Here is a 452,462-nt window from a genome sequence, read left to right as displayed (position 1 = left end):
CCACTTGGATCTCCTACATCCCAAACGTTTTTTGTGTCTGTGGATTTGGTAAAGGGGTAAGTATGGTTACTGTTCTATGTCTCCTATCCCATACCCAAAATATAGGAATGCCTTGTGTAAGCTCAGGATGCAAGCATTTACATCCCCATGGCAAACCATAGCCAGGCCCACAGAAGAAGGGACCACAGCATCACATTTTTTATGCTGAGACAGATGTTGTTTTTTAATTAATTAATTAATTTTATGGTGCTGAAGATTGAACCCAGTGCCTCCCACATGCTAGGCAAGCGCTGTACCATGGAGCCACTACCCCTGCCCAAGACAAATGTCTTGATAGAGAAAAGGAGAATAAAGTTTTTTTTATTTTATGTAAAAGAATCTGAAAATGGTTATACTCCTGTGTTAGGAACATACTATGAAGTAATCATCACAAAGGACTCAATACTCCCTCTTTCCTCCATGAGAATGAATGCCAGTGGGGACGTGGGCAGAGTGCATAAGTGACGACAGCCACCAGAGAGCTCCAGACGGAGGTGGTTCCAGCTGGAAGCAGGGAGCCAGTTTCCGGACTGGGAGGGAACACCAATGGCCAAGCAACCTGGGAAAGTCTCCTTTCAGAGCTCCACCCACAATCCCTTCCCACGCTTATTTAACTTATTTAAAAGGGCAAGTGGTACATGTCTGTAATCCCAGTGACTCTGGAGGCTGAAGCCAGAGGACTGCAAGTTTGAGGCCAGCCTTATCAATTTAGCTAGGCCCTAAGCAATGTAGAGAGAGATATGTCTCAAAATAAAAAAATAAATAAAAATAAAAAGGATTGGGGCTGTATCTCAGTGGTGCAGTGCTCCCAGGTTCAATCCTCAGTACAAAAATAAAATAAAAAATAAGTACAACTGGGGGTGGGGGTGGGGGGACTCTGAAATTCCGTCCCGAGAGAGAGGTTTGAGCTTCTGCTCTCCTCTGGCGAACAACTGTAGCTTTCTTTCCCTCTGTCTTATCATGATCTGGAAAATGAGGGCAAAGCTTATGTATAAAGGATGGCATAAGAAGAGAAAAATGATGAAAGAAGTAACCCTTCCAGATATCCTGGCTAATGGACAACTTAAAAAATCTCTTTCAGCTCCCCAAATACCCACTATTGATCAAGCATATTCAAAAATCAGCAACAGTATCACTGTGGAATGGGCCACAGTGCCAGGGGCCACCAGTTACCTGCTCACAGCTGAAGATGGGGACACAGTCATTGAAACCATGGTGGCCAATTCCCCAGGCACTGTAACAGGCCTGAAGGCTGCGACCTTGTACCAAATCACCATCAGATCCATCAGTGCCGCTGGCAGAAGCCAGGCATCACCTCCAAAGCAGGGCAAAGACAGGTAGCTGATGCTCATCCTCTGTGACCTATGACCTAGATCAATTATAATGATGCTGCAAATGCACAAGGCAGTTTGGTGTCACACGGGTGCCACAATTCAGGGCCCAGAAGTGAAAAATCACCAAATGATATTTTCTGGCAACTCAGGTATCTGTGGAGGAGGTGGTATTTAAATGCCTCATGATTTTGCTTTGAACATAAAGTCCTTCTGGACATCTTTAAATGTATCCCTGCTTTTACATATCTGAAAAGAAGTTCTATTTTTAACCGTACTGAATAAAGGATACATACAAGGCAAAGAGAGATCAGTAGAGGAAAGGGATTGGGGGACTGGAGGAGGGAAAGATGGGTGGAAGTGCCAGGAAGTGATTGGCCAATTTATATTGTTGTGTAGTATGCATGCATGAAAATGTAACAAGTTCCATCATTACTGTACACCAATTAAATTTGCGCAACTATAATGCACCAATTAAAAAAAAGAATACGTAGAAGGGTTTTTCCACATTTTAACCACATGGTATACCTGTTAACAAAAACATTTGAAGTTTACCATCAGCATTATTTACACTGATTTGATAAAGTTGTTCCTAGGCATATTTCTAAAAAGTTGTGTGCACATTGAAATGGTATAAACATAATTTTTATAATTGATTCATATTATGATTATAGGAATATTTTGTCTGAGTTCTGGCTAACTTCCCACTGAAAGTAGTGTCTAATATTTAAAGTTTCCCTTTGTCTCTGCCACATCATTTATGATTAATACACACTTAAATAGTGATTATTTAAGGGAACTCTATAATTAATAACTTTATAAATCAAATAATTATAAGATGAAAATCAATCTCAATAGATAATCAACCTGAACTTACGTATTCCTAAATAACTTGAATTATCCTCTATTGGACTTTTAAACACAAATGCAGTTTTTCATTTTGCTTTTGTCTCCTTAGTGTTGGCTGCACCAATTCTGGAAGTAAGCTCTCCAAGTCCAGACTCTATCCTTGTGCAGTGGGAAGCTGTATATATGGCAATCGGATTCTCTGTGTCCATTATGCAAGCCAATGGCTTAGGTAGAATTTGGAAGGAGAATACTACAAATACCTCCTTGACCTTCAGCAGTCTAGATGCCGGGACTCTCTACACCATAAAAGCCTATGCATGGAATGCCAATGGAATCCCTGGGGATGACTCCACCTGCAATCAGAGAACAAGTAAGGACTTCTCAGCTCAGCCTCAAACAATCTCATTTTTTATTAATGAGGGGGGCTGTGCATTGCAACCATCAAGAGCAATGTTAAGTGATAAGTACAGAGCAGCTGGCAGCAGCTGTTTAAATTTATTATGAAGTTATTTATAGTGCCTTGACTATTCCTCCGTGGCAGTTTAAATGCTTACTGCATGGATAAAGAAATGCTGCAGAGAATACAAGCAGCATGGCAGCTTCCCCTCTGAAATCCAACTCAGTTGCTGCATATGCATTTGATATCACGATTTTTGTTAGGTTTACCAATCACCCCTTGTCTCTTCCTGAGTTCAGCGATAGTCTAGACAAAAAGAATTGGACCAAACAGGAATTCATTTATTCAACAGACATTCAGTGAGCATATGCCGGCTTCAGTGCAGAGATACAGCAGCAAACAAGACAGAGTTCCTGATATCCTGGTGCTTCATGCTGTGATAGGAGTCAGTGTTTCAGATGTGTTTCCCAAAGGCCTCCACCTAGGCCTGAGGCTGACACCTGCTTCCCACCACCTCTCCTCTAGTTGTAGGCAGAGAAGCTGCATTGTGCAGGTTGTGTTCTCTCACCATCCCCACCCCAGGGACACCTGGCTGGGGAATGCAGCTTAATAACTGCAAATCCAAACGGAACTGCTGGGATGAGCCAGGAGAATGAGAGGGTGGGAGGGGGGAGAGGGAGAGAGGGAGAGAGAATATGACAGTTGAATATGACAGTTTTCTTCTCTTGAGTAAGCTATCTGCTGGCAATGTGACCTAAATAGATGCCAGACTCGCACCAACCAGATTAACAGGATTAGCTGTTATATCCCTTGGGGGAGGACCAGGAAAGATCAGGAAGAAACCAGAAATGTTCTCTTTAGTTTTTGGAGGGGAATGGAAACTCTATGATCTATGGCCAAGACAGAAATGTAGAGAGAAGAATTTGCCTTGCATGCTACTTCTCTAGGAGAAACCATAGCAAGTAGCCCCAAGGTGATTTGTGATGGGCTTGGTGAGTCAGGATATTTGTGACAAACAGGCTCCTGGGCCTTTTCCTAGGCTAGCTGGTTTGCTTGCTTGTTTCCTTGCCCCGCCCCCGCACCCCCCCCCATGCACCCCCACCTCATCTTCCCACAAAAAATTGTTGAGGGCTCACTCTGAGCTGGGCAGAATCCAGTTGATGGGAATACAACATCAAATAAAGCATGCTCCCACTCAAAGATATGATTATATCTAAAGATGCAAAAAATCGCTTCTCGGCCTTTTGGCTAAGATCAAGTGTAAAGATGCATAAATCCACAGTCATGGTTCTGTGTAACAAGTGCTTTGATGGAGTCACACAAACACAGTGTGGCACAGGAGAGAGCATCTGTATCAGGTTGGGGGACTGAGAGAGCCATCTGGTTTCCTGCAGGCCTTCTCCTTTACTTGTTTCCCCATGTTTTGAAAAGTCTTAGAGCCCCGCGAGGTGGTGCACTCCTATAATCCCAGCGGCTCTGCAGGCTGAGGCAGGAGGATCACGAGTTCAAAAGCCAGTCTCAGCAATTTAGCGAGGCACTTAGCAACTCAGCAAGACCCTGTCTCTAATAAAATATTTTTAAAAAAGGGCTGAGGATGTGGCTCAATGTTTAAGTTCCCTTGTGTTCAATCCCTAGTACCAAAAATAAATAAAGTCTTAGAGTTTGAATTTAGCCTCTGTATTAGATTGCTAGGGCTGCTGTCACCAAGTGCCACAAACAAGCTGGCTTAAACAATAGAAATTGATTGTTTCACAATTGTGGAAGCAAAGTCTGAAGTCTAGGTGTTGGCAGGGTTGGTTCTTTTTTTTTTTTTTTTTTTTTAACCAAGGATTGAACGCAGGGGTTCAATTGAATCACTGAGCCACATTCCTAGCCATTTTTATTGTTATTTTGAGATAGGGTCTCTCTAAGATGCTTAAGGCCTCACTAAGTTGCTGAGACTGGCTTTGAACTTTCGATATTCCTGCCTCAGCCTCACTGGGATAACAGGCAAGTGCCACGCTGCCCAGTTAGGGTTGGTTCCTTTTGAGGGCCATGAGGGAAGGATCTGTTCAGAACTTTTTCCTTGGCCTGTGAGTGTGCTTGTCTTTGTCTGGATCTCTTTTCATAAGAACATCAGCCATATGTGGGCACCTTGGCACACTTATAATTCCAGTGACTCAGGAGGCTGAAGCAGGAAGATCACAAGGTTGAGGCCAGCCTGGGCAACTTATCGAGACCCTCTCTCAAAATAAAATAAAAATGGTTGGGGATGTGGCTTAATGGTAAAGTGTCCCTGGGTTCAATTCCTAGTACTAAAAAATAAACAAGCTGATGTAATTCATACATAGAGATATAAATATACCTGGAGAACTGGGGACATGGCTCAGTGGTACAGTACCACATAGCATACTAGGCCCCGGGTTTGAGGTAGTAGTGGGGGAAACATTGATCCTATTGAATTAGATCCTATCCTATGACCCTATTTCCAAATAAGGTCACAGTCTTGAGGGCACTAGGGATTAGGACTTTGACGTACATGTTTTGGGAGGAATGACTTCAACTCGTAACAGTTTCCCACTATCCTACCTATTTTTCCTAGTTATCCCATATCCCATATGGGAACTACATTGTCCTAAACTTCTGTAGGGTACACTTAACAGCCTTTGGCCTAGCACTACCTACCCCAAAGCGACCTTCCTTTGTAGATGAATTGACCCTGCAGTGGGGGAAAGGGACCTGTGGAGATGACCTATAAGGGAAACACAGCAGGTACCTGTCTTGTGGAGAATGAGTTGGGTCCCCATGTCTTCAAATAGGGTCTTTCCTGTACTCCAGATGTGACCAGAGGATGTTATCTCTGCTCAAGTTCTGCTGGGTGGTCTTCATTACAGTACAGATTCCAAAGGTGATCTGAAGCCAGTTTCTCTCCCCACTTGGCCCAGTGGACATATGTCCCCCAACTTTTTTTAACAGGATAGCCCAGAAGATAAGGAGGCATATTTATAATTTAGGGGAAAGTACTTGGGAGACACTGAGAGTGCGTAAGGTGTCATCGCTCTCAATATTTTCCTTCCTTCCCTTTAATTTACAAAGGAAATGTTTACTCCTCCAGAAACAATTGTGACCTAGCAGGGGTCAAAAATAATGAAAGGATATGTTTGCTTCATCAATCAGTAACAAAATATTTGGCCTATCATGTAATGATAACATACTCATATGGCACTTTTAATTCTTCATATTTATTTTTGGGGTGCTTGGGATTGAACCCAGAACCTCACAGTGCTAAGCGCATACTCTATCACCAAGCTATATCCACCGTGCCCCCATTTATAATCTCATTTTATTCTATAATCACTTGCAGTTTTTGTTTGTTTTTGAAGTCCTGGGAATTGAACCCAGGGCCTCATACATGCTCGGCAGATGCTCTACCACATCCTGAGACCCCTTTCCCCACCATATTTATTATTGGTGCATTACAATTTTACATAACGATGGGAATCATTACATATCTGTTTATGCACACAATATAACATTACAATTTGGCCAAAGTCATTCCCCAGCATTTCTCTTTTTCTTCCTCTTCTTCCTCCTTCTCCTTCCTTCCCTCTACTCTACACGTCTCCCTTCAATTTCCATGAGAACCCCTGTCATTTTTCTTCTCTTTTTTTCTACTCTAGCTTCCACAAATGAAAGAACATAAAAGACCCTTGGTTTTCTGAGTTTGGCTTATTTGGCATAACATAATGTTCTCAAGTTTCATCCATTTTCCTGCAAAATGACTTAATTTCATTCTTCTTTATGGCTGAATAAAACTTCATTTTGTGTATATATCACATTTTCTTTATCTACTCATCACTGATGAACACCTAGTCCATCCCCTTTTTTAAATTTTGTTTTCTGACAGGGTTTTGGTAAGTTGCCCAGGCTGGTCTAGAACTTGAGAGCCTCCTACCTCAGCCTCTCAAGTAGCTGGGATTACAGGCCTGTGCTGCCACACCTGGCTATTTGTTAAACAGTATATTCATGGGGCTGGGGTTGTGGCTTAAGCGGTAGCGTGCTCGCCTTGCATGCGCAGGGCGCTAAGTTCGATCCTCAGCACCACATACCAATAAAATAAAGATGTTGTGTCCACTGAAAACTAAAAAATAAACATTAAAAAAAATAGTATATTCATATATGCATGCATGCATGAAAGTATATATATTTTTTGCACCTGTATAGGCACTGACCTTATATCCATTTTGTAGATGTGAAAAAAATTAACAAATAGTTGAAATAATATGGCCAGGGTCACATAGATATATGAGTTCACATAGTTAATGGCAGATGTGTTACCAGTTCCCAGGTATCCAAAATCCCAATTTTATGCTTTGAATGCTTGTATTTATCCAACTATTGGTGTACCTTATTATCCACTGAGCTCTTTAACATTGTTAGGCTACGTCTCACTTGGCTTGAGGTGGTTATAAAATCTTAATTGTCTTTCAAAAACATAGGTCCTCGTGCTCCTGCCAACATTCAAGTCTCTTTTGACAGTGGGGCTCTGAAGGCATTTGTTTCATGGACACCGACAGAAGGAGCCTTCAACTATACTGTGATGGCTTTGAGTGGTTCTTCTGAGCGGAGCTGCAGTACAACTTTCAGCTCCTGCAGCATCTCTTCCCTCCAGTGTGGAACTGAGTACCTGATTTCCGTTTTAGCAAGTAATGATGCTGGATCTAGCAAGTCCTCTTCAGCAGGGACCCTGAAGACAGGTATGTAAACAAGAGTGAGAACCCTGCAGGGCTGGCGAGTCAAAGTCCCTGACCATATTCCAGAACACTCTGGAAGCAGTCAAAACCAAAGCCTGGTCTAAATGAAAAAAGCACTGAGTTGGACATTCTCATGAGTTTGAATAAGGTGGATAGGGAAACCCGGTTTTGTGAATTTTGAAAAAGCACTGCTTTGAATATGTAGAGGCCTGGCTTTTATTCCAGATCTTCCATTAGTTAGTTTTTTTTTTTTTCCATTTTTATTATCTTATTTTTGAGACAGAATCTTGCTGTATTGCTCAGGCTGGCTGAATTCTTGGGCTCAAGTGACCATCCTGTCTCCGCTTTCTGGCTTCGTCTTCATTTTTAAAGAAGATCCAATTGGAGGGATTTTGTTTTTGTTTCTGTTTGGTACTGGAGATTACCCAAGAGTGTTTTGCCACTGAGCTACATTCTCACCCCTTTTTATTTTTTATTTTGAGACTTTTGAGACAAGATCTTGTTAAGTTGCCTAGAGCCTTATTAAGTTGCTTAGGCTGTCCTTAAACTTGAAATCCTCCTGCTCCAGCTTCCCAAATCATTGGGATTATAGGCATGTGTCACTGGGCCTGGCCAGCTGGAGTTATACACACAGCTCTAAATGTGAAATACAGACAACTGTCTCTTATTGACATTAAGTTTCATGACAGAGACTTGGTGGGAGATTTTTTTTTTTCTTTTGGTAACAGAGATTAAACATTCAACCACATTCAACCAGAGGCATTCAACCATTGAGCTACATCCCCACCTTTTTTTTAATATTTTATTTCCCTGAGTTGCTTATGACTTTGCTGGCTTTGACCTTGTGGTCCTCCTGCCTCAGCCTCCAAAGGTGGGAGATATTTTTAAAGATGAAGATATTTCTAGTTCTGAACCCAAGTAGCTGGTTTATAGGCCTGGATCACCATGCACAGCAAAATCCCCGTATTTTAAAATGACTACCAGGGGCTGGGGATGTGGCTCAAGTGGTAGCGCACTCGCCTGGCATGCGTGCGGCCCGGGTTCGATCCTCAGCACCACATACAAACAAAGATGTTGTGTCCGCCAAGAACTAAAAAATAAATATTAAAAATTCTCTCTTACTCTCTTTTTTTTTCTTTTTATTTTTTTCTTTTTATTTTTTAGTTATCGGTGGACACAACATCTTTGTTTGTATGTGGTGCTGAGGATCGAACCCGGGCCGCATGCATGCCAGGCGAGCGCGCTACCGCTTGAGCCACATCCCCAGCCCTCTCACTCTCTCTTTAAAAAAAATAAAATAAAATAAAATAACTACCAAACTCTGACAGCCCATTATTTCTCTCATATGATGAGAGAATGTGAATAGGTCTTTGTGGTTTGCTGTAGCTTAGACTTTTGTTCTCTAAGGAAAATCTTCTAACGTTTCTGGTACATAATTTTTCATATTGTACACCAAATTCAATCTATTACAAAACTCATAATTGCTGATTTGGGTTGTTCTTGGATAATTGCAAAGATGCAAAAAAAAAAAATCTCCTGCAATAGTCTTACAACTGGTTATTATTGATTACTTCTTAGTGGCTTGTGCACCTGGAAGAGTGATGATCCAAGAAGATCCCCCTGGCCATCTGTCTGTGGCTTGGTCCAATGTAGATCTGGGTGATTACTACGTGGCTTTTGTGAAGAGTGATGATGGCTGGGAAGTACACTGTAATACATCCACCACCCAGTGCAGCTTCTTATCTGAGTGTGGCTTCACTTACTTTATTAGCGTTTTTGCCTATAACAAGGCAGGGCAGAGTCCTTTGGGTGATGTATTCAATTATACAACAGGTAAGTCACATTTGATGTTTGTAAAGGGAGTCTGAGTTCACTAAACTCAGCAGCAGAGTAGGTCACCACCTGGGAGTCATTCTAGAGCCAGGAATGCAAAATGAATGTTTTGTTTCATTCTTCCCAGACTAGGAAAATTTGACTTTGTGAACCCAAACTTTACAAAAATGCAAGGTTAGCTAGGTGTAGCACTCCATGCCTGTAATCTCTGGGACTTAGATTGCAAGTTCTAGGCCAGACTTGCCTGGGCAACTTAGCCAGATCCTGAAAAGCATATAGCTCTAGCATGCTCTGAAAGTTGAATCGTCCACAAAGATCTAGTTACTGTACAGGCCTGGATGCTGAAGAGGATGCAGCTCTCCATTTGAGGAGTCTACTCTGTTTCTGGGACCAGAGAGACAGATGCAATAGCCAAGATGCTACATGGTTTGGAGGGCTTTGGAGTACAACACCTGGTTTTAAGTTCTAACTCGACCATGCCAAGGGACGATGATGTCTACCTTGCTACTTCCTTAGTATCCTTCACTAAAAGTGGGACAAATAATAATAACATAAATGTGAAAAGGACTTTGTATGTAATAAAGCAGAATGCAAATATTTTCATGATCATGATTATTACCATGACTACTCTCCTCCACTAGGCTTGGAATTTGTATTGGGCATAGATTATGTTTTATTTATCTGTCACCAGTGCTTATCATAGTGTGATCAGCATAGGGGAGATGCTCAATTTTTGAAGAATGAATGGAGTAACTTGGAATTAATTAACTATCTTTACAAATAAGAATAATATAGTTATATAAAATATTTGCTTGATTATAAAAAATTTTACCAGTTTGAGGGGTCCAAATAATTGGTGCTTTGGGAATTTGGAATTTGAAGTAAGCGGCTATCATTAAGATTCAAGAACACACAGGAGGGACTTCCAAAAGGAGTGGCCTTGAGCTGGAGTTTAGAATGGATGGAATGTAGGTGGGGCAAGAACTTCTCAGAGAAACCCCAATCCTGTTAGACATTTGTTAGGCAGGCTTTTTAAGGTCTCTTCTAAGATTTACTAATACAATCATGCTCCCCTCTCCCACACCCCAGCTTTATCCGGTTTAGTGTCTGGAAAGAGTGATAGCATCTGAGAAGTTAGGATGACCTTGTTAGGCAGAAAAGGGGAAAGGCTTTCTTGTAGGGGGTTCACAGTCTTCAAGGCTCTTGTAGTGAGAGCACAAAATAGAGTATTGAGAGGTCTGATATGTGTGGAGGGGGGGACATCTGAATATTACAGCTTGTAATGACCTTCAATGTCATACTGAGAATTTATCCTATATGCAGTGAGAGGCCAAAGTTGGAACTGAATGCATAACTGATTATTATTATTATTATTATTATTATCATCATCATCATCATCCCATCATCATTATTAATTTATTTTTTGGTACCAGGAATCGAACCCAGTGGTGCTTAGCCACTGAGCCACAATTCCCAGCCCTTTTTATTTTTTTTATTTTGAGACAAGATCTGACTAAGTTGCTTAGGGCCTTGCTATATTTCGGTAGCTGGCCTCAAATTTGTGATCCCCCTGCCTCAGCCTCCGAGTCACTGGGATTACAAGCATGTGCCACTGTGCCTGGCCATGTAACTGATTTTTTAAAAAAATATATTATTTTTAGTTGTTGATGGATCTTTATTTTTATTTACTTATTTATATGTGGTGCTAAGAATCAAACCCAGTGCCTCACACATGCTAGGCAAGCACTCTATTGTTGAGCTACAACTCCAGCACCCATGTAACTGATTTTTGAGCACACACACACAAAAAAATGGGTCTCTTTTCTCTCTTGAAATTACAGAACCAATAACAATATGGGGCACTGATTGAACAGTGAAGGAGATTTTTGTTCTTGGCCAAAAATAGAAGTGGGGGATAAACTCACAAATCAAGTTCTCATCCCTTGGGGGTCAGGAAGTTATAGGGTTAAAGAAATGAGGAGGAGGAATACTCATGTCTTTTTTTCTGAGGTTAGAGGTTGTCTAGTGTTCCCTCTGAGAGCCAGCTTAGATGATCCAACTGGTGTTTCAGCCAGTCCTGCTGAAGAGGAACTTCTGGCCTTCAGACAAGAAAAGCTAGAGCATGGTAAAAATTCTGTTAGGTCACCCAGCAGAACAGGACCGGACCGCGGTAGGGTAGATGACAAACATACCTGTCGGAGGATATTGCAGTAGTGTAGGAGTATGGTGACAAAGGCCTTGAGGAAGTCAGGCCTCGAGGACCCCCTCTGGTGGCATTGCTCCTGCATTGACCTCATTCCCTCTGGGCTCCTACTTTCAGCTCCCTGTTGTCCTAGTGACATTAACCCAGTGCTGGTGTCCAGCGAGAGAGTAGAGATGGTCTGGTCTCCTGTCCGTGGCGCCGAACTCTACGAAACCAAGGCTGTGGCTGGGTCCAACGTGGTAGAGTGCAACGACACCGCCCCTGCTTGCACTCTGTCCGCTCTGGAGTGTGACACCAAGTACAGCATCACAGTATATTCCTTCAGTGAAGTCCGGGGCATCAATATGTCATGCCGTTCACGCTTTATCACCACAGGTATGGGAGAGCTATGCTTTCATTCACTGCAGCTGCGTGCCGCAGAACAGCCACTCAGCAAGACCTAAAATCCCACTAACCACTGTTTGTAGGGACCAGTAGAGTTCCTAACTGTATTAAGAAGAGATGGAAGAGAAAGTGGAAGAGGAAGGTGGGGGAAAGGAAACAAAAGGAGACCACAGGGAGAGAAGGTTTTGCCAATGACTATCTCCGCCATTCAGTTCTTTCTGCCTTTGAGGGACGTGCCTGTCCATACACCCGTGGTGTACAAGGAGGGTTTGTCTTACTTTTGATTTCAGAATTAAAAATGCTCTTAAACCTCTTCCAGTTGATTCTACACTCTAAAAACCCAATACCTGTTATGCTCGAATTCAGGACCCCCAAAGACCACCAGAGACCCAAGATCGATGTAAGCAGCAAAGAGGTGTTTATTGCGAGCTAGCTTGGTCCTCCGCGCGCACACACAGCAACTGGTGACGCTGAGAGGCCACGAGCCCAGGGTTTGCAGCATTTTTATACATTTTTTTGGAGAGGGCAGGGACTTCACATACATCATAGCAAATCATCACACACCTCGGGAAAATCAAATAACAACTCTAAAACATGATTAGCACATTCACTGGGGGGAACAAGTTGGGTAGGGGTGATTGGTCAGAACAAAAGGGGTATTGGTTTGAACTGATTGGTTTGAGCCAAGAGGGGTGTACGTGCTGAACTACATGGTTTCCCAATATGTTATCAACCACCATAAACTACTGGGAGGGTCATCTGGCATCCCAGGTATTTCCCTGTCTCATGCTGATTGGTGGCTGCTAGGGGGTTGCTATGGATCTCCACCTAGCCTGGTTGAGTCAGGGACACCTGGGGCAGCAGATCTCTCCTGTTATTTGTAGATAAACAACTTGGCAGGGTGGGAATGTGCCTAGGAGTGCTCTGTGGGTTTTTCCAAGGACAAAGGTCATGTCCCTTTCTTGGACAGGCTTTGCTCTGAGGTAGAGGCTGGTTTTTCATACCTTATGTCAGTGTCAACAGTTTTCCACACAAAGTCTCTAGAAATTTGGTCTATGTGCAAGATATTTTTGAAAACTATGATGGTAGGATGTTGTTATTGTTGTTGTTGTTGGTGGTGGTGGTGGTGGTGGTGGTGTGTGTGTGTGTGCGCGTGCGCGTGTGTGTGTATGGTGCTGGGGATTGAATCCTGGAGTCTCTACCACTGAGCTACATCCCCAGCTCTTTTTATTCTTTATTTTGAGGTGTAATGTAGTCTCATTAAGTTGCTTATAGGTTAGCCTTGAACTTGGGATCCTCCTGCCTCATCCCAAATCACTGGAATTACAGTGTGTGCTATGCCCAGCCTGTTAATTTTACTGCGGGGCGGGGGGGGGGGGGTGTCCTATTTTTTTCCAGTAGCAGGGAATTGAACCCAGAGGAACTTAACCACTGAGCCACATCCCCAGCTTTCTTTAAATTTTATCTTGAGACAGGGTCTCACTAAGTTGCTTAGAGCTTTGCTAAGTTGCTGGGGTTGGCCTTGAACTGTGATCCTCCTGCCTCAGCCTCCGGAGACACTGGAATCATAGGAGTGTTCCGCAGTGCCTGGCAAAAAATTAATTTTAGACTAAATAACACATGTATCCCCTTTTCATTGCCCCCAACAGGCAGGCTGGAACCCAGGGTGCACTCTACCACTGAGCTACATCCCCAGCTCTTTTTATTTTTTTATTTTGAGACTGAGACTCATTAAGTTTCTTAGGCTGGCCTTGAACTTGTTGTTCTTCTGCCTCAGCCTCCCAAATCAATGGGCTTATAGGCCTGCACCACCAGACCCAGTCCACTTGTGACACTTTTGACTCAAGCTGTTTCAATTAATAATTTTAAATTTCTAGGTCCTTGCAGTCCTGAAATAATAAATATTTCCAAGGATGCCTTCTCCATGATTCATGTGCACTGGCGATCCACCAATAACGATGCCACTTACACAGTGACTGCCCAGGGGGAGAAGGGACTGTATCAATGCAGCAGCACAGGAGAGGTCTGTACCCTGGGAGACCTGCCCTGTGGCTCAGTGTTCTCAGTCACTGCTGTGGCCGAAACACAGGCAGGATGGAGTCTGCCCAGCTACAGCATGCCCCTGGAAACAGGTATGTAGCAACCACCAGCTCAAATGCTGACTTCAGGAGGTCTCTAGGACATGTTTTAAGACATGGACTTTATTTTCTACCCTGCATATGATGTAAATGCAGTACACTTAGAACTCTTTTCAAGAGTCCCAGACTTTAAAAATCAAAGTTTCAACATTTTATATGCTCTGTAAAAATATCATCAAAAGACTCTAGAATCATCTTACATTGGCATCAAAGGAGCAATGCATTGACTCTACAGAAACATTTATTAGAATTTATATTCTCTCCAGGTACAATCTGTCAAAACAGCTAACAAGTAACCAAATGAACTGATTTATTTTTTGTCTCTTTAGTTGGGCTCTTTTATATCTTTCTCTAAAAAATGCTTTCTGAGTTTCAGTTACCTTATCAGTAAGAGGGGGATAATAGCCTTAGATGGTTGTGTGTATTAAATTAATGGTGCAGAGCACTCAGCATATGACCTAATCAAAGTAAAATCTCCATAAAAGGAAAGTGCTATTGCTGGGCACAGCAGCACAGACTTGTAATCTCAGCAACTCAATAGGCAGAGGCGGAAGGATCACAAGTTCAAGGTCAGCCTAAGTAACTTAGTGAGACCCTATCTCAAAATAAAATATAAAAAAGGCTGAAGACGTAACTCAGTAGTAAAGTGCCCCTGAATTCTATCCCAGTACAAAAGAAGAAAGTTTCTATGTCTTATATAAAGGGTCTCTGAAAAATTGAAAAATTGAGACATGGTATCTTAGGAGGCTAAAAAATCAAGTTTAGTTTTTTTTTTTTTTGTTTTTGTTTTTTAATTTCAGGGCATGGGGGGTGGTGTTGGTGCCAGGGATCAAATCTTAGGTAAGTGCTCTACCACGGAGCCATAACCCCAGTGCAGGAAATCAAGTTTTTATATCAGTAATGTACTACAAAGTGCTCAGGAAAAGCAAAATATATTTTCTTGCAAATGCTATAATGTGTTCTATTGGGAGAAGAGGTGAATGGATCCGTTGCTTTGCAGTCTGTATCTAGAATTTCTCATGTTGAGGAACAAAAAGGATTATTCTGAAAGAAAAGGGAAAACCTCACACTAATCACAGCCTGTTAGTGCTCTGCATTCTTGGGGAAAGTACTCATTACAAAGAGTTGATTTTACAAGATGTAACAGAGGGTGTGACCCATGGAAAATTTTGGTTATACAATAGTAAGCTTGAGAAATTTAAGATATTGAGTGAAATGCAGACAAAGTACAATTATTAGTTGTTTTTCACAAAATCATCTTCAGTGGAAATAAAACCTAATTCTTTCTCTCTTTCCCCACTTAAGTGCCATGCTGTCCAACTGGCATGACAGTAACTCAGGTCACCCAATCAGTAATCAATGTGAGCTGGACTATTGGGATGGCAGCTCAAACCTACGTGACAGTTCTGGAATCACACATTGGACAGTCTAAGTGTCATACCCATCAAAGTCACTGCCTCCTGGGGTGTATCACGTGTGGCATCAACTACACAGTAGCATTAAAAGCAATTAGTGCCACTGGGTTGACTGCAGACTGCGCCTACCAAAGTTATTCCTCTAGTAAGTGAATTCTTTTTTAAAAAAAAAAAATATACAATTTATATAAATCAATGGTGCTCAGCAAGATAAAATAAATATGTGTCTATGATGTATTAATGATTCATTGGCTATGCTGATTATTCAATTTCTACTTAAGTTTCCAGGGGTATTCATTATTGTTATAGAGAGGGAATATTTTTATACAAGAACTATGCTTGCAGTGCAGTTTACATTTTGTAAATTTCTGGGGGAAAATGAAATAAGAATCTCTTATTGACTGGGATTAATCTGAGTTTCTTTTCCCATTCTGCCTCTCTTCTTTATTTTGAATGATACACAGATATCAATGAACTCAAACACCACACTATAGTAAGTAAATAAATTCTCAATTCTACTACTGGAGTATCAGTGAGGCCTCTGCACTTCCAGAGCCAGGCACAACCCTTCCTTCTCATTTAAAAAGATGCTGCATCTCCACCCGGTTTGCATTATAAATGCAGATTACTTTCTAAAATGTTTACAGTTTCCCCTTGACCTCAGAGCTTCAGATGCTTCTGTGGGTAGTTGGTGAATCGCCTCTCCTGCTGACCACCTTCAGGTGCATGTTTTCTGAAGGAATGACATATTTTTATGACATAAAGACTTGCAGCTGAAAGTAACTCAGGATGACAGAGTTTTCAGAAAGCAGTAGATCATACATTCTATTTGGTTTGCATTATTTTCTTATTTTCTATTATGCTACCACCTCTCTCTCTTCTAAACCACTCTAGCTCCTCCCATGATTTTGTATTTCGACAGGCTAAGATAGCAAAAATATCTGTTTACTGACAATTTTGTTACTTATCATCAGAAGGACCAAACCATCAGGGAATAACAGGGGGAAGTAAAAATGGTGCAGTGCTAGCAAATTAAGATTCATAATTCACTTAAGTAGCTGCTTGGAGGGAAAACTCTTTGAAAAACTCCTGAGGATGCCTTCCTGTCCTGAGGAAAAAAAAAAAAAAAAAGAGTACCATGATCAATTAGTTATGTCTGCCTGGGGCATGGGATAGGAAGGTTGAAATGTAATTTTGGCATCTCAGAGATAATAGAAAAAGTCTTCAACAGGGAGTCTACATAAACATGATTTCTGATAAGCTGTGTTGGCCTTATCTTCCAGGCGTCCTCACTGGTAAGCAAAAATAAAAATTAGCCAGGCACAGTGGCATACAACTGTAATCCCAGCTGTTCAGGAGTCTGAGGCAGGAAGATTGCAAGTTCGAGGCCAGCCTCAGCAACTTATGAGACCCTGTTTCTATAAAACAATAAAAAGGGATAGAGATGTGGCTCAGTGGTTAAGTGCCCCTGGGTTCAATTCTGATACCTAATAATAATAATAATAATAATAATAATAATAATAATAATATTATTCTAGCTTATTCCTTAAAGTTGTTTTGAGAATCAAATCATAATATGAAAGCATGTGCAGTATGCTTTAATTTATGTTAGCTGGATTATACTTTGTTTTGACCATCTTCCATTAATTTCATTAATTAGTTTTGGGAATATGGCCCATTGCTTATCTTCACACCTGAAAAAAATCCTTTTGAAGAATAAATCAAATGAGACTGCATATCTGTAACAACTTTTACAAAACATACAATAGCCTCTTGTGCCCTCATCAACATCTAAGGTGTGGCCTGCTCAAGGATTTTAAGAAAAGCTCAAAAGGGCTGGGAATGTGGCTCAGGCGGTAGCGCGCTCGTCTGGCATGCGTGCGGCCCGGGTTCCATCCTCAGCACCACATACCAACAAAGATGTTGTGTCCGCCGAGAACTAAAAAATAAATATTAAAAAAAAATTCTCTCTCTCTCTCTCTCTCTCTCTCTCTCTCTCTCTCTCTCTCTCTCTCTCTCTCTCCTCTCTCTTTAAAAAAAAAAAAAAAAAAAAAAAAAAGATCAAAAAAGTACCTAATCAGCTTAGCATGGATGAAATGTGGACCAAACAACCTGGTTACCATCCTGTCATGTAAGAGGCTGCTCCCAAAGTGTCATGCCACTCAGCTCAGCAAAATAGTGTTTTTCAACTAGAGATGAAGGCAATGAATTATATTTAAACTTTGTCCCACTAAAATCAAATGAAACTGGGACCCATTATCTTGACAGGGATCTTAATAGGATTCTGGGCATTTGACTCATAGTTTGAGTCACGTACAATACAGCATATCTCTGCCAAGTGTGGAACTTTTTGAATCACCATTGTTCTATGTTAAAAATTCATACCCCATACCACCCTCACACACAGATTTCTGATCATGTGGCTCAGCATTAGAAGAACTTCAACATCCCTTCAAATCTTGCTCTGTTCTATTCAGTAACTAATCATATTATTTGGAATAGTTTACTTGCATTTTTTCCCCTGAGTAATAAAGGCCATGTTTGTGTGTGATGATAGAATAAGTGACTTTGTATTTAATTTTATCCTGCAGATGCCTGCTGCCCTTTGGGGGTGAAATTATATAGGCTGGGGCCTAATGGCATCCGGATCTACTGGCAAGCCTCCAGGGGTTCTGCCAACTACAGCACTGACCTCTATGGCTCCAAAGGCATTTTCACATGCACCCCAAGTGCTGGCTTGAGTTTTTGTGATGTTACTGAAATACCCTGCGGGGATGTATATACTGTGGTGGTCTCACCCGTTGCTGAAACAGGATTGAAGCTTACTTTTTGCCCCAAAAAAATATATTCAGGTAAAGCAAGTTATGACCCCTTATTGAACCCTCAACTCAGATCTGTGAATCATTTGCTATCTGTGAAATTTCTACACGCTTCAAGGGACCCCTGAGCAATTTTTGGAATTTTGGTCTTATTCAATTTGAAGTGCTCTTCCCTTCTCAGTCTCTGTCTTACTCTTCAGGGAAAACACCAGATGCTTGTTGCTTAAATAGTAAAGAAAATTCAAAAAGATTTAAGATTAGGGGATAATTTTAACATGGTCTTAGAGATGAGGCTAGATACCCTGGTATGTTGAAAATTAAGAAACTTGAACTTTCAATTGCACAGATTGAGAATTATGATTGAGGAAAAGTTGGAAGATCAGAAAAAAAAATAATTTATAAGTTGTAAACTAGGTTTGGATATATGAGTGGGCAGACAATCTGATCACAAAATGTGGCAATCAGCGATGCCATCATTTCCACCCTCGTTGGTGGAAAGACATTACAATTCTCCAGCTCTGAGTTCCAGCAAACTCTGCCACCTTGCCCAGGGCACAGTCATATATTTTTCACACATTTCTAGAAGAAAAGAAAAGAAATGATGAAGCCCAGGCTTCACAGGCAAAAACAAGACGAGGAAGAAATAGTTCCCAAACCTTTACTAATACCCAGAATTCAAATTTTCCAATTAAAAGTAGGTGGTGACAAGAAGTCTGAGATGGCTCCTGGTGATGGAACAAGGCCAGCTCCTCCTGAAAGGGTGTTCTCACTGTCCTTGGATGTCACGCTCTGATTCCTTGTTTTTTCATCATCTTTTCCCCAAGACAAGCTGGCCCAAGGCAGGGAAGAGATAGGAACAGGTTCTTGGGGTAAGGGTGAGCTCTTTGGAAGAGGAGCCTACAGCTCAATAACAATACTTCATCGATTTGAATAATGATTTACAGTTTATCGAGTGTTTTCACATTCCATATCTCAGTGAATGATCAAAATGTTCCTAAGAGGTTCAATGGATTTTATTGTCTCCAATTATTAAACGAGGAAACCAGTGCAGAGGCTACTGAAGCTTCATCTGCAACCCTTCTCTTTTCCTAATCTCTAAATTAATCTTTACATATTTTTAATTTGTTTAGGATTTAACACCTTTTTTTCTTCTGAGTCAGGGTCTCATTCTGTTCCCTAAGTTGCCCTCAAATTCCTGGGCCCAACTGATCCCCCTGCTGAAGCCTTCTGAGTGCTGGGACTACAAGGATGTTCCTGGCCCAGTTGTCTTATGATTCACTATCTTAAAAAGGTTTTTTCATTGCTCGGTAGGATGAAATCTGATCCTCTAAGCATGGTGTTCAAGATCTTCCATGCTCCTTTTCTTATCTGTCTATATACATCTTCATTGTCCAGTAGTAATTTAATGTGAATCATTAATGAAAATTTAAAATTTTCTAGTAGCCACATTGAGAAAGTAAAATGAAACAGGTAAAATTAATAATGCATTTTAGTTAAGCCAATGTGTCTGAAATATTCTAATATCTAATCAATGTGAAAATTAAGATATTTTACCTTTTTTATACATCTGGTGTATATTTTATGCATATAGCACATCTCAGTTCAGATTAGCCACATTTCCAGTACTCAATAGCTATGTGGTGGGTAGCTACTATTTGGGTAGGCTCATTTCCCAGCACCCCTCCTGAGAGGATTCCTTTTTTTTTTTTTAATGTTTTATTAGTTATTGATGGACCTTTATTTATTTATTTGTGGTGCTGAGAATCGAACCCAGTATCTCACACATGCGAGGCAAGTGCTCTACCACTGAGCTACAACCCCAACCCCTCCTCCTGAGAGGATTCTATTTTCTAGTCTTATGGCATGGAATCATTCACACATGCCTGCCCCCAACACACATATAGACCATGCTATATCATGTTTCTGAGTAAATGCAGTACTCTTCTCTTTGTCCAGAAGAGCATTCTACTCCATCCCCATCCAGAAAACAGCCCAAATTTTCTGTTGACCTTCTCCACTTCTCATAGGCCAAGTTAGTGTTGTCCCTTTCTCGTTTGTGACCTCAAGACACCCTTATCTGTACCACAGCATATGACTGTGACTTGAATGTGTGCCATATCCCTTAATAAATGATCTCTCTGACTCTTAGTATTTACTTAGCATATAACTGTTGCTCAATATGTTTTAAATTAAAAAAGAATGAACAAGCCAATTGATGCACCCATGATCACACAGCTAAGTGAATGAGTAATGAAATCCTTTTGTTTTTTATTTTGTTTTCCTGATCCAGGCTTGCAAGTCAACCCTTAGAGACTCACTCCTCTGATGGTTTGTTAGCTGCCAGAAGTCCTTGTTAGAACTCTTTGGTGGGGTGTCATCTCAAGCCTGCTGCCATTTCACCTTAATAAGGACCTAGACTCTGGTTAGGAAATTCACCTTTTCTCAGTCTTTCTGGAAAGAAAAAAAAAAAAAAAACAAGTTTCCTCGTTTATTGCAATATCAGTGATGCCTTATTCTGATAATCAGGACAGTATCATAAATGAAGTAATAAATGCTGAGTGCTTTGTTCTAAGAACAATACTTTATGTGTATTAATTCCATTAACCCTTATAATAAACCTGTGAGGTTGGCATTCTTATTCTTATTCACTTTACCGATAAACTGAGACACTTGCACACACAAACTGAAGTGACTTGCCCAAGGTCATAGTGCTAATAGGTATCTCCTCTTATCACCCAAATTTCTTCTTATTCATTCTTTGGTTCACTTTCCTCTTATTTTTTCTTAACTTATATCTTTTTTAAAATTTACATCTTCTTAAATACATCAAGGAATGTATTTTCAGTGTTTGTGTTTTTATTTACAGTAACCTGCTCTGGAAGTACCCTTGGAATGGGTAAGTCATTTTTCTCATGAATAAAACAGAGGGACTTTTTGTTATTGCATTTGGGTCACTTAATGAAATCAGGGTCAAAGGTGATGCTCCAATTAGTTAGGCAAACGATTTCTTTCTTTGATGCAAGAGTGTCCTCCTGCCCTCCCCCCCCCCCCCACATTTTCTTTCCCATTATACTGCCCTTCAGTTCCACCAATTGAAGTAAATTCCTTTGGATTCTGGACTCTGAAGTCTTCTGGGGTCCCCCAGAAAAACGCAAAAGTTTTTTGGAGGGTCTGCTCCTTAATCTCTCCTACTTTAAAAGATTGTTCTCTTCCCTGCTGTACATTGGAATCCTTGGAGGGCTTAACATTAACTGAAGCCTGGGCTCTATTTCTAGAAAGTCTGATTCAATTGGTAGGAAGTGGAAGCTGGGCAGCAGGACTTTTTTCCTTCGGTGGTACTGGGAGTTGAACCTAAGAGCACTTTACCTACTGAGCTGCATCCTCAGGCCTTTTTGTTATTTAAAAATTTTGAGACCGGGTCTTGCTAAATTGCTGAGACTCTTGCTAAATTGCTGAGGTTGGCCTCAAACTTGTGATCCTGCTGCCTCAGCTTCCCAAATTGCTGGAGTTAAAGGCATGGATATCAGAATTTTTAAAAGCTTTTAAAGTGATTCTAAAGTGTAGTCAAGACTGAGAACTGCTGCTTTAGAGCAGTTTTTGTTTTTGTTTTTTGGTACTGGAGATGGAACCCAGGGGTGCTTTCTCACTGAGCTACATTCCCAGCCCTTGTTTTAATTGTTTTGAGACAGGGTCTTGCTAAGTTGCTTAGGGCCTTACCAAGTTGCTGAAACTGGTCTTGAATTTGCAACTCTCTTGCTTCGGCCTCCTGAATTTGACAAGCATGCACCACTGTGCCCAGCTTTCCCAAACTTTTATGTATACAAATCACCTTGGCCTTGTTAAAGTCAGATTCTGATTTGTTAGGTATGGAAGGGTGCAAGACTTTGCATTGCTAACAAAATTCAGGGCATGCTGGTGATACCCATGCTATTGTTCTGACAGACTTTTAGTCATCAGATGGGAATTTGTTAATAGCCTGCAGAGAGCTAGATGTTTTGCATGGGTGGTATCCCCAGTGGAGAAAAAGAGATGTTGAAAGGGAGTTGGAATAAAGACAACCCTCAGTGCCTTTACACTTTTGCTCAGGGCTGATGCTGTTTAGGACATTTTGGTTGCCCCCATGAAGTTACTCTTGGGTAGGACAGTGGAGATGATCACACACATAACGTCCTGGGCGCTGGCCTAGTAGGTAGCATAAACTGCTTCATGAGGAATCTTTGCCACACTCCTCTAGGGAACAGCTTGCCGTGGGACCTTAGGAAAACCCCTCAGGGAATATAATCAATTCCAAAATACAAATTCTCCTGATCCCAGTCAGATAGGGCTGGCTTCAGAGGGTGTGAGTGGAAATGAAGCCCCCCTGTCAACAAGCAACAGAGGACAGCTTCCCAGTGGTGGTCAACTCCCCACCCAACACCTTCCATTGCCAGGGCCTGGGTGGTCCAGAGTCTCTCTCCATTGCCTGTCCTCTGCCTGGGCTCCTTTTCTTCTCCCAGCCCATTGCTTCTCTGAGCACAGCAGTGCACATACTTTCCAATTCCTGACCCACCTGCAGGTCTAAAATAAGCACAATCCCTATTAATTTTTCAAGACTTTTTGTTTCCCATAGTTATAGAGAAATAGGCCTGGCTTAGTGAAAACAAACCGAGGAAACAACTAGTTATAAGAAATTGCTTTAGGGATTGTGGATGTAGCTCAGTAATAGAGCATGTGCTTACCATGTGCAAGGCCCTGGGTTCAATCCCTAGTGCATCCACCAGAAAAAAAAAAAAAAAAGCTGGGCACAGTGGTACATGCCTGTAATCCCAACCACTTGGGAGGCTGAGGCAGGAGGATGGCAAGTTCAAGGCCAGCTTCAACAATTTAGTGAGGCCCTAGCAACTTAATAAGAACCTATCCCAAAATAAAAAAATAAAAAGGGCTAGGGATGTAGCTCAGTGGTACTGGGGATTGGGTTCAATCCCCAGTGCAGCAAAATGCAAATCAAATTTCATTACACCTAAGCATTGCTACTCATCAGCATTCCCAGAGAGTTTGTTAAAAAATATACATGCTCAGGCCCCACTCTGATCTAACTAATCCTTAGGTTTTTGTATGTGTATTCAAGTCTGAGAAGGTCTGCTTAGGTAGTAGTTCTTAAACTTTGGTGTGTATCAGAATCTAAAAAAAAAAAAACCAAAAAAAACTAATAAGAAATACAGGGGTCCAGGCCCTATGCCCGTTGAAATGCTGCTGTATTTTTATTTTCTTTTTGAACCTCATGATTTTACTGTCTTAATAAGAAAATGAAAAATGAAGCTTAGAACTGGATCACTTGGCCTTTCTCTTCTTATTTCCCACCAGTTCAGCCTCCAGCACAATCTTCTCCATGGTTTTAGTATTTGCGGGGGGGGGGGGGGGGGGGGGGGGGGGATCGGTTTAGTCTGCCCACCATAGCCGCTGTTTTCCCTTTTCATATGGAGAATTCTTGCTTTCTTGTTCTGTGTTGCTTTATGGTTTGGTGCTTGCCATACTTCCTACAGTATGTCTGGTGGGTTTTAGGAACATTTAGGATGATTGCAAGAGTATTAGCATTGCAGAAAGCACTGCTGTATTTTCTAGCACATTCCTAGGTGATTCTGACCTACACAAAGTTTGAAAAGTGCTGCTGAAGATCACCACTCTTCTCTTTTCTGTGTCTTTGGGCTGCAACTTATCCTTGCAAGTCTGTCATCAACCTGAAATAGGCCCTTCTCATGAAGTAAATCCTTGTAGAAATCCTGCAAGATCTTTAAAAACCTTTAAGCTAGGTCCTTTGAAGTCCTCTATAATCATATGGAAATTATTATATATAGGAGGAAGTACTAAATTGCTGTCTCCAGTTTTAGTATTCTCCCTGTACACACAACAAGTCAAATCAGAACCCTGGCTTATGTGGAGCCTCTGGATATGATCTGGGGAGCCTTGGGAATGTTTCTGGTCTAAGACTTTTGGTCTTCCTTGACTCCTGGATTATCCTAAAGCTTGTCACCTGCATGAATTGACTTTCTAAGAGACAGATCTAGATTCAAATTCTGCTGATATTATTTTATATTTACATATATATTATATCAAATTGCCTCAGTTCTCTCTAAGCCCATGTTTTCTCAACTGAAAATTGGAATAAATCATAATCATTTCATAAAACCTAATGAGAATTAAATGAAATGTAACTTACTAGATACAGTGCTCATCGTAAGTAACTAATAAATGGTAGTTACTAATTCAGAATCAATTTAAGCTCGTATCATACTCTATTATAGTATGTGCCAGTTATTAAGATTTTAACATGCTACTCTTAACTAAGGTAATTGTATTTTAACCTAAGCCCTCATAATATTCTCATAACACCTTACCTCATTTATTCTCAAAGTGTGGTCCTGGGGCCAACAACATCATCATCATCATCTGAAAAGCTTTCAGAAATGAAATTTCTGGGTTTCCCCCAAAGACGTACTGAATCAAAAATTCTGGGGCTGGGTCCAGTCATCTTTGTTTTAACAAGTTCTTCAGGTGATTCTGATACAACTTAAAGTTTGAAAACCACAGCTCAGGAAAGTTACTTTGGTACTGAAAATTAGACGCATCTTGAAAGGAAGAGGAAAATAACCTATTTGAAGTAAAAAGTGAAGGGTTTGTGTCTGACATCACCCTATGGGGCATCCTTTATTGTCACCATGTGGGTGTCACCTGTGCATCCTGGGGTAATTTTGAGGAATATTTTTGTCCACAACTGCTTAGCAGTTGGACAGGTTTATGTTCCCCCTGCACAACTCCCTGAATGAATGAAATATTGGGGCTCCCTGTGGAACACAGCCATTTGGCCTGTGGATGGAAGAAAGTTCCTTGTCATGAACTAGTAGTCTGAGTTCAAAAAGACTCTTCAGATGCATTTGTTTCATAAAACCAGAGAGATCACCCTGGTTAGTCAGAAATTGCTGGTGAGTTTGAACACTTTGCCTTTTGAACAGTCAGATTGTCTCAGTTTCCTCCATACTAGCTGTGAATTGCTGAATTTCAAATCAAAACACAAATAAAACCTCAGTGACATTTGTGCTCTTTAGTTTAAAAAAATGTCTGCATATTTAATGTGTCTTACTGCTTCTTCCCTTCCTGTCATTTCCAGTGATTTACAGAGGGAAGAGGAATGCAGAATGATACAGTAAGTCCCAGATAAAAACAGAGACTTGACCAAGTGAGTAATGTAAATTGATTTGGTGAGAATCCACAGCAGACTTTTGTGTTTATTTAAAAAATTCTTCCCATTTCTTTGTTGCAGAGTCGTTTCAACTGTTAGAGATGGAAAAGATCTATTAGAATATTAAATTCCTCTAGGATAGATAAAGCTCTTCTGGCCTTTACAAAAGTAACTCCGACTGCTTCCTGAGGGCAAGGTCAGGTGTGTCATCACCTGCAGAGGAATTCAATGTCAGCTGTGGAGAGGACTCTGGAGATAAGGATCCAGAAATTCCTCTGGAAGGCTGCCAGAGTGCACCCGAAGCATAAAAGAGCCCTGGAAGCATAAAAGCTCTATTTAGCAGAAATTCCCATCCAGCAGTGATTTCCCATCCAGACACACCATAGATTTCAATATGTCCACTTCAGTGTTTCATCAACACCAGCACTTGCCATGCAGCCCCCTAGCAATTCAGGGGCTAGAAACATTCACTTCCAGAGAAGTCAAGCCACCTACGCAAGGACAGCATTCATCCCAGAACAAACCTCCATCAGGACTTCAGCTTAGGTTGGATAGCAGCAGCTTTCAGGGCAAGCTGTGGTAACAAATGCCCTTATTGCAAGTTAGGAGAGAGGCTGAGCTGCTTACAGGGTTTGCTGAACCAAACCGTCACATGATTTGACATCTGCAGGAGCATCTGGGAAAGCAGAGCTCCTGGGCTGTTGCAAGAAGGATTCTGGTCATGCTTTCTGAGTGAGCAAAGATGTCAGATGGAGCAGCAGCCAACGGCAGAGACTCAAACTGTGACAGAATGACACCGGCATATCTTTTCGGGGGAGTAACATCAATCCTGTTGGCTGTGTTCCCCACTCACATTGTAACTGCTTTTTTTCATCTTTGGAGGAGAAAGTCTATGGTATAGAACATAAATCTCTTGTACCTAGAAAAATGTTTGTCCTTTTAATGTCTGTCACTTAATTAAAAAACAGTGTGAGTAGAACTTGTATAACACAAATATGCATACAACTAATGTTTACTCCCCAAAAGCATGGCTATGGTTGGGAAAGAATGTCTATGGTTGGGAACAACCATAAAACACTGCCCAGACCAGGCATGGTGGTGCACACCTGTAATCCCAGCGGCTTGGGAGACTGAGGCAGGAGGATCATGAGTTCAAAGCCGGCCTCAGCAACAGCAAGGCACTAAGCAACTCGGTGAGACCCTGTCTTTAAATGAAATACAAAAAAGAGCTGAGGATGTGTCTTAGTGGTTGAGTGTCCCTGAATCCAATCCCCTGTAACCTCCCCCCCCCCCTGCAAAAAAAAAAAAAAATCTACCACTGCCCAGAGGGAGTTGGGAGTATGGAGTTAGCACTGAACAAAGGTAAACTTCCTTCCCTATGTCTCCTTTCCCTTTCTTTTTTTTTTGGGGGGGGGTGGTGGAGTGGGGGGCGGGAGGGGTACCAGGGATTGAACTAAGGGGCGCTCAGCCACTGAGCCACATCCCCAGCCCTATTTTGTATTTTTTTTTTTAGAGACAAGGTCTCACTGAGTTCCTTAGCCCCTTGCCATTGCTGAGGCTGGCTTTGAACTCTTTTTTTTTTTTTTTAAGATATATTTTTGAGAGAGAGAGGAGAGAGAGAGAGGAGAGAGAGAGAGGAGAGAGAGAGAGGAGAGAGAGAGAGAATTTTATTTATTTTTTTTTGTTTTTCAGCGGACACAACATCTTTGTTTGTATGTGGTGCTGAGGATCGAACCCGGGCCGCACACATGCCAGGTGAGGGCGCTACCACTTGAGCCACATCCCCAGCCCTGGCTTTGAACTCTTGATCCTCCTGCCTCAGCATCCAGAGCTCCTGGGATTACAGGCGTGCACCACCATGCCTGGTCTGGGCAGTGTTTTATGGTTGTTCCCTTTCTGAATTAACCTATCAAAACTAAGGGAGAAGGTGACATGCTTTTTCTGAAAGACTAGTTAGAGATATATAATGTATCAATGATAAGAGATTGTCACTATCTATCCTAGCTGGTGACCTAATGCTGGGTTCACAAAATCTGACTATTCCCGTAACTCAAGAAAATGACAAAGAAAGCATGCAACCACACAGAAATATCTTTTCTGTAATCCGGAGATGGCTCTTCAACCTTAAGTGTCCTTGGAAAGAGAGAGAACCACTGGAATTCTTTATTCTCATAAAGGGAACACACAAGGGGAGTTTCCATGGAACATTCTATCCCAAAAAGGGCAAAGGGGTCAGGTTTCAGGGAGTTGAGTCTAGCTTCTTCACGTCTGCTGTCAGCAGATTGGCTGACATCTAGGAAGGCCATGCCCATCTCATGAGCTGTGTGGGCATCATAGGCAGAGCCAGCAAAAAGACCAGAGTGAGGACTGCCCAAACAGAGAGGTAATGTCAGTTCAGTCCACTTTGTGCTCTCACTGCTCATAGTTCACACACACACACAGCCCATGGCTGGCTTGCGACATCACCACATTCTCATCACTCAGGGCTAAGGGATGCTCAGTTCCTATGTGGCAGCCCCGACGAGAGATCTTTCCTAGAGCATTTATTTGCACATTAAAGGGAAACAAGTCAAAGGCAATGACCCCTAAAAGTGGAGTTTGATGCATCGAAGAGCACACATAGAGGAGGATTGAGTTTAGTTCACTTTTGTTCCTAAACACTAGTGAGTGAACAGGAGGTGGGTTGGGCTAGGTCTGAGAGCTCATTACTCATAGATTCCTGGGAATCACCCCTGGAGGTTCAAATTCACTATATCTGGGATGTGGCCTGGGAATCCATACCTTTAAGGCCTGGGATTCCATATTTTTAACAAGTTCACCAAGTGATTCTGATTAGCCAGTTTTGGGAATTATTAGTTTTTCAGTGCTGGGAATCAAACCCCAGCAGGCTTTAGGCATGCTAGGCAAGCAATCTATCATTGAGCTACTTTCCCAACTCCAGGTTTAGGAGCCGTCAGAAGTTTGCCATGGTAAGCTCTTCCTTGAAGCAAAGTTTTAGTGATGGGAGGCTGGTAAAATAGAGGCCTGTGCCCTGTGATGAAAGACTGGTGAGAGCTGGAGGATTTGGAGAAGTCCCATACCCTGTAAGTGCAACCCTGATGGTATAGAACTGGGGCTGTGTGGTCCAGATCCCACTGAAACCATGTACTGAGCCAGTCACTAGCAAGGTATGCTGACTGAAGTAGCCAAAGAGCCCAGGCAAAGGCCAAAGAAGGCCAGAATCTCTGTCCCATATCCTGCAACTATCAGAGCACAGAAAATTAAATGGCCATCTAATGTTGAGCTACCTTGATCAGAATTCCATGGAAGACAATATGGTCCACACTGAGCAAAGATAAAACTAGTTGACATGTGGGGGCTGAGGTTGTGGCTCAGTGGTAGAATGCTCGTCTAGCATGTGTGAGGTCCTGGATTTGATCCTCAGTACCACATAAAAATAAATAAATAAAATAAATGTATTGTGTCCAACTACAACATATACATATATATCCATATATATAACCATATCTATATATCCATATATATAACCGTATATATAAATGTATATATATAACCATATATATATAACCATATATAACCATATATAACCATATATATATATATATATATATATATATATATATATATATAGTTGTTGGGGCTGGGATTGTGGCTCAGTGGTAGAGTGCTTGCCTAGCATGCATGAGGCACTGGATTCGATCCTCAGCACCACATAAATATAAAGATATTGTGTCCACCTAAAACTAAAAAATAAATATTAAAAAAAAAACTAGTTGACATGTATATAGCCCAGATTATGTGCTCCTAAGTGATTTCTACAAACTTATTTCATTACTCATAGCAATGCTATAAGCTGAGTAATAAAGTTATTTCCTTTGACCCAGAAAGTTCAAAAAGCTCACCCACATTCACACAGGTAATCAGTACAAACACTTCAGTGGAAACAAGTAAGTAAGTGGCATTGTTTAGACATGCTAATCAATGTTTTCTTTATGGAGAACATTTCTTTAGATTATCATGATGAATTATTAGTGAATACAACCTGAGAACAGGATAGTGAGTAAGTGATCTGCCCTAACTCAAGTGCCTGTACATTCATTCAGTCCTTGGTTATTTTGTATGTTTATTTGCTCTGTGAATTATATAAAGCAGCTTTTCATCTTTGGCCAGTGTTAGTGGATTTTACCTTTATTTTGCAGTGTCATGTTCAGGGAATCAAAATTCATTTTTTGATCTGCCCAGGAAAACCAACTAAGGGAGATTTAAAGAAACCACCTAAGGAGGTTATGCAAAATTGGAGGAGCATGGGACGATAAGCAATAAGAGAAAGGGCAATTGTCTTGGAGCCAGATTCAGATTCTAGCCCATCTTAATATTTTACATGATGTAGTTAACCTTTCTTATCTTCAGTTTCCTCATTTGTGAAATGGCAACAAAGATTGAAATCTTGCTGGGTTGTTATGCTATTTGAAATAATTTAGCACACAAATGCAATGTAACTGAGGTGTTTGAAGTCACACTGCTAGTAAGAAGCAGAGCCAGGGCTGGGGATATAGTTCAGTTTGTAGAGTGCTTGCCTCACATGCATAAGGCCCTGGGTTCAAACCCCAGTACCACTATATATATATATATATACACACACACACACACACACACACACACACCAGATATAGCTAAAGCCTATTCTTCCTTCATTATTTCATACTGCCATCCTGGAATCTGGCCTTTAGGAGCATAACCACAACTTTATCCCTTGTGTCCAAGTCAAACTTCCAACACCAACAAATTTTGTGTGTGTGTGTATTATTCCCTGACACTTAAGTTATTTTCCTCAAAATTGAGAGATGGAAGCATCACACTTTCCTCTTGTTTTGACCATTCAGGGCAAAGAGCTCCACTTTAGAAGAGTCAGTCTGCATTGTCCTGAAATTTTCTTATGGTTTTGGTTTTCACCCTCTTATACTAGCAGAATCTGATTTAAAATTGAAAAGGGAGGGGCAAATAATATGTGCATTTATATAAAATTCTGAACTGAATCTATTTAAAGTAGGTTTAAGAGAGGCCAGGGCTCCACCTTCTATTCTCATATAAGCCTCAAACAGAAAAAAAATTCATGTCATAGATTGTACCTGAATCCATATTATGGCTGTTTTTATTCTTCATTCTCCTTTTCTCTCTCCAAAATTATAAGTTATCTCACAAACTGCTCTATTGCTTTCTGATTCCCCCTAGCACTTGATGTGCATCCTTGGCAATTAATTTAACTGCATTAAGCCTGTTTTTTTTTATCTGTAAGGATTGTTTTGAGGATCAATGAGATAATCTATTTTGCATGGTGCATGGCATATAGTGAGCACTTCCTAAATACTGGACAATATTAGCAGTAGTCTTCCCTAACCATTTCACTATGCGATCAACTTGAATCTTTAAAACTCTTGTTTCTTTGCTTATTCCTCTAGGAAGGCCTACTATCTGCCAACGTATACAATGGTTATATGATAGGGCTCTCAGTAACTTAATTGATCTAGTGCATATTTGCTTACTTTGATTTCAAGTTCTCAAAGAACTATCTCAGTAAATAAATCTTCAAAGTTGAGACTGGGGTTATGGCTCAGTGGTAGAGCACTTACCTGGCATGTGTGAGTCGTTGGGTTCAATTCTCAATACCATATATAAATAAAATAAAGGTCCATCAGCAATACACACACACACACACACACACACACACATTTAAAAATCTTAAAAGTCTAAGGTCAAATCATGTCTGTTAATCAGCTTTCAACAAAAATTTTGGGTCCTAAAGCATTGAGAACCCCCTCCCATACATCTTTTGCACAAATTCATTGAATAAATGATTGTTTTATTGTTTCATTTACTTATATTGTATCCTTAAGGCATTCAGTTTTCAACCAACTTTTGACTATCTACAGTATGTCAGAAATTGTGATCCTTGATTAGATTATAAAGTCTTCAGATAAGCGGGTCTCTCATTCCTTTGAGTTTCCTGAAAGCCCAGCATAATTCTGGGCTCACTGGAGAAAACCTCATAGTTCCACACAACCTCTTATGTCCTTGAAATGTGAATTAAAAAAAAAAAACTTTGGGGGGAGAGTGAATTATCCATTTGTAGTTGAGCTGGCTACTGAGTGACGTCTATTATGAATCGCTTTGCAAAGTGAAGAATCCTTTTGTAAGGCGAAGCGTTCCACCTTCTTCATGTATGTTCGCATTCATCATTTTGTAGATTAAGTTGGCTCACAATCTTGCTCACCCTTGCTATAACCGTCGTAGGAACCCAATCTTGAGCTAAAGCAAGGAGGCGCCCGACAGCCCATTGACATTCAGCCCACAGTGCACTGCGCAGCCTCCGTCCAGGCGGGGGCGAGAATCCCCGCGCTGACGCGCCTGACGTCACCGGAGGGCGCGGTCCGTGGAGGGGCGAGGCTTTCCCCGCAGTGAGGGGCGGGGCTACCCGGGCGCCGCTTACTGGGCTAAAGTGGGTTGCGAGTGTGAGGCGTCGGTGCAGCTCTGCGGCATTGGGAAGATGGCGCCACTGGTGACCGAGAGGGGGCTAAAGAGCGTCGTGTGGCAGAGTGAGTGGGATCGGGTAGGGGCTGAGAGAAAGGGAAGGCCAGGACGCCGTCGCGCCGGGCCTTTTTTTCCTGCCTTCGCCCAGCAGCCTAGTTTGGAGCCCCCACGGGCACTTGTTGCTTGGGACCCGCGTCCGGCTTCGGACTTCTTCCTGCTTTCATTCCCAGCCCGGTTTCTGGTTTGCACCCGGAATGGGCAGGTTTGCGATACTGCGCGGCCTTCGCGCTGGTCTTAGGCACTCACTTACCTTGGCGGGGTCTTGCCTCCAAGTCCCGCCCTGCTAAAGCAGCCCCGGGGCCGCTTCACTCCCGCGGCCGCCGGCGTACTCGGCCGCGCTCCCCTCCGCCTGCGCCGGGGCCCTACCAGTCGGGGATGTCTCTCCACTGGGGACAATCTGGGCTCTGTTTTTCTATCCCGTCCCCTCTTCCCCGCACTTGAGTTTCCAGAGAATGCTTATTCTCCTTATTTGTGTTAGTATCAAGGAGGATTTTTATTACTGTACTTTCCAATGTCCTTTAAAAACAAAAACAAAAATTCACTGTTAAACAGATCCTTCTTCCACGATTCCTAGAGGAGCCTACTTGATAAGTTTTTGAGAAGGGACCATTTAATTGGAATAATTAAATCTCCACCCGTGACAGCTGCTTGCGTACCTGGGCAAAGATGCACCTTCACCTTTCCCTTTACACTCTGGGCGACTCTCTGTTGTTAGAACTTTGCTGCTTGTTGGTTATTGATGTTCTGCCCTATCATCCTTGGCTTTCATAAAAATTATTCCAAACCTAGGCCAGGCATGTTAGGGAAGGAATGAACCCACCAAACAGGAAGAACCATCATTGTTTGGCATCTTTGGGTTCAAAGTAATTATGGTCTAGTAGTGGAAAGGGAGTAACTTCTGATTAGTAGTTCTTACTCCAACTTGTTGAACAAAACAGAAATTGCTTGGCAAAAATCTGGGAGTTTTAAGTTCTTGTATAAAATGAAAAATCCAAATCAGTAACTGGGCTAGTACTTCATATATAGCAGACGCTATGAGTGTGTAAAGAAGAAGTAAGAAATTATAGTTTTAAAAAAATTAGTTAATTTTAAGGTTGTCATTTTGTTTTTCAGGATTAACATGCTTAACATGGTAAGGATTTGGAAATGGTTAAAAACAATGGCATTTAAATACATTTGTATAAAAATGGGTAGTAAAGTGTGTTGTATAAAAATTTCCAAGATGTACATTTTGCTTTACATTAGCATTTATGAGAAAAGATTAGTGATGGTAATGCCAATCTTAATAGCATGAAACTAGGTAGGAGGGAGAGTGTAGGGATAACAAAATTTCTAATTTGTGCTGTTAACTTAAGGTTAACACCAGACTTTCCAGATGGAGTGTAAGATAAAGACAGACAAAATGAAAGGAAAAAGATGTAGGGTTGTAAAGTAGTTCTTTGAAACTTTTTGTAAATAGAAACATAACAAAAGACAATAGTCATTCAGCATTTATTGAGTAAAGTATATATATTGAGAAGAGGGAGCCTCTGAGTTCTGTTAGCAAAAGATGCAACTTGTTGGGTGTGGTGGTGCATGCCTATAATCCCAGTGGCTGGGGAGGTTGAGGCAGAATGGGAAGTTTGAGGCTAGTCAACAATTTAGCAGCACTCTGTCTCAAAAATAAAGAAGGGGTGTGGCTCAGTGATAGAATACCCTGAGTTAATTCTCCAGTACACCCCCCCACCCCTCCATCCCCCCCAAACATATCAAGGCTGAGTCAGGAGAGTGATAAGTTCAAAGTCAGTCTGGGTGACTTAGAGATCCATGGCCCAAAATAAAAATTTTAGAAAAGGGAGGATTATAGCTCAGTGGTAGAGTACTTGCCTAGCATGTGCTAGGTCCTATGTTCAATCCACAGTACTGCAGAAAGGAAAAAAAAAAAAAGAATCTGAGAGAAATGTTGAATGAATTTTTGAAGAGATAAGAGAATCAGGGGTTGCAGTAGTGGCTCAGTGGTAGAGCGCTTGCCGGGCATGTGTGAGACCCTGGGTTCAGTCCTTGACACTTCATATAAAATAAATAAATAAAAGATCCATTGACAACTAAAAAAATTTTAAAAAGAGATAAGAGAATCAGAATCATATTTTTAGAGAAAATGTTTTATTAGGTTGATGATATAATAGGTGCGGGTAGAAAATTAAATAACCTTTAGTTTGACTAGACAGTGGTAAGTAAAGAGAATGGAACCACTACTTCTTTTTTTCCCTTCCTTTTTTTTTTCTTTTTTTTTGTTGTTGGTTTTGAGGATTGGACCCAGAACCTCACGCATGCTAAGCAAACACTGTACAGTTCAAATGTCCAGGCACTGATAGATGGATAAATAAAGGCAGTAAGAAAAAATGAAATACTGATATATTTTACAATAGCACAAAATATTGAAAATGTTATTATGCTAAGAAGCCAGTCACAAAGGGCCACATTCACACTGTATGACTCCATATATATGAAATGCCCAGGACAAGCAAATTTATGGAGACAGAAAGTAGATTAAATGAATGCCTATTTGGAGGGATGGGTTTTCTTTTTGGAATAATGAAGATGTTCTCACAGTTGTGGTAATGCAGTGATAGATGCATGACTTTGTGAATATGCTGAAAACCATCGAATCACACATTTTTTAGTGGGTGAATTGTATAAATTATATCTCAATTATGCTGTTAAAATAAACCTTGATATGGGGCGTGGTACTGTATGCCTGTAATCCCAGTGATTTGGGAGGCTGAGGCAGGAGGATTGCAAGTTGGTCAATTTAAGCAATTTAGTGAGACCTTTAGACCTATCTCAACATAAAAGAAATATAATGTCTGGGGATGTAGCTTAGTGGTAAAGCACCACTGGGTTCAATCCCCAGTACCAAAAAAATAAATAAATAAAAATTAAAAATAAATGCTGATAACAGCTGTGAAATTTAGACCTAGGATTTACGCTTAGTTTTTTTTTTTTTTTTTTTTCACCCTGCAGAGTTAATGTTTGAGCTGTCCGTAGTTTTCCGTGTTTAAACCTTTAAAAAGGTCTTACTTTTTGCCCAGTCTATTGCAGGAGGCTCCTAACCAATCTCGTAACTAATCCTCTAAACTCTTACTTTTTCTCATTCTAGTCCATCCAGCAAGTAGCTTCCATATTAATTTTCCTGTAATAGTAAAATTAGTTGCTCTGTGCTTGTGTGTTTAGAGACCTGTTTAGAGACCTCCAGTTACCTAAAGTTCATTTCAGAGTCTACTTTTGAAGATCTGGCCCCAGCCTACCTGGTTATTCTTATTTTCTTTCACCTGAATACTTTTACTTTTCCGTCTAGTCTATATTATTTACTCTTCTTGAAAAAAAATATTTTGGGGGGTACTAGGGATTGAACCCAGGGGCATTTTACCGCTGAGCTACATTCCCAGACCTTTTTTTATTTTTTGTTTTTTTGAGACAGGGTCTTGCTAAGTGCTTACTAATTTTTGAAGCTGGCCTTCAACTTGTGACCCTCCTGCCTCAGTATCCCAGGTTACTGGGACTATAGGCATGCGCCATTGCATCTGGCTTATCTTGAAATCTTTTACTGCCATATCTTATTTTTAAAATTAATTTAAAGAGTTAGTTTGTTTGTCTGTTTATTTATTTACTTTTGGTATTGGGGATTGAACCCAAGGGTGTTCTACCACTGAATAGGTCCCCCAGCTCTTTTTATTTTTATTTTGAGACAGTGTCTTGCCAAGTTCCTGAAGCTTGAATTTGGAATCTTTTTACCTTAGCATCCCCAGTAACTAGGATGCCATCACACCCAGCTTCCCTTATTTTTATCCAAAATTTAGCCAGCCTTCAAGTTTCAGTTCAAATGAGCTACCACCTTCTTAGTGGCTTCTAACTTTTACCTGCCCTTTTAAGTTTCTGTAGCATTTAGTTTACCCTTCTTGAATGTCACATCTCACAATTGCCTTGATAGTCTTTTGTTAAGCTTCTTGAAGGTAGGTCCACTGTTGTGTTTTATAGGACTTTAAATTCCTAACAGGGCTGGGGTTGTGGCTCAGTGGCAGAGCACTTGCCTAGCATGTGTGAGGCACTGGGTTCAATTCTTAGCACCACATATAAATAAATAAAATCAATGGTCCATTAATGACTAAAAAAATTTTTTAAAAAATCCTAACAGACCCTAGCAGAATGTGATGGGTAACAATGCTTTTTAAAAATAAATGACTCTGCTGGGCATGGTGTCACACACCTGTAATCCCAGCAACTCAAGAAGCCGAGGCAGGAGGATTGCGCGTTTGAGGCCAGCTTTAGCAGTTTAGTGAGATTCCCATCTCAAAATTTAATAAAAGACCTGGGGATGTGATTGAGTGGTTAAACACCCTCTGTACAATCCCTAGTAACAATAGATAGATAGATAAGAGAGAGAGACTGATAGATTGATCTAGCTGGGCAGGTGGACTGCTATGGCTTTCTTTCTTTTAAACAACATTGACTCTCAACATTTTGCATATCCTTCTTAATCTTTGTAATTAACTATTTTGTGTGTGTAAGTCGAATGTGAGCATCCATTTGTAATTAACATTTTAAACTATTTAAAATCTTGAGGCAGCAAAAAATTTTAAGAGCAAGAGTATAAAATAAAATTAATCTTCCTCCCAACCCCGATTTCCAGCTTTTCTCTCCAAAACAACCAGCTTTTAGGTTTCTTATAAATCTTAAAGTTTTCTGAAAATAAAGTCCACACAGAGAATTGTATTATTTTGTTGTTTGTTTGTTTGTTTTTATCAGTATGTAATTGTTTTTAGGATGGGGAACCAAAAAAAGGGAACAATTTTTTTTTGTTGTTGTTGTTTTGCTTTTTGTTTGGGTACCGAGGATCTAATTCAGGGACACTTACCATTGAGATATTTCCCCAGCCCTTTTTATTTTTATTTTTTTATTTTGAGACACAGGGTCTTATAAAGTTACTGAGGGACTTGTTGAGGCTGGCCTTGAATTTGTGATCCTTCTGTCTCAGCCTCCTGAGTTGTTGCTGTGCCACCATACTCTGCTGGAACAGTTTTTTTTTTTTTTTGACTGAGTACAGGGGGTATTTGTTGCAGGTGAAGGGGGATATAGACCTAAAGGTAGATTGGAGCCAATTAGGAAGGGTCCTGGATGAGCTGACATAATGGTATACACCTGTAATCCCAGTGACTCTGGAGGCTGAAAGAAGGATCTCAAATTTGAGACCAGCCTGGGCAACTTAGTGAAACCCTTTCTCAAAATAAAAAGGTATAGGGATGTAGCTCAAGGGTAGAGCAACCCAAGATTTAATCCCCAGTATTAAAAAAAAAAAAATCCTGATGCTTTGCTAAGTAGTTTATTCTCTAGGCTATGGGGAACCAATAAAAACGATCCCCCTGACCCCTGAAAAGCAGTCACCAGCATTTTGGGTACTCAATTAAATATTGTCAAAAGTTTTTTTTGTTTTTTTTTGTACCAGGAATTGAACTCAGGGGCACTCAACTACTGAACCACACCCCTATCCCTTTTTTGTATTTTATTTAGAGACAGGATCTCACTGGGTTGCTTAGTACCTCCCCGTTGCTGAGGCTGGCTTTGAACTCACGATCCTCCTGCCTCAGCCTCCCAAGCCGGTGGGATAACAGGCATGTGTCATTGCATCTGACCCTTTTCTTGTTCATTTTTGAAGGGCAATGACTCAAGATATATTATGGTGGTGAAGTACACTAATGCAAAAAGTACAGTGGATGTGCTGGGCGAAGTGGCGCACACCTGTGATCCTAGCAGCTGGGGAGGCTGAGACAGAAGGATCCAGTTAACAGCCACCCTCTGCAAAGGCGGGGCACTAAGCAACTCAGTGAGATCCTGTATCAAAAGGGCTGGGGGTGTGGCTCAGTGGTTGACAGTGCCCCTGAGTTCAATCCCTGGTACCAATAAAAAAAATCCAGTGGATGAAATTTTTGCTGGTGTAGCTTTCACCCAAATCAGTGTATACAATGTTTCCATGCACTGCATTACTCCTCCCAGTTCTAACCCCACTTTCTTCCCCAGCATAACCACTATTCTGATTAATATCATGCCCAACCCATTTTGTAATAGTGACTTTTGCCTTTATGCTGTTATGCTAAGAGAGAAACCCTCCAGATCCTTTATTATTATAAAGTACAGTTGGAATAAATAAAAATAAATATAGTACAGTTGGCCTTCTGAACTTACCGCTTCCACCTCCATGGATTCAACCAAATGCAGATCAAAAATATAAGAAATTCTATCATTTAGCATGTTTGTGCACACCTGTAATTCCAGCTATTCAAGATCCTGAGGCAGGGAGATCAAAAGTTCAAGGCCAGCCTTGGCAATTTAGTAAGACCCTGTCTTTAAAAAACAAACAAAAAGTAACTGTGGAATGAAATTGACCACACTGTGCTATGTACATATGTGAGTATGTCACAATGAATGCCACTTTTATGTATAACAATAACCAATTAAAAAAATAGAAGACCAATAGAGTAGAGCAAAGGGATCAGAGAAGGAAGGAGGGAAGGGAAGGAAGTAGTACTGGGAATTGAAATGGAGTAAAATATCTCATGTGCACTTATGAATATGTTAAAAGAAAATAGGCCAGGTGCAGTGTGCATGCCTGTTTTGCCAGTGACTTGGGAGGCTAAAACAGGATCTCAAATCCCAGCAATTTAGGGAGACCCTGTCTCAAAATATTAAAAGGGATAGGGATGTAACTTAGTGGTTAAAAGCACCTCTTTTTCTTTTTTTTTTTTAAATTTAGTATTTTTTAAAAATATTTATTTATTTATTTTTTAGTTTTCGGCGGACACAACATCTTTGTTTGTATGTGGTGCTGAGGATCGAACCTGGGCCGCACGCATGCCAGGCGAGCGCGCTACCGCTTGAGCCACATCCCCAGCCCCAAAAGCACCTCTTTTTCAATCTCCTATGTCAAATGTAAATAAATAAATAACATTTTTTAAATGGTTGTTTTACGAGAAAAAAAAGTAATGATACAGATATATGTTTAAGGATCCTTATTGCAGCACAGTGGCAAAATTGGAAACAGAATGACAATCTGTCATAGAGTAGATGAATAAATTCTGTATTAAGGAGTATTTTATAACTGTTAAAGGAGTTATTGTATGTTCATACTCTACATGGTTATCCAAGATGTAAGTTTAGTGAAATAAAGAAAGTGAGTTATGTTGATTCACTTTTTGTAATAATTTGGTTATTAAAACAAACTCAGAGGTTAGAGGGAAGGGGGCATTTATTTGAAAGAGAAATGGGGAATGGGAGGCAAAGAGACAACATAGTTATTGTATTGGTCTAGAATAGAAGGCTGAACTGTCACAAGGGAGGTAAGGAGAAGATGAATGAGGAAAGGAGAAATTTAAACAGTAGACTCAATAAGATATAATCTAAGGGAGAGTCATCCTAGACTACAATTCCAGTTTAGACTAGACAGTGTTGTTCCTGTTTATCGATGATGGGGGAAAAAAGAACAGGCTTGAAGGGAAAAAATAGTTTAGAATTAGAACATAGTGAATTTTCAGTGCAAGTCAAAGTGTCCAGTAGCAGTTGGAGATAAGTAAATATACATTTACAGAAAAGGGAGCTGAATAAAGAGATCAGGATTTAGGCTACAGCATATGGTGGGATTCATTTATTTAGGGAAGGTAGGGTAGATAAAAGAGAATGCAAGATAACTTTTCCAGGTCAATATTGAAATTATCTTCTGGTAGTGGTAATTTTTTCCCACTCATTTTCTTGATTATGATTTTCATATTTTCTGACTTTTTAATTTCTTTTAAAACTGTTATTCATAGATTATTTTCTATTTTCCAGGCAAATCAGTTTCTATTGTATTATTATCAGGTTTATTAACAATTTCTCTGTGATTTAAGATAGTTGTGCAAATATACTTTCAGCTTTGCTCATATTGTTATGTACTATAGTAGTTCTCTTATTTCTCCTTTCAGTGTTTTCGCTTCTTTGGCTTTAGAGTTTTTTTTTTTTAATAATTTTTTTTTGTAGTTGTAGATGGACAAAATACCTTTATTTCATTTTTTAATTTTTATGTGGTGCTGAGGATCGAACCCAGTGCCTCACGCATGCTGGGCAAGTGCTTTGCCACTGAGCTACAGCCCCAGCACTTTACAGTTTTAAATGTATTTCCTTTTGTACTTCAGAAAAACAAAATGAGCAAAGATAAGATAATTGGTATTGTTAGGTAATTATTTGGGTAGCATTTGGACTAGGGAAGATCAATATAGAGATTAGGTAGAAGCAGTTCATGGAGAATATTGAATAATAGATTTTTTTTTTTATTCTATAGGCAAGAGTGAACATTTGAGACTTGAGATATATAGTAATCTAAACAAGGAGTTGAGTTTCAGGAAGGTAATTGACAGTAGTGTGAAAAAATGAATTGGAAAGGTAAAGGGGTTGAAGGTGGAAAGCAGGAAATCTAGATAGGGGTCTGTTGCAGTAGTTCAGTGAGTGATAAGAATTAAGGTATATGGGGCTGGGGATGTGGCTCAAGCGGTAGCGCGCTCATCTGGCATGCGTGCGGCCCGGGTTCGAGCCTCAGCACCACATACAAAACAAAGATGTGTCCGCCGAGAACTAAGAAAAAATAAATAAATGTTAAAATTCTCTCTCTCTCTGTCCCCCTCTCTCTTTAAAAAAAAAAAAAAAAAAAAAGAATTAAGGTATTGCTGGTGCCAGTGGCAGTAAAACATAATGGTCAAATACCAGAAAGAAAAATCAGTACTGCCTAATTATTGATTGTGGGCGAAGGAGGAAATAGTCAAAGACTAAGAAAACAACAAACTTGTAGAAATGAAGTCTAGAGCAGTTTTTAGGAGGCATTAAACCTGCATTAAAGTGCTTAAACCTGTATTGTGTAATTGAATGAAGTCTAGGAGAGATGAACTATAAGATGATTGGAAACTGAAGGATTGATCTTATAATCTGATAGATGACTAACTTTGGTGATATTTATCTTTGAGGAAGAGTAGATAGAGTAGACAGAGCAAAGATAAAAGTGTTAAGAGAAACCGCTTGAGAAAACACTCTAAGACCGAATTAAAAAAAAAATGTTTATGTATATTTTTTAGTTGTAGATGAATCCCAGTATCTTTATTTATTTTTATGTGATGCTGAGGATCGAACCCAGGACCTCACACATACTAGACATGCACTCTACCACTGAGCCACAACCACAGCCCAGGTGAAATTAATTTTAATAATCAATATTTAGTTTAACTTGATGTATTCAAAGTGTTATAATTTAAACATGTAATTTAAAAATTCACAGAATATTTAATATTCCTTTCTTTTTCTTCAAAGTCCCCCACCCCCTTTTTTTTGTTTTGGGGTTCAAACCCAGAGCCTCATACATGCTAAGCATGTGCTCTGCTACTTCACTACACTCCAGCCCCCTCATATGTATTTTGTTTGCAGGACATCACAGTGCAGACTAGCCATACTCCAAGTGCTTAAGAGCCTCGTATGGCTAGTTTCCATTATCTAGAATGGTATAGGTATAAAATTTCAAATATTGTAGAGATGACTTCTATTCAGGGACCTCTTTTTAAAATAAAATCTATAATTATTAATATATATTATTTATTCAGGTTAATGGTATTCACTGTGATATTTCCATACATGCATACATTGTACATTGATCATGTCTACTTGCCTTCTACCCTCAAACCTCCTTATCCTGTACCCTTTCTAGTTTCAAAGTCGTCTTATTTTCTTCTATACCCCTAACTGTTACACTTTCCTATCTCCAATTACCACTATTCTGTTCCCTACTTTACCATATTGGCTTACTGTTTTCTGTTTTAGTTAGCTTTGCATCACTGTGACCAAATTACCCAACAAGACCAACTCAAGAAGAGGAAACGTTTATTTTGGCTCAAGGGTTTCAGAGGTTCAGTCCATGGTCAACTAACTCCAGCATTTTGGGCCTGAAGTGAGGCAGAACACTATGGCAGAAGGGCAGCACTGGAAGAAAGTTACTCATCTCATGGCAGCTGGGAAGTAGAGAGAGAGGAGAAGCCAAGGGGACAAGATGAAATCCCCAAAGGCACACCTCCAGTGATCCAGCTCTTCCAGCCAACACCTCATTTGCCTGTAGTTACAATGCAGTTAGTCCTTTCAAATTACTAATCCATCAAATAGATTAATCCAATGATTAGGTTATAGTTCTCATAATCATTTAATTTCTGATTTCCTGCATTAACATGGGAGCTTTTGGAGGGACACCTTATATCCAAACTGTAACAATTTCTGTAAATGAGTGAGAACTTGTGGTGTTTGTCTTTCTGTGTCTGGCTTATTTTACCCAACAAAATGTTCTCCAGTTCAATCCATGTTGCTACAAATAACAGAATTTCATTCTCTTTTATGACCAAGTGGTAAATATACTCATCCTGTGAGGGGCATTTAGGTTGATGCCATATTTTAGTTATTTGTAAATAATGTTGCAGGGAACATGGGTCCCAAGTATCTTTTTGGTATTAAGATTTCATTTTTTGGTATTAAGATCTGGGTATATACCCAGGAGCAGAATTGCTGAACCATATAATAGTTGTACTTTTAGTTTTTTTGAGAATCTCCATACTGTTTTCCATAATAGCTGTACTAATTTGTATTGCTACCAAGTGTGTAAATATTCACTTTTCCCAACATCCTCAGCATTCATTATTTCTTGTCTTTTTGATGATAGCCATTCTAACTGGAATGAGAGGACACCTTATTGTGATTTTTGATTTGCATTTTTCTGCTGAATAGTGAAGTTGAGCATTTTTATATATTTGTTGGATGTTTATGACTTCTTTTGAGAAGTGTCTGTTTAGTTTTTTAGCCCATTTTTTTATTTGGACTGTTTTTGGTGTTCATCTTTTTTAGTTTCTTACTGTGTTTTGGTTTTCAGTCCCTTATCAGGCATATCTTTTGCAAATATTATCTCCCTTTCTGTATGTAGGTTTTCACTTGATCTTGTCACTTCCTTTGATATGCAAAAGCTTCTTAATTTAAGGTAAGCCTGTCTTTTGTTGTTGCCTGTGATTCTAGGGTCCTATGTGAAAAAAATCATTGCCTATACCATTGTCTTGAAGTGATTCTGGTATGTTTTTATACAGTAATTTCATAGTTTTAGGTTTAAGATTTAGGATTTTGATACATATTTTTGTCGGTTTTTGTGTATGAAAATAGATATCAGAGAAAGATATCTATTTTCATTCTGCAGATGTCTATTCAGTTTTGCCAGCATTATTAATTGAAGAGACTGTCCTTTCTCTACTTTATGTTCTTAGTGTCTTTGTTAAAAACCAATCCGCTGTATGAGGGTGGATTGATTTCTGGCTTCTCTGTTTTGTTCCATTGGTCTACGTATCTGTTTTTTATACAGTACCATACTTTTTTTTAGTAACTAGAGCTTTGTAGTATATTTTGAAGTCTGGTGCTGTGATGCCTCCAGCCTTGTGTGATTTGTGTGTGTGTGTGTGTGTGTTTTCAGGATCTCTGGCTATTCTGGGTCTTTTGTGATTCCAAATGAATTTTAGGATTGGTTTTTCTATTTCTGTCAAGAAAGTCATTGGGATTTTGATGGGAATTAACATTGACTCTATTGATCACTTTGGATAGTGTGGTTATTTTAACAATATTGATTCTTCTGATTCATGAACATAGGCTATCTTCCCATTTTTTGTGTTTGTATCATCTTAATTTCTTTTATCAGTGTTTTCACTTCCTAAATTTGTAGTATTGTGAATGGGATTGCTTTCTTAATTTCTTTTTCTGTAAGTTCATTATTTGTGTATAGATATACTACTTTTTATGTTGGTTTTTTTATTCTGCTACTTCACTGAATTTATTTGTAAGTTCTAACAGTTTTCTGATGGAGTAATTTATGGTTTTCTATGTGTAGGATCATGTCATCCTCAAACATGGATAATTTATCTGCATTTCTTTCAAAAGATGCCATTTCTGTCTTTTGCCTAATTGCTGTTGCTAAGACTTCCAATATTATATATTAAATCAGAGTGGTGAAAGTGGAAAGCCCTTCCGTGTTCCTGATTTTAAAGGAATTGCTTTCAGGTTTTCCCCATTTGGCCATGGGTTTTCATATATAGCACTTATTATTTTGAGGATTGTTTTTTCTACACCTAATTTGTTGAGTTTTATCATGAAGGGATTTTTAAAAAAAATTTTTAAATTGTAGATGATCACAATACCTTTATTTATTTGTTTTTATGTGGATTGAACCCAGTGCCTGACATGTGCCAGGTAAGTGCTCTACCACTGAGTCACAACTCCAGGCCCTCATGAAGGGATGTTAATTCTTTTTGTTGTTGTTTGTTCATTTGGTTTTGGTGGTATTGAGAATTGAATCCAAAGGCACTCTACCACTGAGCTGCATCCCCAGCCCTTTCTATTTTTTGAGACAGGATCTCGCCAAGTTGTCTAGCTAGGCTGGCTTCAAACTTGTGACCCTCCTGTCTCAGCCTCCCAGGTCACAGGTTATAGGCATGTACCACCATGCCCAACTTGTTGAACCTTTTTAAATCCTTTTTATGCATCTATTGAAATGATCATAGGAGTTTTGTCATTCATTCTGTTGATGTGTTGTATCATGGTTTTTGATTTGTGTATGTTGAACTGTCCTTGCATGCCTGGGATGAATCCCACCTGATCATGATATATGATAATTTTGATATGTTATTGAATTTGGTTTGCTAGTTTTTGTTTGTTTGTTTTGTTGTTGTTGAGAATTTTTGTATCTGTACTCTTGGGAATATGGGTCTATAGTTTTCTTTTTTAAATTCTGTCTTTGTCTGGTTTTGCTATAATGCTTGCCTCATAAAAAGAGTATCTTCTATTTCAGTGTTTTGGAACAGTTTAGAAAGAATTGGTATTAATTCTTTCTTAAATGTTTTGTAGAATTCACTTGTAAAACTATCAGGTTACCCCTTCTCCAATCTGCTCTGTCATTAATTCCATTTTCATTTCTTAAGAGAAAGACAACAAGAAAATCTGCTAAGAATAAACAAAATGTCTTCAATTTGAGCTTATTTGAGGTATCGGGAAGGAAGCTAATTTAGAAAGGGAAGTGGCATAATATTTCAGTATCTGAGCTCTAACTGAGAAAATCCTTTGTTTATTTGCCTATAGGGTATTAGAAACTGGTGCTTTGGATTAAATTATAGTTAAATATTTCTGTTTTTTTTACTATAATTCTTCTCAGATAACATTATAATCCTCCTAGCAAGCAATATATAATTGTCTTAACTAATTTTTCTCAGCAGTTTCTCAGTCACAGTAAAGCCTTCCACTTCACAATTCTTAATAGTAATTAAACTTTTTATTTACAATACTTCTGACACCAAATATGATCCCCTGCCCTATATTAATTCTTTAACTTGTGAACACCAGTAGGGTATCCTGCTATTCAGTTTAATTCTGACTCTACCTAGTATTACTTAACTATGTCAGACTGTAGGTTTAAGGGTTCAGTCCCACAAGACTGCTCTCACTTCAGATACTGTTAGCAAATACTAGGTCCTCAGGTTATCTATGCTTCTTCCTGGATTGGGTACAAATCAGAGGTTCCCACAATCCCCCTTCCCTTTCAGGTTCAATAATTTGCTGGAGTGGCTCACAAAACTTTATAAAACACTTTACTTCCTATTATCAGTGTATTATAAAGGATACAAATAAAATAGAAATATATAAGGGTGAGATCCAGAAGGGTCTGGAGCGTAGTTGGGGTACACCACTGTTCTTGTATGTAGACAAACATTCAATTCAGAAGCTCTCCAAGGTCTTCCTTTATTTTTTTTTAATTTATTTTTTTATTGGTTGTTCACAACATTACAAAGCTCTTGACATATCATATTTCATACATTAGATTGAAGTGGGTTATGAACCCCCAATTTTACCCCAAATGCAGATTGCAGAATCACGTCGGTTACACATCCACAATTTTACATAATGCCCTATTAGTAATTGTTGTATTCTGCTACCTTTCCTATCCCCTACTATCCCCCCTCCCCTCCCCTCCCATCTTCTCTCTCTACCCCATCTACTGTAATTCATTTCTCTCCTTGTTTATTTTCCCATTCCCCTCACAACCTCTTATATGTAATTTTGTATAGCAATGAGGGTCTCCCTTCATTTCCATGCAATTTCCCTTTTCTCTCCCTTTCCCTCCCATCTCATGTCTCTGTTTAATGTTACTCTTTTCTTCCTACTCTTCCTCCCTGCTCTGTTCATAGTTGCTCTCATTATATCAAAGAAGACATTTGGTATTTGTTTTTTAGGGATTGGCTAGCTTCACTAAGCATAATCTGCTCTAGTGCCATCCATTTCCCTGCAAATTCTATGATTTTGTCATTTCTTATTGCTGCATAGTACTCCATTGTGTATAGATGCCACATTTTTTTTATCCATTCATCTATTGAAGGGCATCTGGGTTGGTTCTACAGTCTAGCTATTGTGAATTGTGCTGCTATGAACATCGATGTGGCAGTATCCCTGTAGCATGCTCTTTTAAGGTCTTCAGGGAATAGTCCGAGAAGGGCAATAGCAGGGTCAAATGGTGGTTCCATTCCCAGCTTTCCCAGGAATCTCCAAACTGCTTTCCAAATTGGCCGCACCAATTTGCAGTCCCACCAGCAATGTACAAGTGTACCCTTTTCTCCACATCCTCGCCAGCACTTGTTGTTGTTTGAGTTCATAGTGGCTGCCAATCTTACTGGAGTGAGATGGTATCTTAGGGTGGTTTTGATTTGCATTTCTCTGACTGCTAGAGATGGTGAGCATTTTTTCATGTACTTGTTGATTGATTGTATGTCCTCCTCTGAGCAGTGTCTGTTCAGGTCCTTGGCCCATTTGTTGATTGGGTTATTTGTTATCTTATTGTCTAATTTTTTGAGTTCTTTGTATACTCTGGATATTAGGGCTCTATCTGAAGTGTGAGGAGTAAAAATTTGTTCCCAGGATGTAGGCTCCCTATTTACCTCTCTTATTGTTTCTCTTGCTGAGAAAAAACTTTTCAGTTTAATTAAGTCCCATTTGTTGATTCTTGTTATTAACTCTTGTGCTATGGGTGTCCTATTAAGGAATTTGGAGCCCGACCCCACAATATGTAGATCGGAGCCAACTTTTTCTTCTATCAGATGCAGAGTCTCTGATTTGATATCAAGCTCCTTGATCCATTTTGAGTTAACTTTTGTGCATGGCGAGAGAAAGGGATTCAGTTTCATTTTGTTGCATATGGATTTCCAGTTTTCCCAACACCATTTGTTGAAGATGCTATCCTTCCTCCATTGCATGCTTTTAGCCCCTTTATCAAATATAAAATAGTTGTAACTTTGTGGATTAGTCTCTGTGTCCTCTATTCTATACCATTGGTCCACCCGCCTGTTTTGGTACCAGTACCATGCTGTTTTTGTCACTATTGCTCTGTAATATAGTTTGAAATCTGGTATCGCTATACCGCCTGATTCACACTTCCTGCTTAGAATTGCTTTTGCTATTCTGGGTCTTTTATTTTTCCATATGAATTTCATGATTGCTTTATCTATTTCTACAAGAAATGCCATTGGGATTTTGATTGGCATTGCATTAAACCTATAGAGAACTTTTGGTAATATCGCCATTTTGATGATGTTAGTTCTGCCTATCCATGAACAGGGTACATTTTTCCATCTTCTAAGATCTTCTTCTACTTCTCTCTTTAGGGTTCTGTAGTTTTCATTGTATAAATCTTTCACCTCTTTTGTTAGGTTGATTCCCAAGTATTTTATTTTTTTTGAGGATATTGTGAATGGAGTGTTTTTCCTCATTTCCGTTTCAGAAGTTTTGTCGCTGATATACAGAAATGCCTTTGATTTATGTGTGTTGATTTTATATCCTGCCACTTTGCTGAATTCATTTATTAGTTCTAGTAGTTTCTTTGTAGACCCTTTTGGGTCTTCTAGGTATAGAATCATGTCATCTGCAAATAGTGATAATTTAAGTTCTTCTTTTCCAATTTTTATGCCTTTAATTTCTTTTGTCTGTCTAATTGCTCTGGCCAGTGTTTCGAGAACTATATTGAATAGAAGTGGTGATAGAGGGCATCCCTGTCTTGTTCCGGATTTTAGAGGGAATGCCTTCAACTTGTGTCCATTCAGAATGATGCTAGCCTGAGGCTTAGCATAGATAGCTTTTACAATGTCAAGGTAAGTTCCTGTTATCCCTAGTTTTTCTAATGTTTTGAACATAAAGGGATGCTGTACTTTGTCGAATGCTTTCTTTGCATCTATCGAGATGATCATATGGTTCTTATCTTTAAGTCTATTGATGTGGTGAATAACATTTATTGATTTCCTTATGTTGAACCATCCTTGCATCCCAGGGATGAATCCTACTTGATCATGGTGCACAATTTTTTAATGTGTTTTTGTATTCGATTCGCCAGAATTTTATTGAGGATTTTTGCATCTAGGTTCATTAGAGATATTGGTCTGTAGTTTTCTTTCTTCGAGGTGTCTTTGTCTGGTTTTGGAATCAGGGTGATGTTGGCCTCATAGAATGAATTTGTAAGAGCTCCCTCTTTTTCTATTTCCTGAAATAACTTGAAAAGTATTGGTATTAATTCTTCTTTAAAGGTTTTGTAAAACTCCGCTGTATACCCATCCGGTCCTGGGCTTTTCTTGGTTGGTAGTCTTTTGATGGCTTCTTCAATTTCATCCATTGATATTGGTCTGTTCAAATTGTGTGTATCCTCCTGACTCAGTCTGGGCAAATCATATGACTTAAGAAATTTATCGATGTCTTCACTATCTTCTATTTTATTGGAATATAGGTTTTCAAAATAATTTGTAATTGTCTTCTGTATTTCTGTAGCATCTGTTGTGATATTGCCTTTTTCATCCCGTATGTTAGTAATTTGAGTTCTCTCTCTTCTTCTCTTCGTTAGCATGGCTAAAGGTCTGTCAATCTTATTTATTTTTTCGAAGAACCAACTTTTAGTTTTGTCAATTTTTTCAATAGTTTCTTTTGTTTCAATTTCATTGATTTCTGCTCTGATTTTAATTATTTCTTGCCTTCTACATTTGCTGTTGTTTTGCTCTTCCTTTTCTAGGGCTTTGAGATGAAGTGTGAGCTCATTTATTTGTTGGTTTTTTCTTTTTTGAGGAATGACCACCAGGCGATGAATTTTCCTCTTAAAACTGCTTTCATTGTGTCCCATAGATTCCGATATGTTGTGTCTGTATTTTCATTTATCTCTAAGAATTTTTTGATTTCCTCCTTTATGTCTTCTGTAACCCATTGATCATTCAGTAACATATTGTTCATTTTCCATGTGATGTAGGATTTTTCCTTCCTTCTTTTATCATTGATTTCCAGTTTCATTCCATTATGATCAGATAAAATGCATGGTATTATCTCCACCCCTTTATATTTACTGAGGGTTGCCCTATGGCATAATATATGGTCTATTTTTGAGAAGGATCCATGTGCTGCTGAGAAAAAAGTATATCCATTTGATGATGGTTGATATATTCTATATATGTCAGTTAAGTCTAGGTTATTGATTGTGATGTTGAGTTCTATAGTTTCTTTATTCAACTTTTGTTTGGAGGATCTGTCCAATGGTGAGAGAGGTGTGTTGAAGTCACCCATAATTATTGTGTTGTGGTCTATTTGATTCTTGAACTTGAGGAGAATTTGTTGTATGAATGTCGCAGCGCCATTATTTGGTGCATAAATATTGATAATTGTTATGTCTTGTTGGTGAATGGTTCCTTTTAACAGTATATAATGATCTTCTTTATCCCTTTTGATTAACTTTAGTCTTGAAGTCGATTTTATTCGATATGAGGATGGCCACCCCTGCTTGCTTACGAGGACCGTGTACGTGGTATATTTTTTCCCATCCTTTCACCTTCAGCCTGTGTATGTCTTTTCCAATCAGATGTGTCTCCTGGAGGCAGCATATTGTTGGATTTGTTTTTTTAATCCATGATACCAGCCTATGTTGCTTTATTGGAGAGTTTAAGCCATTAACATTCAGAGTTACTATTGATATATGGTTTGTACTTCCATCCATGTTTGATTGTTTATCCTTTTTTTAAAAAATTTAGTTTGTTTCTCCATGATTATCTTTCCCCTCGCCCTCTGTCTTTACTGAGGCACTTCCCACTGATGGTTTTGGTTATTGTTTTTCATTTCTTCCTCGTGTAGTGTTTTGCTCAAAATGCTTTGCAATGCTGGTTTTCTGGCTGCAAATTCTTTTAACTTTTGTTTATCATGAAAGATCTTTATTTCGTTGTCATACCTGAAGCTTAATTTTGCTGGATACAGAATTCTTGGTTGGCATCCATTATCTTTCAGTGTTTGAAATACATTGTTCCATGACCTTCTTGCTTTCAGTGTCTGTGATGAAAAATCCGTTGTTAACCTTATTGGTTTACCCCTGAATGTAATCTGTCTCCTTTCTCTTGTAGCTTTTAATGTTTTCTCTTTGTTCTGTATATTGGATATCTTCATAACAATGTGTCTTGGCGTTGGTCTACTGTGATTTTGTGTGCTCGGTGTCCTGTATGCATCTTCAATTTGTACATCTGTTTCCTTTTTTATTTCTGGAAAGTTTTCTGTAATTCTTTCATTCAGCAGGTTACTCATTCCCTTGGTTTGAATCTCTGTACCTTCTTCTTCTATCCCGATGACTCGTAAGTTTGGTTTTTTTATGTTATCCCATAACTCTTGGATGTTTTTCTCGTGATTTTTTACCAGCCTTTCTGAGTTGGCTAGACTCTTTTCAAGATGATATATTTTGTCTTCATTATCTGACGTTCTGGCTTCTACTTGCTCCACTCTGTTAGTGATACTCTCAATTGAGTTTTTAATTTGGTTTATCGTTTCCTTCATTTCTAGAATTATTGTTTGATTATTTTTTATAATCTCTATCTCCTGATAGAGATGCTTAACTTCTTCTTTTATCTGTTTATGTAATTCATTCTCAATGTGTTCTTTCGCTGCTTGAATTTGCTGTCTTGTATCCTCTTTAAGGTTCCATTCCATCTGTCTAAGGTGTTCCTTGAGTTCTTTATATGACCATTTTTCTGATGACTCTAGGTCCTCCTGAATATTTAGGCTGTCCTGCATTGTTTGTACTCCTTTTCTTCCTTTCTTTTTGAAGCTGCTCCTGTTACTTCTTGTTCTGTTTGACTGATGAATTACTGTTTACTCCTATAAATTTATTAGATGCTTGGGAGGAAAGGTATTAGAAGGGAAGGGAAGAAGTCACTAAAGAGAATGAGGGTAAGCAGGTAGAATTCAAGGGAGGGGGGATAAGATAATTGAAAAGAAATGAAAAGACAAAAGAAGAAAAAAATAGGAAATAAAAAAAGAAAAAAAAATTTTTAAATAATAAAAAAATTAAAATTAAAATTAGAAGAAAAAAATTTTTAAAAAATTGTAAAAAAAAATTTTAAAAAACAACAAGAAAGAAAAATGAAAATGAAAGAAAAACCCAAATCAAAAAAAAAAAAAAAGAGAAAAGAAAAAAAGAAAAAAAAAACTAATAAATGCAGTCTTAGAGTTTGATTAACTTCTCTTCCAGTAGGTGGCGCTGTGCCCACCAGGCCAAGTTTCTCCTGTCAATACGCGGGAACCAATCACTGTGCAGCAGCTCCTCCCAGACTGGGCGAGTCTCCAATCCTGAATGTCTAGGGCCTCCTCTTGTGACTAGTCACTTCCCACTTTTCCTCTAGCCAGGCCCCTCTCACGGGTGCCGCTCATCACAATACTGGCTACATGCCAGGTCTGCTGCTCCCGGGAGCCCTGTTTTCATGAACGACTGGGCACACTCTTCCAGTTTGCCATTCCCTCAGACCCTAAGTTTGTAGAGCTTGGGGCTGAGAATCCTCAGCGAATTTTACTTGCCCTCGGGTAGCCACTCCCCCGTAGCTGGTGCAAGAGACCTCAGCAGTCAGCCCTGGTGGGAGTGGTAGTTCTGCGCCGCGGATCCCGCGCCACCTCTGATTCCCTCGGGCTGGCTGTCGCACTCACGGGAGAGCTGGGAGGGGCCCTTAAGGTTTCCCCGATGTGTGGAGAGGGAAGGCTAGGGGATTACACACCTGTAGCCGCAGGTTTCAATGAAGTTATCTCCTCCGCCGCAGTCTGATGACGTCAGTTCTCTGCCATAGTGGTGTCTCTTGCAAATGGCGACAGTTCGTTTCCCTTTGCCGGCGACCAATGCAACGGGTGGGTCCTTACTGTCTCTCCCAAGCCCCGTTTCAAACCTGTGGCCACTACTTATGAAGGCTCGGTAGGCATTTACCACCGTAGGATGAGAAGGGCTGACCAGTTGTTTCAGCCGGATGGATTAGTGCTGAGTCACAGCTGTTTATCTGCGGGAAGCAGGCGAACGGGAGCTTGAATTCAGCCGATCCGGGCTCAGAGTGTGTTCTCCAAGGTCTTCCTTTAAATTTTTTTTTTTTTCCTAATGGAGATTTCCTTATGTAGGCCCAGTTGATTAAATCAAGTCATTGGTGATTTAATTCAATCTCCTGCCCCTCTCTCCTCCATGGAGGTCATGTCTTGGTCTTTTTTGTGACCAACCTGAGTCCCAAAGCTATCTAGGAGCCCTTTAGCCAAGAGTCATGTCATTAATATAGCATAGATACTCTTTCACTCAGTAGATTTCAAGCACTCTAGAAACTCTATGCCAGGAATTAGGAACAAAGACCTAATTTTTAAAAATTATACCATAGTAAGCCTTATTAGTTATATCCCATCCATTACAGGAGCTATTGTTTTTTAACATGGTATGAAGAACTTGATGGTAAATTTTCCAAAAGGATTAGCTTAAAACAGTTTTAAATTATGAAGTAGAAAAATTTAAATGAATTGTATAACTATCTCATTTATAAGAATTAGTGAAAGACAGAAGACTTACCATAATTTACATTTTAGTTATATTTTATGCATTAGGTACAATATTACTACAGTTTTCAAATTTAATTGAATATCAATAAAAACATTAAATATAGGAGATTGTCTTATTATAAAATAGAATTTGTATGTATTGCCTACATGTATTCTTTATTATGTAAGGGATTTTGTAAATCCATGAACTAGTTTATAAAATATTTAATTTTGAAAATTATTTAAAAGACCATATTAATATTTCTTGATAAATCAAGGCAAAGTTTTTATCCTAATTTAATTATATATGGGGAGGAAGAGAAGGGGAGGGAGGAAGGGATGCAAAGCATAATGTCAGGATGAAAAATGTTTATGCAGATTCAATTGTTGAATATAATTTATGAGTAAATTATTTTAGGATAAATTATAAATTAGGTTAGGATTGTCCTATGGATTTTTTTGTTTTCATCTTATTTACTTAAGATTTAAGTAGAACAGAAAAAACCAAATTAGATAAAATTTTCAGAAATATTTTCATGTATTTATATGTTTATATACTTAAAAATATTAGCCCTTTTTATAATTGTTATCTCAGTTTAAAAATATAGTTGAAATGTACTTATATGTTAGGTATTAAATATGTTGGATTTTTTACTTAGGGTACAACAAATATGTATGCTTTTAATGTAGTTTTTCTTATTTTCAAATTGGAATTTTCCAAGTCATTTTGGACCTCTTGAGTAGTTGCTGTTATTATTTTTACAAACTGTTGATTTAGATTCCTAAATAATCCCCCCCCCTTTTTTTAAACAGAGATAAAAGCAACAGTGTTTGATGACTGCAAGAAAGAAGGTGAATGGAAGGTAAAATTGTATACTTTGCTCTTATATTGAGGACTTCAGTATGTTGTACTTTAGGATACTTCTGTAAGGAAATAGGATCTGGACTTACACTGTTTGCCTTCAAATCCTAACTTCACATCTTAATGGTTGTTTCTGCCTCTTGTTTTCTTGTCTATAAAATAAGGATGGTAGTAACTCAAGTGCTACTTGTAAATATTAAGTGAACTAAGTGTCATTTTTCAGTAAGTGATGATTTGTGATTTGAAGAAAATCTTATGTTAAATATAAGACATTTAAAATGAACAAGCTCCTATATCAAAATAGAAATTTTTCTATTCCTGTGCTTATATATAATACTGTGTGTATGTCTAGTGATAAAATTAATTTTCAGATCATGCAAGTTAAAACATGAGTTGAGATCATTTTGCTAACTGTCCTGATATTTTAATTTTATGTTATAAATGATCTATAAATCTGAGTAGAGTTAAGGGCCAAAATTCTGTCTTTTGTGAATTTTTGGTGTTCAGATACTTATAATATATTAATTTGTATTTCTTTTAAGATAATGCTTTTAGATGAATTTACCACTAGGCTTTTGGCATCATGTTGCAAAATGACAGATCTTCTAGAAGAAAGTATAACTGGTAAGTGTTACAAATTTTTCTCATGAATGCTTTCTTACACTGATTGGGAAGGTCTGAAGTATTGGGAAATTTTAGTGCTGGGAGCCTGACACAGTGGGCATACCTGTAATTCCAGTAATTTCAGAGTCTGAGGCAGAGGATTACAAATATGAAACTAGCCTTGACAATTTAGTGAGTCCCTGTCTCAAAAGAAAATTTAAACAGGGGCCAGAAAGGGTTGGGGTTGTGGCTCAGTGGTAGAGCACTTGCCTAGCATGTTTGAAGCACTGGATTCAATTCTCAGCACCATGTATAAATAAATAAAATAAAGATCCATCAACAACTAAAAAAATATATATACATATATATGTGTATATGTATTAAAGGGGAAGTGCAATTGTAGCTCAATAGTAGAGCACCTCTGGATTTAAATTCCCAATACCACCAAAAAAAAAAAAAAGAAAAAAAAAAGACGAAAGAAAGAAATTTGAGTGCTAGGGATATAGCTCTGGTAGCTCATGTGCTTTGCATGTGTAAGTGAGGCCCTGGGTTCAATCCTCAGCACTATAAAAAAATTATTGTAATTTTATTTTTGAGGACATTATGTTTCATTATGACTCTACCAATAAATAACCTCTCTAAATTTTTACCTTGGAGGCATATAATTAAGTGCCCTGACCAAGACTTAAGTCAATTACTTTGTTGAGGTGGTTCTTTAATTTTTTTTCCTCTTACATATTTGGTAGTTTAGTTTATTGCTACACTAGGTTTACCTCAGTGGTTTTATTAATGTTTCTGGGGTTTTTGTTTTTAGTGTTTTGTTTTGTAGTGCTGGGTATTGAACCCAGAGCTTCTCATGTGCTAGGTAAGCACTCTACCACTGAGCGACACCTCCTGCCCTTGTCATTTATTTGTATTGTTTTTCAATGACTATTAAGATGTCATAAAATCAACCTTTGTACGTATTTTAAAATACATAATGTTGATTCGAAGTTTTGTTGTATTAATCTGTATTACCTTCTGGAGGAAGTACCAACATCTTATAACATTCATGATTATGTTATTTTTAACTCATTGTCCATTAACTCATTTATTTATAAGTTTGATCTTCATAATTCCCCTGTACAGAGAGAGATTAAATACCCCCATCTGCAATGAAGAAACAGACTCAAAGTCAAATACAGTTCTTTTATATTTTGCTCCTAAGTATATACCCAATATTTTCTAGAAAGCCTGTCCATAAAATATTTATGGGCTTTTTTGTTTGGTTTTTGGTTTGGTTTGGGGGCATTAGGGATTGAATCTATGGACACTCTACTGCTGAGCTACAATCCCAGCTCTTTTTTATTTTGAGTTAGGATCTTGCTAAATTGTCCAGACTGACCTCAAATTTGCAATCCTTCTGCCTTAGCCTCCAGAGTAGATGGGATTACAGGTATATGCCACCACATCCAGCTAATATTTGTGTGTTGATAGTCACATGTAAATTAATCTTTATCATTAATTATATTATATATTCAATTTATGATCTTTATGGAAAACGTTGTAAACTAGAAATTAGATTAAAGCTTTAATTTTTTAACTATTAATAAAGTAAATTATTGATTAAGGCTATGTAAGTTTTTCAAGTTCCCAGAGGATATTTTGGTCTGAAACTAGGATGAGCACCATTTTATAAATGTGTGAAAGCACAATGAAACTGTAGAGCACTATAAAGAGTTTTTAATTACCTTTTTCTGTAGACCATTGTTTTTTCTTACTGTGGCCTGGTCTTGTAGACCAACACATATATAGATCCCCTGGGTAAAAATATTAGTATTCCTTTTTTAAACTTATTTGACCACACCTTTTCTTTTCTTTTCCTTCCTTCCTTCCTTCCTTCCTTCCTTCCTTCCTTCCTTTCCTTTCCTTCCTTCCTTCCTTCCTTCTCTCTCCTCCCTCCCTCCCTCCCTCCCTCCCTCCCTCCTTTTCTCCTCCTCCTCCTCCTCCTCCTCCTCCTTCTCCTCCTCCTCCTCGGACTATATTATAGAGCACAGTGCTATGGAATGTTCTCAATATCTTCCAGAGTCATGTAGGTTTGCTCTGGTTTAATCACAGTCATTATCTATTAGTTTAAACTTATGGTCCTTTCAAATTTTATATTAGCCCTTCTAAGAACCTTTATATGAGACTTGGCATTGGCATATTCACTGGTCAGACTTTATTTTGTCATGCAGGTCATTTTGAAAATGTTCAGTAGTGTCTTGTTATTTATCTGTTTATTTATTTATTTATGGTACAGGGGATTGAACTCTAGGACACTCAACCACTGAGCCACATTCCCAGCCCTATTTTGTATTTTATTTAGAGACAGAGTCCTACTGAGTTTTTAGCACCTTGCTTTTGCCAAGGCTGGGTTTGAACTCAGAATCCTCCTGCCTCAGCCTCCCAAGCAGCTGGGATTACAGGCATGTGCCACTGTGCCCAGCATGGGTCTTGTTATTCTTTAAAAATCAATGAGGGAAGAGGCTCAGGTTGTGGCTCAGTGGTAGAGCGCTTGCCTAGCATGCGTGAGGCACTGGGTTTGATCCCCAGCACCACATAAAAAACAAATAAAAACCTTAAAAAGTAGATTTGGAATTAGACTTTGTCATTATTGAAGACCTTTCTTTTTTTTTTTAATATTTTTTAGTTGCAGTTGGATACAATATCTTTATTTTTTATTTATTTTTATGTGGTACTGAGGATCGAACCCAGGGCCTCACACGTGCCAGGCAAGCTCTGTACCACTGAGCCACAACCCCAGCCCCCCTGAAGACCTTTCTTTATCATTTAATAGATATACACTTTCAGTGAATTGGAGAAGTAATACTTTTCTGCTCTTGTTAAACAGATATTTCATTTTTTACAGGGTTGTACCTGTACATTATTCACCAAATTATAATAGTATGTACAGCACAGGATGATTGTTAGATACTTCATTTTGAGTATTAACCACTAGAAGTAAATTTACATTGAATCTTAATCATTTTGGGGAAACTGTGGGGATGGAACCCAGAACCTCAGGCATGCTAATAATTAGTATGTGCTCAACTAGCAAAATTCACCCCAACCCTCCTGAACCTTAATCTTTTAAAAGTAAAAATCATGGTTGTTGGAATTGTATAAAAATTACAATTTCCTACCTAAAGTATTTGAAATTTTCTTTGGAAATTTTATTTGATATCTAATAACAAACTGTACATTAGTAATATTAATTTAAGAATGAAAAAATGAAATCACCATATTTAAGAGAGAAGTCCAGGGTGTGTAGGGTTGTAGCTCAGTGGTAAAGCACTTGTCTAGCATGCACAAAACCCCAAATTCAATCTCCACTACTGGGGGAAAATAAAGTCCAACAGTAGCCTTCATTGCATGTCACATATGTTGATTCTTAATAGTCCTTTGCCAATACAAGTCTTGAAATATGGTTCTTTTGATTTGTAGGATACTTTTAGTTTTTTTTTTAAGAGCTTTAAGTAATTTGACAATTAGAATTTGTTACATTCACTTTGTTTTATTGTTGAAAAAATATAAATGTTGGTATGTGGTTTTAAAAGATTAGTGTCCTCAATTTTAAAATACTCTTTCAAAATAAACAGGTATGGTGCCCCATGCCTATTATTCTAGCTACTCCAGAGGCTGAGGCAGGAGGATCAAAAGTTTGAGGACAGTCTGAGCAACTTAGCAAGATCCTGTCTTAAAATAAAAAATGGAAAGTTAGAAAGGCATGGGGTTGTAGTTTGTAGTTCATGATAAGAGCACCATTGAATTTAATCCCCAATACTGAGGGAAAGTACTCATAGTGTGGTTATAAGGTTTCATAAATAATATATGTAAAGTCTTTAGTGTAGTATAACTGGTATCATATTTGCTATTATAATAGAATATTTTTAAAGAAATATATTTTTAATTTTTAATGCATTTTCTTTTTTTTTCATGGCATATTCTTTGCTTATGCTGGTAAACCTACCTATGAAATCACTGTTTTATCTTTTTTTCTCACAATGAGAAAGCAGTGCAGCCTATGATTTAGACTCAGGGAAGACACACTTTTATGATTTTTTAAATTTATCAAATGAAAAAAAACGTAAACCAAGTGTGTATAAATGTGTTTCTCTATTATTATAAATGGAAAGTACAGTAAAATTTATTTAAAATTTGTTTCAAATGCATAAATATTTGCTTGTATAAAGTGACCTTTTTGTTATTGTTGTTAGTTGTGGAGAATATTTATAAGAATCGTGAACCTGTCAGACAAATGAAAGCTCTTTATTTTATCACACCAACATCAAAAGTGAGTATATTGTCTTTAAAAAGTGGATTCCTGGGCCCTGGGTATATCTCAATGGAAGAGTGAGTTCTTAATATGTATAAGGTACTGGGTTCAATCCCCAGCACAAAAAATGTAAAATGAAAAGTATATTCTTTAGTATATAAAATAAAAAAGTATATTTTTCAGTATTGTCATGATTTGCTATTAGAAAATTAAAAGTAATGAAATACTCCTCTTCGGAAAAATATTTCCGTAAATTATTTTGTTTAGTAACCTTCTGTTAGAAGGTTGTTTTATTTGTTCTTTTCCCAATGGAAACAAAAATGAAAGCTTTCATTCATATATATATATGTATATGTGTATATATATATATATATATATATATATATAAGCAAAATTTAATTGTATAAAGTGGTAGAGTTTCTTTGCATAATTTGTTGTTCATGCAGTTTTTATTGATCCATAATTTTGAGGAAAATGGAAATATAGGTAAAAGAAATAGATCTTGGATTAATCCTTTATTTATCATTGTGACTTTCCTGTACTGTATGTATGTGTATATGTGCATATGGATATGTCTGTGTGTTTTTGTATTTTATTTCAAAAGAACTTTTTCCATTTACAGTCTGACTATATGATTTAACTCATACTTTAAGCCAAACTTAGAGCCAAATAAAGTTCCTTCCTTTATTCGGAAAGTATCTGAGAATGTATTTTCTAACACCTCCTCTTACTCATTTATACCTAGAATATTCATCATTTGGTGATCCCAATTTCATTTCACTTCTAACTCTAGCAGATGATAGGGAGAAAAATCAGATAATCAATATATAGCCTCTACATATTACTACTGGTACAAAAGGGGTTTTAATGGCAGTTTATAATTTATCCATGATATAATTCCACAGAAGAAAATTCATGATTAGAGAAAAATGCAAGTTAAAAACCACTGTTGTTTCTGGTGTACTGGTACACACACACCTGTAATCTCAGCTACTTTTAGAAGGTTGAGGCAGGAGAATTTCATGTTTGAGGCCAGCATGGGCAACTTAGCCAGAGACCATATCTCAAAATAAAATTAAAAGACGCTGGGAATGTAGCTCAGTGCGAGGCTCTGGGTTTAATCAATCCCCAGTACTACAAAAAGCAAACACATTCTTTATGTAGCAAATCAGTCAGTCAGTCAGTCAATCCATCCATCCATCCATCCATCCATCCATTCATCCATCCATCCATTCATTCATTCATTCATACACACACAGTATACATATAGACAATATCTGTGTACATATGTATGTTACATTTTAGCTATTTTATATGTTAGTAATGAAGCAGAAACTGCCATATACTGTTAGTGGAAATACAGATTGAGATAACCTTTTTCAAAAACAATTTGCCATTCTTTCTTAAGAATCTTATAAGGATGCTCTATATTTTAGAATTAATAGTAAGAAAATAATCATATAAATGGTCAAATAAAGTTCCTATGAATAAATAAGACCAGGTAAATTACTAGAATTAATAAAACATAGAATGAGTAATTATTAAAAATGAGGTTTGTGGGAATTTTTCATGATCTAGGAATTCACTTTTAATATTAAATGATAAAATCAGGATATAAGATTGTATATTCAATAAAGGATTAAAGGATTCAGAGAAGATGGTGCTTGGATGTGCCTCCCCTCCCTACCTCAGCCAACTGAAGTTTCTCCTCTTGTCCTGAAACAAATGCCTGCTGGGTTCTATAGGCCTCTGTGTATGTGAGGCATTGGGGTTCTTGGGAGCTCTGGTAAAGAAACATAGTATGAGACTTGCATCCTCATGAACTGGGAGTACTTGGAGACCAACACAAGAGTTCCCAGACAAGGATCCTAATGTGACAGATTTCAGAAAGAGTTTGCTAAGAGATCTGTAAACTCCAGGGGAAAAGTCAATTACATGTCTCAGAAAATCCCTAGTGGTCTATATACTTTGCTTTGGTGGTTTTGCTGTGGGATGAGAAACCTCTTTGTCTTCCTTCTGTTGTGGAACTGTCTCTATTTAGAATTTTTCAACAACTAAGTCTAAACCACAACCGAGTTGACAAAAGAAAAGTTGGCAACTAAGTTGTCTAGATACCAAAGAGAGGAAGTTCAGTGAAATGAAGAAAACACACAGCCAGCAAAATCTAGCTGCTTGAAGAGAATGCTAATCTAAACAGAAAAAGTAGTCTACATAAAGAGAGTCTAGTATAGCGCCTTAAATAGTTTCTAAAGCTCAGAGTGTGATTTCTTTAAATTTAAAAAAAATTTTTTTTAGTTGTAATTGGACACCATGACTTTATTTTATTTATTTTTCTGTGTGCTGCTGAGAATCAAACCCAGTGCCTCACACATGCTAGGCAAGTGCTCTATCACTGAGCCACACCCCAGCTCCTTAGAATGTGTCTTCTTAAACAGTCCATTGCACTTTTGAAATATGGATTAATAAGCTGTAAGATCAAAATGGAATGTCTTTAAGAGAAAAAAAGCCGGGGAGATCATGAGGAAAAGATAAAGATCCATGTGATCTAACAGAAGTACATTTTTGGGATCTTCAGAAGTAGAAAAAGGAACAGAGAGATAATAAATTCATCCAGATGATTTTCTTTTTTAAAATGACTACATACTACCAACCACATAACAACTGCCTATATTACCTGCTATTCCTCCTCAAAGTCATCTAACAAGCTCTGAGCTTTTATTTTAATCACATGACAATTTTAGCTCCTACCTCACCATCATGCTCTTTAATACTTCTGTCATAAGTCTTGGTGGTTTCATTATCCATGTAGATAATACTTCTAGTACCTTGGCTTTTCATTTCCTTGGTCTGTTATCTTTCAATAATATTGTCTCCTGTGTTGCTTCAAGCTTAGTTCCTAGACTTCTACATTGCCAATAAAAGCACCTTGTTCATGCATATTACCTTACTCTTTGTTGCCTATTTAGCTGTCATTGGCTAGAGAACTTCGCATCTGTAAAAATCAGTTTATATATTAAACTTTTAGCCAATAAAGTTTTATTTTATCATTGAAATAATTTTAGTTATTTCAAAAGCTAGCATACTTTTTTTAAAAAAAGCTAGCATATTTAAATTAATATTAATAAAATGTGTATTAACATCTAACCTATTTTAAGTCTGTAGATTGTTTCTTACGAGATTTTTCAAGTAAATCAGAGAACAAATACAAAGCAGCATATTTATACTTCACTGACTGTAAGTATCTTTTTAGAAGTTATTACTTCATTGTTTAAGATCCTGTTAATTTTAAAGTGTCTGCTTTTTATACTGTTTAGGTACTAGTGATTTTTTTTTTATCATTAATCAGTTTCAATTGAAGATTTGATTACACTATAAAAAATAAGAACCTTTGGGAAAAACAGCCATCCATTTCTCCCAGTAAGAGAGAAAGTCTGTTACATTTATGTTCAAACAAAGGAAGCTAAAGTATTATAAGAAGTTCAAAGACACATTTCCGTTTTATGTTATGTTATATAACTATATTTTCAAAATAAAAATACCATGTATTCAGTTAAGTCTTGGTCTCTACTATTAGAGATTCCTTACTTTAAGGAGCATATAATTTTCCTTGCCCAGTAGTAGTTTTTTTTTTTAAGGTCATATCATAAATATTTGTTATTTAAGTAACTTTATTATACAGAACTTCATGATATGGAATTGATAAAATTTAATGAATGTGAACCTTCTTCTAACTTACAGAATCCATCTTTCTTCTCCTCCCTCCTTTCCCCATCCTTGTTGATGCAGATCTAACCCAGGGCCTTATACATGCTAGGCATTGTTCTACCACTGAGCTCTATCCTTAGCCTAAACTTAAGAATCTTGAGACTGAAACATATATTAAAAGGCATTAGGAAGCCAGGCATGGTGGCACATACCTGTAATCCCAGCTACTCAGGAGGCTGAGGCAGTGGGATCATAAGTTCAAGGCCAGCCTGGGCATTATAGTAAGACCCCCATCTTAAAAAAGACATTAAGAGCCAATGATTTTTATCTCTTATCAATCTTAACAGTTTATTATTGATATTGCATCCTAGATCTAATGGTGAAATTATGGCCTCTAAGTTTTAGAACTGACTAGTTAGAATCTTAGAATTTCTGGACATTAGAAAAGTTTCTTTAATTCAAGGAATAATTAACAGTTTGTGTGGCATTGTATTTCACTTACTGGCCAACCTGGAAAAGTAAAATTATAAGCAGTTCTGAAAATGCCAATTTTATTAAGTCATGAGTTTAGATGTAATTTTCCTTTCTAACAATTTTAGTTTGCTCTGTTAACAGATCTCTAGTAGAGATTATGGTGAGTGTGAATGGGAGAAAATGGAGTTTCTTTTATAGTTCTTTTGACTTGAATATACTTGTCTATAAAGAACACTTACAGTAAATTACTTTGTGAAAGCCATTAATTATAGATAAAAATATTCTTAAATGTTGGGATGATTTATTCAAAAATAATAAAGTTAGATGGAATTATGTGCTTTAATTTTTTTTCTTCTCAGTTTGCCCTGATAGTCTCTTTAATAAAATTAAGACATCTTGTCCCCCCAAGTCAATAAGAAGATGTAAAGAAATAAATATTTCCTTCATTCCACATGAATCTCAGGTACTTTCTCTTTTTTTTTTAAGTTCATAATGGATTATAAATTTGATTTTATGAGTTTAATAATAAAGCATATTCTAAAGATGTTTTTATTTATTATTTGTGAATTTTGTGCCTAATCCATAAATAAGGACTCCCCTTGATAAAGGGAAAAAAAACATGAGCAAAAAATTGGAATATGACATTAATAATGAACAAAGGAGACTTAAGTTTCATATCTGCCACAAAGTCAAATTACAGCCTTTCTGGATTATGAAATCAAGAGATTTCTAAGCATAAATTTTTGTTAGATAAGACCAGAAAAACATTTGTAGCCATTGTGGTATTCAAACAAATGCTGCCGCTTTTTTGGGGGGTGGGTACTGGGGATTGAACCCAAGGACCTTTACCACTGAGCCACAGCCCTTTTTTTATTTTTTATTTTGAGACAGGGTTTCTCTGAGTAGCTTAGGGACTCCCCATTTGCTGGGATTATAGGCATGTGCCACCACACCTGGCAAAATCAAATGTTCTCTAATAAATTTTTAATTTATACAATAAAGGTTTTCTATTCATTTTGCCTTTGGAATAGTTAATAAACTTTTGATTAAAATAGTAATGGTGAGCTGAGTGTGTTGGTATACATCTATAATCACATCTACTCAGGAGACTGAGGCAGGAGGATCACAAGTTTGAGGCTAGTCTGGGCAACTCAGTGAAGCTATATCTCAAAATAAAAAGGACAGTTGATGTAGCTCAGTGGTAGTGCCCTTTTCTAGCACGTGTGAGGTCCTGAATTCAATCCCCAATACTGCAAAATAAATAAATAAATAGAATAATAGTAAAGATGATAATAATAAATTTTGTATAATACCGTGTTTCCAGTACTTTCTTGGATGCTTTAATAAATTTAATCATTTAATTCTTCCAGTAGTTTTATGAAACTATTTTAAAGATCAGAGATCAAAGAGGATAATTTATTTAAACAAGTCACACAGCTAATGAATTATTCAGGTTTGTTGTGCTCTGTTCTTTGTGTTTGGATTCTAGCATTTTACAGAATTGAAATTGTTAGTTCAATTTTATTTGGAGCTGAGAGGTTCATTATTGAGGTATAGAAAGGATCCTAGATAAGGGGATTTCTCTTTGAAGCAGTTGCTTTTTTCAACAAAGATCATGATCCAAATTGAAAACTGTTCAGATATCGGCTTAGCATTAAACTGTTTTTGAGAAGTTAGCTTTATGCTTACTTCTTTAATATGACATGTAAATTTTAGTATAGAATGAAAATAGGTTTCCTAAAATCATGTGGGATATAAGCAGTAGCATAAGTATTATAAATGTTTCCAGAACATCTTGTTTCACAGCAGATAAATATAGTTTTAGCCCCATAATTCATTAAAATTCTGCAATTGCTATATTTGAAGGAGGGATTTATGTAGATATCTGACTAATTTGATAGTTTATGGCAATAACCTATCTGCATGTATACAGAGAAATCTCATGAGAAGTTTTTACTCAACCAGTATTTGTGAAATGTTATGATTTTATAAAGTCTTTTTTATTTACTTCCTTGATAAAAATCTTAAGAGAAAAAAATAAAATAAAATAAAAATCTTAAGAGAATTTGCTTAATAAGTTTAACTATTTTGGAGAAATGACAGAATATATGGGATTTTTGTTTGCTTGAAATAAAGATATAAATGAAATATTGCTAAGTGCTTTGCACTATAAGCAGAGACCTCTGTGAGCATTTATCAATATCATGTTCAGTGGACATAATTTGCTAGATTCAAAGCAGTCTGCTATGAAATGATAAGTACCCTCATTTGAATACTACAAAAGAGATACAAATTATTGTGTAGCTTCAAAAAACTACCAATTATGATTAGGTTTAACTGCATACAACAGAAAATCTAAACAACAAGAAAATGTGTTGGTTTAAACAACAAGAGAATGTAGTTTTTGCTAATACTAAAGAAAGTGGGAAATAAGCTATATAAAGCTTATATGCTGACTATACAGAATTGTCAGGAACCTGGTCTCCTAGGCATGGCCCTCATGATCCAAGATGACTATAGAATTATTATTTTTTTTAAAGATAGAGGAGAGAGAGAGAGTTTTTTAATATTTATTTTTCAGTGGACACAACATCTTTATTTTACTTTTATGTGGTGCTGAGGATCGAACCCAGCACCCTGCACATTCCAGGCGAGCACATTACCACTTGAGCCACATCCCCAGCTCGACTATAGAATTATTATATTCTCATTTGAGGAAGCAGGATGAAAGAGAGAATGAAGGAAGAGTTGTCATTTATATTTTATTAGCCAAAGTTTAATCATATATCTAAGTTCATGGAGTAGTCTTGCCTGAACATATATTGCTGTTCCTCCTCATGAATTGGAGTATAGTTACTGAAAGGGAGAATATGTTTGTGGGGGAGGCATCTCATAGTTTGCCACAGAAAGAGAGATTGGGAAAACATCTGAAGAATGGATAGAATTTCATAAAGTAGTAATGAAAAGGTAACATTCTATAAGATGGGAATCCGAATGCAAAGATATGGAAGCAGAAAAGTGTAGGGGAGCAGCAAGAATATGGATTATGAGGAGCAAGAGTATGAAGGCTCTCTCTAGTTAGGTTGGGACTATATAATAGGAGGCTCCCACCAAGTTTAATGACAAAAAATGATGGGGGACTGGTCCTAAAGTTTTTAAGGAGAAGTAGAATCCTAGAATTCAGACAAGATCAGGTATGTTTAGGGTAGGATGGCCATAGACAAGAGGCCCACAAGTCAAAAGATTATTGAGGAGCAGTTGATAATGTCAGATATGATAGTGCCTCAAAGAAGTAAAATTGAACATGTAACACATTTAGAAGTTAAACTGAGGAAGTCCATATAATTTAATGAGTCAAGGGATCAAAGAAAGATCTCTTTCCCCTTCAGAAGGTTTAAGGTAAGTAATGCTCTCACATATACATTAAGGCAAGTAGATGAAAGCACTCAAGAAAATGGGAGAGGGCTAAAAGACATCTAGGTAGAAAGTCAACTAGCTGAAGAGTAGAGGAAGGCAGGGGATCTATAATTAAGAAACTAGTTGTGAGTCATAAAGATGAAGAAATATGGTAGTGGTCTAAAGGAACTTTTAATGATGGTGCTAGAAAGTGGAAAGGAAGAAGAGAGTGAGGGATAAAGAAGAAATGTGAGTATAGAATGAAAACCAGCCCCTAAATCCTTTTTGATGCACTGAAATATTAAATGGCTTGATTTAAACAGTATAAGATCCTCCTCTGCAATCTCAGTGCGTTATAGCAAAGATTTATTTCTCATTCATGTTATTGTCCATTGTAGTTTGCCTGGACTTCTGCATTTTCTACATTCTGGGACTAAAACTAAAGGGATGCTCTGGGACATAGCAGAGGGCAAAGAGGAAATATTGGAACCACACAGTGGGGTTCTGTTGTTGTTGTTGTTATGGGTTTTGTTTTAAGGTTTTAATTATTTGTTTTGCAGTGCTGGGGATCAGACCTAGGGCCTTACACATGTCAGGCAGGTGCTCTATCATTGAGCTATATCCCCAACCCCACACAATATTTCTTAAAGCTTTTTGTCTCTATATTCACATTCTAATGATTATAGCCAAAACTGCCATCAGTGGGTAAGAAATAGGGAGAAGCCTTCTAAGACAGGGCAATAAATACTTTTGAACAAATAATATTTACTTCAGTGGGATAATATACTATGAGAAAGTTACAGTTCAAGTGTAGGGTGCTTATTGATAAATTAATACAGCAATATAACCCCTGGGCAGCACAAAAAGAAGTGGATTGGCCATAGCTAAATCTCAGTCCATGTTCATTCAGGCTGCGCTGCTGTTGGTCATGATTATGTTCAGAGAAATGAATGGTTTCCAGAAGGAAATGAATGAATGTGGAAGGAAATGCAAGGTAGTTTATTCATAATACATTATTTAACTTATACTATTTATTACTTGCCTGCTCTTACACCTGGTATATTATTATTATTTATTAATCCCACCGTGTAGTTTAATGGGGAATTCTCAGTACTGATAGGGAGCTGCTGCCTTTGTATCTTCAAATAGTATAATAATAACAAGCCTCCAATCAAGTTTTTTTTCTATATCAGTAAATGCTTTAGTTAGTCAAATGGATGAATGTGTCTGTAAGGATTCATTGCATTATGATAAGACTTGTTTCTGGCACAGTGGCATGTCATTTTGGAAAATATTTATCTTAGAGACATGAAGAGTCTAAAGAACTGAAGACATATGTCAACTGTGGGAAATTTCTAGGTTTTTCTCTAATGGGCTAAGATTTTTAATCTTTGATATGTAGGCAAATTTTGGCTTTGTTGTATTTCTTTCTACCAGGTATTAGATTTTTATTTTAGTTTGACTACCTCAGATTCCTTCATCTGTTGCACAGGTAGTGAAAAGCAAACTGTACAATCTCTTTATGAAACAAGAATTGAAGGAGAGAGGTAGTCTAAGCAGGAAAGGAGAGTGAGAAAAGAAAGGATGAAATCAAGATGACAGAATGATTTGATTGAGGTAAAGACACAGTTGTTTCAGGAAACAGCATGGTTAGTGCAAGTATTTTTTTCTTTAATGCCTCAAATCACAATTGCATTTCTCTTTTTTTTCTTCTTTTGTATTTTTCTTGATACATTTTAAAAGTCAAGTCTCTAGATTGACAGTATAACTTTTTTTGGCTTAACTTAGGTGTATACTCTTGATGTACCAGATGCATTCTATTACTGTTATAGTCCAGACCCTGGCAATGCCAATGGAAAAGATGCCATTATGGAAGCAATGGCTGAGCAGATAGTTACAGTATGTGCCACTTTGGATGAAAATCCTGGAGTAAGATATAAAAGGTAAGACATAATAGTGTTTGTACATTTTATGCTTCTCTTTGCTGTCCAATGTAGAGGCAAGGGATATCTCTTGTGACTTTTTTTTTTTTATTTTGCAAAATGTATTTTTCTTATATATTTACCATGCTCTGCATATAGGAAATCTAAAATTTAAGGCTTAAATTTCAAATTACCTAATATTTAGTAATAACCCCTGTTACTAAATTTTAAAGCTTAAACTTGGTACTATTTATAGACATGGTTTTTCATTGGTTTAAGGAATACTTGAGGAAATGTCTTTATTTCATATAGGGAATAGACTTACATTTTTTATGTCTTATCATTTTTACTCTTTTGGGGATTTTCTTTAAGAGAAAGCCTAAGTTTCATGCTATATAACTTTATTTTCTTCTTTATGAAAATGAGTTTACTGTAAAATGTTGTAATTATATGTATATGGCTTGATAGTTCATCCAAAATGATTGTACCCATTTAACCCTACCAAGATAAAACATACAACATTAATAGCATCATAGAAGCCCTTCTCATGACCCCTCCCAGTCACTCATCCCTGTTCTTCCTAGCGATAACCTCTATCCAACTGCTAACATATAGTTTAGTGTTTCCTGATTTAGAACTCATATAAATGGAATCATGATTTGTTTTTTAGCTCTTCACTCAACATTGTTTTCTAACTCATCCATGTTGCTGAGTGTCACCAGACAGCTTGGGTTTTATTTCTGTATTTGTTGTTGTTTGTACTGAGGATTGAACCTACAGGTACTTAACCATTGAGCCACATCTCAGCCCTTTTTATTTTTTATTTTGAGATAGGGTCTTGCTAAATTGCTCACAACCTGTTTTTTAGGTTGGCTTTGAATTTATAATCCTCCTGCCTCAGCCTCCCAAGCTGCTGGGATTACAGGCATACACCACTGCACATGGCATAAATCACTTTTTTTACAGGCTGCTTTGCTTATTTAATAAGTATAAAACCTAAAGGTTCAGCCGAATGCAGTGATGCATGCTTATAATCCCAGCAACTCGAAAAGCTTAGAGAGGAGGATGGTATGTTGAAGGCCACCCTGAGCAACTTAGCAAGACCTTGTCTTGAAAAATAAACAAGACTGGGGAGGTAGCTCAGTGGTAGAGCAGCCGTGGGTTTAATCCTCAGTACCAAAAATAAAGTAAAATAAATAAAATAAAAAATGAGCTTGATGGGGCTGGGGTTGTGGCTCAGCGGTAGAGCACTTGCCTAGCATATGCGAGGTGCAGGTTTGATCCTCAGTACCACATAAAAATAAATAAAGAAAAGGTATTGTATCCAACTACAATTAAAAAAATTAAATATTGGGGGGCACATGGGAGGATTAGATGAACTCTAGATGGGGCAAAGGGGAAACAGGGAAAGAGAAGGGGGTATGGGGGTAGAAAAGACAGTGGAATGAAACGGACATCATTACCCTGAGTACATGTATGAAGACATGAATGGTGTGACTCTACTTTGTGTACAACCAGAGATATGAAAAATTCTGCTCTGTATGTGTAATATGAATTGTCTCAAATGCATTTTGCTGCCATGTATAACAAATTAAATTTTTTTAAAGTTGTAAAAAGAAGAAAAAATGCTTATCTTAAATAGTTCTTTTTAAAATTTAATTTCCTATTTGATATTAGGATGATAATATAGATTTATGGCTGGGGATGTGGCTCAAGCGGTAGCACGCTCACCTGGCATGCGTGCGGCCCAGGTTGGATCCTCAGCACCACATACAAACAAAGATGTTGTATCCGCTGATAACTAAAAAATAAAAAAATATTTAAAAAAAGATAATATAGATTTATAATTGTATTTTATAAATTTGTATTTTACTTCATGTTATAATTTTGGAGTTTTATATTGGAAATGGATTAAGTATTTAGTTTCATTAATTTGTGATATGAAATGTGAACACTGTGACTTAATATTATAATTCAATAACTATCTTCAAAAATAAAATAAAAAGAGCTTGGGGTGCTGGAGTTGTAGCTCGGTGATAGAGCGCTTGCTTAGCATGTGTGAGACACTGGGTTTGATTCTTAGCACCTCATGTAAATAAACAAAACAAAGGTCCATTGACAACTAAAAAAATATTAAAAAAAAAAAACTGGGAATGCAGCTCAGAGATAGAGTGCTCTTGTGTTCAATCTTTAGTACCCCAATAAAAATTTAAGAATTGGGAATGAATTATGAAATAAATGTCCATCTTTTTTAGATGTTAATGGACCTTTATTTTATTCATTTATTAATATTTGGTGCTGAGAATCGAACCCAGTGCCTCACACATGCTAGGCATGTGCTATACCACCGAGCCATAAACCCAGTCCCTTAAATGTCCATCTTTAGGGAAATGAATATATAGAATCCAATGTAATCATATGATGGGATACTAAATGATATAAAATAAACAGATGTTGTATATGTGTCAATAGATGTTGCACATGCATGCGCACATGCACACACATACACAAATAACAGAAATGACAAAGGATACACTGAAATTTGTGGTAATGGTGCCCTTGAGTGTTGGGATAGAGACAAGGGAGAGAACTTATCAGGACTTGGGTGGGGGATAAAGGGAACTGCAACTTATGTAACATTTTTTTCCCTGTATATTGAAAAAATCTGAGACACAGATGATAAGATTTGCATTTGTAAATTCTGGATACATTATGTAACATTTGATTTATTATCTGAATTTTCCCATGCTTATAAAATTTTTCATTTTATAAATAGTTTGGTTTCATTTTAGAATTCAACTTTTAAAATTTTTTTTTTAGTTATAGTCAGACACAATATCTTTATTTATTTTTATGTGGTGCTGAGGATTGAACCCAGTGCCTCATATGAGCTAGGCAAATGCTCTACCACTGAGCCACAACCCCAGCCCAGAATTCAACTTTTTGATATGTAAAGTATGTCTTGAAAGAAAAATAATCGTTTGAATATTCTTTTCCAATTCTAGTAAGCCTCTAGATAATGCCAGTAAACTTGCACAGCTGGTTGAAAAAAAACTTGAAGACTACTACAAGATTGATGAAAAGAGACTAATAAAGGTAATGTATAAAAGGCAAATAGTGACTCTACATAAAATCTGTATTATTTCTTTATAAGCCAAAGCAGCTTGTTCATTCATTTTCTAGTATTGTTTTGGGAATCATTAACATAGACTTCCAATACTGATTAAAGAATCATTAACAGAGAGAGTAGTGCTCAGTGTGGTTTAGAGGGGAAGATATGGGCTTTGAAGTCAGCATTGTGTCCACAGCTTGGCTCTGCCATTTAGTTCATAGTTATATTAATTTGGGCAAATTATGTAACTTCTCTGTACCTAAGTTTTCTTTTCTAGAAAATAAAGGCTAAGAGAATACCTGTTTTTTAAAATATTTTTTAGTTGTAGATGGATACAGTAATTGTATTTATTTATTTTTATGAGGTACAGAGGATCGAACCCAGTGCCTCATATGTGCTAGGCAAGTACTCTACCACTGAGCCATAACCCCAGCCTCAAAGAATACCTATTTTTTTAAATTAGTGAGAGAATTAAATAAGATAATACATGTAAATTCCTTAGAATAATGTTTGCCATTGAGTTAATATTTAATAAATATAAAATTTCTTCTGTTATGGGCTATGTGACCTTGAGGTTTTTTTTTTTAATCTATTAAATGGATGAGATAATAAGTACCTTGCTTGATTGGTATAAGGATTAATAACATGTAAGTATTCAGCACATATGGGAGTTTAATAAATAACAACTATTGTAATAAAGATAACATAATGTAATCAAGGCTAAGGATATAGGTCAGTTCGGAGTCTCCTGCCTATCATGCATGCGGCCCTAGATTTGAGTCCCCAGCATTGAAAAAAAAAATGCAATTAAAGATTAAAGTTGGAACCTGGGGAATACCAGCAGCATATAGGTGTGGTTAAAGAATGAAAAGCCTGCGGAAACTGACAGAGGAGGTGCTAGAGAGAGGCCATATTTAATAGCTACAGAAAGAAAGAAAGGAATTGTCCATAGTTTAGGAGAGAAGATATTCCAGGAAACCATCAATTGCAGTGCTATGTAGGCATTCTAGATGAAGAGGCCCTTGAGGTTCAAGCATGAATACACCAGGCTGAGGCTATAGCTCAGTGGCAGAGCACTCCCCTAGAACAGGTGAGGCACTGGGTTCAATCCTCAGAACCACATACAAACAAATAAGTAAAGTTTAAATTCTTAAAAAAAGGAAAAACAACATCAACAAAACTCTTAAAAAAAAAAAAGAAGAAGAATGAGTACACCATAATAAAGTAGGAAGTCTGTTGCATGATTTTCTTGCAAGGAATAGGATTCCTTAGGTTGAGGCATAGAGAAAAAGGCAAAATTAACAACTAAACAACTTGCCTGGAATGGAGGATGTAAGTTTAGGTATGGTGTTAGTTGCTTTTATAAGTTTTTGGTTTGGAGGTCCAGTGAAAGCTGTTATTCTGGTTGTTATGAAGATAGAATGACTTCATATAAACAGTATACTAAAACTTGTTGAATGAAGAGATACACTAACAATATATTAGTAAATCTGTTTAATCTTTCATAATTTCAGTGAAAAAGTGGCAACATCCACAAAAAAACAAATTTGTGCTTTCTATTCTAAGTAATTACATACTCTTCAAAAGCTTGATACCTTTTATTCAAGAACCTGATAAATGTTACCTCTTTTTTTAAATCTTTCCTGACTTTTCATGCCAAGCAATACTTCCCTTACATACTGTCATAAGTCCTAAGCCCTGATATAGCACTTAGATTGTATTTTTTCTGATTGACCTTTCCAAGGACTTGTAGCTCATATATATTGAGAACTTAATAATTGCCAGCCAACGTGCTAAGTGTTTCATGGTATAAATGTATTTGATCTGCACAACAATCTTATAAGGAAGATGTTATGTGATAATATTTTGTTTTATGAAGAGAGAACTGATATATAACGGGCTAAGAAATTTATTCAAGGTCGTACATCAAGAAAGTGATCAAGGGCTGGGGCTGTTGCTCAGTGGCAGAGCACTTTCCTAGCATGTGTGAGGCACTGGGTTCCATCCTCAGCACCACATAAAAATAGACGAATAAAGTAAAGGCATTCTGTCTATCTATAACTACAAAAAATAAAAATAAAATAAGAAGAAAAGTGACCAAAGATAAATTCAAACCCAGATCTGATTCCAAATGCTGTGCTCCTAAATATTGTACATTACCATCTCAAAGTTTATTAAGAGTGATTTAGTCATCTTTTTGTCACTGTGACCAAAATATCTGACAAGAGCAACTTAGAGGAGGAAAAGGTTATTTTGGCCCACAGTTTCAGAGGTCTCAGTTTATGGTCATATTGCTTTGGGCCTGAAGTAAGGTGAAGAAAAGCAAAAGGGCATGAAGAAGATAACTTCTCAGCTGGTAGCAGCCAGGAAACAGAGAGATAGGTAGGGGCCAGGGACTAGATAAACCCCCAAAACTGCACCAGTGACCCTACTTTCTCCAACTAAGTCCCATCTCCCAGTAGTTCATTTAGCTGTCAGTGGATTAATTCATCAAATTGTGGAGCCCCAGGACCATTCATTGCCTAAAAGCCCTATCTCTGAACCTTTCTGCCTTAGGGATCATGTTTTCAACACCTGAGTTTTGGAGGGGACATTCCAGATGATAAGCCATAACAAGGAGTGAATTGTAATTTAAGTACATTTATTAAAGTTTAACCTATATGATTTACTTCTGCCTGATATATGTAAATAAATAGAAAATGTTTATCTAATGAGTTATAGTTATCTTTTATTGCTTTGAATAATAAGCCAAAGAATTTACTACTTTTGAAAATGACATAAAAGCAATACTAACAGTGACTTTTCCCAATACTTATTTGTCATTGAGTGATTAGTGCTGTTTGTGAATTAACAATAAGTCTTTGTGATTTATCATCTTAGTTGGCACCAATGTAGTTTAAATATTGTAATGATTAAAAGCACAATCATTAGAATAGAACCAACTTGGATTTTAAACTCCGTTGTGTGATTTGGACAAATTATTTAACTTTAAGCCTTAATGCCACATTGTCAAGTGGAGATAACAGTATCTGTCTTACAGGGTTGCTACAAGAACCTGAAATATTTTGAATAGTAAATGAAATAATGTATGTATTTCTTCTTACTTAGCAAAATGTCTAATACAAGAGCTCAAATAGTAACTACTCTCCATAATTACATCAGTTTTAGTGTTTATCAAGTTGAATTCTTAATAGATTTAGTGCAAGCTAAATATTACTTTTTTAAAAGAAATTTTGAAAATATTAAATGTAGTATTTTAATCTAAATATGAATATGTATTTTTTTCCATAGTGTACCACTCAGATTTTTCTTGTCTTACTATAACTTCACTCTTTGAGGAAATTAACCATTTGTTTTGTTTTGTTTTATTGTATATTTTTGGTGGGGAGGATCAGAACTTAGGAAAAGTCTGCTTTTATTTTCTAAGTATATTAAAAATATGTTCCCCCCAAAATTAAAATTTCTTAAGATAAATTTATCTTGTTATTCTAGGGTAAAACTCATTCCCAGCTCTTAATAATTGATCGTGGCTTTGATCCTGTGTCCACTGTCCTGCATGAACTGACCTTTCAGGCAATGGCATATGATCTACTACCAATTGAGAATGATACATACAAGCAAGTATAACTTGAAGGGCATATAAAGGGCATATACAAACAGGATAGCATATGAGCATTTAATGATTTATGAAGGATCAGAAATTTGAAAAACTTATAAACTTTCTTATTCAGAGACTACTTTTACATCTATAATCATAATCTTTTTAAAGAACGTATTGACTTTGTCAGCTTTTTTGAATGTGTTTGCCTCCTTAACTAGTCTACAGCAAAGCTACATTTAAACAGATAGAATTTGGACTTTTTCATTTATGTTAAAAGTAAACATCAAGCTCACTGTTATATTTTTGGAAGCAGAAATGCTATTCAAAATGGTTTGGCAGTGATTATTCTGAATCATACACCCAAAAGTGTCTTGTCAATGAAATGTATTTTAAAAAATTAAGATATGAGAAAACAAAGTAGGATGGCTATTAATAATAGGCACAGTTTTTTACCTACTCTTAAACTTAATTTACTTAACCTTGATATAGCATATTTACCTTAAAAGTAATATCAGTTAAAAAGCTAATGAAATATGAATAGCTTTTCTATCATGCAACCATTTCACTTATTCTTATATATCATTTATGGGTATGTGTATGTATACATTAAATATGTTTTTTCTTTTTTTTTTTTTTTTTTACATTTATTTTTTAGTTGTAGTTGGACACAATACCTTTATTTTGTTTATTTATTTTTATGTGGTGCTGAGGATCGAACCCAGGGCCTCACGCATGCTAGGCAAGTGCTCTACCACTGAGCCACAACTCCAGCCCCTAAATATGTTTTTTCTAATTGGCATTTTCAGCTAAGATTTACTACTTGAGTATAATAGTAAAAATGAAAATTAGTCTTCTGAAATTTTATGTTTAATTTTGTAGTTTTATTAAAAAGATACGAACAGCTTTCTTCCCAGTACTGAGGGTTGAACCCAGGGCCTTGTGCATGCAAGGCAAGCACTTCACTGAACAACATCCCCAGCCCTTTACAGTCTTTGATAATTATAGTATTTAATAATTTTTCTCAAACAAATATTGGTAAAATAATTTTGTATTTTCTATTCTATTTTTAATTTGCATTCTGGTCACTCATATTCCTGAATTTTTCTGTGTGATTTGCGTTAATGTTAGTTAACAGAAAAAGCAAAATTTTTCTAATATGAAAGTCATTTTTAGCTGTTTACTTAGAATTTTCTGAAGGAGTATTATTTACCTTGGTTTTTTATTTAAGTCTATAAAACTGTACTCAAGAGATTTAAAAATGAATTAATAAACTGATGGATAATAAAGAATTTTGACATATGTAAATAATATAGATATAAATTCTAACCTTGCTTTTAAAATATATATCTCTATAGGTTTGCTGGCAAGCACGGCAAGGTTTAGTTTATATTTTTTGTTGTTTTGTTTTTGTTTTTGTTTTTTTAAAGACACATGGCCTTTCCCAGAATCAAAAAAATTCACAGATTAGCATAAACTCCAGGTGCTCTGTCACAATTTGATTGATTGATTGACTAGAATACTGGGTATTGAACCCAGGGGCACTCAACCACTGAGCTGTAGCGCCAGCCCTTATTTTTTATTTTAAGACAGGGTCTTACTAAGTTCCCAGACTGGCCTCAAATTTATGATCTTCCTTTCTTAGTCCCCTGCAGACCTGGGTTTACAGGTGTGTGCCATTGCACCAGCTGATCCTGCCCTTTTATTTTGTATTTTTTATTTTTGAGACAGGGTCTTGCTGAGTTGCTGAGGCTGTTCTTGAACTTGATATCCTCCTGCCTCAGCCTCCCTGAGTAGCTGGGATTACAGGTGGGTGCCACTGTTCCCAGCAGTTTTCTTTCTTTCATTCTTTTTTTTTTTTTTAAATATAGGACATGATTTATTACTAAAAATAAAAAATATTTTAGTTACCTCTGTGTTGCTAAATCCAGAAGTCAGTTTTTATAGCCTCCTTCCTAATCCTCCATTCTCAGTATTATAACGTTCTAGTGTTCAGTTTTTGGAACTTATCCCTGTTTATATTCTTTCAGAAGCACACTCATTCCCAAGATTTATCTGTTCTTGGATCTCAAATTTATGTCTATTCTAAACCTTCTTCCTGAACTTGAGATTTATATATCAACTGCCTTATTGAATATCTCATACTTGGAATGTCTAATGAACATCTTAAACTTGTATGTCCAAACCTGAGCTCCTGATATTCCACTTCATACTACTTTAACCAGTTTTCCCAATCTTAGTAAATGGTGGGTCCAGTCTTATAGTTACTTAAGCCAAAAATTTCAGTCATCTCTCTCACATTTTAACAGCCAGTCAAGTTCAAAAACATTGGATTCATTGGCAAATCATTATGGCTACATTTTCAAAACATATCCAGAATTAAAGCTAGTTCAAGTCCATATAATTTTTCCTATGGTTTATTGCAGTGTGCTTCTAAATGGTGTCTATTGCTTCTTCAGCCCATCTTCAGTTTCCCTTCAACACAGTGTTTAAAAAAAAAAAATCTTGGTAATACCTAGGTCAGTTTGTATGAAATCACTTCTCAGAACTTTTAAATAGCTTCCCATTTTCTTTCTTTCTTTCTTTCTTTCTTTCTTTCTTTCTTTCTTTCTTTATTTCTTTATTTCTTTATTTCTTTATTTTCTTTATTTTTATGTGGTACTGAGGATTGAACCCAGTACCTCATACGTGTGAGGCAAGCACTCTGTCACTGAGCCACAATCCCAGCCCAAGCTTCCAATTTTCCTCACAGTAAAAGCTAGAGCCCTTGCAATGGTCTTCAAGGCCATCATTTATGCTCTCCCTCCATTATTATTTGACCTTATTGCCTTTTACTTTCCCCTGTGCTCACTTCACTGTAGCTAGATTCACCTCCTTGCTGATCCCCCACCCAAATTTTAACAGAATCAAAATAATCAGTAAATTCTGAATATCCAGATTCTTTTGTTGTTCTTAGTCACCTCTTTAAATTTACTCTTAAGGGATTGTCATTATCTTTTAGTATCGAGGCTTGCTGATAGATTAATCTTTGTAAATTACTTAAAAGTCAAAGGTATTATTTAACATTTCTATGTGTCATGTCATGCATACATTGGAAAAAAAACAAAAGTAGACAGATGTGTCTTAGGATATATGTGTATTAATGTGCATACATATAAATAAAGATGTGGGCATAAAAAGGGGTATTATTTAAGTACAAAGTGGCATTTTAAATGACAAAAGTGCCCCCTGTCCTAAGTGCTGTCTTGTAATAAAGCACAGCCATTTTATCTTTGGGCATCTATAATTAAGACCACACAGGTGAATGATTTTATAGGTTGGACCTATAATTTTTTTGAGCTACAGAAATTATTGTATTCACATAGCAGACAACTACAGGTATTGTCTGCAGTCCGAGCTAGGAAAGCTTAATGCAGTCCTTTCTAATTTTGGCTTAAGGAAATTGGCAGTCCCAAGGACAATGGATTCTTCCCAAGTTCCTCAAATGGAAAGAGGGTGACTAGAATAAAAAGGGAGAAATTCCATTAGGAGAAGCTGTTTTGAATCTCATTTTGAGTGTTTTATGAACCCCTTGAGTTGCTGGTCACTTAAATAGAACTCATTAAAGCTATCATAGTGTTTTTATGACTATTTTAGTCTTTCACTTCTTTTCCCATTCATTAAAGAAGATATAAGTTACAGGATTGTGGAAGAATAAAGAGATAGATGTTAGATGTTTGTGAATTTTGTGTCAACTCTGAAATACCTTCAATAGGATTACATTGGGGTGACATTTCTATTCTTAATGAATATTTAATAGTTGTGCTATGATCTATTAACACATTGTAATAGTGTTTTAAGCAGTTAGAACACAAATGGTTAGTATATTCAGTCTTGTTCTTAAAGTTGTTTGTAGGACATTGAATTTTTGCTTTGTAAATTTTGTAAAATTTTGCCAAACTTTATAAACCTAACATTTAAGAATAAAAATATCTTGCTAGGTATAGCAGTCTGATTTTTAATGAAAGGATAGCAGTATGCTATACGTGGTGGCACACCTGTAATCCCAGTGACTCAAAAGGCTGAGGCAGGAAGATCACAAGTTTGAGGCCAGCCTCAACACCTTAGTGAGGCCCTGTCTCAAAATAAAAAACAGAAAGAACTGGAGATGTTACTCCATGGAATTACCCCTGGGTTTAATCCCTGGTAAAAAAAAAAAATAGCAATGTGCCTTAGTTTTGAGTAGGTATTCATCTTGAGTAGGTATTCATTTTCCTCCTTTCGTAATAGGCTGAGTATATTTACTTTTCAGTTTTTCAAAAGTATTTTTCATGAAAGTGTTTCTCCCACTTTTATGGGAAAAAAAATCCAAAAGTTTTTTGCATTTGTGTTCCTGTAGATACAAAACAGATGGAAAAGAAAAGGAGGCAATCCTTGAAGAAGATGATGATCTCTGGGTGAAAATTCGACATCGGCATATTGCAGTTGTACTAGAGTATGTGAACCCATTTTAATTTTTATTTCATATTTCTTAGGTATTCAATATGTTGTAGTACATTTTATAAATTTAAAATAGTTCTGTAAAAATATTCCACCTTAGAAGTTACAGAATTCTTTCACAATTTTACAGGGAAATTCCAAAGCTTATGAAGGAAATTTCATCAACAAAGAAAGCAACAGAAGGAAAGGTAAGCTCTTTTTAACTTTCAAAATAATGGTAAAGGTGAATTTTAAACTTTGTTGAATTTTTGTTTTATTTATTTAAATTTCCATTTGGGGAACATTCTAACACAGAAGTCAAGAAAATAAACACCTATGTACCTAAGTCTCACCAAAAGTTAGCATTTGGGGGCTGGGGATAGGGCTCAGCAGTAGCACACTTGCCTGGCATATGTGAGGCACTGGGTTTGAGTCTCAGCACCGCATATAAATAAATGAAAGAAACATCTATCAACAACTAAAAAAAAATTTTTTTTTTAATTACCATTTTGTGGGGCTGGGGTGGTGGCTCAGTGGCAGAGCACTTGCCTCACACATTTGAAGCACTGGGTTCCATCCTCAGCACCACATAAAAATAAATAAACAAAATAAAGATATGTTCACGTATAGTTAAAAAAATTTTAAAAAATACCATTTTGTCTGTCTTGCTTCATTAAAGTTGATTTTAAAAAGGTGATTTAGTCAATTTCAGTTTACTGTTGGGATTTTTATACTGGAGTATAATTTACAGAAGCAAAGCACACAAATTTTTTTTTTTTTTTTAATTTTTGGTATTGAAGACTAAACCTAGGGATGCTTAACCACTGAGCCATATCCCCAGCCCTGTTTATAGTTTATTTTGAGACAGGGTGTCAATAAGTTGCTTAGGGGCTGGGGATGTGGCTTAAGTGGTAACGCACTCGCCTGGCATGTGTGCGGCCTGGGTTCAATCCTCAGCACCACATACAAACAAAGATGTTGTGTCTGCCGAAAAACTTAAAAAAAAAAAAAAAGTTAAAAAAAATTCTCTCTCTTTAAAAAAAAAAAAAAAAAAATATATATATATATATATATATATAAATAAAATAAATAAATAAGTTGCTTAGCGCCATGCTAAGTGGTGAGGCTGGCTTTGAACTCATGGTCCTCCTGTCTCAACCTTCCTGGGATTACCAGTGTGCACCACTGTGCCCAACAAGTACACAAATCTTAATGTACACTGGATAACTTTTTACTGATGTATATACCTATGAAACTACCACCTAAATCAAGATTAAAAACATTTCAAAAAGTTCCCTCTGCCTTTTCGCAGTCAGCAGTCTGCCAGAGGTAAACTATTCTGATTTCTATCACCATAGATTAGTTTTGCCTTTACTTAAATTTCACATATATGGAATCTTATGGTATATGATCTTTTTGTTTGGCTTTCATTTAACATGATGTTTTTGTGATTTACACATTACATCTTTTCAATAGTTCTTTCATTTTTGTGTAATAGTAATACTATTTTTATAAATATACAGATATGCTTTGCTTAACAACAGGGATACATTCTTTGTGATACTGAAGCTTGAACCCCAGGGCACTCTACCTCTGAGCTACATCCCTATCCCTTTTTCACTTTTTATTCAAATAAGGTTTTGCTAAATTGCCCACACTGGGCTTGAGATCCTCCTGCCTTAATCCCCACCCCTCAGTAGCTGGAATTATGGGGTGTGTCATGGCACCTGACTATAGGGATACATTCTGAGAAACGTGTCATTGGGTGATTTTTGTCACAATGGGAATATCATAGAATGTAGTTATGCAGACTAAGATGGGTGCATAAGTAGGTAATATAAATCTTCTGAGACCACCATTGTATGTGTGGTCTATCATTGACCAGAACATTTTATACAGTACATGACTGTACTGCACTTTGTTTATGTGTTTGTATTTCTCCTTTTGATGGATATTTGGACTGTTTCCAATTCAGGCAAATTTTGAACAAAGCTTCTCTGGATATTTTTGTTCATATTTTTTAGAGAATAGATGTCCTCTTTTTCTGGGATATGTTAAGAGCAGAATTATTGAATTATAGGGAATATACTTAGCTTAATAAATGATAAAAGATAATGCCAAACGTTTATAAAGTATTTGAACCAATTTACACTCCTGTCAGCAACATATAAGTGTTCCAGTTGCTCTGTATTCTCACTATTCCACAATATTTTCAGGGTTTTTCCCCTTGCCCAGTTAAAATTTTCAACACTCCGGAGGCTAAGCAGGAGGAGTGCAAGTTCAAGGCCAGTCTCAGCAAATTAGCAAGGCCCTAAGCAACTTAGCAAGACTCTGTCTCAAAATAAAAATAAAAAGGGCTAGGGATGTAGATTAGTTGTAAAGATTAATCCCCAGTACCAAAAAAAAAAAAAAAAATATTTGTGAGGTGGTATCTATCTATCTATATATATATATATATCTTTATTTTATTTTTATGTGGTGCTAAGGATTGAACCAAGGATCTCACACATGAGAGACAAGTGCTCTACCACAGAGCTACAACCCCAGCCCTATGAGGTGGTATCTTATTGTATTTTTAATTGATTTTTTAAAATAAATGATAGCGGAATGCATTACACATATAAAGCACAATTTTTAATACCTCTAGTATATTCACACCAATTCGTTTCTTCATACATGTACACATTCCACCATCATTGCTAACCCCCTTCCTTCCCCTCCCCTCCCCTCCCCTCCCCTCCCCTCCCCTCCCCTCCCCTCCCCTTCCCTTCCCTTCCCACTCCTGTTTCCTATCTAGAGTTCATCTATTCCTCCCATGCTCCCACTCCCTATCCTACTATGAGTCAGTAACCTTATATCCAAGAAAACATTTGGCATTTGGTTTTTTGAGATTGGCTAACTTTACTTAGCATTATCTTCTCCAACTCCATCCATTTACCTGCAAATGCCATGATTTTATTCTCTTTTATTGCTGAGTAATATTCCATTGTGTATGTATACCACATTTTTTTTTATCCATTCATCTATTGAAGGGCATGTGTGAGGGATAAAAATTTGCTCCCAAGATGTAGGCTTTCTATTCACCTCACAGATTGTCTGTTTTGCTAAGAAACTTTTTAGTTTGAGTTCATCCCATTTATTGATTCTTGCTTTTAATTCTTGCGCTATTAGGAAGTTGGGGCCTAATCCCACATGATGAAGATTAGGGCCTACTTTTTCTTCTATTAGATGTAGTCTCTGGTTTAATTCCTAGTTTCTTGATCCACTTTGAGTTGAGAGATAGGGGTTTAATTTCATTTTGTTGCATATGGATTTCCAGTTTTCCCAGCACCATTTGTTGAAGAGGCTATCTTTTCTCCTACGGAGGTTTTTGGCACCTTTGTCTAATATAAGATAATTGTAATTTTGTGGGTTAGTCTCTATATCCTCTATTCTTTACCATTGGTCCACCAGTCTGTTTTGGTGCCAATACCATGCTGTTTTTGTTACTATTGCTCTGTAGAATAGTTTAATGTCTGATATAGTGATGCTACCTGTTTCACTCTTCCTGCTAAGGATTGCTTTAGCTATTCTGGGTTCTTACTGTATTTTTAATTTATATTTCCCTTATGTTCTTAAGCTTATTGGCTGTTTGGATATCCTATTTTAAGAAGTGCCTGTTTAAGTATTATTTCCGTTTTTAATTGAGTTGTCTGTTTTTCCTACCAATCTGTAGAAGATATTTTCTGGATGAAGTCCTATATATAAGTCTTTTCATAAACAGAAGTTTTTAATTTTTATCAGTTTTTCATAGTGCTTTTGTGTCTTGATTAAGAAGTCTTTGCTTATCACAAGATCATTAATATATTCTTCTGTGTTTTCTTTTAGAAGGTTGATTGCTTTTACAAATCTATAATTTACTCAGTAATTTTGTTGTATATGTGAAGTAAGCATCTAAGTTCATTTTATTTCTATGTAAAAAAACCAGTTACTCAAGCACTATTTATTGAAAAGACGGTGACCATAAATGCCTAGGTATATTTCTGATCTCCAGTTCTTTTCCTTGTTCAGTGTGTCTGTCTTTGTGACAATACTGCCCTGTCTTAATGTACTTTGTATTAGTTTTAAAACTTGATATTGAAAATCTTTCAACTTTTTCAGGATCATCTTAACTTTTTGTAACTTCAGCATTTTTATGTATATTTTAGATTCTGCTTGACAATGTCCACAAAAACATTTCCCTGAAATTTTTATTAAGTTACATGAATTTGTACACCAATTTGGGAAGAACTAATAGAAATATAAAGTCTTCTTACTCATTGAAATGGAGTATAGCTCCATTCATGTGGCTGTTCTTTAATTTCTCTTAGCATTGCTTTATAATTTTCACTGTAGAGATATTGTGCATTTTGGATTATTCCTAGGTATTTAATTTTTTATGTTATTATAAATGGTAATTTTTTTGAACTCTGTTTTATCAGTATATATTTGTATATTGACCTTGAATTCAGTGACCTTGCTAAATTTATTTTTTAATTCTAATGCTTATTTATACATTGAATTTAAAAAAAAAATTATAGTTGTACACAATAACTTTAATTTATTTTTATGTGGTGCTGAGGATCGAACCTAGGGCCTTGCACATGTGAGGCGAGCACTCTACTGCTAAGCCATAACCCCAGCCCTTGAATTTTTAATATGTACAATAATGTCATCTATGAATAAAGAAAATTGAGTTTATTCCTTTCCAGATAATCTTTATATACATTAAACTATTTTTCTTAGTAGTTAATATCTCCTGCCTCTGGCTCATACCTCCAGTATGAAGTGGAATAGAACTGGTAGTAAATATCCTGTCTCATTCCCAACCGTAGAGGACATGTGATCCATGTTTTATTATTGAATATTATGTTAGTTTTAGGTGATTTTAGTTGTATCCTATATGAGACTAGAGTAGTTCCTTTTTATTCTTAGCTTGCCAGCAGGCTTCTTTTCACATTTTTCTTCCCCTTTTGTGTGTGTGTGTGTGTGTGTGTGTGTGTGTATGTGTGTTTGACTGGTACATTATATAGTTGTTCATAAGAGTGGAATTTGTTACATATTAGTACATTCATATCATATAACAATATAATTTCACCAATACCCCTCTTTGCTTTTCATGAGATCACTATCCACCTTTCTTTTCCTTTTTCCTCTCTAGCTTCTACATGAGAGAAAACCCTTGACCTTATAAATTTGGCTTATTTTGCTTAATATAATGGTTTCAAATTCTATCCATTTTCTGCTTACAGGTTTTTAAATGTGTGTGTATGTTTGTGTGTGTGTTGCTGGGGGTAGAACTCAAGAACTCTCACATTCTAGGCAAGCACTCTACCACTGAGCCACATCTCCTATACCTGTTGTTTTTCTTTTAATAAGGAAACATTGTTGGAATGATTCAAACCTTCTTCTTCCTCTTTTTTTTTTTTTTTTATTTGTACTGGGAATTGAACTCAGCAGTGCTAAACCACTGAGCTACATCCCCAACCCCCCTTTTTTAATATTTATTTTTTAGTTATAGGTGGATACAATGTCTTTATCTTACTTTATGTGGTGCTAAGAATAGAACCCAGTGCCTCACGCATGCTAAATGAGTGCTGTACCTCTGAGCCAGAATCCCAGCGCTCCCAACCCTGTTTTTACATTTTTAATTTAGAGAGAGGGTCTCACTGAGTTGTTTAGTGCTTTGCTAAGTTGCTGAGACTGGCTTTGAACTTGCAATTCTCCTGCCTCAGCCTCCCAAGCACCTGGGATTACCAGTGTGCATACTACACACAGCTCAAGTGCTTTTTCAATATTGTATTTTTTCTTCTTTGTTCTATTAATGGGGATGAATTACACTTAAATATTTTCTAACATTAAACCATCTGTGCTTTAGTAAAATAAACTTTACTTGGTCACAATGCATTATCCTTTTTCTGTATTGCTGGATTCTACTTACTAATATTTTGCTTAAAATGTCTGTCTCCATGTTTATTTTTCCCTGGCTGGGCGCAGTAATGCATTCCTATAATCCCAGTGTTTCAGGAGGCTGAGGCAGGAGGAACATAGGTTTTTTTTAATGAAATTTTTAATTACTGTGTCATGTTATCTCCAATATACCTTTGAGTATCCTTTTTTGTTATTATTTTTGTTTTTGTACTAGGGGTTGAATCTAGGAACACATAACCACCAAGCCACATCCTATCCCTTTTTATTTTGAGACGTCTCTCACTAAATTGCTGAGGCTGGCATTGAACTTGTGATCTTCCTGCCTCAGCCTCTTGAAACGCTGGGATTACAGGCATGTACTACCATGCGTGGCTAATATACTTCTTTTAGTTATTGTACTATGTATTTTTAATGTATGGCTATTTTATAAAGTGTATTACCTTATAGTACACTTTTTTGTATGTCATACATAATTCAGAAACCTTATAATAGTTTGGCTCCATTTTCTCCTTCCTTTTTTGTGCTTTTGTTTCATGTGTTTTACTTCAGTGTGTGTTTGTTTTAAACACTCAGTAGACTTTTATATTACCTACATAGGTATCTAGACTTGTGTTGTTTATTCTCTATTGCTCTCTAGTTTTTTCTTCTTCTGGGCTGGGTTAAATTCTCTCAACATTCTTTTTGTCTAAGGACATCTTTGTTTTGTAAGTTTTTCACATACTTTTGCTGGATTTAGAATTTATAGTTGGGAAGTTTGTCCCCCTTCCCTCTTTTTATCAATTTAAAGATTTCAGTATATTACTTTCTAACTAACGTAATTTCTGTTAAAGAAGCCAGCTGTCATGTATCATTTTTTCTCTGAGTGCCTTTAGTAATATTTTCTTTGATTATTAGCAGTTTGACCATGATAATGCCTTTCTTTCTATGTACAATTTTCTTGGCATTTATCCTCCCTGGGGTTTGCTGAGTTTCTGTAATTACTGGGTTGACAACTTTACTCATATTTGTAAAATTTATGGCCATTAGTTTCTCACATCTTGATTTGTTCTATGTCACTGAGGTTTGAATCTGGACCTTCCATAGCTAAGCATACACTTTCCCTCTGCACTCTATCCCCAGTCCCACATCCTGTATGATTGAATATTGTCTGTTAATCTATTTTTTTGTTAACCTCAATAATTCCCTACTTCTGTCTTCTCTCATGTCCAGTCTGCTATTATTAAACCCAAATAATATAAAATTTATCCTTATAGTATACAGTTTTGACAAATGCATACTCTCATGTAACTTCCACCATAGTCAAGATACTAGAATAGCTCCATCACCCCCAGAATTCCCTCATGCCCTTTGTAGACAGTCTTTGAACTCTACTTCCCCATCCCCTGGCAACCACTGATCTGTTTCTTATCTCTGTAATTTTACCATTCCCAGGTTGTCATATAACTGAAATAACCTACTATGATTTTTTTCATTTAGTATAATGCACTTAATATTTATCTATGTTACATGTAATAGGAGAGTCTATTACTTTTTATTCCTGATTAGTATTCCATTTGCATGGATGTTTATTACCAGTTTTAGAGTATTTGAGTTTTTTCCCCTGAGTTTTTGGAATTCATGAATAAAACTGCTTTAAGCATTGTTTTTTCCCACAGTGGACATTCACATCTGTGAACAGATATTTTCATTCTCTTAGGGAAATACTTAGGAGTAGGGTTGCTTTGTCATACGGTATACACATGCTGAGATTCATAAGAAACTTCCAAGGTGTTTTCTAAAGATGGGATACCATTTTGGAGTCCAACCAGCATGGTATGACTGTCATTCATTGTTTTCGATTTAAAGTCTTATAATTAGTTTTAGGATATTCATTGAATTTTTAAGAAATAAATTCTAGGGCTGGGGATGTGGCTCAAGTGGTAGCGCGCTCGCCTGGCATGCGTGCGGCCCGGGTTCGATCCTCAGCACCACATACCAACAAAGATGTTGTGTCCGCTGAGAACTAAAAAATAAATATTAAAAATTCTCTCTCTCTCCTCTCTCTCTCTCTCTTTAAAAAAAAAAGAAAGAAATTCTAATTCTCTGTTGAAATATTCCATTTTTGGATCTATGTATCCATCTTTTCTTTTGCTTTCTTCAGTATTAACATGTTACTTTTAAATCTTCGCTAACTCCAATATCTAGATCTTCTTGGGACTACTTTTGATTGTGTGGTAGTTTCCAAGTCATTTTATTGTGAATTTGATGATTGTTTCTTGAAATAGTAAATGCTATCCAAAATAATATTAAAATAGCTACCATTTTTCCTCTCTCAATCTTGCCTCCCTCCTCTCTGCTTCCTCCCTCCTTCTCCTCCCAAGAGACAGTCCACTGAGCAACCTCACTTAGGGATTCTCCCTGCAGATTTGAGTCATTTCCAAGGAATTCTGCTGGAGTGGGGAAAGCCTCTGGAATCTCAGGATGACTAGGTTAAGGAAATGGTATAGTGTCTGTGGGGGAGAGACAGCACCTGGGGCAAGAGTCTACCCCAAAGAAAAGGTTGTCTGAAATGTTCACAGTTCATTCTTTAGCCTCAAATTATGACATTTATTCCAAGAAAAAAAAATTACAAAATATCCATCCCTTGGTTTCTTTCCGTTCCCCCTTCCAGGATTGAATGCTGGCTGAGGCTATGTGGTAGGGCAGCCCTCACATGTGAGGTCATCAGCAACACTCAGATGCAACTTCTCAACAGAGGTATCTTAAAAGGTCATGATGTCCCAAAGAGTCCTCTTGTTGTTAATAGCCACATCCTTACTGCCAAAATGTTATAGCAAAACCAATTCTGTGTCTGTAGTTTTCGCTGTTGGTGGGAAAGTCATAGTCGATGACTAAAGAAAACTGTTGCATGTCAGCTTCTCTGGCCAGCATGTCACTGGTAACCAGTATTCTTCTAGAGCCTAAATGGAAATCCCTCATGATCACATCTCATTCTTGGTCTTTATCTCCATTCATGGCAGAGACAGTGAAGTTTTGGGCATGTATCTTCTTAGTGAGCAATCAACCTTCGTTCAGGTGTTGATGAAGATGCCTGCCTGGGTGATAGTCAGTTTCATAAAGTCACAGAGTGTGTTCAGCTTCCACTTCTCTCATTCTGTATTAATGGAGAATTGGCAGACACCCTCCAGGATAAACTTTTCCTTTCGACAGGAATCGGAATGGGGTCTCTCATGAACTTCTTGGTTACCCCAAGTACCTCAGAAGACATTGTAGCTGGACACCCCAAAACTACTTAGGTATTGCTGTTGAGCTTTGGGAATTTGTCATAAATCTGCTCCTTGAATCTATAGCTTTTAACATTTCAACAGCTTCATCCAATATAAACATATTAGTATTGGGGAGCCAGGTATCTCTGATTATAACAGCATATCATATAGTCAGGGGTACCCATTAATGATATGGTCACCTTCCATCTGTAGCTTCTGCACCTCAACACGTATATTGATTCCTCCAATAAGGATGTGATCAGAGGTATAGCCACCTGAGTCTTCTCATCCAATTCTTGAGTGGATTCCAGTACCAAGGCCTGTGTAGCCTTTAGATATAATTCAGAATTAGTTTGTTACAGAATCAAGATGGTAAATGTTGTGATTTTTCCAGAATGAGTTTGAACGTTCATGTTAAACATCATGTTAAAACTCTTAATACGAGGAATAATGACTTGCTATTGCATTTCAGAGAACTTTTCAAGGCCATTGGTATAGATGCCATGAATGAGGGACTCTTGAGAGATTTATGTCATCAAAGTTGTCAGCAGTCTTCATTCCAGTTACTTTTTTTTTCTTTTTTTAAATTATTATTATTATTTTTGCATTACAATTCTTAATATACCTCCAGTTATTTTTTTTTTTATTAGTTGTTCAAGACAATACAGTGATCTTGACATATCATACATTTGATTCAAATAGGGTATGAATTCTCATTTTTCCACGTGTACAGATTGCAGGATCACATTGGTTATACATCCATGTGTATACATACAGCAATCCTAGAGTCAGTTGTATTCTCCTGCCCTCCCTATCCTCCCCTCCCCTCCCCTCTCCTCTCCTCTCCTCCCATCCCTATTCTCTACCCATTCTACTGTGACACTTATCTCTCTCTCTCTTTTTTTTTTCCCTTAACTTCCAGTTACTTTTGATGATGCCTTCAGTCTCTCATAAGGCTATTGTTTCTGGATTAGGAATCCTGATTTGCAGGCATGATTCTTAGAAACTTATTGACTATTTTATCACTTGGATATTGACCTCTTTCCTGTTCTACTTATTAATTTTTAATTGTGTGTTAGACATAGTGTATTATACATTGCAGAGACTCCAGATAACGTTCTCTCTGCATTAAGTGTTAAGTTTCATCTGGCAAGTAGTTAAATTGCTAAAGAATAACCTTGACTATGTTGAGACTTCATGTCAGGTGGTGTTTATGATGAGTATATTTCACTTTTGCACTTAGTCCTAAGTTGTAGTCCTAGGACTAAATGTTTAGGGTGTTTAATTAGGTCTCTACTTTGAATCTGAGAATGTTAACATTTTCTTAGCACTAAGACCCCTTCAAATCTCTGTGTAGTAATTAACCCAATAGTTGTCCACTAGGCCTCTGAGAGTTCTGCCCTGTATGTGTGCAGATTAGGGGCCCAAGGACACCATACTATACATTTTGGGTTATATTCTACCTGGTTCCTTTCTCTCTGACACCCTGCTCCCCAAATCCTACCTTAGCAGTTTCAAACGCTAATCTTTTTTTTTTTTTTTCTTTTCCCAGAGAGAGAATTGTTTTCTTCTTCTCAGACTTTACTTTCAGTGTGGTTTGGAAAACATCTCCAGGGAGAAGTCAGGGTGAATGCAAGAATCACCTTCTCTACTTTCCTTCACTCAGAATTGTTTTTTATCCATTGCCTAAAAGTTCTTGTTTTATTTATTTGTCCATTCAATTTTGTTTGTAGGGGGAGAGTAATTTTGATATCATCTATTTTGTCTTGACTAAAATTAAAAGCTTCATAAAGTTTTCTTTTAAAATTTTGCCAAATGTAGCCAGATATGGTGGTGCATGCCTGGAATCCCAGCAACATGGGAAGCTGAGGCAGGAGGATCGCAAGCAAGTTCAAGGCCAGCCTCAGCAACTTAGCAAGACCCTACGCAACTTAGTGAGGCCCTGTGTCAAAAATAAGAAAGGCTGGGGATGTGACTCAGTGGTAAAGCACCCCTGTGTTATCCTCAGTACCCAAATATAAATGAATAAATAAAATTTTGCCAAATGTTTAGTTAATTAACCAAATTTAGTAGCTTAACTAATACTTCAGAATTTAAAAGTTGTAGCATAGAGTAAATTAATCTTAGGTTTACTCAAAATATTTTTATTTTTCTTAGACATCACTTAGTGCTCTTACCCAGCTGATGAAAAAGATGCCCCATTTCCGTAAACAGATTACTAAGGTAAGCAATATTGTCTGTAAGGTACTGTATTATTAGTTAATTGATCTAGCCAGTCCTGTAGTTAAGATTAGCAGTGACTTTCATGGAATATTTTTTGTGCATTGTCCTCTAAAATTCTTAAGACTGAAATATCCCACTATCTAAGCTTTCCAATAACATTTCTACATATGTCATTTAGATTTATTCAAATCCAGCATAGACTTTTTTGTCTTTATCTTGAACTGATAAGCAGAATAATTTTAGTATTTATCAACTTCATAGGAATTCAGCAGTATATTGACCAGTGGTTGTCATTCTACATGTTACTTTATATTAGTAGTTATATATTAATAGATTAAGGAGGTTTTAAGCTGGTGGGGGCAGGGGGCTCTGATAAACTTTTTTTTCCTCTGTTATTCCAGGTCTTTTTCCATATCACTGTCAGAATAACTTTTATATACTTTTATCATGTTGCACTCCAGTCAGAACCAATGAAACCTTTTCTGTTGGTCTTTAGGAGCTCACTGTTTTGGGGGGTTTTGTTTTTGTTTTTGTTGTAAATGGACACAATATCTTTTTATTTATTTTTTTTATGTGGTGCTGAGGATCGAACCCAGTGCCTCACACATGCAAGGCAAGTGCTCAACCACTGAGCTACAGCCCCAGCCCCTTACTGTATTTTTTTTGTCACCTTATTTTTATTCCCAAACTCATCACAAATTCAGCACTTCCATTCTGGTTTTTGTTGATTATCTCCCTTTATTCCCCCAGACATCTAGTTATTAATCTTGCCTTCATCTTCTGTGTAAAATCATAATATGAGGTAGCTAGGCAAACATTATCCCCATTGTGCAGATAGGGAAACTGAGGCTAGGAAGATGTGGTGGCAGTGGGCTGTGAGGTGGAGGTGTTTGGCTTGAAGCCAAAACAGTCTGATGGTAAGGTGCTTTACCTCCGTGAGCCATAGTGGACCTCACAGGCACTGGCAGGCACCGGGGCTCGTTGGGGATCCTGGCCTCAATGTGCTTTGCACACAAGGCCAGGTGCTGGCAGGCGGTATACAGAAGGCACACAGGTGACACACTGCTTGTACATTGCAGCAGAAGTTCACATGCAGCACTTGTAGCATGTGCCAGCTTGCCACCATAGCCTGCTTGTTCCCATTGATCACATCAATTTTCACTTCTTTCTTGAGCTGTTTCCCTTACTTGTAGTTTACCTTCTTTCACAAAAGTCCATGGTTTTCTCCATTGTTCTTTTAATATTATCATTTGCATAAAAATAATTAAAATGCTTTAAATGATTGATTGATTTCTGTTTTTCAGCAAGTTGTTCATCTTAATTTAGCAGAAGATTGCATGAATAAGTTCAAGCTTAATATAGAAAAGCTCTGTAAAACTGAACAGGTATGAGCAAAGTCAGAAATACTTATGTGTATAGATTTCCATAATGAACTTTGTAAGTTAAAATGTAATATTTTGCTGAATACAATGGTTGATTTTCTCAAAATCACAGACTCTTAGAAGGAGACCAACTTAGACAAGCATGTTAATACATATTAATCATTTCCCAATAGTGTTAGTCAACTTGCTGTTCCTGTAAGAAATACCTGAGACAATCACCTTATAAGGAGAAAAAGGTTATTTTATAACCCTAACTCAGTTTTGGTTTGTTAATCAAAACTCAGTTTTTTAAAAAAAATATTTTAGTTGTAAATGGACACATACCTTTATTTTGTTTATTTGGGTTTTTTAAATATTTATTTTTTTAGTTGTAGTTGGGTACAATACCTTTATTTTATTTATTTTTATGTGGTGCTGAGGATCAAACCCAGGACTTCACACTGCTAGGCGAAGCGCCCTACTGCTGAGCCAAGACCCCAGTCCTGTTTATTTAGTTTTTTTTTATGTGATGCTAAAGAGCAAACCCAGTGCCTCACACATGCAAGGCAAGCGCTCTACCACTGAGCCACAACCCTAGCCCCTCAAAGCTCAGTTTTGTAGGTTTCAGTACATGATCAGTTGGCCTTGTTTCTTTTTAGTCCTATGGTGAGGCAGCACATGGCATCAGTACATGTCAGAGCAAAACTGCTTGTATTGCAGCCAGAAATCAAAGAGGAAAAAAAGAATGGGTATGAGTTCTACTATCCTTTTCAAGGGCATACCCCCCAATGACCTAAAGATCTCCCAGGAGGCCCCACTTCTTAAAATTTCTACTACCTCCCAATAGTGCCATGTTGGTGGAGGTATCTTAGTAAACAGTCCTTTCTAATCTGTGATTATGTATTTTGGTTGAATGGAGTGATTTAGGTTTTGGGAGCATTATTTGAGTACAGGATTAAATATAACACCCTGCAGAGAACTGCATAGGCACATTATATTTGTTTTAAGAAGCTTTATGTATAATGTTTCAACTAATTAGATCATTGTACTCTTCACAGAAACAGAATGCAAGTTGTATATAATATTAACTATTCTAGTAGCCACATTAAAAAGGGAAAAAGAAAGTACAGTTAATTTTCACAATATGTTTGACTTGGGGCTGGGTTATGGCTTAGTGGTAGAGTGCTCACCTGGCATACGTGAGGCACTGGGTTCGATGCTCAGCACCACATAAAAATGAAATAAAGGTATTATGTCCACCTATAACTAAAAAATAAATATATTTTAAAAATATGTTTCACATAACCTGATACACCCAAAATATTTCAACATATAAACATAAAATTATTAATGAAATATTTTACTCTCTTTCACACCAATTATTCAAAATCTGGTATTTTATACCCAGAGCATATCTTAATTCAGATTGACTACATTTCAAGTGCTTACTAGCCATGTGTGGCTGGTGGCTACCATATTGGATAGCATAGGTTTAGATTAATGATTTTCTTCTCTGATTTACTTTTTGACCTTTTGCATTTTGTACAACAAATAGTTTACAAATGATGTCCACATTTTCCTGTGAAATGTGTGTTCTGGGGGCTGAGGTTGTAGCTCAGTGGTAGAGCACTTGCCTTGCACGTGTGAGGCCCTGGGTTTGATCCTCAGCACCACATAAAAATAAACAAATAAAATAAAGTTAAAAAAAAGAAAGAAATGTGTGTTTTGTTAAAATTTGATGACTTCATAATAGGTATTTTTAAATAAAAAATGAATTTGGATTAGAGACCACTGACTTTTATATATATATATAAATAATGTATATGTATATGTATGTATATATTTTTTTTAGTTGTAGTAGGACACAATACCTTTATTTTATTTATTTTTATGTGGTGCTGAGGATTGAACTCAGGGCCTTGCACGTGCTAGGCAAGTGTTCTACTGCTGAGCCACATCCCCAGCTCAAGGCCACTGACTTTTATTTTCATTAAGGATCTGGCACTTGGAACTGATGCAGAAGGACAGAAGGTGAAAGATGCTATGAGAGTACTTCTTCCAGTTCTACTCAACAAAAATCATGATAATTGTGATAAAATAAGAGCAATCCTACTTTATATCTTCAGTACTAATGGTAATTGATATTTTGTTTATTTTCATTAACGCATTAAAATACCCAGTTCTACAATCATTTTTTAATAAATAGTTTTCTACTAATCATAAGAGAATCTTTGGAAACTCAAAGGTAGTGGCTTAAGTTGGTTAAGATAAATACAAGGGAAAATAGGAATTAGAAGACTGAAGGGGACATAAATGGACTGTTTGCTTTTTTGGGGTTTTTTTTTTTTTTTGGACTGTTTGCTTTTTCAAAAGCTTTATTTGTGGTATATGTAACCTAGAATTGATTGCAGTAGCAATTATGTAAATTGAGTACACACTAATATTTTTTACGTATCTAAGGAACTACGGAAGAAAATTTGGACAGGTTGATCCAGAATGTAAAGATAGAAAATGAGAGTGACATGATTCGTAACTGGAGTTACCTTGGTGTTCCCATTGTTCCCCAAGTAAGAAATCTTACATTGTGTGTGTGTGTGTGTGTTTTCTTACATATATGTATGTGTGGAGTTTTTGAGTTAATCATGTTTGGTTTTTTTTAAATGTGGGAATTCATATAGACAGTCTTCTTAATTTCATACTATAGATTTTGACTAAGCAATTAAAACTTAAAAATGCTGATTTCTTGTCATTTCCATATGAGAGTAATTTGGACAGATAACGATTTTCTAGTGAATTTGTATTCTATGGGTTCTGTTATAATTTGTTCTTTGTTCTTTTCTCTTTAATGATTCATTTATAGCAATTGTCATTTTGTTATACATTTGAATTGGAATATAGCACAAAAAATAATTATATTCTCTTGCTTTAAAAATCTAGGCTCAAAGTTAAGTTTGGAAGAACTTCTATTTAGAATCCCATTCTTGAGCTGGGGTTATAGCTCAGTGGTAGAGCATTTCCCTAACACATTTAAGGCACTGGGTTCAATCCTCAATACCACATAAAAATAAATAAATAAAGTAAAGGTATTGTGTTCACTTACAACTACAAAAAAATTTTTTAAAGATTCCCATTCTTTCCAGAATCCCATTCTTTCCTATTATTTTGATTCTTTTATTTGAATAAATGTATTTCCTTATGCTCTCATAAATTTTAGCACTACAGCTCAAATATTTTTTTTACATTTTTTTAAATTAGTTGCTCATGACAATACAATGATCTTGACATATCATACATTTGAAATCATAAATTTCTCATTTTTCCAAGTGTACAGGTTGCAGAATCACATTGGTTATATGGCCACGTATATACATACAGCAATACTAGTGTCTATTTTATTCTGCTGCCCTTCCTATCCCCCCTTCCCCTCGACTCCCCTCCCATCACCTCTCTCTACGCAGTCTAATGTGACACATTTCTTTTTTTTTTTCTTCCCCCTCACATCATCATACATGTATTCTGTATAACTATGAGGGTCTCCTTCCATCTTCTGTGCAATTCCCCTTCTCCCTCCCATTCCCTCCCACCTCTCTTCCCTATTTAGTGGTAATCTTCTTTTCATGCTCTTCCTCCCTACACAGCTCAAATATTGTTCAGTGAAGTTATGTGACTATACCTACTTCATTTTTTTTAAGGAAGTACTTCTACTCTTGATTTTTTATTCATTTGTGTTACTGGGGATTGAATACAGGGTTCAGTCCTGTACCACTGAGCTATATCCCCAGCCCACTCTTAGTTTTAAGTCAAATACAATATAGTATTTTCTGATAAATTAAATATCTTTGTTAGGAAACATAAGATTATTATATTACTGAATAAAATTACTGGGTTTTTAAAAATATTTTTTAGTGTTGATAAACATTTATTTTATTCATTTATTTTTATGTGGTGCTGAGAATTGAACCTAGTGACTCACACATGTGAGTGACTACCACTGAGCCACAAAACCAGCCCCAAATTACTGGTTTTTCATTTTTTTTCCTCTATTGATATTAGTCTCAACAAGGCAAACCATTAAGAAAGGATCGGTCTGCAGAAGAAACTTTTCAACTTTCTCGATGGACACCTTTTATCAAAGATATTATGGAGGTAAACATCATTAAGTTTCTACTTACTTCTGAATGCCTTCTGTAGAGCACTCTTGAACTCTTTATGTTTAGCTGTCATTGGAGTATGTCTAATGGGGCAGGAATTTTTTGCAATGCTTGGTGGATTCACCAAAAAAGGCTACATGTGGGTCAAAGGAGGAGAGGATGCTCTTGAAGATTCTTAACTAAGAAAAACACACCACTGTCTGTCTCAAAATAAATAAATAAATAAAAATAAGCACACATCTGCTTTATGAAAAGCAATACTATTATTTTAAATAACTATAGGTAGTATAAGTGGAATTATGTGAATGAAAATTCAACAGAACAACATTCACATATATACCACTGTTAGAAACCATTAAGTGCCAGTACTCTTAGTAGTATATTAGTGATTAAAATATAAACTTCATATAGTTGTTATTAGATCTAACATATGAATAATGCGTTTAGAACTGTTTTTTCCTAGAAAATAGTATTCAATCATAGAAAATTGTAAAATGAACTAATTTAAAAATTACCTTATGAGGGGGCTGGGATTGTGGCTCAGGGGTAGAGTGCTCCCCTAGCATGGGTGGGACCCGGGTTCAATCCTCAGCACCACATAAAAATGAAGGCATTGTGTTGTGTTCATTAAAAAAAAAAATGCTCTGTGCAAAGCAGAGAATTACGAAGTGAACACAGTAGGTATTTTTTTAAAAATTACCTTATGAGCGCAATAAAATAGTAATTTATTCCAGCTTTCCTTTGACTTAAACTTCAATTTATACTTTCCTCTGAGTGCTAATTTGGTACATATTACTATGATTTTTTTTTTGTTTTGCTAGATTAATTCATACATGTGTAAACTTACATGAAAAATCTAAAGAACTTAGTTTTCTGCAATGTAACTTTTTTCCCCTTCAGCAATTACAGAAAACTAAGTGATTTATCTTAAGCTAGTATTTTAAAAATAAATATTTAAAAATCACTTTAACAGTAATTTGCTTATTAAATCAGTGACAATCTTGGGCTTGTAGGATTTCTCCTGAAACACAATTTCTTCCTTTCTTATGATCTTATTGAAATAGTCTTGACTACTTTGTGCTCACTTCTTGTGCCTGCTTGTCTATACCATTTGTATTGTCTGTAATACAGTGATGTCCAAAAAAATTATTATTTTTTTTGTACCAGAGGATGAAGCTAGGGGTGCTTAACCACTGAGCTACATCCTTAGCCCTTTTTAATTTTTATTTTGAGACAGAGTCTTGGTAAATTGCTGAAAGCCTGCTAAGTTGTTGAGCCTGCCTTGAACTTGGAATCCTCCTTCCTTAGCCTCCCGAGTCACTGGGATTATAGGCATGCACCACTATACCCAGCTCCAAAATTTTGATCATATAGACCTAATTATAAAAAATGTGAACATGAATCTTTTTATAAGTGATAGATTAACATACTAATAAAGCATATATAATCTGTGTATAAAATATATCCATTATACTTAAGTATTTTGTAAAATGCACCACTGAACAAAGGGAAAATTCTAGCAAATAAAGTGAAAAGAAAAACTTTCTTCATGTCATTGGATTGTTTTGAGTATCTCTAAGCCGGGTGTGTGTGACCTACTTTAGAGTCATTGCTGTTAATGACAAAGTCTTGAAGGTATGTCAGAACTGGGATAGTATTTAGAAACCCCTAGCACTCTCTAGTTAAAAAAGGTCCTCGTGCCAATGCAGGGACCTTCCTAATGAAGAAAGATAGGTCTTCAATAAATAGTAGTTGAATAAGTAAGTAAATGATAGTGTTAGTTTTTGAAGCAACTGAGTTTCAGAAAGGACCAATCTTGGGGATGGGGTAGTGGCTCAGCGGTAGTGCGCTTGCTTAGCATGTGTGAGGCACTGGGTTCGATTCTCAGCACCGCATACAAGTAAATAAAAATAAAGGTTCATCAACAACTAAAAAATATTTAAAAAAAAAAAAGAAAGGACTAATCTTGTTATCTGTTTATATTCTTAATGTTTTGTTATCTGTTTATGTTCTTAATGTTTATTATAAATACAAATTTTGTCCTTCACTCAAAACAAACAGAAATCTTCAACTTAAAATATCTTTTTAATGGTATTAACTCTTTTCTTCTCTAGGATGCCATTGATAATAGATTAGATTCAAAGGAGTGGCCGTATTGTTCTCAGTGTCCAGCAGTTTGGAACGGCTCTGGAGCTGTAAGGTAAAACTTATAAATGAAAGTCAGTGAAATTTTCAGTGTGATGCTACAGACTAATAATTGAAAGTAGTACATAGGTATTCTCGTATTTGGCAACTCTCTTTGAAGCATATAGTCACATCAGAGGTAGTTTTTCTTTAGCTGTAACCTGTTTTAAATGAGTTCAGGTAAGCAATACGAAAACATAGTTTATTTAAAAAAATATTTTCATAAATATTTCATTTATTTAATAAATAAAAAGTCCCCCACCTTTCTTTTCATATAGCAGAGGCCTTTTTGACAATTTTTATGATGGAATATTTGAAACATTCAGAAAGATATAGAGAATATTATAATGTATTCCCTTATACTTAAGTACCCAGCTTAACAAATAAATCATTATAAATATAATTCACACTTCCTATATATTACTCTCTTTTATTATTTTTCCTTTCTTCCCTATCCTTAATTTTGTGTTTTTAATCTGTCTTTGTGCTTTTCCTATCTATATTTGTGTCCTAAACAATATTTTGAGTTGTGTTTTACAAGAATTTTTTTTTTTTTAATCTTTGGCTTTCAGCAGTTTAATTATTTTGTGGCTAGGTGCAGTTCTTTGTGTTTATTCTTCCTGCAGTTTGTTGAGTTTCTTGGATTTGCAAGTTAATTTTTTTTTAGATTTTTTAATATGTTTTTATTAGTGCATTATAGTTATACATAACATATTTTTGATTGTGTCTTTATGATGATAAATTCAGGAAGTTTTCAGGCATGATTTCTTCGACTTTCAAAACTCTCATTATGCAAAACGTTGGAAGACTTGACACTGCCCCTAGGATCACAGAAACTCTTTTCTTTTTCTTTCTTTCTTTCTTTCTTTCTTTTTTTTTTTTTTTTTTTTTTTTTTTTTTGTTGCTATTCTTGTGGTATGTAATACCTACTTGTCTATATTTAGGTTCACGGATTTTTCTGATATGTCAAATCTGCTTTTGAGACCATCTGCTGGTTTTTTCATTGCACTTAACATACTTTTCACATTTGGTTCTTTTTTATTTTCATCTCTCTCTTTTTTTTTCCCCCCCTTCTTATTTGGAATGCTGGGGATCAAACCCAGGGCCTCACTAATGCTAGGCAAGTACTCTACCACTGAGCTTCACTTCAAATCCTAGTTCCACTTCTGTTGAAAAACCCTATTGGTTAGTGATTTTTTTTTTTTTTTTTTTTGCGTTTTTGTAATAACTGCTTTGAAGTCTTTGCTAGATCCAACATATGGGTCTACTTATAGTCAGTTTCTGTTGACTTTTTTCCCCAAAACATGAATCACACTTCCCTGTTTTTTTGCATAGCTACTAATTTTTGGTTGAAAATTGGACCTTATAGATAATATATTGAAGCAACTCTGAGTTGCTTTTTGTTGTAATTTGTGTAGACTTAAACTATGGATTCTTTCTCTTTTGTTTATATAGCCACTGATATCATTGCTGCATTTTTTAACCCTTTAGCTTGGCTCTTAATGGTTGGTTCTGTGTGATTTAGAGGTCAGCAATTTTTCTGTGCAGAAGTTGTGCTTAAGCACTTTAAGCATGTACAGTCTCCATCCTTTGCTAATCAAGCTAAGGGTGCATTAAGGAATACATTCCATATAGCTAGTTCTTCAATCCCCACTTTTTTTTTTTTCCATCTCATTTTTTTCCCTAAGTGTTCTCAGGATTCTCTTGCATGCAGAGTTTTAGCAGTCAGTTAATGTCTAGAGAGCTTTATCCTTGCCTTCCTTAGATTTCTCATTTTCAAGATTTCCAAGGTTTACATATTAAATTTCTGACTGATTTGCTGCCAAGCTCAAATTGAGACTACAGTATTAGGCTATCAAAGCTGTAGGTCTTCTTGCTCTGAAACAGTTCTGCCAGTTTAAATTATCAAAGCTACAGGGTTTTGTATACTTTGTTTTGGTTTTTTGTTTGTTTTTTTTTTATTGTTGTTTTTGTTTGTTTCAGTTGTAGATGGACATGATACCTTTTTTATTTATTTATTTTTATGTGGTGCTGAGGGTCCTAACCCAGTGCCTCATGTGTGCTAGGTAAACGCTGTACAACCCCAGTCCAGGATTTTGTACTCCTGCTACTACCACCCCTCATTACTGGTTTTCACAGGCAGTTTTAAATCAGTAAAGCTGTAGTTTTTCTCATCTGAGAAGGCAGAGCAATAGAAGTAGGTTGCAGTCCTAGGCTAGAAGACCATTCATAATGACTACCACCTTCTTTACCTGGTAATTTAGGAGATATTCAAGAATAAATGCTTCTCAGTTTGTTGTCTGCCTGTCAACAATTTCCAGTTGACCTGAAATGTTTGGGTTCCCCACACACATACACAATGTCATTCAGGTTTATATACTTGTTTTCTCACAGGGAAATCTCCTGCCCACTTTATTTCACCATGACTGCAAGTCCTTTCTACATTTTGTTCTTTTTATTTGGGTTTTTTGTTTTGTTTTGTTTTTTAGTACTGGGATTGAGCCAGGGGGTGCTCTACCACTGAGTTACATACCCAGTTCTTTTTATTTTTTGAGACAAGAGTCTTGCTAAATTGCCTCACTTTTTTTTTTCAAGTGGGGGAGGATAAAAGAATCTTAAAACAATTTAATGCAACCCACATACCCTTAAATGTTATATACATTTTTTTTTCTCCAGTACTAAGGATTGAACCCAGGAGTTCTTCACCACTCATCACCAGCCGTTTTTATTTTTTAAGACAGAGACAAGCTGTCCTTAAACTAATAGTTCTCTTGCCTTAGCCTTATAAGTAGCTGGGATTGTAGGTGCCTAGCTCATGTACTTTGTTTAAGTTTACCTTATATCTTTTTTACCCCTCATATAAATGCTCAGCATTATTTTTTATTCAGTTGTATTTGAATGTTAACCAGTTACATTGCTCAGTGCTTTCTTGCATCCTCAGTTGTCTTCTTTCCAAACTATTTCCTGTTATTTATTTCAGTGGAGGTCTGTTAGTGGTAGAGTATTCATGGTTTTATTTGTCTGGAAATATTTTCATTTGGCCTTGTTCTTACATAGCAGCCTTAGATGGCTATGAATATTTAGGTGCACAGTTCTGTTTACCCAACACTTGTAGATAATATTTTGTTGTTTTAGGTCTTGAGATAGTTGTGAAGGAGGGTGTGTTTTCTCTCAGCCTTGTTACACTATTGTGGGTAATTTGCCTTTTCCTGATTGTTTTTTGTCTTTGGTATCCTATACGTGCCCTATACTAAGTCTATCTAAAGATTTATTTTTCTTTCCTTATATTTGTTTTCCTGAATTTGAGGATTCACATCTTTCATAAATGCTTCCAATATTGCCATTTCTTTAGTCTTGGTTTTGTTTGAACTCCTCATTCTATCTAAATATCTAAATTTATTTCTGTGTTTCATTCTGGAAATTGTTCTTTGAATTTAGTTTTCTTTCAAATTTAGTTTTCAGGTCTTTAGTTATCTCTTAAATTTGTGCCTAATCTAATCTATTTAAACCATCTCTACAGTTTTATTTTTTTGTTTTAGAAGTTCTTATTAATTTTTCAAATATACTTGTCACATAATTATTGTGAGCAGTATTATCTTCTTTTCTTTTGCTTTCTTAACTATTCCTCTCCCTTGAAAAATTTCTTAAGTCAGCCTTATTGTGTGTTGAGAGCTAAGAGTGTGTCTTGTTCCAATTTTCATTTTTCAAATCCAACTACCGGTTTTTTCCCCTTAATTTACCACCATCATTCTTGCCAAAGGCTAAGCAAAAAACATTATTAAAAGTTTACTGTGGGATCCCATATTCCAGGGCCTTAGAGGTCATCTGGAACAGTGACCCCCAAAGTGGTCTATTGGTTATTTATATATGTATTTTTTTTAATATTTATTTTTTAGTTTTAGGTGGAAACAATATATTTATTTTATTTTTTTATGTGGTGTTGAGGATTGAACCCAGCGCCCAATGCATGCTAGGCTACCTTCAAAAGGAGAAATTAAGCTTTTTGTTAATATATACTAGTATACACATATAATTTATGAATTAATGTTTATTTATAAATGTATGTAAATGTTTATTTTTGAAATATGTACCTTTCAAATAGCTCAGATTTTTTTCTTTTCCATATTTTTTATTGGTGCATTGTAGTGTACATAATAATGGAATTTTTTGGTTACATATTCATACATGCACACAATATAACAGTATAATTAGAAGCTTGTTTTTTCATTTTAATTTTTTTATATACATGACAGGATAGTATATTTTGACATATTATACATGCATGGAATATAACTTAGTCTAATTAGGATCCCGTTCTTGTAGTTTTACATGACGTGGAGTTTCACTGGTCATGGATTCATATATGAACACAGGAAAGTTATGTCAGATTCATTCTACTCTCTTTCCTAGTCCCATCCCCACTTTCTTCCCTTCATTCCCCTTTGTCTAATCTACTGAACATCTGTTCTTCCCTCCTTCCCGCTTGTTGTGTGTAAGAATCTGTATATCAGAGAGAACTTTGGCCTTTGATTTTTTGGGATTGCACTCAAGGGCAGGCAACCACTGAGCCACATCCCCAGCCTTATTTTGTGTTTTATTTAGAGACAGGATCTCACAGAGTTGCTTAGGGCCTCACTAAGTTGCTAAGGCTGACTTTGAACTTGCTTTCCTCCCTTCTCAGCCTCCTGAGCCACTGTGCCCGGTGGGACTGCTTATTTCACTTAGCACAATAGTTTCCATTAAGTGGCAAAGAGTCATAAAGTCGTTGTTCTTTATGGCTGAGTGATACTACATCATGTATATACCACATTTTCTTTATCCATTCATCTGTTGAAGGGCATGTAGGTTGGTTCCATAGCTTAGCTATTGTGAATTGAGCTGCTATAAATATTGATGTGATTGTGTCACTGTAGTATGCTGATTTGAGTCCTTTGGGTATATACTGAGGAGTGGGATAATTGGGTCAAATGATGGTTTTATTCCAAGCTTTCCAGAGTGGTTGCACCAACTTGGAGTTCTACCAGCAATGTATAAGTATACCTTTTTCCCCACATTCTTGTATTCTTGATATTACTTGTATTCTTGATAATTGCCATTCTAACTGGGGTGAAATAGAATTTCAGTGTAGTTTTAATTTGCATTTCTCTAATTATTAGAGATGCTGAACATATTGTTGACCATTCATATTTCTTCTTCAGTGAAGTACATGTTCCAGTTCCTTTGCCCATTTATTGATTAGGTTATTTGGTTTTTTTGTTAAATTTTTTGTAGAAGCTCAAATTTTTTTACCAGTAGAAGATGTAAACAAAAAAATTAGTTCTTATACTCTAGAGCAGTCCTATCCACTAGAACTTTCTGCATTGTTGGAAATGTTCTCTGTCTTCACTGTCTAGCATAATAGTCACTAGCCATAGTGGATTTGGGTTACTTGATATGAGTGAGTGAGGAACTGAATTTTTTATGCTATTTAATTTTTCATTAATCTCTTTGTGGTTAGTAGCTACTATACTGAACAGTGCAGATCTAGAACAGTCTGGGAGAAGAAATGACCAAAATAAGAGTTATTATTTATTCACTGCTTACTCAGTACCTGATTATATACTTCCTGTGTCCTATATAATACTTCATTTAGTTCTTAAGCAAATTTCAGGGTTTAAAGAGAGGCTTAGAAATTTGCTGAGTATAATAGCTTGTCAAAAATAAACAAAATAAGAATAAAAACCTGTGCCTAACTTTACAACCCAGCCTCCTACCATCATATTTGCTGAATTCCAGGAATATATCAGCTCCAAATCCGTATGTGCCCCACTTCCTTTTCATATCTTCAAAACCTTACTGTTTCAATGCCAGTTACCAATTTTTCTTTTTAATTTCAGTAAGCTGCAGACTTTTCAGGTACATTATTTCTTCGTATCAAATAAATAAGGGAGGATGTTAGTTCTACTTTAAGGTTAAAATGCTAAGCTGGACAGGGCTATCCTAGCTAATTCTGGGTGCTCTAGTCATACTGTAGTTAGGTCATTTCCTTAAAATTCATATATTTGGGTCAGGCAAGATATATGCCTATAATCCTAGCAACCCAGGAGGCCAGAGCAGGAGAATCTTAAGTTTGAAACCATCTCAGGCAACCTAGTGAGACCCTGTCCCAAAAATTAAAAAGGCTGGATAGGTGGCTCAGTGTTAGAGTGCTCCTGGGATCAATCTCCAGTACTGCAAAAATAAGTAAAATAAATATTTTAAAAATCAGTATAATTGGTATCACAGTTGAATTTGATTAAATTGGGCTTTTTAAAAGTCTTTAAAGTATAGGTTTGGAAATGTTTTTAACATGTTCACTTTTTTCCTTTACTTTTAAGTGCTCGCCAGAAACCTAGAACCAATTATTTAGAACTGGACCGAAAAAATGGATCAAAGCTGATTATTTTTGTAATTGGAGGAATTACATATTCTGAAATGCGTTGTGCTTATGAAGTTTCTCAGGCACATAAATCCTGTGAAGTTATTATTGGTAAGATTTTTGTTTTCCTTTTTTTGTATTTTAAAACAAATACTAAATACAAAAATGAATATGTAAAATTGTGTCAGTTTTCATCAATTAAGACTAAATTGATGGGCTGGGGATGTGGCTCAAGTGGTAGCGTGCTCACCTGGCATGCACGGGGGGCTGGGTTCGATCCTCAGCACCACATAAAAATAAAGATGCTGTTTCCACCGAAAACTAAAAAATAAATATTAAAAAATTCCCTCCCCCCCCCCTCTCTCTCTCTCTCTCTCTCTCTCTCTCTTTAAAAAAAGACTAAATTGATGAATGCAAAAATAAATTTTCAACCATAAAATGTATTTTATATGATTTGATATTTTTGATTATTTTATTTTGTTTATAGGCTTGGGGATTGATCTCAGAGACATCTCATGCATGCTGGGCAAACACTCCAGTGAGCAACATCCCCACTTCTTTTACTTTGAGACAGTGTCTGTCTTGCCAAGTAGCCCAGGTTGGACTTCAACTTGTGATCCTCCTGCCTCAGCCCCTGAAGTAGCTGAGGAATTACATATTCTGAAATGCATTGTGCTTATGAAGTAGCTGGTCTTACAGGCTTGCACCACTATGCCCAGCTTGATAATTTTATTTTTAAATATTCTCATTTGGAGGAAATAACCTTGTTCCTTTAAAATATTATATCCTATGATTCTGTTTCCTCTGATCATTAAGTAATTTTGGACACATAAATACATGTTTACTTCAGAAATATTAACAAATTTTTGTGGACATGAATGTGACATTTTATGGACATTAATGCCACATAGGTAAGGCCTATGAGGAATTCAGTTTTAAGAATTTCAGTTAAGCTGGGTGTGATGGTGCATACCTATAATCCCAGCAACTCAACTAAAAGTTGCTAAGACAGGAGGATCTCAAGTTCAAAGAGAGCCTCAAACTTTGTGAGGCCCTAAGCAACTTAGCAAAACCCTGTCTCAAAATAAAATGTAAAAAGGGCTAGAGATGTGGCTCAGTGGTTAAGTGTCCTTGGGTTCAATCCCTGATACCAGAAAAAAAAAAGAACTTCAGTCAAAGCCACTGATGGGTAAACTCTCCTGACCTGTGGAAGTTCAGGATTTATATGTCAGTATTGCTTAGACATTCTGTTACTAAATGATAACTATTGGGGTTCTGTTATGAGGATAGAGAAAATTCTCAGTTTTGCTCTTTAATATGTGGTACAGGGGCTAGGGTTGTGGCTCAGCAGTAGAGCACCTGCCTTGCACATGTGGGGGCCCTGGGTTCGATCCTCAGCACCACATAAAAATAAATAAAACAAAATGGATATATTGTGCCCAACTACAACTAAAAAATAAATATTAAAAAAAATGTGGTACAAAGTAGACAGAACACTAGGAATTGGCTGTGTTTCTGATGGATTACTGAGCATGTTCAGAGACAAGCAACAATTGAACTAGTACAACATAGGCATATTTCAAGAAGATGTCTATAGAAATGTTGTTAATTTGCCCCAAAGCTATTGCACTTTGCATATTTGAAGGATAAGACAAAATATTAAGCCAAGGAAAATCAATTTAATTGCTGGCCTCTAAAAATTTATCTTTTCTCTTTTCTTCTATCAGGTTCTACACATATTTTAACACCCAAAAAGCTGTTGGATGATATAAAGATGCTGAATAAACCCAAGGATAAAGTCTCCTTTACTAAAGAAGAGTAGCTTCAGGGGAAGTGGTTTAGAGGTTTTTTAATTAATATGTTCAATTAAAAATAGAAAAAGAAAATGTTACTATCATGTAATTTAAACAATGTAAATATTTTATGGAACAATGACTTTCAAATACATTTCTTAAAGGACTGTTTATGATTATGTATTGTTGGATTTGCCACCTTTAATAATTTAAATATTGTTGCTGCTTTATAGGTGATAAGATATTAAAATGCTTTCTAAACTTTTGTTTTAACCTCTGGAACAGAATTTCTTAAAGAATTTTCACGGTCCCTTGTGTATATATATTAATCACGTATTAAATACTTATCTATCTTATGCTGAAGTATAGTTTGGGGAGAAAAATGATTTTTAAATGAAGATATAAAAGTAGAAACTGTAAATGTGTATGTATGATAGAATTATTTCCTATTAGTGCAGTTTTTCTTTCAACTGAAATTCACAGTTTTATTTGTAAAATAATTGAGTCATTGAGTGATTTCATAGTGTACTGTCTTGTTAGATACTTCTAAAAAACACAATTTTATGTAATTTTGAAATGATGTATGTTTAAACTAGAAAACCAAAAATAATCATGAATATTCTAAGAAAAAATAAAATATATAGTTACAAAAATTATGGGGTTTTTTTCCTGAGAAAGAAGGAGAAAGTTGGAAAGTTTAAAAATTCTAAATTAGAATTACAAAGAAGAAAAAGAAGGTACCATAAAATCCAACCAAGATAACTCCTAATGACTTTTAAAAAACAATGTGATAACTGCATAAGGTTACATCACATAAGAATATGTTTGCAAATGTGTTTGTGTTATTCAAAGGTAACGTCTTCATTTTAAATCTCTTCTTTTACTTGACCTAAGAGTGTTCTGTCATTTGATGGACCATATTTTTATGTAGTACTCATGTTCAGAGTTTTGCTCTTAGAAATAAAGCTTTTAAATGAAGCTGTGTGTGTGTGTGTGTGTGTGTGTGTGTTGCTGAGTTTTGAACCCAGGACCTCACACATGCTAAGCAAGTGTTTTATCACTGTGCTACACCCATAGCCCTATTTTTTCATTTTTATGCAGATAGATCCATTTGTTTTCCTTTTTGGCTTCAGAATTTCATATTCTTATTCTAAGATAATAAATTCACCCATGGTTTCTTCTAGAACATTTTGATAGATTCATTTCAGTTTTTTTATAAATAATTTTCATCTATCTGAAATTTATTTTAATATAAGAATATATGTTAGATATTGTCTTGGCACTTGGTATTAGGTCCCATACCTCCCACCAGTGTGAAGCTTTGCAGACTTTGTAGGTTCTGAAAAGTTTAGATTCTATCAATAATATACATTTGGTCAAGATTTGGAAGATAGAAAGGAGGCACAGGCCATCTTCTTCTGTGGATGTGCAAGTGTAGACAGTTGTTTGTAGCAACCAGATTCCAGGTTAGTGTCTTGTCACCTGCTTCCTGGGTAAGAGGTAATGCTGTTGGTGGTGGCAGCAGCATTAGCTTTCTGAGTCACAGATGGTAGTATGACCTTGAGTCTCCAGTTTCTGCTCCTGCAACTTTTTTAGCAATTTAGTAAAAACCCAATTCTATTAAATCCCTTTCTACTTGAAGTATCTAGAGGGGTTTATTTCCTGCACAGAACCCTCACTCATGCAGAATTTAACACAGATCCAACTTTATTCCTTTCTGGGCAGGTGTTGTACCACATTTTATTGGGTAATCTCTCTTTCCTCAACTAATCTGAAATACCATCTTTATCATAGAATAAATCTACTTCTGGATTTGTCTAAATTGACTTATAGTTTGTGTTTCTTTTTCCCTATTTCAACATATGGTATATTTTTTGTTGTTTTGTTTTGCTTTACTTTTTTTGTGTTGCTGGAGATTGAACCCAAATCCAAGGCTTTGCACGTGCTAGGCAAGTGGTCAACCATTGAGCTATATCTCCAGCCTTCATGATGTTTTAATACGTAGTGGTAGTGATCCTTAATATTTTTTAAAAATTTTTTCTATTCTTCTAGATGAATGTTAAATATCATTTTGTTGAGTTCCCCAAAATGTTATTTGATATTTTCATTAAATTCATAGATTAACTTAGGAAAAATTGAAATCTTTGTTATATTTTAACTTTGATACAAATAATGTGGATATTAGGACTGAGAATGTAGCTCAGAGCAAGGCATGCCTAGCATGTACAAGGCCTGGGTTTAATCCCCAGCACTGCAAAAAAAAAAAAAAAAGTAGAATGTCTCTAAATCTTTTTATTTTTCTTCCATTTTTTAACATTGGTGCATTACAGTTGTACATAAAGGTGGGATTCATTGTTATATATTCATATATAGGCACAATATTTTTGTCTAAATCTTTAAAAAATCAAAATTTTTCTTTATGTAGGTACTGTATATAGTCTTATCTTTTTTGGTTCCATTGTGGATTGGATCTTCTATTTTTAAATAGGTTTTTAATATATAGAAATTTTTATTTATTTTTAAGTTTTTGAAAATTTTTTTGATATATTATTTCCTAACTTGCTATTTAAGTACTGATAATAAAATAATATGTAAATGCTTACTGTTTTCTATATTCCAGACACTGTTGTTGTTTTTAAGATTCTTATACAGTTCTAACATTTTTTCCTATTTCCATTTTTTTTTTTTTTTATACTGGGGCTTGCACTTATGGACATTCAACCACTGAGCCACATCCCCAGCCCTATTTTTTATTTCATTTAGAGAAAGGGTCTCACTGAATTGCTTACGGCCTATGCTTTTGCTGAAGCTGGCTTTGAACTGGATCATCCTGCCTCTGCCTCCTGAGCTGCTGGGATTACAGGCTAGGCACAGTAGGCAAGCACTCTACTACTGAGCTACAACTCCAGCCCATCATTCCCATTTTTAATTTGACAAAACTGAGGCACCAATAGAGTTATGTAATTTGACAATAGATGTGAATATAGAGAGGAAAGTCTTGGCATTAATAAATAGGCCTGTTCTTTGAATATCTGTAATAAGAATAGTACTTTTCCAGTGAGAATTATTTCTGATGTTTTCATTTTACCTGAGAGTCTTGAATGCCTTGGTTCCTCTCTGCCCAGAGTTGGAATCTGTGTGGAATATTTAGACTAACCTAATGCCCAAGGACAAATGGAATTGAAAATGTGATGCCAGCAAATACTGGCCTGTTTATATATACTTAAGTGTAGAATTGGAGAGATACTTTAATGATCTCATAAGCTCTTAATATTTAAGTTGACTTTTTTCCCCAGAGTATTAGCAATGATGGGTTCTGATATCAAGTCCATGAAAAAGATCTTGTTACTGCAACTAACTGAAATTATTTATTCACTATCTCTAACACTATAATTTTTTATTATTTATTTATTTTAACATGAGCTCTCTTTTATACTTACTTCCTGTTGAAATTCACTTGGTAGTTTTGCTTCCTGTTGAAATTTACTTGGTTTATAAAATACAGTGAATTCACATTGTTCATACATATTGGCAAAAAACAAATAAGAAAAATATCTTCAGTAATTCTGTTCTTAGGCCCTTGGCATCTACTGCCCCAGGATCAAAGAAGTAATTCACAAGGGCACAAGATTCTTGGATTTGAGCCCTAGAGGAGTTAATTCTAGCAGTTTATTGTGTAAGATGCAATGCCTCCATAATTCAGTTCTGCATTAGATATTTTTGTAACCTTTGTTGAGTCCTGTCAGGATATAAGGATTTCTTCTAAAACTGAAGGAGCAAAAAAATGCCTTCCTCTTACAACAAAATTACTACCAAAATAATTGTGATTTTAAACATAAATATATATTCATAAGTATATATTCATATTTAGTGTAAATTAGGTCTATTTTATATAATCATTAACAAGATTACAATAGAAATGAATAACAAAAAGGTGAGTTTTCTTTTGCATGGTTTAATTATTAACTAAAGTAGATGGCCCTAACTTTTTCCTAGAAAAACTTTCTACAGATAATCTCACCCTGCTATCCCTCTTGGCAGTCCAACAGGCAGAACACTGCTTACTCCGTGGAGTAAGTGCACAATGAAGACTGCCAGCTGTTTATATACAGCACCACTGCCCTTAGGCAATCCTGAGCCCCTTGGCTCACAGCAATAGGGATACAATTTTACTTAACAAGCTGGTTTTTCTGCTTTATTACTGGAACAGAATTAGAAGAAAGGTCTGTAAGAACTGACACACACATGCATGAGAGGAGACAGCCAAGGTTACAGGATCAGTAAGTATAAAATTATCCTTATAAATCAAGGCCTGTAACTTTAACAGAACTCCTAAATGACATTGCCCTATTTCTTTATTTCTTGAATTAGCCACATTGCAGTGATTGCTGGTAATGATTCACAGTCATCAAAAAGCTGTAAAATTACATTTAGAATATGGTTTAATAGGCATAGATGAGCCATGTTTTTAAATAAAAATGATTACACTTGCAAGTTTCTATAAAGGTCGGTTTAAAGAATAAGGAATATTCATCAATGGTAGTTATTTCTAACCATATTTCCATGGGTTTGTTTCAGTGTAACCATGAACTTTTAAAAATTGTGTATATGCACATATTTCTATGGGAGGGCAGAACATGGGGGAAGGGGAACTCCATATCTTTCATCAGATTCTCAGAGATAAACCCCCCAAAAGATAAAGGACTAGCTGGATGCAGTGGCAAACACCTGTAATCCCAGAGATCACAAATTCTAGGCCAATCTCAGCAATTTAGTGAGACCTTCAGCAAATTAGCAAGACCCTATTACAAAAAAATAAAAAGAACTGGGATGTAGCTCAGTGCCCCTGGATTCAATTCCTAATACCCCCCCCCCCACAAAACATTAAGGACTAATGAATCATCTAAGAACACTTCAACCAAATCAAATTTGGAGATAGTGATACTTAGTATATAAAACACTATCAAGTTATGATTAAATTTAATTATTTTATGAAGCTAGAAGTCTGTTAGAGCTACTAGAAAATGAAATTCCAAGAAATTGAATTTATATACATTGCCGGTGGGACTGCAAATTGGTGCAGCCAATATGGAAAGCAATATGGAGATTCCTTAGAAAACTTGGACCAGAACCACAATTTGACCCAGCTATCCCACTCTTTGGTCTATACCCAGAGGACTTAAAAACAGTGTACTGTAATGACACACCCTCATCAATGTTTATAGCAGAACAATTCAAAATAGTCAAACTGTGGAACCAATCTATATGCTCTTCAAGAGATAAACGGATGAAGACACTGTGATTGATATATGTATATATAATGAAATATTTTTCAGCAATAGAAGAATAAAATTATGGCATTTGCAGTAAATGGATGAAGTTAAGAATATCATGCTAAGCAAAGTAAGCCAATCCCGAAAAACCAAAGGTCGAATGTTTTCTGATAAGTGGATACTAATCCATAATGGGTGGCAGGGCATGGGATGAGTGGAGGAACTTTGGATCAGCCAAAGTTCCCCATAAAACTGGGGAGGGTGGGGGACATGGGGATAGTAAAGATAGTGGAATGAGATGAACATCATTATGCTAGGTACATGTATGATTGCACAAATGGTGTGACCCTACTTTGGGTTTAACCAGAGAAGTGAAAAATTGTGCTCCTTTTGTGTACAATGAATTGAAGAATATTCTGCTGTCATGTATAACTGGTTAGGATAGATAGATAGATAGATAGATAGATAGATAGATAGATAGATAGATAGATAGATAGATAGATATACAGACAGACAGACAGATAGATAGATAGATAATTGAGTTTAATGATCCAGTTGGCCCCCCACCTACCTTTTATGTGGCACTAGGGATTGAACCTAGGGCCTCACACATGTTAGGCAAACACTGAGCTACCTCCCCTGTCCAATTTTTGTTTTGAGACAAGTTCTCAAGAGTTTCCCAAGGCTGGCCTGGAATTTGAGATCCTCCTGCCTGAGCCTCTGGAGTAGGTGGGAATACAGGCGTACTCCGCTGCACCTGGCTAGAAGGGACTGCTTTATGGTGCCAGCTCATGTTGACTGGGCCCCTTCTGACTAGTTAACTGTGAATATTCTGGGGTATTTGTTTTTAAACTGAAAAAAGAGGGTTTTTATGGGGGGGTGGGCGGGTATGTGCTGGGGATTGAACCTGGGGACACTTTACCACTGAGCTACATTCCCAGTCTTTTTTTATTTTTTATTTTGAGACAGGGTCTCACTAAATTGCTGAGACTGGACTTGAACTTCCAATCCTGCTGCCTCAGCCTTCAAGTCGCTGGGATTATAAGCATGTACCACCTTGGCCAACTAAACTATCGCATTTCAAAGTTTAGTCTGACTACATGGCATCTAGCAGGAGTGACTCCATTCTAGTTTGGTTTGGTCTACTACAGGAGCTTGACACAAAAGGGAGCCATCACAAATTTTATGTAGTAGAATATATACAGCCTAAGCTCCCTTTTCTCTTTTACAATACTGCCTTAAGTCTTTGTTGTCTTCTTATATTACCACAGCCAAAATTAAATTTAGCCACAAAGTCAGTTACTTTCCAGTTGGCCTTTTCATTATCTCTTCCATTGTATCCTAAACCAAGATCCAAGCCCCAAAGTTAAAAATAACCCATTGTCCAGCCTCCTAGACAAACAGCAACTGCCTTGGTTGGCACAAAACTTTAAAGTGGGAGTGCATTTAACTCCTTCCTCACGGCTGAACCAAATTCTAGGGGTTGGGAAACCTTTTGTTGAATGTTAAGAGTGCATGAAAATTTTCCTATGTTCATAAATGAATACATGGCCAGTGTAACTCCACACCATTACAACCACAAGAATGGGAAATTATACTCCTATATATATAATATGTCAAAATACATTTTATTGTCATGTATAACTAAAAAGAACAAATTAAAAAATATAGAAAAAAATTTTAAAAAGAGTGTGTGGAGTTAGGAGACCTCAGGAATAATCTGCTGCTTTGTCATTAGGAGGTAATAAATTAACAGCTTGCTGTTGTTGGGTGCTGTGGTGCACACCTGCAATCCCAGCAGCTTGGGGGAGGCTGAGGCAGGAGGATTTTGAGTTCAAAGCCAACCTCAGCTACTTAGCAAGGCTCTAAGCAGCTTAGTAAGACCCTATCTCTAAATTTAAAAAAAAAAGCTGAGGGATGTGGCTCAGTGGTTGAGCCTGGGTCCAATCCCCAGTACCAAAAAAAAAAAAAAAAAAAAGCTTGCCATAGCATTCTGTGGGGAATGTTATCAAATGTACTTAATTCCTGGTATGCAGTTTTGATTATCTTTTTCTAAAATTTCATTAATCTAGGACTTTTTTTTGATTATTGACTTCAAAAAATTCTTAAACAGTAACTTTAATTCATAATATAAGCATATTGTAAGAATATCATACAGCATAGTAAATAAAGAAAAAGTAAAAATTCCTCTTCTCCCTAACATCATCAAAATGGCGATATTACCAAAACTTCTCTATAGGTTTAATGCAATCCCAATCAAAATCCCAACAGCATTTCTTGTAGAAATAGATAAAGCATCATGAAATTCATATGGAAAAATAAAAGACCCAGAATAGCAAAAGCAATTCTAAGCAGGAAGTGTGAATCAGGCGGTATAGCGATACCAGATTTCAAACTATATTACAGAGCAATAGTAACAAAAACAGCATGGTACTGGTACCAAAACAGGCGGGTGGACCAATGGTACAGAATAGAGGACACAGAGACTAATCCACAAAGTTACAACTATCTTATATTTGATAAAGGGGCTAAAAGCATGCAATGGAGGAAGGATAGCATCTTCAACAAATGGTGTTGGGAAAACTGGAAATCCATATGCAACAAAATGAAACTGAATCCCTTTCTCTCGCCATGCACAAAAGTTAACTCAAAATGGATCAAGGAGCTTGATATCAAATCAGAGACTCTGCATCTGATAGAAGAAAAAGTTGGCTCCGATCTACATATTGTGGGGTCGGGCTCCAAATTCCTTAATAGGACACCCATAGCTCAAGAGTTAATAACAAGAATCAACAAATGGGACTTACTTAAACTAAAAAGTTTTTTTTCAGCAAGAGAAACAATAAGAGAGGTAAATAGGGAGCCTACATCATGGGAACAAATTTTTACTCCTCACACTTCAGATAGAGCCCTAATTTCCAGAGTATACAAAGAACTCAAAAAATTAGACAATAAGATAACAAATAACCCAATCAACAAATGGGCCAAGGACCTGAACAGACACTGCTCAGAGGAGGACATACAATCAATCAACATGAAAAAATGCTCACCATCTCTAGCAGTCATAGAAATGCAAATCAAAACCACCCTAAAATACCATCTCACTCCAGTAAGATTGGCAGCCATTATGAAGTCAAACAACAAGTGCTGGCAAGGATGTGGGGAAAAGGGTACTCTTGTATATTGCTGGTGGGACTGCAAATTGGTGTGGCCAATTTGGAAAGCAGTATGGAGATTCCTGGGAAAGCTGGGAATGGAACCACCATTTGACCCAGCTATTGCCCTTCTCGGACTATTCCCTGAAGACCTTAAAAGAGCGTACTACAGGGATACTGCCATATCGATGTTCATAGCAACACAATTCACAATAGCTAGACTGTGGAACCAACCCAGATGTCCTTCAATAGATGAATGGATAAAAAAAATGTGGCATTTATACACCATGGAGTATTACTCAGCACTAAAAAATGACAAAATCATGGAATTTGCAGGGAAATGGATGGCACTAGAGCAGATTATGCTTAGTGAAGCTAGCCAATCCCTAAAAAACAAATACCAAATGTCTTCTTTGATATAATGAGAGCAACTAAGAACAGAGCAGGGAGGAAGAGCAGGAAGAAAAGATTAACATTAAACAGAAACATGAGATGGGAGGGAAAGGGAGAGAAAAGGGAAATTGCATGGAAATGGAGGGAGACCCTCATTGCTATACAAAATTACATATAAGAGGTTGTGAGGGGAATGGGAAAATAAACAAGGAGAGAAATGAATTACAGTAGATGGGGTAGAGAGAGAAGATGGGAGGGGAGGGGAGGGGGGATAGTAGAGGATAGGAAAGGTAGCAGAATACAACAGTTACTAATAGGGCATTATGTAAAATTGTGGATGTGTAACCGACGTGATTCTGCAATCTGCATTTGGGGTAAAAATTGGGAGCTCATAACTCACTTGAATCTAATGTATGAAATATGTCAAGAGCTTTGTAATGTTGTGAACAACCAATAAAAAAAATTCCTCTTCTCCCAAAACTCCCAGTTTTATTTCCTAGAGGTCACTTAAGAATTGTATGCATCTTTCCAGCAAATAGGTATATCCTGTAACAAAACATGCACAAATGTGGTCACACTAGATATACTGTTAGGTATCTTTTCTTCATTATCTGCCTTGCAGATAATCCATCTCTTTTCAGTGGCTGCAGAGTATTATTTGTGAATCATCATACAGAGTATTTAAGATTTGTTTTCCCTAAAGGTGCTACAATGATCCAACAGCCCTTCTTATACCTGTATGGTAACATATTGTATGGGTTATCTATAAATCCCAAGTCGTGAATTGCTGGTCAAAAGATAAGTGCTTTTTGAATCTATAGATTTTGGTAGCTACAAACAGCCCCTGACTTGCAATTGTTGGATTGTTAATTCTTTCAACTTTATGATGGTGCAAAATTGATATGTATTCAGTAGAACTTGTACTTCAAATTTTGAATTTTGATCTGCATACCCTTTCTTACTAGTGATATGTGGCATAATACTCTGTTAATGCTCTTAGTGACAGCCAGCCACAGCTCCCAGTTAGCTGAACAGTCACAAGGGGAAACAAGTGATACTTTATCGTGTGTGTGTGTGTGTGTGTGTGTGTGTGTGTGTGTGTGTGTGTTGTTAAGCAATGGTTTTTTGGGTTTTGTTTTGGTATTGGTACCAGGGATTGAACCCAGGGACACTTAACCACTGAGCCACATCCCCAGCCCTTTTTTATATTTTATTAGAGACAGGATCCACTGAGTTGCTTAGGGCCTCACTAAGTTGCTGAGGCTGGGTTTGAACTTGCAATTCTCCTGCCTCGGCTGCCCAAGTCACTGGGATTACAGGTGTGAACCACCACGCCTGGCTAGCAATGTTTGGTAGGTCAGGTGTTTCACATGCATTTTTTAAAAATATTTTTAGCTGTAGATGGACACAATATTTATTTTTTATTGTTGTGCCGAGATTCAAACCCAGCACCTCACACATGCTAGACAAGTGTTCTACCACTGAGCTACAACCCCAGTCCCTCACATGCATTTTTTACTCGGTATTTTCAGTTTACTATAGGTTTATCAGGATGTAAAATTTCCTTCATAATGGAGGATCATCTGTATTAACAAACTGCTTTCCAAAAAAGCTTCACCAACTTATAATTCCATCAACGTTGTATGAGAACACCCATTTGTTTCCATCTTCACTGACAAAGTTTTTTCAAACTTTAATTTCTTCCATACTATTAATAGGTGAAAGTAGATTTTATTTCATTTTGTTTTCTTTATTATGAATTAGGAAGGACATAGATTTATTTAATATAAATATTTGTTGGTTGCTTTTGATTTTTTAAGAATCAGAGGGTTTTGTTTTGTTTTCATTTAAACACTTTGTTGACCACTTCTTATGGTTTTGGTGCTTTCTGTAGAAAATAATCTTTCTCAATTGTGTAATAAGTGAAATACTTTGGGGGGCAGATCAAGTTTTCTTTATCTTTTTAACCCTTGGTTACTTTGTGTTGAACTAGTAGTATTTCAGTTGATTCCTCCATCTCTCTGCTTTGGCAAGATCTTCTGCAATAGCTTTAATCATTTGATCAGTAGTTTTTTTCAAAATGGTTGCTGTCTTTAGGGCATGATCCAAAGCCGAGTTTAAAATCTACAGAGGAAAAGTCCACATGTTTTAGTTACATAAGCTTACTAATGTTTCTGGTAATTGGCTTCTTTCATTATTAAACATTGCAAGATGGATTTTTTGGAGCATTCTGTTTTCCACACAGTTTATTTCTGTTTTTGAGGGTTGGTTTCCTAGGAAACCAGTCAGATGGAATATATTTGTTAGGGAAAGGGAGGGGAGAGAGAAAAGATCAACGTGTGACTGATGAGCATGAATCAGAGGGTGAGGTCAGCAACCTGCTGGTCTGTTTCCCTGCTGCAGAGAAAGAAAAAAAGAAAAGTTCTTAGGGGGCATTGAAGGGGTCCCAATTAGGGGCCATACCACTGAGAGACCACCTGAGGATAAGTGTTACTGGCTTGAAAATAGGAAACTGCTGGCAACCCTAACCACAGTGTCACTGGAACACACTCCAGACCTTCAAGCCTGGGCCAGGGGAATCCTGCAGCATAGGCACCACCCACAAAACACTTTCTCCAGGAAATGTCCTTTGGAACCAATTTAGGAATGATACAAACCACATGGCAGGTCTCTAGGTTAGTACTGAGCACAAAATGCTTTTAACATAGCATTTTCTGAAAACCTATACTGTAATGACTTAAAAGCTAATAGTTCTGTAGTTTTAAGATTAAACTTATGAGCTGCAAGATTCTAGAACCTTTTTTCTAAGTCCTCACCTTAGATTCTGTTTCTTCAGAGCCACTAAAGCCACATAAGGATTTGCTTCCAGGAATCCTGAAGGAGTGAAAAAGGAGTAAAGGTATTGCAAGTCTGAGCTGTAGGTCATGAAAGTCTTAAGATTTTAGATTTTTTTCTAGAAGGCAAAAACACATTCATTGGTACTTGTGTAAAGTGCCACCCTCACGTAACCCTCCTGTTCCAGTCAGCACTGGTTTAGTAAAAGGCTCTTTGGGGGATGGGGTTGTGGCTCAGTGGTAGAGCCTAGCACATATGAGGCCCTGGGTTCAATCCTCAGCACCTTATAAAAATAAATAAATAAAATAAAATAAAGATATTATGCACAACTATTACTAAAAAGGATCTTTGGGGGCAAGAGGTTGGGACGATTCATACATGTGTGTACACACACACAGCCTTTCATAGCTCTTGTTTGTCCTGTGGACTTACCACTAACCACAGCTGACTTCGGAACAAGGTTGTTGCCATGATCAGGAGGGCACAATTCTTCTAGAATTGGCCTCCTTTTTCTTTGAAACAGACAGGCAAGACTCCAAAGGGATTTTTACCTCATTTTCATTCTTGGGGGGACCAGTCTTATACCCTGAATATTTATAAAACAAATACACATATAAAATTGCCAACCATAGGCACCTTGGATAGAGTTTATTCTCCACCAATGAGCCTACACAGTAAGGAAGCTGAGGCGGTAGAAAAATAAAAGAAGCATCTCTTTAAGTCAATAGGCCCCCCTAGACTACTACACTATAATTATGGTTCTGTTGCTGAGGGATGGCCCTAAGTCTGCACTGGGTGACTGGAATGTCAGGGCCATTGTATTGTTCATTGTGTTGTTCATAACTAGGGGGTTTATTCACATAGCATGTATGATGGGCAATGCAAGTAGTGATGCTTTTCTCAACCATGAGAAAGTAGCCCTGAGAGCTGCCATATAGACTTGCCTGTCCATCCTTGCTTCATCCCTCTACTAAGCCTTACTTTGGTACTTGCATTTATGAGCAATATCATCTCCAAAAAGACTTACTTCAGATACTTGTGACCTCAGAACCTCCCTTCATCCCTCTTTCCTTACTACATTAACATTAGTTGGTTCTGCTGTTTAGCACATTGGATCTGACCTCCACATAAGTGTTGTCCATTCTGCATCAGGGTCCCCTAGCTGATGAAAAATGGCTGGGGGTGGCAGTGGGCGGTGGTGCAGTGGGAAGAGCATGGGCTTTACCCTGTGTCCAGTTATCATTTTCAATAATATTAATAACAGCTGTCATTTGCTTAGTAATTTTTATGAACTGGGTACCATTCTCAATATTTAATGTATTGACTCAGTCCTCAATGAATTTGCACTGTTATTGATTTCCCCGTTTTACATATGGGGAAACAGAGGCACAGAGAAGTCAAATAACCTGCCAAAAAGCACAACCAAAATGGAAACCCCAGAAGTCTTCAAAGACTACATTTTTAAGCCCTATGCTGTACTATGATAGTGGATAGTAGATTCAGACTGAGTTGTTCTGATCGCAGAACTGAATTATTAGGCACCCTGCTTGCTATTGGTTCTGCCTCTTGAATGCACATACTTCTGTCTCCATGACTACCACTGTCCCACCTGGATCATTGCATTAGCCTCTTTATTTGGCCTCTTTGTTCCACCTTTGGCTCCTCTAGTCTATTTCAAAGTGAATTAAAACATTACAAAACTCTCTTCCTTGGTTTCCCATCATTCCCAGATAAACACATTGTATGCATCTAACCAATGATAGCTAATTTCGTGACTTTTAGTAATAACAAAATGATACTTACTTTCCAGGTGTGGGCTCATGTTCACCTTGAAGGGATTTTGAATTCACTCTCTGGGAACAGAACCGTTTTGGTTTTGGACAAACTGAAAATGATTAGCTATGATTAAATTGAGAGCAAAAACTGATCCCCCAAATTAAATAAACTTCATTTGAAAACAAAACAATTCCCAGATGATGATGTATATCATTTCCTGAACTTTTCAATGTGAATAAAATATTTCATAAAATTTTAATAAATATGTAAATAAAGGAAACACAGAAAACAAGAAATTTTCTATCAAGTCTTCTGAATTCATGAAAAGAAGGGCAACTTTTAAAAGGAATTCTATTAACAGACAAGAGACCAAGAGTTTAGAATCCTAAGGTGTTTGCTGTTAACCATGGCATGTTGTCCAACTTCTGTGGCTCAACTACTTTATCTGATAAATGGAGAGATAATAGCTTCCAAGAGATTGGAAGTTCCTGAAATCCTCTCCAACTTCAGAGTGAGAAATCTAGGAGTCAAAAACTAGCAATTATGTTAACACAATTCTGAGTTGGGCATGGTGGTACATGACTATAATCCCAACAACTCAGGAGGCCAATGTTCAAGGCCAGCCTTAGCAACTTACTGAGACCCTGCATCAAACTTAAAAAGGGCTGGGGATGTAGCTCAGGGGTAAAGTGCCCCTGGTTCAATCCCCAGCACACACACACACACACACACACACACACACACACACACACACACCATAAAGATAATTTGAGACTAAACAGAAAAGAAGTATGTAGGGGGGCTGTGGTTGTGGCTCAGCAGTAGAGCGTTCGCCTTGCACACGCGGGGCCCTGGGTTCAATCCTCAGCACCACATAAAAATAAATACATGAAATAGAAGTATTGTGTCCAACTATAACTAAAAAATAAATATTTTTTTAAAAAGAAGTATGTAGGAAAGTGACCATGAAAGATAAGAAGAAAGAAAAAGGAAGAAGGACAAGCCATCAGCTAGCAAATCTGCTGAGGTCCCTTCTTCTCCATTCTTTCTCTGTTTTTCTCTTCCTCTTTTCTCTATCTTCCTGCTTTCTCAATCCAGGTCTCCTGCTGTATTCACTGGTGTTAGTAGCCAGGCTTCGCTTCCATCCAGAGGGTCCCACTGGACAAGGGAAACTGGAAGGGATTGTCCCTCAGACATGGAAGGCAGGACAGAAGCCAAAAAGTCCAGATTTTAGTCATGCTGACCACCTGGCATTGGGTCATGATGAACGGAGGCACTAATGAGCTCAATCATAATTTTTTGGTGGTCTCCAAATGTAACTTTGGATTTTGTGGAAACATAGAAACTCAGAAAGACCACAGGGTCATCAGATCCAGTTCTAGTCTAGTCCACGGATCTATAATATCAGACAACATACATTGTCTCCCAGATGGGGCTCAAGGCCTGCAACAGCCCACTCCGTTTTCTATCAGCTCCAATTACTGGAAAGTTCCTTTCCAACACCGGAAAAAAGCTGCCTCTACCCTCTTAGTCACTGTGACTTCTACCCCCTTAGCCACTGTGTTTACTAAGAGAGTTCAAGATCACAGTTCAGTGGCTCAGGTGTATTCCTCATACATGGATTGGAATAACAGTTCCCAAGACTGAGGAGATAGTAAAGAAATCTGCTTCTGCAGGGTCTTAGTGACTTTCAGTTTGAGAGAATACATCTCACTGGAGGATTTGGCAGCTGGCGGTGAGTAGGGGAGACACAGCTAAGGTCAGTCAGGTAAATGACATTGTTTAATTGGGCACTAGCAATAGGGAAAAATAAGAAAATTCTCCCTGGTCTCCTGTCCCTAGGGGAAGAGTTCTGAAGGGATGAAGGAAAGGATGTGGCCCCTGTGGGAGAATTAAATGTGGCTGTCACTAGGGTAAAACAAGAAGTATTTTCTTCCGTCCTTCATGTTCCCCTTGAACTTTCCTTATGTGCAGATAAGTTCTTTCTGTAATTGGAAACCCCTTGAGAGGGAGGAGCCATGTCTTAGTCATCCTTATAAATAAATGTGGGATTTTAATTTTCTTGAAAGACAGCAAAATTTCACATTGAAAATGAGCTATATGATGTCTAAGAAATATAAAAATGGTCCATTTTTTTCCTACATGCTTTTAGAAAGGATATATTTAAAGCTGTAGCCACTCTGAATAGTGGTGATTATTCAGTCATTTGTTCAGCAAACATTTATGCTTTGTTACTGATTTGCACTGGTGTAACAATAACTTTCAAAGTCATTTATCGCTAGGATTTTATATTTCTCACCCCCCACTGTCCTCTTGCACCCAGGTGTAGGGCTGAATTTGGAAGTGTCAGGTGAGTGCAGGACACTTGGGCAGCAGACTGGAGAGGGCAAGGCTCTCCAGGGAGAAGCAGTGGCCAATGTCACATGGGCAACCCACACAGACAGGATCCTGCAGGGGATGTACTTACCAGGTGAAGAATTTTTATTTTCATCTGAAGACTGGACAAAGGCACCTTTTCTGCTATGATTTAAGTAATTCTGTCCTGGGGTGTTGTATCTATAATAAAATTCTAAGAAGAAAAGATTACAAATGCAATTCATTGCTTGGAAACAACAGCTCTCACTACACTTAGCCTTGCAGAGGCCCCCAAGTTGGTCTCACCGTTCAGTGGTTCTTTACTGCAGACGTTTCGGTAGTTACGAATATTATTGCCGCAGTCCTCACATTTGTTCCTTTGCCACCCAGTGTCAGAACCAGAACAGAACCTGGGTTCTGTGTCAGAACCTAAAAAAAGCCCAAGTTACACAAAGGAGGTGTGAGTTTCTTGAGTATAGTCATTAAGTGTGGTGTGGAGAATAGGGTTGTAACACACAGGGTATGCATTAGACACCAAAGTGTTCACCTCCTCGGCTGTGTTTCCAAGGGATGTTGTCAGCAGGAGAGGAACATCTTGGATCCTCTTCTGACAACAGAGATATTTTGGTAAGTGACAGATCTGATAATGAAAGTCTCAAGATGTGCCTAGTACATATATAGATGCACGTCTGCTGAGTTGAGTGGGTCTGTGGGAATTTGACCCAGTGAATTAGACAATGTTGCATTTGTAGGTTTGTTTGTTTGTTTTTTTTCCCCAGACTTACCCTGATACATCCATATTCTTAAACTCAGACTCTCTTATGGTCAAGAGCTTTTGTTTTGTCATCTACACAACTGAAAAGATAATTTTCCTGTATGTGGCATTCATAAGTCCATGAGAATCTGAGTGATAACTTTACTCTCTTAGCTAAGAGGCTAGGTTGCAGCAGAGAGCTCAAGTGCCTGGTACAGATCTAGAACTTGCTGGGCGGTGGAATTCCCCAGGGAGGGCCAGAGCGTGAAAGCACAGGGCCAGACAGGGGAGCATGTAAGTATGAATCACCAATGGAATGAGTTTGAACGCCTGTGGTTAAACATGACTCTGGTACTTATTAGCTGTGATAGTTGAAAATATGTCCACAAATTCCTTGACGCTGTCTTTAAATGATGGAACCTGGGCTGAGGTGTAGCTCAATGGTAGAGTACTTGCCTAGCACTCAATCCCCAGCACCACAGGGGGAAATAAAGGAGCCTAATTCATCCCTGGGAGGGCTGGATTTAGTGACTCAATTCAAACAGATAAGTGATGATGGCTTATAACATCCAAAACGAGACCATAAGAGACATTGAGGCTTCCACACCTCTCTCTCTCTCTCTCTCATCACTTGCTCCAGAGAAAGCTGGGCACCATGTCATGACCTGCAAGCAGCCTATTGCAGAGGCTCATGTGGCAAGGAGCTAAGACCTCCTGCCAATGACCACGTGCGTGAACCACCTTGGAAGCAGCTCCTTATGCGTCAGTTAATCCTCCAGATGACTGCAGCCCTGGTATAGGTTTGAATGTAACCTTGTGTGAGCCTGAGCCTGAGCCAGCCAGCTGAGCCAGCTAAGCCATTCCCAAATTCCTGATCCACAGAAACTGAGATATTTTAGATTCATTATTTTGAGTCATTAAATTCTGGGATACATGATTACACAATGATGGATAACCAATTACACTAGTTCTTTGACCTTGATAAGCCACTTAATTTCCCTGAGCCTTCATTTCCTTATTAAAGATAATAATTCCTACCTTAAAGGAGTGTTGTAATCATTAAATGACACTATGTCAATGGCTCTCAAACTTTTGATTTCAGAATCTTTCACACTTTTACAATTGAGGACACTATACAATATGTGTTTATGTGGGGATTTTAAAAAATCTACCTCATAATATATGCCAGTTTATATACCTGAAGTTAAATATATCCTTCTGATTTGGAGAAGAGCTATCATACAACATTCAGTCAACTGAGGATGAATTGGTAGAGATGTCTTGATATATAAATTGCAAATAATTTCTGTATTCAGATTTCCCAAGACTGAATGGATGCTTCTGGGTTTTTTTGTTTAAAAGAGTTTTAAACTGACACATTTTTTAAATTTTATTATGTCATTTAAAAATAATAAGGGCTAAGACCAGGTATGGTGGCACAAGCCTGTAATTCCAGCAGCTCGGGAAGCTGAGGCAGGAGAATTGCAAGTTCAAAGCCAGCCTCAGCAAAAGGGAGGCGCTAAGCAACTCAGTGAGACCCTGTCTCTAAATAAAATACAGGGCTGGGGATGTGGCTCAGTGGTTGATTACCCTGAGTTCAATCCCCAGTACCTGCCCCTCAAAATAATAATAATAATAATAATAATAATAATAATAATAATAACGACGACGACTAGGGCTGAGGTTGAAGCTCAGTGGTAGAACTCTTGCCTAGCATGTGTGAGGTACTGGTTTGATCCTCAGCACCACATAAAAATAAATAAATAAAATAAGAGTATTGTGTCCTTCTACAACTAAGAACAATTAAAAAAAAATAATAATAATAAGGGCTGAGGGTGTAGCTCAGTGTTAGAACAGCTGTTTAGCATGTGAGAGGCCCTAGGTTCAATCCCTAGCATCACCAAAAATAACCATAAGCAGAGCTCTGTGGCTCGTGCCTATAGTCACAGCTATTTGGAAGGCTGAGGCAGGAAGACACCTGAGCCCAGCCGTTCAAGGCCAGCCAGGGTAACACAGCAAGACTGTATCTCTAAAAAATAAATAAATAAAATAATAGGCTTATGTTAACAAAATAACATGTTTTTAATAAAAATAAACTATGTTCCAAATGTTTTAGAAATGAGAAGAGTGCTATTATTTTATATTTTGGCAAATTAAAGGTCTGGCTTAATAGAAGGCAGCTGAATTCCACAGCTGTATCTCCATCAATCTGTTACAATATTGGCCTTGCTGGAAAAGGGGTGGACCTCATGGCCTCTCTGAGAGAGTTTCAGGGAACCCAGAGGCCCTCTGACCACAGCTTGAAAACCCCTACTCTGTTATAGCATCTGGTATTAAGTGTTAATCCATGAGACCTCTTAATTGAAAAATGTACCATCACAGAGAGCCCAGATCAGAACAGAGAGTGACCTAACAATACGGAGCTGAAGGCAAGGCTCTGGCAATAGGGTGTGTGATTGCACACACCAGCCATCTGGCCTCCAGCTTGCTGGAAGTTGGGCTCTAGCAGCGACATTCAAGCTCAGGAGTTGCCTCAGCAGGCAGGCCTCTGGCCCCGCCTCTTTATTCACCAGGACAGTTCCGCCAGGGAATGTTTCTCTGCTTAAACTAGCCTGGGAGAAAGGGTCTTAAAAGACTAAAATCATTGAATTCCATGTACTTGTGCCCTCTGGGTCTCCTGCCAGTTCTAACTTTATTTGCTTCTATGAAATATGTTTGAACAAGTCAGTAGCAACCCCGTGATGCTGTTAACCTTCCCACGGACAGTTATGGGTCATGCTGGGCAAAAGATGGACAGATCGACTAGATTCCTCTGTGACTCTAGCTAGAAACAGGTGTTGGCACTTCATCCTACTTAACCACATCTTTTTTTCCACATTTTTTACTGATGCCTTATAGTTGTACATAATGTGGGATTTGCTGTTCATATTCATACATGCACATGATATAACAATATAATTGGGCCAATATGAATCCCCAGTATTTCCCTTTCCCTCTCCTCTTCCTTCTCCCTGGTCCCTTTCTTCTGCCCCACTGATTTCCCTTTGATTTTCACAAGATCCACCCCTCCACCTTCCTTTTTCCTTTTTCCTCTCTAGCTTCCATATCCGAGAGAAAACATACAACTTTTGCTGAGTTTGACTTATTTCACTTAACATAATGCTCTCAAGTTCCATTCATTTTCCTGCAAATACATGATTTTCATTTTTCTTTATATCTGAATAAAACTCCATTGTGCATACATACCACATTTTTAAAATCCATTCATCCATGGAAGGACACTTAGACTGGTTTCATAGTTTGGCTATCGTGAATTGTGCTGCTATAAACATGTTAATCACATCTTTTTAAAAATCTACTCAATCATTCTTCACATTTTGGGAAAAAAAAACACATACAACACCTTAGTGTAGAGCAATGTTATTTGAGTGGCAGATAGCAAGCTGTGGCCAGATCCCCCACAATGAAGAACCCCAAAGATTGAGCACCCACAGCCACAGCCCCTCCACTCACCGAGAGTTGAACGTTGGCGCAGTGCCTTTTCATGAATGACAACTGAAAGCCTTCCACAGTCCATCTGTCTGTGGCCTTTTTTCTCTGTGTTTTGCTTCCTAAAAAAGGTGCATAATATCCCAGAAACTTTTAGTTTATTTCTCATAGAGAACGGAAAAACTGAAATGTTAAGTATATCAGAGCCTGGAACAATGTAGGAGAAGCCGGTCATCCTCAACATAGAGGTCCCCTCTGCCCTTCTGTTTGAGAGCCTCCCTGTTAGAAATTGTACCCAGCACAATTTGGTCTGATAATAATATATTTACAAAACATTAAAAATGAATATTTTGTTCCATAAAGGATGATACCTAATCATCATATACACATATACAAAATAGAAAATTGAAGTATGGAAGTGTATAAATTGTTTTCCTCATATTTATGCCTCAAAATCAATTCTTATCTGGGAAAGAAGCTATGCAATCCCTCAGCGCTGAGTCAGATGGCTTTGGCTCTTAAGGACAAACTGAATGTATCCAAGAAGTCCAGCAAAGTGGGATTTGTCAGTGTGTAGGGCTAAAGGCTGTGGCAGTGTGGAGTTCATTTTAGTTTTATAAGGCCACCAGGGGGCATCAGAAAAAAAGGAACTACAATTGGCATTTATCAGGAGACTTCTCCGACCTGTCTGTAGTGTGGGCCCCCCTCCTCCAAAGAAATTCTAACTAACTCCTCCAAAGGAAACAGTTTTTAACAAAGCTCTTGCTCAGCCACTGGGATACAGTAGTAGTCCCCAGGGAATGTTGCTCATTCTTTTTTTTTTTTTTTTAAAGAGAGAGTGAGAGAAATTTTTTAATATTTATTTTTTAGTTCTCGGCGGACACAACATCTTTGTTTGTATGTGGTGCTGAGGATCGAACCCTGGCCGCACACATGCCAGGCGAGAGCACTACCGCTTGAGCCACATCCCCAGCCCACGTTGCTCATTCTTGATGTGGCACTTTGCCAAGATGTCCTGGCACAACGAGAGGCCCAGGCCTGGGGTAGGAAGTGTGGGTGTTGCTGAGCCAAGGCATGAGTGCTGCTGGTGGAGGGGACGCAGGGCTTGGGTCTGGGGCTGGTGGGGTTGGGCTGGGAAGCCAGGCCCCTTCCCTCCTCTTGGAAAACATGCTCTCCTCCTGAGTCACACATTTTCTCACACCTAATTTTTTCTCTCTACCCTCTGCCTGTGGGGCATTTGAACATCTGCTCTCCAAAGTGGAAAACCTGGATTCTCACTCAAGTGAGTGCAGTCTAACACAGTCTAACACATGACTTTTTCTACTTCTTTTAAACTCCTTTGTGCACTGAAGTCTTTTGGTCAAACTCAATGGCCAAGGACAATTCTACAGGAGAAGAAGTTTTTCAACAAGAGAAAGTAAATAAAGTATTCTGTTAAATGCCAGCGGCACTGTACCACTGAGCTGCATCCCCAGCCCCTTTTATTTTTTATTTTGAGACAGGCTCTTGCTATGTTGCTGAGGCTGGTCTTGAACTAGCAATCCTCCTGCCTCAGCCTATACATTACAGATGAGCACCTCCAGCCTAACTTAAATCCAAATTTTTTTTTTTGCACCAGAAATAACATAAAGGGATATACACTTTATGTTTATTGGTATTTACATTTAGATAAATAATATGTATATAGAGAAATAAAATGTGTATATTTATCTACACATTTGTAACAAGTTAAAAATACCCTGAAAATAGTATGCACGTGAGCAAACTTCATAAAGAACACATCCCATCATAGAGCAATGTGATCTAACAGCGAAGAGTGTACAGTGCTCCCTGCAATTAATAACTCTGAGTATTGTATGATTTACCAAGATTTCATTTCATAGTTTATGCCTATCTCTTCATCACTCCCCAGCAGTGGATTCACTGGGTTTGATTTTACATTTTTTTGTGCTTTTCTATCTTGTCTGTTATAAATAAAAGAGCACATTTAGTCTGGAAAATTGGTTCCTATCTTGTTATTTACATGATTGTGTAGGATCTAGATGAAGAACTCAGAAGAGAAACAGTTAGTACCTTGAAAGCCTAATCAAAGTGTTTTTTTAATGTCAAAATATTTTTATTATGCTTAAAACCTTTTTAAAAATAAAAAAATCCAGACTTTGATTCAACAAGCAAAAATAGTAAGCTTGGGATGTCTTGGTGAGCAAGCTTCATTAGTGCTCCTTGTATTTAAAGGAGCACTCAAAGCTGATGAGTGGCATGGTGGTTTGGAGTCATGGTCTGTACCCGATGACACATGGTAATTTTTAGTACAGACTCCGTGCTGTTTCTTTTTTTAGATTTGGAAACTCAATAAAATACTCATGACAAGTGCCCATTCCCGTGGTGCAATGCTTTCTAACAGGAAACTTCAGTCTTTCAGACCTTGTCACCTGCTTCTATTAGAGTTCATTATGCACTTGTAATAGTTGTTGCTTAATAGCCGCTCCCTCCTTAACTCTTGACCTTTCAAAGGTAAATTAGCCAAGCTTGGGCTGAGTGGTAGTGAGCTGGGAAGTGGCACCTGTCACTAACTCATAGACACACGACAAATGACAGAAGCCTTGTTTGTGATCGATACAATCGATGTTTAAACCATAAAGATCTCTCCTTAGTTTTGTCTGGGTTTTTTGTTTTGCAGTGCTAGGGATGCAACCCAGGGCCTTGCATATGCTAGGCAAGTGCTCTACCGCAAGGATTTCTCCTTAGGATTTTATATGATTTCCAGCTTGTTAGCTCTGGAAGAGTTCTCGCTTAGGAATGGAAAGAAGTCAGCCTGAGAAAAGTGGCTTGCTTCCAGTAGCCTGGGATGTGGTGGTGGGGACACAGGTGGCACCCTACAGGGAAGACTTTTGCTTATAAAGAGAGCAGAGAACGGGAGCTTGTCTATGTGGGGAATGATCTCCCATTAGGGCAATGTTCCGATAGTCCTCAGGACCACCCTCTTTCTTCTGTAGCTCTGATTCTTCACCAAGGGTGCTTTATCAGAATCACCTGGGGAGATTTGGACATGCTGTGTGTACCAGAGCTCCACTCCTGGAGATGTTGAGACTATGGGGGCTGGGTGTGCAGGGGCATGTGCATTACTTTAGAAACTCTCCAGGTATGTTGATGTTCTCTGGGTAAAGAGCCACTGCTAGAGGATTTGTAAGGTGCCCAGCCCTGAGATCCCTGCCTCTATAGCTAACTGGCCAGTGACTTTGTAACAGGGACTTAGAATACCTTTGCTAAAAGCAGTAACTCTTTACCTAGATCTGCAGCTGCCCTGTGGGTAACTAAAAGCAGGATCAAGCCTGGCCTCTCTGCCTTTATTCTGCATCTATCTCCTTTGCTATCTAAAACTTTGAGTCAGGTCCCTGATCGGCTCTATGCGTAGGCATGTTAATCACTTAACGAGTGCCCACCCAAAATCTAGTAATGCAAGATTTCTTAACCCTAAATTTACCTAACCTATCTTGTCCCCCCCCTTCAAGACTGAGGCCAGATTTGCAGGGAGATTTGCAGAATCCTATTTCAGACCCCTGAAGCGGTGCCTGGAAGTCTCCTGTCTTTGCCCCCAACCAGGATCACGGGTCTCATAAACATTCTGAGCAACAAGTGGAAATGTCCCCCTTGAGTTGATAAAGACTTCTCTGGAGCCACTTCACAGAGAAGTGAGGTGGAATGATCAACCAGACCACAGTTTGGCCAAGATTGCTTAATTAAGCAGATCTCTCACCCACTGCCCTTGTTCTTCCTCTATTTAAACCTAAAGCCCCTGTCAGCACCCCAAAGGCAGTGCTGAGACACTGGATCTCGCTTTACCTTGCCAACATGGCAGTATTGATTAAAGTTTCTTTTCCTGCTTCCCACTATAACCTCTTGTGCTCAGTTTTGAGGGATGAGTAACAAGACCTGACTTGGTTAGTTGGGACCCCGAAGTCAGGCCTCTGGCCTAGGATGCCAGTAACAGCTTCAGTAAGCTGTCACCCACTGTTACTGGAGTTATTATGCCAGGAACACCTCCCACCCATCCTGGGAAAGTAGCAGCAGGAAGCCCTCACCATTCAGGGAGCCGGCTGCAGAAGGCACAGCTTGGACTGGATGTCATCATCTCTGCACGTTTCTGCCTTCCCCGGGTGCTGCTGGGGTCCTCCTGCACCACAAAACACACAGAGATGTGGTATGAGGGAGGATGTGACTCACCCCACTGCCGGGGACTGCAGCCCAGCCCAGTCTGCTGCTCAGACCCAGCTGAACTTGCCACATCAGGATGGGAGACATTCGCACACACATCACTGTACAGACTGAGAAGCAGAGGCCCAAGGAGATCAGGAAGGAAAAAAGAGCCCATCCTTAGTTCTGATGTCTGTCAGTGTGGTCTGAGCCTCTGAAGGCCCGGGTTTTAAGAATGGAAGCTCTACCCTGGCTGGGATTCTCTTCTTTAAAACAGGTTTTAAGTCTAGGGTACAGATGAGAAGATAACCCCCCTGCCTTTTTTTTTCCTCCTTTGTTTCAAATTATCTCACCCTCTACCAGAGAATGAACAAATTTTGGAAGCTAATTTTATTTTTGCAGCGCTGGGGATGGAACCCAGGGTGCAGGCCAGGCAAGCACACTATCACTGAGCTACACCCAGCCTGGAAAGTAATTTTAAAATCTTATCAATCTGATCACAGGTTAGTAGAGCTCTAAAAGCTTCTTCAAAAACATCCATTTAACTATGAATTAAAACAAAAATGGTTTAGGGACTGTTCAGAGCCCTAAATGATTGATTTTATGTCTTCTACATCTTAACATCTTTTTTTTTTTTTTTTTAATGGGGATGGGTGCTTGGGATCTAACCCAGGGCCTCGCACATGCTCGGATACAAGGCAAACACTCTACCACTGAGTTACATTCCCCAGCCCTATACATCACTTTTTTTTTTTTTTTTAATATTTTTAGTTGTAGATAGATACAATATCTTTTTTGTTTGTTTGTTTTGTTTATTTATGTGGTGCTGGGGATTGAACCCAGTGCCTCATGCATGCTAGGCAAGTGTTCTACCATTGAGCCACAACCCCAGCCCTATACATCGCTTTTTTGGGGATGGGTGTTACCAGGGATTGAACTCAGGAGCACTCAACCACTGAGCCACATCCCCAGCCCTATTTTGTATTTTATTTAGAGACAGGGTCTCACTGAGTTGCTTAGCACCTTGCTTTTCCTGAGGCTGGCTTTGAACTCACTGTCCTCCTTCCTCAGCCTCCTGAGCTGCTAGGATTACAGGCGTGCGCCACAGTGCCCAGCTTATACATCACTTTTTTAAAAAAATTTTTTTAGTTGTCAATGGACCTTTATTTTTTTTACTTACTTATATGTGGTGCTGAGGATCGAACCCAGGGCCTCACACATTCCAGGCTGGTGCGCTACCGCTGAGCCACAGCCTCAGCCCTATACATCAATTTTTAACACAAAACAATTGCACTACTGAACAGAAAGGGCTAACACCAGCCACTGTGTATTTTTGACTATGGCCTTATCCTTTGTGTAAACAGAAAATCAATGTATTTTTTTCCACCATTACAAAGGATGCTTGCATAAGCATTATTATAGACATATCTTTTTCCACATTTTGAATTATTTCCCGAGGAAACATCTGGGCCAAAGGTTGCGAACATGTTTGTGTGATGATACATTTTGCTGAACTGCTTTCCACAAAAGGTTCACGGATTACACAGTCACCAACAATGTGGATGGCCCAGTTGGACCACACCTTTCTCACTACCAGGATTTATCTCTTGAAAATGTTTTCATTAATTTAAGGGGGGGGGGGGCGAGTTATATTAAGTAGGATCTCCTCTGCTACCAAAGAAGATGAGCATTTCCCCACATGCTTATTTATTGGTTGCATTTCCTGCTTGTGGCTTTTCAGTTCATATCTTTTGCCCACTGATTTTTTGGGAGGGCTTCATTATTTTTTTATTGATAGAAACAACTTCGGTATTTGTTGATTGTTCATTATGTGCCAGTGCTTCTCAGATAATTTTTTATTACTTACCATCCTGGCATGTTGTGACAATTTAATGATGAATAATTTGAGGCTCAGAGAATTTAAGCAACTTGGCAAGATCACATAGAGAGTATCTGAGCTGGAATTGAATCTTTATTGTGTGACTCATTTGCTTGTGTTCTTAACCCCAATTCTGTTAAACTGTGCATTTGTCAGAGCACTTGATAGGATACCAATTTGAACAGTGAACATCCTTTTGTTTTTCATACATTCCCATTTTTCTGTCTTTAAAAATTTGACTGTAATTTGTTTTGCAAACATAAGTTAAAATTTTTGATATTGTCAGAGAGGAGGTACAAATGTCCAAGAAACAGATGAAAATAGGTTGAATTTCACAAATAGCTAAAAAAAAAAAAACTAAAAACCAAAAAACAGATTGAGGCCAGGCCTGGTGGTGCACACCTGTAATCCCAGCTGAGGCAGGAGGATTGCAGCCTCAGCAATTTAGCAAGGCCCTAAGCAATTTAGGGAGACCCTTTCTCAAAATAAAACATAAAGTAGAAAGGGCTGGGATGTGGTTTAGTGGTTAAGTGCCTCTGGGTTCAATCTCTGCTATTAAATATATATATTGGTATAATAAGATACCCATTTTCACTTACCACTGTAGCAAAGCTTAGGAAACATTGAGGTGAGCTCAAGTCAGAGACCCTGATATTCCCAAGCACTAGTAAAGTGGAGGCTACAAATAGCCACTTTTCACAATGGTTTGAATCATTAACTGCAATGCCACGATTTTATTCTCAGGAAATAATGGACAACAACAACAAAAAAGTTTGCATATAATATGATGTTACCTGAAACCATGTTTATAATATCAAAGAACTGGGGAAAAACTAAATGTCCATCAATGAGATTGTTTAAATAAATCAGGGTACATCCATATAGTGAAATGCACCCATGGTGATGCTGATACAATAGGTGAGGTGGAGGCATATACATTATTTTAAAAGCTCATTAAAATGAAGCCATAGAGCTGAGCATGGTAGTGCATGCCTGTAATCACAGCTACCTGGGAGGCTAGGCAGGAAGAAAAGTTGGAGATCAGCTAGGGCAACCCCAGATCCTCCCTCTTTCTCAAAAAGTAAAAGTCGGAAAATACAGATCAGTGGTAGAGTGCTTGCCTAGCATGCTCAAGGCACTGGATTCAATTGAAAAAAAAAAAGTAGGTTTATTCTAAGTGACATGGAGAGATGTCCACAATATGTTAAATGAAAAAAGTAGATTATAAAACAATATATATAGTAAGATTTCATTTTTGTAAAAATATATACGCAAGAGGTATCAGAGGTAGAGCACTTGCCTAGCATGTGTAAGGCACTGGGTTCTATCCTCATCACCACATAAAAATAAAAAAATAAAGTTTTTAAAAAAGAGGGGAAAACTGGAAGGATATATACTAAAATGAATATACTAAAATATTAGCAAGGGCTGGGGGTTGTGGCTCAGTGGTAGAGCACTTGCTTAGCATGTGTGAGGCACTGGGTTCAATTCTCAGCACTGCATATAAATAAATAAAGAAAATAAAGGTTCATCAACAATTTAAAAAACTACTTAAAAAATTAGCCACAACTTGTCTAAGGAAAATTTTCTTCTTTACACTTCTCTATATTTTTTATTTCTTTTGCAATAAATATTTATCACACTTATAACTTAAAAATGAAGGGTTCCCCCCCTCCGATCTGTTCCCCATATTTTCTTTTATCACTACAAAGTTTACAGGGTTCCCCTGCACTTGACATTTCAAACAGATTTGCATTAGCAAAATGGAGTAGGTGTCCTTCCACTAAGTTGGAAGATAGAGGCTTTAATATCTTTTGCCCTGGGCAAGTTTCACCTTTCTAAGTTATTCCTCCTATGCAAAAAGTCTTTGCAAACCGTAAGGCTCTGAATCAACAGGATTATCACTGCTTGTTATAACATGGATATCATTTTGGTCCCTTGGGCTTTTAATCCCAGTTTTTCCAATTTATTCATAATGAAATAATCTTTGGATTTTTGATACTCTTTGAAGGGTGGTGTCCAGACCAAAACCAGCAACACTGGCATCACCTGGGAGCTTGCAAATCACACCAGACCTACTGAATCAATTTAACAAGATATACTTGATGAACATAGATGCAAAATAACAAGATATACTTGATGAACATAGATGCAAAAAAATGTATTAAAATATTGGCAAATCACATACAAAAATACATTAAAAAAGAGAGTATACCATGATCAAGCAGGTTTCATCCCAGGCATACCAGGTTGGTTTAACATAAAGAAATCAATAAATGTAATTCATCACATAAATAGACTTAAAGACAAGAATCACATTATTGTCTCAATAGATGCAGAAGAAGCATTTGGCAAAATACAGCATTCATTCATGTTTAAAACACTAGAAAAAATAGGGATAGACGGAATACACCTAAACATTGCAAACAAACACAAGGCTAACACCATTCTAAACTGAAAAGAATTGAAAGCATTCCCTCTAAAAATAGGAACACAGGATGTCCACTTTCACCACTTCTATTCAACATAGTCCTTGAAATTCTAGCCAGAGCAATTAGGCAAAGGAAAGAAATTAAAGGGATTCCAATAGGAAAAGAAGAGTTCAAACTATCTGTTTGCCAGTGACATGATTTATATTTAGAAGACCCAAAAACTTCACCAGAAAACTCTAAAAAATGAATTCAGCAAGTAGCAGGATACAAAATTAACACCCAGAAATCATATACTCCAACGATGAATCAGCTGAAAGAGAAATTAAGAAAACCATCCTATTGATAATAGCCTCAAAAAAAAAAAAAAAACCAACTTGGGAATCAATCTAACAAAAAAGGTGAAGGACTTCTGCAATGAAATCTACAGAAGAGAGCTGGGGTTGTGGCTCAGTGGTAGAGAGCTTGCACTGGGTTTGATCCCCAGCACCACATAAAATAATAAATTAATTAAACAAAGGTATTAAAAATGACACCATGTTTTAAAAAAAACTACAGAACATTAAAGAAAGAAAGAGAGAAGACCTTAGAAGATGGAAAGACCATCAATTGTTCTTGGATAGGGCAGAATTAATATTATCAAAACGGCCATTCTACCAAAAGTGCTATACAGATTCAAAGCAATTCCCATCAAAATTCTAATCATGTTCTCCACAGAAATAGAAAAAGCAGTCATGAAATTCATTAGGAAAAATAAGAGACCCAGACTAGCCAAAGCAATCCTTAGCAAGAAAAGCAAAGCATCACAATCCCAGATCTTAAATTATACAACAGAGTTATAACAACAAAAACAGCATGCTATTGGCACCAAAACAGGCAAATCCCATCCATCATCTACATCCATAAGAATGGGGACCTAACTAGAATCAGATATATTCCATGCTTGGAAAATTGTATCAAAATGAATTCTACTGTCAATTGTCACAAAAGAACCAAGAAAAGAAAAAAAAAAAAAATCTGAAATTGATTTCTAGACACAGTGAAGTTGAAGAAGCCCTCATTTAGGTCCAGGTACCTCAATCAAGTTACTCCTGAGAGCTGGAAGAATGGGAAACCCTTAGCAAGAGCCACAATCACCAGCCCTAACACCCAGCCTGCCAATTAGTCCAAGAGCTGGGGACTGGGGATGTAGCTCAGTGGTACAGCAGAAGCTTAGCAAGGGAGAAATTCAGGGTTCAATTCCTAGTACCGGGTGCACGCACACAAAACCAGGTGAGGATTCGCATCTGCACTGCCAGCTCACAGAGCTCCTGGCTTGGGGCCTGCAGCAACCCCCACCACCTCCACCCCCACCCTCACCCCCACCCCCATTCACCTTACTTCCCCCGGGGGCCCAAAGGGCTCCAGAATGCTCCTTGGGAGCACACAGAAGGAATTGCCCTTAGGGCCAGAGTTAACTTCAGATGTGACTCTAAATTAGGTCAGGATCCCCATTATCACTCCTAAGGCACCATAATATGCCTCCCAGGGTCCCTTCCCAGACTCCTCACCAAGTAGCCTCCTTATCCCAGGACTCAACTCAAATGTTCCCTCTGACTATCTCTCCCTTAGTAATGCTGCCCTCTCACAGTTACCTTGGTCATGTCCCATTACTTAATAGTCTCAACAGCTAACACCCAAGTAATGTGCTGGTTTAAGTACTTTACATGTACTAACTCATTTAAACATCATAACAACCTGGTGAGACAGGCATTGATATCCCATTTTTCAGAGGAGGGAACTGAGACACAGGTTGCCTAACTTCCCCCATGATCACAAAGCTGATAAGTAACACAGCCAGTATTTGAACCCAGGAAGTTTGGCCTCAGAGTCACCGGAGTGTTTGATCACTTCCTGCATAGTGCTTTTTACATTCTGTACTCCAATTCAACTCTCCCAGAAGCGTAAACATCTTGAGGAAGGGGGTGGTTTGTCTGCCTTGTTTATGTTGAATCCCAAATACTTAGGAAAGTGCCTAGTAGAACAAATTAAAAAGAAAAAAAAAAAATAGAAGGGAGTCCGGTAGAATAGAAGAAGGGAATCAGGGGGAGGGTGCGGAGGGGAAAGGCGGGGTACTGGGGAATGAAATCGATCAAATTATACTGTTTTATTGTGTGCACGTATGAATATATTACAACAAATCACACTGTTATGTATAATTATAATGCACCAATAAAAAGGAAAAAATGCCTAGTATATAGCAATAAATATTGCTGAATGGGTAAATGCATGAATTAATAATAAATACCAGCAGTAGATGCTTTCTTCAGTACTGATCATTACAAAGTGTGGAATTTTCTTCATTTTACAACAGTTGATGTAAACTTGGGACCAAGTAAAGCAGAGTGAATCCAGGCCTGAGGCAGCCCCTGCCAGATGGCTTGAAGAACCCTTAGGCTCCCTCAAACCACTCCAGGCAAAGAATTCTGCCTGAGGTGGGGGGCTGAGGATCCAGGATGCAGAAATTACCTGTGTCCAAAGGTGAGGAAATGAGGTTTTGTCAGGCAGCAAAGCGTTCTGAGGAGGTGAACACACTTCTTTGGAAGGCTAATATTTATATAATAAATTTTGTCCTTAGCTCTGACAAAAACCTCATTTGAATTTTGAATATCAGCCCTGGACTGTGTCTTCAAATACTGAATGACACCAGAGTCGACTTAAGGCAATTATTTAGATGATTCGGTTTTTTCAAATCTTAATTTAGTCTGAAATGTTCTGATAGTTGAGGCGAAGAAAACAAAAAGCGTAGAAAGACAGTGGTGATTGATTTGAATTCCCAATCTGGTATACACAGACAATCAAAAGAATTTAACTTGAGAGAAGGAAAATGCAGAAGTGGATTTAAAGGAAATAATTATTTCACTGAGTGTGCTAGTCTTTATTTAGAAGAAAGAGCACAAAACTATTGAAAAGAAAAATTTTCCCAGGCATGATCCACAAGTTTTGCTCTTTATCCAGAAGAAATAGCTATTCTGTGGATCATCAGTTCACACTGAAATGTTGCATCCAAAATTAATGGGATGTTTCAAAACCAACACTTGAAATAGCATCCAATTACTAAAAGCTGGTTCCATTTTAAATATTATGATTCAAAGGGCTTTGGAAAGTTCAGTTTTCATTAAATATTAAAATAGAATCCAGTGAATCCATGAGTTAGGAGTCCATACATGCATAAAAACTATTTTTCCTGGCACAAAATTAGGCTGTAGGTTGCTGCATGACCTCATTTGAGGACGAAGAGGCTGTGGATGCCAAGTCATCCAGGAAGATTGGAGAGCTCACAGGAAGACACAGTGCTGAAGTACATTTGCTTTTGTCAATTTTCTCTCTAATATCTTCAAGTAGCACCTCCAACTTGAAGATTTTACCTTCCACTTTTCTGGGTAAACAAAAACAGGCACCTCCTGGGCTATGCTCTCAGCCTCCTAACTGGTGACAACAGTAATTGAAAAGGGCACTGATCTACATTTTTAATGTGGCCTATCTATAGACGGGAAGGATAAGGGACCTCTGCCCTGATGCATTCTGTTTCACTCCAAAGTCCTGGGCTCTGAGCCTCATTTGCTATCTATTAGCTGTCTATCCTTTGGTAAATCATTTCATCTTTCCGAGCTTCCAGTATCTCAGCTCTACCTTGCTTTTCTGGATCTGATGACACCAGGATCCCTGACAGTTCTAGGCTGCAATGCCATGTAGATAATCATTATGCCAATTAAAAGAGAGGAGGAGCATAAAAGTCTGAGAATAATTTAATGAATAAGCTCGTTATGATTATATGCACGTATATTTTAAAACATAGATTTTACCCAATTTTCATCTAAATAATTTTGGGTTAAACATAAAATAGAAATGGGAGTGAGGAATAATTTATTAGCAGATGAAATTTGAGAGAAAAATATATGAAAATCAATCCAATGCAGTTAAAGCAGTAGTTTGAGAAATTTTCCTCAAAGAGACAAGTTTTCTGTGTTGCTCAGGCTGGCCCCAAATTCCTGGGCTCAAGTGATACTCTTGCCTTAACCTCTTGAGGAGCTGGAACTCCAGACTTAAACCACTACACCCAGCTTAGTTGAGTTGGGGGAGGGAGGGTTGGTATGTTTCTTTTTCATTCTGGATTGTTTTGTTTTGGTGCTGGGGATTGAGTCCAGGACCTTGTGTATGCTATGTTCCAAGATATGCCCCCAGCTTAGAGTCTTAAAGATGCATTATTAGAAGAAAAAAGTTGAAAAAAAAATCAATAAACTAAGTGTTCACAACAGGAAGACAGAAAAAGAAAGTACATCTAGGAATTTTTAAAATTTGATCAATAAAATAAATTTCTGTTTCCAAAAAATCTGCAAAATAAACTGCTGGAAAGTAATGAGAAACATAAATAACATTAAGAAAAAGAAAGAAGCTGGGTGTGGTGACTCCCAGTGACTCAGGAGGCTGAGGCAGGAGGATCATAAATTCAAGACCAGCCTCAGCAACTTAGTGAGACCCTGTCTCAAATAAATATTTAAAAAAATTTTTAGACGCTGGGGATGTGGCTCAGTGGTTAAGTACTCCTGGGTTCAATCCCTGGCTACCCCCCACCCAAAAAAAGTTCTTTCACAAGTAATAATTATTCAATATTATTCTTGAAAACCTAGCAAATGAAATAAAGTAATAAAAAGAAATACATAAGAACTGGAAGGAAAAATAGAAATAAACTATATAAATATTTAGGGAGGAAAAGCCTGTCATTGCTTTCAGATGCTACAATGTCATACCTTATAAATGAAGACAACCAAGTAAAAATCAACAAAATGCTAAGAACAGAAGTGCAGGACTGGTTGTAGCTCAGTGGTAGAGTGCTTGCCTTGCACTTGTGAGGCACTGGGTTCAATCCTCAGCACCTCACATAAAAATAAAGGTATTGTGTCCACCTACAACTGAAAATATTAAAAAAAAAACATTTGGTTAATATAGAGACAGAAACAGATCAGTAGAATGAAATAGAAAAATGTCACATCTACATGCAGAGATTTTGTATTTGATAAAACGTCTTCTGCCATTGGGCACAGCAGTGCACATCTGTAATCCCAGCTACTCAGGAGGCTGAGGCAGGAAGATTGCAAGTTGAAGGCCAGCCTAGGCAACTTAGCAAGACTTTGTATCAAGACAAAAAATTTTAAAAGGCTGGGATGTAGCTCAGGGGTAAAGCACTTGCCTAGCATATGCAGTTCTTAGTACTGAAAAGAAATTAATACATTTTTTAAAATGTCTTTTTCAACTAGTGGAGAAAGGCTGCTGTTTTTGATAAATGGCAGGACAAAGAAATGCTAAAGTGATAGTTGAATAAGATTGGAGAATATTTATAACGTAGAAGGCAGAAGAGAATGCAACAGAGGACACGTAGTGGCTGCTGATTTACAAAAAAAGGAGTGAAATGACCAAGCAAGGCTTCATGGCAGTCCAAAGGGAGGCGGGGCTCAAGGAGGTTGGAGGGTGAAGGAAGGAAGAAAAAAGAGGTGTCAACATGGAGATTTGGAGATAAATAAGACACATTTTTGAGGGAATTCATGATTTTTCCTGTAAAGCAAAGGACAAGATTGATGCTGAGAATATCAGAGAGATTGATGGAGGTAGATACCCATTTCTTTTTCTTCCTTCTTTTGGGGGGTTGGGTGGGGGCAGTAGGGCAGTACTGTAGATTGAACCCAGGGGCACTCTCCCTCCCTCCTTTTCTTTCTTTCTTTTGAGACAAGGTCTTGCTAAGTTGCCTAGGCTGACCTCGAACTTTCGATCTTCCTGACTCAGCCTCCCAGTTTCTGGGATTACAGGCATGTGCCTGGCAGTAGAATCCCATTTCTTGACTCGTTTTGGTTTCTGATGTTTGAAAGAATCAGACAACCATTGAACATTCTGATGAACAACATAGATGAGATCCAAACAAATAATTCTGTATATTACCTTTTTGTGTATGTGGGAGGGGGCTGGGGTTTGAATACCTTACCACTGTGATAAAAAGCTTTTACTAAGAGCACAGCAGTCAATGGAAACAAGTGACTACTCAATAAATCAGCAGAATTCTCGCTCCCACAGAAAGCTACCTATATCGGCTTTTGTTCTCAACACTTCAAGACCCTAAAGGTTATATGGGCTTCTGCCATTGCCTCGTTAGTCTATGTGAGAATAAGAGGACCAGTCTTGAGCTGATCAGCTTTGCTTGTCCTGAGGTGGCTCCAAGGGAGTTTTGGGAGAGGCTGGGTCCCTCCCTTGCCCCAGTGTTGAAAGTTTTTCCCGTATATGGGATATAATTGCAGTTAAAACCCTTTTGATTTATACTTGTGCCAGGCACAGTGTGGTTGCAACTAGGATATAAATAAGGCGTTGCATAACTTCAGTCTCAATGCACACAGAGGCCTGTCTTGAAAATGACAGCTAAGAGATTCCTTGAAAATAAATATACTTACTCTATTAATTTTTTTAAAAGCAGAAGAATATAGAGATGGTTCCCCCCCCCCAGAGGGAGAAAAAGCCATTGGGAAAAAAAATCAATATTAAAACCTCATCCCTGCTGTTTAATTATAGAGTATTGAAATAAAGGCAGACAGAGGTTCTATTCATCTTTAAAAAAGTAAATTGTACCTCAGGGGAGAAAAAAACATCTCAGGATGCTAGTTCTGAAACATAAATCATTAAAATATTTTGGCATCAAGAATGATTCCACATTAAAATGCTGTAAGTAGAAAGAGTTGAACTTCACAAATATTACTCAATGGTTTCTTTTAATTCATACCAGGAAATTAAATGGAAACAATCTTAGCCTGGAGTTTTGGAATAGATCTTAAAATTATTTGGAGTGAAGCAAGAAGAGAATGATTCCATAAAAATGGCCAATTGGAAACTTCAATAGGAGTGTGCGTCCAAGTTTCTAATGTGAATTAACTCAGGAATTGTTTTCCGTTATCAGGATTTTGAAGGTCCTTCACCTCAGCACAAATCAACTTTCCAATGATCCTCTCCTGCCACCACCCTTCAGAATTGTCAGTGGATGGAAAAGGAAGGGGTAAAGAATGGACAGGAGGCAAGAACCAGGCAGGGATAGCAAAGTTAGAAGCAGAGAGAACTAGGAAAGAGCTGAGGAGGACAGGAGAGGAGAAGGCCCCCTCTGTCATGACACATGAGTTCTTCTGAGATTTTCTTGTGCTCCTCTGAGTCTCAGAACCAATTAAAATAACTTCCAACAGAATATAAAAGTTGTGGCATGGTAGCTCTGTCCCAGGAGACAACTGGTCATTTGGGATCGATGTCCAGCACAGCACCTTACACATCACAGATGGTCTATGCTACTTGTGACCAGAGAGAATGGTCACTTTTTTCCCTTTGATGACACAGTTTTTGCTGACTCTAGACCAGTGGCTCTCCACCTACTAAGCCAGTGGCTACTTCAGAATCCCACGTGAAAGAGGCCACCTTGGGCCCATGAACCTTGCACAGTAGGTGTGAACCTGACCTGTTGGGATCAAAGTCATCTACAGTTGGGCATTCATGCTTGTGGATTTGCTGCTGCAAGCCCAAATGCTTTTCCTTGGTGGCCAGCAACTCCTGTTCCAGCACTTCAAGGTGTTCCTGAAGTTTCTTCAGGACCTGTAGCAGTGAAGTCATTGGAATCATCCACATGTAAGCTGTGTGTGTAGTTGTTTTCCCAAAAACGCAGAGTAGGTGTACCCTACAGTAGTGTCAGAATCTGACATCTAAAAAATAGACAACCCAAGAGTCATCTTGGCACTCACAACTCCCTCACAGCACATGGCTTGAAAAATAACAGTCATTTCTGATTTCTCCCTTGGAACCCGCTTGGAGGCCTCTGAACCTCCTGAGTGGCATATTCATTATCCTGTATTTTGCAGAATGACTTTCATTTATAGAGCACTTTATCTTGTTTAATCTTCACATCAACGTTGTGAATTTGCAAAGGAGACTTCATTATCCTGGTTTTGTAGAGGAAGAAAACTGGAGCTCTAGAAATTATGTCTGAAGTCACATAGATCTTAAAAAGGATCTGAAGTTAGAGGACCTGGGTTTCAGTCTATGGCAGCTGGAGGGTAAGATGGGGAAGGAATAGCAAAATTTAGCCAGAAAAGTGGGTGGGTCTTGCAGAAGTCACCTGGGACAGCTTGGTAAATGAATGTAAATGAATGTTTAAACACTGCAGGTCAGGATCCTCTCTTGAAGATATGTAGAGGCAGGCTTCTGACCTAAATCCCCAGGTGCTAAACATTCCCTGAGTCCTGCTTATGTCTGACCCTGGGCCTGAGGCATGAGATTCAAAAACTATCTCAGGAACAGTCCTAGTATAAATGATTTTATTCTGCTGAAAAGAGAGACTGTGTATTTGACTCCTAGACACAATGGAGGAAGTAAGACTGAAGTCAGATTTAAAGGATGCTCAGGGAGGCCTAGACTAGGCAGTATTCATGAAAATGGAGATTAAAGGAAGAATTGAAGCTATGTTGCCAAGGGTGGGAACATTGCACAATGAGGTTACAATGCAGACAAAACAGGGTTCAAGTTCAGACTTTGTCCCTTACTAATTGAATTATTTGAGTTAACTCAAACTCTTGAAACTTCAATTTTTCATCTGTAAAATTAATATAATAGCTCCCACCTTCTGAAAATTAAATAAGATAACCATGCCAGGAGCACAGTACCAGTGTTCCTCTGCTCACAATGGGGCTACATCCTGAAAAAGTCATTGTAAATTGAAAATCGAAAATATCACATGTAGAAAAGCATTCACTACATCAGAGCCTGGCCCAGCCTACCTTAAATGTGCTCAGAATCTTGCATCAGCCTACAGTTGGGACAAATCACCTAAAACAAAAATCCATTTTGTAAGGAAAGTGTTGAATATCTCATGTGATTTGTTGAACACAGACCACTGTACAGTATTGGCTGTCTACTCTCGTGATTGCAGGCTAACTCTGAGCTGCCCAGCATCTGAGAGAGTATCCTTACTGCATGTCCCTAGCCAGGGAAAGATCCAAACTCAAAATCCAAAGCATGATTTCTACTGAATGGGTATTACCTGGCATCATCATAAAATTGAAATATTGTTAAACCATCCTAAGTCAGGTGCTATCTATACATATACAAAAGATAATAGCTGCTACTATTATGCATTCTTGTTAATATTAACAAATAGACAAGAGTTTAGAAACATATTGGCCATAGGGTTGAAAATGGCAAGTTTGGTGGCTGTTTTCCGTTTCCTCCCTGTATTCATTCTCTCTCTTTCTCTGTGCCCCAGACTGGGGGCTGACTTTGAGTCAACTGTATCAACAGGCTCTTTTCTACCCTGGCTTCAGTTGTTTCCAGCTAACAGTTGGCAGCAGCAGGAGAGAGGAGTTGGAGACAATGAGGTAGGAGTGAGAGTCATTATTTCCCTGATTTTCCTTCTTCCTGCATAGACTGGCTAATGTCAGTCTATCAAAAGCCACAGAGGTTGTCCGCTATTCCTACAGCTACAGCTCTCCCTGTAGGCTCAGGTGCCTGGTTTTCCTGCTCCTTTAAGCCTGTAGGTGAAGCAGCTCCCCACATTCCTTCCATGAGAGGCTTTCTCATCCTTTATTGATTTTCCTTAATCTTGCCTACACTGTTGTAAAAGAAGGCCTTTATTAAACTCTCCTCGGTTACCCCATTTGAGCCAGCCATCTATTCCCTGCCAGGAAGAGATCCTGGTACTATGAATCTAACAAACTAGAGAGTTTCTGGGTTGGGAGGTAGAAAGAATGTAATAGATTTGAGTAAAATGAAGAATCGGAGAAGGCTAGCAAGTTTGAGTGAAGATATCAAGGCTGAACTAGAGTTGCAGGGAGAGCAGGAGACCCAGGAAGACACTCACTGGTGCTGGAACTATAGATGAAAAGCTAGGGGCTGGGGTTGTGGCTCAATGGTAGAGCACTTGCCTGGCAGGTATGAGGCACTGGGTTCAATCCTCAGCACCACATGAAAATAAATAAATAAAATAAAGGCATTGTGTCCACCTACAACTAAGAATATTAAAAAAAAAAAAAAGCTAAGAACAGTGGTTTAGGAATCTGTAGCACGCAAGTAAATGGCAATTAAAGCCACGAGAGGGAATCAGGTATTCAAAGGCCAGAGGATGAGAAGAAAAGAAAGCCAAGTATTAATTCTAATTTAGGATCTTGGAGTTATAAATCATGTTATATTCCAGAAGATAGGGCACAGTTTTCTAGACATAACTGTATCTCTTTTCATTCTCAGAACAATTCTGAGATGGGAGACGTGCCACAACATGTCTAAGCTGTATAAATAAGTAGAACTAGGATGTCTGCTCCAAAATCCAAATGCTTCCCATTATTGTGCTGCTCAAGCTGAGAAGGCTGGTTCCACCCTGTCTGGCCTTCTTCCAACACTGATCCAAATGGGCCTGGAACGCTCAGACCACAGGCTGAAACTTTCAGGAGCTAGTTTTCTGTTCTCCCTGTCCCAGCAGGAATTTCTACTTACCCTCTACCATCAGAAGAATCTTACTGACTTGAGGCCTCTGAAGGCTATTGCCTTAAACCAGTTCTGCCCTCTAAAATTCTGTGTTCTGCAAGCTCCCCAAACTCTGGCCTTTGAGAGATCTCCTTTATCTCTCATTTAATCCTTAGCCTCTGCAATTTGCCTTCCCATCCACCACCTCAGTGAAACCAGGCTTGCCAAATCCAATGCACATTTTTTTTTAATAGACGATTTTTCAACTTTTCTTTCTTTTTATTTTGTAGTGATGAGGATTGAACCCAGGACTTTGCACATGCTAGGCAAGTGCTCTGCCACTGGGCTATATCCCCAGACCAATATACATCTTGTTTTCTTTTGTTCCTTGAATGGTGTGGCCCAATTTCCTACATCTTTTTTTTTTTTTTTTAGATGGACACAATGCCTTTATTTTATTTACTTATTTTTATGTGATGCTGAGGATCAAACCCAGTTCTTCACCCATGCTAGGCAAGCTTTACTACTGAGCTACAACCCCAGCCCTAACTCCTTACTTCTTAAAAACCTCCTTCCTGGGGCTTCAATAGCTCTTCCTCTTCAGATCTGCTCCTGATCTTTTGGGTCTTTCCTCTTCAGTCTCCTTTTTGGGCCTCTCTGGTTTTTTTTTCCTCCTGCCCTCTGCTTGCTGCTGAACAGTGACTCTATCCTTGACCCTCTTCACTTCCCACTTGACCTGGACAACCTCAATCCCTCCATAGCTTCAACTCACGGCTGTGCCAAATCTACATTTCTGGCCCAAATGCTTCTGAGGGCCAGACCCATCACACTAAGGGCCTACTGGACATCCTCATTTGAATGTCCTCTAGGGACTTCATACTCAAAAGTGTCCAAACTATACTTGACATCTTGCCTTCTGCCTGCCTTCCACACCCCTTCTGAACTGGATCTTCCACTTTTGTCCCTGACCTTTGTGTCACCCAAGCCAGAAATCTGGAATTCATCCAAGACGCCTCCTTTTCTTTATTCACTCCTTTAATCTGCCACCACTACCTTGAACACATAGATTTGTCTCCCTCTTCATCTTCCTCACACCAGCCTTCAAGTTCTCAAACTCGTCCTGCATTGGGTCTATGCCTACCATAGTGCTTGGTGCTTGCCATTTCTCAATTTTAAATCCTTCCATGTTGCCCTATCACTCAAACTCAGGAAAAAAATCTAAGCTCCTTAGCATTGCTTAAAGGCCTTTCATGATGTACTGAGCTCCGTCTGACAAATTACACGAGAGGCAGGTTTTGCCCTCACACTATTGCATCTGTGGTTTTCTTTCTTCCAGAAGACTTCTCTGCCTCCTATTCTGCTGAACTCACCCTGATTCCTCTTGAGATACACCAAGTTAAAAGTCATTTCCAGGAAGCTTTCCAAAGCATTCAATAGCCAGGAGGAGCTTCTCCTAGGCTGCCATGAGAATCATCTGTAACCTTTCTCAAGATGCATTTTTAACAATCTGTTCACCATCCTGTTTGTAGGAGACTATAAGCCACTTGAAAAGGAAGAATTTCTTAATTTCCAAATCCCTAAGGCCTGGTGCATGGTTTTTGAAGGAATGAATGATTTAATTAATATGATGAGTAAATGGATAATCCATGGTATCTTTTAGCATCTGGGTTCTCCTGGGTTTGGCCCATACTTTTAGGTTTCTACAGCACAGCCCGCCCTGGGCCTTGCTTGTGCACACATCAGGACTCCCCACTACCTGCCTTGCTGCTGACTTGATGACCTGAACTACATCTTCCACTTCAGCCCATCTATGGTTCTCCCAGCCTCGGCCTGTTGCTTCATTGTCCACACGTTTCCCATAACCCTGTCACTGATAACAAGGCTGTTAGAGTGACAACATAAATGAGTGATCAAATGTAACAACAAGCAGGGTGTGAAAGTAAAAGATTTTGACCTGAAAAGCATTGCCTCAAGTTTGATCTTAAGTTTTCAAAGTCTTAAATGTTGAGTTGCCAGATACTAGCAATTTTTATAACCTAAGTCCACCAGGACCCATCAATTAGGACAGGCACCCTCTTTATAATGGCTTTCATGTTCTTCTCTTGAGCATACCTCAGATTTATTATGAGTTGACTAGTGAGGTAAGTGATGTATCTATCCCCTGGAAAGGAAAGAGAGCTAAATTCTTATAGAAACAGAATTCTAAGTTCTTTTAGCCCCATAAACTAAGACAGTTTAATCTTCAGCCAAACATTTCTACCAGAACATTCCACTTGTAGAGAAAACATGGTACCATGAATTCATTTGTATTTACCCATGTCAAATTCTCTAAAAAAGATTTTAAAAAGCTAAATCAAATTCATTACCATTCTTTTTTCTTTCAAATGGCAGAAAGGGTCTTGTTTTATTTTTTTGGAAAATTCTTGTACCTGCAATAAAAACACATAATATTTCATTAATAGCATGGTCTCCAGTGTTTAAATTTGTTTATTTCTAATGTTTATAATAAGTTTTTAAAAAAAATTTTAGATGTAAATAAAACACAGTATCTTTATTAATTTCTATGTGGTGCTGAGGATTGAACCCAGTGCCTCACACATGTAAAGCAGGCGCCCAGCCCGTATATAATAAGTTTTAAAAGTATCACCTTAGTCTTCAGTTGATCAGTCTGTTCTTTTAACTTTTGACACATCTGCTTGCCTTGGGATAGCTTTTGAAATATGTAAGTACTTGAGAAGGGCTCTTTCTGAGAGGTGGATGACAACTTCAACAAATGTGTCTCAGTTTTTATTTCTACATAAGAAAGAACAAGTTTTGTCTTATTAAGTACTGAAAACAGAAATCTGTGGCAGTAATCAGCCTTGCTATTCTCTTCTAGAAATTTTCAAAACACATATCAAATCATATGATCATCTCAATAGATGCAGAAAAAGCATTTGATTAAATACAGCACCTCTTTATGTTCAAAACACTAGAAAAGCTAAGGACAGTAGAAACATACCTCAACATTGTAAAAGCTATCTATGCTAGCTAAGCCAAGGCCAACATCATTCTAAATGGAGAAAAATTGAAAACATTCCCCCTAAAAACTGGAACAAGACAGGGATGCCCTCTTTCACCATTTCTATTCAACATAGTCTTTGAAACTCTAAAACAAAGAAGTTTTAAAACTCTATACCTGTAAGAAAGTCTTGATGTTTGTGTACTGTAGGCTCCATCTGCATAGTTAAAGAATAAGAAAACATTACTGTTGCAATTGACCAATTACACCATTATTCAGAATGATCAATGGGCTGCCTCCAGGACATCTGATGTGTTCTGGTCATCATGAAGGCAGCCCAGTTCTGTGGTCAAGAGCTGGGACCATGGTGCTTGGGTTGGATTCCACTATGACACTAATTTGCTAGGTGACACAAGCAATTGCCACATCACTGTAAGCATCAAATTTCATGGTGGTGAAATGGAGATAATAATAGAATCTACTATGAGAATTAAATGTTAAATATTTACTATAATATCAGGCATGTGCTAAGCATTCAGCAATACATCTTAGCTATCATTATGATCATGTTTGATACCAGAAGGTGGAATACCCAAACATTTCTCCTAAAATTATACTGTAAGCTCCATGACTCAGGAACCATTGTTGATCTTTCCAGCAGCTCTGTTGTGGTCCTTTCACTAACACCAAACATGTTCTAGGAATTATAATGTGCCATGCACTCCAAAATATGTGTCAAGATAGTGGTTGTTTTATGCTCACCACAGGCTAACTGTTTTAATCCCACAATGAATCACCTTGAGGGTCTTCCCATTGCTCCCAGCATAAAGCTCAGAAATACACAGAGGCCAGAGAATGAAATGGCAGTGGTAAAAGTAGGCTGTGGTCATTATGAATATCTCCAATATAGGCTGGATGTGAAACCTAGAGTGTTCAGTTCTCTAGCTTGAATTGACAGGACTGAAAAAAAACAAAAACAGATGCTTGATCTCAAACTCCCATTGCCAGAGAGAGATGAGCCTGATATCCATTCTCCTTCTACTAACACAGGAGACTGAGAACTGGGAACAATATTAATGTTATCCTCCAAGTAGAACAGGAACCCTGAGAAATGCAAATTAATCTACCTTGAGATTTCATCCCACTCCATTTAGAATGGCAATCATCAAGAATACAAATAACAATTGCTGGCAAGGATGTGTGGGAAAATCGTACAATTATATTTTGTTGGTGGGGCTGAAAATTAGTACAACCACTTTGGAAAGCAGTGTGGCAATTTCTCAAAAGACTAGGAGTGGATCTACCATATGACCCAGCTATTCCACTCCTTTGTATTTTTTATTCAAAAGAAGTAAAAGCAGCATACTATAGTGACACATGCATACACATGTTTATCGCAGCACAATTCACAATAGGCAAGTTATGGAACAAGCCTAGATGTCCATCAACAGAGGAATGGAAAAAACTGCGGTATATATACATAATGGAGTTTTACTCAGCCATAAAGAAGAATGAAATCATGGCATTTACTGGTAAATTGATGGAACTAAGTGACTAATCTCTACTCAGAAAGTCGAGGATTGAATGTTTTCTCTTATATGTGGAAACTAGGCGGGGGGAACAAAAATAAATAAATAAATGGGATCTCACAAAAATAGAAGGGAGACCAGTAGAGTAGAGGAAGGGGTTAGAAAGGAGGGGTGGAAAGTATGGTAAGGGGAAATACTAGGGAACAAAATCTACCAAATTATGCTATATCCACATATGAACATACTATAATGAATCCCGCCTTAGCTATATAATTATAATGCACTAATTAAAATAATAACAAAAGAAATATCAGTAAAGTAGAGCAAGAAGATTGGGGGAGGGAGGAGGAAGGAAAAAGGAAAGTACTGAGGAATGAGATTGACCAAATTATGTGCATGTACAAATATAGCATAATGAATCCCACTATTATGTATAGTTATAATGCACCAATTTAAAAAAAAGAACAAGTAACCCTGAAACTTCCCAATACCATAAAGGTGTAGATTTCTCCAAGACTTAGGGAAGCATTGCTGTCACCACCAGGTTGGCTGCTGGCTCCAGGTTGTGTCCGGGAGGTTCCGGTTCAAATTTCCCAGTGCTGGGTTAAATGAGGGATGGAAATTGAAACAGGCAGACATTGCTATTCAGTCCAGGATGTCCTTCATAAAAGGCTAAAAAGAAATTTCATACTGTCCTGGGAAAGTGACAAAAGAACTAAAATGTTCACTTTGATCTTTTTATTTCTCCCAGTACTAAGGCTTGAATCTAGGGCCTCACACATGCAAGGCAAGCACTCTACCACTTATCTATATCCATAATCCTTTTTATTTTTTATTTTGAGATAGGGTATTGCTAACTTTCCAAGGTTGGCCTTGAACTTGTGATCCTCTTGCCTCAGCCTCTCGGGTAACGGGGCACCCAGCCTACTTTAATTATTAATGTGAATTTGCCTTACTATTCTCCCTCAAATGATGAGATCCTCAGCCTCATCACATTGGAAAGTTGGGTAAGGGATGAGAAGAGGGGATGTGGGGCAACGGGAAAAGGCATAGATTAAGCATTAACAACGTTTTGTATTAAGTGGTTACCAATGTAACAGTTTGTATGGTTTGTTAGACAACGTGTGTATGGAAATTAGACAATGGAAAGACAAAGATAATGTTGCTGCCCTCTGGAGTCTTAAACTCGAGTGGGAGAAACAGTTACCTCTAAATTATTTTGATCCAAATCAGGCTGAGATAAAAGCTCTGACAAAAGTACTAAATAAGGAAAGGATAGAAATAACTGTGATTTTGCAGATTTGAAAATTTACACGGTCCAGGGGAAATTGAAGGAGACCATGAAAAGGAGCAGGTCTTTGGCAAGTGGAGATGGGATGCTTCATGGAAGGTAGGAGCTCAGAGAATTCAGAGGCTTAGAAGAGGTTTAGGCTGGCCAGGTAACTGAAGCTGAGTTTAGAAGGTTAGGATGAAGTAAGATACTAAAGGAGATGCCCCGCTTGAGGAATTTGGATTTCACCCTCTTGTATGCTGTTGTATATTTGGCCCATGATTCTTCTCTTGAGAATACCACTGAGCTTCTGAAAGGTCAAGTCACTTGCCCCCATGGTCCCAGGGAGCTGAATGAGACCTCAGAACCAGAACTAAGCCCTACTCACCCTCCAAAAAACCACCCTGACAGGGATGACCAGTAGTCCCAGTATATATTTACAGGAGACTCTTTTCATTTACCTGCATTTGTTGTGAAGGTTTTGTACTTTCCCTTTTTTGCTCCGGATGTTGTTTTTCAACATACTTTGACCTAAACATGGTTTCTAAAATATCTTGCATGGTTGCTGATTTGTTTCTCAATTTAGGAGAAAAACTGGCTGGTTTAGTCATTGTAAGTGACTTATTCATTATGTGATTTTTAGGGATTTTCATTTTGAGAGCAACTTTAGAGAAATCTGGCAGCTGGCAATGAACTTGACCTTTTCCATATTTGAAGTCATTGCTTGAAGTTGCTTTTTCTGTCAACTGTTTCTGGGGTGTCTGCCGTTGGCAACTTTTTTGTTCATCCTGTGGACCCTTGATTTTAGTTAGAAAATTTAAATTTTCTTGATGGTTGCTATTTGCAGTCACAACTGGCTTTTCTAAATCACAGGTATTTTCTTTTGTCATGATAGGAGAACAGGTGGGCTTACTGCTTTTTTTGACATCTCTTTTGGGGTTGAGTTGGTCAATGAATTCTGAGGTTTGTGCTTTGGGGAAAGAATTCTTAACATAACGTGAAATAATATTTTTAATAAAAGCTGCTTCATCAAAACAGTCACCATTACGTACCTCTGGGAGAGTTTCAAAGTTAATACCTTGAACTCTTAGTAATTGCTCTTTAGAAAGATGATGGAGTAAAATATCAGAAATGTTTGACTTTGGAGCAGCTCCTTTAGTAGCTTGAACATGAAGAGTCATGGCGCGTTGATTCTCTTTATCACACTTTTTATTGGTAGCATTTTCAGTAACTTTATCCCACGTCATGGCCCTGGCTGTATTTCTGTATGTTTCAACATGGGCAGCCTTTACTTTAGGGTCATCTCCTATTGGAATAACATTGAGGGTGTTAGTATTTCCGGTAAAATTGTAATCATTGCATATGTTCATTTGGGAGAGATCACCATCATAAGGTAAATCCTCCTGTTGCTTATAAGTTGTATCTTCTGAAAAATCGTTTTCGTCCATGATTGGGTAGCCTGATGTTTCTTGACCTCTGCTGCCTGGTCCTGCTGTCCTTGTCATGATAGTATATCTGGTTTTCATGGATTGTCTTCATTGTGCACCTTCTTCTATGGGAAATGAGAATAGCCACATTGTTAAATATATTAGAATAATGTACTATGATTAATTTGGTGTCTACGCTGAACGAAATGCATGCTTTTCATTTAGAGAAATTCAGTTATAAACATGAAGGCAGAAAACTCAGCCAAGAGCTAACTCACCTTAAATATTCTATAATAGTAAAGGAAAACAATTTTCCCTCTTTTTTTTTTTTTCAGTGCTGGGGATAAAACCTAGGGCCTTGTGCTTGCTTTGCCACTGAGCTCCATCTCCCGTCCTCATTCATTAAATTCTGAAGGAGACACTGGTCTATAGTTAATGGCCAAATCTTTATTATTGTCCCTTAGGGAATATTATTTGTGTTTGTTCTCTCAAAATGAGAATTTTTTTAAAATATTTTTTTTAGTTGTCAATGGACTTTATTTATTTATATGCGGTGCTGAGAATTGAATTCAGTGCCTTATACATCTAGACAAGTGCCCCAAATAGGAATTTGGAATGCAAGGAAAGGAGGGATATTTCTTTCTTTTCTTTTTTTTTTTTTTTTTTTTGGAGGGGGGGAGACCAGAGGTGCTTTACCTCTAAGCCACATTCCCACATCCCCACCCTTTTTTATTTCTATTTTGAGTCAGGGTCTCACTAAGTTGATGAGACTGGCTTTGAACTTTTGATCCTCCTGTTTCAGCTACCCCAGTTGCTGGTATTATCAGTGTGCACCACTATGCCCAGCTTAAAGGATGAATTTTACAATACCAAGGCCTTCATTTATCCACTCATTCCTGAGTAAGTCATGTGACATTGAAAGCCAGCTTAGCTTAAATATAACCGCCCACCTTCTCTGTTCTGGTGGGAGTTGTTTTTTTTTTTGTTTGTTTTTGTTTTTAGTTGTAGATGAACACACATACTTATTTTTATGTGGTGCTGAGGATCGAACTCGGTGCCTCACACATGCGAGGCAAGTGCCTTACCACTGAGTTACAGCCTCAGCCCCTCTGGTGGGAGTTTTTTAAAAAGGTTTATTTTAAATTGACCCATAATAATTGTACAATATGTATGGGATACAATGTGATGTTTTGATATAAGTATATAAATGATCACTCCATTAGATGGAATGATCAAATGAGGCTAATTAGCATGTTTATCCCCTCAAACATTCATGATCAGTTTGTGGTAGAACATTTAAAATCCTCTCTTCTAGTGATTTCAAAATATACCATACGCCATTGTTAACCATAGTCACCCTACTGTGCAAGAGAACACCTGGACATTCTTCCTATCCTAACTTTGCACCTATGACCAATCCCTACCTCCCCCTGCCATCCCAGCCTCTTGGTAACAGCATTCTGCTTGCTACTCCTCAGGATCAATTTTTTTTTTTTAATTCCACAGTATAAGCAAGATGGTGCAGTACTGTTTTTTTTCTCTATTTGGCTTATTTCACTTAACACAACGTCCTCCAGTTCCATCCATGTTGCCCCTCATTCTGGTTCTTTTCCACTTGGGCTTCCAGACATCCTGGTCCCCTCTCTCTGATTTTCCCTTGTATGTCTGAGAAGAGCAGAGATTGGGCAGAAATCTGACCAAGGGAGGACAAATAGGTTTTTTTGAACACCTGGAGGCCAGTCTGCAGCCAAATGTCCCTTTCTAATTAGAGACCAGGCCGGGAGCCTGGTCAGAGGCCGCCTTCCCCTGGGCAAGGCTGGCCGGCTGCCATAGCCCAGATGGCAGTGTGGTGGCAGCAGGGTCACAAGGATGCTCCTGAAAGTGGTCAGAGCTGTCAGCTCATCTGCCACTTGGTATGAGTCCTTTTTTACTTTCTTTCTTTCTTTTTTAAAAAATTTTTTTTTAGTTGTGAATGGACACAAAACCTTTATTTTATTTATTTATATGTGGTGCTGAGGATCAAACCCAGTGCCTCATGCATGTTGGGCAAGTGTTCTACCACTGAGCCACAACCCCAGGCCCCCTTTTTTTCTTTTTTAAAAAGAAAAATTTAAACACCCATTTAAATATCTCTTCTTGATTTGTGGACTTTGTGTACAACTCCTTGGAAGTAGTGGAATTCTATTCAGTTGTAGGTGGAGTGACTGAGGCTGTCTTGCTTGAGTACTTGCTAGGCTCTGAAGTTTTTCTAGCCCAGGATGACCGTAGCCACTGGCCACCCAATCTTGCCCATCCAGTGGTGGATTTGGGAGAATGGATCTCCATGGTTCTTCCTCATCCAAATTTTTAGAAGTCTACCAACTTGTGATAGATTACTTAACCTCAAAAGCGAAAATAATATGTTTGAACAACAACAACAACAAAAATGAGCTGAGTTCTCCAAGAAAAATGAGTACAAACTAAATGTGGTAAAGGCATCTGCAAAACATTATACAGAGATCTTAGTTCATATGTAGATGCCAGTGTTGGACAACTCAATTAAAAAAAAAACACTCTGTTTAGAGAGGGAGAAGGGGAGATTATCACTACTGAACTGCCTCAAATCACTTATAGAGGCTAATGTTTAAACTGAGGGAGGCATACCTTTATGACCAGAATTACAAGCTACTCCCACTCAAGTTGAAGATTAAGGGAAAATGCTCCCCAGCAAAGTCAAAGGCATAGCCTGAAAGTAGGAGTAGAGAGACCTGACTTGAATTTTGCCTTCTTTACTCATTAGCTGTATACCATCTGGCTGGCTTATAGACTTTTCTTTTATTTTTTATTTTTTTTTCTTCTTTTTTTTTGGTACCAGGGGTTGAACCCAGGGGCACTTAACCACTGAGCCACATTCCCCAGCCCTTGATTTTATTTTTTATTTTTGAGATAGGGCCTCACTAAGTCTCTTAGGGCCTCGCTGAGTTTCTGAGGCTAGTGATCCTCCTACTTCAGCCTCCCGAGTCACTGGGATTTCAGGCATGCACCACTATGCCCACCATCAGATTTTTAAACTTTTCTCAGTTTATTCTTTGAAAATTAGGGGAGGAAAATAAAACAAAAACACAATAGGAAAGAGAAAGAGAAAAAAAGTATAAAAGCAAGTGAGAAATAGAAACAATATTACCCAGTTCTCAGGATTACTAGATAATGAAATGAGATAATACATGTAAAGTACTTGGCATATAGTGCTTGGCTCAGAGTGAGAATTCAGTCAATGGTAGGTTTCTGGTTTTGTTTTATTTTGGTACTGGGTATTGATCTCAGGGATGCTCTACTTTTGAGCAACATTCCCAGTCCTTTTCATTTTTTATTTTGAGACAGGTTCTCTCTAAGTTGCTGAGGCTGGCCTCAACCCTGCAATCCTCTTTGCCTTAGCCTCCCCAAGTAGCTGGGATTACAAATGTGCAGCATCATACCCTGCTGTCAGTGGTAGTTTAAAAAGGAAAAAACAAAACCATTCTTAGTTTTGCAATACTGAAGAACTCCCAGGTACAGAAAGCTGGGCATTCCTTATCAAGGTGATGTTTAAAGAATAAAGGAAGGAGCAGAGCGTGGTGGCACATGCCTATAATCTCAGGGCCTCGGAAGGCTGAGGCAGGAAAATTGCAATTGTAAAGCCAGCCTCAGCAACTTAGATAGCCCCAAAACAACTCATCGAGACCCGTCTATAAATAAATTATAAAAAAGGGCTGGAGATATGGCTAAATGGTTAAGCACCCCAGGGCTCAGTTCCCAGTTCTCAAATAAATAAATAATAATACATTTTTTTAAAAAATAAAGGAAGGAGGGCCAGGATTGTGGCTCAGTGGTAGAGCACTTGCTTAGCACGCATGAAGCACTGGGTTCGATCCCCAGCACCACATAAAAATAAACAAATAAAATAAAGGCATTCTGTTTATCTACAACTACAGAAAAATTTTAAAAAATAAAATAAAGGAAGGAATTGCATTTATAGGACATAATCTCTATAAAGAGCCTGAAAACAATGTTTAAAATCTACTTGTAAAATGGATATGTTGTTTGAAGGTTTAAAATATCACTAATTGGGCTGGGGATGTGGCTCAAGCTGTAGCGCACTCGCCTGGCATGCGTGCAGCCCGGGTTCGATCCTCAGCACCACATACAAACAAAGATGTTGTGTCCGCTGATAACTAAAAAATAAATATTTAAAAATAATCTCTCTTAAAAAAATAAATGAAATATCACTAATTAATTTAAAACAAAACATTGTCTAATTTTTGAGGTTAAAAATACCCAGAATTTAAAAAATGCCTAGAGAGAAAACAGAAAAATAAGACAAGTTCTAGTTTTGCAGAGCTTTTAATGACCTAAGGTACAGGCCAAAGCCACCCTCCTGCTTTCTTTGTAGACTGAGGGCTTCATTGCCGGATGCTAAGCCCTTGTCATTAAGGAAAAAAAGATCCTCTGGTGGCCAGATCAAAATTCCTAAAATATCGTTCCATTTAAACTGATAAAATTTGATTTCTGCTGTGACTCTTAAGAAAAAGAAAGGCACCCCACCAAGATGAGCCAGAAGCCTGATGAGCTCTCTCATTTCACATAGAAAAACAGTTTCTGTTGTTATTATTACTACTATTACTATTACTAGTATGTGTGAGTGTGTGTGTGTGTGTGTGTGTGTGTGTATGTGTGTGTGTGTGTGTGTATGTTTATACATTAAAAATATCAGGAGCTGGGCATGGTGGTGCAAACCCCTAATTCCCGTGGCTCATGAGGCTGAGGCAGGGGGGATGGCAAGTTCAAAGCCAACCTAAGCAAAAAGGGAGGTACTAAACTCAGTGAAACCCTGTTTCTAAATAAAATTCAAAAGAGGGTTGGGGATGTGGTTCAGGAGTGAAGTGCCCCTGAGTTCAATCCCCGGTACTTCCCCCCAACCCGCCCCCCCCCCCCGCCAAAAAAAATCAAGAGGACTATTTCTAGAAAAAGACAGTTCACATCCTTAGCATCAAAATAGCCCCTTACAGATATTTGGAAAGAACAGGAACATCTTCCCATGTCAATACTCAGCTCAATCTTGGAATCCAAAGGCACCTCCAAAGAGATTCTGGGCGGAACCCAACAGAACCTTCTGTAGAACCCAATTTGATCTCCTGATGTTGGGGGGTCCATCTGGGGTCATGACTGCTATGCAGCTGTACTGACCATTGTGTGCTCAGCGATAGTTCATAGTCACTCCTCTGAGCAGTTGAGGTCAGGGCATTCCTGTGACGCAGGCTATGAAAACACTTCAGTCTGGGACCAAGGGGAGATGAACAACAGGGGCTCACCATGTTGACGGCTCTTCCTTGTGTGGTTTACTTCATTATGAAGCCTAAATTTGGTGTTGAAGTGCTGACCTAAGCTCGCTAACTAGCCTATTTAACACAAGAAGATAACCATGACTGGGAAGATTGGGGAACTGATGGAATCCATGAAGAATGTCTATAGATGGGAAAAACAAAACTCCTTAAAGGTTAGGGGTGAAAGACGGTCAGCAAATCATTGTTTCTGGCTGGTAGGTGATATTTCTTTTATTCATTAGCCTGTTTAGTGGTGATACAATTTTAATTGGAGGACGGTTTTTATCACCAAAGAAAAATGGCAGGACCATGGGGGCTTGTAACCATCTTTCAACTTCATCCCCAATACCCTCTGTTCTGGTTTAGACTTCTGCTAGCCAGGTAAACCAGGAAGATGTCTACATCCTGCTGTGGAGAGGAATACAAGCATTGTTCCTATCTGCTCCCACTCTTCTCTGCTACTGTACTAGTTAGCTCTGCCACCTGACCCTTGGTGGTCCCAAACCCCACACTTCTGAGATCAGTCCTACTGGCTGTAAATGGCAGTGTGTGTTGACTAAGGGAAGCAATGATTCAACAATCCAAATTCTTCCTGCTCCTGTATGAATTTTTCACTTAGACTGTGACTCTCTTATCATTAGGAGCTTTAAGGACATGATGGATCGCTGTTTTGTTCTGCACAAAGCAATCTGCTGCTGAGTCTCCAACCAATACAACATACAGGCAACACAAAGAGGTAACACAGTGGCAGCAACAATAGAAACTCACCTACATCTTGGGGTCTCGGCATCACTGGGTGAACAAGAGGAAGGGCCTCACAACACAGATGAGCCATCCTTTGACTCCAGTCTTTCTTTTTTGGTAGTCAGAAGTTGACTGCAATTGAATAATAGAACAAAAATGAAGCTTCAAAGTCATGGTGTGCTGCTGCTTCTGGGTCCCTTTAAGCAAGAAATAGTGTTGAAGATTCTAATATGATCTAAACTTTGGTCGTTTTTTTTTTTTTTTTTTTTTTTTGGTCTTTTAAGAGCATTCAAAACACTCTTGGTTTGACTCTGTTGTCTTAATTTTCACAATCTCTCCCTCTGTTCCTACCTCCGGATTTCTATTAACCCATAAAGGAAAAAAACAGGAGCTGGTTCAGAATCACACGTCCTAAGCCACACACAGGGGTCAGACACTCATGGATTTTGTATCCAGTGTATGGTGTCTCTAGATTAAATATTTTCAAAGGTAATGTGATGCAGGCTCCGCTGCACAGGCTGTATTTGAGGATGCCCTGGTAATCCTATCAGCTAACTTCATCTCCAAAATGCAGGCTGCCCTGTAACTGTAACTAAATACCATTCGGTTTGGCAACCTGGCTTCATTTTGTCATTGTGGAGTAACAGAAGGGAGACACTGCCATGGAACAACAAATCTATCCAATACTCCCTGGAGAGCCAGGTGGATGTATTATTTATAGTCAAGCTTAGGGTTGTGGTCCTTCCGGGAATGGGCATGAATTTGATGACCAGCTGTTACAAATTATTTATCCTGCAACTATTTTAAAAGCCAGTGGTGGGCGGCGGAGGTGTCTTTTTGAAACTGAGCAAACCAGTATCTGGAGAAGCACGTATTCTACCAGCAGCCTTCACTTGCTCTTCTTGCTGTTTGGTCAAGGCTGTCTCTTTATCCACTGGTGGTCAGCAAATCCTTCTTTCAGCTGTGCTGATGTGGCCATGCCATCACCATTAAGGATGACCCAATTTGTGCTGTAAACCATGGACCTTGCTTGTGCTTTGGTGGGAACACTAAGAAAACTCTTGTCAATTGGTCTTCTGAAAATAATTCTCATGATAAATTTAAAGATATATAATTTAAAAAACAAACCTCACTGCTCAAACTTCCTCTTTTCCTAAACTTTCCATTTTTTATTATTAATTTTTAAAAATTTGTTCTGATTTGTTAAACTTTCCAATTGAACTTTGACATCTTTTGCCCATGAATATGAAGGACCAGAATATTTCATAGTATCAAATATTATCTCCTTTTTCTAAAGACATGTCCTCCTCTCCCCTGTCCTCTACCCACTGCCAAAAGGAAGAACACTGATTTGAAAATATAATTTTTAAAAATAATAAGATTTTAAACCTGTGGTATATTGATACCTGATCTATGCTCTTCAAAATGATTTCTAAAAGTTATGATGTTGATAATAGTCTATCTACACATTAAGGAAAAAAATCAAGAATGAATTCCCCAAATCTCCACATGGTAGGATTACAGGTAAATTTTATTTTCAACTTAAAGTTGTTTCTTAAACTATTAAATATCTTTTGAGTATACCTACCAGGTGCAAGGCATTATGCTAGGTCCTATAATCAAGGAGAAATAATGAAAATAACTAGGAGTGTGGACTTTAGTGCCAGGCTATTTTATAGGTAGGATCTACCACCCAGTAAACTGCCATCTTTGGCAAGTTTACTTAATTTCTCTGTTCCTCTGTAAAATATCCTCTATAAAATGAGGATACTAATAGCATTACCATATAGGATTGTTGTGAGCATTATCCAAGTTGATTTTTTATATAAACACTTATAAACTGTATAAGTGTTTATATGGGGCACTTATTATGTGCTTAGTGCTGTTCTAATCACTTTACAGAAATTAATTGCAGAGAATCAAGAACACTGCATATTATTATGGTGATAAGTGCCTTGAAGGACAGGAAGAGACTATTGGGAGAAAGAAAGGAGGAAAGGGCCTTCTTGATATAGGGTAGGCAGGAAAAGAGCTTTCTGAGGACTAGAATTTCGAGTTGAGCCCCAGTGATGCAGAGCCAGCCATGTCAAGAGTCAGGGCAGAGTGTGCTGGGCAGAGTGTTCTGGGCGGAGGGGACGTTGTGTGCGAGACCTGAGGCTGGGAAGGAATTTTGGGATTGGGGAAGTTGAAAGTCTCCCGCATGGCGGTGGCAGTGGAGGTGAGAGAAACGGGGTGTTCCATACATATGACAATGGCAATAGACTTATGCTAGTATGTGAAAGTAAGGAGGAATTAATCCTGATTCTTGGACATGCTTTCTGGTATTTTCCAAGTGTTTTAGAATAAAGATCACTCAATAATAAAATGGCCCACAAAGAACAAAGGACATGAATTAAATATACATATCACTTAAAAATATGAAAAGATGATTATCTAAACATGAAAGGATGGTCTCCTCTGTTAGACTGTGCTGTTCTATGCTTTAAACACATTTGTGGTCAGCTAATGGTTATTGACTGTTAAGAACCACAGGTCATATTTGGCCACGCCTCACACAGGAGCCTGTTCCTCCTGTGGCCCTAGGTCTAGAGAAAACCCAGAAAGTACAAAGGAGCAAAGACACTCAGATAACATGTTTAGGAAGATAACAGCTTCAGTTTGGGCACCAAGACAACTGCTTTGTCTAGAAGATGCACTGTGCCCCCAAATTGAGCCTTGTCATGAATTTTTATATTTCATGCATAGAAAAAGTCCCTAGTATGGTTCCAGTAAATGGAAAGATGCTCGGAAGTTTAGAACTGGGTGCAGAAGATGCCTGACTTTCATCCTCACCTCTAGCCTGACCTCACCAGCTGCCTGCATGTGTGGGCTTGCAGATGTGCCTGTACACCAGTTTTTCAGAGTAACCCTAGAAAGGGAAGTCTTCTGGGCTTTGTACTTGGGAGAAGAGAAGCCCCCACCACCACCACCACCACATCCTGAAGAGGTTGCATTCCCTTTCTTGTGGGAGAGAAAGTAGTCTTCAGCAATTTCTTGGCATCATTTAATAAGCACCTTAGAGCATAAATATAAGATTGGTTCATATTTGCTTATCACAATTCCGTTTTTAAATAGTAACATCTCTGTATATTCTTTTATATAAAAAAGAAAATGAGCTGGGTGCAGTGGTGCACACCTGTAATCCCAGAGGCTCAAGAGGCTGAGGCAGGAGGACCGCAAGTTCAAAGCCAAACTCAGCAACGGCGAGGCCTTAAGCAACTCAGTCAGACCCTGTCTCTAAATAAAATTCAAAAAAGGGCTGGGGATGTTCTCCAGTGGTTAAGCACCCCTGAGCTCAATCCTCGATACAAAAAAAAAAAGAAAAAAATGAAATGTCAATTGAAAGTTCATAAAACATTTGAGCAGCAAAAGGTGCAAGATCACCCAGACCAATACCCTCATTGCTGAGCAAGTATTCTGGGGAGCAGAAGGAGGGAATGGTTTTCCCAAAAAGAAGAAAGTTCAATGTGTAGGGTAAAGCACGTGACCTCACAGTCTTGGGGACAGCAGGACAAGAGTTTGAATCCTGGTGCTGCCACTTTCTAGTTTCACAATCTGAGGCAAGTTACCTAACTTGTCTGATCCATATTTTTCTACTTTGTAAAATGTGAAATTTTTAAAAGATTGGTGTAAGAATAAAAAGAACGTTTTCTTAGTGCAGTATCTGTCATATCCAATAAATGGTACCCATTACTAAAGAACCTAAGTCCTGGGTCTATAAATCCTCCCCCACCCTCACCCCAATACAAACAATCCTGATGAATGAGCTACTTATATGGAAATTTATACAGTAGTGCTTTCTAATGTAGTAGCAGTGCTTTCTAATGTTATGTGGCTGGGCACAATGGTGCATGCCTTTAATACAGCAGCTAGGGAGGCTGAGTGAGGCAGGAGGATCACAAGTTCAAAGCCAGCCTCAGCAACTAATAGGTAGAGCACTGGCCTAGCAAGCACAAGGCCCTGGGTTAATCCCTAGCACTGAAAAAAAAATTTCATAAAGTCTCTCAGTATTTTAAAGATTGAGCATTTTTGGTTTGTATCTTTTATCTCATATAGATAAAAAATTGAAATATAAGTATGTTATAAGTTATTCCATGATAGAAAAATATTATTTATCAATACGTCCCCAACACCTTTCTTGTAAAAACCACCAAGCTCTTTAAATAGTATTAAATTAGACACCCCTACACACATGATTTTGAAGTAAATATTACTTAAGCTCATGCTGAAACGCCAACTTTTTAATATGAATTGTATTAAAATACCGGAAGTAACCATATGAAAGGTAAACAATCAACATTTAGACTTTTAAGATAGGCTTGGGTAGGCTTAATAAGCATTAATTATTTATGACTTGAAACACCTCAGTGAGGTATTTCTTTATCCTTTCAAGCAATGCCATCATCTCAGAGATGGAAACTCAGTATAACGCTAAACAATTTAGGACAGGAAACAATTACCTGCTTGAAAGATAACAGCACTTTGCATCTAATAACTCTTTTTCCACCAGGAGTACCTAGTCACATTACAAATTAATTAAACACTCGGAGGGACATAATAAGTATCTCCCTTTAACTTTATGGAACAGATTGAGGAAGAGGAAGCCATTTAGATAAAATGACACAGCAGGTCACTGGCAGTGAGGATTTAGTCCCTTGAAATAGACTATTTGATGGGAAGTTAAGGAACATTTGTTGGAGACCTACTGTGTGCTAGGCACTTTGTATATATCACTTCTGCAATCCTCTCCACAGCTCCCAAGGGAAATAGCATTCCTTAGGGTAAGAAATGAACTTTTAGGAGCAGAGATAGGTTAGGTCAGTCTGATTCCAAAGCCACTGGCTTCCACTCTGGTTAGACCATGCATTACAAAGAGGAAGAAGAAACAGAAGACGTAGGACTCATCAAAGTTATACTATTAAAAAAAAACTGGATTGGTTATTGTGTTAGTTTTTTTATTGTTGCTGCAACAAATTGTTAAAGAACAAAAATCAATAAGCTGAGTTTAAAGGTCTAATTGGCTTTTTTTTTTCTTAACACCAAGATCCAACTGGATTTATTGTGCAAACAAGGGAAAATGAACAAAAGTCTCTTACCTTCAGATATTCTCCTTAAAAAATGGCTGATCTCTATAAAAGGTACAGACAAAATGTTGATCTCTTGTTCTAATTGGCTTTTATTAGAGAATCATCTGCAAAATACTGAGCTTGGTGGAACAGATGGGCTTTACAGGAAGAAAATACTAAAAGTAGAAACAAGGAGCAAAAATGGATTGGTCATTTCAAAGTTACTTTTCCTATCAGGTTAAAGCTGAGGTTGTTTGGGTCGCTTTGGATTAGTTCCTGTGAGTTTTCTGGCCCATTTCTAAAGTCACCTTGATGACATGGCACCTAGCATGAGTGACTCCATTCTGTTTTGGTGTGGTTTTCTGGGGCCCAACTGCTGGAGCTCAGTACAAAATAATAGCCCCCCCATAAATTTTATTTAACAAAATTATTACAAATTGTGGCATAAAGCAACACAAATACATTGTCTTTCAGCACTGGTGACTAAAAGTCTGAAAATGGCTCAGTGGACTAATATCAGGGTGTAGGCAGGGCTGTATTCCTTCTGGAGGCTCCAGGGGGAATCCATTCCCTGTCTTCTCTCACTTCTAGAGACTGTCTGCATTCCCTTCCTCCATCTTTAACCTCTCTTCCTACCATGTCCAAGATCCACATTCACGATGCGACAATCTCAAGCTGCTGCTTCTTTTCTTTTTAGTTGTAGATGGGCACAATAACTTTTTAAAATTTTTATTTATTTTTATGTAGTCCTGAGGATAGAACCCAGTGCCTCACACATGCTGGACAAGCACCCTGCCACTGAGCTACAACCATAGCCCTCATCTCAGGCTTCTTATAGCTCCCCAGGCTCACCTGGTGTTTATGTCCCCTTGTCTTTGAATATACTTCTGACTTCTCTACCTGGAGTGACCTTCCTCCCTGGCCTCCTTGACCTGGGGTAGCTATTGCTTCCTCCTCTGCCAGGTCCCCACAATCTTGTAATTAATTGTTTCATATTGATGTTTGTCCTGAGCCTACCTATACTCCCAACCTCGGAATGTAGTGGGGATTCAACATTCTGTCACAGAATTGGAAATGTTCCTGAATATGTCATAGAGATGAACATTGGAGACATTAGAGGGTCCAAAGGGAAGGAGAATCCTCTAAAAGAGGAGTTTGGATGTCATTAAATGAAGGGAGGAAGCTGGTCATAAAGCTGGGGCCCCTGACATTCCTGTAACCTGCACTGGAGCAGTTGAAGGGTGGAAACCACCCCCAGGGACTTTCAGAAATAGAGGGGGGAAAGGCTTCTGGCATTTAGGATGGCAGGTTGGGGAAGGAGTAAGGTAGAAAACAGTTCTGTTCAAAGAGAAATGATCTTGACAAAAATGTCAACAAGGGTCCACATTAAGAAACACGGCTCTATGAAATAAGCCAAACTCAGAAGGTCAAGGGTCAAATGTTTCCATTCATGTGTAAGCAAGAGAGGATAAAGGAAAAGAAAAGTGGAGGGAGAGAAGGGTCAGGGACCTCCGAAAATCAGAGGGAGATCAGTAGAGGAAAGGGACCAGAGGGTAGAAGGCAAGTGGTGCTGGCCAAGTTATATTGTTCTATTGTGTGCATGGATGAATATGTAACAACAAGTACCACCATTATGTACCACTGTAATGCACCAATAAAAAAAAATGTGGAAAGAAAAAAAGAACACTGCTCTAAAGATAGTTTGTTTTTTCGGAGAGATCACAAATAGTCTCTCTTTGGTGCCTCAGGTGAGTGTGAGGTACAGTCAGTGATGAGGACCAGCATAGAATCCACTCCCTGAAGCATTCACTATACAAAATAGGGCTGGGATGTGGCAGTGGTCGTGTGTTCCTGAGTTCAATCCCTGGTACCAAAAATAAAAATAAAGAAAAAAAAACTGATATGGAACCAGGTGCCTTGGTGCATGCCTGTAATTCCAGAGACTCAGGAGGCTGAGGCAGGAGGATCACAAGTTCTAGGTCAGCCTTGGTAACTTAATGAGGCCCTAAGCAATTTAGTGAGACCCTGTCTCAAAATAAGAATTAACAAGGTCTGGGGATATAATTCAGCGGTAAAATGCCCCAGATTCAATTCCCAGTACCAAAAAACAACAAATTGATTTGGACTTTTAGCTCTACTTTTTTTTATTCTTTTTTTTGTTAGTTGTTCAAAACATTACAAAGCTATTGACATATCATATTTCATACATTTGATTCAAGCATATTATGAACTCCCATTTTTATCCCGTATACATATTGCAGATTCACATCGGTTCCACATCCACTTTTTTACATACTGCCATACTAGTGTCTGTTGTATTCTGCTGCCCTTCCTAACCTCTACTATCCTAACCTCTACTATTCTACTTCTTATTAATTGAGGACTTTGGATTAGTCATCTAAATGCCCTGAACTCAGTTTCATCATCCACAAAATGGGGACAAAGGGTATTGTGGGAATTAAATGAGGTAAGTATATAAGCTTCCTGACTCATTCGTCTGACACAGGGTGGGAGCTCAATTAATGGTAAGTCTTTTTTCCTTCTCTCCTTCCTCCTCTTCCCTTAATGAAGGGCATAAAAAAGTGGATCTAAGAAATTTTAGAAAAGTGACCTGAACAGAGCCTGTATACCTCAATTGATAGAGGGAAGACCATCTCTGATGCTTCCAGATGGTTTTACAAGGTGCTGAAGACAAAAATCTGTCTTAAAGAAAGCCTGTGGTCAGGGTGGAAGTCATATAGGTTGTAAGTACAGGAATGAATAGAATTTATGACATTGATATGTTAGTGCTGCTCAAATTCTCAAAAGTTCTACCCTTTTCTCCAGCATGTTAACAAGTATCTTTCAATAGCCACAAGTCCAAGGTCCTCTGCAGATACCAAAATCCACTGATGCTCAGGCCCCTTAGATAATGACATAGTGTTTGCATATATCCCATGCACATCCTCCTATAAATCACTTCTAGGTTACTTGTCACCAGCCATCCATGGGTTGTGTGTGGGTCACTGCACATCAAAGCCTAGTGGATAGAAACATCTGGTGTCTGGGAATGACCAGTGGACATTTTCTCTGGTCAATTGCCCAGGGATATTGTGAACCTCTATCCTGCTCTGCCATGTCCCACACAGCACCTGAGATGGGCGTGACCTGCTAAGATGAAAATTAACCTGCTGGACTGCAAGACTTCTGGAAGCAAGACTCTGCCCTTGAAACCTTTTCCCTGTCTTTGATGTACCCCCTTAAATAAAACACATTTCCTTTGTCTAGTTCCAGTTCTTGTGTGGACTGGATGTATCAGGGGCTCTGCTTTTGTAAATATATTTCTGACTCTTTGTCTTTTGTTCTTCACTAATTATTTTAGACTTTAAGTTTTCAGGAGGCTTACACCCTCCTCGGCAGGAAGAAGAACTCCCCAACGAGACACTGCCCATCGACCCTCTTAGTTACTTATAATACCTAATGCAATGAACATACTCTGTAAACAGTTGTCACACTATATTGTTTGGGGAATAATGACAAGAAAAAAAAAGTCCATACATGTTTGGTAAAGACATAAAATTTCCCCTTGCAACATTTTCAATGTATGATTAGTTGAATCTGGTTGATGCTGGATACAAATGCTGACAACATATGTGGGATGACTATACCTGGCTTCTTAGGAGGAATTTGACCTGAGAAGTGAGTCAACTCTCAAAAGTTACTTAGTTCTTCATGTCTCTAAAACCAGAATCCTATCAAAGTCATATTGATAAAAAATAAATAGATAAATGGGAAGGGTCTTATCTGAGATGGTCTAGAGACTAAGGTAGAAAGAGTTCCATGGGATAACAATTTAGATTCGTATGATTTGCCTGTCCAAGGGAACCTCTGGGTACATTTGCAATCCCATAATTAAGACTGATAATAGCATCTTAAAACAGGGGCATAATCTTCAGAGATGAACAAGTCTGAGTAAGCATGCTATCCTAAAGGCAAACTGACTCTTAGAAATTAAGACACATGAAAGACTGCTAGCTAGTCATGAGAGGACCCAGCCTCCTTTCAAGCAATCCACCCCTAAGTGACCTTAGGAACAATAAGGTAGTAAAATGGTTTAATTAGACAACTTGCAACTTCTTTTGCACATGTGAGTCAAGAGCACTTGATTGCTTTTGCTGACAGCCTCTAGATCTTCCCATTGATGTTTTATTTTGTACTATTTAAATACTGTGAAGCTAAAGTTCGTATGTGGGCTCATTGGGGTCACTTGAAGTTCCATTGTAGAGTGCTAATACTTGTTTTTTGAAAAGTTATTTTTAAATTTTGCAACTATAAAAATATAAGCCAGAAGATTAATATCTTTCATGTGCTGAATGTAATGGAAATGTCTTTCAAAAATGAGAGTGAAATGAAAGCGACAGCCACCCCAGGTCAAGAAGGCCAGGGAGGAAGGTCACTCCAGGTTAGAGAAGTCAGAAGTATATTCAAAGACAAGGGGACATAAAATACCAGGTGAGCCTGGGGAGGTATAAGAAGCCTGAGATGAGGGCTATGGTTGTAGCTCAGTGGCAGGGCACTTATCTAGCATGTGTGAGGCACTGGGTTCTATCCTCAGGACCACATAAAAATAACTTTTAAAAAGTTATTGTGCCCATCTACAACTAAAAAGAAAAGAAGCAGCAGTTTGAGATTGTCGCATCGTGAATGTGGATCTTGGACATGGTAGGAAGAGAGGTTAAAGATGGAGGAAGGGAATGCAGACAGTCTCTAGAAGTGAGAGAAGACAGGGAATGGATTCCCCCAGGAGCCTCCAGAAGGAATACAGCCCTGCCTACACCCTGATATTAGTCCACTGAGCCATTTTCAGACTTTTAGTCACCAGTGCTGAAAGACAATGTATTTGTGTTGCTTTATGCCACAATTTGTAATAATTTTGTTAAAATTTATGGGGAGCTATTATTTTGTACTCTCTTTCTGCTTTTAAGATTGCCTCTTTGAGCCAGGTGTATGCCTATAATCCCAGCGGCTCTAGAGGCTGAGGCAGGAGGATCTAGGGTTCAAAACCAGCTTCAACAAGTTATTGAGGCCCTAAACAACTCAATGAGACCATGTCTCTAAATAAAATATAAAAAAAAGGCTAGAGATGAGGCGCAGTGGTTAAGCACCCCTGGGTTCAATCTCCTGGTACCAAACCAAACCAAACCAAACAAAACAAAATAACCCCAAAAAAGATTGCCTCTTTGTCTTTTGTGTTTTGTATTTTCATTATCTTAAGTCTAGGTGCAAATTTCTTTTTCTTTAAAAAAATCCTGCTTAAAATATTGTTTGTTTCTTATCTTAGAATTTTGACTGGTTGTATGTTAGATCTTCTCAGTCTATATTTCATATGAAATTTTTTTTTGAGTTCTGACTTACAGTTTACTACTTCTTTCTTTAGCCACATCCAGTTTGCTGTTAAACATGTTCATTGAATTTCAAATTTCAACTATTATGTCTTTATTTCTTTTTTAAGTCTAGAAGTTCTATTGGGTACTTTTTTTAAACCTGTTGGCTATTTTTTGCAGTCCTTTATTCTTATATTTATAATCTTTTATTTCTTTTTCTCTTTTGGTACTGGGGATTGAACCCAGAGTGCCTAACCACTGATCCACATCCATAGCCCTTTTTAAAAATTTTTATTTTGAGGTAAATTCTCATTAAGTTGCCTAGGGCCTTGTGATCCTCCTGCCCTAGCCTCCTGAGTTGCTGGGATTACAAGCTTGTGCCACCATGCCCAGCAGATTTTTAAAAATATATTAAATCTACTTATCAAAGATACATTAAATATACTTACCTTATAATCTGTGTTTGATAATTCAGTTACAAAGTCTTCATGGGCCTGATTATGCCATGTTTTTTATTTGTTTTTGTTGCCTGATGATTCTTGCTTATCATATCTTGTTGCTTTGCATGAATTGCAATTTGATTGATCAGTCACATTTTTTGGAACTTTTTATTTGGTCCAAACACACTGGGCTCCTTTAAGAGGTATTTGGTTTACCTCTTACTTACTAGTTCATTGACAAAATTTATACAGTTTTTTTTTTTTAATTTCTAAAATATTTTAAGTTGTTTTCACTGTGAGAATTGGATGGGGCATATAATTAATTACTGTCAGAAATGGAAGTCTATGGGATGATTTTCTTATTTTTCATCCTGAAAAATTCCACATTTCCAGAAAAGATAAAATAATCATATACCAATAGTATATAGAAGAATTATATACATCTCTCTCTCCATGTATCTTCACCAAGACCCAGTTCTTAATATTTGGTTTGTATTTCTTATTCTCTCTCAGTTTTGTGCTGAATTGTCTGAATATAAGTTACAGAAGTCATGTTCTTTACCCTTAAATATTTAACCTGCATTTTCAAAATATTAATTCTCCTGTATAGCAATAATTCCATGTCAAACCTGAGATAATAAGAGTATAGTAATTCTATAATATCATCTAATATATAGTATATATTTAAATTTCTCAGTTATCTCTAATATGTATTTTATAGTTTTCCTGTCTTTCCCAAGACTCCATCAAGATTCATGTCCATTTTTTAATTTTTTTTTGTGTGATATTGACTATTAAGAAGAGGCTGGCATAGATGTCTTAGAGAATGTCTCAAATTCTGGATTTATTACAGAGTGCTTTTTTAAAAGTATAAATCAGATGAAATTATTCTCATGTCTAAAACCTTTTGCTGACTTCCTTCAATGCTTAGAAAATAATGTCCAAACTCATTACCCTGCCTTATGAAGGCCTGCATGGCCTCTTGCATGTTCTTTTCTTCTGCTCCAGTGGCCTTCCACAAAGCTTATCCTCACCGAACTTTGCATTAGCTGTTTCCTTTGCCTAACTTGCTTTTTCCCCGAAATTTGAGGAAGACTAGCTCCCTCTTGTAATTCAAATCTCAGTCTGGGTATCTCAGAGAGGCCTTGACCCTAAATCTAAAGTAGTCTTTCACTCTGTTTTGCTCACAACTGTATTTTCAGTATCTAGACCATTTCCTGGCCCACAGCAGAAACTCCATAAATATTTGCCAAAAACCGTAATGCATAAGGAGAAGGCTGAGGAATGAATCCAAGCCAGTCTTTTAAAAAGCTTGGGGAACAGCCTAAGTAGAGGGAGCTGCCAGGAAGGAGGTTCTAAGACCTTGAAGTTTGGTCTATTCCAGGGTCAGAGGAATGCCTTGTGTACTTGGAAAGAAGTCAGATATGAGGACAGGAGTAGAGAGGTAGGCAGGGCAAGATGGCTTAGGTTTTGTGATCTATGGTAGGCGTCTGGATTTTATTTAAAATCAAATGGGAAGTCACCAAATTCAAGTAAGAGGATAACATCATCCGATTTATACGGCCTGAAAGATAATTTAAGAGATCAGGAAGATGGAGGTAACTAATATCAGAAATAGGAAGTCACATCTGTAAGGTTTGTGGTGGGCGTGGGGAGGGGATAATGATTTTTTTGGACATGCAGAATTTAATATATTGCACTTCCTTTGTGTCTTTCATAGTATCAATACCCTCGAAGAATTTATGAGTCAAAAGGAATTATAATATATACCTCTGAAATAGTATAGTTGGTTAATTCAGCTATTGCTTTTAAGAACCTGATATTAAACGTGGTTGTTGATATTAATGCTAATAGGTATCATGTATTGAGCAGTTTCTGTATCAGGCCCTAAGTCAACCACCTCATAAACCTTACCTCACTGAAGCATCATTAAAACTCTAACTAGAAGGGACCTTATCTGTGTTTTACAGGTGAAGAAATGAAGATTAAAGAAGGTATTCACTTGTTCAAAGTCAATCTGCAGAGTTGGGCAGAGTTGAAATTCAAACCCAAGTCTAGTTTGAAGCCAATACTGTTGCTTTAAACAATTTGCCTAATAAGAAATGTTACTTGGATCACTAGATATGACCCATCATTCAGAAAGCCTGTTTTTTTTTCTTTTTAATATTTATTTTTTAGTTGTAGGTGGTGGACACAATATCTTTATTTCATTTTTATATGGTGCAGAGGATCCAACCCAGTGCCTCACACGTGTAGGCGAGCACTCTACCACTGAGCCACAACCCCAGCCCCTGTTGTTGTTTTTTTTAAGCATATCTCTGACCCTGTAAAACATTTCAATTTCATTTTAGTGCAGAAATACCCACTTGAGAAATAACGTAACATCAGATTCTTTACACCGGAGAGACTGTAGTGCCGAAGAATCTGAGACCTATTTTTTGGTCAATTCGATATGGAGAAGTGAATAGAAATAAAACGTATTCTCGGTGTATTTGGAATGCAGCTGCTGAAACTGACGCAAACTGCCAACCAATTTTCCTGGGAACCAGCGATCCTACAGCAAAAAGAAGTTTGCTTTTTCAACAGCTGGACACGCTAGAATTGTGACACAGAGAGTCAAGAACTGAGGATGCCTTGTTCAGACTTTCACACGGCTCCCTCTGTTCCTTTCACAGAAGTCTCTTTTTTTTTTTTCCTTCTACATCCGGCATCTGCCACTTGGAATACTCTTTCTCTAGGGCGGGACCCAGACTTCAGGGAAGGAGGCACTTGCCTGGGGCTCCCATCCTTTAAAGGGGTCTAAGCTATACCCTATCTGAATTCCGCACAGTACTTATTGTTCCACTTTTCCGTGTCTAGAGAAGAACTAAGTGGAAAAGAAACTTCAATTTGGTGGTTGAGGAGAGGACCCCGGTCCGAGGGTACCGAGCCCCGCAAGTGCCGGTTCAGCCAGGCTCGAAGGTCCTGGGCTGGGGAGCCGGGATCGGGGAGCCGGGAGCCAGGAGCGAGTAGCGGGGAGCGAGCGAAAGCCCCGCCCCACTCCGTCTCCGGCCATTGCCATTGGCTGGTCCGAAAGACGCGGGGCGTTGTCTGTTTGAATGGGAGCGCCTGAAGCTGGGGCGCAGGCGCAGAGGAGCGCCGGCGCCGAGGGCTGACGGCGCTGTGGGACCCCTGGGTGGCGGAGGGACGCTCTGGGGAAGCGAGGGGTGTCCAGAACTCTGGCCCACGTGACCTTCCGGGGGCGGGCGCAGGGGGCGCGCGCCGGCCTCCCGCGGTGCCCCTGCCTGGCTCGCCCGCGGCGGCGCGCGGACCCGCCTGAGGGAGGGGCCCTAAGCCCCCGCCTGTCGCCCGGGGCAGCTGCTTCAGCTCCGCGGAGTCCTCCGCACAATAGTTACCTGCCGGCCGGCTGGAGGTGAGTTGTGCGGGGCTCTGGGACTGAGGCGTTGAGGGGCCCCACAGCGAGCGCGGGGTGGGGTGCGTGAGTGTGGGAGTTGGGGTAGGCTCCTCTGTCGGGAATCTGGGGGCGACCTCCTTTGTCCCTTGAGGACCGAGCGCGGTGCGGGGCTGAGGGGGCGGGGTGGCTCTAATCTGTGGGCCCTGCGGGGGACCAGACGTCCCGAAAGCCAACTCCGGGTGCCGAGCCGCCCGCGCCAGTGCGGGAACTCAGTTGCTTTCTTGTGTAAAAACTACCCCCCCCAATTTTTAAAAATTTGTTCTAATTAGTTAAACATGACAGTAGAATGCATTTTGACACATCATACACAAATGGAGTATGAATTCTCATTCGCCTGGTTGATATATAGAGTTACACAGGAAGACTTTTTAATGAGGGTAAGACTTGAAGAGCTTCGTTCCTTAGATTCTTTAAAATAAAAATTATGCCAGGGTACAGCGACTTCTCGTGTATTCTGAGCGTAGTGGACAGTAGATTTGAAATACGAATCCCTGTGGAACCTAATCGTAGGCGCGTCGCAGTCACTTGCAGTCGGGCGCTTGATAGCTAAATTCGTGAACCCTTGAGCACCAACTGGTCAGTTTTCTGTTGCGAAAATGAAATTGGCAATTGCTGCAAACAAGTTTAAAATCTTTTAAGAAAATCTTTTCTTGAAATCTGCAGACTATCTTCAAAGGTTATGTTTTAAGGATAACCAGTTGGGTAATTTTAACTAGTATCACTTGAACTCTGCTCAAGAAAACGAGTGAGGGTGGAAATTGTATTTCCCTTAATGCATAATTTAACCGTGGTAGAATTAAGAGAAGTAGGTTCTTGGTTTTCCTCTCTGTTGGCTGGTGTTGGTGCCTCGCGTGTGTTGGAAGCGAACTTGACCAGCCAAGCTGATTTTCAAATTGCCACTTTAGAACTATGCACCTAAGATTTCCGGACTGATAATAGCCAGTGTGTTGGCGTGGGTCCTCTCTATTGAGGAGCAGCTTTGGTTTAGAAGTGAAATAGGGACCCACTGTTGGTCTTCTTGGTGTGCGTTAAGGAAGGGTAGGAGTTTAGGGGTGAGGGAGGGTCTCAGACCTACTCTTCTTTACTCCTTTTCGTGGATTCCTTTCGGGAAGCAGTTTCTCAGGCTGTTTATAATTTGAGGAGTGAACTGGTTGTGAAGTAAATGATTGTGTGATATTGCCTTAGAGGCATATCCCTAAAATCCTCTTTGACAGTTTAGTCGTAGTTTCTTCCTTTATTCGATCAGCCAAGTAGTGTTACAAACGTTTTAATAGAAATCTGAGACTTGGTAATAGGCTGAATTACAACAGTGATAGGATATACTAGTTTTCAAAGTTCTAGTTTTCAAAATGGCCTCTCTTTAAGCATAAAATATTTCTAAGATTTACTTAAAAAGTGAAATTTGTTCTAAAGTTGAAAACTTGACATGGATTTAGACTGTTCCAAATGTAATACACGTATTCTATTTGTAATAATAACAACAGCTATTTCATTACTTTGTTCTTTATTGAGAACTTTTGTTATGTGCCAGAGCCAGGCACTGGGTTAGGTACTTTACAAATCCTATCTGTAGTCATCACAACACATTGTTAAGTATAATTATGCTCACTCCACCTCTGAAAATTTCACTTAAGATCATATAACTCTGTTCTGGGATTAAAACCATGGCTTGAACTCAAACATGTTGTAATGCTTGTATTTAAAGCTCAGCATGTGCCTGGATCCCATTTGTGGTACATAATTCTACTTAAAGATGCCTCTAGGTCTTGTGTTTTATTGTGAACTCTGCAGAAATATTTCCATCCTTCTTTTAGAACTACTGTCTTGCTTTCATTGTCATCTAAATTGCCTGACATTTTCAATATCCTTTTGTCATTTTTATTAAAAAATTTATAAATTAAGAGTAAGACTTTTCTGAGTAATTTTCATGAATATGAATGTACTCTTTACCATAGAACAAGAAAGTATTAAAGTACAGTTTTCTGACTAGTATAGCATTCTTTGCTGCTTCATAGTTCCTATCTTTTTCCCAGACATGAAATCAAGAAGTTCATTGGACGTGTGCAAAGCAGTGTGCTTGATGTTGTGCAGTGATAGGAGACTTCCTCTTCAGTAATTATTTTTAGTGTATATTTCTGCCTGTCTCCTCACCTGCTTTGTATGATGCTGCAGTTTATCTTCCTACTACAGATCCAATTTTCCTTTTTATTTGTTTAAAAAAAAAACTACAATGTTCCCCATTGTATAAATACAATGCCAAATATGTACTTCAGCCACATAGTCAGAGTCTTACAGTTTGATACTGTTCTGTGTTTTCAGACATCACTTTGATTCCTCCTAACCCAGTATTCTTATCCTAAAACACAGTATATGTGTTCTTACCTTCTTGCTTTTGCTTGAGTTGTTTCCCTTGGAATATTTCCCTTCCTTCATGGTGCAGTACAGATTTTCTTGCTTCCTAAAATCTTTCTCTGGTCCTTTTTCATTAGAATTTTTCGCTCCATATCATCATGTAACATTATTGAGCTGAATAGAAACATTTATTTTCTCACAGAATGATGATACTTTTTGAGAAGACAGGTATATTTTCCTATGAAGATATATTTTTTTTTGTATTGGGATTCTTTACCACTGAGCTATATCCCTTTGGAATGCATTATAATTCTTATTACATATATAGAGCACAATTTTTCATATCTTTTGTTGTCTATATAGTATATTCACACCAACTTGTATCTTTTAAAAAAAATTTGAAACAGGCTCTTGCTAAGTTGCTTAGGACCTCAATAAGTTATCGAGGCTGGCCTCAAACTTTTGATCCTCCTGCCTCAGCTTCCTGGGTTGCTGGTTGTGCACCACAGTGCCTGGATTCTATGAATGAATTCAAACTCTTTAGGGGCTCTTTTTTCAGCTTTTATAATCCTTTTGCATTTGAGATTGATTTCTGCTTAGAAATGTATTTGAAACCAGGTTTTACTTTTTAAAGCCCTTGTGTTACAGAAACATATTTATGTCATTTACTGACTGAAAAACAATGCTCAGTAGAAAGGATACTTCTATTCTATTTACCTATTTGGCTTTTAAATGATCATATCTGTGTATACTGAGTGATTGAAGCTGGTGGTTAACCAGTACAACAATCCCCAGTTGTCCATGGAGGATACTTCCAAGGCCTCTGTGTAGTGTTTGGTACTATCTGAGGTTTTAGGCATCTAAGGTGTGTGTGTGTGTAAATATGCTAATAAAAATCTTTATAAAACTATATTTTTTTCTGTATAGAAACATGTATGTAAACTTTAATTTATAAATTAGATGTAGTAAGAAATTAACATTAACAATAAAATACAACAATTATAACTATAATGAAATAAAATTGCCAACATCTCTACTCTTGCACTTTGGAACCAATATAAAGTAAAATAAGGGTTACTTGAATACAAGGGGTGTAATACTGGGATAGTCAGTCTGATAACCAAGATAGCAGTTACTGAATGATGGATGGGCAGGTAATATATACAGCATGGATACAGTAGACAAACTGATGATGATTCATAACCTGGGTGGAGCTAAAATATTTCATCATGCTACTCAGAATGGTGTTCAATTTAAACCTTATGAACTTCTGTTTTCTGGAGTTTTCCACTTAATATTTTTGGGCTGTGGTTGATTGTTGGTAACTGAATCTAGGGAAAGTGAAATCACAGATAAGGGAAGACTATAGCAATAAAAGATCATGGATCAGTGGGGCACAGTGGTGCATGCTTGTAAACCCAGTGGCTCAAGAGACTGAGGCAGGAGGATCATGAGTTCAAAATTAGTCTCAGCAAAAGCGAGGCTCCAACAACTCAGGGAGAACCTGTCTCTAAATAAAATACAAAAAAGGACTGGGGATGTGGGTCAGTGGTTGAATGCCCCTGAGTTCAATCCCCAATACCCACTCCCTCCAAAAAAAAGACTATGGGTCATGTTCTGTGGAGACTTGGTAACTAGTTTTTCTCAAAGTTGTATACTTCCCATTATTTACTAATAATTATTTATCTTTTTTTCTGTTATAGTAATGTGTTCATAAGATTATTTATTTTGAATTTATTTTTTGAGCTGTTAATTGTATCATGTTTGTCCAATTTGTATAGGCCCTAAAAAGATAAAATTTCAATTCATTTTTATTTATTAACAAAATGATTATGGATAGGAAAATGGAATGACATAAATATGTATATATTTGGGTTGGTCTTTCTTTTTTGGTAGAAATTGGGCTTAGTTTGAATCCTTAGTATTTTTATAATCTTTTGTTTTTATACCAAATTGTTATTTTGATGTTGACTATATAATTGGGGTTAACTAAAGTTTTGAATCTTTTTTAAAAAGCCATAGTATCTTTTTTTTTTTTTTGTACCAGGGATTGAACCCAGGGACACTTAACTACTGAGCCACATCTCTAGCCTCTTTTTGTATTTTATTTAGAGACAGGTTCTCACTGAGTTCCTTAAGGTCTTGCTAAATTGCTAAGGCTGGCTTTGAACTCTGGATCCTCCTGCCTCAGTCTTCTAAGGTATGAGCCACTGCACCCAGCTTCATTGTATCTTTTATAACTTTGATTTTCTAATACTTCTATGTATCCAATTTTATGTGCTAATAATTATCTAGAAATACATGTGTGGTGGGGGGCTTAAATCTATAATATTCTACCATTGAGTTACATTTCCAGTCATTTTTAAAAAAAATTTATTATGCATTCATTCACTGGCACTGTGGATTGAACTCAAGGCCCTCTACTACGGATCTAAATCCCTAGTTCCCCTGTGTTTTTTGTTTGTTTATGTTTTTTTGAGACAATGTCTGATTAAGTTATCCAGGCTGGTATCTAATTTCCATCCTCCTGCCTCAGCTTCCCAAGTAGCTAGGATAATAGCACCTGTTTTAGAAATCATTTTTTTCTTATGCAAGAGTCAAGTCAAAACTCTTTTCAAAAGATTATTCATTTTATTAATAGATTAAAAAGACTATTATCTATTTAAAATAGTTTTATAGGATATAAAATTAACACTGTTCTTACTCTGGAGTTCAGTTTGATGAGAAATAAAACCAAGGGAAAAAATATTGTTTACAAGTATAGTATAAGACCTTTCTCCTTTAGTTGAACGTATGTGTATTATTTTTTTCTTTTTGCAGTACTGGTATCAAACCCAGAGCACATTAGGCTCTACAGCTGAGCTATGTCCAATATTAATGTATCCAAACATATTAATATTCCTTTAAAAAATATTTTTTAGCTGTAGATGGACATAATTTATTATTTATTTATTTATTTATTTTTATGTGGTGCTGAGGATTGAACCCAGTGCCTCACATGTGCGAGGCAAGCACTCTGCTGCTGAGCCCCTTGAAGTACATTTTTTTTAAATATTTATTTTTTAGTTTTATGTGGACACAATATCTTTATTTTAATTTTTATGTGGTGCTGAGAATCTAACCCAGTGCCTCATGCATGCTAGGCGAGTGCGCTACCACTTGAACCACATCCCCAGCCCTTGAAGTACATTCTTTAGGATTATAAATTTGCTTAAGAATAACTTTAGTGATATAGTTTTTACAGCATAATCTCTAGTAAATCTAGTTTTGCAGCATAATTTATAGGAAATCTCTATTTCTCCACAATGATAGAGAACAGGATGTTATATTTAAGTAAGCATTATGATTGCAGTTATTTTATTAATCGGGATTGTGTAAAGCAATGTATTTTTGGAATGTATGGTAGTTGTGAGTTAATACTAAAAATCATGCTCAACACTGTTAGATATAGATACATATATGTAATCTTTTTTGGGGGGATTAAACCCAAGAGTGCTTAACCACTGAGCCATAGTCCCAGCTGTTTTTAAATTTTTTTTTTTTTTTTAATTTTGAGACAGGTGTTCACTAAGTTGCTAGGACCTTGCTAAGTTGCTGAGGCAGGCCTCGAACTTGTGATCCTCCAGCCTCAGCCTCCTGAGTTGCTGGAATTACAGGTGTGTACTTGGCTGCAAATATATGATATCAAGTTCATCTTTAGTTCACAGTTTTTTTTTAATATTTATTTTTTAGTTTTAGATGGACACAATATCTTTATTTTCTTTTATTTTTTTATGTGGTGCTGAGGATCAAACCCAGTGCCTCATGCATGCCAGGCGAGCGCGCTACCACTTGTGCCACATCCCAAGCCCCTAGTTCACAGTTTAAAAAAAAATTTTTTTTTAATTGTAGGTGGACAGAATACCTTTATTTAATTATTTTTGTGTGGTGCTGAGGATCAAATTCAGTGCCTCACATGGTAGACAAGTGCTCTACCATTGATCCCCAGCCCTATGTATTTTTCCCCCCCCCATGGAATTTCTCTTTAAGTTTGCCAATTAATTACTGACATATTATATTTAGATCTTATTGGTGGTACTTTTTAAAATTTTAGTTTTAAAAGATGTGCAAAGATTCAGGAATATTACTTATTTCTCTCCTTCCCCCCCAACCTTTTCCCATTTATCAAATTTTTATATCTGAAGCTTTATATCTTTATCTTTCTCTCAGCTGTTAACATATGAATATAGCATTTTACCAACTAGACGTTTGGTATAAGTATTCCATTGTTTTCTTTGTATAATAGCTCTCTTGTAATCCAGTTTGTCAATCACTGTGGGTATTGCTGCTGTTTTATCTCTTTGCTGGATTGGAAATCTTGAAAGCTCTCTGTTGCCACTTGATCTTTGCCTCTTCATTGATGGGTATTGTTTACATTTTTCTCTAGATATTCTTAGATTGCTTTATCAAGTGTCCAGCCATTCTTGGGCCCAACTGCCATTGCTTTAGGCGCTAGTTGCTCACATTAGTTATATATTCTAATGTTAAAATCATTCTTTTTGCCTTTAGTTGCTTTATCAACATTCAGTTTAAATAAAGTCAAACTGAATGTTTGTCTGTACATGTTTGCCTCATATTTTCCTGTATTTCCTAGTCTTACCATCCTACTCTTAATTTTGCTTGCATCATTTCTTTCTCTTTTTTTTTTTTTGCCTTTTTTAAAATTTATTTTTATGTGGTGCTGAGGATTGAACCCAGTGCATGCTACACAAGCGCTCCACCACTGAGCCACAACCCTAGCCCCTGCTTGTATCATTTCTTTTAGTTGTCATCTTGTTTCTTCTCCTCCAGAGAAAATGTAGTCAGAAATAGAAATTTGGGGGACTGGGAATCTATCTCAGTGGTAGAGTGCTTGAGTAGCATGCTTGGGGCCCTGATTTCCATCCCTAGCACTGTGTGGGCTGGATTAGGTGACAAGCCACCTTTAGTCCATCTAAAAATAAATTAGGGTTTACTAACAGATATGTGATAATTTGACAGAAAATAACCAGTTTACCTAAGATAAGTTGAGTTCATTCTACAGGTGGATATTCTGGCATCCTAGTTTATTTACCCCATAATTTTTTTATACCTTAATTTTATTTATTTATTTATTTATGTGATGCTGAGGATGGAACCCAGTGCCTTGCGCTGCTAGGCGAGGGCTCTACATCTGGGCCACAACCCCAACTCCTCCCCATGATTTTTATGTTTATTTGTTCCTATAACCTGTGCTCTGAAATTTAATATAGTAACTTTGTTTTAAATATATTCTTAGTTCTTCCTCATGTCTATCCCTACTCAGATTGATAAAAGACTGTGTATCTTACTTAAAACATTATAACTAAATGGTTTTGGAGAATTTGAATATTGTGTCTTAGAGGGAATTGTTCGGATATGAAAAGTTTAAAGGATTTAGATGATCTAACTTGGAGACAAGAAAAGTAAGTTATATTATATAATGGGTGTTGCCAGTTTATGTAGATCCTTGAATGAAAGAAGCAGACCAAAAGATATATTGTTTAAATTGCAATTAGGATCAGATGGTTTCAATAAATTCAAATAAGCATAATAGACATAAATGTAATTGTGTGTGCTTTGTTTTTCTTGGTCACTAGTTTGTTTGCAGACTTTTACTGCCAGCAGAGTAAAGCAGGGCTAGGATTTCTTGGATGAAGGGCCAGCCTTTCTTGCCCACTCTGATTGCATACTTTGTTCAGTGCTTAGAAGTCAGCCTAGCTATATAGTCTCCCGGGGCTGGGAGTGTGGCTCATTGGTAAAACACTTGCCTGGTTCTCATGAGTTCCTGGGTTCAGTCCTCCCAGTAGGTAGGGGTTCCTGGAAAGGGTTCTCTGAGAGCAGGGATGAGGATGGACTCAATGAATGCGAAACAGTGTACTAGTTATTTAATTGTTTGAGAGATGCTATTAAGGGATGAATTATGAAGTCTGGTTTATTATTAGGGATTAATAAATTGTGGGGACTAAAATTATTAGTGACTAATAATTCTTGTAAATAATTATTAGCTCTAACCCCTCCCCACCCCCATACTAGGGTTTGAGCATAGAGGTGCTCTACCACTGAGCCACATCCCTAGCCCTTTTCATTTTTTTGAGAGAGGGTTTTGCTAAATTACCCAGATTGTCCTCAAACTTGTGATCCTCCTTGCCTTAGTCTCCCAAATCACTGGGATTACAGGCATGTACCATTCCCCTCCCCCAGCAGTTATAAATCTTAATGGAGGTCGGAGGTTAAACTTGATGACTTCTCAGTATTCTTTCAAACCTATAATTTCCATTACCAGTTCATGGTCCTATCATTAAATTTTCTTATCCGAGTGAATCATTTTAAGATAAAAAATGCTACTGGGTTGGGGAATTGTGTAGCTCAGTGTTAAAGGGTTCGCCTAGCATGTGTGAGGCCTTGGGTTATTGATCCCCAGTGCAGTGGGGAGTAAAACACTACTTGATTGTTATAGATACTTTTTTAAAATTTTTTTTTAGTTATAGACCTTTATTATACGTGGTGCTGAAAACCGAACCCAGTGCCTCACACATGCAAGTGCACTACCTACCACTGAGCCCCTGTTATACTTTTTTATATACTTTTTAGAATAGTATGACCATATATATATATAATTTTTTTTCTTTTGGTACCAGGGGCACTCAACCACTGAGCCACATTTCCAGCCCTATTTTGTATTTTATTTAGAGACAGGGTCTCACTGAGTTGCTTAGTGTCTCCATGTTGCTGAGGCTGGCTTTGAATTATGCGATCCTCCTGCCTTAGCTTCCTGAGCCTCTAGAATTACAGGCTTGTGCCACTGTGCCTGGCCAGTATAACCGTATTAAAAAGAGTGGTGACATAACTCAGTGAGAGAGTGTCCCTGGCTTTAAACAAACAAACAAACAAACAAACAAACAAACAAAAACCCTGTCTGTAGTAAAATAGTGAATAGAATTCTCTGTCTTCTTGCTTTTTAAATTCATTTTAAGGCTGGGGATGTAGCTTGGCAGTAGAGTGCTTACCCAGCATGTACATGGGCCTGAATTTGATCTCTAGCATTAGGGGGGACAAATACATCAGAGTTAATTATTTTAAAAGTATCTCTCTATGTGGTTTTCATCAAGTAAGGTACTTTGCAACTTCTTTTATATACATTTGTTAATTTATTAAACATGTAAATGAATATATGTAAGCATTTAACATATTTACATTTTAATAAGTATGAAATTAACATTTTTTAAAAGATTTTATTTTTTAGTTGTAGTTGGACACACCTTTATTTTATTTATTTATTTTTATGTGGTGCTGAGGATCAAACCCAGGTCCTCGCATGTGTTAGGTGAGTGCTCTACTGCTGAGCAACAACCCCAACCCTGAAATTAACATTTTAAATAATTAGTAATATTTGAAATTTCATTATGATTTCATATATGAGAAAAATACTTAAATTAAACACAATTTAATTGAAGTAAAGTAAATTCTAGTACTTTTCCTTCTGCCCCATTTTATAAATAACAGGCTAAACCTCATAGTGGATAATGGAAGGCTGTTGAGTTGCCAATTTAGTTGCCAATCTAGGTGCACTTGGGAGCTGTTGTTCTAAGTATCTATACCAATTCCTCTTACTAATGTTTTTTTATTAAGAAAAAAAAGAGGCCAGTAGAATTTGGAACAAAAGGAAATTTATTGTATTAATCGTTGCCACCTGTCTTTTTGTCCTTTTTTATGTTACCACTTTCTTTATTGGATAAGAGAGGGAATAGAGGAATGATATTTGTGTGTTTCTTACCAAAACCTTATTTCCTCTAGGAGGCTTTGTCAGTATTCCCAAGGCTGGCCCTTTCCACCTTCCTCCCTCTTGCTTTACTGCTCTGTTCCCTATTAACTTAACTGTACTTAATTAACCAAGCAATGGGTGTCAATTGTTTACATTCTGCTTTATGTTATAGCCAAAATATTTTTTTAATGTTATACGGAAGAAGAACTAGGCTTTCTTGAATATGGTGGCAGAAGGAAGAACCAGGACATGACTATTCAGAATTAGGATTAGCTATTTAAGACCTTTCCAGGAATGCTGTAGTAAAACGTTGGAGTGACTGACCTGTAAGGGTTGTTTATAGCCTTCACTATTGTATATTTATTTATTTTTCCTTGTTTGTCTCTTTCAGCTGTTATCTTAAAGGTTATAGTTCCTATCTGACATACTGTAGTTTCTGTGTTATATTTGGGAGTGAATTCATTTCTCTTTGTCCTGTTCAAGACAATGTGCTGCTTCAATCTGCTGCTTCAAGTCTTCAATTCTGAAAACTCTGTCTTTGCCTTTATTCCTCTCTGTTTTTCCTTCCAGTGTTCCTGTTAGCTCTCTCTTGGAGCCTCTCATTTTGTCTTTCTTTTCTTTCAACTGATTTTTAGTATTTTTTATCTCTTTATCTGTTTTTCATTCCTGTATCTGCTTTGCTGCCTAACTAGTACACTGTTATTAACAACAATGTTCATAGCAGTACTTTTAATAATAGAAACAAAACAAAACCCCCCAAAACTACAGTCCAAATGTCCATCAATACATGAGTGAAAAATACATTTGGTATAATGGCATAGGATACAGCAAAAAAAAAAAAAAAAGCTAATTGTAGCAATGTGTAACAACATTTGAGACGATTCTCAGAAAATAGTGGTAAAGCAAAACTGTACAGAACTGAGTAATATGTTATTTAGAGCTATGCAGACATTTGTGGCCAAGTTGTGGAGACAAGCAAGGGAATAATGAATAAAATTCATTTTGGTGGTTACCTTAGAGAGGAAAGGATGGTGATGGTTAAGTTGGGGTATCCAGGAGACTTCAAAGGCACTAGAAATGCTCTTTGTCTTGTACTGGGTCATGTTAAGTAAATGTTTTGTTGTGTCATTATTTTTAGCATACACATTTTATAATTTCTTTTGTGCTTATTCAATATTAATGAAAACATTTTAAACATATGGGAGAGTTTAAATAGAATATACTTTGACAACAAATAAATACAACAATTATCAGTATGATATCTTTTTAAAAAATATTTATTTTTTAGTTGTAGTTGGACACAACACCTTTATTTTACTTATTTATTTTTATGTGATGCTGAGGATCGAATCCAGGGCTTCACCCGTGCTAGGCAAGTGCTCTACCGCTGAGCCACAACCCTAACTCCAGTATGGTATCTTTGAAGAAATAAATTTACAGAATTTAGAATTAACTTATTATTGGGTTGTCATTTGATTTGTTAATAGTTTGAAGTATGATAATTTTGTTTTAAGATGTTAATTATGATGCATATTGTATTATTGTTTATAATAGAAAATATTACATAAAATTATTGTATTTTAGCCAGACATGGAGGTGTACACCTGTAATCCTGGGATTACAGAGAGGCTGAGGCAAGAGATCACAAGTTCAAGGCCAGCCTGAATAACTTAGCGAGACTCTGTCTCAAAATAAAAAAGACTGGGGAGGTAGTTCGGTGGTGAAGCACCCCTGGATGCAGTCCACAGTACCATTAAAAAAAAAGTTGTACTTTAAAACCAGTTTTAAAAACTAAATTGCAGTTTTCAAACAAATCTTATATTCATATCCTTATTTAGAATCTCCATGGTGACAGTTAAGCCCTCTGCTGTTTACTCTAGTGATTGACATTACAGCAGTCTGTGGAGTTAACTGTGTGATTATGTACCGCATAGGGTTACTTTAGGTTATTCTTTGAAAATGGGACTTCAAGCAAAGCATCTTGTATTCCTTTTGCAGAAATGTTGCTGAAGTGCTGCTGAAAGGGCCAGAGATACAAGGATTTGGGATATATTTTGAACCTTTAAGCTGTCTGATATTGACCTCCTTTCACTATTGATAAAGAAGAAGCAGGCGCTTAGGATATATTAACACCAACTCATTAATATACTAACTGGACAATGTTCTGCAAACAATTCTACATTGTAAAGAACTGGATTGGCACAAAATAAAATAATTTTATATTTTACTCAGCTTATAATATGACTCGATGGAGGAAAATTTGATAAGCATGAGGGAAGACCATTCTTTTCATGTTCGTTACAGGTAAGACTATTCCTTTCTTAGTGGATGACTTTTAGTCCTTAAACATGAATTTAACTCTGACCATTTCATATTTCAATTTGAAAATATTCAAAATATACCAGTAACAGTATCTTCTGTAAGCAATGTTTTCTTTTTGTTGGGAAGGTTTCAAATTTTTGTACACTTTCTATAGGAAAATGATAGCAGAGACCCATTATGTACTATAGTTTGTTCATTAGTGTTCTCTGAAAGAGTTTATGAGTAGTTACTTTATATTTTATAATTTTTATGCAACACAAATATTAACATTGAGTATATTTTAAATATTTGGAGGATAAAAGATGGCTTTTTTATGTTGCCAGCTAAAGGACCAATCTGTTGTGTTATAATTTTTAAATGGCAATCTCTCATAAATGCCTTTTTAAACAAATGAGTATTGAATGAAATTCCAAAGGGTGGGTATGTTCTAAACATGAACAATCTATAGACAGTTTAACATTTAGTGATAACATATTAGTGATGTTTCTGATATAATAGGAACAAAGTAAGCATATATGTACTATCATTATTGTTTAACATTTATTCTGGAAGTTCTGTCCAAACCATAAAATAAAAACAAACAATGATTTAGTAAGGTGATTGCATAATAGGTAATTCTTTTTTAATATTTTATTTTTTAGTTGTAGATAGACACAATATCTTTATTTTTTATTTTTATATGGTGCTGAGGATTGAACCCAGGGCCTCGAATATGCTAGGCGAGCACTCTACCGCTGAGCCACAAACCCAGCCCAATAGTTAATTGTTTATCAAAACTATTACAAGTTAATGAAACAGACACGGGAATTTTGTATCAATGAGTAAAATTCAGAATCTAGGAGTGAAGGTGTTTTGCTACCAAGTCTTAGATTCCTTAACATATGTTTAGGAAGGAGTGAAGAGATCATCTTGTGGAGTAGATTGTTCATGTTAGGCCATCATGCCAAGGAAGTTTATATGGTCAAGGTAAAGACATTTCTGTTAAAAATTTTAAAAAATTCAAGTGAAGAATGGAAGATATTCAATATAAGATGAGCTTTTAATATCAGATGCCTTCACCCTTTCCTTTAGGACAATTTTCTTAAAACCTGAGCCTTATCTACTTTCCTTCCTTCTCACTCTCTGTATCCATCATGAGGTGTTAACAGTTTTGACTGCCTTAAATGTTTTTCATGTTCATCTGTTCATCTGCATCCTCTCCACTATTGCTGTAGTTCAGGTCTCCAGGATCTTCCCTCCAGACTGCCTTGTTTTCCATTCTTATCCTCTTGGAAGAGGGCTCAGTCTAAAGAGCTAACCATGCATCCTCTCTGCTTAATGCCCAAGGTGACCTTAATCACCTGTAGGGCAGACCTAGGCTTACTATAATGTACAAGATCTTCCATTACTTGACTTCTACCTGTTCCATAGACTTTATTTTCTGCCATTCTCCACCTTGTATTTGAGCTGTTTCTTTGCATGTTACACTGTCTCTTATCTCAGGGCTTTGCTTTCACTTATGCTACACTCCATCACCTGAATTCCCTTCCCATTTCTTTCTTTAACTAATTCTACTGAATATCTAAGATTCAGCTCAGAGGTTATCTCCTCCTGGAAACCATTTCTAAATGCCATAGTTTGACCCTCCCTGTGCTCACATTTTGCCTTTGCACATCTGTTTGTTAGCACCAACTACATTAAAATTCAGTATGTTTTTACCTCTTTGCCGCTCTCTTTGACTATTAGCTCCACAAGGCAACCTTTATGCTTAGCATATTGTCTGATACATGTCCATTGAACTTTATTGGACATAACTCATATGAACCACTAAGATGTTTTCTGCGTTTTGAACATTTCGAAGAATGGTGTGCTTAAGGAGGAGTGGATTGTATCTCTTCCTATAGGAGGATCTTAGATTTGTCCTTTTGCCATGATACAGCACAGGTCATACATGGTTGCACATTGCTGCTATGGGACTTCATCAAGGGAAACTTAAAAATCTGTAACTTTTCTTTTTAATTAGAAAGAATGTCCCCAACAAATCCCTGGCTTCATCAGTGTTCTTAAGATCCAGCCATATATTGATTGTTTTATAATTGTGAATAATGATTTGAGCTCTTTATATCAGATCATGACCTAGTATAAGTTACCCTTCTACTCTAGCATAGTATGTTTTATCCATTGGTTCTTTCGTTGTAGAGGTCCTCATCTATCCCTGAAGGAGTTTCCATGGTATGATGAGTTTGTAATTTTGTAATTGAATATATCCTTGAACACTAAGAAACTTTCTGAGGTATACCAGAATGCTTTATGAAATATTTTGCATCTATTTGGGAAGGTAGATGCTGATAACTAATGAAATTCGTTTCTAAACTTTTCAAAAATTTATTGAAAGGGGGTGAAACCAGGGGCACTTTACCACCAAGCTATAGCCCCAACCCTTTTTATTTTGAGACAGGCTGGCCTCAAGTTTACCATCCTCCTGCCTCAGTCTGCCAACTTTTTAGGGTTATAGGTGTGTGCCACCACATCCATCAGATATTATTTTTATGATTATGATTATTAATATTTTTGTGGTGCTAGGGATCTAACCCAAGGCCTCTGTGATGCTCTCCTGCTGAGCTCTACTCCTAGCCCTATATGATTGATTTTAAGGAATTATTAATTATTTAGGTGTGATAATGGTATTATAGTATTTTTCTCCCCCCCCCCCAAAAGACTCATCTCTCTGGAATGTACTTCCAGATAATCTGGGTTGGAGGAATGAGGATGAAATTTATATTGATAGGGCTTGGGATGTGGCTCAAGTGGTAGCACGCTCGCCTGGCATGCGTGCGGCCCGGGTTCGATCCTCAGCACCACATACAAACAAAGATGTTGTGTCTGCTGAAAACTAAAAAATAAATATTAAAAAAAAAATCCTCCCTCCCTCTCCCTCTCCCCCTCCCTCCCTCTCTTTCTCCCCACCCCCTCTTTCTTTCTTTAAAAAAAAAAAAGAAATTTATATTGATAGTATGATACATGTTGAACCTGTCTGAGCATCAATTTCCCCTTCTGTAATTATACCTATCTCAGAGTTATTTTGAAAATTAAATTTGATATGTGTTAAGATCACTTTTAAAACTCAGTTGCCATGTAAAATTTAAATCTAGATAATTTATGCTACTTTTTCTTTCACAAAATAAACTGGAATAGCTAGATATACATGGTAAATTGAATGGATGAAAATTGTTTATTGGAGTGAGGACTGGTGATGGAAAAGGCCTATGCCCAGTTAGAACACATAGAAGATAGAGCTAAAGTTTATGAGAGGAGATTTCATATTGGGGAGATGGAGAGTACTCTTGTTTTGGATTTTAAGTCCTGAATCCTATCATTTATACTGAAATAGCATGTATGTCTTTTGAGGGGAGAGTCATATTTGGACATAATTGCTGTTATTAACTCTTTTAAAGTGATGTAGCATCAGAATTTTAATCCTGTTTCTCTCCAATAATGGTGCTGTGAAACACAAGAAACCAAAATTAAGGAGGTAAAGAAAGTTGTGAAGGTCAAATCTATTGTGGAATAAAAGTTTAAGAAAATATTTTTTAAAGAAATGGAAATAACAAGGATTTGTACAGAAACTTAGGAATCATACCTAAAATATTCAATCCATTATTAGCAAAAATGAAAACATTTCAAGGATAGTAATATTTATAGATATCATAAATAGTTTCTTTGATTATACAGTTAGGCCATCAGATGAGTAGAAGAAATTTTGTATGTGATATATATTTTCATGGAGAGCTTGTCATGTGTGTGGTGCTGGGGATCAAACCTAGGGCTACACAAGTGGCCCACCACTGAGCTACATCCTTAGCCCTCCTAATTTGTCTTCCACATTTAGGTATGTTCTTTATTTTCAACCCAACTGGTAAATAAATTAAGTAATTCTATCATAGTTACAGAGAGGATATGAATTACTTTCTCCATTACTATTTAATGATGATCTAAAGAATTCATAGGGCTGGGGATGTGGCTCAAGCGGTAGCGCGCTCGCCTGGCATGCGTGCGGCCCGGGTTCGATCCTCAGCACCACATACCAACAAAGATGTTGTGTCCGCCGAGAACTAAAAAATAAATATTAAAAATTCTCTCTCTCTCTCTCTCTCTCTCTCTCTCTCTCTCTCTCTCTCTCTCCCCCCCCACTCTCTCTCTCTTTAATAAAAAAAAAATTAAAAAAAAAGAATTCGTAAGCTAGCCTGCCCTATTTTGATTGAGTTGAGGATTTTGCCAGAATATTGACTTCTTTTCTCATAAAATATACTAGAGTCATAATATATGTCAGAATTAACAATAACTGAGGGAGTTTTAGACTGTTTCAGGCATTACTGAAATAACTTTTCGTCTTTTTAATTTTTTTGTCTTTGTGCATGGAGTTGGAGGACTGTGTGTAGCCAGTAGAGTTCTAGTTGGAATTTCTAATGACAAATATGTAAAAATGTGTAACTCTTGGTGGGGAGGTAGGTTGGTAGCAGAGTGCACATGCAAGGTTCTAGGTTTAATCCTCTTCCCTAAAAGAAAGTGAAAAACTACACACACTCCCAACCAAAAAAAAAAAAAACACCCAATCCCAAAAAACAAATGGAAAAAACCATGTAACTCTGTGACACCATTCAGCCTATAAACAAATTTTGTTGGTCATCTCGTCATTTGGATCTATGGTTCCAGTATAATGTTTCGTATATGTTTAAATCCAGAAGGTCAATTATTGGCAAGATATGTATTTGAAGAAGACACATCTCTGCTTTATATGGAGATAGGCAAACACCTATGAAAACCTATAAACTTCCAGTTTATGGATGTCTTGTAATAGCCAGCTGTGTTTTATCCTAACTTCCTGGCCAATAACCCAGTCATCCTGAGCTGGTGGTACTGTGAGTGACTATTTTCCTACTCTCCTTCAGTGAAGTCATATGCCAGGGTGGTAGCATGTAATTTTTTAAAATCAATAATCTGTAGGTGGACATTTCAGTTGTTTGTAGTTTCTTGCTGCAGTGAATATCATTTTGTATAATAACTGTAAACAGAATACTCTTTCTTTTAAGAAATCTCTCATTCCCATTTTCAGAAATGTAGTTCTAGCCAGATGCAGTGGTACTCACCTATAATCCCAGTGGCTTGGGAGGCTAGCTAGGAGGATCTCGAGTTCAAAGCCAGCTTCAGCAAAAGTGAGTTGCTAAGCAACTTGTGAGACCCTGTCTCTAAAAAAAAATACAAAATAGGGCTGGGGATGTTGCTTGGTGGTCAAGTGCCCCTGAGTTCAATCCACGGTAAACCCCCCCCCCTCCAAAAAAAGAAAGAAATATAGTTTTTTTTTTTAAAGAGAGAGAGAGAGAGAATTTTTAATATTAATTTTTTTTTTTTTTTTAGTTTTTCGGCAGACACAACATCTTTGTTTGTATGTGGTGCTGAGGATGGAACCCTGGCCTCACGCATGCCAGGCGAGCGTGCTACCGCTTGAGCCACATCCCCAGCCCAAGAAATATAGTTTTAAAGGGCAGTTAAAACAAACAAATAAACAAAAAAGGCTTTATTAACTACAAACTGTCATGTAAAGAAATGTAAATATAGTGATTTAAGGTTTCTAACTTAACTGATCTATCTTTCCATGTATTTTAGATCTTTCTCCTATATCTAATTGGCTTCAGCTAATGGTAAAGCAAAATGTTAGTAGTTTTCTTGTATTATTTTATATAAATCATTTAGAGAATGAAGGTTAGGTAACTAGTCTGTGAACAAGCAGTAGCCATTGGCTTGGTAGAATTGTAAAGAAAAAACACCTGTCTATAAATCTTGAAGTCTACATTTAGAGATTACTCTACAACTGTTTATTTTTAACCAGGAATCTGTTTTGAACCTTTGTAATTGGCTCCATTAATCTTAGGTCATATTTTCTTTTAGCTTCATCAGATTCATTTTCTACTTTTGAAATTGCATTTCAATTTATGGGTCTAAGGCACCTTGTAGTTTTATAGATTAAAAGACAGCACCTAAAGAAATGTGTTAATTGACCTGCTACTGCATACACAAAGTATAATTGTATTTGGGTGAATTAAGGTGTGTGTTAGTTCAATTCACATTTCCTGTTAAAGCAGTGAGTTTTTTTCTTCTTCTTCTTCTTTTGGTACCCGGGATAAAACACCAGGAGTGCTTAATCACTGGGCCACATCTTCAGCCCTTATTATTTTTTGAGATAGGATCTTGCTAAATTGTTTAGGGCCTCACTAAATTGCTGAACTGGCCTTGAACTTGTAATCTTCATCATGCCTCAACCTGCTGAGTCCCTAGGATTACAGGTATGCGCCACAGTGACCGACCAAAAGCAGTGATTCTTTTTTTTGGTGGGAGGTGGGGAGACACCAGGGATTGAACCCAAGGAAGCTTAACACTGAGCCAGATCCCCAGTCTTTTTTGTGTGTGTTTTATTTAGAGACAGGGTGTTCTGAGTTGCTTAGGGCTTCACTAATTTGTTGAGTTCTGGCTTTGAACTTGTGATCCTCCTGTGTCAGCCTCCTGAGATTATAGGTGGGATTACAGGTGTGAGCCACCACGCCCGGCAGAAGCAGTAATTTTTTTTTTTTCCCTTTTGTGATGCTGGAGATTGAATGCTGGGTCTTGTGCATGCAAGGTGAGCACTCTACCAGCTGAGCTATATCCCCAGCCTGGAAGCAGTGATTCTTAATCCCAGTTTGTACATTAAAATTTATTGGAGGCTTTTGAACAATACTGATGGCAAGATCTCCCCCAGAGAGTTTAAAAACTGCTGCATATGAGCTCTGCTATTGTGAAACTAGGATTTAAGAACCACCTTCTATTAGAGTGGCTCAAAGTTAATTCTAGTAAGAAATAATGTAGTGTTCTGAAAATTAAAAAGTTTCTTGAGCTCAATCAGAGTTTTCAGAGGGTCATATGGTGGCACATAAGGGCCATGTACTGGTAATACATAAGGTAATTTTAAATTTAAATAGTTACATGTTTGTTTAATGTATTAAAAAGTAAATACAATATCATATCAAGTTCAGTTTCATGAATGCTGATTTGCATGAAGACAGTTCTTTTTTTTTTGAAGTGATAAGTTACAGATAGTGTGCCAATTTAACGAAAATTTGCCAAATTATAGAACTACATTATGTGAAAAGGAAGAACATTTACCACAGACATGGCAGAAGTCATAAAGATGCTGAAGAAACACAGTGACAACTTTGGTGAAGGTCAACATCTGAAGTTTAGGATTAGAAACAGAAGTATGGTGTTTTTTTTTCCTCACAGATATATTTACAGTAACTCAGCTTTTATGATGTTTTCAATTCAGGGATAGACTTTGGGGATTAGAATTTCTGCATATCATTAAATTATTGCTTTCAGACTAACAAATTTCTTAACACTTAGTTCTTTTGTGAAAGTGTGCCATAAAGATTAAGATATTTTGCTCCTCTATTTTTTTTAGAATATAGGTGGTTTTGTATGATACAAAAAGGAAGGAGAGTGTATGTAAGACAGAAAGGGAGAGAATTTGGATGGACAGTGGGTGGGGTTGATGAGCAGATGAATGGGTTACCTGGATATCTGGATAAAGTATGATATTAATTATAGCACCTCACCTTCTCAGGCACTCTGTATTCTTCCCAAACTCTCAAGAAGTCCATCGGTCTGCCACAATTCAGTAATTTAGGAAACACTGCTTTAGGTTCTTTCACTGGTAAAGAGTGGGTTGGTTTGGATTGGCCAATTAAAATGAGCTCCATATGAAGATATTTAGCTGTCCGTTATAACAGACTGCTGAGCCTCAGAAATTTAAATAAACAAATAAGCTCTTGCTGTATAAGTACTGTTTTATCAGTAATGTCTATATGCTTCGATTAGGTAACTAGTTTGAGTAAGAGTAGTCACATAGTCCATGTGTAAATTATATTACTGGAAGTTAAAAACACTGTGATGTAGTAGTTGTGTTGTAAATGTCTGTCCTATATAATTTTGTAGAATGGAAGCTTCTTGCCTAGAGCTGGCCTTGGAAGGGGAACGGCTGTGTAAGTCAGGAGACTGCCGTGCTGGTGTGTCATTTTTTGAAGCTGCAGTTCAAGTTGGAACTGAAGACCTTAAAACACTTAGTGCTATTTACAGCCAGCTGGGTAATGCTTATTTCTATTTGCATGATTATGCCAAAGCATTGGAATACCACCATCATGATTTAACTCTTGCAAGGTAATTAACTTGTTTCTTAATATTCTTCCTCCCTAAAATAACTGTCACTTTAAAAAATTTCCAGTCAATTAAAGAAAAACTAACAATACATTTAATAAATTCTAGTTTAATAGTATTGATTTTTGAAAACTAATGTTTAGGCTAAACACAGAGTTTAATTAAATGAATAAATAGTAATGAAATGACCCTAGAGTTTAGTTAAGTGAATGAAAATTAATTTAAATTGAGAAATGTTAAGTTTCAAATTTTTATTTAAAGTAGGTTTCAAGGCTAATAGCTTTTTCTTGCATGTCTGTTGTCCTCTAGGAAACCTGTACTCAGGCTGCTTTACATTTTAACACCATTTATATTAACACCATTTGCTTCTCTCTCTTCACTCCCAGGACTATTGGAGACCAGTTGGGAGAAGCCAAAGCTAGTGGCAATCTGGGAAACACCTTAAAAGTTCTTGGGAATTTTGATGAAGCTATAGTTTGTTGTCAGCGACATCTGGATATTTCCAGAGAGCTTAATGACAAGGTAATGAGAGAACAGTTGATAATAGGCCAAGTGCCAAAGGGTTTCAATGAAATTGTTTTGTGTCTTAATATTGTTTATACTGTAGTTTATCTAAAAAAGAAAATACTCAGCTCGGCATGGTGGTGCACACCTGTAATCCCAGTGAGGGGAGGCTGAAGCAGGAGGATCACGAGTTCAAAGCCAGCCTCAGCAAAAGCGAGGCACTAAGCAACTCAGTGAGATCCTGTCTCTAAATAAAGTACAAAAATAGGGCTGGGGATGTGGCTTAGTGGTTGAGTGCTCCTGAGTTCAATCCCTGGCACACACACGGGGGGAAAAAAAAAAAGAAAAAATATTCATAGACAAATAGAAGTGAAAAAAAGACAATAAAAATTTTTAAATAGAGTAAATAGAAAGCCTTTTCATAAGTAATTGTTTGATTTCATATGGATGACCAATGTAGAAATTTCTACCCAAGACTATTACAAATATATGTGGTAAGCATTATCAATACCCAGTCTCTGTTTAAATGTCAACTTTGCTGATGTCTTCATGTAGGTGGGAGAGGCAAGAGCACTTTACAATCTTGGAAATGTGTATCATGCCAAAGGGAAGAGTTTTGGTTGCCCTGGTCCCCAGGATGTTGGAGAATTTCCAGAAGAAGTAAGAAGTGCTCTGCAGGCAGCTGTGGATTTTTATGAGTGAGTATGGCTGATGCAGATAGGGCCCACCTTGGCCAGGGGTACGCTACACGTTCTTTACCCAGTAGTAAGTTTTTGGCATTGGAGAAGATAATGCTAAGTGAAGTCAGCCAATCCCAAAATAACTAACAATACATTTAATGAATTCTAATTTAATAGCATTAAAATTAAATGCCAAATGTTTTCTCTGATATAAGGAGGCTGACTCATAATGGGGTAGGGAGGGGGAGCATGGGAGGAATAGATGAATTCTAGATAGGGCAGAGAGGTGGGAGGGAAAGGGAGGGGGCAGGGGATTATCAAGGATGATGGAATGTGATGGACATCATTATCCAAAGTACATGTATGAAGACACAAATTGGTGTCAACATACTTTATATACAATCAGAGATATGAAAAATTGTGCTGTATACATGCAATAAGAATGGTAATGCATTCCGCTGTCATTTATTTTTTAAAAAAATCAATAAAAAATAAAAATAATAAAATAAAGATTTTAAAATTATGGACTAGCAAATAAAAATAAATCATCAAATCAATTGCTTAAATGTGAGTGTTGTATTAGTAATCTGCAGTTTTCATTTAAACTGCAGACCAGTGCCCCTTAGTGGCAAAAACAAGAAATATCAATGGTTAGTCTAAATTGGAGTGTTTCCAGCTAACCCCTGTAATTATCCTCCATTATAAATGTATTAAAAATATCATATTATAGCTATAAGCTTAAATTCTTCTTTTGATACAACTGGTTATATCTGTAAATTGAACAATAAGAACTTCTTTCCAAACTGATTTAAATTCTTCTTTTGACATAACTAGATTTGTAAATTGAACAATAAGAACTTCTTTCCAAACTGATTTTTTTTTTTAAACCACTGTTTGTTATCACTTAGGGAAAACCTATCATTAGTAACTGCTTTGGGTGACCGAGCAGCCCAAGGACGAGCCTTTGGAAATCTTGGAAATACACATTATCTCCTTGGCAACTTCAGGGATGCAGTTATATCTCATGAGCAGGTATAAACAAAAGATCCTGGAGTCTGATCATTTCATCCATCAAAGTTCTAACTCGAGTTAGAATATTTTGCAGTTTTATTATGACTGTATCTAATTAAACTTTTCTTTTTCAGCGCCTTCTTATTGCAAAAGAATTTGGAGATAAAGCTGCTGAAAGAAGAGCGTATAGCAACCTTGGAAATGCATATATTTTTCTTGGTGAATTTGAAACTGCTTCTGAATACTACAAGTTAGTCTAATATTTCTGCAGCTAAATATCAAATGAGTAGTTATGTAGTCCTTTAAATCATAGGCTTTGGGTTTATTTTTTAATTAATTATTTATTTTTTATTATTGGTTGTTCAAAACATTACAAAGCTCTTGACATATCATATTTCATACATTTGATTCAAGTGGGTTATGAACTCCCATTTTTACCCCGTATACAAATTGCAGAATCACATCGGTTACACATCCACATTTTTACATAATGCCATACTAGTGACTGTTGTATTCTGCTATCTTTCCTATCCTCTACTATCCCCCCTCCCTTCCCCTCCCATCTTCTCTCTCTACCCCATCTACTGTAATTCATTTCTCTCCCTTGTTTTTTTTTTTTTACCCTTTCCCCTCACATCCACTTATATGTAATTTTGTATAACAGTGAGGGTCTCCTTCCATTTCCATGCAATTTCCCTTCTCTCTCCCTTTGCCTCCCAAGGCTTTGGGTTTAAAGCTTCATTTAGCTACATACTAGCAGCAGGACCCTGGGCTTCCAAGCCTTAGTTCCTTCATGTGTAATAGAAGATGTCAATACTTTGATTTGTGAATTGCTGAGGAGTGAATGAAAAATGTATTAAACTCTTAGCATGGTACCTGGCACACAGGGCTCAATAAATAATATTATACCTAAGATTTAGTAGCCCCAGTACGACCCCTTTTCTTTTTATTGGATTTTATCTTTAAAACTAGTTTTTTTTTTTTTTAAGAGAGAGAGAGAGAGAGAGAGAGAGAGAGAATTTTTTAATATTTATTTTTTTAGTTTTTGGCGGACACAACATCTTTGTTTGTATTTGGTGCTGAGGATCGAACCCGGGCCGCACACATGCCAGGTGAGCGCGCTACCACTTGAGCCACATCCCCAGCCCCAAAATTAGTTATTTTTAAATGAAATTTTAAACTTCCAAGTCTTAAACCCATTTTACCATGTGTGGTGAGTATATCTTATTTCACCCACTTATGTGTTAGAAGAGAGGCTGAAGAAGGCCTGGTAACAAAAATACCCCCTCATGTCCACCAGATCTCACTTAGTTTTCCCTCTCACCCCACCTTCTCAGCAGTCTTCTTCCCACCTCTTTCTGCCCAATTTTGATTCTCAGTGGGCTGGGGCCCCATTCATCTGCCTGGGGGTTAACAGTCCCAGCTTCTTCTGCAGCAGGGTCTTTCTAATCAGTCAGCAGGCTTGAAACATAGATGGCAGCAAAATTTAAATTGCTTCAAGTTGCCTAGTCTATGCTTTCTATATTGTTTGGGGTTTTCCTTAGTTGGGTTTGAAAGCTCATTCAGACCTCAGGCAGAATACAGTTTGCTGAACCAAAGACACAGTGATTGATTTGTATTGTATTTTTAAAGAATCCAGTGTGAGGAAATGGATACTCAGAGAGGTTGAGTGACTTGTCCTAAATTACACAGCTGGCAAAGGTAGGATTTGAACCTAGATAGTCTAATGATAGGATCCATGCTTTTTTGGGGGGGCGGGGGGTACCAGGGATTGAATCTAGGGGTGCTTAACTACTGAGCCACATCCTCCCAGCCCATTTCATGTTTTATTTTGAGATGGGGTTTCACCAAGTTGTTCAGGGCCTCACTAAGTTGCTGAGGCTGGCTTTGAACTCATAATTCTCCTGCCTCAGCCTCCCAAATCACTGGGATTACCAACACATGCTGCTGCAGCCAGCTAGGATCTGTGCTTTTGACTGCTTTATGTTAGCTTCTTGGTGACAATACCAGAATGTTAGGTACAATCTGGGTAAAGAAGGCCTAGTAAGGGCTGGGGATGTGGCTCAAGCGGTAACGCGCTCCCCTGATATGCATGGGGCACTGGGTTCGATCCTCAGCACCACATAAAAATAAAATAAAGATGTTGTGTCCACCAAAAACTGAAAAATAAATATTAAAAAATTCTCTCTCTCTTCCCCCTCCCCCCCTTTCTCTTTAAAAAAAATTATATATATAAAAAAAAGGCCTGGTAACATAATCTGGGTAGTATTTAAGTGAAATATCCAGTATTTTTTATGAATCAGTGACAAATGACTTACACATACTAATTTTACCCAAATATTTAAAATTTTGACAAAATGTAAGGTCAGAAGTATGATTGAAAACAGATGTTATATGAAAAAAAAGTTTAAGTTATTGCCAGTATAAAGGGGAAAGATTTTTTCAATGTTAAAAGTACTGCCAGTCTTTAGCAGCACTTGATCTTATCTCCTTTACTTTGGTGAATTGTGAGGAGTAAGTTTATTCTGAAAGTCTGAATCTGTTTTTTGTATTTCAAAAACATTTTAGTTTGTTTAAAAGTGATGAAAAGGTTTGAAATATTTGGCTCTAAAACAAATGTACTTGAAAAGCAGCAGAAAACAGTAGAGAGAAAAAATGAGTTTTGTTTTATTATAATAGCTAAAACTAAACATCATTTGTGAAAATTAACTTCCTCTTTTAGGAAGACACTACTATTGGCTCGACAACTTAAAGACAGAGCTGTAGAAGCACAGTCCTGTTATAGCCTTGGAAACACATATACATTACTTCAGGACTATGAGAAGGCCATTGATTATCATCTGAAGCATTTAGCAATTGCTCAAGAGCTAAAAGATAGGTAAGTTATTCACCCTTTGACTACAGTTAAGGCAAAACTTAGATGCATTATTGAATTCCAAGAATTTTTTTTCCATTTGTTTCCTTTTTAAGGAATTTTCTATTTCATGTATCTTCTGTATTGAAGGCCAGCTTGTAAATTAGTCTGATTGCATGTGCCCCTGAGCAGAGTCAGTGACCTACCTCCTGTGAAGTTCTCCTGACTAGATCAGTGTGGGAAGTTTGGTGAACTTAGATAAATGCCCACTGTCCAGGGGCAGCTGCTGCTCAACCCCAGCCAATCAGTACCAGACAGAAAGGAGGGTGTCATATCCAGATCCTCCCCTTTTTTTCAGTAGAAGCTGGAAGTCCTGTGTTGTATTTTCTGCTTTTTAAATGTTAGTGACTCTGTGTTAATGCAAATATCACAGACCAAAGGCCAACAACTTATCTGTGTTAGCCTTTTGTCTGTGATGTTTGCATTAAGAGAGATTTTTGCCTCTGTATTGGAAAGAACTTTTCATTACAGTTGTTCAGAGTGAAGTATCGTAGGTAGCTCAAGAGGTCATGGAGTTTACTTTCCTTGCTGCTCAAACATGTACTGAATGGTTACCTGGTAAGGCCACTAGAGAAAGAAAAGTGAGCAGTTGGACTAGAAGACTTAACTCTTGAGATTTTATTATTTTATAGTGCATTGCATGTTTAAAAAGCATGTTTTCCAGTATTCTTGACTGGAATAGTATTTGACTCTTGAGTTTTGTATTACCTGGGTATTCTAATGTCTCAATAGTACATTCTTAATATGAAAGACAAAGCATTATTTATACTATTGCTAGATCATTTTTATTCTATACACAGACCTCTTTTCAGATAACTACATGTTGGCTTTGAATTGTTTTAGAATTGGTGAAGGAAGAGCATGTTGGAGCTTAGGAAATGCATACACAGCTCTAGGAAATCATGATCAAGCAATGCATTTTGCTGAAAAGCACTTGGAAATTTCAAGAGAGGTATGAAATAGAAAAAAAATTCTATCTGTACTGTTGAAATTTACAAATAAGTGGCAGGGGGAGGGAATCTTATTATTTCTTCAGATTGCTCTATATGACTGAATAATAAGTTTGATTATACACTGTTTTCTTGGCATCCACAAAGCATTTTGAGATAGAGATCTGAGGTAGTTTGTGTTCACCTTGATGTAGGAAAACCGGAAGGTAAGGACAGGCATGGGGAAATAGGAGCACATTACTAAAATATGCTCCCTCCCTAGCCCCATCTCTATTTAAGAAAAAATAGGATGGTATTTAAGGAAAAGCAAGGTGTTTAAAATCAAGAACTGATTCCAGTTATACTTTTGCCACTAGCTGGCTAATTGACCTGGAAACCTTTTCTGAGCCTCATTTCTGTCATCTTAAAATAATAATAATACTACCTTGCAAATTGTTATGATTAGAGATAATATATATAAAAGTAACTACATAATATATAGTACTAGATGAATAAAATTCACTATTGTAGTATAGAAATAAAATATTTTAAGGAAAATTTGTCATGTGATGCTAAGTTAATATGGCATAAATAACCTACATTATTTAATGTAATCCTAAAGAATTAGAGCAATCTAATATTTAGAGAACTAAAGAATAAATAGACTAGTTAATTGTCCTATTGTGATATTTTTTAAATTTGCTGTTTTTTTCTACATTCTTTAAAAAAGCCAGGTGTGTTAGTACATGCCAGTAATTGCAGCAGCTTTGGAGGCAGAGGCAGGAGGATTGCAAGTTCAAAGCCAGTAATTCAGCAACTTAGCAAGGCCTTAAGCAACTTAGCGAGATCCTGTCTCAAAATAAAACATAAAAAGGGCTGGGGATGTGGCTCAATGGGTAAGCACCCCTGGTACCAAAAAGCTCACAAAATGATTGAGATGCCCATTGCATTCATTAATAGTCTCATAATTCTAATGTAGCTATTTTCACTTCTTTATATTTTCTTCTAGTTTTAGGGTCACAACATTTTCAATTAGTCATCATTCTTTTTCTTTAAATAGTACTATAAAATATATGTGCTTGTGATTGTAGGTTGGAGATAAAAATGGTGAACTAACAGCACGACTGAATCTCTCAGATCTTCAAATGGTTCTTGGTCTGAGTTATAGCACAAATAATTCCATAATGTCTGAAAATATTGAGATTGATAACAGTTTATATGGTAAGTAACAGGTCTTCCAAAACCCAGTTTCTTTATACTCAAAATTTACATTTAAATTACTTAACTTGTGTATTGTATCCAGAGAGAATATATAATCTAAGAAGTTCAACTTTATACCCCTTTTTTGTTTTACATAGTTCTGCTCATTTGTCAGTACAAAATATTTTATAGTTTTTATCATGAATTTAAAAATGTTAAAAGTATAGTTATTTTTGATGGTATATGCCTGTAATTCCAGCAGCTCGGGAGGTTGAGGCAGGATGATCATGAGTTCAAAGCCAGCCTCAGCAACTTAGTGAAACCCTGTCTCAAAATTTTAAAAAAATACAAATAAAAAGGACTGAGGATGTTGCAGACTGGCTAAGTGCCCCTGGGTTCAATCCCTGGTACCAAAAATAAAAATAAATAAATAAAATAGATTTAAATGTTGTATCTATAGAGTCATTCAAAAAATAATATGAAGATACTGAAACTGAAATATTCTATTTTATTGTTTTTATTTCAAATAGTTTTATATATCAGATTTTTGTTTGGTTCTTTTTCCCCCATTTCAATTAAAAGGTGAAAGCTCTTGGAATTTTTTAATTCAGGAAACTTAATAAACTTTGTTGTTGGGATGGGGGGGGATGTTGGTAGCAGCAAAATTTGTTTTTAGGAGACTGTCTTTCGGTGCTGATTTGGTCAGATATTTCTACAGGGAGAAATGTGCCAGAATATCTCTATTCCTGAAAGAAAAAAATTAAAAAAAAAAAAAAAATAGTGTGCTTTAGGGCTGGGGATGTGGCTCAAGTGGTAGCGCGCTCGCCTGGCATGCGTGCAGCCCGGGTTCGATCCTCAGCACCACATACAAATAAAGATGTTGTGTCCGCTGATAACTAAAAAATAAATATTAAAAAATTCTCTCTCTCTCTCTCTCTCTCTTTAAAAAAATAAAAATAGTGTGCTTTAAAATATTTGTTTTTGTTAGTTATACATGATAGTAGAATGTATTTTGACATATTATATGATACATACATATTATACATATTGTACATGTTATAAATATCGTATACGATGTAGAATTACATTGGTCATGTAATCATATATGCACAAAGGATAGTAAAGTCCGATTCATTCTACTCTTTCATATTCCCATTCGCCCCCACCCCTGCCTTCATTCCCCCTTGTCTAATCAGAAGTACTTCTTTTCTTCCCTAACCCACCCCCTTATTGTGAATTTGCATCTGCATATCAGAGAAAACATTTGGCCTTTGATTTTTTGAGATTGGCTTATTTCACTTAGTATGTATTCTCTAGTTCTGTCCATTTACTGGCAAATGCCATACTTTCTTCTTTATGACTGAGTAATATTCCATTATGTATATATAGCACATTTTCTTTATCTGTTAATCTGTTGAAGGGCACCTAGACTGGTTCCATAGTTTAGCTATTGTGAATTGAGCTTCTATAAACATTGAGGTGACCATGTCACTGTAGTATGCTGATTTTAAGTCCTTTGGGTATAAACAGAGGTGTGGGATAATTGGGTCAAATGGTGATTCCATTCCAAGTTTTCTGAGGAATCTCTATACTGCTTTCTGTAGTGTTTGCACCAATTTGCAGTCCCACCAGCAATGTATGAATGTACCTTTTTCCCTACATCCTCACCAATATTTATTGTTGCTTCTATTCTTAATAATTGTCATTTTGACTGGAGTGAGATAAAATCTCAGTGTAATTTTTTTTTTTTTTTTTTTTGGTGGTGCTGAGGGTTGAACCCAGGACCTTGAGCAGGTGAGGCAAGCATTCTACCAACTGAGCTATATTCCCATCCCCTCAGTGTAGTTTTAATTTGCATTTTTCTAATTGCTAGAGATGTTGAACATTTTTCATATATTTTGTTGACCAATTGTATTTCTTCTTCTGTGAAGTGTATATGTGGTTCTGAGAATTGAACCCAGTGCCTCATACATGCTAGGCAAGCACTCTAACACTGAGCTACAACCCCACCCCAACCCCCTTTTTTTATGGTACTGGGGAATGAACTCAGGACCTCATATATGCTGGGTAAGCTCTCTATCACTGAGCCAATCCCCAAACCCAAAATCTACTTTTGATTACATAAATTAAAGGAGACAAGATGAGAATCACATTTTTAAATTTACCACATTTTTGTGACTGTGAAATAATTTTTTAAATATGGATTATAAGCTTGAGACATTTGCAATCTGAAAAAAAATCACTGACACAAATATCTAGCTTTTATCTTTCCAGTTTTTTTCTCTTAGTTCTACATAGAGAAAAGGATAAAAGGAAAAGAAATTAGTAGCTAATCATCTGATTGGGACTTTCCAAAACCTTTGGTGAAAAATTCTGAAGTGTAAACCGTATAATAAATTAAAACTATGCTTTGTAATTGAATAATGTGCTAAAAGGTTTTCCTGTGTTTAACTTTCATTTAGGTTATGCTAGAAGAGCTCTTCTAAAATTATCACTTATTCTCATGGACTTCTCTAGCTATAGACCTATTCCTTTGTTTCCTTTATAACAAAACTTGGAAAAGATCCCAGTGTTCCCTTTCTTTCTGGAACCCACTCCACTCAAACTCTGGCCCCATTCAAGGTTACCAGAAACCTCCATTTTACCAAATACATGCATCAGTTTTCAGATGTCAGTTTACTTGATTCCTCAGCAGTTATTTCCTACAGCTGATCATTTCTACCTCAAAATAACTGTCTTTCTCTGGCCTCCATATTATTCCACTTTTCTGGTTTTCTTTACTCATTCTCTCCCTTCATCTTTTCATCTTTTAAATTTGTAATGTTCAAGGTTTCAATTTTTGGACCTTTTCTCCCCCTTTCCTCTTTTCTTTTCCTCCCTATTATTCATCTATCTATGCTTCTTTCTGCTTTTATCCTTGTTTTTTCTATTCTATGCTCTAGGTTGGTGCTTCCAAGAAAAATTTTTGATGACAGAGAAGTTCTATATCTGTGCTGTCCAATATAATAGCCACTAGTCACATATAGCACTTGAGCATTCAAACTGTGGTTCATGCAAGTGAGGAAATCAGTTTACCTTTCCCTTCCTTTTTGGTAATGGGGATTTAATCCACGGATGCTTTATAACTGAGCTACAGCTCTTTTTATTTTGAGAAAGGGTCTCACTAAGGTGCTAAGAGCTTCCCTAAATTGCTGAGACAGGCCTTGAACTTGGAATTCCCCTGCCTCACTGAGATTACAGGCGTGTGCCACTGCACCTGGCTAATTGTTTAATATTATTCATCTTGAATTAGTTAAAATGGAAAAATCCATATGTAGATCATTAAACAGCATAACCTCTAGATGATCTCATTTACTTGCTTCTCTTCTATATAGTTTATATGCTGATTTCATTTTTTTTAGAGAGAGAGAGAGAGAGAGAGAGAATGAATTTTAATATTTATTTTTTAGTTTTCGGTGGACACAACATCTTTGTTTGTATGTGGTGCTGAGGATTGAACCCAGGCCGCACGCATGACAGGCGAGCGCACTACCGCTTGAGCCACATCCCCAGCCCCAGTACGCTGATTTCAAATTCATGTTTTCAGCCATAATTTCTCTCTTGAGTTTGATACCCATATAATTATAACATTTCCGCTTGAATGTTTATTTGGAATCTAAAACTTAACATGTCCAAAATGTGTTCCCTCCACACACACTCTCCTGTCTACTCCATCTGAGGCAATGGCACCACTATTCACTCCCATGTTCAGGACAAAAAAAGCATCCTTGTTCCCTAATTTCTACAGCCAACCTGTTAGAAACCCTGCCTTCAAGTGTATCTCTAATCAACCATGTGTACCACAACAGTCTTAGTACATACTGCCAAAGTCTCCAGGAGAATTCTAGCCCATTGTTTTTCTTACTTCCAGTTATGATCCCTCATGCCTAAGTTTTCCAACACAATAGCTAAAATACTCCTTTAAAATGTAAATCACTGGAGCTGGGCATGGTGGCACACGCCTGTAATCCCAGTGGCTCAGGAGACTGAAACAGGAGGATCGAGAGTTCAAAGCCAGCTTCAGCAAAAGCGAGTTGCTAAGCAACTTGTGAGACCCTGTCTCTAAAAAAAAATACAAAATAGGGCTGGGGATGTGGCTCAGTGTTTGAGTGCCCCTGAGTTCAATCCCCTGTACCCTCCCCACTTCCCAAATGTAAATCATTTCACATACAGTGGCACAGGGTTATAATCCCAGCTATTCAGGAGGTGGAAGCAGGAGGATCACAAGTTCAAGGTCAGCCTGGGCAACTTAGTGAGACCTTGTCTGTCTTGAAAAATAAAAAGGGCTGAGATGTAGCTCAGTAATACTGGGTTTAATCCCCAGTATCACACACACACACACACACACACACACACAGTAAATTATGTCATGTTGTTCCTCTGTTCTAAACCCTCCAGTGACTTCCCATTACATCCAGAACCAAGTCCTCAGTCCTCACAGTGATTAAAAGGCCTTCTATAATACCCTTCTGTAGATGAATGGATAGGGAAACTGTGGTATATATACACAAAGGAATATTACTCACCATTAAAAGAGAACAAAATCATGTCATTTGCAGGTAAATGGATGGAGTTGGAGAATATTATGCTAAGTGAAGTAAGCCAGTCCCCAAAAACCAAAGGCCAAATGTTTTCTTTAATATGAAGATGTTGACTCATAATGGGAGCTTCCGAGGAATGGAGGAACTTTAGATAGGGCAAAGGGAAGGGAGGGGGGAGGAAGGAGACAGGGGGGCAGGAAAGATGGTGGAATGAGGTGGACATCATTACCCTAAGTACATGTATGAAGACATGAATGGTGTGAAAATACTTTGTGTACAACCAGAGACTTGAAAAATTGCATTCTGTATGTGTAATGTGAATCGAATTGCATTCTGCTGTCATAGTTAACAAATTAGAATAAATAAGTAATTAAAAATTAAAAGGCCCTCTGTAACCTGAACCAAGCCAACATCTTCACCTTCTTTTCCTACCACTTCCCTACTTGCTCAATCAGGATTCTTGAGGATCGATTTTTAAAAATTTTGTTTTGTTTGGGGTTTGTCTCCTTTGTTTATTGTTGTATCCCTAGTACCACAGAAAGGAATCTGCAAGAAACCTTTTTTTATTTCTGGTGTCAGCTCTGAGTAGAAAAAGGAACCTTTCTAAGAATCTGAATTTATAAGCCTGCCTACATACTAGTTTGAAATTTGATTTACACACAATCTAAGAAACCCCAATCCATTAAAGTACTTTTGGGTTTGAAGTGCTTAGCAAAAGTAGGACCGCATGTTTTCTGGAGGAATGCATCCTTGATCCTGGGCCATGACTGAAAACAGAAAAATTACCAGACACATAAAAAAAAAATCAAGTCAACATAAGTAAGGGAAAAACAAACAAAACACCAGCAACAAATAAACCCTGCAAGATTAAGTCACCAAGATCTTTGGATAGTAGAATTATCAGATTCAGAAAATAAAATGACTGTGGTTAAATGTTTATAGAAATTCAGGAGGAGAGGCCGGCATACTGAATCTCCATGGTAGAGCAATTGCTTCCAATGCACCAGGCTCTAGGATCAATCCCCAGCACTGCCCAAAAAAACAAAACAAAACCCAACAACAACAATAAAATAAATAAAAACAGGAGAATAATAAAAATAGTCACAGTTAATGTTTATTGAATGCTTTCTTTGTGCTAGGCACTGATTTCAGAGCTTTACATATTTTAACTCATCTGATCTTAATAATTCTAGGAGATAAGTTTCTGTTATCCTTAACAGATGATAGGAAATGGAAATGGAGGCAGGAGAGTTAAGTAAGTTTCCCAGGGTTGCCTGAGTAGTAAGTTATAGAGAGGAGAGTTTAACTTTGTCAGTCTAGTTTATCTGATATTTTTGTCTTTTTTTCGGGGGTTGGGGGGCTTACCTGGAATTGAACTCAGGGGCACTAGGCTGCTGAGCCACATCCCCAGCCCTATTTTGTGTTTTGTTTAGAGACAGGGTCTCACTGAATTGCTTAGAGCCTCGCCATTGCTGAGGCTGGCTTTGAACTTGCAATCCTCCTGCCTCAGCCTTCTGTGCCGTTGCTATTACAGGTATGTGCCACTGCACTCAGCTGATATTTGTGTCTTATGTGATTTTTAACATACCTCTCTTAATAATTAGATAAAAATCAGGAGTCAAATACTAGTAATGAAATAAAAGATTTGACCAACAATCGATTTCACAATAGCTTCATCTAATGCTATTTTTCTAACTGTGTTTTTATGTAAAATCAATATCATGGATTGCAACTAGTATTAAAAATGCATGTGCATCAGGGGCTGGGGCTGTAGCTCAATGGTAAAGCACTTACCTCGCATGTGTGAGGCACTGGGTTCCATCCTCAGCACCACATAAAAATAAATAAAGAGTGTGTGTGTCCATCTACAACTAAAAAAATTTTTTTAAATGCATGTGCTTCAGTAGCTAAATTGTGGAACCAACCCAGATGCCCTTCAGTAGATGAATGGATAGGGAAACTGTGGTATATATACACAATGGAACATTACTCAGCATTAAAAGAGAATAAAATCATGGCATTTGCAGTTAAATGGATGGAGTTGGAGAATATAATGCTAAGTGAAGTTAGTCAATCTCAAAAAACCAAAGGCCAAATGTTTTCTTTGATATGAGGATGCTGACTCATAATGGCGATGGGGGATGGGGGCCGTGGAGCATGGGAGGAATGGAAGAACTTTAGATAGGGCAAAAGGAAGGGAGGGGGCAAAGGGATAGGATTGGTGGTGGAACGAGTTAGACATCGTTACCGTAAGTACATGTATGAAGACATGAATGTATGAAAATACTTTGTGTACAATCAGTGACCTGAAAAATTGTGCTCTACATGTGCACTATGAAATGAATTGTATTCTGCAATCACGTATAACAAATTAGAATAAATAATTTTTTAAGAAATGCACTTGCATGTGCGTGTGTGTGTATAAAACTGTTGTGTGAGGTTTTGTTATGCTTTGTACATGTGTGTTCAGGGGTATAACACAATGTATTTCTTAATATGGATCACAATTAAAAAGTGCAAAACAGATTTAATGGAACATAGAATGCTGTACCTAGCAACTGGTCAATTCATGTTCTTTCTACCAAAATTTAACAATAAAGCTAACCCAATAAAACAAATAGTGCATTTCATAGAATCTATATTACATAAGTTTCATGCCCCAAGTGTTATTAAGTTAGAAATTAATATCAAGTAAACAAAACATTGACTTGAAGACTTATAAACATACTTCTAAGGAATAGGTTGAAGAAAAATCTTGAAAATTAGAAAATAATTTGGGGTTGGGGTTGTGGCACAGTGGTAGAGTGCTTGCCTGGCATGCATGAGGCACTGGGTTCGATCTTCAGCACCACATAAAAACAAAATAATGTGTCCACCTAAAACTAAAAATACATAAATAAATATTTTTTTTTTAATATTTATTTATTTATTTATTTTAGGTCTCGGCGGACACAACATCTTTGTTGGTATGTGGTGCTGAGGATCGAACCCGGGCCGCACGCATCCCAGGCGAGCGCGCTACCGCTTGAGCCACATCCCCAGCCCATAAATAAATATTTTTAAAAATTATAAAATAATTTAGGACTAAATCATGATGAAAATACTCTATTTCAAGGCTGGGGATTGTGGCTTAGTGATAGAGTGCTCGTTAGCATGTGCGAGGCCCTGGGTTCGATCCTCAGCACCACATAAAAGTAAATAAATAAATAAAGGTATTTAAAAAAATTACAGTATATCATTAAAAAAATGCTCTATTTCAAATTTTGTGGCCATGTGACTTAGAACAAAATTTGTATTTTAAAAATCCAAAAGGAAAAAAATCAGAATAAACTGAAAATAAGTGGAAGACATATTAAAGATAAGAGCAGATTTTTTTTTTTGGGGGGGGGTACCTGATTGAACCCAGAGGCACTTAACCATTGAGCCACATCCCCAGCCCTTTTTAAAATTTTTTTATTCTGAGATAGGGTCTCACTAAGTTTATTAGGGCCTTGCTAAATTGCTGAAGCTAGCCTTTGAAGATCAGAATTTAATAAAATAAAGATTTAATAGAGAGGAGTTTTAAAAGGTAAAATTTGGTTCTTTAAAAATATTAATAAATCTTCCAAGCATGGTGGCACACTCTTGTAATTCCAGCAACTTGCGAGGCTCAGGCAGGAGGATCTCAAGTTCAAGACCACCCTGGGCAATTAGCAAAACACAGTCTCAAAATTTAAAAAGGGGCTGGGGGATGTAGCTCAGTAGTAGAGTGCCCTGCCCCTTGGTTCAATCCGTGGTACCACATCAACAACAATAGATTAACAGATCTACAGCAAGACAATTTTTATAGTAATATAAATGTAATATAGAAATATAGTAATATAAAAGAATATAAATATAGTATACATATATAGTAATTATTAGTATAGTAAACCTGAAAATAAAAATAAAAGGATAGAAAAAGACTATGACCATGTTATAACCCAAAAGGAGGCTGGTATGGACTGTATTAATACTTGATAAAAAGAACTTCAAGACAAAAAAATCATAGGAGTGATTCCCAATGATCAACAGGTTCTGTTCACTAGGAAGATAAAACCATTACATGAGTGTGCTTAGTGGCCAGCAGTACTAGTGCTGACGTAATGTACTGTAATGGAAACTCTTACACACTGTTGATGGGATGGAAATTGGTATACTCTGTAAATCAACCTGGCAACATTCTGATGAAGTTAAAGGTGTGTGTTCCAGCAATTTCACTCCCAGTTACATACCCCTGATATCTAAACTGGAAGAAATTCTTGATTTTGTACACCAAAAAACATTACCAAAAGTTTATCTAGTATTGTTTATAATGACAAAAAAAAAAAAAGGGAAGCAACCTAAATATCTGTAACCTGTAAAAAGGATAATTTCCTAGTCCTAAAATGATGATGAAAATTAATTAAGGGCTGGGGCTCAGTGGTAGAATGCGTTAAGCTACCATTGTGTGAGGCACTGGGTTCTATTCTCAGCACCACATATAAATTTTTAAAAATTGAATGAATCTCACAAAGAAAGCAAGTTGTAGAATATGTACAGTATGATGCCATTTATAAATGTTCAAAATAATGCAAATAATGCTGCATGGCCTAGAGATACATATATAATGGAAATATATTATATATATATATATAAGTATATTTATATATAAATATATAAAAGAAATTATGAAAGGAATCACACAAAGGGAGCTTAATATGTTGTTAATGTTTTATTTGTAAGCTGAGTATTAGATGTCAGTATTACACCTCTAAAAATACTACTTAATTTTAAAAAGATTGAGTAGATATGGAAATTCTCTGCATTTAATATTTACTAACTTTATTGAAAAAATATTTTGAGGACCTTAACCCATCATCTAATGAGCTCTTAAAATGGAAAGGAATTACTTAGAAAGGAGTAACGGTATAGTACTGGGGATGTTATTTTGATTTTTTTTCCCCAAAATTGAAGCCGTAAAGCATTTTCCTTATGTTTTTACTTAATTTAAACCACCCTGTAGTTTTTTTTTCTTGAGACTATGTGGATACTATAAAACCAGTTATTATAAAATGCCTTTTCTAAATTAAGAGGTAATGTCAGTAACCAGTGGTTAGTTTCTAACCAAAATGTAACTTCCTTACATCAAAGCATTTTAGAGGGAGTATATATTTTTATGTAGTTGGTGTGGAAAATAATTATTCTTTAAAAAAATGTATGTTTCCTCCTTTTGTAAGGATTTATGTATCAGACTTTAGAACTGAATGTGTAGTGAGGCTGAATTTGTACTCTTAAAAGATTCCTTGATTTATTTGAATTAAAAATTCTTTTACAAAGGTGCCCGCCCCAAGTTGGGACGCCGACACAGTATGGAAAATATGGAACTCATGAAGTTAACACCAGAAAAGGTTGGCCATTTTTATGTTTTAAATTTTATGTACTGTTATGAAATATTTTAGTAACTTTTAATTTAAACAAAATAATCTGCATACACCTCGTCCTTTGTGGCTCTCACTTAAAATTTTGCCTTAAAAAGAATGGGAAAAAGTGCAGTACAAAATTAATATGTACAGCATGTTGTCACTTGTATAAGATAAATGCATATCCTTTGTGGATTCATAAAGCATTTCTGGAAAAGCATGTCAGAAACTTGGCAACAATTTATGACTTCTGGGAAGAGGACTGGGTGTCGCAGTTAGGCTGGAGATACTTTATATACCAGTTTGAACTGTTTGAATATTTTACCATGTAAATGTATTACTTTTTTTAAAATTAAAAGATCAGAAAGATGAATAAATAATCAGGAAGCTTTTTTTTTTCTTTTCAACTACATGACCAGCAACTATAATCAAGAGGAAAGTGGTTTTTCTAGCTGCATTTTTTTTTTTAACTGACAAAGTACTTTTTATTCAAGATTCATCCTCCTTAGGCTTTTTTTTTTGGGGGGGGTGCATTACACAGGGAACTTCATAATTGGAAAAAGGTTATTGGAAAACAAATCAAGGCTACTTTCTTCCACCTCTGTAAGGGTCCGGCGAAGCGTCGGAGAAAGAGACCACAAGAGACCAGCTTCATGCAACAAGCAGGGGGGAGTTTTATTGAACCAGCATGCTGGGGCTCAAGGCTCACTCAGGAAGGGAGAGCAGCCCAGAGCCCAGAGCAGAGGTCAAGCAGAGCTTAAGTACACTTTTTGGAGAGGGCGGGGGGCTTTGCATACATCAGAACAAATCATCATGAGGCGCGGGAAAACTGAACAACAACTCTGAGACATGATTAGTACATTCATTGGCGGGAACAGTCTGGGCAGGGGTGATTGGTCACTCCTAAGCGGGGTACACATTTAAACTGATTGGTTTTGGGGCCTGGATGCTTATGTGCCGAGCTACTTGGAGCCCTTAGCTATTAAAAAACCAGGGAATCAATGGAAATATTTACTGGGCAGTTCCAGTATTGTCCTAACAGCTACAGAGATTACAGGTTCCGGGGGTAGCAGAGGAATTTTAACAATACCTGGTCTTTTACTTTTTAGCCCAGGCCTTGCAAGTTAGAAACTTTACAATGCCCGGTCTTTTACACTTTAACTGACTTTTGCAGCTTAGAATCAGCTTAGAAATTTTACCTTTACGCCTCCATTTAACTTAGTTTTACATTGTTACAATAGGCTCTCATTCCCTCATGGTGTATTTTTAGAAATAAGTTTTTTATAAGATAGGTTCATTATAGCAACTTTAGAAAATTCCAGCAAGTAAATTGAAATAATCAGTAATCTCAACTCATAGTAACTAACGATAATATGTTGGTATCTTTTCATTTGGCATTTTCATTTGAATGTTATCACAATTTAGGTGCTATTTTATAATATATAGTTATGTGTTAAGAGCATTTTTCTATGTCATTATTCTTTTGCCCTATCCTTATAATAACTAGCATATAATGTTTTAATATTAACTCTTTTTGTATGAATAGCCTTCAAAAATCCGACATCTAATTGTCTTGGTCTCATATCCAAGAGTTCTTATTCCCATCAGTTACAGAGTTGTTTAAAAACTCTGGTAACTTCTGAAGGACCTTGAGATTCCTCCCAAATATCTAGCTCTTACCTTCTGAGTAATTTTCAAATATAAATCTATTAAATCCACACTTTTTTTTTAAAGTTAGGACAGTTTTAGTCTGCTTTCTTCTAGTTAGAAACCTTCTAATAGATAGCAGATTAATTTGTTATCTTACGCCTACCTGTGTAATGGTATAACTAGAATTCTTCTAAATTCTATAAGAAGTTTACTGGAGTCAATCTGGTAATTCTCCAAGAGCCAGGTTTTATCTCCATTTAAAAATATTTTAGTGGAGTTGATTCCTTTTTCCTCATAATAAATTTGCCAGAGTTCATTATTTTATTACTCTCAACAAAGAAGCACATGTAAGGAAAACAGAGAACTCTGGGTTCAAAGTTGCAGCTTGGGCAAGAGTGCAGTGAGAGGGGACTTTAGAGACTTGGATGTCTGAAAAGTTGTGAAAATGTCTTTTTCCTGGTAATTTTGCTGACTATAGAATTCTTGGTTAAGGGGTGGTCAGACTGAATACTTAGCATGCATAAAGAAGTAGGTTCAGTCCTCAGCATACATGCAGGAAAGAAACTGGGGTTGGAAATAACTTGCCTTCACAATTAAAAAAAAATTTAAGTTGTTGATGAACCTTTATATTATTTATTTGTATTTGGAGCTGAGAATCGAACTCAGTGCCTCCTGCATGCTAGGCAAACGCTCTACCACTGAGCCACAACCCCAGCCCCAGCCTTCATGATTTTTAAGATGTTAACTCCACTTTGGATTCTTACATTCAATGTTATGAGACTGAAAGTCCAAATAACTACATAAGAAACATTTTTCCAATTTCAACTTGAGTTTTAAGTACAGTTTTATGTTCTCACACCATTCAGTAGGCCATGAAATTGATTCTACCAGATAATTTCCCCTTAGTAGTCTATATGTGAAAAGGAATAGATGGCTTGGCTCCTTACCAGCTATGTGTCTCATTCCTGTATATGAGCCTCAGAGTAGGGGTTATTTTAATTCATACTTCATAGGAGACTTTTCTGAGTAGAATAAAATGTTGTAATTGCCGGGTTTCTGTTCTCGCAACTAAAAGGCTCAAGGGTCACTCCAGTTGAACTGGGCTAACTGGGCTGTGCAAAATAACCACACAAGAGACACAAATACCTTTTTCTTTGGGGTTGCTGTGATGGCTACTTGACCTTAAGGGTCTTCAGAAAGAGAGGGGGGGGGGGAGAGAGAGAGAGAGAGAGAGAGAGAGAGAGAGAGAGAGAGAGAGAGAGAGAAAGAACATGATGAGGAAAAGCTATTCAAATAAGGCAAGGGGTCAGGTTTCAGGGGGCTGAGTCTATCTTCATGTTGTCCACTGTCAGCAGGTTGACTGACATCTGGGTAGGCCACACCCAAAGGCACAGTAAGAGAAGGGGACACACACAAGGCACTTCCGTGGAAGATTCTATCCTAAACAGGGCAAGGGGTTATATTACAAAGGAACAGTTGAGTGTAGCTCCACCCATGGGGCTGTAACAAGACACACCCATGCATGGGACACCGCCCCTCTAACCCAAGAAGGGTGGGGAAAGCTCTGTCACATTTCTGTGACTGAGCGCTTCAGCACCCAGCCGGGGAGTGTGACTCAGTCAAGTGCAAGGTTGGTCTCCCATAGTATATATCGATTGGGGTAGGAGTTTTATTGTATACTTGAAATTTGTACATTTTACCAACACATGAATTTCTTCTATGAAAAATGTGCTATGTGAAAATTGTCAATTGTTATATAAGCACAGACCTTTAAAATTATTTGCACTTAAGATGGAATGTTAAAGCTGCAAATGTCCTAGGGCTATTGTAAGTACTATATATTCTTCCTTCATACTGAATAAATTTGTTATTTTGAGTCTGTTAGAGATTGTCATGTGTATTTAAACCAGATCTAGATCTATATAAATTGGTTTTGCCTAGTGGAAATTTAGCATGTGTTAGTGAAAACAGTTTTTTATCATCAGAAAAATTGCCAGTACCATGGACGTACTAAAGGTAAATTTTTATGGTAAAAAATTATACATGCACCCAGAATTTCCAGTTATAACAGATTTTTATGTAGCTCACATCCATACTACTTTGTATCTTTCTCCTAATTGATTTGATATAAGCTCTTTAAAATACTGAAATACACTGAAAAGGGGGACTTACTAAGAGATCTGAAATTCTCCTCCCATCCCAATAGTCAGTGCATTAACATGTCAGGTTAATGATAAAAGAAACCAGAGTTGGGTTTTTTCATGTCTTGCTTTCCATTTGTAATTTTATAGGTGCAGAACTGGAACAGTGAAATTCTTGCTAAACAAAAACCTCTCATTGCCAAACCTTCTGCAAAGCTACTCTTTGTCAACAGACTGAAAGGGAAAAAATACAAAACCAATTCCTCTGCTAAAGTTCTCCAAGATGCCAGGAATTCTATTGACCACCGAAATCCGAATTCTCAGAGGGTATGTTTGAGTATTGTGTTTTGAGTAGCAACTTACTTTAGTTTTCTTATATTCATCCTGAATTTTTGGTCAGATAGATGGCATAAAATATCTTTGTTATTTAGAAAACTTGTCCATGTTTTCCTATCTTTTCTATTTTTTTCACAGCCAGAACAGGAATTACTCAATTCATAAATAATTGCTCCATTGTTTTAGATAGTAATTATCACTTTATGTTTCAGGTACTACTGTTTGCATAAATATTTTGTTTTGCAGTGCTGGGGATTGAATGCAGGGCCTGTTCAAGGACGTTTATTTTGAGGTACTGAGATGTGAATTCAGGGGTGCTTTACCACTGAGCTACATCCCCAGCCCTTTTTATTTTGAGAGAGGATCTCACTAAGTTGCTAAGGTTGGCCTTGAATTTAGAATCCTCCTCCATCAGTCTCCCAAGTAGCTGGGATTACAGGCATATTTTAGAATGAAAAGTATATGCTAGCTCCTCTTATTTCACATAAAATGGAGTCCAGTCCTGTTAGTACTACATACAAGGCCCCTATTTTGACTTCTTTCCTCCTCTTCCCCCACCTCTTGTTGTTCACTGACTACTACAAATCTTCAGAAATGCATATTAATCAGTATAAACCATCTCTAAACTGAAAAAGCATTTTCAGTCTTATGGACTCAACACAAATACAAGCTGTGTAATTTTCTCTAAGAATAGATCACTTCCTCCTTAGGCCTATTACATTTTGTATAAATATGCCTCTATTATATTACTTACATTATGGAAAAAATTTAACATTGTATTCATTTCAATTGAAGCCTTCTAAGTAAAAATATTGAGAGGTCCCTTCTTCCCCACAAATATTTAATTATTACAAGTTTGTTTTTTGAGGATCTTCAAATATTTAATAAAAAGACCTTGGAGGGACTTGAGATATAGCTCAATGGCAGAACACTTACTTTGCATACACAATGCCCTGGTTCTATTCTCAGTACTACCATCAAAAAAAGAAAAAAGCTGGGCGCAGTGGCACATGCCTGTAATCCCAGTGGCTAGGGAGGCTGAGACAGAAGGATTGAGAGTTCAAAGCCAGCCCCAGCAACTTAGCGAGGCCCAAAGCAACTCAGAGACTTTGACTCTAAATAAAATACAAGAAAGGGCTGGGGATGTGGCTCAGTAGTAAAGCACCCCTGGGTTCAACCTTGGTACCAAAAAACCCAAAAACTTGTAAATACTAATGATAGGAAAATATACTTGCTTTCTCACTTAACTAATCTTGAATTCTGTTTTTGTAGAATCTTAGAACTGAAATTTGAGTCTGAGGTATACATCCGCATCACACATACAGCCATGTGCCACATATGCAACGTCTCTACTTATATAACAGTATATACCACATGGCTTAGCTGTGTAGTAGGTTATACCTCCTAGGTTTGTTTGAGTATATTGATGTTCACATGAGGAAACTGTTTTAACAATGTGTTTCTCAGAATGCATCTTCATTGTTAATTGGTGCATGGCTATTTACATAACTCATTCATATCTGTAGCAGTTCTCTTGAGACTGAGTTCTCTTGAGACTTTCTTTGGTCTTAGAAATATAGAAATTAAAGGCTGGGCTCAGTGGCACATGCCTGTAATCCCAACAATTTGGATGCAGTAGGATTGCAAGTTTGAGGCCAGCCTCAGCAAATTAACAAAACCCTGTCTTAAGATAAAAAGATGTAGCTGGGGTTGTAGCTCCGTGGTAAAGCACCCCTTGGTTCAATTTCTAGTACCACACACACACAAAAAGAAATACAGGAATTAAAATTTTTTTGTTAGGGCTGGGGTTGTGGCTCAGAGGTAGAGTGCTTGCCCAGCACATGTGAGGCACTGGCTTGGATCCTCATAAAAATAAATAAAAGTATATTGTGTCGGGCTGGGGATGTGGCTCAAGTGGTAGCGCGCTCTCCTGGCTTGCGTGCGGCCTGGGCTCGATCCTCAGCACCACATACAAACAAAGATGTTGTGTCCGCCAAAAACTAAAAAATATTAAAATTCTCTCTCTCTCTCTTAAAAAAAAAAAAAAGGTATATTGTGTTCATCTACAACTAAAAAAAAAGAATTTAAAAAAAATTTGTTAGTTGGATTGAAATAACTTTTTATCACCAAAATTGGTTCTTTAATTCTTTTTGAAAATTTATTTTTAATCTTAATCCTATACCTTTTGCATTTGAGTGCATCATATTGTTGATTAATGACCTGAGGAAAATGGGAAATATTTTATATATTTTCTCCATTTTAGAAAATCAGCACAGATACTGTTGGAGATGAAGGATTCTTTGACCTGTTAAGCCGATTTCAAAGCAACAGGATGGATGACCAGAGGTGCTGCTTACAAGAAAAGAACCGCCATGCAGCTTCTTCCACTCCCCCGAAAGGGACGCTAAAAAGTAAGTCATGGGTACTGCTGTTCTGATTTTAATATTCTTGATATTCTGGTCCTTTATTTCTAAGAATTCAGTGCTCATCACAGGAGATAAAATAAATGAAACTGAATCCAGGTATGCTTGAAATGCTGGCATTTGTACAGTTCAAAACAAGGTTCTTTGAGTTCTCTTAAGTAGATCTGTGTTTTTAGTCCAGCGCTTTCCACTGTATCATTCTTACTCCCTAGTTTCTTTGGGGGCTAGGGTTCAGTTCAATGGTGGTGCTTGCCTGGCATAGCCCTGGGTTTGAACCAACGAAAAACTGAGGGGAAAATGATAGTTGTACATAACTTATGATTGTATATAATTTGTAAATACTTCATATCTGGAATAAAAAATGAAAAGCCTGGACTGGGGTTGTAGCTCAGTGGTAGTACACTTGTCTCGCACGTATGAGGCACTGGGTTCCATCCATAGCACCACAGGAAAATAAATAAATAAAGACATTGTGTCCATCTACAACTAAAAGCTTACACAGACTGAGGAGTCACCTATGGCTAAGGCCTGCCTAAGTCTTAGGCCTACAATAGGTTACTTAAAATTTCTTATTTTAGTTTACTAAAATATGACTTGTGCAGATCAAGACTTTCCAGCAGCACTTAACTCAGTTCACTAAAATTCCCATCCCAGGGATGGAAGGAAAAAACTATCTCATTCTACCTAGTCTGAGAAATTATTGTAAGAAAAGCAGTTTATTCACCTTCTCAAGTCTACCCATACCTTATAGATTTGGAAAGTCAAGTCAGTAAAGAAAAATATAGACAAATCTGAATAACCTCCAGGTGGGTCATCTGAGGTACTATGGGGTTGTGCTTCCCTCCCCGCAATGAAAGCTACCACCATCTTGTCAAAGCCTGCCAGACCCAGCACTGAAAGGAGGAGGTCAAGACAGGTGTTAGGAAAGCAGAGAACTGTGTGATAAATATGTTTATGTATAAGTGTACCTTTTTCCGGAGGGAAAAGGAGGGGGCAGGGGATTATCAAGGATAGTGGAATGTGATGGATATCATCATCCAAAGTTCATGTATGAAGACACGAATTGGTGTCAACATACTTTATATACAACCAGAGATATGAAAAATTGTGCTGTATACATGTAATAAGAATAGTAATGTATACCGCTGTCACTTATTTTTTTAAAAAAATCAATATAAATATGTTTAAACATTTTTGTAATTTTTTTGTACTTTTTTTTTTCACTATTCATAGCGCCATATGTTTCCGTGGTGTCCCCCAACACCGATGAGTTTTTAGATCTTCTTGCCAGCTCACAGAGCCGCCGTCTGGATGACCAGAGGGCCAGTTTCAGCAATTTGCCAGGACTTCGTCTGACAAAAAACAACAATCAGTCAGTACTTGACCGACTAATGACTAATGACAACAAAGAGCCTGATGAAGACTTCTTTGATATCCTTATAAAATGTCAAGTAGGTCTGCATAGTCTTTTTTTTTAGATGGGGGCAGGTACTGAAGATTGAACTCAGGGGCACTCAACTGCTAAGCCAACATCCTCAGCCCTTTTTTGAATTTTATTTAGAGACAGGGTCTCACTGAATTGCTTAGTGCCTTGCCATTGCTGGGGCTGGCTTTGAACTCATGATCCTCCCACCTCAGCCTCCCTAGCCACTGGGATTACAGGCATGTACCACCACACCCGTCCTGCATAGTCTTTGAATTCTGTATATAGCTCAGGTTCTCATGTTACAGTGTATACTACATGTTATAGTAGTATACTACTATAGTTTTTATTCAGGAAGGGTTCATTTTGTATTCTAAAGTTATTATCTACTTACTCATGATTATGTTCTAGACACTGAATATATGTACTTTACCCTGCATTAGTGAGAGAAACAGTAAATACACATATTCAAAAATTTATGAAAATTATGTGGTCAAGCAGTGATACTTGGTATGAAAAAAGTTGAAAAGGATGAAGGAGTTGCAGGACCCTCTATTTTACAGTGGTTAGAGAACTTTCTGGATTTTTATTTGAACAGAGACTTGAATAAAGTGTGGCAAACAGCAAGTCCCCTATAGGATATAATAGCTGAGCAAGTTCAAGGAAGGGCACTTTGGCTAGTGTGGAAAAAGAGAAATGGAGAGTGGTATGAAATGTAGCCGACAAGTAATTAAGGCCTTGTTCAAGTGGGTTCTTGTAGGCTGAGATGAAGTTTGTGTTCTAAATCTGTGAGGAACATAATAGAGTTCTGAAAAATCATCCTGGTACTGAGATGTAAATGTAAAGTAGCAAGTATATTAGTACAAAAACCAGATGCAAAGCTAGCATGGTAAAATAGGCAAAAGAGATTGGTAATCTAGACTAGGGTGACAGTAGTAATGATAAGTAGAATAGAGATATTCTGGCTGATTGGCAAAACCTGTTAATAAATTGGATGAAGGTATGAGAGAAACTTAAGATGACTACTTTTTGCTTTGAAATACAACTGGGTGAATGAATGATGGTGAAGACTGGAGAAGCAGGTTTGGAGAGAAAAGTCCTGAGTTTTATTTTAGATATGTTAAACTGGAAGGAATCAACATATAGCTGGAACTAAAGCCCTGAGAAATGATTATACATACACAAAAGGTAAGGTGGAAACCAAGTGAAGAAAGTATCTTAAAGAACGTTCAAAATGTTGCCAAGATGCCAAATAAGATAATTATTATTTTTTTTAGAATTTTAATATTTATTTTTTAGTTTTCGGCGGACACATCTTTGTATGTGGTGCTGAGGATCGAACCTGGGCCGCACGCATGCCAAGCGAGTGTGCTACCGCTTGAGCCACATCCCCAGCCCCGAAATAAGATAATTAAAGATTTGGCAATGTGAAGCTCATTACCAATTTCAAAAGATTGTTACAAAGGGGAGAGAGTAAGTATAGAAAACTTTCAAGAGGTTTTGATTATAAAGAGAAGCAACAAAACCGATCATTAGCTTAAGGGAGACATGGGGTAAAGATACATTTTTCTTTGGATGATAATACATCATGTCTACAGATGGAAATGGTCAAGTAGGGAGGACAGCCACTATCACAGCAGGAAGGTAACATAGTTTTTGTGTAGGAAAAACTATGAGATGGAAAACAGAATATTTGTGTACAGCTGGAGATGAGAAAAGTAGAAATTCTCTGACTTCTCTAGTTGCTTTTATTTTCTTGGTAAAAAGTAGGGCAATTAGGGCTGGGGTTGTGGCTCAGCAGTAGAGCGTTCATCTAGCATGTGTGAGGCCCTGGGTTTAATCCTTAGCACCACATACAGATAAATAAAAGTATTGTGTCCACCTAGAACTAAATTAATTAATTAATTAAATATATGTCTTTTTAAAGTAGGGTTTGGGGACGTCACAAATATGAAGAGAAAAAGTGGAAAATAGCTGACTTTGTGAAACTAACTTGACTAGGTTAAAGTAATAAGATTACTGAGCTGAGGCCCCACATGAAGGTCACGGGAAGTAGGACCATTCAGTGCAGTTGTACTTAATCAAGGTTGGTATTTTGCCAGAGAAAGGTAGTTGAAGATATATTCCAGGGAGTTATTTTAATAGTGGACTTTGAAGTCTAGGCAGTAGGAAAGAAAGTAAGGAAATAAGGAAATGAAAGATACCTAATAACAAAGCATTAAAATATATGAAGTAAAAAATTGATAGAATTTAAGAGAAAATGAACTCTTGTACAATAACAATTGCAGACTTAAATACTCCATTATCAATAATAGATGTGACAGTCAGCAGATGAGTGGGGAAATAGAGAACTTGAACTACCAGTAAACCAACTAGACTTAGCAGACATGTTACTACCCTGCCCAACAGTAAGAGCATGCACATTCTTCTCAAGTGCACATGGGATATTTTCTAGGATAGACCATACTGAGTCTCAGCATATTTAAAGATTTTGACCACAGATGATGAATTTAGAAGCAATTACAGTAAGAAATTTACAAATTTGTGGAAATCAATGTTATTAACCAAAGAAATCAAAGGGAAACTGGAAAATACTTAGAGACAATTGCAAACTTAATACCATAGTTAAGGCACGAAGCAAAGGAGGCACCAAAGGGAAAAATATACAACTGTAAATGCTGACATTAGAAAGAGAAAATCTCAAATCAACAATCTAACTATTTTTCTAGTTCCTTAAGTTATAAAGATTAGACAGAGGTAGAAAACAGAAAACCAATAGAAAATCAACAAAACTAAAAGTCATTCTTTGAAAAGATGAACAAAATTGGCAAACCCTTACCTAGTCTAATAAAAGGGAAAATTAAATTTCATTCATATATAATTGTTAAAGTGAACCCAATTATTATATACAACTATAATGCACCAATTAAAAAAAACTTACTAAATCAAAATGAAAGTGGGATATTATTACTGATTCTACAGATACAAAAAGAAATAAGAGAAAATTATGAATGACTATTAACAAACTGTGTAATAGAGATGAAATGGACATATTACTAGACAAAACCTACTAGGAACAAATCATGAAGAAATGGAAAATAAACCCATAACTAGTAAGGAGGTTGTACTAGTAATCAAAAACCTCCTGGCAAAGAAAAGCCCTAGACTTGACAGTGTTACTGGTAAATTCTACCAAACATGTAAATTTCTCAAAAAAAAAAAATCTTCTGAATTGATGCAAAGAAACCACCTGGCAGAATTCAAGATTCTCATGATAAAAACACTTAAGAAATTAAAAACAGTATGAGGGGCTAGGGATATAGCTCAGTTAGTAGAGTGCTTGCCTCACATGTACAAGGCCCAGAGTTCAATCCCTAGCACCACCCACACACACCCACACACACACAAACACAAACAGTATTAAACCACTACAACATAAAGCCATATGAGAAACCACAGCTAACATCAAACCCAATGGTAAAATAATAAAGCATTCTAAGATCAGGAACAAGAAAAAAATGCACACTTCTGCTGCTTCTATTCAACACAGTACTAGATTTTGTAGCCAGAGCAATTAGGCAAGAAATAAGTCAGATTTGATGAAGAAGTAAAATTATCTTTGTTCACAAGTGATATGATCTTATATACAGAAAATCCTTGTCGGGCTGGGATTGTAGTACAGTGGTTGAGCACTTGCCTAGCATGTGTGAGGCACTGGGTTCAATCCTCAGTACCACATAGAAATCAATGTCCATCAACAACTAAAAAAAAAATTTAAAAAAAAAAACCTATGAAAAAAAAAGAAAACTCTGTCAGAGTGATGGGGCACTCCCGTAATCCCAGCAATTTAGGAGGCAGAAGCAGAAGGGAGGATCTCAAGTTCAAGGCCAGCCTCAGTAACTTAGCAAGGCCCTATAAAAATAAGAGGGGGCGGGCTGGGGATTTGGCTCAGTGGTTAAGCACCCCTGGGTTCAATCCTCAATGCCAAAATAAATAAATATCTTAAATATTTTACACACACACATAACTTAGAACTAAGCAATGTATGAGGCTGGGGTTGTAGCTCAGTGGTAAAGCATCTGTTTTGCATGTGTGAGGCGTTGGGTTCAATCCTCAGCACCACATAGAAATAAATAAAGATACTGTGTGTTCATATACAACTAAAAAAAATTAAAAATAAAAGAACTAAGCAATGTAGCAGGATACTAAATCAACACAAATATCAGTTGCATTTCTATATTGACAATGAATTAGAAAGGGAAATTACAAAAATATTTCCATTTAAAATACTAAGAAGTTAATCAAGGATTCAAACTACTTGTGCAGTGAAAACTACAAAATATTGCTGAAAAAGATAATGGGAACACATTCCATGATCACGGATTTAAGACTTATTATTAAAATTCCCCTACTAATCTACAGGCTGCAGATTCAGTGCATTCCCTGTAAAAATCCTAATAGTTTTAATTTGCAGAAATAGAAAAATCTGTCTTAAAATTAATACAAAATCTCAAAGCCCCAAATATCCAAAACAAGAGGAACAAGGTTGCTGGACTCAAATTTCCTGATTTCAGAAGTTCTTGCTAAGCCACAGTGACCCAAACAGTAATGTACTAGCATAAAGTTAGACATAAAGACTAGAATAAAATGGAAAGCCCCCAAATAAACCCTTGCATATCTATATCTATCTATATATATATATATATATTTTCTTCCTCAAATGATTTTTTGCAAGGGTGCTGATTTCTTCCTTTTATAATGCTACATAGGTACTGCAGACTGGGTATTAGTAATAAGAAATTTATTTGCTTCACAGTTCTGGAGCTTGGCTCTGACATGGCAAAGGTAAGGGTCTTTGTGCTACGTCATCCCATGGTGGAAGGGTAAGAGTACAAGAACAAAAAAGCAAGAGGCTTTTGGAGAGGTGAGGGTTGGGAGGGCAGTAGGGATCGAACTCAGGTTCTTGCACAGTTTAGGCAAGTAGTCTACCACTGGGCTATACTCTATCCCTGAACTCACTTTTATAGTAAGCCCACCCTCAAGGTAATTAACCCACTCCCAAAATAATGCCATTCAGTCAGAGCCCTGTGGACTAATCACCTCTTATTAGCCCTACCTCCCAAAACTGTAGTATTGGAGATTAAGTTTCCAAAAGATGAACTTTGGGGGACACATTCAAACCATAGCATGTGCCAAGGACATTCTACGGGGTAAAGAACAACCTTATAAAAACGGTCCTGAGAAAACCGGATGGTCATGCACAAAAGAATGAAATTGAACCCTTACCTAACACCATATGCACAAATTAACTCAAAATGGATCAAAGACATAAGCATCAGAACTGAAATTATAAAACTCTTAGCAGAAAGAAGAAAGCTTCATGACACTGGATTAGGCAATGATTTCTTGGTTATGATACCAAAGGCACAGGAAACAACAACAAAAAAGACAAGTTCAATGTCATCAAAACTAAAAACCTCTGCATCAAGACACCAACACCAGTAAAATGGCAACCCACAGAAAACATTTAAAATCACATTATCTGACAAAGGATTTAATACTGAGAATATACAGAGTCCTAAAACTCAACAAAGAATCAACCTGACTTAAAAATGGGCAAAGAACCTAGATAGGCATTTTCTCCAAAGACAGCAAGGACCTGGCAGGCCTGTGGGAGCACCAGATAAGGAAGAGGTAAAGGACACACTGAAGTACAGGACTGTTGGATTAATTGGAGGCCGCTGTAATTATCAAGAATATGACAGGAGAAATGAAGAAGAGTGGTCCAGGTGTAATGCGGAGTGTGAAAGCAAAGCCTGCTGGGAGGCAGATAAACAACTGCACCCTCATAGAGTTAAGAGGTTAAGGCATGTAAATACTTAGCACAGTGCCCAGCGATGTGGGTACTGGGGACTGAACCCAGGGCCATTTTACCACTGAGCTGCATTCCCAACCCTTTCTGAGACAGTCTCACCAAGTTCCTTAGGCTGAGCTCAAACTTGTGATCCTTTTGCTTCGGCCTCCCGAGTTGCTGGAAATTATAGGTGTGTGCCACCGTGCCCTATCAGTCTACTCTTATTGAATTATAATACCAGAAAATGCACTGTAGACTTAAAAAAAATATTTGTTTTAGTTATAGGTGGACACAATATTTTTATGTGATGCCGAGAATTGAACTCCCAGTGCCTCACACATACTAGACGAAAGCACTATCTCTGAGCCACAACCCCAGCCTCTGCATTGTAGACTTTTAAATTCTTTATTTGATCAATACTATTTCTAATATATTTCTGATATAAGTTATAATTGTAAGAGTAAAATTTGAAGGAAAAAATCAGTCTGGCCTATTTCTTTAACAGATTTTACTGCCTAAGACAAAGGCAGACAAAGTTTAAAGGACCAGAGACAATATTTTAGGCTTTATAGATTACTTGGTCTCTGTTGCAGCTGCCCAACTCTGCTGTTACAGCAGAATAGCCAGATAGTAAGTACATAAACAAATTTTTGTGATAAAGTGAAGCTTTCAAAAGCACACATTGGGTTGATATTTGCTGGCCTAAGGATTTTTAAAGGTACTGCTTCAGGGCTTTTGTATGCAACATTTAATTTCTAAAGCTCTGCTTTGTTGTATTGTTGATGCAAACTGTGGTTAAGATTATAATCTTGAACCATCAGACACGGATGACCTTGCATTTTCAATTAATACTAGATTATTTCTTGTGACCAATTATAATTAAAATACTATGACTTAATATACTTACTAAACCCATGAAACTGTGGCTATAGTTTTACGTGATACCATATTCTGATTCTGTAAGTCATTTTAAAGGAAAAAACTGTTAGGTTTCAGGTCTTAATGTCTGAAAAGAGGGCTGGGGATGTGGCTCAAGCGGTAGCGCGCTCCCCTGGCGTGCGTGCTGCCCGGGTTCGATCCTCAGCACCAAATACAAAGATGTAGTGTCCGCCGAGAACTAAGAAAAAATAAATAAATGTTAAATTTCTCTCTCTCTGTCCCCCTCTCTCTCTCACTCTCTTTAAAAAAAAAAAAATGTCTGAAAAGAAGCAAAGTAAATTTTTACAGCTCCACTTCTTATTATGACTAATGGACATAGCTTGGTGTTTTCCTTCCCTGAAGTATTTGTTTTAATCTTTCTTGTAAATTTTTAGGGGTCCAGATTAGATGATCAAAGATGTGCTCCACCACCTGCTGCCACAAAGGGTCCAACGGTACCAGATGAAGATTTTTTTAGCCTTATTTTACGGTCTCAGGCGAAAAGAATGGATGAACAGAGAGTTCTTTTACAAAGAGATCAAAACAGAGACACTGAATTTGGACTAAAGAACCTTTTGCAAAGCAATGCTTTGTTGGAATTTAAAAATTCAGGAAAATAATCAGCAAACAACTAATTGCTACGGATTTTTCTTTTTAAAGAAAAGACTTGTTTCCTTTCAGAACACTGCAGGGAAATCCAATCTATTTTTTTTCCCTAAAGAGGATATATCTGTAACATAGCTTGAAATGTTTTTAGAATGATGTACATATTTAATTCAGTAGTACAGTAGTGAGGAATGAATGTTGCTCTGGACACTCATTTGTGGGAGGGTGGAGATGTCCCAGAAGGTGCTTCATCCACTTCTGTGATTATTGCTTGGGATTCTGTTCTTTGGCAACTTATTAGATTCCTTTATTGGTATTTGTAAAATAGGAATTTAAATGACTCCTACAGTAGAATTTAATCCTCTTGCTGAGGTAATTTTTTAAGCTCTTTTTTATATATTTAACCATGGATATAATAGGAAATTATGTTGTTTAGTAAAAACAAAGTACTTGACCAATGTAAAAATGTTATGGACTTATTAAAAAAAAACTTTCTCTAAGAAAACCTATTTTCAAAATATTTTTAGGCCAAAACCAATTAAAGGAAACTCTTAAGAAATAAACTTCTTTTAGCATGTTTTGGAGTACTTGTCTCTTGTGTTACTAACACTGCTATAAAAAACTAGTAGGAAAACATATAAAGAAAAACACAAAACATGTTATATCAAGAACCCAAGCTACATAAATAGAAAAGAAAAAAAGACAACAACTATGAAAATCAGTATAGAGGACCCTCAAAAGACTAGGCATGGAACTACCATATGACCCAGCTGTATCACTCCTCAGTATTTATCCTAAAGAATTAAAGTCATCTTACTACAGTAATATATACATGCATACCCATGTTACAGCAGCACAATTCACAAACTAGGGAACCAGCCTAGGTGCCTATCAACAGATGAATGGATAAAGAAATCGTGATATACATAGATACACAGTGGAATTATATTTAGCCATAAAGAAAAATGAAATTATGTCATTTGTAGGAAAGTGGATAGAACTAGAAAACCATGAGGTTAAGAAGGTCAAGAGTCATGTTTTCTCTCATACTCAGAAGCTGTAGAGGAAAAAGGTGGAGGTGGATGTCCTGAAAATCAAAGAGAGAAGAGTAGAGGTAAGGGACCAAGGGGTGCAACACAGGGAGAAAGCGGGTGAGTGCTGGGGAGTGATGCTGGCCAAATTATGTTGTTATATTGTGTTCATGTACAAATATGTAACAACAAATCCCATCATTATGTACAACTATAATGCACCAATAAAAAAAATGGAAGAGAAAAAAATGAAGCATGAAAGACATGAGTTAAGACCTTGGCTGTCCTCAAACACTGCGCGTAGACTGAATGTAGTTTATAAAGATACATAATAGATAAATAAGTGCAGCAAAGACAAGGAAGCAACAGAGCACAGCCTGGACTGAGGATGAATCACAGAATATGAACACCTACCCCTGGAACAAACTGGTAGAACTTATTCAACTCTGGTTGCTTCTGATTCCACAAAAACTGAGATGGCACCTGGGTCTGTCTCTTTTCTCACAAAGTCAGATGATTCTGGTGGGCAAAAGTGAGACCCACTTCTCTAAAATGGCCATTGTTAAAATAAAAAAAAAGTTACACAGTCACAGCCTGGAATTATATTAAGAGCTCAAAAGAAAAGAACGATTTTCTTAAAGTCACACAGGAATTTTGTCAAACACATTAGGTTAAAGCCAGGATTACATTAGGTTCGTAAGTTATATATAAGGTATGATATCCTGAATACCATCATTTAAAAAACTGCAGATATGTTTTATGCAGGAGTTTTTTATTAAAGGAAAACTCATTTATCAAAGATGGCATGCCAAACCACAATAATGTAAAAATAAGTGTTTATTGTGTACACAGTGTTTCTTAGACCCTGTAAGCTTCATCAGCTATTCCATTTTTAAAACTGCTTTTAACAGCTATCTACCGCATTCTGATTTTCTTAAAAGCTTGCTACTTCAGACCCTAATTTCAATAACAAATATTGGCTAGTTAATAAAATAAACCTTGTCTCTCCTGTGGTGATAAACTGGCCTTCAATTTGCTTTAATAAAGTCTTCCCTGAACTTCTGTAATCAACAGCAGTAGCATGTTGCTTTGCTGTCAAAGTAGATTTCATCCCCAAATGGATATCTGTAATGAAAGAATACAAAGATGAAATTGTAAATATTTTTTTTAAAAGTATTCCAAGTTTGGATTGATTGAAAGCAGTCAGGAGTGCAAGCACTTACAGTCTATAACCGGAGGTATTCACTTCTCTTCAGAATCAGATCACACTCACCAATCAGGTCTACTCCCCAGAGAGGACTACTTTTTATGCATAGATGTTCATAAATCTATTTGAAACTGCAGGTATTCTTTCACTACTTCACTTGTTACATGCTTGCTATGTTTTTTATTTTTGGCAATGCTAAGGATCCAACCCAGGGCATTATGTATAGTAGTCAAGTGCTCTACCACTGAGCTACAGCCCCACCCTCCTGTGTTAAAATTCTTTGTGTTTTCTTGCAAAAAAAAAAAAAAAAAGACTCCTTTCTGACCATTAGTACTAAAGATGCTTATAATGTCATCTAGAAAATATTAATATATAAAATTAAATTGTTTCATGCAATTTAATTTTTAACATTTTTAGGAGCCAAAAATGGGGTATTCTGCATTACATGTAAAATTTATAGACTTCTTTGAATATATCTTTTTTCCTGAAATAAATTTTAAGATTTTTTTTTCCTGACTTACCATTTTTGGAAAGCAGCTGAATATAACTTACATGAATATGGTTAAAACAATGAATAGCTGAATATTTGGGAAAACAGAGACATGGACACACTTTATGAACAGCTTTTTAGAAAGATTTAAAATGAAGAATGCTTTTTAAAATCAAGAAAACTAATTTTAGATGTTGACTGAAAAAAATGTTAATTTGAAATGTTGCTTAAAAACAAAATGTTGACTGACCTATCTGTGGTTAAGGAAAACACCCTATTCTACTTATCATAGTGCTCTCCTCTATGTAGAGATCTGTAAAAAATTAGAAATTCATACAACCAAGACAATATGGTTTGCTATAAAATAAACAGACTAGTGTATTATCTAAGAGTGACAAATGCTGGGATTCTGAATAAGGAAAATAGGTCTTATAAAGCTTATGTACTTCATTTGGTAGGAAAAGAATAAAGCCATTCTCAAAGACTGCTAATGGTATAAAACTGAGCTTACTGATACAGCAAGCTATGTTATCTAAATTCCCCTGACAATCTTCAGCTCTGTCTTAGTGAAGCATAAAGTCAAAGGTGTGAGGAGGAAGCAGGCCCAGTACTAGGTATAGGAGGGATGAACTCACAAAGTCATACTCATCTGTGGGTGACTTAGAGAAAAACTGAGGTGTCAGTAGGACTGACGCTGTTCATGCATACTCTGAGGCTGCATTAAGATGCTGGAGTGCAAAAAGGGTGAACATAAGTGGACTTCCCTTAAAAATAATCTTTTAAAGAACCTATTATATTGGAAACTCTAATGCAGAACTAATAAATTCTGCCAACGAAGTAATATTACAGAATTTCCACTTGGCCACATACACTTCAGTTAGCAGGTTCCTATAAATTCCTACTCTTAAGATTTCTCAATGTCCCCTAAGTCAGTCACCTTAATTATCTAGCACATACTCTTAGCTATAACATTCATTTAAAAATGTAAATTCTATGAGCCCTTGTCCCAAAATTAACACTTCAAAACTTTGTGAGATCTATCTTAACATCAAATAGACGTGGATGAAATTAAACAGAAGTTTATATATATGAATGTTTGTTAATTCTGATTGTCACTAAATGTATGAATGACTACATTGGCACTTTTGTTATAATCATCAGAATACTCAGGTGGGAAGAGTGAATACTCAGGTGGGAAGAGTTAAGAGCATACTTTACAAAATTCAAGACTTCAGAGCTGTGACCTGTGTCTGTGATTCTCTAGCCACACAGGCTGCCAGAGGGATCCTTTCCACATGCTTCAGTCGCAGTTCTTTCTGGGCCATGTGTGCCACCTTCTTGGGGGCTAACTTCAGCTCCAGTCTTCAGCTGAGGCTTGGACACTGCGGGTGAGTCTTCTACAGTCTCTGATACCTCTTGGCCAGACACAGACTTAGCAGAATGACTGCTTCCTGTCAGAGTGCTTTCTCCTGGGATTCCACCAGTTTCTTTTGGCTTTGTATCCAAAATAGGTGATTTATGCTGTAAAGTACCATAGAATCACATTTTAACTATTTAATTAATATAATGTGAAGTTTTAGTAACCAAACATATCAAATAAGTTCTTACTTACAAACGTGGTTTCAGAGCTGAATTCTAATAATGTAAAGGTTAAGTAAGCCTCACAGACTGGAAGACTGACATTTATAGGAGTCAAGAGAATTGGTCACCAGTATTGCTAACTCTTCTTATCTGATGAGAATCATTCATTCTAAAATATTTACTGAGCATGTATTAAGTTCTAGGTGCTAGAGATACAGTCAGAATAAGATACTGCTCACAAAAACTGTTCTTACTAGAATTTACCTTTAGGTTAGGGAGAGAATCGGGCAACAAATTAAAAGTCTGATATATTATGAGAAACTAGCTATGTGCTAGAAGTGAGGTAGGACAGTAGACTGCAGTTTAAATTTAGATGTTAAGCAGCATGTACAAGGACTTGAGGTTAAAGGAACAGTCAGGAGCTCTTGCGGCTAAGATAGTGTTGAGCATGGAAGGAGAACTGATAACCAGTGTGGCTGTGCACTTGGGGCAGGGCAGGGAGGCCCCTATGCCACTGGGGTAACTGGCTTTCCCTTTAAGTGAGGGGGAATGTCACTGAAGAATTCATTAACTATAAAAGCTGGAAGGAGCATCTTAGGTTTTCTAAATTCATGTAGATATGTATATTTTTATAAAGACCCCTATGGCAAAAGAGATTACAATTTTCTAGTTTCTACTTGGCTTAAAGCTCTCTCAAAGTTTACAACTTAAACTTTGCAAATAACAGTATCAATTCCTTTCTCAAAGAAATGGAAATGTCCTTTTAAATAACTAATAACAATCACCATTCTACAGACCAAAAAAAAAATGTCTAGCCAGCCACCGAAATCAAAGAGTTGGAAAAATAAGCCTTTTGATTCCTCCCCAGCCTGTTCTTCCACCAGCCAGGCCTTCAGAGCTCTATTGCCAGTTCCCTAGTGCTCTAAGAGGCCTTCTCTTTGATTTTTTCAAAGGCAGAAATTTCAGTCATGCTCACTTGTTGGTCTCCTATGAATTTTCATATGAACTACCATCTGTCCTAATAAACTACCACTAAATAGTATTTAAGGTAAAAATTAAATCTTATTTATTCTGAGGAAGCTGGACTAACTTACGACCAAAAAAAGGAAGAGAAAGTGACTAATTATATCACTAATGCTATAATTTATAACAACGAAGGGTAAAAACACTACATCAAAAGCTCTATAAGAAGCATTTATGCCTAATATGAAGGGACAGCAAAATAAACAATCACTGACTTACACTGGGTACCACCTCGGGATGCTCTTGTGCCTCTGTGTCTGGTAAATCAAACGCCCGGAGCACTTCAGGGCTCTTGTTGTCAGTCTGAAATCTCAAGTCAACATCTCTCTCTCTCAAAACATCTCTTCTACACTCATATGTTTTGTCATAAGGGCCTTTCTCAATGGAGCCAGCTTGGTCCCTATAATAGAAATCTCCATCACCTGCTGCTCCACCAGGATGTCTATAATCAATTTCCTTCTGCCATCTTCTATCACTTGGATGAAGTGCTCGCGGAGGTTCTCTCTCAGGACCACCTACATGTCTCAGTACATTAACTGATTTTCCAACACCATAGCAAAAACTCTGTAAGGAAAAGAAATAAATTTTCCTGAGAACCTGATGACTGACTAATGAAGTTATGAGCTATTTTATTCAGGATGCTAACAAAATGATCTAACATTTATAGACATAAACATTCATTTCATGTTTTTATTACAGACCTCTTCTTTGTTACAGGCCAGATTAGCCAATAAAATTTCATGAATCATTCAACATTAAGCAGAAATTTTAATCAACTAGATACATTCTGATTGAATTTGTATCCTACAAGGAGAAATTCAGGCCTATAATTTTAAAGAAAGTTCTATTTATCTGATAACTGCTCATGTGTCCAAATTCAAATCTGTCACGACATATGCTGAAAAATATTTAAAATTGTATGTCACTATGTAAACACTCTCTTGTAGGTTTAAAATTTCAAATACAAACTCGACACCTAAAATTCAAAAGATTTTGATTTTCATTCCATGGGCAAAACTAGACAGTAGTTCGCAAAGTGTGGCACTTCCTCAGACTTTTTCCAGGGGATCTGTGAAGTCAAAACTTTTCATAATAAAAGGACATCATTTGTCTTTTCACTGTTCTCTCATGAATGTACAGTGAAGTCTTCTAGAGGAAATAAAATTGAGATAACTCACAGGATGTGGGCTTATATTTTTTAAATTTCTCAATTTTATTTCCTAATAAAGGAAATATCAATAAACATAACCCTATAAACAGGAGCTTTTTTCTCATCTTCTGCCTTTGAAAAAACGCAAAAGGAGTCCTGAGAACAAAGAATGTGAAAAATCTCTCTACTGGACCTACACTACTATTTGAAGATAGAAGCAATGAAAGTCAGTATAACTTTTCTCAGGGAGATGAAAGAACAAGGAATGATGCAGCTTTTCTCACAGTTTCAGTTTTAGAAACTAAATTACTACTACGGAATTAATGTCTCCTAACTAAACCACACCTATAATCCAAGGAATCCTATAATCACAAGGAAAAAACAAAACCAAAAGAAACAATTTCAAATTGAATATAGCATAGTAAATTTTGTGTCCTTAGGAATAAGAATTTCCCATGGCACTTCTGAACTCTTTTTTTTGTTCTATGTGATAAATGCATTTTGGGGCACAGTGGCTGAAAATCAACCACCAAAAAAACGAACAAACTGGATGAATGACAAGCAATAAACAAGTGCTCTTAGATTCCCCCAAACTGTTTTCCAGTACACCCTCTTTTTCCACATTCCTAATTTTGTTGCAAGCCCAATGCTCTTCCTTTCTCAATGCTGCAAAAACTCAGACTGAAATAAGGCGGCTCCCTTTCTCAAAGAGGAAATAATCAATTTCCTGTATACTAATTCAGACTTTAAAAAACAAAATTAAAGAGGTTCTTATTCCAAGTCACTACTATGACATTTATAAACCAGAAAACCACTTCTTTGATTAGGGGAATATACATGAAATATAAATAAATATGTATTTAAAAATCACCTCTGATACTATTAAGCATGACTTAGCCTGATTTACATCAAGGATACCTAATAATTTTATAATTACCTTTTTTTCTGCAAATCCTGTTAAATACCAATAGTGCTAACATACTAACCAGGACAGCCAATGTCATAATTATCAGCACGGGAATCTGAAGTATCACTGGAATTTCCTTCATGAGTGCTTTAATAAATTCACCAGTTCCTTTTCCAATGTGTTTTAATGGCTCTGTCACAAAGTTGGTGAATGTAACTGCCAATGCCTAAAATAAAAGATAAAAGCAATAAATTAACCTTTTCCTCAGAGGAATGAGACACATACAATAAGCCAAAATTTACTGTGTACTAAGGCTGACATTATGTAAATTAAAATGCTGTTATATCCCACCTTTTATTTAATATTTATTTTTTGTAGTTGTACACAATAACTTTATTTATTTTTTGTGGTGCTAATCGAACCCAGGGCCTTGCATGTGCAAGGCGAGTGCTCTACCACTGAGCCATAACCCCAGCCCCATATCCCGCCTTTAATGTGAAAATTACTATGTAATTGGAGTTTTTTTCAAGAACAAAGGCTTATTAACAAGAATGACTAAAAAATACAAATTTTTATAAATATAAGGGATTTTGACATACTTTGTACAAGTAATCTTTACAAAATATATTCTATACCTTTGTTGGTGGAACCAACCAAATAGGGTTGACTAATAAGATCTCATAGTATTTTTGGCATGGGTCATCCTTATAGGTCCATGAACTTCTAAACCATTCTATTTAGAGAAACAGACAAACACTAAATCACTAAAATAAATGAGCAGTTGCATTCCATTCACAAATATTTTGGTTTTGACCCTCCTTGCCCATCAACCAGTCAATGTTCAATTATTTTAAATTGTAAACAAATACCCTATAATACTCATTTAAATTTTTTTCATCTTATATCCAAAATCATATTAAGAAATCCATTCAAATTACACAAGTCTTATGGAGACAAAAAATTATACTTTATAAAATTTCTAAAAGGTAAATAACTAGATGGTTTTTATATATACAAATAAGTTCAAGTAATATTAAAGAAGTCTGAATAAGATGATGGACTGTATCAAAGTCAATATCCTGGCTCTGATATTGGATCAGATAATGTTACCATTGGGAGAAAATGGGTAAGGGGTAACACAGGCTTTAGTCCTTACAACTACTTGTGAATCTTCAATTATCTCAATAAGATTTCAATTTAAAAAGTCAGTTTTTGCTGTTTTTACAAAATAAAGCAGAATATTAGTTTTCCCAAAGCAATCTTAGATACACTTGGAAATGAGTCTGCCCTGGAGAAGGCATTTTCCTATCTCCTAAAGCAAGTAAAAGCAATTGAATTGGTTTAGATACCACAACATTTTGTTATCTAAACATTAACTGTGGAACCCACTGGTAGAATCTACTGAGATTCTATTCTCTGTCAGTCTTTACGGATTTGCACTTACAAAGTGCCTTTGAACATTAAACCATTCCAAGTGCTAGCTATAGACACCTAAAGGTGGTCAACATGATAAGTGAGAGTGTTTAGAAAAATCTGTAAGAATATACTTAATATCAGTAAAGCTTTAATATAAGATTTTGTAAGTCAATATAAGGAGGTTAGAGCTAAGATGGATATTAGTTTATATATACATTCATTCACTTATTCAACAGGCTTCTGTTGAAAACCACCTCTGTTGAGGACCTAGAAAGTACTAGACACTGTGCTAAGGACAAGGGGATTTAGTGAACATAAGATCCTTCAGTTTAATGAAGGAAGTCAGATAATATCAGAGCTAACATATATACAATTTCTATTCCTTCCCTGTGACCTATTACATGAGTCCCAAAGTCACTAGATTTAAACCTAAAACCCTCTTGAATGTTTTTTTGGTATTAAAGATTCAGTCACAGAAAGCCTTCTCTGGCTTTTCATCATTTTCATTGTGATGTTTAGTATTTTCCTCTCATTCCCAGAAATTCTATTCAAAATAGGGACAAATGAACAAATACCATACCCCAGAGACTTCCAGTCCAATCCATCTTCTCTGCACACACATTGTTTAATGGCTCCATCTTGGCAACATCAGCCTGATGCTGTGCAAAAGCTACCTGAGCAACACCAAAGGGAACCATGAAAGGCTGCTGACAGTGAGTGCTATGCTTCCACACCCAATAAACCTTGGTTCGAGGTGTCTTCAACATTCTAAACTAGACTGTTAAAATTTTCTTAATAGGAAAAAAAAATGTTATTTTAAACAACAGCCATTTTCAGCTCATGGAAAAGCAGTCTTAATAAGCAAGGATAAAGAACTACAGCGAGTAGGAATGTAGTTCACTGGGATAACACTTGCATAGCATGCTCAAGACCCTGGGTTTGATCCCAGTACTATAAAATAAAACATTAAAAAAAAAAAGATACCATTGCCTTCTTTGTATGTAAACATGAAGGAAAAAAACTTTATTAAAAAAAACTTTATTTAAAAAGATTGTTTTCCCATGCTTGTAATCCCAGTGGGCTCAGGAGGCTGAGGCAGGAGGATCACAAGTTCAAAGCCAGCCTTAGCAACTTAACGAGGCCCTCCACAACTCAGCAAGACCCTGTCTCTAAATATAATATAAAAAACGGCTGGGCATGTGGTTCAGTGGTTGAGTGCCCCTGGGTTCAATCCCTGGTACCAAAAGAAAAAAAGATTGTTTTAAAAATTAGTTCAAAAGTATTTCATGCCATGTCTGAAAATAAAGCTATTCAAACTAAAAGATTACATCTCCTGTTCTTTTATATTTCATGATAAAAGATAAAATAGTATTTTACTTTAAGGAATTTGATCATCTACAAATTTTGTTATCTGTGGGGTGTTACAGACCCAACCCCCCACAGATACCTAGATACAGCTGTAGAACTTTCACAAATCAAAACCCATGGGAAATCACTGAAACAATAATACTAAACTCAACAATCTTTCTTGGTACTTAATTTGTAAATAATTAGTCCTTGGTATTTAATTTATAAATAATTAGTTCTAGATGCTACAGAAATTAGAACAGTTAAGGCAATATATCACATGATTTGATTAGGCTAATTCACTAGAAGTACCTGTTTACCTGACTGATTCTTCCAGAAAGCTCTAAACTTTCCTCCAGTGATTATGCTATTTAAAAAAAAAATTTTTTTTTTTAGTTGAAGATGGACACAATACCTTTATTTTATTTATTTATCTTTATGTGGTGCTGAGGATCAAACCTGGTGCTTCACACACAAAATGAGAGCTCTAGGGCTGGGGATGTGGCTCAAGCAGTAGCGCGCTCGCCTGGCATGCATGGGGCGCGGGGTTCGATCCTCAGCACCACATAAAAATAAAACAAAGATGTTGTGTCCACCGAAAAAAGATGAGAGCTCTACCACTAAGCCACAACCCCAGCCCAATTATGCTGTTTTGATAGCCACAGTAGTGGTTCTTTTAAATTTATATAAATAGTATAATTCCAATTTTGGAATATTATTAAAATTTGAAACAGGATTGGAAATACCTGAAAATATTGAGAGGTTATTGTTAATTCACCTATAATTGTATATACTTATGAATAATTTATCTTTGTATTTTCTAAATTTTCTACCATGAACATTCTGAATACCATTTTTTAATACATAGTTTTTAGTTGTAGTTGGACACAATACCTTTATTTCATTTATTTATTTTTATGTGGTGCTGAGAATCGAACCCAACACCTTGCACGTGCTAGACAAGTGCTCTACTGCTAAACCACAGCCCCAGCCCCTGAATACTATTTTTATATTCAGAAAATAACCTAACTTTTTACAAATCATGATATTTTGGTATCATTTCTAACAAAGAATAAAAGGATTTACTCCAAATTACCTATATAAGAGTTTTTAAAATATGTTCACCTAGTTCTGTGCTGCTTACTTCTCCAGATGCTACCCAATAGTAACTGGGTTATCAAAATCAGGATTTTACTTTTTCTGCACTAACCCATCAAGGACCTTCCAAAAAAATAATAAATGCCTAAGAATTGCCAATATAATTCCTCCCATGGCTGACCAGGTCCAATCATTGCCTTTATCCCACATCTGAGGCAAGACTGCTCAAAGTGAATTATATTATGAATTTACACTGAAAAATGTTTAAACTCTCCGCCTATTTAATACCTTATATAAGTACATCCAATTCCATCCCAAACTCAAGAGAAAACTGATGAAAAAAACACGTTTCAATTGGGTATACCAACGCACACGAGTCCACAGCTCAGTAGCTACTAATACCACGATGCAGAGCAGACACAGAAGTACCTTAAAAAAAGAGGAAGTGGAAATCAGAATCTGCCAAGCTGTCTTCCCCACCAGAAAATGCTAATATCAGTAAAAGCAAAAGACTTGGACTCAAAAATCACAAAATCCTATGTACAATTTTGGTGCTTGTTCATTTTCTGCAGCATGAGTGGCTAAGTATAGGTACTTCACATAATTACAGTGGCATTTTGAAGGTAATTTTAAAAAGGAAATGTAATTACATCACCCTAAATTCCATCTTACCATGAATACATTATATGGATCCACTCCAAAGGAATCTTCAAATCGCCACTTCCATGTTTCAAAATCATGAAACTTAAAATTAATTAAAATATCACTTAATGCATCATCCAGTGCTCCTGGTTTCCATTCCTCCCCACTGAGAAACTTCTGTATTTCTAATAAGGTTTGTCTCTTAAGGATAATCTCAGCATCATAATGCATGTCATCTTTGTTTTCATCAGGCTGAATTAAACGTACCAAAAAAAACAAACAATATGAGAATTTTACTATTATATAATATTATTACAGTGCAACTTTAAGATGAATATCAATTTGGAACTAAACTTATAATCAATTTACTTTGATTCCTATCACTGCCAAAAAAACTATAGTGTGCAATATTTCACATATATAAGAAAATAATATCCACTTGTCTGACTCCAAGCCAACAAAAAAACAAATATATGTGTAAACTATTTAAAAATTACAGAACTCTATGTAAAAAAAAAAAAAACACTACGAATTTTATTAAAGTGCAGTTGATTCTTGTTACCTGCAGTACTTATGTTCTAAAAAGTCACCTTAAACACTAATCAATAATTAATGAACCACTACTCCTATAAGAAATACAGGGCTAGGTGCAAACCTGTGGTCAAAACATTTTCATCAACCAATAAAATATGTTATAAAACTTTGTTTTATATGTTTCTGTGAAACCTCTTTTAATAAATACTACTGGATCATTACCACTGAACACAGTCAACACTCTAACTCACACCTGAAGGAAACCTCTCCAACATTTTCTCTGTAAGGCATATCACAGCCTTCTTGCATTTAGAAACACTAGACAGCACTTTGACATTATTTTTGAGAGTACATTTTTAAACAACAAAATTAACCCTCCATATAGCCATAGAGAAGTGCAAAAATTATAGCAAAAATCAGACTACACTAAATATGGGAAGAAAAAAGACAGTGGTTTGCAGTATGAGCACTAACTTTTGTTGCCTTGTCACCTCAGTTGGGAACGAGCATAACAGACTTCTTGTTACTCTGCACATGTCCAAGAATGATCACAAAAACACCTCAAGTACTGATTTGGGGGTCACACATTTTAGTGAATAGGTAAATTAATAAATATGAAATCTGCAAATAATGAGGATTGACTGTCTTATAATTCAGTTTATGACTTTCCATTTGTTGACAATTATCAAATAGCTTAAAATTTGCAATAGTTCAAGAAGATAAATAAAAGGGATCTCAAAAAGTAGAAAAATAATAGGTTTCCTTGAATATTTATCACTATATTAATGTGAATTCAGCTTAGCAAAATCACTGTGAACAACATTTTACATTCATTAACCAATTATAATACATACTAGAGTTTGGATGCTAAATGCCTCTCTAAGGGTCCATGTGTGGAGGCTTGGTCTCTGGGGTAACTATAGGGAGAGGGTAGTACCTTTAGGAGGTCGGGCCTAGTGGGAGGAAGTTAGATCACTGGAGATATATCCTTGATGGGGCTTGTGGGACTTGGCCCCTTCCTCTTTCCTTTGCTTTCTGGACATGAGGTGACAGTTTACTTCACCACACTCTCCCAGTCATTATCATTTGGAACATCCACCAGAGCCCCAAATCAATAGATCTATTAGAACCTTCAAAACTATAAGCCAAAATAAATCCTTTCTCTTTATAAGCCAATTATCTTAGATATTTTATAATAAAAATAGAAAGCTAACAATAAAAGCAAATTCCCTTTTCTTTTACAAGAGTAAATACAGATAATAAAAAGTAAATATAAAAAAACCAAATGACATACTATCACAAATCATCAGAAAGTATGAAAAAGCTATCACTAGTTAAGAGTAACATTTTTTTAAAATTAGGAACCTAGTATTTCCAAGTATCTCCATCTTAGGTATTTTTTGGCTCCATTTGTTTTCTCATTCTAGGCTGTTCCATAGGAATGAGAATGGTTGCTCTTACACTTCCAAAATAAGGTATTTAAATTATTCATCTAATATTCTTTCCCTCTTAACCATTCCTTACTAAACCAGGAGGACAGTGTCTGGCAAGTTTGGTTAGTCTGTCCTATGTTGAAGCAAGAACCCTACATTTTTAGGTGTCTGCCTGTGACCACTTCTGGTGGTTGGAGATGATGGCCAGGCCAAAATAAAAGTCTGACCTACAACTTTCCAGACCAATTCTGATGGTATACACAGTAGGGAAAAATGTCTATGTGCTTGAAATTTAGGCTTGTAAGTGATATAAAAGAATTAAAAGTTTTGTTGATGTTTTCACTCCTCATTATAATTTGAATATAAGATGCCCCAAAAAAACACCTGTGTTAGTGCAGGATTATTAGGAGATATAGTGATTAGATTGTGAGAGCTGTACTCTAATGGGTGCATCATAGTTTGAATGGACTGAGTGGTAACTGTGGGCAAGTAGGTGTGGTTGGAGAAGGGAGGTCACTGGGTGCATGCCCTGGAAAGGTTAATCTCCCCAACAGCCCCTTCTCCTCTCTGCTTCCCAGCTGCCATGAGCTGGATAGCTTTCCTCTGCAGTGCCCTTCTGCCTCACCTCAGGACCACCAGCTGACCATGAATTGAACCTCTGAAATTGTCAGCACAAATAAATTTTCCCTCAGCTAAGATGTTGTTCTCTGGTATTTTGGTCACAGCAATGAAAAGTGACATACGCTCCAAAGTAAAAAACAGTGACTCTAAAAACTGGAAATTTCTGGCTGAGGGTGTAGTTCAATGGCAACTCACTTGCCTTGCATGCACAAGGCCTTGCATTCAATCCCCACCACCACCACCACCAAACACAAACAGTAAAAATCTTAACACTACAAATAATATGTGCATGCACATGATACACAATTTTACAAAGAAATACCTACTACCGTAAATATCAAGGAAAAAAACTACTTAAAATAGATTTTTCATTTCCTAATATCTTACATTACTTCACTAAGAAAGCAGGGAAATGGTAGAAAACATTAAGTGGGTCGCTCCACCTCTCACCTCAACTGGTGATACAACAGAGCAGAGTTAGGAAATCCTTATGAGCTCAAAGAAAAATAAAAGTGGTTCTGCACAGCTTGCATTCCACCAAACCACTACAAAGCAGGAGTGTACTTTTAATTTTCTTAACAGTTTCTGAGAAAAGGTGAGTGAGGTCTTTATATTTTATGAAATAAATAACATGTCTACTATGCTGAATTAGTAGTATCACACCATCAAATACTCACAAGTCCAAGCTTTCCAGCTTCAATTAAAATCTTATTTAAGTATCTCCTAAAGACAGGATTGCTTTGACTTTCATAGTCTTCCCTCTTTTTCTTTTCACACTCATCAATCTGTAATCATACAATAAATTCAATATTAGCACTAAAATGTAACCTAAGGGTCAAGTTACTAGCCTGGAGATACCATCAAAATCCAAGGAGCTCATTATTTTTATCAAATTTGTATTAATAAGCTGCATTACAGTATAGAGATTGCCTACTTCCTGTGGGCTCTCTTTACAAATGGCAGTAAGCAACAAAGGCAGTTTTTTGCTGTCTTTCAGCAATTTTAAAAGCTGAAGATTATGGAATAAGGAAGCAGAGACCCACAAGCACAGTATCTGTACCAATCCACCTCTTTCTAATGTCAAAGAAATGATTTAATGAGAGAGAAGGAAGGAGCAGAGGGAGGAATACATACAAACATATAGATAAAGTGAGTGAGTGAGTAGGAGGGGATAAAGAGACACAAAGAGAGAAACAGGATGAAGCCAAATGAAATGAAGGACATAGCAAAAAACTGACCGAATATACTGGTCAGCAAGTGCCCATCCCCATCCTACTACATGAGATATGAAGGAGACAGAAATCACGGCTTTTCCAGGGTATTCTATACATGTCAACCCTTTAGTACATAATTCTTCATTAGAAGGGACTTCTAAATTTAGCTTAACATCACCACAGTGGATAAGTTGCTGAATGAGGGTAGTGGATATTTTACATTTAACTTTGATAACCAATTTATGTTTTTTAACTGAATGTGGACCATGAGTTCAGTAGCTTCAGTTGATAAACTTAATAACTGAGCAACACACACAGAGTTAGGATAGAAATCATGTGGCAGTTTCATCTGCTTTCAAGGCAAGGTTCATAAACCATTTTATTTTTTAGATCTTAACTTGTTTTTTGCTTAACAAAAACTCAATGGGGTTTGGAATATAGCTTAGTGTTTGAATGTCTGCCTAGCATGCCTTGGGTTTGATCCCCAATTCTACAAAACAAAAACAAAAATAACAAGGACAAAGACTTTATCAATGGCATTTTTACAATGTTTGAGACAAACTCACAAACAATGGAATCAAAATTTTCTTTAAAAAGGAATTTGCATTTCTTATAGTGCAACCAAGCTAGCTTACCACACCACAAAACATACCTAAACTGAAGCAAATTTTATCCAAGCACTCCTTCGGCAGCATTCAGAAGAGGCAATATTCACACTTGATAAGAACCACACCAGGTATTTATAGGTCTAAACTGTGATAAATCTGGATCTCAATTAACAAATGCCCCTGTTCTCAAGCTGGAAACTGTACTCTAGCTACTCCCTGTTCCTTATTTCCCTTTTTCCCTGTTACCAACATTTATCTACTTTACCTCATAAGTTTCACACTTGTCTCATCTCTTCACCCTTGTCAATGTAGCATTCTGAGTCTTCAGCAAACCCCCATGATCTCACAACCACCTTCTCCTTCTCCATCTCCATTCCAAGCCCTCTCCACACTGCCAGCTGTTCACTCTGCCTACACAACCAACAGAGGGTGGTTCCCACAGCAAATAATGTATACACTCAAACTCCTTAACAATCTTCTTTTCTTTTGTATAAACCCCACTTCAAAAATAAAATCAAATAAACACCACTTCAGAAAGAATAGCTACCCTACACTAAATTATAACAAAATATAACAAAAAAATTTTTAAATTTTTACTATGAGTAGTTGATTAAATCTATTAATATGTTTGATCAATTCTTGGGCTCACCATTGTTTTTATTCATACCTTTTCTTACTATAGTCAAACTTCTTTAACATTTGTAGTCCATGGGTTATAAATTATTTCAATCTTTTTATGTCTGAGGAAATCTGTATTAGTTTTCTAGGGTTGCCATAACAAAGTATATATATATTTTTCTTTGCATTTCTGAGAGTAACTCTCTCATTTATAAAATAGTAATAGGCCAGTTTCTACAACTGTTACATCTGTTGTGCATCTACTATGGCTTACCACTATGACAGGTGAAACAGAATTAAGATGGATAAAATGCATTCCTAGTGCCAACAAGTTTATAGTTTGGTGAAGAAATAATTACAACATTAACACAATAAATGTTATAATAAAAATTCAAAAATACTATTAGAAAAACCAAGACTAAAGGAAAATCTCATACACACAAATTGAAGAGCATTAAAAAAAAAAAAACACGAGAAACACAGGAAAATAGTGACTTAATAAAAATAATATAAAATTCATGAATAGGAAAAAAAAATCTAACCTTATGAGTTAAATAATCGAGTCTGCGATAACAGTCTGACATTTCATCCGCATATGACAAGTCAGGACTGATGTCCTTTTTTTCTGACATACTATTTTTCACCACCTAAAACCGAGTAGAAAGAGATTTTATTTATAATTCAGTTGTACAAAAAACCTTCATTTAGTGAAGACTAAAATTTTTACTTCATCGTGACTTTGTTCCTCATATTCTTTATTTGTATTGAACTACCAAAAAAGTAAAAGTCTCAAATGTACACACTAAGAACTAAAATCAAATTGGCTTATTGCTTAATGGGCTTTACAAAATTTTTTTTCAAATTCAAAACAGAAATAAGGTGGGTTTGAAATAATCTTAGATTAAGAGTATGAGGAAGATATTCTGCATGGCTATTAATCATTGATACCCACCTCTAATGGCTCTGTGCAAAACAGCAATAAAAGTGGACTATTTCCATCACAGGGCTGATAAGCCGGCCACACACACACACTTTTTTCATACCTGAGATTTTCTCATTGTTCCTGAAGCAGCATCATAGTTAAGCATGTCTGTAGGGTCAATCCAGTCGTCATCATGAGCATAACCAGTTATCAGCAACAGACATTCACAAAAGAGCAAAGGATACAGCATCTTGTATAAGACTAAAAAAAAACTTGTAAAAAAAGATGTAATGAATATAATTATTTTAAAAGTAAATTGTTTTGTAATAAAAGCTACTTCTTTTTAATGTTTAAGATAACATTTTCTGGGGACTGGGGTTGTGGCTCAGTGGTAGAGCGCTCACCTAGCACATGTGACACGCTGGATTGGATCCTCAGCACCACATAAAAATAAATAAATAAAATAAAGGTATTGTGTCCAATTACAAATATATATATATATATATATATATATATATATATATATATATATTTAAAAAGGTAACATTTTCTGGATAGTAACCAAGGAAAGTACAAACATTCTCATTGGGATAAGAAAATAGATATTTTCCATATGGCCCAGCAGTTCCACTCCTAGTAAATACCCAAGAGAAATGAAAAAAAAAAAAAAAAGCCACATTTTCAAGATAGCCAAAAAGTGGAAACAACACAAACTTCCAGCAACCTGAATGGGTAAATAAAATGAGGAAGAACCATTCGGTAGAATATTGTTTAACTATAAAAAGAAATGAAGTACTTCAATATGATTGAACAATATGCTACAATATGATTGAACCTTGAAAATGTCATGCTATATAAAAACCAGTCATAAAACCACATATTATATAATTCCATTTGTACAAAATGTCCAGAATAGGCAATTACATAGTGACAAAAAGTAGATTAATGGTTGCTTTGTTTTGCAATGCTGGGGATCCAACTCAGGTGTCACAAGTGCTAGACAATGCTTGACAATGTAGCTCTACCACTGAGCTACATCCCCAACCCCAAGAGTAGAAAAATGCGTGCAGAAAGAAACGGTATAAGCAATGAAAAATGTTCTAACATTATGGTGATAGTTGGACATATCTGAATATACTGAAACAACCAACTGAATGGTAGGTTTAGAAGGCTAGAGAACACTTATTCTATGGAATGAAGTGTTGCCCAATTTTAGAATAAAAAATAAAGCCTATTAAATGAGTGAACTTTCCTTGGTTACTATTCAGAAAACGTTATCTTAAACATTAACTTAACTTACACAGCTCAAAACAGTTGCTAAAAAGTAAACCAAACCTCTCTCCCCAATTTTTTAAACAAATGATAAGTATGAAATAACCAGCCTCACCTAAGTCTCTGCATAAACAAATAATTTAAACAGTATCTCCTCTGTTTAATACTTTCCAGTAATCATCAGCCACATGTGCCTATAGAACAACTGAAATGTGGCTAGTGTGAATGAAGAACTGAATTTTTCATTTTCATTTTAATTGCCACATTATATTAGACACTGAAGATACAGAACATTTCCATCAGCAAATAAAATTCTATTGGACAGTCTATCTATATATCTGCTCTATGTAAGGTAAGGAACCCCAAGATAAGAAAGGCGTGGGCCCTGGCCATGAACAGCTTATAGACTAGTTATAAAAATAAAAGTAATGCTTGTCTGAATTAAATACGCTCCTTTAAATAAAATAAACAAAAAAAAAACAATAAAATCTTGTTTATTCTCTTAGCATAAAAAAATGAATGAAATTATCCCTTTGTTGCCCTGGTTTTTCCATTAGCACAGGTGTTCTCAACAATGGTTATACACTGGAATCACCTGAGGAGCTTCTAAAACTCCTAATGTTCTAGTCACATCCCAGACTAATTAAATAAGAATCTCTCAGGCTGGAGTCATACAACAAAATAAATCTTGAGACATATTTAAAACCCAAAAAGTGGGCTAGGGATGTAGCTCAGTAGGTAGAGTGCTTTCCAAGCAGGCATAAGGCCCTGGGTTCAATCCCTAGCACCAGAAAAACAAAAAATGATATAAAATCCAAAAAGTAAAATAATAAGCCATTTTCACACTAATATTCATTTCAAACCATATAGAAAATAGGATATATGATTCTTTAAAAATTCTCTATTTTTCATAGGTTTTTAACTCAGAAGCAAAAAATAAAATATAAAAATTAAAAATGTTTACAAATTAGAAAAATTTAACAAACATTTCTTAAATAATATGAACAGTGTGCCTGGGTTAGGGGAAGGTAAAAAATGAATAAAAATAAAGGAAACAAGATCTCTTTCTAGAGTTTAAAATCAAGCAGAGGTAAGGCAGGAACAATGGCACACATCTGTAATCCCAGCAGCTGGGGAGGCTGAGGCAGAAGGATTGAGAGTTCAAAGCCAGCCTCAGCAATGGGGAGGTGCTAAACAACTCAGTGAGACCCTTCTCTAAAAAAAAAAAAATACAAAATAGGGCTGGGGATGTGGCTCAGTGGTCCAATGCCCCCGAGTTTAATCCCTGGCACACACACTCCCCTCCCCCCAAAATCTAGTAGATGTTTTCATGACTACCCATAAAAAGCCAGGCAAGTATAAGTTATTATAGTCCAGTATAAAGTTCTGAGCCTTAAAGGACTGGGAGAATTTTTACAGAAAAAGATGAAGGCAGAATAGCTTTAGTGAAAACAAGATACAGTAGGGAGCCTGCAGTAATCCTGCAATCCCAGTGACTTGGGAGGCTGTAGCAGGAGGATCACCAAATTCAAGCCTCAGCAACTTAACAAGAATCTGTCTGAAAATAAAAACATAAAAAAAAAAAAAAAAAAAGGACTGGAGCTGTAGCTCTGTAATAAAGCATCCCCTGGGTTCAATCCCCAGTACTATCTACTAAAAAAAAAAAAAAAAAAAAAAAAAAAAAGGAAAGCCAGAGGAACCCACTAGAATTTGCTGGAAATTCAAGATTCTCTCCTGCCAGAATCCCATGGTCCCTAGTTTAAGGCTGGAAGTTCTTTTTTTTTTAATATTTATTTTTTAGTTATCGGCAGACACAACATCTTTGTATGTGGTGCGAGGATGGAACCCGGGCTGCACGCATGCCAGGCGAGGGCGCTACCGCTTGAGCCACATCCCCAGCCCCAAAGGCTGGAAATTCTTGACAAATATTACAATTCAGCTCACACTTCCCCCCATGAAAGCTGCGTCTAAACCCACTGAGGAACTTGTTAAGAGAGAGAGAGAGAGAGAGAGAGAGAGAGAGAGAGAGAGAGAGAGAGAGAGAGAGAGAGAGAGACTCTGATTCAGTAATACTGAGATGGGTTTGAGATTCTGCATTTCTAACAAGCTTCTGGTGATGCCACAGATCAGATGCTGACAGATCACTGTGAATAGCAAAGTATTCAGCAAAAGTAACCATCCTAAGTTGGTTTAGTTTAATGATGGCACCTGTGTCTTTCCATGGCTCCTTCCCTGCCTCCATTTTTACCATCTGCCTCAGGTTTTGGTATTAATATAAAAAGTACATACAAGTACAATATTACAAATAGGTAATATTTTGTTAGTATCTGGTACATACATTCATTCATTTAATCCCCTATAAAACTCTGGGAAGTATTTGCTACCATCTTCATTTTATGGATTAGGAAAACACATAATTTGCCCAAAGTCGCAGGGCTAGTTAAGTAGTCAGGACAAAAATGCTAGTGACCCTAAAAGGGTTTGTTTCTCAGAGAGGTTAGGATCTTGGGGTGGAGTGGAGGAACTGTTGGATCCACATTTCTACATCCCAGGAAACTTTAGGGCCAGCTTTAACAGGAGCCACTAGACTGAAGAGCTACAAGGAAAGCCAGTCACCGAGGGGAAATCTGCACAAGTCTTTAATTTCAACGAGTTTACAGGTGTAATGGGAAAGTCAGGGCCAACTTGGGTATATCCCAAGTACAGGCAAATTCTGTAAAAGCCTAGAAATATCAAGGTATTAAAATCTGGGGGTTGCAATTCACTTCGCGTGTGTTTTAGTTCCTTGGACTCAGGGTTCTCAAACTTGAGAAGCTGAATTTCAAAGAAGTTTCCAAACGACGACGAAGCCAGTCTGGGGACCGCGCTTTCATAATCACTGCCAGAGAAAACTTGAATTGCTCTTCACCACCCATAAACATTCAGGCTTATAGCATCTTTAAATTTTTATTCACACTTGAGAGTCTTAAGATATTGACTACAACTAAATCCCAACTATTCTGCAGACAGTGTTGGTTCCAACTGGGCTTCAAGCTTCCAGGAAAACAAAAAAAACCGACGCCAACAACGTCCGCTCGGGTCTCGCTGTGCACTGGCCGGTGCCTTTTGCCTAGGCCGCCCAGCACTCCCGAGCAGCCAGAGAGGGAGATGAGGCACCCCGCTGGCCCGGAAGGTGACAGGCAGGCACTCGCCCAGCCGGGCAAACCCGGAGCTCGGAAGTCACCCCCAGGTCCCAGAGGCACAGCGGAGGGCGAGGGCCCCCGCCCCGGGGGATGCCTGCGGCCTCCCGGGCGTCCACGCCGCGAGCCCGCAGGACCCGCCAGGAGGAACCCGCAGCCCCACCGGCCGTACAGACATACCCGACCGCGGGGACTCACGTCCCGGGAATCCCACCTGCCTCTCCAGCTTGACACTACCTGCCAGGCCAGCGAGGGAACGAGGCTAACCTTCCCCGCCGCTAAGGGCTTCCGCGCGCCTCCTCATCGACTCACTCGGCCGGCGACTGGGCGTCCCTCCCGCGCGCGCCGCTGATTGGCCCCGCCGAGGGGGCGGGGCGGGCCTCTGCGCTTTGGTTTTAAGCCAGGACTTGGCTTTTACGTAGTCCCTTCAACAGATGAAATCCTACCTGGAAACCCGATATAGAAAACGGATACGAAGCGTATATTCTTACTATTAGCTTTTTAAAAAATAAGTTCGAATGTATAACATTTGCAATAAAACCGTAAATCAAGTTTGAATGATTTTATATATATTTGTAATGGGGGATAATAAATGATGACAGTTGTGAGACAAGTGGGAGGTTTGGAAATAAGTTTTGCCTTGAACTGCTGGCCTCACAACATCCGGAAACTCTCCAAAGAGGAGATGACGAGTTTTGAACAAAAAGTGTGTTAAAATCTGGTATGTGATTCACTACCTTTGCACATTGCTTACTATTATAATTTTCTAAATTAAAATTCACATAAAATTTACCGTCTTGGCCATTTTTAAGGGTACAGTTCAGTGGCACTAAGTATATTCACAGTTAACCCAGCCATCAACACCATCCTTCAGAACGCTTTTCATCTTGCAAAACCAACCATGTACCTATTAAACAATAATTTCCCGTTCCTCCCTTTCCCCAAACCCTGGAAACCATCATTCTTTGTCTCTATAAATCTAACTACTCTAGGTATCTCATATAAGTGGAATCATTCAGTGTTTGTCTTTGTGACTATCTTATTTCACTTAGCATAAATGTTCTCAAGATTCAAACCAGGTTGTAACACATCAGAATTTTCTTTTTTAAGGCTAAATAATATTCTATGCTATGTATATATCACACTTGTATTAGGGTTCTTCAGAGGAACAGAACCAATAGAATGCATATATGAGAGGGAAGTTATTAGACTGGCTTACACAATCAGAGGTTGGATAGTCCCACAATGGCTATTTGCAGTCTGGATAGTCAAGTAAATCAGTAGTTGCTGTTCAGTCCAAAAAGCTCAGAAGCTTCAAAACAAAAGGGACCAAAGATTCAGACTCTGTCTAAGGCTGCCTGGAAGCTCCTTAGAGTTCCCAGTGCAAATCCACACTCAAAGGCTGAAGAACCTGGAAACTGATGTCTGTGATGGCAGTAATAAAAAACACAGATGCAAGAAGTGATAAATGTGCATACAAATGTGAGCTCCACCCCTAGCCCCAACACCTTCCACCCCGCCTTTTTTTCCTTCCCTCAGGGATCCCAGCCTACTGCTGATGGTACCACCCACATTCAGGGCCGATTTTCCTATTGGCTGACCCATTTGTTAATCCTCTCTGGAAATACCCTCACAGACAAACCCAGACGTTTACTTTACCAATTTTCCAAAAGTCTTTCAGTCAAGTTCACAACCAAGATTTTTTTTTTAAGAGAGAGAGAGAGAAAGAGAGAGAGAGAGAGAGAGAGAGAGAGAGAGAGAGAGAGAGAGAGAGAGAGAGAGAGAATATTTTAATATTTACTTTTTAGTTTTCAGCAGACACAACATCTTTGTTTGTATGTGGTGCTGAGGATCGAACCCCACGCATGCCAGGCGGGCGCGCCACCGCTTGAGCCACATCCCCAGCCCACAACCAAGATTAACAATCACTAAGTATCAATTCATCTGCTGATGAACACTTGAGTTTCTTTCACCTTCTGGCAATTGTGGAATTATGCAGCTGTGAACAAGGGTGTACACACAAGTATCCCTTCATTTCCCTGCTTTCAATTCTTTTGGAGTATATACTAAGAAGTGGAATTGCTGGATCATATGGTAATTCTATTTTTAGTTTTTTGAGGAACTACCGCATGGTTTTCCAGAGAGATTGCACCATTTTACATTCCCAGCTGTAAGGGTTTCAATTTCTCCATATCGTCACATTGTCATTGACACTTTTTCTTAATTTTTGTTGTTGTTGTAGTTGGACACAATAACTTTATTTTTTTATTTTTATGTGGTGCTGAGGATCTAACCCAGTGCCTCCCACGTGCTAGGCGAGTGTTCTATCCTAAGCCACAACCCCAGCCCGACACTTTTTCTTGATAGCAGGGGTTTTGATTTGCATCTTATGACTAGTGATGTTGAACTTTTTTTTTTTAGATGGGGGTCTTACTATGTTGTCCAGATTGGCATTGAATTCTTGGGGCTGTCTTCTGAGAATACGGTATGCACCCATGTCCAACAGGATCTTTTCATGTGTTTATTGGCCAGTTTATAGATAGATTGATAGATCTTCTTTGGAGAAATCTATTAAAGTCTTTTACTCATTTTTTAAAAATTTATTATTATTGGTACTGGCAATTGAACTCAGGGACACTTAACCACTGAGCCACATCCCCAGCCTAATTTTTGTATTTTATTTAGAGACAGGGTCTCACTGAGTTGCTTAGTGCCTCGCTAGATTGCTGAGGCTGGCTTTGAATGCGTGACCCTCCTGCCTCCCCCTCCAAAGTGGCTGGGATTACAGGCACACACCACTGCTCCTGGCCCCTTTGCTCATCTTAAAAAAAAAAAAAAAAAAAAAAAAAAAAATTGTAGTTGTAAATGGACAGGATGCTTTTATTTTTATGTGAACATGGATGGAGGATCGAACAGTGCCTCACGCATGCTAGGCAAGCACTCTGCCATTAAGCTACAGCCCCAGCCCCCTTTGCTCATTTTTAATCATTAAAAATCTTTTGGAGGGCTGGGATTGTGGCTCAGCTGTGGAGCGCTCACCTAGCAAGTTGGGGGGTGCGGGACACCTGAGTTGGATTCTCAGAACCACATAAAAATAAAGACATTGTGTTGTGTCCATCTACACCTAAAATATATATATTATATATTAAAAAAATCTTTTGGAGTGTGTGGAAAAATGGATCAATGCAAAACAGGAGATGGGCTATTGTATCCATGGAGGTGTCCCACTCAGGTCTCCCTTCAGGAGAACCAGCAGCAGGGAGCACAGCTGACAGTTGACATATTTTGGACTGTAATGTGTTCATGCTAGGCAATACTTACCTTGGGATGCTCCCACACAATGACTGTTAAGAACTAGCCTATTTATGAACAAAAGAAGATTCCTTTCAATGTCAATTTTTCTTTTAGGAATTTCCTCTTGGCTTGGTACAAAGAAAAATGGAAACAACAAACCCTAGGTATCTCAAAGTCAATTGATAATGGGTCTAATTCATCTACGTTATGTATCAACCTTTATATATCATGGTGAGAAAATTCTGTATTCCTTGAATGTAATTATTTTGATTTCCTGAGATGCATTTTCACTTGGCTTTGGACAAAATCATTTGATGTTCATAAAGAACAACAAAACTAAGTTTGATTTGGAAAAAAAAAAGAAGCGGTATTATACTTCCTTGGCTTTTGTCAAAAATAAAACAAATTCAAGTTTTTAAAAAATTATCCTTTATCCTAATTTTAAACAACACAAATGACTAGTTATAGTACCTAACGTGTAAAATTAAGCATAAAAAGAAAATGAGACTGGCCTATTTTCAGAATTCCCCTTTATGTTTGCTTAAAATTAAGAAAAACTCTACCTATTGAATACCCAAAAGCTAATTAGATTTCATTTCTTTCTATGTTGAAGTACAAATTCAACATATTCAGAGTCACAATTAGAATTTATACATTTTACTAAACTTTTATTGGTTAAAATTCACAATATACTCAGAGTAGAAAGTTCTCTAAATCTTATATAACACAGAAGAGACACACAAAAGTTATGCTCTTTCCAAGAGTTAAAAAGTTCTAATTAGTAGAAGAACTTCAGAAATGAATATAAGAAATTGATTATGGGGTTTATCTATTCATCCAGTGGACCCACTTCCTTCCAAATAAACTGGAAAAATAACATTCTGAATTGAAAAACACAGACTCTGAGGAACAGAGAAAGTTTTAGGTGTCAAGATGTCTTTATTGAAATAATAGCACAGTTACACTTCTAATACCTTTTCCACTTGTGAACAATAGATTAAAATTGCTTGCTACATACAGTACACAGACAGTTCAATAATTAGAACCAATACAACTGCATTTAAAATAAATAAAATAGCCTATTTAATAATTTAAAGTAAAATTACTGTACAGTATGAAAATAAAGATACATAAATGTTAGAATCTACGATGCTGTAGAAATAAAATCATTATTCTGCATTACTCAAAACAGTGCAATAAAAAAATTCAAATAAGCTTTTGGAGTGCAAAGTTTAAATTCCCATTTTAAATTATCATGCAGACATAGCATTTCAAGCCATGCTATGGTCTATGGCAAAGTTTTTAATTTTTAAGAGGAAAAATGCTAGCCAGCACACTCACTGTACCATCAAGTGCTGCATCACATAACTGCTGCTGCTCTGCTTCTGCAGTACAGTTTAGAAGGGAGGTATCTTGTTGCATTCAAAAAGTTGAAATTAACAAGTTTCTGAAGCAAACACATTTACCTTTTTAGCCTGGATCAAAATTATGTGACAAAATAATAACCATATTCCTGGGTTTAAGAAAAAGGAAAAAACTACACCACATAATGAACTAAGAAGCAGCTTTCCATTCATCTTTAAACTCTGTAGTGATCCTTATGTGAACACAACTGTGTAAGTTTTGAGAGACATAAAATTCTGGTCTCTAGAAGACAAGTGATAAATGGGGCTGTGAGAAGAGCAAAGTAATTTCTGAACACCTATGTTTAAACTGGGTAGAACTCAGCTGCATTTCTATGTAATAATATATTTAAAGTATACTTTAATTTCAATGTGTATATAAAACTGTTATTTAGGCAAAGACCAAGAAATGCATTTAATACTAAACTGTAAACACATCGTCCACCATGACTTGGAGTGCACACCAACAACGTAAGAGCTCTTCCACAGACTTTGGCAAAGAGACTACATATAGCAGGTCACAGCAGCATGAGCCCACATGGAAGACTGAAAGCACTGCAGAATAACACTACCCAACATCTCCTATCAATGGGATACATAGTAATAAGGGGTCTCTTCGTGCTAAACCACTTTCTTAGACAGTCTATATTCTTCAGATTTGTAGTTTTCGTAATTCAGTAGTCTTAGTCTCTGTGCTTTCACTGCATAGACTGATACAGGGTGAACTCTAGCCATTGTAAGTCCAGAGAGTTACAGTTCTGTCTGCAGAGGATGACAGGAAGGAAAGATCTTGGGTGTGCCATCGACACTGAATCACTTTGTCCTTGTGCTCCCCTACCACCATAATAGGAAGCTGCTTAGTGAGGTCCCCTAAATTAAAAAAGAAAAAGATACTGATTTATAATGCAAAATAAGTATATACATAATTCTAGGTTCCTGTTACTTTATAATATTATAGTATGAAAGGTATACACAGGGATAAATCACATTAGCAGAATTTTGCAACATACATACAGCAAACCTTTGGTAACAATTGACATAGATGCCATTCTCCAGGATATTCAACCCACTTGACTTCTACTTGACTTCGGTGCCACTCCACCTTGGTTTACTTTTCTCTTCACATCCTGAAGTTTGCTGAATCTCAAGGAATCAACCCCGTAGATTTCTTTTGTTCCCTCTGTACCTCATTTCCTCTGAAATTTCATATTGTACCTTGGCTATTTATATACTTACGATTCACACCCATTTTATCTCCAATCTTGACTTCTCACTGACCTAAGCTCCAGACTCATATCCAAATAGTGGTTTATCCAATGCCTCACTTGATTCCTCTAGTCATCTTAAATTCAACTCATTTAAAATCAAACTCTTGCTTTTCTTACCAAACTGTTCCTTCCCCACCCATTTTCCTCATCTCAACTAATGGCACCATCTGGTTGCTTATGCCAGAAACCTATGAATCATTAATTTCTTATTCCCTCACTCCTTAAATCTAACCAAACAAATTAAAAATATACCCCAAATTCTGTCAATTCTTACCACCTCCACCTCTCCTATCCTAGTCAAGCCATCATCATCTCCCACCTGAACTATTCCAATAGCCTCCTCACTGACACTTCTACTCTTGCTCTACTTATGATTCACTTATGATACACTCAAAATTATCTGAAAATGTAATTCAGATCATATTATTCTTCTATTTAAAATCTTCCAAGGCTTCATGTCATACTTTTTCAACTGCCTCTGGCTCATCAACTGTAACAAGTGTATCATTCTGATGGGGGATGCTACTAATTGGGGAGCCCATGCATATGTGATTAGATGGGAAATCTCTTTATCTTCCTCTTAATTTTGCTATTAACTTAGAAGTACCCTTAAAAATAAAGCCTGATATTTTTTAGCGGCGGGGGTGGGGGGGAGGTACCAGGAATTGAACTCAGGGGCACTTGGCCACTGAGCCCCATCCCAGTCCTATTTTGTATTTTATTTAGAGACAGAGTCTCTTAGGCAAACAGAATCTGCTAAGAACCTCACTGTTGCTGAAGTGGCTTTGAACTCAAGATCCTCCTGTCTCAGCCTCCAGAGCTACCACACCTACCTAAAGCCTGATTCTTTTTAAAGCCTGTAAATTCCTGCCTCTGACTTAGTCTTTTGTCTCTTTCTCCCTTAGCTGACTAGTTTCTAGCCACCTTGGATTCTAGCAGTGTCACAACTGTGCCAGGTTTACTCCTACCTTAACATCCTTATACTCACTATGCTCTTCTCCTAGGGTCCTGGCATGACTTGTTCCTTCTCATCATTCAGGTCTTTTGTACAAATGGCATTTCTCTGGAGAGACCTACTCTAATTATCCTATCTAAAACAGCCTTCCCTTTCACACCCCACAGTCACTATCTCCTATCATGCTATAGCTTTTAATAGCACTGAACAATATTTAAAATTACATTGTCTATTGGTTTACTTTTTATTGACCTCTAAAGTATAAGATCCATCAAGGTGAGAGCCATCTGCCTTCTTCATCTCTCTATCTCTAGATGGTTCACAATAAATATTTGCTTAAGATTTAAAAAAAAATAGGTATGATAATATAATTACAGATTATACAATAATTTTGGCAGGAGGCAGTAGGGATTGAACCCAGGGGTGCTTAACCATTGAGCTACAACCCCAGTCCTTTCAATTTTTTGAGACAGGGTCTTGCTAAACTGCTGGGGCTGGCTTTGAAATTAAATCCTCCTGCCTCAGCCCCTGTCGCTGGGAGAAGGGGTATATACCACCATGCCCAGATAAAATATTTTTTCAAAGAATCTAATAAAAATATATAAGTCTGTCATTTATCTCAGAATGATTCACTGTAATAATTAAAACCATTTAACAAAAATAAGATTATTCACTGTTAATTTGCTGTAACATCTTAATGTAGTCTCAGTAATTTACTCAGTAAATACCATAAAATTAAAATTTAAAAATGTTTTATAGTCAAAAACTCCAGACTACAAAAGAAAGACCTCAAACATAATAGGAGAGACTAAAGACAAAGAGAAGGGTTAATCTGAATCACCTTGTAGGTCTGTCACCTTTATTTTCATGTCATAAGAGCCTGTTAGCAAGTAGTGAGCTCCAGGGGAGAATCGAACAGAACGAACGTCACTGGAATGAGGATGATAACTTTGTACCATTCTTCCTCCTCTTATGTCATACAACATGCAGCTAGAATCTTCTTGACCAGTAGCTAAGAGACGACCACTGGGATCTACAGCTACAGATGCCACAGCACTGCCTGTAGAGGGGAGAATAAAAGAGAATAAAATCATGGTATTTGCAGGTAAATGGATGGAGTTGGAGAAGATATTGTTCAGTGAAGTTAGCCAATCTCCAAAAAACCAAATGCCAAATGTTTTCTCTGATATAAGGAGGCTGATTCATAGTGGGTTGGGAGGGGGAGCATAGAAGGAATAGATGAACTCTAGAGCAGAGGGGTAGGAGGGGAAGGGAGGGGGCATGGGGGTAGAAAAGACAGTGAAATGAGATGGACATCATTACCTTAAGTACATGTATGAAAACATGAATGTGTGAATATACTTTGTATATAACAAGAGATATGAAAAATTGTCCTCTATATGTGTAAAATGAATTGTAATGCATTCCGCTGTCACATATAACAAATTAGAATAAAAAATTTAAAATTTTTTAAAAAATCTGAATAAGAAAGTAAAAATACTCTGTAATCCCAATTCTTAGAGTTAATAAATACTAGTGACATCTTTAAAAAAAAAGTTTCAATATAGAAAATCAATATACCTAAATTGCAATGTTCACTTAACCATATACTAGTGACTTAATATAGCTTATCAATCCTGTTCACTTGTGGAAAAATCCAAGTAAACACTCAACCAATAAACACTTGTATTCTTTATTAGGGCAAGGGATAAAGCAAGATTCTGTAAGGAATGAGAAAAACCATTTTTGTCATTTGAAAGAACTTCCAGAACAGTGTTATTAATAGCCTTGATGAACAAGGCTAAAGAAACCACTTTTTCTATCCAGTGTTTTCACTGCTGGGTAAGTGTTTGTAAATACTCTTATACTCAGTTTGGAGTCTAGTTGTGGTAACAAGAAATTTGATAACAAAATATATTTCAGGACATTAATGTAAGAAATGTCCTAAAGCAACCCATAATTTACTACCAACAGAAAGTAAGTTCAGAGTCTACAGGCTTGAGCCCTAACTATACCATTATTCTCAATGGTGGCTGTAACACCTCCGATGGGATACATAATGGTTCTCAGGGGTGAAAAAATTATAAACATTAGCAATGATTTGTGGGCCCTCCAAAGCTTAACTTGTAAAAAAATATTACTCCTTAGTATTTATTTTTCTTGTTAGGAAAAGGAAGTCAATTATAAAAATAAGGCTAAAGAACACTGCTCTAGACTAATGTGGTCTGGGACATAAGTTAAATCATATAAACCATATAAATAACAGTATATGTGTATATACACATATAAACACACATAATTTAAAATAATCTTCTCTTGAAATTTTGACAAAAGAAAGGTGATTATGGTGAGCAAGAATTACATGAGAAAATGTTCAGAAGAAAAGTATAAAAAAGGCAGGTAGCTTAGGTGGTCTGGCTCAAGTTCCTTGGTTTAATAAAAATTAACATAAAAGCTGAGATATAAAAGGTAGGTTAGAAACCAGGTACAGGGTTTGCACACCTGTAACCTAGCAACTTAGAAGACTGAGGCAGAAGGAGGCCAGACTTAACAATCCTCAGCACCAAAAAAGGAAAATCTACACATAAACAATACAAATTGATTTAATCAAATGTGATATCACTACAAATGAAAAGATGTAGAGATAGAATCTATGTGAAAGAGAGATCATAAGAATTGGAAAAGGACATAAAATCCTCATTATACAAATTGGTGCAACCACTCTGGAAAGCAGGATGGAGATTCCTCAGAAAACTTGGAATGGAACCACCATTTGACCCAGCTATCCCACTCCTTGGTATATACCCAAAAGACTTAAAATCAGCATACTACAGTGACACAGCCACCTCAAGTTTATAGCAGCTCAATTCACAATAGCTAAGCTATGGAACCAACTAAAGGCCTTTCAAAAGATGAAAGATTAAGAAAATGTGATACACACACACACACACACACACACAAAATGGAATATTACTCAGTCATAAAGAAGAATGAAATTATGGCATTTGCTGGTAAATGGATGGAACTGGACATTATCATGCTAAGTAAAATAAGTCCATCTCCCAAACCAAAGATGGAATGTTCTAATATGTGAATGCTGACACAAAATAAGGGGGGTAGGGACAAAAGTTCATTGGAGTAGATAAAAGGGAAGGAAGGGAAGGTGGGATGGGAATAAAAAAGAATCAGACAGAACTTGCCTATGTGCATACATGAATACACGACCAGTGAAAATCCTCATCATGTACATCAGCAAGAATGAGATCCTAATTAGAATAAATTATACTTCATGTATGTATAATATATCAAAATACACTCATGTATATCTAAAAAGAGCAAATTAAAAAGAGAAATCCTCATTATAGGATTCATCATTAAAGGAAGTCGATAAATACCTTAAAAACTATTAATATAAATATAGAAGTTAATAACAAAAACTGCTAAAAAAGTTAAAAATTAACCCAGCACTGTGGTATGTGTCTATAGTCCCAGCTACTCAGGAGGCTGAGTGGGAGGATCACTTGAGTCCAGGGGTCTGACACCAGTCTGAGTGACATAATAAGACCTTGACTCAAAAAGAAAATTTAAAATAGTTGTCTCTAAGAAATGGGAAATGAGGTAGACTGAATGGTAGAAGCCAATTCCCAGAGCAATGACATTTTTAAAAAAATAAGCCTTATTGAATTGTTTGGTTCCTGAAACTACTATGTACACAACCAGAGATATAAAAATTGTGCTCTATAGGTGTAATAAGAATTGTAATGCATTCTGCTATCATATATAAATAAAAAAATTTACATAATAAAAAAAGAAAACATGTAGCTGATAAGATTTTAATCTCTTAATGGCTTTAATTTCTTTTATTAACATTAAGGGGAACTTTAGAAAACAGTCTACATTATGACTTTAAAATCTATCATGACTTTAATAATTTTTAGTATAATATGGACAAGGAACGAAATCTGAAGTTGAAAAATAAAGTTGATTGAAAATTAAAAAAAAAAAAGCAAGATTGCATTATATGCTACCATCTGTGTATGTGTGCGCACATGTGCATGTTTACAGGAGAAGAAAGTTATGACACTAAAAAACTTTCTGGATATATATCTACAGAATATTTTTAGAAGAATAAGTAAAACACTGATTTGTTAGAGAGAGAGGAGAAAGAATTGGTATGGAGAGAAAACAGTACACTTTTTAATTTAATTTCTGCCATGTGTATGCCATCTTATAAATCTTTCTAAACGTCTGAATCCTAAAAGTTCCCTGATAACAGAATAATTTGAGACATGATATTTATTCTCCCTGCGCTCTGGTTTCCTGAACTAAATATTATTTCTACAAATAAGGTAAGCGTTTTGAAACAATTGAAAATAACCAATAAAATACGAAGTATTTACTTCATGATCTTTTCTATTGCAAGGGAGAAAAAGTAGGCTAGTATGATTTACAGTTTCTTTCTCATGTAAGTTCATTTAAATTAATGGAAAACCCACCAGTTCCATGGAATGTTGTGCCAACAACACGAACACAGCTTGGTACTCGAAGATCCCAGAATCTCACAGTCTTGTCTTGGGAACCCGATGCAATCATCCAGCCACTCCAGGTATAAAGTGCTAAGATATGCCCTATAAAAGATCATGTACTTAGTTATTACTGTAGGAGATTATCTTTCCATAACATGTGCAAAGTTAAGTACTCCTCATCATTGCACAAGTTATTATCTGGTTAATTAAAACTCACTATAGATGTTAAAAATATTTAAACTCAGTAAAATGAACATCAACACTGAATATCAAAACCATACGGAATAAAGTCCTTCTTTAGTGATTCTATTAGTAGAGTAGGCTCTTTCTATATTTTAGGACGTCATAATTAGTACTGACAACATTATTTGAAATCATGGCAATCTTTCCATGGAAGAAGCATAGGATGTCAGGCATGATGGCACACACTTAAACACCCAACAACTTCATAAGTCCAAGGCTAGCCTGGGCAACTTAGTGAAACCCTGCCTCAAATTAAATTTAAAAGGAGCTATGGATATAACTCAGAGAGCACTTGCCTAGAATGTGCAAGGCCCTGAGTTCAACCCCTGGTCCCACTTCATTCCTGCCACCAAAAAAAAGCAAAGGAACCAGGCACGGTGGCGCACATCCGTAATCCCATTGGCTCAGGGGGCTGAGACAGAAGAATCACAAGTTTAAAGCCAGCCTCAGCAAAATCGAGGTACTAAGCAATTCAGTGAGACCCTGTCTCTAAAATACAAAATAGGGCTGACAATGTTGCTCAGTGGTCAAGTGCTCCAGTACCCGGCCCCAAAAAGGCAAATGAAAAATGTTTTAGAGAGTTACTCAGCTTTGGAAGAGACAGAGCTGGGGTCATATTAGTTCTGCCACTTACTATCCTGTGATATGGGGCAAGGCGTCTTACCCTTTCAGCCTCACTTTCTTCAGATATAAAATAGGGATAAAACTTCCTAAATCCTAAGGTTGTTGTAAGGATTAAGTTAAGGAATCATAAGAAAATTACTTAGTACACAGGGAAATAGCAATGTTAGTTATCATTACTGTGTTGTTACCCAAAGTTCATAATTTAAAATTTAAAAAATATATATATATTAAAAACAATATATATATTTAGTTTTATATATATATATATATATATATATATATATATATATATATATAGTTATAGTTATAAAGGGACACAATATCTTTATTTAATTAATTTATTTATTTTTGTGGTGCAGAGGATTGAACCCAGTGCCTCATGCGTGCTAGGCTAGTGCTGTACCCAAGCCACAACTCCAACCTGCAATTTAAAATTTGAAATAAAAATTTCCTGTCTTAAAAAGATCAATTTTGGGGCTGGGGTTGTGGCTCAGTGGTAGAGCACTCACCTAGCACATGCAAGGCCCTGGGTTTGATCCTTAGCACCACATAAAAATAAATAAATAAAATAAAGGTATGTGTCCAACTACAACAATAAATTTTTTTTAAATAAATATTTTTTAAAAATCCATTTTGATGAAATATACCCTATTATGAAAATGCAGAGAGGAAAAATTGCACATGTTGAACAAAAGGAAAAGCAGCTCTGAGACTGACAGTACATACCAGTATGTCCACTTAAAGCATGGAGGCCTTGTCCTCTTTGACAGTCTGTTGTATAAATGTTACAATCCCCTGCTCCAGCACTTATTAAAATAGCTCCACCACTTTCTGGGCCTTCCATGAATGCCAAGTCTCTAATTGTCCCATCATGCATACTAAATTCCAGATCTGGTCCTGAAACAGCAATAAGAATTTAAAAAAAAAGATGCTGCTCAACTTACTTTGAAAACTTGAGATTGCTAATGCCTAAAAACTGGCTAAGAACAATGGGGTACTAGTATGGTTTACATTTTAATATAGGAACTGACATTATAATAAATTTCACTTTACTAAGCAAAGAACCAAGAAATCAAAATACTGATTTAGTTATTATCATGCCTAAAACAGAGCTATACTAGATACTTCCTTGTCTTTTATTCCAAAGAAAAAGAGAAAACAAAATTTCTAGAAAATATCCATTTACACAATTCTTGCAGTTACTTATAAATTATGTTTCTGATAATAATTTTCTAAAGTTCCGATATCACCTGGCTACCTGTAAGAATTTACTAAAAAAAAAACAAAAAACCTCATTAATTAAACACTTAAATATATTAACATTATATTCTTAGATTTCATTTGAGACAATAGATATACAACATAGGGAAAATATAAAGAATACTGGCAAGCTAGCTACTACTTATATACTTGAGCCCTACCTGTTGCATTACAAGTCTCTGCATTGAAGGGCAACACTTTGACATATTTGTCATTTGATCCTGTTGCTAATAACTGTCCACAAGGACTCCAGGCCACGCAGTAAATGGATCCTTTATGATGTTTATTCCTTTTAAAACGCACCACTGGCTGCTTAGGAGTGTCATGTGCACTGAAAAGAAAAAATTACATTAAGATATTTCAGTTTCTTGCCTGCTAAAATTAGTTAATATGTAATAAATTAGTTAATTATGGTTATTCTTGAGGGAGGGAGCCAAGAGTATCAGCTAATATGTTATTAACAATTTAAAAAAACATAAAAAATAAAGAGTATTGAAAATCTAAAAGGTAAAATTACAAGCCATTATCATACTAATATATAATTTCAGATCACAGAGGGAATAGGATATAAGACTCTTAAAAAAAAAATCTTCACTTTTTTCTAGGAGTGGTGGCACACACCCATAATCCCAGCAACTTGGAAGAATGAGGCAGGAGGATTACAAGTTTGCAAGTTTAGACCTCAGCAACTTAGCAAGGCCCTAAGCAACTCAGCCAGAGCCTGTCTCAAAATTAAAAAAAAATATAGAGGGCTAGGCAATTGCAGCTCAGTGGTTAAGTAAACACCCTTGGGTTCAAACCCTGGTACCAAAAAAACAAAACAAAAAAACCCTAAAACTGCATTTTTCATATTTTTCAAGAATTTTAAATTTGAAACAAAAAAAGGATACAAGAAAGCAAATAATGTTTTCAAATTAGAAAAATTCAATAAACATTTCTTAAATAACATGAGCAATGTGCTGGGTAAAGGGAAGATGCAGAATGGATTAAAAATAAAGGAGGCAAGATCTCTTTCAGAGTTTAAAATATTAGGGGCTGATGTTTTCATAACTACCCATAAATATCTAGGCAAGTATAAGTTGTTACAATCCAGTATAAAGTTTGGGCCTAGGTTGGGGATGTAGCTCAGCGGCAGAATGTTTGCCTAACATATGAGGATACACTGGGTTCAATCCTTGGCACCACATAAAAATAAGTAAATAAAATAAAGATCCATTGACAACTAAAAAATATTTTAAAAAATAAGATAAAAATAAAGTTTGGGACTAAAAGGACTGGGAGAATTTTTATAGAAAAAGATGAAGGCAGAACAGCTTCAGTGAAAATAAGATAAAGCGGGGAAAGTACTGGATGACTATGCTGCATGGGACAGAGTCGGTAGGGCTAAAAGTGATAAAAATGAGGTATTCAAATTCAGGAGATGGAGATGGACAGATATTGTGGATGAGGTGCCACAGGTTCAGCCATGGAGGGTACTAAACGCCGCACTCCACAAGAAGTTGGCCTTTAATTGTAGTCAAACATTGGTTTAGTAAAGGAATAACTTCTGTACTCCAAAATGCAGACTAATATTATGTACTAAAGATTCTTTAAGTATAATGATAAAAAAATAGGCAAGCCTGGTGGCATTCACCTATAATTTCAGCTACTCCGGATGCTAACACAGGAGGATCACAAATTTGAGGCCAGACTGGTCAATTTTGCAAGACCATCTCAAAATAAAAAATGAAAATAAGATGTTGTTCAGTGATAACAGCACCCCTGGCTTTAATCCCTACTAAAACACACACACACATACAAACACACGAAATTTTATGTTTCTGGAGATTCGTCCTGAAGAATGAAAGGGTAAAAACACATTATGTCTAGGATTTGCTTTAAAAAGACTTCAGCAAACAAATAAAAAGGATGAATGACACAATATGACAAAAATCTTAACTATTACATTTTAGTGTACTAATTTCTCTATTTTGGGGTATATGGGAATTTTCATAACTAATAAAAATTTTTCAAAAAACATGAAAGAAGGGGGCTGGGGATGTGGCTCAAGCGGTAGCGCGCTCGCCTGGCATGTGTGCGGCCCGGGTTCGATCCTCAGCACTACATACAAACAAAGATGTTGTGTCCGCCAAAAACTAAAAAATAAATATTAAAAAAAATTCTCTCTCTCTCTCTTAAAAAAAAACATGAAAGAATATTGATATATCTTCAATATCTATAAAGTGTTTAATATTGATCTAGAGAAAAAGAGCAGGTCAGAAGATTCTCTTTCAGCTGCACAATTTATTACCAAGTCCTACTTATTCTTTCCTTAAATGGATTTAACTTCAAATCCACCCATTTTGCTACATCTCCAGGACTGTCACACCAGCTGTCAACTACAACACCTCCTTTCTCCTAGGGCCTACTCTTTTTGTCATCCAATCCACAGTTAGAGTAATCATCTCAAAATATACTTAGATCATAACACTTGTCTGCTAGGCAGCTTCCCACTACACTCAACACAAAATCTCAAATGGCTAGAAAGCTCTGTAAAATTTAGTTTATGTCTATTTCTGTAGCCATATCACACTCTAGGCTCACCAAACTCTAACTGAATTTGTTTCAGTTCCTCAAAAAGTCAAGTTCTTTCTCATCTTGTTCTTTCTGTACTACTCTCTTTTCCCTTCTCTTTTTATGGCTAGGTCTACTCATCCTCAGATTTCAACTTTAATGCCTTTCCTTAAAGAGTCCTTTCTCTGACTTGCCAGTCTGTCCCTCACTCCATCCCCATTTAACTTTCTTATAGAATCCTGCAATTTTTCTTCATAATACTATCAACATGTATTCATAAGAGTATTTATCTGCATAATGACCTTCTTCCCAATAAACCGCAAGTTTCATGAATTCAATAAACATGTTTGTTTTATGAACAACTAGTTCTGAAGCCTACCTAGCATAGTACCAAGCACATTGGAGCTCAAAACATATTTACCAGATATATTAATTTATTTTCATAAAAGTCAGTTCTTTTACAATCTATGAAACATCTGTGCTGGCATGAAAAACCCAACAATGGGAAACAGTTAACTTAAGATCAGATTAACTCTACACAAATAAGTCTTTGGCTCTGCCTCCATAATTATTGCCATTTTCTACTCCCTGATCTACAATTCTGCCTTCTCTCTCTTTTTTTTTTTCTCTCTCTCTCTCTCATATTTCTACTTAATGATACAGTGAGCACAAATAAATTTTACTATTCTGTCTTAACATGGGCCCTATTACTTCTTTTCTTTAAATTCCATCAAAGTCCAAGTCAAAATCATCAAAACCAGAGGGTATAGTGGTACATGCCTGTAAGCTAGCAACTAAGGAGATTCAGGCAGGAAGATACCAAATTCTAGGTCAGCCTGGGCAACTCAGTGAGACCCTGTCTCAAATTTTTTAAAAAAGAGCTGGGGATGAAGTGTAGAGGTAGAGTACCACTAGGTTCAATCCTCAGTACCACCAAAAAAAAAAAAAAAAAGGGTTTCAGACACAGAGATAGCCAAACTACTCAAATAAATAAAAACCTGAGATAAAGGGTATTTTAGTTCAGTGGTATCGTGCTTGCACAGCATGTACAAGGCTCTGGGTTAGATTCCCCAGCACAGCAAGTAGGGAAAAAAACCCACTGGTTTTCTTGTCTAAAAAATGTCTAAAACATGCTATAATATGTATTGTTTTTACAATTAAAAAAGATTTATAGTTTGTTTTGTTTGGGTGCTTTTGTTTTGTTTGGTATGAAAACTACTCCTTTTGTGCCATTCATTTCCCTAACCAGAAAATCCAATAAATAGCTCATGATCTTTATAATGCTAGTTTGTTTTGATAGCAAACATTTTATCAAATAAATGGACAAAAAGAGCAGTTAATTGAATAGTAAATAGTTTAAATTCAGATTTCTATAAGGTAACATCTAAGCTGTTCGTTTTCTTAGTAACATTAAAGAATTCATTTTACACCTAATAGATAAGGTAATGTATCCTTTTTAAATGACGTGTCTTTAAAGACATGTCTTATTTTCAAGTCCCATAATCTGTTAAAACAATAGGGTAAAACTATTGTTAGATTGATAAAATGAAATTTGAATTGCTGTAGGTTTAAAACAGTCAAATATGAGCAATTTCATATAGGTTAACCTAAGCCCCTTATAAGCTATCATAAGAAATGTGTATTTTCCCAGTGTGTAGCCAGTCTTTCTTTATCTTTGGCAATTTAACTAGAATGTAAGAACTTTTCAGATAAAAAGCAAAATATAAAAATCATGGAAATAAACCAAGGACAGGGTAGGGACGAAGAGCTTGAGAAGAAGATTAACATTAAACAGGGATGATAGGTGGGAGGGAAAGGGAGAGAGAAGGGAAATCGCATGGAATTGGAAGGTGAGCCTCAGGGTCATACACAATTACATATAAGAGGAAAGGAGGGGTAAGAGAAAAATAATACAAGTGAAGAAATGATTTACAGTAGAGGGGGTAGAGAGAGAAAAGGGGAGGGGAGGGGAGGGGAGGGGAAGGGGGATAGTAGAGAATAGGATAAACAGCAGAATACATCAGTCACTAGAATGGCAATATGTAAATCAATGGAAGTGTAACTGATGTGATACAGCAATCGGTATACAGGGTAAAAATGGGAGTTCATAACCCACTTGAATCAAATTGTGAAATATGATATATTAAGAACTTTGTAATGTTTTGAACGACCAACAATAAATTTTAAAAAATCATGGAAATAAAGAAGAATGGAGTAGTAAATGAATAATGGTCTAATCAAAAGCATTTTATGGAAAAGAAATAATAATGATTTAAGTATATTTCCTAAACTCTGAAAATCTAAAATAAAGCTTAAATACAAGGAAAGGAAGAAAGGATTGAAACACTACTAAATGGCAATTCTGAAAAAAGGACCAATATAGCTAAGTTAAAAACTAATGCAAGGGGTGGAGATGTAGCTCAGACGTAGAACACTTGCCTAACATGCATGAAGCCCTGGGTTTAATCACCAGCACCACCAAAGAAACCAAAAAACAAAACAAAATGAAAACCTAAGGCAAGAATGACAATACAAACCATCTATTCTTACCTTGGATCAATTACTTCTGGATAGGCACATACTCTCAGAGTTTTTGAATTTGAACCAACAGCATATAAACTACCACCTGGATGAAAAGCCACTGCTCTAACAGCTTGTGTATCTTCTAGAGTATTAATACAAACAAACTGCTTTTTTGATTTGTCATCCTACAGAAAGAATGAATATAAAAGTCATCCTGTGGAAAATATGAATTTGAAAGAATTCACCTTTATCAAATTTTAAATTCATTTGAACTATATTATTCCTGTTTGTTCACTTTGCGTTTAATACCTGTATTTTTTAAGTGAAAAATTCAAATTAGTCCTAATTTTTCTAGTTTTTGCTAATCATTACTAAATCAAAGTCAGTTCATAAACATTCAAGTTTTTCTTGGTGATCAAGACAAAAGGTAAGATTAAAAAGTATTCCTAGCCAGGTGCAATGGTGCATGCCTATAATCCCAGAAGCTCTGGTGGCTGAGGCAAGAGGATTGCAAGCTCAAAGCCAGCCTCAGCAAAAGCGAGGCACTAAGCAATTCAGTGAGACCCTGTCTCTAAATAAAATACAAAATAGAGCTGGGGATGTAGCTCAGTGGTTGAGTGCCCCTGAGTTCAATCCCAGTTATCCACCTCCAGAAAAAAATGTATTCCCATATTAAGTTTTCTTTATTGTCAAGGAAAAAAATAGTTCACACATATAGAAATCTAACAGAAATCAGAGAGCATCATTTGTGTTTCTGAAAGTAGGAAGGAATCAAGTGTTATGGCACATGCCTGTAAGCCCAGCTACTTAGTAAGCTGAGGCAGGAGGATCACCTGAGTCCTGAAGTTCAAGACCAGAGTGGGCAACATTGTGACTATTATTACTATTATTTCCAACAATGAGTATTTCACTAATTCAAAGTGAAATTGCAAAATGTCCTTTTAAATTATAAAAATGATTTTAATTGGAATGTTTAAGTTTCCTTTTTACTTTAAACTGATAATCTCTCTCCACAGCTCTCTTATAAAAAGGCAAGTTAGAGACATTCTGAATAAAAGCTTTGGCAGCTCTTGTTACTGTTATCATTTGAAATCACACTACTACCCTGATTAAGACTGATTGGACCTGGGGACCTCTAGAGAGGGTGAGGTCAACAGACTCAACCAAATCCTGTCTTTGGGAAGTATGAACATCAAGTACACACATAAAGTCAATCACTCAACTCTGGTTGTATTCTCAAAGTACTAGGACCATAATAACTACTTAAGAGTTTATGCATCCATGAAACACATTCTCAATGGGGGAAGAGGGGACAAAACGGATATCATACTATGCTTGTCTTATATAACTGAATTCTGTTATACATATGAATTTCACTAAAAATGTTATGTTTTCCATTAATCCATGTGCAAGGAATGTAACATTTGCTAAGCGAATAGCATATGGAAGAAAAAAAAATAATGACTAATTTATTAAATGGCCTATAGCATGTAAAACCTTAATTACTATGAGTTGTTTTATAGCAATAGCTACACATAGATTTTATTTTCTTTCTTTCAAGGTGTTTGAATTTTTAAAAATTTGTGACCATTTATAAAATAGGAGATTTCACATAAAAATCTAATTTCAAGCTTTTCTTGAAAATCAAAAGAACCAGAAACACTAGGATTGTATATTTGTTTGTGCAAGGAACAAATATACCAATGTATTTATCATGAAAATGGCTGAGTTTATTAATTTGTTACCTGTTATACCCTTATAAGCACATTCATTGTGACATATCCATACATTTGCATAAAATAATTTGGTCAACATCATTCCCCAGTTAACTCCCTAGTATCTCCTCTCCCACTTCCTCCCTCCCTCTAATCACCTTCCCTCTATTCTGCTGGTCTCCCTTCCATTTTCATGAAAATCTATGGAATTAAAATTTGAACTAAGGAAAAGAGAGAGAAAATATATACTAGTTAGGAAAGAATGTATGATCCAAATCTAAAAACAGAAATATGAATGAGAAGCCAATGAAGATGCCAATAATATCTCAACAAATAAACAAATAGTACAGAGTCCCAATTCATGTGCCAATTTAAGGTCACTACTGGCATTAATATGAATACTCCAAAATGTGCTAAGACAACCTCTCCACTTAGTCCACTAACAGCTCAACTATGTTGAGATGAATACCAACATTAACAATAATGAACATTTCTAAAAATGGGTTTTTGTGAATAGAGAATTATTTAGCAATATTTGTAAGTGCATATGAAAAAATAAACCACCTTCCCAAAAGTATTACCTCTTCCCCTCTTGACCTTGATATATTCCCTGAAGAATCTCCAAGAGATGGCTTAATGACCGAATGTTCTGATGAGCTGTAGGAGTAGAAATTCAAATATATTTTACTCAGAATATCAAAACAGAAACTAAATTACCTATCTTATCAATCTTTGATTTTTCTTTTTAGCAAATGACCTCACTGACCCTATTCAAAGTTACTCTGTGAAGACATTTATTAAGAAGCTGTGGGTTCAGTAATACCAAGAATAGTTGTATGGTATGAAATGCCATGCTGGAAAGATTAAGTCAAGTTCATACATTTTATAGTAAGATGTCAAGTACCTTTATTCTGTTTAGTTTCAAAATCCCGTCTATAATGTTTAAATCCTACCCTAAGTAGAAACCTGGAGATTGCTCATCAGGAAAATTACCTGGCCCAAAAGAAAAAACTAGCCAAAACTGACAATTGAGAGTCCCTTAATGAAACAATACTTCTGTTAGTCACTTTTTTAAGGCCAAAGATAAACAAATCTACCCATTTTGTAGCCTTTCCTTTCAATAAGCAAAACATACTTATCCTTTCAATGCTTCACTCATTAAGACAGCCAAAGACTTCCTGAAAATTGAAGGAAGCCTCCTAGATAAAAGACACTAAAACAAACAGAAAGGGCTCAAGAAGAGAGGCAATTCAGAGAACAAGTTAAAACCTATAATTATAATCCTTAGAAAGGTAAGAGGAAATAATGAATCTTGGGAAAAGAGCAAGAGATATTTTTTTAAAAGGGAAATTTTAGAGAATAAGAGCTCTTTGAAAATTACAGTATGATAGTAGGAAAAAAAATCCAGAAAACAGAGGTGAAAAAAATCACTAATTTATACTTTTTAAATTTCTCTAAATTTTGGTTTCCAGCTTAAAAAAGCAACAAAATGAAGGAAAATAGACTCACTCTGAAGTATATCAGCATGAAGTTTCAGAATATCAGAGAAGAACCTGAAAAATTCCAGAACTGAAAAAGCAATAGGCCTCTGAGAAAGGATCAAGAATCAAAATGGCACCAGATTTTTTTAATAAGAACGCTAAAATTAGAAGATCCTAAGACAAAGCCTTTTGAGATACAGGGTCTCACTGAGGAATGTTTCTACTCTAGAATTTGATACTAACAAATCAAGTGTGAAATACAATAAAAATATTTATACATGCAAAGTCTCAGAAACTTCACCTCTAATATATCCATTTCTAGGAAACTACATGAGATCTTGAAAACAGGGGGTCCAATACAGGAAAGAGACAAAGGAATCCCCAGAAAAATGGTGAAGAAAGTTCCAGAATTCACTAAGCCCATATAAAGTGGCCAAGAAAAAATGAATATGAAGTGAGGAACAAATGATCCTGGAGGAATATCTCCCAGGGGGAAAAATGGAATAAAGAATTTATCTGATATTTTTTGCTATCATAAAAGAATTTTTATGGTTTTATATTTCTGTCAAAAACATTTGCTGAGTTTAGTGATAAATACTAAGATAACTAAGCATGTGTGCATGCATATTTGTACAACAAATTGGGGTAATCACATTTTCCTGTGCCGTAGGAAAATAAAAAATAAAAGTTGTATAAAAAGGATATGTAATCATCTTACACTATATGATCCAGTTGTAAGTAACATTCACAGGGTTATGTAATGTTAACACTGAATACTCATTTAAACAAAAGTATTTGTATTTGTGTGTATATATACATAAAAAGAAGGGGTAAATAAAGTGAGTGTGTTGTGGGTGGGGAAAAATGATAGGGAATCAATGGATAATAAAAGCATGCTATTCATAAATGTGAAAATCTATAGCAAATTAAACATACAAATAAGTTGGAAAATGACAGCCTACAGGAAATAGAAATCATGGACAAAGACGCTAAGATAGGGCATTCTGTTTTATTTTTATTTATTTATTTTTGGTATTAGGGATTGAACCCAAGGATGCTTAATCACTGAACCATGTCCCCAATCCTTTTTTTTAAATTTTGAGACAAGGTCTCACTAAGTTGCTTAGGACTTCATTAAGTTAGTGAGGCTGGCTTTGACCTTGCAATCCTCCTGCCTCCAAATCACTAGGATGGCAGTCATGTGTCACCAAGCCCAGCTCTGTTTTATTTTAAGCCTTGAAGTATTATTTGTCTTTTCAAATCACACATACATATTACATTGATCAAAAAAATGAAAATTTGATACTGGAGAATGATATTGGCCAAATTATATTGTGCACATGTACAAATATGTAACAACAAATACCAATGTCATGTACAACTATAATGCACCAATAAAAAATATGGAAAGAAAAAATGATTTAAAATTAAATTAAAATTTAAAATTTGTGGAGTAATCAAAACAAGCATTGGAGAATAATAACAAAGAAGCAAATATTAGACAGATACATGTTCTGAAATAAAAGAAGAGCTTGATACTAATTAGAAGGCCAATTTGTATAAGCATCCATGTGCCCAAAGTAAGTTGTACATTTTTAAATGAACAATTCTGAAAGTGTTTACATTAGTAAAAGAAAATGTTCCATAACTATTCCCATTGCATAAATTAACACTTGTTTACAAATGATAGCAAAAAAATTTTCTGACTAGTGAGATAATATGCAAAGTCATCAATTGCTACAATTATCAGAGCTGCCAACACTGTCTTCCTGCAATCATTCTACCATCTTATAAAGCATTTTCCTGTGCCCTCAAAGACTGAGAATTTTAAGATTATTTGTAGAAAGATGACACAGGCAAGAAAAATGAAAATAAAGAAGATAAAACCTAAAACTATAGGATCTCTAAGTAAAGATGACTTAAAACAGAACTGCATTGGTGGTGGAGAGGAAGCAAAAAGAACACCTGAAGGAAAATAAAGATGACAAAGAGTCTTATTCAAAAGTTGGTAGAAAAGGAGACAGAAAAATGAAGGCAGACTAGAAAAAAACTGGTGAAGCAGTGAGCTCTAAAACTTTCACTTGTAAGTCTCCAAAAAGAATTCAACTTTCTATGTTTCTATTCATTAGTATGAAGTTAGTATTTCCCAGTTTTATAAAAAGAGAAGCACTTACATTTGGCTTCCACAAGAAGGTGATTCCTCGAGAAAAGGGATGTGATTTGTTGATCCAGGTTTACGAGGAGTGCTTGTGTGAATATTTGAAGTATCATGTGTTAATCTCTGGCTAGAGTCTTGAGGTGGTGTAGCAAAACTAGTCACAGAAGAATTATTAGATCCATTAGCTTTGCTCCCGTTACATTGCTGGTTTAGCATTGATACCTCATTACCAAGGCTATCCATTCCAATATTTAATTCACCAAGTTTTTGAATGGACCTGTAAAATCAAAAAATATGAGTAGTTTTTAATTACATTCATAATGTATCAAAGATTAGAGGAAAGTAAATATATGCACATGTAATTGATGGCAAATTTAGTGTTAAAAATTACTATCAATTTAAGACATAACTAAGGTACTAAAAGAAGATCCAAATTTTCCCAGTGCCACACTGTAAAGGAGATAGGCATAACGGGTATAATTGAGTCCTTAAAAGCACCTTTTACTGGGCATGGTGGTGCACACCTATAATCCCAGTGGCTCAGGAGGCTAAGGCAGAAGGGATTGAGAGTTCAAAGCCATACTCAGCAAAAAAAAGTGAGGCACTAAGCAAATTCAGTGAGACCCTGTCTCTAAATAAAATACAAAATAGGGCTAGGGATGCAGGTCAGTGGCTGAGTGTCCCTGAGTTCAACTTGAATGTCTTAAGCTGGTTCCTTGTCTAGGTACTTTGTTAATCTGCATCCTGTCTGAATCCCAGGAACTTTGCTTCTCCTCTGTTGATTGTTTTTAATTAAATTTCACTTTTGGACAGAGTGAGGTACCAGTGAATTCCTTTTCTACTGGCAAAATAGTAGAACAGTTCAGTCAAATTAAAGGGGCAACGGAGAAAGATTGATGGGGGCATGATGTAAGTCTCCAACACATGATAATATCATTTTTAAAATATGTTTTAAATTTATTATAGGAGGTCTAGACTTTGATTTAAGCAATTTCAAATGTGCTAAATTTTAAAAAAGAAACTGTAAACAACTGTTTAATAATAAATATGCAGAAAACTGAACTTAAATTGTTTAAATTCTATTTATGATTGTCCTTAAAAAAAAAAAAAAAAAAAAAGGATAGCTTAACTTAATTCTGAGGAAGCACAACCCTACCACTATTAGGGTCACAGAACCTTGACACTTCAACTTGTAATTAATTCCCTGCTAAATATCTTTCTTCACAGAAAAATAAATTAGAAAGCCAAACTGCAACCATTACCCCCAGACTTTAATGAATATAAAGAAAAATTCTAAAAATCAGAAGTGGCAATTCACCACATAAGAATATTTCTGACAAACTACTGACTTCATCAAAGTAGTAAGAAAATGATCCCCAGATTGAATGTTCAGAGAAGAATCTTAAAGTCACCCAAGGAGGCTAAGACAGAAGGATCTCCAGTTGAAAGCCAGCCTCAACAAGGGCGAGCTGCTAAGCAACTCAGTGAAACCCTGTCTCTAAAATACAAAATAGGGCTGGGGATGTGGCTCAGTGGTTGAGTGCCCCTGAGTTCAATCCCTGGTACTACTCCCCCACCCAGGAAAAAAAGAATCTTGAAGTCATTAATATAAAACACTCCCTGCATGAAGTTTTGGCATGAGGATCCATTTCAGGTTCACTAGAGTTGCAAGTCACTCAGGGTATCAAGCACTGAAGTATCCTCACTGAACCAAGTGAGGATCTAAGGGTCACCACTAAAGTTGCCTAATCATAATCATGAAAGCCAACATTAATAGGACACTTTCTGTGTGTCAGAAATTGCTCTAAGTACTTTTACATATGTAATTCATTTAATCTCCAACAACCCTCATTCACTTAAATACAAATATTCATCATTGATTTTTTTTAATATTTATTTTTTAGTTACAGTTGGACACAATACCTTTATTTCACTTATTTTTATGTGGTGTGGAGGATTGAACCCAGGGTCTCGCATGACCACTGAGCCACAACCCCAGCCCTCATCATTGATTTTTAAACACAGACATATGCACATATACCCACATAAATATATTCCTGATTAGCAACAATATTTTATACTGTTTAGCCAAAAATTATAAGAAAAAAATCATGTAAATATGCTGAATCCAAAAGAATCTATAGGTTTTTTGTTTTTGTTTTCTATTTGTTTGTTTGAGATGGCGTGTTGCTATGTTGCCAGGCCGGCCTCAAACTCCAGGGTTCAAGCCATCCTCTTGCCTCAGTTTCTCAAGTAGCTGGCCCACTACTGTGACCAGCTGAATCTGTAGGTTTAAGCACTCATTTTAAGTATAAAAATAATAGCTACCAATATTGTGCTTATAATGTGCTAGGTACTGTTCTAAGCACTTTACATTTAATCTTCATGGTAAACTTGAGAATTAGATGAGAGAATAGGCAAAAAGAAACTAAGTAATTTTTTTCTGGTCCGAGCTACCCTAGGTCAGAGCTGGATCCATTTGGCAATCTGCTTCTAACCTATGGGCTGAACCACCACACTCTTCTCGAGTTGCTTAGGGAAGAAGGACAAAACTAGATGAATCCATAGAACTCTGTGACTGGAAGACATTATGTAACTCTTCATTACTTAAAACACTTAAAAATCCTGAAAAGTTCAAAGTGAGTGGAAAGTAGCAGTTAGTGCTTGCTTTAAATAACTTTGAAATAATTCCTTATATTTTAAAAAAGTAATTAGGGCTGGAGTTGTAGCTTGGTGGGTGGTAGAGAAATTGCCCAGTACATGTGAGGCACTGGGTTTGATCCTCAAGTATCACATAAAAATAATAAATAAAATAAAGGTATTTTAAAAAAAAGTAACTAGGGCTGGGGTTGTGGCTCAGTGGTACAGCACTTGCCTAGCATGTGAGAGGCACTGGGTTAGATTCTCAGCACCATATATAAATAAAGAACAACATCAACAACAACAACAACAAAAGTAACTAGAAGACCAACCTATTAAGGAATTGCTCAGTAAGATTCTGCTGCTGATCAGGACCATCCTCCTGATTCACACCTCCTTCAAGCAACATTTGTTGGTATATCTGTCGCTGCTGCTCCTTCTGTTCTAAATGCTGTTGATAGCGTAATCTTTGCCTGTAATATTCTTGAAATTGTTCAGTGGAATCTCGAAGCTTAAAAATATTAGAAAAAACAATGATTTGAACATACTATGAATATGTGTCTTCCCTCAGCAGTATCCTCTACAATTGCTGAATAAAAGATTCAACTAAATTTAGCAATTACAAAACACCTAACATCATTGCTCTTTGAAAAAGAATATCCACGAGTCTTTTTTTTTTGTTTTGTTTTTTTTTTTGTTTTCGGCGGACACAACATCTTTGTTGGTATGTGGTGCTGAGGATCGAACCCGGGCCGCACGCATGCCAGGCCAGCGCGCTACCTCTTGAGCCACATCCCCAGCCCCTCCACGAGTCTTAATACTCAAAGATATTAATTTGTTTTATTCCACAGCAACAGACAATCAAAATGGTTGTCCTTCCTTGACTAACCCAAAATAAAAATGCAAATTAAGGTTATAAGGGACATAGAGTAAGAGAATATGTAGATAAAGAATAAAACAAACTTTTGCATAACTTAAATAAAAGTACATATTGAAGAAATGCATTAATACTTAATAAATACAATCTTAACTTGTTATACATGTTTAATTTAAGCATGTAAATGGTCTAATGGGTTTCTACTGAGAGAAACAAAATTTCCTCCAAAAGTAGGTTTCAAGTGTTCTCTCACAAGGAAGAATAGTGGGCATTAAATTTAGCAGTCTCAATATTCCTACTTAATCCTTCTAAAAAACTTATATAGTACTCAAATTTATATGACTGAGATATTTAATGAATTCAAATATTGGCAAAGAAATACAACCCTGCCAAGCTGAAATCAGTCATGTTGTATGGATCATGTGCACTGCGATTATCCGAATAAATCGATCATCTCCAAAATTGACCATCACTAACAATAATCTTTTTTTTAAAAAAAGAGAGAGAGAGAAAGAGAGAGAGAATTTTTAAATATTTATTTTTTAGTTATCGGCGGACACAACATCTTTGTTTGTATGTGGTGCTGAGGATCGAACCCGGGCCGCATGCATGCCAGGCGAGCGCACTACCGCTTGAGCCACATCCCCAGCCAACTAACAGTAATCTTAAGGAAGAGTTATCTAAAGCCAAAACTGTCTCCCTTTTGGGAGAAACAGAAACAACCCTTCCCTATTTAATAACTTTAGCAATAACTCTGAGATAAAATTACCCATATGGTCTTAAATTCTTAGAATAGTAAAATATAACAAATGTGTCTTCTTAGTTATTTTAAGTGTATAATTCAATGGCATTAATTACATTCACAATGTTATGCAACCATTATCAATATGTCTAATACTTTTTTATCAGGCCAAACAGAAACTGTAACTATTAAGCTATAACTCCCCATTCTTCCCTCCCCTCAGTCCCTGATAACCTCTATTCTATTTGACATATTTCACATAAATAGATTTAGACAATATTTTTCATTTGTATCTGCTTATTTCACAAAGCATGAGGTTTTCAAGGTTCAGCCATGTTGTGGCATGTATCAGAACTTCCTTTTATGGATAAATGATATTCCACCTTAATATATACCACATTTTATCTGTTCCTCTGTGGATGGACAAAAGAATTATTCTCATCTTGGATTACTATGAATAATGCTGTAATGAGCATGGGCATACAAACAAAACAGAGACTGTTCCAGTCTCTGCCCTCAATTTTTCAGAGTATACACCTAGGAGTGGAATCTATATGTATGTATGTATCTTTATATCTATTTATTTACTTACTTATTTATGAATTACTGGGGACCAAACCCAGGGCCTTATGCTTGCTAGGCAAGCAACTCTACCACTGAGCTACTTCCCCCATCCACTTCAACTGTTTTCCACAGTGTCTGTACAATTTTACATTCCAACCAACAATGTACAAGGATTCAAATTTCTCCACATCCTCACTAGCACATATTTTCCACAGTTTTATTCTGATTTACATTTCCCTAATGATTAATGCCATTAGGTATATTTTTCATGTGCTTACTGGCTATTTGTAATATATTCTTTGAAGAAATATCTATTCAGGACCTTTGCCTATTTTTAAATTGGTTTGTTTTTTGTTGCTAAGTTGTAGGAGTTCTTTATATACTCTGGATATCAAAGCTTAACAGATACAATTTGTTAATAGTTTTCTCATTCTGTAAATTGTTTTTTCACTTTCTTAACAGTGTACTTTGATGCACAAAAGTTTTTAATTTTGATGAAGTCAAATTTACGTTTATTTATTTACTTATTTGGTACTAGAGATTGAACCCAGGATTGTTTAACCACTGAGCCACATCCCTAGGCCTTTTTATTTTTTATCTTGAGAGAGGGTTGTGTTAAGTTGCTTAGAGCCTTACTAAGTTGCTGAGGCTGGCTTTAACTTGCAATCCTGAGGCCTCAGCCTCCCCAGTCACTGGGTTATAGGCATGTGACACTGCCGCCCAGCTATATTTTTACTTTTGTTGTTCACACTTTTCATGTCATATTTAAGGATGCATTACAAAATCCCAAGGTCATAAAATTTACATCTGTTTTTAAGAATTTTATAGTTTAGTTCTTACAAGATTCATTTTGAGATAATTTTTGTACATGGTGTGAGATACAGATCTAACTTCATTCTTTTACACATAGAAATACAGTTATCTCGGCACCATCTGTTAAACAGACTATTGTATCCCTATTAAATGGACTTGGAATCCTTGCTAAAAACCAGTTGGCCATAAATGAATGAGATTTTTGTACTATCAATTTTATTCTCCTGATCAATATGTCTATTCTCATATAAATACCATAAGACTGTAGCTTTGTACCAAACTTTGAATCATGAAGGGTAAGTCCCACAAGTTTGTTCTTTTTCAAGATTGTTTTGGCTAGGTGCAGCTACTTACCAGGCTGAGGCAGGAGGATCATAAATTCAAGGCCAGCCTGGATAACATAATAAAACCTATCCCAAAATAAAATTAAAAAGGGCTAGGCATACAGAACTTTGCCAAACATGTGTGAGCCCTGGGTTTAACCCCAAAGGGGGAAGGGGATTGTTGGTTATTTGGACCCCTTACAATTCAATATGAATTTGAGCATCAATTTTGTCCACTATTGAAAAAGAAACTACAGAATTTTTATGAGGAATATATTGTACTTGCAGATTTCACTGGGTATTGAAGTCTTTGATTTGGAGTACTGGGGATTGAACCCAGGAGTGCATTTTTAATGAACTACATCCCAAAATTATTATTATTATTTTTTTTTTTTTTGAGACAGGGTCGGGGTTGCTGAGGCTGACCTTGAATTTAAAATCCTGTCTCAGCCTCTCAAATTGCTCAGATTACAAGGATTACCTGTAATCCACTGTGCAGTTGGTATTGACATCTTAACAATATTAAATCTTCCCGTCTATGAACATGGGATATCTTAGATCTTCTTAAATAGCTTTCAGCAATGTTTTGTTTCTTTGTTTTTGTGGTACAGGGGATTTAACCCAGGGGTGCTCTACCATTGAACTACACAATCCTTTTTTATTTTAATTTTTTAAAATTTTGAGACAGGGTCTTGCTAAATTGCCAAGCCTGGCCTTGAACTTGCAATCCACCTACCTTAGCCTTCTAAGTCACTGGGATTATAGGCAGGTGCCACCCATGGCTCAACAGTTTTATAGTTTTCAACATATAGGTCTTTAACCTCTTTGGTTTAATTTATTTCCAAGTATTTTATCTTTTTACATGTTTATATAAATAAATTGCTTGCTTTATTTGCTTTTCAAAAAATTCATAGCTTGTATGTAGAAATATAAATGATTTCTCTGTGTGGGTCTTCTACTATGCAACTTTGCTCAATTTATTAGCTTCCTTGCCAATTCCTTAGGATTTTTTTTAATATTTATTTTTTAGTTGTAGTTGGACACTATACCTTTATTTATTTTTATGTGGTGCTGGGGATGGAACCCAGGGCCTCGAACATGCTAGGCGAGTGCTCTACTGCTGAGCTACAACCTCAGTCCATCCTTAGGATTTTCTATGTATAGGAACATGTCATCAATGAATAGATATAGTTTTACCTCTTCTTTTCCAATTTGGATGTGTTTTGTTTCTTTTCCTTATCTAATTGTTCTGGCTAGAACTTCCAATAATATATTTCCAATAGCAGCGTCGAATAGCAGTGATGAAAGAAGGCATTGTTATTGTTGTTCCTGATCCTAGTGGGAAAGCCCTCAGTCTTTCACTACTAAGCACGTTAGTTGTGTGTATTTCATATATACCCTTTACCATTCTGAGGAAATTCCCTCTAATCCTGGTTTCTTGAAAGTTTTTATCATGAGAAAGTGTTGAATTTTGCCAAATACATCAACTGAGATAATCATGTGGCTTTTTTCCTTAATTTATCAGTATAATATATTACATTGATTTTCTTCGATTAGGATAGAAGATTATTATTTTTTAAGAGAGAGAGAGAGAGAGAACTTTTTTAATATTTATTTTTTAGTTTTCGGCAGACACAACATCTTTGTTTGTATGTGGTGCTGAGGATCGAACCCGGGCCACACGCATGCCAGGAGAGCGCGCTACGGCTTGAGCCACATCCCCAGCTCAGAAGATTATTATTGATATGTAAATTTATTTATTTTTTTTGGTACAGGGGATTGAACTCAGGAGTACTCAACCACTGATTCACACCCTCAGCCCCCCTTTTTTTTTAAATATTTTTTTAGTTGTTGATGGACCTTTATTTTTTTTTAAAATTTATTCATATGTGGTGAGGAGATCAAGCCCATATTATGCAAGCATTGTACCAATGGGCTACAACCCCAGGCCTACCAGCCCTTTTTTTGTATTTTATTTAGAGACAGGGTCTCACTGAGTTGCTTAGTGCCTTGCAGTTGCTACGGCTGGCTTTGAACTCTCGATCCTCCTGCCTCAGCCTCAACTGGATTACAGGTGTGCCCCACTGCATCCAGCTTCTTATGATGTCTTTATCTGTCTTTATGGGAGCCTCATGAAATGTTAGAAGTATTTCCTTCTTTTCTAATTTTTTGGAAGAATTTGAGAAATACTGGTGACACACATACACAAATGTCCAGCTCTTCCTTAAATGTCTAGTAGAACTTACCAGTAGAGCCATCTGAAATTATATTTTTATCTGTTGGGAGGATTTTAATTACTGATCCATCTCTTTACTAGTTATAGGTATGCTGAGATTTTCTATGTTTTTTTCCTCGAACCAGTTTAAGTAATTTAACCATTTCATATAGGTTATCTGATTGTTTTATATTAGTCAAAATAATTTATAATTATAATCACTTTTATTATTACATGGTCAGTTGTAATGTACATAGCTTCATTTCTAATTGTAGTTGTCTTCTCTTTTTTCTTTAGTCACTCTAGCTAAAGATTTGTCAGTTTTTTAAATTAATATTTTCAAAGAACTAACATTTGGTTTTATTGATTCTATCAATCATTTTCTCTGCTTTCCTGTGTGTGTGTGTGTGTGTGTGTGTGTGTGGCGCTGGGGATTGAACCTAGGGCCTCATGCATGCTAGGCAAACACTACCACTGAGCTACATTCCCAGTCCTCTAACTTCATTCTTAACATTTAATAAAAAAAAATTATTCAACTTATTAAAATCAATTAACAACTGTTTCTAAGTGGCATGCTGTATAAATTCTCTTCTCAAGCTTGGTGTGATGGTGCGTGTCTATAACATCAGTGACTTGGGAGGCTGCTGGGATAGGAGGATCAAAAATTCGAGGCCACCCTCAGCTACTCAGGTAGATCCTGTCTCAAAAAATAAAAAGGGGTGGGAATATAGCTAACTGGTAAAGCATCTGTGGGTTCAATCCCCAGTGGCACAAAAAGACAAAAAAAATAAATAAAATTCGCTTAAAATACAATTTCTTTTCAAAAACACCAAAGAAAAATAACCTGGAACCTTAGACTTAGGACCATGTCATCAATGAATAGAAATAGTTTTACCTCTTCTTTTCCAATTTGCATGTGTTTCTTTTCCTTAGACTTAGTATTATTCTGAATTATAAATATTTATTTTTTTGTTCATTAGATCTTATTATTGACAGGCACGATGGCCCACAGCATGCAATCCCTGCAACTTAGGCTAAGACAGGAGGATATGCAAATTCAAGGCCAGCTTTAGCAATTTAGTGAGGTCCTAAGCAATTCAGCAAGACCCTGTCTCAAAATGAATAATTAAAAAGGCTGGGGATATGGCCCAGTAGTTAAATGTTCCCCCACACCCCAGGTTCAATCCCTGGTACCAAATAAATAAATAAATGAGAATAGAAGAGCTGAGGGATGTAGCTCAGTGGTAAAGTGCCTGTGGGTTCAATTCCTAGTACCAAAAAAAAAAAAAAAAAGTAAGTAAAATGTAGAGTATATGCCGTTCAAGTGCAAACCAGTGACATTTAAGGTAAATTCAATTATTTGAGTCCTAAAATATTTAAGAATAATAGTGACTACAGTATTTTATATTTTTAATAAATTCATCTGTTAAAAACATTATAAAATACACAATGGAAGCTAAATATACCATACATTCTTTGGGAAGAGGAAAGAAAATGAGCCAATAATATGTCTAGATCTCTCTCTCCTTTTCCCAAATAGCAGAAAATTCTTTTGAAATTTATACAAAGAGAATAATTATTTGGTATAGTAAATATTATCTCAGAAATGATAGTTATTAGGTGTAATAAATATTACCTCATTTTTTTCTTGCTTAGCTGGTCCTGGATTCTGTGCTCCATTTGCAGGCTCTTTTTCTGAAACTGAACTCTGGCCCAAGACTTCACCACTGATAGGTTGCTGTGCCTCTACGGGTGTATCACTTCTTTCCAAAAAGATGCGGAGGGGGAGGGGGGAGACACAGATGGGAGTGAAGAAACATAAATTTTAGAGAAATTTTAATTCTTTTTTTTTTTATTTTTTTCATTGATAAACACAAGGGTTTAAGTTGGTTTTTTTTATATTTATTTTTTAGTTTTCGGCGGACACCAACATCTTTGTTTGTATGTGGTGCTGAGGATCGAACCCGGGCCGCACGCATGCCAGGCGAGCGCGCTACCACTTGAGCCACATCTCCAGCCCAGAAATTTTAATTCTTAAAAAAATGAATATTTAATATAAGTGCTTATCAACTGCATAAAAGATAAATTTTTTATCTTACTTTCTTCCCTTAAGTAAACTACAAAAAAAAAAAAAAGGATTTTAAAAAAAGAATGTGTTTTTTAGGGAGGAGTATTTCTCTTTTCTTTTTTAGATAGAGTCTCATTGTGTTGCCCGGCTTGTCTCAAATGCCTAAGCTCAAGTGATCTTTCTGCCTTGGCTTCCTGAGTAACTGGAATGATAGGTGCACACCACTTGCTCTGGATAGAACATGTGTTTAATGAAGGAATCCCACTTCATTACACAACGAGGATAATAAGTTGTAAGGTCTTGGGAAAGTTACTTAGATTCTCTGTGGCTGAACTTCATCTCTAAACTGGATAAGATGGATGATCTAATGCCTATATTCTCTTCATGAAATATAAATCTGTGATTTTATTATCCAAGCACATACTCTTTTCCTAGTATCTACAAAGTTTTAAAAATTGTATTAAAAGGCTTTCTTTGGTCTATATGCTTAACATAAAAACAAACATATTTTTCAATATTTTTAATGTATACTAATCATAAACTTCAGATGTTAGGTTGTCTCTAATATTCTTCCAAAACATTAACAATTTTGAATTTTCACAGCTACTCTGTTTAAAAATTTTAATACGTCATCTAAGGATGAATACCAGTTATTTACACAGATTACCTATTGGTTCAAAGCACCAGAGGAACAACTACAAAAGTAAAATTATATCTGCCTTCAAGGAATGTGATTTTAAAGTAGTCTCATAATGGCCTATCCAGATGGAAGTATGTAAAACAATCAAAATACAGAGTGAGATTAAGAAAGCAAAGCTGGGGGCTGGGAATGTGGCTCAGGCGGTAGCGCGCTCGTCCGGCATGTGTGCAGCCTGGGTTCGATCCTCAGCACCACATACCAACAAAGATGTTGTGTCCGCCGAGAACTAAGAAATAAATATTAAAAAATTATCTCTATCTCTCTCTCTCTCTCCTCTCTCACTCTCTCTTTAAAAAAAAAAAAAAGAAAGCAAAGCTGGATGAGTCAACAGCACAAAGATGCTCTTTAGATAGGAGCCTGAACTCCTGAGTACCTGAACATACAGACAACACACCTCCAGAAAGACCTGGTAAGAATTTTCATTACCAGACTGTGCTGTAAATTCCTAATGATCATAAGTCCCTTTTTAGGTCTATATAATAGAATTTATAAAGAGTTATTAGTTATAGAGAGGATAATTAATGAATCTTCATAAAGTAACACTTCATTTAATTTTCCAATTTATATATAACATCATCATCTTACTTAACTTGCATAATAACTGTGGCATAGGTTATAACTCCCACAAATTTAAAAAACAAGTGATTTTTCCAAAAATTGCAAAGCTAGTAAATCGGACTAGAGCTTGAACTCAGTCTTCAGACTCTAAATCCAGTGTTGGCTCAAGCTGGAAAACACTTCAATTTTGAGACCATAACATTGAATAGCCAAAGCTTACATATTTCAACTGATTTTCTCTGTTTTGAGTTTATTTCTGTTCAAGTGAAAAGATATCCTTACAAAACACCACCGCTCCCTTAAAACCTTTCTTTGCTGTTTTATTTTCTTGTTTACCATAGTAGTTTAATCATCGTATCCCAGGTATGTAGTCTGGAATACGTACCTGGGATATGTAGTCTGGGTGTCAGCACATATTAAATCCTCAAAATAATTTTTAAATGGATACTAGCTTCAAACAAATATTAACAAAAGTAACACAAGTAGGAGACTCTTCATGTGTCAATTTTAACCCAAGTAATCTAATCAAGCTTCCCAATATTTTAAAAATTATACCTTAGTTTTATAAATTAACTTGTTTCAAAGTAAATTTTTATACTTTATCCACAGCACAATAGCTCTCCCACATCATTTCATTAGCAGTACTTCTTACACAATGCCATAACAAGACTATGAGCTCTGAAAGGAAGACATTTATATTTATTGAGCACCACTCATATGCCCCCCCCAGGAGGGGGATTTTTCTCATTTTACAAGTCCACATCCTATTACATAGAGGAAGTATTTGGAGACTCAGAGACTAAGTTTCTTCCCCAAGGTCACACAGCTAAATGGCAGAACTCAAACCCAAGTCTGACTTCAAAGGCCATGTTCTATTCGTTATTCCATACCATTTTTTCCTCACAAATTTCCAATTTCAGGGGCATGACAAATATTCTCTGAATTATTGCTACTATTTAGCTGATAACATGAATCACTTTTTGACATGTCACATTTTCTCTTTTTATAATGGTCTGGTAACTTATACACTATTTCTATCTTTATTCAGACATTCCTCCATTTCTACTACTTTCTTTATGTAAGAAATATCACACATATAGTCAGATTGTGCTAGATTTTTGTGCATGCTTTCTCTATATAAAGACAATCCTACTGATGCAAAAATCCAAACACGTCATTGCTTTTCTGACCAAGAAGCTTCTGTCACTTTAAGTACACAGAAGAATATCAGCAATTCCCTCAGAATTGAAGCCCAGCATTCCAGATGATGCAAGTTTTCTCTAAAATGGAAGGCCAGGAAAAGTTTAAAATAATCTCTACAAATACTCAAGCCCCACATTCCTTTAGGATTTAAACAGAATATACAAATATAAAATTATTATCATCCATTTTCATCCCTAAATATCATCTTTATTTTTTTTAACTTTATTTTTTTGATGTGGTGCTGAATATCAAACCCAGGGCCTCGCATGTGCTAGGCAAGCACTCTACCACTGAGCTACAATCCCAGCCTCATCTTTATCTTTCAAGTATGAAATACAGAGCAGTAAGTTACCAAATCACCCTGGCAATCAGGAAATCCCTCACTTAACTGATCCTAGGTAGATTACTCCTGCCTTTCTTTAAAAAAACATTAGAGAAAGTATCGCAACCCTTTCCTCTACAATTTCACAGCTATTAACAGAAAATGCTTTCCTGTATATTTACCCTATATGTCTGATCCCTTACCTAAAGATCTTCACTTGCTCTAATAAAACCTTTTTGTTCCATTGTTCTAGATGTGGAACACCTATAAAAACTTAAATAGAACAACAAATATACCACTTAAGGTACATTTACTATGTTTACCAGAACTGAAAACTTTGGACTTACTGGGTTAAACAAATTCTGAGTCCAGTGCTCCTTTCTCCACAAAGAATGTTGCAACTATCCTATGTAATATAAAAAGATTTTTATGCTCTTTTGTGAAATAAATTTGTTGCAGTCAATACTAGTATTTCCATAGTACTAACACTGGGGTACAGAAAACCATCTACATGTTCCAGTAGGTTCCCAGTAAAAGCAAGACAGAAAGTTTCCTAAACCATGAACTAAATAATTGCTAATCAGGAGATGCTAATTCATGCTAGGTACACTGAGTGGTACCTTTAACATTTCTTTCATATGTATGAAGAATCACTAATAGAAAGGCAAAGGGAAATAATCAGAGCGTTCTATGTAGATAGTTATTCATTACAGTAACACCTACAGTAAACAACCAGATGCTCTACAATAAGGAATCAAGGGTTGGAGGTATAGTTCAGCAAGAGAGTATGCCTAGCATGTGTGTGAGGCCCTGGGTTCCATCCCCAGCACCTCCCCCCAAAAAAAACCAATAAGCAATTGTTATGATGTAGTTTTACAATAGAATACTGCATACTTATTAATCACGGATCTCAAGAATGTTTAACAAGCCAGGTACAGTTGTGCAGCCTATAATCCCAGCAGTTCAGGAGGCTGAAGCAGGAGGATCACGAATTCAAAGCCAGCCTCAGCAATGAGGCACTGAGCAACTCAGTGAGACCCTGTCTCTAAATACAATACAAAACAGTGCCAGGGAATGTGGCTCAGTGGTTGAGTGCCCCTGAGTTCAATCTCCAATACCACTTCCCAAAAAAAGTTTAATAATATTTTTAAAAATTCATGATCTTTCAAATGAAAAAAGAAAATTAAATGAAAACATACATTATATTCCCAATATAAAAAAAGTATTCATAGAAAAATTTAAAAAGAACTGGTCATCTAAGTGTAAGACTGTAGAATTTTAATCTCAATACTATTACTTCACTGTAGTTTCCAAATTTTCTTCATAACACATATTGCCTTCATAGCCAGTAAAAGAGTAGGTTGAAAATAAAAATTTTTCTCTTATAAAAATTTTCTCTTCTTTTAATTATCTGAATTTTAAACCCTTTCTAAAGTTTTAAGGACTAACTTTCAAGGGACTTGCACATTAAGAAACACACACATGAACAAAAAACAATAACACTTACAGAGATTTCCTAATTTTTATGAATAATTGCTTACCGCTCAGGGGATTCCTCATAAATACTGTGACATTCTGTATTCTCAAGCATGAGACTTCTACTGAGGTTTTGTACCCCTGGATAATGGAAGTTAGCAAAGGAGTGTGACATTGGAGAAGTTTTGTTCCCAAGGTCTGAGATCCTCTTATCATGACTAGTTAGTCCACAAGTGAGGCCATCTAAAGCAGGATTCAGAGAGCGGGTCATATAGGCATCAGCTGATTGAGGTCTTCTCATTGGGGATGATGGATATGGAGAAAGTTTGCTGATGAGAGGAGTCAAAAGATCAGCATATGCAGCTTTTGTAGGTTTTAGAAGTTTGTCAACATGAATATTAAGCATCTTCTGTTCAAAAGCACAAGAAAAGACAGAAGAAGGGAGATTCTGAAGCCATGACAATAAACTTAGATCCAAATCATCACAACCATTACCACATAGGAGGTCGATGCCAAGAAGTACTTCACTTTCTGTAATTTCTTCTCCAGTTGCTTTACTCTGACAAAATTCTACACAGCATTCATAAAGCAGGCCCTTCATCACAAGCTGAAATAAACGATTGTTACTTGCTTTAAAACCAGCCTCACTTAGCTTCCTGTCAGCAGGGATGAATTCTGCAACCATGACACAAGCCTCTTCGAAACAGTGAACTCGTGCAGTGCTAGGATTCCAATCCTTAAACTCAGCATGATTTGTCAGACGAGGCAAAGTCAAAAGTAAACAGAGCTTGCTATAGTCATCTTTAGAGGGACAGTACTCTTCTAGAGCATGTAAACACTGCACAGCTTCTTGCATGGTAAATTCCAACTGTAAAAAAAAATATATACAAATGATAACTATAAAAAGAGGAAATATATATGCATATATATAAAATCACCATAAAAAGTAAAATATGAAATCTGAAAAAGAATATAAAAGATAATTTCTGAGGTAATAGAAAACACATACAATTTGTAGATGTGTAACCATTTTCAACTAAGGAAACAAAATGTGTTCACAACAAAAATAAAAAGAATAATTTGATTAATTAGCATATCAAACTTTTATCCATAAATTAGTGCTCTAATTCAGGGTTTTTTTAAAATTTTTTTTATTTTTTTATTTTTTTTAGTTATCGGCGGACACATCTTTGTATGTGGTGCTGAGGATCAAACCCGGGCCGCACGCATGCCAGGCGAGTGCGCTACCGCTGAGCCACATCTCCAGCCCTCTAATTCAGGTTTTAAATTATCATTTTCAGGCAGCTGGGGTGTGACTCAGCAACAGAGCACTTGCCTCCCACATGTGAGGCACTGTGTTCGATCCTCAGCACCACATAAAAGTAAATAACTAAAAAATGTTTTAAAAAATTGTCTATGTATAACTAAAAAATGTTTTAAAAAATTGTCATTTTCAAATGTATAACTTTTTCAAGGTAAGAAAAACTTAGTTTTTTCAGAAGTGAAAACTAAAGCATGCTAATATTTGCTTGTTTAAAAAGCCTTTTATTTGGCTTATCCAAATAACAAAAGGTAAAATAACCATTTTCTTAGTTCCAACTTGCCTTAGGGCAAATTTGCAAGGGGAAAGAAATCAAACCAGAAAAAGGAAACATTTACACAGTTGATTTACTACAAAAAAATAGTAAAGATAGACTAAAAGGAAGCTTGGCTGAGAGATTAAATTATGACAGGTATCTCAGAGCTTACCTAGTCCAGTCTCCCAATCTTACATATAGGAAAAATTAAGATGGAGATTTAATCAAGGTAATTCAGTTGATTAATGACAAAGACAGAATAAAAGTTAGGTCTCCTTTATGCTATGTCCATGTATGAATATACCACAATGAATCATTCATTCATATATATATATATATATATATATATATATATATATATATATATGTATAATATATACATGATATATATTATATATGTAAAATTATAATTTACAATTAAAATCCCACTATTACGTACAGTGGGATAATGTATAATTATAATACACCAATTAATAATGTTTAAAAAAAGAGGTCTCTGGGTTAATGTCTCAGTGTTTCTCCCCCACACACTTTTAAACATCATTATCTGGCAGACGTTTTTCTATTATACATGAAACTTCCATTTTAATATTGTTTGATCTTTGCTTTGGTCTGAATGTCTGTGTCCCCACCAAATTCATTTCTTGAAATCCTAAACCCCAAGGTGATGATATTAAGAGGGTGGAGTCTTTGAGAAAGGATTAGGCCATGAAGGTTCATCCATTACTGATGAGATTAGTATCCTTATTAAAAAAAAAAGACCAAGACTAGGAGTATAACTCTATGATAGAGAAGTACTGAATTCAGGCCCCAGCATTACAAGGAAATTGTTTAAAAAGAGCTAGAGAAACCCCAGGAAGAGCAAGTTAGTCTCTTCAACCATGTGAGAATACAGTTAGAAGGTGCTACCCATAAACCAGAGAGCAAGCCCTCAACATATGTTGATCTGCCAGCACCTTGATTTTGGAATTCCCAGCTTCCAGAAGTGTGAAAAATTAATTTCTGTTGTACATAAGCCACTCAGTTGACTGTATTTTGTTTAGCAGCCCAAGTGGACTAAGATAGTTTAATTCAATGAATGCTTACTGGAACTTGATAAAAGTGTATTTGGCTTGGATGTGACAATACTAATATTAAAACTTCAAATTTTGTTTTTTTCTAGTCAAAATGAATTTAATACTGTTGAATTTAAATAGTGTCTCTCTCACACACACACACACAAACAACATTTTGAAAAAAACTACCTCAGGATCAAAGGAAATACTAAAAAGGCAGAAAAAGGAAGTAAACATAACCAATCCACTTCTATAAAAAGAAAAGAAGTGATGACAAGTTATCAAGTCAAACATCTACTGCTATCTAACTTACCTTAAACAAAAGAGGAACACAAGCTCCTCAACTAGTCAGTTGTTCACATATTATCTTGTCTTAAATCATGGAACACGTTTAGAAGCACTACAGATTTAAAGTACAGCATTTGCAAAACAGCAAATCTTGCCCCATCCCATCTCATAAATACTTTGAAAACCTGTGATAATAATCTTGTTTTAGTAAATAAAATACTTATGACTGAAAACAAGACTATGGAGCAAACCTTCAGGAATAAAAATCTTACATGCTGGGGTTCATCTTCTGCTGACATTGCATTGTTAACACATAAAGCTTCTAAAAACTTCTGTTTTAGGATGATATAACGAAACCTGTGAAAAATAAAAAATGAAATATTAAAATGATTAAAAAGCTGAATGAAGCAATGTCAAAGACTAGGAAAAAAAAAAAAAAACACTCCAGTTTCTGAAGCAAAACAGGCCAAGTTTGATTGATTGATCCATGGATTGATCTCTCTATTCATTCATGCACATATGCATACAGTGCTGGACATCAAATCCAGGACCTCCAGCAGGCTAGGCAACTGCTCTACCACTGGGCTACATCACCAGCCCCATTAAATTTGATTTAAAGGACAAATTTTTTTTTCCCCCCAAACAGACTTCTTTGGGGCTGGGGTTGTGGCTCAGCAGTAGAGCACTTGCCTAGCACGTGTGAGGCCCTGGGTTCTATCCTCAGCACCACACAAAAATATATTGTGTCCAACTAAAAAATAAATATGTTTTTTAAAAAAACAGACTTCCTTAATTGGGTGCAGTGGCACACTCCTAAAAATCCCAGCTACTTGTGAGGTTGAGGGAGGGGCATTGCAAGTTTGAAGCCAGCCTGGGCAACTTAGCAAGACCATGTCTGAAAATAAAAAATTAGAAGGGCTGGGAATATAGCTGAATGGTAGAGTGTACCTGGATTCAATCCCCAAGACCATATATTTTTTTTAAAGAGACTTCTTTAAAAAATTAATTTACTAATGTCTGATAAGTCAATTTACTTTCAGGCTACCATAAGTAACTTTGACTTCAGAAAATTATTAAAATATTTTACTAAGCTTCTTATCCTCTTGAAGTCATAGTAACAAGTAATCAATTCAACAATGAGAGAAAGGACTTTTAAATCAAATATTAATTCTACACAAAAATCCAGGTTTATGGAAGATGTAAAATGTCACCTAATTAAAAATCAAAGTCCTTTATATTCAAAATGTTTTGTTTTCTTGAAACATTTCCCTTCATTGTAAATTGTTTAAACTTTATTAATTTTTACAAATGATAATTATAAATATTTATTATGGTACAGTGTGATGTTTTGACATATGTCTATACTGTAGTAAGACTAAATCAAGCTTTATTTTCCAGCACCAGAAATGTCTAATTAAAAATGAACCAGAAGGGTAGGAGGAAAAAATAACATTTCTATAAAGTCACAAAGTAACTACAAGTCTGAAACTCTTTAACAAGGGGTTTTTAGGGAAGGAAATGAGAAGCACTTTAAAGAAAACGTATTTTGAAGAGTTAAAAAAAAAAAAAAAAAAAGAACTTTCATTCTTTCAGCCAGTGTTGTATCAGCAAATATCCAATAAAACAAAACGCCTAAGCTGGGTGTGGTGGCACACGCCTGTAATTCCAGTGGCTCTAGAGGCTAAGACAGGAGGATCACAAGCAAGTTCAAAGTCAGCCTCAGCAACTCAGTAAGATCCTGTCTCTAAATAAAAAATACAACATACAAAATAGGGCTGGAGATGTGGCTCAATTGTCGAGTGCTCCTGAGTTCAATCCCTGGTTCCAAAAAACAAAACCCAAAACCCCTGCCTTCAAGAAGAGTTATCTAATAAATTGTATGTACAGGTTTCAGCAAGGTATCAAGGCGTGCAAAAAAAAAAAAAAAAAATTCTATCAGAGGGTGTGCAAAGTAAAAGATGTAAGAACTGATTTTAAAAGGTTATCAGGAGTGTGTTAAGTAAAATAAGAGATGGTGAGATGAATAGTATTCCAAATAAATGAAGGTACAAAATCAAAGAGTTATCAAATAGCATTGTATAAATAGAGAATCAAAAAATAAAAGATTAACTTCCACTACTGGTAGAGTAACTTACACCTTACTAATATTTTTGCAAATAACAGTGCTAAATCCTAGATAAAACACACACACAAATGCACAATCTGAATGCATCAGAGAACAACTAAAAACTGGCACAACTAGAGGGAAGTCAGTTCTTGGAAAAATAGAACTTGAAGGGGTACAATTCAAGGGCATAAGGCATTCCAGCTGAAGGCATTCTCTAGTCCTTAAAGAGTAAGCCAGAATTCAAGCAGAAAGCTTCAGTTACACAGGCTTGAGTCAGCAAAAACTTTGGTACTACCAGACCAGATGAAAAGTGAGAAGAATTCTTAAAGGAGGAAGATACAGTAAGAAATACACAAAATTCTACTGTGTAAACTCAGTTGCCCAAACCTTTGGCTATCCCCTAAACTGTTAAGATGAAATGGAGGGCTGGAGCTGTGGCTCAGCAGCAGCGCACTTGCTAGGCATGTGAGCATTGAGTTCGATTCTCAGCACCACATATAAATAAAGACCTATTAACAACTAAAAAAATATTAAAAAAAAAAAAAAAGATGCAATGGAGATGCCAAGTAACAGAAGGGTCAAACAGAGAAGACTTTTCAGCTGGGATCCATGAGAGGAGAGACAGAATTTACTTTTTGAAGTTAATGATGTGTGTGCATAAAAATCAACAATTTTTAACAGAAGGCAAACAGAATTCATTTCTCAAGAATGAATATGCAATGGAAGAACACTTTCACAAAATGACTCATTTTTTTATTAAAAAAAAAAAGGTGACTTAGGAAAAAGGCGATAATTAGAAACGGAGCCTGATATGACCAAAAGTTCATACTAGCAAATAAGAACTACACTAGCAAATATGCAGCTACTATAAATATGTTAAAGGACTTAAAGGAAAATATCACAATGGCCAGGCATGGTGGTGCATGCCTCCCAATGACTTGGGAGGCTGAGACAAAAGGAACATAAATTTGAGGCCAGTATGAGCAGCTTAATAAGACACTGTCTCAAAAAATAAATAAATAAAAAGAGCTGGACAAGTAGCTCAGTGGATGTAGTTCAATGAATGGACAGAAATATTTCAGCAGAAAAATTATAAAAGAAAAATTTGAAACTGAAAAATATAAAATAGGAAACAAAAAATTCACTATCATCAGATGGTTTAGAGAAGAATGAATCAGCAGGGAGAGGTGACACACACCTGTAATCCCAGTGAGCGGCTCAGGAGGCTGAGGCAGAAGAATCACAAGTTCAAAGCCAGCCTCTGCAATTTATTGGGGCCCTAAGCAACTCAGAAACCTTGTCTCTAAATAAAAAATAAAAAAGAGCTGAGGATTGTGGCTCAGTGGTTAAGTGCCTTGGTACAAAAAAAAAAAAAAAAAAAATCAGTGGATATTAAATCAATAAAAAACAATATAAAAACAATTCAGACTAAAGAATACAGATAAAAAAATATTCAAAATAATAAAGGGTTTGGAGATATAGTTCCTTGGTAAGAGTGTTGCTTAGCATGTCTGAGACCCTATGTTTAATCCCCAGCATTGTGAAAGAATAAATAAATAAAAGCCTCAGTCCTGTGGGACAAAACTCATTTAAAAACCTACAGATTGGGGTTGGGGTTGTGGCTCAGTGGTAGAGCACTTACCTAGCACGTGTGGGGCACTGGGTTGGATCCTCAGCACCACATAAAAATAAAATAATTGTGTCCAACTACAACTAAAACAAAATACTAAAACAACAACAACAACAACAACAACAACAAAAAACCCTACAGATCCAGAATGGGGTTGTATCTCAGTGGTAGAGTGCTTGCATAGCATGTGTGAGGCACTGGGTTCAATTCTCAGCACCACATATAAATAAAATAAAGATCTACTGACAACTAAAAAGAATTGTACAAGTTCAAAAGTTCAGCAAATCCCAAGCAGAAAAAATGCAAAACACATACACTTTTAAACATAACACAATTAAGTACATCATAATCCAATGATAAAGAGAAAATGGAAGGAAGAAATAAAGGACGAAAAAAAGGAGGAGGAAAGAGGAAAGTAAGGAGGGATGGAGATAAAGATTACAAACAATAAAATGAGGATAAAAAGTACAGTAGACTACTCTTCAGAAACAATGGAGGCCAGGATATAATAGAAAGACATATTTGAAGTCTTTATACTATTATAAAAAAACAGTCCTCATGACCTTTGGCATATGGCCACTGTAGGCTAAGCAGACTTGCATATCAAATTTTCAAATACTTCAAGTAACTAGTCCTATAGAAGTACTCTAACTCAATGGGATTGAGTGTACTCTGAGTCTTATTTTAAAATTTTTGTTCTATTGTTTCATTTTTTCATTTTTTACCCCTTTAAGACACTAAAAACTTCAAATGAAATCTTACCTTTTTTTGTCAAATTTTTCCATACATTCCAGAGGCTGAATGAATTGAAGAACTTCATCCCACTGACCATCAAGGATTAGCTGCCTACATAAAAACCCAAAATATTATCAAATTCGGGTTATACTAACAGATAACAGAATAAGTGACAAATTAGCATTAAAATTTCACAAAGCACATAGTGAGATTAACATTTGGTTCTTTAAACACTAAAATAAAACGAACTTTTTCACTTTTTTTTTTTTTTTTTTTTGGTAATGAGGATTGAACCTAGGGATACTTTACCACTGAGCTACATTCCCAGCCCTTTTTACTTTGAGATATGATCTGCTGATTTGCCCAGGATAGCCTGGAACTTATGATCCTTCTCCCTCAGCTTCCCAAATTGCTAGGATTATAGGTATTCACCACCAAGCCTGGCTAGTTCACATTTTCAACAACATATGCTATATGATAAGATCTGTGAATCAGCAGCCATTCTTCATATTAATATATTTGTGGGGGTTTTTTAAATCTTTTTTTTTAGTTGTTAATGGACCTTTATTTTATTTCTTTATATGCAGTGCTGAGAATCCAAACCAATGCCTCATCCGTGCTAGGCAAGCGCTCTGCCACTGAGCTACAACCCCAGCCCTATCTGTGGTTTTTGACCTCTGCAAAAACACGAGACTAAGTTTAAATGTTCCTTTATTTCCCCATTCATCTTACAGTTTTAAGACTCGTGTGCATTAATTAAAGACCAGGAATTGTGGATATGGCTCAGTGGTAGAGTGTTTACTTAGCAAGCATGAAGCTCTGGGTTCAGTCCCAGTAACACATAAAAACAATCACCACCAGTGTGTAGGCATGTTCTTCTCTCAATAAATCAATGGTTCTCAACTGGGGGGGTGATTCACCTCTTCCCCTGGGGGCATTTTTGGTTGTCACAACTGTTATCTAGTGGGTAGAGATCAGAGATGCTGCTAAACATCTTACAATGCACATGACATTTCCCAAAACAAAGATTTGTCTGACCCAAATGTTAGTAGTGCCAACATTGTGAAATTCTGCTCCAAATTGTGAATTCCACATCTTTAAGGAACTTGAAACTAAAGGTTAGATTCTGAGAAAAAAAACAGCAAAGAGCCCAGGACTACAAAAACAAAACTAAAAGGCAGCAAAGAGTAAGAACAAGTTTTGTTCTACTCTAAATGGCCTATGGGAACTTACAAAAGTTACACGACATTATTCTCTCTGTTCTTTTACAATAACAATTTCCCAATTTTTGGATTTTTTAAATTTAAAAAGGAAGGAGGAATGGGCAGGAGAACCTACACAAAACTGCCAACATTTTCTTCTGCAAAGAATGACTATTAATAACCAATCACAATACACATCATAATCATTTTATAAAGGGATATTTTAATATTATAAAAGCAAAAATACACAATTTCCCAGGCCAGCCCTTCAAGATGAATACATTTAATGAAAAACTTGCTATTTTGGAATCTTTTGCATTTCACTTAAGATCAATAAAACTTCACTGCACACCAATAGGCTCCTGTAGGGTACTTATGAACCACTGTGAAATTTCATAAGTAGCAATATTTGAAAGATAGTCCCCCAACAAAAAACAAAACAGTGCCCTATAACTAATTACTAGCTACATCACTAAACTCCCCGGGCGGGGCTGGATGATATTCATAACACAAAATATAGGGAAGCATAATGAGTAATTTATTATAAGTTCTTATAATGTGAGAAATCTTTTTAGTTTTAAAGTTCTTTTTTGCTGGAGTTAGGAACAGTTCATTTTTTCCAAGAATATGCACTCCTTTTTTTTTTTTTTCAAAGAAAGAGTGAGAGAGGAGAGAGAGAGAGAGAGAGAGAGAGAGAATTTTTAATATTTATTTTTTAGTTCTCGGCGGACACAACATCTTTGTTGGTATGTGGTGTTGAGGATCGAACCCGGGCCGCATGCATGCCAGGCGAGCGCGCTACCGCTTGAGCCATAACCCCAGCCCCAGAATATGCACTCCTTGTCAAGGATATTGAGTATCATATAAAAATAGAATACATCTCTGTCTGAGAATTTGGGATTTTCTTTTTCCATCCAATTCAAGTGTTTAGCTTTCCATTTTGGCAAACATGTTCATTTCCTTTACCTCGCAATCATTCCTCTAAAAATAATGTCCTAAGAAAATAATCCAAGATACAAAAAAAGTCTCATGCATAAAAGCTGTTTAGTAGAGCATTTAAGAAAGTTGGGTAAAATAATCTAAAATTAGAGGAATCATTAGGAAACTAAGTAAACTGAAATTTTTTAATATATAAATTTGAAACCACAGACAATCCTTGTGATATTAATGGGTGAAGCAGAATTCAAAAATAACAACAAAATTGCTATTATTTTAAAAATAATCATAAGTGCTTCTGGGTGGTAGGGTGACTATTTTTCTATACTTTTAAGGAATATATTTCTACAAAGACTATGTTTTATTTTTTCCTATAGTTAAAATAATGGCATTTCAGAAATATTTTCCTTGGGCTGGGGATGTGGCTCAAGCGGTAGCGCGCTCGCCTGGCATGCGTGCGGCCCGGGTTCGATCCTCAGCACCACATACAAATAAAGATGTTGTGTCCGCCGAAAACTAAAAAATAAATATTAAAAAATTTCTCTCTCTCTCTCTCTCTTTAAAAAAAATAATTAAATAAAAATAAAGCAAAATAACTCCCAGAAGAGGGAATGTTTTTTTTAAAAAAAAAAAAAAGAAATATTTTCCTTATCTTTCCAGAGTCTGATTTCTTAGTCAAGTATATTTTATGTTGATTCCACAAAAACAATAGACTTGTGACTTTTTTTTTTAAATGATCTGGATCATACCTCTGAAAACACTCTACAGAAAATATTAGTGTTATGTAAATGTTCCAAGATAAAAACATTTTTAAAAATCATACTGACCCATCTTCTGTGATTATAAAGTTCTATCTGTATTATAATATGTTACTTTCTTATTATTTAATATTTCTTTAGAAGAGCTACAAACCTCACACTAATAATGAATCATACCTCAGGAAAAGCATATCATCTGAAAATAGGCCATTTATGACTCCACTTTCCTTCTCAAGGGCCAACATACTAATATGAAGTTTCTTTGAATTCAGGAAGTCCAAAATTAGCTTAATGATTTCAACCTCTTTTACATTCACTGTTTCTTCAGCCGTCATGTTGGTAGCCTAAATATTAAACAGAATGAAAATAACAAAAAAGTTAGTCCAACTGCTTTTTTTCTAAATTTATCTGCCTAGAAATGAAACATAACAGATTTCCTGAGAATACTTAGTAGAGGCGAAGTAAAATTGATTTATCAAAACCAACTTAATATTTATGTTTATTTTAGTTGTAGATGGGCACAATATCCTTTATTTTATTTATTTTAATGAGATGCTGAGGATCAAACCCAGTGCCTCACACATGCCAGACAAGGGCTCTACCACTGAGCCACAACCCAGTCCCACCTTTTTTTTTGTTTGTTTGTTGGTTGGTTTGTGGTTCTGGGGATCAAACTGAACTACATCCCCAGTCCTCAAGTCATCTTCAATGTGTGACAAAGGTATAGCTATAATTTTGTAAAGTACTTATCTTTGAGAGAAAGACATGGGAATAACTATACATTAAATGATGTAAGGTCACTGATTTGCTCCAAAATAATACAGGAGGACAGTGGGAAGAAATGAAGATGAGGGCTGGGGGAGTAGCTCAGTAGTAGAGTGTTTGCCTTGCATGCATGAGGCACTGGGTTCAATCCTCAACATCACATAAAAATAAATAAATAAAGATATTGTGTTCATCTACACCTGAAAAAAAAGAAAAGAAAAAGAAATGAAGATAAGAACAATAGTAACTATTGAAGTGGGCTGATGGGTAAATGAGATTCATTATATATTTTTTTTACTCTTGTACATAGTTAAAATATTTCATAATAAAAAGTATTTTTAAAAGAGCTGGGGGTGTAGCTTAGTGATTGAGTGCTTGCCTAGCATGCATAAGACCTGAGTTCCATCCTCCTTACTGAAAAAAAAAAAAAAAAAAAGAATACTTTAAAATGTCATTAATAACCAAATCATGTTTAGCTATGTCCTAAATGTATCATTTGAGGTATGCCCTAATATATTAATTTGATAAACACTTAACACTTTTGTGATACGCACTATCCTACACTCTAGAGACACTTTCCTTGTCCTTAAGAAGCATATAGTTGGGGCTGGGGTTGTGGCTCAGCAGTAGAGCGCTCCCCTAGCTTGTGTAGGGCCCTGGGTTTGATTCTCAGCACCACATAAAAATAAACAAAATAAAGGTGTTGTGTCCAACTACAAATAAAAAATAAATATTTTTTTTAAAAAGAAGTATATAGTCTAGCAGCAACATCTAAATGACTCACATACACTGGAATCAAACAAAATAAGGCTAAATAAAATGTACAATTTTATTTATGTTGGCCATCTCAATGATTTTTTTGTGGGGAGGGGCACTGGGGATTGAACCTAAGGGCACTTAACCACTAAACTACATCCCTAGGCCTTTTTGTTTGATTTTGAGACAATGTCTGGATAAATTGCTTAGGGTATCACTAAATGCTGAGGCTGGCTTTGAACTTGCAATCCTCCTGCCTCAGCCTTCCCAGTTGCTAGGATTACAGGTATGAGCCCCCACCTCTAGTTTCAATGATATTTTAAAACTTTCTTAAATTCCTTTTAATTCTTATTTATAGGTCTGCAGTGATATAATCAGCACATAAGTTATAATACCATAAAGATTTATTTAGAATTAGGAGGACTGTGAAGATCATTCAGTCAACCTTCTCATTCTACAGATGAAACCATACAAGTTAAATGGCCCAAACTATTGTTTTCAAATGTTAAGACTGGGGGCTGGGGATGTGGCTCAAGCAGTAGCGAGCTCCTCTCAAGTGCGTGCGGCCTGGGTTCGATCCTCAGCACCACATACAAACAAGGATGTTGTGTCCGCCAATAACTAAAAAATAAATATTAAAAAAAATTCTCTCTCTCTCTCTCTCTCTCTCTCTCTCTCTCTCTCTCTTTAAAAAAAAAATGTTAAGACTGGGAGCAATGTAAAAGACTACTTATTATAGTGGACTAGCTGCCAAGAAAACTCATCAGATAAAAAAGGACTATAAGTATTACCTCTTTCACAGGATCAACTTATTTTAACCTACCTCACAAAAACAAACATACACATAGATTCACAGGTTACATTTTTTCAAGTTGTTTACTTTTTATCAATTTATTTTTTTATAATGAGAATGCAAATATCTAACCAACTAGAATGCTCTCCTTGGATAAGTACAATCTCTCATGAAGAGGTGCTATGTAAACAAGGAAACAAGGGGAAGAACCCTGTAAAACAATTATTTAACTCAAATATTTAATGACTAAACAAATATTCAATGACTAAGATAATCCCATTCCACAATAAGGATATATCCGACTCAGAAAACAGATAAATCACAAACCTCTCCCCTAAAAACCAGCTGCCCAATTCCGCCACCCAATGGCACTTCCAGCAACACCACATACCAACCGGAACTCGCTCCCCCGGCTTTCACCAATCAACAGAACTCTCCAGGAATCCCCACTGCGCTGGGAGAACTCAAAAGTAGCCAGCTCAGGAAGGAGGCAGCATGAGTCACCCTATTGCTGGACAGCAGGGGTCCATATACAAGTGAATACACAGCCTGTTTCAATCCAGCATCATCCAGTCACAGCAATTATACACAGCTTAACTTAATTGTCATCATTTTAATGGCTCGCTGGTGTCACCTCTCAACCACTCCTTCTGGTAATATGCCAGGTGCCATTCCGACTAGGCTGCGGCTCTCAACACCCCCCCCCCTTTTTTTTCTACTAGGAATTAAAGTCAGGGGTAATTAAAGTCAGTTTGTTTGTTTGTTTGTTTGAGAGAGGAGGCTTATTTTTTATTTTTTTTGGCGGTGTGCTGGGGATTGAACCTAGGACCCTATGCATACTGGGCAAGCACTCTTCCAACTGAGCTAATATCCTTAGCCCCCTTATTTTTATTTTTGACAACTAAGTTGTGCAGGGCCTAAGTTGCTGAGATTGGTCTCGAACTCCTGCCTTAGCCTTCCGAATTGCTGGGATTACAGCTGTGGGACATTGTGCACAGATTCTCTTTGCTAAGTTGATCACTATTCCTTTTATAGACTTTATCCAAAGAAGGTACAACAAAATTAATGAGAGTTCTACTCACTAAATTTTGATCACATTTCTGAACTATCTCCCTGAGATTATTCCTAGAGTACACCAGTTAGCAATTTTAGCACTCTTTCAAATCCTCTGATAAGTCTAACAAAAAAATAGCTTTTACTAATTTAACTCTCAGAAAAACTATTATTCCATTCCTATAGTAGATCTTAGAGGATACTTCATTACATCATCATGAACCAACAAAATTTAGTGCAGAATTAAACCTACAATTTTCTTTTCTTTTATTGATACTGGGGACTGAACCCAGGGCACTAACAATGAGCTACAACGATAACCCTAAAACTAAAATTTTCTAATGTAGTTCAATATAAATACGTTACAGGCTTCATATTCAACATTTAATTTAAATATCAGTCAAAATATTAAGTAATTCTAGAGTGAAATTTACAGCAATAGTCTCATTTTAATTCAAATCAGAAGTTCTGGTCTTGCTATATTGCCCACACTAGCCTTGAACTCCTGCTACAAATGATCCTCCTGCTTTAGCCTCCCAAGAAGCTGGGACTACAGGTACACACCCCTGTCCTACATGACTACAAATTGAATGCTGCATTCACTTCTGGTCAATAAATCCTAAAAAAAGAAAACACATTATTAAAAATATGTTTTACGGGCTGGGGATGTGGCTCAAGCGGTAGCGCGCTCGCCTGGCATGCGTGCGGCCCGGGTTCGATCCTCAGCACCACATACCAACAAAGATGTTGTGTCCGCCGAGAACTAAAAAATAAATATTAAAAATTCTCTCTCTCTCTCTCTCTCCCCCCCCACTCTCTCTCTTTAAAAAAAAAAAATATGTTTTACACTGGCTTTACAGAAAATGTATGCTAATTAACTTAGAATTGGTTCAGGGTTTTTAAAAAATCTAATTAAAAAGACAAGTTTTAATTTTATATTGTGAAATTCCCACTGGAAAAGTATGGTATTTTAATCACTCGACTCAGAATTTTTTTTTTTTTTAGAACCTTTGTTGCTGGACACAACATCAACATGGACATATGCTTGATAATTATACTAATCATTCTTTTCTAAATCTCCTTGTGTAACTGAAACATTTATAGAGGATCCCAAAATCCTAACTATGTAATTTAGAGATGGCTGGGCTGGGGATGTGGCTCAAGCGGTAGCGCGCTCGCCTTGCATGCGTGCAGCCTGGGTTCGATCCTCAGCACCACATACCAACAAAGATGTTGTGTCCACCAAGAACTAAAAATAAATATTAAAAATTCTCTCTCTCTCTCTCTCCTCTCTCTTTAAAAAATAGAGATGGTATGTTATACACATATTTAAACATATGAACATATAATTCATGAATATTTCAAAACTGCCTCAAATTATGCATTGCTGAAAAGCTTGAATTCTTCTCCAATTCAGAAAATTCAATGATAAATACTTTTCCCTCTGCCCCAAAGGGAGCTATGAGTTCAGAATATCTAACTCACTTAGGAACTACTAAAATTACTTTTTTCCCTTTAAGATGAGTTCTCACTATGCTGCCTAGGTTTAAATTCCTGGTATCAAGTGATTCTTCTATCTCAGCTCCTAGGACTACAGACATGCCCATTATGCCTGGCCCTAAAATTGTTTTAAAATGAGATATGCACACATAGGACATTTTTCAACTTATGTCAGCTGCACAGTTTGAGATACAAAATCACCAAAGACATGTTCTACCACAGAAGTACAGAATAAGGTATAGCAGTGGAGGCCTGACATTTCAACTAATGAGAAGTTGAGGCAGGAGGATCCCAAGTTCCAGGTTGGCCTGAACAACTTAATGAGACAACCCCTCTCCTTCTAAATAAAATAAAATAAGCTAGAGATATATCTCTGTAATACAGTGCTTGCCTAGTATGTGTGAGGACAATCCCCTCCCCATTACTAAAAGGGGAAAAAAATTTACGAAACAGATGTCTTGTTTACAACTGTTCTAAAGACTTTCAAAAAGATTGAGCTCTAGTCCTCGAATCCAACTGTTTAGTCAAAGTCAACTCTGAAAGCATCTTAGGTAGACCTGCCAGTCCATGGTACATTGTGAACATATTTAACATTATTAAAGAATTTACATAGGGACTATGTAAGGTATAATCCACGAAAATGCAAAACAAAATGGGAAAAAAAAATGGGTGTCTCAGTATCTCCACGTTAAATGGAAATTTTTTTAAATCACAAAACATATCTATGGATTGGCTATCAAAAAGTAAATTTTTATTTATATTCAATACCTGGACTACGTAACATTAAAAAATAAGTTTTCATTAAAAATAAGGTATCTGCCTGGGTGCAAGGGAGCACATCTGTAATTCCACTGAATCAGGAGGACTGCAAATTTGAGGCGATCCTCAGCAATTTAGCAAGACCCTTAAGCAACTCGGCAAGACCCTAGCTCTAAAAAAAAAAAGAAAAGAAAAAAGAAAGAAAGAAAAGAGGGAGCTGGGGTTGTAGCTCAGTGGTAAAGTGCCTCTGGGATCAATCCCCCAGTACCAAAAAATAAAAATAAAGGTATCTGGAAATCAGCTGTAAAGTAGTATTTCAGTATTTAGTACTTAGATATAATTGGCATTCACAGAAACTAAATTCTAGATGGGATCTTATATGAACTCCCAGTGCTGTCTCAGTAAAAAGAGATTAGATGTAGCAAGGGGCAAGAAATAAAATTATTTTTTAAAAATATAAGTTTGTGGGCTGGGGATGTGGCTCAAGTGGTAGCGTGCTCACCTGGTGTGCGTGCGGCCCGGGTTCGATCCTCAGCACCACATACAAAGATGTTGTGTCCGCCGATAACTGAAAAATAAATATTAAAAAATTCTCTCTCTCTCCTCTCTCTCCCCCTCTCTCACTCTCTCTTAAAAAAAAAAAAAAAAAAAAGAAATACAAGTTTGTAAAATGTTAACAATAGATAAGAATAAAAAACAAATAATGGGGCTGGGGTTGTGGCTCAGTGGTAGAGCACTCGCCTCAGCACCACATAAAAATAAATAAATAAAATAAAGGTATTGTGTCCAACTACAACCAAAAAATAAATATTAAAAAAACAAGGGGCTGGGAATGTGGCTCAGGCGGTAGCGCGCTCCTCTGGCATGCCTGCGGCCCGGGTTCAATCCTCAGCACCGCATACCAACAAAGATGTTGTGTCCGCCGAGAACTAAGAAATAAATATTAAAAAAAATTCTCTCTCTCTCTCTCTCTCTCTCTCTCTCTCTCTCTCTCTCCTCTCTCACTCTCTCTTTAAAAAAAACCAAATAATGGTAGTAAAAATATATTAATTAGGCTTCTGTTTCCATATATAGATATGGAAAAAGTTTCATGAAAAAAATATATCAGTGCTACCTTTATAATCAAATATAAATGTTCCTTTGCCTGATGTTTCTTACTAAAAACAGAATGGGAAAGAAGAAAAACAAAGAAGGATAAGAATGATTCAGAAGTATAAGATGAAGGGAATTAGGACACTGTCATTACAAATTTTATGGTCATGAAAAAGGTACTTAATGGCTCTAATTTCTATGATCTGCTTTCAAGTTTAAAATTTGCCTTAATTCACATTTTAATAATAGGAAGAATATATTCTGGAAGTGGGAATATTAAGTATGGGACAATCAGAAGCCTCAAATGTATAATGTCAGTTTAATAAGAAGGAAAAAAAATTGATTTGCTTTAGATCATTTAAGCAAACAAAAGAAAATGTCTGTTAATCACCTAACATAACAGGATGTAGCACGTGTCCCTTTCTTTTTATATATATATATATATATTTTAATTGTAGTTGGACACAATATCTTTATTTATTTATTTTTATGGGGTGTTGGGGATCGAACCCAGGGCCTTGCCCATGCTAGGCAAATGCTCTACCGCTGAGCCACAACCCCAGCCCATGTGTCCCTTTCTTACTGTTGTCAGCTGTTCTCTATTCATCCATTATTTTTTGAAATTTTTTTAGTTATAGATGGACAGAATGTCTTTATTTTATTTGTTTATTTTTATGTGGTACTGAGGATGGAACCCAGTGCCTCACATATGCTAGGCAAGTGCTCTGCCACTGAGCTACAGACCCTGCACTCATAGATTATTTTTAATTAACCTTCTGGAACTGTAAATGACTTTTGCCTTAGAGAAACAAACTATTTCTAAACCAGGTGCAGCTTTATATAACTATAAACTGAATTCAATGAACATAAATTATATGCTACATATATATGTATAAGTATTTCTGGAAAAAAAGACATCAAAAATTGGTAATAGTTATGTCCAAGAAGGAAAATATAGATAAAGAATAGTAATGGGAGCCGGGCATAATCCCAGCCACTTAGGAGGCTGAGGCAGGAGTTCAAAGCCAGCCTCAGCAGATGAGAGAGGTACTTAGCAACTCAGCAAGACTCTGTCTCTAAATAAAATATAAAATGGCTGTGGTGAGGTCTGGGGCTGGGACTCAGCAGTAGTGCACTTGCCTGGCATGTATGAGGCACTGGGTTCAATTCTCAGCCTCACATATAAATAAATTAAATAAAGGTCTACCAACAACTAAAAAAAATATTTAAAAGGGAGGGCTGTGATGTGGCTCAGTGGTTAACTACCCCTAGGTTCAATCCCTGGTATACCCCCCCCCCAAAAAATGTATATATACACACATATATATTTTAGATATGGAAAAAGTTTCATGAAAAAATATATCAGTGCTACCTTTATAATCAAATAGAAATCATATATATGAGATAACTTTTTTTATCATTTACCCCTTTAAAACCTTTTGAATTTTGTACTATGTACAATTTAATATTACCTATTCATAAAATTAAAAAAACAACAAAACATAAGTAACTAGTTACTTGCAAATTACTGGAAGAAATTAGTAATGTATGTAATGAAGTGATGTTTCAGAATGATTTGTATTTTTTCCATAACCCAACACCTCTTTTCAGAACTGATTTATATATTTTTATCAATCTTTATGAGATTAAAGATTTGTTTTCATGTACATACCAATAAATAAATGTGTGTGTGTATACACACACAATTTTTTTTATTGTTTTGGTACTGGGTATTGAATCCAGAGGGGTTTAACCACTTAGCCATACCCCCAACCCTTTTCATTTTTTTACTTTGAAGCAGGGTCTCACTAAGTTATTTAGAGACTCACTAAATGATGAGTCTGGCTTTGAACTTCGGTCCTCCTGTCTCAGCCTCCAAAGTCACTTACAGGAAGCCCAGTTGAACCCACAAGTATTTTTAAAACAAACTAAAATTTTATAAGATAAACAAAATCTAGTTTTTGAATCAGACTGCTCAATTCAATCAATTACCCAGAAAAGGTAAAAAAGAAAACTGTCATCTTTGACACTGAACATAAAATGTTAACCTTCCATTCAATTAAACTTGTCACAACTTAAGTCAAGGTGGGGAGGGTAGGAAGGGAAAGAAGGATTAAATACAAACAGAGTTAAAATGTTATCACCTATAACCATTCAAATGGCACCTTCAAATCAAAACTACCACCACCAAAACAAACACACACACAAAAAAACACCACCAACAACAAAAAACCCAGTTGAAAAGTGAACAAAGAATACAAATAATTCACAGAACTACAACCAAAAAAAATTTTTTTAAAGTTCAATCTCAATGATACAGGGTTAAGCATCCCTAATCCAAAAATCTGAAAAACTCCCAATTTCAGTTTTGGATTTTGAAGAATTTTGAATTATCAGATTAGGAATGCTAAATCATTAAAATCTATGCAAATATTCCAAAATTTTAAAAATTCCAAAATCTTAACTATATTTGGTCCCAAGCATTTCAAATAAGAGTTACTCAATCTATAATACTAAAATAAGCTACTATTTATGGTCTACCAATTTTGCAAAAATCAAATCTGATAAATAAGGCATGGTGGCACATAAGCCTATGATCCCAGGTACTAGGGAGGCTAAGACAGGAGAATTATTTAAGTCCAAGGAGTTCAAAGTCACAACACAAGGAGTCTCAAAAAAAAAAAAAAAAAAAAAAAAAAAGATAATATTCAGTATTGGCAAGAGTTTGGGTAAAATGCCTTTCGTAAACTGTTGTTAGTAATGTAAACTGGGCCAGGCATGGTAGCACACGCCTGTAATCCCAGCGGCTCAAGAGGCTGAGGCAGGAGGATCCTGAGTTCAAAGCCAGTCTCAACAACTCATCACAGCCCTAAGCAACTCAGCAAGACCCTGTCTCTAAACACAAAAATATAAAGGGCTGGGGATGTGGATCAATGGCCCAGTATACAAAAAAAAAAAAAAAAAGAATGTAAACTAGGATAGACTTTGTGTGTGTGTGTGTGTATGTACACACATACACACACACACAAATACACACACAATTTTAGTTACAGGTGAACACAATACTTTTATTTTATTTTTATGTATTGCTGAGGATCAAACCCAGTGCCTCACACATGCCAGGTGAGCGCTCTACCACCGAACCACAGCTCTATCCCCCAGAACAAAACTTTTTGAGAGAGAATTTGACAGTATGACATTTTTTTTAACCTTTATTTATTTAATTATTTGTTTGTTTGTTTGATCTTGGGGAATGAAACCCAGAGCCTCAAACATGCTAGACAAGCACCCTACCACTGTACCACAACCCCAGCCCGACAGCATGAAATTTTTACCTATAAAAAATATATGCAGAAGCCCAACATGGTGGCACACGCCTGTAATTCCAGCAACTCAGAAGGCTAAGGCAGGATGATCATGGGTTCAAGTTCAAGACGAGTCTCAACAATTTAGCGATGACCTAAGCAAAGCAATTCAGCAAGACCCTGTCTCAAAATAAAAAGTAAAAAAGCTGAGGATTTAGTTCAGTGGTTCAATTCCCTCTGTGAACATGGGGGCACTTATCTGTAATCCCAGTAGCTCTGGAGGCTGAGGCAAGAGGATTATTATCACAAGTTCAAAGTTCAGTTTAGGAGGCTCTAAGCAATTTAGGGAGACCATCTAAAAATAAAAAAGGTTGGGGGAAACTGATGTGACACAGCAATCTGTATACAGGGTAAAAATGGGAGTTCATAACCCACTTGAATCAATCTGTGAAATATGGTATATTAAGAACTATGTAATGTTTTGAATGACCAACAATAAAATAAAAAAAAATAATAAAAAAAAAAAGGTTGGGGGATGTGGCTCAGTAGTTAAGTGCCCCTGAGTTCAATCTCTGGTACCAAAAAAAAAAAAAGACATAAAAACTTTGACTCATGGGGCTGGGATTGTGGCTCAGTGGTAGAGTGCTCGCCCAGCATGTGTAGGCCCTGGGTTCTATCCTCAGCACCACATAAAAATAAAATAAAGATATTGTGTCCAACTACAACTAAAAATAAATAAATAAATATTAAAAAAAACCTTTGACTCACAAATTCCAATTCTATTTATAGGGAACTTAAATAAGCAAAAAAAATATGAAAAAAGAAATTTTAGAATTACATCTCAAAGTTCCTATTTTATATCAAAGTACCAACTAGAAGAGAATCCAAAAACAAGATTAATTACTATGCTTACAATGCAAAAACACTGGGCACTATTCTCATATCTAATGTTGTTTAATGGATCCTTTCAAACACCAGCCTTCACAAAACATAGTTTCCACATCCCATACCATACTGATCATCCTCCACAGTATATTTGTTAAATTTCCCTCTTCAAGCACCTAAAATAGAACACAATACTCAAGTATGGCTGATCTGATCAACAACTATAATAGACTGAAACTAACACTTCTCATAATGTGGACATTTACTATAAACACACCTACAGTTGTTTTATATCATCATTTACTAGTGAAAATTTGTGGTTTTGCATTTTCCAGAATTTCATTTCCAAAGCTTCCCTTAAAGCTGGGAAAAAAAGCAATCTAATTCTGTTTTTAAGTTTTCAAAATACCATTAAAAATGTTAAGCCAAAAATGGACATTTAGGCTATAACTATTCGTTCTATAAAACTTTCTCAAAGATTTTAGTCAAGTTGCACTTTCTTTATCAACAAATAACAAGAATCATAAAACGTTGTACTTAGCCATAAAAAGACACATTTTTAATTAAATGAGTCAAGTATAAACAGTGTAAAAATTATGTCCTTTTTTCATGTAGTACTCTCTCTATATAAAGTAGAATAGTGACTTGTAAAATGAGATAAATCTCCTAGTAGAGTAGTGAGAACGTGATTAGTGTTCAATAAATGTAAATTTCTTCCCTTCAAAACTCATAGGCTTGACTAAGTTGGACGATGAATGCTATGGGAGAGCTACTGTGCTCTGGATAGCAAATATAAAAATTTACTTTGGAATAAGTTGACTTGTTTTTAAAAATATTTTAGGTGTGATTTTTTTAAACATTGGGAAGATCAATTAGACCAATTATGTTAAAAATGATAGGTAAAGAGGAAATTTAAAGATTAAACAGATGGCATGAAGAAACTCCTACTTGTGGTAATACTTGTTTAAAGTTAGTATCCATTTTAAAAATATTTGAGTATTTCTTAGTTTCAACACACCTATGAACACACCTACAGTTACCAAGTACAATGTTTAAGCTACTATGCTAAACAAGAAGTCACAAAAGAAGGTTATAAGGAAGATGTGAAGTATTTTATAAGGATATCTTTATCCTTGAATAGAAATTCAAAAGGAAAAAAAAATAGTTAAAATATGTAAGAGTTAGCCATTTAATGTGGTGGTCTCAAAAGTGAAATATCCTTGGATGTGGGCCAGCAGGGGATTTAGAGTCTGAAGACCTGGGTTTGAGTCTTGCATATGAAAATAATGTACATAAAATATAAAGTACAGATTAACAAAAGAGAATTACATATAAAATGCCATTGAAAATTAGGGGGTCAGTGGAATGTGATGGACATCATTATCCAAAGTACATGTATGAAGACTCGAATTGGGTGTCAACATATTTTACATATAAAGAGATATGAAGGGCTGGGGACGTGGCTCAAGCGGTAGCGCGCTCGCCTGGCATGCGTGCGGCCCGGGTTCGATCCTCAGCACCACATACCAACAAAGATGTTGTGTCCGCCGAGAACTGAAAAATAAATATTAAAAATTCTCTCTCTCTCTCTCTCCTCTCTCACTCTCTCTTTAAAAAAAAAAAGATATGAAAAATTGTGGTATATATGTGTAATAAGAATTGTTATGCAAAAAAGAACATGTATAAAGGCATGAACTGGCGTGAACATACTCTATATACAAAGATATGAAAAATTGTACTCTATGTAATAAGAATTGTAATGCATTCCGCTATTGTGTATTTAAATAAATAAAACCAATAAAACTAAAAAGAAAGAAAGAAAGTCCTAAAAAAAAAAAAAAAAGAAAGAAAGAAAGTTAGGGGGTAACAAAATTTCCTGCTAAGAATGAGTTTAAAGGATTATTAGTATCCTAATATACAGAGATACATACCACATGCCAGACCTTGTGCTAAAAACTTTCAGATAGTATCTATGTAATTCTTATGACTCTATGATTGTCATTTTATGGATGATTACACTAACACTTAGAGATGTTAGGTATTTGCCTCTGAGGCAATTAAATGCAGAGCCAAGAATGGGATGACAGAATGTATCTGACTGAAATCCTATGACCTCTCTACTATAGCACTCTGACTTTAACAGGGATTAAAAAAGGGGAGGGGACATGATTAGGACTCAAGTGATGTTGAACCTAATATCAGTCAAAGTTTTAAAATTGCAATTCAGTTTATTTCTTGTGCTATGTAATGATATGCCATTCATTAGCTGAATTAGCCCAAGGTAAAGTTTCTTAGACTTTCCTTTGAGGACAGAAGAAACTAAAAACATCCCCAGAGAGTTCTTAGCATGAAATTGCTTTTGAAGTCTCGGAATTTTACCTTAGATTAATGGAATATTGCTTTCTCCATATGATCTTTTTGCTTTAAAACAAAAATAATATTTTTACCCAAGTCTTCAAGTGAAACTGATAATTCCATAAATGTGTGCTATGTTATGTGAACAAAGGTTTATCTCTTAGCACAAGTTGCATGTTTTTTTTTTAATTTTAATATTTATTATGTAGTTTTCGGCGGACACAACATCTTTGTTTGTATGTGGTGCTGAGGATCGAACCTGGGCCGGACGTATGCCAGGCGAGCGCGTTACCGCTTAGCCACATCCCCACCTACAATGTTGCATGTTTCTAATGGTCCAAATACTCCAGTTTGAAAACCACAGGTCAACAGGATAAAGTTATTTCTTCATTAGTCAAGAACCAATCATCCACATTCAGGATTATTCAGCACCAAATATAAATTAGGTCAACTATTGATTACAGCTTTATTTGCAAGAAAGCAATTCTGACCTACATTTAGAAACACCCTTTGCTCCACATCACCACAAAAATAAAGAACCTCTGCCAAATGTTTAGGATGCACCTCAACAGTTCCTGTGAGCCCTTTAAAGTCACTGTAAAAAACTGGGCCCTAGACTTAGACATGTGAAATAGATCATGCAGAAATTTTTTTATTATTCTTGCCAATGCTCCTTCTATTAAAAGATAATCAACAAGCCAGGTGCAGGGTGAGGAACACCTGTAATCCCAGTTACTCAGGAGGCTGAAATAGGAGGATTGTAAATTCAAGGAAGCCTAGGCAATTTAGCATGACAACTGTCTCAAAATTTAAAAATGGGCTAAGGATGTAGCCCAGTACAAGAGTCTTGGGTTCAAACTCCAGTACTACAGGGGACAGGGAATTAATCAACAGATGCCTTAAAATTTGTCTAAAGTGTATTCTAATGCATTGCTATTCAACTTTAGAGCCCATTCACTGACTAAAACAATAATAAGTATTATACCATTTTATAGAACAAGAAACCAGAGTCAATAGTCCAGTAAATAGCTCTTCCAAGATTATAATCAGCAGCAAAGAGAATTTTAAATACAGCAATCTGATTTCCAGCTTACTGATCTAAAGAAAACTGCACATATTTTTCATTTATCTTGAAGTGTTTTTCAAACTGCAGCATAAAACCTATCAATGGTATCCATTCAGTAATTGATAAATTCAATTTCACAAACCCAAAAAGAGACTAAATATAATTATATAATTAGAAATACAGGATACTATTCTTGTCTCTTTTGATACATTCCTAGTACTGGTTTTTGTTTGTTTTGTCCTGGTTCTTGGGTTTGAACCCAGGGCCCCACCAATGCTGGGCAAATGCTCTGTATCCCAGTCCCCTACTACTCCTTTTTATTATAAGAAAACAGGGAGGTGATAAGGTGGGAAATAAACACAGGTTAAAAATCCCCTCATAATAATAATAGACATCCAAATTCAAATGTTTATTTTTTGGTTTTTTACCTTAATATACTGTTATGGCTTTCTTCCTGTCTTTCCCATAATTGTACATTAATTTCTTTCCTGTTGGAAACAGTCTACATCCTCCAAAAAACTATGGTAAAATAATTTGTAACATCTTCTTCCTAAATAAGACCTAGAGAATGTGCCATATAAAGGGAAAATGGGCTTTTGGGCGGTTTTCCTGCCTAGTAAAATGTCAATGCAACACTTGCCAACACTAGAGACAAAAAATTAAAAAAATATTCTAACTAGATTTGCCGTGAAAAAAAGATTTATAACATTTTTAAAACCTACATGTTAATTTCTGCGGCACTAACTTTTTAAGCATTGTATGAACTTTACAACAAAGGAAAGAAAATAAGTGAGGATCACAGCCTATGAATCTGGGTGGAACAAAGACTTCTCCTTTCATTATGCAAAGAGAACCAAGTTGCCAAAAAAGCCCCTCTCAGAAACCGTGAGTGGTTACCAACAGCACGTCTGGGTATAGAAAAGAAAAAAAACATCTGGTCAAAAGCTCTACCTACCTTCGCCCCCGCCCCTTTTATTAAAGGCCTCGCCCCAGAGCTAGAGCCCCGTCTTTTTCTCCCCAATACAGGGAAGGCTTAACCCTATGAATTCTACAACCTCCCCTTTCTTCTACGCAGGCGCCCTGAGTACAACCCCACGTTCCAAATCCAGTCTCTGCACCACTCTGAGACCCCTCAAAGCCTACTCTTACTGACCACTGACGTCAGAAAGACCAAACCCGGCCCCGCTCGGCTGCCCCAAGCAGCCGCCCGGCCCCCAGTACCGCCGCTCCCTCTCCGCCTCCAGGCCAAGGCGTGCCCAGAAAGGGACGCGAGCGCTCCCCTCAGTTCTGGCACCCGCTCCGCAGAGCGGCGAGGAAGGAAGCAGCGCCGCAGTCGGTCTGCTTCCCGCCCCTCAGCAGCAGCGTGGTGGCCACGAACGCTGCGGTCGCTAGCTGCTCGTTCCAGGGCGAGGGGCGTCGCTCTGCCCCTAGAACCGCGGCGGCAATGTGGGAAAGGTGTGGTCCAGGAGCGGCGGCCTCGAATGGAGGCCTGGCAGTTCCCAGGTCCCCATCCTGCAGCGCCGGGGCCTCACCCACGACCCGTCTCCACCCAAGCACCACCCAAACCTACCCAAAGCCCCTTCTCATGGGCCTCGAACGCTACTCTCTGGGCTGAGGGGTCAGAGCCCAGTCAGCGGGAGACAGGTGGCGACGGGTGACCATGGCAACAGAGGTGTGCAGCGGCCCGCCCCCGCCTCCCGTAGTCTCTCACCTGAGGGCTCCGAGATGAGCCCGCAGAAGTGGCGAAAGGGAACGCAGCTGCGAGGCCGGCGGCTGTGGCCCGAAGCTGCCGGCTCCGGGCTGGGGAAGGAGCGCAAGGGCGGCGGTAAGGGGTTGGCGTCGGTCCTCCCTCCAGCCACCCGCGCGTCAGTCCATCAGTTCGTCAGCCAGTCCTTCTCGCCTCCGCCCCTCCCGGGCCGGCGACCGCCCAGTTCAGTCTTTGGCAGACTGCGGTTGTCAAGCGCCGCTGGAGCCGAACTCCAGCCACAAGCTGCAACCAATCGCAGAGTTTCCCCGAGGCGCCTCAGGACCCCGCGCGGGGCGGCCAGGCAGGTGCCTGAACGGAAGAGAGAGCCGGAGAGGCGGGCCCAGGGGCGGGCCCAGGGGCGGGAAGGGGCGTGCTCAGGGGCGTGCTCAGGGGCGGGAGGGTGAGTCCAGGGGGCGGGGCGGGCCTGGAGGGCACGCTCCAGCGGGCTTGGGGATTGCAGGAGAGGCCAGTATCTCCGGCACAGACCCATAGCTGGCGGGTGACCCTGTGTCCCGAAATAGCGAGGACAGGGTTATCGTTTCCAAATAGAGATGTCTTCTACGCCCAAGGATTGACTCTTAATACTTCTGCCGGATAATTTATTAATAAAAGCAATAAACAAGTCTTACCTCCTCTACTTCTCTGCTTTTCCAGGTTCCACTTCCTCGCTGAAAACTTTAGTAGCTTATTTGTCCCCTTCCTGGTTTCTCATTTTGTGAAACTGATCTGCCTTGAAGCAGTTTTCAGTTAAATGTGTTCACCATTTTTGCCTATGCCTTTATTCTCACTCCGTAAGTGCAGTGATATTCCACAAATATATGTGATGCTCAATGGAGCTGAATCAAATATTCAGGGAGTATAACCACATAGAACCACATCCAAAGGCATCAACATGTAAGAACCTGATCCTCACGAAGTCTGAAAGCCAGAGTGAGCTGAGCCTCCCCCCAAGTGGGAAATGGGGCATAAGATATTGGTAAAGAGAATAATCATCAAAAACATTTCTGGAAAGGAAGAATTTTGTCCAATAAGATAAAAGAAGCCATAGCTTTGAGGGAAAGGATCTAAGAGAAATAAGGGAAAACACAAAATCTTACCTGTGATCAATAGCCCAGTTGGACTAAATCTTTGGAAAAAATCATTATGAACCCTCTCGAATGATGCCTAACAGGCAAATAAATACAAAAATTTAATGTTATTTAGGGTCTTGATATATTTAAAAAAAAAAAAAAAGCCAGCCTCAGCAACTTAACGAGGCCCTGAGCAATTTAGTGAGATCTTGTCTCTAAATAAAAATAAAGGGAGCTGTAGTTGGTGATCAGTGGTAGAGCGCTTGCCTAGCACATGAAGGCACTGAGTTTGATCCTCAGCACCACATAAAAATAAAATAAAGATGTTGTGTCCACCGAAAACTAAAAAATAAATTCTAAAAAATTCTCTCTCAAAAAATAAATAAATATATAAATAAATAAAGATATTGTGTCTATGTGTAAGTAAAAAAATTAAAAATATAAAAATAAAAAAGGGCTGTAGATATGGCTCAGTGATTAAGTGCCCCTGGGTTCAATCCCTGGTACAAAAAGAAAGAAAGCAAACAAAAAGTGCTTTACCCAATGTTTAAATTGAAAAGTGAGCAGATACAATATATCCTTGAAATTATCTCTCCATTATTGTGCCAGTATAATTCACCTAAGAAACTTGCTCTTAATCTTGACTCTCCAACAATAGCAGTTGCAAAAACAAGCATCATTTAGATACATATATCTTCAGTGAAACCTAGAGATACTCATCAGAGACAATCAGACAAACATTTGGCACCTACTAGAAGCAGAGGAGTGCTCCCCCCGCCCCCAAGAACCTGATTTTCTGGTATTGGATTGGGTTTGGCATCCATTAAGCACCAAATGAAGTGCTTTGCCTATGTTCTCATTTAAGCCTCACAATCTCCCTTAAGACACTTGCTAAATAATTCCCATATCAGAGATTAAGGAAAATAAATTGCCCAAGGTCACACAACTAATACCCAGCAAGTCAGGATTTTAACCATTCTGATTCTTTTTTTTTTTTTTAATTTTTAATATTTTATTTTTTAGTTCTCGGCGGACACAACATCTTTGTTTGTATGTGGTGCTGAGAGTCGAACCCGGGCCTCACGCATGCCAGGCAAGCGCGCTACCGCTTGAGCCACATCCCCAGCTCCCATTCTGATTCTTAAAATCATTTTCTTCCCACTCTACTTCACTGTATCAACTGGAAATCTTAGCTTTAAGAAAACAAATTTGTTTTAAATTTATGGGTTCTTCATCTCACTTTAACAATTCCTCTTTTTTTGTTTTGGTTGTCTCTTTAAAGTTCCTCATGACATAAATTTTGTTGAGTAAATCCTCTTTAACATATTTTCTCCTATGTATTTTATATAAATTGGTAATTGAATCTAAAGACTTGATTGGTATAGACTACCGTATAAGATGGAGTCTTCCATTAGGAGGCATGTGGTGGCTGTTTGTTTCTTCCTATAATTTACCAACTACTAAAGATATGTGTGATTTTTAAAAATCAGTTATTATTATAGATACACTGTCCAGTATGATAGCCACTAGCTCCTGTGGCTATTGAACATTTGATACGTATCTAATCTGAATCCAGATGTGCTGTAAATATAAAATTCATGTTATGTTTCAAGTACTTAGTACAAAACAGAAGAATGTAAAATTTCAGTAATTTGTTTATAAAGATTTCGTTTTCAATGATAATATTTTGGACACATAGGATTAAATAAAACAATTTTTAGGGGCTGTGGCTGTGGCAGAGCACTTGCCTAGCATGTGTGAGGCACCGAGTTTGATCCTTAGCACCACATAAAATTAAACAAATAGAATAAAGGCATCTACAACTGCAAAAAAAAAAATTTAATTTTAATTAATAAAAATAAATAAATCCTGGGCTGGGGTTGTGGCTCAATGGTAGAGCACTTGCTTAGCACGTGTGAGGCACTGGGTTTGATCCTCAGCACCACATTAAAAAAATAAATGAAAAAAATAAAGTTTAAAAAAACTTAAAAAAAAAAAAAGAAAATCTTATTCTGATGAGGTAGGGAAGGTTAGAGATCTTGTTTATACATACCCCTTACACTCTAGGACATAGTGTTATATACATCCAATTTTTTAATAAATAATAATCAGCCTTATAGGAAGCAAATATATATCCTTTATATTTGGGAGTGGGGGTGGGTAAAAGGTAGGAAGGGAAGGAAACAGACACTAAAATATAAGACTTCTGATACACTGTATCACTTGTACACTGACAAATGCATGGACTGTGTATTTGCTTCCTAATGTAACATCAAGTTTTACTCTACAACCTTAATAGCTAGCTGTTAGCCTACATATCACCTTTCCTTCGGTACTCAGCCACACTGGTTAAGAATAGATCTTGGGCTGGGGATGTGGCTCCAGCGGTAGTGCGCTTGCCTGGCATGCCTGCGGCCTGGGTTTGATCCTCAGCACCACAAACAAACAAAGATGTTGTGTCCGCCAATAACTAAAAAATAAATATTAGAAATTCTCTCTCTCTCTCTCTCTCTCTTAAAAAAAAAAAAAAAAAAAAAAAAAGAATGGATCTTGTCTTTCACTCTAGTTGCTGCAATAGCAGCAAATTGTTCAGAAAGGACAAGGCTTTCTTAGATGAACTGTCCTTAGATATCAAGGTACTGTCCCAGTCATTCACCAAATATTTGCCAAATGCCTACGCTAGGTCAGAAACTAGGTTGAGTACCATTTAGAAATGCAGGTTCTAACATAACAGAATGATTCATGGTGCCTGTAACTTAAATGCCTGTAGGCTAAGGTGGACCCCTTTCATTAGGACTCTCAAGTGACATTTCTAAAAAAGGGAATTGAAAGTTTTGGTTTTCCCAAAATAGTAGAAAGAAATCCAAACTAGGAAATCTTCCCTTGAGTTCAGGGGGGTTCACTGGGGATAAGAAACTTGTTTTTAAAAATTCACTCTTGGGGGGGCTGGGGATGTGGCTCAAGCAGTAGCGTGCTCGCCTGGCATGCGTGTGGCCCAGGTTCGATCCTCAGCACCACATACCAACAAAGATGTTGTGTCTGCCGAGAACTAAAAAATAAATATTAAAAAATTCTCTCTCTCTCTCTCTCTCTCTCTCTCCTCTCTCCCCCCTCTTTCTAAAAAAAAAAAAAAATAGATGTTTTACAATAGGTTAGTAGTTTCTAGTAACATGTTTGATAGAACTTGCTATGAAGATGAAAGAAATTCACCAAAATGAATTCAGATAGGTGTCTTACAGTAAATTCATATGCTCCTAGCCAGATGTGGTGGCCCATGGCTGGGGAAGGAGGATCACAAGTTTCAGGACAGCCTGGATGACTTAGTGAGACTCTGTCTTGAAACAAAAAAATAAAAAAGGTTGGTGATGAAGCTCAGTGCCCTGAGTTCAACTTCCATATCAAAAGCAAAAGTTTACATCCCCCCAAAACTAAAAAAAAAAAAAAATCCCATTTCAGAAAATTTAAGCATAGTATTAGCATTTTACAGATTAGTCAGTAAGTACACTCTTTCCTAAAAAACTTCAGTTCTCTGTAATAGTCATGCAAAGGGAAATAGCAAATGATATGTTAGCAATGGTTCTTCCTAGCCTAAAAGCATACATATTCAGGATATAGCTCAGTAGTAGCACTCTATGCTTGCCTAGCACATGTGAAACTCTTTTGAGTTCCACCCCCAGCACCACAAACAAAAAAACACCCAAATATTTAGGGGCTGTTTACCAGACTTTCTGTGCAAATAGTAAAATAGAAATACCAGTACTACAAACAACATGCAGGATTTTGTAAAAAAGTTCAATTTAGGGGCTGGGTTGTGGCTCAGGGTAGAGCACTTGCCTAGCACATGCAAGATGCTGGGTTCAATTCTCAGCACCACATAAAAATAAATAAAAGTATTGTGTCCAGCTACAACTAAAAAAAAAATTAAAATAAGTTCAATTTAAAATGCCTACCAATCTATTAGTAACATATAAGAAATATACTTACTTCTCGGGGCTGGGGATGTGGCTCGAGCGGTAGCACACTTGCCTGGCATGTGTGCGGCCCAGGTTCGATCCTCAGCACCACATACAAAGATGTTGTGTCCGCCAAAAACTAAAAAATATTAAAATTCTCTCTCCCCCTCTCTCTCTAAAAAAAAATAATAAAATAAAAAAGCTAATCTTATAAAAAAGAGAAATATACTTACTTCTATAACTTCATAATTCCATTTTTCCAGATACCATATGGAAAATTATATCTGGGCTATGCCTTAAATACAATAGATGACTAATAAGTACTTATCTGATACTATGTACCAAAACTTTCACCTACATCCTATTCCATAATTTAAGTTTGAATAGCTCATGTAGTAATTTACTAGGACCCGGGAAATGAAGCAACCTTCAATAACACAGATAACATTTTGCTCACAGATCACCCATTCATACCTTTAGTCTCTCCTGTGGTAAGAAGGAAGGCACGAGGCCTAGAGAATTGGTAATGTTTGGGGATACAAGCAGAACTTCAAAACGTTCTTGATTTTTGGGAACAATATTTAGTGTTGTCAGCTATTATGAGCAACTGAGTTTTCCCCATAGAACTAGGATGGAAAATTTGCCCTTTTTGAATAACTTTTGAGATCAAAGTTCAAATGAACCAGAGATACATAAAGTCACTTTAAAGTGACAACTGGGCATGGTAGTGAACACTTGTAGACTCAAGAGACTCAGGAGGCTGAGACAAGAAGGTAAGTTCAAAGCCAGGCTCAGCAACTTAGGGAAACCCTAAGCAACTTAGCAAGACTCTGACTCAAAATACAAAATAAAAAGGGCTGGGGGTGTGGCTCAGGGTTAAGCACCCCTGGGCTAAATCTGGATGCTAAAAAATAAAAGTAAATAAAGTGACAAACAGAGAAAATGCTTGGATGGGGATTAACAATGGTTGTGAAAATTCAAAAGTTTCCAGGGTCAATAACAAGACAATACTGAAGGTGGCTCCCTGGGCAACCCACCTTCTGTGTTACTCAGGCCCAGGTGATTTTCTGTTAACCCTATTCTATGTCACCTGGTACTCTAGATAATGCATTTATGTAATTCCCCTCATTATGATTCACCCTCATAATTCTGTTTCAGACCAGGTACAGTGGTGCATACCTGTATTCCCAGAGACTCAGGAGGCTGAGGTAGGAGGATTGAAAATTCGAGGCCAGCTTGGGCAATTAAGCTATCTCAAAAAAAAAAAAAAAAAAAAAAGACTGGGAATATAGTTCAGTGACAAAGCACCCTTGGGTTCAATCCCCAGTACTGGGGGAAAAGAAAATTCTGTTTCAGTTTCCTACATGTGTCTGCCTAGAGAAGAAAAGAATGCACTGGTCACATTGTTTAAGTTTTATTTATTTCTGTAAATTGATATCCATTTTCTTACATTGGTCTCATAAGTTTGTATGAACCCATTCCAGGAGAGATGTGTTCTCCATTTGCTGATGAAATCAGTTTCTGGACCTGCAATGCTGCAAATCAAACTCTGGAGAGTACGTTCATCCAAGTAATGCAACCTCCTGAGGTCAAATGGCCAAATGACTCTCTAGGCATCACCCTTCTCCACTGATGAAAGGACATGAAAGCTATTTCTCTCATTGTAAAATTTCTACACTTAGAATTAATGTTATAATTTTTACCCAAGAACACCAACTTAGAATAAAATCAACAATTTCAAGTGCAATCATAGATAATATTAGGCTCTCTGCTTAAGTAGCAAATAAACATGCTAAAATATAAAGGTGGTTTTAAAAGAGCTTCACTTAAAGTGGGGAAGGAATTATAACAGATTTTTTAAAATGCAGACATAGGAAACAAATATAGTTAGTGATATCATGTTTAAATCTTATTTCACGGGGCTGGGGATGTGGCTCAATCGCCTGGCATGCGTGAGGCCCAGGTTCGATCCTCAGCACCACATACAAAAACAAAGATGCTGTGTTCGCTGAAAACTAATAAAGTAAAATAAAACACACTCTCTCTCTCTCTCTCTCTAAAAAGTAAATAAATAAATCTTATTTCATAACAACTGTGGTAGGCAGAATAATAGCATCTCAAAAGACAACCACATCCTAATCCCCAGAACCTGTGTGAATCAATATATTACTTGATGTAAAAGACATTTTGCTGGTGTGATTAAGTTAAGAAACTTGAAATGGGGAGAATATCTTGTTATCCCAGGTGGGTCCAAAATTACAAAGAATCCTTCCCATCTGGCTTCAGATGAAGTAGGTGTGACCACAGAAGAGTCAGAGATGTATCACTGCTAGGTTTGAAGAGCAAAGAAGGGGACCATGAGCTAAGAAATAAAGTCTCTAGAAGCTGGAAAAGGCAAGTAAACAGGTTCTTTTCTAGAATATCCAGAAAGGAAGATAACCCTGTGGGTTCCTTGATCTAAGCATAGGGGCCAGGGTCAGACTTCTGATCTAGAAAACTGGTAATATGGTAAGTTTGTAATAAATGAGCAGTGATTTGTTACGGTAGCAAGAGAAAGCTAATATACAAACTCAAAAAAGCTATGTTGAGACAAATCAGGAAGATTTAAACATATATTGGGCATTAGGGGTAGAATATTAAAGAATTAATAATAATAGCATAAAATACTATTTGGTTACCCTTTCAAACTTTTGTTAGAAATACATGCTGAAGAATTTGCAGATGAAATAATACATCTGGGGTTTGCTTTTAATATTTGCCAAAAAATTTTTGGTTGTTGAAGCTGGAGGTTCATTATGATGTTTATGCTTGAGATTTTCCAAAGTTTTTTTTTTCTTTTTTTTTTTCAGTGAGTTAACTTAGGAGAGCACCTGTATACTGTAGGTCAGCACTGTCCAAAAGAATTTTCTGTGATAATGAAAATGTTCTGTATCACCTCTGTCCAGTGCAGTAGTCATTGACCTTGGGGTTATTGAGTACTTGAAATATACTAAGTGCAACTGAGAAACTGAGTATTATTTAACTTTAATTAGGCTTAAGGAGCTACATATGGCTACTGTCTACCATATTACACATTATAGCCCTATATAATGGAAGACAGCCATGCTGCCTTCCTACCAGAATTCAAAATTAACAAGTTCATCAATCAAATCAGTGGACATTTGGTATTTCTGTCCAGCCCCCCGGTGTCCCCTTTATGCTAATTACCAATATCCAGCTCCCACACCTACCCCAAGCCCTTTTTCACCACAGAAGTAAGGCTTGAGATCCAAGCTTTGGTACAACTTCTTCTTGGACAGAATAATTTAGCCAAGAAGAATGACTAGAGCTGGGATGATCATAATCCTTGCTTGGAACTTTCTGTATTAGGAACAGCTTCCTCAATCTGGAGTTGTAAGAATGGAACGCTAGAACTGCTAGCCATCATGTTCCTAGACCACAGAGAGAATAAAATCAAAATTAGGATAAAAAATGGACAGAGCCGGACAAGGTGACATATGCCTGTAATCTCAACAGCTCGGAGGCTGAGGCAGAAGGATCACAAATTCAAAGCCAGCCTCAGCAATGGCAAGGCACTAAGCAACTCAGTGAGACCCTGTCTCTAAATAAAATACAGATTAGGGCTGGGGATATGGCTCAGTGGTCGAGTGATCCTGAGTCCAATCCCCAATATCAAAAAATAAGTAAGTAAAAATAAAATGAGGAGACTATCTTAATTATCCTTAAGTACTTAGATCCAATAAATCCTGAAGTCATTTCCATCCCTTCTTTCCTATGTTTCAGCTATGTAAGCCAATAAATTCCTTTTTTGCAATCTTAAAGTCTTACTTGTACGGATCATTAACGGAATAGTAAGGCACTCAAAAAATTAGAGATATGATCTAAGGCAGTGTATATATAGTATCCCTCTACACAAAGTAAATACAGCTAAGGACACTCCAGTAGTGCTGGTTGCTACCACTTCCTTCTTAAGGGTGGAGCAGGCCCTATTAGCAAAAATAGTAATGTAAGAATTGCTTATTATTCCATTCCTATTATTTTTAGCTTTTCAGGTGTGCACTGAAGACCAGTATGAACTGTGACATATTTATTATAAAAAGATAGAAATTATTGAGCTAGAATTATCATATTACCAATAATAAACATAATATCCTGGGGATAAAAAGATTATAAATCACAGGCAAAATCAAACATTAATCTGTTTAATTTTTTTATACTTTATTCCTTATATCAATAGGTTAAGAAAGTAAAATTTTCCCAGGTACTGATTTATAGATACTATTTATAAGTAGAATCAAAAAGCTCAGTTTCACAAACAGTAACATTCAGTGATCTCTTTAAATGCAATTTTAATCCTTATTTTAAGCTAAGGGCAATAATTTAATGCAGTAAGTTAAATTCACACAAAACCTGTATACTGTGAACTACAAAAGTGGTTTTTGTAGCTACATACAGTTTTAGTCAACTACACATTTCCACAAGTACTTACAAATATGTTAAAAAAACACTACCCCAAATGCTTATCCTACCATTAGCTCATTAAACATTGCCATTCCTGCTCCTGAAAGTAGATGATTGGGAAAATGAGTTCTAAAACTTAAAAAGTAACCTAAGTCCAAAAGATTTTAAATCAAAAAAGTCTTTCAACATGGAAGCATCAACATGAAACTTTTAAGTTTCTAAAAAAATAAAAATAAAAAAATCACTCTTTAGAAAATATTAAAACAAATTATCATTTAAGACACATAAACATTCTTACAAAAACTTGCAGTTTCAAATATCATCTCCTTAAAAGAAAACCAGTTCACTATCTTTAATAACATCTCAGACCACTGTTGTCTAAAAACTTCAGAATATGTAAGGCATATGTCTCAGCTGTCATAGTCAAAATGACACTTAGATTTCACATATTAAACAGCTATAGTATAGCTTATAATGGCACAAATATACCTAACACATAAACACATAAATACTACTTCATCCTTTAGATAGTCAAAAGTCAGAAGGAACTGCATAATTTGTAAGGTACTTTAACTTACGTGTAGTCATTAAACTCAGTAAGTAATTCAAGTATAGTCATGTAAAGGCAGGCAATTAAAGGCTCAAGGATCACTCTAAAATCAAAGACATGAAAATAAAGGCTGAAAACTTTGTTTCTCCATCTTTCATTTACATGCCTAGATATTAGGACATTACTGAACAAAATACACAATTATTATATATGATTTCCACAGAATATAATGAAATTTCATGAACTACAAAAATTATCAAGATCCGTAGTTTGCTTCATCAAATGCTTTTCTAGCTCGTTTCAATTCTTCATTCATGGTAAGCAAGTCTTTAACCCTAGCAAACTTCCTTGGGTCCTTTCGAATCAAGAAGACGATATCTTCAACTTGTACTCGACCTTGTCTTCCAATTGACATTGCCTTGTGAGTCTATTACAAAGAAACATTAAATTCAAAAATTTTAAATCTAATATTTTATTGTTTCAATTTGTATTTACTGATTGCTGGAGAGGTTGAAAAATTCTAATTACTATGGCTATTCATTTGTGAATTGTCTTTCTATTCATCCCCCCCCCCCCATCTTTTTTTGTGTGTGGTGCTGGGGATTGAATCCAGGGCCTTGTGCATGCAAGGCAAACACTCTACCAAAAGAGCTATATATCCCAACCCTCTATTCATTCCTTTTGTTAAATTATTACTGGGTAATTGGCAATGTTTCTCTTTATGCTCCGCAGGTTCTTTCTTTCTTTCTTTTTTTAAATTAAGGACAGTAAATCTACCAAAGTTATTAATATTCCCTTTATGTTGTTTTTCCATTGTGGTGCTAGCAATTGAACCCAGGGTCTCACACATGCTAAACATACCCACTGAACGAACTTCAACTTCGAATATGTAGTTTTTGTTTTCATTGTATAAAATCATTTCCTAATTTCTTTGTAACCACCCGTTTATGCTTCAGTCCTCCTCCATTTTGATAGCCAATAAATATTGGTGGGATTTCTTAAAATCAAATAAACCTCATCCCTATCATTATATACTCATTCTGTACAAAAACAAAGGTTAATCAGAGCATTGCTTTTTTTTTTTTTTTTTGGTAGCAGGGATCGAATCCTGGGGTGCTTAATCACTGAGTCACCTTCCCAGCCCTTTTAAAATTTTTACTTATTTATTTATTTTTGGTACCAGGGATTAAACCCAGAGGTGCTCAAACTCTGAACCACATACCCAGACCTTTTTATTTTGAGACAGGGTCTCACTGGGTTGCTTATAGTTCTCACTAAGTTGCAGAGGCTGACTTTGAACGTGCAATCCTGCCTCAGCCTCCTGAGCTGCTTTGAAATAAGAAAGCTAGGCTTGGTGGCACACACCTGTAATCCCAGCAGCTCCGGAGGCTGAGGCAGGAAGATTGTGAATTCAAAGCCAGGCTCAGGAAAAGTGAGGCGCTAAGCAACTCAGTGATACCCTGTCTCTAAATAAAATACAAAATAAGGCTGGGGATGTGGCTCAGTGATTGAGTGACCCTGAGTTCAATCCCCAGAACCTGGCTCCCACCTCCCCAAAAAAGGCTGAGGCAGGAGGATCACAAGTTCAAGGACAGTCTTAGCAACTTAGACTGTCTCAAAATAAAAAAAACTTTAAAAAATTATTTTAAAGGCTAGGGATGGAGCTCAGTGATAAAACACCCTTGGATTCAATCTTTAGCACATACACAAACACACACACACACACACACACACACAAAAAAAGAGAGAGACAGAAACTAAATTTTACTAATAGGCACTGAGTATATTCATTCAATTAGTAGAGTAATTAAAAATATGATGGAATATTATGTAATGACAAGGGGAAAGTCATTGCATAATTGTTCTAGACTTACCTAACAGAAAAAGCTGGTTCTAAGACTGTACATACCATAGGATTCCAATTTTATAAAAAGCTTCAAAATACATACAAAAAGGTAAAATGATAATCACCAAAATGTCAGAACTAGTTGTCTCTAGGGAGAAGAGTTACAGGTTTTAATTTTCTTCTTGTGCTTTAATACATTCAAAATCATACTTTATAGTATACTATAATTACCTTTATAGATAGAAAAAAGTTCTTTTTTAATGCATACTATTTGTGGGGGAGAGGGGAGATAGACATGGTACAGGACCTTAAGCATTTTAGGCAAGTGCTTAGCCAGTGAGTTATACACCCAGATCTAAGTAATTTTAATTCTATTCTGTAGCAAGAAAATAATCCAAAACACAGCCATACTCAGTAATACCATCCCTGAGAATGTATTCCAAAAGATGGGGCAGACAGAGAATTGATCATTCAAAATGTTAGTTTCAGGAATGGGGATTTTGTTCAGTGGTAAACAGTTTTCCTAGCAAGCACAAGGCCCTGTTCAATCCCTAGCACAGAAAATTTTTTTTTTTTTTTTTTTAGAGTGGGTGATGTTCCAGGGATTCAATTTAGGGGCACTGGACCACTGAGCCACATCCCTAGCCCTATTTTGTATTTTATTAGAGACAGGGTCTCACTGAGTTGCTTAGTGCCTCACTAAATTGCTGAGGCTAGCTTTTAACTCAAAATCCTCCTGCCTCTGTCTTCTGAGTCCCTGGGATTACAGGCATGTACCACCACACCCAGCCCAGAAAACTTTTTAAAAAGGTCAACCAGAGAGTTAAAAAGAAAACTTATAAATAACCTTTACAATAAGAGAATGGTTAAATAAATTAGAAAACAGGGCTGGGGATGTAGATCAAGCAGTATCGGTTTGATCCTCAGCACCACATACAAACAAAGATGTTGTGTCCGCCGAAAACTAAAAAATAAATATTAAAAATTCTCTCTCTCTCTCTCTTTAAAAATAAATAAATAAATTAGAAAACAATTCAAATAAATTTTATGTAGCTACTAAAGTAATTATTAAAACACACAAAAAAATATGTATTACAAAATTTAGAGTACAAAAAATATTACCAAGCTCACTACAGTAAAAAACATTATGTATCTTTATTTTTATTTATTTTTATTTTTAATTGGTTGTTTTTGTTTGGAGTGGGCATCCAGACTGGAACTATAAATTAGTATTTAAATAAACAATAGAAAAGGCAATAAAAAAGATTATGTTGAATAATGAGATTATGGGCAATATTTTTATTTTATTCAAGGATTTTTATGTCTTTATAAATAAAATTCAGGAGGAGGGCACGGAACATATTTATATAATCTCCATCCATAATGATAATTAGAAACCAGTAACTTTTGCAAAACAAGCACTCAATGGATAGTTTGTTTCAAAAGGATACCATAAGTTTTAGATTTTCAAAAACACTTAGAATTTTAAACCTATTCTTCAATTAGCTCAGACTAGTTACAAAAACAAAATAAAACCAAACAAAAATTGCCAAAAACCTCTTAAAAGATCAGTTATAAAAGAATCTTACCATTTCAGTGATGAACTCTATGACAAGATCTTCAAGAATATCCACTGACTCAGTGTAAGGATTCTGGTCATCCCCAAACCCATACATCATACATCGTACTGTGAAAGAATAATAATTTTTATTTACTTGACAATTTTGCCAATACTTTTTCATATCAACTAGAAGTAAACAAAATTATACAAAATATTGGTCTAAAAACATATTTACACTGTATCTGTTGTCTCCATGTATGGATTTTGGTGTAAAAGATTTGACCATAAACTGGGAATGGTGGTGCATGCCTGTAATCCCTGTGGTTTAGGAGACCGAAGCAGGAGAATTGCAAATTCAAAGCCAGCCAAGGCCCCAAGCAACCTGGCATGACCCTGTTTCTAAATAAAATATATAAAGGGCTGAGGATGTGGCTCAGTGGTTAAACAACCCTACGTTCAATCCCCCAAACCAAAAAAAAAAAAAAAAAAAAAAAAAAAGATTTTACCAGTTTTATCACCATAATCTCCAAAAAAACTCTGGCTCCTGTTCCTTCCTTAAACCACTACTAATGTGTACATTCTTTCCCTAATCTCTATCATCTACTCACCAGCAACCCCCAGAATGTCTCTAGGTGGGAGACTCTATGGTAGGCACAGGACAGCAATGGCTTAGTATTTTCTAGAAGTGTTTTCTGTGTGTGGGTGAGGCAGTGGGGCACTGGAAAAGACATAAGAATCTTTTCTGATATTACCATAGGGGAAAGAACATGACAGAAAATACTCCAATTACCTTCTTATGGAAAGAAACAGGGTAATTAAAAGGAGAAGGCAGAGGGCTTCTACAAAGAATCCTGACATTTTATTTCCTAGATCAACACAACTGTCAGCAAAGCCCTTTCAGGAGTCATCTGAAGAAACTACAGAACATGCAAAAGAGAAGAAAAATCTAATGCAGAGTAATAAAAATAACTGCTAATAGCTAAAATGTATAGCCCTTACTATATGCCAGGTACTTAAGGCTTTTATATATAATAACTCATCTAATCCTCACAATAATCATTTGATGTATATACTATTATTATGCCCTATCTATGGATGAGAAAACTGAGACACCGAGCTAAGTGACTTACCCAAAGTCACACAGCTAGTAAGAGATATAGCCTAAATCTGAACCTAGCTGATCAGGTTTCAGAGTCATTAATCTGACCCACAACAGTTCTATGCATCACAGTTTAGGACCAATGGGATTCATGCACATTTTTAACCTATATAGTCTATCCCAACTAGTTCACAGACAAAGCTTCAAGAAGTCCTTGAATCTCCCTTGAAATTGTACAGAAAAAAAAAATTTTTATAAAGAGAGAGAGAGAGAGAGAGAGAGAGAGAGAGAGAGAGAGAGAGAATTTTTTAATATTTATTTTTTAGTTCTTGGCGGACACAACATCCCTGTTTTGTATGTGGTGCTGAGGATCGAACCCGGGCCGCTTGCATGCCAGGAGAGCACGCTACCGCTTGAGCCACATCCCTAGCCCCCAGAAAAATTTTAACACCTGAATTCTTTAACATTTTTCTGAGAAGAATTATAACATCAGATTCTCAAAGAGGAATGTAAATGCTGTCAAATGCTGGAAATATATCTTAATCTGAGTGGTAATTCCAAGGATATACATGTAAAATTCATCAGACAGCTCACTAAGGACTTATACGACTGTTGATAAATTTTACTTTTTTTTTTTTTTAAAAGGAACCCTGAAAACACTTCGAAATGAAGGAATAAGTACTTTACAAATAATTACTATTTAGGAGAAGCAAAAACTAGTAGAAACAAAAAGAGAAGAAAGCAGGCCCAGGGAAGAAATGAAAGGGGTGACTTGGAAGCCAGCTCACGATAGAGGTATCATAGCATTTACACTAACAAGGTCCTTGAGTTCCTTTGAGCCACAGGAGCCAAGATTTTCTCTCTCTTTTTGGATACTGTAATATTTTTTTGCCTTTTTTTTCAAATGATAATTTTAGACTTACAGATGATCTATAAAAATAGTGCAGAGCTCCCATATGCCCTATATCTGGCTTCCTTTTATCATAACATCTTATATAACCATATTTATCAAAACTAAGTACAAGTACAAACATTATTCACATTGTACCAGTTTTCTACTAATGTCCTTCTTCCCAGGCTTTTTTTGCCTTTAGTGATCAGAATTGAACTCAGTGTCTTACACATGCATGGCAAATGCCCTACCACTGAGCTATAACTGCAGGTCATGAGTTCTAGGTTCCTATCAAGAATCTACTCTACTTAGATGTCATGCCTCCTTTGTTTTCTCCATTCAATCTGTGACAGCTCCTCAGCTTTTCCCTAACTTTCATGTCCTTGACACTTTTGAACAATGCTGGTTAGTTATCTTGTAAAATGTCTCTCAATTTGGGTTGTCATTTTCTCATGATTAGAATGAAGTTACACACCATTTAATAGGACACTGAGATGATATGCCCTCACATCAGGGCTTTGTGATATCAATATAAATTACTGGTGATTTTTTTTTCTTTAATATTTTGAGGAAGATACTTCATCACTATCTTTTTTTTGTACTGAAGATTGAACACAGGGGTACTTTACCACTGAGCTACATCTCCATCCCCTCTTTCTGTTTTTTAAATATTATTTTAGGTTTCTGATTAACCTATTTCTTTAAAATTTATCTTTGTGCAGTGCTGAGAATCAAACCCGATGCCTCACACATGCTGGGCAAGAGCTCTACCACTGGGCTGTGACCCCAGTCCATCCTCACTCCTTTTTATTTTTTATTTAGAGACAGGGTCTCACTTAGAGCCTGGCTAAGTTGCTGAGGCTAACCTTGAACCTGCGTTGGCCTTCAACTCCTGTCTCTGCCTTTCCACGTTGCTGGGATTACAAGCATGAGCCACTGCATCTGGCTATCACTAACACTTTGATGGGTAAAATTCTCCAGCAAGAAAACATATTTCACTGTGAAAGAGAAACCTAATAGGAAGTATACACACTTTGTTTGGTTAAAGGATATATAACGACATAAATGAATAGCAATGAATGCTTTGAAATTCTATGTTATACTAATAAGAAAAACATTTTAAAATTAGGGTTTAGGAAGACATTTTGGTCAGTAAGACATGTTAGATTCTCCTAACACACACAAAAAAAGCTGTACAGATTCCAGATTCTTATCACAAAGATACAGTGATCCAAGTAGAAACAAAGGTCTTCACTAACAACCAACTGTGCAAGAATCACACTGAGATGCTCTGGTATAGGGAGATTCCCTACATATGCTGACATAAGTTAAACCAGGTATAAATTGAGTAGTTAGCATCAGAGAGATGGAATAAGGAGTAGTCAGCTTTAAGTGAGAAATTGAGATATAGAAAATGATTTGAATGGTTAAAAAAAGAGCATTTGAGGGCTGGGGCTGTGGCTCAGTAGTAGGGCGCCCGCCGTGCACGTGAAGCCCTGGGTTTGATCCTCAGCACTACATAAAAATAAATAAAGATATTGTGTCCATCTACAACTAAAAATATGTTAAAAAAAAAAAAGAGTATTTGAGAACTGCTCATGTCTAACGCAGCCTAATTAAACCAGATATTCATAAATCTGTATTGCTGCATCTCTCAATACTCAACCATAACTATACATTAAGGACCGAAGACCTGGAAATGGAAAGCACATTCTTATGGTTTCTTTCAGGGGTTGGTCTACACCAACAGTAGTAGCAGCAGTTCTCTTCTTGCTGCTGACAAAAAGGGTCAAATTTATCCACTGAGTGAATAGGACATTATAATCTCTCAGTCACTGTAATGTCTCGCACTGTTCAGCACCTTTCTGCCCTGTTTATTGCCTTTCTTTAAAGTCCCAATTTTCAGCACCTGTTCCAGGTTACAGTCAAAGGAGTCCCTGCTTCTTCTCTTCAGAAGTAAGTTACATGAAAACTAATGAAAGTATGTTCTGCCCTGAATTAAAACACCACATTGCATCACTGTGTACGTGTGAGTATAAAAATAATGGGGTTAGGATGGTTACTATATATAATTCAAAAGTTATTTAAACAGAATTTGAGACAGATCTGAGAATACTATTCTTAAGGGGAAACACATTCAGAACAATGAATCTACTTTGAAAGGGCAGTTTCAAAGGTTTTCACGATTTGTAAAAAAAATCATTGTTAAATACGACTTACATTCTTTAGAAAAAAGTCTCTTTCTTTTACCCTGTCCACCTTCTGCACCTCCTCCAATTTCTTCATTTTCCTCCTCAAACTAGAAATTAAAATGCATACATAGAAATGTCAAAGACTGCATTGCATTTGACAGACAATAATTAGTATTTCCAACACTGATATCAAGCTAAAAAAATCTAAGTCGGGCAGGAAAAAAAATCATGAAATCTTAGCACCGGGCTGGGGATGTGGCTCAAGCGGTAGCGCGCTTGCCTGGCATGCGTGGGGCCCGGGTTCGATCCTCAGCACCACACACAAAGATGTTGGGTCCGCCGAGAACTAAAAAATAAATATTAAAATTCTCTCTCTCTCTCTCTTTTTTTTTTTAAAAAGAAATCTTAGCACCGAAAGTACTTAAATATGAGCCCAATTTCCAAGTTATGCAGAAATAGTTTCTACAATGCACCTAACAATCCTATTGCCTTTACATGTACGAGTTCTAACGAGTGTAGACTGTTAAATAACAGAAAATAATACACTACACAGCGTTAAAGATTTGATACTGAGTCAGAGTCTACTCCCTACAGTAAAACTAACGTTTACTAAGCACTTGCTTATACAGTGCTAAAACTTTCCTCAAGTAACGCTTATTTTATGAAAAGAAAACGATGCTCAAAGTTAAGTAATTTGCTCAGAAAAAAGAGAGAGAGAGAGAGAGAGAGAGAGAGAGAGAGAGAGAGAGAGAGAGAATTTGATATCTAGGCTTCCTGACTTCCAGTTCATTCTTTTTCCACTACTTCACAGTAAGTACAGTTTAGTTAGCAGTTTGACTGCCAGTTCATAATGAGTTTCAGCAAACAATAGCTGTGACCTCTGATAATTCTCTAGTGTTTCAAAGGGTATCTGGCAGATCCAGACCAAAACCAAAGGGAAAAAACCACCCTTCTACTCTTCCTTCACGTCTTGTCCCACGTACTAAAATGACAAATCCAATGAAAAGGGCAAGCAAAGCGAAGTCCCTGCATTCTCTCGGCTGAATTCGCTAAGGAAAACAGACTCGATTCTCAACTCTGCCTCTGCTAGGGAGCCTAAAGGAATGAGAAAGGCAGAACGTTGAGACCGAGGCGTTCACTCACGGTCGGGTCTTCTTCTTCATCTGCCATCCCACTAGCCCGCCAGCCCACAGCGCCTCGCCGGCTAGCTGCTGGCTGCTTTTACTATTTCCTCTACGTCACTTCCGGTGACGCGCGGGGGTGGGGTGGCGCCAAATATGGTCTGCGCCTGCGCGATTAGGAGGAGTTTGTTCCCTGACTACCGCCTAGACAGTCCCCAGGGGAGGAGGGATGCTCTTTTGCGTCTAATCCCCAATAAGTAATTAAAAACAGTGCAAAGAAAAAGGCTGGGGATGTGGCTCCAGCGGTAGCGCGCTCGCCTGGCATGCCTGAGACCCTGGTTCGATCCTCAGCACCACATACCAACAAAGATGTTGTGTCCGCCGAGAACTAAAAAATAAATATTAAAAATTCTCTCTCTCCTCTCTCTCTCCCCTCTCTCACTAAAAAAAAAAAAAAAACAGTGCAAAGAAAAGCGAGTATGGACTCCGAGTCTGAGGTAGGAGCATCCCTCAGCAACTTAGCGAGACTTTGTCTCAAAATAAAAATTAAAAAGGAATGGGGATGTGGTCCCCAGTACCACAACGAAAAATAGTGGGGCTAAGGCGTGTATCTCGCTGTCACCCTAAATTTGCCCCTGCAGACGTTGTGCATCCTAGAAAGACCAATCAGCGGTCCTTGGTCTGAAATGTCAACAACTTTAACTTTCCTCCATTTATGTTACTTACCGAGAGCATATTGTGTTTACCTACTAGTACCCAAGAGGGATATATTCCTAGACCAACAGGATTCAAAACTGGGAAGTGTTTGGGGTCGGAAAAATCATGGGCATTAGAAGGCTTAGAGCTAAGCATGTCGAATAACCTACAATGTAATGTACAATGAACATTCAGTGAGTGAAAAAGATAATTGCGCACTCATTTTATAGGAATGTTGCTGCCCAAAATTTGGTATACAGTACTTTGTTTTGCTTGAATCTTACTAAGAGCTGAGAAAATAATATCATCAAAAACAAGATGTAATTTGAATAGTCAATACTCCCGCCCCAAACAGTCTGCATCTGTAAAGGTACTTCCACATAAGAAATCTATACCAGGTGCAGTGGCACATTCCTGTAATTCCAGCAACTCAGGGGGCCCAGGCAGGAGGATCTCAAGTTCAAAGCCAGCCTCAGCAATTAGTGAGGCCCTATTTAAAAAAAAAAAAAAAAAAAAAGGAGATAGAGGGCTGGGAATGTCGCTCAATGGTTAAGTACCTCAGGATTCAATCCCTGGTGCCAAAAAAAAAAAAAAAAAAAAAAAAAAAAAAAAAAATCTAAAATCATCCTACCACCCCTAGAGTAAAATAAATAAATAAATAAACCTTTCCTCTTTTAAAGTTGCTTATCTCAGGTATTTTGCTACAATAGTGGAAAGTTGACTAACATAGCATTAATCTCAGCTCAAGATGAAATACAAGCAGAGTTGAAGGATAAATCTCATAAAGTTGCAAAAATCTCGTCAGCCTCAGTGGTGCAGGTCTGTAATCCCAGTGGCTCCAGAGGCTGAGGCAGGGGATCACAAATTCAAAGCTAGCCTCAGCAATTTAGTGAGGCCCTAAGCAACTTAGCGAAACACTGTCTCGAAATAAAATAAAAAAGAAAGGGCTGGGAATGCAGCTCAGTGGTTAAGCACCCCTGGGTTCAATTCCCAGTACAAGAAGAAGAAAAAAAGAAATTAAGAGATTAAAGAATTTAGGAAAAGGGCCGGGCACAGTGGCACATGTCTGTAAGCCCAGTCACTCAGGAGGGTGAAAGATCAGGTGAGGCGGGCAGTGACCAAAGGAGGCAGATTTAAAAAGGCCGCTGAACGAGGCTTTATTGAGATATCACTCCCAGGTGGAACTCGATCAGACCCACAGAGTGGACAGGAGAGAAAGGTCTGAGGAGAAACCGAGTGGGAGGTGGACCAGACTGGGATTTTATGGGGCTTAGGCAGGAAGGGAAGGGCTTGGAACAGGAAAAGCCCTTGTCCCGCTGGAGTTGGTTGGGGGAACTGGCAGAACTCCAAGATTGGCCAGGGGGGGTCCTGATGATTGACAGGCGTTAGTCAGGAGATCCCACTGATTGACAGGCATTTCCATTGGGCCTGATTGGTGTTTCTTTCCCACATATGCTGTTTTGTCCTAAGTGACCGCCACCAGCCTGACAGAGGCTGGGACAGGGGGATCGCGAGTTCAAAGCCAGCCTTAGCAAAAGTGAGGTGATAAGCAACTCAGTGAGACCCTGTCTCTAAATAAAATACAAAATAGAGCTAGGGATGTGGCTCAGTGGTCAAGTGCCCCTAAATTTAATCCCCAATATTCCCCTCAAAAAAGGTTAAAGAATGTGTATATTGTAAGGTCCTTGCTTAGCATCTGGATGGCCATCTTAAGTTACAGTGGCCATTTTAAGAAAAAGTTACCCTTTTTCTCCCAAGGGCCTTTCAGAGAAAGGTTCACCACTCCCTCATACTGTAATGCCAGATTTGTGGGACCCCAACAGACCTTCAGGAGCCGAATCCGATGCAATCTTACAAGAGTTTTTATTGCAAGCTTGAGCCTGGACTCACAATCGTACCCAATGCAGTGGTCCTAGGGAGTGAGTCCTGGTCCTTTGTTCAGTGAGATTTTATAGGTTTGGGGGGATACTCTATGCATCACAACATCACACAGCAAATCATTCCATACGGCAGGAAAGTCAAACAACAACTCTTAACATTGATTAGCACATTCACTGGCGGGAACAAGTTGGGTAGGGGTGATTGGTTAGTACAAGAGGGGGATTCCTTTGAACTGATTGGTTTAAGCCACGAGGGGTGTACGTGCTAAACTATATGGCTTTCCAACATGTTATCAACCACCATAAACTACTTGGGGGTCATCTGGCATCCCAGGTATTTTTCCTGTCTCATGCTGATTGGTGGTTGCTAGGGGGGTTGCTATGGGTCCTCACCTAGCCTAACTGAGTCAGAGACACCTGGCGCTGCAAACCTCTCCCGTTATTCACAGATAAACAACTCAGCAGGGTGGGTAGGTGCTTAGGAGCGCTCTGTGGGTTTTTCCAAGGACAAGGGTCACGCCCCCTTCCTTGGACAGGCTTTGCTCTGAGGTAGAGGCTGGTTTCTCAAAAATGGAGTCACATTAGTTTCTCAATACCAACCCAACCCTTCATGCCTGCATTCTTTCCTGCGGAAGGGAGGGCTATCACCACTCCTTCATACCAACCCACCCTTAACCATAGGCATTAGAACCACCCTGCTCTGATCCCTGAGCCTGTCCCACAACAGTCACAGAACCCCCCTGTGTTGCCTCTCTCCACCTATGGAGAGATGTGCCTTTGTCAGCTCTGACAAATTCTCATGTGTATCTCTGCCTAGTGTCTGTCTTTCATTTCCCATTAGCTCATCTCCCAGTTCCTTGCTTTCCTTTCAAGTATACACTAAATAAATGTTGTATACTGGAAGGTAGAAAAGCAAAGAGAGGAAAACATCCTTAAAAGGGCAGTAGGATCAAGGACAGTGTACTTAACACTAAATAATTACTGAATGAATGCAGCTGTGAGTTGTGCAAGATACTTAGTTAACTGCTCAGAAAAGTCAGGTTTTTGTTATAACCAAAAATGGAGGACTGGGTTTGTGGCTCAGCGGTAGAGTGCTTGCCTAGCTTGTGTTTGTTCTTCAGCACCACATAAAAATAAATAAAGGTGTTGTGTCCAACGACAACTAAAAAAAATATATATATTAAAAAAAAGTGGAGTGAGTTCTTAAAGAAAAGGTAATAGTAATGATGAGATTTGTTTACAATAGGATTGAATCAGAGAAGCAGAAAAGGGTAATTGATGGGGAGAAGTGTAATTGAGCCTATGTAAGAATAATTTGGGAGGGAAGACAGGGTAGGATTATCAGAAACAGGGAAAGAAGGGTTTTGGGTTTCAGACCTGTGTTGGTGATGGATGGGTTAAGGCAGGAAGGTAGCATCAGAGTACAAATCCAGGCAGTAGCTTTGTCTTCCTATCCCACCTCCATTCCTAACCCCACTCCTGGTATAGATCTCTGCAATGCTATTCTCTATTTTTAGGTTTAGTGAGGTAGTATTATTTTTAAAATGGCTTTCAAAATTTCCACAACAATCCTTTGCAGTATTAACCATGTGTTTCCTAGATAGTATCCGTACTCCTTGGTTAAATATCTGGGTTCTGAAGTCAGATGGGTTTGGTCTGAAATCTTAGCTGTTACCTTCGGACAATTTACTTGACCTCTGATTACATCCATTTCTTCATCTGTCAGATAAGGATAATAATAGTTACTAAGCTTAGAGGATTATTTTGAAACTTAGAGGTATTAATATCCATGTGGGGATTTTGACAGTATTTGGCTAAACCAAAAGCTGCTAGCTGTGTCCCCACCCGCCCCCACCTCCTGGCAAGATCCTGCCTTACAGCTTTGTCTTCTGCTATTCCTTTCATGAACCCCACATTCCAGTTTCACAAAGCCACTTCCAATTATTCATGCAACAGAATTTATGAAGTTCCTGTAAAGTAATCAGCCCTTCCTATGGGACTGTGAATAAAGTGACAGACAATGCAAATGAACTCACAGTATACCAATGGGACATGAAATAGACATTGAATGCTTTGAGAGCTTATGTTGGAGAAAGAGGATCCAAGAATGTCAAAGAAGTTTTCCCTGAGCAAGTAAGGTTTGAGTTGGGATTGAGCAATAGAGTATATTGTTCCCCACACGTACTTGTACTTTCCCTCTCCAGGCCTTGGATTACTGTTTCTTCCCCAGTGGAATATTTTTCTACCTATTGAGATGCAACATGCCTTTCAGGCTCAGCTAAAATGTCTGCTCCTTTATAAAGTCTTCCCTGAGCCTCCTGATTCAAAGTTTCTCCTTTATACTCCAAAAACACTTGGTTTTCATTTTTCTTTGACACTTCTTTTTTTTTAAATTTTTTGTTTGTTTATTTAGTTGTAGATGAACATAATACCTTTATTTTATTTATTTATTTTAATGTGGTACTGAGGATCAAACCTAGTGCCTCATACGGGCAAAGCAAGCCCTCTACTACTGAGCTATAGTCCCTGCCCTCTTTGACATTTCTTTCTACCATATATATATTTTTTGTTATTATTATACACAACTTATCTTTTTCTACTAAATCTTAAACTCTGTTTAACAGTAGACTCTGTTTCTCATTCACTTTAGCAAATTCCTTAGATCTAAAAGTCCTGGAACAAATATTTGCAGCATAAATTAAGGCCTGCTAGACATCCCTTTTCAATTATGTTGTAATTCAAATGAAGCTATTGTTGGTGAGCTGTGCCTTTGCAATTGAACTTATTCTTTGGTTAAACCAGTCATAGTACCCAAGACTGATTATTGTTCACTACAATGACTGCAAAAACTCTAACAAACAGGCCACTGTTCTTTGACAGGCATTTGGCAACAACTGTCAGTTCTCCAGTGCAGGCTGAAATGAACTGAGGGAAGAGCTGTCTGAATGGAGAGCCCCTCAGCAGTTGGGCTGCTAGAGCCAGTGACCCAGGTTTTGGCCTGATGTGAGACATGCCTTCAGGGGATGGATGGCATTGAGGCTATGGGGTTTTCCAGGGTGACAGAAACATTAATGCTTAGAACAAAATCATCCAGACCAGTTAACAGTGGAAAGCATTGAAATTTGAGGCAGTGGAATAACAACAGAAAGAGAACTTTGAAGTTACACAGATTCGGGTTTGGTCATAACTAGTTACATGATTTCACCCATGTGCCTTTTTTGAACCTCTCATTTTTCTTTAAAGAATATTCTGCAAATATTTTTAAATAATGAAGATAATATATGTATACTATTAAAATGTGTTTATTCGTATTATCTTACCTAATTTATTTTGTTCTGAGAGCAGGGACTTATTTTTTTCTCTCTGCAAATCTAGCAAGCACCCAGCACATAGCAGACATGAGTAAAAAATTTTAAACAAATTAACAACAGCAATACTTCATGCTAGAAATTGTTTTCATTTAATCCTCCAACAATCCTAGAAAGAAGCTACCATTATAACCCAATTTTACAGAGGAAAAAAAGTGAACATATTTTTAATTTTTAAAAACTAATGTATTTATTAAATTTTTTAAATGCTGAGGATAAAACATAGGTGCTCTAGCACTGAACTGCATCCCCAACTCTATTGAACATATTTTTAAAACTGTACAGTTTTTATTTCTTGTCTGGTAGGATATTCAAATTATGAACTCCCTATAAAGGTGACAGTTGAAGCCATGGAGCCGAACTGGTCACCACAATTAATAATGAAAAGAAAAAAAAAAAGAACAGAACAATCAATTAGAAGGTCAGTGAGGATAGTGCAGTTTCATAGTAATCAAGAAAGAATTTTTTGAGTTGAAGATGAACTTTATGATTCAGTCTAGATTAGTGAATGTGAATATATTTAGGAGCTGGTTAGAATGATTTGGGATCTTTATCCAGTTGTGGTACAAAAACTAACTTCAGTTGCTAGTGATGATTCTAGTGCTGCTACTGTTTTAGACAAAAGTTGAAAGTTTTAAAGGCCTAGACAATATGGATTTCTGTTTTGGTTCAGTTTTGAGTGTTCCAGAACAGTTCTTTTGGGAAGGGGGTTTATGTGTATGTGCATGCCTATTTAATCTGAGTGGCTGTCTGGCCAGTCTTAAGTTTCTGTATATCTTCCATTTTTGTTGTTTCTGTATATTTTCCATCCCCACCACATCCTCACTTCTGTTTTCTCAAGGAGTTTATCCTGACTCAAGACTTTTTTGGCTTGCTTCTCTACTTCATCTTCTAGAAGGCCACTGTAGTGACTTTTTTCTTCTATATAACCAAGAAGGCTGTAGCCAGCAGATGGCACTGAAGCAGAGAGGGGCAGAATTCCTTTAGTTCCAGACAAACATTGTGGATCTTTAACCTTATAATTTCAGCTCTAGTATGGTACTTCTAACTGGATCCTAATAAAGTGGGCCAAGTTGTGCACAATTAAAAATTTTGATTTGTATAGTAGAATCTGTAATTTTGTCTCTTTACCCTACTTCCATCATTAGATGATGATGTCTTTCATCATGTTGTCAAAGTGTCTTCAGAGGAAAGCTGTCCAAATGTCCCCAATTTATGGTTACAGTGGCTGAGGTGTATTTTTAAATACAGGAAATAATTGAGACTCTCCTAATAGTTTAAGAAAAAGAAAATTCATTCACAAACATTAATTTGAATGTTTCCAACATGGCAGACCTTTAAGATCTGAAATATGTTATTTTTGCTACAAAGTTCTTTGGTTCATTCCGAAGAATCAGATGCAACTCGCATAGATTTGCATCAGGAATCAGAAAGAGCCAGGCAATAAGGGCAGTTCCAGAGGCAGAGGGGCTGCTTCCCCAGCTCCTCCCCCAAAACCAAAGGCTTTACATATCTATTACTAAACCAGCTTACTAGTGCAGAGCATAGAAACAGAGAAAAATCATATTCCCAATCAAACATGTCCAACACCCAGATACTGGGGATATTTTCATTCAGCTTTTATGGTAAAATGTTAGTGACCTTGCTATAGCATACATTTCATGTGCGGTTTTTATTGACCCACTTGGTTCTCCTCCAATGTCTTCTCTTGAAGTTGTACCTGATTTTATTACAAGTTTTCATCTTCTTTGGGGGAATTGGACGATTTGGTTTTGTTTCTTAGTTAGAAAGTTCTTGATCCTGAAAGTCTTGTGAGGAGATAGGCAGCGAACAGAGTCAACCTCATAAACCTAGATGATGGAGAAAAGGAGAGAAAACGGAACTGTTTCTTAAGCACTGGTGTTGGGGCTCTCTTAAGTGGAAGAACCAGAGGACTGAAACCTTTCTGTTGCAGGTGGGATGCAGCATAAAGGTTGCTTTACAAATACACGAAGAGCAGCCGCCAAAGCACATAACCCCCAGCATTTACTTTCTCAAACACATCACCGCAGTCCAGCCAAGTTTCGTCTCAACACTAACTCCCCAGTCAGCCAGAAGCGGCTCAGTTACCTTGACCACAAAGGAAGCCTCGCGGGCCTCGCCCCCCGCCCCCCCCCATGCTCTCCTTACCCCACGTGAGCGCGCAAGCGCGCAAGCACCACCTATGCAGATCCTCTAACTCGACGATTGGCTAGCAAGTCCTGATTGCGTTCGGCGCTCGCCTCTCGGTCCTTGCGCTTGCGTATTACGGCTTCTGCCTGTTGCCTCGGCCCGGATCGAGAAGTGACAAGCGGGAGTCGGGTTTCCCCGCCTTCGCCGCTACCACCGCTGAACCCGGACCCCTTACCCAGGCCCGAGCCTAGCCGCCATGACTAACGGTGAGGGTCGGTGCCCCGAGCGGAGGGTGGTAGTAAAGGACGCGGGGGAAACTGGCGGGCGGGGCCGGGACTGACGTGGCCGTTCTCCCCGCCCCCTCCCAGCCCTTCCCCTCTCCGCTTCTCGAAGCCCTTAACTCCTTTCTCGTGTACTTCTCTGCAGGTTCCTTCTTCCGGTGCTCATCTAGGTCTCTCAGTCCCTCCCTGTCCACATCTCGAGCCTCAGGTCTCTACCCCTCTTTTCCTTTCCAAGAAGTTCGTTTTGGCCCGGAGGAGGGCAGTCTCCAGAGAACTAGTGTTCTTTAACCCCAGGGAGGAGAGAATCCTCCTTCCCAGCCCCCTACTTTGGAACTGTAGGCTGGTTAAGAGGATCAAGAAATCACTGAGGATATCAAATCTCACACTTTGGCGGGTCGGGGGAGGTGAACGTAGACCCTCCCCAAAGTTCTTTTTAAAAATGCCGGAAAGCCTTCTCTTGTTAATTCTAAAGTCCTAACTGGGTCATCACATCTGGAAACTTTGGCTAGTGTTGCAAAGGTTAGATTTAGACACTACCTTTTCTAAATGATATAATTGTCACCCTGATCTAATTTTCCCGGTTTCTTCAAACACTTTATAGACATGATTTCTGAAATCCAGCGAAAGGCAGGGAGCAGGACTTCTATGGTCTTTACAATCAGCCTTTCAGAAAAGGAAAAGAAAACGTTTTTTAGGCAGTATAACTTGAAGGGCACAGGAAAGCATTTCTCAAAAGTACCTTGTCCATAGGCGTGGCATTGAAGACATTATTTCACCTCCTTGTGAAATTTTGGCAGCGTCTGCAAATATTTATGGGAGGAAAAGTAGCTCATGAAGGTATCATTCTTCCTAAAAACTGTGTGTGTATAATTTGCTGGACCTAGCTATGAGAATGTTTTACTGGAGGAGGAGAGACACATAGTGTGGTCCAAAACTGGCAGACATTAGATATACACAATATCAGTTTGGAGCTTCCCGGATGGATAGTCAGAGGTCTCAAGGTCTCAGGACATTACCCAGAGGAAGAAATAATCTGAACCTGGAAATAAGAGAGCATTCTGGCACATAGTAGTTGCTAAATAATTTGTGTGTCTGTGTCCCACTTGTGTAGTCCAGTATTATTATTACTTGCAGTAAGGTAATTCATTGTGTTCACCAGTACAATTTGAATATGCATATGTAAAATACAGAACTGAGAGCTTAAAGTTTTTTGCTATGTCAAATGATCAGTTTTTTAAAATACAAGAATGTGTTGTGATGGGGCTGGGGATGTGGCTCAAGCCGTAGCGCGCTCGCCTGGCATGCGCGGGGCACTGGGTTCGATCCTCAGCACCACATACAAATAAAATAAAGATGTTGTGTCCTCTGAAAAAAACTAAATAAATAAATAAATATATTTTTTAAAAAGAATGTGTTGTTATTCTGGCAGAAATTTGGTTTGTGAGTAGAGTATCATGCATGAAGTGTAAGCTAATTATAGGAATATGGTATTCACATGAATTCTAACTCTGAAAATTCCATGAAACTTTATTCTTTGCCTCAACATTATATTCTTCACTAACAGATGTAGATCTGACAGACTTGGCTAACCATCTAGTTCTCCTTTATTACATGAGTGGTTTGAAACAAGAACATGTTTAATTCTCTGTGTTCAGGCTCCAAGGATTCTTATGCTTCTCTCAGCCCATTGCCAACACTGGAAGGCTGATTCCACATAAATCTATACACCCTACTCAGGATTCTAGTTTGGGAAAGGTGAGGGGAGGAGGCAGTGAAACTGTTGTAAAGGGGATGTCTACAAGCAATTTTGGTGAGCAGTAAGGTAACATTGTAAGTCTCAGGACCTTGGCTCCCTCTTGTCAAGTGTTGGCACTGCCATTTGAAACTGTTATCTTGATATTATATAACACTCTGTCCTCCTTAGCTGGGACTCACACTCAGCCCTTTCTCAGCTGGTATTACCTGTTTCAAGTTGGATCAGCACTGAAAGTTTCTTTTTTGGTTGTTTATTACAGTGTACTCCTTGGATGGGATTCTGGTGTTTGGTTTGCTCTTTGTTTGCACCTGTGCCTACTTCAAGAAAGTACCTCGTCTCAAAACCTGGCTGCTATCAGAGAAGAAGGGAGTCTGGGGTGTGTTTTACAAAGGTAAGGTCATGTCTGGACAAAAGGAGGAGATGGCCATCTCTGGACAGTGTGGTGTTACGAATGGGGTGTTGTGAGCTGAGATTATATTTGATTCCACTTTTAGAAAAAAATCTTGAGATGGAGTCTGAGTAAATTTAGAAAACATTCTTATTTTTCACTAATGGAATCTATGAACTGAGATGGAGTCTGGTAAAATTAAGTAATCATTTTACAAAGTTGAAAAAAGAGGTAGCCCAGAACAGTGATGCACACCTGTAATTCCAGCAATTTAGGAGGCAGAGAGGCAGGAGGATCTCAAGTTCAAGGGCAGCTTCAGCAAGTTAGCAAGGCCCTAAGCAACTCTTGCTGCCTCAAAAGAAAAAAAAAGGTGGGTGGGGCTGGGGATGTAGCTCAGTTGTTTAGTGCCCCTGGATTCAATCCCCAGTACCAAAAGCAAAGAAAAAAAGAGATGAATTGTGAATTTGCTATTATTTAGACGATAAGTGTTTATTTTAGCATCCAGGAAAGTTCAGTATTCTCTGTGGAGTAAAAGCGTACAAATTAAGCTATTTTTTGACTGGGCTGGAAGGGAGGAATATTTTCCCACTGAAACCTTTCCTGATTTTCTGGAAACAATACAGTGTAAGTTTTGATTTAACTAATGAAGATGTATTTTTACTTTTTATTTTGGGTATCTTCAATTGGAATCCTACCTACCTAAATCTTTTTTCAAAATAAGGTAAAAAATAGAAATAATATATTCATCTAGAACCTAGAGCATAAATGTAGCATTTAAAAACATTCCCAGGTTCTTGAAATTCTTAATAGATCTCTTTGTTTGTAACTAGAAATTTTAGAATGTCACCTGGAATGTTAGGATTTTTGTGAAGGGCTGGGAGTGATTTCTTCTTTCTATTTTTGCCTGCTAGCTGCTGTGATTGGAACCAGGCTGCATGCTGCTGTGGCAATCGCTTGCATCGTAATGGCCTTTTATGTCTTGTTTGTAAAATGAATTACAAAATACCCACCTCATCAACTGCCAACCAAGGGGACAGGGGTGAAGAACCTGTTGGAGGCCTGGACCCAGTGTAGGAGAGTTCAGCCAAAAACATCAATGTCCCCAAGATGACATCACAGCATCTGCCCCTGCCATATGTGAGGAAAACTACTTGTGGTCACGGATGTTATTTATGCTTTAGGGGACTCCAGAAAGCCAACTTCCTTTGATCTGTGTGTAAATTGGCTCTCGGCAGTGAACATATAATGTCCAGTTTAATTATACCCATCAATGATAAGATTACATACCTCCTGCTTTTTAAAAACCTGTCACCTGGGCTGGGGTTGAGCTAAGTGGTACAGTATTTGCTTAGCATGTGTGAGGCCCTGGATTCAATTCTCAGCACTGCAAAAAAACAAAAATAACACCAACATGTCACCTATTTTGTTCTTCAACCCCTCATCAGGATCTTTTCAAACTGAGGCTTATAGGGAAGGACATAGGCTGTGTTCAGACCTCTTGAAAGGAGATAATTTTCAAGACTAGACTTTTTTTTAACTGTTTAATATGGTTTTGGAAAATTGGGGAGGGAGGGTACCAGGTGGGAAAAAGGAGTTATGAAAGGCCAGGAAATTGCTTGGTTTTAGAAAATTGTCTTTTATATACTTATTTGGGAACATGAGAGAGAGGCATGGCTCTCATTGCAAAAAGAGAATAGATGAAGCAGCTTGGTGTGTGCTGAGAGCTTGAGTTTTGCCAAGAGAATCTGAGCTCATATAAAAATCCAGGAATTAACCATCTGTGATGAGACTAAAGAGCAGTGATTAAGACAAGAAAACAATTCCTGTTCACCTGTATCCCCAAAAGAAGACTTTACTCAATCAAATGGTATATGAAAAATGAATCAGCTGTTGCTATTTCCTAAGGCTTTTTTATATTTTCTAACTTAGTGCTAAATACTGTTACTCAGTTTTAAATGCTACCACTAGGGGAAAAAGAAACTGTTGAAGAAATAATTGTTTAATATATTTGCAGTTAGAGGAGAAGATTAAATTAGCATATTAATTCTTATACTAGTGAATTCATCTAGTGTAAGAATTTATTGTGATGTTATATGGAAGTTTTCTCATGTTATAAAACATTTATACTTAGTCTTTGTGTTATGGCAATTTTTAGTTGACTACCTGTTTTCTTGGCCAACTGCATTTTCTTTATATCACAGTCTTTTTCATTGTTTCTGGAAATTATTTACTGGGGAAACATGAGAAATTCAAACGAGAATTTGCTGATATTCGTTGGCATGTTTGGACAGTTCATAGACTCCACTAGTGAAATAAGAATGTTTTCTAAAGTAAAGGAGAATAGAACTTTACAATTCAGAGAAAAGAGCTTTTTCATTGACTATGGCAATTCCTGAGCAAATCTTTTCAGATGACAACATTTTCAGGAAAGACTTTTCTGCTCCCTCCTCATATATGCAGAATCAGCTGTTGAATTTGTGAAGCTAAAAACTTCTGTATATGAAAAAAGTCTAAAACTAAATTATAGTAAGCAAGCATAGATAAAGATCTTCCAGTTGAATTGTCTATTGCAGCAAAACTTGACTGTGGACAAAGTTAGCTGTGGCAATAAATTAAATTGTCTTTTGTCTGTTTTCTATAGAAGATTAAAAGCTGCTAGGAAGTTTAGGTTCTACTATATGCAGTTTCATGCTTTGAGGGATCCTACAAGCACAGACATCATCAAGTAAACACTACATGTCTAATCATCTCAGAGTTGTGGCTGTTATCTCTTCAGGGATTGGTCCACAGGGTAAATTTCAGTTATTCATGTTTGCAATTGTCATTTCTGGAATCTTTCATATGAGAAAGGAATAGAAAAGAAAAGTTACATCTTATTGTGTGAATTTGGAATCTGTTGGTCATAGGGAATGTGTCCCTGGGAACAGGTTCAGCATGTTTTGCACTTGTTATTTGGTAGCTTTAATGACTTGTTTTCTAATAGGGCTAATGTCTCTAAGTTTGGTGCTTAGAGCTGCTTCATATTTTAAACTAGTTCCATTCCACATTGTAGTTCAACCAATTTTTATAACTGCCTGGGTGGGTCATCTTGGCCTAGACTCTTTGAGTGGTGATACTTTGAGATTTTTCATTCCAGAATGTATCAAAAAGTGTACAAGGTAAAGATAATTTACAGCAAGAAACAAATACACAGCCTATTTCATTTCTTGATTTCATATAAACAGAAAAACAGAAACTTTAACTCATTACTTTGGTTGATATGTCATACATTTTTGGCTAAAAATTATATTAAAAAAATTGTTCCTTTGGGGAAGTCTTAGGGGTGGGGGCGTGAGGAGAGCAATATTGCCTCAAATTCAACTTGGTATCACCATAAACCCTGTGTACCAGGGTAGAATGAAGTCAGTTCCTTTTTTAATTGAAATACAGTTTTTTATTCATCAATATCTGCACAAATCCTTGAAAATAAAATTTCTTTCCCTATAATATTTGTCCATTTTATTTGACATGTGATGAATTTGTTGAACTTTTTTTTCAGTACTTCCCTTGGATTCTGGTGATAGCTCACCTATTTAGTTCACATTAGTGAATGTCTTCATTCCTGTTATCCACTTGTGAGGGTCATTGAATGTATGATAGAGTTGAGAATATATGATAGCCTAGCTTTCTCCTTTCAGGGGAGATGAGGTTTCATAAAACTTAGGTATATTGAATAAGGTAGAAAGCACTTACCCAATACATTTAACCTACCTCTGCTACTAAAATGTAAGTATTATCTCCCATAATCAATGAAGTAATTTATTCAAATGAAGTTTATCAGGTAAACCAGCCAGGCACTTAAAAAAATCTTTCAGCCAACAGAATCTTGTCTCATACAACAGATATTCCCCTACTCCTATTTGTTTATTCTAAGTGCCTGGCACATATACAGATTATGACTTCAGAAATTATTTCTATTAATCTCTAAAATTCTTTTGCTTTATCTTCTCCCTACACTCTAATTTCATTGAAAAAGAAGGGAAGAGGAACTGAGATGTTGAAAGTTGTGATCTCTACTGTGAGAGGTGCCAGTTCTACTTACATAATCACTATTTTTTCTTTTTGGTGGTATTGGGCTGCTATTTTTCACTATACTTGTGGAATTTGAAAGTTAGACATGTTTTAATGGATGTGAATGTAAATGACTGCCACACCATCAAATTCTGAGCAGCCAGAGGGCTCTGTGAGGCAAGGGATATGCCTTCCTATCTTTACCCATTTCACAGATACCCTGACCACCTAGTTTTTGGATTTAAATATTCCTCGGGTGCTCCAGATGTGGCTCAAGCGGTAGCACGCTCACCTTGCATGCGGGGGCGTGGGGGGGGGGGGCGCTGGGATCGATCCTCAACACAACAAAAATAAAGATATTATGTTCACCTAAAACTAAAAAATAAATATTTAAAAAAATATTCCTGGGGCTGGGAGTGAGTGTGGCTCAGTGGTAGAACATGCCTAGCATGGGTGATGACCTGGTTTTGGTCCCCATTACTCAAAATACATATCAAGAAAAACAAATCTAGGGCTGTGGTTGTGGCCCAGTACTGGGTTCGATTCTCAGAACCACATAAAAATAAGTAAAATAAAGATATTGTGTCCATCAACCACTAAAAAATATTTTTTTAAATGAAAACTCCATTCCTCACCTTTTCTGTGGTGAAATGATGCTTGCCTTCTCCCTTAGAAGAACTCTTGGAGCAGCTGATGTTCTTCTTGGTGGTGACCATAGGTCACTCTGTCCGTGCAAAGTAAACCATTCACCTAAAATCTGACATTGGATCATCTTCTACTCAACATTTTACAATTTAAGACAAAAATAAAGTCGAGATAAAATAAAACTATAGATGTGCATATGAAGGTTTATATGAATTAATATAAAGATCAAAAGACAACCACCATTCAGTATTAACTCAGTCTCCTTTCCCTAAGGCCTCCAAGCCACACGAGGGCAGCAGGACGCGTCCTGCACAAGATTGTGCTAGGGAGTCACCCGCCTATGGTGGGTGGCTTCTCCCAGAATCCTCCGCGGCGGCGGCGCCGGAGGGTTTAAAAGAGGGTGCGGGCTTCCGCTGCCTCACGGGAGGGAGAGCGGCCTGGGCTGAGGCGACTGTGTGTTGTGTGGAAGGTGCGTGTGGGCCCAGTGAGCGAGTGGACGCTCGAGTGTGTGTGCGTGGAGCGTGCAAGGCGAGTGCGTGTGCCCCACCTGCGCCCCTTCCCCCGCCTACACCTTGATCTTATTTGATCGGGTCGTGACCCCAGCCCCGCCGGGCCGCCCCGAAATGAAAAGCTCTCCTCCTGCGAAGCCTCCTCCTCTGGGCGCTGTGCAGTGAGGCCCTTTGGGCGGCGGCAGCGCCGCGGTCCCTGAGGTCCCGGAGCTGGTCCTATGGGCCCGGTGCTCAGAAGTGATGAATTGATCAGATAGACGAGGCCGGGCCTGTCCCGTCCAGTGATTATCGAGGCGATTCTGATCTGAGCCCAGGCCACAGTCACCGGCTACCGAGCTTCAGGACGTTGGAGCAAGCACGTTACCGATCTGTGGCTGGGGCCGCTGACATGCGGAGGCGGAGAGTGAATGGGCCGAGAGCGGTTTCCCTGCCTCGGAGCTGGAAGGTGACCGAGGCCTTCCCTTTTTCCTTTTAGGATAGGGGTCTCGGTGTCTCTCTCTCTCTCTCTCTCTCTCTCTCTCTCCTTTTTTAAAAATATCTTTATTTCATTTTTATGTGATGCTGAGGATTGAACCCAATGCCTCACGCATACTAGGCGAGCTCACTACCACTGAGCCACAAACCCGGCCCCCCAGTAGGCTTCTCTTTTGACTGTGGTACCCACGCTGGTGCCCCCAGAGCTAAAGGCACCCTACAGTCTCTGCTGCTAAGGCGGAAAAAGAAGTTTGTCTTACATAGGTACACATTAAACTTACAGGAATACAGATTCCAGGGATTTGTCCAGAATTTAACGAATTAGAATAGAAATCTAGGAATTTAAAACTTTATTTTTTTTTTCCCACCAGGGATTGAACTCCGGAACACTCAACCACTGAGCCCATCCCAGCCCTATTTTGTATTTTATTTAGAGACAGGGTCTCACTGAGTTACTCAGCGCCTCGCTGTTACCGAGGCTGGCTGTGAACTCCTGCTTCAGTCTCCTGAGCTGCTGAGATTACCACTGCGCCCTGCAATTTTTAAAAATTGACACGGAAAAATTGTACATATTTATGAAGTACCATGTAATGTTTCAATGCACGCATACATTATATAATATACACTTTAGGTAAATATTTCTGTCTGGAAAAAGTATCTTTATGATGAAGACATTCAACATTTATGTTTCTCTCTCTCTGGCATTGAATCCAGACTTACTTAACCACGGAGCTACATCCCCAGCCTGCTTTTTTTTTTTTTTTTTTTTTTTTTTTTTTAAGACAGTCTAAATTGCTTAATGTCTGGCTAAGTTTCTGAGACTGGCCTTGGGATCCCCAACTGTACTCACCAGCATATACAAACCACATTTTATTACCACTATGGAAGCAACTTTTTTTTTTTTTTTTTTTTAATAATATGAACGAGATGCTGTGTATTTGCCTTTCAGTGCCTGGCTTATTTCACTGAATGTAATGTCTTCCAATTCCATCTGTGATGTTGCAAGTGACAGGATTTCACTCTTTATGGCTGTACAGTATTCCATATTTGTATATCACATTTTCTTTATCCATTCATCCATTAGTGGACATCAGTTGATGGAATTTCTTGCCCTTATGAATAAGGCAGCAGCAAACATGGGAGCAAAGATGTTTCTTTAACATACTGGTTTTATTTCCTTTGGATGTATACCTATTAGTGGGATTGCTGAATCATATGGTAGTTCTATTTTTAATTTTTTGAGTAATCCTCCTTACTGTTTTCAATAATGGCCATACTAATTTACATTTCTACCATCAGTGTTCCCTTTTCTCCACATCCTCACCAGCACTTGTTATCTTAGTCTTTTTGATAATTGCCATTTTAACTGGAATGAGATGATATTTCATTGTGGTTTTAATTTGCATTTATCTGATGATTTTGAGCTTATTAATACCTGTTGGATTGTCTTTTGATAATTATCTATTTAAGTGTATTGTGCATTTTTAATTTTTTGTTTTTTTGAGTTCCTTACATATTCTGTATATGAATGTCTCTATAGCTTGCAAATATTTTCTCCCATTCTGTAGGTTGTTTTCCTTCACTATGTTGGTTGTTTCTTCTCTACAGAAGCTTTTCAGTTTGACATAATCCCATTTGTTTGTCTTTTTGCTTTGTTTCCTGTGTTTTGGGGGTCTTATTTAAAAAATCCTTGTCCAAACTGGCTGCAGTGGCACATGCCTGTAATCCCAGTGACTTGGAGACTGAGGCATCAGGATCAGAAGTTCAAGGATAGCCTCAGCAACTTAGACCTGTCTCAAGAAGGACTGAGATGTAGCTCTGTAGTACAGCATCCTGGGTTCAATCATCAGTACCCGATCCCGCAAAATAATCCTTGTTTATTCCAATATCCTGAAACAATTACCTGTTTTCTTCAAGTAATTTCATGTCTTCCATTTAAATCTTTAATCCATCTTGAGTTGATGTGTGTGTGTGATGAAAGGGACCCAATTTCTTTCTCTGTGTGTATATCCAGTTTTCTAACACCACTTGAGACTGTCCTTTCCCTAAAGCATTTTCTTAGCATCTTTGTCAAAGGTCAGTTGGTTGTAGTGTGTGAGTTTACTTCTAGGTTCTCTGTTCTGTTCCATTGGTCTTTTTTTTTTTTTTTTTTTTAATGCCAATACCATTGCTGTTTTGATTACTGCGGCTTCACAGTGTATTTTAAAGTCAGGTAGTGAAATGTCTCCCACTTTGTTCTTTTTGCACAATGTTGCTTTGGCTATTTGGTTGGGTTTTTTGTTGTTGGTGGTGATGGTAGGTTTTGTTATTCTATAAAAAATTTAGGATTTTTTTTTAGTTCCATGAAGGATGTCAGTGTTATTTTGGTAAGGGTTGCAATGAATTTGTAGATTGCATTGGGCAGTATGAACATTTTAACAATATTGATTCTTCCAGTTCAAGAACACAGGATGTCAACAATTTTTTTTTTCTTATTTTAGAGATTTTTCACCTCATGGGTTAAAATTTATCCCTTGGTTTTAGTTTTGTTTTTGTGGTACTGGGGATTGAACCAAGGGCCTCAGGCGTGCCAAGCAAACCCTATATCATTGAACCACATCCCAAGCCTCTTGTTTTTTAGTTACTGTAAATGGAATTGCTTTCTTGATTGTTTTTGGATTATTCACTATTGGCATGGAAACACCACTAATTTATGTATTTTGATTTTGAATTCTACAACTTTATTAAACTTTATTAAATTCTAGTAGTTTTTTGGTGGAGTATTTGGGGTTTTCTACACATAGCATTGTGTTGTGTTCATACAATGACTTATTATATATGGACTTTATTATGCTGAGGTATTTTCCTTCCACACCTGGTCAGAGGTTTTATCAGGAAGGGATGTTGAATTTTGTCACATGCTTTTTTCTGTATTTATTGAGATGATCACATGATTTTTATCCTTCATTCTGTTGACATAGTGTATCATGTTTATTGATTTATATGTAGTGAATAAACTTTTTAATGTGCTATTGGATTCTATTTGCTAGTATTTTTAAAATATTTATTTCTTGATTTTTTTTTTTTAAAGAGAGAGTGAGAGAGGGGAGAGAGAGAGAGAGAGAGAATTTTTTTTTTAATATTTATTTTTTAGTTCTCGGCGGACACAACATCTTTGTTGGTATGTGGTGCTGAGGATCGAACCCAGGCCGCACGCATGCCAGGCAAGCGCGCTACCGCTTGAGGCACATCCCCAGCCCAATATTTATTTCTTATTTGTACACAATACCTTTATTTTTATGTGGTGCTGAGGATCGAACCCAGGGCCTCGAATGTGCTAGGCGAGCACTCTGACGCTGAGCTACAACTCCAGCCCCAGCCACAACCCCAGCCCCTATTTGCTAGTATTTTGTTGAAGATTTTTACATGTATGTTCATCAGGGATATTGGTCTATAGCTTTGTTTGTTGTGTCCTTGTCTGATTTTGTAAAACGAGTTTGGAAGAATTCATTCCTTTTTAGTTTTTTGGAATAATTTAAGAATAATTTTAAAAAAAGGATTAGTATTCTTTAAATGCTTGGTAGGGATCTATATTTTATCTATCTATCTATCTATCTATCTATCTAGTTATTTATTTATTTATGGTACTGGGGATTGAGCCCAGAGTGCTTAACCACTGAGTCACATCCCTATCCCATTTTAAAATATTGTATTTAGAGACAGTATCTCACTGATTTGTTGAGGCTGGCTTTGAACTCGGGATCCTCTTGCCTCAGCCTCCCAAGCAGCTGTGCTGGGTGGGTTCAATCTATCTATTTTTATAGTCCATAGGCTTTTATTAATTTATTTTTACATTTATTATGTCAGGAATTCATAGGGAATAGGTTCCAGCAGTTCATGCTCCTTTTGTTCTCACAAAATGTGCTTCTCTAGATGGAGCAGGCTGGTGCTGCAGCTGAATCCAGTTACCTTTCTTTTTGGATTCCTTCTTTTTCTGATCATTTTCCTTCACGTTTCAGGAAGCTGTCTTGGCTCTTGGGGTGCTTAATATGCTCAATACACACATTAATTCTGTTGGCAGGAATCTTGCCCTTAACTTGATTATTCACAACAATGCCAACAGCATGGTGGGTAACATTGTAGACTCTCTCAGTTTTGCTATTATTACTTACATTTGTGGAACATTCCTTTTTAAACAGCACCCATTCCCTTAATGTCTACAATATCACCCTTCCTGTAGATTTGCATATATGTGGCCAAAGGAACAACTCCATGTTTTCTAAAAGGCCTAGAGAACAAATATATCAGGTTTCTCTCATCTTTACCTTTGTTTGTCATTTTGGTGAATTACTGGAAGATAGTGGTTCCAGCCAGAAGTCTTTATTTTTATATTTATTTTTTCCAAAGAAGCCCAATTTATTTCTTTCCTCATACAAATCCTGTTCTTTTCCATGGTGATTTTTTTTTTTTTTTTAGAGAGAGAGAGAGAGAATTTTTTAATATTTGTTTTTTAGTTTTCGGCAGACACAACATCTTTGTTGGTATGTGGTGCTGAGGATCGAACCCGGGCCGCACGCATGCAAGGCAAGCGCGCTACCGCTTGAGCCACATCCCCAGCCCCTCTTTTCCATGGTGATTGATGTGCCTTTTCCACAAATTCCAACCTTCCTTCTACCCATACTCCCCATGTCTGTTAAAGTGTATATAGAGATAGCAGATACATTTGTTAAGGGTTTTGCCTGATATCAACATTAGATTTCCAATGATTTCTTCTTTCAGGTACAATGTTGCAATCCATTCTTCTTCCAGTCTTCTTTTTTTTTTTTTTTTCTTTTTCCAGTCTTGAAGCCACACAGGGCCTAAGTTTAGAGTGGTTTTTCAGTTTCCCAGGACCCCAATTTTGTCATATATTCCAAACATGCTCCTCTTATTCCAACCATGAACCACTTTCCAGAGCAGAAGGGTGAGCCTCATACAGATTAATCCTGGAATACCCAGAGGCCATGGAAATACAGCCCCACAAGCTCTACCCACCCCCCCAAGAGAACTGCCATTGCTCTGAACTCTCAACAGCACACCTAGCTCAAGAATGAGGGCTAGGCGCGGCTTTTAAGGAGATGACTTCATGGACCATTCATTGGCCTCACATGGGTACTAAGCTGGAGATGGCCATCTTGGCCTTATCAGGGTCTGTATTTTTAAAAGCTTCAACATGGACAATAGTAATAAATTCTGTTTTTGTGCTGAGGATCAAACCCAGTCCCTTACACATGCTAGGCAAACATTCTGTCACTGAGCTACATCTCCAGTGGTAATATAATCTGTTAACTGCACATCAGGTGATTGATTATCCAAGGAGTCACCTCTCTACCAACTTTAGTCATTTTATTTATTTATTTATTTTAAAGAGAGAGAGAATTTTTTTAAATATTATTTTTTAGTTCTTGGCGGACACAACATCTTTGTTGGTATGTGGTGCTGAGGATCGAACCCGGGCCGCACGCATGCCAGACGAGCGCGCTACCGCTTGAGCCACATCCCCAGCCCGACTTTAGTCATTTTAAATAATGAGAACTGAAACTTAATATTGTCATGTGCCAGCAAATACTATCTAAATAGAAGGTCCCACTGGAAGTTTGGTTTAAGGACTACATTTGAGTACCTGGAAGAAACCCTTTCACAACTGAATTAATGCATACGTTGTCAGACAATTAGACAATTAGTGTTATGTTCTTGGTTATCAAAAATACTCATGTAGCTTTGGGATTTTGAATTGGTGAATATTCATGATGTGTGGAAAAGCATGATACACACTACAATCTTAGTCACACAAAATTGGATATTATGTATGTACATGTACAACCTGGAGGGACAAGTCTAGCTAAGTTGCTTGTGACTGGATAACTTTGTTCTTTGCTTGTGTTTTTTATTTTTTTCCTGTAATGCACAATTAGCTTTTAACTTAAAAAAACCCCTATTTTTAAAAATGAATATTATGCAATATTTTAAAAGATCCTTGGGCCATTTCTTGTCCAGTCTTTATGAACACAGAAGGTTCTTGGGAGTGACTTATAATTTTAGAAACCACACTAAAGGATTATTTTAGACACCTTCAAACCGAAACACCAGATTTTTTTTTTTTTTTTTTTTTTTTTTTTGGTGTGTGGTGCTGGGGATTAAACCCAGGGTCTTGTACATGTGAGCTCTACTAACTGAGCTATATCCCCAGTCAGAGTTTTGAATGATGTTATAAAAGTAAACACAAGTTATATATTATAGCACAAATTGAGAAGGAAAGGGAGTTGACTACCAGGCAAGGAGACAGAAGCAGTGTTAGAGATTGGACAATGGCAAGTAGCCAGAACCAAGGAGATGGAACCCTCCAAGGAAAGTAGAATCTAGCAGATGACTAAACCCAAGAAGTCTGAATGTATGAAGTATGACCTTAGCAGAAATATTAATGTTACTTAGAGCTCTAAATTTACAGTGTTCCATAAGATCCTCAAGAGAGTGGGCTAAGTTTTGTTTCCTCAAAGATTTGCAAGAAATGTTGAGTGGATAGCTCTTTATATATATATATATATATATATATATATATATATATATATATATATAAAATGTATTTTTATTTTTTAGTTTTCGGCAGACACAACATCTTTGTATGTGGTGCTGAGGATTGAACCCAGGCGGCACGCATGCCAGGCAAGTGCGCTACCGCTTGAGCCTCATCCCCAGCCCCAAGTGGATAGCTCTTAATGGTTAGATTAACTTCAGTTTGCAACATATGAATACCTGTGTCCGGCCAAAAACAATGTTGTTGTAGTCTAAATCTTTATCTCTTCAGCAAGACTAATTCCAAATTGCAAATATACCCAATAGGATTACTTTCTAGGAGTTGGGAAATTTCTCTCCCATGTTTTAAGAGTAGATGAGAGGCACCTCACAGTATAAGTAACGGACATTTCATGCTTCATTTTGCACAAATCTGTTTAATGGAAATACATGGCAGGATGTCCACAGTCCACTGACCTGTCAACACTAGGTGGAGAAGAAACCACCGTCATTCTTTCGGGAGTAACCGCCATTGGTGGCTGCTGTATGAGGAGACACTGGAGAAAAGAGAAGAGGGATGAGCTTGAATTTTTAATCAGCAGTACATTATGGGAACTATAGAATTTTCACAATAGCTGGAAAACTGGCATATGAAGGACTGATGGGAGGTATAGTTCTACTCCCAGGTGTCTTCCCTGCTGAAAATATTTATTGCTTAAACCTAAGGCTCACCTGAGAGGCTCACCTGAGAGTCTCTGAAAAATCAAATTTCCTAGCTCTACAGTCAACATGTCCCCTGGTATTAGTGTGATATTTACCAATTTAATCACTGCTTTCCAACACCCTCAGTAATCCCTGATCTTCCCTACCAGCCATTAGCCTCAAATCTGATTCTTGGGTCCATTCAGAAAGACTTGTACTATCTCATCTGCCCACTGAATTTTCTAATCCTCACCTATGGATCCCTGGATGCTGTGGATACATTCCTTCTTAGGATTAATCCAGTATCTGATGGTCCAGGAAGTGATGGGGGGTGGAGCAGGAAGGGGTAAACATTCCCCAGACAGGCACTTGGTTCTAGAAGATGGTGTGGGGCAAACAAAGGGGAGTAATCAGAGAAAGATGAGGAGAGAAAGATAATTGCCAAGACCCCAAAAGTAAAGTAGACAGGGCTGGGGCTGTAGCTCAGTGGTAGAGCACTTGCCTAGCATGTGTGAGGCACTGGGTTCGATCCTTAGCACCACATAAAAATAAATAAAGTAAAGGTATTCTGTCCATCTTCAACTACAAAAAATGAATAAATATATGTATTTTTTAAAGTAGACAAAGCGTCTTTTTTCCCTTTGGAATTAATGAAAAGTTTTGCTTATTTATACAGATGAGTACCATCTTGGATGGTTTCTATTCATTTTAGACAATTAAAATACAGAAAATACAGATAGATGTAAAAACAGAGAACTTTATGCACAAATTAGTAGCTATCAGTGACATTTCACGTTGTATAACTGGATGGCGATCTACCAAAGGGGGTTTCTACCACTTACTTGTGGATGTCCTGTATAGTCTCCTGGTGTAACAGGATCTCACTTTTGTTCTTGAATGCCCCACTGTGGTGGTCATACAAGGTGGTTAAGCGGAAATCCAGGTCATCCTTTGGTATCTACAGGGGAAGTCAGTTCCCCCAGGGTTAACTCGGTCACCTGTGCCTCCATTTTAGCCAAGTTCTGTTGGGTTCGTGACTATTCCCCAGAAATATAATGTTGGGCCTGAAATCTACCAACTCCTTATGACACTAAATTGTCGTGCATGATGACTTCCTAATTTGTCAATATGAAATTGTCTCCCTTGGGCTGGGGCTGTAGCTCAGTGGCAGAATGCTTGCCTAGCATGTATGAGGCACTGGGTTCAATCCTCAGCCCTACCTAAAAATAAATAAAGGCATGCTGTCCATCTACAACTACAAAAAAAAAAAAAAGAAAAGAAAAAGAAATCGTCTCCCTTATGATTACTTTCAAGGAGTGGTGACATGGCAATATTGTCTTTGAATTTGGCTTAATAAACTTGACCTTATATTCAGTTCTTGTTTTAATAAAAAGAATATAAGAAATCTAGTAAAAATGACTTGTTGCAGATAACTGCCTGGAGCAAAAGCCAAGCCTTGTGACTTGATAAATTGGTTTTGGATTTGGTAAGATCTCAGACTGGGGCCAATAGGAAAGATGATGAAGCAGTCAGGTCAGGCTACCTGCATTATTAATGGATATTCATGAGTCATAAGTGGACAGAAAGATAAGTAATATTTCAATGCTAAGTACCGTGGGATTAAAAAAATAGGCATCCCGCCTTATGGAGTTGATTGTGGGAGTTGAGCTGAGTCGATTCCAGGGTTCCTGTTGTTGATCAAGGTGAGTTTGGTTCTTGTGTGGCAATTTCTGCAAAAGAGAAAACACCCATGGCCTAGTTATAGAAAGTCTTGTTGATATGGTAGCATCAGGGACATCTGCAAAAAGAAGAATGATGTGGGGTAAGACTCCTAGGTTTTTTTAGAACTGGAAGAAATGGGCCAGGAATACAGAGAAAGGAGTGAAATGGGATAGGGCTGGGTAAAGAGTAGGGAATAGGTAGGGAAAATGATGAGCTCAGGTTTTGGCGTCCTGAGTTTGAAGAAAAGGTGAGACTGCTAATTCATTTGGCAGGAAATCAGAAGTGTGCAACTTGGGAGGACAGCTTGGAACAAAGTAATAAAGATCAGGCTTTGTCTGTATGCCTCAGTAGTTGAAGCCTGCAAGAAGTCTGACCAAAAGGGAGAGCCAGCTCTTGAGGATTGCATAGTATTATAGCTGGGAGTGGGGAAGGTGCCATGAGAAGCAATTAGGGGCAAAATCAGGAGTGCAACATTTAAGTAGGTGAGAAAAGCTTTCAGTAAGCAAGGACGTGTCATTCATTGTGTTAGGTTTGGATCTAGGTATGTCCCTCAAAAAGCTCATGCAGCAATGTTCAGAGTTGACAAGATTGGATTACGAGAGCTGTGACCTCATCAGTGGGTTAATCTGATGGATTAACAATTTGGATGGACTGCTGGGTGGTAACTGTAGGCAAGCTGGAGGAAGGAGTCTCTGGAGGCGCAGTTTGGCAATTATATCTTGTCCCTGGCTCCTTACTGTCCCTCTGCTGCTCTCTGGCTGCCATGAGCTGAGAAGCTTTCCCCCACCATACCCTTCTGCCATGATGTTCTGACTTACCTCAGGTCCAGAGCAATAGAGTTAGTCAACCATGGACTGAACCTCTGAAACCATGAGCCAAAATATAAATTTCCTCCCCTGAGTTGTTCTTGTCAGTTATTTTTTGTCACAGTGATGGAAAGCTGAATAACACATATTGATTGAAGGCATGTCAGAAAAAAACCCGTTGAACAATAGTACTTTAAATAAGCCCCACAAGCATGAATGTGTAAATCATAAATTGATTTCTCCATTACATATAAAATGCCATATTTTTCACCACTGTATATCCAGGACCTAGCACAGTGACCTAACAAATGGTATTCGAAAAATAATACTGGATGAATCAATGACTGAATTCCAGTGAGTATAAACTACAGTGGATTAGAAACGTTCAATTTATATCCAATGTTGTAACCTTTATTCCCCTCAATACAGTTGTTTGACTTAGCTCAGTTAGACCTTAATTGAACAGTAGTATTGAGCCCTGTCCTATCATTGACAGATGAAAACTGAAATGAAAAAAAACCCCAGCAAATATAAAATATGCAAGAATAGGCTCAGATATCCCTTGCTATGCTTTGGACAGCTTTCCTCCCACTCTCTTTGAAGTCTGCAGGAGGCTTGTCATCTCTATCAGCCTAAGAATGAGATTGCCTTTCACTGAGAAAGTTGAGACTGTCAAGCACAAAGGCCACCTACATATTCACTTTCCTTCCTTCACAGGGAAAGGGAGCCCATTTTACTCAAGAGTAGCCTCCCTGGACCCAGACCTCCCCTGTGTGTGTGCTTCAGAGACCTGTACCACTTGCATCTTCCCCTGCCCACTGCCCTGTACAGGGATTGAACCCAGGGACACTTAATGACTAAAACCCAGCCAGTTTTATTTTTTATTTTGAGACAGAGTCTTGCTAAGTTGTTCAGGATCTCACGCTACATTGCTGAGGCTGTTTTTGAACTTGTGATTCTCCTGTCTCAGCCTCCTAGCTATTCGGATTACAGTTGTATGCCACTGCACTTGGCCCCTTCTCTTCCATCTTGCCTCCCATTCCTTTATCATGCTCCAGCTACCATTTTGCCACCTTCTCTACAGAGCCAGACTTCTTCAAGAAGATAACTACCTTCACTTCCTCTCCATTCCCATCCCCTCTGCTGTCCTATGCAGTCTGGCTTCTGCCTCCAGCACCCACTGAAACTGCTCTTGGTGATCAAGGATCTTTGTGGCTAGATCAGGAGAATCCTTCCTCATTTTAATTGATTACTGTGGTTTCTGGCACGATAACTCTGAATTTTCTCAAATGTTCTCTCCATCCTGTGAGTTCAGCTCCTCTTGGTTTGCTTATGGCTTCTGTGTCTCAGTTTCCCTCTCTCTGGCCTAGACACAGTGAGATTCTCCAAGGTCTAGTGTCTGCTTTTCTTTTTCTCACATTCACTGGATGAGTTGATTCTCTCCCATGGTTTCAACTACCATTTAGATATTGTGTCTCCCAATTACACCTTCAGTCCAGAACTCTCAATCCTGTTGCCTACAACTAATCTCAACAAAAATGTTCCATAGGCACCACAAAAACAACATCTATACAATTGCTTCAATCTTTCTCCCCAAACCTGTTTCCTTAGGACACCTCATTTCAGTGAATGGTAACAAACTATCAAAACCTAGGAGTTATCTTAGATTGGCCTCCTTTCCTTGGACCCATATCCAGTCAGCCACCAAGCCCTATCCATCGTATCCTTTACATCTTCCTCAAATCTACACCTTATTTTTTTTTTAAGAGAGAGTGAGAGAGAGGGGGACAGAGAGAGAGAGAATTTTAACATTTATTTATTCTTAGTTCTCGGTGGACACAACATCTTCATTTTTTTGTATGTGGTGCTGAGGATCGAACCCGGGCCGCACGCACGCTAGGCCAGCGCACTACCGCTTGAGCCACATCGCCAGCCCCAAATCTACACCTTATTGCCACCCCCTACATCACTGCCACAGTGATGTAGGTCCACTGTTTTTCCTCATGGAAGTTGCTGACCCTGCTTTCTAGCTGATCCCTCTTGTCTCAGTCCAGTTCTACCCAATCCACTGTCACGTGTATTTTCTAAAATACCATCTGATTGTATCACTCCAGTGCTTTAAAATCCCCCCGTGACTCCCACACATCAAGGATGAAATCCCAATCAATTAGCATTGTGTTCACAGTACCCAAGCCACCAAGGTCACTTCCCCAGCACTGATCACTCGATGCTTCCATTTCACACGTGTACTTCAGCTCTTACAGACTATGAAGTTCCCTAAACAGGCCAACCTCTCTCTCCTTTCCATATATACATCTGATACTTCTACTCCTTCACCGGCCCAACTAACTCATAATTGGATGTCAAAATTCACCTGCTCTGGAAAGTGTTCTTTCAAGATACTGGTTGTCTGGGTACCTTACATATAACTCTGTCACAATACATGTGTCATTGTGCAAGCATTTTTGCTGTTGCTGATCTCTTTTCTTCTAGAGTTTCTTGAGAGCAAAAGCTCTACCTAGTTTATCTATATGCACTAAGTATTCATCAGAGTACCTTACACATCTGGTATTTAATAAATGTTGGATAAGAGGAAATTCTTTGATATTGTCATTAAGCCTAAGTTACCATTTAATTACCTTTTCACCTCTTCAAATAGCCCAAACACTTCTCCCAGAAAAGATCCTCTAAATTCCCAGATCACTGACCACATCATGCTACACACATGTACACACAGACATATTCTGGCATTAACCAGAAGACAGAGGCTGTGAAGACAGAAGTAGGAAGCACAACCTGGTGTCTTTCAGAGAACTCTCCTACTTCCTATATCATTTCTCCTCAGAGAACAGCTTTCCAAACAAGGGAAGAGGGTAGCTTGGTGGAACCTGAGCCCCAATTATTTGTACTAATCCCTACTTTGAGCTGCAATAACCCCTTGTTCCTCTAGACTAGAACCGTCCTTCCCTCTGCTCAGTGGCACTTTCAAAATGTCAGTCAACCTGAACGTGGGGACCAGGAGACCAGGCCAGAACCGCTTTCTCTGGTACCGAAGTCAGTGGCCTCACCAGAGGTTCTTCATGTTACCATCTCTGCCCCTCACATCAACAACCCTACTGGGAGTTGGCGCAAGCAACCTTGGAAGCCTTTGCATACACATTGTACCTTAGAAGCCGGCAGTTTTCCCAAGCGGGAGTCGTCGTTATCTAATGTAGGTTGTTGGAAAGAGTCCCGGGTGGGAGGCATGCTTAAAAGTTGAGTGAGAAGCTCTTATTAGGATGGGAACCGGAGCAAATGCAGTACAGTCTTGCTCGCGGAGGATCCCGGGTCCCAATTGTTTGGAACGCCCAGTTTCGGTTGCCCGGCAACTGCTCCTCCATCTATGACTGAGATGAATTCCTTCGAGAGAGACGCCACCTGGCGGCTGAACTTGGGAGGCCCTTATAGGGGAAGCTGCTGGGAATGCCTAGGGAAGGGGCCGCCGCCGAGCTGCCTGGGAGCCCTACCCGAGATCTGCCCTCCTGAGCCTCAGATGAGGAACGCCGGTGTCTCTCCGTACAGGACTTCTGCAAAAGATGTCAGTTGCGAAAAGAAGCCCTAAAAGATGACCCAGAAGTTTCCTTCTCCCTCTCACTTAATAAATGGCTTCTTATTTTCAAAACAGCGAGAGAATTAGTGATGTCAAGGGACCCAAGAGCCCACGTGTGGTGCTTGGAAAATTGCCGGCTAAGGCAAACTCCTTGCTTGTACTCGGTCTAACTATGCAAACCTCAGGGTTGCTCAAAGAGTCGATTGTAAATACAAGGACGGGTGGATGAAAGATCCCCAGAAGTGGTTTTTGCAGTAGGTCATAGGTATTGGGGCCAGTCTTTTGGGAGATGCCTTTTGGAAGGTAGAGATGGCGTCTCAACCTTCTATGGCTTCACATGCCACGTTTGCAAGACTAAAGTTACTCAGATATAGCCCCTGGCAGGGAAGGGCTGTAGAAAACGTGAATCGTTGGCGGTGGCTTGGAGGATGTTTTCTATCGCAAACGCGAGCCCTGCGCCCGCCTGTTGGGCCGGTGGCGAACCCGCGCGCGTGCATTCTCACCCCGCTCGTGCCAGCGGTGGCGGTTGTCTTGGAGACCGGCAGGTGAGCTGCAGAGGCGCGCGTGGTCCCTGCCCCACCCGCGCTGAGCGAGAGAGGATGCGGTTGTCAAGGCGACGTGGATAGGAGGAGAGGACGGAGGGAGGAGGAAGGATGGGCGGCCTTCGCGTAGCCGCAGGGAGGTGACTGAAGCGAGCCCAGCCCCTTGCATCCTCCCCCTGTCTACCTCCCTCCCCTTTTCTTTCCGCCTTCTGCCAGCCGAAGCAGCCGCCGCAGCACCTGAGCCGCTACTGCCGCTCGCTCAGGACAACGCTATGGCTAAGCCCGGTCGCAGCCACCATCCCTCTGCTAGAGGCAGAGGAAGAACTGAGAGGCGCACACTCCGGCTTCTGTGGCTGCTGCTCTGGGCTGGGACCGCCTTCCAGGTGACCCAGGGAACCGGACCGGAGCTTCACGCCTGCAAAGAGGTACTGTCCACCCCTCAACCTGACCCCACTTTTGCTTAGAAAGATCCTGGATCCATGCAGAGACCTTGGGGACCCAGGCACAGTTTCAGTAGACCACAGAGTTTAGATTTCTTTGGGGATGAGGCATGGGGGAGGGAAGAGCAGCTGGCATCATGTGGAGGCCAGCCCACTGGAGGACTCACGAAAATAGATCACCCTCACACAGCTTGAGGTGCTGAGATCAACGAGAAAGGGCCCAGCTCCAAGAAGTGGAGTGACCAGGGTCCCTGGACTCAGAATGAGTGAGCAAGAAAACATGAATTGTTTTCCAGATGGGGTGAAGTTGCCTGTAAAGTGGTCGAAAACAAAAGATTATGTACAGAGAGGCAAAATAGAAAGAGGAGAGGCAGCTAGTGGAATAAGAAAGGAGTTAGAAAGGGGTGTGGGGGGAAAGTAGTGGACTGAAGCAGTAATTTTGTGGTTTAATCATACTTTGAAAGGTGGCTGTGAAGGTGAGAGATGTGTGAGAGGGACCATGGGCTCTCACCAACTCTCTGGTGTCATATTAAACACCCAGCAACTTTTTGGGCTGTTAAATGTATCGTCTTTACAGCCTTGCGGCCCCCAGCATACTTTGTTTAGTGTTTAGGACATTCCACCTTTATCCATATTTTAAGTTTTTGTACATCAAGTTTCTGCCAATCTCTACTCTCCTTCTCTGGACATCTGCTAACATATGTCATAAGTCTTTTTCAAGATATTTTTCAAATGTTGGCATATTTCAGACAATAGGCAATGAATGTCTTCCAACCAAAAATGACTTCTGAAAATCCTTTGTGGAGAGAAACAAAAAGGCATTAGGAGTAATAATATTCAGTAATTTCTATTTTATTGAAATAATAATTTCTATATCATTGAAAGAGCTCTGGGTAGGCTCTTTAAAAAAAACCATATGGTAGAGGCAATGATAAAATATTTACAAGAACAATGTTGGGGAAGGCAAAATAAAAGTTCTGTTATCTCTGTGAAATGTGAAAGACTTCAAAATACATCAGAGTCCAGCCCTGTAAAAATAATCCCAATGTAAGTCTTAACTAAGATTTTAAGAGGTTAAAAAATATTCTTTATAAGTTGTTGGTGTTAACTGATTACCAATGACAGTTCCATCCAGTATGGATATATATCTGTATATATATATATATATATATATATATATATATATATATATATATATCTGTATATATGTCTCTATATATATAAAATCAGTATATATATATATATATATATATATATATATAATTATGAAGGTGTTCTGAACACTAAATTGTCTACCACATAGCAAATCATGAGGAAATGAAAGGGATTTTTGCGTGAATAAAGATATTTGGCTTCAAAGACTCATAAATATGTCAAACATGACCCCAGTCAGTGGGACTTTTGACAACTTTCATTACTCCCTATAACGACTTGCCCCAAGCCATATACTTTTCTACCACATCACTTTATGACATGTTGTAAAGATGATTGGGAAGAGGATGATACTGTCAGTGACTAGCTCTCTGGCCTTTCTAGCCTATGGTCTAACCAACTAAAATAGAGTCCAAACAAGCCCACTTGCCTAAGAATAAAACACTATCATTTCCTTTTGTGGAAAATTACCAATTCTTATTGAGATCTTGTTTAACTATGGAGAATATGAAATATTGAAGACATTAAACACTTTGTATCATCTTAGTTTGGAGAGAAGGAAAGATATAGATATTTAAGAACTCTAATTTGTGTGCAGATTTTGCCTTTAGTCCTGTTTAAATAACCAGTATTTGCTTAAGCAAATGGTACTACCACAAAGAGTGAGATTAAGGCAGTAGAAAGGTGTGGAGTTCAACATGCCAGGAGTCCAGTCTTGTTACTTGCCATACCATTTTTGGTTCTGTAGAATGGGCATTACAGTAAGACCTGCCTTAGATTGATTTGAGGATCAAAGGGAAAAAATAACATCTAAAACACAAAATAGTTACTTAACCCTTTTCCCTGCTCAGCTTCTTGGCTAGGAGATCCATACCTCACGCCAGGCTGGAAATTTCTTAGGAGCAAGCTCATTGGCCACAGGCATCAACAAGTTCTGTTTACACTCTCCTTGAGCAAACAGTAGCTGCTGAGCACCCTGCGCGCCAAAATAATAAGGAAGAAAATAAACCCATTATTACAGTATTCTTCATTTGGCAATATGAACTGATCCAACAAGTTTGGGGGCTTCCAACCCCCAAATGGGGAAAAACTAGTCCAATGTAGACTAGCCCATCTCTGTTCTTAATCTTCATATGAATTTCTTGTGAGTTTGTGTTAATGGCAGGGACTCTTTTCAGGCCAAGGCTAACCCTAATGACAATAATGCTATATATAGTCCATCTTCGAAACATCTCTCTGGATCTAATCAGGAAAAAGAGAGGTTTAGCTTGAGGCCTAAACTGAGGTGGCAAAGAACTGGGAATTGTACCCTGCTGGATGTGTGCTGGAGCTTGGCGTTCTTTTCACAGTTTTACAATAATCAGGGTCACCAGTGGAACTAAACATCCTGTATGATGTTTGTCTTCATGAATCATTTCTTTAACCTGTGCTAGCTCAGGCGAAGTGCTAACTAAGAGACAAAGGTCTGTTTTCCATAGCACAATGGATCAAATGAGAGAGGAACAGAAAACTGCCTTTAACATGAGCTCCCTTGTCCTGAGGCTTGAGGCTAATTGCCCCCAAAGGGACTTCCCAATCTATATTGAAAAGCTCTTGGGGCTGGGGATGTGGCTCAAGCAGTAGCACGCTCACCTGGCATGCGTGAGGCCCGGGTTCGATCCTCAGCACCACATACAAACAAAGATGATGTGTCCGCCGAAAACTAAAAAATAAAAATATTAAAATTCTCTCTCTCTCTCTCTCAAAAAAAAGTTGTTGTTGTTTTTTTTTTTTTAAAGAAAAGCTCTTGGGGTTGAGCAATCTGGAAGACATGTATTGGAATAAATTTTTTTGAGTGAGTGATGATTCTGCCCTTTATTAACAACGCAAGTCAATTAACTTTTGACAGTCTTGGATTCCTGATCTGTAAAAGAAGGATGGTGATACCTATCTCACAGGGATGTTGTAAGGATTAAATTAAATTAGAGGACACATGTAAAGAGCCTACTCCATACCTTGACATATCACAGGTGTTCAAGAAATATAGGTAGATAGAAAAGTTAAGCACACAAATAATGACCCATAAATGATGACATAAGTTTAATGTGTGGTCACAATGCAGGGTGGTAGGAGAGAGGCAGATAAGAAAAGAAATAAGAGTTGGGCCTGGCGCCTTCGCACACTCCTCTAATACCAGCAGCTTGGAAGGCTGAGGCAGGAAAATGGCGAGTTCAAAGCCAGCCTCAGCAACTTAGCAAGGCCCTAAGCAACTCAGTGCTCAGTGAGACCCTGTGTCTAAATAAAATATTAAAAAGGGCTGGGGGTGTGGTTCAGTGGTTAAGACAAAAAAAAGAAAAAAAAAAAAGAAAAGAAAAAGAGAACAGTTAGTACCTTGACCTGCCTCTGTGATAATCAGTAGCATTTCAATGGGAAGAGATGGAGAAAGTGTGCTTTCTAACTAGAGGGAGGAGCCTGAGGAATGGTCCACTGGTGAACAGGCAGATGATGCTGGGGATTGCAAGTAGATCTATGGGCTGAAATGTGGAATAACATGGGGAACAATACAAGATGATAAAGTTGAAAAGTGAGAAACTAAGGGGAGAATCCCTGGAGGATTTCTGGCTGAGATAGCAGCCTGCTCAGAGTGAATTTGCATGAATAGAAAATAAATGTGGATGAGGTAGGTTGAAAGGTGAGAGCAGAGATGGGGTAAAGAGGCCAGTTCAGATTTTACTGAGGTCCAGGATGAGGTTAATAAAGGTACTGCACTGGGATGGTGATAGTGGGAAAAATGGAAATGTGTAGATAGGACAAAGGGGCTGATGGGAGGTTAGAAAACTCAACTGATTAGCTGAGGCATAGGGTGCTGGTGAGGGGCAAGTTGAGGATTTTTGTCAGGATTTTAGAGTGAGCAGTTGTTAGTAGGAGTTCCTAGCCCAGATGCAGAAAGAACAGCGTTAGAGAGCAAAGTGATCCCTTTTTTTTTTTTTTCCTTCCAGCCTCCCTGGGATCAGCCCCTGTCACAGGTGGTGAAATCCTGAGTCTTTGGCACATCCCTTCACTGTGTGATCGTGGTTTTTAGGTTTTATTTCCTTCTGTTTGGTTCTCACACGTCAACTAAGGCTTGAACTCCACAGGGAAATGGGCAGATCTAGAAAACTTTCAGGGCCCCTGATCTTTCGGGAAATATTTATATAAGATTTAAACTGAGTCTTGTGGTTCGGGACCATCAAGGTTGGATGCTAAAAGTACCTGCCATATTTGAAGAAGAGGGAGACCATTTATCATGAAGTACTTATAGGAGCAGGATTTCTGTTTTTGTTCACTATCAGAGAGGGCTAGGGAATAAATACATTCTTGGGCTCTGAAGGCATTTAAGAAGACATTTTGTTTATTTTCCTGACTCAAGGTGAGGGTGTACCAAAACCAAACCAGACTGATAAGTATTAGACTTATTTAAAAATTTAGAAGTTACAAAATGGTGCATTTCATTGGTGCTTTGGAAAATATAGGTTACAAAAGGAAAGATGATAAAAACCGCCTATGATTCCATCACTTGAACTATCATTTTTATGTATATACTTGTGAGAGAGAGGCAGATAATGGTACAGAGTGCGGGGTATGGATAAAACTGGCTGAGCTGGGTTCAGCTTCCAGCTTCTTCTCTTAGTAACTGACCTGGGGAAGTTATTTGATCCCTTCATGCCTCTTTTTCTTCATCTTTAAAATAGGAATATTGGGGGCCAAGTATGTAGCTCAAAGGTAGAGCACCTTGAGTAGCATGAATGAGGCCCCTGAGTTATATCCCCAGTACCACACAAAAAAGAAACAATGAATATTAATAACATTCACTTGATTATTATACAAGAGAGTTAATACATGCAACGTGCTTGGGACAGTTCTTGGTGCATAGTAAGTGCTCAATAAATGTTACCTATTATTAGATTTTTAGTGGAAGCATAATCAACTTTGTCTTATAATAATAAAAACTATTAATAATTTAAGGGTTATAGGAGTAGGTCTAATAATAAGTAGATGTGAAAGATATTCTAAGGAAAATGATAGTGGAACTTGATAAAGAGAGTCGAGGTGGGGGGGCACAGCACTCTAGCAGTGCTGCTCCACATGGTGGCCTCCAGCCACATGAGGACAGTGAGCACTTGAAGTGTGGCTAGGACTTCTAAGGAAATGGATTTTTAATTTTATTTTGATTAAGTGAAAGTTCAAATATATTCAATTCAATTATTGAAAACCCTTTAACTGTGTTTGGAACAGCCTGGGTATATGAATCTACTTTCTCAACTGTCAACTTTATGAAATCTAGATAGAGGTTGGTATTTCCCATTCCAATTTAGTGTCTAGACTGAGATGTCCTGTAAAATTTAAAAAATACAGGTCAGATCTAGAAAACTAAATAAAAAAGAAAGAAAAGGACTGGGACTGTGGCTCAGTGGTAGAGCGCTCACCTAGCACGTGTGAGGCACTGGGTTCGATCCTCAGCACCACATTAAAATAAAATGAAGATGTCCACTTACAACTAAAAAAATAAATATTAAAAAAAAGAAAGTAAAATAAGCCAATAATGTTTTATGTTGATTTCATGTCAAAATGATAATGTAGGCATTATCTAAGTAAGATATATTATTAAAGGGGCTGGGGATGTGGCTCAAGCGGTAGCGCACCCGCCTGGAATGCGTGCGGCCCGGGTTCGATCCTCAGCACCACATACAAAGATGTTGTGTCCGCCAATAACTAATAAATAAATAAATATTTTTTAAAAAAGATATATTATTAAAATTAATTTCACCTGTGTCTTTTCACTCTTTAAAATGTGGCTGCCAGAAAATTAAAAGTCCTGAATATGGCTCACATTATTGTGGGACATTGTTGGCCTGGAGGTAATGGCTGTGCACATCTGGCACCTGCCTGATTCTCCCATTTTTAGCTACATTATCTTAGATAAGATAGTCTTTTATCTAAGCCTTTGCTTTTTATTTATTTATTTATTTATTTATTTATTTTTTGGCACTGGGGTTTGAACCTAGGGGTAATAACCACTGAGTCACATCTCCAGTCCCTTTTAATCTTGAGACAGCTCTTGCTAAGTTGCTGAGGGTCTCCTTCAGTTCAAAATTGGCCTCAAACTTGCAATCCTCCTGCCTCAACCTCCTGATCCACTGGGGTTACAGGTATGCACCACTGAACCCAGACCTCACTTTTTCATCTGAAAAATGGGAAAGATTTAGTTCTTGTCATTTATGGATCACTGGGAGGATTAAGCAAGGTGATGTTTGGAAAATGCTTGGCAAAATGGCATAGCATGTTTAGCTCAATAAATGTGCCTGTTGCTATTTTATGATCTGCTTTTAACAAACTTTACAGGATCATCATTGAATGGTCTTGTACGACACCATTTTAGGGATGAACTGGAAGAACGACCCTGGCTACTCTCTAAGGCTAACCCTTTCACTTTGACCTCTGCCTTAGCTCCATACCTTCTCACCTTCTCATGCAGGCCAGCAGTTCCTTCCATTCTCTGGGTCCTTCATTCTTCCCCTCTACGGAGTCATTCTTACTCACTTTCACATGTGCTGCTTTTTTTCTCTTATCTTAAAAAATAGAAAATTTAGGGCCAAGGAAGAGTGCTTGCTTAGCATGAGAGAGGCCCTGGGTTGGATCCCCCAGCACTGTAAACAGAAACAAACGACAGAAATTGATGCCTCTTGATCATTAATATTTTATATTGATTGTCAAAATGATAATGTGGGCATTAAGATATATTATTAAAATTAATCTCCCTCTAGTTGCCATTCTATGAAAGTGTTTCCCAATTAGAGCAAAATTGTGTATAATTACTGAAAATCTTGTGTATAATTACTGTCTCCAAATCTCCTCCCTCCTTCCTCTTTTGAATACCTTCCCCGTTAACTTCTATCCCTGTGATTTCCCCAAAACTGCTCCTGCTCAGCTCAATGGTAATCGCTCAGTTTCTATTAGACTTCATCTTCCAGTCTTTGATAGAGCTATGATCACTCTCACTTCCTGGGAACACTTTCTTCTCTTGGCTTCCAGGACACCAGCACTGCTTTTTGGATTTATTTTGTTTTACTACCTCCCTCCCTGGTGGCTCTTTTTTTCTTCGTCCCCCTTTTTTTTTTCTTCATTGCCTTGAGCTCTAAAAGCAGCAGTTTGGTGGTGGTGGTGGGGGGGGTCAGTCACTGAACATCTTTATACCTTACCTCTCTTTCCAACCTCTTCTATTTTTATTCCTTTGATCTCGAAAATACATCATGGCTTTGAATATCATCTGTATGTTGATGGCTCCCAAATTCCTACTTCCAGCCTGGACCTTGTCCCTGAACCCCAGCCGGGTACAGCTACATCTATGACTTCTCTAAATTACTGTTGGGTTGGCAGCTCAGATTTGCCATGTCCAAACATCTCTTCTCCCCACCACCATCAAACACACCTCGCAGAATGTTCCTCACCTCAGCTAATGGCATCCTCTTCCTTCCAGTTACTGAGACCCCCGAATCCTCACTCCTCTCTCCCTCCTTCCTTCATCCAAATTAATCAGAAAATCTTACTAGCTCTACCTTCAAAATACATCCAGAATTTAACAGCTTCTTATTGCTACCAAGGTGCGGGACACCATCTCCTCTCACCCTCAAGATGGCAAGAGTTTCCTAACTAGTTTCTTTGCTTCTACCCTATTTATTGTTTAGTGTTTAGCCAGAGTAAACCTATTGAAAATAAGACAAGAATTGTGTTCTTTCTCTTCTCAGAACCTTCCAAAAGCTTCCTGAGTAGGAACCAATCCCTCACAGTGGCCTAGAAGACCCCTTCTCCTTCCCTCCAGTCTTATCAGCTTCCTTGTTATTTCTCAGACAGGAGGTACAACCTCCTGCCTCAGGACCTTGGCAGTTGCTGTTATTTCCATGTGACTTAATTCTCAATCACCTTCAGAGTTTTGTCAAAATGCCATCCGGTTCCCTATCCCATTTTCTATTTTATTTTCTCCAGAACGTCTGTACTCCCTAACATACCGTATGTTTTACTTGTTTCTGTCTTTCCCCATTAGTATATGAGCTCCCCGAAAGCAGAGCTTTTTGTGTTTTATTTAATGGTGTCTCCTGCACCCCCAACAGTATCTGGTATATTGTGTGGCCTCAACAAATGAATTCAATAGATGATAGTATTCTACTGATAGGGGTTACTTAACTGATGCCCTGTTGTTTACACTGAAGTTGTTTTGACATCTGGCTGTTATGAGATGGACCTCTTTTACACGTCCCTTTCACCACATTTATCATTACTTCCTTGGAGTAAATAAAGTAATGGAATTGCTGGATTTTTGGGCTTCTCTTATCCATTTCTAAATTGCTTTCCAAAAGATTTTTTTTAAAGCTGCTTATTTTTACCAATAATGTATGAGAGATTTTTTTTAAGAGAGAGAGAGAGAGAGAGAGAGAGAGAGAGAGACAGAGAGAGAATTTTTTAATATTTATTTTTTAGTTTTCGGTGGACACAACATGTTTGTTTGTGGTGCTGAGGATCGAATCCAGCGCCCTGAGCATGCCAGGCCAGTGCGCTACTGCTTGAGCCATATCCCCAGCCCCCAAGAGAGAGATTTTTTTTTCTACCACCATCAATATGTATTTTTTCCATTTTTACCAACTTTACAGTGCAAAAACTAATCTCATTGTTATTTAAATATTCTTTCATTTATTCCATTACTTTTGAACACAGCATTTATTTTCTACTTGTCTTCATTCACTGTTTAAATTATATTTAATTATATAATAATTGATATGTACCAAATATGCACATACATAAGTTTTCAACCCACACCCAATTTAGGAACTAGGATGTAATCCACAATGGCAGAGCTTTTTCTCCAGTTCCAGTCCCAGAGGCAACAGCTGCCCTGAAGTTTGGTTTTTCTGTTCTTTTAACTTTTTTATGTTTTTCATCTACATATATAGTATCCTTCTATCTTATTTAATTTTGTTTAATTTTTACCTTTATAATAATATATCATACTTTATGTAATATTTGATTTTATAGCAAATATTTTATGTGACACACACATGTAATTCCAGCAACTCAGGAGGCTAAGGCAGGAGAACCACAAGTTTGAGGCCAGCCTCAGCAACTTGGTGAAGCCCTGTCTTGAAGAAGAAAAAAAAATTGATTTTCTAACTCAGTGTGAAGCTTCTAAACTCATTCATATTATTGTATATTAAAATACACACATGCACACACATATACACACACATATACATATATTTTTTTTCCTTTCTTTTTTTTTTTTTTTTTTTTTGGTACTGGGAATTGAACCCCTGGGCACTTTACAATTGAACTACATTTTCAACCCTTTTTACTTTTTAAGACAGGGTCTCTAAATTACTGAGGCTGGCCTTGAACTTGCAATCCTCCTGCCTCATCCTCCCCAGTCCCTGGGATTATAGGCATTCACCACGGCATCCAGCTCTATGTTACTATATTTCTTCATTTTCAGTGTTTAAAATATTCCTTTGTGTAAATATTCCACGTATTTTAAATTCATTCTTCTGTTGATAGACACTTGAGTTTCCAGTCTTCTGTTATTCCAAACAATACTGAGATGGATATTGTTGAGTCAGTCTCCTGGTGCAAATTTCTTAGGGTCATGAGTCTCAAGGTATCATTATCTTAGGGGAGAATAAATAGAAGTTTTACTAGATAGGAGATAGCTACCACTTGGGCTCTCAGGAAAGAGTCCTATGGGCACATCTAACCCTCTATGCTTCCCCTTAAAGTTTGCCTTTCCATTGTAAAAAAGAGAGGCATAATGCTATCTTAGACACTGGAAGGACTAACTTCTGAAAAAAAGGGCATTACCAAGAACTGTCTTGCCTCTAAGACATTTAGATAACTTCTGCAAATATGGATCTTGTTCATTGCCATTTAACAAGGGAAGTCTTCTTTGCCTGGGTGGTACTTACTTATTTTAAAGGTATTGTTAACTAGAGAACTTTACATTCTTAAACCAGATGTAGCTTCTCCTGCCCAGATAACCTTTCAAATGCAAATTAAAAAAATTATACTGGTTAGCTTTTGCTGTGTAACAAACCTCTCCAAGGTTTAGTGGTTTAAACAATAGCCATTGTTTAGCTCATAATCCTGCAATTTGACTGGGTGTTTCTTCTGGTCTAGCGTAGCATGGCTGATTTCTGCTGGGCTCCCTTATAATCTAGGATGCCCTCTTCAGATTTCAGCCTAGCAGTTAATAGCCTGTTGGTGGGGGTGCCCATGTTTTTTTCTACATGGTCTCTCATTCTCCAGCAGGCTAGCTTAAACTCACTTACATGATGGTCTCAGAGTTCCAAGGCAATAAGAGCAAATCTCAAAGTGCAAGTTCTTTTCAAGTCTATGTCATATTTCCTAATGTCTTAGTCTATGCCTTTGTCATATTTCCTAATGTCTCATTAGCCAAAGTAAGTCATATGGCCAGACTCCTCTTCCCCTTACTCATCTTATTCCTCCTCTGGTACCAGGAATTTGAACCCAGGGGCATTAAACCACTGAGCCACATCCCAGCCTTTTTTATATTTTATTTTGAGATAGGGTCTCATTGAGTTTCTTAGGTCCTCACTAAGTTGCTGAGGCTGGCTTTGAGCTTATGATCCTCCTGTCTCAGATCTCCCGAGTTGCTGGGATTACAGGCATATGTCACCATGCCTGGCTCAGACTCTACTTTTGATGGGAGGCCCTGAAAAGTCACACTGTGAATAAGCATACATATAAGGATGGAAAGAATTTGTTACTACTATTATAGTCTATCACTGTGAAACACAGAGTTGATACAAATAACCAAGTGCTCATAGTTACAACTTTGGTTTGGTACTATGAAAAACAAAAGGAGAAGGATATGAGAGATAAGGGAACCTAGTTTATCGTATACTACACATCTTTAATATCTTTCAGCATCTTACTGGAAAGATGGCATCTGAGAACTTTTTTTTCAGTGCTGGGGGGGATTGAACCTTGGGCCTCTGAAAACTTTTAGTTACTATTTCTGTTGGCATAGATCCCTACTTAAGGCAAACAGCAAGAAAATACACTGCATTCATGAAATATCACACACATGGCAAAGCATACAAAGTATTGATTTGGGAATAGGACTGAACTCCAAGTTTCTTGATTCCCTTTTGGTCTATTGAATACTATTTTCAAATAGCTTATTGTTTTTATAACCCTGCTACCTTCTTACTCTAATTCAAAATATATAGACTATAAAAAGGACACAGTACTTACCCAAAATTCCATGTGTGACTACTCTCTCTGTAAACATTTGGTTATATCTTTCAGACTTTGCTTTTCTTATAGGCTTTCTACACATTTATATTTATATGAAAATATATTTACAAAAAAAGAAAATATATTTACACTGGTAGATATAAATATAAAATTATCCACAAGTGGGATCATACCACACATGCTATTTCACAGCTTACTTTTTGTGCAATGATATGCAGGGGACATTGCTATGTATTAAAAATGTAGGTTTAAGCTGGCTGCAGTGGCACACACCTGTAATCCTAGCAGCTTGGGAGGCAGAGGCAGGAAGATCCCAAGTTCAAAGCCAGCCTTAGCAAAAGTGAGGTGCTAAGCAACTCAATGAGACCCCGTCTCTAAATAAAATACAAAATAGGTTTGGGATCTGGCTCAGTGGTTGAGGGCCTCTGAGTTTAATCCCCAGTACCAACAAATAAATAAACAAAAAGAATGTAGGTCTAGAGGCTGCAGTTGTGGCTCTGTGGTGGAGCGCTTGCCTAGCATGTGTGAAGCACTGGGTTCAATTCTCAGCACCACATATAAATAAATAAATAAAAATAAAGGTCCATCAACAACTAAAAATATATACATATAAAAAGTAAGTCTACTTCAAGGCTGCATAGAGTTGTGTAGCATGTATATAATTTAATTTTTATAACCAACTAATTCAGATGGTTTCTAATTTCTCTTAACATAAATAAGACTGAAGTGAATACCTTTGCATACATATTTGTAGCTCCATTTGCTCCAATTTTCTTTCCTTTTCTTTTTTTTTCTTTTGGTATCACAGATTGAACTCGGGGATACTTAACTACTGATTCACATCCCTGGCCCTTTTTAAAATTTTTAAAAATATTGAAACAAGGTCTTACTGAGTTGCTTAGGGCCTCACTAAATTGCTGAGGCTGGCTTTGAACTCTCCATTCTCCTGCCTCAGCCTCCCAAGCTGCTAGGATTATAGGCATGCACCACCACACCTGGCTTCTATTATTTTTCAGTTAACTATTAAATTATGTTTCTAGATATGGGGATTCTTTGTCTAAAAGGCATATGTATTTTATATTGTTCTATATTACTTAATTGCTTTCTTGGAGAAATTGTCCCGATTTTTACTTTGTTAGTCTTGTACACACTTCCCCTTTTCCCTCATCCTTTGCAATGCTAACAATCCTTTAAAACTTTGATAAATTAACAAGCAACACACACACATACACACACACTTTCATTCTTGCTTAGTTCATAACTGAGGAACTTCACATGTTTCAAAAAGGTACCCCACTAAAACTCCCAAGTGAACTAAGAGCAGTTCTAGAAGTTGTTACTGCAACTGAGAGAGATTTTTCTGGATCCTCATTCTGCTGTTTCTGCCTCCCAGTGTGCAGTTTCTTGCACCAACCTGTATACACAATTTAGTATTTCCTAGGATGCTAAGAATTCATCTACATACCTGCAAACACACCAAGCAACACCAATAACAGTAGTACAACCCTCTTGAGCAGTGCATTCTTGACTGATGATTTTTTTTTTTCAGAAGGAAGGGAATTAATTTACTCCTCAGCAGCATTATAAAAATCCTTATGTAACCAAACATTATGGTCTCACAAAGCCAACAAGCACAACCAGGAGATAAAAAATGAAAAAACCTTTTTGATTTGCAGCAAGTAAGAATGACACTGAGGATAACTTCCCAAACACAGGAGGCAAGGGGAACTGGGAAGAGTTCTGCATGTCCATATAGGAAAGGCACGTCATCACATGTAAAGATGGGCACATTTCTGAGCATCCTCAGTTTAAGATCATTCTGTTTCAATCATTGCATGTTCAAAAATGGCAGCTGAGAATGCACCTGGGGTGGAGAATTTAGCATTTATAATGAGACCATAATAAGCAAAGTTTATTCCAGGTCACCAAAAAATTGACTCTATGATCTTAACTGCTTAAACTGGTTTCTCGTGGTTTTCTCTGGAGGGTCTTATCTGAAAACAAACAAACAAATAAGTTGAAGAGATGTTAGCAGATGTTAGCTCCTCATTTAGAAGAGCAGCAGCTTCTTTCCCTACAACACAGGTGCTTGACCCTAAAAGTTCCTGCCTAGCAAAGAACACCTATGACTCATTCTTATTTATTTATTTGTTTGTTTATATGTGGTGCTAAGAATCGAACCCAGTGCCTCATACATGCTAGGCAAGCGCTCTACTACTGAGTCACAATCCCAGCCCCTATAACTCATTCTTAACCCTTTCAAATTTCTGTCAGCTGCTTCTCTTCCAGCCAGGAGTAGAAACGATCCACCTTGGTCCACACTACACCTCTACTCCCCTCTCTTCTCTCTATCTCCCCACCTTGTTGGTCTTCAGGGAGAAGCTGGTTTGGCCTGAAAAGCAGAGTTGATCATCACATCTATCACTCCAATCTACTTGTAGTTATAAATTTGGTTAAGCACTGTGAAAGAAAACTGAAGGATATGATGAGAGATTATTACAAGGAGAGAATTTAGATGGGGAAGATTAAAGCAGGCCTCTCTGAGAGTGAGTTTTAGCTGTGATCTGAAGGCTGTGGAGGATTTTGACAGGTGAAGATGAGGAAGCAGGCTCCCAGGCAGGAAGCAGTCTGGTGTTTAGGAATGCACAGATGGCCGGTTTGGCCAAACCACATAATCTTACCCTTGAAAAATGAAAACGTATATCCCCAGTTGGAAATCTCAAACAATTAAAGGAGGATGTGAGATTTTAATCTAAGTTTGGAGCATGGATTTTAGTTTTAAAATGTTATTTGCTTTTTCATTATAAAAGTAACACATACTCAAAATAATAATTCACACTTATGAATGTTCTAAGTGACCTACATGTATTAATAAATAATAAAATGTTAAACACATTTAGCCTGACAATAACTCTATGAGGTAAGCACTATTAATATCTTTCCCCCACTCTACCCCACATTATTCTTTTTCTTTCCTTTTCTATGTTTTTCCATAGCACTTTTTGCCATCCAATATATACTCTACATATACACATATGTATGCATGCACACACATATTTATTTTAATTGTCCATCTGTTCTAACTAGAATATAACTGCATGAGGGCCAATATTATTATATGCTGTCTTAATTTTTGTATTACTGTGCCTGCCGTAATAATGGGTACTTAATATTTTCCCTGAATAAAACCCCATTGTGTAGATGATGAAACTTAAGAAGTTACAGAGAGACAAGCTTGTTACTCAGCTTAGCAAAACGGCAGGAACTCAGGCAGCTGGATTTTTAGCCACTATATAGTTTTCTGCCTGTGCCTGCCAAAGGTTATAGTCCCCAAAGGTTCAGCATATATATTCTTTTTGAAATGCTTTATGCCTGAAAAAGTACATCTATGTTTTTAACTTTCCATAAATAGCACGGGAGAATATTTGTCCCATTCTATATTCTGCTGTTTTTATTGTTAGCTCTACCTCTTCATATTTTTTAACATATTTTTTTAGTTGTAGATGGATACAATATCTTAATTTTTATTTATTTATCTTTTATATGGTGCTGAGGATCAAACCCAATGCCTCACACGTGCTAGGCCAGCGCTCTACCACTGAGCCCCAGCCCCACCTCCCTGCCTCTTTATTTTTAACAACTGAATTGCAATTCATTGTATGTTTGTTCCATAATTTATTGAAGCTGAAACTTTTTGATGAATAGGTTGATTCCGTCACTTATATTATAACAATGCTACAGTGAACATCCTCCTACATATTGATGCAGCCTTGAGTCTATCTATGGAATGAAACATTAAAAGCAGAATTAGTGCCTCAAAGAGTAGAAGTGTTCATTGTTTCCTTAGGAGTGTGTCAGGTTGACAGCATGGAGTTTTAAAGACATCATTAGCTTCTCCCCGTGTAGGCAGCTGACAGGTTCTGGGGAGGCATTGGCTGTGAGGACGTACAGAAGAGCTCATTGTCACCTGGGATGACTGAGACAGGGAGGGCCCAGCAGAAGGCTGAAGAGCCTGTTGGCTTTATCAAGCTGCCAGCTTGTCCGAGTCAGGCAGGCAGTGGCTAATTCTGCCAAATTTCTTGAGAATAAGTTAAACTCATAGTTTTTGCTCCGTCTGTACTGTTCCTCTGGTAAGTGATAAAAATTGTGTGGCTTGTCACATTTCTTTCTTAAGCTCTCCTTCTATGTTATACCAGATAAAGAGCAGAACAGATAATTATAGTTAGTGCTTGACAGCTGCTGGAAAAAAAATACATTTTTCATACTTCCTAGGATCTTTACTCTTCAAATTCCTTTAAGTGCAAGAAGCCTAATATGGGGTTATCACCTATTTTTTAATCTTCAATTTGTCATGTATCATTAAAAGCATTTTGAAAAGATCCACAAGACTTGCATTGTGAAAAATAGATTGAACTTCACAGGCCTAGAAAATGGTTTTCTAAATCTGCATCTTAGTGCTGTTACGAAAAAAAAGGCAAAAATATATATATATTGGACACTGCTTGGAATAAGTCTGCATACTAAGCAGAGCATCCCTTTCTCACTCCATGCAAAACAGTTGTTGTTTTTTAAAGCTATTTCTGAATTAGAAAGGAAAGTGAAAATTGGCTTTTTGCTTGAAATTGGTTATTTTGACCTTCAACCCCAATCACATGAAAATAAGAGAGTGAATAGTAAGCCACCAAGAGAAAAGGTATAGACATCAATTATCTGCTCACCTGGCTTCGTACAAATTCTTATAAGAATGGTCTGGCTCTCGGTAGCATTTGGGGGAAAGTCAGGCATGTCAAGCCCTCAATTAGTTGCTCAGTACATTTTTTAAGATGTATTTTTGTTGTAGATGAGCACAATGTATTTATTTATAATTTATTTTTATGTGGTGCTGAGGATTGAACCCAGTGCCTCTTAACTGTGAAGCTAGCACTCTACCCCTGGGCCACAACCCCAGCCCTGCTCAGTAAAATTTTGAATGAATAGGTCAACTTATTTCCATTGGTAAAAATATTTAAAAGATTGGTGTTACAGCCTTCTTTTACAAATATTAATAAAACTATGTGGACCATCTATTAAGGAAAAGAAGTAAGGAGTAGTGCCCAAACATAAAATTAACAAAGGCTAGCAGGAAGTCAGAAGACAACAAAGAACCATGAAAAGAGAAAAAGCAGATTCTTTTAAATTTTTTATATATATTTTTAGATGTTGATGGACCTTTATTTTATTCATTTATTTATATGCAGTGCTCAGAATAGAACCCAGTGCCTCACACATGGTAGGCAAGTGCTCTGCCATGAGCTACATTTCCAGCCCCTATTCAGTTTTTAAAGAACCTAAAAATCGAAGTTTTTTAAACAGTCATTAATATAATCCCACTTATTAAAAATCTTATTTTTTCATTTATTTTATTATTATTTTTATTAGCTACACATGACATTTCAATGATCTTGACAAAAAATCTTATTATTATTATTTTTTTTACCCAAAGAGACCAACAGGTTTGTTCATACTGGGAAATGTCACCAAGATCTAAAACTGTGACTTAATAAAAAGCTTGGGTTAGGGTGGATCTTAGTAGAGATCCACCTCAGTGTGTCCTTGTGCATCACACACACACACACACACACACACACACAAATTTTTAATTCACAGACACACATTTTAAACATTTGTAATTGTTAAGTGATTCCTGAATATTTTGAACCAAATGTGTCACCTCCCTCATCTCTAGATTTCACATGCTTCATATTTTCTCCTTAGATCTGAGACCAGAGCCCAAATAAATCCAAGACAGACTTTTTGTACCAGTCTGCAATTTCACTCCCTGCTGTCCAAGACAAGGATATTACCTCCATAGAACTCTACTTCCCAGCTTATGAAACAATAGGAATCAGTTTCTTAAAAGACTTGGTTGGACCAGGAACCTGAACCCTGAAAATTTAAGGAGATCTACCTATGACTTTAAAATCAACCTCTCTTTTCAGTGGACTTAGTATAAGAAAGTATAAACTTTTTCCTAAGACATTATCGTGAATCATTATGACACACAGGTTGTTAGATATTAGAAAGGCCTCTTGAAGAAATGATGGACATTTAAAATTGAAACTCCTTTTAAAACATCTCACAGATATATGTTACCCTCAATTAAGAGGAAGGGGTCACAGGAGCCATGGAGGATCTTTGGCATCCAAATATCTGATGTAGGGAAGGGAAACATCTTATCTTCTGACACAAGAAATTTCCTATTTACAGTTAAGCAATATAGCCGGTCAACTTGATGGAGGCCACTTTGTCTCCAACATTCGTTTCCTTCACCCTATATACTTTCTATTTTTTATCCTTTAGAATATTGACAAATACTGTCCAGATTGGTACCTGGTTCCAGAGAATAGATATTACCAGAGTACTTGCAGTTTGAAAATATCCATGACAGATTTCCTCTAGAAATCATGTATTATTGTTTTTTTTACCCCCACCAAATACTTATTTTTTTCTCTTATATTTAAAAACTTTAATCCTCTGAACTTTATAGCAATTCACTCACCAAGTATTTATTGAACATGATGGATTGATAATGATATAGAAGAATTATGTATGAAACCAATCCCCATGGAGCATACAGGGAACAAGCAGTTAGATGCAGTTAGAAATAGAGACCAAGTGCATGATGGGATGAGGTCAGAGAGGAAGGAGCCGTGAGAGGGCACAGCCTCTGGAGACCCGAGTCATATCCCAGGCGATGCTTCACTGGCTGAGACACTCAAGCAAATCGATGAATCTCAGTGTCTCATTTAACAAAGGAGCACACCATGTTTATTTAATTCAAAAGATTATTGTGGAAATGAGAAATAAGGCATGCACACTGACTATTTGTATTAGTTTCTAAGGTTGCTGGAACAAAATGCCCTAAACTAAGTGGCTTAAAACAACTGTAATTTATTCTCTTGCAGTCCCTGAGGCTAAAAGTCAAAGTGTCAGTGGGGCCATACTGTCCCTGACTGCTCTAGAGAAGAATGCTACCTGGCATCCTCCTAGCCTCTGGTGGCTACTAGCAGTCCTTGGTGTTTCTGGCTTGCAGTTGCAAGCATGCAGCCTCTGCCTCCATCATTCCACAGTGTCCTTTCTGTCTCCACAGTGCCTAAGCACACTTGTCATTGCATTTAGGGCCCATCCTAATCAAATATGACCTCATCTTCACATCTGTGAAGACACTGCTTCTTAATAAAATTACATTCTGACGTCACGGGTAGCCATGGATTTTGGAGGGACACTATTCAACCCACTATACCAGCCCAAGGTTTATACTCAATAAGTGGAGGCTATGATGGTTATCAAGTGTCATAATGCTAAAGAGTAGAGAAAAATTGTGTGGGCTAGAGTGGTTAAGGAGATCCTCACAAGGGAAGCAAGAGTCAATCAGGGCTTTAAAGAAGTGGTAAAACTTAAATAAAAACTGAAGATGTAGTAGGTATCAGGTGGGGAGAACAGCATATCAGTATTTTAACAATAGTTATTAATCTTGTAAAATCAGATATTAGTGAGACAGAAATCTCCCATGGCCCAGTAGGAATTAAAAACTATAATCTTTGTATTCATGGATAAATGATTATATCAGTTTTCTATTACTTTGTAATGATTACCCCAAAACTTGGCAGCTTAAAATAACAAATATTAGCTGGGCAGGGGGCACATCTTCTAATTCCAGGAACTTGGAAGACTGATATAGGAAGGGTGCAAGAAGGAGGGAAGGAGAACATGTTTAGAAACAAGGTGGGAGCCGGGTGGGGTGGCGCCCGCCTATAATACCAGTGGCTCAGGAGGCTGAGCAGGAGGATCACAAGTTCAAAATCAGTCTCAGCAAAAACGACTTAAAATGACAAACTTAAAATGACACAACTTAAAAATACGACTTAAAATGAAAAATGCAGGGGCTGGAGTTGTGGCTCAGGGATAGAGCACTCACCTAGAATGTGTGAGGCCCTGGGTTCCATCCTCAGGACCACATAAAAAATAAATAAATAAATAAGGCTATTGTGTCCAACTACAACTAAAAAGTAAATATTTTTTAAAAATGACAAATGCAGGGCTGGGGATGTGGCTCAAGTGGTAGCACACTCGCCTGGCATGCGTGCGGCCCGGGTTCGATCCTCAGCACCACATACCAACAAAGATGTTGTGTCCGCCGAGAACTAAAAAAATAAATAAATATTAAAAATTCTCTCTCTCTCTCTCTCTCTCTCTCTCTCTCTCTCTCTCTCTCCTCTCTCTCTTAAAAAAAATGACAAATGCAGAAAGAATAATTAAATGAATATGTGAATGCTATATAAGCAACTGGATGGGACATTTGACCCTGAGCTTCCTGGTGGCCAAAGTAAAAGATGAAAACACTATACAACAGGTAGTGCTCTGAGGTTAGGAAAAAAACACATGGGAATTTCATTTAGCGGGCATTTGATACAGAAAAAATGTATTGATGATATTGTTGAGGCATGAAAATGGAAAAAAGATTAGGATCATTAGAAGACCTACTACACAGAGAGTCACTCATTGGTTAGTATGGTCACTAAGAATCTGTAATATCTGCCAACATTATTTCCCAGTGTCTATGGAGATTATTATGGGACTAGTGACTGTTATTTTTTATTTTTGTATATGTGTAGTACAAATGGAATATATCTTTTTTTTTTTTTTTTTAACCAGAGTAATTTCCTTTGGCTTCAATTGAAGTAGCAGGGGATATGACGTTTAATTACTATCTACTAACCATTATAGAAGTTGGCACTGCTCAGAGGGAAAGGAAAAAAAACAAGAAGGCTTGTTTATCAGTAGGTATGAAATAAGGAAACTGCAGGATTTCTCCTGTTTCCTCCTGTGACTTCTTTAAAAAAAAAAAAAAAAAAAAAAAAAAGCAGGAGCATCCGCGGCCTTCCTGAAAATTAGGAGAATTGGCATTCTGCCTTAATTTCTTCCGCCAGATTTCATGCTTGGACCCAGGCCATTTCTGGTCTGGCAAAGCACAAGGTGCTAATTTGCGCTCAGTTCCGGGTGATGTTTTGCTCCGGGTGGCAGAGATACAAGGTTTGCAAGCGCTGCGTGAAGGAGGTGAGGGTGTCTCTTGCGCTGTAAGTGCTTGGTCGTGGGTGGGAGAGGTAGGAGAGGTAGGAGGGGCAAAGTCGCTCTCTTACCAATTTTAGTACCATATAAAGGAGCATTTCATTTTCTACCTGGAAGCACAAACCACAAAAAAAAAAAAAAAAAGAAAAAAAATTGTGGACTTCAGCGAATGATTTGTAGTTAGGCATTCCGCGTTAGATTCTGTTCTTTTCTACCACCCCCACCTCCCCCTTTTCACCTTGGACCCTGTTAGAATGTGCAGGAGACAGCGAGGACGAGGCAGTGGCCCTGAGCCCTCCAGGTTGCTATTTCAGGTGTTTTCGGAATTTATTCCGCAAAGCCTCCTGACCCTCTCCAGTTGCTTTCCTGACCTCACAGGGCTCCAGCTGCTCCCCACCAGCCGGTGTCTAGCCGCCACCCTCTCCTGCCATCAAGGCCCCCAAGATGAAAACCCAGGTCATATATTTGTTGACCATTTGTGTTTTTTCTTTTGAGAAGTTTCCGTTTAGTTCTTTTGCCCATTTATCCATTCGGCTTTTTGGTTTTTGGTATGTTAATCCCCTATTGGAGAAGTGCTGGCCAAGATTTTCTCCCATTCTGTAGGTTCACTCTTCACACACTGGTTTCCTTTGCTGTGCAGAAGCTTTCTAGTTGGATGGTATCCCACTTATTCATTCTTGGTTTTATTTCTTATGCTTTCGGAAGGAAGAAGTCAATGATGTATCACTTCCTATATGATGGAGTGTTTACCCTATGTTTTCTTCTAAGTTATGAAATTTCTGGTCTAATTCCTAAGTCTTTGATCCATTTGGATTTGAGTTTTGGGCAGAGTGAGAGATGGGAGTCTAAGATAAGGACGACATAGGTTCTCAACACCATTTGTTAAAAAGACTCTCTTTTCTCTAAAATATATTTTTGGCACCTTTTTCAAATATCAGATGACTGTACATATGTCGATTTGTCTCTGTGTCTTTTATTCTGTTCCATTGGTCTTCATGTTTATTTTGATGCCAATACCATGCTGTTTTTGTTACTATAGCTCTGTAATGTAATATCAGATCAGGTATTGTGATGCATCCTTCTTTGTTTTTCTTTATTTTTTTTCTTTCTTTTTAATTTAGTATTGCTTTGGCTATTCTGGGTCTCTTATTCTTCCAGATGAATTTAAGAAATATTTTTTTTTCTAATTCTGTGAAGAATATCATTGGTATTTTGCAATCAAGGAAATGCAGATCAAAACTACTCTAAGATTTCATCTCAGCTGGGCATGGTGGCACACGCCTGTAATCCCAGTGGCTTGGGAGGCTGAGTTCAAAGCCAGCCTCAGCAATGGCGAGGCCCTTAACAACTCAGTGAGACCTTGTCTCTAAATAAAATACAAAATAGGGCTGAGGATGTTGCTCAGTGGTTGAGTGCCCCCGAGTTTAATCCCTGGTACCAAAAAAGAAAAAAAAAAAAAACTTCTTTCTCCAGTCAGAACGGCAATGATCAAGAATACAAATAATAACTGGGCACAGTGGTGCACTCCTGTAATACCAGCAGCTTAGGAGGCTGAGGCAGGAGGCTCGCAAGTTCAAGGCCAGACTCAGCAAAAAGCGAGGCACTAAGCAACTCAGTGAGACTCTGTCTTTAAATAAAATACAAAATAAGGCTAGGGATGTGGCTCAGTGGTTGAGTGCCCCTGAGTTCAATCCCCGGTACCAAAAAAAAAAAAAAAAAAAAAATACAAACAATAATAAAGGCTGATGAGGTTGGGAGTAAAAAGGTACAATTATACATTGTTGCTGGGATTGCAGACTAGTTCAACCATTCTGGAAAGCAGCATGGAGATTCCTCAAAAAACTAGGGGGCTGGGGATGTAGCTCAGTTGGTAGAGAGCTTTCCTCTCAATTCCCAGTACCAGACACACACACACACACACACACACACACACACACACACACACCAAAACAAACAAACAAAAAACTAGGGATGGAACCACCATATGACCCAGATATTTGGGTATTTTCCCCAAAGATCTAAGATTGGCATACTACAGTGATACATCCACCTCAACATTTATAGCAGCACAATTCACAATAGGTAAATTATGGAATCAACCCAGGTGCCCATATATAGATGGATGGATTAAGAAATTGTGGGATACACACACACACACACACACACACACACACACAATGGAGTTTCACCTATAAAAAAGTGAAATTATGGCATTTGACAGTAAATGGATGGAAATGAAGAATATGATGCTAAGTGGAACTCAAAATCTCAAAGGTCAAATATTTTCTCTCATATGGGGAAGCTAGAGTAAAATAAAGGAAAGGGGAGGTAAGGATAGGATAACATAAAGATAAAGTAATGTAGAAGAAAGAGATTGAGAGGCAGAGTGGAGGGATGGGTAAGGGGAGGCAATGCAGAATGAATTTTCAGAAAATCATATTATGTGCATATGTAAATAATATTCGATAGGGAACTTCACCTTTATGCATAGGTAAAAAGAACCAATCAAATATAAATTAATAGACGAGGGAAAGGAAGTCTAGTAGATTAGAGGAAGGGGAAGGGAGAGGGAAGGAGGATAGGAGGAAAAAGGGAGGAATCAAGGACTGGAATAGAATTCTGTGCACATACGAATTTGTGGGGATGAGTCCAACTACTATGTACAACTATAGATCTCCAGAACAAACAGCAGCAGCAGCAACGACAAAACCCAGGTTGTTCCTGCAAAGGCTTCCTGGGTCCTGGGCATCTGTGTAGCCCAAAGCCAACATCTGGCCAGTGAGCATCCAGCCTGAACCACCATATCCTATTGGTTTACTGATAAGGATGGCGGCTAGGTCTGCTCTGCACCTGCCACACTTGGCACTTCTTTCTGGGTGTGTAGATGACACTCTGCGGAGCCTGAGTGTCAGTTCCTCCTTCATTTTTATACCTTTGCTTTCAAAGCATCTTTTCATTCTTATATTAGAGAGAACAACCAGTTGTCTTTTTTCTTTCTTTTTTTAAAAATATCTTTATTTATTTATTTATTTTTATGTGGTACTGAGGACCGAACGCAGGGCCTCGCACGTGCTAGGTGAGGGCTCTACCGCTGAGCCACAGCCCCAGCCCCAACCAGTTGTCTTTTCTAGATGGGAATGCTGACACTGAACTTGGGGATTCTCATTAGGTGTGCTCCACAGAAGGTCTCATCATTTCCAACAGAGGGAAGAAACTGGGAGAGTTCTGATTTAAGTAATTACCTCCAGGCACTTTGCTCTCTTCCCTCCCTTTAAAAAATTGTTTGTATGGTGGGGGTGGCTCCATGGTAGAGCTTGTGCTTAGTGTTCAGTAGGCCCTGTGTTGGATTCCCAGTTCCAAAAATAATTAAGTAAACATACCTGGTAAAAAGTAAAATAGCAGGGTAATGTATTTTCAGCATAAAATTTGTCAGTATAAAAATTGGCAACAGTGGGCTGGGGATGTGGCTCAAGCGGTAGCGCGCTCGCCTGGCATGCATGCGGCCCGGGTTCGATTCTCAGCACCACATACAAACAAAGATGTTGTGTCCGCCAAAAACTGAAAAATAAATAATAAAAAAATTCTCTCTCTCTCTCTCAAAAAAAAAAAAATTGGCAACAGTGGTTGGAGAAGCGGGGAGAGTTCTGGAAATCTCATAACTGCATAGGAGGTGACTGCAAAGATAAAAAATGACCAAGCCGATCCGTAATCCTACACCTACTCTTGACTCCAGCCAGGCAGCTTCCTGATTGAGTGCAACCCCACCCTTCACCCCATTCTTATCACCCTCCTTTCTGCAGTTATTAGATATCCACGTTACATGAGGTTTACTAAAACCCAGGTTGCTGGCCCCACCCCAGAGGTTCTGACCCAGTGGATCAAGGGAAGGGGACTAGGAATTAGAATTTCAAACAGGTTCTCAGGTACTGCTGCTGCCACTCACGAACCACACTTTGAGGACAAATGGTTTAAGTTTAATGGAAATGACAAGAGCTTTGAAGAAGGGTGGGCTTGAGTTTCAGTACTACATCTGTCCCAGCCCTTTTAACCAGCCTTGCTACTCTGGGCATATGACTGAATGTTTGTAACCGACTTCTTCATCCTTAAAATGGGGGAAATAATATCTACCCCACAGAGTTTATTAATTACAAATATTTGTTGTATGACATTGTAGTACCAGGTGCTAAGCTAGGCAGTGGGGTTAGGACAATAGATGAGACAGTCTTTGATGTCAAGAAACTTCAGTTATGAAGCTTAAAAATATAAAATTCACAAAGCTCAAGGGATGCCCAATAAGCCTTGATTTTATTTCCCTTGTAGGAAGTAACACGATTCTGCTTTTGTATTTTTATTTTTCATTTCTTCATCCAAGACATTTTCAAATTTCACAGGCATGGAACCAGGAACCACGCCTCTCTCCTGGTCTAGGTGGAAAATTTGAGGTGTGGGCAACTGTAATGGGTTGAATTGTACCTTCCAAAAATTTATACATACTTTAGAGTACCCCCATCTACCTTCCGGTCAGAAAGTGACCTTATTTGGATATAGGGACTTTGCAGGTGTAGTCGAGTTAAGATGAAGTTATTAGGGTGGAACCTACTCCAATGTGACTGATGTCACTATAATATAGGGGAAATGTGAACATAGAGACACACAGGGGAGATGCCATGTGAAGATTGGAGTCATGCTTGGTTATGTGATAAACCAAGGGATGCCAAGGACTGTCACCAGAAGCCAGGGTAGAAGCTGGAACATATTCTCCTCCTCAACTTCAGAAGGAATCAACCCTGCCAGCTCCTTGATTTCAGACTTGTAGCATCCATAACTGTGAGACACTAATCCCTATTGTTTTAAGCCACCCAATTTGAATTGTCCTGTTATAGAATAGACTAGAACCCCCCCAACACCTTTTTTTTTTTTTTGGTACTGGGGATTGAACCCAGGGGCGTTTAACCACTGAGCCACATCCTCAGCCCTTTTTTTTTGGTATTTTATTTAGAGACAGGGTCTCACTGAGTTGCTTAGGGCCTCGCTGAGTTGCTGAGCCTGCTTTGAACTCCTGTCTCAGCCTCCTGAGCTGCTGTGATTGCAGGCATGCATCACTGCACCCAGCTGTAGAGACCCTTTTGTGATAGCAGGCTGTTACAGGCCCTGTGGAGTATAGCATCTCATCACTGGCACAGTGCACTGAGGAGAGGTAGAAGAAGACTTTTACTTTTTAATCCATATGTCTCTCTTTTTTCCCATATATCTCTTTATTGTTTACAATTTTTAACCTTTATTTTATTTATTTATTTTTACATGGTGCTGAGGATCAAACCCAGTGCCTCACATGTGCTAGGCAAGCACTCTACTACTGAGCTTCACCCCCAGACCTTGTTTGAATTTTTAAATAACAAGAATATTTATTAAAACATTTAAATGTAGGCAAAATTACTGCAAAATACCTTAAAAAGAATGAATTCCTGTGTCTCTAGATGTTTTAGTTTTTATATAGTAATTGTATTATTATTGTTATTCTGTGGTGCTAAGGATGGAACCCAGGGCCTTGCTCATGCTAGGCAAGCACTCTAGCACTCTACTCAACCCCAGTCCTCTAATATTTTTAATCTCTCAGTTAAGCAACAGCCATAAACATCTGTCAGTCTATCAGGGAAGTCTGCACAGGGTCAGAGTTTGGATTAGAAGACCTCACTCCAATTCTGAAATCATATGAAACTTTTCAAAATATCTGTGGAGTGTCTTACAGGCAAAGCACCCTTAGACATTCAGGGATTGCCACACAGAAACACAAGTCATAGAATGTACCATCTAATTGGGACCAGGAGGACTGAGAAGTAAGAACATAGCAAGGCAGCTTGTGATCCATTAGTGTTGTGGAGAAGCGAGCTCTCGCCTTCTAGGTGCATTAGGGCCGGCATCCTTTATGTATCTATATATGCATTTATTAGTTGTAGATGGATAATACCTTATTTTATTTATTTATTTTTTATCTTAAAGAAAAATGGCTTTCTCTTATTCACAGGGGAACTAGGGCAAGTGGTGCTGAGGATCCAATCCAGGACCTTCACATGCACTAGGCAAGCGCTACAGCCCCAGGCCCAGGGCCACACCTTGGAGGACTGTGGAAGGTGCTTCTGGGGGGACTGGGGGAATGTGAGGGGTGAGGGGATTGGGCAGGCATTCTGCAGAGTGGGGGAGAGGGAACAGTGTGCTCTCTTCTGACACTTAACTTAGACAACCAGTTGTAAACTCGTGTCTCTCTGGAAGGGTAAGTGATAAAGGCAGGGAGACATATTTTAGAAAAATATTCGATTTTTAATTTCTTTGAACAAGAAATATATCCACATCATAATAAACTAAAAAATTATTAAACATGAGAAAATAAAATAAACATGAAAAGATCTGTTTTCTTCTCTCCTTCACAGTGTACAGACTTTTCTGATCTCAGCTATTTCTAGAGTAAAGGTCAAGTTAGCTAGGGCATGGAAAGACTAGATTCCAGCTTTATGGGGTAGTGGCTGGACTGTTCTTGCAGAAACTTGCTCAGCCAATGGGAATCTTTTCTAAACCACCTACCCAGCTCTGCTCCCGGATCTTGGCCCCAGGCTGCAGTTGACAGTTTACCTTTGGGATCAGGATGGCCAGAGGAGTTCTGCCATCCTAGGGACAACTGCCCACTCAGCCATCTCCAGTTCTCCCAGTGATTGAAGGAGGTTGGGCCAGTTGAGACTGGCGACACCTGGCAATGTCTGAGGACAAGACTGTCCTGAGGAGTGGCCTGGTGTTTTTACTTTGTACTTCTTTTACAAACACAATACAGACTACACACCTACCCCGGTTGCAGTACAGGTCTCATTTTAAAAGATATGAGAAGCTGTTTCTGTCACCCTCTACCTCATCTACAGCCCAGGTCTGTTAGGTGATTAGGTAGGTGGCAGGCCAAGAAGCCGTTTGTGGTGGCACATGCCTGTAATCCCAGCGGCTTGGGGAACTGAGACAGGAGGATTGCAAGTTCAAAGCCAGCCTCAAAAGCAAGGCACTAAGCAGCTCAGTGAGACCCTGTCTCTAAATAAAATACAAAATAGGGGTGGGGATGTGGTTTAATGGTCATGTGCCCCTGAGTTCAATCCCTGGTACCATTAAAAAAAAAAAAGAAGAAAAGATGGGCTGGGGATGTGGCTCAAGCGGTAGCGCGCTCGCCTGGCATGCGTGCGGCCCGGGTTCGATCCTCAGCACCACATACCAACAAAGATGTTGTGTCTGCCAAAAACTAAAAAATAAATATTTAAAAAAAAGAAAAGAAAGTGCCCAGAGGCAGCATGGGAGGTTTATGGTTTATGGGGGAAACCTTATAAGAGTTCAGCTACTGCTCCAGAAGAGTTCAGTGGTGACAGACTGACAGATAGTCCTGCATGGTGTTTTGTCCAGAAGTGGCAGGTTGGGTGAGTGACATGTGTCCTCTCCAGAGTGCCCTCAGTTCTGCACCTGTCTCCACTCACAGTGGGGTTTTATATGTTAAGGCTGAAGAAGCAGTGACATCATCAGCATTAGCTTGCTTTGTTTTCTTGTCTCAAGGAGCATCTGTCCTGGTGTACACCTAAGAAAGTAGCTGTCTACAGATTGCATTAACTTGCCCTGTTCCCCTAAGCATAAGAGAAAGCCATTAAGATAATATGTATCTAGACCTTCAGACTGGGATTGCTCTTATTGTTCCTAGGTTTTAGGGCACAAAAAGGGGAAATTCAGAGACCTGGTGTTTTATTGTCCCCTTTTCTTTAGTGATGATACACCCTCTCTTCACCAGCAGGTTAGGACTTTCTGATTTTCCAATTTTCCCTTTAAAGAACATTACCCACACAGGTCAGTCATCTGAGAAACACAGGGCAATATCAGCTCAGTATCAGCCCCTGACCAGGATGGTAAAATGCTGTTTCAGCCTCCTTCCCATATTCCCAGCTCTGAAAATCCTGCCAAAGAATCTTCTCTCTAGCCAGGCACTGTGTGTGGTGCACAACTATAATCCCAGTCTGAGGCAGGAGGATTCCAAGTTCAAGGTGAGCCTCAGCAGTTTAGCATGATCCTGTTTCAAAATAAAAGACAAAAAGGGGCTTGGTGTAACTCAGTTGGTAAAGCACCCTGGGTTCCATCCCCAGCACACACACACACAAAAAAAACAAGAATAAGAAGTTAATTTTTAAAATCTCCATGAGAGATAATTAAGATTTTTAATACTTGATTTAAAAAAGTTGGGGGACAGGTAATTCATCCACATGGAAGTCAATTCAAAAAGTATAAGAGGGTTGGGGTGTAGCTTAGTGGTGGAGCACTTGCGTAGTCTGTGTGAGGCACTGGGTTCCATTCTCAGAACCACATAACAATAAATAAATAAATAAATAAAATAAAGGTACTATGTCCATCTACAACTAAAAAAAATTAAAAAGGTATTCCACTGTTAGTTTAAAAAGTAGACCTTTTTAAACTAACAGTGGAAAAACCTAGAAAAGTTAAGAAATAGAACATTTACTAAGATCTAATGAAAAAAGTATAAAGGGTACAGAGTGTAAAGTAAGTATCCCTCCCACCCCCATCTCCACCCTCTTAATTCTTCCAGAAGTAGCCCCTGCCGCCTTCCAACTAAGCACTGAAGTTGGTTTGTATTGAACACACACTCCTGAGGCACCCTATTGACACTGGGGGTACATGGAAGAGGAGATTATGGTACCCCTCTCTGGTAGAATGAAACCAGAGTTTGATGGCTATGATGTCACTAGGCAATAAGAATGTTTCAGCTGTTTTATAACCTTGAGGAAGGGGGACCACTATCACATGTGGTCCATCATGGACTGAAATATTATGTTATACCTGACTATATTCATGTTGGGGTGAGAGTTGTTGGGTTTTAAGCCAGATGAAGGAAGGTTGTAGATATGGATTACAGGTGACAAGGACACTAGGAGACATTGAGGTAATCACCTTTTAAAATTCTAAAAGCATGGGCTGGGGTTGTAGTAGCTCAGTGGAAGAGCACCTGTCCCAGTGTACAGAAGGCCCTGTGTTTAATCCCCAGCACTGAAAAGAAAAAGCATGTTGTGTTATGCATATTATAACATTTTTATTTTGTATTTATCTTATAGGATAGTTAGTGTCTTATAAATTCACTCCCAGGGGTTGTGCAGTCCACAATCCTCACAGCTGTACATATTGGCCCCATATATGCTGGGATAGTCAGGATCATATTTGTGTCCCCTCACTATCTACATAGTAAATATTTTTAGTTGAACTGCTCTGAGGTGACATGGGAACATCACAAACTGTTATGTATGGGCATAGGGTTGGAATAAAGAAAAAGATTGGAGAAGTAAACACGGAGGAAGAAATGAAGGCCTTGTCAACCTTGCAGGGGAGGAGCCTGGCCCTTGAGCCTGAGGGTAACTGTCGGGCTGTGACAACCTGATTTTCATTTCAGGCCATCTCTCTGGCTGCAGCCCAGAGAGTGGATTGGAAGGAGGTGGACTGATCTGAGAGAGATTTTAGAGGTAGAAAATAGATCTTGGTGATTACACATGGGGCCAACAGGAGAGGCGTCAAGGATGTGGCTCCTGGCTTGAGCAGGTGAGGAACAAAAGGTTTCACTGTCAAAGCGGAAGGAAATTGCCATGACTAGTAATTTATTTATTTATTTTTACATGTTTAGAATTTTTTCTTTAAGGAGAAATACACTTCTTCTTCTTTTTTTTTTTTAAGAGGGAGAGAGAGAGAATTTTTCAGTTCTTGGCGGACACAACATCTTTGTTGGTATGTGGTGCTGAGGATCGAACCCGGGCTGCACGCATGCCAGGCGAGCGCGCTACCGCTTGAGCTACATCCCCAGCCGCCGGTGTGGCTATTTTCATGTTTCTTGTACTTTGGGTTTGCTCAGCTTATTGGATCTCTGTGTATAGTTGGACAATTTTTAGCATTATTTCTTTTGAGAGAGAGAGAGAGAGAGAGAGAGAGAGAGAGAGAGAGAGAGAATTTTTTTTTTTTTAATATTTATTTTTTAGTTCTCGGGGGACACAACATCTTTGTTTGTATGTGGTGCTGAGGATCGAACCCGGGCCGTACGCATGCCAGGCGAGCGCGCTACCGCTTGAGCCACATCCCCAGCCCTATGTTTAGAATTTTTGAAAAGCTATAAAGAAATAAGCGAAACTAAATACTTACACAGTTCAAATGCATTTTATGTCTTATAAAACATCAAGTAAATATACATTTATAAAAATATAAACATTACTTATTATCATTCAGATGTAAATTATTGAAAGTATTATTGAAAGACCCTGAAGAACCTGTATCACCACTTCCAAGTGAATAATATTACCATTTCTTTAGATATGGAACACCAGTGGCAAAAGCAGTTGAGAAATATATTTTTTTAAATATTTATTTTTTTAGTTGGACCCAATATTATCTCTATTTTATTTATTTTTATGTGGTGCTGAGGATCAAACCCAGGGCCTCACACATGCTAGTCGAGCACTCTACCGCTGAGCCACAACCCCAGCCCGAGAAATATTTTTAAATTTAATTAAGTTTTGTTTGTTTGTTTGTGATGCTGGAACCCAGGGCCTGTACATGCTAGGCAATACTCTACTCTGCTGAACTACATTCTCAGCCAGAGAAATATATTTTACATGTGTGTGTGATATCCTTTTTTTTTTTTTTTTTTTAAATACTAGGGATTGAACCAGGGCCTCATACACACTAGGCAAGTGCTCTACCAGTGAGCTAAATCCTCACCTAAGTCAAAATTTTTATTTTGAGACTGGCATTCAAATTTACAATCTTCCTATTTTAACCTCCCAAGTACTACTGTGTCCAGCACTGGAAAACTATATTTCAACTGTTTAGTTTGAGGTACTCCATAAGCAGTTAGAGGAAAGGACTTGGAGCTCAAGATTAAGGGCTGAGCTCATGATATAAACTGGGGATCCTGAGTCCCCACAATTGAAACTGTGACGTAGCTGCGTGTAAGAGAGTTGAATGGAACTTTGTGAAAGTCTAACTGAACTAGAAGATGTACAGGTAGAAGCTGAAGAAAACAGCAAATCCAAGAGAACTTTGGAGTTAGGAGTAAATGGATCCTGCTGTATAGTGCTGGTAGATATTTAACAGCTGGCTCCCTGGTGAGGTGAAGGGAAGCCCTGCTTTATTGTGTTTGCTCATTTTCAAGGGGTAAATATTCCCATCATAGTCCATTTCAAGTTCTCATGTCACTGAGCGTGGAGTTTGGAAAAGATGAGCACATCAACCCTTGAGAGTGCATACAAGTGGACTCCAGCCCACAGCTGCAGTCCTGAGGGAGTCATGGAGGATATGTTTAAAAGACAAAGTAAACTGTGAGTGTGGCTATAAAGACAGATAAGAAGCTTTGGTGAGGATGCAGAGAAATCGGAACCTCCATATGTTACTGATGGAAATATAAAATGGTGCTGCAGCTAAGGAAAACAGTTGGGAAGTTCCTCAGAAGGTCAAACCCAGAACCACCATATGACCCAGTAATGCTCTCTAGGTATATTCTCAGGAGAACTGAAAGAATGTGTTCACACAAACATTTGTACATGATTATTCATAGCAGAATTATTCGTAATAGCCAAAAAGTAGAAATAATCCAAATGTCCATTAACTGAAGGATGGTTAAGTAAAAGGTGGTATACTTATACAATGTGATGTTACTTAGCTGTGAAAAGGAATTAAGTATCAATAAATTTTGATGAGGCAAAGGGGAGGGAGAGAAGGCGAGGGGACATGGAAAGATGGTGGAATGAGTTGGACATCAATACCCTAGGTACATGTATGACTGAACATATGGTGCAACTCTACATCTTGTACAGCCAGAGAAATGAAAACTTGTGCTCCATTTATGTACAATGAATCAAAATGCATTCTGCTGTCATGAATAACTAAAGAGAACAAATTTTTTTTAAAAAAGAAAAAAATAGTATTGATACGTGCTATGATATGAACGACTCTTGGAAACATTACACTGAGTAAAAGAAGCCAGATGCAAAAGACCACATATTATAGGATTCCATTTATATGAATATCTACAATATGTAAATCCATCAAGACGGAAAATATTTGTGGTTGCTAAGGGCTGTGGGGAGGGTAAAATGGGAGGAACTGCTAATGGTGCTTCATTTTGTGGGGGAGAGGGATAAAAATATTATGGAATCAGATAATGATAATGTTTTACAACTTTGTGATTATACTAAAATCCACTAAATTATACAACTTAAAAGGGTGAATTTTGGAGTTTGTGATTTATGTATCAATTTTTTTAAAAAAAAAATTGTAGTTGTAGATGGACAGAATGCCTTTATTTTATTTGTTTATTTTTATGTAGTGCTGAGGATCGAATCCAGTGCCTCACACATGCTAGGCAAGTGCTCTGCCGCTGAGCTACAGCCCCAGCCCTATGTCTCAATTTTTTAAAAAGGTAAAGTGAGGTTCAGTTGTCTGTAAACTTGGAATGTAACTTTTTTTTTTTGGTACTGGAGTTTGAACCCAGGGGCACTCTATCACAGCCTTTTTCATTTTTTATTTTGAGACAGGGTCTTGCTAAGTTGCTTAGGGCCGCACTAAGTTGCTAAGGTTGGCTTTGAACTTGCAATCCTCCCGCTTCAGTTCTGCAGAGTCACTATGATTACAGGTGTGCACCATTGCACCTGGCCTGGAATATAATCTTCAGCATTATTGGGAGCCAATATTTTGGGGAGGGAAGATGAATTACCTAAGGTAATGTTTTGAGAAATGGTGGGTAGATTGAAGATGCTAAAGCACAAACTTTGACTTTTTTGCATTCACTCTTGAATAATTTTCTTGGAAATAGATTTCTAGGATTGGTCTTTCTCTATATACTTTGGATGTATTTTCCATGGTCTTCTGAATACCGTTGCATTGTGGAGAAGTTTCCTGTTAGTATACAGTTGCTCCTTGATTTGCAACATGGTTATGTCCCAATAAACCCTTAATAAGTTGAATATATTGAAAGTTAAAAATGCATTTAATATGCCTAACCTCCCGTCATAGTGACACAGCCACTGTAGACCATCAGGTATTCCCCTGTGATAGTGGCTGACCAGGAACCATGATTACTGCACCACCTAACACAGAAGAGGCTATTTTATCCATATTTCTAATCCAGGAAAAGATAAAAATTCAAAATTTGAAGAGCAATTTCTACTGAATGCGTCTTCCTTTCACACTGTTGAGGAACTGAAATATCATAAGTCAAATCATCATGAAGTCAGGGAATATCTGTAATTTAGTATTTTTATGGGTACTTTGTCTTTTATGGGTACTGCTTGCTTTAAGAATCAATTTCTGGAAAGAAAACATATATATATGCTATGGTTTGAATGCACTCCCTCCAAAATCCAGTTATTGCCAATGAGATGGCATTAAGAAGTAGGGCCTTTAAGGGGTGATTGGGTCATGAGAGCTCCTCCTTTCTGAATAGATTAGGAAGGGGAGTGATGAAAGTAGTTGGTCCCTTTCTTGCTCTTCTCTCTTCTGCAAAGTTCAGGACAATGAGAAAGCTCTAACACACACCAAATGCTGGTATCTTGATCTTGGACTTATCAGCTTCCACATCTGAGAGAAAATAAATTTCTGTTTTCTTTACAACTTACCTCATCTCAGGTATTGTGTTGTAGCAGCAAAATGGACTAAGATGATATTCACTGAAATTTAAAACTCAATACTGAAGTTAAATTTGCAGATCTGACAGAGATGAAGAGATAATTATGAAGTGAAAAAATACAAAATTACTCAGAATGCTGTGCAGAGATAGAAAATAAGAATTTAAGAGGACCTGGGGTTGTGGCTTAGTGGTAGAGCACTTGTCTGGCATGTGTGAGGCCCTGGGTTTGATCCTCAGCACCGCATATAAATAAATAAATAATCCATTGACAACTAAAAAGAAAAATTAAAAAAGTAAAGAATTTAGGAGACCTATAAAATAGAATTAAATGGTCCAACTTACATCTAAGGAGATTGAGAGAGAGAGAGAGAGAGAGAGAGAGAGAGAGAGAGAGAGAGAGAATATATAACAATAGCAGGATAAACAATATTCAGAGAGACTGTTTAAGAAAACTTCAGAATTAATTAAAAACATTAATCATTAGATTCAAAAATTAAGCACCTCAGGTCAGACAGAAAATGAATCCATGTTTAGATGCATTTCTGTGTGGAAGCCAAGTGACTCTTTACGATCTAGACTTGGAAATCACATAGTGTCATTTCCACTATATTGTACCAATTGGTCTTTGTCACAATCTTGCCCAGAATCAAGAGTGTAAGAGTGGACTCCACTCTTCTACGGGAGGAATGTGAAAGTAGGTGAGACAGCAGATGTCAGCACAAAGGCCTGGAATCTCACAGCTGTTCTTGAGGGAAGGTGGTCATCCAGATTACTCAGATATATCCAAATCAATTTTTTTAAGTCCTGGGGATGGAACCCAGGGCCTTGGGCATGCTAGGCAGGCACTCTACCACTGAGTTACACACCCAGTGTTTCATTAATTTTTAAGAATAACATCACTGAGCTGGGGATGTGGCTCAAGCGGTAGTGCGCTCACCTGGCATGCTTGTGGCCCGGGTTCAATCCTCAGCCCCACATACAAAGATGTTGTGTCCGCCAAAAACTAAAAAATAAACATTAAAAATTCCTCTCTCTCTCTCTCTCTCTCTCTCTCTCTCTCTCATTCTCTCTTTAAAAAAATAACATCAATAATGAATGGATACATATACTGTGATACATATACACAATGTAATATTACTCAGCATTAAAAGAGAATAAAATTATGGCATTTTCAGGTAAGTGATGGGGTTGGAGAACATCATGCTAAGTGAAATAAGCCAATCCTCAAAAAACAGGGGCTGAATGTTTTCTCTAATAAGTGGACGATAATCCATAATGGCTGGGGGATGGGATGAGTGGAGGAACTTTGGATGAGCTGAAGGGGGGCCAGGGGTAGGAAAGATGGTGGAATGAGATGGACATCCTTACCCTAGGTACATGTATGATTGCATGAATGGTGTAACTCTACTTCATGTGCAACCAGAGAAGCGAAAAATTCTGCTCCATTTATGTACAGTGAATCAAAGAGCTCTCTACTGTCATGTAAAACTGATTAGAACTTAAAAAAAAATGAATAACATCAGTGAGCTGGATGCAGTGGTACACATTTACAATCCCAGCAGCTTGGGAGGCTGAGGCAGGAGGATCAGGAGTTCAAAGCCAGCCTCGGCAATTTAGGGAGGCCCTAAGCAACTCAGCAAGACCCTGTGTCTGAATAAAATACAAATAAAGGGCTGGGAATGTGGCTCAGTGTTTAAGTACTTCTGGGTACAAAAAAAAAAAAAAAAAAAAAAAAGAATACCATCAATGATAACAGAATTTAAAAATTTCAAAATGAGCTATCCAGCCATGAAAATATGTGAGGGGGAACTTGAATATATACTACCAAGTGAAAGAAGCCAATTTGAAAAGGCAATATACTATATGTTTCCAACTGTATGATATTCTGGAAACCCATGGAGACAGGAAAAGAATCAGTGGTTGCCAGTGGATAGGTGGAGCACATAGGATTTTTAGGGTAGCTAAACTACTCTGTAGGATACTACAATGGTGGGTTCATGTCATTATATATCTGTCTAAATCCACAGAGTACACAGTGCCAAGAGTGGTAAATAGTGAACACTGGGTGATATGATCCATCTGTGTAGGTTCATCAAGTGTGTCTCTCTTGGGGGAATGCTGATATTGGGGAGGCTCTTTGTTGGGGAGGGGATACATGGGAATTCTCTGTACTGTCTGCTGAATTTTGTGGTGCTCTTAAGACTGCTCCAAAAAATAAAATCTTTTTTTTTTTCCTTTTTAATTTAGAGAACTTGAGGACTCTTAAGAGTACATATGGGAACTCTCAAGGGTCTAGGGACTCCAGTGTGAGAAACCATATTCTAGGAGATTGTGGTGTTGCAGCTGCTCAGAAATATTTGCTCCAGCAGAGTTAAAGAATCCCCTCTGTTGCCCTGGTTGACAGTGTGGAAGTCCATCCTCCAGGCTCATGTTCTCCATCCTAAGTAACTGACACATCCAGGCAAACTGTGTCCTTGGAGAGGTCTGCACTGGTCAGGCCCTTGTTGGCCTCATTCTGACTGGTCTGATTAAAAACTCAGGTGAAAACAATTTAATGGAACATTTTGATCTCATTAAAAAGCAAGAGAAGCACATCTCTGAAATACACTCTCATAAAGCCCAGCCTTGTGGACAGACGTGTGTACCCTACTTCCACCTATCAGGAAGGGATTGGAATTTATAAAGGGGCATTTCGTTTCTTGGTGACAAAGCCTTTTCAATCCTAGGGATATTACAATACTGAAAAACCCTCTGCACCCAATGGTCTAGCTGCAGTTACTGAAGGCCATAAATGGCAGTGACCAGCCTTTGTCTTGAAGAGATTAGCTTTGGGGAGTTGCTGGGAGAGAAGAAATGGAAAAAGAACAGATGTTGTTCCATGTGTATGAGAAGATACAGATTAGAGAAGAGGGAGAATCAGGGCAGGCTGGAATGTCAAGCAGAAAATCGAGGAGGGTCTTGCTGCAGAGGGTTGTCTCTGTTAGGCCAGGAATGCCAGTGGGGCTCCTTTCAATCCTGGTCTCTCGCCCAGAAACAGGAGAGTATGCCTGGGTTCCTCTTCAGGCGGTTCTTAGCAGTAGCTGGGTGTTTTGTTTTGTTTCGTTCTGTTTTAAACCACTTCACAAAGAGCTTTCCTAATTATCCTGAGAGATTGGTGTTGCTTGCTTGTGGGGGTGGGTGGGATCTGTCTCAGCATTTTAATAGGGCATTGCATCTCTGATTTATGGAGAGGGGAGGTCTATGACTGAATGATCATGTAGTGCTGGTGGAAGGACAAGAAAGGGTCCAGACTTTTGGCTCTAATCCCTGCACCTTGCACAGCTCCGGAGCTGCTGTAGGGCCACGTCCTCTTCCACCATTCAGTCTTTCAGCAAATACTCATGCACGGCAATGGTGTCAGGCACTGTTCTGCCATTTGGGTTACATCCATGAATAAAAACAAAGGTCTGTGTTCATATAGAGCTTACGGTGTCAGATACCTGTGGAGCTGTATTCATATAGATCTGGGATGGGGATGGGGCAGAAATAGACAATAAATATGGTAAACAACTAAGTAATAAAGTGTGTTTGAAGGTGGAAAGTGCTGTGGGAGAAAAGTCATTCTGGATTTGAGGGATCATAGTTCAGTGGGACAAAGGAGAGCAGATTGCAGTGTGTACAGGGAGGTCAAGGCAATGGGGATAGTATCAGCAAGACTTCAGGGGGTCCTGTGAGGGCTGAAGGAAGAGATGCACATAGTACCATTCCAGAGCCTGGCTTGTGGGCGTTCTAAGCTGCTTACGTGGTGGCTGTGGTTATCACACCAGAGCTGTCTCCCTCACTAGACTGCCCAGTGTCTTCCTAGAGCCTCCAGGCCAATGCTCTGCCCCTAATGGACAGGCAGTTTAAGTTACAGACAGGTTAGACATCAGGGACAGGGTCTGGCCTGGCCTAGAGTGTGGTGGTGCTACTCATCCCAGCTCTGTGCAGCCCCCAAATCTGCTTTATGTGATGTGTCCACAGGGTGACTGGGAGCCGTGTCTGCTGGGTGTTGGTCAGAATGGAATTGGAATAGAATATGCTGAGAGAAGAGTCAATGTAGACTCCTTAAGTCTGGGAGCCCTAATTTTCCCGGTACCATATTGCTAGGCAAAGTGGAAAACAGAGGAGAGTCATCCAGGGCTGGGCCACTTGGGTCTGTTGCCTGTTTTGCAGGAGAGGAGGTCTTACTTATAGGTAGAGGAAATAATCCTGTGTGGATTGCTTAAAGGAAAGTCCAGAAGGCATCCTTGCCCCCGTCTCAATGCCTGCAGTTCCACCTTTAGCATCTCCTTCATTCAAAACTCTGGCGTCTTAACTTTTTTGGTGTGGGCCAAAAAAAAAATTTATTTTTATTTATTTTTATTTTTTTATTAGTTACACATGACGACAGTACAATGATCTTGACCAATCATACATTTGAATCAAATGGGGTAAAATTTCTCATTTTTCTGATTGTACAGGTTGCAGAATCACATTGGTTATACAGTCACGTATATACATACAGCAATAATTGTTGGGAGTCTCCCTGAGAACTCCCCGGGCCTTTCAAACATGGCGGTGGGCAAATTGCCAGTGGGTGGCTAGAACTCCCCGGGCCTTTCAGATAAGGAGCCCCTAATGCAACATGGTGGCAGGCAAGTTGCCAATGGGCGGATAACAAGTTGTTTTGAAAACCTTCTAATTGGCCCTCCCGTCTTCCGTACTTGTGGAAAGTTTGTGCCCCCCATGAATCTTATGCAGGGCGACGTTCGTGCACCTTAGGTGATGACCTGACCTTTACTCTGATTGGCCCCGGGAGCTTCCTGGTTTAAGATAACTGACTCTCACTTTTTATATAAGCTAGAACCAGCTTGCAGTAAAGTGCTTCATCTTTGTCACTGCTATCTGTGTGTGTGTTTTAATCTCCGACGACGAACCTTGGCTTTTCAATAATAATGTCTATTTTATTCTGCTGCCCTTCCTATCCCCCTTCCCCTCCCCTCCCCTCCAAAAAAAAATTTTAACTTAGAAACATAAACATGTAAAAGAGATTTGATTTTTTAAATTTGTTCTTTTTAGATATACTGACAGGAGAGTATATTTTGACATACATACATATGTAAAAGAAATTTGAAAAAAAATGTTACTCCATTAAAAGGATAACTCTCTATTCCTATTCTTTGGGCGGCAGTCTTTCTAAACCCTTGGAGCATAATTTGAAAATCACTGCTTTAACAAGTATTTCAGTTACCTTGTTAAAATGTGAACACTCTTGATTTTGTAAAATATTAGGCTATTTTAAAATTACTAATCCATTATGGCAGATTTTGCTGTGTGTGTGTGTGTGTGTGTGTGTGTGTGTGTGTGTCTGTGTGTGTGTAGGGAAGAGGGAGATAACAGACTTCTTAGAGAATATAATGAAAACTATGGACCTGCTGTCCAAAAATATGTACATGCCTAAAACTCTGCATCCTGTTGCATGGGGGAAGTGGTTTGTGGACCATAAGTTAAGGATCTGGTTTTATAAGAAGTTTGTCTATTGGATTTACTTCCAAATGGAATATAAGCTTGAGCCATATAAAACTGAGTTTCAATGAGGGAGTAAGGGAAGAAGATGTAGAGGAGAATCAGAATTTTGAGGGTAGAGCCAAGGAATGTGTGCTTTTAACATGACCTCCAGGCAGTTCTGATGATCAGACAGATCATCAGTCAACATCATCAGAGGGCTGGAGTTGGTATGTCAGGCCATAGGACCCAGGGGACATAGCTCTAGGCCAGCAGTTCTCAGAGGATGAGGAGGAGGGAGGGAGACTGCGGGAAGCTGGCTGCCCACAGGCTGGGCTGTGGTCTGACCAGCTGAAGAACAATAGGAAAGGTCTTCCTCCTGCGCCTTCCCTTCACAATGGACAAGTCAGGTCAGGTCGCTGTGCCTCAGAGTGTGTACCCAGTCCCAAGTTGGGACCTACTAATGCAAAGAAGAACAAAGAACAGGAGTTTGGGAAACTCTGATAGGACTGTTTGGACTGTTTGAAAGTCTTACCTGGGGGACTGATGTTTCATACTCTGACATTTCTCTGCAGTTTTCATGTTCCAGTGCCAAGTGGATCTCATTCCTACTTTGCAACAAAGGCTAGTCTCTCCCTGGCAGTGGTGGGACTCTGGGGAGAAAGCCAAAAATAACAAAGAAGCACTTGCTACTGAGTCAGCTACTACCTATTGACCTGCTGTCCCCAGCTCAGTGGCATTTGCCTCTACCTCCATATTCTTCCAGAAGGATCTTCTGGCAAGGGACTGTGAGAGGAGAAGGGAGATGAGACTGAGGCTAGGAGACGAGCTGGAGGTGGCCTGCCCCAGCTCCCCAGGCCTCTAGTCACAGTTGGCTCTTGTCAAAACCTGGGTTTATTTAAGAACCTGTTTCTTGAACACCCAGCCAAGACAAACCCAAGCCAGTGTCGACCTGCTTCTCTGGGTGGTTGTGACTTTATGCAGCCATGGTTCTGTGGTTTGAAGACTCAGAGTGGGTGACACCTGTCTGGCTCTGGATTCTCCCTGGCGGATAGTAGAAACAGAGTCACCCCTCCTCTGCCAAGTCTCTGGGTGGCTACTCTGAGCCCTGTTAATGTTTTAAAAGCATTTCCATCCTTTTCGGGTCATGAGCAAGATGACCGGGTGCTCACACTGTTGTGTGGGATGCGCTTCCCTCTGAACCTTGTTACCATGTGGCATATTACCTGCCTGGCATGAAAAAAAGTGTTTCCATTCCTTAAAATTGTATGTTAAGATTTGTGCATTTCAATGTATCTCAACTTTACCTGAGAAGAAAAATGAAAACTACTTAATATTAAATTATATTGTATTTAAAATAATAATTATTTAAAATAATTTCAAGGGAGGAGAGTGAGTGAGAATTAATGGGGAGTCTGTAAAGTGGATGAAATAAGAACAGAAATGGGTAAATATTAAAGCTGGGTGATGTGTCCGTGGGGCTTATTATGCTATTTTGTTTTTTTTAAAAATATGTATTTGAAATTCACCATAATAAAAAGTTATATCCCTAAAGACTTAGGGATGTCTGTTTTCTCTTATAAATCCCCCTTCCTGACCAAGAGTCTTAAAGAAACTCATACTTTAAAACCCAGTAATTCCATTTCTGGGATTGTGTCCAAAGGAAACAATCACAGACACAGAGGGAGTGTCACTGGAGTACAATTTAAAATAAGGAAAACTGAGTGTTCATCAATAGGAGAATGGTTTAAAAAAAAAAGAAAAGAAAAAACTATGGCGCAACCATTAAAGACATGGGAAAGTGTATTGTGGGTTTTTGTTTTGTTTGGTTGGTACTGGGGATTGAACCTAGGGGTGCTTTACCACTGAGCCACATCCCCAGCCCTGTTTAATATTTTATTTTGAGACAGGGTCTTTCTAAGTTCTTGAACTGGCCTTGAACTTGCAATCCTCCTGCCTTGGCCTCCTGACTAACTTGGATTACAGGTGTAATCTAAAATTAAATGAGAAAGAATCAGAATAAAAAACTATATGCCATATGATCTTTACTTTGTTTTTATTTATTTATTTATGATGGTAGAGATCAAACCCAGGGTCTTGTACATGCCAATCACATGCTCTACCACTGAGCTACATCCCCAGCCTTTCAATTTGCTTTTAAGGAGGCACATGCAAGTTTGGAGTGGTAGGTCAGTGGTAGAACACTTGCCTAGCACATACAGGGCCCTGGGTTCCACCCCCAGCACTGCAAAAAAAATAAAATATTAAAATGCATCTGTACAGAGAAATAATCAAGATCTTAAAAGTAGTTATCTGAGGCAGTCCCTCACCCAGCACACAATACACATTTATGGGGAACCTGGCATTAAAACATTGGAAAAGCTGGGCACAGTGGCGCATGCCTGTAATCCCAGTGGCTTTGGAGGCTGAGGCAGGAGGATTGCGGGTTCAAACCAGCCTCAGTAACAGCAAGGCACTAAGCAACTCAGTGAGACCCTGTCTCTAAATAAAATACAAAAAAGGGCTGGGGATGCGCCTCAGTGGTTAAGTGCCCGAGGTTGAATCCCTCATACCAAAACAACAACGACAACAACAAAATCACATCATTGGAGATGACCTACTTCTGGGTCAGGGTTACTTTCCTCCCTGCTACTTACTACATAAAATTCAGTCCTCAGGGCTGTGTTTATGTCTCAGTGGTTGAGCACTTGCCTAGCACAAGGTTCAAAATTCATTTTTTGCCTTCCCATTCCACATTGCCTTGGGCTTGAGTCTTTAACCCTTGGGCCTTGTTTGCCAAAATAAATAAATAAATAAATAAATAAATAAATAAATAAATAAATAAATAAAATACACACACACACACACACACACACACGCACGCACGCACGCACGCACGCACGCTCGGCTTTCCTTGTAATATTTCTAGCAGTTTGAGAACCAGAATTTAATCTCAGACACACTCTGTGAGAGTAATACAGGCCTATGCTGGCTGTTTTCAAATACCAGCACGCTTGAACAAAGACCCTGATGACTTGGGTCTAATAACCTGGGTCCAATCCTGGCTTGGCAATCCCATGACTATGTGACCTTGAGTAAGTGATTTCATTTCTCAAGGTCTCAGCTTTCTTATCTATAAAATTGTAAAATAAGGAGCTGGAGTGTAACCCAGAGTAGAGTGCTTGCCTAGTACATGTGAGGCCCTGGATTCAATGCCCAGCAACACACACACATACGCACACACAGAGTACAATAATAGTATTTATCTCATTGAGTTGTTTTGAAAATCAAAAAACCTGTTGTGCTAAGTGCTTGGCCTATCTCATCTTAATTATCCTTACAGCTAATCTAGTGCACATGGAGAAAAAGACAACCCTGTCTAGGCAGGTGCAATCCCACAGTGAGGCACACCACAACCTGGACTTATGCCCTGAGCTAGAAAACCTTGGGAATAGCCCTTACAACTGTGTACAGCAGTTCTTCCTATGGAGCAGGTATTCGTATATTTCTTTTTTCCCAAGAGGCAACTGTGGCTTAGAGAAGTTGAGCACATGTAATGGTAATGGGGTAGCAGGGTCACTTCTAACTTTCCTGTTTACTTAGGACTCACCAAAAAGGCATCCCCAGTCCTTATGGCCATCCACCACCTCTATTGTGGACCATAAGACTTTGTCACCAGCTCACTAGTTTAAACCTCATCCATCCACAGTGATGGCAACCAAACCCTCTCTAGCATCTAACTCTTATAGATTACTGTCAATCTCTACTCTCTTCTCTATTACTCTGATAATCATTTTTTTAAACTAAGACATGTTATTTTGAAATAATTGGGGTGGTAGAAAGAAGGACAGAATTCCATTTACGTATCATCCTGACTTGGCAGTTTTATTTTTCCATGGTCTATTTAATACCTAGATAGGAAGGACTAAAAATATTGTGGGTCTGAATAATTCTTCTAAAGCTGTAAGATCAGTGTTACCAACAGATAGCTCAGTATTAGGCAAGGGCAGATTCCAACTTAAGGATCTTTTCCTCCTCTTTATTAGGTGCCCATGAGTTTTACATGGCTAGATGATGCTAGAGGAGTATGGATTAACTAAAGGTTCCAACCTCTAATTTCTAAACCCTTCTATTATTTCTCTGATGAACAGGCAGCACCCACTGCCTGCTGTGTCTCACACTGTGATTTGGACATGTGTCATTCTACTTGTGCACAGTGGGGAAGAAGTTACTGTGTGCTATATATGCACACTGAATGTGTTTGTGTATCTCCTGCATGAATCTGTGCAGTATGCTGATTGTTTTCTTTCAAAGGTGAATCACTGGGTAAATTGAGGTACTGTCAAGGAATTGATTTGTTCATAGAACACTGAATATAACTGCAGAAGCTTTCCAGTTATTCCCTGATTGAATGTAAGTTTCTGTTTTAAATGGTACGATTTCAAAGCATAGTTCAGATTTGAAACAGCTGCAGCAAGCCAGCAACCTTGGATGGTGTGCACATCCCCAAGTGGCATAAAAAAATTAGCACACATTGAAATGGAAATTTTCTAAGTCTCAGAACCATCATTTCCCCAGCAAACCTCCCACCCAAGTGGCACCCAAATGACACCAAATGAAAGCCAATGAAAAGGAATGAACTTGGCCCATGCACCTTCAAAGGCCTAACTCAGTGCAGTTAGAGTGAACTAAAATTATTAGTTCAGGTTAGATATTCTAACACCAATTCTCAGGTCTCAGAAGCCAGCCTAGCCTTGCTGCTGGCAGATAACCAACAGAGTCATATTTAATGTTTTAGACATGACTGTTAAATTTGGCCCAGTGTGAGTTTGTGTTTGACCAGACCTATGAAAGTGGAGAAGGATTCCTGTTGGGAGGTCTGGGTTCTAGCCCAGGGACTTATAGGCTGTGTGACGCTGGACAAGCTAATCACCCATCAAGAGTTGTTCGGTAGCGCGCTCGCCTGGCATGCGTGCGGCCCGGGTTCGATCCTCAGCACCACATACCAACAAAGATGTTGTGTCCGCCGAGAACTAAAAAATAGATATTAAAAATTCTCTCTCTCTCTCTCTCCTCTCTCTCCTCTTTCACTCTCTCTTTTAAAAAAAAAAAGAGTTGTTTTTCTCGAAGGAGTCAAACCCTGTTCTGCTTGCCTTTTGGGAGGTGTGAAGATCAGATAGGATAGTGTTTGGGAACTATGAAAGCACTATAAACAACCAGGACAATTATGTTCTCGGACAGAACACCAAATTCTTTCTGCCTTCACTTAATTGTCCATTCAACTTACATACTGTGAGTTTTACCTATTCCTCATTCTTGCTGCAAGACCCTTTGAAAGTAGTGTTAGAACTAGAATCGATATCTGTTTAGTTCCCCCTTTTAACTTTCACATCCTCTGAGATGAGGAACGTACTGAAATTAAGAGGAAAAAGGAGTTGGGAGCCCAAAGGTACAAAGCATTCCCATACTGATGTCCTGTCTTTCTTCTGTTACAGCAACATCTAAATCCAAAGCCAGCTGGGTATGGTGGTACACCACTGTAATCCCAGAGATTTGGGAGTTTGAGGCAAGAGGATCACAAGTTCAAGTTCAGCCTCAACAGTTTAGCGAGACCTATCTTGAAATGAAAAAAGTAAAGGGCTTGGGATGTGGCTCAGTGGTACAGTGCACCTGGGTTCAATCCTCAGTACCAAAATACATACATACATACATAAATCCATACATAAATTCAAAACCAAAGGTTCTGGTTGAATGTTAGGCCCCAGTTCTTCCTGTACCCCTCCTCTGGTCCCCAATCTCCTGAGTTCACCTCAAAGGTCAATTAGTTCACGTGTTGTTGTCCCAAGCCACTGAACACAGCTCAGAATTCTACATATTAGCCATACAGTATGTATTTGGTGAATATTTATAAGACAGGAAAATAAAAACGGAGGCTGAAATTGTTTTCTCCTCATCCTAAGGTTCTGCCAACACAAAATGAGAAACAAAACATCTGAGATGCCACTGCTTATGAGGCAAACCACTTTTTATGTATTAAAAAAAAAAGGAAAGACTCTATCCATTAAAATATGACAGTGCTTCCTTACTGTATCTATTATAAGACACACTTTGATTTCATAGATGTAAAATGTGAAAAAAATGTTAATCGTAGAACAGAAGAAATGCAATGTTCCTATGTTTTACAAAAGGCAAAGTTTTCTTCGTTTGGACCTGATACAATAGATTAGCAAACTTCAAACCATCTCTCTTTTTTTTAATATTTATTTTTTAGGTGTAGATGGACACAACACAATGCCTTTATTTTTATGTGGTGCTGAGGATCGAACCCGGGTCCCGCCTGTGCTAGGTGAGAGCTCTACCACTGAGCCACAATCCCAGCCCAAACCGTCTCATTTTTTGTCTCAATTTCTTACATCTATACATGTTATACAATCATGCTTTCATGCGGGTGAAAAGAGGTCATTCATTCTATTTTTCTCATGGGTACAGTAGTACAAAGTATGGCTGTGTGGGGTTGGGGCTGGGGCTCAGTGGTAGAGTGCCTGCCTTGCACGTGTGAGGCACTGGGTTCAATCCTCAGCGCCACATAAAAAAAATAAATAAATAAAGATATTGTGTCCAGGGCTGGGGCTGAGGCTCAGTGGTAGCATACTTGCCTGGCACATGTGAGGCACTGGGTTCGATTCTCAGCACTGTGTATAAATAAATAAAATAAAGGTCTATCAACAACTAAAAAAAAAAATTAAAAATTGTGTCTATCTACAACTAAAAAAATGTAAAAACAAAACCAAACCAAGTATGGCTGTGAGTATAGTTTGGGGTAAGGTAAGTGCAGACTATAAAATACTTATCTGAACAAAAGTCATCATTAATTCTGTGGACCATGGTTTGTTTCTTTGCAAGATTTTTAAAAAGTAAGAAATGTTTAATGGCCTTTGGCACGTTGATTATATGCTTTTTGTTGTTTTATTTCAATGCTTGGTTTGACTGTTTTGATATTACTATTGAGTTAATTCTACTTCAGGTAAAGCAACTGAACAGGGAATTCCTCTTACACAGAGAAATCAAGCATGAAGAGGCTCACATGCTGAAAGCACATCACTTGCCTGGGCCAAATATGACATTTTCGTTATGCAAGTGGGAATTCATAGTCTTTCTAGGCCGGGGCGGGGGTAGAGAGAAACACAGGGAACTAGAAATACAGCTTGTGTAACAATCCCTTGTAAATTTTTTTGGACCAGCCCTTGCATTTAGAATGTCCTTGCTCATAAATTCTACAGTTTGGGATGAGAAAAAACCCACCTGTTTCTAGCCTGTTCTGTTACCTTGTTCCTCTGCTCCATCAGGATATTTTATACACAATAGCAAAGAGAGTGCAAATAAACACACACAAAAAATGTATTTTTAGGACCAGATCATGACCGGGTGGAAAGAAATGATCCCACATTATTGTAGTTCTCTTAGAGCTTTGTCATCATTTGGGCACCACAGTGCCTTGGCTCCTGCCAGCAATTCCCAGGTTGTTACTGTGATGGTGAGTGTCAGCAACCCTCGTGCTGGGCAGAAAATTGTTAATGTTTGATTACTGCTAATGCACTTTTGCCCACTGTTCTCTCCCCTGCAGTCGGAGTACCACTATGAGTACACCGCATGTGACAGCACAGGTTCCAGGTGGAGGGTCGCCGTGCCGCACACCCCAGGCCTGTGCACCAGTCTCCCTGACCCCGTCAAGGGCACCGAGTGCTGTAAGCAACCTTCCTGTTTCAGGGCCTCCCTCTGCTCAGCTGTAACCTTCTTGTCCCAAGCCTCCTGTATCCAAGCTAGGCTCCTCCTGATAGTGCAATTGCCTTAAGGAATCAGATCTGTCCCCTAGTTAGTCCCCGTCCTTAACGCTGTTGAAATTGATACAGAACTGTTATTTCATGGATGCAAACTGGGCATCTGAATTTCTTTTATTATTTTTTTTTAAATCAGTCCCAGCTCCTCGAGAGGCTGAGGTAGGAGGATCTCAAGTTCAAGACCAGCCTGGGAAACTTAGGTAGACCCTATACAAAATATAGAAAGGGGGCTGGGTTGTGGCTCAGTGGTACAGCACTCGCCTAGTATATGTGAATAAAAATAGGTAATTAAAGGTATTGTGTCCATCTACAACTAAAAAAAAACAGCTATTTAAAAAATATATGTAGAAAGGGCTGGAAATGTAGCTCAGTGGTAGAGTGTCCCTGGGTTCAATTCCCAGAATTATAAATAAATAGATAGATAAATAGAATACCATCTGTGGACACAGCATGAGCAATTCCAGCCATGTGCCACCCAGATACTTGGTTTTTGTCAGCATTCATTTTCTTTTTGCCTGTGCATTTCTCTTCAATCTATACTCACCAGCCAAAATCAGGCATTTAGGGAACATTGATTGCTTTCATTCTTGAAAAGGAAGCCAGAGACAATAAATTTCTGCAGAGACAGACCTTAAAAATGCACTGGGCATCACTTCTGGGAAAAAGACTCTTCCTGACTGTGGATCTGACTATGTAATCAGGAAGGCAGTGGCTTGCCGCAACTCCTGGCCCTACCTCTGTAGTGACAACTTCCCTACAATTGGTTGCTGGTTCTCCTCAACTGTTCTTTTAGGAATACAAAGGAAATAACAATAAAAATTAAGAAATTTTTAGAACTAAGGAATTATTCAAAGAGTTGGAAAGGAGACTGAGGGTGTTTAAATTAAAAAATCAGTTTAGCTCATTGGCTGGTTCAGCAGGTAAACAACTTGTTAAATTTATGAAGGGATATTGCTGAGATCTGAGCAAAAGTGTGGTGTAATTAACAGAAACAAGTGAACCATCTTCAGTTAACTCAGGTTACCTCAGTGAGCTCCTACTATGTGTAAGCCCTACGACATTCCAGTGTTGTGTGAACCACAAAGATGAATAAGGCACGTCCCTGCCTACACGAGCTCACAGCAGACAATCATTCATCCAGTCATTGTTTGGGCAAACCTTCATGAAGCTCCTGCGATGTCTGTGCCAATACTGAGCCAGCCAACCCCCATCAGCCCAGAGCCCAGCGGCTGGCAGAAAAATGCAATGAGTTAATACAGTGTGAGGAAGAATGGGGATTATGGATGCTTAGTGATGAGGAGCAGCTGGAAGGACCATTGAAGCAAAAGTTTGGAGGTGGAATCAGCAATATGCTCAAGGTAGAGCCTGGGACCCAGGGTGGAGGCCACACAGAGGTGGTGACAGAGAGGGTGAGGTGGAGAAAGGTCTGTAGTGAGAGATCAGGCTGGAACAATAGATTGTGGGGAAACTGGAGGAGAAGATCCTGAGTGCCAGGCTGAGAGCTTAATTCTATAATCAGTGTAGGAAGAGTACCTGATTATTTTAAAAAATAAAACAGGCCAGGCACAGTGGCACACACCTCTCATCTCAGCAATTCCTAAGGCTGAGATAGTAGGAGGACCCCAAGTTTGAGGCCAGCCTCAGGAACTTAGTGAGACCCTGTCTCAAAATAAATAAAAAGGGCTGAGGATGTAGTTCAGTGGTCAAACACCCCTGGGTTCAATCCCCAGTACAAAAGAGAGAGAGAGAGAACAAAGTACAAAAACAACATTTTAGGAAGATACCCTTGACCCCAGAATAAGCAAAAATATGAAACAGGGGCCTAGTCAGGAGGGAATTGCAATGACTGAGTTAACAGGTCTCAAGAATCTTAATTAACAGGGGAGCAGGAGAACCAGAAAGGAAAAGACAGAGGACAGAGGCTGAAGGGGGAAATTCAAGGCTGAAGGACCACATATTACCATCAGGGGCCGGCATCCTCCTCCCTGAAGCATGCTCAGAATGGCTGAGGTGTCTCTCCAGAGGAATCAAGATCATCAGGAATGAGCCCAAAGTCCTGCAGCAAGTCAGAGCCTGCCCAACCCTAAATCTTTTTTATTTTTAAAATAACATCTTTATTGAGATACAATTCACACACCATAAAATTTATCCCTTACAGGGTAAATTTCAGTGGCTTTTAGAATACTTGTGACAACCATCCCCACCCTAATTTTGGAACATTTTAATCATGAAAAGAAACTCATCTCATGGACAATCTCTCCTCAGGCCCCTTCTCCTTCCCCCATCCCCAAACAACCATAAGTCCACTTTCTGTCTCTATTACTTTGCCTCTTCTGGATTGCATATAAATAGTATCACATAGTATGTGCCATGTCCCTAAATCTTAAGTCAGCCAAACTCCAGGATCCCAACCCTGCACCGCTCCCTTTAGAATATCCTCAGCCCATCCACCCCTCCAGGGGCCACAGTGACCTCACCACCCCTCCTTTGTCCCTGCCCTGCTTTCCAGCCTTCTCTTGCAATGCCGGGGAGTTTCTGGATATGAAGGACCAGTCCTGCAAGCCGTGCGCTGAGGGCCGCTACTCCCTTGGCACGGGCATCCGGTTCGACGAGTGGGATGACCTGCCCCATGGCTTTGCCAGCCTCTCAGCCAACATGGAGATGGATGAGAGCAGCGCAGAGTCCACTGAGAACTGCACTTTGTGAGTTTGCACACACCCCATGCCCTTTGGGGAAGAGGCTGCTGGGCACCCTGGGCCCAGCAGGGAGGAAGGAGGTGAGGAGGAAGCCAGGCTGCCAGGGGGAAGGCAGCAGTAGGTCCCCACAGGACTGTTGGAGGTGACTGCCACCTTAGTCTACTCTTAAGCTTACCTGTGACTGGCAGGCATTTGTGACAATGAGAAACGTGAAGAAATAAAGGGGATAGTAAGGGGACAGGGTCAAATGGTCCAGTCTATTTAAAACAAAAACCTAATCAGATTTCCACTATGGAAGTTTGGATCAGCCAGTAAACTTCCTTGACTTGACTGGAACACAATGTGCAGCATATTGGATACCTTCCTGGCTTTTATGCTAACTTCTAAAACTGGTTCTGCCTAATCTGAGTTAATGAATTTGGGGGGAATAGAGTAGGACTAGAGCTTTGGTTCATGGTGGCTGAGACTTCCAAACCACTGGAGAGACCCCAATGACCAGAAAATTTTCTAACTCAGATGAAGCTATTGACCAGTAGTTGAAGAGTCAGCTCAGGATACTTGGACAGCTAGGTGTTTATTTCAGATGGGCCTTTATTGTGCCAGACACTGTGCTGGATGCTTCACATACATTATTTTCTATAATCCTCACAGGTACCCCATGAAATAGGTATTATGGTTCCCATTACAGAGATGAGAAACTGGAGGCCCAATGAGGTTAAGTGATCCACCTGTGTTACCTAGCTCACAACTGGCAAAACTGGAACTCAAGCCCATTCCCAAATTGTTGTCTACCCCGTCCTGCCAACTCCAAATAATATTTATGATGTGCAAGTGGGTACTAGGGAGTAAAAGGAGCAGGTGTTGCAAAGATGCAAAAAGCAATCATACGTTGTTTTTTAAAAAATATTGACAAGGACAGCTGCATGTGGTGGTACATGTGTGTAATCCCAGAGACTTGGGAGGCTGAAGCAAGAGGATTGCAAGTTCAGGGCCAGGCTCGGCAATTTAGTGAGGCCCTGCTTCAAAATAAAAAAAATAAAAAGAGCTAGGGATGTAGCTCAGAGATAAAGTGCCCCCCGGGTTCAATTCCCAGTACCAAAATAACTAAATAACTAAATAATAAATAAAAATTTAAAAATATATTGACAATAAATGTGGGAGGAAAGAAAAGGAAAGTTTCTTGTACCCAGGAAATGAATAAAAGGGACTGAAGAACTGTGTTGCAGTTAAGTTTCTAAAACTGGGAGCAATGCTTCCCATGCCTGTATTTAAATCTCCCGGAAGAAATAATGTCTGAGCCACAGGGTGGACATTCAAAAGTCCAATTTTGGTTATTTCAGAGTTCAGTTTTATGTGTTAAAATTATAAGCATGATAATAAGAGCCAGAGCCAGAGAGGATACAAGCCAGAAAAAGAGAGGGAACGTGTGGGATTCAGAAGACCAATGCCTATCTGAATCCCAAGACTGAATGTCATTTGATCCTGGACAAGGTACAAACCTGGCTCAGTCAGTTCCTACCCATGCAAAGGAAGCGTTTCTCCTCTCTCTGGGGACTGCGCTGAGAATCCAGAAATCATTACCTCCTAGCAAGGCAGAATGTGGGCCGGTCAATACCAACTTGTGGTTGCAAGGTTCAGAGCCAGGATCTTAAGGCATCCCCCAACATCCCTGGGAGGAAAGGAAAGGTTGTTTCTCCTCTGGATAAATGGAGAGGAAATGGCCACCTGGAGAGGTTTTGAAAGGCAACAATTGAGCTGGTAGCAAAAACCCCAGTGGCTGTCCTTTTCAACCTGAATTCGGTCCCCTTGCCTCCAGCCTAACCCAAGCCAGCATCACCTCCTGCTCCATTGCCTCCATCCTAACCCAAGCCAGCATCACCTCCTGCTCCACTGCCTCCAGCCTAACCCAAGCCAGAGTTAGTCACCTCCTGCTGCTCTGCCTCAACACCTCACAGCTAGTCTCCTGCTTCCATTCCTTGCCTTCTCCAGGCCACATCCATCCAGCAGCCAGATTGATTTTAACACACAAATCTAACTACAGCATTTTCCTGCTCAAAACCCTGGCGTCTGTGTAACCTTTGCTCTTGGGGCGCTGTCCATCTGGCTTCTGCCCTCTGCCTTCTGCCTTCTGCCCATTTCCCCAGCCTCTCTCAAGTACTCTCCCTCTCTTTTGCAAACTGGCAGCCTGGCTCCTCCCCTCCTCTGGGCCTTTGAACAGCTTCTCCACCTCCTGTCCCTTAGCTGACTCCTCCTTACCCCTCATGTCTCTGCCTAAAACTCACTTTCCTCAAAGAACCAATCCCTTCCTATTACATATTCTTGCATCACCTTGTAGTTCTTATGACATCTAGTACAGTATGATTAGTTAAGTTTCTCTCCTCAACTTGGAAGAGAATATAAGTTTCAAGTGGGAGAGGATGTGGTCTGCTTGGTTGTTGCTGTGTCTCTTCAGCATCTAACCCTGTCTGGCACAACGTAGCCACAAAATAAATCATTGGGAACAAAAGAGACCAACTGAACAGGGTCTCCATGGCAGACCTGAGATTTGTGGGGAGGCTACAGGGTTCCTGGGTAGATGTCTCCTGGCTGCAATGCTGGGAACAGCCTGACGTCAGCGGCCAGAAAGGCAAGAGGGAGCAGGAGTTAGGGGGAGTAATAAAAAGGGTGTTATATGTGGTTAAGAAGGAGACAGAAGACCAAATACTGAGAGAAAGATAGATGTAGACATTAAAAAGATAGCCGAGGTTGTAGCTCAGTGGTAGAGCACTTACCTCACGCACGTGAGGTCCTGGTTTCGATCCTCAGCACCGCATAAAAATAAATAAATAAAAATAAAGATATGTGTCCATCTACAACTAAAAAAATATTTTAAAAAAGATAAACAAATTGGGCATGCTAGTGCATGCCTATTATCCCAGCTACTCAGGAGGCTGAGGCAGGAAAATTACAAGTTCAAAGTCAGTCTCAGTAACTTAGAGAGACCCTGTCTCAAAACGAAAAATATAAAGAGCTGAGATGTAGCTCAGCACCCCTGGGTTCAATCCCCAGTACCAAAACCAAACAAACAAATAAACAAAACCCCATAAACATTAAAAATGAAAAACATGTGCAGATGGCAGCTAAATGACCTAAGGCAAGTTTCCTGATCACCTCTGCCCTCAGTTTTCTCTTCCTAAAAACTATGATAAAAATAGTACTCTTCTTAAAGAATATGGTAAGAATGAAATGATACATGTAAAAGAACTTAGAGCAATGCCTCTGGCTCTAGAAATCAATCAAAACATGTTGTTATTATTGAATGTGAGATATCTTCACCAGGGACCACTCAGACAAAAATCAGAATTGTGATGCATTTTGCAAATGTAACCCACTTATGGCATCCTTTTAATTATTCATTAAACCTCAGGAGTTATTTATAGCTGATGCTGTGGAATACATTAAATATCTCTTTCAACAAGGAGAATCAATGCCATTTGGTTAGCTGGGGCATTTTGAATGAGCTCAGTTTCTGTTTCTGTTTTGAGAGTAATACTGATCACGGAAGAGCCTGATATGCCCTGTTATTATGGCAGACACAGGGGAACCCTGTGGATTAGTTTAAGGTTCCTTTAACTGGCCATTATTAAGCAGTTGGAGACTTGGGCTGGTCTCAGACAAAGCAGTGAAACAGTGGGATTGTCTTTGATCACCCTTCCCTCATATCCTCTGTTTAATCCCCCCTAGTCCTCCCTAGGTGCCAGGCCCAGCGCTTGATGCTGGGGATACATTAGTGTACAGGTAAGTTTGGTCACTGCCCTCAGAGAATCTACAGGCCAACTAGGAAGACAGACAATTGAAGAGGAATTAAAAGTATGAGCAGAAGAGGAAATGTGGATTGCAAATAAACTTCAGAAAAGATGCTCAACTTCATTAGTAATCAAGAAAGTAAGAGTTAAAGCCCAGTTAGGCACTCATTTCCTACGACATCATATTGGCAACAATTTTAGTCTGACAGGTCCAAATTGGAGAGGATGTGAAGCAGCAGGGGACTCTTTTACACTTCTGGTGGGTGTAAATTGATCAACCATTTTGGAGAACAATGTGGCAGTAGCTGGGAAAGTTGGAGGCTCTACCCTCAAGCATCCCACTCAGACATGTATCTAAGGACACAGAAAAAAGAATGTTCATAGTAGAGTGTACACAAGAACAAAAGATTGGAAACAATCTAAATGTCCATTATCGGGTAATAAATATGGTAAGGAAATAAATAAATATGGTAGAATCATATAAGGGATTATTGTATGGTAATGAAAATGAAAAGAAGGGCCAGGAGCATAGCTCAGTGGTAGAATGCATGCTAGGGAGGGCTGGGGTTGTGGCTCAGTGGTAGAGCACTTGCCTAGTACATGTCAGGCACTGGGTTTAATCCTCAGCACCACATTAAATAAATAAATTAAATTACTATAAAAATTATTTTTAAAAAAGAATGCATGCTTAGGATGTACAAGGCCCTGAGCTCAATTTCCAACCCCACCCCCCCTCACACACACACAAAGTGGGGGAGAGTTTCACTTTAAAACTCTTCCCTCAAAAAGTACATTTCAGATCATAGAGGTATGATGCCATTTATGTGAAGTTTAAAACCAGGCCAAATACTATCATATGATATATCGTTAAGAGACACATATAGAGAACTCCATGGGATGTTAAGTACCACATTCGGGAGAGTGGTCTTTTGGCAGTGGGGAAGGGATATGTTAGAGGAAAAGGGATGAGACTGCCAGGGGTACCCAGAGGCTTCTGCTGTGTATATTACTTAAGCAAGGTGCTGTACTTTTGTGCTTATTATACCTTTATATAGGCCTTAAATAGTTGATGATATATTACAGATAACTGAAGTGGAATGGGATTATGGCTATGGAGAAGGGAAGTAGAAAATTAAGGCATGTGTAGCAGAAACAGAATCAAGAAAGACTTCTTAGACTAAGTGGCATTTATTCTAAATCAGCAGGAGACATTAAGTAGAGGGAGGAAGGGAGGAAGAAGGGAGGAGGAAGGAGGGAGGAGGAAGTTTGTTCCAGGAAGAGGGCAAGAGAAAATTTGGCAGAGGAATTGAGAGAAATTCTGTGAGCTGAAATATAAGGAGTGGGGCAGGAATGTACACCCTGTCCTAAGGGCAACGAGGAGTCAGTCACAGGGGAGTGTTTGAGCAATGGTGTGGTCATATTCTCATTTTAGGGAATGTCTCCTGCCATGGTGTGGAGAGGGATTGGAGAGGCAGGACAGGATGTGGATGAGTTTGGAGGCTGGCTCAGAGAGGGTATGGTGGGAAGCAGGAGGGTTAAGACAGATTTAGGAGACAAAAACAGACTTGACAAGACTAATTTTCTTTGGAGTTCTCTGCCTTCCCCTTCCAATAAAAACCATTCACATGTAGCATCTTAAAGTGGATGTTTCCAGAAAAACAGCTGGACTAGACTGGATGAACTTCTGGGTTCCGAAGACTATACGCGTCTACTGACTTACCTTGACAGATTCAGGGTTAGGCCAACCTGGGTTTGAATCCCAGCCTTCCCACTTGATGGCTTTGTGATATTGGGCAAAATACTCACCAAGCCTCAGTTTCCCCATCTGATAAATGGGAAAAAAGTCTCTTCCTCTTATTGACAAAAAGAAATAATGACTATAGAGCATGTCGTTCCCAGACCTGGGTGATAGTAAGCAACTAATAAACGTTTCCCATCCCTCTCCTCACCTGCCATCCACCTTTGCATGGTACTGCATACTGTGCAGTTGCACCTGTCTATCTTCCTCTTGTTGGTTGTACCCCAGGTTCCTTGATCTACCTCAGAGTTCCTTTTATCACCCTCCAATGAGCATTTTTACATCTAAGCTTTGGCTTGTGAAGCACAAGTCTGGAATTCCCCAGAGACCCAGCAGAATGTGATACCTGTACATGGCCGGAAGTCTGGTGGGTTGTGCTTCTGCCAGTGAACTTGGTTCCTGTTCCCTCTCAGGTCCAAGTGGGTTCCACGGGGTGATTACATCGCCTCCAACACGGACGAGTGCACAGCCACACTGATGTACGCTGTCAACCTGAAGCAGTCCGGCACTGTTAACTTTGAGTACTACTACCCAGATTCCAGCATCATCTTTGAGTTTTTTGTAAGCCCCTGGCCGAGGGTGGGGGTGGGGGTGTTGGGGGGAGGTGCTGGGAGGGAGGGAGGTAAAGCCTCTGAGGCTCAGAGTCATTTGCAGGAATCAGTCACAAGTGTTGTCATGCTTGGGAAATCACAGTTATTTCCCCTCTGGAGAGGACTGTGGGCAAATGAGTGGAGGCCTCAGGAGGCAAGGAGAAAAGGCAAAAGTCAAAGGACTCTGAGGGGAAAGAATGGAATCTGTGAATTTTCTAGGTGCTTCGCCCTGCCCAGACATGAAAACAGCATACAAATGGCTGAGCTGCAAATTATTTTTCTGGTGTCAATGTTCCCATGTTCTCTTTGTGTAGCTAGACCCCACCCCACTTCAAGGCTCATGTCCCTAACTCAGTCCTAAAGAAAACTGGCAACTTTTCTTCCATCAGAAGGGCCCTCTGAAGGGCTCTGCAGCACCGGGCAAGGCCCTTCATTCCTTAGAAAGCTGAACTCTGACCCCAAACTCCTGCTGCTTCAGGTCCAGAACGACCAGTGCCAGCCCAATGCAGATGACTCCAGGTGGATGAAAACCACGGAGAAAGGATGGGAATTCCACAGCGTGAGTACCTCAACAGCCTTCTCCTGGAGAGCCCAGAGGAGGGAGCAAGGCCTTTCCTCAAGGAGGGCTTCCTCCACACTGAGCCTCCACTCTTGTGTCCCTGGAGGGAGTGGTCTGATGAGGATGCCTGGTTGCTTTCCTCTTGAGTGGTGGAATATGCATGTGGACTGGCTTGTTGCTTCTATGGCTTCACCTCAAGGACCAGCAGCTTTCCAGCCTTGATACTGAAGAACCAGAGAAGAATGAAGGGATGCCAGTCACCCTACCACCAGGACCCTTGGGTCCCTTTATTGGCCTTGCCATAGGTGATGCTCATGGTATATGCAATGCAAGGAATAGTGGGAGAGGGCACAAGAGGTTGTAAGGGGAGGCTTACGAAAGGGGAGCTGAGCCAAGCTGAGAAGAAGTGCAAAGCTGGGGGAGGACAGGGTCAGAACAGGCACTGCCTATCAGGTGAGAGGCTAAACCAGCAAGTTGGCAATGCTTGTCTCTGCGATGAACTAAGGCCTCCTTTTGGTCATTTTTAGGTCGAACTAAATCGAGGTAATAATGTCCTCTATTGGAGAACCACAGCCTTCTCAGTGTGGTCCAAAGTTTCCAAGCCTGTGCTTGTGAGAAATATTGCCATAACAGGTACTGAGACCAGGGTTGGAAATGGGTGTGTTGCTGACTTCCTGGAGGGGTGGGAGTTGGTCTCCAGGGTCTCAGTGCCCAGGCTCAATTCTTGCTTTTCTGTTCCATCCTTCCTCCCTAGGGGTAGCCTACACTTCAGAATGCTTCCCCTGCAAACCCGGTACATATGCAGCCAAGCAGGGCTCCTCTTTCTGCAAACTTTGCCCAGCCAACTCTTACTCAAATAAAGGAGAAACCTCTTGCCACCCATGTGATCCTGACAAATACTCAGGTAATGTTTCTGAGGGTGGGAAAAATTAGGGTGGGGATACCCCCAAACACACAGGGAGAAGAGCCATCCTTCTGGCCAAGTGGAAGATGATAATTCTTAAGCCCTTCCTTTCTGGAACCTGGATGATTCTTGCCAATCCATGTCTCCACCAACTGCACCATAGGGAAAGATATTGCAATCCTTTCTTTGTAAGCAGTAAAATCTCCTTTATTTAATGAAGATTATATAAGATTATAATTATAAACCATCAGAACTGGAGATGTAGCTCAGTGGAAGGGTGTTTACCTAACATGTGTGAGGCCCTGGGTTCAATTCCCAGCACCACACACAAAAAAATTATAATTATGAACTATAGATACAGTAGATAAAAGGGGCATATAAATTTGTCTTTTAATATCTAACAATTATCATCAAAGTTAATTTATAGGAACCATGAGGCTATATTGATGAGCACAAACTTTAAGTTGTATTTTACTTTTAGATGACTAATAAGAATTGTATATATTTATGAGATATAATGTGATAGTACATGCATGCTTTATGGATCAAATCAGGCTAAGAGCACAACCACTTTAATAACAAGGTCTAAAGATGGAAGTTAGGATATTTTGTGAGACTAAATCTCCATTGAATTCAAAACAGACTTTTTTTTTTCTTTGAGTTGGGATGTTGCTATTGTTGTCCAGGCTGGCCTTGAACTCTTGGGCTCAAGTGATCTTCTTGCTTAGCCTCCTGAGTAGCTGGGACTGTAAGTGTGCACTACCATACTGATTTTTATCCAAATTAGGCACTTTGGAGAAATGCAGTCCTTGGAACACAGTTTGGAAACCACTGGTCTAAGGGAAATTGAGGGATGGCTGGAAGCAGCCTATTTTTACAGTTACTGGATAGCTTAAAGCACCCAATATGAGAAACAGGGCCTGGTCATTTGAGGTGCCAGGGAGCATCAAAGCACTGATGGGCAGTGCCACCAGAGGGCTCTCTGCCCAGGCAGCCAGTGATTGGTATTGGAGGTCCAATCTGCAAGGCAGGTCCTGAAACAAGAAGGAAGAGAGAAAGAATCCCCTTTTTGCCCCTGAAAATATTCATCACAATTCTTTTTCCTTTCTTACGCAAAACTATGTGCAAACCCAGCACAAGGCCCTCTCTTGAGCAGACCCCTATATTCCTACAGAGAAATACCCATACTTGGCATTATGGTGTGTTTGCTTGGCCAAGACTAGCCACTGACCTTGTGAATTACTTCTTTCTACACTACTCCTAAAACAATAGTCCTATTTATTGGCACAGGTCTTGCCAAATAAGTGTAGTTTTCAGAGAGAACAGGAAAGTTTAGATCTTGGGGGAAGTTTTTAACTCTAAGTCTAAATTCCTGTTTTTCCACTTGAATTTCTTATTCCTCTTCACTGCTCTGCATCTATCAATGGTGGCCTTTGTTAGTATGTCTCCGGTTCCTTTTTAAGCTCAGCAATTGTGCAAGGGTTTGAATGGCAAGGTGGTTTTAGAAAACCAGCCCAGAAGTGTTTTCATAAACTCTACATAAACTATAGATACAGTAGATAAAAGGGGCATATAAATTTGTCTTTTAATATCTAACATTTTTATAGAGAGCTATTATGAAAGTGTTAAGTTTGGAACCTGAATTCTTGGAGTCTATTCTTCTGCCACCAGTTTTTCAATCTGCACCTTTGACTGGGAAGTAAGTTTTTACTCTGAAGAATGTGGTCACATTCTGGTCACCTCACCAGCTTGTGGTGCAAAGAGAGTCACATTTCTTTGAGACCCAACTCTTCCAAAGGGTCAGTGAAAGGCTGGGAAAAATGCAGAGAGTCTGATAAGAGCCTGTGATGGAACATTCATGAAGAGCTTGACAGAAGACCCATCTGAATACAAGTGCATTCTGAGTGCCTGCAAGGACTGGCTTGGTGCTACAGTTGGAGATGGTGTCTGCCCTCCAACCTGTCAAAAAGCAGAAACATGGTTATAAAACATCTAAGTATAGTAACTCTTGATAGTGCAGTAGGGGTTGGGATAGGAATGCTTGGTGTAGTGTGCAGGGGAGGCAGAAAAGGAGGGGTGTTTAGGTCTCTCTGAGAAAGAAAGAGAGGCTGCACTGGCTGAGATCTTGAAAGATGAATTGGTGATATAATGGGAGCAGGATATTTGGAATAGGAGTGTAAGCTAGGGCCACAGGCTTGGGGAACAATCCACCATGGCTGGTGATTGAGTAGAGGGAAACAGCATTCAAGGCTAAGAGGCAGGTGAGAGACAAATTAAGAAAAATTGGGGCTAGGGATGTGGCTCAGTAATTAAGCACCCCTGGGCTCAATTTCTGGTGCAAAAAAATAAAATAAAATTAGGATTTGCTAAAAAGTTGTTTTTAAAAAGTGTATCTGAGAGGGTTGGGGATGTAACTCAATTGGTAGAGTGCTTCCCTTGCATGCACAAGGCCCTGGGTTCAATCCCCAGCACCACCAAAAAAAAAAAAAAAAAAAAAAAAAGAGTCTACTTGAATGTAGAATAGTGATTACTAGAGATTGGGAAGAGTGCGACAGAGGGATTGGGGATGTGGCAGACAGATTGGGGAAGGTTGAATAACAGGTATCAAAACACACTTAGATAGGAGGAATAAGTTTTACTCTGTAGCAGGGTGAGATAACTATAGTTCCCAATAACCTATTATGTATTTTATGAAGAATGTAGATGAGAGGTTCTCAGATGTTCCAAAAACAAAGAAATGATAAGGAGATGGAAGTGCTGATTATCCTGATTTGATGGATACACATGGTATATGTATTAAAATATCGCACTGTGCTCTATAGTAGTGCAATTAGTCCATGGTAGTTAATTAAAAAAAATTAAGATTTGATCCTATCAGCAGTGGAGACTATTAAAGGACTTTAAGCCAGGGGTTGGGGGAGGGGTCGCTTGACCCTTTTGAAAGACCACTCAGGCTGCCATGTGGAGGAGGAAGAGAATGGCTGGAAGCAGAGGCCACCATTGGGAGCTTCTGCAGCAGCTGCAGTTGCTGGTATCCAGAACATAAACTAAGGTGGAGCTTATAGGGCTGAAGACTGGAGAACTCACAGGAGAGATGTTAAGGGCAAAAGTTGGACTTGAAGCATCTTTCTCATCTAAACCTAAGAGTTGACCGTTAGGATTAATTCCTCTGTGCCATGTTGAATGTCAGCAATCCATTTCCTAATAAGAATGTGGAGCTGATGAGTATGGACTCCAGAGCTAAGTGGCTAGGTTCAACCCCTGCTCCACCCCTTACTGCCTGTGACAGCTTGGGCATAATATTTGTCTGGGTCCCAGTTGATCTTACCCTTGATCTTAACCAAAAGGCCAAGAAGTGACTGTGCCTCAATTTATTTTTATCTAAAATGGGAACAAAAATAATTACATCTACCTCATAGTGTTATTATGGGGATTGATTAATGCAGATAAAGTATTTAGAAAGGGGCCTGGAATGTAGTAAGCACTGATTTTTATTAATTCCTTCTCATTAAGGCTTATTTGGATACTCCACTTTTAATATGAAAATACTCTTAGTATAGGTTACAATAATAAGTCATATGTATAGAACTTTACAATTGACACATTATCTAATTTATTATTCAGGGCATAGTGAGGGAGTAAAGAAAAGTTCAGAGAGGTTAAGGGGGTTGCCAAGTCTGAGCTGGTACCCAAGCTGGACCTTGTGTCATCAGGTCCTTGAATCCTTAGTTTTCCTTTGATAAAATGGGTCCAAGTGAGAGCATCGTACTTGTGGAAATGGGGAGAAGATACTGAAAGGAGGAAGGATATTGCGAAGAGCTGGGGCCCTCTGAGATAAACTTTGTCTTCTTACAGTTTTGCCCAAGGCCAACTCTATCCAAATCACATTGCTCCCTTAGCCAAAAAGCATCTAGGCTGATCTTTCAAACTTGATGAGTGTACCCGTTAAACACCTTGATGAAACCTGAGCTGGCAAAGTGAGGCTTATCTCAGCATTTGGGTTAATAATTTATGAAAACCATTTTAACAGTGGCTAGTGTGTAAACAGCTGGACCATTTTTGTTAAAGCCCAGAGTTAGGGCGTCAGGTTAAGCAAATATTTGACAAGCAGAGCAGGGTCTTTGTGCAGAATGCATTTTCTAACACACACCTTGTACTTTGTTAGACCCAATACACAAGATCCTGGGAACTGGAACGTTTTCAGCATCTCCCCTCAAATCTCTTCTGGCAGTCCCTGGATCCCTTATGCTAAATTGGGCCTCTTGCTTGTTAACCAAATAAATGAGCTGAGAAGACTCCAGCTGTCTCCACCAGTGGTTACCTTCTGCCCCCCCTAATAATAGGGACTGAAGAGACCAGGAAATGTGCAGTTGAGGAAACTCCCCAGTGCAGGGCAACCAGTCTGCAATTAGGAGGGTCTCTGATCTAGAAAGTCATTTGGCAAAAAGAAGGGATCAGTGGAGAAATAAGCCCTTCTCTGAAAGGGAGGGAAAGAGACTTTTAATCCTTATTAAATCTCCTGTGACAGTTTCCAAATAAAAAATAATTTGCAAACATGCGGGTAATAATCATTACTGCCATCTAATGAGTACCTACTTCCAAAGTGCCAGGCACATGCTGGCTCCAGCAAGGAAGACAGTGTTCTTCAGATGAGAGGGCTGAGGCTCAGAGAGATGAAGTAACTTGCCTAAAGTCACACAGATACTAAATAATGAAATAGGATCCAAATCTAGATCTGTCTAGCTTAAAATCTCATTCCACTATACCATGCCACCTGTCAGGTAATGTAAAGAATGAAAGAAATGTCACCATCATTAAGTGTTCACCTGCAGGGGACATAATATTCATATTAGAAGTTGTGGTAACAGCTAGGAGTATTATATACTTTTTAAAAAAATATTTATTTTTTAGTTGCAGATGAACACAATACCTTTATTTTATTTATTTTTATGTGATGGTGAGGATCGAACCCAGTGCCTCACACATGCTAGGCAAGTGTTCTACTACCGAGCCACAACCCCAGCTCCTGTAATGTGTACTTTATAAAGCAGTGGTTTTTATTCTGGAGAAAGCAAATTCGCTGGAAAAAATTTTAATTTTCATTTGCATGAATTATGCTTATTTTTCTAGATAGAAAAAGCTGTTCTTTTTTTCTCATATTTCCAAGAAAAGGTTTTTAAGTTCAAAAGAGATGAAATTGATTGCTTTAAATAAAGAAAGATTCAAAAAATAGTTGTTCATTTCCAGGGGTTCACAGGGCTGGAGCAGAACTAACAAGACAGATGGAAAATGTACAGAATAGGGTAAAGCTGGTAGATTTTCTCACTGGGTGTGGGTCAAGACTAAGGACTGTAGTAGGATGCCTGGGTTGAGGAAAGTGGAAGGAACCTTCTGTTTTAAGTGGAATTCAAGGAAATTGCAACCTTGTTTTTGAAGGACAGTGGCACTGAGAGGGGGAGATTTCAAAGGTGAAAGGCCTTCATGTTAGGCAAATGTTAAGAGAATATTCAGGGGAAGATTTTAAATAGAAGTCTAAAAGCACTGCCCTAAGCTTTACCACGTTTTACTTCAGTCCTTCAGGAGTAGAAAAACAACATCGACAGTTGGGACACTAAGGCACCTGGATTGTAGCGGGTTTCAGGGAACTTGGGCTGGTGGTGGTTAACCTGCAGGATGCCATTTCCAGCTACTTCCCTCCTTGCTGGCCTGTGACCCAGTCACTTGACCCACTGCCCCACAGTGTGGGGCCAGAGGCTTATCATAACACCCAGGAGAAGTGCAAAGGGTATCCAAGCAGGGCTTGGGAAATTGGAAACAATGCTATTGAGGCAAAGGGAAGGGTGGGCGTGCAGGATTTTCAACTTTGCACAACGTCTGTGTGGTAACGTACCCCAGGGGCTTGAGAATTGCAGGGTCATGAACAAGTGATGGAAGGGTTTTGCTTTCTTATGCAACTTCAAATATTTTTCTTATTTCGGCAAATTAGAAAAAGGATCCTCTTCCTGCAAGGTGCGCCCGGCCTGCACAGACAAAGATTATTTCTACACACACACCGCCTGTGATGCCAATGGAGAGGTGGGTTGCACAGCCTTGGAGCCCCTTAGCCCCAGGTAGACCACCTGCTGCTCCCTAGGCTTTATCAGTGTTTGAAGTTCCCATGGTCAGTGAAGCTGGTACCAGCTGAAATGCTGCGGACCTGTGCAGTGACCCCAGGAACAATCAGGGGGCAAAGCAAGACGGCTTTATTCACTTTCAGGCCAGAAACTGTTTCGCTTCATTCATTTCACGGTTTATTCCCATATGCCCTGTTTCACAAACCATTTCATTTCCTTTTGCTTGGTTTCTCCCATTTGCTTCCCCCCTCTGGGCATGCCTGCCTGTCAATGCCCGCTTACATCCTCATGGATCGTGTCAGGCTGACTCCCCAGCGCTGCTCCTGCAGGTTGGCACTGGGAATTGGTTCTCACTCCCAGGCTTGCTGGAGAATGGTTTGACTGGTTCCCTCTCTGTTGTTTCTCTTTCTCCCAGGCCTTCTGTCTCGAAAAATTCCTTTGTGCTCTGGTTGGCACTGAATCAACAAACACTTGTTGCATGCTAACTGATGTGCAGGTGGGGAATCACAGAGGACTGAGAATGGGCTCCTGCTCTCATAGAACTCATAGTCTTGTGTGGGAGGCTGAAGAGAGGAAAAAGAGAGCCTAGACAAAGGCACTGGGGGAGCCCAGAAGTGGGGCAACCAGGCCTGAAGGGCCAGATAAGCCACCCTCATGGAGGAGGCTGTTTGTTCATTTCAACAGCCAACAAATATTTATTGAGCAGCTACTGTGTGCTGGGACATTGTGCTAGGCACTAGGTACAACAAAACCAAGGCAATATCTATCTCTTATGGGGCTTAATTCTTGTTGAAGAAGGAGACAACGGGTAGACTACAATGGGTATATAATACATCAAATGGGAATAAGTGGTAGAAAGAAATAAAACTGGATTAGGAGACAGAGAATGAAAGAGGGTTGAGATGCTATTTCAGAAGAGGTAAGGATGGCCTAGGAGTGACTGAGCAGAGCTGAATGAGATGAGGGAGGACCCGTGGAACTTTGCAGGCAGAGGGTGCAGTCTGTGTGGAGGAGGCTGCTTGTGCTTGGTGAATCTGAGGACCAGCATCATTGAGGAGGGATGGACTGGAAGGTGAAACTGGGTCCATCTTAGGCTAGACGTTCTAGATAAATTGTCTGTATCCCTAAGCCAGAGCCCCTTAAGGAGACAGAATTAGGAGTCAGGAATTCTGCAGGCAGCACGAAGCATAATGCTTAGCTATTAGAATGCATCAATGTTTGCTGGCTGAAAGACAACTCTCTCTGCTAATTAAGCATGAAATAGTTTGGTCCTTAACTGAGACTGTTTTCCCGCAGTCATCTCTTACCACAAACCCTCCTCCCCATATTTGGAGCACCATTCCCTTCCCCAGAAGCCAAAAGAAAATGTCAGTCTTTGTCAGTTGAACTCTGTTCTGCTATGTCTGGTATTCTGCATGGCTGTATAAAAACCACTTTCATATTCTTGGTACCAGCCTGGCACAGTGGTACATACCTATAATCTTAGCAGCTTGGAAGGCTGAGGCAGGAGGATCATAAGTTCAAAGCCGGTCTCAGCAACTTAGCACGGCCCTAAGCTTTAGTGAGACCCTGCTTCTAAATAAAATATAAAAAAGGCTGGGGACCTGGTTCAGTGGTAAGCACCCCTGGGTTCAATTCCTAATCCTCCCACCCAATAAAGGACATTTTCTTAGTATCAATTGATTCACTTATAAAATGAGCACAATTAATCCTGATCCTCTTCTCCCCACTAGGCATAACAAGTGACTATGTGGCTGTCCTTTTTTTCCTCCTGCTCCATGCTTGCCTCTCATGGGCTCAGACCAAGGCCTTCCAGATCTATAGCACGCTCTGCTGCTTGGAGCCTGGTGTCTGCCCTTGCCTGACCACCACTGGACCTCTAGGTGCTGGGGTCAGGCCAAAGTCTGTGCTCCTGCCGCACAGCACAGCCCAAGCGTGGCATCAAGGGATTGCAGAGGCATGAGCTTTAAGGAGTGCGCATGAATATAGTGCACATCAACACAACACATGAATATTCATTCACCAGAGCGCCTAACAGAAGTCTCCTGCATGCCTCACACCCACATTGATTCTGCTCTGTCTGGTGATTTTAGTTTGTCCTCTAAATTATATTTTAAAATCCAGGGACATACCTCAAGCTGGTTCCTATGATTGCCCTGGTGATTTTTGCTGTGCTTCAGTGGTTTCTCAGGGACCAGGATGGCCAATCTCTTTGGCCACTAAATGTGCTGCTCCAAGAGATAACCCACGTCAGTTCTCCTGCCCAAACCCACCTCTCCCTGAAACTCACAGGAGAAGTGCGGGGAAGGGTAAGGTTAAGATACAGCCTGGGGTTCACGCAGCTCTTCACAGGGAGGAGGCCTGAGCTGAGCCCAGGAAAGAAGGAGGAATCCCAGGGGTCTGCACCAATGAAGACACCGGGAGCTCCTCCCTAAGACCATATATATATATATTTTTTTTTTTTTTGGTACTGGGGATTGAACCCAGGGCCTTGGTGCACACTAAGCAAGCACTCTACGCTGAGCTACACCCTCAGCCCAAGACTTTGACCCTTCTTATCTTGAACAAAAGGGACAGAGGCCTTATTCGCCCACCTTTTCACAGGGATGGTCATTTTCATCATCCCCCAGTACCATCCATCAGGGCACTATTTTGTCTGACTCTATCTGAGGGTCATGGGAAGAATGGAGCTGCCCACTTCCCCCTAACTCACCAGAAGTCTCCTGCACCCAGTGCTTCTATGAAAAGACAAGGGACGGACTTAGTGAGTGGCAGAACATGGCTTTTTGGTCCACTGACCTGTTGACTGGCTGTTCCTTTTGCTTTGACATCCCATCAACACAATGTCCATCCTTCCCACCTGGATTGTTATGTCATCACTGCCCTTGCTAGACAGTAAGCTCGTGGAGGCCAGGAGCCATGTTTCATGCATCATGGAGACACGAGGTCTGGCACATAGATGTCTCAGACTTTCTACAGATGTTTACTGAATAAGTGAAAGAGCAAAGGTGGCCAGTGGTGCATGTGCGTACTCTCAGTGACTTGGGAGGCTGAAGCAGGAAGAGGCCAGCCTTGGCACCACAGTGAGATCCTATCTCAAAATAAAAACTAAAAAGGGACAGGGTTGTAGCTCAGTGGCAGAGCACCCCGGGGTTCTATCCGCTATTGCACATACACACAAAGGCAAAGAATGTACCACTTGGAAAACAAATTGGGACATCTCAACCACCCCTTTTTACCTAGACCTTATGTAAGTCCCTGTACTCCATGTGCCTTTGTGTTCTGGGATTTTTACCAGCTGTTTTTCCTGTGGCCAGGGAAGTAGTGAGATTCTGCAGTGGAATCAGAGCTTTTTAAAAAGACAACTGGTCCCCCATTCCTTCTGTCACAAAATCCTCATTAGACACAACCCACTTCATCCAGTCAACATTCTTCCAGCAGTTATTGAACACAAACCTGTGTCAGGCTCCGAGCTAGGTGCTTAGGATAAATCGGTGACCCAACCAACTTTCCCCTCCCTGATGGAGCATTAGTTCTCATCCAGAATCCCACCCCCTCACCCTCACCCCCACTCCTGGATCCTCAAGTTAAAGTCCTAAACACCTGCTAAACCCCACACATGCTGAGCCACTCTTAATCCATCTCTGCAGACACAGCTCATGTACAAATGGGCCAAGCCGAAAATCTGTGGCGAGGACCTGGAGGGGGCGGTAAAGCTCCCTGCATCTGGTGTGAAGACCCGCTGCCCACCCTGCAACCCAGGCTTCTTCAAAACCAACAACAGCACCTGCGAGCCCTGTCCTTATGGCTCCTACTCCAACGGCTCTGGTAACCTTCTTACTGCCCTGTGTCCTATCCATTCTTATGTCCTCTGTGTGGGTGCACTGCGTGGATGCTCAGAGTAGCCAAACGCAGACTCTGCTCTTCCAAGAGAGGGAGTGAGGAGCAGGTTGCCTCTGCAGACTACGTTCAGAAAAAAAGAGGTCAGGGCTGGCCCTGTCTGTAGGTCAGAGTCAGAATTAACATTGTATCTGTGAATCTGACTCAAGCCTGAAGGGACCCAATTCTCATGACAGAAGCTTCCAGCATGTGGCAGAGATGCTAACTAGAAGGCTTGGTGTGCTGAGATGAACTTATATGCCACAGTGAAAAAAAGGAATTATGGGGATTTGTGTATCAATTGTGAATGTATTTCGAAGTAGTAATGTGACAGTGACAGTAATGTATGTGAACTACCTGTGTCAGACTGAAAGGTGCATATGCATTTTTGTGCATATGAGTTTTTTTTGAAATGAAAATTTTGGTGCACAAGGAAGATGGCTGGGATGTTGGAGGTATCAGAGGGAAGGGTCAGCATTTACATCTGAAGCTTCTAAAAGGCGTTGTCAATATGTGGTTGAGTCAGTTTGAATTAACTTTGTGCAACAGCACTTAGCAGCTGTCCTTGTCCGGCTGCCACTTGTCTGTGTGGCAGCAACTCAGGCAGGGTGGCTGCAGTCTTCTGATGAGTGATGGATCTTGTGGCTCCCCCAGATTGTGTCCACTGCCCAGCTGGGACTGAACCTGCTGTGGGATTTGAATACAAATGGTGGAACACGCTGCCGGCAAACATGGAAACAACTGTTCTCAGTGGGATCAACTTTGAATACAAGGGCCTGACAGGTAATTAACTCTCTCCTCACCATGAGCTGTCACTTCCTGCTCTCCCATAGGGTTTCTTCTAAGTTCATATTTCTTCATAATAGTGAGGTCTGAGAAAAATAAGCCAATCAGGAGAAGTATTCCCTTCAAAGTTCCCACTCCTTGTGGGCATATATTCCGTCAAAACTTAGGTTTCAGAGGCAGAAACAGCATGTACATATCCCAAAGATCTTGATGTGAGGGCTTCAGAGTCTTTACCAAAGTATCTGTATAAGCACTTTGGTTCTGGATGCCTCAAAGGACAGTGCCATTTCTCCCTTCCCCTGTCACCTGGTGCATATTTGCCCTGCACCTGAGAGCTCAGGGCGTTAACTCTCTCCTCTCATTTTCCAGGCTGGGAGGTAGCTGGTGATCACATATATACAGCTGTTGGCGCTTCAGACAATGACTTCATGATTCTCACTCTGGTTGTGCCAGGATTTAGGTGAGGACCACAAAGCCAAGAGGAAGCACCAGCCAACATGGCCACATCCGGAACCACACTCCTCAGCATGTTGTAGCTGAGAGGGCTTCTGAAGTTGAACTTCATTTCATCTTAGACATCAGTCCAGGACAGAGGGGGGCACAGTGATGGTTGGGCCAGGCTGACCTGGATGCCAACACAATTTCTTAGTTACCATCTATGCTGACTTATCTACTACTCTCTCATCTCACCTGGCTTCTCCTACCGATTGGCCACATGCTACTTGAAAATTTCTCCTCCTCACATCAGAGAGGACTTTAAAAGTCTTCTTTTTTTTTTTTTTTTTTAATGGGGCCAGAAGTTCTCATATACAATTCATCTTTATTTGGGGCAAGAAGATTGAGAGGGATTTTTCTTGTTGTTGTATTACCCTACATCCCAAAAGGAATTAGGACAATGAGCAATGTGTTTGCCATTAAGGAACAGAACCAAAAGTTCAGCAGTGTGGTATGGTATAAAGAGAACTGAACTGGAAGATAGGGCACTTGAACCCTTGAACTGTGTCAGTTGGTAGCTTTGTGAACTTGGGAAAGTCACTTTGCCTCTCCAGGCTTTAGGCTTCTGGTCTATAACATAGGCCTGTGATGCAGGACTCACTCAGGCTGCGTTGATTCTTCCAGTCCCTTAGTCAACACAACTATGTAGAAGGAGCTGGGAACCAGAGTTGCTTAGAATCCAGGCCAATGGCTGAAGCCTAAAGAAAAGTCATAAATGGGTTTTCAAAGCCAAAGTGAACTCTTCTGCCCACGAGTGCTTCAAAGTTGAGGTGGAATCATTGAATGGACCCCCCTATTGCCAATTTGACTTCTCCATCCCTCCTTGGAAGCCTCTGCTTTCCATTCCTGGGATGAAGTTAAGCCAATGGCAATTGCTCAAAGGGTATTAGTTTCACTTCTTTTAACCCACAGTATCCAGATATATCTTGTGTTTGTAAGATGAGCAAACTTAAAGCTTGGTGGGATAACATTCTAAAAAGTATTTTCCAATTTGAAACTCCAATTATAATATGTTAATAAACTTTGTTACTATAACAAAATACCTGACATAATAAACTTCAAAAAAAGGAAGGATCTATTTTGGCTCACAATGTCAGAGCTTCTAGTCTATGAATCAGTTGGCCCTGTTGTTTTGGATTTGTGATAAGGCACATATCATGTTGGGGATTGTGTGGTGGAGCAACCTGCTCACCTCATGGTGGCTGTGAAGCAAAAAGAAAGAGAAAAGGGGGCTAGGATCCCAATATCCCTATCAAGGGCATGTCCCCAGTGATCTAACTCCTTCCCACTAGATCCTACCTCTTAAAGGGTCCACCGTCTCCCAATAGCATCATGGGGAAGGAACCTAGCCTTTGGAGATGTGTATCATAGTATCATAGTAGGTGCTTCCTCACCTTCAACCCCAAACCACTTGAGCATGGCTCTTGCTTTCCCCAAAGAAGAACGAGCTTGAGAACTTTACTGAAGAGCTCAAATTCTGCTCATTTAAGCCAGGCAAAGCTGAGTAAATGTAGATAGCTTACACCTTATGATAGTGGCACTTCTCAAACTTTAACATGCTTTCAAACCATCTGGGAATCCCGTTAACATTCTGATTCTGATTAAGTGGGCCCAGGGAGGAGCCTGATGAGGTTCTGCTATTGATTCTAATGAACTCTCTGAGCTGGTGATGCTCCTGGTCTACAGATCACCTCTGCATTTCATAAGGCACATCCGCATTTGTTATGCCTTTGGAAGTCACTACAATGATGAGAGGTAGATAAGAAAGATATTATCACTCCACTTTACAGTGGAGGAAATGACAATTTGGCTAAGTCGAGGTCACAAAGCTTGGGTGGCAAAACAGTTCAAGCTCTTTCCAACACACTCAGAACCTAATCCTGTCCCTCGGTTGATCCCTTGCGGCTTCCTGAGCTTTCAATAAGTACTGCCTGGCCTCTGGAACTGACCTTTGATTTCTGCCCCCACAGATCTCCACAGTCAGTAATGGCAGACACAGAGAATAAAGAGGTGGCCAGGATCACATTTGTCTTTGAGACCATCTGTTCCGTGAACTGTGAGCTCTACTTTATGGTGGTACGTTTTCCTTTCTGTGGGGCTTCCAGGGCAGGGTTGACCCCCATCTGTCCCAGTTAACATAATGGACACGTGCTCAGAGTGATCCCACAAGAGGAAGGGCCCAGAATGACCATCAGGGTTTGACCAACTGTGATTGGCTCTGGGGTGGCAGTGGTAGGAGCACCCTCTTCTGCTCTAGCCAGCACGTCCTCCTCACTTTTATGCCCTGGGCTCAGGGCATGAATTCTAGAACCAACACTCCTGTGGAAACGTGGAAAGGCTCCAAAGGCAAACAGTCCTACACCTACACCATCGAGGAGAATGCCACCATGAGCTTCACCTGGGCCTTCCAGAGGACCACTCTCCATGAGACTGTGAGTCCCACCCCTTCCACCTACCCCCGCATCCCAGAAGAGACCTCTGAACCCAGGGGGATTCCTGGCATGTGCTCCATATGAGTCTGAGGTTCAGAATCCAAGGCTGATGGCCTAGTGCAGGCCTCTGAGGATCGCGTGGCCTATATAAATGATTTTTCAGAGAAAATGACCAATGAGCACCTTCAATCACCTATCTGTCCTCCAGCCCCTGCCCAGGGTAGAGCCAGGGTGGTGTTTTTAATAATAACAACTTTGGTTTATTTTCTTAATTAAAAGTAATATAGTGGGGCTGGATTGTAGCTCAGTGGTAGAGTGCTTGCCTCACACACATAAGGCCCTGGGTTCGTTCCTCAGCACCACATAAAAATAAACAAATCAAAATAAAGATATTGTGTCCATTTATAATTTTAAAAATTTTTTTTAATTTATTTTTTTTTTTTTGAGAATTTTTAATATTTATTTTTTAGTTCTCGGCGGACACAACATCTTTGTTGGTATGTGGTGCTGAGGATAGAACCCGGGTCGCACGCATGCCAGGCGAGCGTGCTACCGCTTGAGCCACATCCCCAGCCCCTAAAAAAATTTTAAAGTAATACAGTAATGCAGAAAACTTAGAAAATAGAAATCAGCATGAAGAAGAAATAAGATCAATCAAAATCCTACTACTCAGAGATAACTCAGTTAACATCTAAAATATCTCCTATAATCTTTTTTTCAGATTTAAATTTTTTATTTCTATCACCTAAAGTTTTCAAATTACCTAAGAAAACTTTAATTTTCTAAGTCAAGAAAGTCTGCTAATAGGGGCCGGGGCTGTGGCTCAGTTAGCATGCGTGAGGCACTGGGTTTGATCCCTGGCACTACATATAATAAACAAATAAAATAAAGGTATTGTGTCCATCTACAACTATAAAAATATTTTTAGAAAATAAGAAGAAAGTCTGCTAATATATTTTAAAAGCATTTTCAATCATGCTTTGTTTATCAGAAAACCATATTTCCAATGTTGCCTGATTAGTAAACATATTAATAGAATACTTTTTTATACCAAAGCTTTTTACTTAGAAACACATTCAAATGTAATTTCCATTGCTTTTACAAAACCAAATTAGGTTCTTCTTCTTCTTTTTTTTTTTTTTTGGCACTAGGGATTGAACTCAGGGGCACTCAACTGGTGAGCCACATCCCCAGCCCTATTTTGTATTTTCATTAGAGACAGGGTCTCACTGAATTGCTTAGCATCTCGCCTTTACTGAGGCTGGCTTTGAACTCAACCATCCTCCTGCCTCAGCCTCCTGAGCTGCTGGGATTATAGGCGTGTGCCACCATACCTGGCTTGAGTTTTTTAATTGGTTCTTTTTAGATATACATGACAGTAGATTGCTATATAGTATTTATTTCTCTAAAACATTTTTTTAATAAAGAACAGCCATTTTCATATAACAATATCTATTGTGTATTTCCCCAATGGTATTCAGTATTCTTTCACATAACTTAAAATGGGTCAGTCTTGTTTTAAAATGACACAAAATTCACTTAAGCACCACAACCAAGTGAATGAAAAGAACAGATTGCTTTTAAGAGTTTTCCCAAGCATTATAGGATAAGACATCAAGAAATACTTGGCTATCCATTGTTGCTACTGTCTTCATCCTTCACCCTTTCCCCTCTTATTTCCTTGTCTCCAGGGCAGAAAGTACACCAATGATGTTGCCAAGATCTACTCCATCAATATCACCAATGTCATGGATGGGGTGGCCTCCTACTGCCGCCCCTGTGCCCTAGAAGCCTCTGACATAGGCTCCTCCTGCACCTCTTGTCCTGCTGGTTACTATATTGACCGAGATTCTGGAACCTGCCATTCCTGCCCCACAAACACAATCCTGAAAGTCCACCAGCCTTATGGTGCCCAGGCCTGCATGTCCTGTGGTCCAGGGACCAAGAGCAATCAGGTGCATGCAGTCCTCCATGCATTCTAATCTTGGGCCTCTGGTTAGATGACCTCAGAGGGTGCTGGGTCCTGGATGGGGTTCTAGTGGGTCTAATACCCAAGTGCTCCTCTTAACACATTCCCAGGTTGGAGTCCTGGTTGTGTCTGTAGGTGGTGAGTTCTTGGTAGTAGGGCTGATTTCCCTCAGTCATGGACAAGTTTTGTCTTCAGTTGATGGGTAAAGAAGATGGGTGACAATCTCATTCAGAGAGTTATTTCATATGTGCAGAGACCAGAAGGAAGAGCAATAGTAGGGCCTGGAGCCTAGTCCAATCTAGCCTGTTTTCATGGGAGGTTGTCCCCTCTCTCCTGGGAAGGTAACCCAAACTTTCCTGGGACAAATAGTTAATTGGTTTTATTAACTCCTATCCCAGTGGCTTCTCAGCTTTACAAGTGTAAAGATTCCTCTCAAACATATCAAAACAGTGCTATTGCCTATATGTACTTTCTGCATCCAAGAAAGTAATACAACTAAAAGTTCTTAGATAATCATTAATGCTTTTAAATGAATTTTTGTGTTTTACTAATCACAACCTCACAGACATACATCCATAAGATGTTATTTATCTGTTCTGTAAACATCACTTGGTTTAGTTGCAAAGTAAGTACAAAGAGTCTAAGGGCCCTCGTGACATCTTTTTGTACCCAGGACTTTTATCATAACTTTCTTTCCTTGGAGTTTCCTCTGTGGCTGTGAGAGGGAATGACAGTGTGTAAGGCCATGACTGAATGAGAGCAAGGATCGGGAAGTAATTCCCTCTTCTGAGTTTAATTTCCTACAGAGGAATAGGAAGCAAGGTTCAGTGAGTTTTAAATGTATAGGAGGGTGTTATGTATCAGGGGAAGAATTGCAGCTTCTTTCTTGCCATCCTGAACACCCTATTCTAGTTAGTACTGCATTGCAGGGCTGGGGCTATAGCTCAGAGGTAGATTGCTTGCCCAGCATGTGTGATGTCCTGGATTCAACCCCCAGTGTTGAAAAAAAAAAAAAAACAGAGAGATTGTCCAAGAAATACTGATATTTGTTTGAGAATAACAGAGAATCATAACAGGGATATGCTATAATAAACTATGGGCATAGACAAAGAATTTGAGACAAAGCGAAAATTTTAAAGACAAAAATGAGAAGGATTACATCATATTTTTTGGGACAGTAATCTTTGACTATAATGATGAGTAACAACAGTGGCATTAGTCCAAGGTTGAACAGACAGTTGCAGGACAGATGTCCTTGTACATTTTGGATAGTTTGTGGTGCAAGCTGGTGGTTCTGGCAGAGTGCTTTGTGAAAACTAATATCAGGCAATCATGCATAAGAACCTTCCTTCAGGCTTATATCATCATATATGATTGAGTAGAAAGATGTATGTAAATCTCATGAGTATCAGTTTTGTTTGCCTCTTTTAATATCTGTCCCAAATCCTTTCTTCCTTCTCTTTCACCCTATTTGAGCTGGACCATTCTGGGGAAAGTCTGCTCTTCCCCACTGGGGCCCCTCAAAGGGGTGATACTGTATGACCAACCAGCCTGACCCATTCCTTCTCCCCACCAGATCCATTCTCTCTGCTACAATGATTGCACCTTCTCACGCACCACTCCATCCAGGATTTTCAACTACAACTTCTCAGATTTGGCAAACACCCTCTCCCTGTCTGGAGGGCCAAGCTTCACTTCAAAGGGGTTGAAATATTTTCATCACTTTACCCTGAGTATCTGTGGAAACCAGGTATGGTATGCAAGTTGACAGTGTGAGAATTGAAAAAGGGAAACTAGTGATAGGAGGCCAGAGACAGGACACAGGAGAAAAGCTAGAAAACCTTCAGGCAGCCAGAGATTGAGGAGGTAAAAAGGGTCTAAATAATTATAACTCCCCCTTTTCTCCCTGAAATTAAATCATCTGGATGATAAACATTTAGGAAAATAAAAAAATGTTTTAAGTAAGGTGTTTATTGACTGACCTGATCTTGTTTTTCCCTCAGAGTGAGTACAAGTTGAGCATTCCTAAACATATTGAGAAAGTATTAAGATTCTGGAACATTTTAGATGCTGGATTTTCAGATTAGAGATGCTCAACTGATAAAGTCTATGAAAATATTCTAAAATCTGAAAAACTCTAGAAACAGAAACAGTTCTGGCCTCAAACCCAAGGTAGGCTGAGGTGGGAGGATCACTTGAGCCCAGGAGTTCAAGGTTAGACTGGGTAACATAGCAAGACCAAAAGAGAGAGGGGGGGGGAGGAAGGAGAGAAAGGAAGGCAGGGAGGAGAGAAAGGAAGGGAAGGAGGAGAAAGAGGAAGGAAGGGAGGGAGGGAGAGAAGGAAAAGAAAGAAGGAAAAAAGAAAGAGAAAGGGGGCTGGGGATATGACTTAATGGTAGAGTGCATGCCAGCTTATTCAAAGCCCTGGATTCAATCCCCAGCATCACCAGGAAAAAAAAAAAAAAAGAAAAAAAAAAAAAAACAGTCTTTGATCCCCAGCATCAAAAAGAAAAAGAAAAATCTTCATTAATTATTGCACTTGTCACTTGTTTTCTAGAGACTGGAAAATAAGCTGTCCCTAGTTCATCTACATATTTCTTTGCTGACAGTACAAAAGAAAATAACATGAAAGCTTTTATAAATAAAGAATGGGACCTTCAGTCATTTCATGCTGCTGCAAATATTTTGGATCCAAAATCCAAAGTCAGAAAGAAATGTAAAGGGAGAGCCCACCACTACTGCCCTTGACTAATTACATACAAGCCATGATTAGCAGTGGGAAGTTCAGAAAGCTCATTCCAATATCATAAAATAGAAAGCATCCAGGACACTGAGGCTGCGACTGTGGTGGGGAGGCCTTTGCATCTCACAGCTGATACTCTTTCTGTGCACCATGCAGAAGAGCATGTGTGTGTCTGCAAAGGGCATGTCAAAATAAAGGAATCTATGAAAGATTAGAGATGGGTATCTGTCCCGGTTTTAGAAATCTTTGAAGAGTTAAAGTGAAGCCTCAGAAATAACAGGTAGTAGAAACTCAGCAAATGAGACTGATGAAAGCAAACCCCATGTAGCAAGTTTCAGTCCACGGGGTGGGGGAGTGGGGAATTTGAAGAAGTATGTCTTTTTTTCTTCCTTGATTCCTTTGTTCTTTTCAAAAATGCTATGTACAGTGACACTATAGATCTTCACTTCAAGGAAAAAGTAACTCTGTTTTATTATAATGTAAAGGTTGCTTTCTGTTTTAAAGCCTTCATCTATTTCTTATAATCTAGAAAACAAAAGATGCCAGATTTAGCTCTATTTGTAATAAAACTTACAACATTGAAAATGTTATGTTCTAAATATTTAGTCCACTTAATTTAAAACACTGAGTAAATGATTTCACATTAGCAAATAGGTTATTTGTTGATATTCCATAAACTTAATATCCTCAGAAGAATATTTCAGTATTTCCTCTAAAATCCCAATAACAGAATCTCAACTCCTATCCTCTTCCAGATTTCTACAGAGGGAGGTGTTTTTTGTTCATTTGTTTGTTTTAGTCACCGATGGACCTTTTATTTTTATTTATTTATATGTGGTGCTAAGAATTGAACCTAGTACCTTGTACATGCTAGACAAGTGCTCTTCCACTGAGCTACAACCCCAGCCCCAGAGTGAGGTTCTTAAAGACTGAAAGTGAAGCAAACTTCCTTCTCTTGGGACATGTTTTCTTGGAAAAATGGAAGGGGTTCTGCCTAGCAGGGTGTCAGGCACAGTGGCACACACCTGTAATCTCAGGGAATTGGGTGGCAGAGGCAGAAGGATTACAAGTCTGAGACCAACCTGGGCAACTTAGTGAGACCCTGTTGATAAATCAATAAATAGGACTGTGGATGTAGCTCAGTTGTAGAGAGCCCATGGGTTCAATTCCCAGTACCAGGGCAGAAGGGAGAGGCGAAGGAAGGGATACTAACTGTCCTCAGATACCCTGCCTCAAGGAAGGAAGGGAGCTGGTTGTGGAGTCTGATTTAATACCTGGGAGACTCTGGAAAGTGCTTCTGAGACAAACATGAGACAAACCACAGCAGCATAGGAGAGCTAGAAGGAATGTGAACCAGAAAAAAACAGTCAAATAAATTTCTCTGGCTTTCAGGACCAGTTATATATTTCAGTTTCTGTCTAGAAAATGGATAAGGAAGACCGACCCTTCATTAATGGGCTGGTAGGTTAGAACTCCAAATCATCCTGTCTTGCTCATGTAGTTCCTCCCTATGGTGACTCCAAGGAAATAAAAAGCTGGGGACCCCCTGGGCCAGAGTTCAAAAAATGGGACACAAAGGCCCTATTTTTAACTTTTTTTTTTTCTTTCTTCTTAGTCTATCTTGTTATTAGACCTGGGATGAATCATCCACTGCAATGTACCATTGGAAGCCTGAACTTTTAGATGTCAAAAACTGTTCCCTGTTCTTTTTTGGGAATTTCTCTGTGACCATTAGCTTTTTCCCATCTTACTCCCTGTATCCCACACACCAGGGTAAGAAAATGTCTGTGTGCACTGACAATGTCACTGACCTCCGAATTCCTGAGGGCGAGTCAGGTTTCTCCAAATCCATCACAGCCTACATCTGCCAAGCAGTCATCATTCCTCCAGAGGTGACAGGTTATAAGGCCGGGGTGTCCTCACAGCCTGTCAGTCTTGCTGATCGACTTGTTGGTGAGTAATTCAGCTGCTCCAGGCTTGCTTGAGTGTGTATGTGTGTGCACGCGCAATTGCATGCATGTTTGAAGTTGCCAAGCTAGAAGATAAATGTCCCCATGCGAAGAGCCCAATTTCCTGACCTCTCTATTCCATCCTGTGTGCCAAGTGCCACTGGGAACTCTGATAAACCTTTAGGTCACTTTTTCATGAGCTACTTGGGGATGCTATGAGATGGAGTAAATTTGGATGTTGACAGGTATTGAAAGTGAGGTGTTTGCTAGCTAATGCTACTAGTGAGAACTAATTAGGAACTCTAATCTGGCAGGAGTGTCAACAGATATGACAATGGATGGAATCACCTCCCCAGCTGAACTTTTCCACCCGGAAACTTCAGGAATACCGGATGTGATCTTCTTTTTTAGGTGAAGATGAAAGACCAGGCTAATACAAGTGAACCTAGGAGTTGTCCACAATTCCTGTTGTAACCCTCTAGCTACCTCCTACTTATCAAACCAGAACTTGTCTGAGATCTAGCAGATCTGCATAGTCATGGAATAAATGCTGGTTGTTCTCTGGTCCCAGCTTCTTGGGTATTATTAGGGGATCTGCCCTAGAAGCAGGGGAAAATACTGGAAGATTCGCAGCAAACTTCTCTTCTAGCCTAAGGAGGCCCCAGTGACTGCTAGCCTTCCCTCTCTTAGCTGGTGCATTTCCACATAGACTAGATCCTCCTGGTTCCCCTTTTCACCATATATAGCCCAATGCCTATGCACTCCCTTTGTGTTAGGCCTGAGCCCAAGTCATGACTTGCCCAGCCAGGGACTCATTCCCTGTTGATTTCACTTAATGGCTCTCTAATAACACGGTGGAGTGACTCTTTCCCCTATGGGGGCTGGCTTTCTCTGCAGGTCCAATGATGTCACCCAGTCTTGCAGTTCTGGAAGATCAACCACTATCCGCATCAGATGTAATCCATCGAAACCTTCCTCTGGAAGCCTGTTACTGCCAAGGTAATCCCGACAAAGGGATGTAACAAAGGCTACAGCCTCCCTTCCTTGGACTCATTCCATCTCAAGAGCCAGAGACTACTGAAAAAGGAGAAAATAGTTTGAGACCCATTAATGGACTTTGGGGGGGGCATAAGCATAGGCTCTACTCCTCAATCTTTAAATCACAAGAATGGGGCAGAAGGAAGAGTCAAAACTACCCTCACATTCCCAGACCATTATGGTGGCAGCTACATATATAGTACAGCAGCTAACACCTCTTTGAGAATTAGATTTGAATGAGTAACTCTACTTACTAGTTATATAACATAAATGAATACATTTCTTATCATCTCTAGGCCTGTTTTTCCTTATCTGTAAAATGGACATACTGAATTCCCTCAGGGAGTTGTTTGAGGATTAATCGAAGCAATGAGACTTTAGGACTTCTCTTAAAGTCTGATCATGATTAAGAATAGTAAAATTTTAGCTCAGTTGTAGAGTGCTTGCCTAGCACATGTGAGGCCCTGGGTTCAATCCTCAGAAGCACATAAAGATAAATAAATAAAAAATAGAGTATTGTGTCCATCTACAACCATAAAAATAAAAAATAAAAAGTTTAGGAATCCTAGGAATCTCTCTCAACCAAAAGACACAATTCTGAGTTTAATAGCTGAATACACTGGATGATGAACTTCCAAACTAATATGACCACAGGATACCACTCCCTCCTTTTATTCCCCTACACATTGCCAACTAATGTCTTGGTGGGTATTGGTGTCTTGAGGAGCACAGTGGGGAAATGTTGCTCCAAAATCACTGATCATGTAGCTGAAGAGCAAAGCAGGACAGCTTGATCCACCAATGGTGTTAGAGTGTGAAATCACTGTTCTTGCCATTGTAGACATCATTATAAAGTACAAAGCAGATATCCATTCCCAAACTCCACCCCAACTCTGACCCCCAGCCCCCAGGAAGCTGCATCAAAGTGGCTATTGCAAAATTTCACCTGTTCATAGGGAAGACAGGAGCCATGGAGAAATTGATGGGGCAACCATGCTAGAGCTCAGACAAGTTAAATTATATCTGATGTCAGCAGAAACATGAATGGGCAGAGAATGGGGAGCCCAGTGGAGGCCTGGGAGGCCTCTTATTATCAGGGAAATTGAAGATCAAAACCTTAGTTAAGGTTGGGTGTGGTGGTGCATGCCTGTAATCCCAAGGACTCTGGAGGCTGAGGCAGGAAGATCACAAGTTTGATCCTTAGCAACTTAGTGAGGCCCTCAGTAACTTAATTAGACCCCGACTCAAAATAAAAAATAAAAAGGGGTGGGGATGTAGCTCAGTGGTAAAGCACCCCTGGGTTCAATCTCTGTAACATACAAACAAACAAAAAATCTGAGTTAAGAACCAGTGGGGAGGGGGCTGGGGTTGTGGCTCAGTAGAGGGCACTTGCCTCACATGTATGATCCTCAGCACCATATAAAAATAAACAAACAAAATAAAGATAGTGTGTCCATCTATAACAAAAAACCAAAACAACAACAACAACTGCAAAAAAAAAAAAAAAAAACCCAATGGGGAGGATTCTGGAGGCAGTTTATACAGAGAGAGGATAAGAATTGGGCAAATGACAGAACAGGCCACCAGAGCAGCAAGCAAGAGCTCAGGTCTCCTTTCTGCTTTGCTAGCATGTGCTCTGATGGGACCTGCGATGGCTGTAACTTCCACTTCCTGTGGGAGAGTGTGGCTGCTTGTCCACTGTGCTCGGCTGCCGACTACCACACTTTCGTCAGCAGCTGTGTCGCTGGGATCCAGGTAGGTTGCCCTCTGACTGGGAACTTCCCAGGACTGAAAGGAATGTGGGATCTGAGAGCCTTGCCTTGCTTTTCTCCCCAACAGAAGACTACTTACATGTGGCGAGAACCAAAGTTATGCTTCCGTGGCATCTCCCTGCCTGAGCAGAGAGTCACCATCTGCAAAACAATAGATTTCTGGCTGAAAGTGGGCATCTCTGCAGGCACTTGTACTGCCATCCTACTGACTGTCTTAACTTGCTACTTTTGGAAAAAGAATCAAAAGTAAGTGATGGGGTATTGGAGCTTGAGACTGGGCAGGGTCGGATCACTGAGCAGAGCATAAGTTAATTGGGGCTTTCTTTGAAGTTGGCCATAGACCCTGTGACTCTATCCAGAGATGATCAAGCCACCTATCCAGTGTATTCTTTGCTTATCTTCACTTCTAAATAGGGACAGTACCATCTGGCAGTCTATAAATGACTGCAGGATTCTCAAAAAAAAAAAAAAAAAAAGCAAAGAGTGTCCCTTGGGCTGGGGGTGTTAGCTCAATGGTAGAGCAGTTCCCGAACCTGCAAGAGAACCTGGGTTTGATCCCCAGCATCAAAGAGAGAGAGAGAGAGAGTCTTAAATTTGTTTTTATTAAAAATAATACACATAATGACTTGATGGCTTCAATATACCCATTAAGCTTTGAGATCCAAAGAATAGCCACCCTTAAAGAAAAAAGGTCACTGAACTAATAATGAGCCAAGACTCCTTCCGTACACCCAGCCCTGACACTATTTTGCCATGTTTCCATCTATATGTCATGGGGAGTAACTGTTTACAGCCGAGCCGCTCTCCTTTCTTCCCCATTATTCACACATTCTGGTATCTTGCCTCCCCCACTCCCGTTTCATAGGCTAGAATACAAGTACTCCAAACTGGTGATGAACACTACCCTCAAGGACTGTGACCTGCCAGCAGCTGACAGCTGTGCCATCATGGAAGGCGAGGATGTAGAAGATGACCTTATCTTTACCAGCAAGAAGTCACTCTTTGGGAAGATCAAATCATTTACCTCCAAGGTAGGGGACCAGTGCACTAAGGCCAGCCTGAAGGGCTGGAGAAGACGCCACTCTTATTGACCCTGCAGGGACCACTACTCTGCTCCCAGCTCCCTCTGCCATTCTATTCCCCACTCAAAAACCCTGCCTTCTGCCTCCTGTGTTTGATACCAGTACTCTTTTCCCTGGTGCCCAAGTCTACTGTTGACCAGGCTCCTTCTCCCACAACATATACTCCAGTTGGTGAACTGTTTGGGCCTTTTAACTTCCAGAAGGAGTACTGAACCATCCATATTTTAAGAATCATCCCCCAACCATTTTTTTTGGAGGGGAGAAGAGTCCATCTCTAGGACTAGCTTCTGACAGAAGCGAGGCTCTCCTCTAACCAGTGGAGGGTGCTGTCCCCCAGGTGTCTGGGCCCAGTCCTGTAGGGGCTGAGTCATAGCTAAGTCTGAGCTGTTCACCACCCAGCAGTTCTGAGCTGGGAGGGTTGACACTGTGTGGGCGGGTGAGTGAGTGTGGAGCTCATAAATGCAATACAGACACCACTGTCGCTGGGCGTGGGGCCAGCAGAAAGCATCCAAGCAACTCCTCCAGGGAGTGCTACTGCAGCCCCACTCTGCGAGAAAGCACACCTGAACACTGCCCAGAACCAGTTCATCCAAACATGTGTGGGTGGGGAGAGTGGTAAGGGGGAGGAGAGGACAGGCAGGATGGTGAAGAAAGATGGCAAGTGTTTAGATTGCTGAATCCTGATCCCATTGTGCTGACCTGCCATAGTGACACCCTTGGTCTCCTTAAACCTTGACTTTTTTTTTTTTTTAAACCAATGGGAGAACAGTTCCACCAAGATTCCTTGAGTCAATCTGAGACTACTAGAATTCATCAAAGATGTAAAGTGGGGAGCCATGTAATTCCAGCAAGGTGGGAAGCAGAAGCAAGAGGATCACAAGTTCAAGGCCAGCCCAGGCAACTTGGCAAGACCGTGTCTCAAAAATAAAAAATGGAAAGGGCTGGGGATATAGTCAGTGGTAGAGCCCACTGGGTTCAATCCCCAGTATAGGGCTGAGTGGGTAGTGGGAAGCAGGGGATTTTAAAGGTTTTTCTTATTTGCTGAGCCTGATTGGAGCAAAAACAGGGGGTATCTCATCTCTATATTTCCACAAAATCACCGAAAACAGGAGTTCCATAAGGGTTCCTTCTGTCACCTATTTTCCATTTCTCTTCTTTGTCCTCTAAACTTGCCCCCAACCTATGCAGCAGCCAGCTCCTGTCACCATCTCTCTTTCAGAGGACTCCTGACGGATTTGACTCAGTGCCATTGAAGACATCCTCAGGAGGCCCAGACATGGACCTGTGAGGGGTGTCACCCTGCCTCACCTGCCTCCTCACTTTGGCACATCACCTAGCAAGCCTGAGGCAATTTGGGTGCCAGCATCCTGCAATATCCACTGCTGGAAATCTCTTCATTGTGGCCTTATCAGAAAAGTTTGAATTTCAGATCTTTTTTTTTTTTTTTTATAGAGTACCCAAACCTTCCTTTCTGCTTGCCTCAAACCTGCCAAATATACCCACACTTTGTTTGTATATTATTCCCTTGCTTGCATCTTGTTTCCTAAACCGGCACAGCCAAGGAAGCTGTCATAGCCTCATCTGCCCATCATTCTTGTAACTCTAGAGTGAAAAGATTTCTCCTCTTCTTAAGTATAAGAATGACTCCTTCTGTCCTCTTAAGGGCAGAGACAGCTGGGAGTCTTCCTGATCATATGCCCTCAGCTCATGATCTCTTTAGGGGAGAGGCTGAGTAGGGGGGGGTGTCTAGGTTCTCTGGTAGATGATCTTCATGGTAGCCTGAATCAATTTTTTTCCTGAATAACCAGCTCAGAATGAGGGTAATGGATAGTCCTAGGCCAAGGTGAGTAAGGCCTGCATAAGAAGAGGCTTGAGAAGCACAAAGACAGGCAGTAAGGAAGGGTTTTGTTTTGTTTTGTTTTATAACTAGGTACCTCATTTTCTTTAGTAATAAATATTCTCACAGAAGCCAAAGGAAAAAAGTTTATCAAGTAAATACCCAGAGCCCTCGTGGATCTATTCTCTGCCCTCCCTCCTTTTTTTCTTTTTTTCTTTACACACACACATACACACACACACACACACACACACACACACACACACATCCCACCATCTCCTTATGACACTAAAGAGAACCAGGTAAGCCCCAAACCCCTATGTCTAGCCTTATCCTCTATTGGCTTTTATCGACATAGCAAACTCTTGCCAGTGAGGACAGTTTCCATCCTTGGGCACCCTATCCTTGGGGCCATATTCCAGGACAGGTAAAAGAATATAGGAGGCCAAGGTGTTAATGTGGCATCCCAGGGATTACATCCCACAATGGCATGGACATGAGGTGGCCATAATGTGTGCTTCTGACTTATCTGCTCAGCCACAAAATCCAGTAACTCCTAGGCTAGCCAGAAAGGGAATCAGAACCCCCACAATAGAACCAGACTGGTCTTCAAGGAGGGAAGACTAGGGGAGTCTAAAAAAAAGATGTGCACCAAACTGGAATGCTTCTCATTTCTTTTATGCAATAAAAAGCTAAAAGGACTTTTGGCAACACACCCTTTGAACAGTTAATAGAGTGGATGAACTCTGCCCAGTTCCCACTTTTACACAACTATAATCAATGAACTTGAATGGTAAAACCAGAGCAAAACTTTCAATTATCTTTTTCTTTCTACAACTTTCCTCCTGGCAATTCTCCCTCCCTTACAATCAGGCCTGCACAACCATCCCAAGCCCCAGTTGCCCATGATTTGTACCTGTGCCCTTTCTGCAGTGGTCATATGGTGAACAGATAGTATTAGAATGGAGTGTTTTGTGTGCTACTAAGTGGTTTGCTCATTTTATTAGCCACAGCCTCCCTGACAATAGTCTAATGAGAGTCTGTGAGAAGTGGAGCTAGGCCGTTGATAGCATCTGTGGTGGCAGGGAGTCCCTTTGACTCAATATATCTAGCTTTTCTTGGGCAGAGCCACAGTCTCCCTCCTGTTGTGGGAGTCAGGCTTTCAGAACCTGAAGCCATACTAGAAGTCCCCCATGGATGCACATAGACTCCAGTCTTCTGTAGCTTCAGCAGCAGCAACTGGGCATCTTTGCTTCCCACTGAATAACTGCCTCTTGTAACAGGGGCCACAGTTGGTCCTCCAGCTGTTCTGTAAGGACTGCAAAAAAGTATACCCCTTTGACTTCTTTATTGTGGCCTACTGACACCGGATGCCCTCAGAGTAACCTCAAACTCCACTCATTTAGTTATAGCACTTTAAGGATCTCCTTTTTACTTCCCATTACTGGGCTGATTTCCACCGGAAGGGGTCACCTTTTGCTCCCCTGGCAACATAGATACTCCAGATATTTTAAATACAGATTTATTGAGATTTAATCTACATATTATATAATTTTCCCATTTAAAATATACAATTCTGTGGCTTTTTGTATATTCATAGAGTTGCATGTATTTTTTTTCCTGCAGTTCTGGGGATGAAACCCAGGGCCTCTCACATGTGGGGCAAGTGAGTGACACCCCAGCCTTGTACATTCATTTCAGAACAGACACATAGTAGATCCGTTATGGGGGGAAAGGCTTTAGTCCTTGACCCAGAGTGGTTTTCACAAGCTATTGGGGGAGAGTGTGTGGCTCAGGAGATAAAATATTTAGATCCTGTTTGGTCACCTAGAGTCCTGGCACCCATAACTAACTTTCATCCTGTAGCTATCACCTGTATTTATTTAGCTGGGAATACCAATGAAGATTGTGGTGTATCCAAGGACCAGGGGATTTCTTATGCCAACAAAAGAAAAATTTTTTTTTAGTCTGACTCTACATTAAAGATAAGACTGACTATATTTATACAGCAGAGACTTTGTAACAGATTTTTCAGCTTTGTGAAATCAAATTTTTGTCTCATCAGGAATGGTTGGATTTCCTTTTTATTCTGTACTCTAAGCATTTATAGTTTGTTAGGGGATGGGTAATGCATGCCACATTTTTTGTGTGAAATAAAAACATGCCTTTTGAGTTGTTTTTCTAGAACATAGATGGTGGTTGGATGGTTGAAGGGGAAGTGGTAAGTGTCCTAAACAGAAGAGGAGAAGGAGACAGAAATGAGCACAGACTTCAGAGCACCACAGACCCAATTTAGAAGCCTCTTACTACCTGTTTAGGAATCAGTCAATATGCAAGGCCTCAGTTTCCACAATAATAAAATGTATCTAAATACTAAGAATGGATGAGGGGCAAAATGGTAACAGGTAAAACACTCAGCATGTGAGTTTCCTGCCAGCCCAATTCAGATTGTCTCGGGTGGCACAAAGCCAACCACATAATAACATATCTACAAAGATAAAATTAGCTTTTGGGGTAGGAGATGGATTATTATAGACTAAATGAGAAGAAAATCCTAGAGGATATCAAGGACCTACCATTTCTAAGAGTAGCTGGATTGTCCTGCTGCTACCTTCCTTCATTCTAATTGAGGGCACTTGACTCCCCAAAAGTATCCTCCTGGCTAAATGAGTTTGGGACTTCACAGACTTTTAGTCTGAATGGCACCAAACACCTGGTGATCTAAATCAGACTCCTTAGGTTAGCCTCCACACAAGCCTCTCCTTCCCCAGTCCCCACTCTCTTCTCTGAGGCCAGAGTCCTTTCTCTAACACATATCTCCAGAGTCCTTTCTCTAACACGTATCTCCAGAGTCCTTTCTCTAACACATATCTGATGGCAAAGTGCAAGAATCTCTGGTGGTTCCTCATCGCTATCAGGCAGGACTTATCCATAGTAGGTGCCCTTCTGTATTCCAAGTTTATGGTTTATGACCCACATCTATTTTCACCAGGTAGCACCTGGGTTGCACTACTGGTTAAATATTTTGAATATCACCCCTGCTTATAGGATAAAGTCCAGACTCTAAGAATGAAAGTAGAAAAGGAAGTGCATTAATTTGGCATCTGCATGTGTCAAGTCTGAATGGAATGCTTTCAAGGCATTACCTCACTCGGTTCTCTGTACATTCCAGAGGTGGGTACCATTTCTCTTACAAGAGAGGAAGAAATTCTAGTATGTGCCCTACAGAGTCCCTATAGCCCACCCTGCCCCTTGCCTTGTTGTTTATACACCAACCACACTCCCCACATGAGCACAAGCTATGTGCCTCTGCACCTCCCTTCCCTTTCACCTGACAGATCTCACCCAGCCTTCAAGGTCTCCTTACTGTGGTGAGACTTTCCCTGACTCACCCATTGGGTGTACTACATCGAAAAAACAATCACATGGGAGTCCTGCTGTTAATTTTCATAAATTCAACAATATATTGTGCAGCATCCCAGTGTAACAATCAAGCCACAGACATAATTGAGCCTAAAATGAGGCTGTATGTGCAAATATTTTAAAGATCTCCCAATCATTGCTGAAGTATCCAGGCAAGAAGACACACTTGGTCTAAACCTTAAAGTGTTTAATAAATTGGGAACCAGAGAGGAACAATGACTATTGAACAGATGGAGAAACTGATATAGGGTGACAATATAAAACTTTATGGATAATTTAAGAACTATTAAAGAAGATTTTAGAACACAAACTAATTTCTTCTTATTTTCCAAAGCCAATAATTCCACATAAAATTCAAGTGCCTATAGGAAACAGTGTGGTAGGAAAGGAGAGACAACTCACCCCAATCCCATCTGAGGGAGAGGCTGGATCAAGACTCCCCTTTACCCCAGGTCTGGCAGCTTTCAATCACCCATGCTATTATCTTCAAATTCCTTCTGAGTTGCTCAAGGACAGCAGCATGGTGTCACTCAGAAAGGAGTGGGCAATCCAGGGCTGGAGTTCCTCCAGAAACAGCATAATAAAAACTAGTGTACTGTGGGAAACCAGAGTGCCTAACCCTTCTGGGGGTGGGGGGTGAAGAGGGTGTCCAAGTAAGTCAGGAGGAAGGAGGAATTAGCCAGTTAGGAGGAACAGAGGAAGGAAAGGGAGTTCAGGTAGAAGATTGTTCAAAGAAAGGCTCCAGGGAAAGGAAAGGGAGTCACAGGTAGTTTGGCTTGGAAAGCACACTGTCCTGAGTTAAAGAAAGAACATGTAGTAGAAGCTGGTAGGGGCAGGTCATGAAGGGCTTTGGGAGCCTGTTTGGACATTCATCGTGAGGGCAACCGGTTGCCACCCAAGACTTATAGCAGGGGAGTGACAGGATTGGACTTGCTTGTCAAACACTGAGAAATCTTACTTCAAGACAGTGAAAGGAACACAAAGAGAAGCTGAAGCAAGGCCTCAGAGAACCTTCCCATATTAGCCAGTTCTGAATTGGTAATAACTGAGGGAAGCAGTTTTGATTGGCTGCCCTCTCTGACTTTTCTTGCTTCCTCCCTGAAGGTGTTCATTCCCCTGGGCTGTCTGTCTCCAGACTGCCCAGGATCCTTAAGGCACTACCTCACCCAGGATTCTGCTCCTGGAACCTGCTACTAGCTTCTATCCTGTCAGCCTCCTCCCTGCAACTCCTTTACCTGGGAGCAAGCACCTAATGTGTAAGGCATTGTACTAGGTTCTGCAAGGATGAAAATGCAAATACCCAAGAGCCCCTGCCCTATAAGAAAAGGCCACACATTCCAGGAGAAAAGAAACGGGGAGGGAAGCAAGTCCACACTTAACTTGTGTACTTGTTTTGTCACCCCTCAATTTTCCCAGACCTCAGTTTTCTTATATAGAAAATAAAGGAGTTGACCTACCTCACTGTTGAGGGTCCTTGAATTCCCGAGTCTTTCCAGGCAGCACCCAAGAGCTATTCTTGGTATAAAGTTCTAACAGAAATGACACATCCAAAAGTGGTATGGCCTCAAACCATCACTACACAAAGCCATAGCTTTATGCCGATTTGTTCCTGTGTTAGCTGCTGGCAGAAATGACTTAGTGTCGTGACATTGGTTATTTTTTTACTGATCAGAATTTCTAGTTAACAGTCATATTTGATTAATTACATAAAGAAAATGAATTACTATTATTTTTGAAAATCATGTTAGCCTAGTGCAGTAGCACACCACTGTTATCCCAGCTGCTCGGGAAGCTGAGGCCAGAGTATCCCTTGAGTACAGGAGTTCAAAGCCAACCTGGGCAACTTAGGGAGACTTTGTTCGTTGAACAAAAAGTGTTCAAAACATAGGGGAAATGTGACAAAAAGTTTGGGGATTATTAGGCTAACAAGAAGTTAAATTTCTTTAAATAAATGAAATATGATATTATATTGTTATATTATCAA

The 452,462-nt window shown here is 38.2% G+C and overlaps 10 protein-coding genes across 27 annotated transcripts in view; 5 read left to right on the top strand and 5 right to left on the bottom strand.

The window, feature by feature from the left end:
- The window catches only part of FNDC7 (fibronectin type III domain containing 7), a gene marked incomplete at its 5' end in the record, with an annotated part of 30,423 nt that extends 4,899 nt beyond the window's left edge, over positions 1 to 25,524 (top strand). Inside the window, 12 exon segments of the mRNA XM_081305501.1 lie at positions 1,121 to 1,365; positions 1,367 to 1,376; positions 2,329 to 2,589; positions 7,095 to 7,352; positions 8,928 to 9,182; positions 11,503 to 11,760; positions 13,647 to 13,901; positions 15,213 to 15,467; positions 17,914 to 18,174; positions 21,008 to 21,037; positions 25,286 to 25,354; positions 25,439 to 25,524. Of these exon segments, the coding sequence (XP_081161627.1) occupies positions 1,121 to 1,365; positions 1,367 to 1,376; positions 2,329 to 2,589; positions 7,095 to 7,352; positions 8,928 to 9,182; positions 11,503 to 11,760; positions 13,647 to 13,901; positions 15,213 to 15,467; positions 17,914 to 18,174; positions 21,008 to 21,037; positions 25,286 to 25,317 (2,120 nt within the window). The 3' untranslated portion in view covers positions 25,318 to 25,354; positions 25,439 to 25,524.
- Positions 25,525 to 31,802: 6,278 nt separating this feature from the next.
- Positions 31,803 to 107,599, top strand: STXBP3 (syntaxin binding protein 3). 3 transcript variants are annotated; one of them, XM_081307455.1, is made up of 21 exons: positions 31,863 to 31,950; positions 42,954 to 43,007; positions 53,705 to 53,754; positions 54,296 to 54,377; positions 56,386 to 56,427; positions 58,595 to 58,671; positions 61,809 to 61,887; positions 63,192 to 63,295; positions 68,017 to 68,171; positions 71,156 to 71,246; positions 74,755 to 74,879; positions 79,239 to 79,334; positions 79,470 to 79,527; positions 90,670 to 90,735; positions 92,040 to 92,120; positions 94,092 to 94,230; positions 94,557 to 94,663; positions 96,150 to 96,242; positions 98,362 to 98,447; positions 104,788 to 104,939; positions 106,556 to 107,599. In XM_081307455.1, exons 4-21 carry the CDS (start codon positions 54,299 to 54,301, stop codon positions 106,648 to 106,650), a joined length of 1,725 nt encoding a protein of 574 aa, XP_081163581.1. In that variant the 5' UTR covers positions 31,863 to 31,950; positions 42,954 to 43,007; positions 53,705 to 53,754; positions 54,296 to 54,298; the 3' UTR covers positions 106,651 to 107,599. The 3 variants fall into 3 exon arrangements, with proteins under 3 accessions (XP_081163579.1, XP_081163580.1, XP_081163581.1); XM_081307453.1 differs by lacking the exon at positions 42,954 to 43,007 and having other exon boundaries at positions 31,803 to 31,950; XM_081307454.1 differs by lacking the exons at positions 42,954 to 43,007; positions 56,386 to 56,427 and having other exon boundaries at positions 31,803 to 31,950.
- Positions 107,600 to 117,431: 9,832 nt separating this feature from the next.
- On the bottom strand, positions 117,432 to 152,910 carry AKNAD1 (AKNA domain containing 1; the record flags this gene model as incomplete). The annotated part of the gene is made up of 13 exons (XM_081305584.1): positions 117,432 to 117,566; positions 118,259 to 118,316; positions 120,081 to 120,162; positions 122,521 to 122,622; positions 122,715 to 122,837; positions 126,676 to 126,773; positions 130,734 to 130,825; positions 138,415 to 138,571; positions 142,673 to 142,806; positions 148,029 to 148,091; positions 148,310 to 148,455; positions 148,841 to 148,880; positions 151,924 to 152,910. 13 exons carry the CDS (start codon positions 152,908 to 152,910, stop codon positions 117,432 to 117,434), a joined length of 2,217 nt encoding a protein of 738 aa, XP_081161710.1.
- A 20,112-nt stretch (positions 152,911 to 173,022) lies between these two features.
- GPSM2 (G protein signaling modulator 2) lies at positions 173,023 to 227,521 on the top strand. Of its 2 annotated transcripts, XM_081305904.1 has the most exons (15): positions 173,023 to 173,292; positions 185,720 to 185,791; positions 193,814 to 194,035; positions 194,419 to 194,554; positions 195,092 to 195,234; positions 196,125 to 196,248; positions 196,362 to 196,477; positions 198,950 to 199,105; positions 199,985 to 200,093; positions 201,162 to 201,291; positions 211,188 to 211,258; positions 215,212 to 215,388; positions 217,661 to 217,808; positions 219,054 to 219,271; positions 226,411 to 227,521. In XM_081305904.1, exons 2-15 carry the CDS (start codon positions 185,736 to 185,738, stop codon positions 226,633 to 226,635), a joined length of 2,031 nt encoding a protein of 676 aa, XP_081162030.1. In that variant the 5' UTR covers positions 173,023 to 173,292; positions 185,720 to 185,735; the 3' UTR covers positions 226,636 to 227,521. The 2 variants fall into 2 exon arrangements, with proteins under 2 accessions (XP_081162030.1, XP_081162031.1); XM_081305905.1 differs by lacking the exon at positions 185,720 to 185,791 and having other exon boundaries at positions 226,411 to 227,520.
- An 886-nt stretch (positions 227,522 to 228,407) lies between these two features.
- On the bottom strand, positions 228,408 to 249,237 carry CLCC1 (chloride channel CLIC like 1). 6 transcript variants are annotated; one of them, XM_081305907.1, is made up of 12 exons: positions 249,129 to 249,237; positions 244,868 to 244,896; positions 244,585 to 244,724; positions 244,084 to 244,188; positions 241,779 to 241,886; positions 238,544 to 238,765; positions 238,160 to 238,300; positions 236,007 to 236,100; positions 234,646 to 234,743; positions 234,090 to 234,236; positions 232,173 to 232,517; positions 228,408 to 230,870 (listed from the first exon to the last, which is right to left on the bottom strand). In XM_081305907.1, the coding sequence occupies exons 3-12, from the start codon at positions 244,711 to 244,713 to the stop codon at positions 230,610 to 230,612; spliced, it is 1,650 nt and encodes a 549-aa protein (XP_081162033.1). In that variant the 5' UTR covers positions 244,714 to 244,724; positions 244,868 to 244,896; positions 249,129 to 249,237; the 3' UTR covers positions 228,408 to 230,609. The 6 variants fall into 6 exon arrangements, with proteins under 6 accessions (XP_081162033.1, XP_081162037.1, XP_081162032.1 ...); XM_081305911.1 differs by lacking the exon at positions 244,868 to 244,896 and having other exon boundaries at positions 228,408 to 228,777; positions 230,563 to 230,870; XM_081305906.1 differs by lacking the exon at positions 244,868 to 244,896 and having other exon boundaries at positions 228,408 to 228,777; positions 230,594 to 230,870.
- A 3,786-nt stretch (positions 249,238 to 253,023) lies between these two features.
- Positions 253,024 to 314,056, bottom strand: WDR47 (WD repeat domain 47). 7 transcript variants are annotated; one of them, XM_081307925.1, is made up of 16 exons: positions 313,747 to 314,056; positions 303,835 to 303,900; positions 297,884 to 298,050; positions 294,838 to 294,921; positions 290,590 to 290,695; positions 287,484 to 288,286; positions 282,728 to 282,854; positions 275,890 to 276,068; positions 272,934 to 273,194; positions 269,860 to 269,935; positions 267,591 to 267,748; positions 262,649 to 262,818; positions 261,954 to 262,124; positions 260,331 to 260,462; positions 256,676 to 256,894; positions 253,024 to 254,481 (listed from the first exon to the last, which is right to left on the bottom strand). In XM_081307925.1, exons 3-16 carry the CDS (start codon positions 298,039 to 298,041, stop codon positions 254,339 to 254,341), a joined length of 2,787 nt encoding a protein of 928 aa, XP_081164051.1. In that variant the 5' UTR covers positions 298,042 to 298,050; positions 303,835 to 303,900; positions 313,747 to 314,056; the 3' UTR covers positions 253,024 to 254,338. The 7 variants fall into 7 exon arrangements, with proteins under 7 accessions (XP_081164051.1, XP_081164055.1, XP_081164056.1 ...); XM_081307924.1 differs by lacking the exon at positions 303,835 to 303,900 and having other exon boundaries at positions 253,026 to 254,481; positions 313,747 to 314,055; XM_081307926.1 differs by lacking the exon at positions 303,835 to 303,900 and having other exon boundaries at positions 253,026 to 254,481; positions 282,728 to 282,851; positions 313,747 to 314,055.
- A 388-nt stretch (positions 314,057 to 314,444) lies between these two features.
- Positions 314,445 to 332,638, bottom strand: TAF13 (TATA-box binding protein associated factor 13). Of its 2 annotated transcripts, XM_081307932.1 has the most exons (5): positions 332,550 to 332,638; positions 331,435 to 331,513; positions 327,252 to 327,349; positions 314,880 to 314,946; positions 314,445 to 314,512 (listed from the first exon to the last, which is right to left on the bottom strand). In XM_081307932.1, exons 1-5 carry the CDS (start codon positions 332,574 to 332,576, stop codon positions 314,460 to 314,462), a joined length of 324 nt encoding a protein of 107 aa, XP_081164058.1. In that variant the 5' UTR covers positions 332,577 to 332,638; the 3' UTR covers positions 314,445 to 314,459. The 2 variants fall into 2 exon arrangements, with proteins under 2 accessions (XP_081164058.1, XP_081164057.1); XM_081307931.1 differs by lacking the exons at positions 314,445 to 314,512; positions 314,880 to 314,946 and adding an exon at positions 323,772 to 324,243.
- An 8,094-nt stretch (positions 332,639 to 340,732) lies between these two features.
- Positions 340,733 to 346,555, top strand: TMEM167B (transmembrane protein 167B). Of its 2 annotated transcripts, none has more exons than XM_081305903.1 (3): positions 340,733 to 340,888; positions 342,919 to 343,120; positions 343,959 to 346,555. In XM_081305903.1, the coding sequence occupies exons 1-3, from the start codon at positions 340,879 to 340,881 to the stop codon at positions 344,119 to 344,121; spliced, it is 375 nt and encodes a 124-aa protein (XP_081162029.1). In that variant the 5' UTR covers positions 340,733 to 340,878; the 3' UTR covers positions 344,122 to 346,555. The 2 variants fall into 2 exon arrangements, with proteins under 2 accessions (XP_081162029.1, XP_081162028.1); XM_081305902.1 differs by having other exon boundaries at positions 340,735 to 340,888; positions 342,919 to 343,050; positions 343,959 to 346,554.
- An 8,810-nt stretch (positions 346,556 to 355,365) lies between these two features.
- Positions 355,366 to 362,095, bottom strand: CFAP276 (cilia and flagella associated protein 276). The gene is made up of 5 exons (XM_081307935.1): positions 361,652 to 362,095; positions 357,572 to 357,688; positions 356,801 to 356,916; positions 356,212 to 356,333; positions 355,366 to 355,813 (listed from the first exon to the last, which is right to left on the bottom strand). Exons 1-5 carry the CDS (start codon positions 361,730 to 361,732, stop codon positions 355,743 to 355,745), a joined length of 507 nt encoding a protein of 168 aa, XP_081164061.1. The 5' UTR covers positions 361,733 to 362,095; the 3' UTR covers positions 355,366 to 355,742.
- On the top strand, positions 361,595 to 449,154 carry ELAPOR1 (endosome-lysosome associated apoptosis and autophagy regulator 1). Of its 2 annotated transcripts, XM_081307922.1 has the most exons (23): positions 361,595 to 361,697; positions 362,834 to 363,042; positions 410,415 to 410,535; positions 413,138 to 413,330; positions 419,321 to 419,468; positions 419,976 to 420,056; positions 420,584 to 420,689; positions 420,811 to 420,960; positions 426,947 to 427,035; positions 430,724 to 430,901; positions 431,607 to 431,735; positions 432,108 to 432,198; positions 434,204 to 434,309; positions 434,528 to 434,665; positions 436,357 to 436,620; positions 438,211 to 438,384; positions 441,150 to 441,330; positions 441,641 to 441,737; positions 442,224 to 442,325; positions 443,993 to 444,119; positions 444,204 to 444,382; positions 445,002 to 445,167; positions 446,438 to 449,154. In XM_081307922.1, the coding sequence occupies exons 2-23, from the start codon at positions 362,890 to 362,892 to the stop codon at positions 446,504 to 446,506; spliced, it is 3,042 nt and encodes a 1,013-aa protein (XP_081164048.1). In that variant the 5' UTR covers positions 361,595 to 361,697; positions 362,834 to 362,889; the 3' UTR covers positions 446,507 to 449,154. The 2 variants fall into 2 exon arrangements, with proteins under 2 accessions (XP_081164048.1, XP_081164049.1); XM_081307923.1 differs by lacking the exon at positions 361,595 to 361,697 and having other exon boundaries at positions 362,739 to 363,042; positions 445,002 to 445,178; positions 446,407 to 449,154.
- The last annotated feature ends 3,308 nt before the right edge of the window (positions 449,155 to 452,462 follow it).

This window comes from Spermophilus citellus, assembly GCF_964194105.1.
Source record: "Spermophilus citellus genome assembly, chromosome: 9".
Classification (NCBI taxonomy): domain Eukaryota; kingdom Metazoa; phylum Chordata; class Mammalia; order Rodentia; family Sciuridae; genus Spermophilus; species Spermophilus citellus.
Note: the sequence above shows the minus strand (reverse complement) of the source record. Positions and strands in the feature narration are given on the sequence as shown.

What these genes read in the sequence shown, in the direction of transcription:
- STXBP3 (XM_081307453.1), top strand. Translation starts at nt 31,902, where the DNA reads ATGGCGCCACTGGTGACCGAGAGGGGGCTAAAGAGCGTCGTGTGGCAG. An exon ending in AAAGAGCGTCGTGTGGCAGA is followed by an intron (nt 31,951 to 53,704) that starts GTGAGTGGGATC and finishes TTTTTTAAACAG; the next exon opens with AGATAAAAGCAACAGTGTTT. An exon ending in TTATCACACCAACATCAAAA is followed by an intron (nt 58,672 to 61,808) that starts GTGAGTATATTG and finishes ACCTATTTTAAG; the next exon opens with TCTGTAGATTGTTTCTTACG.
- GPSM2 (XM_081305904.1), top strand. Translation starts at nt 185,736, where the DNA reads ATGGAGGAAAATTTGATAAGCATGAGGGAAGACCATTCTTTTCATGTT. An exon ending in TCTTTTCATGTTCGTTACAG is followed by an intron (nt 185,792 to 193,813) that starts GTAAGACTATTC and finishes ATAATTTTGTAG; the next exon opens with AATGGAAGCTTCTTGCCTAG. An exon ending in CCCGAAAGGGACGCTAAAAA is followed by an intron (nt 217,809 to 219,053) that starts GTAAGTCATGGG and finishes CACTATTCATAG; the next exon opens with CGCCATATGTTTCCGTGGTG.
- CLCC1 (XM_081305908.1), bottom strand. Translation starts at nt 244,713, where the DNA reads ATGCTGTATCCTTTGCTCTTTTGTGAATGTCTGTTGCTGATAACTGGT. An exon ending in GAACAATGAGAAAATCTCAG is followed by an intron (nt 244,189 to 244,584) that starts GTATGAAAAAAG and finishes ACTCGGTTTTAG; the next exon opens with GTGGTGAAAAATAGTATGTC. An exon ending in TTATGACATTGGCTGTCCTG is followed by an intron (nt 232,518 to 234,089) that starts GTTAGTATGTTA and finishes TTTTCCTTACAG; the next exon opens with AGTTTTTGCTATGGTGTTGG.
- WDR47 (XM_081307925.1), bottom strand. Translation starts at nt 298,041, where the DNA reads ATGACGGCTGAAGAAACAGTGAATGTAAAAGAGGTTGAAATCATTAAG. An exon ending in GAAAAATTTGACAAAAAAAG is followed by an intron (nt 290,696 to 294,837) that starts GTAAGATTTCAT and finishes TATTTTTCACAG; the next exon opens with GTTTCGTTATATCATCCTAA. An exon ending in CCTTCTTGTGGAAGCCAAAT is followed by an intron (nt 269,936 to 272,933) that starts GTAAGTGCTTCT and finishes CTACTCCTACAG; the next exon opens with CTCATCAGAACATTCGGTCA.
- TAF13 (XM_081307931.1), bottom strand. Translation starts at nt 332,576, where the DNA reads ATGGCAGATGAAGAAGAAGACCCGACC. An exon ending in ATGAAGAAGAAGACCCGACC is followed by an intron (nt 331,514 to 332,549) that starts GTGAGTGAACGC and finishes TTTAATTTCTAG; the next exon opens with TTTGAGGAGGAAAATGAAGA. An exon ending in GAGACTTTTTTCTAAAGAAT is followed by an intron (nt 327,350 to 331,434) that starts GTAAGTCGTATT and finishes ATTCTTTCACAG; the next exon opens with TACGATGTATGATGTATGGG.
- TMEM167B (XM_081305903.1), top strand. An exon ending in GGTGTTACGAATGGGGTGTT is followed by an intron (nt 343,121 to 343,958) that starts GTGAGCTGAGAT and finishes TTTGCCTGCTAG; the next exon opens with CTGCTGTGATTGGAACCAGG.
- CFAP276 (XM_081307935.1), bottom strand. Translation starts at nt 361,732, where the DNA reads ATGCCTCCCACCCGGGACTCTTTCCAACAACCTACATTAGATAACGAC. An exon ending in GAAAACTGCCGGCTTCTAAG is followed by an intron (nt 357,689 to 361,651) that starts GTACAATGTGTA and finishes TCTCTTTTGCAG; the next exon opens with AAATTGCCACACAAGAACCA. An exon ending in CAGCATCCAGGGATCCATAG is followed by an intron (nt 355,814 to 356,211) that starts GTGAGGATTAGA and finishes TCTTTTCTCCAG; the next exon opens with TGTCTCCTCATACAGCAGCC.
- ELAPOR1 (XM_081307923.1), top strand. Translation starts at nt 362,890, where the DNA reads ATGGCTAAGCCCGGTCGCAGCCACCATCCCTCTGCTAGAGGCAGAGGA. An exon ending in CTCCTACTCCAACGGCTCTG is followed by an intron (nt 430,902 to 431,606) that starts GTAACCTTCTTA and finishes TGGCTCCCCCAG; the next exon opens with ATTGTGTCCACTGCCCAGCT. An exon ending in TTTTGGAAAAAGAATCAAAA is followed by an intron (nt 444,383 to 445,001) that starts GTAAGTGATGGG and finishes CCCGTTTCATAG; the next exon opens with GCTAGAATACAAGTACTCCA.